We start from the raw sequence: 478,579 nt of genomic DNA, 5'->3' as shown, positions 1-478,579 counted from the left end.
ATGCATGAAGCTGCTTTTTTGTCGTTTTTTTGCCTCGTTGATCATAGGCATAGCCATAGATATATCCACTGGTTTTGTATATAGCCAATATAAAACATCTAAGAATGCGCTATATCAGAATATGCTTTGAAACATAACACGAGCTAAGACTGTAAATGTACCATGTACGATGACCGAAAAAAGGTCAAAAACCTTAACTTTGCAGTCTTTGCTCTGTTTCAAAGCATACATTGCATTCTCAGGATGTCTTGCTTATCTGGAGTTTGTTTTTTAACTTATTTTTTAAAATTGCCTGCTGATAATATTGACTTTTTCGTTGACTTTTTTACAGCGACAATGATTAATACACATAAAAAATAGGCTTATCAAAGTCACACACACATTTCGAGCAAATCTATATGATCCAAATAACTCATCTTGCAATTGAGAGTTTTATAAAAGGCAATGAGGCCTCCGGTTCGTGGCGCAAACCGCGGCGAAGACTCGTCTGAAATGTAAACCCGTTTGTGCGACATGTCAACACTTCACCTAAATGAACTCGTTAACTTTCGACGCCTTGCTAATTCTCTGCCTTCCTCCAATTTCTACACGGAAGCACAACGTCACTATCGTCAAATGGATCGATTTTAGTCTTCAGATAAGTTTGCCGTATTTACTGGAGCGTTGTCTGTGTGGTCGCCTCGCTTGCTATATATAGTTTATATGGTGACCACTGTATGCATGCATGGTGCTATGAAATATGGAAGATAAATAAACCTCCCGCTTCCAGCGCATCGAAATCCAACTGGGTGAAAATTTTCTCTGCATGTTTAATGTCTCTACTGACGATCCTCTATCTCATAGCAATTAGCTTGCACTTGGAAAGCATAGACTATCGCCATGCCATGCAGTTTCTGCACGATTGAGCAGTTGCAGTGTTTTAAGAAGTTTTTGAACGTTTTTTGCTGAAAAACTGTTTTGAATAGCAGATTCTCAGACAGATATCGATATATTAATTAATAACAGATCGCGCATCCAAAATATCTTTCGAAACTTGTTTTCTACTTTGCTGATAGAATGTTCGCTTCCCGCTCACCTTAATTATGTATGGTAAATGTTTCTCTTCCTTATAAACGATGCCTTTATTATAAAGCTACTATATAACAATGGAACTATAAAAGTAGGAAATCGCAAATATCTGTTTATCTATTTATCATGTTCGCAGGTTGCTGTGAAAATATGGAGAATTTCGTAAATCGAAATTGAATAGCATGCAGAATTTGAAACAATTAAAAATGGTAAAACAATAATAAACATATTTAACCTTTTGTTTTGAATATTTTCTACTTATATAGACTGCATCAGCCATCACGTGTCCAATTTCGTGACGGTTTTCTGGCTAGATATGACGCTGTCAGCACCTGCGTGCATCGGGGCGATAAGGGGTGTGAAGTGTGCACGAATTATGCCTTAAATGGTTTCACAGATTCAATACAACGTCACTTCATCCCGGCGGGCCAATCGTAAGGATCATACCAGAAAAAAGAAGAAGCAAGGTTAGTTGAATTATATATTAAAAACCCGAAGTCTAAACGAGTTTTGTCTATAATTTGATATATGAATTTGATAAAGTTTGATATATATGAATTTGATATCGGTCATGTGTTTGATGATACTATAAACTAAGAAATGCATGGCGAAAATGGACTAAATTATCGCTACGTGTACTGTGGCAGCTTGCCATTGGCTTAGTTATAACCATGCAAAATATAGCAAATGTATAGGATTGCATTCCAGTATTTTAAAAAGATTACGAAAAGGTTGTTAGAACCTTGAATGTTTGTTCCTACCCTGGTTATGCAGCGGAACACCTACTCAAGGACATCATCATACTGTTACAGACGTGTGCGTTGAAATTGGTGAACGTATAAAGGAGAGTTCTAAAGGAGCATCCACAAGTGTTCAAGAGGTAAAATGATATACGCATACATGACTTCTATCATCCATGCATTCATATAAAAGTAACTGCCCAAACTATACATTCGCCATCCGTGAACGTCCACACAAATTGTAAACTAAAAAGAAAACAACCTTTCGCAGAGCTTTCAGGCATGCTTTCTCGTGCACGAGACAACATTTGGCTACAGAGTAGGAATAGGCGTGATTGGCACTTGAAATTCGTCACTAAACGAGCTTTCCTTCTGTTGATTTTCTGGCGCCTGCGCGGTTCAAATTATGCTAATTACAGCCTAAAGTGAACATGATTTTGTTGACAAAAACACTTGTTGCAATTTTTTCCGTCGTTCAAATGCCTCCGAGTGTAAGTACGAAGCTGTGAACGGTTGTGAAAAATATCTATAAATCAAGATTTGAAACCACTGGGTATATTATTTATTGGCATGTTAATCTGTATCAAACTAATAGCATATGCTATACATATACGCTTTAGTGATGTTGCAATAACTTATGAAATCTACTTAATAATAAATAGTATGATATGTCTAGAGATACTGCATGCATGCCAGCATTGTGATAGATGTCGGCTGCAATATTCATATAATAAATTTTAGGGTATAACAACGGTTTGCAAGCGAACTTATGCAGCCTAGGGATAGTGAAGCAGGGCGGAGTATTTTCGTAGCTTGGAGTTTCGATGCCATATTTCTAATTATTTTAATTCCTCCCTGTCACTCAAATTTGATTTTGCTTACATCATTATAAGAATATTATTTTTCTTCCCACGTTATTGTCAGAATGTCAACACATATCGACATATATCTTGTTCGAACATTAATTAAACATAAAACTTTTAACGAAGCCATAAAAATAGTTGTTTTTTGATCACGATTCTATTGCAGCTGACGTGATAATATCAAACAGGAAAAAATTAACACGCAATTACTACACGAAGAAAAGGATAAAAAAAGTTTATGCCGTGTAGAGTACTTTTTTCAAATTGAAATCTAAAAAATTTTAAAAACCTCTTTTCTCTGGCTACGCTAAACGAATTAGTTTGCACTCTTTCATTCGATCACTGTCGGATTTGATCGTTTATACTCCTCATAATTCGATATTTCATGTTATGATTTAAACCTTACAATAGCAAACGATCTTTGAGAGTATCACATCACACTCCGGGATTCAGTAAATTCTCTGCTTACTGACTAGATATCGCTTTGCCATCTCCATCAATAAAAAGTAATAGCGATAGCGACCAAGTAGGGATACATACTATTACATAGGCATTAACCGTCAGATACGACCATCTTCATAATACCATTTTCCTGTCAATTAACAATAAAACACGACAAATATGGTCGGCGCATAGACCTCATTATGCGGTGTTTATACTTTAGAACAATTAAAAAATTAGTTTTGGAGAAATTGAAAGTTATTCTTGACAAGTAGCATAGGAAAAAATAGTGGATCTGCTCTCCGCCGTTTTTTGGATATTAAAAAAAAGATACAAGGTTCAGTTCATCAGATGAATAAAAGTGACCATGTCTATACTCGTATAATTAACTACCCTACATGTCATGCAGTGTAATTTGTCGCTATATGCATGTTACTTTTACCATATGTGTGCGCATTGTGTACATGTTGTGTGCATTAATGTAAAACAATTCATTTCAATCAACACTTTATTTTTCGGCAAAGCATTTTCAGCATTATGAAACTCCGAAATAAATTTAAATCCCATATCCTTATAGATTTTTAAAGATCAAACGCGCGGTTTCAGTCTAAACTATTAGCACACGTGCATGCATGGATATCATTTGTCATTCCCACTCCCACAAGCAGTCCTGAGATACATTAATTGCTGTACCAGCTGGTAGTGGTGCGTGTCACCGACAGAATACACATTTCCCAACAGGAGTGTGGTATGACACTTGCGTCATGTAAACCTGTTATACCTTCCTCATAGGCGCATTACTTTTTCCATGCCGGCAATTCTCACTGATAGAGCAGCTGGAAGAATTTGCAGACGTATCTCACTGACGTATTGCCAATGTTATTCTTTAAATGTTCTTGCATGTGCACCCCTTTGACCACTTTTCTCTTAGCTTAATCCGGAGAACTGCTCTCAAAAAATCTAGGCTGCGGTCAGTCTCTTAATGATATGCATGTTTTCTAAGAGGCATACGTGCATGGCACTACACTGCAAAAGGAAAAGCGGATTGGTTAGTATTTACGCTCGCCATTTTTTCATTTTCGCTGTTTGTATGCCCAGCAGGGAAAAATTAAATTCTCTGTGTCATGCAGAGAATCATGCCATGAGAATGTTAAATTCGTTATTCCGTGAATCTGCATGTAATAATGATATTTCAATTCCCCTAGTGAGAACTCTGTCGCCAAAAAATGACTGTTAAACGGTCGGGTATCATTCGGGTGTGTCTTTAGAAAATTTCCATTTTCATGCAACGGCTTGGCTGAATAGGCTTTAAATAGACTCCGGTTACCAGGTTGCTATTCGAGTGCATCAAATTTAAAGCCATAAAGATTGTTGTTGTTAGAGCTCAACTAAACATATCAAATCTGTCAGATCAATAAGCATTTGCTACTTTACCATTTTTTTATCGCGTGTAATTGGGACCATGCATGATATATTCCAATATCGTGAGTAATTAATAATCCATCGACATCGTCTCGTTCGTGTTTTCAGTTCAAGAGCCAACACATTAGTGCTGCATACCAGCGCTACGCTTACAAAAACAAAAATAATCTCGCAAAGTGGGAGCACAGACAACAGGTTTCAAAATCCAGTCGCCTGTGCGGAGTTTGTCAATAATAAATATATTTGGTTCTGACGAACCACGCCCGTATCGCACAAAGGAGAACAATACGTATGCGAACCATAAGTAACGGATCGAGTTTAGTCAATGAGAAATGATTAATGAGTGCATTGGACTCATAGTTACGATGAAGAATTTAAACTTCGCGTTTTTATTTAAAATTTCCCGTCAACAACACTTGCGGTTTATTTTCTTTCCGTTTAAAAACAACACATCAAAAATATACTTATGGAACCCCCACGGATCACGACACAGATATATCTATATTAAATTAACGTTTTTGATCCTAAAAACAAGTTTCCTATATAAGTATATTCTCTCGATTGTGGCTTGCAATGTTTATACAAGATTTTTCAGTTCGCAGTCTAAATTGATTATAGATCGAAGGGCTACGTTTCGACCCCGATATAAGTTTCCCAACCGTTTTGACTATGTTAATTTCCGTATAAATGTCGGTTCCGAAACTTTAGACGATCAACTCGAATTCACTTCGCCTCCAGCATTAGTTTACCAAGTTGACCAACCACGATGAAACAATTTCCTTTTAATAGTTCAACATTCGTTCAAAATACCAAGTATTTGCATTTTGCACTTTTTGGCAAACCTAATGTTACATTAGTATCACAGTTACTCATATAAGATCATGCATACAGACTGTTGACTAAAAATTTTACTGTTCGACGAGAAACAGCCACACGCATGCGTCGGCTTGTGTATTTTTCGATTTCAATCAAACTAAAAATTCATCGTTCTTTTTCCTAGTTGCTGATAAAAATAACAGATTAGTAGCATGGAGACTAAAAAAATAAAGCAAACTCGCGCTCTCAACAAATCTAGAACATGACGGGATACCACAACAGGATATGGCAGAGCGCACTTCGATGCCAGACGATATGGTATCTTAACTATTTCCTCCGCGGAGCCCTCCCCAATAATTTTCGCAAAAATGAACAAATTAATAATTACCCAGCAGGTTTCTTCTAGCTACATATCTAATCACGTAAAAAAATTGCGAATTCCGTTCAGCCTCAGGGGCCCATGCTTCCCCTCCCCCCCAAAAATAGAAAAATTTATAATTTTATGGAAAATCCCCCCTCTCAGATAGATCTCCGAAAGAGGTAAACATCTAAATACTAAAAAGATATTTGCTCGTTATCAATGAGTTACGAGGTACAAACTAAACGTTGTTTTTGTCAAATCTAATATCTTGAATTTATGACTTCATGCAATGTATCCTCTTAAGACGCATATTCTTTGGGGCCTCCCGCTCCATGTCATCTTTCCAGTTAAGATCATTAAATGCTAACCATTCGTTTGTATTTTTTCACAGTTACTGAACAAAATAAAATGGATGTGAGAATAACTGTTGCCTTATTTTTGCTTGGCGGTATTCTTGAAGCTGCTGGTAAACAATATTTTGAATTATAAATAGGTGTACGCTCCCTGAGGTATTGCACGAGGTGAATCAGACAAGTAAAGATTTTTCGCGCTTGTTAGCCATCCAGCCGATGGCTGCATGATGCGAGATCAGGCTGACAGCCGAGCAGACAGGCATGAGCTCGAGTTATTTTCAATGATGTTTGTCTGAGGAAACCTCGCAATGTATTGAAAAATGAAAACAACATTTTGTCCTTATATTATAAGTACATTATCTTTTTATAATTGTGTAGGTAAATGTAACACACCAATGGAAGTTGCTGTTGTGATTGATGCCTCTGATACTTTATCCCCCAGGAATATACCTGAAGTAAAAAGCTTTCTAAAAAGACTGGCAGCAACATTTAAGGTGGCACCACATGCATCTCACATGTCAGTAATTTTGGCAGGGGCTCGCGTTAATGTCGCTATAGATTTATTAAAGATCGGTGCAAGTGTGAGGACATTTTCTAATGCTGTCGATACGTCTATAAAAGCGTTAGGAGGGGATTCGAGTTTAGATAGAGGACTAAGTTTAGTGAAGGATGAGGTCTTCACAGTTAAAAATGGTGCACGGAACTTTCTACCACTGATTGTGGTGGTTTTGACCAACGGACGGCAGAAAGACAGTGGAGTCTTAGAAGACAAAGCTAAGGAGCTTCTTGATATGAATGTTCACGTCTCTGTTGTTGGCGTGGGGGATGACATCTCACGTGATGAACTTAAGCTGATGGTCAGAAATGAAAGTGAATATCTTTATCAGGTTGAATCCTTTAAAGATTTGGATGCCTTAGCTGTAGATGTCGGGAAAGACATTTGTAATATAGACCATCTTGGTAAGAAGATTGCGGTATACATGTTTTATATTTTCATAAAACAATCACGATTAATGATACAGTGAATCGCATTTTTTTTGTCCCCCTCACATTGTTCTTGACTTTGGCAAATGTTTCAGTTATATTATTCTGATAAATTATCTGGATGAAAACCACGTGCAGGAAAAATTGCGGAGGATAGCTTTGCCTATATACCCCTTTCCACGAAGCAGGGGATTTGTCTCATTCGGCCATGATTGTCGCCCTCAGAATCAATTTTAGAGAAAATATCGAAGAAATAAAAAGAGTCATGTTTCTGTTTTTATCTCTAAATAGGTTCTCTCGCTATTTGTCAATCTACATTGGATATTGGTTTTATTGTTGATTCCTCTGGAAGTATAAACCATGCAGGATACCTGAATATAAAAAATTTTATGAAAAGTATTGCAGTATACATGGGATTCAAACCTGGCTTGACGCACATTGGAGTGGTATTGTATAGTAAAAAAGCAGAATTACATACGGGTTTCGCTAAGCATTCGAACGTCAGAAGACTATTTCAAATGCTGTGGAAAATTCCTCATCATAAGGACGTAACCCGCATTGACCTAGGACTTCATGTTGCCAATACCGAACTGTTTACTACGAAAGCCGGTATGCGAAAGAATGCGAAGAAAATAGCGATTTTGTTTACGGATGGAGAACAGACAACCCAAGGTGTCACTGATTTAATACCACTCCGTGAAGCATCGAACAGACTGAGAGAACGAGGTATTATCGTATACGCTGTCGGTATTGGAGATTCAGTTAAAAGAAAACAACTTTTGGATATCGCTGGTGACGAGGGGCATGTAATAGAGTTAAGCTCGTTCAGTGAATTACAAGAAAGTGCAGCTAAAATTGCAGCATCAACCTGCCAAGCCGCAGGTAATAAAAATTTTTCTGAAGTTCAGACTTCTCATTGTCTGTTGTTTTTAGGAAAAGCTTATTTTTATTTTGATTACAAATTCTCTACGACACCACATTTATGATAATGAACTTTTTTAAAGAGGACCACTCGAAAATTTTCTATATCTTTATATATCACCTGTATACATTTGCATAAAATATTTTCATTGTTTATCGATTTCTTGATCTTTTAACTTATTAGATCCACCCGTGATTAACTTTACTCAATCCGTCTACGAGACGAGTGAAGACAAGAAAGCAGTTGTTAGTATAATTGTCACAAAGAATAGAGTGATTGCTCCAATCACCGTAAGGTAAAGTATCAGTTATTTTGACACTTCGAAGTAACAGTGTCAACTGTCAAACCATGCTTTGTATTATTGTGTATTGCGCTAATTGTTAGTTTGTACGCTTCACGAGTGTACTTTGTTCAGCTAGATTGTACTGGTAATTTTTGCACTGGTAAGGAGAACCCGATAAATGGTGCATATGGTGCTAGTGGCTGATAGCTCCCAGCACATCGGCTCCCACCAGTTCGACGTCTAAAACAGGCCTTGCATAATAATCGTTACATTTAGAACTGTATAGTTTGCTACACTGGAAAGTGTAGTGCAATTATGATTATCCAAACAAATGAAAACGTAATTTTTCATTTTCGTAGCATTCATCCAAGCCCAGTTACAGCCGACAGTAGTGATTTTCTTGCCATCGTTCAGAATGTGACATTCCAACCAGGCGAAACGCAAAAAACAATTGCCTTTGACCTCGTGAACGACCGTCGTGTTGAAGCTGAAGAGAGTTTTTTCGTATCATTATCGTCGGTTTCACGAGCGATATTAGGAGAACCGTCATCAGTGAACATCATTGATGATGACGGTAAATACCAAGCTTTTGTGTTCATCACGCATGCGTTATATACAATGATAGATTGATTTAGATATCGTCCTGCAAATATTTCGAAACTCTTCGTGCCCCTGGTTCATCGTTTATTAATATTAATATCAATTTCCAGTTCAACTAAGAATGAGTAGTTCCAAAAAAACCTGTGGTTCCTAAGTCGCTATTTCTATGAATGTTTTTTTTCCTTTCTATTCATATTAAGAAGCAAATTTCAATATGTTTTTAAAAACATTTTTGCAGTCGTCCTTAATTTCACTCAACGTGTTTACACCGTGAAGGAAAATGAAAGAAAGGCAAAAGTTGGAATTTATGTATCAGACGGTGCTGTATCCAAACCATTGACTGTACGGTAAGAAATGGCAGATAACATAAAATAGAAATTATTACAGCATGATCAATACCTATATAATGCTCTAAGTCGATTGCTTGTTTGTTTGAATGGTATAGTTTATTGATCGTAATATATATTGTATATTCAGGGTAACTCCACAATCAGATACGGCTGACAGACAAGATTTTGACTATGCTACAAAAGACGTTACATTCCAACCAGGGGAAACCAAGACTAAATTTGTTGAAATTGGTCTGGATGATGATCGTAATGTTGAACCATCAGAGAGATTTACTCTTTCTCTCTCATCAAAATCACGCGCAGTTCTTGGGAGGCCTTCATCTGTGATAATCCAAGATGATGACGGTAATTAATTTGTTCTCAGTTTAAATTTACAATTTTTAGTGAAACAGGTAGTATTCGTTCTACCAAAGGCCATTCGTTCTACCAGGGGCAAAGCCAGCCTGAAAAAGGGAGGTCCAACTGTCAAATACGCAAGTCACATGGTGGTTAATATACCTTCCCAAAAGATTTTCCTGATTATCAGTCTGAAAATTAGCCTGAGCGAACAGTGAAGCCAAGGCCACCTAGATCCCCTCCCCCCCATGGGCACGTCGTTGCTTAATTGTCTCACCTTTTTCTTTTTTTATTTTTAGTTGTCATAAATTTTACTCGGCCCTCATACAGCGCAAGAGAGAGTGAAGAAAAAGTTAAAATAGGTGTTTTAGTGACCAATGGTTACGTCTCTGACGTGGTGACAATAAGGTATACATTAAAGATTTTTCAAAAAGTATATTTTTAATCGCTACTTTGAACAACTGCAGAAGAGCTGGCTGCTACTGAAAAATGAAAACTGATCATCACGTTTGGGATAGTTACATTGACTTTTGATTTCTGATATATATATATGTATATATTGTGTCGTGTTTGTTTGTGTTGTAATTGCATGATCCTGCCTGTAACTCGACCTGTCAGTCTGGACGTAGTGCTTTTTCTTTGATTTTAGAATAATTCCATTAATAACAAGATTAGATTCCGCTAGTACCGATGATTTTGACGATACTGTCCAAGACGTTACATTTCAACCTGGTGAAAGTGGTCCAAAATTTGTCGAAATTGGCTTGGTTAATGATAACGATGATGAGCCAACAGAACGATTTACTGTTTCTCTCTCGTCAAATTCACGTGCAATTCTAGGAGAACCTACTTCTGTTAACATACAAGATGATGACGGTATGCATGTGTATTAAAGAAACAGATCTAAAATCTTACTAGCTACGCAATCCATTATTAGTTTTCGTTGTCGCTTTCCTGCTGTTTGCTTTTTATTTGCTACAATTAATTTTCATGTTTTTGTTGTTATTTAATTCCTGTTGTTTTTGAAGTATAACATTTTATTTCTCGTCAGTTCCACCTCCTCCAGTCATCAGTTTTACACAGCCTGCATATAATGCGTCAGAAAGTGGTAATGCTGTTGTTGGAATTTTTGTTGAAAGAGAAAAAATCACTGAACCTGTCACTGTAAGGTGTGTGGGTTTGTGCTGAGATGTATTGTAATTGCCTGTAAATAGTCTAATGAAAAACATGAATTTTCAGGATAACTCCAGGGTCAGATACGGCTGATGGAAATGATTTTGATAGGACCGTCAAAGAAATTACTTTTCAACCAGGTGAAACAGGTCCAAAACCGGTTGAAATTATCTTGTTTAATGATAACGATGATGAGCCAACAGAACGATTTACTGTTTCTCTCTCGTCAAATTCACGTGCAATTTTGGGAAAACCTTCCTTTGTTTATATTGAAGATGATGACGGTATGTATTGAAACTTTTTACAACATGTAAATGTCATCTTGTTCTAGTTTTTTGCTTTCACTGTATAATTTTATCTTGTTGTTTTTCTTCTTGTTAATTTGTTTCTGACTACAATTATTTTTTATATTTTTAGTTGTACTTAGTTAATTCCTCTTGTTAGTTATCCTATAATATCACATTTTATTTCTCGTCAGTTCCACCTCCTCCAGTCATCAGTTTTACACAGCCTGCATATAATGCGTCAGAAAGTGGTAATGCTGTTGTTGGAATTTTTGTTGAAAGAGAAAAAATCACTGAACCTGTCACTGTAAGGTGTGTGGGTTTGTGCTGAGATGTATTGTAATTGCCTGTAAATAGTCTAATGAGAAACATGAATTCTTAGGATAACTCCAGGCTCAGATACGGCTGATGGAAATGATTTTGATAGGACCGTCAAAGAAATTACTTTTCGACCAGGTGAAACAGGTCCAAAACCGGTTGAAATTATCTTGTTTAATGATAACGATGATGAGCCAACAGAACGATTTACTGTTTCTCTCTCGTCAAATTCACGTGCATTTTTGGGAGAACCTTCCTTTGTTTATATTGAAGATGATGACGGTATGTATTATAAAGAGGTAGATAATCTATTAGATGCTTTGTTGTAACGGTTGTTGTTATATTTGTTATATTTGATAGAGCTTGTTAGTTGTTACAACATATACATGTGATTTTGTTAGTTTCTGTCCTCAGTGTTTAATTTTTGCTTGTTGCTTTTCTTTTTGTTAGCCCTTTTTTTACCACAAAGGTGTACTTAATAATAATTCCTCTTGTTAGTTGTCCTATAACATAGTCTAAAATTTTATTTCTCGTCAGTTCCACCTCCTCCAGTCATCAGTTTTACACAGCCTGCATATAATGCGTCAGAAAGTGGTAATGCTGTTGTTGGTATTTTTGTTGAAAAAGAAAAAATTACTGAACCTGTTACTGTAAGGTGTGTGGATTTGTGTTGAGATTTTGCGATACAATAGTTTGGCTATAAATATAGTAAATATATTAAACAAAAAACATGAATTTTCAGGATAACTCCAAGGTCAGATACGGCTGGTGGAAATGATTTTGATAGGACTGTCAAAGAAATTACTTTTCAACCAGGTGAAACAGGCCCAAAACCGGTTGAAATTGATTTGTTTAATGACAACGATGATGAGCCAACAGAACGATTTACTGTTTCTCTCTCGTCAAATTCACGTGCAATTTTGGGAAAACCTTCCTTTGTTTATATTGAAGATGATGACGGTATGTATTGAAACTTTTTACAACATGTAAATGTCATCTTGTTCTAGTTTTTTGCTTTCACTGTATAATTTTATCTTGTTGTTTTTCTTCTTGTTAATTTGTTTCCGACTACAATTATTTTTTATATTTTTAGTTGTACTTAGTTAATTCCTCTTGTTAGTTATCCTATAATATCACATTTTATTTCTCGTCAGTTCCACCTCCTCCAGTCATCAGTTTTACACAGCCTGCATATAATGCGTCAGAAAGTGGTAATGCTGTTGTTGGAATTTTTGTTGAAAGAGAAAAAATCACTGAACCTGTCACTGTAAGGTGTGTGGATTTGTGTTGAGATTATGCGATACAATAGTTTGCCTATAAGTATAGTAGATATATTAAACAAAAAGCATGAATTTTCAGGATAACTCCAGGATCAGATACGGCTGGCGAAAATGATTTTGATAGGACCGTCAAAGAAATTACTTTTCGACCAGGTGAAACAGGTCCAAAACCGGTTGAAATTATCTTGTTTAATGATAACGATGATGAGCCAACAGAACGATTTACGGTTTCTCTCTCGTCAAATTCACGTGCAATTTTGGGAGAACCTTCCTTTGTTTATATTGAAGATGATGACGGTATGTTTTATAAAAAGAGAGCTAATCTATTGCTTGGTTGTAACGGTTGTTGTAATATTTGTTAGAGCTTTACAACATGTACATGCATGTGATCTTGTTGATTTCTGTCCTCAGTGTTTAATATTTGTTTGTTGCTTTTCTTGTTGTTGGCCTCTTTTTTACTACAATTATTTTCTATGTTTTAGGTGTACTTAATAATAATTCCTCTTGTTAGTTGTCCTAGCTATAACATAGTCTAAAATTTTATTTTTCGTCAGTTCCACCTCCTCCAGTCATCAGTTTTACACAGCCTGTATATAATGCGTCAGAAAGTGGTAATGCTGTTGTTGGAATTTTTGTTGAAAAAGAAAAAATCACTGAGCCTGTTACTGTAAGGTGTGTGGATTTGTGTTGAGATTTTGCGATACAATAGTTTGCCTATAAATATAGTAGATATATTAAACAAAAAGCATGAATTTTCAGGATAACTCCAGGATCAGATACAGCTGGTGGAAATGATTTTGATAGGACCGTCAAAGAAATTACTTTTCGACCAGGTGAAACAGGTCCAAAACCGGTTGAAATTATCTTGTTTAATGATGACGATGATGAACCAACAGAACGATTTACGGTTTCTCTCTCGTCAAATTCACGTGCAATTTTGGGAGAACCTTCCTTTGTTTATATTGAAGATGATGACGGTATGTTTTATAAAAAGAGAGCTAATCTATTGCTTGGTTGTAACGGTTGTTGTAATATTTGTTAGAGCTTTACAACATGTACATGTGATCTTGTTGATTTCTGTCCTCAGTGTTTAATATTTGTTTGTTGCTTTTCTTGTTGTTGGCCTCTTTTTTACTGCAATTATTTTCTATGTTTTAGGTGTACTTAATAATAATTCCTCTTGTTAGTTGTCCTAGCTATAACATAGTCTAAAATTTTATTTTTCGTCAGTTCCACCTCCTCCAGTCATCAGTTTTACACAGCCTGCATATAATGCGTCAGAAAGTGGTAATGCTGTTGTTGGAATTTTTGTTGAAAAAGAAAAAATCACTGCCTTACTGTAAGGTGTGTGGATTTGTGTTGAGATTTTGCGATACAATAGTTTGCCTATAAATATAGTAGATATATTAAACAAAAAGCATGAATTTTCAGGATAATTCCAGGATCAGATACAGCTGGTGGAAATGATTTTGATAGGACCGTCAAAGAAATTACTTTTCGACCAGGTGAAACAGGTCCAAAACCAGTTGAAATTATCTTGTTTAATGATGACGATGATGAACCAACAGAACGATTTACGGTTTCTCTCTCGTCAAATTCACGTGCAATTTTGGGAGAACCTTCCTTTGTTTATATTGAAGATGATGACGGTATGTATTATAAAGAGAAAGATAATCTATTGAATGCTTTGTTGTAACGGTTGTTGTTATATTTGTTATGTTTGATAGAGCTTTACAACATGTACACGTGATCTTGTTAATTTCTGTCCTCAGTGTTTAATATTTGTTTGTTGCTTTTCTTGTTGTTAGCCTCTTTTTTACTACAATTATTTTCTATGTTTTAGGTGTACTTAATAATAATTCCTCTTGTTAGTTGTCCTATAACATAGTCTAAAACTTTATTTCTCGTCAGTTCCACCTCCTCCAGTCATCAGTTTTACACAGCCTGCATATAATGCGTCAGAAAGTGGTAATGCTGTTGTTGGTATTTTTGTTGAAAAAGAAAAAATTACTGAACCTGTCACTGTAAGGTGTGTGGATTTGTGTTAAGATTATGCGATACAATAGTTTGGCTATAAATATAGTAGATATATTTAACAAAAGCATGAATTTTCAGGATAACTCCAGAATCAGATACGGCTGGTGGAAATGATTTTGATAGGACCGTCAAAGAAATTATTTTTCGACCAGGTGAAACAGGTCCAAAACCGGTTGAAATTGATTTGTTTAATGATAATGATGATGAGCCAACAGAACGATTTACTGTTTCTCTCTCGTCAAATTCACGTGCAATTTTGGGAGAACCTTCCTTTGTTTATATTGAAGATGATGACGGTAAGTATCTTGATGTTATTTACTTAGAATTCTTGATTGAAAAGGAGAAAGTTGTTGTTATCTTTGATCGATCAACAGCTCAACGATCTGCTGAAATTTCTTATGCTGGTTAACTCTTAACTGCTTTAAATTTTAGATAACTCAAAATTCCCTGCTATTGTGTTTGGTTAACAAATGGCGAAAACATTAACTACAACTTTCTACAATTGAGTGCTTTTATACTTTGATTAGTGGCTCCAATTTGTGGTACACCACGTGATGATTGTCATAAACATGCTCTATGTACAGATGTGAGCCCTGGGGAATATAAATGTGTTTGCAACCCTGGGTATGCCGGAGATGGAAAGTTTTGCGAAGGTTAGTACAATGGACCCCCAGAAACCCCGCACAAGTTATAATTTATGAAATATGACTGCATGTCTATATTTTGTCTTTGACAAGGATGCATTTGCTTGAAGGTGAGGAGGGCTCACACCCCCCTAACCTACTCGAGGGGGCGGGGGGGGTGGGTGTGCAGGAAGGGTGCAAGCTTGCGTAACGATTTAAATTTGGGAATATTATGTACGAAAATCCGTAGGAATGCATATTATAAGTATTTTGCTATATTTGGAACAAACATTTCATATTACTCTTCATCACTCCTACACTGTCACTCCTCCTACTGTCCTGCATCTATCCCTGTTTTTAATATATTCCATGCGACATATAGTGATCGCACAATTATCCGATCCCAACGCCTGGAAGACCATACCTGCCCATATAGGAATATATAGTTTTATTACTCATATGGGCATTGCTCCTGTCTGTCACAAAATGCACCTACTTATCTTGTTATTCTGGTAACGGGAAAACATGTGAAGATAATATTACGTACATGCACAGGAAATGTAGCTATATTAGATTACACTTACTACTGCTAAAAATACCTTTCGTAAAGTTGCAAACTATGAAAGAATAAATAATCATAGTACCATAAATATACTGATTTACTAACTCCATCACTTGAATAGTGCACGGTTTATGGTTATATTAATGTTAATTTGCCATAAGCTTTTTTACTTATTCTGCATAGTTTTCGAGCTCATAATTGTCCTGTTTTCTTTAGTCATAGGGTTCAGGTTTACAAAAAAAGTGTACGATGTCAAGGAATATCAAAAAGTCGTTGTTGGGGTTGAATTAGCGTCAGGTGAAATAAGTGAACCTGTTACTGTCGAGTGAGTTATTTATTTTGACAGAGATGATTTTTATTTCTTTATCAATTTATTTCTTTTTATATCTAACGTAACGTAATAATCTTATGTGCCCAACCAAATGTTTAAATAGACTTACTGCATGTGCATACGAGTGCGTAAAGTATGTTCACTGCTTTGATTGCGGTTTTATGGTTACTATGGTGAATTTTTAAACAATAGCTTTTCAAAAATCATTTTTACAGAATAAAGACAATACAAGGAACTGCTGATGATAGTGATTTCAGTCCAGTTACCACGTATGTGACATTCGAACCTGATGAAAAAGTTAAAAGTAAAACAATAGTAATTGATTTGATTGATGATGATGTCGAGGAACCGACCGAAGAATTTACCGTCAGGCTATCCTCGCCGATGCACGTAGCGGTTAGCCAGCCATCCAGAGTTCGGATAGAAGACGATGATGACGGTTAGTATGAATTTATACATGTGCACGAGATTGCGGACGGGAGATTGGACATAATTGTCGTATCAACCAACACAAGTGATTCTTTAAATATATTTTTGTAGCTGAAATTTGTGACATGGATGTTGGTTTTCTACTCGACTCTACTGCAAGCATGCGAAACTGTAATTATGAAAAAGAAAAGGATTTCGTGATAAAACTCGCTGGATATTTCCAGGTCGCGTCTGGGGCCACTCATACCAGTACTATTGTTTATGGTACCGAAAGTTTGCTTGTGAAGAGATTTAACGAGACTACGTCACAGAAAGATTTCCAAAAAATAATCAATAATCTTCCATTCAAAGGAGGGAAGGCAAATTTGGATAAGGCGATGCATTTAGCCGCAACCGAAATGTTCTCAGCAAAGAATGGCATGCGCCAAAATGTTCCAAAAGTGCTTGTTGTCCTTAATGATGGTGCTCGAAAGGTCATTACGCCGTTTGCACAAGAGATCTCGTCCATGCTAAGTAAACACGAGGTACGGGTTGTTGTCATTGGAGTTGGTGAAGCGGAAAAGGATCTATTATCTCAAATTGTAACATCGCCTGAAGATTTGATAATGGTGGAGAAATTTGAAAATGCGACAACAATGTTGGTTGCCTTACTCAAGCGCATTTGTTTAAAACGTGGTAAGTTTAAATCCTGTTTTCATATAAATGCATTTTGTTTTTATAGATATATTCTGTATAATTCGACTAGATTTCGCATGATGGATTTTCATGCATATTTTTGACTTAATTCAGACAGCAGTACATGCCACGTTTTAAGAAAGAAAGTTGCTGATTTGAAGATCGGTGGATGTGTCAGTGAAAAGCCAGTAGAGATCGGTATGAATAAACACAGTCACACAAAAATATCTCTGATTATATGCATGGTTCAGCAATGTGGTCTCAATTACCATTCATTTCGAAATTGTGTTCAAATAAAGATTTTTTTCAAGTCATAAATCTATCTTGAATAAGTAATTTTGTTTTACATATAGGCGTTTGTGGCGGACATTGCTCTTCTTTTTCGAACTTTGTGAAACGAGATGGAGTTTATGAAATGAATTGTGGTTGCTGCAAAGCGAATACCAAGGTTACGGTAATCGTTGATCTGAAGTGCAGTATGAATACATACCAACCATTTCACATTCGGTCAGCAAAATCCTGCACTTGTGAATCTTGTGAATCTGATGATTAGTGACGTAACTGTTAAATGGTCACCCTCAGGTGGTAACAAACAAACTATACATTAGCTATATTGAAATATTAATTTTGTAGTTATAATATATATCATGTAAAGGTAAAACATGCTAAGTGTGTTCATATATAACATGGTGCTAAATTTAGGTAGATGTTATCGAAAGCATTTGGAACAGGTCTTAAATCATGCTCTTTGCTTACCAGTGAGTCGTCAAACCGGACGAGTTTCAGACTCTAAAACAGGACGAAACTGCGACCGGAAAAATTAGATGCAGTTCTATATATAAAGAGAAATTTCAGATCATTTCAGATTCACATGCAGTCATCCAGTTTAGTATACGTTGTATCACTTGTATGTAACGTATAGATATTACTGAGCGAAATTCAAATGTCAATCGATGGTTATAGAATCATGCAAGGACTTAAAACTTTGTGGGTAGTTTCAAAGGAGTATGTCTTGTTAGGCTTGAAAAGTACACTTTTAGCTCATATATTAAGTACCGTATTCATTTCTTTATCCAGCGCATACTATACATAGCAAGTGAAATTTTCGTTGCCGAACAGCCATGGGATTTGAAGTTATTACGAATCATACAGCGTCATATTCGAATATATATTTTCCAATAAATTCACAATTGCTATCTCAATGAATGAATTAATTAGGAACAGACACTTCCTGAATTTGCTTGAATGCACACAAAACAATAGCTTGGAAACGAGGCAGGCCATGAAATCTATTGTTTATTGGCTGGTTTTCATTGCCCCAGAGCAAATTCGGGAAGTGTCCATTCCTGTTACAATTTTGTTTATAAAAAAATTGATTTCGCCTTTTTGGGTGTCCATTTGAAGATACATTTTGAATATATTCCTGGATACAATATCTATCAGTAATTGCATTAGTAATCGGACATATCTGTATATTTATCCGTAATTCCTTAATATGCAGGGTGTATATAAAAAAGGCAGCTCTCTTATTATTCATATTGTGCACAATAGTATACTCCTAATTGGGATGTGAATATTAACTGTTGCCTTTTTTACACACCCTGTTTGCATCCTAAAACAAGGTTCGTCCTCTACAAATCGAGATTGAAGGGTTATAAGCCTTATCTCCACAGCATTTACTAGCAGCACTGAATTTTTCAACAACATTGCCTTCACAACACAAATGCGGTGCGGGATCGTAGCTTTTATCGAGACAACATCGGGTAGATTTACCAGCCACTCTAACCGCGGGTTTTTTGTCGCAACAAATCGATTGGATGGGGTTATAAGCTTTATCTCCACAGCATTTGCTAGCGGTACTGAATTTTTCAACAACATTGCCTTCACAACACAAATGCGGTGCGGGATCGTAGCTTTTATCGAGACAACATCGGGTAGATTTACCAGCCACTCTAACTGCGACTTTTCTGTCGCAACAAATCGATTGGATGGGGTTATAAGCTTCATCTCCACAGCATTTGCTAGCAGCACTGATTTTTTGAACAACATTGCCTGCACAACACAAATACAGTGCGGGATCGTAGCTTTTATCGAGACAACATCGGGTAGATTTACCAGCCACTCTAACCGCGGGTTTTCTGTCGCAACAAATCGATTGGGTGGGGTTATAAGCTTCATCTCCACAGCACTGACTAAAAGCGCTCAGTCTCTCTACCAGATTGTTTTCGCAACAGAGAGATATGGCTGGATCGTAACTTTCATCGTTGCAGCATTGCGTTGAACCACCAGCGATTCTTACCAGCTACAGTACTAGCGCAGACAGTCGAATATAAAGGGTTATAGGATTGGTCACCACAGCATTGACTTACGGCACTTGTTTTTTCAACAAGATTGTTTTCACAGCAAATGGATCTTGCTGGATCATAACTTTTGTCCTCGCAACATTGTGTTAAATTTCCAGCCATTCTTACAACGGGTTTTCCAGCACAACATATCGAGGTTATAGCATTATGAGCGACATCTCCACAACATTCACTGATGCCACTCGTTTTCCTGACAACTTTATTTTCACAACAAAGAGAAGTCGAAGGGTTGTAGCTTCTCGTCTCGCAACATTGAGTAGAACTTCCAGCAATTCTCCAAATGGCTTTCCTGGCACAGCAGATCGTGGTTATTGGGTTGTAAGACTTATATCCACAGCATTGGCTCACAGCACTCCTTTTCTTAACGATTTTGCCTTCGCAACAGAGAGAAATGGCTGGATCGTAGCTTTTCATTGCGCAACATTGGGTATAGTTTATTGCCATTTTCATGACAGGTTGACGATTACAACAGATCGAGGTCATTGGGTTATAGGGTATGTCTCCACAACACTCGTTGATGGCACTAATCTTTCTAACCACTTTGCCTTCACAACAAAGAGAAGTCGCTGGATCGTAGCTTTTCGTAACACAGCATTGGGTTAAATTACCGCCAACTCTTCCTGCAGTTGTTCTCCCACAGCAGACGGTGATCATAGGGTTATAGGATTTATCTCCACAGCACTGGTCGAATTTGCTGTATTTTTTAACAACTTTTCCATCGCAACAGTTAGAAATTGCAGGATCGTAACTTTCTCTTCCACAACATTGGGTTAAATTACCAGCAATTCGTCTGGCAGATTCTCTAGCGCAACAAATTGAAGTTACAGGGTTATAAGATTTATAACCACAACATTCACTAACATTATTCAAACGTGCAGTTACTTTGTCTTCACAACAGAGGGACGTTGTTGGATTGTAGCTTTCATGAATGCAACATTGAGTTAGGTTTCCAGCAATTCTCATAACCGGTGTTCTGCTACAACAAATGGAAGTAATGGGATTGTATGCTTTATCCCCACAACACTGACTAGTATCACTCATTTTTCTGACAATCTTGCCTTCACAGCAGAGATGCGTAGATGGATCGAAGCTTTCTCTACTACAACATTGTGTTAAATTACCAGCCATTCTCACCACTGGATGTCCAGAGCAACAGATCGAAGTAATTGGGCTATGGGACTTCTCCCCACAACACTGACTAACTTTACTGTATTTTCTGACAGTTACACCTTTACAGCAGAGAAACATCATTGGATTGTAGCTTTCCCCATTGCAACATTGTGTTAGGTTACCAGCAACTCTGATAACAGGTTGTTTAGCACAACATATCGTGGTTATTGGATCATGAGATTTATCGCCACAACATTGTGTTAGGTTACCAGCAATTCTGATAACAGGTTGTTTAGCACAACATATCGTGGTTGTTGGATCATGAGATTTATCACCACAACATTCACTAACATTACTCAGTTTCCTTGTAATAACGCCATCACAACATTGAGACGACGTAGGGTCGTAGCTTTCTTTGCGGCAACATTGCGTTGAAGCCCCAGCCATTCTTAGAACGACTTGTCCAGCACAACAGATCGAATAAGTAGGGTCATAAGGTATATCCCTGCAACATTGAGTGCCATTGCCCTGTTTCGTGACAACTTTGGTCTCACAGCAAGTGGATACCTCTGGATTGTAGCTTTCTTTACCACAACATTGAGTTAAATTGCCAGACATTCTTACGACAGGTTGTCTAGCACAACATATCGAGCTAACAGGATTATACGAAATGGCCCCACAGCACTCATTAATTTTACTCTTTTTCTGAACAAGATGTCCTTCGCAGCAAAGATCTGTGGCTGGATTGTAGCTTTCCCTGCCACAACACATAGTTAAATTACCTGCGAGTTTTGTCTTGATGTGTCCACTACAACAGACCGACGTTTTGAAGTCATACGATGCCTCTCCACAACACATGCCAACGCTACCCAATTTCTGAACAACTTTGCCTTGACAACAAAGAGACAGTGCTGGATCATAGCTGTCATTATCGCAACATAATGTTGAATTTCCTGCGACATTTGCCTTGACATTTCCGTTACAACATACCGAGCTTTTGGAGTCATATGATGTTTCCCCACAACACTGACCCACATCGCCCAATTTCTGAACCACCTTGCTTTGGCAACAGAGAGATAACGTCGCATCATAGCTTTCCTTACCGCAACAGAATGTAGAGTTTCCTTGGAATTTCGCTGCGATATATCCGTTACAGCAGACCGACGTTTTTACATCATAAGACGTTTCCCCGCAGCATTGGAAACTATTAAAAGGCTTGTCAACTGTTTTCCCATTACAGCAGAGGGAAAGTTCGGGGTCATAGCTTTTTTTCATACAACATTGAGTAAGATTACCTGCTATTTTATCTGCCACTTCACCCCCGCAACAAACTGAAAAATCGCTGTTGTAAGCGTGTTGTTGGCAACACTGAGTTGATGCACCAGCAGATTTTGGATGAATGTACCTTGAATCACAGCATATTTCCGTGACAGCATCATATGACTTGGTATCGCAGCACTTGGTTCCTGTACTGTATTTAGGAGCCACGATTTCCTGGCAGCAGACATAACTCTCAGTATTATACGCCTTCTTACCACAGCATCCAGAGCTATTTCCATATTGTTTCAGGTGCAACTCACCATCACAACATATGTCATTCGAAGGATCCCAAACTTTATGGCCACAAACAGCTCTTCGAACGTTTTTTATAATTTGAAGGTTGGTGTTTTCTATTGAAGATATAGACAGATTTTACCAGTTAAAGACCATAGAAGTGTTCACGTTCTGGCAGCGACAGGAATAAATTGATTAAACACATGAAGGCCACACGTAGGAAAAATAAAAACATTCTTATTTAAAACTGTGGGACGTAAACACTTTTAAGGTCTACTTTATAAATTCTAATTTAGGGAAACTCCCAACGAGTGTTGCATTACACACACCAGTGTACGCGATGTTTAAGGCGGTGTGTTACACTATGCAACTTTGAACTTTCCTTACAATTTGCAACGCAATTTCGTATCCTGATGCATCTAAAGTTGTCAAGTACGAACATTCTTATACGATCTGCTAACTTTTCTTAAAATTTCGAACATTCTTTGCTAATTAACATCCCCCAAAATTATAACTGCATTGCAGGTTGCAAATTGCATTGTGTAACAGCGCCTTAACGACGGCATCTTTCATTATCATAAATTTATGTCTGCCGTTGCGCTTAAATTATATTCTTGCAATATCGTATGCACGCGCCATCACAATGCCAGGCAGTCAATACACGTACTGTGCACAACATTGCTGTAATTTTGCATGGCGAACAACAACATGATTACCAAGTTTGCGAACTTCCCAGAGTTGCAAAAAAGCTACGGGTACACGGCTGCCGTCCGGAGGAAGGTTTGGCTTTGAATGAGGTTTGTGAGGAAGGTTCAAAGTTGAACAATCTAATTGATTACATGCATGTGCCAAAACACCAAATATTTCTTGATGCTGGTTGCCACTTGACTCAGTTACGTAACGTCATTTTGAGGAAGGTTTTCGCCTGAAAACTTGAAATCCTACCGGAGGAAGGTTGAACTATAGTTTGCAACTCTGACACTTCCTCAGGGTCGGAAGGCAAGGTGTTCTTTGTAGCTATAGCGTTTTATAAGTAAGTAGCGTGTTATGAAAATGGATGCATTGGTCTACTTTACGTAAAAAATATCCTTCCCTTTTAGAGAACCAATTAACATGCAAATACCATGTAATGTCGGATAATGCTCGTGCACTCGAAAATTTCCCAACATCACTAATGATCCCATATTTTCTTTTGCATGGACTGTGCATAATTTATTATAAATATCATAATTTATTTGGTTCCCTTGACAAATCCTTATAAACAATCTGCAAAAGTAACTTCTAGCCAATATACTACTTAAGATTGCTGCAAAATACTTGTATGATAACTGTCATTTATATTTATAAATGTATGTAAGAGATTTTTATTGCTTGAAAAATATCGAGCTGCCCATTGCTCGATATTTGTTCAGGTACAATAGCTCGGGTACGCCTTGTCGTATATATGTACTATCGTTGGTTGTAATGCTTAAATGCAAAATTTTTGATTGTTCAAACTATCTACTCGTGTTGTGTCGATATTCTTGTTATATCAGCAGGGGACAGTATACGAATATTCGCTGTTTTGAATATTCTGTCTGATTCGGATTAGATTGTGTAATAATATAAGTCTCATTCAGCCCCTCCCTATTACCATTTCTGTAAACATTTTCTATATTACACCGTGATTATCACCGGAAGTTTAAGGAAGCTGGGACCTCGAAAATATGATAAATCTCTGATTTATGAGGGTTGCAATCGTTAAAATGTGTTTAGTTTTAAAAAAGGATAAATCTACCCACCGGTATCGTTGCTTAGTAATTTTTTATTAAACCTATTTTCTCAACTCACGTTTCGCCGTTTTTGGTTAACTTTTTTACGGACGATGCAGACATTTCAACTTTGGGATATAAAATATGTTTACTGCTAATATAATAGACCGGGAGCCCAGAGGGTCGAGCCTAGCTGGAAAGCAAACCAATTTTAATGCACATAGTGATGTTCTACATGCGTACGACTATACGAAAATGAACGTCTGCCGGGGATAGGCTGGTGGGCGTGGTTAGGATGGGCACGAAAGATGCGAGAATATCAGCTAGATCAGCTGTGAGATAACCGAAAAAAATATTTGCCAAAATGTTCAGCATAACTCTTGTAGTTACAAATGTCCACTGCCAGACATATTGGGTGGTGGGTTGGCCCCACCAGACAGCCTCGAAGGCCCACTCCCCAAATTTGTCTAGATCAGCTGTGAGATAACCAAATAAAATATTTTCCAAAATGTTCAGCATAACTCTTGTAGTTACAAATGTCCACTGCCAGACATATTGGGTGGTGGGTTGGCCCCACCAGACAGCCTCGAAGGCCCACTCCCCAAATTTGTCTAGATCAGCTGTGAGATAACCAAATAAAATATTTTCCAAAATGTTCAGCATAACTCTTGTAGTTACAAATGTCCACTGCCAGACATATTGGGTGGTGGGTTGGCCCCACCAGACAGCCTCGAAGGCCCACTCCCCAAATTTGTCTAGATCAGCTGTGAGATAACCAAATAAAATATTTTCCAAAATGTTCAGCATAACTCTTGTAGTTACAAATGTCCACGGCCAGACATATTGGGTGGTGGGTTGGCCCCGCCAGACAGCCTCGAAAGGCCACTCCCGAAATTTGTCTAGATCAGCTGTGAGATAACCAAATAAAATATTTTGCATGATGTTCGGTATAACTCCATTAGTTCCAAATTGCCACTGCCAGACATTTCGAGTGGTGGATTGGACGGTGGATTGACCACGCCAGACAGCCTCGAATTCCCTCACCTCTAGAAAATTGTTCATGATCATCTATTTCTAGATAATCAGCAAATTATATACTTGGAAATATATATATATATATATATATATATATATATATATATATATATATATATATATAATAGTTACCAAAGGCTATTGTCAGACATTTCTGGTGGTGAATTGTTTTTAACCCAAAATTTGAATATAACTCATCACAGTTAATAGAAATGAACTTATTTAAGCCTAGACTGTACACAATCGGCCTGAAAAGCAACAGTACAAAATATTTGCAGTCCATTTCTGTCCGACATTACCAATTGTAATCTACACTGCGTCCAAGAATTATATGCAAAATAGTTTTTCCGCTACATTTCATTTGGTTTTTAAAAGAGGATTATGAAATTTCGTATATATTATGAAAACACTGTAACATGCCCACAACTGAAGCTTTTGGCTTATCTGAGCAGTGGTAAACAAACAGCGGCCATTTATGCTTTAAATGGAGATCTTGGGCGTCCATTTTTATATGCATATTACACTTATACTGCTATTTAGCGAATTGATACAATGGAAAAATTTATAAAATGAGACAATATCGTCTATCTAGGTAATTTTAATCAATATATTCTCACACACATTTGATAAATAATAAATTATATAATGATATACCAAAAATAGAAGATTAATATTATTCATTAATGTTTAATGTATCATCCATGATTTGATTTGACTAAAAGTAGCCTTCGATCCATCAATGCGATCAGTTTCATGTTGCATCAGGTGAAATACCTCTAGCAGTAGTTTTAATTGCATTCCAAAGATCTTCTGTTGACGAGTACTGTCTTCACCGGCATATACCTCTCTTTTTCCACAAGTTCTAAATCGGGTTGAGATCCGGAGAGCGTGCTGGCCATTGCATAATTTCACCTTTTTTAACAAGAACTTTACTAAGAAAGCCTGTTGTCAAGTGTGCAGCATGGGAAGGAGCATTGTCCTGCATAAAAACCATATTCCTCCGAAATGACAAATTTTCTTCTTATACCATGGCAAAAAATGCTCCTTTAGGAAAGCTATGTATTTCGGGGGTCATTTTAACCCCATCCTCGACTCTAAATGGGCCGACAAGTTCATCATTGATGATCGCAGCCCAGAACATAACTCGCCTTTGGATGCCTGAAACACTGGAGGTAATCCTTTCATATCACACCATCCTCTTCTCCAGCCATCGGGTCCATCAAGGGTTGCTCAGGACTCGTCAGTAAATAACACCAACTCAAAGTTCTGTTTCACATATTTTTTCACCAACTCAAAGTTCTGTTTCACATTTTTTCGTCCACTCAAGTCTTTTCTCAATGAACTTTCCTTAAAAGAGGTCGCACCAAGGGTGTCTTACATTTTGCATTACGCTTTAGAATGGAACATCGGCTGCTTTAAGAAACGTTACACATACCAACTGCTTCGAAGACCTGCTTGGAGGTCTGTAGAGGATTACGGTGGACTTCGCGTTTAAGTGAACTGACTCCCCGACGAGACAAACCTGACTTTTCCTGAATCTTCCCCTTGTCTGCTCTTCCATTGCAGGATTGTGGATTTGTAGCATATTTTTTTTTTACGTCGCGTTGAAGCATTTTGGCGATTTGAAGGGTGGGTTGCTTCTGCTGTAGTGCTTGAATAATTTTGGTCTTTTCAACTCCGCGCGCCTATCTTGCATATAAAAATGGACGCCCAAGATCTCCATTTAAAGCATAAATGGCCGCTGTTTGTTTACCACTGCTCAGATCAGCCAAAAGCTTCAGTTGTGGCATGTTACAGTGTTTTCATAATATATACAAAATTTCATAATCCTCTTTTAAAAACCAAATGAAATGTAGCGGAAAAAAACTATTTTGCATATAATTCTTGGACGCAGTGTAGATTACAATTGGTAATGTCGGACAGAAATGGACTGCAAATATTTTGTACTGTTGCTTTTCAGGCCGATTGTGTACAGTCTAGACTTAAATAAGTTCATTTCTATTAACTGTGATGAGTTATATTCAAATTTTTGGGTTAAAAACAATTCACCACCAGAAATGTCTGACAATAGTCTTTGGTAACTATTATATATATATATTTCCAAGTATATAATTTGCTGATTATCTAGAAATAGATGATCATGAACAATTTTCTAGAGGTGAGGGAATTCGAGGCTGTCTGGCGTGGTCAATCCACCACTCGAAATGTCTGGCAGTGGCAATTTGGAACTAATGGAGTTATACCAAACATCATGCAAAATATTTTATTTGGTTATCTCACAGCTGATCTAGACAAATTTCGGGAGTGGGCTTTCAAGGCTGTCTGGCGGGGCCAACTCACCACCCAATGTGTCTGGCAGTGGACATTTGTAACTACAAGAGTTATGCTGAACATTTTGGCAAATATTTTATTTGGTTATCTCACAGCTGATCTAGACAAATTTGGGGAGTGGGCCTTCGAGGCTGTCTGGTGGGGCCAACCCACCACCCAATATGTCTGGCAGTGGACATTTGTAACTACAAGAGTTATGCTGAACATTTTGGCATATATTTTTTTCGGTTATCTCACAGCTGATCTAGCTGATTTTCTCGCATCTTTCACGTGCCCATCCTAACCACGCCCACCAGCCTATCCCCGGCAGACGTTCATTTTCGTATAGTCGTACGCATGTAGAACATCACTATGCGCATTAAAATTGGTTTGCTTTCCAGCTAGGCTCGACCCTCTGGGCTCCCGGTCTATAACGGGTTTCTTACTTTATCAGAACGTTTTATGTATACTTTACCTGAAAGCCTAAAACTTCTTTAATGTTAAATACACGCACTGTACACAATATTGCTGTAATTTTGCATGGCAAACAACAACATGATTACCAAGTTTGAAGATACACTTCCTCAGGGAGGGGAAGGCAAGCCCATACATACCGGGGGCACTAAGATAAAAAGGTGCTCTTTGCAGCTATAGCGTTTTATAAGTAATATAGTTGATGAAAATGGGTATGCTGCATTGGTCTACTTTACGTTAAAAATATCCTTCCACTTTTAGCGGCGCCAACAAATACCATGTGATGTGATAATGGTCGCGCACTCGAAAATTTCCCAACATCACTAATGATCCCGTATTTTTTTTCTTTGCGCTGACTGTGCATAATTCATTATAAAGATCTTCGGTTCCCTTGACAAATCCTTATAAACAATGTGCAAAAGTAACTTCTAGCCAATATACTACTTGGCTAGATTTGCTAGATTGCTGCAAAATACTTGTATTATAATAACTGTCATTTATATCTATAAATGCATGTAAGAGATTTTTATTGCTTGAAAAATATTGAGCTGCCCATTGAGGTGTAATTGCTCAGGTACACCTTGTTGAATATATGTACTGTCGTTTGTTGTAATGGCTGTAATGTTTAAGTTCAAAATTTTTGCTTTGAATTAAATTGTGTAATATAACCGTCATCTTCAACCGCTCCCTATTACCATTTCTGTAAACATTTTCTATATTACACCGTGATTATCACCGGAAGTTTAAGAAGGCTGTGACCTCGAAAATATGATAAATCTCTGATTTATGAGGGTTGCAATCTTTAAAATGTGTTTAGTTTTAAAAAAGGAGAAATCTACCCACCGGTTCGCTGTTTGTAACTTATTTTGTCAAGTCACGTTTCAGCGTTTTACGGACTTTAAACTTTTTTACGGACGATGGAGGCATTTCAACTTTGGGATATAAAATATATTTACCGACCGCTAATATGACAGGTTTCCTACTTTACCAGAACGTTTCATGTTTACTTTACCTGAAAGCCTAAAACTTCTTTAATGTTAAATATACCCAGTTATCCTATAAGCAAATTGTCCGAAATGAAAGACGAACGATTGAAGTGACCTACGGCCCTAAAGTGACTTCACTATTTTGCTCAAACCTTCTCGGTGTTTTAACATTGCTTTGAAGGTGAAGTGAGTAAAAGCTATACACCAGCTCAGGGGGTTGACAAAAAATTATAAAAACAAACAGGATACAAATTCGCTATAGGTTATTGATATTTTTTGCGTTTATATGTATTGCACGTCTAGATTATTCATCAGAATTCACAAATTTCTCATTCATCTATTTGTCCATTCATTCATTTATTCATTCATTTATTCATTCATTCATTCATTCATTCATTCATTCATTCACTCACAACATACTGTGATTGTGCTTAATAAATAGCCTCACCTACCTGCTGACCAGATAATAAAGAATAAGAACAGCAACATGAAGTTCTTCATCTTCTTGACAGGGTGATACGCACTTCGTGATTCCTAACCGTTTTATGATAGACTTCAATTACTGTTGCAATTTTTGTTTAATTTCTAAATTTGTCAATATCGTGTTTGTGTGATGTCGTGTAGGCAACAATTTTTAAATAATTTTTCTGAAAGAAGCCGAAATGAATTGCCACCTATTAGTGGCGCCATATTGTCTATTAACATAATTTTCCCGAGGCCCGTTTACACTTCACCGTCTAGACGCAATTTATTGGCATGGCACGGCTAAAATTGGTACCCGTACCCAATTTTTGTAGTGTTCAGGCTACCAAAACAAAGGCCAAGCACAGATGAAATGGGCACGGGTGCCTATTTTAGCCGTGCCGTTTCACAGCATATAGAGGCCCTTGAAAGTAATCAAAGTTCGTTGTGATCAATTAAATTACACTTTTTTTTAAAAGCAAACAAACAAACAATCCAATGCAACTGAGATTGTATAGCCTTCTGATCCCAAAATTTTTCTCTTCAAAATTGGTCACCAGTGCAGGGTTTGCAGCAATCGGTTGATAAAGATCGAAGATGGAGGATTACTTCTGTATGTGATCAGCATGAGACTCACACGTAAGAGCGCTAAATAAGAACTACGGAACTCCTGAGAACATTGATAACTTTGATAAATTGAGATAATTTGAGAACATTGATAAATTTTGGGATGAAGGACATCTATCTTTATTTTTCTCTGCATGAATGCTAGTTTTTTGCAGCCAAAACGTTTTGTAATAAACTCTTTACTCATCAGAATAATATGCAACGGTAGTCATAGATGTGAAATATTCTAATCGATCTCCACCCGCACAAATAATCCATGCGACTGTCTGATAATCTAAACATTTTCAGAAAACGTGAATCGAATGAGGCAAACTGAAATGATTACGAAATAATTTAGAAAGTAGGGTCTTGTTCCCATTTGATATTTCCTCAATTGCTAGTGGGGTTAATTATAATAATTTAACTTATTATCTCAACTATTTTAGCTCGACAATTCCCTTATTAGCCTATACAATCAAAAATTTCTGACGCTTAGAATTTAAGCAGCAGTTTAATCGCTTTAAAGGCCCGTTTACACTTGCGATTTTCTTCTTTTGATAGATGTCAACGAGTGAATTAGTTACGGATATTCAAATAAGAGCTCTTATACATCAGAGCATGGCGTAACTAGTCACTCGTTCACATCTACGAAAAGAAGAAAATCCCACCTAAAAGTGCAAACGGGCCTTAAGTAATTTTTACAATGATTTGAAAGATTGCTATCCAAATAATTCTGCTCTATGCGCAAAACTGATGTGGAGTAACTGGTTAGTTATACAGAGTGTATCAAAGAAAGTTTCCCAGCGTTACGAAAACAAGCACACAAAGTGAATTAAACTTATATACGAGTTCGATTACGAATGGCTCAGTTCGATTACGAATAGAACTTAAGAGAATTTCCTGTTTTAAACGTATACGAGCAAACTCAACCTCGGTCTAAAATTGTGCTTATTTTGATAGTACTGCAGGTGGAAACGTATTTTCAAATCCCAGAAGCGTTAGGTATTGAAATTCTAATTTATGATCTCGTGCATACAAATGATGGTATTTGCAGTTTTTATATACACCCGGTAGTTGTATTTAAGGAATACAATTAGAACTAAACTCTGTTGTGAACAGCGAATTCTAAGCGAACAAAGTGCTGGATTACTCAGGAAATTCCGAGGTTGTTAGTTGTAGGGTGTGAAAAAACCTTTTTCACAACTTATATGCATACGATTATCTTCATGGGGATAGCGATGACAAAATACTGAGACAAATAACTTTTGAAAAGAATGCATAATACATCATTACCACAGATCCCTCCCTCCCTCGTGGTTTTCATTTTGAAAGGAAATTTTCTTCAATTGTAGAAACTCTGCTGAGTCCTTCGTGATTCTGGCATTGCATTCTTTTAGATGCACAGTTATTATCAGACGACATGTGGCACCACTTGGGCCGTTCCTTGCAGAAAGGCGAATAAAATCATTCTAAACATTGGTTCAAATGATCTCCCCGAAAAAATGCTGAAGATATTGATAACATGCAGAATAGCCGATTAATATATGTCTTTCGAAGCATGATAAAACCCCAAAACATGCTTAGGAGGTGGTTGATTGTTTATCATATATACAAAGTTAAAACAGGTAGGATTTACCCGCTGATATACGATTTAAGTGATATCGGGATATTGATTTAATTCTACGCATAACAGTAAAAACGTGTATATGTCACGTGTATATGACCAAGGGTGTATATGCATGCATATAGGTGATTGAAATAAGCTATGTGTAAAACGATGACCTTGCACACAATACAGGGTGTCTCAAAAAAAATGCAACCACTTAAATATGCAAGAATATTAATATTGTTCACGTTTTCACCATAGTTCGGCTAAAATGACTTTTAGCACTTTAGATGAGTGATTAGATATAGGAATTAGCACTCCCAGAGGTGCACTTTAGAGCTGTATTAATGTTCTTGCATATTTAAGTGTTGCGTTTTTTTGAGACACCCTGTGAGAAAGCGAATTTTCATTGCGTTTTTTTTTACATTCATATATTCATACTTGCATACCATAGGAACAATCGCTTACGAAATAAACCGGCTAGTCTGGACTGGAATCAAGACAAAAATATGAATATGATCTTCCCCGCGACGTAGGCCGGCTAACATGTGCAAGTTAATTTGTGCAAATCAGAATTAAAGTTCCAAACTATAACGTTTTCGTTAATTGTAAAAGGGACACTCTTTATTGAATGATCTTTAAGCCTGTCATTCTGACTCGTAGCTACTTGTTGAGTATTTGATTTATACAGGGTGTCTCAAAAAAAAACGCAAGCACTTAAATATGCGAGAACATTAATACAGCTCTAAAGCGCAATGGATAAGCACCTCTGAGGAATTAAAAATGGCTCTTAATCCTTCATTTAAAATACTAAAAGTCATTTTAGCTGAACTATGGTGCAAACCCGAACAATATTAATATTCTTGGATATTTAAGTGCTTGCGTTTTTTTTGAGACACCCTGTATTCGAACACATGCGGTCTAGCTACGGCCATGTGAATCTATGCATCTAGTTGTAGGCAACCATCAGTCCCCAGGACTGTGCCCAGCGAACTATTACAACTGAATTCGAAGGTTTACACTGGACTGGACCGGCCTAATTTTTAACTTATATAAACACCAGGTCCACAGCGAGAGGGGGATTGTCAATACCTCACCTTTTGTGAAATTGCCTTGTTCGGAAAAACAGTTATTGGCACTTTTATTGGCACTTTTGTGATTAACAAAATGGACAAACTGACAAAGCTTAGTTTTGCTGGGCAATCACGCATAGGTGTACGGGCGCAACTTTTTTGGGGGGGCAAAAAAATCGCCCGAATTTTTGAATTTTACAATGTGCCCGAATTATAACTTTTACCATATTTGTAACAATAGATTTGGCAAAGCGGCGGATGTGGTTTTAAGAAAGTGTAACAAAAATAGCGAAATAGAATACAAATATGTTATATATATTACAAAATTTGGTTTTAAAAATTTTAGCTATGTAATTTAGCTTTCAGTTTGCCCGAAGTTTCGGCTGAACTTCGTCCGAATTTCTTGATTCTCGAAATTTTTGGGGGGGCAACTGCCCTTCTGTCTCGTACGCCTATACGCCTAACCACATGCAGCATAACTGTGGTTATTTTAATGTGATTTTGGTCGTCATGATCTTATGCAGCATCATTTTGCAACCTTTTTAGCACTTACAGCAATGATATCGGATAAAAACTTGAAGAAGGTATTCAAGCAAAATATTTAAGCAATATAACGGAGGTTAAGTTAACAATCTCGTGAATTAGCTACGAGCATACGGCTCGTCTAGAATCATCCGTAATATTTAACATTTGTAATTTGACATCCGAGGTTCATCTGTAATTTTTAACATTTTTAATTTGACTTCCGTATAAGTTTTCCTATAATATGATGCGATATATTCTAAAACAGTCGTTTCTTCTTTGGCCCAGTCCTCTCAGAGTGTATTTATCAAACAGGTTACGCCTCTTAAGTATTAGTCGGCAAACTAGACCTACTAGATTCATGCTTGCATCACATTACATGATCGGATATCGCGCGCCCTCTGGAGGATTATACAAAACGAGAATAATTCTATTCATTCAACTAAAATGTTGTTCGTTGAACTTCGTTGAAGTTCGTTGCCTGCGCAACCTCAAGGACTCACCCAAACATGATATTGACAAATTTGGTGAAATCACTGAAACTGTTTAGACTGGCCGTGTTCGTTCTGTTCAAAGAACGAGAAAACATCGTGAAGTGAAGAGCACAATTTCAAGATGAAGCAGAAAATGTTTTTGTTAGGTTTGATTTCCATTCTACTTTTACCATTTTCAGGTGAGATTATGTAGTAATGTATAACATAAGCCATAAATTAAAATATTTTGCTGGAATGCAAATGCACATTGCTTGTTACCTAGGCATTCCGAATCGAACCATAAGCTGGTGCAAAAATTGGTAAAGCCAGCTTTCATTATTGCAAGAAAATGCATAGCATAGATATTAAAACTATGTTCGTCTTTGACTTAACTGTATCACTTTGCAAGTAGCACAGTAACAGTGTATAAAATATGACGAATCAAACTATTATAGTTCCTTACTTTTTCGTAAGTGCTTTGATTTAATTAAAAGGTGTTTCTATTCGTATCAGTTCTAATCGTTTCAGTGCCATATCAAAAAGTTTCTACGTCCACTCAACCTAACACTAGCTTTTCGGTATTTTTTTTCTGCAAATCTTGACGAACTAAGGCAGTGAAGCATTTAACGTCCAGACTGTCCAATAACTAAAATGTTGTACACCAATATTCGTAGTTGAATGATTTATGAAAAACACATTAAGTTATAGTTTGCCATATTCACGTTTAAATTCTGAACTATACTAATCTTACTAAATATGTGTTAAAATATTCTTGCAATTTGGCATAGCAAACAATTAATAATATATAATTGTCAGTTTGCACGTAAACTTCGCACATATTCAAAAGCGCTAAGCTTTCAGTCAGTCGTTGACCTGTTCCGTCATTATGCATATATTGTAGACTTGTATACAATAGTAATGAATTTACGTGTGATTTAGGTGTACCTACGAACTCATAATTTTATTAGCCAGTTTACTTTCGTTTGCGTTAACTGAACACTAACTTCTCAAAAGATATCAATGATCAATGATGGAAAGGGAGATGGAAAGTTTTGCGAAGGTTAGTACAATGGACCCCCAGAAACCCCCCACAAGTTATAATTTATGAAATATATGACTGCATGTCTATATTTTACACTGTCACTCCTACTGTCCTGCATCTATCCCTGTTTTTAATATATTCCATGCGACACATAGTGATCGCACAATTGTCCGATCCCAACGTTTGGAAGACCATACCTGCCCATATACCGGGTGTCCCAAAAAAAACTTTACCTCTTTGTCTTAATATAACTCAAAAACGAATAAAAGTCATTAAATTGAAATAAACTCCACTGCATGCAAGCAGGGCTAACTTAGATTTTGATATATAACACTAAATTATTGATGCGATATTTACGGAGATACAAGCATTTGATGTCGCAAGGTACTTTCAAAATCTGTGCAAAATTGACAAAAATCGGCTATTAAATTAATTCGAAACTAATATTTTAACTTTTACGTTTTTAACTTTAGTGATTTTAATTTTAAATGTACGCTTTTCCATTGCAAACTTACTCTAATATAAGAGCGAACAATTAAAGTTAAAATCGCTGAAGTTAAAAACTTACCACGGGAAGTGGCATGCAAGTATTTTCGAATTAATTTAATAGCCGATTTTTGTCAATTTTTCACGGATTTTGAAAGTACCTTGCGACATCAAATGCTTGTATCTCCGTAAATATCACATCAATAATTTAATGTTATATATCAAAATCTAAGTTAGCCCTGCTTGTATACAGTGGAGTTTATTTCAACTCAATGGCTTTTATCGTTTTTGAGTTATATTAAGACAAACAGGTAAAGTTTTTTTTGGGACACCCGGTATAGGAATATATAATTTTGTTACTCATAAGGGCATCGCTCCTGTCTGTCACAAAATGCACCCTACTTAACGGGAAAACATGTGAAGATAATATTACGTACATGCACAGGAAATGTAGCTATATTAGATTACACTTACTACTGCTAAAAATACCTTTCGTAAAGTTGCAAACTATGAAAGAATGAATAATCATAGTTCCATAAATATATTTACAAACTCCATCACTTGAATAGTGCCTGGTTTATGGTTATATTTATATATTTGCCATAAGCTTTTTTACTTATTCTGCATAGTTTTCGAGCTCATAATTGTCTTATTTTCTTTAGTCATAGGGTTCAGGTTTACAAAAAAAGTGTACGATGTCAAAGAATATCAAAAGTCGTTGTTGGGGTTGAATTAGCGTCAGGTGAAATAAGTGAACCTGTTACTGTCGAGTGAGTTATCTATTTTGAGAGAGATGATTTTTATTTCTTTATCAATTTATTTCTTTTTAAATCTAACGTAACGTAATAATCTTATGTGCCCAACCAAATGTTTAAATAGACTTACTGCATGTGCATACGAGTGCGTAAAGTATGTTCACTGCTTTGATTGCGGTTTTATGGTTACTATGGTGAATTTTTAAACAATAGCTTTTCAAAAAATCATTTTTAGAGAATAAAGAAAATACAAGGAACTGCTGATGATAGTGATTTCAGTCCAGTTACCACGTATGTGACATTCGAACCTGATGAAAAAGTTAAAAGTAAAACAATAGTGATTGATTTGATTGATGATGATGTCGAGGAAACGACCGAAGAATTTACCGTCAGGCTATCCTCGCCGATGCACGTAGCGGTTAGCCAGCCTTCCAGAGTTCGGATAAAAGACGATGATGACGGTTAGTATGAATTTACGCATGTGCACGAGATTGCAGACGGGGGGGGGAGGTTGTTCAACCACCGAGATTGGACAGAATTTTCATATCAACCAACACAAGTAATTCTTAGTAATTCTTAAATATATTTTTGTAGCTGAAATTTGTGACATGGATGTTGGTTTTCTACTCGACTCCACTGCAAGCATGCGAAACTGTAATTATGAAAAAGAAAAGGATTTTGTGATAAAACTCGAAGGATATTTCCAGGTCGCGTCTGGGGCCACTCATACCAGTACTATTGTTTATGGTACCGAAAGTTTGCTTGTGAAGAGATTTAACGACGTCACAAAAAGATTTCCAAAAAATAATCAACATCATTCAAAGGAGGGAAGGCAAATTTGGATAAGGCGATGCATTTAGCCGCAACCGAAATGTTCTCAGCAAAGAATGGCATGCGCCAAAATGTTCCAAAAGTGCTTGTTGTCCTTAATCAGATGGTGCTGTCGAACCGGACGAGTTTGAGACTCTCAAACAGGACGAAACTGCGACCGGAAAAATTAAATGCAGTTCTATATAGAGAGAAATTTCAGATCATTTCAGATTCACATGCAGTCATCCAGTTTAGTATACGTTGTATCACTTGTATGTAACGTATATAGATATTACTGAGCGAAATTCAAATGTGGATCGATGCTTATATAGAATCATGAAAGGACTTTGTGGGCAGTTTCAAAGAGAGTATGTCTTGTTAGGGTCGAAAAGTACACTTAGTCGTTTATCTCATATAATTACCGTATACGTTTCTTTATCCAGCGCATACTATATATAGCAAGTGAAATTTTCGTTGCCGACACAGCCATGGGATTTGAAGTTATTACGAATCATACAGCGTCATATTCGAATATATATTTTCCAATAAATTCACAATTGCTATCTCAATGAATGAATTAATTAGGAATAGACACTTCCTGAATTTGCTTGAATGCACACAAAACAATAGCTTGGAAACGAGGCAGGCAATGAAATCTATTGTTTATTGGCTGGTTTTCATTGCCCCAGAACAAATTCGGGAAATGTCTATTCCTGTTACAATTTTGTTTATAAAAAATTTAATTTGGCCTTTTTGTGTCCATTTGAAAATACATTATGAATATATTCCTAATCGGACATATCTGTATATTTATCCGTAATTCCTTTATATACAGGGTATATAAAAAAGACAACTCCCTTATTATTTATATTGTGCACTGTCAATAGTACACTCCTAATTGTGCGAATATTTTGAATATTAAGTATTGCCTTTTTTTACACACCCTGTTTGCATCCTAAAACAAAGTTCGTCCTTTACAAATCGAGATTGAAGGGTTATAAGCCTTATCTCCACAGCATTTGCTAGCGGTACTGAATTTCTCAACAACATTGCCTTCACAACACAAATGCAGTGCGGGATCGTAGCTTTTATCGCGACAACATAGGGTAGATTTACCAGCCACTCTAACCGCGGTTTTTCTGTCGCAACAAATCGATTCGATGGGATTATAAGCTTTATCTCCACAGCATTTGCTAGCAGCACTGAATTTTTCAACAACATTGCCTTCACAACATAAATGCGGTGCGGGATCGTAGCTTTTATCGAGACAACATTGGGTAGATTTACCAGCCACTCTAACCGCGGGTTTTCTGTCGCAACAAATCGATTGGGTGGGGTTATAAGCTTTATCTCCACAGCACTGACTAAAAGCGCTCAGTCTCTCTACCAGATTGTTTTCGCAACAGAGAGATATTGCTGGATCGTAACTTTCATCATTGCAGCATTGAGTTGAACCGCCAGCAATTCTTACCACAGGTTCTCTAGCGCAGCAGATCGAATATAAAGGGTTATACGATTGGTCACCACAGCATTGACTTACAGCACTTGTTTTTTCAACAAGATTGTTTTCACAGCAAATGGATCTTGCTGGATCATAACTTTTGTCCTCGCAACATTGTGTTAAATTTCCAGCCATTCTTACAACGGGTTTCCCAGCACAACATATCGAGGTTATAGCATTATGAGCGACATCTCCACAACATTCACTGATGCCACTCGTTTTCCTGACAACTTTATTTTCACAACAAAGAGTGGTCGAAGGGTTGTAGCTTCTCGTCTCGCAACATTGAGTAGAACTTCCAGCAATTCTCCAAACGGCTTTCCTGGCACAGCAGATCGTGGTTATTGGGTTGTAAGGCTTATATCCACAGCATTGGCTCACAGCACTCCTTTTCTTAACGATTTTGCCTTCGCAACAGAGAGAAATGGCTGGATCGTAGCTTTTCATTGCGCAACATTGGGTATAGTTTCTTGCCATTTTCATGACAGGTTGACGATTACAACAGATCGAGGTCATTGGGTTATAGGGTATGTCTCCACAACACTCGTTGATGGCACTAATCTTTCTAACCACTTTGCCTTCACAACAAAGAGAAGTCGCTGGATCATAGCTTTTCGTAACGCAGCATTGGGTTAGGTTACCCCCAACTCTTCCTGCAGTTGTTCTCCCACAGCAGACGGTGGTCATAGGGTTATAGGATTTATCTCCACAGCACTGGTCGAATTTGCTGTATTTTTTAACAACTTTTCCATCGCAACAGTTAGAAATTGCAGGATCGTAACTTTCTCTTCCACAACATTGGGTTAAATTACCAGCAATTCGCCCGGCAGATTCTCTAGCGCAACAAATTGAGGTTACAGGGTTATAAGATTTATAACCACAACATTCACTAACATTATTCAAACGTGCAGTTACTTTGTCTTCACAACAGAGGGACGTTGTTGGATTGTAGCTTTCATGAATGCAACATTGAGTTAGGTTTCCAGCAATTCTCATAACCGGTGTTCTGCTACAACAAATGGAAGTAATGGGGTTATATGCTTTATCCCCACAACACTGACTAATATCACTTATTTTCCTGACAATCTTGCCTTCACAGCAGAGATGCGTAGATGGATCGAAGCTTTCTCTACTACAACATTGTGTTAAATTACCAGCCATTCTCACCACTGGATGTCCAGAGCAACAGATCGAAGTAATTGGGTTATGGGACTTCTCCCCACAACACTGACTAACTTTACTATATTTTTTGACAGTTACACCTTTACAGCAGAGAAACATCGTTGGATTGTAGCTTTCCTTATTGCAACATTGTGTTAGGTTACCAGCAATTCTGATAACAGGTTGTTTAGCACAACATATCGTGGTTATTGGATCATAAGATTTATCACCACAACATTGTGTTAGGTTACCAGCAATTCTGATAACAGGTTGTTTAGCACAACATATCGTGGTTATTGGATCATGAGATTTATCACCACGACATTGTGTTAGGTTACCAGCAATTCTGAGAACAGGTTGTTTAGCACAACATATCGTGGTTATTGGATCATGAGATTTATCACCGCAACATTGTGTTTGGTTACCAGCAATTCTGATAACAGGTTGTTTAGCACAACATATCGTGGTTATTGGATCATGAGATTTATCGCCACAACATTGTGTTAGGTTACCAGCAATTCTGATAACAGGTTGTTTAGCACAACATATCGTGGTTATTGGATCATGAGATTTATCACCACAACATTCACTAACATTACTCAGTTTCCTTGTAACAACGCCATCACAACATTGAGACGACGTAGGGTCGTAGCTTTCTTTGCGGCAACATTGCGTTGAAGCTCCAGCCATTCTTAGAACGACTTGTCCAGCACAACAGATCGAATAGGTAGGGTCATAAGGTATATCCCTGCAACATTGAGTGCCATTGCCCTGTTTCGTGACAACTTTGGTCTCACAGCAAGTCGATACCTCTGGATTGTAGCTTTCTTTACCACAACATTGAGTTAAATTGCCAGACATTCTTACGACAGGTTGTCTAGCACAACATATCGAGCTAACAGGATTATACGAAATGGCCCCACAGCACTCATTAATGTTACTCGTTTTCTGAACAAGATGTCCTTCGCAGCAAAGATCTGTGGCTGAATTGTAGCTTTCCCCGCCACAACACATAGTTAAATTACCTGCGAGTTTTGTCTTGATGTGTCCACTACAACAGACCGACGTTTTGAAGTCATACGATGCCTCTCCACAACACATGCCAACGCTACTCAATTTCTGAACAACTTTGCCTTGACAACAAAGAGACAGTGCTGGATCATAGCTGTCATTATCGCAACATAATGTTGAATTTCCTGCGACATTTGCCTTGACATTTCCGTTACAACATACCGAGCTTTCGGAGTCATATGATGTTTCCCCACAACACTGACCCACATCGCCCAATTTCTGAACTACCTTGCCTTGGCAACAGAGAGATGACGTCGTATCATAGCTTTCCTTACCGCAACACAATGTAGAGTTTCCTTGGAATTTCGCTGCGATATATCCGTTACAGCAGACCGACGTTTTTACATCATAAGACATTTCCCCGCAGCATTGGAAACTATTAAAAGGCATGTCAACTGTTTTCCCATTACAGCAGAGGGAAAGTTCGGGGTCATAGCTTTTTTTCATACAACATTGAGTAAGATTACCTGCTATTTTATCTGCCACTTCTCCCCCGCAACAAACTGAAACATCGCTGTTGTAAGCGTGTTGTTGGCAACACTGAGTTGATGCACCAGCAGATTTTGGATGAATGTACCTTGAATCACAGCATAGTTTCGTGACAGCATCATATGACTTGGTACCGCAGCACTTGGTTACTCCTGTACTGTATTTAGGAGCCACGATTTCCTGGCAGCAGACATAACTCTCAGTATTATACGCGTTCTTACCACAGCATCCAGAGCTATGTCCATATTGTTTCAGGTGCAACTCACCATCACAACATATGTCATTCGAAGGATTCCCAACTTTATTGCCACAAACAGCTCTTGGAACGTTTTTTATAAATTGAAGGTCGGCGTTTTCTATTGAAAATACAGACAGATTTTACCAGTAAAAGACCATATAAATGCTCACGTTCTGGCAGCGACAGGAATAAATTGATTAAAGACATAGTTTTTGGGGCAAACATTCTCGACAATTGCGTTGCAAATTGTAAGGAAAGTTGCATAGTGTAACACTGCCTTAAATATTGCGTACACTCGTGTGTGTGATGCAACACTCGTTGGGAGTTTCCCCTAAATTAGAATTTATAAGTAGACCTTAAAAGTGCTTACGTCCCACAGTTTTGAATAAGAATGCTTTTATTTTTCCGTGTGGCTATCACGTAGTTTTACGTGTGGCTATCACGTAGTCCTCGACAAGTCCCAGGTTAACAATAATAAAGATATTTGATAGAGTTCAATCCCACGTCTCACAATAATCACAAGTCTCACACACACCCTTTCACCATCGTGGTCACAGTCACACTAACACGTTTGATTGCACTAATTTCCTAATTTCCTAATATAACCTAATTTCCTCACAATTAACCGCTACTCAAATTACTTAATTAATGTCTGTCAGTCTCCAACACAATTTCGTATCCTGAGGCATCTAAAGTTGTGAAGTACGAACATTAATTATACAATCTGCTAACTTTTCTTAAAATTTCGAACATTCTTTGCTAATAAACATCCCTCAAAATTATAACCGCATTGCAGGCTGCAAATTGCATAGTGTAAAAGCGCCTTAACGACGACATCTTTCATTATCATAAATTTATGTCTGCCGTTGCGCTTAAATGATATTCTTGCAATATCGTATGCACGCGCTATCACAATGCCAGGCAGTCAATACACGTACTGTGCACAACATTGCTGTTATTTTGCATGGGGAACAACAACATGATTACCAAGTTTGCGAACTTCCCAGAGTTGCAAAAAAGCTACGGGTACACGGGTGCCATCCGGAAAAAGGTTTGGCTTTGAATGAGGTTTGTGAGGAAGGTTCAAAGTTGAACAATCTAATTGATTACATGCATGTGCCAAAACACCAAATATTTCTTGATGCTTGTTGCCACTTGACTCAGTTACGTAACGTCATTTTGAGGAAGGTTTTGAAAACTTGAAATCCTACCGGAGGAAGGTTGAACTCTAGTTTGCAACTCTGACACTTCCTAAGGGGGAAAGGGGGGGGGAAGGCAAGCCCATGCATGCATACCGGGAAAACTAAGAGAAAAAGGTGTTCTTTGACCTTTGTACCTATAGCGTTTTATAAGTTGGCAGCGTTTTATGAAAATAGGTTCGCTACATTGGTCTACTTCACGTAAAAAATATCTTTCCCTTTTAGGGGCGCCAATTAACATGCAAATACCACGTGATTTGATAATGGTCGCGCACTCGAACTGAATTTCCCAACATTACTAATGCTCCCATATTTTCTGTTGCATGGACTGCATGTGCATAATTTGTTATAAGGATCTTCGGTTCCCTTGACAAATCCTTATAAACAATGTACAAAAGTAACTTCTACCCAATATACTACCTTACGATTGCTGCCGCAAAATACTTGTATAATAACTGTCATTTATGTTTATAAGTGCAAGTACGTAAGAGATTTTATTACTTGAAAAATATCGAGCTGCCCATTGAGGTATAATTACTCAGGTGCACCTTGTCGTATATATTTACTGTCGTTGATTGTCATGCGTAAATGCAAAATTTTTGCTTGTTCAAACTATCTACTCGTGGCGTGTTCGATATGCTTGTTATATCAGCAGCGGACAGTCATACGAATTTAGCTCTTTTGAATATTCTGGCTGATTCGGATTTAATTGTGTAATATAACTGTCTCCTTCAACCCCTCCCCATTACCATTTCTGTAAACATTTTCTAAATTACGCCGTGATTATCACCGCAAGTTTAAGGAGGCTGGGATCTCGAAAATATGATAAATCTCTGTTTTATGAGGATTGCAATCGTTAAAATGTGTTTGGTTTAAAAAAAAGGAGAAACCTACCCACCGGTATCGCTGCTTAGTAATTTTTTATTAAACCTATTTTCTCAACTCACGTTTCGCCGTTTTTGGTTAACTTTTCTACGGACGATGCAGGCATTTCAACTTTGGTATATAAAATATGTTTACTGCTAATATAACGGGTTTCCTACTTTACCAGAACGTTTATGCATACTTTACCTGAAAGACTAAAACTTCTTTAACGTTAAATAAACGTACTGCACACAATATTGCTGTAATTTTGCATGGCGAACAACAACATGATTACCAAGTTTGGCCTAAAACTTCTTTAATGTTAAATACACGTACTGTACACAATATTGCTGTAATTTTGCATGGCAAACAACGACATGATTACCAAGTTTGACGATACACTTCCTCAGGGAGAGGAAGGCAAGCCCATACATACCGGGAACACTAAGATAAAAAGGTGCTCTTTGCAGCTATAGCGTTTTAAAAGTAATATAGTTGATGAAAATGGGTATGGTGCATTGGTCTACTTTGCGTAAAAAATATGCTTCCACTTTTAGCGGCGCCAACAGATACCATGTGATGTGATAATGGTCGCGCACTCGAAAATATCCCAACATGGCAACATCACTAATGATCCCGTATTTTCTGTTGCGTGGACTGTACATAATTTTTTATAAAGATCTTCGTTTCCCTTGACAAATCCTTATAAACAATCTGCAAAAGTAACTGCTAGCCAATAGACTAGTTAATTTAAGATTGCTGCAAAATACTTGTATAATAACTGTCATTTATTTCTATAAATGTAAGATATTTTTATTGCTTGAAAAATATAGAGCTGCTATTGAAATATAATTACTTAAATACGCCTTGTCACATATATGCTACTGTCGTTGGTTGTAATGCTTAAATGAAAAATTTTTATAATTTTGAGTCATTTTTTATTAAACCTATTTTCAGACAATTCACGTTTCGCCGTTTTTGGCTAACTTTTTTTACGGACGATGGAGGCATTTCAACTTTGTTATATAAGATATATTTACCGGCTGCTAATATAACAGGTTTCCTACTTTACCAGAACCTTTCATGTATACTTTACCTGAAAGCCTAAAAACTTCTTTAATGTTAAATATACCCAGTTATCCTATAAGCAAATTGTCCGAAATGAAAAACGAACGATTGAAGTGACCTACGGCCCTGAAGTGACTTCACTAACTTGCTCAAACCTTCTCGGTGTTTTAACTCCTATTGCTTTGAAGGTGAAGTGAGTAAAAGCTATACACCAGCTCAGGGGGTTGACAAAAAATTATAAAAACAAACAGGATACAAATTCGCTATAAGTTATTGATATTTTTTGCGTTTATATGTATTGCACGTCCAGATTATTCAGAATTCACAAATTTCTCATTCATCTATTTGTTCATTCATTCATTCATTCATTCACTCACAACATACTGTGATTCTGCTTAATAAATAGCCTCACCTACCTGCTGACCAGATAATAAAGAATAAGAACAGCAACATGAAGTTCTTCATCTTCTTGACAGGCCCGGTGATACGCACTTCGTGATTCCTAACCGTTTTATGATAGACTTCAATTACTGCTGCAATTTTTGTTTAACTTTTAAATTTGTCAATATCGTGTTTGGGCGGCGATGCCCATTTCATGTTTGCTTGGCATTTGTTTTGGTAGCCTGAAGTCCTGAACAATACAAAAATTGGGTGCGAGTACCCATTTTAGCCGTGCCGTTCCAAAATATCGATTGGGCCCTTGAAAGTAATCACAATTCGTATTTGTAGTCTTCGGATCAGAAGTAAAAAAATTGAATTTTTTTTAAAAGCAAACAAACAATCTAGTCCGACTGAGATTGTATAGCCTTCTGCCCCCAAATTTTTCTCTTCAAAATTGGTCACCAGGGTTTGCAGCAATCGGTTGATAAAGATCGAAGATGGATGGAGGAGTGGGTGTTGTTTCCAATTGATATATTTCCTATGTTGCTAGGGGTTAATTATATTATAATAATTTCACTTTTTATTTGAAGTTAGCTTGACAATTTCCTTATGCCTTATCGAGTACTATTTAATTTTTAAAAATTGTCAATATATAGGGCCTAGGATTTACCAGAGAGGTGCTGAAACCACCTAACGCTCGCCTGCACTGTTTGTCTAGAATAAGGAATGTATGAAAGGTATCTGTATGAAGCACAAATTACCGATCTTTTTATTAGAAACTACAAGGCTAAAATCCGCTTTGGAAGGTAATATTAAGCACAAACTTCAGATATTAGTTGTGACCTCAGAATTACTGGCCAAAACCGGCCTCGGAATTACATTAGTTTTATTTGTGACCAATATTTCTTCCGTTTCTCACAATCCGCGCACGTGATATCAACAGGTAAGTTAACGGACCAGGCAAAAGGCCCTGCTTTAAGCCGGGCGCACACACAACGATTTTACGGTAGTTGGTCCATTCAGGTTTAGACATATAGGCAGCCCTTGCCCAGACATGTTTTCCTTCTCGCGGCGCTCGCGCCTCGCGCGTGTACGCGAGTCTACTTGGTCTAATCTGACCAAGTATAGATTGCCAGTCGCCACATTTTGATGAAAACATCCATCTAGACAATCTAGACAGGAATCGGCCGACTAAAATCGTCGTGTGTGCGCCTAGCTTTATGAAAAAGACAAGATTGGATTTTTATACCTACACAAAAAAGGATTATGCATCAAACAACGAAAAGGTATGTACATAAATCTTATAGGTGCTTTAATAATATATTTGCATGTGTATCTACATAAGTAATATGCAAATATATGTCACATGCGTTGCCATTTGCCTTTGCATTCCGAGCCTATCGGCTTTCTACTTATAAATACTTATGTGCTAAAGCTTGTAATTGCGAATTATCTGACAATATTCTTTAAACTTTAACGTTGCACTATGTTTTATATATATTCACTCCCTGAATGATTTCTATATTAAGCGATTGAATTTTGATACGGCATGTCACAACACAATCTCATAATTTATAATTGTACATGTACAATACAAACATATGGTAGCATACAGGTGAAAATATTTGAAAGTTTCTCATTTGGCTTAGGGTTGTACAAATACTTTCGTTAAATATGATTCAGCTACAACTTTGAACTAAAAAAGACAGGGCTACACAATAGCCCTGAAAATCGTAATGAGCGTGATAACTCTGGATATTAAACTCTAACATTGACCTTATCATGATGCTAATAAGCTTAACATTTGCCTTATCATTTGATAATTTTGAGCAAAGCTCTCTTTATTATTGTATAAATGTGTACCAAATGGCACTGAATAGTTACAATGCATATCGATGACTTATATTTATGATGATTCCTCTGATGTAAAGCCATAATATTTAAAAAATATAGCGTCTTAACATTGACCTTATCATTATGCTAATTAGCTTAACATTCACCTTATCATTTGATAATTTTGAACAAAATTCCCATTATTTTTGTGTAAATGTGTACTAAATGTCACCATATAGTCACAAGACATATCGATGAGCTATATTTATAAAGAATCTTCCAATGCAAGCCATAATATTTAAAAATATAACATCTTAACATTGACCTTATCATTATGCTAATTAGCTTAACATTCACCTTATCATTTGATAATTTTGAGCAAAACTCTCTTTATTATTGTATAAATGCGTACCAAATGGCACTAAATAGTCACAATGCATATTGATGACTTATATTGATAATGATTTCTCTGATGTAAAGCCAAAGTATAGAAAAAATATAGCATGTTAACATTGACCTTATCATTATATTTTGTTGTATAATGTTCACTCCCCCCTGGTAAATGGTTCTTTTGCAACAAATAGACTCCTTAAGTAGATAAGTTGAAAATAATGGGAAAATAAAAGTGGCATCTTAACATTCTACTTATCATGTAGTGTGGACGCGGATGGGGACAGTGACGGGGACAGGGACGGGGACGGGGACGGGGACGGGGACGCGGACGCGGACGCCAAGACTATAGCAATAGCTCTCTTGCACTAAAGTGCAGGCGAGCTAAAAATGTGAAATAAGACGCACACCTAATCCCAATTATATGTAGATCATAATTCAGTTACGAAAGACATATTTAAAATTTTCTGACGCTTAAAACCTGCAGCTTAATCGTTTTAAAGGTCCGTTTACACTTTTGCTGTGATTTTTGCTGCAATTTTTTGTAGCTACAATTTTTTCTTTTGATAGATATCAACGAGTGAATTAGTTACGGATGTTCAAATTAGAGCTCCTCTTATACATAAGGGGCCGGTTAATTGTATCAAGCCCGTTTAGCTTAAACGGTGGATAGGTTAGAAATAGAAAGCAAGTCTGCCGTTTTATTCAACAAGCGAAAAAAAATGTTTTTGACTTTAATAGACCAATTGCGAAACTTAGTAACCGCGCCTTCGCTCAACATGGAAACGAGGCTTATTATGCAAAAAACAATATTTGTATTTTTTGCAGTACAAAGCTATTCGCCGAGTTATATGCCGTTTTTCGCCTTTGTTTTACATATTTTTCGATACCTTTCAGCTTGGTTTCATCGTTGTTATCATAGTTCTCAGGTTAGGAAATTTTGCCTTTCAATTGAGGCGTTTTTGTGGTGTTTTCATTAATCTTTTCGGCTGCTTTCGTCGGGGAAGTATGGAAAAGGCCGACACAAACTCAGGTAAAAATTTAGTTTTTCCAAACTATTTCGTGTCAAGTTTTGAAAATGTATTTCATTTTTCTCCCTCTTATTTGTGCAAAATTTGGCGATATATATTTGGTGCAAAATCTATGTTTTTTATGTCAAAAATTATTGAAAAGTGACAGTCAGATTATATAATTTTCAAACCTGATGACTGAAATGGCTTCATTTATCCAAATTTATTCACAAATATCACTGTATTTTTTTTCTTTATACCACAGTAATACTGTTAAAAGGTCAAAAGTAACTGACTGAAATGTTTTTGTTTATATTCGTTTTAATAAAGTAGAGACGATGCATAGCTTGCATGCCAGCCTGAAGGCCGAATTTTATAAAAGTCGAATTCGAATGCATCTGAGTTTGCATCTGAATTCTGCATTTTTGTTAGTACAAAACACTATTCTTTCTATCTACTACCATGCAATAGATGTTTAATAAGGGTTAACCAGGAATACTTGAAAAGGAAAGGATTCCGTTCACCATCGTAAACGGAAAAACACTTGCGAACTCCGGTTTAAATATTTTTCGCTTTCGGCTTTCCCATCATGTAAAGGTGTATCTTAAAAAACGCTGCAGCTCGCATTGTGGCTACCTTTATAGTATGTTATTGCGGGAAAAGGAATATTCAAATGGCAATTCAAAATAGACAATGATATTATGTCTTGGTTATAAATATTTTACTATCCATGTCATGCATGTGTGCCAAGTTGAAGAGTTCATCACATCACATGTACTGTAGTCTATATACACAGGGAAAATAAACATAAAACTCCGTTGCTTATTTCATCTGTTATAGTTTTTGTCAACAGATTTCTACTATTTTTTTTTGCTGAGCTGTAAAATTGCTGTCAAATTACATCTTATCGATCGATAAAATTGGTATAAAAAAATTTTAGATGAGAAATGTGAACATGGTGGTTTGTTCGATCGTGACTTTTCAATAATTTTTGACATAAAAAACATAGATTTTGCACCAAATATATATCGCCAAATTTTGCACAAATAAGAGGGAGAAAAATGAAATACATTTTCAAAACTTGAGACGAAATAGTTTGGAAAAACTAAACTTTTACCTGAGTTTGTGTCGGCCTTTTCTATATTTCCCCGACGAAAGCAGTCGAAAAGATTAATGAAAACACCACAAAAACGCCTCAATTGAAAGGCAAAACTTCCTAACCTGAAAACTATGATAACAACGATGAAACCGAGCTGAAAGGTATCGAAAAATATGTAAAACAAAGGCGAAAAACGGCATATAACTCGGCGGATAGCTTTGTACTGCAAAAAATACAAATATTGTTTTTTGCATAATAAGCCTCGTTTCCATGTTGAGCGAAGGCGCGGTTACTAAGTTTCGCAATTGGTCTATACAAAGCTACTGTTTACTGTTTACAACTACATATTAAGTGCATAATATTCAAGTTGACTCATTCAAGTCACAGTGACGCCGCCAGCATCGATAAGTGGGGTGGACATATTCATATATTCATGTTCACAGACCGTTAAAACAATCAATTTGAATAGAAATGAAAAATGTAAAACACGAATATATGAATAAGTCCCCCCACTTATCAAGCTGGCGACGCCACTGTCCAGCCGGTTGTTTGAAAAGCATTTAAAAATGCTCTCATACATCTTATGAATGACTGAACCTGCATCTTATGCATTTAATATGTACTTCCAATTACAATTAAACATTTACATCGAAATATTTCAGTTGAGTTGTTCAATAAATAGATAATTTGGTTTTCCATTTTTAACTTATCCACCGTTTAAGCTAAACGCCTTTCAAACAACCGGCCCCAGAACATTCGTAACTAGTCACTCGTTCACATCTACGAAAAGAAGAAAATCCCACCTAAAATTGCAAGTGCATGTAAACGGACATTTTTCAAAATGATTTGAAAAAATCATTTGTCAATATGTAATTTCTATTCAAACGAGACCATACATTAGAATTTCAATAGCTGTGAAACAGTGCAAGTAATTACGCTGGGATTTGAAAATACGTTTCCAAGGGTTATCAAAACAAGCTCACAAAGCGAATTCAACTCACGAGTTCGATTACGAATGGCTCAGTTAAGAACAGAACTTAAGAGAATTTCCTGTTTTAAACGTATACGAGCAAACTCAACCTCGGTCTAAAATCGTTATTAAATCCGGCAATCTGTTGTTAGCTGAGTTTATTGTGCTTATTTTGATGGTACTGCACGTGGAACGTATTTTCAAATCCCAGAAGCGTAATTAGTTGCATAGGCATTGCAATTCTAATTCATGATCTCGTGCATTACAAATTATGGTATTTGCAGTTTTTATATACAGGGTGTCCCAAAAAAAACGCAACCACTTAAATATGCAAGAATATTAATATTGTTCGGGTTTGCACCATAGTTCAGCTAAAATGACTTTTAGCATTGTAAATGAAGGATTAAGAGCCATTTTCAATTCCCAGAGGTGCTTATCTATTGCGCTTTAGAGCTGTATTAATGTTCTGCATATTTAAGTGGTTGCTTTTTTTTTGGGACACCCTGTACACCCTGTAGTTGTATTCAAGGAATACCATTAGAACTAAACTCTTTTGTGAACAGCGAATTCCAAGCGAACAAATTACTGGATTACTCAGGAAATTCTGAGGTTGTCAGTTGTAGGGTGTGAAAAAACCTTTTTCACAACTTATTTGCATACGATTATCTTCATGGGGATAGCGATGACAAAATGCTGAGACAAATAACTTTTGAAAAGAATGCATAATATATCATTACCACAGATCCCTCCCTCCCTCGTGGTTTTCATTTTGAAAGGAAATTTTCTTCAATTGTAGAAACTCTGCTGAGTCCTTCGTGATTCTGGCATTGCATTCTTTCAGACGCACAGTTATTATCAAACATGTGGCACCACTTAGGCCGTTCCTTGCAGAAAGGCGAATAAGAAAATGCTAAGCATTGGTTTGATCCGTCCAAAAAAATGCTAAAGATGATCCGCCCAAGAAAAATGCTGAAGATATTGATAACATGCAGAATTGCCGACACAGTTAATTGTCTTACAAAGCATTATAAACGTGAGTCCCAAAACATGGTCATATATACAAAGTTAAAACAGGTAGGATTTAATTAGTACCCGCTGATATACCATATCGGTGATATTGATTTAATTCTACGCATATCCCTGTATATGCATGCATATAGGTAATTGATATAGTTCGGCTATGTGTAAAAGATGCCCTTGCACAAATAGATCAAATGCTCAACAAGTACGATTCAGAATGACAAGCTTAAAGTTCATTCAATAAAAAGTGTCCCTTTTACAATTAACAAAAACGTTATAGTTTGGAACTTTAATTTTGATTTGCACAAGTTAACTTGGAATATTTAGCCGGCCTACGTCCAGGATCATATTCAGTTTTTGTCTTGACTCCAGTCCAGACTCAGTAGGTGGTTTATTTTGTAAGCGATTGTTCCTACGGTAAACATGAATATATGAATGCATGAACAAGGGCAGATTTCGTTCTAAGCCAATCAACGCGTTTGTTGACATTTTTGCTCTCCGCCAATCAGAATGCTTGAAAATAAAAATTGTAAACAAAAGGAGCGAGAAAATATTGCCGTATTCTAAGGCATCCGTGAGCCAGAATATTTACTTTTTATATTCGAAACCGAAAGAATGCAATAAAACATAAATATATCTTGAATTTTGCCGTGGGGTTTTTTAAATTTCAAAACATAACGTGAAATATCGACGTTTGAATTACTGCAATGATGGCGCTCTATGGCTGCAATATATCGTTAATATATCGATAAATTATTTGGGGAATAATGTCGGTTTCCTCTCAGGATTCTCCTTTCCGTCTCATGTTTTCATTTCAGTTCTGGATAATGCTACTTGGAATGAGTTGGATCTTTGGGACAATGAAAACACCATGATATAAATAATAACCATTGTTTCGGAGCTTGCTAAGATGTTTTTTCACGCTCAGTGGACATTCTGTCAGAACATATGGCACTGTTTGCAATAGTAGAGATTCACAGCACCAGCATCCCTGCATATCACCTCAAAGGCATTGGGATCCATTTCTGGTTGGGAAAAATTACCAATGTGAGACTTGATTTTTCTAAGATCATCACTGAAATTTCTTGAGCAGTGAAGAATAATCATCTGCAGAGAGAAATACACTGTCAACTCTTTGGCACTCTTTGTTGCAACATCCAATATTTTTCCTGTATAAAAATCTTGATTGTCGATGGTATTTGCTTGGCTGCATGGGTGTTAAAGTTATTGTTGTTGTGTCACTTGTTTGGCTCTATGATGCTTCTTGGTTAAGTGCTTGATCTTCTACATTATGTTGACTTTCAGCAACCTTATCAGTGGCTATAATTATATCACCAGCCTGGCTATTAGATTGTTCTTGCTTCTCATTCGATTTTTGGCTGGATTCAAGGTGATTAATGGATGTAGTACCAGTACATTCAGGATTAACATGCATCTGCAGCAGAGTATAGTAAAGTACAGTAAGTTAGCTATAATTATTATATTAATTTACCATAATTAGTTTGGAGGGTGGAAGGGAGGTGTATAGGATTACTTATATAATTTTATATTATAATGAATGTAACTCTCAATTTAATTATAATTTAATTATAACTCTCATCCCCCACACATTCCTTCCCCTTTTCCCCATCATCTTCGCCCACCTTACTCTCTACCTACTACATTACACTACTAGGTTACAATTAGTAGCATTACAAATAATTTACAATTTACTTGATCATAGATCACAATATAAGATTAGGCATTCAGATGAAGTTTGAGGAATTAAGGCTGTGTTCTGATTGAGTGCCCGGCAATTGTGCTGGCACTTTTTCTGGTGCCTAGGCTTCACACAATCATCTAAATGAAATTGGCATAATGGCATGGTACCCAGGAATGGGCACTACCTCCAGATGTATAATTAAATTGAGAGTTACATTCATTATAATATAAAATTATATAAGTAATCCTATACACCTCCCTTCCACCCTCCAACATGTTAATTATGGTAAATTAATATAATAATTATAGCTAACTTACTGTACTTTACTATACTCTGCTGCAGATGCATGTTAATCCTGAATGTACTGGTACTACATCCATTAATCACCTTGAATCCAGCCAAAAATCGAATGAGAAGCAAGAACAATCTAATAGCCAGGCTGGTGATATAATTATAGCCACTGATAAGGTTGCTGAAAGTCAACATAATGTAGAAGATCAAGCACTTAACCAAGAAGCATCATAGAGCCAAACAAGTGACACAACAACAATAACTTTAACACCCATGCAGCCAAGCAAATACCATCGACAATCAAGATTTTTATACAGGAAAAATATTGGATGTTGCAGACAAAGAGTGCCAAAGAGTTGACAGTGTATTTCTCTCTGCAGATGATTATTCTTCACTGCTCAAGAAATTTCAGTGATGATCTTAGAAAAATCAAGTCTCACATTGGTAATTTTTCCCAACCAGAAATGGATCCCAATGCCTTTGAGGTGATATGCAGGGATGCTGGTGCTGTGAATCTCTACTATTGCGTAAACAGTGCCATATGTTCTGACAGAATGTCCACTGAGCGTGAAAAAACATCTTAGCAAGCTCCGAACAATGGTTATTATTTATATCATGGTGTTTTCATTGTCCCAAAGATCCAACTCATTCCAAGTAGCATTATCCAGAACTGAAATGAAAACATGAGACGGAAAGGAGAATCCTGAGAGGAAACCGACATTATTCCCCAAATAATTTATCGATATATTAACGATATATTGCAGCCATAGAGCGCCATCATTGCAGTAATTCAAACGTCGATATTTCACGTTATGTTTTGAAATTTAAAAAACCCCACGGCAAAATTCAAGATATATTTATGTTTTATTGCATTCTTTCGGTTTCGAATATAAAAAGTAAATATTCTGGCTCACGGATGCCTTAGAATACGGCAATATTTTCTCGCTCCTTTTGTTTACAATTTTTATTTTCAAGCATTCTGATTGGCGGAGAGCAAAAATGTCAACAAACGCGCTGATTGGCTTAGAACGAAATCTGCCCTTGTTGAATGCATGTAAAAATACGCGATGAATATTCGCTTTCTATTCCATCACAAAAAGACCGATTATCTCCCCTGCAGTAACAGCATTAGTTTTCTAATTCCTATAAAGATAAAATAAATAAACATAAGAATTGTTAATAAGATTTAGTGTAGTTAAATCTTGCTCTAAAGTTCACCAGCACTTTAAGTCCACAGCGAGAGGGGGATTTCTATAGCGCCATTTCCCGAAGCTCATTGGCGCGATATCGGATAAAAACTTGAAGAAGGTATTCAAGCAAAATATTTAAGCAATATAACGGAGGTTACGTAACCGTTACGTCAACAATCTCGCAATTTAGCTACGAGCAGATTGCTCGTCTAGAATCATCCGTTCCGTATTTACTCGTTTGAGCGCCGCGGCGCTCTTTAAATTTTTAAAACTTCAGATGCAGCGCTTAATCGAGGGCGCCGCTTAATCGAGGGCGGCGCTCAATCGAGGGCGGCGCTCTTTAAACAATATTATTTGTGAATTGTAACAAGAACTTTAAAACAAAAAGAATTGAAAATTATATGTAGCCAAATGTCCCCATTTTGACAGCGAACGTTTGGACATTTTACAGAAAACAAACCTCGCACAAATCACTGGAATCTCTGCCTTCAAGACTGACCTGTGCCTTACGAAAATTCTAAAGACCGATTTAACAATAGTATTTGAAAATTTGAAAATAATTAGTGCGGCGCTCTTTAAGAAAAGATCAATCGCAAATGCGGCGCTCATTTGGGGGCGGCGCTCAATCGAGTAAATACGGTAATGTTTCACATTTGTAATTTGGTATCCGAGGTTCATCCGTAATTTATGGCAAGCCAAATGTGACAAAAGTGTATCGAGAATACAAAGTGGTAGTCGAGAATATTAACCTACGTATATATGAGAATATCAACCGATATTCGAGATAAATTAACTATATACAGGTAGAGAATTTCACAGTGTGCTCGAGAATATTTCGGTACGATATATTCTGAAATGGTCGTTTCTTCTTTTTTGGCCAGTCCTCTCAGAGTGTATTTATCATACAGGTTACGCCTCTTAGGTATTATTCAGCCGTCTAGACCTCCTGGATTCTTGCTTGCATCACACTACATGATCGGATATCGCGCGCCCTCTGGAGGATTACACAAAACGAATATAATTGAATAGTTGAATTAATAAATTCAATTAAAATGTTGTTCGTTGAACTTCGTTGAAGTTCGTTGCCTACACAACCTCAAGGACTCACCCAAACATGATATTGACAAATTTGGTGAAACCACTGAAACGTTTTAAGCTGGCTGTGTTCAGAATGTTCAAAGAACGAGAAAACATCGTGAAGTGAAGAGCACAATTTCAAGATGAAGCAGAAAATGTTTTTGTTAGGTTTGATTTCCATTCTACTTTTACCATTTTCAGGTGAGATTATGTAGTAATGTATAACATAAGCCATAAGTTGAAATATTTTGCTGGAATGCAAATGGACATTGCTTGTTACCTAGGCGTTCCGAATCGAACCATAAGCTGGTGCAAAAATTGGTAAAGCCAGCTTTCATTATTGCAAGAAAATGCATGAGCATAGATATTAAAACTATATTCGTCTTTGACTTAACTGTATCACTTCGTAAGTAGCACAGTAACAGTGTATAAAATATGACGAATCAAACTATTATAGTTCCTTACTTTTTCGTAAGTGCTTTGATTTATTTATAGGGTGTTTCTATTCGTATCAGTTCTAATCGTTTCAGTGCTATATCAAAAAGTTTCTACGTCCACTCAACCTAACATTTTTTCTTCTGCAAATCTTGACGAACTAAGGCAGGGAAGCATTTAATGTCCAGACTGTCCAATAATTAAAATGCTGTACACATTAAGCTAGTTTGCCATATATACTATCCTGACTAAATATATGTTAAAATATTCTTGCAATTTGGCATAGCAAACAATTAATAATATATAATTGTCAGTTTGCACGTAAACTTCGCACATATTCAAAAGCGCTAAGCTTTCAGTCAGTCGTTGACCTGTTCCGTCATTATGCATATATTGTAGACTTGTATACAATAGTAATGAATTTACGTAAAGGACTATAGGTGTACCTACGAACTCATAATTTTATTAGGCAGTTTACTTTCGTTTGCGTTAACTGAATACTAACTTCTCAAAAGATATTATGCGGTTACACCCTGTGCCAATACGCAAATTAAAAAATTTTTCAACACTTTGACAATTTTTAATGAATGCACGAATTCCGTTCCGATATAATCAAACCTAAGTTATTTAGCAATGCCTAACATCACTTTTTTCTCGCCGACATATTAGAGCCAGTTATAAAAAAGTACTAAAGTACCTGAATTTTAAATACAGTTATGACAGTATAACCAAGGAGCAGCGTGGCAGCGTCTTCAAACAACTTAGCATCAAATGTGGTATAAAAACTGTTAGTATGGCTGACTCTTCTGACGAAGGCACTCAGGTCGAAACGTCGAGAAGTGTTTTGTTATTTAGGCAGTTGTTATACCACATTTGATACTAAACAGTTATGACAAGATTAATTAGGCAGCCAACATCGTGTATTTTTTAGTTACCTGCGATTTGACTACCTAACTCAGTTCGGTTCTATCATGCATGTGTAGGATTGTAAAGGATTGGGTAGAGTTATGGGGCAGTAACGGTAGATTTAGCCTTTGTGAATGAATCGCTTTATATTTTCCTAGCAAAAGCTAGCAAAGCTTCGTCAGCTGTCTGTGGCGATGAATATTGGGATCCTTTATTCGATATCTGTTGTGACGGTAATGCGCATGAACAACGTTATGGAGCAAACACCAGATGCTGCGGAAAGAAAATCTACGATGCCCAAAGTCATATTTGCTGTTCAGGATCTGTATTCCGTAAGGAATGCACAGGGATGACTCAGTGTTGTGGTCAACAACCATTTAATAGCGAGAAAGAAATATGCTGTAATTCAAGATCTATTCATCCTAAATCAGCTGGTGCATCAACTCGATGTTGTGGAAATTCCCCGTACAATGGTAGTTCTTTCACTTGTTGTGCTGGTAAAGTGGTAGGGGTCGAGTAGCAGGAAACAAGACCCAATGCTGTGGGGAGAAGAGCTACGATCCAAATCTTTCTGTCTGCTGCGAAAAGAAAGTCGTTGGCAAGCCAGATAATAGCAGCAGTGGTGAATGTTGCGGACAAACATCATATGATCCGTCATTATCCGTCTGCTGTAACGGACAGCCCGCCAAAAAGCTCAAAAGCAATCTTACATTGTGCTGCGATAAAGATAGCTACGATCCTGCGAGTTCTCTTTGCTGCGAGGGCAAAGTTTCTCTAAAGACAGGTGATTCAGTTAGTCAGTGCTGTGGAAACCAGTCCTTGAATCCAAAAACCTCAATCTGCTGTGCAGGACAACTCGCGGCAAGAATGGCTGGTAATTTGACCCAATGTTGCATGGACAAAAGCTACAATCCAGCGGTTTCCCTGTGTTGCAGAAATAAAGTTATCACGAAAACGAGCAACAATGATCAATGTTGTGGAACAACTTCATATGATATCAAAACCTCGGTCTGCTGTAACGGACGGCCAGCTACAAAACTCGCGAGTAATCGTACAATGTGTTGCGGTACAGAAAGCTTTGATCCCACCAATTCTCTCTGTTGTACAAACAAAGTTAGTAAAAAAGATAACGAGTTTAGTCAGTGCTGTGGAGATAAAACGCTTAACCCTGAAACCTCCATCTGTTGCGCTGGACATTCGACACATAGAATGGCTGGTGAAGTTACGCAATGCTGTGGTCTGGTGGCTTACAACCCTCAAAAATCGATCTGTTGCAACGATAAAGTAGTTACGAGAAGATATGGTATTTCTTCACAATGTTGTGGAAACCAGTGCTACAACCCCTCCACCTACACCTGCTGCGACGGTTATGTGACACGAAAAAAAGTTGGAAACACCATACAATGTTGTGGGAAGAAGAGTTACGATGTTAGAAAATACGTTTGTTGTGAAGGAAAAGTTTGGTCGAAAATTTACGGAAATAACACGAAGTGTTGTGGTAGCGAAAGATATAACAGAAAGGTGAGCAAAAGAAGCATAGCACGAGGTAGAAAATTGCTTTGTTGTGCCGAAAAATTATACTACAGCTCCGGCCATTGCTGCAAGGGGAAAATAGTGAAGAGAGGATCTTCATGCCGTAACTCAATTGGAAAAATGAATGTTTAATGAACATTTTTACATTGTAAAGTCTGTACTACCGTATATCTATCTGCATGCCCCAAGTGGTATAATTATACAACTATATTAATAAAAGCAAGGATGTTTATATCAGTAATAAACTGCAAAAAAAGCATTTCAAATGGTGATTAAAATTATATCGATTACATCATCCTATAAAGTATATGTGTTTATGACCAATAGAGCATGCTGTATAAATGCCCAAGAGGGAAAAGGCTCCTTACAACATTGATGCCAAAAAAAGTCATAAAATTCTCCAAATCAATTACAGTCATCTGCTTCCTAAATTGATTACATCACCAACTTTCTAGGTGCCTGCATGTGCATGCAGCAGTACTCTTAATATAATTTATATTGGTCAAATTACCCCTACAGCAAATGGCTCTGGGTCATATATATCTGTGCTATAACGAGTATTAGTATACACCCGACTATTGTCTCAGTATTAAAAATCCTACACTCTGATTGGCTACTCAACCATTGTCTATTCGTGATGGTAAACGTTTGGGAAAAATTCGCTCGTGCGACCGTATAAAATTGAATTTATTAAATTATTTTTCGGTGTAATTGCGGTGTATCGATTATTTTCTCGAAATTAATATATCTAGGTACAGGGTGTATACTAAAACAATTAGACAACTCATCTTCGTTGTCTATGAGCGAATAATCAACTCAGGCTTCGCCTTCGTTCACTATTCGCTCATAGACAACTCAGACTCGTTGTCTAATTGTTAAATAGTAAACCAGAATTTCAATTCAAATTGTGTTCCTGAGAATAGTGTGTTTTCTATTACTGATTTCTTTCGTAAGACTTATCAGGGCAGTGAATTTTATTTAAAATGAAATGATAACTCGATTGCCGTCTTTTAAGCCATTCTATTGATCTGTCTTCATGGTCGACGATGCGCCAAAAGCAATAAAAAAGAGACTGGCAAGTGGCAATGGTTCTCCATGTGGTTTCGTATAGGCTTCAAAGATGGCGGCCAATGTAATCGTCAGTTATCGTTTCAGGTTTTATATACAGCTCACTGGATCAGGAGTGCGCATCCCAAAATATTTTCTTAAGGTGTGCGTATAACAATTGGGCATAACGGTTTCGACTGATTTCTTTCGGAAGCGATTGTTTTTACCGTGTATGAACATGAATATTAACTGATTATTGACCGTGCGTGAGGTCTGTGCTGTAAAACATTAGACTGAGGCTTTTTAGTGGGATGAGACATAGAGGGTACTGGTCCAGATAACGGAATATACGGACTACGGTCCGGATATGGGTTTTGCGGACCCCGCTCGTGAACCATTCAGAATAGAGGATTTTGCAAAGCCATATATTAATAAAGACGTTACAATTATCGCTATTTAGTGCACCACTGTTCATTAATAACAAGGGCGTCAATCATAGGAGATGGGGGGTTGAAATGTTCCCTTTAACTAGGGGAGACGGAATTATGTCTTACTAGGTTAAACAAGATAATTCTACTTTGGAAGTTAAATATTTAATTAGGTTCGAAGGTAGCATGTTTTTAAATCCTCTCTAAACGGCTATAGTGACAGGATTAGCCGATTATAGTTAAATACCCAAAATGTTGTTAATATTTTTTACAACCGGCCGCGTGGCTTTAAACGAACTTTAAAGTGCCCGAAAAACGACAAAAATTTTGTTTCAGTGCACCAAAAACCATTTGGTTCCGGTAGCTCTAAAGTTGGTTTTGCCTCGTGGATGTCATTCAACTGAGGAAACTGAATACCGCGGTATTAGTCAAATATACAATGAATAGTATAAAAAAATACGGAAAGACGTACCTCTCTGTGAAAAATGACATTTGTTGACGGAAGTACAAGTGTCCACAACACTTGAAAAGTCGATTTTGAAAAACGGCAGAAATAAACAAGATGAATTTAGTCACGGCAAATGCGGCAGTTTGGCAAATCACTTTCGTGAAAGATGCGATAGTTTATGCTTTATTAATATTCAGTATTTCAAATGTGGTTTGAGAAACAGCAATTATCCACTGGTTATATGGTTTGTATAGGCTACATAATCATACGGAAATCTCCAGCATATAACTGAATTATTATAAAACTTTTAAACTGAATTGTAATAAAAAAATATGTTCATTAAAGGTATAAATGTTACTAAATAATTGTCCGACTGTGTTTATAGACAGGCAGTTCCTTTCCTTTGCAATTTTCCTTTGCAACAAAATCTTGTGCGGGAGAAAATCACACGGTTCGCACAACAAAATTTCCTTTTCCCTCCTCTTGGTTTGCCACTGTATCTTTTCCGGCCACAACATCTGGTATACTTCCCGTACTTTTTGGACCACCGTCTCCCATCACAACAAATCTGGTTTTCTTCATTGTAACTCATGCTTCCACAACATTTTATGGTGTTAGCAACATTTTGTCGTTTAGGTTTCTTTTTGTCTGCGCAACATACGTGGGTCGAGGGGGTGTAAATACTGGTCCCACAACACTGTGTTGTATTACCATATGTTTTTAGCTTAACTTCTCCGTTACAACAAAGTGAGTTTTGAGGGTTAAAGCTTTCTCTACCGCAACATTGTGTTAGATTACCGGCCATTTTTTCTGCCGCGTTTCCAGCACAGCAGACTGAGGTTGTAGGATCATAGGATGTAACTCCGCAGCACTCCGTGCTGATATTATTTACTCTTGGGGTGACAGTGTCTACACAACAAAGTGATTCTTGAGGGTTAAAGCTTTCTCTACCGCAACATTGTGTTAGATTACCGGCCACTTTTTCTGCCGAGTTTCCAGCACAGCAGACTGAGGTTGTTGGATCATAGGATGTAACTCCGCAGCACTGGCTGGTATTATTTACTTTTGGGATGACAGTGTCTACACAACAAAGTGAACTGGTCTGGTCGTAGCTTTGTTTACCACAACACATCGTGAGATTGCCCACAATTAGAGGCGCGGGTTGGCCGTTGCAGCAGACCGATGTAGAAGGGTTGTACACTGTTTTCCCACAACACGAACTGCTGGCGTTGACTGGAATATTGACGATCGTATCTTGGCAGCAAATGGAAAGTTTGGGGTCATAGCTCTTTTTTCCACAACATTGTGTTAGATTTCCAGCTCCTTTCCTCGCTCTTTTGCCAGCGCAGCAAACAGTTGTGTCAGCATTGTAGGTTCTTCGTCCACAACATCGTGTTGAAGCACCAGCTGATCTCCTAAGAATATATCTGGAGCCACAGCATATTCTCGTATTTCCATCAAATTTCCTTCGACCACAACATTGGGTGAATTCTGTACTCTTGATTTTATACGTGCGTTTCGAACAACAAACTGCAGTCTTAGCGTTAAAAATTTTGTTACCACAACATCCAGAGTAGGTTCCATAACGTCGCCCGTACGCACGATTTTCACAACAGATGTCGTATCGAGGATCCCATAACTGATTGCCACAGACTGCTCTTTTCGTCCTTTGACTTATGGCGCTAGCTAGAAAAATAGTACGTAAAAAAGCTATTGTAAAGAAAGGTTGAAGAAATAAGAAAACTTGCGAAGAGGGATTCGATCGGCAAGATCTAGGAAATTTCTTCTTCAGCGGCAAATGGGAATGAAATGATGCATCATTTACAAAAAAATAGCCGGGAAGGAAAATTGCGCTATGCCAACAGAGACTATCAAAGTTACTTTGAGGCTACGCTCACAAGGGACCGGACGAAGTTGGGACACGATTAAAAATGGATAAAAATTTGACCGGTTCTACGTTTTTAAGTGCACGCGGGATTAGGACAAATTCTTCTTGTTCCGTTTGAGCGCAGCCAGAGTTATAGGGTTTATATCGCTCCTGAACATAGAGTTATCACAAAGCAAACTGACTCCTAATTGACTTTAAAATGGCTTCATTAACGGCTTCATTAATACCTTCATTAATACCATTAAGTTGAATTTCAGTCAACCGCCTTCCTAACCGCGCGTCTGATATCTTCTGGCAACTTCTGGCAACTATGGTATGATGCAATAAATTTATGGAGAAGCCGCCTTATATAGTAAGCCAACAGTTGTCATAATAAACGCTGAGGAATATGTAGCGTTTCACTTGAGTGTTACCACCACGATATTGAAGCATGTGCGTTGCTATAACACTCAGGAACGATATATTGCAACATGTACGTCGCTATGGCACTCCGCGTCAGAAATATTGTCTTATTCATACTTATAATTCTTTTACCATGTTTTTCACCAAATGCCAAACGTAAACTACATTTTATTCCTCTTCTCCTCACGAGTGTTTATAGTCAAATTATACTGGTTACATGCATATGGTTCGGCAATTTTCAAACTCGCATAGGTATACATTACGCCGGACATGCAGCGACTGACAAAATTAGCGCCACACTGCATGTAGATCAAACTGAGTTCCTATAGGTTATACGTCGCATTTTGGTCGCGTCAAATGCAATTTGAACAACAGATAATGATTCAATATATAATGAAGTTTATCATCTCATGCATTATCTATTGTTTGATTGCATTCGACCCGACCAATATGCAACGTATAACCTATAGGCCTTAGGAAAAATAATAGCTTAGTCAATTTTCAGGACCGTCGAACTCCTAAATTCATGTTCGTACAACCGTAGAACTGCCGTAGAAAGAAATCAGTCAGACATAAGACGACGAATATATAGGACTATTCCCCCTCCCCCCCAATTAAGCTTCTAGCGACGGCCCCGTCAATGATTTTCTGAACTGAAGAATGAACAATTTATATACGTATTATTATTACATGTATACTTTGTACGATTTCTTTAGTTATGATATAATATAGCGGTATATGTAATATTTTTTATTTCAGATGCTATTAAGAACGGATTTTACAAAGAATTCGATCGGAAAGAGTGATAGGATGACGGTTAGTATAAAGTACATTTTTTATATATGAAAAAAAACTTATATATGAAAAGCTAAACTTACGCTACCTGCCGAGCAGACGATGAAGATGCAGCACAAAAAAGATACGTTCTTCATTTTGCTGCTCTCTCTCTCTCCTTCCCCTCTCTCTCTGTGATGATATCCCGTGCAGTGATGTTTTCTTATAGCTCCTTGATTTATACTAAATAAGATCATGATGATTCCTTCAAGGCCTCAATATTATATTTGGGTGAGTCCTTAGAGTTGTGTAGGTTACAAATTATAACCTGTGAGAGTTTTGATGCCGCTTCGGTATTGGACTCCAAAGGCGTAGCAATACTTTATGTTTATTACAGTCAGTGAGTTGGCGTCTTCTATAAATGCATGTCATATATATTCGTAACTTTACACTATAAATTTATGTCAAATGATTAATATTGAATGCATTTCGAGGTACGGATAAGTTTTCTAAATATACTCATTTTAGACTTTTAGCACTCAGTAAAATGCGTTGTATACGGTGCGGTATACATGAATTGCATCTGTATAGATGGGGAAGAAAGAATTAGAATACTCAATATATATTGAGATCACAAGAAAGTAACTGCTGGAAAAATCCTGAATACTTAATTCTACTTGTCGATATAACTGGCTTGAAACACTAACAAAGTCTTCAAGTACATATTTCATTAGGGTATAGCTAGGGGATGCAATCGTCCTGCAATGAAAATTTTAGGCTACATATTTATCATTACTTCTTTCTTTAGAAATTTATTGTTTTTAATTTTACCGCCAATAAACACCAAGATATTAGCATAACAAGACAAAATTGTCAGACCTGCTACGCCACTACGTAAACAATCATTTCGTTCTGTACTTTTCGTATAGCATATCGCCGAAAAAAATTTCATATATTAGCTATTTTCATGCATTTGCATATTATGTGATCGAAGTTTTTGATTTTTCGATGCCGGCATCGTGCATGTTGACAAAATGATATACCCGGCACAATCCTATAGGAATTGATTTTGAATGATGCCCTTTAGTATACTTGTATTTTCCCAAAACTCGATCCTTTTTATTTTTTAACCAACCCTTTTAGGACCAAAACTAACCAGTCCCTCCCTTTATATATTTCTCTGCGCTGTGCCTTTCTGAGGTTAAAATATCGAGCAATTCTTAACATTTGAGAAGTGCTGAATTTTTGAGGATATAACGTAAGGGATGATCAGTTAATTTAGAATATTTTGTCGACTTTTTTAACTTAGGAGTCTTAATTCAACAGACAATTAACGTTCCCCTTAGTTTACTAGGTCCATCCCGAAATTTTCTTCAAATACACTCAGCAATATTGTCTTTTTGATCTAACTGCTACGTAAGCTCTCAAACCCCGTTTAAGCTTTTCATTCAAACCAGTTTTACCTGTTTCATAATATCCCTGCAGCATTTTTATTTGGTAGATCATGTTAATGCAATCATGCTATCGTACTTTTGGGAGTAAAATGGAGTCCGGTATAGTGAAAACAGGGTCATAGGACAAAATAAATTCTATAGCTTTGGATTTTCCGGTGGCCTGCGCTCCTGGCTCAAATATATATCATATGCACTTAGTCTATCGTCATCAACAATGAAGACACAGTGTTTAGATCAACATTTTGGTTAATGCAGCCTTGGTGACGTCTGGACTGAGTATCTGAAGCCGGCTTTTTATTAAGCGTTTTTCATTCCTATATCTGTTCGCATATGTGCAAGGAAACTTTCTAGCATGTATATAAATATCTCAAAAAATGCAAATAAGATAATACTCATTTGATTCTATTATAGTTATTTCAGTGAGTGAAATTTTCAACGAATTCAACTCTTCCCTACGTATGTACACGAACGTCACGCGGTCACGGGAGCCGAAAAGGCTCAAGTTAAGTGGAAAGGAATTTATGTAGTGACGTCAATGATAAACCAATGAATTGTATTAAAACCTGGAACGCTAACTTAGCCGAAGGTAATGTGAAGGGAGTTTTTAAACTTTTGAGGCATACGTACTACGTAGAGAGCAATTATCTAGGAATGTCTCAAACTATGTAAAAACACAACGATTTGCTAATTTTTATAAAAATTGAACGAACGTCAAAAACTCTTTTTGCTCAATTTTTGCTTCAACCAAGTAGCTATAGCGCTGAGCTATAACCCGGAGTTAGCGTTCCAGGTTTAATTACGGTTCACTGCGATAAATCTAATTCGTGTTTAATCATAGCAGACGTGCTGTACGTGCACGTAAAAAAGCCTATTATAATCTCACCATTCTCCACCAGATTCGAATCCCCATCATTCTCCACGCAGCTGGTGCGAATAAATGAGACCTTGGAGTGCGTGGATCCCTGCTGACTGCGCGGTGTGAAAACAGCAGGTGCTGGAATCGTCGATTATTCAAAATCAGTTATACAAACAGAGGAAGGTGTGTAAAACAAAAAAAGAAAAACTGTAAAACTTATCAACCTATGATAACCATTTTTTGACAAATGTTACGTAGGTTTCATTACCTCAAGTGCACAGCTCATTAGAAACATTCAAAGGGTTCTATACATGAAACATGCAAAATATTCCTACCTATAACCCGAATTTCGTCACATCTATTAAATGACAGGCAATCAGCTTTCAAAAACATTCTTCCGGAAGCTTTCAACTGAAAAATCCGTCAGTTTTAGTCGTTCGCTATAGTAAAGTGGAATTCCTGCTATTATAAAGAAAATTTCTCAGTTAGACCAAATGCATGAGTTGTGTTATTAACACTCCTGACGTGCTCAGACTGGCAGACAATCGATTAACGAATTCCCGTGATTACCTTGGAAATTTGTGTGATAATTGGTAGCAATTGAGAAATACAAATACCAGGTTTTACCCTGTTTTGACCCCACGCATATTTGATGATAGAAAGCCCGGAGTATATTTATTACGAAATATCACAAAAACGTTGAAAACTCTATACAAGCTTTGTGTCTTGATCAGCCGTATATGGTGCATGCTCGACGTTTCATACACTATATTCCGGTAATCCGGTTGCGATACCATGCAGCGGCTAGTTTTCGAGTGATTTGATGTACGCGGTTAAAATAGGATACGTTCGTGGCGCGCAAGATTTGAAAACGCCTACCAGCTTCTGTTATCGACTCTGTATTGCAGACTTGCATAGGTTGTTGACTGTTTGTGTTTTCTATGTGCGGTTTCAGTTTAGGTTTTTAGTCGCTTTGTTATTGTTATTGTCAATTTTAATCCGTGAAGGTTTTTGTCAGGATTGAGTTTTTAAACTATCGATAGAGCAAACGTTTCAGTGTCAAGTATTCGCGGAGATCACTTTAGATAACAGTTAAAGCTAACAGCTGCATCGTCTAGTCTTGAGATTTTTTTGTTTCAAACTTCATCAAATTTTTGTTCATATATATTCCTATCACCTATAATGCATCATATCTAATGCGTTTACTGCCTTTTTTCTGCCTGTTGTATTCATTTGCACCATTGCATTTGTTCATTCGGTAAAGAATTATCATTCTTAAATCTGACGTCGGCGCTTTCCTTTAACCATAAGATTAATAGCCGCCTGGAATTCTTTCAACCGCTGTTTTTATCAAGAGGTTTTGATTGACTTTGTTAAGCCGTTGGTATATCATATCCATATTCACTCCTACATTGGCATATCACCACTCATTCGTGGCTGGCTTGGAGCAACACATTCTGTAGACTGTATCGCTATACATGCGAAAGTAGTTTGTTAAAAAAAACTGCCGCGACCGTAGGTTATTATACTGAACTACTTATACAGGATACTCTTATATTTGGAGTTTCTGTACTTGAGAAAACGTGCCAAAAAGGTTTGTGTTGCATTTCATGACATTTATATTGCGTATATCAGTTTACACGTGCATGCAGATTATAGACATAGTTAAGAAGTAGAGTTGTAAAAAATTTGGAACAGTTAAGGCAGTTTTTTATGCTGACAATTGACATCACACACTGCATGAGTGGATTTTTCTGTCATAATTGCTCACGCAATGAAATTAAAGGATGTTTGCATGATCCCAAGAAAGTTACCTAAGATTAAACGTATCAAGAGCAGTCTCAGATATTATTGCGGGAATAAGTCGGAAGGCTACAACTAGCTGCATGTCTGATCATGTTATTTACTCATTTTAAGACTGCCCCAAAGTCAAGCCTTCGTTAATCAGTCACTGAGTATAGCAGAGATCATGGTCATCATGCCTACATGTAAACAGCTCCTAATTGACATTTAAGTGATTTAACCATAAACCATGCATGATATATTTCATTTGAGCGAGGTATAGCTGCTTAAACAAATTATGCTACACCTTATCATTGAAAGAACACTGATTTGGGGCGTGAAACATGCATGGCTCATCCTATAGGTGCCAAAACCATTATAGGTGCCAAAACCATTTTATAGTTTATAAATTTTTATCACCGTCGTTCATGGGTAGTTAAATGCAAGCAACGATAATCAGAGTCGCGCTAATAGTTAATTTTTCTTTGTTTGGTTCAGTATACCATCTGATAATAATGGTAGCTCAGATGTTTATAAGGTATGCGGTTATCACTATTTCATCTGTTATTGATGAAAGTTGTTTGAAGTACTTAATCTTTCGTCTGATCTGCTTTTAATGAGAGGCACATGAAAAATTGTTGCATTTCTGTGTACAGACAATATTCTCAGCTGTTTCTTATGGAGGACATATGTGTTTAACCTAGGGGGGCGTAGGAACCCTGGTGTTTTTGCCTTTTTGGAGGATGCAACATGACTAGACCCCGCATGTCCAGCAGAAGAATTGATTTAAATCTTATAGTATATTAAGTATCATATTCTTTCATTACCCCCGTAAGGACTGTTGCAAATTAACGTCAATTTATACATTTTTTAGATTCAGTAAGTTGTAGGGGAGGTAGAACTTAACTTCTACACTCCCATTTACTTTTTATGAGCTGTTTTTGTTAGCTGTTAGTCTGCAGGGTAGGCCCTCGCTTGGGTTAAGGCCCGCCTTTTTGAAACGGTCCAGAAAATCACCGCAGTAGTTGAAGATCCCTTTCGACTGCTGTTTTTTTGTCTGCATGTAGGTAAATTCGGCAGACGGCTGGGCGCAAAAAAAGTAAGGATAAGAGTCGTGCCAATTTGCACTTTGACTCAGGCCACAGCCGGCCTAATCATTGGGTCCATTTATCCAATTGTCCATTGATTTAATTTTAACTGTTGCATGGGAAGAATTGAACTATTTGCGAATATTTAACCCTAACACGCGACAATTTCGGGTGGTTTCCGTGTTACGGAGAAATTTGACATGTATAATTATGATTAGAAAATGGTAAGATGGCGACAAATCCATGAATGGATTTGTATCCAGGCGCTTTGCTCTCGAGCTCTCGCTCCCTTGAGTACGTGCTCGTTTCTCTCGAAACCCACGAGGCATGGGTACGAGGCATGCAATGCAAGAAGACACCTTTAACACCCTCGGTATGAAACGGGGGAAAGAGGGGAGGTACATGCAAGGAAAATTGGTATTTCGTTTTCATTTTCTTATAGACTGCATATTTACCAATTGACAATTAGCACGTTAGACTATAGCTTTTTGTTTTTGAAAACTGCAAAAACATTTAATAAAATTGCAAAATTTCGAGGCCTTCAAAACTTCGCAATAATTGTATACTTGTTTAAACCCATAGGCTCGTTCGATTTGGAAATTTTTGTACAATGTGTAGTTATCAGCAGAAAATTAGCATTAAGTGCATGTGACCTAAATTAACTTGACAGATTCAAGTTGTCATCACAGAAGAGTGGCTAGCCCGCAACTCAGGGACTGAGAGCTCTGTGATGATACTGCTAAATATATGATATATTTGCATGAAAAGATAAATCATAGAAATTTTGAGCTACATAGGTGTTTTAGAACCGCAAACAAGCTTTGGATTCAGTCCCCTAGTTTTAAGCATATTAACTATATATGCATCAATTTTATACCTAGTATATGTGTTCCTAGTATAGTATATATACCTAGTATAGTATATATTTTGATTGTTGATTTTTATCATATATCATGTGTGTTTAATTTTGACGAAAATCAATATTAATTATGGCAGACTGTAAGTATATTGTCTATTGTTAGACTCGACTATTAGATATACAAAGAAAGTACTGTTGTTGCTATATGGTGGTTCAAGTACAATGACAAACAATGCTTCTTAAGAGATAATAAAATTAATTGACATGACGGTAAATCAATTCTTATTTTTTGGCACTTCACTCGATGTTGGTAAATTCAAGAGGTTGAAAGGGTCTTAGTTTCGAGTGGAATTATGCACACTTCAAATTCAAGCCAGGAACAGTTGATGGAAAAATGAGTCAACTATCGGTCCTCTGGCATGTAGGAATCGAACAAGAGCATTGCACCGGCATCGCAAAAGCGTATATGTTCGATTCCTGCTGGAGGACCGTTGGTGGCTCATTTTTCCAACTGTTCCTAGCTTGAATTTGAAGTGCGTATAATTCACTCGAAATTAAGACCCTTTCAACCTCTAGAATTGACATGACGTTTAATCCTAAACTTCTCTCCGTTGGCGACGATAGCTTGGTGGCTAAAAGTGGAGAAAGTAAGGGCAGCGATACAAACAGGCTCTGTTACCGCAGGGCTATGTCAAGTGCAAGATGATTTTTATATTGCCTAAACTAGGATTCACTCGTATAGATACAAGTGAAGATTTTTTCGGCGTAGCTTATACACAACTCTTGTCAGTTATAGTTCTGTATCTACAGTTCTCTTCGGTTCAGTACCGAACATTTAGGTATCGTACCTTGCCGGGTCATCTTTGCCGCTTTTGAAGTTTGAACCTTCTTAAAACTGATGGCTTTACAGTATATACCGCGCATATGATTCGTTGAATGCGATCTTATCCCGTAGTTTAGCATAATCATATATTGATTATTTATACATAATATTCACTTTATTACGGTCGACACACTAGCTGTATATATTGCCTTCTTTGTTGCAGGAAGTTATCTTTTTAGGCTTTTTAGGCTTTTAGCTTCAGGTATATATACTAAATACCGATCTTTTCGATTTTAAATTAAATCATATCATATTGCCTCACCTTGCATGCACACATTGTTAGTATCTTGCACTCATTACTTACTTGCAACCAGACCCGTAAGAATAATTACAAACTGATGACAGTTTCTTATGAGGTAATTTCCGGACTTAATTGTGCGCAATTAGGGGGCACAAGTGGAATTTTTTCTATGCTGGCCTGGTTATATTTGTTTAGTATATACCAGCGCGAATAAACGCACATTATCACACCATAAATCATTATGGAGACTAAATATACTTTTGCAAACTCGTCAACTTGGACTTGGACTTGGTCCAAAATCTATGACTGAAAAACATTTTCATTTTAAAAAAAAATCAGTTACGTGCATGGTAATTAATTTAATAAAAAGTTAGCTTGGTTTCCTTTTTAATCTTATTTAAAACGGTGACCGTATAGAACGGAAAACATCTGCCATCTAGCGGGGGAAAACATCAAATTACGTGTTGTCAAAGAAGGAGAAGAACCGCAGTTTTAAAATCTCAAAATTTAGGTAAGATAAGTCCTGTATGGAACAAAACAACTCAAGCACATCATTGCTCTCCGTGATCTACCAAGAGCTACACGCTGCCACAATTGTGCTAAATTCGTGCTGAAAAACTCATGCCTGCATGTATCACTGATGCTGCCGGCCGCTTTACTCAGTTTTTTACGCTAAAAGTGCGGCTCATATATTGCAGCTGCTTGTAAAATGGTGACGCTGCCATTAAAGGAGTTAATTTTCCTTTCACCGCATGAGGAATTTTTCTGTTTGCATCGACGATTTTCTGCGTCGTAAATCGTGAACTCAAATCGTCGGGATATATGCACTACGACATATTATTTATTCATTTTATTACGGACATTGTACATTTGTACACTTCCTTAAGCGGGATCATATAAACCGCCCTAAAACGTGGATTCAATTAATGATGCGAGATTGAGTGTATGATAATAATTCGACAGCAGAGCTCGTTATTTTGCCGTTAATAACTCTGCATGGTATTCTGTATTTCTACGAAGATTGCTGAAGAAAGCATACTAAAGCCTACTACGTCACAAGGCCTACTCGGACTCGGTCGCGTCGAATTCGAACAATCGAGATGATAAACCTCATTTAGCCTCATTATCTATTGTTTAAATTGCATTCGCCGCGACTAAAGTGCGACGTATAAACTAGTTAATCGTGCTTTGTGAGCGGTTAAGCACACAACATATGCTTTTACCGAGCTTAATAGTGAATTCTTTCAGTGCGCAACGATTGCCGTTATTAAACCCAGTCAGGTTAAAAGAGTTGGTAGATATGCAAATATTTCAGGCCAAATTGTCATGATCTATTAAGAAAACAAAGAAAACAAAAGACCAAGAAAAAGAAAACAAAGAACTAGTGTGATGCTGTTTGCGCTCATATATGCAGCTTCCAACCCTGTACTAACTATGCATAGAGCATTATATAAAATAGGTGGGAACACAATGCTGCCCATGCAGTGACTTACTTGGCAGGGTAAACTCGACCTAGCCAACGACTTCTTTAAAAACCAGCTTGTGGAATGATACTTTGTATTTTGTAGTAATTTCCGGTTTTTAAGCTATTGTGTTTAGAGTAATAGCAAATATATATCAAAATGTGGCAATTATAGTTACAAGGTTTCTAATTATAAAAACGACAATGCGAATTTGCGAGGGAAAAAATTACAGGATAACGTGGTATGTCGAAAAATTTGAACCAAGCATTGTATGTGGTATATTGGCAGATACTTTATTCATGTGTCAGAAGTCTGATTGATTACTTAGTCTCAGTGTACACACTGTATCAATGGCTTCTGACGTGAATGCTAATGCTCGATACTTCCATATATCTGAGTTGTCTAAAAGGTGATGAAGAAGTGATTTCTTCATTGTCGATTCAAATGAGAACGCGTGACCTTTATTAGACATTTCAATTATTACTTATTAGACATTTCTGCCATCTGTAAAAGTTTTGTTTTATGGCCTTTATATATACACATATACCATTAACACATTAGAGTGAAATAAGACTCCCATCACTCCAATCTTCCAGCAGCCACATACTTGACCTCGTGTTTAAAGAGTCGGCTTCTTATGAACAAACCAATTAATTTAATGAATTGGAGCAATAAATCGTCAATTTCCAGTGTCTAGTCTGACTTTTAGACTTAGATAAATATACAACAAATCTCAGAAGCTAGGAGACTAATCGGCGAATTGACTAGAAAAATGGTGTTGTGTTTTTTCTGATATAATTGGTTTTCCATGTGGAAAGGAATTAAGTGTATGAAAGTGGTCTCTCATTATATAGTATCGAATTTTGCTCGAGTGAAACAGGAAAAATATGTTTTATATATGTCATTAACATATGTACTTCACATGCCAATGTAAAGTTTATTGCCAACCTTTCTAGAAAAGAGTTACATCATGAGTTACATCATATGAGCACTTGAAATTGTACAACAAACACATCTTAAAATTATATAAAGTCAGCAATGTTCTTAGCAAGAATATATTTTATTTCCCCTTTGGAGAATTTAGATAAGTAATAATCTTGGGTTTCATAAAAAGTCAACTTTTAAAGTATGTTTATATGTATTGCTAGTTACTAAGGCTAGTTTTTTTCAAATCGCGTACGTGATTGCTCGACTTGAGCATGAAACTGGTATGTTAAAAAAGCATTTCTTGAATGTACAGTAGAATCGGATACAAATTGGAAACGTGCATGGCATATATTTTATGAAACGCAAATCAAAAATACATAAACAATGAGTAACGTTACACAAAATCGCTTGATATAAGTATAATATCGTGATAAACGAACTTGCATGCTGCGATATATAGGAGTCTTTTTGCGCGCCACAATATGCAGGACAATTTTATGTAGCTACATTTTTTGTACGGACTCTAATCTAAGATCTAATTTTTTCTAAATGCGCATAAGAATATTATAGGCCTAGTTCCCGTTGTTCTCTTATATAACAGTTGGGTATTTAGAAGGGCTGACTCTATATCTAACACGCTACCAAAATGCTCTAATGCATTTTATGAGGTTGTCAAATCACTTATCACATGCATGCACTATAAAGGTTTTGGAATGTGATCCAGTATTACATAACTGCGAGTAAAATAATAAACTTGTTTGCCGAATGAAGCAAAAAATGTCGATGAATTGTATCTTAATTCCATTCTTCCGAGATTTGTGAGGCAAGATTTGTAGCGGTTGGGAGGAACGTATCCCCGTTGAAACATATAGCAATGTACTGGTCATTGTGCTATATGATTTGTGTTATACATACCAACAAACGGGCACACTTAAAATCCATGTCGTGAATTCAACTGCATGGCAATTGTGTTATTTTAAACAAAATTTAAACAAAACACCAACTTGGAGTCAAATTCAGTCCACCATTGGGAGTTAAATTAGCACCTTAAAAAAAAACTGTGTTGGTTGGTTATGTAGTTATTTGTTTACACAGGATGTACTAAATTTCCCGGGGGTACATGCATGTCGGTTGGCCGTTGGTGACTATATATGCTGTTAAGTTGTGAATAGAATTGTACATATTCTGTACATGGTATATGGTGAAGGGGTTTGTGAAATCATAAGTTTGTCACGTTTGGATATTGTTTATGACAGATTTTTCAAACTTCAGTAACAGTCAACTTTTACGTTCATTTAAAAACCCATATGCACTATTGTTTCTTAGAAGAAGTAATTACTTTGACCCCCTGTCCGATTTGATGCGTCCTAATTGACCCGCTGAGGTCACGCGTCTGGTGGCGATTTTATTTCAAGTAATCCTATATATATATATATATATATATATATATATATATATATATATATATATATATATATATATATATATATATATATATACATGTATAGGTATTTCTATTAGATAAATCGTTATGTACGTTAGGGGTAAATTATTGTTATATAACTGAATGTGTAGTAATTGAAGATTGGCATTAAGACAAAGAAGAGAAAATTCTTTTCCCGAAGGTCGTCCGAAATCAAAGAAACTACATGACATTCACCTCGCAAACAGCGAGCATTACAATAACAAACGTGGTACAAAATATTCATTAAATATATTCGCTCTACACAGTTTTATAACTAGTGCCAGTAGTGCTCGGCATAGCAATACAATTCGACGACTATCGACTAATTAATATAATTATACATGTACACACAATTTGACTTATCTTTGTACCTCTGTTATTTTTAGTTCATATATAAATACAGTAAAAGCAATTATCAATAAAACATTCATCACAGCATAAGGACTAGTTTACGTGAAAAACTACCTGCGTGTGTCAAGATTGATAGAGATTCAAAATCCTTTAGTAAAAATGTAACGTATTGGGTCTCGCTGTCATTGATAGAATTCGTCAGTCATCAGCTTAGGACACAGCTAATGCTCTGGAACTTCCTGTGAGAATATTTAAGTGAACACAAAGGCCACTTGTGTCCACCATTTTTGGCTTTACGTATCGTGCTCTCGGACGCACAAATAACATCAGAGGAACAAAAAGATTTTTCTCCAACAGTATTTTACTAGTGGAGAACAGCTTTGATAAACGTTGCTCTAGCAGAGCTTTGGACTTCCAAATAAGGTCGTAGCAGTCAGAAAACACTGGTAAGTGAAACGTTTAAATAAAAAAATTAAATCATTGCGCGTTCTCACTCAAGTTGAAGTAACAACTTTTTGAGCAATGGCTTTTTCGCCATATTGATATTGTATAATAATCCTAACCGTTCTTTTAATCAGTCGTGTAAATACAAGATTGCTAAGATTCACGCTAAATCTGTCTCCTATTTTCTTTATACAACATATACCCAGAACGCTATTTGTGGCATCTTCTTTTTTTATTCGTTTGAATACAAGTCCCACGGCGCCTATGCTAATTATTTAGAATTCACTGATCGCGATGTGTGGGAATACACAGATTCTTTCAACAAAGTTTTTAAGCTTATAGCTTGTTTTCCTAATTTTGTCTCTATTTTCATTGATAAGTTAATTATATACATCTGGAGATATGCAAAGAATTCTTAATTTTGACAGCTATCAGCAATAGCAATCGAGTGGATCTTTTCAAGAGAGATATTTTATATTACTTCTTTTCAATCACATTTATTTATTTAATTTTCGTCATTCGTTCAGTCCATATGAAATTAAGAACAATGAACAAATGTTGAACATTTTGAAATTGCGAAACATTACATTGCATCGAACATATACAATGTGTATGTCACTAGCTAGAAACATCACCTATAGCTGAAATATAGTGTTAAAAGATAAATTATGAGATATATGAGTTCCCTTTTACTTTACATTCCATTTGCGGTCAGACGTGAATCTGGGTCCTCAAACCACTCAAGAAGTAATTTCATCACTGAAGTAAAATTATCGAAACGACAGCAATAATACTCTTCCAACGAGTGAAATCCGAGAGAGAACCGGACTTATATAAAATCTGTCTTTTCCTGACAACAGAAAGGTTATAGGTAACCCGTTTCCGGGTTACTGGTGGGGCTTTTTTTTCAACGCTATTAATATGCACGCGAGCAACAGAAATATTCTTCGAATGAAATAACGTCCTCAATACCCGTAACCCGTAACCCAGGTATCACTAAGTACCTATCACGAATAATTCGAATAACGAAGTGAAAGTAAATATGACACAGCCTTCTGACGACAATTGAATTATATATCAATATATTGAATGTACCATGTCCATGCCATTGAAAAAACCCTTCTAGATCTGGATTATTTTTGATAAACAATAATAACATATCAATATACGTCGATCAGTTTGATAAGCAATAATAATTTTTATAATAAGAATATGGTATTTACCCTCAAATGTGTTAAATTGTTTGCCTTATACGCAAACGCGCAGTAAATTGGATTGGCGTTATTGCTGTATTAAATTTCTTGTGACGAAAATACCTCAACATGGAGTAAATCAATCACATGCGTTTCGAAACGATTGTAACGATTTTGTGATAGGAAAATAATAAATCAGTGAATAATTATCTTGGAATCGTCACGGGCACGCTATGTGACATCAGTACTGAGCACCACATGATCTTCATGGTCGCAGCAAGTTTGAACGTACAATATAAATGATATAATGTATTATTTAACGATCACGACTGGTTTATTATAATAATAAACATTGTGTATCGATTGTAGGTTTTTTGAAACAGGTGCTAATTTGGATAAAAGTTATGCGCTTCTCAATACATCACAATTTTTTGAGGAAAGCTATCCAACTTTCTATCATTAAAAACACATTTATCCTGTGATTTATCACAGATGGATTGAAGGTGATCCTTTAATTGTGCCGCGTGCGAAAATTAAGCATGCATGTCGTGCTTGCATTGAAGTGTTACAGATTATATTTGGTCATGCGATCAATAAAAGGAAAGGGCTTGTCCTTCCGAGGTTTTAATGACAGAACAAAAATGGTTAAGTCCGATTATTTGAGATAGCAATTTGAATGTTTCTCAAGTTTTTTTTATAAGACGTCATTAGTTCAACGTAACATTTTTGCCAGAATAATTCTGAAATTAAACGGTCATAACAGCTAGTGGACATCCGTCATAAACCGTCACCTGTATTTGTGATAACCAATTCATTTGTGTGCTTAGTGAAGTTCAATCACGGCCAGCACAGGCGACTTGTTCAACACACGCACAATTCAACAGCTGCATGCATTAGGGCCTAATAACAATCGCGTATCTCTTTTCTCACTTTGGTAATACAGTGAGACATGCATGCAACATAATAGCCAATGATAAATTCTAGAGGTTCAAAGGGTCTTAATTTTCGAATGGAATTGTATACACACTTCCAATTCAAGCCAGGAACAGTTGATGGAAAAATGAGTCAACCGATCGGTCCTCTGGCAGGAATCGAACCTACGCTTTTTGCGATGCCGATGCAATGCTCTTGCCAATGATAGAATTTCTGCCTTTTATGGGAACTTATTTCAGTTTTCCCTTGTACCCTTTACTAACAATGACAGTGAATATACTTGAAACAGAATAATATGTTTATATAAAGATATATATGCTGTATATATACTGATAACCATGTCCCCATAAGATTCGGGGAACGGATTAGTATACAAATGAATAACGATATTATAACGCATGGCCAAGATTAGAATATTAGTTGCAGACATGCCATTGCGATTTGAGTGCGCTGTTATTAATTTGTCTGCGCTAACCACAAAAAAACATTTGTCCGTCATGAATTTTATCAATACCTAAAATAGCGCCAAGAGTTAGAAACGTCAGATGCGCTCATGCATGCACTAGATTATGAACAAATCAAATCAATAAAACTGCTTTTGATAAAAGGATCAGAAAAAGAATTAAACAATTATGTTTTGAACTATTACGATGACGACGATTACTCAGTTAACTGAGGGCCGAGATAAGTAACCGTTATCCTTGAGATGGCGCCACAGAGACGCTAAAAAATATGCAGCTTGTGACCTCAGCAGTCCTGCTAATTCCGCAAGTGGGATTTGATCTTGGTTCTAAATTTACGTTGTTTTTATACTATATAGAATTTATATTATCTCCTCATGAGATGCCATGCAGCCTCCTTGCATGATTTCGTCCCTCACTAACGCCAAGTGAAAATAGTCGCCGCCTAAATAAGTCTTGTAAATAAGACGTAAGTCTCAAATGACTCGTATAAACAGTCAGTTTTCATGCAATAATCCACGATTATTTAGGCCTGGCGTTAAACCCTGCATGTATGGGCTTATCTTAGCCGCGCTTACAGATGATTCAAGTCGTTCGTGACTTACGTTGATAATCCGATTATCAATCGTATTTTGAGTATGTAAAACTTACTGGGCGTTGAGCGGATTTGCCATACCGTGTCTGTGCGGTAAAATGAGGCAATCTCAAGGCCATCTTCTTTTCCTAAGTGGGGAGAGAGGGACAATTTGTTCCGGAATAAGGGTAGGCGGAGAACCACAGTGACGTTATGGTGCAATAGGTAAAATTGGTTATAGAAAGAAGACAAAGGCTCCGTCATGCGCACATCAAGAAAGGGCTCCTCATTTGATTTTTGTCTCCCCGCAAAATGGGATGTTCTTGGGTGGCTCAGGTGGCTCTGTAGGTTTGAACAACTACCAACCACCCTTAGAGGGTCAAATCCCCGAGTCATTCTTCTTACAGTATGTTTCTTAAAATAATGAAGGTCTAATAGGATAAAACGAGTTTTGGGACCATGTTAATTTAAAACAAGAAGGAAAAACACGAGATAAAATTTTGAAAAACCAAGAAGGAAAAAAACCAAAGATAAAATTTTGGGAGCGTCTATTTCCGGTTTAAAATTTTTCACCCTTGACATCCGCAAAAAGGTAATGTGGTATTTGACATCCACAAAAATTAGGTAAGCGGCTAACAAAACCGACGCCCAAATTCGTCAAAGCTAAGTCACGCTCAGTCTGACTCACTTCGATGGTATAGAGCTCAATTCCTCTTTATTTCCTGACAATATTAGCTACTACTTGCCCAAGCCCCGAGGGCATGGTTGTAAATGTTTTACCATGTATTAATTGAAAAAGCACGCTTTCAAATTCTGTGTCAACGCTCAATAAGATTTAATTGTATCAAAAATTGCGCGTGTGGATTGATTAAATGAATGACCAACGACTAACTGGCAACAGGAAACCCGCCCAAGGATAGCTGGTATATATTTAAATGCCATTTGCAACATCAGCGAATTAAGGGCCCTCGTTTGTCACTTGTCATTGAGAAAATTATCCATTTCATCAAAAAAAATTTTCTGTTTTTCTCCTTCCAGCTCCAGGAAATGACTGAAAGTCTTTGCACCCTTTATAAATGCTTTTCAGTTGTTTTATTTAATCTCTGCATTGGACGTGGTCTCTCTCAAACAGCTTACTATTTTTATAGATTTATTTTTTTTATAGAATTATTATAATTTTTAATTTCCGAATTTTTGTGTGTGTTGCTTAGTTTTCGTTGTATTTCTTCGTCTCCCCTGCATATGGCAATTAATGCCGAAGTTTCCTTTTTTCTGACCATGTTTCTCCGCGTTTCGCCATTTATATTTTCTGAGCAAGTCAACTAAATGCCTGAGCCTGCCATGACTGCATGATTCACGCTCTGAAACCAAGATCACCTCTTGAGGTGGTCTACTTTAATTCGGTTCGAATCCGCTTCGCTTGCGACTGTTCACACTTACCTCATTCGGACTCGAATCGATTCCGAATCGATTTAAAAAACGTTAGTGTGAACCCAAACAGTGTGAACCGTTCGCGTTAGTGTGGGCCCTAAGGCGCAAAGGACGCACAATCGTATCGCCTGAGGTCTTTATTATGCTCAATTTACAGCTGGTTGTCAGAATGTCAGAAATACATGGGACCTAAAGGTGATAACAGAATTTTAACATTAGGGTTTAATAATTCGCTATTCGACGGATATTGCTATAGCTCTTGAATAGGTGTCCCCTGACTTAGACATTCCTTACACCCATAAACAGCTCACGCCACACTTACATCAGTTATCTTCTGACGAGACCGTTTCGGATGATCTATAGAGGAATTCGGGTCGAAGAAATTTTAAAAGATTTCGCCCCCAACCCTCGCTCCCAGGTTGAGAGATTCTCAGGGGAACTTGTAAGATAGCATTGCTATTAGAAGGCTTGTCGGGCAATACAAAGTCAAAGGCCTTCTATGTCAAGTATAATTGCCCCATATTTCTCTCAAATGCAATATCTACATGCATGTCAGTTATACGCTAAGCAAATTAATTCTAATAAGTTGAGTTAGAAACCTGAGAGTCAGACGCCCCATTCCCGCAGGACAGCTGAAAAAGCAACTTCTTTTGGTCAAGTCTTTAGGTAGCTGTTGATAAATAAAATTTTAAACCTTTGTTTGAATATTTCTTCAATAATTTTCAGCTACGCCAAAAAAACACATTTTCCAGACTCTGAACCAGGGCGTCGATCAACAAGGATTACCGGTCTTGATTGGCAGAAAGGGCTATTAGTATTAAAATACCGCAAATATGGTGTTAACTTATCATCAAAACATACTAATTGCTCCATATTAGATTAATTAACTTATCTAGCCTCCTAATTTTGCACTGCAGTTGTTTATGCATAAAAGCGTCTTTACTTTCTAATCAGGAAATTCTGTGCGCCATTCTGGTTATTGTCTTGGATAACTCCTTAATGTAGCTAACACACAAAGTTCTCTTCGCTTTACTGTTGTCAGTCGATCATTGCATTCCTCAAATTACAAAGTGAAATACGATAAATGTTTTGGTTGCATGGAAACAATTATTAATGGCATCATAAAGAAATGAAATTGTTTAAATAATTGCCTATAGATAACTATAAAACAAAAGATTAATCGATATTCCATTTTTACTTTCTAAATTGTAATAAATTATGTATAATATATTTGTATATCATTATACATAATAAACTAGGAAGTTACGTTTCTTTCGAGAAACGTAACCGCATGCCTAGCAATAGAGCGTTGTGAGGGGGGCGGGTAGGGTGGTGTTGGTGAAACCCTATAGTTTAATTAGTCAAAAAGTCGGTCCAAAAACCTGCCGTTTGTGACAAAAAAAAATCCGCTTAAGTCCGAAATAATTTGTTATTTTGTGCCGCGCTTTTGACGTGAGTAATGCATTATGAAACGTGACATTTGTACTATTAATAACTTCAAAATACAATTGCATATAGTTCCGCTTTCGTGCTTCAGAAATTCAGTTTTTATAAGGTTTCAAAGTGTATTTTCGAGCCGGGAAAAATTCGAGTTTGCGCTAACTTATATACCCTGTACAACCAGGCTCCCTTTGCACTATCGTCCGTCGAGCATTTTGCGAACATACTAAATTTAAAAATTCGTTTTATTCATTGCTTTACAGCTGAATAAATCAACATGAAGATTCTAGGCCTTCTTCTGTTGGCCGTTTTGGTGAGATCTCGTAAGTTCCACTATTCAATATATTACTATGTGCTAGTGCTTAGCTTATGCATGGTTGGTTTGTTGTTAAGAATTTAACGTTTTCATAATTTATATTTCGAAACTGCTCTGTATCTGAATAATCTTGGTAAATTGAATAAAAGTAATCGTTCTAACATGGTCTTGCTTCGTTAAATCATTTCACGATAAATGCTCATGTCTTGTAGAAGCATAGCTTTGATTGAAAATAACGATTTTTTGGTTTACCATGAGTATAATTAGCATAAATCAACCATAAACTAATGCACATGAACGTGAATGAAAGTTTCGGGCTTGTAAATTGTATTTTCTGTTAACCAGAACTTCCAAACATATGCGGAGATGATGTGTGCCACAGATATGCCTCGTGTGTTGGCGGGAGATGCGAGTGCAACGAAAATTATGAAGGGGATGGAAAGGATTGTAGAGGTAAAATGAAATTAGAAGCATTTTACAGCAACTGGAAGGAGAATACGAAAGGCCATATTTATGCGTGGGGAACAAAAAATCTATATGCTTCATCGAGCCTTTCTGCTGAAGAAACTCAGAATAAATTTCTTATCTTATTTCTTTAGGAATTAAAATTTGTGGTGGCACACGAGATGATTGCCACAGAGATGCTTCGTGTACAGACACAGGACCTGGAACGTATCAGTGTACCTGTAATGAGGGCTTTACAGGAGATGGGAAGTCATGTTCAGGTACGCTTAAAATTTAAGGAATAATTATACGGGCGCACATCAAGGGGAGAAGTACGAAACACTCCTTTTGGAATTTTGCTAAACGCTTAAATTCTGTGCATTCAGATTTATTTATTTTGGACTTTTTCACGGCGGGCGAGTTCAAATGTTCAGAGCCAACGAAGAATCGCCATCCAAAAAACCGCAAATATCATAATTTTTTATTGTTGTAGTATCTGGTGAAGCCGGTGAAGGACAATGCCAGAAAGCAGATATCATTTTTGTATTGGACAGGTCTTCTAGTATACGAACATCTGATTATGATTTAATGCGAAAGTTTGTAATTGATCTTGCGAAAAAATTAAGGGTCGGAGAACGGAATAGTGAAGGCGAAGTTGTGGGGCAAGCAGCGGTTGTGACCTTCAGTGAGCGAGGAACCGTGAGAATAAACTTAAAACGTAGTCAAACTCCTGGGCGTTTTGAAAACGTTGTGAATAATATGCCTGGACCGATGTCAGGTGGTCGAACGAAAACTCACAGAGGTTTAGACATCGCTGATAAACAAATCGTCACTAAAAGGGCTGGATATCGTGAGGATGATCCTGATGTGGCAAAAATCTTCATGGTTATTACAGATGGTAAACAAACGCGTGAATCTCGACGGCGGGGTTATAAATATGTCAAGGAAGCCATGCAGCCATTCTTTAATCGTGATATGAATGTATTTTCGGTGGGTGTTGGTTTGAACGATGATAGTGCAAAACAACAAGTAAGAGATATGGTTCAAGTAAGAAGTAATGCGATTCTGGCAAAAGACTTCAAAGAGTTAAGCGAAACAGTGAACAAATTTATACAGAAATTTTGTCCAGGTATCTTAATGAATCTAATAGTAAGGCTTGTGCACCAGTTTTTTAAGGATCTTTAAAATCTTTTTTCAAATATTTTCGCGACGTGAGGAACTACATTCTTCATAGATGCAAAACCATTCCTGTCTAGGAGACACGGCCTAGAAAATGTTTGAAATCCTGATCTTGAAACCCAACCGATGAAAACAAGAGGGGGGAGGGGTTGTGTAGGGTACCCTGACTATCCCCTTTTCTCGGGTGAAGGGGCTATTTATAGATTTCTTATGTTCGATCTTTGGTGATTGAATATAGAAAGAGATATTCATGAATATGTATATACACATTGTGATCATGGTTATAGCAGCCTGATTTTGAAACAAAGTCAAGCGATAAAATTCTTTCGATCAAAAATTCAGGGGAGGTAGTGGAAAACTCGCCCTCAGTGGTTTTGCATGCATGTGATAGGTTATGTTTGTTTCAAGAATCCATCGCTCTTAAGGCTGGTTTCCACTCAGAAAAATTATCCTCCGAACTAGATCAAACAGAACGTTTTTATTTTGTCTTTATATAAAACAATTAGTTTTGGTCGAGAACACAATTGTGATAAAAGAAACTTTGTGTCATCATTGGAAACCAGCCTTTATAACTATGTTTACACAAACTAATTTAAGTCTTGATTGTACCCTATATGCATATCATATATACACGCTCTTTATTTATACATTCACTCTATTTTTCAACGTGAATTAGTTCCTTCGATATGCGGTGGAAGTGACGACTGTGCTCCGCAAGCGAGCTGCGAAGATACTGATCCTGGAGAGTACCAGTGCACATGTCAGGAAGGCTATAGTGGAAATGGAAAGCTTTGCATCAGTAAGTTTTGGTATAGGAAAGAACGCATCATTGGTCGTCGTGATTATACATGACCTGTTTCGATTCGAAATTCTTGATTATACATTCATGTCACCAGGGCCGTCCTCAGGATATTTTACAGGGGGGGTGTAAGGTAATCTAAACCGACTGATCGACGGATTTGTACCGACTACACTCTGGATGAAACTTTGTCAAGTTTATATTGGATCGGTCTATAGTATCAAAAATATTTTTGTCTGCCGACTAAAATAGCAATTTTACCGACTAAACCTAGGAAAAAACTTTCTGGGGGGGTGTGACACCCCCCTAAACCCCCCCGTAGCTCTGGGCCTGCATGTCACCAGGACGCCAACTTACTCAAATGTTTGCTAATTCACTGCTAAAGAACAAAAGAAATAATTTATTCAATGGCTTGTTATTTAGTTCCTCCCATATGCGGTTCTGAAAGAGATGACTGTCATCCATTCTTCGCAACCTGTTCAGATACCGGACCAAATAAACATGAATGCGAATGTATAACGGGATACAAAGGCGATGGCAAGACATGCATAGGTATGTAATAGTAGAATATTAGTATGGCTATACCTGTGATAAACGAATTTGGGCCGTGTTCGATTTCGGACCGTGCTAGCTCGAATTGTCGACTCTCCGGTATTTGGACTCCTGAACTGGACAAATGCGAGCACGATTACAAATTCGTTCGGTCCCGTTTAAATGTATCCTGAAACTGGTCAAGGCTTCACGGTGCCGGATCTGCCCGTCACGGTGCGGTATCTGCTCGTCACGGTGCAGGATCTGCTCGTCACGGTACCGGATCCTAGTCTGTGAAGTAAGTTATCAGTTATCGTTTATTTAGTTTGGGCTGGAGCATATTAAAAGCAGATTTAATTTTCGAAGTTCGCTTTCCGTCTAAATTAAATATAATTCAATTTGTACAGCGGATAAAGTATGCGGTACTCCGAAGGATGACTGCCATGAATATGCGACGTGTACAGATCTGGGAGCTGGAGATTACGAATGCAAATGTAATCTCGGATACTCTGGAGATGGAAAAACGTGTATAGGTGTGGCTTGTAGATCGCTCTAGACTTAAACTTTATTGTTTATAGGGGACATAAATTTAACATGAATGACTTTATTATCTTTTCTCATTATTAGCCATTGTTATTGGATTCGACAGCCTTACTTACGACGTAAACGAAGGAGATAAAAAAGCAGTTGTTCAAATTTCTGTTCAGTCAGGAGTAATAACGTCACCTTTGACACTTCAGTGAGTGAAAACAGAACTTTACCAGAGGGTAAAATGGTCATTCGGTGGCTTATTCGTGCTATCGACGCAGTTTTTTATTTTATGGGCGATATAGCGATAGTATAAACAAAGCTTCTCCTGGATTTATTTCATGCACACAGAGTTGCATATAAGACTAATTTGCTTTTTTTAATTTCGTGTTATTTACTCTGCCAGACTCGACACACGACCTGGTACAGCTGGAGGGGCAGACTTCACTGGTGTGTCTAGAACCATTACAATTCCCCCTGGCGAATCCGGCCCTATATCAGTCGAAATTGATGTTGAAGATGATACGCAAATCGAATCTACCGAAGCATTTCAAGTTGCTCTAAGTGATCCGTCTTATGGCGTACAAGTCGGTCAGCCTGCATCAGTGAATATTCTTGATAATGACGGTAATCGAAGTTTTTTTTATTAAGAATGATGCTTGCAATATATTTCTACGATATATTTCTATACGATATTTGTGGAAGTTTTACGGTCAGTTGTACAAACCAAGGTCGGTTCGTCCACCCTCGCAGATGAATGTGGCGGGTTCAGGTTACGCAATCTAATGTTGACAACAATATTAGTCAGTATGGATTTCCAAAAGTATATACTTTAAATAGAAATCTATATATACCATGCAGACTAGCAAATTAGAGTTGTAGTAGTTTATTCTGCTTTACCTAAGAGCTTTGCTATTCGCCACAAGTCTTGCTGTTTTTAAAGTCACGCAAATGCTTATCATTTAACATTCCGTGGAAAATTTAGCTAAATTGCCGTTAAAATTTTTAATTTACAGAGGCGGTTATTGCATTCACTAAAAGTGTAGTTGACGTCAGGGAAGATCAAACCGCGGTAATGGAGATTGGCTTCACATCAGGTTCCGCCAGCTCGCCTGTCACTGTCACGTAAGTCATATTTTAAAACTGTTTATAAAGTAAAATGTTAGCTCTGGACTGTAATAATATTATTGCATAATCAAGCCGCATATACGAAACTAAGATTTTAGTAATTTGAAATTTATTCCAACGTTAAGTTTGGCCACAAACACCGGATCAGCATCCGATGAGGATTTCAAAGAGAAAACAGTCGATGTTGTATTCGAAGCTGGGGAAACGGGTCCAAAGCTTGTGGAATTTGATATCGTTGATGATTCCTTGGTAGAAGATACAGAATCGTTCACAGTGTCTATCGTTTCATCTTCTTTATCTGCTGTAAAACCTGGAGAACCCTCAACAGTCAATATTTTGGATAATGATGGTAAGCTAAAACTCAACTGGAGAAGGATATTGACTGTTGAGTTATATGCGTACTATATCATCATACACCAGAAAGAGTTTCGAAATTGTCAATGTTGTCCACGCGATAATACTGCTAAGCAAAGAGTTAAGTAAAGACCAAAAACAACAGTTTTCTCTAAATTTTCCTGAAAATTCCTTCCACAGAAGCGGTTATTGCATTCACTAAAAGTGTTGTTGACGTCAGAGAAGATCAAACCGCGACAATGGAGATTGGCTTCACATCAGGTTCCGCCAGTATGCCTGTGACTGTCACGTAAGTTCATATTGTTAAATTTCTTCCTGGAAAATTAGGTATGCAGCAGGAGGGTGAATTGAGTTGTAAGAGATCACGTAACTTTTCAATCTAGTTAGAATGTATCTATCTGAGTAGTTCAAACAAGTGTCTGTTTTTTACGCGATTGCAATACGGGCTACGTTTCTTGTATAATTTCACGTTTGTTTTAAAATTTCAAGTTTGGCCACAAATACCGGAACAGCATCTGATAAGGATTTCAAAGAGAAAACAGTTGATGTTGTATTCCAACCTGGGGAAACGGGTCCAAAGGTTGTAGAATTTGAAATCATTGATGATCTCATAGTGGAAAACACCGAGTCCTTCACAGTATCTTTGGAGTCATCTTTAGTATCTGCTGTTAAACTTGGAGAACCATCAACAGTAAATATTCTGGATAATGACGGTAGGTTTTCTACGAAGAATGATGAAGTTATATTTTTATTCATATGTTTTCTCCTTTAAGACGTACGCCTACGTTCTAAAAGCTCACTAACACTCAAACTCATTGAGTGGTAGATCTTAATCTCACTGACCAGCATTGACAAAATTTATATTTCACACTCAATGAGTGTGAGTGTGAGTGAGCTTTTTGAATGCAGGCGTAAGAGGAAAATAGTGATCTTTTTTGAAAAGAGTGTTATTTATTATACTTGAAATGTGAACCGAAAATTCTTCCTACAGAGGCGGTTATTGCATTCACTAAAAGTGTTGTTGACGTCAGAGAAGATCAAACCGCGGTAATGGAAATTGGCTTCACATCTGGTTCCGCCAGTATGCCTGTCCTTGTCGCGTAAGTTGAAATTATTGAATTTCTCTCTCGCAATTTTGAAATAATAGGTATACAAAGCAAGGGTTTGGGTTAAGAGATAATGGATCGTATTGTTTTATATATTGTAAGGAAAAGAAATGACATTTTTTTGCCTACATGCACGTACAATTATTTTTGGCGTTAGCTGAATATAATTTCAACAGGCGTCGTTCCGGAATGCAATACGGACTGACTGCGTTTTTAGTAATTTGTTAAATTTCATTCTTTTTTGATTCAAAGTTTGGGTACAAATACTGGAACAGCATCTGACGGGGATTTCCAAGGAAAAACTGTTGAAGTTATGTTCCAACCTGGGGAAACTGGTCCAAAAGTTGTAGAATTTGAAATCGTTGATGATCTCATAGTGGAAAATACAGAGTCCTTCACAGTATCGATGGAGTCATTTTCAGTATCTGCTGTTAAAGTTGGAGGACCATCAACAGTAAATATTCTGGATAATGACGGTAGGTTTTCTACGAAGAATGATGTAGTTATATTTTTATTCATATGTTTTATCTTTTAAGACTAAGAGCAAATAAGTGATCTTTTTTAAAAAGAGTATTATTTAAAAAAATGTGAACAAAATTCTTCCTACAGAGGCGGTTATTGCATTCACTAAAAGTGTAGTTGACGTCAGAGAAGATCAAACCGCGGTAATGGAAATTGGCTTCACATCAGGTTCCGCCAGTATGCCTGTGACTGTCACGTAAGTTGAAACTGTTGTGCTAATTTCTGGGATTTCGAGAAGAGTGGAGGTATTGGGGAAGGAAGGGTTCATGGAAGACAGAGGATCTTATTTATTTCAGATCTTTTCCCGAAAAAAATATTAATAATTTTAGGAATGCTTTTGAGAAGACCTTTGGAGACTGCCATTTATATTATATATCAGGCATTACGCCATTAGGCATTTATTAAAAAAAAACATTTTTTCAGATTTTTTCATCTCAAATTTTAGAAATAATTTAATTAAAATTTTAGCTTAGCCACAAATACTGGGACAGCAAGTGGTACGGATTTCAAAGAGAAGACAGTTGATGTTGTATTCCAAGCTGGGGAAACGGGTCCAAAAGTTGTGGAATTTGAAATCGTTGATGATTCTTTGGTGGAAAAAACCGAGTCGTTTACGGTATCTTTGGAGAGATCTTCTGTGTCTGATGTAAAACTTGGAGAACCATCAAGAGTAAATATTCTGGATAATGACGGTACGTTTTCTACGCCAATATGATATAATTATAGCTATATATTTTATATTTCATCTAGGAGGTGTTTCGGGGTTGTACCGTACCGGCCGGGTAGTGCACGGTATCGAAAATCCTCAATATTTCTAACAACTCCGTTTAACTAAAGCTACGTTCATACGGGACAGCAAGGAATGGTTTGGACATTGCTCTCATTCGCCCGGTTTCCACGTGTGGACACCTGAACCTGGCAAATTCGAGCTCTTATAGACTACCTAAACGTAGTCTAAAAGAAGTTCTTAATGGACAAAAATTATATGGCCAATTTGGCTACAGTGTTTATAGCGGAATGATCACTTGATATGTGCGACAATTGAATGAGTTGTTGTTGATAAGCCCCGTTTACACTTCGCGCGGTACTTGGTACGGTACAGATAAAACTGGCACCCGTACCATTTAAAACTGGCACCCGGCCGAACCATTTTTATCCGTGGTAGTCCAAGTACTTGTAAAAGTGGCACGGCCGAAACTTGCCACAAATGAACAAATGCCCAAACAATTAAGTAGCCAGTACCCTTCAAGACTAAAAAGAAAATAGCTTTTTTTAAAAGAAGAAATAATGATCGAACGTACTTGACATATGTGCAAATTCCTCTTACAGAAGCGGTTATTGCATTCACTAAACGTGTAGTTGACGTCAGAGAAGATCAAACCGCCGAAATGGAAATTGGCTTCACATCTGGTTCCGCCAGTTCGCCTGTGACTGTCACGTAAGAAAAAACTGTGTTCTTTTATCGTATTATTATTGGAAAATTCCACCTATAAAACAGGCAAAAGTACCGAGAGATAGCAAAACTTATTGAAGTATAGATCTTTTGCTTAATCAAAAAATACCACACGAGTGTGATAAATTCAAAACAAATTGGAAACATTACGTTGCCAAAGAGACGCCTATTATGGGCTTAGAATAACCCGCAATGGGGGGAGTCTGATGAGCAACGAAAATATATTACAGTGAGCCACAGTGGCCACTGTATATTACAAACACTGAGCTATGTATACCAGTATAGCTCAGTGATTACAAACCACTGAGCTATATATATAGCTCAGTGTTACAAACAGTTTTGATGTAAACAAAGAAATGGGAGTCATATTACTCTGGGTGAATCAGCTTAAATGAAAGAGAGTTTTTTATTTATGCCGGAGGGATGAAGAGTGCCAAGACTGTGGATGAGTCGGGTTTCTTGTCGTTTACGGCTATCGTTAGTTCCGAAAATGGGACAGAGGGCTCTAATTCTCATGTCCGTGACACAATGATTTATACCAGATCAGAGGTAAAGTGTTAAGAGTCTGGCAACAGGCTTGGTGTTATCGTGGTTGTTGACCGACCTACGATATTCACCAAACCTTACCCGATGTTTAGTAAACCACATTTGTTGCATAAGATGCAATAAATGAGGTTCGAGGAGAAGCATGTGAAATGGTGCTGATTTAAAACTTTGAATTGGGAGCCGAAATAACAGTGCCGAAATCAGTAAATGAACATGTTTTACATTGACCAATGCCACAGGGGAATGTGCCATTGGGCTCTGAACAATTTTGCTGTAGAGAGCTGTGAACCAATGTGTCCTGGATATTTTTGTTGTGCTGAAAAGAGACCAGGGGGTTATTGGTGAAAATGGAAGTTGTCTTGGGATCTTTCTGTAGGATATGAAAATTCCTAAGTACTGTATGACATCCCTATAAACAGCAAAATTGAAGGGATGATGTGTTAGAACTAAGGGGGTAGAATTAATGCTAGGATGTCTAAGCGGGAAATGTTGGAAGCCTTAGATAAAGCAGTGTCAATCGGTGAGGAGGGATTTTGCACTTTAGATTATATAGGGAAGCTCTCAGGAAGACCTAAAATGAGATACAATAGTAGCTATGATTTTCTCATTTGAATTTTCATATTTATCTAAATTTTTAGTTTGACCACAAGTACTGGGTCAGCAAGTAGCGAGGATTTCAAAGAGAAAACAATTGATGTTGTATTCGAAGCTGGGGAAACGGGTCCAAAGGTTGTCGAATTTGAAATCATTGATGATTCCTTGGTAGAAAATACTGAATCCTTCACAGTATCTTTGGAATCAACTGCATCTGCTGTTAAACTTGGAGAACCGTCGTCAGTCAATATTTTGGATAATGATGGTAAATGGTAGTAGTTTTAGATGGGGGAGGTGTAACAACTAACAATGGTGTACTACATCATTTTAATGCAAAATGTCAAGGCTGTGCATGTGCTTTCAGTAGCTGTACTTTAATTTTAATAAGAAACAGTAACCACGTAGATGAATTATATTGATGATTTTTACAATTGTTGTGGGTTAATCATGTTTTTGATAGAATATTAAGCAAATTTTGTTACCGATTTTGTAGAGGCTGTTATTGGATTTACTAGTCAAACTTACAATGTTCCAGAACATCAGAATGCTCAAATTGAAGTAGGATTCTTGAAAGGTGGAGCAGCGGTACCTGTTACTGTCCGGTAAGTCTACTTTGACAGTCATTACCATTGAAGTGGGAATAATTAAGGCCGTAACCCAACTTCAACTAGACTGAAGGAAAAAGGTTATTTTGACATCTGCGTACATGACAGTCATCATCACTGGCCTGTGAGCATTGGGATCTCAAGTTAATCATGAATTTGTTGCATTTTGTTACGTTAATTTCTAGTCCTATTGGAAGAAAATGTTTTCGTAATCTTCTTTATAGGCTTTCGACTGTCCCAAGCACCGCTACTGCTGAAGATTTTGTTCCAAAAACAATAGACGTGACGTTTGCACCTGGAGAGACCGGACCAAAACAAGTTGAGATTGAAATAGTTGATGATCCAAAGGTTGAGTCGACAGAAGAATTTAAAGTTAAAGTGGAATCTTTGCATCCCGCTGTGAAAGGAGGAGATGATTCAGTTGTAAACATTTTAGATAATGACGGTAACTATGCTTTATTACGGGTGTCTACAACTGACGTATTCACAATAATCAAGTCACGATTAGAATTCTTTAATGAAAGGATTTTTCGTAACAACTAAAATCGTAAAAATTGTAATTGGTCGCGATCAAGTGATTTAACTACGTATTTACGGGTGTCTACAACTGACGTATTCACAATAATTAGGTCACGATTAGAATTCTTTAATGAAAGGAATTTTCGTAACAACTAAAATCGTAAAAATTGTAATTGGGCGCGATCAAGTGATTTAACTATGAAGTGAGAATGAGATGGGTTTGGGGTCCCAGATTGGCAGGATTTTAGAATTGTCACAGTCATACAGATTTTGTCCACGAGAAACGTCATATTGTCGTTGAAAGGGAGGGGGGGCGTTCGGCCCGAGGTGTGAGGCATTCCTGACACACCAAGCTTTTGGACCAAAAAAATTGCCGAAACAGACTGCAGAAACATTCAGATTTTTTACTTTTGACATGCCAGATCATATTTCCATTGTATACTTACGCAGATGCCTTATTTGTTTGCATTTAACATTACGATTGCACAGTTGTGGGAGGTTCACTACGCACAGTTCTGGAGTAAATTGTAATAAAAAAAATTGAACATTCAGCCACTCACCCCACTATTTGTCTTTATATAGAAACAACGGTCAATTTCATTGAGGGAACCTACGACGTGAAAGAGGATGAAGATGCAGTTATTGAAGTTAAACTTTCCTCAAGTATTCCAGTACCCGTCACCGTGACGTATGGATACACTTTCATTATTGTATTTCTAAGAAAATTAGTAATATTAGATTTTTTGAGTACATTTATTTAAAATCAGCAGTCCTGATTTATGTTCAATGCACATTACAGGTAAATGCCCCTCATTAAATGGAATTGGTCTTTGGGTGGTAATTTTGTAATTTTTATTTTGCCGTTAGCCTGAAGACAGAACCGTTAACTGCTGGAAATACCGATTTTGTTCCAACGATTGTGGAAGTAACCTTTGAAGCAGGGGAAACTGGTCCCAAAAGAATTACGATACCCGTTATAGATGATGATTTGGTGGAACCAACGGAAGAATTTAAAGTCAACTTAATTTCCTCGTCTGTGCCAACTGTCAAACTGGGTGAACCTACTTCAGTTAATATACATCTCCAGGATAATGATGGTGAATGAGCAAATATTTAATTTATCAATAGATATATTCAATTAATATGAAATTATATTATGCAGATCTTCGTAACCTAAACAATAATGTATCCTTGTATCTGAAAGTCAAATTTGTGGCCAATTTCAATTTTCAGATGCTGTTATTGGCTTTACAAAACGTACTTATGACGTGATTGAAAGTGAAAACGCCATAGTTGAGGTTGGAGTTGCTTCAGGTCAAATATCAATTCCAGTTACTGTGACGTAAGTGTACATACGTGAGAAGTTCAAAGTATTCGCTTAAGCTTTGAAAAATTTTTAGTGATTTTGATTTTTTTTAAAGTGGGGCTCCAAAAAATGTTTAGGGGGGGTGGGGCAAGATGCTACTATAAGTGACGCGAACATCGCATAGAACTAAAAACTACTTACGTAACATGAAAAGATCTGGGGGGGGGGCTGGGGGCAGATAACAAAATTATGGGGGGGGGAGAAAATGTTCCTCCCTTGCTTCCCTCCTGGCGCCTCCAATGATGTTTTGCTTTTACTTCAAGCTTGGAGACCATTCCTTTGACTGCATCCGAGAATGACGATTACGTTCCTAAGAGAGTTGAAGTTACTCTACAACCTGGGGAAAAGAAACCAAAAACCGTTGAAATAGACGTTATTGATGATCTGTTGGTAGAAAAAACTGAGGAATTCCAAGTTGGCGTGGTAGCCTCCAGCATGCCATCGGTTACATGGGGAGATCCAATTTCCGTTAATGTCCTGGATAATGACGGTATAATTATTATTTCGATTTTCATAGACAGTGAAAATCATGCAATTCCTCGAGGACCGCTTTCGCTATCATTTCATTTATTATTCTGTAGGAGTGATCCAATTTACTAGAACATCCTATAACGTGAACGAGGATGAACAGGCGGAAGTGGAAATTGAATTCGCCAGTGCTGGAATAAGTTCACCTGTGACCGTTCAGTAAGTGAATCGATCGTCCGATTGTTTTGATTATATTAAGTTAGAAGTTCCGAGTTTGATTGATCCCTTTTCAAAAGAATGTATGTAATTATTTCAACGACACTACTAGGAAATTTGCGCTTTGAAGTTTTAAGTGGTTGGTGTTATCATGATAAATAGAATAAGAAATAACATATGTATAGATACTTGTTTTATTCTGCTTTTTAACTAATGATGTCCTTAATACTTTTTTAACTATAATAATGTCCTTAATACTTTTTTCTTCCTTACCATTTATCCAGGCTAAGAACTAGGCCAGGGACGGCTGGAAATAATGATTTTAAAGCAAAGACTGTTGATGTTACGTTTGAGCCTTGGGAAACGGGACCGAAAACTGTACTGTTTGATATAATTGATGATCCTTTAGTAGAATCAGAAGAAACCTTTTATGTTGATTTTGCATCGTCTACGGCGCCTTCCATTAATTTGGGCCGACCGGCAGCAATTAATATCAGGGATAACGATGGTATAACATCTTTAGATAATTTTATGTATACATGCATTACTAGCTAAGCGAGGAAACATCTTTTATTATTCCATGTTAAACGTCTTTAACATCTTTCAAGAATGACGACAATGACAATTCATATATTATGCTCACGAGATCGGGAAAATTTAGGTTATCAAATGAGGTTATCATACCTCTATACGTGGAATAGAATACGGGGAAAAGACATGTGCCCACGCTTGTGATTTAGATAGAGTCATTTTTATCACCACGCCCTCAAATTGTCTGGCCGATTTAATTCAGCCTAAGTGGAAAATTATAACCTCCTCTTTGTCTTTCACAGAGGCCATTATTGCTTTTACAAAACCTGTTTATGAGGTAAAGGAAGATCAAAAGGCTGTCGTTAGTGTAAAGGTTGCAGAGGGGCAAATAGATGGTCCCGTCACAGTTCGGTAAGAAGAATTACCACCACATATGCGCCCTAAATATTGATCGCAGCCTGTATGCAATTATTTTCCCTCTTTGAGAGTTTAAACCCGTCTATGCAGCTGCCATAAACTGTTAACTTTTGTCACGTTTTAGGATGGCAGCAACGCCATCAACAGCAACTGAGGCAGACTTCGTTCCAGAAGAATTTGAAATCACATTTGCACCTGGTGAAACTGGTCCCAAGTCAGTCGAAATCGATGTTCGAAATGATGATTTACTTGAGAATACGGAACCCTTTTCAGTGTCTCTCGTTTCATCATCTGTCCCTGCTGTTAAATTAGGCAACCCTTCCACAGTGAATATTTTGGATGATGACGGTATGTTCGCTCTTGTCTACCTGTTGGGTTCATTATTACATAATCACTTTCTTTTTCTGGTAGTATCGTACTGTTTATTCCATCTTGAAAACCGGTTATTTTAACGCAGTAACATTTCAGCTGTGCCCTACTCTGTGTATATAACACTATTCCTTCAGCTGTTATGTTTAATTCGTCTATAGAAGTCATCGTTGGTTTCACAAAACCTGTGTATACTGCAAATGAGAATGAAAAAGCAAGAGTGGAAGTAGTACTTGCTGATGACACGGCCGGCATCCCCGTCACAGTTCGGTAGGAACAAATTACGCTTTTTAAATACGAAATATCGAATGATTTTTCATTGTTAATGGTCTTGTAGACTACGTTAGAAAAATAACAAAAACATGCAAAGAAGATTGGGTTTATTCACAACTCGCAAATGCTTTTATTCTCGCTATAAAACCTTTGTATTTTCCGTAACAAAGTTTAATTTACCAAACGTGAGACTGGATGGCAACGTTTTGATTTTATTTATATGACATTGTATAAAAGAAAGTTAAATTCTTTTTCAGTATACATATGTAGCCGACAATTTACCCGCATTTGAAGGGTGTCTCTCTAGCATTTAACTCCAAATACTAATAGCTAATAAATATTATATTATAAATACTATGATCACGATGCAGTGAAGGAGCGAAAAACAATGCATAAATGATAAACTCGAAGCATATTTTAAAAATTGTTTGCCGGCAGTTTTAAAAAACAACGAACTTATAAATTAAATATGTTCAAAATTTTAGGCTTCAAACTAGTCCCTCGACAGCTGGAACAAGTGATTATTCTGGTGGGCCATGGGAGATCACGTTTCAGCCAGGCGAAACTGGACCAAAATCGATCGATATTGATATTGTTGATGATCAACTGTTGGAAGATGAAGAATCGTTCATAGTTTTCCTAACACCATTAACACCAGGAGTTAAAGTTAAAGATCCTGCGTCTGTAAAAATCATAGATAATGAAGGTGAGTTTCGATTGAATGAATAATGCCGATCTTCATGCATGGCGGATAATACCACATACCAGGCCCCTATAGCTGATTAAGAGGGGGGAGGGGGTGTTAGAAAGCAGTACACTCCCTGTTTGAAAATGAAATTGACATTAGCCGCAACCGAAATGCACCAAAAAGCAATTTTCAGGAAATTTTCAGGAGTGTGCCCCCCCCGCCCAAAAAAGTGGGGATCCATCCATCTACGTGCCTGGACACTAGGGACAAATACCCTTTATTCTGCATGCATATGATTGCACGCATCATGTCAAATATAGTGTGTCTCAAGCGAAATTACACGTAATTTATATTATGTAATTTTTCTAATTTCAGTTGCCCCGATATGCGGAACACCACAAGATGATTGTCACAGATATGCCACGTGCACCGACACAGGTCCGGGAAGATATTCATGTACTTGTAATGAAGGATTTACTGGGAATGGAAAAACCTGTTTAGGTTGGTATTTTGCATGAAAAAATTTTGAATCGCAGAAAATATATACTGTATACTCTTATCATATCACATGTAGGTATAGGCTGCACGAATTTTAACAAAACGAATTCACCTTCCCGTAAGCGATGTCCGATCCGGAGATTCGTTAATTACGGCAGTAATGTTTACACTGTGTTTTACTGCGCCCTGATTATGGTAGATTTTGCTTCAGCGCTTGATCTTATCGATATACTTCTGATATTCTAAAAGTGCCATCATTCAAGTTGTACTGTTAGAGGTGATAAAAATAAAAAGAAATCACCATATATTTTGAATGTCAAAACGAAAATGCATGACATAACAACTTCAACTTCCTATCTTTTTTATTTAACAGCCATCGATATGTGCGCAACTGGCGCTCATGATTGCCATTCTGATGCAACATGCGTCAACACAGGTCCTGGGACTTTTATGTGTTCTTGTAATGAAGGCTTCACAGGAAATGGAAAAAGTTGTGAAGGTATGTTTTTTTTGCCAAAATCGAAATCAAAATCGACATGATTATGATCGTATTCCTTGCGAAAATTGGAAATTAGACCATTTGCGTTTGATTGCGAACATAGATAAAATTATTTCATTTTTTTGCAGTTATTGCAATTATTGCAGAAATAATTACGCGGGAAACTTGTTTAATGACAACGTTTTAATATTCAGTGTCAATGCTAAAAAGGCTATACCACGTAAGCGAGTTACCCGTTCCTGCTTCCCCCCAGTTCTGGGGTGGTCGATATGGGCTAGATTAACGAAGGCGAGATGAATCGTCGCTGAATAAAAACGGGATGAAGGCGAACATCTCGAACGTGGTTTTTACCTCGAAATAATATATTTTGTAATCCCATTTTTTCCGCTTCTTTCGATGTTTTAGGCATAGCGTTTTTTTTACCTTTGACACAACAACTCGCCATCATTTTAAACAATTTGCTTAGGTGAATTTTGCTTGTTCAATTCTTTCATGAGCACTTCAGTATAACTCGTGTTTGTAATGTAATAGAGTTGCCTGCTGTCCAAGCAAAATGTCGGAAGATGGATCTTATCATGGTACTCGACAGATCGTCAAGTATCCGTCCCGCTGACTACGAACATATGCGCGACTTCTTAATTGAGCTTGGCAAATCCCTAAAAATTGGGGAGAGAGATGCGCAAGGGGACGTCATTGGTCAAGGTGCTATCGTTACATTCAGCGAGAGGGGTACTGTAAGAATAACACTGAAGGGAAGTCAAAAACCTGGTGCATTTGAAAAAGCTGTAAGGAATATGCCAGGCCCGCTGCCAGGGGGTCGTACAAAAACTCACAGAGGCTTAGCTTTGGCTGATAAAGAAATCCTCACATCGGAAGCTGGCTTGCGAACGAATGATCCAGATGTTGCAAAAATCTTTATGGTTATAACTGATGGAAAGCAGACTAAGGAGTCACGAAGAAGAGGTGAGTAATTTGATTAAATAATATTTTTTATAGCAAAACTACAATGAAAAGTGAAAGATATATAACACTTTGTGTGTTGTGTTTCCAGTCTCATGCTTCGGTCCTACGTTCTCATTCAACCATTCATCGTACTCATCGGCGTTGGTTGCTTTTTATATTTTACAAGCAGTAAATTTCATTCGTCACCGGCTAAGCGATAGAATATTGGCATTATGTCGTAATCAAAGATGCCTCGATGGGAAATATGGATTATACAAATTTTTGTTTCACTCAGTTTAACCTGCTCATTTTTACAAACAAATGCTTTAGTTTATTCCGTATCCGTTTTTAGCCGGTTATTATCCGTTTTCTAAAGGGTTACCTTGCGATATATTGTTTAAACGTTCATTGTTTCTATGTCTAAACCATAGGTTATAAATATGTTGGAGAAGCTATGGAACCATTTCATGCCCGTGGTTATTTGGACGTTTTTGCTGTTGGTGTTGGTTTAAAGAGAGATAGCGAAGTCAAAGAAGTCAAAGATATGGTAAAACACGCAAGTAATGCCATTCTGGCGGAAAATTATAAGGAACTAACAGAAACCGTTGAAAAGTTTTTGAAGAGATTCTGTCCAGGTAAAATAGAACTGTTACTTATATTTTATCTGATCTTTAACTATGAATGAGTCAAGCGTTAAGAATTCTTATTTGTCTTGCAGCTCCAACAGTATGTGGGACAGAAAACGATGATTGTGATAAAAATTTAGCGACATGTACAGATACAGAACCTGGGTCATATCGATGTACATGTAATGATGGCTATGTTGGAAATGGAAAGAAATGTGTTGGTAAGAATGTGTTGGGATTTAAAACAATGATTTAGCAAAACAGCCTCAAGACTTCATATTGCTTTTTTTTTCAGCTCCATATGTTTGTGCCACTTTAAGAGATGACTGCCATCCATACCTTGCAACATGTACCGACGTTGGAGATGGAAATTATAATTGTAAATGTGTGGAACATTATACTGGAGATGGAAAAACTTGTGCAGGTTTGTTTCCAATCATAAGGTTGTACTTTTAAACTTGTGCTTTCTTCAATCTTCATTATTGATTCCATATTTTTTCACCTGCCATGCTTTGAATAACGACAATATATTACAAAGAATTAGAATGGGAAATGGACATGAGGCATGGATAATTTGATTAAGAAATAACATTGATTGGTAAGTTGTGGATTTTTTATCACCAGCGACAAAGATCTGTGGGACAGAAAGAGATGATTGCCATGAACACGCAACTTGTACTGATACTGGTCCTGATAGCTACAAATGCCGTTGCAACACGGGCTACGTTGGAGATGGAAAGATGTGTGAAGGTGCATATGAATAAATTTTTCTTGAAACTATTACACTTATACCAGTTTGTTCATGAAAATAATCAGTAATTTACACGAGATTTTGTTTTTGTAGTTGAACAAATATGCGGCACTCCCAAAGATGATTGCCATGAGTTTGCATCTTGTGAAGACACAGGCCCAGGAAAATATAAATGCACCTGTAATTCAGGGTACACTGGCGATGGAAAATCGTGTGCAGGTAAAATCGGTGGTTGTAGTCATGCAATATCTTAAAGCTGAAATGTGCGTTTGTGTTGCCATGGCTATCCTGCAAGAATATAAAACGTCAGTTTCGATAATTAGGGATCTCTATTTCAGGAATCAAAATATGCGGAACACCACAAGATGACTGCAGTGAATTTGCTACATGTGCCGACACAGCACCTGGAACCTTCACGTGTACCTGTAACAAAGGTTATCGTGGGGATGGAAAGACTTGCGAAGGTAATTTGTATATAAAAAAAAATGAATGTGATTGCTTTTGTCAAGCTTCAAGAGCAAATCTATCATCAATTTTAGTAACCATAATTGAATTTTCAAGTGAATTCAACTGTAACATTTTTATCTAAATTGGCATTTTTTCATCAGAAATCAATATATGTGGAACACCACAAGACGACTGCAGTGAATTTGCTACATGTGCTGACACAGGACCAGGAACCTACACGTGTACCTGTAATGAAGGATACACCGGTGATGGAAAAACTTGCGAAGGTTTCTATTCTCCGCCATTTTTTGCCCGTATAAAAATTCATACCACATAGTAATTCCATTATTGAACTCATTCCTTATTGTGAATATCTTTGATTTCTTTTCTTTTGTTTAATTAGAAATCAAAATATGTGGAACACCACAAGACGACTGCAGTGAATATGCTACATGTGCTGACACAGGACCTGGAACCTACACGTGTACCTGTATAGAAGGATACACTGGTGATGGAAAAGTTTGTAACGGTAATTTTAATATTTGAGAAGAGAGAAATGAAACAATCAATGAAATCAATGAAAAAATCAATTCCTGCATTCCATTTATTCGATTGAGATGGTTATGTTCAGTAATATAAATAAAGAGCTCAAAAGTTCATTTTCGCCACTATTTCTTTTCAGAAATCAGAATATGTGGAACACCGCAAGACGACTGCAGTGAATTTGCTACATGTGCTGACACAGGACCTGGGAGCTATACTTGTACCTGTAACAAGGGATATACCGGAGATGGGAAAACATGTGAAGGTTTTTGACCGCCTATTCCATTTTTTCGAGAACAACATAATCACTGAAAATATTTGTTAATATTCACGAACATTGTTCACTCAATAATCATCTTGTAAAATGTACGCTTCATCTTGAATCCAACCGTTTAAAGAACATACGTCATTTCTCCTTTGCATAGAAATCCAGGTTTGTGGAACTCCACAAGACGACTGCAGTGAATATGCTATATGTACCAACACTGGTCCTGAAACCTATACTTGCACGTGCAAGGAAGGATATAGTGGAGATGGAAAAAGCTGTAAAGGTAAGAAAAACTGATTTACAACTGATTTAGAACCTTTTATTGAAGGGGTGAGATACGCATTGATCTAATTTCTGTATCGTTGAATTTCTATTCTAGGCGTTGTAGTCGAGTTTACAAGGCGAAACTATGGCGGCAAAGAAGGCGGGTCTGCATTGCCTGAAATTGTTGTACGTTTGGGTGATATTATCGAGCCGATAACTATACGGTAACTCATGCTAACCCGTTTTCTTCAAAATTTCCAGTATGAATGACTGGACAAGCTCAAAATTTAAAATTGTACTTCCTCTACAGCGTAACAAAAACTCCTAAAACAGCCGGAAACAAAGATTATGATCCTCAACCAGTGGATATCACATTTCAACCAGGCGAAACAGGACCAAAGTCGATTCCAATTAACTTAGTGGACGACGATGTCGCTGAACCCAACGAAGAATTCACCATCACCCTGTCATCTTCGTCACCTGGAGTTACTGTGGGAGAACCTGCGACTGTGATCATTAAAGATAATGACAAATCAAGTATATATTTCGTATTCCTCACCCTAGAAAAACATAACAATTAACGCTTTTAATTGTTTCCTAAGAGACGTACTTCTCTCCATTGATAGAACAAAGTAATTTTTCTTTTTGTTTTATTTCAGCACCATGCAAAACAAAAGCTGACCTCATCTTTGTACTCGATAGATCTGGTAGTATATCTCCAACAGATTACGATAAAATGCGCGAATTTGTTAAAAAAGTAGGAAAAGAAATAAAAGTCGGCGAAAGAAATGAAAAAGGGGAAATCATTGGACAAGCCGCCATAGTTACCTTTAGTGAATTAGGAGAGAAAAGACTAACGTTAGCAGAAAGCCAAGATTCAAAGAAATTCTATGACACAGTAACTAAAATGCCTGGACCTTTGCTACGCGGCCGAACAAAAACACATCGTGGCTTAAATATTGCAGATAAAGAAATTGCTATTAAAGAAGCTGGGTATCGGGAGGATGATCCAGATGTTCAGAAAATGCTAATGGTTATCACAGATGGGGAACAAACTAAAGAATCAGTTCGACGAGGATACGTTTATGTTGGGGATGCAATGAAAACTTTCTTCAATAGAAATATGAATGTCTTTGCGATTGGTGTTGGACTCGAAAATGAAGATGCAAAGAACCAAGTTAGAGATATGGTAGAATATCCAGAAAACGCAATTCTTGCTGCTAACTTTAGTGATCTACTCCAGAAATTTGAACTCATTATCAAGAAATTTTGCCCAGGTAACCTTTGATAATATAAAAACAGTGAAGTTATGTTTTTGGAGTAACATTATATATACTTTAGGCAGTTCATTTAGTTTTATTTATAAATCCAGTTAACCTTGTTTTAGTATCTGATACTTGTGGAACACCAGAAGACGACTGCCATGAATTTGCTACATGTGCCGACACAGGTCCTGGAACCTACACCTGCACCTGTAACGAAGGATATACGGGAGATGGAAAAACTTGTGAAGGTAATAATGTTGGTATATATCTAGATAACGTACAGCATATGGCGGCTTCTGCTTCTTAAAAACTTTCTGTTTCGTCTTTAACTTTAATTAAGCTTCTTAACTCTTTTGAAATACTACTTATCCTTCAGAAATCAAAATGTGTGGAAATCAGGACGACTGTAGTAGATTTGCGACGTGTACTGAAGTATGGCCTGACTCCTACGCTTGCGTTTGTAAAGAAGGATATACCGGAGATGGCAAAACCTGCGAAGGTGAGACACAAAATATTCTGGAACAATCCGTTTAATTTTTGCTTTTACTAATTTAGGAGGGTTTTCACAGTTTACATTGGAGGTTACGTTCTGCATTTCTTTGAAGTTGGGTTTTGTAACTGAAGATAAGCTTTTTTCTGTTTAGTTTGTCTTTTCTAGGTATAAATTCAATTTTTTTCTCAACCAGAGATTATAATATGTGGCACTCCATTGGATGACTGCAGTGAATTTGCTACATGTGCCAACACAGGACCTGGAACCTACAGTTGTACCTGTAATGAAGGATATACCGGAGATGGAAAAACTTGCGAAGGTAATTAGAACAAAAATAGCCACGAGAATGCATGCCTTATTTAAATGTGCGTTTCCTTTACTGTACGAAAAAACTATATGAGCTAAAAGTGAATGATTCATAAAACGCTAACTTAAATTATGCGACGTTTAATATTAGCGAAGTTTGGAGAATGATTTTCTGAAACGTGGCCGATCAAACAGTTTCGATACATGTTATACCCGTGTTTTAGCAAATTTTTCAAGCCTACGAAAATGTGTATTATATAGTGTAACAATAATTAAGGTAACACTAAAATTTAATTAGCTTCCCCCCTGGAAAGAAAAACGAGAGAACTTGGACACCTCAAAAAAGAGACACCATTGCAAACGACAATACAGAAACTATTAATCTTACTATTTATTTAACGGTTAAACACTTATCAAGTTTTTTGTGTGCGTGCAATACGTACGTAGCTCCACAGCAAAAATTCGGCAAAATTTTTCTCTTAAATTTTGATTAATTTTGTTAATATTTCCTGTCTTTTATTTTTTCTCAACCAGAAATCAAAATATGTGGAACACCGCAAGATGACTGCAGTGAATATGCTACATGTGCTGACACAGGACCTGGAACCTACAGTTGTACCTGTAATGAAGGATACACTGGTGATGGAAAAACATGCGAAGGTTCAGTTTTATTTTCATAATATTTTTCTTGCCATTAATCGGCCATCTTTCTTAAGGTTGAATTCTAAATCACAGAAATTAATATATTTGGAACACAATATTGAAATTGAATTTTAAATCACAGAAATCAATATATGTGGGACACCTCGAGATGACTGCAGTGAATTTGCTACATGTGCTGACACAGGACCTGGAACCTACACGTGTACCTGTAATGAAGGATACACTGGTGATGGAAAAACATGCGAAGGTATGATATTTAAGCAAAATACAATAGATTTGGGGAAACGTTCTCCGACATGAACCCTTTTGATCAGTCAGCTATAGAGCATAAGGCTACCAGTATCAAAGATCATATTGTTTACTTTTTTTCAATCAGAAATCAAAATATGCGGATCACCACAAGACGACTGTAGTGAATTTGCTACATGTGCTGACACAGGACCTGGAACCTACACGTGTACCTGTAAAGAAGGATACACTGGTGATGGAAAAACGTGCGAAGGTAGGAACAAATAATTAAGATACCAGCTGTACCTAGTTATTCCTATTGTGGATTTAAAAAAATGCGTTGTGTATATTCAATTTATTATTTGGTTATGAACCGACTGTATTTTATAGGATAAAATTTTTCCTTACTCGTTTTTTGTTTAATGTCTTCCTTGAACAATCATCATAATCATAAGTTTAATTCACTAACATTTTTCTGAATCTATTTTGGTTTTTTTTGGTATAGAAATTAAAATTTGCGGAACTTCTGAAGAAGACTGCAGTGAATATGCTACATGTGTACACACTGGTCCTGGAACTTATAAATGCAACTGCAATGAAGGATATTATGGCGATGGAAAAACTTGCAAAGGTTTTCTTTAAGTCATTCAAAAATTTTCTAAAACTGAACAATGACCATTTGTTTAATAACTACTTTTGTTTATTTGCATTTAAGGTGTTGTTGTCCAGTTTAAGGAGAAAGTGTATGGTGGCAAAGAAGGCGAGTCAGCATTACCTGAAATTGTTGTAACACCTGGCTATCTTACCGCGCCGATAACCATACGGTAAGCAATATTCGAATTCGTCTGTTTCCTGCCGTGCGGCTATAGTGACAATCAAAGCTCTCTTAACCTAACCAGCGCATCTATAGGCACAAAGTCACGACGTGGTAGAGAATAGGTTTCTTAAAGATTGTAGGTAGTCCTCCGAAACATATTTGGTAGCCATCAAAGAGTAACACAAACTCAGCTCTTACAAAACCTTAAAAAATGCACGAACTATAACCAAGTAAGCATTAATCCATCATTCCTTGCGCGGTCAGAAGGTCAATCTCCTTTGAATCAGATGTATACGACGTTAGGTTTTCAGTTCATTCGAAAATTTCAGAAAGTTTCTGGAAACTTTCGTTTAAATTTACTAAGTTGATTTAGCTTGGGATACGTCGCTTAGGATGAAAGTTGTACTTCGTCACTGATACTTTTTATATGGTCTTTAATAAGATCACGCTATCTCCTGGGCAGTGATAACTGTTTGGTTTATTTATTATACCTTTGCTTCTGCTTTTTCTGTAAAAGATCTCCTTGTGCGGTGTTTGCGACATGAGGTATCGTATAAAAGCTGCTTAAATAACGGGATTTTTGTTCTCACGTTGCGACAAATCAGTTGTTATGTAGTATAGTTGATATCTGTAACGCGTTCGTTTCGGTTTTTTAAAAAGTTATCTATGGACAGGTCAGACCAAGTTTCTGCAATGGTCTTCTAGGTATTTGGTGTGCTATAACGTGTTCTTTTTCATATTTCCTTCTAAATGGGGCGCAGGTGAAGCATCTCGTCACACTTTCGTTGGTTATTATCGGGCATTCTAGGCCAATAAAGTATTTCTCTTGCCCGCGCTTTGAATTTTTTTTTTCTCCACAGTGTTACAAAAACTCCAAAAACAGCAGGAAACGAAGATTTTGAGCCTCAAACTGTTGATGTTATATTTGAACCTGGCAAAACTATGTCGAAGTCGATTCCAATTGACTTAGTGGACGACGATGTCGTTGAACCCAACGAAGAATTCACCATCACCCTATCATCTTCGTCACCTGGAGTTACTGTGGGTGAACCTGCGACTGTGATCATTAAAGATAATGACAAATCAAGTATACATTTCTTATTCCTCACCCTAGAAAAACATAACAATTAACGCTTTTATTTCTTTCCTAAGAGACGTACTTCTCTCCATTGATAGAACAAAGTAATTTTTCTTTTTGTTTTATTTCAGCACCATGCAAACCAAAAGCTGACCTCATCTTTGTACTCGATAGATCTGGTAGTATATCTCCAACAGATTACGATAAAATGCGTGAATTTGTTAAAAAAGTAGGAAAAGAAATAAAAGTCGGCGAAAGAAATGAAAAAGGGGAAATCATTGGACAAGCCGCCATAGTTACCTTTAGTGAATTAGGAGAGAAAAGACTAACGTTAGCAGAAAGCCAAGATTCAAAGAAATTCTATGACACAGTAACTAAAATGCCTGGACCTTTGCTACGCGGCCGAACAAAAACACATCGTGGCTTAAATATTGCAGATAAAGAAATTGCTATTAAAGAAGCTGGATATCGGGAGGATGATTCAGATGTTCAGAAAATGCTAATGGTTATCACAGATGGGGAACAAACTAGAGAATCAGTTCGAAGAGGATACGTTTATGTTGGGGATGCAATGAAAACTTTCTTCAATAGAAATATGAATGTCTTTGCGATTGGTGTTGGACTCAAAAATGATGATGCAAGGAACCAAGTTAGAGATATGGTAGAATATCCAGAAAACGCAATTCTTGCTGCTAACTTTAGTGATCTACTCCAGAAATTTGAACTCATTATCAAGAAATTTTGCCCAGGTAATCTTTGATTATATAAAAACAGTAAAATTATGTTTTTAGAGCAAAATTATATACCGGTACTTCAGGCTAAATCCAGTTAACCTTGTTTTTTATTTTAGTATCTGACATATGTGGAACACCACTAGACGACTGCAGTCCATTTGCTACATGTGCCGACACAGGACCTGGAACCTACACGTGTACCTGTAACGAAGGATATACGGGAGATGGAAAATTTTGCGAAGGTATTTATTTTGTGAAAATGAGAAATAATTGATTGTATACAAAAAATTTGTATAGAAGTGTATGCATCTATTTATGGTACAGCTACTTATGGTATACCTGTATCTTTATTCTGACAATCGTTTTTAGAGAGATTTAAGATTCAACAATTTGAATTAAGTTATTAAATTGTCCAAATTTTATGATATAAGAGTGCTGATGGTTGATAGGATTTTTCTCGATTTTTCCCAACTGCTTCCGGTTAGATCTAACAATTCTATAAATTCAACTCGATTTTCCAGTCGAGATTTTATATGTATCAATCGAAATAATATTTATGTCTGTCATCTTGTTTTCATTATCATAATGGGCAACTCTGCCAAAGGGGTGGAGGAAATCTGCTCTGAAGAGATAAAACTTTGTCTGTAGGCCAATAATTTAACAGATGGAACAATTAGATCACTTTCAGGGTGCTTTCATATAAGACACACTTAAACGTACTTTTCAAGTTAGCCGCTTCAAGTCAGCTGGCGAAGCAAGTCATCAATCGAAATAATATTTAACCAGCGAGATGCACAAAAATGAGAAATATATCTGAAATTTTTTCCAATAATCTTTTGTTACTGTATTAATTCGATCATTTCATCACCAACTTCATAATTGTTTCCTCTAGCGATCAAAATATGTGGAACACCACAAGACGACTGCAGTGAATTTGCTACATGTACTAATACAGGACCAGGAACCTACACGTGTACCTGTAATGAAGGGTACACTGGGGATGGAAAAACTTGTGAAGGTATGACAAAGATAAAAATTGAGAGTGCGCAAGTTAATTTTAAAAAAATTGAATGCACAAGTGCCACTATCAAACATGGATGAGGGAATAAAATAGTTTATGCAATTAGTATAAATATGATGTTAAATTGTAGTCTGGGGCTATACTTTTGGAAGTGATGGACTGAAGGAACCTAGAAGGATAATAAGAAAAATCACTGCAAAGTTTATCACCGATTTTTTTCGGTAAAAGTGGTACCCTCATTAATGCATAGTAGGGGAGAAATTGTATGATTTTTGGAAACGTGCGCGAGTGTGAATAAATCCAAGTACTGAATGAGATATTGATAAAAAGAGAACAACAACCATCCCTTTGGGTTCTAAACGATCTGACATCTGGCAACTCACGCTCGATTTCCAAATCTATCCTTCAACAGCTTGTTAAAAATTCAAAAAGATTGTTCAAAATTCAAAAAGATTGTTCGTTTATCACTCCTTCATCCACCATATCACACTGGAATGTCTAGGAGATTTCCACCGTTATTATATCAGCCTAACTATGGATTAAATATTCAATTAATTGCTTAAATCCTCAATGTATTTTTCCAAAAAAAAGTAAAACCAGTTTTTAAATTAAGAATCCATTGATATCTCAGGCAACAGCCCTATTTGATGATTACCAGCAAATCTTGAGTAATATGGTCCGCTCACATACACGTTTTCTTCTCCGTGTCGGGATTACCATTTACATTCCCGGACTGTTCGGAAATTTCAGATGAAAATCCCCTATACCATTTTCTTTTCCGACCCCGAGGTAAATAATGGTAACCTCCCCAGAAATCTACTAAACTCGACTAAAATTATGTCTTAATTCCCTAAAAAATTATATTTAATATAAAATTATCTAGACTTTGTCCTATTCTTCATTATCACTATTTAGTGCTATATAGGGTTGCTATAATTATATTTATGTCATTGCCCCTCAATTTATTGTCTTAATTATATTTTTTCTAGAAATCAAAATATGTGGAACACCACAAGAAGACTGCAGTGAATTTGCTACATGTGCTGACACAGGACCTGGAACCTACAAGTGTACCTGTAATGAAGGATACACTGGGGATGGAAAAACATGCAAAGGTTTATATTCTGAAGATATAATTTTCAGTTCATAAAATTTCAATATGTCTATAGATTCCATATTGCATAACGTCATATCTTATCTGGATATTAGAGGGTATTTGGAACCTACATTAGAAGTTTACACAGCTCTCTTTATTAATATGGTCGTTTAACATACTGTAGCAATCAAAATATGTGGAACACCGCAAGACGACTGCAGTGAATTTGCTACATGTACTGACACAGGACCTGGAACCTACACGTGTACCTGTAATGAAGGATACACTGGTGATGGAAAAACCTGCGAAGGTAAATTAGAGGTTGGAAAGAGACAACTATAGTCATCTCTATTAGCCATTTCCCAATCGAGCAGGGTACTAAGTCTAGTCGCGAACCGCAAATAGACTGTTTGGAAGAACAAATGTAATAATTTGTAATCATTTGTCCCTCCAAACAGTCCATAGATGCTTTGCGGTAGACCCAATACCCTGCTCGATTGGGAAATGGCTAATAATCGAACTAGGCATCCTGATTAAACTGCCTGAAATGCCATTAAACTGCTTGAAATGCCTTTACTATTTCATGCTCACATCGGATTAGAGAGTTACTTCGTCTTACAATGATACGCCTTTTGACATTTCTTTGTTCCCCAACTAGGAATCAATGTTTGTGGAACTCCACAGGAGGATTGCAGTGAATATGCAAAATGTACTGATACAGGACCTGGAACATATGTTTGCACCTGTAACGAAGGATACACTGGAGACGGGAAAACATGCGAAGGTTTTTATTTTCTGCTTATTTCCATCACTCGCAAGATGAAAGATTAATGAACAATTTCGTTTTCCAGGCTCTTTTTAGTCAAATCTACTTTTCATTAATCTTGACATTTAAAAATATTTACCTATTTGTTTAGAAATCAAAATATGCGGAACTCCACAAGATGACTGCAGTGAATTCGCAACATGCGCTAATACAGGACCCGGGAAATATAGTTGCACTTGCAAAGAAGGATACACTGGAGATGGAAAAACCTGTGAAGGTAAATAAGAATATGGAGTCGTATGAATTCATCCTGTAATGTGACAAGCTTATGAATCATAAACTTTTCATATTTTTCCCTCATTTTCCCCTTAGAAATCAAAATATGCGGAACACCACAAGAAGACTGCAGTGAATTTGCTACATGTGCTGATACAGGACCTGGAACCTACAAGTGTACCTGTAATGAAGGATACACTGGTGATGGAAAAACTTGCGAAGGTTCCTATTTTTGACGAAGTGTCATTCCATTTTTTTAAAAAAAAATATTAGCCATCTTTAGGATTCTAAGGACTTGGACCACGTATTTTTCACGTATTCCTGAAATAAATAAATAAATTGTGAAATACTTGCCTTTTTTATTATCTAGCAATGAAAATATGTGGAACACCACGGGATGACTGCAGTGAATTTGCTACATGTGCTGACACAGGACCTGGAACCTACACGTGTACCTGTAAAGAAGGATATACTGGTGATGGAAAAACTTGCGAAGGTAGGAACAGATAATTAATTAAATACCAGTTGTTCCTAACTTGTATTTATACCCAAGCTATTCTCTTTGTCTCACGCGATCATTTTTGTGACTTTGTTTATTCTCAATGCCTAATTCATTATACTATACGTGTTCTCTTAAAGCAATCAAACTATTTGGAACATCACAAGCCGACTGCAGTGAATTTTTTACATAGAATAAATAAATAAATTGTGAAATACCTACCTTTCTTATTATCTAGTAATGAAAATATGTGGAACTCCACGGGATGACTGCAGTGAATTTGCTACATGTGCTGACACAGGACCTGGAACCTACACGTGTACCTGTAATGAAGGATACACTGGGAATGGAAAAACATGCAAAGGTATTGCTAAAATTATTAGAAAATGTTTTTGTTGTGAGGAGGAAATATGTCATCCCAATTAACGCTGTCTCTGCTTTATTTGTATTTAAGGTGTAATTATCGAGTTTACTAAGAAAATTTATGGTGGTAGAGAGGGCAAGCCTGCTTACACTGACATGGTTTTAACATCAGGTGATATCTCCGTGCCTATAACCATACGGTAAGCAACGCGCCTATGATCTACTGAATATTAATGGCCCTCGATTTAACTACATGAGGGTATAACAACTGCCTAAAATAAACAAAACACTTCTCGACGTTTCGACCTGAGGGTCAAAGGAGAGTTAGGTATGAAAATAAATAGCGGAGAACACATGTTTTGTGTGGGGTCCAAACACGTGCTAAAAATAGGCCAATAGAAAATGGGCCATTTTTGTCACGTGTTTATAGCCCCTATGGAAAACATGTGTTCTCCCCTATTTATTTTCATACTAACTCTCCTGACGAAGGCCCTCAGGTCGAAACGTCGAGAAGTGTTTTGTCTAATTTAGGCAGTTGTTATACCACATTTGATGCTAAGTTGTTTGAAGACGCTGCCACGCTGTTCCCTGGTTATACTGCAACGTATCTCCTTCTTTCGATTTAAAAAGCATTTTCAGCCACGAGCAGAGAAGTGGTGACGAATAGATTTTAAATAAGTGGTAAAAATCGTCCCACCTGATATATATAAATGACGAATACCATGCATACTTAATATTGTTACTAACTATGAGTTTGTGGACAAATAATTTGTGATAAGTACAAGCAAATACGACCTAAATAGTATTATGGTTTGCAACACAAAATGAATAAATTATAGTGAAATAACTCTTGATTTTCATCAAACTTCGGTGTTACAAAGAGTAAACTTTGAAGACTGCATGAAGAAGCCTTGAGGACTCTCACGTTAAGCACAATAACAAGGTTTCAAAAACTTACAGCGAACAATTAGTATGACAAACTTGGATTTACGCCTAATATAATAATTATCATTATTCAGTTATTATTACAAATACTTTTAAGCCTATAATCTTATATGTTTCCTTTCACAGTGTAACAAAAACTCCTAAAACAGCCGGAAACAAAGATTACGATCCTCAACCGGTGGATATCACATTTCAACCAGGCGAAACAGGACCAAAGCGGATTCCAATTAACTTAGTGGACGACGATGTCGCTGAACCCAACGAAGAATTCACCATCACCCTATCATCTTCGTCACCCGGAGTTACTGTGGGTGAACCTGCGACTGTTGTCATTAAAGATAATGATAAATCAGGTATTTTCCGCTTCATGAAGAACCTACTGTAACTAACTACATTTTTCGTTCTTAACGACGTATTGTTTGTCATTACAAGAACTTTACATGATAATTTTTAATTTTGCTTTTGGTCTTCCAGCACCGTGCAAACCAAAAACAGACGTCATCTTGGTACTCGACAGATCTGGTAGTATTTCACCAGCGGATTACGACAAAATGCGGGAATTTGTTAAAGAAATAGGAAAAGAATTGAAAGTCGGCGAAAGAAATGAAAAAGGAGAAATCATTGGACAGGCTGCCATAGTTACCTTTAGTGAAGAAGGAGAGAAAAGACTAACGTTAGCAGAAAGCCAAGATTCAAAGAAATTCTATGACACAGTAACTAACATGCCTGGACCTTTATCAGGCGGCCGAACAAAAACACATCGTGGCATAAAAGTTGCAGATAAAGAAATTGCTATTAAAGAAGCTGGATATCGGGAGGATGATCCAGATGTTAAGAAAATGCTAATGGTTATCACAGATGGGGAACAAACTAGAGAATCAGTTCGAAGGGGATACGTTTATGTTGGAGATGCAATGAAACCTCTCTTCGATAAAAATATGGATGTTTTTGCGATTGGTGTTGGACTCGACAATGATGATGCGAAGAACCAAGTTAGAGATATGGTGGAATATCCAGAAAACGCTATCCTTGCTTCTAACTTTAGTGATCTCTTGCACAGAGTTGGAGGCATCATCAGGAAACTTTGTCCAGGTAAGCATGATGATACGGTACATTAGTATTATTTCATCATATATATCTATAATGTGATATTTGGTATCGTAGTAGATAAAGTGATATTTGGTATCATTTCGCAATAGAGACGATAAACAGTAAACGATATTGGAATTAAATATAATTTACCCTATTTATAGTTACTGACATTTGTGGAACACCGGAAGATTACTGCAGTCCATTTGCTACATGTGCTGACACTGGACCTGGAACCTACACGTGTACCTGCAACGAAGGATATACGGGAAATGGAACAACTTGTGAAGGTAAGAATAGATATATCTAGGGTGCTTCCCATTTTCTTTGGTAAATCGGAAATTCCGGTCGAAAAAGCAAATGGTATAAGGAATTTCCATAGGAAAGTCAGGAAATTTTAGAATTTTCGATGTAAATTCCTGGTACCGTTTGATTTTCCGACTGGAATTTCCGATTGGGTAAATTCCCTTGGGTAAATGGTAAGCAGTCCTAGACAACAATATTAAGTAGTCTAATTGGACGACTTGCGCTTTAGACTTATTTTTTACCTCGGCGATAAAAAGGACATTTTCTGAAAGAGCTTACTAAAATGAGTAAAACTGCCAAGTTTGGCTGCGAGTTGTTGTAAATTACAGAAAATATAGCCATGCGAAGTTCACGAATTTTGTATACTTTTGTGTTACGGCCGGAAGTTTGTAACTAATTTAGTTGCACATTTCCGCACGTAATACAAAAGTATACATATTTGCCAACTTCGCATGGCTATATTTTCCGTATTTTACAAAATTTCGCAGCCAAACTTTGCATTTGCACTAATTTAAGTATGTTCTTTCTAGCTGTGATGATTTATTTTCTTCTAGTTACTTCGATCAAAAATTAGTCTAAAGCGCAAGTCGTACAATACGAAAGCTGGATAGCGCTATCAACCGAATAGTGATTTTTTCAACCGTTCTAAAAATGCTCGGAAAACGATAAAATTTCATCTTTGGAACCAACAATTATTAAAGAGGATTCTCGATTTAGAAATACTAAGATTTAATCAAAGTTATAGCAAACAACGGGCGATTTGAAAGCGATTGAAAAATCACTATCCGGTGGATAGCGCTATCCGGCTTTCATGCAAACGGTCCCAGATCCACGAAAAAACGCAATTTAGACTAAGTAGTAAGACTGTAAACCGTAATTTTGCCTCATAAATTCTTTTGACGTATGGCACTTACTGTCTTATCACACGTATCACACACTATAATATGATGCCGAAATGGCTTGTTGATTTCTCAGCAGTTGAAAAATGTGTTAGTCCGAAAGATGATTGCAGTGAGTTTGCTACATGCACGAATACTGGTCCAGGCAGTTATATTTGTACTTGCAATTCTGGCTATACTGGCGACGGATACAAATTTTGTAAAGGTTAGCAAGTTTTTCCTTTACACAAAAGAGCGAACGACATATAAAAAGCTATAGTGCTTCGTATTCGATATTCGTTTTTTGCGTCGGGACTTTGAAACAATGGGCAAAAGTGTAATATTTTTTAAAAATTGTAGCTATATGTAGGCAAATTTAGAGATAATTTTGTGTGCTTCGTATATTGTAATTCGTTTTGCAATTGTAACTGTCTTTCAGAAATCGATGTATGTGGAACACCGGAGGATGACTGTAGTGAATTTGCTACATGCAAAAACACAGGTCCTGGGACTTACACCTGCACCTGTAACGAAGGATACTCCGGGGACGGGAAAATATGCGATGGTAAATAGGCTACTGAAAAATAAAACATAAAAGATCTAGTGACATATAATATCTGTTAGTTAAAAATTATGATTTCCTTAGAGGCATAACTGCATTATATCCATAACTATTGAGGGCTGGTCTCTGGCGATAAATATATTCAGGTTCTGTAAAAAGTAATAAAGACCGATGTCTGGATTTGTCTCATATTCTATAAAGTTGTTGAGATGACCGATTCAAGGCCAAAGTCTTTTAGGATGAATAGTGTATGAGGAAGATATCATATATAGTGGAAGAAAGTAGCCATTTGCTGGGGCTTGACCCAATATGATGAAAAAGATAATGGTAAAACATAAAAAGAGTAAACGTACCTATATGGAGAGCGCCTTCAAAAATTTGGTTTCTCTAAAGTATCTTTAAAATTCCTAATGAAATGAAATTGAATTTTCTTTATTTAAAATGCCTTGGCTAGACCTTATAATTTTTTCCTAAAAAATGAAATGAAATATTAATTTCCTCACCATTTCCATTTATAAAGAATCCCGTATCAGTGAACTATTTAGTCGATGTTTAATAACATTTTAATCGTGATGACAAGGGTCTGGATATTACGCCTGTCCTTGTAGCGAGAAATATGCAGGGTATGAAAAAGGCTGTAAAGGTAAAAAGTTTTAAAAAACGAAATCCATTTCATGTTTAACCAGAGAGCATTGTGGTTGCGTCTATGCATAATTTCCTATCGAATAACAATTTCCTAATAAAAAAAAACTTCTCGACGTTTCGATAGAGTCGGGAGTGTGGAGCAGAATATTTGGGAGGGGAAACACGTGATAAAGGTTGACCAATAAATGAAGATAGACAAAATAGGAAATGTATATTTGAACAAAAATGTAATCCGATTTCCTATATTTCTGTCTTAACCGGTTATCTAACTTGTCAGATTTCGAATTCGATTAATACACCAGACAGAAATCAAAATTATAAACTGAAAATTAAAGCCCAGCAAATAATTTTCAAACAAGACATAACAAAATGTAAAATTAACTTTTTGGCTAACGTTTCGTTGTATTGTTCACAACGTCTTCAGAGCATGAGTTGACAGGAATGATTCGAATGAATTATATATGCACAAATATTTAAAAAAAAAAGGGTGGAACATTTATATAAGGGAATAAGAGGAAAAGATAAAAATGATATATTAGTAAAAATTTTTGGAACCACCGAGTCTTACATTGAGTATACGAAACAATGGTTCAACAACTCGAAAAAACAGTTACTTTTTGATATCATTCATCTGCGTTTCGACTAATTTTCAGTAATCGATAATCAGGATATCGATAAACTAGCCAAGGTTATAACATCAAATCCAGTGTTTATATAGATAGGATTAGGAATATGATATACAGGAAAATAATTTATAGTTCAATATATGATTAATTCTTCAGTCGTGGCTTTAATTCAGGATTAAGTTCTCGCCTGCGAAAGATTCTTGGTATAGCACTAATAGTAGAAGAGACCGATGGTTGCATGAATTTGTTTGAATGGTTGCATCAATTTTATTTGCTTATTTGTTCAAACAGAGAATACGTTGTTTAAACATGACTATATTTAATCGAAGTTTAAATAAGTATAATTTGAATATTATTTTTGGAGTCAACTTTTATATTCATAGTAGATAGTTAGTTATTTCTACAAAACAAAGTAGGTCAAGTAGAGTTGACCTAATGTTGGCAGTACTGACAAGATTAAGCTTGCATAAGAGAATGCTATTTTGAACAAGTAGATCCACTTCAGAAATCCAGTGGAAAGTGACTGAAAATTAATCGAAATGTAGTGAAATATTATGTTTTGTGGTATCGATGTGAGCTAGTATGCCTGTTATGTTAGAAGCAGAACGTTTCTTCCCAGTCAAAGGTGAAATTCCATGTGTTCAAGAGTTTCGTGTGTGTACATGCCGACATGTTTGACCAACATACCATGCACTTCAGAATTGACACATCTATAAATACACAACATGCGATCTCAGATAATCTCAGATCTGTCTTTGAATGAAAAGAAATTCAAAAGACGAAATAAACGGAAAACGAAGGAAAATGAGTGGATAGGCAGAGGAGATAAATTTCTGTAGCTAAGAGTAAAGTTACTAAACAGGAATATATCATTTTTTTTCGAGCAAGTGTGAGCTGTTTTTTGAGAATTATAAATTATATCACTAGATAAAACAATACTAGGAAACGTTGCCAATAAAAATATTACGCTTTGTTATGTCACGTTTTGACGGCATTTTTTTAATTCAGTCTTATTTATTTCAAGAAATAAAGATATGTGGAACTCCGTTGGACGACTGCAGTGAATATGCTACATGTTTGGACATACAAGCGGGCATCTACGAATGTACCTGTAATGAAGGATATACAGGGGATGGAAAAACATGTACAGGTGAAAAATGATATGAGATTATTTTAGGTATTAAAATTTCATTAACCATGCAAACGTGCTAAATATATATGACAGCAATCCGAGCCAGTTTATCGTTGCATATATTACTGTGAATTATTTGGCACGAACTACTTTTATCATCAACAGATATCAACGAGTGTTTGACAGATCCTTGTGACCCAAATGCCCAGTGCACTGATACTGCAGATTCTTTTACATGTACGTGTAACACAGGCTATACAGGAAATGGATTTACTTGCACAAGTATGTATCTTATTGAACTATTAAAATACCTTTAATTTTTGTTGTACAGCCGTGACAATAGTACAAATTTGATGCAAATTACAAATTCCTTAAGAAGTTTCCAAGTTAGTTTATCCTGAAGAATGAACCCTGTCTTTATGTAAACGTTTTTACTGATTTATTTCAGATATCGACGAATGTACGGAATTGAGTCCTTGTAGTGCCGATGCGACCTGCAATGACACTCCTGGTTCTTTCACGTGTTCTTGTAACACAGGTTTCACAGGAAATGGACTAACATGTGCAGGTAAGGCGGTAGTTTATTTCTCATGCATACCAGACAAGAATTAAATGGAGAATCATATTATAATCTCTTAAAAAGGAGAAGGTACTTTGTTTGAAATTTCGCTATTAACTGGCACTTTAGAAAAAATAATAATTGAAAAAATCAATACTTATTATAGTTTTATAGAAATCTCTGCTCGATCTTGCTTGGAATGTCTTGCAGCAGAACTAACCGTTTTATAAGATATTTTCTATGGTAAAGGAATATTTTTTTTCTTTATTTAGACATAAATGAATGTGATGATAACCCATGTGACACAAACGCTAAATGTGTAAATACAGAAGGCAGTTATGATTGTGATTGTAACTCTGGATTCGCAGGAGACGGAAATACCTGTCTTAGTAAGTAAAATTTTCTATTTCAGTTTATTGACTTTCACGTTATACAAATTGCGTTGATTTTGGTACATTTACATGCGCATTTCAAGAGCTCGCTATCTCACACTAAGCAAGATCAACCTTGCATATATTACATGACGGTATTTTAACTGGATAAATGCGAACATGGGTTTATGCATTTTACCCATGATCTTTTGATTCTTTTCATTCATTCTGGAAGGAATCCTCTACTGTTGTTTAGGAGCTTAGCTTCTCTGCCATGTTCAATGATTTTTAGTTTGAATGAACATTTTGAATTCAGTCGTTATATTTGGGTATATGCATGGTACCTTACAATTGTACCGAGGCCGGCTACGTTTCATGCACCTTTTGTGGGATTGGCGGTTGTTGACCCTTGCCAGTAAACATTATTCCTACAAATTTTTCGATATAAAGAGCTTGGGTCAGTCTGGGTATGACGATACTATGACGATACTCAATGAGTGTCCATGCACTGACAGTCACCTAGTATAATGGTACACTCACACTCCAACTACAAGTATAACGACAGTTTAAATATTTTCAATACCTTCCATCATTAAATACTAATCAACATGAAAGCTTAACTCCAGCAAGTCAAACTCGAGTGAGCTCTTTGAATACAAATAAATCAACCTAAATACTTTCAAGCGCGAGTGCCGCCTCGTTAAGTGGCCATTCACACTCATACTCAACTCTCACTCGCACTTCAGTTCCCCTTGAGTGCATCTCACTGGATCGCGCTCAAGTGTAAGTGCGAGTGAGCTTTTAGAATACAGGCGTAAACTTTACATGCTATATAGCAACTGGGCCACATTCAAATATGAAAATTTTCAGGATGCGTTAATATTATTGAAAATCAAGTTCTTGATTAAGGGTTTGTCTCATTTGTCACCTTCATACCATTTGTGTAGATATTAATGAGTGCGAAGATAATCCATGCCATACCCATGCCACTTGCACAGATACACTTGGCTCCTACATGTGTACCTGTAATGAAGGTTATACCGGAGATGGAAAAACGTGTGAAGGTAAAAACAAATTCAAATGCCTGTTGTGCTCGTTTACATTCGCCCCACCTATTTCTACTATACCCAACATCTGCTCATTTTTACGTTTTCATTTCTATTTTTTTTTAAAATACCAATTCATTATCCTGCGTATTTAATTTTTAAGAAATCAAAATATGCGGAACACCACAAGACGACTGCAGTGAATTTGCTACATGTGCTGACACAGGACCTGGAACCTACACATGTACCTGTAATGAAGGATACACTGGTGATGGAAAAACATGCGAAGGTAAAAACAAATTTAAAACCTGACGTGTATTGCTGATACCTAGTTGATCTCCACTCCTGCTTTTGCGCGCTAATTTTTGTAACTTTGTTCATTCTAAAAATCTGTTTCATTAACTATGTTTTCTCTTCAAGAAATAAAAATATGCGGAACACCACAAGACGACTGCAGTGAATTTGCTACATGTTCTAACACAGGACCTGGAACCTACTCGTGTACCTGTAATGAAGGATACACTGGTGATGGAAAAACATGCGAAGGTAAAAACATTTATTCATAACTCTTGTTCCTAATACATGCAAACTATTCTTTTTCGGTAACACACGTAGCTTTGTTCATTCCCAAAGTCCAATTCATTATACTGCACGCTTTTTTTTAAGAAATCAATATATGTGGAACACCACAAGACGACTGCAGTGAATTTGCTACATGTGCTGACACAGGACCTGGAACCTACACGTGTACCTGTAATGAAGGATACACTGGTGATGGAAAAACATGCGAAGGTAAAAACAAATTTAAAACCTGTATTGCTGATATCGAGTTGCTCTTAACCCTGCTTTGCGCGCTAATTTTTGTAACTTCGTTCATTCTAAAAATCCATTTCATTAACTATGTTTTCTCTTCAAGAAATCAAAATATGTGGAACACCACAAGACGACTGCAGTGAATTTGCTACATGTTCTAACACAGGACCTGGAACCTACTCGTGTACCTGTAATGAAGGATACACTGGTGATGGAAAAACATGCGAAGGTAAAAACAAATTTAAAACCTGTATTGCTGATATCCAGTTGTTTTTAACCCCTGCTTTTGCGCGCTAATCTTTGTAACTTTCTTCTTTCTTAAAATCCATTTCATTAACTATGTTTTCTCTTCAAGAAATAAAAATATGCGGAACACCACAAGACGACTGCAGTGAATTTGCTACATGTTCTAACACAGGACCTGGAACCTACTCGTGTACCTGTAATGAAGGATACACTGGTGATGGAAAAACATGCGAAGGTAAAAACATTTATTCATAACTCTTGTTCCTAATACATGCAAACTATTCTTTTTCGGTAACACACGTAGCTTTAATCATTCCCAAAGTCCAATTCATTATACTGCACGATTTTTTTTAAGAAATCAAAATATGTGGAACACCACAAGAAGACTGCAGTGAATTTGCTACATGTGCTGACACAGGACCTGGAACCTACTCGTGTACCTGTAATGAAGGATACACTGGGGATGGAAAAACATGCGAAGGTAAAAACAAATTTAAAACTTGTATTCTTGATATCGAGTTGCTCTTAACGCCTACTTTGCGCGCTAATTTTTTTAACTTCGTTCATTCTAAAAATCCATGTCATTACCTATGTTTTCTCTTCAAGAAATCAAAATATGTGGAACACCACAAGACGACTGCAGTGAATTTGCCACATGTTCTAACACAGGACCTGGAACCTACTCGTGTACCTGTAATGAAGGATACACTGGTGATGGAAAAACATGCGAAGGTAAAAACAAATTTAAAACCTGTATTGCTGATACCCAGTTGCTCTAAAGTCCTGCTTTTGCGCCGTAATCTTTTTAACTTTGTTCATTCTAAAGATGCGTTTCATCAACTATGTTTTCTCTTCAAGAAATCAAAATATGTGGAACACCACAAGACGACTGCAGTGAATTTGCCACATGTTCTAACACAGGACCTGGAACCTATTCTTGTACCTGTAATGAAGGATACACTGGTGATGGAAAAACATGCGAACGTAAAAACAATTTAAAATATCCATTTTACCGATCGAGTTGCTCCTAACTACTGTTTCTACCACACACAAGTTATCTTATTTTCTAACGCGTTCGTTTTTCTAACTTTCTTTATTTCTCAAAGTCCAACTCATTATACTACGTCTTCTCTTTCAGAAATCAAAATATGTGGAACACCACAAGACGACTGCAGTGAATTTGCTACATGCGCTGACACAGGACCTGGAACCTACACGTGTACCTGTAAAGAAGGATACACTGGTGATGGAAAAACATGCGAAGGTAAATAAATTTATTCATAATTCTGGTTCCTAATACACACAAAGTATTCTTTTTCGGTAACACGTTCATTTCCGTAACTTGGTTCATTCCCGGAGTCCAATTGATTATACTGCACGATTTTCTTTAAGAAATCGATATATGTGGAACACCACAAGACGACTGCAGTGAATTTGCTACATGTTCTAACACAGGACCTGGAACCTACTCGTGTACCTGTAATGAAGGATACACTGGTGATGGAAAAACATGCGAAGGTAAAAACAATTTAAAAATATCCGCTGTACCCAGTTGCTCATAACACCCGTTTTTACCATACACAAGCTATCTTATTTTCTAACGTGTTCACTTTTCTAACTTTGCTCATTTCAAAGTTCAATTCATCATACTAAGTCTTCTCTTTCAGATATCAAAATATGTGGAACACCACAAGACGACTGCAGTGAATTTGCCACATGTTCTAACACAGGACCTGGAACCTATTCTTGTACCTGTAATGAAGGATACACTGGTGATGGAAAAACATGCGAACGTAAAAACAATTTAAAAATATTCATTTTACCGATCGAGTTGCTCCTAACTACTGTTTCTACCACACACAAGTTATCTTATTTTCTAACGCGTTCGTTTTTCTAACTTTCTTTATTTCTCAAAGTTCAACTTATTATACTACGTCTTCTCTTTCAGAAATCAAAATATGTGGAACACCACAAGACGACTGTAGTGAATTTGCTACATGTGCTGACACAGGACCTGGAACTTACACGTGTACCTGTAATGAAGGATACACTGGTGATGGAAAAACTTGCGAAGGTAAAAACAAATTTGAAACCTGTATTGCTGATACCCAGTTGCTTTTAACCCCTGCTTTTGCGCGCTAATTTTTGTAACGTTCTTTATTCTAAAAATCAATTTTATTAACTATGTTTTCTCTTCAAGAAATCAAAATATGCGGAACACCACAAGACGACTGCAGTGAATTTGCTACATGTTCTAACACAGGACCTGGAACCTACTCGTGTACCTGTAATGAAGGATACACTGGTGATGGAAAAACATGCGAAGGTAAAAACATTTATTCATAACTCTTGTTCCTAATACATGCAAACTATTCTTTTTCGGTAACACACGTAGCTTTAATCATTCCCAAAGTCCAATTCATTATACTGCACGATTTTTTTTAAGAAATCAAAATATGTGGAACACCACAAGAAGACTGCAGTGAATTTGCTACATGTGCTGACACAGGACCTGGAACCTACTCGTGTACCTGTAATGAAGGATACACTGGGGATGGAAAAACATGCGAAGGTAAAAACAAATTTAAAACTTGTATTCTTGATATCGAGTTGCTCTTAACGCCTACTTTGCGCGCTAATTTTTTTAACTTCGTTCATTCTAAAAATCCATGTCATTACCTATGTTTCTCTTCAAGAAATCAAAATATGTGGAACACCACAAGACGACTGCAGTGAATTTGCCACATGTTCTAACACAGGACCTGGAACCTACTCGTGTACCTGTAATGAAGGATACACTGGTGATGGAAAAACATGCGAAGGTAAAAACAAATTTAAAACCTGTATTGCTGATACCCAGTTGCTCTAAAGTCCTGCTTTTGCGCCGTAATCTTTTTAACTTTGTTCATTCTAAAGATGCGTTTCATCAACTATTTTCTCTTCAAGAAATCAAAATATGTGGAACACCACAAGACGACTGCAGTGAATTTGCCACATGTTCTAACACAGGACCTGGAACCTATTCTTGTACCTGTAATGAAGGATACACTGGTGATGGAAAAACATGCGAACGTAAAAACAATTTAAAATATCCATTTTACCGATCGAGTTGCTCCTAACTACTGTTTCTACCACACACAAGTTATCTTATTTTCTAACGCGTTCGTTTTTCTAACTTTCTTTATTTCTCAAAGTCCAACTCATTATACTACGTCTTCTCTTTCAGAAATCAAAATATGTGGAACACCACAAGACGACTGCAGTGAATTTGCTACATGCGCTGACACAGGACCTGGAACCTACACGTGTACCTGTAAAGAAGGATACACTGGTGATGAAAAACATGCGAAGGTAAATAAATTTATTCATAATTCTGGTTCCTAATACACACAAAGTATTCTTTTTCGGTAACACGTTCATTTCCGTAACTTGGTTCATTCCCGGAGTCCAATTGATTATACTGCACGATTTTCTTTAAGAAATCGATATATGTGGAACACCACAAGACGACTGCAGTGAATTTGCTACATGTTCTAACACAGGACCTGGAACCTACTCGTGTACCTGTAATGAAGGATACACTGGTGATGGAAAAACATGCGAAGGTAAAAACAATTTAAAATATCCGCTGTACCCAGTTGCTCATAACACCCGTTTTTACCATACACAAGCTATCTTATTTTCTAACGTGTTCACTTTTCTAACTTTGCTCATTTCAAAGTTCAATTCATCATACTAAGTCTTCTCTTTCAGATATCAAAATATGTGGAACACCACAAGACGACTGCAGTGAATTTGCCACATGTTCTAACACAGGACCTGGAACCTATTCTTGTACCTGTAATGAAGGATACACTGGTGATGGAAAAACATGCGAACGTAAAAACAATTTAAAATATTCATTTTACCGATCGAGTTGCTCCTAACTACTGTTTCTACCACACACAAGTTATCTTATTTTCTAACGCGTTCGTTTTTCTAACTTTCTTTATTTCTCAAAGTTCAACTTATTATACTACGTCTTCTCTTTCAGAAATCAAAATATGTGGAACACCACAAGACGACTGTAGTGAATTTGCTACATGTGCTGACACAGGACCTGGAACTTACACGTGTACCTGTAATGAAGGATACACTGGTGATGGAAAAACTTGCGAAGGTAAAAACAAATTTGAAACCTGTATTGCTGATACCCAGTTGCTTTTAACCCCTGCTTTTGCGCGCTAATTTTTGTAACGTTCTTTATTCTAAAAATCAATTTTATCAACTATGTTTTCTCTTCAAGAAATCAAAATATGCGGAACACCACAAGACGATTGCAGTGAATTTGCTACATGTTCTAACACAGGACCTGGAACCTACTCGTGTACCTGTAATGAAGGATACACTGGTGATGGAAAAACATGCGAACGTAAAAACAATTTAAAATATTCATTTTACCGATCGAGTTGCTCCTAACTACTGTTTCTACCACACACAAGTTATCTTATTTTCTAACGCGTTCGTTTTTCTAACTTTCTTTATTTCTCAAAGTTCAACTTATTATACTACGTCTTCTCTTTCAGAAATCAAAATATGTGGAACACCACAAGACGACTGTAGTGAATTTGCTACATGTGCTGACACAGGACCTGGAACTTACACGTGTACCTGTAATGAAGGATACACTGGTGATGGAAAAACTTGCGAAGGTAAAAACAAATTTGAAACCTGTATTGCTGATACCCAGTTGCTTTTAACCCCTGCTTTTGCGCGCTAATTTTTGTAACGTTCTTTATTCTAAAAATCAATTTTATTAACTATGTTTTCTCTTCAAGAAATCAAAATATGCGGAACACCACAAGACGATTGCAGTGAATTTGCTACATGTTCTAACACAGGACCTGGAACCTACTCGTGTACCTGTAATGAAGGATACACTGGTGATGGAAAAACATGCGAACGTAAAAACAATTTAAAATATCCATTTTACTGAGTTGCTCCTAACTGCTGTTTCTACAATACACAAGTTATCTTATTTTCTAACGCGTTCATTTTTCTAACTTTCTTCATTCTCAAAGTCCGACTCATTATACTACGCCTTCTCTTTCAGAAATAAAAATATGCGGAACACCACAAGACGACTGCAGTGAATATGCTACATGTGCTGACACAGGACCTGGAACCTACACGTGTACCTGTAATGAAGGATACACTGGTGATGGAAAAACATGCGAAGGTATATACATTTATATATGACTCCTGTTCCAAAACACACGAACTATTTTCTTTCCCGAACGCTTTCATTTCCGTAACTTTGTTCATTTTCAAAGTCCAATAATTCATTATGCTACACGTTTTCTTTCAGAAATCAAAATATGTGGAACACCACAAGAAGACTGCAGTGAATTTGCTACATGTGCTGACACAGGACCTGGAACGTACAGTTGTACCTGTAATGAAAGATATACTGGGGATGGAAAAACTTGCGAAGGTGAGACAAATATTTCAAGTACCTGTTGCACTAAGTTGCCCGTTACTCGTATTTTTACTACATTCAAGCTATCTTTTCTCTATCTGAGATTATACTACATGTAATTATACTACGTGTATTATTAAGAAATCAAAATTTGTGGAACACCACAAGAAGACTGCAGTGAATTTGGTACATGTGCATATACAAGCTATCTTATTTTCTTACGCGTTCATTATTCTAACTTTATTATTTTTCAAAGTCCAATAATTCATTATGCTACACGTTTTCTTTAAGAAATCAAAATATGTGGAACACCACAAGAAGACTGCAGTGAATTTGCTACATGTGCTGACACAGGACCTGGAACCTACACGTGTACCTGCAATGAAGGATACACTGGGGATGGAAAAACTTGCGAAGGTATACACATTTATATATGACTCTTGCTCCAAAACACACGAACTATTTTCTTTCCCGAACGCTTTCATTTTTGTAACTTTGTTCTTTTTTAAAGTCCAATAATTCATTTTGCTACACGTTTTCTTTCAGAAATCAAAATATGTGGAACACCACAAGACGACTGTAGTGAATTTGCAACATGTGCTGACACAGGATCTGGAACCTACTCGTGTACCTGTAATGAAGGATACACTGGGGATGGAAAAACTTGCGAAGGTAAATACATTTATTTATGATTCTTGTTTCTAACACACGGAAACAATTCTTTTTTCGGTAACACGTTTATTTCCCTAACTTTCTTCAATTCTCAAAATCCAATTCATTATACTGCGCGTTTTCTTTAAGAAATCAAAATATGTGGTACACTACAAGAATTTCGATAAACAGAATTTTTTCAATATAGATGCTTAGAATGCCTTATTTTGTTTGCTGATCACATCGAAAAAGAACCATCCTTTTTGCATGATAAATTATCAATCAAAGAATTTTCAAATTTTTTCATGTCAGCCACTCCTGCATGAAGACGTGGAATCAACGCGAAACGTCACCATAATTTTTCAACTAATATTATATGACTCTATTAAAACAATTTGTTGGGCATTAATCTTTGTATTAAAATCTCGTACATGGTTTTTTAATCTCCATGTGACGAGCAAACTAATGTGATTGCCTAAGGAATTAAAAAGAACTCCTGTCTGATTCGATTTTCAGAACTACCAACTGTAACTTGCAAACCAAAAACAGACGTCATCTTGGTACTGGACAGATCTGGTAGTATTTCACCATCGGATTACGACAAAATGCGGGAATTTGTTAAAGAAATAGGAAAAGAATTGAAAGTCGGCGAAAGAAATGAAAAAGGAGAAATCATCGGACAAGCTGCCATTGTTACCTTTAGTGAAGAAGGAGAGAAAAGATTAACGTTAGCAGAAAGCCAAGATTCAAAGAAATTCTATGACACAGTAACTAACATGCCTGGACCTTTACTGCGCGGCCGAACAAAAACACATCGTGGCTTAAAAATTGCAGATGAAGAAATTGCTATTAAAGAAGCTGGGTATCGGGAGGATGATCCAGATGTTCAGAAATTGTTAATGGTTATCACAGATGGGGAACAAACTAAAGAATCAGTTCGAAGAGGATACGTTTATGTTGGGGATGCAATGAAACCTTTCTTCAATAGAAATATGAATGTCTTTGCGATTGGCGTTGGTTTAGAGAAAAAGGAAGCAATTGACGAAGTAAAAGATATGGTTGAGATTCCAGAAAATGCCATACTACCTGCTAACTTTAGTGATCTACTTCACAGAGTGGAAAATATTATCAAGAAGTTCTGTCCTGGTAGGTTTTGAAAGATTTCAGATACATCCAAAAGAAAGTGTTTGCACTGTTGTGTAAACCATCTTGTTTCTATAATACGTAAGTGCCTTGTTCTTAAGCAACCAGAATCCGATCTTTTCACTTGTTTTACTTTTGTTACTCAGAATTGCCAATATGTGGAACACCGCAAGATGACTGCAGCGAATTTGCTACATGTGGTGACACAGGTCCTGGAACCTACAGTTGTACCTGTAATGAAGGGTATACCGGAGATGGAAAAACTTGCGAAGGTTAGAACAAATGTTTCAAGTACTTGTTGCAGCAAGTTGCCCCTTACTCGTATTTTTACTACATCCAAGCTATCTTTTCTCTACCTGAGATTATACCACGTGTAATTATACTACGTGTATTATTAAGAAATTAAAATATGTGGAACACCACAAGAAGACTGCAGTGAATTTGCTACATGTGCTAACACAGGACCTGGAAGTTACTCGTGTACCTGTAATGAAGGATACACTGGTGATGGAAAAACATGCGAAGGTAAAAACAATTTAAAATATCCGCTGTACCCAGTTGCTCATAACACCCGTTTTTACCATACACAAGCTATTTTATTTTCTAACGTGTTCACTTTTCTAATTTTGCTCATTTCAAAGTTCAATTCATTATACTAAGTCTTCTCTTTCAGAAATCAAAATATGTGGAACACCACAAGACGACTGCAGTGAATTTGCTACATGTGCTGACACAGGACCTGGAACCTACACGTGTACCTGTAATGAAGGATACACTGGGGATGGAAAAACTTGCGAAGGTAAATACATTTATTCATGACTCTTTTTCCTACACGTGTACCTGTAATGAAGGATACACTGGTGATGGAAAAACTTGCGAAGGTAAGAACAGTTTAAAATTTCCGCTGTACCGAGTTGCTGCCAACACCTGTTTTTACCATACACAAGCTATCTTATTTTCTTACGCGTTCACTATTCTAACTTTGTTATTTTTCAAAGTCCAATAATTCATTATACTACGTGTATTATTAAGAAATCAAAATATGTGGAACACCACAAGAAGACTGCAGTGAATTTGCTACATGCGCTGACATAGGACCTGGAACCTACACGTGTACCTGTAATGAAGGATACACTGGTGATGGAAAAACTTGCGAAGGTAAGAACAGTTTAAAATTTCCGCTGTACCGAGTTGCTGCCAACACCTGTTTTTACCATACACAAGCTATCTTATTTTCTTACGCGTTCACTATTCTAACTTTGTTATTTTTTCAAAGTCCAATAATTCATTATACTACGTGTATTATTAAGAAATCAAAATATGTGGAACACCACAAGAAGACTGCAGTGAATATGCTACATGTGCTGACACAGGTCCTGGAACCTACAGTTGTACCTGTAATGAAGGATATACCGGAGATGGAAAAACTTGCGAAGGTGAGAACAAATATTTCAAGTATCTGTTGCACCAAGTTGCCCCTCACTCGTATTTTTACTACATCCAAGCTATCTTTTCCCTATCTGAGATTATACTACATGTAATTATACTACGTGTATTATTAAGAAATTAAAATATGTGGAACACCACAAGAAGACTGCAGTGAATATGCTACATGTGCTGACACAGGACCTGGAACCTACTCGTGTACCTGTAATGAAAGATACACTGGTGATGGAAAAACATGCGAAGGTTAGAACAATTTAAAATATCCGTTGTACCGAGTTGCTGCTAACACCCGTTTTTACCATACACAAGCTATCTTATTTTCTAACGTGTTCACTTTTCTAACTTTGCTCATTTTCAAAGTTCAATTCATTATACTAAGTCTTCTCTTTCAGAAATCAAAATATGTGGAACACCACAAGACGACTGTAGTGAATTTGCTACATGTGCTGACATAGGACCTGGAACCTACGTGTGTAGCTGTAATGAAGGATACACTGGTGATGGAAAAACGTGCGAAGGTAAAACGTTGATAAGTAGTATGATTATCGGCTTAATTTACAAGTTCTGAATGAAAACTTCATGTCATATTTAACGTGGTGAGATAATTGAACGGCGGACCAGAGAAAAATCCTGATTTTCGTCAAATTTTTTAAATTTCAAAATTCGCTTCAAAATACCGTGAAATGGTCGAGAACTAAGTAGAATTGCATTCTTTCATGAAACAAGGGCATTTGAACACAAAAAAACATATTTTGGTGAATTCCAAAATTTTAGGAAAATCGGTAACGCAGGATCAAAGAAAAAATCCTGATTTTCGTCGATTTTTGAAATTTCAAAATTCGGTTCAAAATACCTCGAAATGATTGAGAACTAAGTAGAATTGCATTCTTTCATGAAACAAAAACATTTGAACTAAAAAAATCGTACTTTCGTGAATTTCAAAATTTTAGGCAAATCGGTAACGGGGGACCAAAGGAAAAATCCTGATTTTCGTTAATTTTTTGAAATTTCAAAATTTGGTTCAAAATACCTCGAAATGGTTGAGAACTAAGTAGAATTGCGTTCTTCCATGAAACGAGAACATTTGAACACAAAATATAATACTTTGATGAATTTCAAAATTCTAGGCAATTTGGTAACGGGCGACCAAAGGAAAAGTCCTCATTTTCGTCAATTTTTTTGAAATTTCAAAATTCGGTTCAAAATACCTCGAAATGGTTGAGACATCAGTAGAATTGCATTTTTTCATGAAACAAAGACATCTGAAGACAAAAAATCATACTTTGGTGAAGTTCAAAATTTTTGGCAAATCGGTAACGGGGGACTAAAGGAAAAATCCTAACTTTCGTCAATTTTTTGAAATTTGAAAACTCGGTTCAAAATACCTCGAAATGGTTGAGACTTAAGTAAAATTGCATTCTTTCATGAAACGAGTACATTTGAACACAAAATATCATACCTTGATGAATTTCAAAATTTTGGGCAAATCGGTAACGGGGGACCAAAAGGGAAAATCCTAATTTTCGTCAATTTTTTGAAATTTCAAAATTCGGTTCAAAATACCTCGAAATGCATGGTTAAGAACTAAGTAGAATTGCATTCTTTCATGAAACAAAAACATTTGAACACCAAAAATAATACTTTGGTTAATCTCAAAATTTTAGGCAAATCGGTAACGGGGGACCAAAGGAAAAATATTGATTTTCGTCAGTTTTTTAAAATTTCAAAATTCGGTTCAAATACCTGGAAATGGTTGAGAACTAAATAGAATTGCATTCTTTCATGAAACAAAAACATTTGAGCACAAAAAAGCATACTTTGCTTAATTTTGATGTTCATCTTTTATGTGTCATTTCAACTTCTTTGCTTAATTTATATTTGATATTGTGTGAATTTTATTGAATTTATCACGTTTCATTGGTGTGCCTCTAGAAGCAGGTATTTGCGGAACACCACAAGAAGACTGCAGTGAATTTGCTACATGCGCTGACACAGGACCTGGAACCTACACTTGTACCTGTAATGAAGGATACACTGGCGATGGAAAAACTTGCGAAGGTAAGAAACTGAAATTTTTGTCGCGTTCTCACAGCATTGATACAGTTAGGCAGATAACTAACTTCCTTCATTCTTCAAGTTTTTTTTTAATAGTTTAATCCTATCATTATATTTAACTCGATCAATCTTACTGGATGTAAAAGTATAACTTATTCGTTGCTGTGTTTTTCTTATGAAGAAATAAAGATATGTGGTACCGACAGAGATGATTGTAATGAGTATGCTGTATGTAAAGATACAAGCCCTGGCCAATATTCCTGTACTTGTATTCAAGGTTACACCGGAGATGGGAAGAATTGCGAAGGTACGAGTTTAATTGAACATTCCCGATTTCTTTGCCATTCGCTGGCACATAGCATTACTGACTACAATTAAACATCGGAAGAAAAATTCTGAAAGTACATGAATTCTGGGGTTCGTGGCTGTGCGTATCTTACTTAGTTTTCTCTAAGTTATTTGACAGTGAACAGCTGATATGATGATATAACTAGTAACTAGGGTACCCATAGGGTAGATAGTGCTGCCTATGAGTAAGCCATGCAATGAAAACATTAAACTTTTAGAAGAACAGAAATCACAACCAAAATTTTTTTACGTTCGAGAAGAGATTGGAAATATAAAATATAGTACAAAGTCCTTCGCCTCAGCTTATTATCATTATTTAAGGAAAATGACAAAAGCAATATTGTTCCAGAACAGAAATGTCTTACGAAACCTATCAATAAATTGTTTTTCATGAAGCGGAGCCCCCACAGAACTTAAATTTGTCAATTATGTTTTTAAATCGCTCGATATAGTTATTAAAACGTTATGAAAATGTTGTTTCTGTTAAGTGCAGTTCTTCCGTGTCAATCATCTTTTGCTGTAACGGATACGACGAATCTAATGAGATACAAAAACACACATGAAATAAACTTTTGATGATCTAGTGAGTGTCTTAACAAGACACAAAAACGAGGCGCAAATACAGCAACAACACAGAAGAGTCAGCAACTGATGACAGATGACTGACAAAAATTCAAAAATCAATGCATTCAATTACTGATGCAACTGAGAACAAAGACTCGATTATATAACAAGAGTTGCAGCCTCACCTTCGGACTAAAATATCAACCTGGAAAGTATAAATGAACAGTTAATAAACACCGCGCGCTAAACAAACAAAACAGACGCCATTTTTTATGATATATTCAATGATCGCTCAAATAAATGCACTATCCTAGTATCCTAGTAATAAGTCATAATTCGGCATAAAAGGCTAAAAGCCTATAGTGAAGTATATCGTTTAACAATATGAATGAAATATCGAATAAATAGGAACTCGACAGTAAAAAACTCACCAAAATACCTTATACCTCTAATACTTCACAGTACAATAATATGTAGCCAAAACGTAGAATTACGTGAATTTCACCTTCTGTCTAAAATATCAACTTATAAAATATAAAAGAACAGTTAAATATGAATAAAACATTGAATAAATATGAATTTGATTACAAAAAACTCACCGAAATAGTTTTCCTTCTTCGAAATAAATTCGCCAAAGTTTATGCAGCCAACACGTGGAATGGTATAACCTGACACCGAACTTCAACATGCAATGCGTCAAAAATTTTCACCGCAGGTGACAAGAGTATTATGTTTCGTTTATATCGAAAATCTACTGGCACCCGAATACGCTAATACAATGTTCTAAAGCACGTTTTCACTTTTATTCACAATATAAATTAACATACCATACACGTGGTATCACGCACCGCACCGCGCAAGGTAAAAATCGTAGCCCTAACCTCCCCAAAATACATGAAAGAATTTCACGAACGTGTAACGATAAGGTCGTCAAATTGCTGTTCGCCTGCTAAAATACAAAAGAAATATCCTACATTGTGTTCAGGTGAATGTTAATTATTTCTCTCTTACGCTACATAACATATGCTCTCAGCGTGTCAACTATGGCCGGAACTTAAATTCAGCCACCCCCAAAATAAAATATGTTCCTCCATCCCTGCCACTGGTACCGTCATGCAATGCGCCAAAGACAAATTTTGATTTGCGCCCCCATTTCTAAATTAGGATCTGCTGCCTTGCTCGCTCGCTTCAGGCTCGCTCGCTGCGGCAGCAATTATATAAGTTATATGAACATAATTTTTCTGTCGATCTCTCAGAAAGATCCTGATGCACGCTGAATACGGTCCAATCAGGATCGAAACTAGATGCAAAAATGGGGGAAGGTGCGTTGTCAATAGAAATCCGTCGGGCTGGAACAGAATATATGGACATTCACCCTCCCCCTAATTACCACCCTTGTTCCTCAGTCCAATGCTAAATGCTTTAACTTAATGTCTTTTATATTACAGGCCCTCCAATATTCGGTCCTGTCTTGTTTGAAGTCACTCCGGAAAGTCCCTCAACTATAAGTGCAGCGTGGCGACCACCAGCCGAAATCATTGAAATTATCGACTACTCAGTCTGCTACAAAGATATCAATAACGGAGAGGAAGCGTGCATTACTACAAAACCTACTACCCCAGACGGCCCTGTTGAGATTGAATTCACGGATCTAAATGAAGACACAACCTACGAGGTGGTTGTGAGGGCAAGAAACGAAACTGGTTTTGGTCCACCATCAAATATTATGAATGTGAAAACAAAAGCCTTAGGTCAGTATTTTCTTACTGTTTCTTCTTGTAAAGTTATTGTCAGATATTGATTGCCAAGAGGATCTTAAAAATCGCATTTAGATGACATCGATGATGTTTGGTTTAAATTCATTTTTACTGTAGCCATTGCTTTAATTTAATTTTTACGATTTGCGTGTTTTTTAAGATATCGAAAAATGCGATAAAAAGACAGATACCATTTTCGTCGTGGATAGATCAGCGAAAATCAGTGAACGGGCTTATAATAAGATTCGGGCATTTATACTCGGTGTTCAAAAACGGCTTCGAATTGGTGTAAAGGACGAAAAGAAAGAAATAATCGGACAAGGTGCTATAGTGACATTCAGTAATGAAGGTCAAAAGATTATTACTCTAAGAGAGAGCAGAACTCCAGGAAGATTTGCTAAGGCTGTGAGATCCATGCCCGGTCCATTATCTGGTGGAACGACTAAAACTCATCGTGGTCTGAAAGTTGCTTATGGTCAAGTAGCTGTAGTGAGCGAAGGCTTACGTGCTCATGATGACAGCGTTCACAAAGTGGTTGTAGTGATCACCAACGGTCAGCAGACACGTGAAAAGAATGGTTATGTATATGTTGGCGATGCAGTAAGACCGTTTTTCAAACGTGGCATAGATGTTATTACAATTGGTATTGAAATGGAAAATGCAAGAGATCAACTTAACGATATGGTCCGAATACCTGAAAATGCTTTCTTAGTGAATCACCACAGTAATCTGAGTTCTGTTATGAAGAACGTAGTATCACGAATCTGCCCAAGTAAGTTATGCTTTGTTACTTCTAACAATAAACACATTCTTTTGTTGTAAGTCTAAAAGTTCCTTATAGATTGTATAAAGATGGTTGTGTGGCGAATAGCCATCTACCTCGCAATGTCAATCATGAACGCGAGACAAACCATAATAGAAATATCAGTTTTAATAACACATCGTAAATTAACTACTCAAAGTGCGTTAATCTGGTCCTTCATAGTGGCAGCAACTTGAAATAATAAATTCTCAAGCCTGAGCCGATATATATTCTTAGCTGCATGTATTTTGCCTCATTCTTAATCCAATCTCCTATGTTTCGTCTTGCCTTTGCATCTTAAAGTAGAGACCTATCTTCCATTGTACGATTAACACCATACCTTTTCTCCAGAAACCAAGATATGTGGTACACCTCAGGATGATTGTCACAGATTTGCTACCTGCTTCGACACCGCCCCTGGAGAGTATAAGTGTATCTGTCGCGAAGGATATTTTGGAAATGGAAAAGAATGCGCAGGTAATTAAACTTTTAATCAAATATTCACCTGTCGTTAAAGACCTCGTTACCACGTTGGGCAGTTTGACAAGCTACAAGTTGCGTTCGCACGAATACAATCCTCGTTTGTCCTGAACCCAGTAACCAGTAATTGGTAACTCTATAACGTGGACAAACATGACAAAAAGTGAGGTCATTGGGTCAGTGTAATAATCTATCCTCTTGTGTAATAATCTATCCTCTTGTGTAATAATCTATCCTTTTGTGTAATAATCTATCCTCTTGTGTAATAATCTATCCTCTGGTGTAATAATTGTGTCCTATTTGTATACAACTTGTATACCTTTGTTTTCTTTTTATAGAGAAAAAATGTAAATTCGATATCGGATTCCTTATTGATTCATCGTCAAGCATGCGTCATTGTAACTACGACAAGCAAAAGGATTTGGTGAAGCATATTGCAGAACAGTTCCAAGTAGAGCCAGATAAGAGCCACGCTAGTGTTATCGTATATAGTGACAACGCCGCCATGTACAAAAAATTCAATGCGTTTAAAGAACTAAATGATTTCAAGATGCTTGTGAATGAACTACCCATGGTTGAAGGAGCGACACACTTGGATAAAGCTCTCCAAACGGCTGCATCACAAATGTTCACTGCTAGGAATGGCATGAGAGATTCTACGGTACCAAAATTACTGTTTCTGTTAACAGACGGCGCGCAATCGGCGACGTCAATTACTACACCTTTGCAAGAAATAGCCTCTTCGTTACATAAACAGAATATTAGAATTATTGTGATTGGAGAAGGCGAGGCTGACGAGCAGCAGTTACAGCCACTTGTACAATCCACTGCTGACTTATTGATAGTCAAAGAATTTAATGAAGCTACCGAAAAAATAACTAACTTTGCAGAAAACATGTGTTCAGGTGAGTTAATTTATTCATAGTTCGAGAAATACTACCTATTTGAATATGGAACGGACCATCTCAGCGTATAGATATATTTACTCTATTACTCAGTTGAGCAATAAATAAGACATGTATTTCTTATGTAGTCGGCCACTGTTCCCATATGGAAAAAAGGGTTCCGGTCAGGATTGATCAATGTGTAAGCTCAAAACCAATAAAGATCGGTAAGTTTAGTCTTATACAAGTGTGTTGCATACGCTCGACGCTCAAATGCAGTGATATAACAAAGCAAAAAAAGCTGGGTATAGTCGTAAGCGTCGTTCTTGCAATAAAACTGTACTCCGCTTGTGTGTCGTTTAATTATATTGCAATACGAATACCTAAGCTAGCTGCTGTATAAATGGAAAACACTAAAAATAGGTGAGTATATTAAAAATATGTCTCTTTCCTTACAGGTTCGTGTATGGGCAAGTGTGCAAGTGGTCCTAACTTCCGACAAACACAAGGTATTTTCAAAATGGACTGCCAGACATGTAAACCTGGTGGGTATGCAATAAAAACAGTGATCTTAACCTGCCCCGGAAACAAGAAAAGACCCTTCCAAATCAAAGAACCAACGTCATGTATTTGTGAAAAGTGTCCATGGAGAAAAATTTTATAACAAGAATTTTAGAATACAGATTTACAGGTTATACCATCAGCTATAGCTTGTATACTTATTCTAGAATAAGGAATGATATACTTTACTGAAGTAAATACTGCTACATATATGTGTTAAAGAGAAGACGGTTTGTGTCTTTATGATATTAGATATGGTTCTAACAAATAAATTTATAAAAATAGAACAACAAAGTTGGAGAAATGAAGGATAACTGGAAGATACATACTACCATATATAGTAAAGATTTTATGATATAAATTAATAAATATAAAAATAGTTATAGGTTTTCAATAGTATTGGGTTTTCAATAATTAATAACCATGCTTCACATTATTTTCAGTCACACGACAATTTGAGAAAAAAACCACGAAAAATTTCATCATTAACTATTAAAAAACCCTTCACCGTGATTGTGGGATTATTATACTCGTTTACTGCGATCAAATTGACAATGCATGTGTTATATACTAAACCTTCGGGTCATACCCACTGCGTTTCTTTTGTCTCTGTGTACTTCTTGTAACCTTAAACGAGGCGATGTGGGTTTTTATATAATAATATATATTATGTAATCGTGGTCAACGCACGATCCGCTGGCCTAGTAGTTAAGACTGCGGCCCTACCAGGTTGTAAGCGTAGGTTCGAATCCTGAATGGGAAAGGTTCGATTTTTCCTTTCGAAATTATTATTTAATTAATTTAAAATTCGTCGAAAACGATTAAACCAAATAAGAAAATGGATTTCGATAAATGATGTGGTGGTCGAGTGGTTAAGACATTGGTCTCTTAATCCCAGGATGCATGTTCCAAGCCGTAGCTTTAACCACTAGCTGGGTCACCGAAATAATATTTATATTCTAAGGTTGGTATCCACACGATCCATTCACGAAAATTTGACAGGGTGATTTTCTCGAGATTTTTTTCAAATTTTTGTAATTCTCTTAGATTTTTCTTTGACGCGGAAGTGTTTTGTCTTAGGCTATTGTCTCTGGCTTGACACAGGCAGGTAAGTAAACATAAGTTTTTTAAAAGCGAGAAAATTTAAATTTTTTTCTGACTTTTTAAATTTCGGTTTTTTTGCAAGACACATGCTTTTATATATATATATATATATATATATATATATATTAATATATATATATATATATATATATATATATATATATATTATATTGTAAGGTTGGGAAAAACATACGATCCGGCAGCCCAGTGGATAAGGCTACGGCCTACCAGGCTGTGCGCGTAGGTTCGAATCCTGCGTGGGAAAGGTTCGATTTTCCAACTGAAAAGTTACTATTTAATTTAAAATTCTTCGAAAAGGATTAGGTCAAATAGAGAACAATAGCTTTCGACAAATGACGCGGTGGTCTAGTGGTTAAGACGTTCGTCTCTCAATGCGAGGACAAACGTTTCAACTCCTAGCAATGAAACAAAATTAGCCTAAAAAATTTCGGTGTAATTTGAAATGTTTAAAACAGTTAAAGGACTTCTCGGCCTTTCCGAAAGACTGTAAATTGAAAAAAATTTGAAATAAAAAAACACAAAAAAATTATTGCGTTCAAAAGTACCTGAAAATTGAAAAAACGCACAAGTAAAATAAGTTTTAAAAACACATGTCTTCTAAAAAGCATGAAAATGAAGAAAGTCAGACGGAAAAAAAATTAACAATTTCCCGCTTTTAAAAAACTCATGTTTACTTACCTTAATTTTTTTTCACGAAAATTTGACAGGGTGATTTTCTCGAGACTGAAAAAATTTAATTTTTTTCACTTTTTTGAAATTCTCTTAAATTTTTTTTTGACGCGAAAGTATTTTGACTTGGGCTACCTGTGTCAAGCCAGACACAGGTAGCCCAAGACAGACAAAGGTAGCCCAAGACAAAATACTTTTTCTTTAAAAAAAAATTTAAGAGAATTTCAAAAAAGTGAAAAAAATTAAATTTTTTCAGTCTCGAGAAAATCACCCTGTCAAATTTTCGTGAAAAAAAATTAAGGTAAGTAAACATGAGTTTTTTAAAAGCGGGAAATTGTTAATTTTTTTTCCGCCTGACTTTCTTCATTTTCATGCTTTTTAGAAGACATGTGTTTTTAAAACTTATTTTACTTGTGCGTTTCTTTAAATTTTCAGGTACTTTTGAACACAATAATTTTTATTGTGTTTTTTTATTTCAAATTTTTTTCAATTTACAGTCTTCGGAAAGGCCGAGAAGTCTCTTAACTGTTTTAAACATTCCACATCACACCGAAAATTTTCAGGCTAATTTTTTTTCATTGCCAGGAGTTGAACCGTTTGTCCTCGGATTGAGAGACGAACGTCTTAACCACTAGACCACCGTGTCATTTGTCGATAGCTATTGTTCTTTATTTGACCTAATCCTTTTCGATGAATTTTAAATTAAGTAGTAATTTCGGTGGAAAAATCGAACCTTTCCCCATGCAGGATTCGAACCAACGCTTACAACCTGGTAGGCCGTAACTTTAACCACTGGGCCACCGAAATAACATATATATATTTTAAGGCTGCTATCAACATAATCCGATGGCCCAGTGGTTAAGGCTACGGCCTACCAGGTTTGTAAGGGTGGGTTCGAATCTTGCATGGGAAAGGTTCGATTTTTCCAACTTAAATTACTATTTAATTTAAAATTCATCGAAAAAGATTAGGTCAAATAGAGAACAATAGTTTTCGACAAATAACGCGGTGGTCTTGTGGTTAGGACGTTCGTCTCTCAATCCGAGGACAAACGTTTCAACTCCTGGCAATGAAACAAAATCAGCCTGAAAAATTTCGGTGTCATTTGGAATGTGTAAAACAGTTAAAAGACTTCTTGGCCTTACCAAAAGACTGTAAATTGAAAAAAAATTTGAAATAAAAACACAAAAAAAATTATTGCGTTCAAAAGTACCTGAAAATTGAAAGAAACGCACAAGTAAAATAAGTTTTAAAAACACATGTCTTCTAAAAAGCATGAAAATGAAGAAAGTCAGACGGAAAAAAAATTAACAATTTCCCGCTTTTAAAAAACTTATGTTTACTTACCTTAATTTTTTTTCACGAAAATTTGACAGGGTGATTTTCTCGAGACTGAAAAAATTTAATTTTTTTCACTTTTTTGAAATTCTCTTAGATTTTTTTTTTAAAGAAAAAGTATTTTGTCTTGGGCTACCTGTGTCAAGCCAGACACAGGTAGCCCAAGACAGACACAGGTAGCCCAAGACAAAATACTTTCGCGTCAAAAAAAAATCTAAGAGAATTTCAAAAAAGTGAAAAAAATTAAATTTTTTCAGTCTCGAGAAAATCACCCTGTCAAATTTTCGTGAAAAAAAATTAAGGTAAGTAAACATAAGTTTTTTAAAAGCGGGAAATTGTTAATTTTTTTTCCGTCTGACTTTCTTCATTTTCATGCTTTTTAGAAGACATGTGTTTTTAAAACTTATTTTACTTGTGCGTTTCTTTCAATTTTCAGGTACTTTTGAACGCAATAATTTTTTTTGTGTTTTTTTTTTCAAATTTTTTTTCAATTTACAGTCTTTTGGTAAGGCCGAGAAGTCTTTTAACTGTTTTACGCATTCCAAATGACACCGAAATTTTTCAGGCTGATTTTGTTTCATTGCCAGGAGTTGAAACGTTTGTCCTCGGATTGAGAGACGAACGTCCTAACCACAAGACCACCGCGTTATTTGTCGAAAACTATTGTTCTCTATTTGACCTAATCTTTTTCGATGAATTTTAAATTAAATAGTAATTTAAGTTGGAAAAATCGAACCTTTCCCATGCAGGATTCGAACCCACCCTTACAACCTGGTAGGCCGTAGCCTTAACCACTGGGCCATCGGATTATGTTGATAGCAGCCTTAAAATATATATATATGTTATTTCGGTGGCCCAGTGGTTAAAGTTACGGCCTACCAGGTTGTAAGCGTTGGTTCGAATCCTGCATGGGGAAAGGTTCGATTTTTCCACCGAAATTACTACTTAATTTAAAATTCATCGAAAAGGATTAGGTCAAATAAAGAACAATAGCTATCGACAATTGACACTGTGGTCTAGTGGTTAAGACGTTCGTCTCTCAATCCGAGGACAAACGGTTCAACTCCTGGCAATGAAAAAAAATTAGCCTGAAAATTTTCGGTGTGATGTGGAATGTTTAAAACAGTTAAGAGACTTCTCGGCCTTTCCGAAGACTGTAAATTGAAAAAAATTTGAAATAAAAAAACACAATAAAAATTATTGTGTTCAAAAGTACCTGAAAATTTAAAGAAACGCACAAGTAAAATAAGTTTTAAAAACACATGTCTTCTAAAAAGCATGAAAATGAAGAAAGTCAGACGGAAAAAAAATTAACAATTTCCCGCTTTTAAAAAACTCATGTTTACTTACCTTAATTTTTTTTCACGAAAATTTGACAGGGTGATTTTCTCGAGACTGAAAAAATTTAATTTTTTTCACTTTTTTGAAATTCTCTTAGATTTTTTATTTGATGCGAAAGTATTTTGTCTCGGGCTACTGTGTCTGTCTTGGGCCACCTGTGTCTGGCTTGACACAGGTAGCCCAAGACAAAATACTTTTTCTTTAAAAAAAAATCTAAGAGAATTTCAAAAAAGTGAAAAAAATTAAATTTTTTCAGTCTCGAGAAAATCACCCTGTCAAATTTTCGTGAAAAAAAATTAAGGTAAGTAAACATGAGTTTTTTAAAAGCGGGAAATTGTTAATTTTTTTTCCGTCTGACTTTCTTCATTTTCAGGCTTTTTACAAGACATGTGTTTTTAAAACTTATTTTACTTGTGCGTTTCTTTCAATTTTCAGGTACTTTTGAACGCAATAATTTTTTTTGTGTTTTTTCATTTCAAATTTTTTTCAATTTACCGTCTTTCGAAAAGGCCGAGAAGTCTTTTAACTGTTTTAAACATTCCAAATCACACCGAAATTTTTCAGGCTAATTTTGTTTCATTGCCAGGGGTTGAACCGTTTGTCCTCGGATTGAGAGACGAACGTCTTAACCACTAGACCACCGCGTCATTTGTCGAAAGCTATTGTTCTCTATTTGACCTAATCCTTTTCGATGAATTTCAAATTAAATAGTAATTTCGGTAGGAAAAATCGAACCTTTTCCAAGCAGGATTCGAACCTACCCTTACAACCATATAGGCCGTAGCCTTAACCACTGGGCTGCCGCAATATCATATATATTAAGGCTGTTATAAACATACAATCCAATGGCCCAAAAATTTTTGACATATATATTAGTGTTTTTCACTAATATAAATTTTTTTACATATATACTAGTTTCCTTTTTAAACTTTTCAAATATGTGAGAAATTCAACTTTAAAAATAATTTTTAAAAAAATATATGTGTATATATCAAATACTTAAAATTTTCAAAAATTTTTAATATTCAGGCAATTTTCACACAGAAATAATTTTAATTTTTTTTTCCCCAAACGGGGGACCAAAGGAAAAATCCTAATTTTCGTCAATTCTTTGAAATTTCAAAATTCGGTTCAAAATACATCGAAACAGTTGAGAGCTAAGTAGAATTGCATTCTTTCATGAAACGAGAACATTTGAACACAAAATATAATACCTTGATTAATTTCAAAATTTTACACAAATCGGTAACGGGAGCTAGACCAAAGGAAAAATCCTAATTTTCGTCAATTTTTTCAAATTTCAAAATTCGGTTCAAAATACCTCGAATTGGTTGAGACTTAAGTAAAATTGCATTCTTTCATGAAACCAGTACATTTGAACACAAAATATCATACCTTGGAAATTAAAAATTTTAAACAAATCGGTAACGGGGAACCAAAGGAAAAATCCTAACTTTCGTCAATTTTTTGAAATTTTAAAATTCGGTTCAAAATACCTCGAAATGGTTGAGATTTAAGTAGAATTGCATTCTTTCATGAAACGAGTACATTTGAACACATCAAATCATACTTTGAATAATTTCAAAATTTTAGGCAAATCGGTAACGGGGGACAAAAGGAAAAATCCTAACTTTCGTCAATTTTTTGAAATTTTAAAATTCGGTTCAAAATACCTCGAAATGGTTGAGACTTAAGTAAAATTGCATTCTTTCATGAAACGAGCACATTTGAACACATCAAAATCATACTTTGAATAATTTCAAAATTTTAGGCAAATCGGTAACGGGGGATCAAAGGAAAAATCCTGATTTTCGACACTTTTTTAAAAATTTCAAAATTCGGTTCAAAATACCTCGAAATGGTTGAGACTCAAGTAAAATTGCATTCTTTCATGAAACGACTACATTTGAACACAAAATATCATACCTTGATTAATTTAAAAATCAGTTTAAACAAATCGGTAACGGGTAACTAAGGAAAAATCCTAATTTTCGTCAATTTTTTGAAATTTCAAAATTCGGTTCAAAACACTTCGAAATGGTTGAAACTAAGTAAAATTACATTCTTTCATCAAACAAAAACATTTGAACACAAAAATCATACTTTGGTGAATTTCAAAATTTTAGGCAAATCGGTAAAAGGGGGGACCAAAGGAAAAATCCTTATTTTCGTCAATTTTTTGAAATTTCAAAATTCGGGTAAAATTACCTCGAAATGGTTGAGACTTAAGTAAAATCGCATTTCTTCATGAAACGAGTACATTTGAACCCAAAATATCATACCTTGATTAATTTAAAAATTTTAAACAATTCATTAAACAAAACATTTCGTCAATTTTTTGAAATTTTAAAATTCGGTTCAAAATACCTCGAAATGATTCAGATTTAAGCAGAATTGCATTCTTTCATGAAACGGATATATTTAAACACATATATTCATAGTTTGATGAATTTTAAAATTCTAAGCAATCGGTAACGGGGGACCAAAGGAAAAATCGTAACTTTCATCAATTTTTTGAAATTTCAAAATTCGGTTCAAAATACCTCGAAATGGTTGAGACTTAAGTAAAATTGCATTCTTTCATGAAACGAGTACATTTGAACACATCAAATCATACTTTGAATAATTTCAAAATTTTAGGCAAATCGGTAACGGGGGACCAAAGGAAAAATCCTGATTTTCGACACTTTTTTAAAATTTTCAAAATTCGTTTCAAAATACGTCGAAATTGTTGAGAACGAAGTAGAATAGAATTCTTTCATGAAACGAGTACACTTGAACACAAAAAAATCTTCTTCGATCAATTCAAAAATTTCTGACGAACGGGTGACGGGGAACGAAAAGAAAAATTCTAATTTTCGTCAATTTCTTAAAGTTTCAAAATTTGGTTCAAAAGTACGTAGAAATTGTTGAGAAATACGCAGAATAGCATTTTCTTATGAAACGAGCACATATATTTGAACGCAAAAAGTCATACCTCGATTGCTTTAAAAATTTTAAACAAATCGGTAACGGCGAACCAAAGGAAAAATCCTAACTTCTTTGGAACGATGCAGATGTTATTCATCATGGGTTACGGGGCAATTCCGAAAGGAATTTTGGTGTATTTTCGATTGACAAAGAAAGGCAGTATGGTGTTTGATCATTGATTATGGAGCACTTCCGACTGGAATTTTGGAATATTTTCAATTGTGAGTTATAGAGAAGATGCAAACATTTTTCCAGAGCAAGGAATTTGAACTTCTTTGGAACGATGCAGATGTTATTCATTATGGGTTATGGGGCGCTTCCGAAAGGAATTTTGGTGTATTTTCGATTGACAAGGAAAGGCAGTATGGTGTTTGATCATTGATTATGGAGCACTTCCGATTGGAATTTTGGAGTATTTTCAATTGTGAGTTATAAGAAAGATGCAAACATTTTTCCAGAGCAAGCAATTTGAACGTCTTTGGAAAGATGCAGATGTTATTTATCATGGGTTATGGGGCACTTCCGAAGGGAATTTTGGTGTATTTTCGATTGACAAAGAAAGGCAGTATGGTGTTTGATCATTGATTATGGAGCACGTCCGATTGGAATTTTGGAGTATTTTCAATTGTGAGTTATAGGGAAGATGGAAACCTTTTTTCAGAGCAAGGAAGTTGAACTTCTTTCGAACGATGCAGATGTTCTTCATCATGGGTTACGGGGCACTTCCGAAAGGAATTTTGGTGTATTTTCGATTGACAAAGAAAGGCAGTATGGTGTTTGATGATTGATTATGGAGCACTTCCGATTGGAATTTTGGAGTATTTTCAATTGTGAGTTATAGGGAAGATGCAAACAATTTTTCAGAGCAAGCAATTTGAACTTCTTTGGAACGATGCAGATGTTATTCATCATGGGTTACGGGGCACTTCCGAAAGGAATTTTGGTGTATTTTCGATTTACAAAGAAAGGCAGTATGGTGTTTGATCATTGATTATGGAGCAATTCCGACTAGAATTTTGGAGTATTTTCAATTGTGAGTTATAGGGAAGATGCAAACATTTTTCCAGAGCAAGCAATTTTAACTTCTTTGAAACGATGCAGATGCTATTCATCATGGGTTACGGGGCACTTCCGAAAGGAATTTTGGTGTATTTTCGATTGACAAAGAAAGGCAGTATGGTGTTTGATCATTGATTGTGGAGCACTTCCGATTGGAATTTTGGAGTATTTTCAATTGTGAGTTATAGGGAAGATGCAAACATTTTTCCAGAGCAAGCAATTTAAACTTCTTTGGAACGATGTAGATGTTATTCATCATGGGTTACGGGGCACTTCCGAAAGGAATTTTGGTGTATTTTCGATTGACAAAGAAAGGCAGTATGGTGTTTGATGATTGATTATGAAGCACTTCCGATTGGAATTTTGGAGTATTTTCAATTGTGAGTTATAGGGAAGATGCAAACCTTTTTCAAGAGCAAGGAATTTGAACTTCTTTGGAACGATGCAGATATGAAGAAATGGTTGAGAACCAAGCAGAATTGCATTCTTTCATGAAACGAAAACATTTGAAGACAAAATATAATACCTTGATTAATTTAAAAATTTTAGGCAAATCGGTAACGGGGAACCAAAGGGAAAATCCTAACTTTCGTCAATTTTTTGAAATTTCAAAATTTGGTTCAAAATACCTCGAAAGAGTTGAGAACTAAGTAAAGATGCATTCTTTCATGAAACGAGAACATTTGGACACATAAAATCATACTTTGATGAATTTCAAAATTTTAGGCAAATCGGTAACGGGGGACCAAAAGAAAAAATCCTAACTTTCGGTCAATTTTTTTAAATTTCAAAATTCGGTTCAAAATATCTGGAAATGGTTGAGATTTAAGTAAAATTGCATTCTTTCATGAAACGAGAACATTTGAACACATAAAATCATACTTTGATGAATTTTAAAATTTTAGGCAAATCGGTAACGGGGAACCAAAGGGAAAATCCTAACTTTCGTCAATTTTTCGAAATTTCAAAATTCGGTTCAAAATACCTCGAAATGCTTGAGATTTAAGTAAAATTGCATTCTTTCATGAAACGAGAACATTTGAACACATAAAATCATACTTTGATGAATTTCAAAATTTTAGGCAAATCGGTAACGGGGGACCAAAAGGTAAAATCCTAACTTTCGTCAAATTTTTGAAATTTCAAAATTTGGTTCAAAATACCTCGAAAGAGTTGAGAACTAAGTAAAATTGCATTCTTTCATGAAACGAGAGCATTTGAACACATAAAATCATACTTTGATGAATTTCAAAATTTTAGGCAAATCGGTAACGGGGAACCAAAGGGAAAATCCTAACTTTCGTCAATTTTTGAAATTTCAAAATTCGGTTCAAAATACCTCGAAATGGTTGAGATTTAAGTAAAATTGCATTCTTTCATGAAACGAGAACATTTGAACACATAAAATCATACTTTGATGAATTTCAAAATTTTAGGCAAATCGGTAACGGGGACCAAAAGGTAAAATCCTAACTTTCGTCAAATTTTTGAAATTTTAAAATTTGGTTCAAAATACCTCGAAAGAGTTGAGAACTAAGTAAAATTGCATTCTTTCATGAAACGAGAGCATTTGAACACATAAAATCATACTTTGATGAATTTCAAAATTTTAGGCAAATCGGTAACGGGGAACCAAAGGGAAAATCCTAACTTTCGTCAATTTTTGAAATTTCAAAATTCGGTTCAAAATACCTCGAAATGGTTGAGATTTAAGTAAAATTGCATTCTTTCATGAAACGAGAACATTTGAACACATAAAATCATACTTTGATGAATTTCAAAATTTTAGGCAAATCGGTAACGGGGACCAAAAGGTAAAATCCTAACTTTCGTCAATTTTTTGAAATTTCAAAATTTGGTTCAAAATACCTCGAAAGAGTTGAGATTTAAGTAAAATTGCATTCTTTCATGAAACGAGAACATTTGAACACATAAAATCATACTTTGATGAATTTCAAAATTTTAGGCAAATCGGTAACGGGGAACCAAAGGGAAAATCCTAACTTTCGTCAATTTTTGAAATTTCAAAATTCGGTTCAAAATACCTCGAAATGGTTGAGATTTAAGTAAAATTGCATTCTTTCATGAAACGAGAACATTTGAACACATAAAATCATACTTTGATGAATTTCAAAATTTTAGGCAAATCGGTAAGGGGGACCAAAAGGTAAAATCCTAACTTTCGTCAAATTTTTGAAATTTCAAAATTTGGTTCAAAATACCTCGAAAGAGTTGAGAACTAAGTAAAATTGCATTCTTTCATGAAACGAGAGCATTTGAACACATAAAATCATACTTTGATGAATTTCAAAATTTTAGGCAAATCGGTAACGGGGAACCAAAGGGAAAATCCTAACTTTCGTCAATTTTTGAAATTTCAAAATTCGGTTCAAAATACCTCGAAATGGTTGAGATTTAAGTAAAATTGCATTCTTTCATGAAACGAGAACATTTGAACACATAAAATCATACTTTGATGAATTTCAAAATTTTAGGCAAATCGGTAACGGGGGACCAAAAGGTAAAATCCTAACTTTCGTCAATTTTTTGAAATTTCAAAATTTGGTTCAAAATACCTCGAAAGAGTTGAGAACTAAGTAAAATTGCATTCTTTCATGAAACGAGAACATTTGAACACATAAAATCATACTTTGATGAATTTCAAAATTTTGGGCAAATCGGTAACGGGGGACCAAAGGAAAAATACTGATTTTCGTGAATTTTTTGAAATTTTAAAATTCGGTTCAAAATACCTCAAATTGCATTCTTGCTTGAAACAAAAACGTTTGAACACAAAAAATCATACTTTGGTGAATTTCAAAATTTTAGGCAATCGGTAAGAGGGAACCAAAGAAAAATCCTGATTTTCGTCAATTTTTTTTTAAATTTCAAAATTTGGTTCAAAATACCTTTAAATGGTTGAGAAATAAGTAGAATTTCATTCTTTCATGAAACAAAAACATTTGAACACAAAAAATCATACTTCGGTGAATTTCAAAATTTTAGGCAAATCGGTAACGGGGGACCAAAGGAGAAATTATCATTTTTGTGAATTTTTTGAAATTTCAAAGTTCGGATCAAAATACCTCGAAAGTCGAAATGGTTGAGAAAAGTAAGTAATTGCATTCTTTCATGAAACAAAAACATTTGAACACAAAAAATCTAAATCGTACTTTGGTGAATTTCAAAATTTTAGGCAAATCGGTAACGGGGGACCAAAGGAAAAATCCTGATTTTCGTTAATTTTTTGAAATTTCAAATTCGGTTCAAAATACCTTTAAATGCATGGTTGAGAAATAAGTAAAATTGCATTCTTTCATGAAACGAGAACATTTGAACACATAAAATCATACTTTGATGAATTTCAAAATTTTAGGCAAATCGGTAACGGGGGACCAAAAGGTAAAATCCTAACTTTCGTCAAATTTTTGAAATTTCAAAATTTGGTTCAAAATACCTCGAAAGAGTTGAGAACTAAGTAAAATTGCATTCTTTCATGAAACGAGAGCATTTGAACACATAAAATCATACTTTGATGAATTTCAAAATTTTAGGCAAATCGGTAACGGGGAACCAAAGGGAAAATCCTAACTTTCGTCAATTTTTGAAATTTCAAAATTCGGTTCAAAATACCTCGAAATGGTTGAGATTTAAGTAAAATTGCATTCTTTCATGAAACGAGAACATTTGAACACATAAAATCATACTTTGATGAATTTCAAAATTTTAGGCAAATCGGTAACGGGGACCAAAAGGTAAAATCCTAACTTTCGTCAAATTTTTTGAAATTTTAAAATTTGGTTCAAAATACCTCGAAAGAGTTGAGAACTAAGTAAAATTGCATTCTTTCATGAAACGAGAGCATTTGAACACATAAAATCATACTTTGATGAATTTCAAAATTTTAGGCAAATCGGTAACGGGGAACCAAAGGGAAAATCCTAACTTTCGTCAATTTTTGAAATTTCAAATTCGGTTCAAAATACCTCGAAATGGTTGAGATTTAAGTAAAATTGCATTCTTTCATGAAACGAGAACATTTGAACACATAAAATCATACTTTGATGAATTTCAAAATTTTAGGCAAATCGGTAACGGGGGACCAAAAGGTAAAATCCTAACTTTCGTCAATTTTTTGAAATTTCAAAATTTGGTTCAAAATACCTCGAAAGAGTTGAGATTTAAGTAAAATTGCATTCTTTCATGAAACGAGAACATTTGAACACATAAAATCATACTTTGATGAATTTCAAAATTTTAGGCAAATCGGTAACGGGGAACCAAAGGGAAAATTCTAACTTTCGTCAATTTTTGAAATTTCAAAATTCGGTTCAAAATACCTCGAAATGGTTGAGATTTAAGTAAAATTGCATTCTTTCATGAAACGAGAACATTTGAACACAAAAATCATACTTTGATGAATTTCAAAATTTTAGGCAAATCGGTAACGGGGGACCAAAAGGTAAAATCCTAACTTTCGTCAATTTTTTGAAATTTCAAAATTTGGTTCAAAATACCTCGAAAGAGTTGAGAACTAAGTAAAATTGCATTCTTTCATGAAACGAGAACATTTGAACACATAAAATCATACTTTGATGAATTTCAAAATTTTGGGCAAATCGGTAACGGGGGACCAAAGGAAAAATACTGATTTTCGTGAATTTTTTGAAATTTTAAAATTCGGTTCAAAATACCTCAAATTGCATTCTTGCTTGAAACAAAAACGTTTGAACACAAAAAATCATACTTTGGTGAATTTCAAAATTTTAGGCAATCGGTAAGAGGGAACCAAAAGAAAAATCCTGATTTTCGTCAATTTTTTTTTAAATTTCAAAATTTGGTTCAAAATACCTTTAAATGGTTGAGAAATAAGTAGAATTTCATTCTTTCATGAAACAAAAACATTTGAACACAAAAAATCATACTTCGGTGAATTTCAAAATTTTAGGCAAATCGGTAACGGGGGACCAAAGGAGAAATTATCATTTTTGTGAATTTTTTGAAATTTCAAAGTTCGGATCAAAATACCTCGAAAGTCGAAATGGTTGAGAACTAAGTAAAATTGCATTCTTTCATGAAACAAAAACATTTGAACACAAAAAATCTAAATCGTACTTTGGTGAATTTCAAAATTTTAGGCAAATCGGTAACGGGGGACCAAAGGAAAAATCCTGATTTTCGTTAATTTTTTGAAATTTCAAATTCGGTTCAAAATACCTTTAAATGCATGGTTGAGAAATAAGTAGAACTGCATTCTTTCATGAAACAAAAACATTTGAACACAAAAAAGCATACTTTGGTGAATTTCAAAATTTTAGGCAAATCGGTAAGGGGGGACCAAAGGAAAAATTATCATTTTCGTCAATTTTTTAAAATTTTAAAATTCGGTTCAAAATACCTCGAAATGGTTGACAAATAAGTAGAATTGCATTCCTTCATAAAACAAAGTCATTTAAACACAAAAAATCATACTTTGGTGAATTTCAAAATTTTAGGCAAATCGGTAACGGGAACCAAAAGAAAAATCCTGATTTTCGTTTATTTTTTTTAAATTTCAAAATTCGGTTCAAAATACCTTTAAATGGTTGAGAAATAAGTAGAATTTCATTCTTTTACGAAACAAAAACATTTGAACACAAAAAGTCATACTTTGGTGAATTTCAAAATTTTCCGTCGAGTGGTAAAAAATCACCTACATATACGAACATAAACAGTTGTCTAAATTCGAAACACCTACTGTATATGGCTATAATAATCTTTTAACGAGATTTGCTAATTATCAATTCGTTCCAAGTGAATAGTTTGTATTGAAAACAGCGAAAACAGCCATAATTTGAATTACAAATTCTTCACGAAGCGCATGTATAGGGCGTAGAATGTATAAATATTGTAAAAGTTCATCGCACACTCACTATTTTTGCTTTGCTGCCAACGTAATGACACCCGATAAAATCAAATAATTTGATAGTTACCATGTATTTATGGTAAATTTTAAGAGTTGGTTTTACTACGACTAGGCAAAAAGGGGGGACACCGCATGTGATGGTTACTATGTGGCTACAAAGGTTTTCACCATGAGCAGTGAAGCATTAAAGCGTGAGACAGTTGGTACACAGTTCTATTACCAATGGAATGTATATACTTTGTCGTTTGAGTAGCGGAATATAACGTACTAAGAGGAGGCAACGGGATATTCAAGCTGGATAGTTTATAGGTAAGAGCCGTGAGGCACATATAACTTGTGGATATCCCTAAAATATCCTCGGTGTAATCATAAATGTTTTATCTGCACATGTTTTTAAGTAATTATCATCACATACCTAGGCATGTTCGCATACTCCCTTTCTAGTTTTAAATATGATCAATATCTTGGCTAAAATACCGAAATAAAATCGTATTTATCGCTAAACCTAGCGTGGATCTATCTCTATAGCATAACACAAACGGCAAAGTCCATTGTAATCTGGGCGCTTGGGGTTTATAGCGGGTTATAGATTTCATGTATATATATACGCATTAGTGACCTAATGAGACCTACGTTTCCTGTACTGACACCGAGATCTGCATTTTTGGTAGTCGACTTTGTCAATGCAGATTATTTCACCATGTAAGGCTACTTTATACCTATAGTAAAATCACACCGTGTAGATTATAAGCGTTGGGGGAGAGCGTTGTGGTGGTATATATCGAACATAAAATAAAACATTAATTAATGCCATTGTAGGCAGTATAGATACCATGAATAATTATGGAACATTGTCACTGAATAATTTTGGCGTTCATTCTTGATAAGGGGAACGATCACGAACAGAAAGCCGTAGGCCGGGACATGTCGGGAGTCATGCAGAAGCGAAAATGTAGCCGAACTTCAACTGCCGAAAACCGGATGCATTTAATAACTCGATCTCTGCATGTGATCCGACATATGTCCTTGCGACCGAGCTCAAGTATATACGACCTGCGTTCAACAAGGCGCATGTTTGATAAAATTTAACTTGATTTATATTAGTCAAAGTATTAGTTTTGGAAATTTTCCCCTATAGCCTCTGTTGACATTTATGTCTGAGACAAACAGCTAGGCTAGCAAAAATTCAATTCGGGCTATTGATGACACTACATGATGTGCGGTAAAACGTAATGGGGAAAAAACTTATCAGTCAAAATTGTAAGCCAAAAGCAAACAAACAGTGCTTGATGTTTAATCTGGTAATATAAAGCGAAAAAAAAAGAATTCCAACGTTACGGTAATAATGTGTTTGAAACTTACAGCCTCCACAGTCAATTTCGAGGACTTCCATGGTTAGTCCATACTTTCGTATATGATTATACTTATACGTTTTCATCGCCCGCGTATACATGCCGTGTCAATTGTGCCTTCCAAAAAGCGATATAGTTATACTTTGCCTTCCAGCAAAGTCTATACTTTGTCTCTAACTTTATAATTGTAGACATTTCACAATTAATAATGTACACACTGGGTCAACACATACAATAAATGGCACCGAAAGTTATTTCTCATCCTCGTGGCACGTATACCTATTATATATAGACTATATATATATATATATATATATATATATATATATATATATATATATATATATATATATATATATATATATACCATTTTGGATATACCAAGTATATATATATATGCCACTACCAAGATATATCATAGGCATGTACATATGTATTATACAGTTGGCCATTCATTCCGGCTTTGATTTGGCTTTCGCCGATTTTACTGCTAATGCAGCTGCTGCCGGCCTAGGACGTTTGGGCGTGATTGCATGATTTTACCCTTGCTGTGTAAGTCAACTTTGAATCTTTTCGCTGTCTTCGCGTACTAATATTATTGACAATATATATATACTATAAGTTATGTGTTGGTATATGCCGTTATGAATGCAGGCGAAGACTAACTGACTAAGGTGTTGTCTTCCACGCTTCATGATATTTTTAAGAGGTTTACAATGATTTCATGTCACACTTCAGTTCTTGTGGACAATATCAAAATGAGTTATGAAGTATCCTTATTATGATATATAGAATATAGGCGCCGGTTATAACAAGGCAATATAGAGCGCTTCGTGTTTCCGGAAGGCAGAACTTTCTTGGCAGAATTTCTATTCAGATTCCTCGTTCCATACTTTCTTTCTTATATAAAAACATTGATTGTGTCGGACGTTTTACAAAATCGAGTCTATTTTAAATTTTTATCATGTCATTATCATAACAAGACAACAATGTTAATGATTGCATTAATCCCAATAATTGATTATGAAAAAGCCAGAGTTAGGTCCATTATTATTATTATTACATAAATTTCGTTTTGTTATGGCTTGGTAATAAGTTTCAAACTCTATTCGCACCAATCTGCATGCAATCAATACTATCTGGTAGTAGGTTACGTGCAAGCTTACCATAGGGTAGACTTCGACTCTTCCTTCTCCTCACCCCCCGGCCCTCTTTATGCATAATGAACGTTTTATGCGTCATGTTTAATAGGCCGAAGGGTGTCCCAAAAAAAAGTCCCCTCTATTGAAATCAAGCCTTTGTTAGAATCTGATTGCCTTAATATTATGATAAACCAAATTGAAAGCAAGACGCTTTATTAGAATGCCTCAACCTAATAACTATGCTATTTACACACTACTGCGTTGATCATGCATTCAAATCAACAAAGGATTCATTTCAATAGGGGGGACCCCTTTAATTGTCCATGGCAACGCATCTTTGGAATCTCCATACCTAGTACATCGAATCATCGACTAGGGTGGTAAAATGATAACTTAATCTCCAACCTGGGTACAAAAATCAACCAATCAGAAACCAGATCCTCGACAAAACAAAGTTATCATTTCCTTCATTTCTTATGACTTCGGCATTCAAAAATTTTGACCTTTATACCATTAGTAGGATAAATGGGAACAAATGCCTCCAGGCGCATAGCTCAGGTTTGTTGAGGCGCCTCGTGACGTCATGATCTCAGATCAGCTGGAACAACGATATAACTTCATTTAAATTTTTGCAGTGAACAAATACGAGAATGCTCGTTGACAACGTTATTATTATATCATTTATTGTTGGTTGCCTGGCATTCTTTCTCCTGGTTGCAATTTTCGTGGCTATTTTCCACCGTGAGTTGGGGACGAAACATTTGCGGGAGAAACTTGCCGACGGTGATGTTTCAGAGACACAGAGGTTGACGCCCATGCCGGCGGAAGAAGCACAAGTCGAATACACCACAGAAACAATCCAACCTGAGTGCAAGACTCCCATCAGCGGATATCCACATGCACAGGTAGGAGAGAATTTAGAGCAGGTGCACCGGTAGGGCTGGGGTATAAAAGGTGTTTTTGAAAAGTATACTTATTCCTTAAAAAAGTTAGTCGGATAAAATAAAATTTACGCATAGTTGGTGAAGAGTAGGTCAGTAAAACATGAATAATTGCTAACACTTTGACCGTATTCACATGAAAATCTCAGAGAAAGGGTTAATACATTGTTTTCCTTCTATTTTTCTGAAATGGCAACATGTAAGCAAAAAATAACTGAATAATCTATTTTTTGTCGCTATGTAGGAGGAAGAGTCGGCGGATTTTATGGTAATTAGACTATTAATTCGGCTGTCAACCAGTCAGCAAACTTGAGACATTCATCATGCACTATAAATCACTTGCCATCTCAGTAGTCACTGAGTATAGTTCTGACTACGATATAAAGCTGATAATAGTGGATGCCTTTTATTTAATTCGCATCAATTATATGTTGTTTATCGAATATATACTTATTTGTATTTGTATATGATAAAAACTAAGAAACTCTTTGATTGAAACACAGACTGATCCTGATGTAACTCCAACACTAAGCATTCTACTACGCTATGACCGTCAAAGGTAAGTGTATATATAAACATATAATAAAAGTTGTCACTAAATTTTTTTTTTAAAAAGTGAACATAATGATAATTTGAATTGTCAAATTCTTTCAAGTATAAAAGCTGTGCATGGTTATTTCACCAAATATTCTTGCATTGTATAGAAATATTGTATAATTATTTTCACAGAAACTATCTGTTGCTGAAGCTTTTGAGCATGTTTGATCTTCCTACCCGCAATGACAACACTGAGGTTAATTCGTTCCTTGAAATTCGTCTTCTCCCTAACTTCGGCCAAAATCCAATCCAAACGGATGTCTACTGCAACACAAGTTCACCGAAACTGGAGGAAACGTTTGAATTCGAAGTAGATCGAGATGAATTAGCTCAGCAAAAACTTGAAATTGTTGTCATGGATTCCAGGGAATACTCAAATAGGTAATCACCATACGATCGTAATTACTTCTTAGTTCTACCCATGGAGTTAAATGCCTCTCTAAAACAGATGTCTTTTTAATACGAAAATTCCCTGTGGTGGTACATCATCTCTGTGTTGTGACACAAGCTCATCTCACTTATAGGAAAAAAAGGCACTAGTACAACTTTTCTAAATACGAATATAGCCTATATATAAATATAGACATCCCACAATTACGAATAGTCGGACGATAATTATTTCGGCTCAAGTGAAAATAGGCTTGTAAACACCTCGCCTTCGGCAACTAATTGTTAATTATACGGACACCTTCGACTAAAACATTCGTAAAACTGTAACTCCTCACAATTTTTTTCCTTATTTATTAAATGTCGTCGCTGCCTAAAGGTACATCGGTTTCGCCATGTGTAAGATTGGAGATTTGAATCAGAATGACTTGATGGCAGAGAAGGAGGTTCATTCCGTATTGAATATTGGTAAACCAAGAATTCAAAAAAGTTCTTCTACAACGAGCATGAGTAGCATGGTTGACAGTGGAGATGAAATGCCTTCTATTTATGATGGATCGAGCGGTGTAGAGGTATATTCTACTTCAGAAATAAGCTCCATGCATTTATTATTCTGGACATCCCTGTCTGTTTTCGGATATACGAAAATTTGGAGAAATGTTAAGAAATTTAAGAAAATATCAAATTTGCTTGAAAGTTGCGAAATTGTAGAGAAGATACTTCTCAGGATTGCTGTGCATTAAACATCCTCGTTTTTTCTCCTAGGGCGAGCCAGAAAAAAAATCAAGGGGAACCGTTCGTTTGGCAAAGGATTGGGAATATGTAGCTGGCATGGAACCAATGATACTAGTGTCACTGCATTATGATAAAACTAAACAAAATCTTGTGTTGGCAATTATTAAAGTTGCAAATCTCAAGGCTCTCCCCAATGATAAGATGCCAGGTAAGTACCTGCATGCATGGTTGTTCATGATTGCCAACTGTCTAGAGAGTATATAGAAAATGGCATTTCTTTCAATTTAAGATCCGTACGTGAAAGTTCATATTCTGATTCGAAACAAAACTAAATTGAAAAAGAAGACGGCCGTAATGAAGCAAGAGCTGAATCCAGTTTACAACCAAAAACTGGAGTTTCATGTGTTAGCTAAGGATCTAGAGAGTGTCAAATTGATCCTCGCTATTAAGAATCATGTTCCAACAAGAGGTGGCACTATTCGAGGGCGACCTGCTTCTCTTCATCAAGTTGAGTTTGGTGAACAAGCTACTGGTTCCTTCTTGGAACACTGGAAGTCCGCCATCACAGCCAACAAACCAATAGCTAAGTGGCACGTTCTTGGCTAATAACTGTCTCATATTCTTTACTTTGTTAGTATATATAAGGGACAAAATATATTTCTGTTTAAAATTATTGAATATCGTGTAGATGTTAGTTCAGTGTAAAAGTTTCTCATGCTATGCAAGGGTGAGAAAAGATTAAATTAGCAATCTATGTTTTATCTATCACGACTGTTTAATTAAGCAACTGTTGGTGACAGTTATGGGAAAGTAAGGAGATTTTGTCAAAAACTTTCAATAGTTATTAATAAATACTATAGTATAAATGTGTTTACCATATATCGTGTTAATGAGTTGTGTTCAATTGCATTAAACTATTTGATAATACTGTTGGTATACTGGTATATTGTCTGAAGTGTCTGAAGTGTCTTAATATCCGCGATTTTTCATGTCTGTGCAAACGACGGCAGAGAAATAGAACATAGATATTAAAATTGGAAATGGTTGGCAACTCTTATTATTTATGCTTCATCAGTCTTGTTGACAGAACTGGAATTTAAACAAGAGCTCGTGACCTGCATGCTTATATACAGAAGACGATCCTGCTTCTATGTCGTCTATATACAGTCCATGAGAAAAAAGCTAATGAGAGATGTATACAACTTATGCTTCATCAGTCTTGTTGACAGAACTGGAATTTAAACAAGAGCTCGTGACCTGCATGCTTATATACAGAAGACGATCCTGCTTCTATGTCGTCTATATATACAGTCCATGAGAAAAAAGCTAATGAGAGATGTATACAACTTACGCTGGAAAGCAAATAAAGAGAGTAAATTTACATTTCTCTTGTCAATAAAGATGTCCTTGTAAAGATTAGCCCTATCATTACCAACACTCCCTGCCTACGTACCTAAAACCATCCAAGCCATCTAGCGCTACATTTGAAAGTGGGAACAAATTTCAAATACAAAATTTTCCTCTAAGTAGCTAAATATAGCTATAATTATGGCAACATTGGCTAATGTATTTGCATAAAAATTCGAGAAGCAATATATCAAAAACAAGAGCCATCAATTGTGTGCGATTTAACAAAGACTGCCTTAAATTGTACATATAGCGAGATAAATTGGAAATCTCGGTCGAACATGAAAATTAAAACGACAAAACAAGCTTTAATTCAGCCAAAGATTTGAACGATAGTATAAAGAGTCACTTAAGTCTTAATGCTCTTGCAAGGACAAAAGGCGATATGCTAACTGTATAGAATGTAAGTAATCGTTTGAAAATTTCTCTTATATGTAGCATAATTATATATCATAGCATATTTATGATCCTATATACTTCATTGTTTCAAACATGCAAGTATCTTGGTAGGCGTCAAGTTTGCGGTGTACATGAAGGCAATAATGTTTATATATATACAACTGATTCAATCACGATTGTCTAAGACAATTTGTCTTCAAAAACTCTAAGCGCGCAAGGGATGATGGGTTGTCACTTATTTGGCCGTCAGAATATACAGTTTTTTAGCACCAAAGGGATACCAAATTGCCTCGTTTAAGCAATAAACTAGAGTTCTAGAGTGCCAGAATGCTCAGAGTCGTCTTGTACACAGCGAAGCAAGATTCATTGGTCTCATGATTGATTATAGGATTTTAATATTTTTGTCCCTTACGGTACGTTTTCATTGCTTTTAGAAAAAAGAATTACAATGGTCACGAACGATGTACTGCTTTTAATACTCCTCTTTTTAGTTATTCTCATTTTGCTTTGGTTAGTTGGAACAAGTATTTTACGTAGGTTTGGAATAAATAAATGTCTCAATTGGGCCAAAGATGATTCAAAGAAAAACAGAAAGATAATAAACATGGATAACGAAGCTCATGTGCAGTATTCCTTCGAAGTTGTACAACCAGAGATGGTGAAACAAAGCAATGCAGATCCATTCCCTAACTATAAGTATGTTTATGATCCTAGTATAAATAATTTGCGATATAGTCAACACTTCCAAATTTCCTGGTTAAATTATATCATTCAAATATCGTACTTAATTAATACATACAGTCTAAATATCGTATGATATTTAGAATTTAGTTGAAATGCAAACTTACCCTATTACTTCCGCAGTTTGAAACAATTTTGTGTCCGAGTATGGATTTAGACTGCTGCGCCAATGCATAAATAATTGTGTGACCGTGTTAATCCAGATATCGTTACAGATCATACACAGAACAACCGAAACGTCATAACCGAATGTTTCAAAGTATTTTGAATGGTGCAGTAGACAGCGCAGATGAAATGTCTTTCATTTATGATGTGTATAGCGAAACAGAGGTATTAAATAATACAATATTTGATAATATATTTTGCAACAATAATTGATTGCAATTTTTTTTCAAGCTGATTATTTAGTTTAATGACGAAATGTCTTTGAATTTTTTTAAGACTGATCAAGAGAAAAGAACAAAAGCTATTACCACGCGTTTTGCCAAGTACTTGGACAATGTACCTGGAAATGAACCAATGATATTGCTGTCATTAAATTATATAAAAGATGGGGAGATTTTGGTGATGGCTGTAATAAAAATAGCAAATTTAAAGCCTATTACCAATGAAATAATTGGTAGTGTACTATAATATTACTATATACCAACAGTACAATTGCATGCGTAATATAATATGTCAAACAAGCAAAAGTTTTAAATGAAATTCTGCTGGTAAATATTGCATTTCATTCCGTATATAGATCCATTTGTGAGAGTTGATGTTTGGATAAAAGACATGGTCATACTTAAAAAGAAAACAGTTGTGGTTAAACAAGAACTTAATCCAGTTTTCAACCAAAAGATGGAAGTCTCTGTGTCGAACGAGGATATACAAGATGTAAGAATACGTCTGACGATAGCAAATTACTGTCCCAGCTTGGATGAACCCCAGTATTGGCCTGTGCCCCTGCACAAGTTGGAGGTTGGTGCTAGATCTACTGGTTCCTGTTGGGAACATTGGATAGCGGCTATGAAAACTAACAAACCAATAGCTAAGTGGCACGTTTTACTCTGACTACAAAAATATGTGCATGGATATGAATCGAATTAATCTAAATATCGTTTTTTAATTTAAATTTATAATGCAAGAAGAACTGCAGGAATTGATGTAAAAGTAAAAATTATTCAGGTGTAAATGCTGATGAAAAAATGACTAGGTGTCTCATTTCAGTGTGATATACCGTATAAATCTTAGTTTTTCCATTCATCATTATCATAACGTTAGACTAGCTTCAAGCCTATCTCAATTTCTCTGCATCTGCCCTCCGAAAAGGATGTATATAGGTTTTAAGTAAGTCTGATCCAACAGCTAACAGTCATCGGAGTGTAAATGTGTTACTGTACAAACAGCGGCACTACATAATGAATACAACAATTAATGAGATTGCAAATTAGAATTGAAACGTAGGCGTGTGGAAATTTATCATATTCCTTAATTTCACGTCGGACAATCAATATTTTAAATGTTGATGCAATTAGCACATCCACGTTTTTATGGGTATTTTCTAAACAGATGTTCTTTTCTCATTAGTTTGGATTCAACAATCGAATATTAGCATTAGTACATGTGATAAAAATCCCAATTTGACTCGACTGCTTTCGGGACTCCGAACCACAACTACATAAACGGCTATGTTATCTTATGCAGCTATATACAATTATAGATTGTAGATTTTCAATCTGATTATTCTGATAGCAACGGCCTGTTTAGTTCGTCCTCAAATGCAGCCTTTATACCGAAAAGTTCCAATATAACCAGGGAGCAGCGTGGCAGCCGAGCGTCTTCAAATAAGTTGGCATCAAATGTGGTATAACAACTATACCTATAAATAGACAAAATACTTCCCGACGTTTCGACCTGAGGCCTTTGTCAGGAGAGTTACTTACTGACGAAGGCCCTCAATTCGAAACGTCGAGAAGTGTTTTGTCTATTTTAGGCAGTTGTTATACCACATTTGATGCCTTTTATACCGAAAAATATACTCTGACTTGTGGTTGTCTGGCTATGTGGAGGCGGGTGAGTGATGCCTATACAACATTGTCAGATATCGAGTGCTTCTGTACCTCTGTTAAAACAAAGATTAATATAATCTATAGCAAACTTTATTTGAAAATATAATCATTTAAATATATCGGTTTCTGCAAAAGTGGGCTATATACCACACGTCCACACATTGTACACATGCTGCCGACTCTGCGAGTTGGGTATTGACTACAGACATCAGCTCAATATTGATGTGATATATTAATCCTTGTCCTATAACCCTAGAAAACCTGACAACCATGAAGTCACTAAAGAGAGTTACTCTGTATGCATGTTATTTATACGTTGTAAATTACAGATATATTTCGAGAGCAAACTCATAAATCATAATATATGCACCGACGATCTACCAGCTAAGCCGGATATGGTGTCGAGGCAAAGAAGACATGCAGATGTTTTTCATGATATATGGCGGGATATGATAAGCGACGTTCGCCTCAAAATGTTTCTTTTTGCCGTAAGATTTTTTTATGATCCAAATTAAATAAATGAGTTCAAGCAGCGACCTCATTTCATTTCATCCTTACTTTTTATGAAAACATTCAGCTTCTAATCAGTCGAAGATAACATCTGCTTTGCGAAAATTCTTTTTTACAAGATTTTCAGCCTTCATCGTTGGTTAATACCTTGTTAATATCATCTATAGACTGATTTAGAAAAATATATGTTGGAAAGTAGGATTTTACAGGATTAAATCCAGCCCACCACTTTAAATTTTAATTTTTCATCTCGCTCGCTCACTCGTCTCAATCACGGCTGTCATATGAATACGTCGGTGTCGTTGCGAACCTTAATACAATTCACGCATTCAATTTAGGTTAAGTAATTATTTCCTCGTTCCCAATTTCCATCAGACTCTTACTTATTTACATTTTCCATACATTTTGAAGTGAACGACGTGAAAGAATCCATCTCTATGTATTTTAGTAATCGTCGGCTTTTCCGAGTATTATTTATTGATCAAATGCAAAGTTGCGTTGTTTTTAATATTTAATATAATGAAGTCGATTCTTGAATCTCTATAATATAAAACCGATATGCATAAACCAATTCATATGACAATTTGCCGCGAACATCCCACGCAGGGTCTATTGTTTTGCCTTCTTTTAATTTTTGCCCTAGCCACACATTCGACAGGAATACAGCCGACAATAACGTATTAATTACAGCAATAGCTCAACTTTGAATAAACATACAGCCACAGGAAGAATTCGCGCTTGTCATTTTCTATTCACTGCATCTACCGACGACAAATACAAATACAAAGGAAGAACAGCTCAGGAAGAAACAGTAAGGGAAAACGATATTTCGAAACAATGGACTATCTCGAAAGGTAACTACAACGAATTTCAAAACATCAAACAAATCTCGAGTGTTAGCTTGAAGCCATATATGCATGTAACATACATCGTTGTCTGGTTGTGGCTTTCGAAACATTTTTGACATAAAAGCAATTGAAAGCCATTAGGTGAATTTGATATGCAATTCAATATCATAAAAATATATATTTCTGAGAATATAAGAAAAGCCTGGCAATTTTTTGTGAAGTCGACCTACATATAGGTAAAGTAAACCAAAGAAATGTATATATAAGCTTTTTCCGTGTAAATATATTTTGAATATGCATGCATAGTAATAAGATACTACCGCGAGAACTCGTATAGTATTGAAACTTCACAATGCTATAGTTAGTTAATATAAATTTGCTGCTTGTCCATGCATGTAGACTTTAATGAGGGGACAGGTCGGGGCAAAACCTGATTGCTGTGAACAATTATACCATATAGCACGATCGGCTATACAAATACGCATCCATGGATATGCACGCACCGGCTGCAAGTATAATATAAATAGGCCCACATTACTACATGCATATATATATAAATGCATTGCATATGCATGCATTTAATATAAGAACCTTCAATTCCATGCACTGTCTGGGTTATAGTTTGGCAAAAGTCGTATCTAGGTCATGAATACAATGTCAATACAGAATTACTATTAGAACAATATATTAAAACTACAGTGATTTTTTTATGCATACATGTTAAATGAAAAATGCGCTAAACATATATATAGCTACTGAGAAAACGTATTTGTCTTACTGATGACTTACTTTAGTTACTTAACTTAGAAAAAGAAGGGTTTTCACGACCACAGATAAATATGCAGGGGCGCAGGAACGATACGGGGGCAAAGGGAGGGGGGACAGTTTTCATGAAAGGACACTTCTCTAGCGGCACATAAACTAAATGTTTTATGCGTCTGTTGAACTTTATCTCACCGTGATTTTTTTTTCCAATTAAATTATTTCGGTGTCTTTTCGACCAGACGATTGTGCTATTCTTAATTCTTCATGCTCGTTTGTCGAACTCCTATAATTACATAACTTTTTAAATTTAATCCTAAAAAGGACATCTTATTCCCCCTTGCCCCTGCCGCGGGTAAAAGGCAACGGAGGCAGCTGCTCCCGCCCTGTTCCCGCGCCTCTGCATAAATAGTCGGTTACGAATATAACCAACATGTGTGAGATACAAAATTTAGAACAGTATACACAAAAATATTGTGTTGTGTGAATCCCCAGAAGAGAAGAAAATTCGTTCATCCGGTCTATTAACTCTGATGATGATATGTCAACCAGAACGAACTTATTATAAAAAGCAATAAAGCGGAAGATTTTACTTATGAGCAGCTTAATAAACATAATGATGCGCTGTGTCATGCACATATAAACTTTGGTTTAAGTCTGCAATCTGCATGATCAAAAGATAGAATAAAAAACTAGTTTAGACGGATTCAAAAGTATATAGATATATTGGTTCGTGGGATATATAAAAATATGGGTTCCGGCAAATAAGAAAAGGCTGAACAGAAAAACTGAAAGAAGCGACTAAGTTGGCGAAGCATAAATAAAATATGCAGGTGGGTCGAATGTAAGCTAGTAAAGAGTAAAAAAGTTAGAGAATTTCTTGAGTGGTAAAGTATACATTGCTGTATGTATGTTTAATTTACCTGCTTTGTATGTATATATATAAACATGCACTGGATCCGAATCACTCATTCAGGTTTTTCTCTAGCAGATTTGCACTGATTCACATTTTTAATAATATGCAATGCGCTGTAAATGAAAGCAATTTACAGATCAAGCAACATATAAATGGTGCATGTATACTTCTATTGGTCTGCATCGTGACTGTTATATCTGCATGCGTTGTATTTTATATATAAATCGAGGAATTACAGCATAGGTTATGCAACTATATGCACCAGGTAGCTTCTCAATAGCTTGGTAAATAATTATATTAGCCAAATTACATGCATTTACTGCAGTCTGTCAAATTACCCAGATATATGAATGTACTCAGATCGAGATACATATAGAAATCAAATTATAAATATGACGATAAACAAATCGGTTTGTTCCCCTGAACAAGAGATTCACACAAACTGTTTTGAAGTAAACAAATGCAAATCATAAACTGCAATATATGCATATAAATATATACTCAGTCAAATCAGTTCGTCCATTAGCATGCTTATGATCAGCCTGACAATAAAGGCCTTTGTCAGGAGAGTCGACTATAGGGTGAAAAGCTGTCAGATGCATGCAATACTTTATCATTGTTTGTTTAGTTGGTAGACAAAAATTCATCTAAAGGAAGTTTTTTATTATCAAGCATCCATATATATAGAAAGTTTCTTAATGCATGGGCGTATATTTGTCCATAGCCGCGTGTCTTAAATTTCCACGGGAGAATCCTGCAATTTTCATCTCTATATATAGGAAATTCACTACACGGTTTATACATATGATCGATTTTAACTGATTTCAGACTGAGACTGAGACAATGTCATTGTTTCATCGTGTTTGATATGACCGTCAATCGAGTCTGGTATATAGACCATGCATTAGCTTTGCTAATTGGTAGCGTTTGTTGTGGTTGTGCGAAGACAATAGACATATATATACAGGATGTTAAGTAGAACGAGTGTATATAGCTATATATAGTATATACATAGCAATTTGAGACTGATCAAAGTTTCGATAAACTTTTTCACTTTTACAAACGTGCTTTTGTCACACTATGCAATTACAAAGAGCTTAAACTGATCGAATATTCTATTTTATAATAGTCTTGTTTGTGACTTATGAGGCTTAACTACGTGGTCATAGAGCATGAGATATGAATGAGTTGGAGGAAAAAATTAACAATTATAAAGCACGCTTGCTAGTGTAGCGTATAGGAGGTTATATAATCTTTGCCGAATATCAGTGAAATATAGTGCTTATAGAACTCAAGTATAAATATATTTAAGCTTCAGCGAAGTGCTTTCGAAAGGAGCCATAGTTAACTATTTCAGTATTTGATTTGATTTCTTCCGCTTGGTCATATCTCTACCAACAATTCTGCTTTACAAACGTTTAATAAATTAAGACTATATATAACGTCGCGCAATAGATAGCTATTTGTACATGGAGAATATATAGGAACAAAGAGATTATAGTTACGTTTGACTATACAGCCCATTAAATGTCTTTTCATGAAGCATACCACTGAAATGCACCCAAACAACTTGTCGGTATATCGGCGAATTTTGATAATCCCATGCAGTCAGTAGGAATATTCAGTTTACCTTAGTTTCGGTCTGCCAACAGGTGATAATGATACCCACAATATCAAATACTGATTAAAGATAGCATTCTGAAAACACACGGTTGCATGGGTAGCTATACTACCGACTTATAGGAAATCAGGAGCAAAAAATGGCAGTTATACATGAAAATGCATATTATAGAAAATGTGAACCTTGAGAAGAATTTTTACCTTACTGCATGCCATGGTTTCGCGTGAGGCACGGGTACATTCATGTCAGCAAACTTTTAATTTCATATTTAATTGGAGAAATGTTGAGAAAAGTCAGAAAACCATGTCAGACGTGTGAAACAGCGTAACAGGTTACGTAAATAACGGGTTCTTTTTAAATGTCCTAAATGTACTCGTGCATTTTTCTCTGCGTTCGTCATGCAAGGCGTTTGTAGGTTTTTTAAATGCGTGGAATGTTAATCGCTGGGCAACGAATCCAACGTCTGGTAGAAAGAAAAATATCTTTATGTGATATGGATTAAGAGTAGCAACAATACCTTTACAATTACAAAGACAAGTAAACGAGAACTCTCGTGCAATATAACAATTTCCTGCAAGGCAATATTTCTATTAAATTGATATGAAATATACATTTCCTTAGCCGCTTTTTCGAGTTTTAAAAGACATTGATATGTTTCGAAAGAGTTGAAACAATCCTTTCAATAAAAGAAATTTAATTTTTAAGGCCTTTTGTGTATAAGGAAATTTATTCAATTTTTTATTAGGCCTACTATGCTTGGTTAATATTTGGATGTATAATTCTCGCGGTCATCATTATGGTGTCCTTGTTATGCTTACGATTTATGAATGGAATTTTGGACTGGGGAGATAAACAGGGAGACTACGCGACTCATATTCTCAATGGAAATTATCGGAGAGTTGACACTGAAGCTGGTACAGGTGAGAAGCCCAAACATCCACACGGAGCTATCACTATTCACACAATTCAACCGTACGGGGAAATAATGAGAGAAGAAGAGAGTGACGTGCCTTATACTGAAGATAGTGACATGGAAATTGAGGTAAGTATAATCGCGATTATGTTCCAGGTATATGGTTGTTGATACATGATTTAAATAGGCTAGTTCATGTACATTATTATTGGAATTTCAAGAACAAATATTTCTTAACGAAGATGAAGTACTCGTGCATGAGTGTCCCGCTTTAGCTGAAGTCAATAAAGATGAGGACATCTGATGGGCCATCATTGAAGCACTATACACGAGTCATTTATTCTATTGAGATGTAAATTACTATTAATACATATATTCATCCAAGGCCAATAAGGCAATACACTTTATTATGCAATCGTTAATGTTACGTTTTGCTATATACAGAAGAAGTAATTGTTTTATTCTCGATCAAATTGAGTGACATATATGTAGCTATATACACAACCGTTGCATAATTCTGTTATTTTAGTAACGGAAGTATATACCTTTAGCTCTTTCATATCTTTATTTCTAATTGTCTTTATTGTAGTATATTTACCCGATACAGAGATTACTAAACAGCAAGGAGAATCTTGGGAAGTTATACTATTCATTAAAAATTCTCCCCAGGTTTGTAACTTGTATGCATGAGCATGTTTTGACTATTTGCAATTTAACATATTTATTTTCCACGCGGCAGCTTATCGTATGAAAAAGTAAAACAACTGCATGGTCATTTGATGCATTTGAACACCATGCATGCATTTTTACAATCTGACATGAATAACACTAAAGAGACTGTTGAAGTATTTTCATTGATGAAAATCCTCGCAGCCAGTTGGCCAATGCGATAAGAACAGGAAGCGAGCGACCACAAAATAACATTCAAAATTCATGCCTAAAGTTGAACAAAAGCAATTGTTGTGATTGGCTAAAATGTACTCGATTGATCGCGTACGTGTTGTCAACTATAAAGCTCTATACCAGTCCTAGTTTCATGACGTCAGTGCACATGGGAACTGCATTCGCGCTATGACAGGTTGGAGCGATTTTTACCACATTGTCATGACAAAAACGATCATTAGCTACTGTGTGAATGGTAGTGTGAAAAGATAAGATAATATTAAACTTCTGCAGTAACAATCCTACTCATGCACTGTTATCTTTCCCTTTCAGTTCCAAACTTGTTATAAATCTCCTAAGAGCAGATGAACTACCTGAGGCAAAGAACGACTATCCAAGAGTTTATGTCACAATCAGTCTCTTACACAATAATAACATTACCAACACAAACCAAGAATTAAAATCCAAAGTTCAACAAGGAACATATTCTCCTCATTTTAACGAGAGATTCGAGTTTGATATAAAAAAATTAAACGTTGATGAGATGTTATTTCTACGATTAGTTGTCTGGTATGTGGATAGTTTTTCACAAGGCGAATGTCTTGGTATGGTGGAGCATAATCTGGACAAATTGACGGTGTCAGAAGAAGGCACTAATGAACAAACAATTGTTTGTAAAGATATCCAACGAATAGCACGGGTAAAGCTAATAAATTTAGTCAATTCTTTTAAATAGATATACATATAAAATAAACAGGTTTATAGGGCTATAATCGTTCCACTGTTTCTCATCTTCAAATTTGTTTAAAATAACCCTAGTTAGGAATGTTGTTGTTAACTGACGTTTCGAGTTCTTTACCAGTAGTCATTGTCAAAGTTAAGAGAAGAGGAAGTGTCGGGTACGCCACAGACACACCAAAGTGTGCCGAACCATTTAGTCCCAACGTTAAGGGGCTCGAAACGTCAACACCGCCAACAATCCTTCTCATGATCACACCTACGCTAAGCTGGACGGTCAACACCTACCAACCACATAATTGTATAACAATACGCCTGCATTCAAACAAGGAATTTGCACAAAAATTCTTCTTCGAGAGCCTCCAACCCCGATAAAACCATCATTTGGAATCGAACACTAATACTTATTGCAATGAGGCATTTAATTGACGATTGGCGAAGAACGTGAGGTTTATCACCCCTTAAAAAAGAATCTAAACATTTTTTGCATTTTATTAAGGACTTTCAAGATGAAAACGGCGTGTACGGTCACTACGGAGCTGTATTATTTTCACTCACTTATGCACAAACAACCAAACTACTGACAGTTGTCTTATTCAAAGCACAGAATCTCAACCTCATTTCAGATGACAATCAAGGTATGTTTTGTACATTAGCAATACCTTTTTCCAATGCACTAGAATGACTTCTGGTAGTGGTTAATAAAGAAGCTTATATATCTTTACAACAAGGCGATATCCAGGAAAATCGACGACCTCGGCGTTTATTTATACTCTCTTCACATGAGCAAAATCAGCAAATTTATCAGCGTTTATCGAACACAAAACGGCCAGCAATAAAGCCCAACTGTCTTGTTTTGCAGCATTTCAACCCATTGAAATGTCTATCTTTTGCAGGTATTTACGCAGAGGTTACAATAATTTACGTGAAAAAGAACAGACGAAAACGGAAAGTGACGCAATCTATGCCTGGTACGAACAATCCAGTTTACAACGAAGCTATTTTGTTTGATCTCAGCGACCTTGAAACTCAAGATATGAAACTTCAGATAACTTTAAAGCAGAAACGGACTGATAAACCTGATATAGCGCTAGGACGAGTCCTCCTGGGCAGCGATGTTTATAACAGTGACGCAAAACTTCATTGGAATAGCGCAATGAACGCAAATAGGGCAGTTGCAGAGTGGCACAATTTACGACAATGTCAGTCTTACAATTACAATAACAGGCGACGACTCCGCAATCGGTTGAGCTGTAGTGAAAATGAAGTGCCAACTGACTCTAGTTCTTCTGATGATTAATCATCCAAGCATTCTCAATAATAAATGCCTGCCTGCATGCGTAAAAGTGTGGAGACAATCGCTAATTGCATGAATGATCATGATTGCCAATTTCAATAATTGCGCTTTTTAGAATGTGATTGCGCATGTCCAGTTTTCAATAAACAAACTTTTAGAAACAATTTAACAGGATTTGAAAGAATTTTTGAAAGTGATCTCCGTTCTACACTTAAAAAAACAATTATTTAAAAACAATTAAAAATAATTGTTGTTATTTATATCCTGATCTACCATCATAGGGGATTATGTGCACGATGAGAGGGCTTTTGAGGGAGCGCGGAGCAAGGATGCCCCCCCCCCCACAAATTTGTAGGAAATATTTCAAACGGCAGAAGAAAATTAATTAAGGGATGATGTTAGTAAAATAGCAGTATAATTTTTAAAGTAAGATAATATTTTTACTTCGCAATATCAGAGTCATGAAAGATTATCCCTAGCTATAAAGGCACTTGTCTGCATCTGTGGCTGTACGCGTATATAGAGCGACAAGTAATACATGAATTAATTTGCATGTTCGCATTCATCTTGGGAAGATAATTTTTTTAACATTTAATGACCTAGGTCCGGTTTTCCTCCATCATGACGACTCAGGATGCATTATTCACTTGCTCTAAAATTATTTAGCTATCAGTCTTGTGACCACAATTAGCTTCGAATATGGAGACTCGGCTCAACTTTATAAGATGACAATTCTCTTTTGAGATAGGCTCTGCCTCGAACTGTGCCACATTCTATGTCTTATTCGATAAAAATAAAAACTGACGAGACAAGCGTAGCAAAAAACTGGTCTGCATGATAAACGTGTGGATTCCACCTAAGCGCATAGTAGGAGGTTTTTTGTTATGCCCTGAGCGCTCGTATTTAGCTACTGAGGTTAGGATGACTTATGTTATCATTTATGGTCTCCGTACGGTCTCTACCAGGTATGAGAATAACTTCGAAATACCCTCCTTATGGTTCACAAACGATCCTCTTAATCAAGTCATATATCATTGCAGACAGGGATAGATTTTTGTCTCCTGTCTGATGCAAGGTGGAATAGTAAAGCATGGCTTTTACTGCCAGGCCGTATCTTGCCAGGTATTTATTGACGTCGCGTGTACTTTGGATCCTTGAATAAGACAAAATTTTAGTTCATCTTCATCAGTAGTTGACTCATATTCAGTGATGCGTTGTCTGCAACTTTTAGTACCATTTGCATCGAAGAAATAGCCGTAATAATAAGGATTAATAATACCATGGATTAAGTGGAACGAACATCTGATCTGCCGTGTCCTCAATATTCACAGATCTAGTCCACACAATGTTCATGTCTATCAAGCATAGAACTGGATATGGCAGTTCTTTGAGGACTAAATATATGTTTTGGAATCTTCATGAAATTTTTTCCCCTGAAGGAAAGCATTTTTGACATGCAATATTTGCTATGTTGACGCCTTATTTTTTAGGGGGGGGGATGGGTGGTCAGACGTACTCAGACTTTAATATTTACCAAAGTTTCTTATTCAAAAATTTTTTTCAAAGAATTGTTTTCTTTCGATAATTTCCACCAAAAATTTTATCACTTGCCTACAATCAGGATGTTGTGACCATCAGTGCAGGCCAATAATGCTACACAGGAAAAAAAATATGTAGATCAACTTCGCTTATCTCTGTTTATTGTATCATTCCTATGCATGCGTTACCTGTTTTGTTCTCTAGAAATCGTTGGTGACCTCATCTGCATAAGGTTAACCCTGAGCAAGTTACCGATATATCATTGACATTTCTCGAGTACTTACTAATTTCGTATGTATAACGGACATATATGTCATGTCACAATAACTTTATCAATGATTTCCCAAATCTGCGAGTTCTTTAAAGATCTTTTCTACTGTCGTTTGTCACAACACTTAAATATTCTTTCCCGATCTTTCGTAACGCCCCATGGAATCATTCGATCCATAGCGTGTTCAAGCGCCGTGTAATTATATAGAGTAAATGAAATGAGACATGCAAGACTTGTGTTTGGCAGTTTGTATCATTCCTCACTTGCGTAAACCAACGGCTAAGGCGACAGACCGTGCCAATATTTGAGTTCTTATACGTCTAGAACAGCGCCTTCAACGGCAACGAATTATTAATCAACCTGCATGCTGTAATATCTAGACGATTTGACAACGACGAACTATGGCACTAAACTGGAGCGATTTTTCATTAAAAATCCTTTTATTTTGAGCATAACTGAAGACCGACGAAGATCTGATGCTATTGATTTACTTTGAAGCGATGTATACTTGAAGGTAGGATTATAAATATATAGTTATATGTGCATGTTGTATGAATACTGTGTCGAAAATGCTCATTCTGTATCAGGGCGTCATGAATTGAAGTGCTTTAACTGTCAGTTTTAAGAAAATACATACATAAAACTGGTGTGCTTGGTCATTTATTGTTTTTAAAAGTAAACTAGTAATTATGAGCTAGGAATCCTTTTAGGACTCAATGATTTCGAAATTGATGACCGTAGGAATAAACGTGCAGCCTTAATATCAGCCTTAATGTGGTTTATAGGAATATTGAAATTAGACTTTAAATTATTTCGATTGCCTGTCATGCCTCATCGGCACAACAAGTATGCAAAACTATAGATGTGAATCATAATTATTACATTATATTATATTATATTATTTATATTTTCATTCAAACAAATGACAGTATTAAATATATGAGTTCGTGAATATAATTACATAAATTATCCTTATACAGTCGATAATATAGTCGAGCTTCCTTATAAGAATTATGATTTCATTGTCATGCACTGACTTGCTCTCACATGACAAAACCAAAACAAAGAAATAGCTACAAAGATTGCAATGAAGTGTTCAACAAAATAACACAGACTATGTCCAAGACATCGTAATTGCTCGAACTATATCATTCATGTATCACTGGGTTAAGAGAGGCAGAATTAAATAAACATAAAAAATAAATTAGGTTGATTTACACATAAAACTTTTTTCTCAAAAAGATTAAAATCGTGTGATCCTATTAGAAAAAAATACCATTTTTCTTAAGCCGAAATGAAAGAACTAGTTTTAGCCATTGTGATTTCGCTATGGATCGCAACCTTGTTGGTGTTGGCAATTTGGGTAGCATTCTGGAAAAGTCGAAGAAAAAAGCGTGCAATATCTGAATCTGAGGAAGAGTTTCTTAGTGAACAAATCAGTCTAGAGAACGATCCAGCCGTGGTTACAAAGACTACTTCAGTTCAGCCTGTATATAAACCATATCCTGCTATAACACGCGAGGTAAGAGATTCGCTGAAGAGATTTTGCAGTTATACATGTTAATTTACATAAAATAATGAGTCTGAAGCAGTGAATTCAAAAGAGATGTACAAGGTTCTTAACCATAATGGTACTAATAACAACATTGAAAAAAATTGTAAGCTCGTACATCAAGAGCCATGATTTGGCACTGAATAAGCAACGTTACCATGCATACATTATTAAGGTTTTCATTTTTCAACCGTGATTATTAGCTATATTGGAAAGTACCTGTTATTGTTAAGGTCTTTTTTTTACCTCCAGTATACCACTACCGCTAATACAAAGGGTACAAGAACCATTAAATACGATAAGTCTGTCAGATTAACCAATCAGGAGCACAATAGTTCAGTGAGAGGTGTCGGTTGACAGTTGTCAAATCTGAACGTCGGTAATGTGAAATACACGGTCAAAATACTGTCAAAATATCACGTCATATGCAAATGAGTCTCTATAGTCTGTAACCACATGCAACAACTGTTTGTTTTTTAACAAGCTCTGCGCAGTATCTTAAACCGGATTGCTTAAACAAATATACGTGGTTTCATTTTCATTAACATTTTCTTCGACGTTTTTGGAAAGGAAAGAATATACGATTAACAATGATAATATGGATAATGAACAGCCAGGGCCTAGCTTCAACATAGCTTACAGCTTGCATTACGACAGTTTGTTGAAACAAAACTATTTAATTACCTACGTGCAAATATAAATAATGGTATGATGTGTTGCTTTTACAACCCAAATCTGATGGGAATTATTACCTGGGAGACAATTATCATTGACTGTTTAGCATTGAAGATGAAAGAAATATGCAGCTAGCTCACAAATGCTTCACAGTTGCAAAGAATCATCTAACGACTTAAGCGTACACTGCATTTATTATTATTAACCATAATAATGTTGTGTATCATTATATAGAAAACTGGTGATACAACTGATGAGAGAGGCGAAGATTCAAATGGATATTTGTATTTTTCCATAAAATATGACGGAGACAGGTAAAATGTGTGTGTGTGAGTCGTTTTCTGTTGGAAATTATTATTCATTAATACTTGAATTGATGGAGTCCAGAGATACATATAGTCTTTTCTTCTAAAAAGCAGATAATATTTCACATCGACCACATTTCACGTCTTAATTGACAATGCATGTAGCGACAGAATAACGATCAAATGAAAACTATATAGTTATCACTGCAGGTGAACAAAAGTATGGCTAATGCATTTTTTTAAAACACAAAAATTCATCAAGAAACAAAAAATATTGGTGCATATTTGTTTTCCCCAGATCGACCCTCGTGGTAAGATTGGTTAAGGGTGAAAACATCCCAACTCAGAATTTATTCCCGAGCAAACCGAGCGTTGAAATTCAAATACTTCCCGCGAGAGCTGAACCAGCGCATGGTCAAGACGGTATCGAGTTTGAGATTCCCCACGAGGAGCTTTTACGACAAACGGTCCATTTTTGCGTTTGCCGTTATGATACATACTCGAGAAAGAATACAATTGGTGATGTTTTTCTGTCTCTGGCAGAGCTGACAGCAGAAGGAGTAGATCTGAGTCAGGAAATATTCATACGAAATTTAATCGAACCAAATATTGAGGTATTCATGCAGTAGCTAAACTAACATCGACCTGCTACGATCCCATGGTTTTTACAACTAATATACAGCATAAATCGTTTTTTATATACGGCATAGAAGTAATTGTAGATTACCTGTTCTGGTCAGGCAATTCCAATAGTTTTATCTAGCTAAATTAACGGAAAGCTCTTTCTTTACCGCGTAATAAACGAATTAATATGCCATGAAATAACATGTATTTTATTAGGTCAGTATAACAGAGCCAAAAAGCCCATACTATCTATGGGAGAAAATAAGAACTGCACTTCACGAAGGAAAGTTACGTCCTGAGATGAAAAAAAAGTCATTTATGGAATCTGTGGAATGGAACGTTGGTGATTCTAAGGAGGAAGAAACCAGGTAAAATCAATTACATGGTATATTTCAGATTCCTTAATTTGTATGTTTTTAATGCTTTCGGTGCAAGAGACAGGAGCAACACTTAACCATAGCATTCCATTTAATTTATTTTTTTCTAATGAACAAAGGGAGTTGGAGAAGCTCGATGAGACAAGCCATCGGGAAAGAACAAAGAGCATAAAACACGATGGACAACTGGGAAATTTATTTTTTTCATTAAAATACGAAGACAAGAGGTATAGAGCCACCTTAAGTATTTTCAACTTCGTATATCTTCGTATAACTTCGTGGTTTCTCGTTACGAGAAAAAACCCTCGATACCATGTATACTTTTATTCACTGCACACACGTGCATTATGATTATTCTCTTTCAATTTCATTTTTGAAAGGACGTGTCTGGAAATGTATTTGACCGGCTATATTATTTGACCGGTTATATAAAAAGAATAGCGATATTAGCTATATACCTTTTTTTTAAAAAATGTTTGCTTGTTCATGTTCGAATTTGATATAAATATTCACACTATATTTCAATTAGGTCAAAACTTCTTGTACGAATAATGAAAGCTGAAGGTATTTACCGTTTCCTGATAAAAATATTTACCTTTCCTCTCTAAAAAAAAATTACATTAAACTATATGAAGCATTAAATTTATATATGGTTATTTATCGAATTTCAATTAAAGGTATCCCAGATCATGATGGCGAAGCTCCAAATGTTTTAGTAGAATGTGCTTTGATACCTAGAGAGATTTCCGAGAAACCTTCTGCAACTGCAGTGCAAGAAAACACATTTTCGCCAATTTTTGAAGAACTTTTTGAATACAAAGTTGATTTCGGAGAACTATGGAAGAAAAAGCTTCATCTAGTGGTGTGGTATGTTGATGCTTACTTTCACCTAACAAGTTTGGGAGAGGTTATATATTCCCTCAGTCAACTGGATATTGAAGGATTGGATATATCACAAACTGCCATGCTTTTCTCCAAAGAGATTGTTCTACTTCATCAGACTAAGGTAATTTTCGATATATCTTTATAATAATACAGGAATAGTGATACACATTCATTTTTTGCCGGAATTTATTTAGCAAAAGTTATTTTGTTTTTATCTTTGTTATCGCGTAAAAAACTAATATTATTCGTGTCCACAGGATCATGTTGTAAGTTCCGTGGTACACGAGGTGTTCCGTGGCTTTGGTCACTGACTAGGGAAAAATTCTATCTTGCATAATGTCTATTTTCCTTAAAACGTTATTCAGAAACAACTTGTTTTATGTTTTACCAGGATTCTTCAAGAAAAAGCGTAGCGGAAGATTCAAGCAAAATTTTATTTTCACTAACCTACCTCCCAGCGACCAATCGACTGGGTGTATTTGTTCTTAAAGCTAAGAATATAAAAACAACACAAGATAATCAAGGTAACGACATCCTGACCAGTCCCTGATTCATTTCGGTAACGATTTCATACGCACTTTGGATTTCACTTATAACTGTCTTTCATGCATGCAGTGCTTTATAGATATCCAGTAAAACAGAGAAATACCAGTTATAGTTAGTAAATAGTAATATTGACTCCATTGCTCTTATACAAGAAATGAGAATTAAAAGCGAACATTTTGTCGTAAAAACGGTGGCGTTTATACCATATGCATATGCACGCAGTGAAATTTATGTGAACTCGATAGGACATTTAGCGAACAAACTACAAAGTGATTGTGTGCATGTGTCAATTATATAGTTATGCAGTGAAGCTCAAATATAACCGACTCGTGCTGGCTGCATGGGACATCTGGAGTATGCCAAAATGAAAACAATAACGTTTTCCTTTTTTATTCCAACAGGAGTGTACGTAGAGGTTACTATACTTTATCGGAGTTCACGCCATCGTAAGGTCACTATATTTAAAACTGGGACAGAGAACCCTGTTTACAATGAAACTCTATTGTTTGATTTGGAAGACTTTGTTATCAGTACTGTCAAGTTGCAAATTATTGTCTACCAGAAAGTAGCAATAGGGGCAAATGATGTCCCGCTTGGAAAGGTCCTAATGGGAAAAGAAGTAGGAGGGAGCGAAGAATCTCATTGGCTTGAAGCACTAACTGCGGCAAAACCTATTGCACAATGGCATGAGCTAGCGCCGTGCAGACAAGAGAGGAAAATGAAAAACATCACAACGATAAGGACGAGAGAACTTCGATCGTTTCAATTTGCAAAACGAAGGTCGCAGTTATTTGAATAACTTCATCAATTATAATGAATAACTATAATGAATAATATTTGAATAACTTAATCAATTATAATATTCCATGCAAATTTCATTAACTTTAACTTTAACTTTAACTAGTTGGCAATATCTCTTTTTCCAAGCATGCATGCACAACCCCAAAATTTGAATTTTTAGCGTGCCCAACTAACCCCCCAAAAACTTTTCAACTATAGATGAATTTGATCGCATTTCCCAGCTCTCAGACCAAAGTTTTCTATCATTATATATGCCCCCGTTGTATGTCAAATTTCAATAGTTATCCGGCGCATGCAGTTTCTTTAATTCTCAATCGACCATATTTATTATTGGTATTTTCCAAGCAATAATATAAAATGTCGGGAAACAATGTGTGGGAATGTTGTCGGGTTTCCTTCACCTCACAAACACGCCAAGCGTTATAACGTATTTTTGTCAGGCATTGCCACACGTGGAAATTTATAACATGCTGAAAGCAGGTAAGGTAGCTATAATATTAATACCCGTCGAGTTATCTTTAAAAATGCAGTACACGTAGCCATATTATCTATACTTTAAATGATCATCTACACGTTGGATGTTTATGCCACTGTCATATAAGTATTTATCAGGTAATTCTATGATAATCCTTATGATCAAACAAAAAAATTGCTGTGGCGTACACGGAAAAAAATACAGAATGTAATTCTACCACTCCTTCTCTTACGAAATAAGCGATTCAAATGTCTGATATTTCTTTGTACCGACCTCGCGTTCTATAAACATTATTAATTTTCCATGGTCCCTCGACCAATCAGTGCGAAAAATCTCCGATAATCAATTTGTAATTATACTAAAATATAATTAAAATGAAAATACATTTATACATCATCAATAATACATCATATAATTTACTTTAAATAACTTCCATGCATGCAGCTGGATCGACGCCCTAGTGCATATATAAATTAATACAGTTTGCATCACACCCAGTTTTATTTGCCCTTACATACCCTAGCATCAAATTGTGGTATAACAACTGCCTAAATAGACAAAACACTTCTCGACGTTTCGACCCGAGGGCCTTCGTTGCCACGCTGCTCCTTGGTAATATTGGACCTTATATACCCTGCATGACATTCATTTATCAGATCTCTGCATGGATTTAATTCAATCTATAGTAATTTTGATCAAGTCATATATATATATAAAAGAAAATCAGAGTCGTACAATAAATGCTTTAGGTTCGGGCCGCAGCTATGGGTCAGACAATTTACTTCATTGGGATGTTCTTATATTTAGTTCTCATAGCAGACTGACAACTCATGCTCAGTAACGTTTTACAGCAAGAATATGGTTCCATGCTGGGAAGAGGCTATACTGCTTGTGAGTGGCCTCGATTGCGGTATATACTGCTTACAACAGTTGGGAATCTGCTCGTGTCAACCGTACAATATTCAAAACGTGCATACAAGATAGATTCTGATTGAATTTCTTAATTCCAGATACAATGATTGCTATTACAATTTTTATTTGATCAGTTTAATTGCAAATGAAAACGTATATATTAATAATTAAAATGACAACCACTTGAAATGAACTTCCAGCTGGATACAATACAAAATTATGTGAATATATACTTCATATATCATGTGCCCAGATTTGTACAGGTTTCGTCTGACATTTAGTCAAATCTCTTCATGCATGGATCGAATGCAATCTATATTATAGCAATTTTGATCATCTAACCTGGTACGTATATGTTAAAATATTATCGTACAATAAATACTGTACATGCAGGTACGGGATATGAGTCAGCTATCGTCTTATTTCAATAATTAAACGAAAAGACAATTTTCTTAATCGGGATGTTCCTTTTTAGTTCTGACTTCTGATAGCAAAACAACTCAAACTCCGTATGTAATATGGTTCCATTCTGGGAATACTGCTTGAGAGTGGCAGCGATGGCAACACTAATACTGCTTACAACATTCGCAGATCTGCTCGTCATCCAGGCAATATTCAAGATAAAGAAATATCGACGCGCATCATCCCATGGCCTCTTATTGAATCTCTTTGTTTCAGACACAGTGGTTGGTATCACCGTTATGCCAATTTACTTAGTCAACTTGATTGCAAATGAAAATCCACACAATTTACTAATGTGTTACTTCACTGCTTTACTAAAAACGTTTACAATGTTGTATTCGCTTAACTCCTTGTCACTTCTATGTATTGAGCGTTTATTCATGTTTAAATATCCCATAAAATATCGTAAGTTGTTCTCACCATCATCAGTATGGCCATGTGTCGTCATTGCAATAACTTTATCGCTGACCATGCCATTTTTAATCCTGATCAACTTCGAGGTCGTCTATTTTCCTAAGCAACATCTTTGTTGGTTTAAAATGGAAAAGCTTCCTTTTGTGTCCGGATTTTTAATTCCTATCTTTGGCGTTCCCGCATTGATTCTGGTATTCAGCACAGTGATTATTATTCAAGCAATAACTGGAAGTGCTCCTCGTGGTAGTGAATTCAACAGTACGAAAACTAACACATCAAGAAGAAAACACCGCTCATATTTCATAGTTATATTAATGGTGTTTATATTTCTATTCTGTTATATACCAAGCATAATAACATGCATCTGCGAGCTTTCTAATTACTGTCAGATATCTGAAAGACTAATTGTAAGCTCAAAGTTCCTACATTTCTCCAAGAGTATTTTGAATGCTGTAGTTTATGGCCTTCTCAACCCGGAAGTTCTCCAAAATCTTCTCGTGAAAAAATTATGTAAACAACAACGATAACAATTGCTATTGGAATACGTGCAAGTTAGCTGTATGTTTAGAAAGCAAATAAATAATTATTGCATGTCCATACGTTTTGTTGTGAATGAATGATTCTTCGTGGATTAGAAAAAAAGCATGCATGTGAATGATGTTATACAGTGAAACGGAATTTATTGCAGTCGTGTTTTATAGCGAGACAATGTTATATGGTAATACTCAGTGTTGCACATAATTGTCGCGTGAAAATCAGATATTCAAAAAAATTATCAACTTCGTATTTGACCGGATAAAAATTCCTTTTACGAAGAAACATTGATAATTTTTATGGTTTAGCATCCATCCGCTACCCTGTTGTGAACTCACCTTTCGCGATCATGTTTTAAAATGACAGTTTTAATATGGGTGTTTTTAACCTGCAAGTTGGAGGTTGATAAACCGCAAACAACAAAACTCGCGCTGTTATTTTCAGAGAAAAGTAACGAAGACAACGCACCCACAATGCGTGGAGGGTGAATAAGTAGTTTCCGAGTATTAGAAACAAACATACTCATATACAATACTGCTATCAGCGAGGGTCATATTTCGTAGGCATTGTTGTTTTATAGGCATTGCAATATTGTAGAAGTTACAAAATCTTTTAAACTAATACTGAAGCATTTGCAAATAGCCACCGCATAAAAACGAAAATATCATGACGAGAGAAACTGCATGGGGTAATAAAACGGGTTTCTTAAAAGATTTCTTATCCATTCTACCTAAACTATTTACGGATTTAAATGCAACACTGTCACAATAAGGATTTTTGTTATCACCTGATGTGTAGATTCGAATTTTGCATGCAGGCATGTGCACAACAAGTGAATAAAAAAACGAATGATATAGCATATATACGATTCATATTCCATGGCAAGATTACATAGCCCAAGTTGAGACAATTTCACGGTGTCTGATTTTGTTGTGTTTGAAATCTGCATATTCCTCATGCATGCAACAGCAGCTGTCCCACGAAAATCTCTTTATGAAACATGCAATAATCACCCGAACCAATTGCGAAGACGCCTGCATGTACAATTATTTCAGACCATGCGTGGGTTTTATTGAGATATTTGTTCAAAACAATATCTGTATATGTAGAAAATTAATATTACTTTGAATTTTCATCAGCCGATCAGCTCAAAATCCGTTGAACACAAAGGATAATAATGAGTTGCGTTAATTAATTCAGGCAATTTCGCTCAGTCCCAAAATTTGTCTTAAGTCAACTCATTGAACGCCAAGTAACATGAAGCGGAGGTCCATGCACACACGATCGTTCTCATAACAGACTCATGGCGTTAAAGTAGGACAAAGTTATCGAAAAAAGGACGTTTCTTCCCAAGTAGGTATAAACTAGCTTTTTCGAATACACTTCCGCAATATATATTGAGTAGAGAAACTTGTAATTATTAACGCGACTGTTGAATGGCATTTTAAAAACGATCAGGCGATATTACAGAAAGAATCTATACATGAAAATGTGGCGCGGACATTCAGTCACATCGAGATATTCACATGTTTATGTTCAAATTAAGTGCCCCATTCTGCGAATTATGATGATAAATTTACTAAAAGTTACTTGAATTTGAAATATCTTTATAACGGCCACCACAGGCACAGGTATAGGGCCTTTTATCCCGTGCGGTTGTTTTCCATGCATGCGAGCATCCAAAACTGAGAGTATATATATCGTCTAAAAGCTACATACCATGCGGAGAAAAATCTAGTAAAACGTTATTCATGCAAGTTATTAGTTAAATGGTCTGAAGAAGAGACGATAACATCACGTGAAGTAACACAATTCAAATCAGCAGGCGCAATAGAAACAATGATGTACTGAACTGCGGTTAATTCAAGATCCCAATACACATGCAGGCACGGCTCACGCTTGGCATCCATTTAAATCAGGGCGCTTATATTTTCTATATTAGCGCCCTATAAATTTTATTTTAAAGCAATTTTCCTTTTTACATACAGGCTTAGACACATGCATGCTAAGAGTAAGACATTGGGAGAAAATCACTTTGAAGACCTATATAAACCGGGAAAGCATTTTCAACTGATAGAAGTACAGTATAGGTGCATGAAAGATATCTTTTCAGCTAAATACTTTGCGGAAAATATCGACAGTGCACTTATCGGATCACACTTGAAAACCTGCCTATATTTAAACGTTACATTTGACTGCAGCTGTAATTTGAAATTTGAATCAACTTTATGAATACACACATGAATGAATGCACAATTCGCGAATATTATATCATTCAGTCTGCCATGCATATGCATGTGTTCTATAGACTGAACTTGCCGTTTGATTATTAGTTTTCCTGTATATGAACTTATAGTTATAGTTATAGTGATATAGTGAAATTCAACGGCTGTACAAAATATCCGTTGCAAGGCAAAACATTCAGCTTAATCATGTAGCTACTGACTTTGTTGTTAATCCTCTAAACAAACATATTAAACCCCACATTTGTCGTTAAAATTCATACGTTAGACACTTCGGATTTGCTTGAGTGCATACAACCAAAATGTTGAAAACTGGCAGAATCGACAACTTAGTCGTCATTGCCAGAAAGCACTACATATTTCAACTCCAGTCTCCAGTAATACAATTCCAGAAAAATATGTTTTAAATTGAACCCAAGAGTATTATACATCAAAATTGACGAAGTCAAATTCACTGCATGCCTATTACAAAAATTGGGTAAGTGCATGTTTACAAATAACGTTTTATATACTATATGAAATCCTTCAAAAAACTTTTAACTCTTAAAATAATGGACAATCCATGCAACAGTTGTCAACAAGCGGCGTTGTCGTGCTTCACGGAATATACTCACAGAATATTTGCTGAATTAATATATATACGGCTGAAAAGATGAAAATCACTTTGCCTTTAACCATATAAGGATGCATGTTTTCGGCCATACAAACATTTATCTCAAACAAATTTTATTATATATAATTAGTCGACAGGAATCATACAATTTTTATGACTGATGCTTTTTCCCCTTCTATTTGATGACTATATACGAGTATCAATGCGAGAATTATTCTCAATTGCAGTTTATTAAGTCTGTTCCTGACTCACAGTTCTATTAGAAAAGGTTACCACTAGAATATTATTGTTTGAACACATGCAGGGGTCTGTGAGGGATGCACCACCATGGCCAGCCTGACGTCACGCGAACACCATGCATTTATATAGTATTAACTTTAATTGTAAAACTTTTATGCAAGAAAATGACTCAAAAACCTTCATTGGTATTTTCTGCAGTCTATCCCAATTTAGCTCAGAACCTTCGAAGTTCCATAGTACTTGATTAGTACTTGATTATACACTCGTTTTTATAACCTAGATTGTGGGGCGTAACTAGCTACGTAAGTTGGCTATACCAGATTTTTTTAATGACCATTGGTAGATCAATGTATCGTCGTGAATCAGGGCAAGCGTTTTGTGGAATCGTTCTATGCATAATAAGATCTACTCTTTGACGTTTCGAGAAATGAAAATCTTTATTTTTCGAGAATAGATGTTTTGTGTCCGGCGCAGGTGAAATTTGGTCGTGTGTGCGAAGAAGGCTTCGAAATACGAGACTAAGTTTCATTTCCTTATAGATTATTCGACCCCACGCATGCATATAAAAGCATAAATAGCAAGGGCAAATATACTATACATTAATAATGAGATAATCCCGTCAGGTTTTAATATAATTTGGCGACATTTCGAATTAAATGTATCTGCCTTGCAATAAGCAAAACACCACGTCAGAAAAAAACTAGGGGTACGTACGGGGCAAGTGCGAGTGGGAACAAACGATTCACCCTCGAATATTGTTTACGTCATGTGTCGCTGTGCCAGATTTGGTTATTACTGAATGATAAGGAACATTGATGAATTCCGAGCCGGGAAAATTGATGCAAACTAGTCATTGCGTATCAAAGAAAAACTACAACCAACAGGCACTAGCAAAGTTGATTGATTTTATGCCGGAAAGTGTGAAAAACTGGCGTGTAACCTAATCTCAACCGTCGCGGCATGCATGCATCGGTAATCGCCCGATGCAGCCGATTATTTCCGATAACTTAGCAAACAATAGCATCCAAGATTAATATCTTGGATGAATTTAAACAAAAACCGGAATTCTAATTTCTTATGCATGATTATATTATAAATTTTCAACTTTCGTCGTGCATTGATAAAAGTTGAAGTTTCACCGCATGTTGTCAGGGTTTGGGTTCGAAAAACGCAAGCTGAGAGCAATAGACAGTAGGCTTCGCGTCTGCTTTGCTTAGTTGATGGATAACGCGTCTAGGAATTTTCCTATACATTTCAATGTACAGTGCCATAGCCTAATTTTAGGCTGGGACTAGAGTACAGTGACCTTGAATCCGGTGTAGTATTACTATATGGCACTGCCACTCACCGAATAACTGTCCAAATGCGCAGTCTACAGCCTTCCAGTAACGTCTTGTCGGTCTTGCGTGATCTGATTAAAAAAATAGTGGTTAAAATTATTGGTATAGCCGAAGAATAAAATCGATAGTGGAATAAAGATACACAACAATCAATTGGCAGGTATGAAATAAACTATTTGGATCGTAAAGGTTCAGTGTAATTTGTAAGAATGTTTTTCATCTAGTAAACATAACCTCGTGATGACCTTCACGCACTGATCAAATTTTTAATAGTATTTACTTCTGTATTTTACTGTGACTGTTAGATGGCAAAATTGTATTAAAGAACGATGAAACATTTTAAAATGCGATAGCAAAATGCAAGTGTAGCAACTGAAGCTGTAAATAAAACCATATTGCCAATTATTTGCCACATACAAAAGCTGAATTGTTCCTATCTTATGGTCGGTTTGTAAGCACGCGTGTTATACATACAGCACATTCATAAATGCGCCCAGTTTTACAACGGTATATACAGTCTATTATTCTGAATACTCGACCATTAAAACGGAATCTCGTACTATGTGTTTTGTACACGGCCTGCGGCTGCGTCAGCATAGCTATTTGTACATTTGCGCGTCATCATAGCTATTTGCACATTTGCGCAAATATCTCGTTGGAGTTTATGCGCACGCAGTATTTGATAAATATCCTAAACCTAGGATAATTGTGTGTTACGTTTTTTTATTATAAAGATGCGTTTTTAGATTGCTATTTCATGGGATTAATAGTTTAGTTATTAACACACGGAGATATGGGAAATGTATAGCAAACTGAGCAGAAACCCCCGACGCTGGTGTACCGTGTAAGTTGGCTTCCCAAGCCAAAGCCAACGGTTGTTGTTGCTATATATATCAACTATATTTTAGTGTTCTTTGAACCAACCATGTTTCAAAAAGTAAAGTAGTGCTGTCATGGGTATACAATACGCTAGTTGGTTAACGCTATGTATATACGAAATCTAACCCCACTTTTGTAGGGTATCGGAAAAAATATCTCGGTGATTAGATAGAGTTGTGAATCAAATAATTTTTCTCGATTGAAATGAGTTTCCACTGAACCACACAGTTTCCGTATTTTACTATACGACTTGTATTCTTAAAAATTTTATAGTTCTAACACAGTTTCAATATTTTCTTCTGTTTTAAGATGGCCAATGAGTACCACTGAGATTATTTTATCACTGGAATGCAGTCTATTGGTACTCTTTCTTCTCTTGATGGTTGGCACACTTCTCTTGTACAGATTGAGAAATACGGCATCTCGTAACACAAATAGACCAAACGATTCTGGGAATAGAAAGTACATTGTTCTACCGCATACCAGCGCAGAACCTGTTCCAGTTGAGAGAAATGTCAAACTGGTAAGAAGCTTAGAAGTGTAAACTGTATTCTCGTCATAGATATAGGAAGTCTGAAGCTTTTCACTCGATAAAGCCATACATAAAAAAAAACAAATTTCAAATTTCCAAAAATGGATAATTCTTGTTTGAAAGCTGTTGTAGCTACGCTATCGTACATTGTATTACATCAATCAACACATCAAGGTATCCAGGGATCTATTACTTTTGTGCAATTCTATTATAGGTAAACAATGTAGGAGATGATGAAAGTGCAGATCATCCACTGCTTGGTGACAGAACTGAAGCTGGCCGGCTGTATTTTTCTCTTAAATATGATGAAAAAAGGTAGAAAATAGAAGCTTGATTCACGCCTTTGTATACAATTTTTCAAATTAATCAAGGGATTCTAAATTATTTCATGGATATTGAGTTAGTTGCATAACCACCCTACGATTGCCCGACTCAAGCATTAGCTTAGCGACGCAAATACGCAACCTTGAAAAAAATTGAAAATCGCTATCTTATTATCATTACATAATTATATAAAGATTTGTCTAATTTGCCAGGAAGACAAAGTAGAAACCTTCCTTCGGAATTTTATTTTCTTATAGGTTTATAATGGACAGTTTACTGCAAATGTTTGTCTTTTCTCATGTTTACTTCCCTCGTGCTTATGAACTAAGCTTAGGTATAGATGGACATAGATGGGCATAGAAATAGACTCACCCACTTTCTCACTCACTATGGCTTTAACCGATTATAAAGCTTACAAACTGTCTAAAACTCGCAGCACTCGCTGTCTAAAAACCTCCTACGAAAACCATGCACAACTGCATGACTCCGTCCATAATTGAACCAGCCTATACATTCATTTACCCGCAATCCTCTTCACAAATCGAACTTGAAGCTTTTATAAGGTAAACTTTATAAGAAAAAATTTTAAAAATAAGGTAAACTGCACCATCTTGCAGAGAATTCTAAAGCATCAGGAAATTCATTACGACATGCGTGCAATTGTTAACAAGAGAATATATGATAGAAAAATGGCTGGGATCAGATTGGCTGAAATTCTAGTTCAAAAAACGTAAAATATGCCACCGGTGAGCACTGACTTTATGTTATCTGATATATTTCCAGCTCTATCATTACCATAAAACTCATCAAAGGGGAAAATCTACCATTGATAACCAAAGACGAGACGAAGGCGTTCGTAAGCGTTCAAGTTATATCCGACAAGAAAGATGCCACAACAAAAAACAAAAGAAACACCATCAGCCCAACTTATCAAAGATTATATAAATTTCCTCTATCCCCGGGCGACCTTGCTTCATATACGATACTCTTTGAGATCAGTCGTTTTGATCGATACTCAAAAAAGTATGATATTGGTGACGTCACGGTCCCTCTGGCAGAACTGGGCGTAGATATTAGCCATGAGACATTCTTTACAAGAGACATTATTCCCCAGAAGAATATAAAGGTATGAAAGAATATTAAAGATGAATTTACTAAATATTGGATTTTTCTCCAAACGTTATCAAAGTTGATTTCAATCTAAACTCTCTGCTCTTTCCTCTCCATGCAAGACAGTTCTATGCTGCAGTTGGACAGGATATGACTGATACTAGCTGGTTGAGATTTTTTTAATACTTTTGTGTACCATAATGATGTTTGCTCCGGTAGGCTGACACTAGAAAACCGGGATATTCGACTACCGCTGGCTCCGAAGACAGTCGTGTATTGAGACGAGTAAGAAAGGATGCAAAGGTGAAGCAGGCCAAATAACCAACCATTTGTTGCTAATGTATTTTGCATTACTTACTGCGTGTTTAATGACGATAACAGTTTTCAGTAATTATGAAGTAATGATCTTATTACACCTTAATTGAGACGATCCTGGATCCTTTATTCATTTTCTATTATAGGTCAAACAACATCCTCAGATACTTTGGCACAAGTTGAGTCGTGCAGTTCATGATGGTTTATATCAAGGAATACTACGAGGGCGTCACGAGTCACTGCAGTGGGATCCATTTCTAATCATACAGAAATACGAATACGCAGAGAGCGATGAACCTTCAGACCAACAGGAATTACCAAAGTTAGTGACCAGTGACGTGATTTGTAAAGAACAGCCGTGGTGCTTTATTCTCGCATATCACGATATATTGAAGCATGCAAGACCGCTCCCTTGTTTCACCGCAAAAACCACTACAAAACTTCCAAAACATAACTTAACTTAACCAATATCTATTCTTAGTAACAACAGAAAACGACATCATGATTTTCCTGAAGAAACACCAGAATCATACCCCGAGACATTCAACTCGGTTACGATGGAAAGCCCGCCTATTAGTTATTCCAGTCCACAACCATCAGATTCCAGCCCTGAAAGATTAGAAACACTTCAAACACCTGTGAATCGGGAGTTCTATCGCTTGGTTCACTCCCCAGCACTCGGTCGATCAGATTCAAGCGAACCTGCAACCTCTTGGTCAATTCCAGAAACATTTCATTTCCCTCCATTACCAACTCGCTTGCAATCTAGCACGGTCGTGTTTCAGAGCGCGCCTGCAGCATGTCGCCCTCGACAACATCGTCTTGACAGACTTCACAAATTGACTTCTTTATCGTCTAATTATCGTAAAAATATATTAAGAAAGTCGCGGAGGAGAGTCACGTTAAGGCGAAGTAAACTAACAAGAATGGAACCACTTCATAGGTTACTGTACTTGGGTAAAGACACGAGGACAGAGAGATCATATAAACGGTTGCGTGGTGAAGGAATTATAGTGACTCAGGGAATTAACAATATTATCATACAATGAATTATTGTTGAAGACGGAATATGCTGACTGATTAGTTTATTTTTCAGATTAGGTAAAAGATTTAATTATTTGTCATTACACATGATTATTTTTGGTGCTTCTGAATGAATGAATATTTAGATGTTATCTAAATATGTATAATACTCTGTGAATATTTAGATGTTATCTATCTATTGCTATTGAATATAGAAGGAGTTTTCTGTTGTGTAAAACGAAGTCGGTTATCATTTTTAAAACAATCTCGTAATTTGCTTTTATCGTCAGGGGAAAGATATAGGTAAGTGAAAACTCCCGCATCATGTTTAAATGTTTCTTTGTTTTTGTACCGTAATCATCGTTGAAGCGATTTCAATTTTCGATGGAGTTATTGGTTTGTGAAGTTCCGAAATTACTGCTTACAATCTCCATTTCTACAAGCTAATCGGTGCATAGTCAGGGGCGTAACTATCGCGATAATTGGGGGAGGTTGAATAATCATATATTCAGTTCTGCCCGACGGATTTCAATTGTACTTAAGGTATTGCACTTACATAAGAAATCCGTAGGGCAGAACTGGATATATGAATATTCACCCCCCCCCCAATCATCGCTCTATAGTTACGCCACTGTGCATGGTCTCAATAAATTGAGTTTAATGTGAACGTGGGGCCATAGTATCAGAGGACCTAGAGCAGTCCATGTAATCCGTGGCGTATTTCACCTTTCCCTTTCATTGCTAAACACTTCTTTCCATTTGCCGACAGTAATCGATTTGAATTAGTCTAGTTGCGTATTCAAAAATCGCTGATAAACCTGTTGTTGTTTTAGCGCTTCAATGAACTGGAAAACATTAAACTGGTCGCAATTAAAAAACGCCGCGAATCGCGATTGGCCAAACAGTTCAGTTGTTGATAAATCGATATATAAAAGCAAATAAGAAATTGGATACAGATGCTTATGTTGTGTTCAGTGTTTGACGGTTTCTATCAGACTGTTTTTATGTGTGCAGGTATGTTAAATTGATCCAAAATGACACGTTATCCACGATTCTTATCTACTTACACAGTCGATAATATCGACACATAATCACACATAATCAAGCAATATAAGATTTTTAAAAGTAATCATGATAGGTCGGGTATTATTCCGAAAATAGCCTCTTTCGACATCCAAAGTGGATGGAGAAATAACGATAAACGAAATCCAAATAAAATAACGTTACATGGAATTTGGTCGTCCTGTTACCTGGAATTTTCAGCAGAAATTTAAAATGTTTGCAGATAAAAAAATTTGTGTTGTAAAAACGTTAATATTTATACTTCATGAAAAGACTTATTTTAATTTTAGGTCGGACAATCGTGCCAAAACCGAGACATGTTTCAAAACTGTTCATTCCAATAATTCTGGTTAGTCTTATTATCATCCACACGCTATTAATTAACCATTCGACGAGAAACGCTCGAAGACTTTATAAAAAGTTATTACACAATTATGAGGAGTCGAACATTCAAGCAGACACATCCAAGAAACTTCACATTGTAACACAATTTCCAGTAATGTCAAATGGTTCTCAAGTGACGTTGATACGTCAAAGACAGCATGAATACATCAAGGCATTGGAATTAAATCACCAACATCCACAGGTCCGTCAAGCCAATATTATTGCAAAAGTTAAAGATACGTGGTGTGTTATCACCATTATTATACATATATATGATATCAGTATGGCGCTGTTTTATTACCGATATTAGACTTTGGGCTTTTCTGCTGCAGGTTGAAAAAATACATCTTCTTTTGGAGCGTCATGAGGACATCAAATTCTTAGAAAACTCAACAGCACAACGTGAGAAGATAAAGTACCACTCTTTGAATAGAAGGATGTTTTATGGTGATGCGTTTCGTTACGTCTCGGAATTTCTTCTCAACAAAACCGCCATTATTATGAATGCAGACTGTTACCTTGGAGAAGGTTTCCAAAAACTCAATGTTGATATTCTCAGAAAAGGTACAGTATATGCTCTTACTAGGCACGAAACACCTGATGCTATCAAAAAGTGCGGAGTGAAGGACTTTTGTTCACCACAAGCGAAATATATCGGTTCCCACGATGCTTTTGTCATACATCTTGTTACTCCGTTGCCTAGCAACTTCTTAGATACAATGATGGTTCGTCAGGATATTGTTGGAGTGGAGAAATTCATCATTTTTATCTTAAGAGTACATGGAAAATTTACCGTAAGAAATCCGTGTACAGTTCTGTTTATTTTTCATAACCATTGCACGAAGCTCATAAATAGAAAACAAAGATTGATTCATGGAAAGAGAATAAACAATATATATCTAGCGAATGAACCTCTGTGGAGAACGAATGCGCCCTTTTCGGGACTGTGACTTGAAGAAGAATTTAGGCAAAGGTAATGCGCATGTAATAAGCCCGATTTGTTTAATGGCAGAGAGTTCCTATAGCTATATTGTACTGTCACCAATTCTAGTTAGTGTATTGCATGTCGGGCCCACTAAAAATAGCGAAGGAATATTGCAAATACTGCTGAGTTAGTTGAATGTCGCCAGTATAAATTATGGTATTGCAGATCTGTAGCATCTTTTGCGGCCGGTGTATCCGGTTTTTAAGTCAATTTATTATGTATACTTACTTGAATTATATCTCTTTATTATATCTTTAATCTGCAGATACTATCTGAGCTTCTACTCTTGCTGCCAGGTCTGACATAGTTCGTTTCAGTCGCTGAGGATCAGTGAAGAAAAGCACAAATAGTTCCCGCTCCATTAAATTCAACGAATCAGCACTGAGTACCTGCACGGATGAAAGTCGGGACATCATTATTATTGACATGCAATAATATATGTAAAGTGACACATGCATGCAGGTGACAGGTATATCTGTTAGAATACTCCTCGCAGTCAAAATACCAATTATATATGATGAAATTACAGTATGCCACTCATACATTGAAACATTGTGGCGACTAGTTAGAAAACATAAAATTATATGAACATGCATGAGGGTTGCAAACATAATCTTTATGATACATGACAAACGTACTCTTTTCTTTGATTCGCAATCTTTCTTTACATCCATGATAGAATTTTCAAGTGTGGCCAACACTTCACTTAATTGATTAATTCCATCAGACAAGACCTATGCAAATGATCAATCAAGTACAATCCAGATAAGATCTAGAATAAATCTTTAAATCATTTAATGGAAACTGCAACCTAGTTCCTTCCTTGAAAACACTCTACAGTCTAACATCACACAAAGCTTTAAAACTAACGCTAAATCCATTTACAATACTAACTTGTGTTTGTAGTTGTGGCAGCCCACCAGACGTGGCAGAATTTCCGTAAACCATTTGTTTATATTCACGTAAACTTCTTTCTCTAGAAAATAGCGGTATGATACTTGCGCTTATGCTCACGTGGGCTGACGCATTAATGTTCCACCGGACGTTTGTTCTAACTCTCTTGCTACTATTTTAAACTTAGTTTGTTGCGACGAATTATCGTTACACTTACAAATGCTCAATGCTTTCGTTCTGAGATGAATCCACAGCAGCCAATTCATTCTTCATGTTTACTTCGTTATTTTTCAAATCTTCAGCTTTCTTTCGCAAACCGTCATACGTGATGAATATTGATGATCTTTTCGTCAGTTCATCCGGCTCATCTAAGTCAAAAACTACAATAGCTATAGCTATTTATATTGAATATGAAACCGAAGCCGTTTAAACTCACGAAAAGCTTTAATTGCTTTTGTTCAATGCAGCAGAGGGAGTGATTTTTCTCCAAGAGGAAAGACAATGATTGAACAATTTATAAGCTTCATAATGTCAACCACTCCCCTTGGTGTACGAGCCTATTAGGACTATACTTAAGTACTCACCAAGCAATTTATACAGACGAGTCAAAAATAAATCACGAACATCAATAGTATCCCTCTTTTTATCATCTCGTAATAATGGATTTGACATAACTTCCTGTGCGAATATATGCATTAAGGAAAGTTACAATCGAGGCAATCGAATCAAGCCTTTAGTGCATGTGGCAAATAGTTCAACTTTTCTGAGGAGCTACAAGGTCAAGATCGATATTTTGGACTGCCGTAATAATCTCATGGAACAGTCAAATTCCAGCATGCTCGAGAGGGACTACCAGCCCAGGCCTATGGAAGTGTTACATAGTGTAAGCATTACTAGTTTTGGCACAGGACAAATGTTGTAGCTTTAAAGCCACTGGTTTTACCACCGTCGCATTGCCAGCAGCAGTAGGAATTGTTTTTTCAGAAATTGGTTTTGAGCATGTGGGTACATATGTCGCGCACAAACTGAATAATCAAAATCATTTGCCATGTATGTATGTAGCTATAAGATATCGTAAGTATACATACACTACAGTATCACATGCGCATGAATATCTTCCTGATATATCAATAGAGTAAGGATACATATCTTCTCCCCACCATATCAGCGTCTCCCTCGAGTAATGTTCGAACAGCGCCAAGCAAATGATGAGAGTCGCGGTGTTTACGAGCTTCAACTTCCAAAAGCATTGATAAAAATTCATAGCGTGATCTTTGAAGCATCAGCTGGTTAATCACCTGTACAGATAACGTCAACGATTGGTCATACAAAAATGCCAATGGTGAAATCGTGTTAGCCTATCATCAACACATCATATGGGTCTTTTTTGACACGTGAACAAAATGCTCATTTACTGTGTACAAGCTAGTACTCTTACAGTAGTTTGCACATAAAATTGAACATTTACTCGAGACCCAGACCAACTACAGACTAACCTGATCTTGTTTTGAAACAAAATAGTCTTGGCGAGCGATTTTCAAATCGTAATCTCCTCGCAAAATTTTATTTGCTTGCAGTTTCCCCAGTTCTTGGACAAGCGGTGACAAATATCGGGATGTTAATTCTGCTGTACGATCTCGGGTCTGTGTAAGTTTATGTTGATATTCTTGAAGAAGTTGCCTGAAACCATAACGAGGATGTTGGAAAATTTTTGACCATGCGTCACACAGTGCATGGATGTAATGCATGTATGTCATAAATTCATATTACTACATTTACACCAGATGGAGTGGAGGAGCCATATAGTAGGTACTGTATATAGCTATATATCATATGAAACGCTATTATATAACAGAATGTTTTAATGAACTCTGTGGCAAGTTGGTAACTCACCAGTCGTGAGGGCGGGGGTTACTTCAACCTATAACAATTTTTATGACTAATTATATTGAGATGTACATTGACCTAGTGTTGATCGATAATTCAAGCCAGCAGATGTATTCCCGTGAGTATAAATTTCAAAAAGAACACTAACCTTAAAGTACTGATATCTGACGTATGCGGTTGGTTTGTAAGACGGTAGAGTTTTCCTCGCGAATGTGTAATAGCTGCGTTTAGCCCATGATTCTTTGCTTGCGCCTGTATTCTCTTGATTTCGCTCATTGGATAGCTGAAAACATACATACAGAACGTATTCAAATTTTCAATCCAATTCTGCTTATCTATAGCCTAAGTGCAAAACAGCAGAATTCATGCAAGACTTACATTGCCTTCAGTCTTTTTAACTCTTTAATATCACCAGTCGTAACATCTTCCGCTTCACCTAAAAATGATTATTTTATTTTCACTAATGTTGTACGGCGCGATCTTTTTTTAAACAGCACACGTGTTTTGGTAGCCTACGTCGTAGACCCTAGTGTATTGGTGAGCAAATTACCTAATTTTTAGAGCTGTATAACAATGAATGCAGGATGTACCTTTGATTAACAATGTTGCAGGATCGCTGATTTCTAGGAAAGTGTACCGTGATTTTTCACTGCCATTTGCCAGTTCGGCAATTCCCTAAAATTGCAAATCGAAATTAGCTTCAAAAACCTACATACCCGGATCAAACATTTGTCATAAAATACCCCTTTTTCGAATTTAAGTTCATGCATGCTTCAAGGAATTGTGCTCACGTGTGAGCCCCGTGGGCTTGAATCTATAGTCTTTTGCTATTAAAACATTACATACCACGTGTATACATGCAGAGGTCTTAATGCAACCACGACTACATAATGGTTGCGATTACAGCCGACTTCACATTGTATAAGGATTTGCTGATGAAATATTTTGCAGATTGGGAATGTTCGTGAAAAAATTTGTGAACAAACATACCATATATATGATCAATAACTCTAATAACCCTTTAATCTTTACACTCAAACACTGATTGTTTTTCGTACCTCAAAAAATTGTTTCTTTGTGTACTTTGTCAACTCACTTGTAAAACCTTCTTCAGCTTTGTGGTAATCATCCAGGGAAAGCTGTGAGACGAATGTCGCTGTCTCTTTTTCTACAAAATGACACGAATAACATGTATTGGTTTACAACACAGTCATTGCACATGAAAAACGAACTGTACATGTACATTACTTACCCATTGGTGCTGCAGGCAGATCATACATTTGAGTAAATTCTGTCACAGTTTTTGTAAGATCTTCCATACTTTTATTAAGCTTTAATTTAAATGACAAACACAGATTTTAAATGAGAATTTGAGAACATAAAAAAGATTGGATGTCATTGCTTAGTGCATATTTGTTATTATATCATGGAAAACTATGAGCATTTTATAAGTACTGTATTTCTTAATAGACCTTTTCAGCTTGAATGCAAATTAACCCATTTCAGATGTTGTGACCATATAATAGCCAATAAAACTTAACCATTTTAGAGCATGTGACTTTAAATGGGTGAATTTGCATACAAGCTGAAAAGGCCTGTCTATTCCCTACCATTGCATTGTCTGAATAGGCTTGCTCCAAAGACGTCTTGTATTTGGCTTTTGCATCATTCTCTAATGCGTTCATTTTTGTCAGTTTATGGTTAAATGCAGTGCTCATAATGCTGAAAGTTAATGAATGAACAGATGTAAAGTTCACCAACAAATTACCTTTCACTAATTGTCTTGGACCAGTGAAACTCTCTAATCACAGTTCAGATATAATTATACATTTCTGGATGGTAATATTGCTTTATACCTAGTGCATATGGGTATTCATGCAGGTGTTACTCATAAAAAGATTGTTACTATTCAAAAGTACAATATATTTGCACTATATAAACATACAGACATATCATCTATTCTCATAAAATTCAAATTATTTTTGCATGTTAATGTATTTTTATAACCGAATATTGTAAATCTGCGCATAGGTTGCATAGGCAAATATATTATAGGCGAAATGTCCTGAATGTGGTACATTTTAAAGCCAATTATGTAGGCTAATTGAACCTACTTCATTTTGTTTCTTTGCTTGATTAGTGCATCCAGTCGTTCTTCTAAGATCTGTTTTTCTTCCATTAAGAACTGAGTTTCTTCTCTGAAAGTTGATCGAGCAATATGTGAAAAAGGAAAATTGAACTAGCTTTTATTACCCTAAAATGATGTACACATTCATGGACGTTAACAGTTTTTTGTTCCCAACTTTTCTCCATTCTGCACATATTACAATAGTTGCAGTATACCTACTCTTGTAATGTATAATGATTCAATTCTCTAAAAATGTCAAAACTAAAAGACCTCAAGGCCTGAGTGAAAAGTATATATACTAAAACATATACTATAACATACTGTATATAGACATTCATAATTAAAATCATAATGCAGTATGTACAGCACATACCTCACTTCTTCTTCACTGCTTTCATTTGTTTCTAAAGCTTGTAAGTTCTTCAAAGCTTCCATAAGGTTTTCTCCCTTAGAAAATATCAATGAATCATTGTGAAAATTAATTCAGTACATTTTTAATGCATAATGAATTTATTGTTCAGTTTAGCAGTTAGTGAAACTTACTTCCAGTATCCCTTTCCCAGAAATTGTCAATTCCTCAAAGCTACAAAAAAAATTTGTAATATTTATATTTCAAGGACAATCATTAACCTTCATGGGTAAAATGGGAACTGGGATAAGTGGGATTGCACTGATTTTTCTGCTGGGGAAATATACATGTATATGATATTTAATATAAATTAGGCAGGGATTTTCAACTCAGATAGTAATGTTGAAAACTCTAGCTTGATATTCTTCATAATATATTATAGTCTATATAAGACGACAGGCTACATTAGTCTTCTTTCTCATTCAATAATTGATCTTAAAATTGTTAATTATTATTTATTTATTTACTATTGTATTTCTGGTACGTGATCTCTCAGTTCGAGTCAGTATATTACTTAAGATTACCCTTTTAATTCTTCATCTGTAATTACATTCTGTGCGTGAACACTGTCACAAAACCACTCAAGAAATGGTAAAGTATCTTCGCTTTCAAACATCCAGTCAAAACTTTCTGCAGACAATTTGCTGCCATAACCTATCCTCTTTAGTGCATCAACGAATCTTATTCCGCTCATTGTTTCTGTTGGAAATATCCTTAGTGCTTAGAGTTTCGTTCATGCAGTTTACGAAAAGACATCGCAAGAAAAAGTGAAAAACAAAAAGAATTTTACAGCAAATACTAGTAAAATAAAATCGATATTAGATGCATTGTATTTTTCGACATTTTGTGGGCGGTTTTAAAATTTCCCGCTTGATCAGTGCTTCCATAACCGTAAATAATAATTCCACTTTTAAAATACTTCCCTTGTCCGTATAACCCAGGTAGAACCAGAACGCCCTGGGGCTGGGTAGAACCTTCCCCAAGCGCCACAAGCGCTCTCTATTCCCTCTTTCTATGGCTTCACAGATTAAAAAATGGATGCAAAGCTTGAACTATTTGGCGTCGTCGACTTACAGCTTCACGTAACAGCAAATAGGTGGGGTTATTATGAACACAAATTTTCCAGGCGACCGGGCAAAAAAACTGAATAATTATCGCACATGCTGGTCAAGCTTTACACAGCGTGTTGTAACCTCCCGTTAACAATTTATTTAGCTGTAATCCACACATGTTCTAGGCTACATATATTTATTAATCATATTTAAAATATAAGATGTTTACATGCACTCATGTTTTACAAGGTATATTTATAAGAGTAATTCGGCATTACCCATCATCACGTTAAGCGTGAATCCACACAAATATCATACATTTCAAATTAAACACTGCTTTCTTCCTGCTCGTCATTACTAATCAGCCCAGAACTCCTGATAACTGCCGCGTCAGGCCACATCCACATTTTGGACCATTGTCACATGGTGGGGAAGAATGCGACAGCCCGCTTTGATCAATGGATGGGTCTGGAGAGGGACATGATGTAGTTCCTCTTATTGGTCTCTCTGTATGTCTTGAACGGGAACTAAAACTCCACGAGTATCCCTGAAACATTTTTGATAAAAATATCGTGAGGTAAAGCATTAAATTATTTCAACCTATAAATGACGCATTTGTTAAATTCTATAGACGCTGATTAGCTTAGAGCTGCATGCATGTATAGCAGTAACTTGGGAAAATAAGGAAATTTAACTGAGTTATGTGGTATTAAAAACACTTTCCGCATTTATATATATTTATAAAACGGGACCTATATTCTCATTCACTGAGATAATCATTCACTATATAATATCCTGGCATCAAATATGGTATAACAACTGCCTGAAATAGACAAAAACACTTCTCGACGTTTCGACATGAGGTCGAAATTTAAAGACGCTGCCACGCTGTTCCCTGCATGGTTATATTGGAAGATAATATCCTATTGTGTCCATTTCATTTTTTCCTGGCATATCAAAATGCAGCAATAACGATTTATAAAAAAATACAAGGAACTTACTTACATTTTCCAAAATGCGCGTCCCCTGTAAGGATGATCTACATTTTGATTTCGCTTTGTTTAGCAGTTCACCACTGAATGTGATGTAAACCAGACAAGCCAACGTCCCCTAAAATATTGATAACAATTTATATTTAGCTGAAAACACTTGCATGAAATTGCTTTTATGCGTTCGTTATTTCGTCTCATATATTTCAACATTTTAAAAATACTCCGTAAAGTACATGCAGTAAGTCAGTATATGGTGGCTGCTTTACTTAAAGTTTTTTTTTGATTTTGCTTTGTTTATAAACTTTTTCTTACCTGCATTGGGTAAACAATTCGTAGGAAATATTGATACCAGACTGGTGGGTTTTTTGGTACAAAGAATATTAACAGATAAATTACACCAAGCAAGGGTGATAGCACAAGTGTCCCTTTGATGGCTTTCCTGAAATTTAAAATTATAATACTCATTTTCGAAATAGTCAGTAAAACCAAATTTTGTTTAGGTAGTATATATATGCAATCCATCATTGCGTGATAGGCGTCACATGTAAACCCACCTAAAATCTGAAACGCTTACATGCATTTCACATTAATGTTCTATATGGGTCGATGCCTGTATATGGCTATGGTGGTGCTATATTAGTATGTATATATAGGAGAAGTAGAGAACGATTCTATATGGCTAGGCTATAGTGTCAGTGAAAAAAATAAAATTCACGTGCACTGCACATGCTTCATGCCTCGCAGTCGCAGCGTTAAAAAGTCATTACCTGACTTTCACGAAGTCCCCTTTTTGTTGCCTTTGCTGCCTTTTTACAAAAATTGAGACGGTGTATATCAATGCAAAGAAATCAACCTGGTAAAACACGATAAACATAATAAACTGTTAGATGTGAATATTTCGTACATAGATTGATCTATAACAACAAAATATATAAGAACATGAATTAATGAATTTATTTACTCTGAACTTACAATTAAAAAGAAAACCAGTGGCACGTACAACACTAACATATAAATTGAATCCTTGTAATGTACCCAACACCTAAACAAACACGAATTCGCAGTGAATGGTCGCTGCAGTTATGTATCGATCGATGTAAAGTTAATGGAAATTTAAAAAAATTAATAGGGATTGAGGACATGATACATACTTTTTTGGTGAATGATCAACAAAATATACAATAATTGGAATATACGCTGTCAACAACAGTAAAGGGGATCCTATATGAAAGAATAAAAGTTAATGTCGATGTAGGCATCCTTGATCAAACGAATGATAAAGATAATGTGCACGTGTTGATCACAATGATGCTTTAGTTTGTGTTGTGAATTATTATCGCATGTCTGCGTAAAATAAAGTTGTCTCAGATAAAGAATTTTCAACACTCAAAAAAGAATTTACAGTGTTATGTGGAAAACAAATTGCCTATAACCTTTTGCTGTTCACGTTATACCATGCAATAATAGTAATATAAAGTACCCCATCCAATCAGCAAATAATATTTGAAGTAACTTTTCTTATCAAATATTACGACAACTTTTCTAAGTAAAAGCAAAGCTTCATTCAACATCCACATGATTTCTGCTGATGCAAAGTAACGATTCAAAATCCAAACGAGATTACAAGAAACCTAAAAACATTAATCAGAATTGAAAGGAGAAGTAAACATATAAACTTATATCCATATTCCATATAATTTACAACTTACCCGTGAGCTATCTTGGTTACCAAGGTTACCATAGTGGTGGATAAAGAACGTACTTATTCGAAATGTAAACGCCAGGATAAGATTTGTATGAACGTTGAACCGTTCGTTTTTGCCCTTCCTGAAAAACAACAATATGGAAATTCATTCAATTAAGCGATATACATCATAATATAGCTACAAACACGTTTCGAAAAATTTTATTACAAATTAACAATTTTCGTTTTACAATTATACCACATTGGATAAGAAAGAAATATACTGTTGATCATGACTACATTATCAAAAAATTCGCTGCTGCACGTGTTTTTAACATAGTCTTCGCCTAACATCAGGGTCAATATGGCACACAAACGGTCCAGCTATATACCACTTCTGCCTAACCTCTAATCACATTTTGATTCAAATCTCAATCCTTATAAAAGGTTATCCAGCGTAATTATCGTTTGTTAACAATTAATATAATTTCAAACTTACAAGAGATAGAGTGTGACCACTAACGATGGGATCATAATTGAAAAAGAAAACCAACTTAAAACAACATAGATACGTTGTTTTTCATCTTCCTCTTCATTCGGCTAAATAAACAAAATGGATTCACGATTGTAAACAATCTTTAAAATGAATAATGTTATATAATTCTCTATAGATTTAACTATACTTATCAATATGAAGTATATTTGCTACAAATGGCAAGATAGTATTGGGAATACCGAAAAATGCATGTACATAAAACTCTTCGTTTGCGGTTATTTTGAATTTTAATTATTCAGTTTAAGTCATTTTTCATTTCAAAAATTTGGGAATGCATGTATGTGAGATTGGCTTAATGGCTATTTTTTTTACTTTGAGACTTTCCGCGTTTGACGTCATTATAAGAAAAGTCTATATCATACCAAAGGAACAGAACTAATTTTCTTGCAGAAGGAAATATCTGGTTTTCCCCAAAAACCAGATTCATTACACCGTCTTGAGATATTCCCTAAAACAAGTAACATCTAACATTATATAGCATTATATGTATAAAGGTATATTATAGCATTCGTAAACAGGAAAATGGACGAGGAATTAAAAAATGATGCATTTTCTAACATGATGACTTACCCGAAGTAAGGAGGTCAAAGAAAATTGAAGGGCATTGAAGATAAACTGTGCTGTTAGCACGAGTTGTTGGCCAACAAGCGCCATAAAAGCTTACACCACATGTAAATTTAACTAAAATGGAGGGGAAAAAACAGGTTTTTTATAGTTTTAAGTTTAAAAAAATGATTGCACATGGTTGGACGCATCCTGCAAAATATTAGTGTACAATACAAGTACTGAAGTATATGCATATACCATTCTCTCATAATATAGTTTCCTTGAATATTAACGAGCTTAAGATGCACCAAACTTAAATTTTAAAAAAAACACTGTACGTTATTTAACTAGTTTTAGCGTGCATCTCTGAATTCGTTCGCACAAGTCGATTTGAATTCCAGTCACGAAGTCACTTTCTCTCAAAATTAAATTTGTATATATCTTTTCATTCTTTGTACAATACATCTCATACAATATGTATTACAATAGGCAGTATTTCATTGTTCACCCTAGCTTTATAGGAGACATGCCGATAAATGCTCTTTTTATATTCGTCAACACACAAGAAGTTCATAAATAAGCAAATGTTTAAAAAATTCTGCTCACCAGGATATCCGTCTTTGATTAACCGATTCTTTGGGTTATTGTAACACTCCAATTCTTGTTTCTTGAGTTCTTTGGCAAAATCTTCTTGTGCCTCGACATGGATTAATATATTTATCTTGCGGGAGAATGAGAAAAGCGACTTAGTAGTTATTTACAGATTCAAACAAATATAAGTTTTAGGAAACATAAGTTTTAAGCACCCAGGGGGGTGCAAGTCTACGTTTTGTCGACAAAATGGGGGGGGTTACAGTGTACAGTGTACGCTATCTTTATCAATTCCAACAACTCCGTCCCCACTCCTCGCTACGCCCCTATAATCAATTAAGGTTTATCGGTAGAAAATAAGTTACGGAAACTGGGGATAGGAGCACGACAGATCCCACAAATAAATCATACATCACTCATGTAACTCATGTATGATGCATTAACTTTGGAAACGGAATATAAAGGTATAATGCATCGCTTTATACACTCCCATTGAGTCACTAATTAAGATATACATTGGCGAAATAATGTGTAAGATTTATAGTAAAGTACAAAAAATAAGAAACGAACCGTCCCATCCTACTGATCCTAGCTATGTGTGGTGTAATGAAGAGAAAAATTTAAAAAAAATTGTGAAAGCAGAGAAAATCGAAGTTAAAGTTAAACATTGATTTCTTTCTAATTTCTAATGAATCATTAATGATTTTTTAAAGCCATAATAAAAGATCAAAATATATGAAGTGATCAATCACTCATATTTTCAAATTGTTTTTTTGTATTTTTACAAAGGAAATAAAAAGGCAAAAGTACAAAAAATTATCAGCATACCAATAGACATTTTATTGCTTCCTGTATCGTGTTTATATAGAAATACTATATTATAAAAAAGACACATGGTATTTTCCCCCGCAGTGAACAAAAAGCGGGAAAAAATCAAGGCTTTGCCCGCAAATTTACATAAACTTGTTTGCTGAAAAAATTTCCTGACAGCCGGAAATTTTAAATCCAATAAACCCAATGAATCCCATTTTATTCTTGCTTGGATGCTTATAAAACGCGAATGGTTTGGCCACAGAGTGAGCTTGCTGGGCACAAATATTATCTACTTGTAATTTCATATACCAAATTGAAATTATTAGGTGAGTAAACCTCTGGTGAGCCTTCGAATAACATGAAGCCTTTTGAACCGAACCGCTAGTGATTGTTAGTGACAGGTGCTCGCAAAGAGAGCCCAAGCCGAATCATTAAGAACAATTATACTCCTTGTTTAAATATGCGCATATATTTATAAAAAGATATAGAATATTTGCTTGTTTAACCTTTATTCTTTTGATTCGTTGAAGCGCATATTTAAATATTCTTGCCTACACGTTGTTAGCAACAATGATCACTAATGAATTAAAATAAGCATGAAAATATTCACTGCATTGACGCATGCATGCATGCAGGGCATAGAAAACCTTCCGGTCACACTCCTATATACTCGTTGTGGTACATGTATATGCAATTTTCCACAAACGTTCAGTCGCCATGAGTGTACTATATAATTTTTTTTCTTCACTGACCACCTGATGTAAGAGAGTTATCAGATCTATAATATGTGAAGTCAGCTGTTATAGATTCAATGAATAAATCAGTAAAGTTAAATTAACCAAAAGACTTTCGATTCAACATAGTTATATAGTCCAATTGATACAATGTATCTATAGTGTTGCAGTGGCCTATAAATATACATATGAATATTGGCAACATGACTTGCTAGCCTACTATCAATAAATTCACCTGAAATTTATTTTCATGCACTTAGTTTTAAATCGCTTCAAATCAATAATTGCATGAGGGATATAATGAAAATAGAACATACAACTCTTTAGATACAGATTGAAATCATTCTCTTTCATTACAAGAAATCGAATTTGTAACAAGCGCTTCGACATACATGCAGTTTATGCTATTTTTCAATTGGGTAAAACATTTTTTTCTTCGAAAATGACTGCATAAAATGACTTCGAAAATGATCCATGCCAAATTGCACTCGTTTCGTAAATTTCATATTTTAAATCCCATGCACGTCCAATATAACGTTTTAAGCAATAAATTGTTGAGCAATTCATTGAATTTTTGCCAACATATTCTTTTCTCGCCATTATTTAAATTAATATAATATATATAACGTACCTGCAACAACAAAGCAAGAAAGATCGAAAGCATCTTCGACAAATGTAATCTTTTAATAGAAGCCTCTTGTTAGCGTCAGGTACTTAGTCTATAATGAAAAAATTGGCTTAGTGAAAAATGACAACTTTATTATTGACAAGATGAAAAACATCAGAATAAAAGAGATATGCTTGTATCCACCGCTATATAAGACCATACGTTGAATTATTCTTAATTTTCAAGGTACATTTCCCGTGTGATGAAGGTGGGCCCATTGGTATTGGCAATGAATATTTTTATCATCAATCATTTTACTTCTCTGGAAATCACTAATTAATATACGCTTGAAAAGATGTACGACTGTGTATACAGTTCTCAAATATTTCGCCCGCCTTCACCCTTTGTGCGCAATTTACATCTAACACAAACCAAGCAATACTGCTTTGACTTGTCAATTCAGTTATAGCTGCACAGGAAATGAAATTGCGCACATATTCCTGATGTAAATTAGAATTTCAAATTCATCAATTCTAGTATTGTCTCGCACTATGAACTGGTTGCATTTTAATACAAAATTAAATAAGAATTAAATTTTAGTTTCCTTAACAACAATTCAATTATTATTTAAAAACATGCTCCTCACAGCGATATTAGGAAATTAATACAGCAAAGCTGTATGAAAGTCGATCAAAATTAAACGGCATATCAAGGCTACTACTATTCAAACCGCTCATATATATATTTGTAATTAGAGAACCTGTCCGAAATTCTCCCTTTGTCTAAAATTCCCTTGACGCTGCGATCAATCAGCATCAAATTCAGCCTGGAACGATCACCACGAAGGCATGATGATCAATATCAAAGTCATTAACTATGTTGCACCTTTTTTTTCGTATGCCTAATGTGACGCGAATCTGATCACACTTCTCCGCCAACTTATATGTTCAACTACAAATTTACGTTTTTTAATTTGTCGGATTATAGTAAAAATTACTGACACACACACACAAGTTTGCGAGGACAACTCGAATTGAGGAGATATATATGTTTCAGTACAGTACTAGTTGACAGTTTCATGCAGTATACCTTTACGTGAGAATAATCCATACTGTATACCATACATGCACATATAGAAAAACGTGCTTTTAGACGTAATAATATAGAACAGATTCTTCAACAGGAAAAAAGTGCTTTCTAAAAAATGCACGCGGTGATGATAATAACAATAATCAAACTGCCAAGGAGTAAATGCAATTATAGCCAGACAATTCCTATAATTGAAAATGTCTTTTTTTTTCTCTCTTGTTATATATGTTTGTACAAAGAACACCCTTATGTACTTTAGTACAAATGTGTCTGAGTATATATTTATCGTCTGAAACTGCGCGCGAGTTATGTATTGGAGGAACGTTTATTTATATAGTTACTTAATGTAATGCTTGAAAAACAGAAACAGAAACAGTAAGTCGTTTTCGTTCCGACAAGCTTACATAACACAGATGCCGAATATGTAATTTTTCCCCTGGCCCAAATTCGTCGTCGAATGTTACAGCTCCTAAAATGCGGACGTCTGCCAGCCTGACATTGAAAATGTGCGTAAAATACGAGCAAAGTAAGCACCCAAAAACGGCTCCACATTCAACGAAACTGGTATCGATAAAAAGATTATGTAACACACATACCCAATATGTAATTTTTATCCTGGCCCAAATTCGTCATCGAATGCTACAGCCTCTTAAAACGCGGACGTTAGCCAGCCTGACATTCGAAATCACATCTAATGACCTAATTATTAGCAGAGGCTGACAGCTATAATAGAAATATAATTTTATAGATTTAATATTTATATGGTATTTACTCTCCTCTATCTTAAGGCCATGTTACACGGTGCAATTTTTATTGCAATTCTACTTTTAAGAAATGTAAATTAGTGAAGAGTCTTCAGCCCGGCTATAAATATTTTTCAATCAAATATCGATGTACCCATTTGCTTTTAACTGAACTTTTTGCAATTTTTGGCAATATAGGCAGCCAGCCGCACATGTTCAATAGCATATAAATTTAAGCCAATGTGGTTTCCGAGAGTCGAAAATTCAAGAATTCTTCGGACTTTCACCTCTTGCCAGGCTCGTATACGTTATATATATATATATATATATAGCCTACGTCTAAAATTCTTGTTTATTCTCTCAAAAAAATAACAAGTAACGACATATCTAGACTTCATTTACATGCTGACTTGACTAACACTGAAATTAAAACAGCTGATATATAATTCGTAGTTTAGAAAATGAATCAAGATCGTTTCTGGAATACACCAGCAAATCAATAAAGAGCAAAAATAGGTATAACTTACTCTCAAACGTACGAAATTTTTTACTCTCTCTTTGCACTGTCAAATCAATATACTCAGTCTGAGTGAGCTAGCAACCAGTCTTTTCTTTTATTCCTGCAGGTGTAATATATATTCCTCAGTATATAGCATGCATGTAACGAGTCGTTCAAATTAATTCTCTACTCGAGATATTTTGAACGCATTAAGTAGCACCTGCATGGACTACAGAGTTGAGAAATTCATTCACAGAATTTCGAACGAGCAGCCGCTTAGATCATCAAGGGAGATCATCTACATATTTTCTGTTTGCAAGCCTTATATATAGTTCCGGAGTTACTATTTTAAACTTGAAATCATACTTCGTATTTACTATATATACAATGCAAAGCAAGCAAGCATTGATATGAGTGTGAGCAATTTAACCTTCGTACTCAAACATAGCAGAAGGTAGTGCAGGTTCCCATTTGCGCATGAGCTTTGCACAGTGATAAATGAGATTATCATCAAATCCTTCAGATGCTGGCCTAGGCTAAATTAAGCCCGATAAAGTTAATTTCAAGTCTGGTGTTAGATGATAAAATCGATCAATAATTATCGTGGGCGTCTCAAACGTAAAATAAAATGAGATTTCTTCTACAAAATTACGCCTGAAAACGTTTATCCTCCGCATTACGCACCTCAAACGTAATGTAAGCGATTCAACCAGATATACTTTTAATTGCGAAGAAAAAACGTAATATAAAATATTACATATAAAAAATTACGTATAAAAAATATTAGTATCAAAAAACGTTTTAACGTTAATATATTCTATCGAAAAAAAAATGTTTAACATGACTTTTACCAGGATTGTGCCAGTTTACGAATAAGACTATTATACATATAGTCGTTGCTATGGCGGCATATTTGCACGAAATACATTCCGCCACCTTAGTTCACCACAGCCTTAACTCAATAGTTACTTTCAGCTGTGCATTGTTCTATATTTAAAAAACAATATGACATTAAGTAAAATAAAGCTATTCCGGCTAATGCGATTTTTGCACGCTGTTTTACACTTCCCTGAAACTGGATGATGCATTCATTATTCCTTTTTTAGTCAGAGGCGTAGGAAGCATCTCAAATTTCGGTGCACAAGCTCCATGTGTACTTCTTGGTAATAAAAAGGGCAGTTGAAATGTGTACAGGAAATGTGTTTTTGTCAAAGCTGCATGCAAGGTCAACAAAAAAAGCACTTCGAAAAACCTGGGGGGAAATTCATTTCTTCAGAGGCTTCACGATTGGAAAAATGCACATCCTAAATCTTTGATAGTTTTGCTGTGAGGAGAGGCTCAGGTCTATTTTTACATAATTATGTGACAACCTCTAGGCTTTTCAGGAATATTGAGTAGAAAATCCAACGCCTGCACCTTCAGTTATTTCCTTATTACACTTAGTGGGCATAGAACCTGTAAATTCAGTTTAAAATTTAAATGCTTTTTTTTAGAGACGACGCGTAGCCCCTTCAGAATAAGAAATTTAAAGTTAAATCACTGTATGATGCCACGCATTCCCTTTATTTTGAAACAGACCGATGTACGGGGCGTGGGAGACGCCTGCAGGCCCCTCACAAATTTTAGGCCTACGATAAATTCTGCTGAAATAAATATCATTGCATTGTTACAGCACACCACTGACAAAATATGCGTCTCGGTGATGAAGAATTTATATTATCGTCATAGAGTTTTGAAACTATGTAGCCCAGCTGTGTTATTTACAACTTCGAGTAGATTTCTTGGCATGAACCACTTTTCACTTATCACTATATAAAGAAATAGCGTAGATAGCGCATGGCCTCGAAAATTTTGAGAATTTGAACTCTCATAATTAAACGTGATTTGCTGCATTCTACGGCAATACAAAAACATAGAACTTCTTGAATAATCCTCACCGAATCTCATTGGAACATGAAAACGTCTAGGACCCATTTTCCTAGGTACATATAGAATATTTTACAGCTTCTGCCCACCCAGTAGTGCCAGAATTATTACGAAGCGTTTCTCAACATCTTAATGCCTCCTGTCGATATAATAGCATATGTACATCTTCAAATGGTAATCATGAACATTTCCGTAAATGAAATAACAAGATAACGAATTCTATGGACTATCAGTTCTTTCTTTTTTAAATCTGACACTTTCTATAAATGCATGACGTTCGCATCATTCATCTGGATACTATTAAGGTAGCAAACCTCGACACATCTGTTAATATTTAATATGGGCTTTAAGACGTAACGTGGGCGAGTATCGTATACACATTTACCACAACAATAACATCCACTTCTCGGACCTATGAACTAAGCGCGAATTAGCGGGGAAAGCGGCAATGCATACGAAACGGAAAAATTCAGGAAAAAAGTTTTATTCCGTTTTTTTTTATTAAAAATTCCTTATACTATTCCTGGCATTTTCCTGCCATCTGTTGCTATTATCATTCTTGCCCACGCATAATCTGCACTTGACACCATGCGTGGACGAGTTGTCTATATTGTCCACACAAGTACGCAATCTATAGCGCCATGGCGCTCTCAAAAGAAGATCGAAAATGAGCGAACGAGTAGACAGCGAATAGGCCAAAAGTTGTAAATGAGTTACCCGAAAAATGTTTTATGTGAATAACAATGCCAATCTTTTTTTAATAATATGGCCTAGAGCAAAAATACGTTTTAATTATTTCGTAGAACATGTTAGAAGATTTCTATCAATCCACGAATATACAAAAATAGTTCGACTTTCCTAGCCAACAGAATAGGAGTATACGAGTGATAAAATTCTTAGAATCAATAATGACATGAATTAGCAATTACAGTGAAATATTCGCAATAATCATCCTCTTTATTTTGCAAAGGTCAGTTTTGAGATCGGTTTTAGGATGGAGAGTCAAACGTGCAAAAAGAAGAACTTAAAATGAAGAACGTATAGGTCGTGAGAAAAACTGCCAGTGATTTGTTTGTTGGTTTTACTCCAAAGTTGTAACCTCTTTTACTTGCATCATTAACAGATCGGTGAACGGAAGATCACATGCATGCATGCTAGCAGAGACAGCGAAATAAATGTTTCGCATGGTTACGCAACACTTGTTGTTAACAGCTAGCAATACGATATGACTGAATCAAATTTGATCAAAGGATAAGGCAACTGAAAGTTGATGATTTGCAAAATTTATTGCGTACAGCTAAAAACAAATTGTGGAATGTTATGTACTGTGCATGCATGCAGTGGGGCAGTGAAGAGCGAGTTCAGAAAATTATTGCTGTATATTATTATGGTTATGCTATGTTATGGTGTTCTTAACGTGATAACTTTAGAAATAACACAATAATGTGTTTAGAATTGCTCCATGCTAAATATACTCAACATCAGAGGATATTCTTATTATATCTTGCTGGGAGCTGATCGAGGGCGAGTTGAATAACAACAGATGCAGGTCGACTTTATCGGGACGAAAGCAATTATAAATATGCCACTCATGCATGCATGCTCATATGTGCCTGATAAGCAGGGAACAACTTTATAATTCTAGTTTACGGCATATCTCCACCCACCATGCAGGCACCCTCCTATTGTAGAACTGTGAAGCCTCCTGGCTATTATATTGCATGTATATGCGTTGAGGAGATAATGTTTTCGTGCCAGTTCCGCAAACGCTTGATCCCCCTGTACTTGTAACCAATTTTGCGTAAAGTATTAAGATACATGCGTGACTAACTCGCTAGTTCGTGCCCTCATTTGAGATTTTCGGTCATTTGCCCAGCCGTTTAAGGGACAATTTTATATAGCTATATTTCCTTAAATAATATATGTATTGAATATTTAACACAATTTTATAGTTCGCTATATATGCTTTTAAACAATATTGAGAAAGAGTTTATGTTCAGAAAAATTTGAAGCGTGTATGCAAAATGCGGGCAATATCTGAATCAGTGAACATTATTGGGTTTTTTATTGTTATTAGCAGAACCGAGGTTGTGCAGACGCTGCTGTAACCTCCCCCCTCCCTTTAACTACAGCATATAAATATTATTTGTATATATATATATACTTTCATACAGTATAGCAAAAATATCTCTACAAAGTATGAAATTACTTGAATATTTACAAAACGTGCGGCATTCTGTATATTTAATCATTAGACGTCATACCATATGCAACGTTGAAGCATGTACTATACCATACATCTATATAGCTATATATATACAGTATATATATACAAATTTAGCGACGGACGCACCTGATATAGAAGTCCACAGGCACCTTTTCCTTGATAGTGAGAAGGCGTTTTGCTTAGTTTGTTTCCACTACAACTGAGAACGTTGTTTATGTGCGTCTTTCGAGTTATCTTAAATTTTCTGTTGAGTGTTGATAACGTTAACAATCATATTTCACAATCTTGCTAGATATAGGTAATATTAATTTTGTCTTGACGCTATTCCATCTCAACCAGCTTCATATATATTGCGTAACCAACCTAGACATACAAACATCATATTTAATGACTGTCAAGGAGGTCCATAAAAAGTATAAAAATAAACGTTCTGTTCTATAAAACGGCTACCAGCTGACTTGTAGCGTTTATTACGAAGATCGTCTGGCGCCAAGTCAGATTAGGTAGAGTTATGGAGGAAGGTGTCTTTCCACAAATACTTCAGACACTGAAATATATTATATATTCATACGCAGGACAATAGGCATATGTGACGTGTACAGAAAAAGGTTGCAATATAAATGTTGATCACAATCAATGTTGAGCTTTTTGCCATATAAAAACCGATGGTTACTGGGTTTACACTCGGTTTAAAATTTCGGTATGAAATGAAATTTGGCATGGGTATATTCCTAAGTTTTGAAGGACTTGCTTTAGAAATTTTGAACGGACTATAAAAAACTGATTCATTCTTGAAAATGTGACAATTTAAACAAGATTTTATAGAATATATATAGAATGACAAATATAAAATCTAGCTAAATTTTGGTAGTCTGAGTAAAGCTATCGCAGTGTCAGTGCAAGGAGGCATATTTTGACGTATGCGTAAACGTTCTTCGATTGTATTATATAATTGTACTTTCTGCATCATAAGTTTCGGAGTTATACATTGACGATTGCATGCATATAATGAACTTAAATTAAAAAGCTCATCGTCAAAGGCTTATAAACCAATCCTTTTTTTTTTCCTTTTGCCTGGAAGATTTGTCTCTGTACCGGGTGTCCCAGAAAAAAGTACTCCGGTTTGATTATTAATAGCTTCTAAACTAGCTAAGCTATTAAACTGAAATAACTTTCACTAGATAGAGGGAAGACTAACTTAGATTTTGATATATTACAGTTGTATTTTACTTTAAAATTTACGGAGATATCAATGTTCAAAATTGGTAGCATATTTCTGGAGGTGTCTAAATTATGCAAAAAACGCCGTATCAAATGTTAATCAATATAATTTAGACACATCCAGAAATATGCTACCAATTTTGAACATTGATATCTCCGTAAATTTTAAAGTAAAATACAACTGTAATATATCAAAATCTAAGTTAGTCTTCCCTCTATCTAGTTAATAGCTTAGCTAGTTTAGAAGCTATTATGAATCAAACCGGAGTACTTTTTTCTGGGACACCCAGTATATATATATATATTACCATAGCAATAACATGCATTTGTAAACGCATTTTTTTAAGATATACGATAAAGCTTGAAAAAGTTTAATTATAAACTAAAGTATAGGCCAGATTACTATACTAACTGAGAAGTTGTAAAATATAGATCGTTATCTTAATTATATGAAAAATTAACAAAGGGTTTGAAACCAAGTAAATGCATATACATGTATAGAAGAGACTTTCTTCTATACTGACCAACTATTCTTGGTAAAGTCGTTGCACCTATGAATTAATTAAAGTCTGTATATCTGCATATATAGTATTGGTTCTTTTGCGAAATGATCTCACGAATTAATGCAAAACAGCACAGTTCAACTCTATTTGATTGCCGACATTAGTAGCCATACGATCATTCTCCTCCGTAAAATATAAACTGATTGTAGTATATATTTTTAACTGTCCGGTCAAGATTGCTAAACATTTATTATCAAACATTGATTAGAAATAGCTGGCTGACAAATGATGTATAGCTTAAAAAGCAGGTTAAAGATTTTTTAAAACTATCACGATCGTCTCCGAAACTTAATTGTGGCAAAAAAACGTATACTTGTCAGCGGTGTATTTTTATTTCACCTCTATACGATAGCCAAACAAAAATAATGAGAAAACCAAAGACCAGATTAAATTAAATTTTTGAATTCTTTTAATTAGATAGCATATTTCAGTAGGCTATCTAAATTGAATGCGCATGCGCAGGTCATGGTCAGGAAATAAGAAACACGCCCTGGTATTCCTCATATGACCAAGTTGGAAAACATCATGCATGCATATCTGATTAACTCCCAGTTCCTCCTGAGAAAGATTTATTTATAACTACTTATCCATTCTTATTGTGGGCGACAATGATATTTTTAAATGAAAAAAAATAATAATTCCAAAAAAAGACATCTATGACGTAAACAAACCTGCATGTGCAATTAGAAAAACATTGACGAAAGAATTAGTTCACGAGATCCATACGTACATGCTGTCAAGGTTAAATTAATTTAGAACATTGGGCGCAAAATATGTAAATGTTTACAGGGAAAAGGGTATATGTCAAAAGACTGACTATTTCCTGAAAGACCCGACTTCCTCACAATTAAGATATATATCGAGTCTTCAATCATATATAGGCAATAGGCATATTCTACCAGCAACAGCTTGCAAAAAAATGAGCTGTTTATATGCGAGTCGTCTTTCGACGCGAGTCCCCGCTAAAATATTTGAATAATTACTATATACATATATACATAATTATTATAACTTATCATCAAATGTGGTATAACAACTGCCTAAAATAGACAAAACACTTCTCGACCTTTCGACCTGAGGGCCTTCGTCGGGAGAGTTAGTATACAACTCTCTTGACGAAGGTCCTCAGGTCGAAACGTCAAGAAGTGTTTTGTCTATTTTAGGCAGTTGTTATACCACATTTGATGCTAAGTTGTTTGAAGACGCTGTCACGCTGCTTCCTGGTTATATATAATTATTATAGTCTGTCGTTCCAAAAATGATGGCAGTGCAAATAAGCTGATCGAAATTAAATGAAACTTTCCTAAGTTTATAAGCCCTTCAAAACGTCGCGCAAAACCGCATAATTAATGCGATTATAGACAATTTGCATTTTGTTACAAATGAAATACATACGGGGATTGTACGAAAATAACGTTTTTGAGGGTTTCCAATTAAGCCGGTAAATTTCCTGAAATTTACAACACTACACAATGCAACGCCTAATATGTTATTATATAGCATCCAAATTTCGTGCGAATTTTCTAACATATTCTTCATTCCTGCAGTTTTGCATGTATATACTAATATAGCGAACAGCAGTATAAACATATCTTCTTTTTATTCATTTTTTAAACTTTTTTGCAGTACAATACACGTGGTCTACCTTGAAGCTAATAATCATACATTTTTAACCGGTTAGCAAAGTCACACCTTCGGAGTTTACTAAGGTTATAAGTCAAAAAACACGACCCCACGTTTTGATCTTGACAGGACATAAGAAAAAAAATCACAGATACGATAGGGCACATTTATATTTATGCCGATTCCCAGTTTGTCGAAATGATGTTATTTAGAAAAAAATCTTTACGATCTTGATACGTAGAGCAATGCACGCCATTTTGGAGCCAAGGTTTAATTCGTTCAGATAATAACACTTGCAAATTTGGCAATGTTCAAACAGAGGGATTATCTTCAGGAAAAAAACTTGTACAAAGATAAACCACAAAGTATGTATAGATCTGAAAAAAAATCCGGTAATCCGTTTGTGGTGAAGATGCAATTAATATAAATAAATATGCATGATACGGCATGCTTGGGTGTATGATGAAAAAAATAGTCGGAAACTGTTGTCTTGGAAAAAAATTCTGCCAATTGAAATTTCATTTATCCACACACTTTATAATGTCTTGGAATAAGATATTTGAATTCAGTCTTTGTTGCATGACTTTGGTCCCAACCACTTATAACAACGTTTAGCTATAATCCTCTTATCGTTTTCCGGCCGTGTCTGACAAAGCGAATGTTTTGCCAAACTTAAGGTTGCTGTTTCTACGTCTAAAATACTGATCGAAAAATATTCTCCCACTGCTTGTTTACATCCTATCCAGGTGGATAAATAGAAACGTAATCCCACACAAAAAGTACTTTTTTATCGCTTGCTTGCTTGCTTGTTTGTTTGACATACGTATACCTATATTCTCAACAGTCTGCGCGCGCATTCCATCGAATCACACACGTAAGGAACTATAGTATCTAGGCCAAGGGGATGCACATAAAACATCAAAGAATATATAAGAAGAAAAACAAACTAAGACAAAGAAATATGCGAGAATTATAATAATAATGATATATATAAGCATTAAAACTTTTACAGCGACTCTGCATTCCCTATACAATTACTAGTAATCTCAATCAATACACAAAATGACTACCCCATGGGCAGCACTAAATATTTGAGATTATAAAGATTACAGATAGATTTCTGAATGGAGTGAAGATGAAGGAATAAGGTTTATTTTCTATAGAACTAGTCAACTTTGGCACGTACTAAACCTCCCCGTCACGGCGTAACGGATTGAAACGTATATTCATGTCAATCGTACAGTATATAGCATTATATGTTTCAACAACCATTTACGAACTGAGGAATTTTTTAAAAAAATGACTGCATGTCTCATATAGAGGAAATTATGTCTGCATGAACATTTAATATACGATAAAACGGAAATGTCACGCATCTGCATGTGTTTAAATATACATATATATGCATGTGTTTACATAGCCCATGCAGTTGAACTTCATGGTCAGAATTGTAAATATTGTATTTTACTCTTTTACCCAATATATAGCGAAGTACGCCTTTTGGTGATCAGTTCCAGCCATAGCTGGTAGACGAACGGCTGAATGCGCTTAAGACGAACACAAAAAATGGAGCAACTATATAATTTATCTTATATACGGTATATGTAGCTATATACGTACGTGTTCCGATTAGAGCGAGATATATTACTGTTACAATTGTTAACTTGCGGTTGCCCCATGCTTATGGCATACCAGATGGCATCGGGACCCCGAAGGGTGCGTGCATGTATATATAAGTTCGATAGCATAATAAATAAAGGGTTTTTTAAAATGTTCAATTTTTAATAGAGGAAAGTGTTGATTTCTCAATTAACAAATTATTAATTCTATCTGCTGACATGATTTTATCTACAATTGAATTCACCAAATGCAGGTGTTTTGTGGAATCTATACTCAGTATAAGCGTTAGCGAATTACTCGCTGGCAATTCTATGATAAACATAATTTGAAGTAATTAAACAAGAAATTATATTGAGACATGCAACACAATATTGAAGCGTGAAAAGTTTCCTTTTCCCGATTAATTCCTATTCTCCTTCCAGACGAAAGGCAATTTTTTAGCTTTACATTTAATTACAGTCCAAGCAAGCTAAATATTTTATAAATGCCTTTAAGTCTAAAGTTCGCAGTTAGCAAAGAATTGACAATTCCCATCTATAATGTATGTAATGTGATGTCACAAATATACGAGCTTAGGTCGACATATAGAATTAGATTTCACATGAAAATGTGAAAAAAATTGGCAAATATGCAAATGTGCTCGGCGACTGGCTGGCGAATGCCCGCGGTAAGAATGCAGTCCGCATGCAGTGAGGCCGTTAGTGCATGACAGTCGCGATACAGAGGCTATTTAACTGTGGATATAATGCTCCATATGTTGCGATTTTGGAGCTTATCACATATTACATATGTGATCATAAATATAGGGAAATCGTAAAAGATGTTTCGCACACTGTGCTTTTCCACAAATTCTCGACAATATATATAAATACTAGAGCTATGGCTATACATTCCAAAATATAAGGAATAGTTTGTCTGTGGCTTCGAATAACTCTCATCCATCATACATAACTCCCATTCGTGCGTCATAGCAACTATATATACAAGAAAACGCCTCGACGTTTCTACCTACAGGGTCTTTGTCACGAGAGTTTTTCGTCTATTTTAGGCAGTGGTTATAAAATGTAGCTATATAGGCATTAATATAGCCTGTGGTGCTATGTGATTGGTTAAGCTCGATCCCCACCTTATATCAGCTTAAAATGGCGAGCAGTAAAAACAAAACTCGACCGAAGACACTATATACTGATGACTGATCAGAAAAAGGCAGTGTTTAATAAAACCTGGAAATTTGACCATGCATAAATACAAAACAAATAACTGCATGAAGATATCGAAAATAAATATATAGTTGTAAAATGACAAGAAACAGTGTACATTAAAAAGCAATAAAAATATTGAGAATCAAACTAAATATCTGCCAAATTTTTAATGAAAGGATGTTAGAATTTCGCTATGTTAATTGCGCACACGACTTAACTTAAGCTCGTGATCTCGTAGTCATGCTATATTTTTAGGCCAATTTGATCGGTAGAATTAATGCTTTTGGTGTTTGTAATCTCCTTGCAGAATATTCGAACGAAAATTTCTATAGAATGATAGATCTAACCAGGAATAGCCGCGAGAATACAATTTCACGTTTTTCTACCACGCCATTCCTACCTATACAATCGCAGTTGAAAAAGGTATAGCTAAACGTGACGTAGCTACCTATATATATACATTATATACTAATTATATAATTTTCGTACGTACATAAGCATCGAGGGCGGCGTAACTTTCTTGTGTTCTTGAAAGTGGATACTTCTCCCAATCACTACATCGGACTTTATTATCCTTTGGTATCCTTTGTTTAAACTGCAAAATTCAGAAGTTGATAATGAATTAAAACTCATTCGTGACCTTAGACGACGCGAGGGTGTTGATCCGTTTCAAAAGTTCGTTGAAAGATGTTAAACGGCCCCATTCACTGTGTATAAACGTTTCCGTAAGGAGTATGTTGTGACGAGGTGAGATGCATGCAGGCATAGTGGGAAGTGAAAAAGACACAAGGCCAGGATTCAACATCAGATTCAACCGTTTCGTTCCAGATGATTGTACGTATAGCTAGCTATATGATATTACCTTTAGTCTTCTTACACATACAGTCATGAAAATTAGACATCAATGATACAGGCTCGTAAACTACCACAGTTAGTTAATTAATACAACGGTAAAATAGAATATAGACGTGGAAAATACCTTGGATATACACCCCAAGATAGACCTGATTATCCAAGCACTTATTATATTTCTACTGACAAAGGTAACAGACGTGTCACTTCCTTATTCCGACTCTGTGACCTCAAAGTTCCAATGAAATTTTGATGTCTAGTTTGAAAATTCTTGCTATTGTTGCTAGCTAGTTAATGTTTACGTCATAAATAGTTAGGGAAATTAGTGAGACATCTTTCCATCAAAACCTCAGATAACCTGAGATAAACTACATGCTTATAAGTCGGGGGGCTTTATACAGTGGATTAGGAAAGGCATCTGTCATCGTTGCCAATTTCAATTAGGATATATATCACTTATACTCGTGGAAAACAGCAGAATTGGCGTCGATGTTGTTACGATTCGTCGTATGAAAACAATGTTAATGAAAAGATAAAATAACATAAATTGTGCGCTAGGTCATGTGAACAGAACGTTAGCTCAAGAAAACACAAAAAAAGACATACAAGATATTTTATGACATTACTTTTCCACCATGAAGGGTATCATGCGGCCTTGCTATTGCATTGAGGGGGAATTTCTCTTTTAAATTATTTGTTTAGCAAACCACTCTTTGGGAAAAGTCATGCAAAACCACATGTTAAAACGTGCCAATTTCATTTACACGTGTGAATTGATGAACTTCAGAAAAAGGGTTGGGGTGGCAGATATAGAGCTTTCGTAATTATAAAAGAAATCAGTCAGGCATAAGACGAATATGCATCCCACCCCTGGCCAATTAAGCTTCTAGCTACGGTCCTGGATAGGTGTAGAGGGTATAAGGGGTAGTAGGTAATTAGGAGTATTGGAGGATGGTATACGGTATAGGGAGTACAAAAGGGTGTAATATAAAAAACAGAGGTTTAAGAGAGGCTTACAGGGGATATACATTTTTTTACATGTTAATATTTATTATATTTATCAAAAAATGTTATGGTCAGCAATCTTGTCATCCTACAATTTTGTCATTGATTACCTTCATTTACGAAAGCACGGGTATAATTTCAGGCTTATATATACCTTGTAAGTCAGTGATTCTTTTTCTCTGACTATCTACCTAGAGTCTATATAATGCTTTGGGGAATTATAATAGACAAAAAAGCTGGTGAACGACAGGTATTTCGCAGTAATATTATGGAGATTGAATATTCTAAATATGAGTTCCATAAAAAATCTCGCGGTGAAAACCCACTTTTTACCGTCTGCATGCATGCACAATGCTAAACGAAAGGGAGCCACGAATATAATTTAATTTCTCAAAATAGGCTTTATTAAACGATGTGTGACATTCTATTATTAATGCATGCTCATGAGACACCACAAACCCGTCATTTAACAGCTAAAAGCATGGGATTAATTGTATACTGAAAATTTGGTAAATTTAATTATTTTTTATAATATTCTTGTATGTTTGCATGGTGACAGTCGATGAGTAATTTAGCTTGTAGGTACACCACGTAAGTATTTAATACTGCAAAGCTTTCGGTCCGTAAACCCTACAAGCTAAATCACTTATTTTTTATAAGTCTGCATGAGAGTTAACCAATTATAGTCGAGGATTTTGGAGTTAACTCAATGCAAACGTGCGTACATACATCTGCTCCCAGATACGGTGACGTACCCAGCATTAGTAAAAACAAACTTTGATACAATTTGACGTAATTCTGTTCATGTATCAAAGTTTGATCTAACCGTGATATTTTCCTAAATCTTGCGTCACACCTTAATCTATACCGTCATGCAAGGGTTGCATTAATGTAAACGTGTTTTGGTCCATGGGCCGCGAAGACACATATTAGTTCGTGCGAAAAAACCGCAAATGGAAAATATACAGCTTATATATGATAGTATGTAATTAGTATAAATCACTCGTTAAAATGATATTAGAAGAAATTGCTCTAACGTAGCGAACTTGATAGATAAACTCAGTTTAAATTCTAAATACTCTATTACAGACTCTGGATTACAGACTAGATCTGCACTAACCGTTCGAACGAAAAGTTCCGACCTTTAAAATGACATGCACAGCTGTATGATGTAGGTTGGTTGTTTATACCAGCAGTAATCCGGCCATATCTTGAAAAAACTCATTTTTTTAAGCAAACAAGGAACAAAACGTCAAAACGTAAATAGATGAGTAAGATAGGACCTATACCTGTGCACCACAAAATAAGGCAGGTCGCCATTCGGTCTGTTCGATTAATGAGACAGTCAAGTGACTGTAAACAAATACCCATAGTAAGTCCAAACAGTTCAAGTTAGTTCATTATTAATTTACCACGCTGTCTATAACTTCATGCGTCAGGAATCCTTTTGAACTGACATTAACGTTGATACATCTTCTCAGATATGAAACTAGTTAATATATTAACAACTTGTGGACTATACTTTCTACTCTAACTTATCTCACATATTTTAGCCTTCATGTATGCATATACGGAGTATTCGCTTAATACACGAGAGTAAAAGTATTGTTTTCAGTAAAGTTTCAAAAAAGATAAATTATGTAAGGTAAAATGTAAGGTAAATTCTTTAATCAAAGAGATCATATTTGATATCAAATATTATAAGTAGGCGGTTAATGTGGTTACTTTTTACAGTGAAACAGCCAAAATATTCGGATGTATATAACAAACAATTACTCTCGAATCGAAAATTTAAGAATGTTATTCATATAGTATGACATATAAAACATGTGAACCACTTGGGGAAAATTTTTTGACAGTTATAAATCGTAAATTTGAGATAAGTGCATTACACTTAATAAATGCCATACTCCACCCGCTTGATAAACGAGATCAAGATTACATTGTTGCAGATAAATAAAAATTTCAGCATGATAAATAGCACGCCCAAGTGACTTTAGCAACTCGAAATAATGCAGACGGTTGATAGAAGAATTACGCTGTGGCCTGTGCCAAAGTTATACGATAAATAAAATGAATATATATGCCTTGGTTGTGTTGCACATTTATTGTCTAAATCGAAAATTCTTACATGAAAAACAAATGAAATAAAAAAAAGTCAACGCGGTATCTGATTTGAAAGAGCCAATTTTATTAAAACATATTCAATTTTTAAACCATATAACAATATAACTGGTAAGAGTGAAAAAGTACATGCATATCAATTCAATCAAATCAGTCACGCAACATATATAGTCATGTAATTATCTGTGGTTGAAAACTGTATTTATACTATTTTACTCAAGTTATTTTCTTTAGTTTCTTTGATAAAACACCGATTCTTCCATCAATCGACACGTTATTTTTTGTTAATATATTAGTAGTGTATAGTGCATCGTAATATAGATGATAATAGTGCATGCATGTATAACTGAATGATTCATCTCAAAAAAACCAACAAGAATGAGAGCCACAAGATTAAAGTTATCTTTAAAAATTCAGTAGTCGTTTTTGAGATAATGTCTACGACACGGAAGAGCACTTTCTTAGGGCTGCTTTCCACCAACACGTTTTTTGCGCGCGGAAAAGTTTAGATGCTTTGGTCAACAAAGTGCATTTACTAATGGCAATGCAACAAATGACACAAATGTGTCAACAAACGCATACTAAAATATGCAGAAAGCTAAGTTCTTTCGATTTATTTGCCTAGCTTTTTCAAATATGACATATACATAAGGATTTAGACTTTTACGTGCGTGTACGTGCGAGTACCTACGAGAACGTGCGTATACGAAAGCAGCCCTTAAAACGAAATTAGAATCTGCGTTCATGGATATGCGTGTGAAAAGGAATACGATTTCCGGAAACGATGAGCACTTGAACAGTATCAGTAAAAAAACAGCTGGCCGATGGAACATTTCCAGCCCTGGCGGCAACACAATACACCGTGCATAAAGTGATATAATTCAAACCAGGAAACAAGCTAAAATGTTGGCGGTATATCTGACTAACTGCAGGCATAGTGCGATATGTCAATTAATGGTAACACAGTCATATTGATATCAAAACCTATAGCATGCGAGAGAACTCCTACACTTTATAAGAAATGGGCATCATCGTACTACTTACTACCAAAAGTACAACTCTAATGAGAGACGGGAAGCCAGTACTCACTTTTGTGGTTAGGCAAAAATGTGTGTAATTAAACATTAATCATTATTAATTAATGACAGTGACAGAAGTTGGAACGAATTTAATCAATTGGGAACATTTTGATTATTTTCCCGTTTGAATCGGCTGTGTATCAAAACAATATAAGTCGAGGTGATAACCTTTTTAAAAACGCATAAAACGATAGCCTAAACCTTACTGAATTACATTGATATACTTACTAAATTCATTGTTAAACCTTTAAGACTCCATTTTTCCGATGTTTTGAGCTTTAGATTTGCCAAATCCGAAAGTTCTGAATAACCTTTTGCTTTCACACCAAAATCACTCGTTAATTTTTGCATGTCACTATAGAAGACAATACCAAATGATCTAACATTCTAGGAAAGTTGTGAAAATCTTGGAAATGCCATTCAATTTCACTAAGACTATTTCAATTTAAGTAATTAACTGACTTGTGTATTCCAACACCAACTTTTGTGATCGCCTCGCTTTCTAGTAGTAGCTTTAGCTCGGATGGAAAACCTTAGTTAAATGTTTTAGAAAAGTCAATTAATAACTGCAGGTCAAAGAAGCAAATAGTCATTATACATAAAAAATATAGCAATTATTTCTAACATTAGACTATATCATACCATTCATCATTGATATATGAAAAAGATAACAAATATCTCTTGATGGACAAAGTTGAATTAATGCTGTTCTTCTCACTTCATTGGTAAAAGTGACTTTCCATTCGATGTCAAAACCAACAACTTCAGTACTTTCTGTTCTACAGTATAAGTGATCATCCAGATTAACTATCACAGAATTACAAAGGTTTCACAGTAAGTATAGATAGAAAACCTGGAGATATTAAGGAAACATATTATTTCAGTGAATTAAACTTAATCATCTAATTATACATTTAATCAGATAATTAAATTATCCTGACTTTGACTGACTGGCAGTCTGGCACCCTATATTTTGGTGAACATTATAAATACACTTGAGTACTCATCAAGTGGATCTAACTTTAGAAACTAGATTTACAGTTTAAACAAATTTTGCAAATGTTTTGCAAATAATTGTTGTTGAATATCCTGTCCTAAGGTATATATTGCCTGTAGCATTTAAATTGATTGATACATAGAGTATATTACAGCTCCAAGACTACTAATTCCTACTGCATAGATAATCCAATCACACTTTTCAGTCTTACCTCATTTGATTACATATAAAATTACAATCATCTTTTTGAGAACAATAATACACTTTGCCATGAAATTTCATTACTTGAAGACCAGATTCACCCATTCCTTGTTGAAAGCATGCTGGCAGTTTCCTTGGGGCACTCTTTGCCTTTGAATTAATTGATAATTCTATATGTATTTGGCTGTAGTTAGGGACTGAGGAGTATAGTAATAATACCGTATAAACTATGCTGTGAAATGACAGGATTCTCTAAATCCTTCCAATAAACCACAATATTATCAAGCTTACCATGACCACAAATGATACAGATATATTTTCCAATGATTCTTGATTCCCCGATACTCAAAAACGTTCTTGGGTGCAGTCACTGGGTCCGGTGAAGTGAGCGAAGAGTGAACCCCATCAATCTCGATATCCTACCTCCTATGTTCCTCCTCATCCGCAAGCCCTTTTCGGGCAAATATGGCGGGCGGTGATATTTTGCAGGGAGGAGGCAGCATATATGGAGTTCATTGAAAAAATCCCGATATTCCCTGCTCATAGAGTCATAGTTCCAGGGATTATATGAAATCTTGTGCGACAAGATATAAAAAATGCGACAAGTAAATGAAGAAATCAAATTATACAGCTGAAAAGAACTTCAAAATAAATATGATTTGACGAAAACTAGATTTGTGATACATATCTTTTGGTCAGGTTTACCGAAACATAGACTATTAAGTTCTAATTGAAATTCCCGAAAAAACTGAATCCCGAGATTTGCATTTAAAAAAAAAATCCCAAAAGAATCCCAACTGCTTTAAAAAATGCCGAGATCTCGGGATAAAATCCCGAACTTAGCAACGCTGGCAGTGAAGAAGCAAATCCTTGACTTTGTTACCAGGGGCCGGTTGTTCGAAAGGCGTTTAGCTTAAACGGTGGATAAGCCAAAGATTAAAAATACTCTCATACATCTTGTGAATGACTGAACCTGCATCTTATGCTCTTAACTATGTACTTCCATATGACTGAACCTGCATCTTATGCCTTTGACTATGTACTTCCATTGACAATTAAACTATTTACATCGAAATATTTCAGCTCAGTTGTTCAATCAATAGATAACTTGGTTTTCTATTTTTATCCACCGTTTAAACTCTGCCGTTTAAGCTAAACGCCTTTCGAACAACCGGCCGCAGCATACTTCACATTTACTTCGCGCAGTCACGCACGTTCTTCGAATTTCCCGCGATAACGTCTCGCACTCTCGGCAGGTCGGAGTGTTTCCAGTGAGTGGTAAAACCCGCGCCGGGAACCAGGCTGGCGCTATCCACGCTATCCGCCATGTAGACCAATAATCATCATTTTTAGATTCACTAAGCCTAAGGCCTGTTTCAGTCTTTATTTAAGTTCACTTGCATTCGATTTATTGAGCCTCCGATATGACTTCCTGTGTTGGTTGCCTGAGTGGTTTCTGGCAACAACAAGCAAGCACAGCTTGCAAAGAACGCCCGCATGGTTTCAAAAATAGCATAAGGAAGTGCTTTCTTGTACAAAAAATCAATTGAGTTTATTGAGAAAATTTTTCAATCATAAAGTTACGTTGATCGTCTGTACAGATTTTAAACAGACATTTTATTTTTATAAAGAGTGGGCGAGCTTTTATCGGTATTACTCAGTTTGATTTCTTGAGCTGGAACTTGACCCTCCGATATGACTTCCTGTGTTGGCCGCCCAGTTGTTTCTGGCAACAGCAAGCAAGCACAACTTGCAAAGAACGCCATGGTTGCAAAAATAGAATAAGGAATGAGGGGATGAATACGAGTCTGAAAGAGAAAGAAGATATTATTCCTTTTTCATAATTCTCAACCAAAGCTATTTAAAATAACGATGTTTTGTAAATCCACCATTTTTGGAGGTACTACTTAGACTACTTGTCATCTACGCAAGTCAACGGAAATCCCCTTCACCCGGCCGGTACAGCTCAAAACGTCGTTTTTCCCGTGCAGTAGCACGTGCAATATAGCCAGGTACCAGAAAGGCTGATAAGCTCTAGCAAAGCTTCCTCGGTTTTCAAAGATGTTGGCATCTATGAAAGAATGCTGGCATTTTTTTACTTTTGATGCATACAAAGAGTTGATAAACATACGTAAATTAACCCAGGATTACGCTAATCGGCTTTTGGTCAACCGGCCATTGTGTAATTAGCTTTGAATATGTAAGCTGTGCTAGTATTAGTTATAATCTTTTAATAATCGCTCGGATTATGCCATATAGCTACTCACCAACCAAATCACATATCCAGATAGGAATGATCCAACTCTGGCTAAACCGTTTGTTGTTCCCATTCCAGTGTTTCTGGAGAGAGAACGGAATGCAAGTTTAAAATTAGCAATCTTTTTTATCGTGATTACATTTCATCAGGGGATAATAATTAAACGTAAATAAAGTCCATATCCAAAGTATAATCCCATTCTCTAAAGCAATGACCTCAATAATGCACTTCGGCCGGTTACTAATAGGAAATTTTATTTGAAATTTGAAATAAATTAACTGAAACATATAAGTGATAATTACCTTACAACTGTCGGGAAAAGCTCGTTTGACCACACCCAAACACCAGTGAAGGAAAGATTGATAAATCCCTTAGAAAGCATAGCCATAATCACCGTCATGATCCAGTAACCTAAGTAACAAGTAATAGTATAATGAGAGCATTAATTTTTATCTTTACTGCTGACTAAACGCTTAACCGCTCCACGTGCACTGAATCCTTCCACTTAACACGGGCACTGTCTATAATTGAATCAAGCATTTAAAATCAAAATAAAACTAATTTGGTCTACCTTACCGTCTTTATCGAACATGCACAATAGTATATATAAGTTGAAGTTCAAAATAAATTTAATATAATAATCACCATCATAGAGATTGTCCTGATGCATCCTGAACACGACGCCAAGGATTGAGGCAACGCAAGCCACAACCATGCCCCACAATGTCGTCTTCTTTCGACCGAATCTAAAGAAAAGGAAAACATCCAAACAGGTATGCAATCGATAGATTGCAGCTGGATACAGAAACTGTAAATCCACAAAATATTAAAAAAATTCCGCAAATACTTGCGGATTGAAGAATATGCACCTTTCAACTGTCCAAATTGCAAGTATAGTTGCTGGGATCTCCATTGAGTTGATGATAAAAAAACTTAGATAGATATTGCCACCAAGTAAAACGGAAGCAAATGACACACCATAGTATACAATTGATTCAACACACCTGAAAAAACAGATTGTAAACATATAAGACAAAGTGTTGCAAAGACCGAAGTTTTTATAAAGAGTTATAAAGGATATATAGACTATAAAAGAGAAATAAACTTTGATGAAAGATAAATAATATGTTATTCAAAATCATAATTACAGATCGACATGTGGGGAAATGAAGAGATGCATGGTTGGCCAAACGTAGAATTAAAAGAGATTTAAAACGCTAAAATGTATCCGCTAAAATGCATGCATGCGCGTTCATCTATTATATACATGGAAAGCTGGAAGTGCAAAGATTTAAACCAACGGTTAAATCGCGATAACTTCGTTACAAACCATATAAAACAGGACAACAATGTATATTTCCTGATCGTTGGAGTGGCAAACAAATCTTTCAGTGAAGATTTTTGTTCTTCCTCAACTTGTTCCAGCTTGTCCTTAATGATGGGTTTTCTGTTGTATTTTGCAACTCTCTCCAACACCTCGTGTGCTTCATCCTCCTTCCCTTTGATCAAATAGTAACGCACTGATTCCGGAAATATCCTATAATGTGTATTGATTAAAGTCAACTTGATTACATGGATAATTTCAAGAATCTCTCGTATTTTATGTCAGTGTCGTAGGACGTTTGACATTAAAACGTAGGAACAGCGCTAAAATATTGACTGATGATGCAAAGGTGGTCCTTGTTGTTCCGCTCGGCGGGTTGATTTCTCCACGAGATTTATTTAAGGAACATTTCCAACTCATTCAACTGCAAGATACCGTCAAGATACTGTAAAGATACCGTCGGGAAATGCCGTTTTAAGAATGTCGGTTCATAGATATTCTTTTGGGAGGGCATGTTTCTATAGGCCAATTGCGAAATTTCAATTCTTCATGGACGTAGGGAGGAGGGGAAAACAGTTGGGAATGAACCCCAACTTTAGTTGTGTGGACATTGCAGGAATTATAGATATCACGCTAATGGTTTTCATACAAAACTGTGATCACGAAGTTTAGGTTAAAAAAGCGTGTAGGAAGCCAATATCAGGGGACCATAGCCGCAAAGCAACACGTCTCACTGATTATGCAATTGAAGGTTTAATTGTTGAATGTATTTCCAAACTCCACTACTCCCGCAAAAATAAACTGAAAAAGATGACACAACCAAACAACCGTAAAAAACATCGCCCTTCTTTTTTACACGTGAAGAATGTTATAGAGCCGACAAAAATAGTAGCACTCCCCCCTTATGTAGATTATTCTGCAGCCTAATGCGTTTCTCCGAACAGATCTGTGAAAGAAATTCTGCGAAATGTACCATGCACCGTCACGTGCCACATGCATGTATGCACAGTAAACGATGACGAATATCTTACCACCAAACAATAAAAGCAGGGAATCCAAGGCAACTTGTGAGGATTGTCAACTTCCGCCAATCTCGGATGAGGTGCGCATACAACGGTAGTATACATAATCCAAATATAAACGAAAACCAGAAAATAACTCCCATAGTGCCTCGGTGCTTAACGCCTGAGAATTCACTGAGAATAATGAACAGCGATGCGGAACAACCTGTGAAACGGAATGGAAAGTAAGAAAGGACTTTTTTTATTTCAATAATACAGCTATATGATATCTTAAAATTTTTATCCGTTACATATTGATCATTCTGTCTTATGAATCTACAGGGTGTATAAAAAATGCAACATGCACTAGCCAGTCATGAATATTGCGTTTAATCTCTATTCGATTTTTGCGTTTATATCTTATTGGGATTTAAAAAAATACCAGTATAGTGATGACTATTTCAGTGGCGGCGAAAGATCGTTGTGCGGGGCTAATATTTATATGTTCATGTCAGCAGAACAGCCTCCCCCCCCTCCCACTTAGTTAACGATCTCCCCCGTCAGTGTATTCTTCCGACGCCACTAATTCTCTGCAACAATGCAGGCAACTTAATTATAATATTAAGTTAAACAATGACTCTTACCAATGCCAACTCCAACAAAAAATCTGATTATGATGAACTGCCATAGGGCGTTAACAAAAGCGCCAATAAGGGCGACGACGCTGATGTTTATGACACAAGACAAAAACGCTACTTTACGCCCAAATCTATCCGAGAGAAAACCAAACAGTACGCTACCGATAATCCATCCCGCGAAAATAAACATACTGGCAACTGTGGCGAGGATCGAGTCATCACACACTAAATCAAACTATTAAATTGGTTCAGCGTCGACGGAGGCCTCATATAATATTAGTTCAAACACTTATTTCTGTCATGTTAGTTTTTTTCTGTCATTTTCGGTGTATTCGACCATGGTCGATATAGGTATACTCGATTCGAATATGGTATATTCGGCCTTGATATGGTCGAATATACCGGAATGTGGTATATTCGACCTTGGTATGGTCTAATATACCGGAATCTAGTATATTCCATCTTGATAAGGTTCAATATACCGGAATATGGTATAATCGGTTTTTACATGGTTGAATATACCGAAATATAGACCCAAGGGGCCGGTTGTTCAAAAGGCGTTTTTGGCTTATCCACTGACCGTTTGAAAGCTAAACGTCTTTCGAACAACCGGCCCCAGGGCCATAGAGATGTTGAAGTATGGTTCAAACCGAGGTCCAAACCACGCATCAGTCAACTAAAATGCTGAGTAAGAATGTCACCGTATAAGAATAAACATTTGTTATTCATGTAGTACTGAGGTCGCTTATTTCTAAAATATATTTGCGGTTTTAAATCTCATACAGCTATTTTTAACCTAGCGTTAACCTTGAAGTCGGTGAAGATTTTTGTGATATTCAACCTTGTTCCCAGGGCCTTCTGTGTACAAGGAACGAAGTTGTGTGATATTTCGACAGTTGAAAACGTAAATTCACGTCTACAGTACAGTATATTTTGCGTGACCTACTACTGCAGGTTGCCTCTATTGTACGACGGGATGTCGACTCGAGAAGATGCGTTCAACCAACCTCAGTTACGATGGACGTAAAATCATCAGCAAATTTCCACTCCGATCTGGGCATATCGCATCTAGCTTCATAATCATCATCATTCAATCCTATAGACTTGGTGAAATTGCATATTATACTCTCATTCTTACAAACCCATTTTGGCTCTGCGGCAATAAATGTCAACAGAAATATTTGATACGTAACAGCCATTTCTGCAATACTTGCGCCTAGGTAGATTAGCCATTGGAATAGGCCGAAACCTCCCAGTTTTGCAAGAGCCTCGTCCACAGTAATTCTGTCTGCCATTTCTCTCTCGCGTTACTCGCTAATTCACAGTCTGTTCAAATTGGGCTCTTTCGTTGTGCGGTTTACAAAGGAATACAATATACGGCGATGTAATTCGATATTGGACGATGATCGTGATCGAAGAAACTGTCGGCACAGTCGCGGTAATAGAAGCGTTCCGAAAAATATCAAGCAACTCATTTGCTCAAATTTATCAGTTGGCTTAAGCTCTAATTCCACGGGCTAAATTTTCGTCGAAATATTTCGCCTACTTCTTTTGAATTGTAAGCAACGAAGTAGAATTAATCAATTCAAGTGTTCAAATTTTAAAAGAAACAGAAAAAGCGCCTGAGAAAAAGCGCCCGTGGAATTAGACCCTTAAGCCCGTTTTCCACAAGGCCATGCAATTTATTCGCGCGAATAGATAAAAAGTAGAAAGCGTTTCTACTTTTTGCAGACGCTTCGAATTACAAAGGAACACATGCATGTAATTTGAAGTTTCTGCACCGTAGGCTAAAAACTAAAGTAAAAAGGCCACGATGGCATGTATGTTAATAAATAAGGCGCATGCGCAATGCAAAGAATGTAATTCGATCCAGCAAAGGAAAAAGTAGTGACAGGCGTTGAATAATGAATTAGTGATTTTGAGGCCAATCCTCTGTGAAAAGAAAACTTCAATCATTTTCTCATTTATATAATTGCATTGCAATTTGCAATCGGCAATGAAGCTAGCCAGGGAAATTCAAAACACATTTAAAAGAACACCTATAGCCTAAAAATCAGTTATGAAAATAGAAAAACAATTACGTACATATAGAATTATAGATTAATCACTAGGCGCATTATTAAAGTGAGGGCAATTTGCAAAAGAAGAGGTTCGGTGTGGTACTGAGATTGATTAGAATTGACACGATGGACTGGCCAGGTGATCCTGAACAGTTCATATTTAGTTTCTAATACAACTATACAAGGAAGGACTTTACCACTTGCCAACACCACGAAGAGTCGTATGAGAAGTATATACATAATACATGCAGAAATAGCAAACAGGCAAGCTACACGATGATCGAGGGGAACAAGTAAGGTGCCGGAGATTATATGGTGTCATACGTGACAGCAAATGAACTATCCAATCTTTTTTAATGAAATGTTTTAACGGAGCGATATCAAGATGCATAAAATTCTACTTCAAGAAATGAAACACTAAACGTTTTATTTCGGCACATGAAAAGTTCGACCATTAGTACGGCTACGACATACTTTTGTTAAATGGCTATTTTAAAGACTGAAAATTACAGCAGCAGTAGCAGCTGCAAAGCTAAGTACCACTTCTTCCTTGTCGTAGATGATAGGCACCGCGTTTTTTGAAGCATTCCCGAGAAATGATAAATGTTCCAATATTTCGAGGCGCAATGACCAAATACCATTGAAAGTAACAGAGCAAATTGTCGTGAACAAGTGATTTCCACCGATGAGAAATAGTTCGGATGCGAATTTGTCTTTATTTCCTCTATATAACGATTAGGTGGAAATGAAGCTTCATACAAGCGGCGGCAAGGAAATGAGGGTAGGCAAAATAACTAAAAGACTGAAAAACTAAACTTGCCCGAACAGAGTGAATTAAATCTGTCACTTGAACCTCCGATATGACTTCCTGTGTTGGAAGCACAACTTCCAAAGAGCGTCATGGCTGCAAAAATAGCAAAAGTGCATTCTTGTACAAAAAATCAATTGAGTTTATTGAAAAAATATGTAATTTATTTTTTCAATCATAAAGTTACGTTGATCGTCTGTACAGATTTTAAACAGACATTTTATTCTTATGAAGAAGAGTGGGCGAGCTTTTATCGATATTATCTATCAGTTTAATTTCTTGAGCTGGAACTTGATCCTCCGATATGACTTCCTGTGTTGGCTGCCCAGTTGTTTCTGGCAACATTAAGCAAGCACAACTTGCAAAGAACGCCATGGTTGCAAAAATAGAATAAGGAATGAGCGGATGAATACGAGTCTGAAAGAGAAAGAAGATATTATTCCTTTTTCATAATTCTCAACCAAAGAGCAGATAAACATACGTAAATTAACCCAGGCAGGATTACACTAATCGGCTTTTGGTCAATAGTGGAGAAGGCACTATAATGCAAATATAGCCAGGTACCAGATAGGCTGATAAGCTCTAGCAAAGCTTTTTCGGTTTTCAAAGATGTTGGCTATGAAAGAATGCTGGCATTTTTTTACTTTTGATGCATACAAAGAGTTGATAGACTCATAGACATACGTAAATTAACCCAGGATTACACTAATCGGCTTTTGGTCAACCGGCCATAATGTAATTAGCTTTGAATTCATAAGCTGTGCTAGTATTAGTTATAATCTTTTTATAATCGCTCGGATTATGCAATATATCTACTCACCAACCAAATCACATATCCAGATAGGAATGATCCAACTCTGGCTAAACCGTTTGTTGTTCCCATTCCAGTGTTTCTGGAGAGAGAATGGAATGCAAGTTTAAAATTAGCAATCTTTTTTATCACGATTACATTTCATCAGGGGATGATAATTAAACGTAAATAAAGTCCATATCAAAAGTATAATCCCATTCTCTAAAGCAATGACCTCAATAATGCACCTCGGGTTACTAATAGGAAAAATGATTTGAAATTTGAAATAAATTAACTAAAACGTAAGTGAGTGATACTTACCTTACAACTGTCGGGAAAAGCTCGTTTGACCACACCCAAACACCAATGAAGGAAAGATTGATAAATCCCTTAGAAAGCATAGCCATAATCACCGTCATGATCCAGTAACCTAAGTAACATGTAATGAGGGCATCAATTTTTATCTTTACTGCTAACTAAACGCATAACCGCTCCACATGCAATTTGGTTTACCTTACTGTCTTTATCGAACATGCACAATAGTATATATAAGTTGAAGTTCAAAATAAATTTAATATAATAATCACCATCATAGAGATTGTCCTGATGCATCCTGAACACGACGCCAAGGATTGAGGCAACGCAAGCCACAACCATGCCCCATAATGTCGTCTTCTTTCGACCGAATCTAAACAAAAGGAAAACATCCAAACAGGTATGCAATCGATAGATTGCAGCTGGATACAGAAACTCTAAATCCACAAAATATTAAAAAAATCCCGAGGATTGAAGAATATGCACCTTTCAACTGTCCAAATTGCAAATATAGTTGATGGGATCTCCATTGAGTTGATGATAAAAAAACTTAGATAGATATTGCCACCAAGTAAAACGGAAGCAAATGACACGCCATAGTATACAATTGCCTCAACACACCTAAAAAAACAGATCATAAACATATAAGACAAAGTGTAGCAAAGCCCGAAGATTTTATAGAGTTGTGTTATTCAAGATCATAATCACAGATCGACATGTGCTGAAATGAAGAGATGCATGCATGGTTGGCCAAACGTAGAAAACGCTTATCTATTATATGCATGGAAAGGAAGTGCAGAGTTTTAAACCAACGGTTAAATCGCGATAATTTCGTTACAAACCATATAAAACAGGACAACAATGTATGTTTCCTGATCGTTGGAGTGGCAAACAAATCTTTCAGTGAAGATTTCTGTTCTTCCTCAACTTGTTCCAGCTTGTCCTTAATGATGGGTTTTTTGTTGTATTTTGCAACTCTCTCCAACACCTCGTGTGCTTCATCCTCCTTCCCTCTGATCAAATAGTAACGCACTGATTCCGGAAATATCCTATAATATGTATTGATTAAAATCAACTTTAGTATATGGATAATTTCAGGAATCTCTCGTATTTTATCAGTGTCGTAGGACGTTTACATTAAAACGTAGGAACAGCGCTAAAATATTGACTGATGATGCAAAGGTGGTTCTTTGTGTGATCCAGTGAACGATGACGAATATCTTACCACCAAACAATAAAAGCAGGGAATCCAAGGCAACTTGTGAGGATTGTCAACTTCCGCCAATCTCGGATGATGTGCGCATACAACGGTAGTATACATAATCCAAATATAAACGAAAACCAGAAAATAACTCCCATGGTGCCTCGGTGCTTAACGCCTGAGAATTCACTGAGAATAATGAACAGCGATGCGGAACAACCTGTGAAACGGAATGGAAAGTAAGAAAGGACTTTTTTTATTTCACTAATATAGCTATATGATGGTATATCTTAAAAGTTTTTATCCGTTGCTTATTAATTATTTTGTCTCATGAATCTACAGGGTGTATAAAAAAAATGCAACATGCACTAGCCATTCAAGAATATTGCGTTTAATCTCTATTCGATTTTTGCGTTTATATTTTATTTCGATTATAGTTGAAAAAGCACCAGTAATTATGACTACTTCAGTGGCGCCGGAAGATCGTTAAGTGCTGGGCTAATATTCATATGTTAATGTCAGTAGACCGTAAAAACAATCCATTTCATAAAGAACAAGATGCCGGCTAGGCATTAAACTCGCATTGCTTGAGTCGAGCTAGGGCTATGACAAAAAAGACGCTTACTCAGGCGTGTGTTTGGGCTTGCCATAGTTGTTCAGCTATGCAACGGAACGGGCGTGAAAATGGGGAGAGCATTGGATAAATTTAATTGCCCTGTGATCGCCTGCATCCCAATTCAAATATAACTTTGGATTTCAGAACGCGGGTTAGCTTTGTGATCTTCGTAACTTGATTGATTACGAGATTGAGATGTTGTCTGTTCACTCTGTTGCCACATTTCGAAATATCTTGAATTTTTATCGTCTTTTGTCCACAAGAAAACGATGAACGTCATGAACGAATGCACTCAGCAGTGCAGGCTGTGCTATAATCTCTATGGGCTGCACCGTGCAGCATGCACGTTAGCTTAGCAACCACGCCTGCGTAGCTCATGGCTTGCAGGTCAGCGCACCTTATCGCACCTTGCGGGTCGCGAAATTCTCGACCCTAAAAATATTAAGAACGCTTCCCATTTTAAGAACTCGCTTGCGCATTGCGCAATCTAGTACCTCCCCCCCAACTTAGTTATAATATTAAACAATGACTCTTACCAATGCCAACTCCAACAAAAAATCTGATTATGATGAACTGCCATAGGGCGTTAACAAAAGCGCCAATAAGGGCGACGACGCTGATGTTTATGACACAAGACAAAAACGCTACTTTACGCCCAAATCTATCCGAGAGAAAACCAAACAGTACGCTACCGATAATCCATCCCGCGAAAATAAACATACTGGCAACTGTGGCGAGGATCGAGTCATCACACACTAAATCAAACTAATAAATTGGTTTAGCGTCGACGGAGGCCTCATATAATATTAGCTCAAAATTTATATCTGTCATGTTAGTTTTTATGTGTCATTTTCGGTATATTCGACCATGGTCGAGTAAACCGGAATATGATATACTCAACCATGGTCGAATATACTGGAATATTGTATGCTCGATTCGAATTTGGTATACTCAGCCTTGATATGGTCGAATATATCGGAATGTGGTATGGTTCAAAGCGAGGTTCAAAACATCGTATCAGTCAGCTAAAATGCTGGGTAAGAATGTCACCGTATAAGAATAAACATTTGTTATTCATGCAGTACTGAAGTCGCTTATTTCTAAAAAATATTTGCGGTTTTAAATCTCATACAGCTATTTTTAACCTAGCCTTAATCGTGAAGATTTTATCACGTTGTGATATTCAACCTCGTTCCCGAGGAACGAGGTTGTGTGATATTTCGACAGTTGAAAACGTAAATTTACGTCCACAGTACAGTATATTTTGCGTGACCAACTACTGCAGGTTGCCTCTATTGTACGGCGGGATGTCGACTCGAAAAGATGCGTTGAACCAACCTCCGTTACGATGGACGTAAAATCATCAGCAAATTTCCACTCCGATCTGGGCATATCACATCTAGCCTCATAATCATCATCATTCAATCCTATAGACTTGGTGAAATTGCATATTACACTCTCATTCTTACAAACCCATTTTGGCTCTGCGGCAATAAATGTCAACAGAAATATTTGATGGGTAACAGCCATTTCTGCAATACTTGCGCCTAGGTAGATTAGCCATTGGAATAGGCCGAAACCTCCCAGTTTTGCAAGAGCCTCGTCCACAGTAATTCTGTCTGCCATTTCTCTCTCGCGTTACTCGCTAATTCACAGTTTGTTCAAATTGGGCTCTTTCGTTGTGCGGTTTACAAAGGAATACAATATACGGCGATGTAATTCGATATTGGACGATGATTGTGATCGAAGAAACCGTCGGCATGTGATCAGTTTTAGCCCCGGTACAGTCAGTCGCGACGATAGAAGCGTTCCGAAAAATATCGAGTAATTCATTTGCTCAAATTTATCAGTTGGCTTAAGCGGTCCTGTATGGTATGGTATGGTATGGTATGGTATGGTATGGTATGGTATGGTATGGTATGGTATGGTATGGTATGGTATGGTATGGTATGGTATGGTATGGTGGTATGGTATGGTATGGTATGGTATGGTATGGTATGGTATGGTATGGTATGTATGGTATGGTATGGTAGGTATGGTATGGTATGGTATGGTATGGTATGGTATGGTATGGTATGGTATGGTATGGTATGTATGGTATGGTATGGTATGATGGTATGGTATGGTATGGTATGGTATGGTTGGTATGGTATGGATGGTATGGTATGGTATGGTATGGTATGGTATGGTATGGTATGGTATGGTATGGTATGGTATGGTATGGTATGGTATGGTATGGTATGGTATGGTATGGGATGGTATGGTATGGTATGGTATGGTATGGTATGGGTATGGTATGGTATGGTATTATGGTATGGTATGGTATGGTATGGTATGGTATGGTATGGTATGGTATGGTATGGTATGGTATGGTATGGTATGGTATGGTATGGTATGGTATGGTATGGTATGTCATGTGAATTAGAATTGACATGACGGGGTGAACTGCATGATAAAACGCACTAAACATTTGGCAATTTTGCGAATTAAATAAGTAAACATTCAGAAATATGAGAACATTCTTATTATAATTGAAAACTGTCGTCAATCGGTGAATATTACCATAAGGTCGAAATTGTAAGCCTCGATCAAGACAGCTGTATAAGAGGCTGTTGACTGACATAGCCCAGAGTCTTGCAGTAGAATTGCAGCTTCATGTTGTAGTTTCATTTAGCGCTATCAACTAACATTTGATTGCAAACCGCATTCAAAACGTTTTAAACTTTCTACAAATGCTTGAAAAGCGATAAAATTCCATCTTTGTAACCAACAGGTTCTGCGATTAAGGAATACTAGGCGATTTTAAAGCGATTGTAAAAACCACTATCCGGTGGATAGCGCAATCCGGCTTTCATACAACCGGACCCAGGGGCCGGTTGTTCGAAAGGCGTTTAGCTTAAACGGTGGATAAGTTAAAAATTATCTATTTATTGAAAAACTGAGCTGAAATATTTCGATGTAAATAGTTTAATGGTAATGGAAGTAGATATTAAATGCATAAGATGAAGCTTCAGTCATTCGCAAGATGTGTGAGAGCAGTTTTAGAATTTGGCTTATCGGCCTTATCCACCGTTCGACGTTTAAGCTAAACGCTTTTCGAACAACAGGCCCCAGGCATGTAAATCCCAAAATCCTAAAATCTAATCCACCTAATCTGTGATCCTAAAGCCTAAGTCAGCGAGTTCTATAAATAATCACGGATATAATATGCTCACTTATAAATAAGTGTACAATTTTATATGCAATTGGAATATTGGAATTCGTATTAACAATTCGACTTCAAAATACTGTAATAATGGTTGATTTTCGGGTATCTGTTGTCTTACCAGCCGCTGGGACTGGTTCAAGAATGGGTGGTGATATACCAAAACAAGTATATAGTACATAGTAGAATAGTAAATCAATGTGTGCATTATCGTTCTACTGTCTTCTACATGTCACAATATAAACAATTTTGTCGCAATTTGTACAATAATCTAAAACAGACTTCTAATCGCATTCCAAAGAGTACATCTTACTAGCAAAAGTGGGCATTGAACAGTAATATTGTCCATCAAAAAACATGATGAATGCGAGAGTACATAGATAATCTGGTCTCTGGACTTAACGGTTTAGAAATCATTCACCTATTTAGATTTTGGTAATTGACAATGGTAATAAAAAATTTACTTTAAGTTTGTGTTCTCATGGGTTATCACTACTGTGGGCCAAGCATGACATATTGTTAGTTAACTTTCTGGCTAATAGAAATATGCTAAACTGGCTTGTCAACCATTGCTTAGTTATAGCAGACAAATTTTAAGATTAAGTGCCTGGCCATTCTGTTTATTTCCTTTGCACTTTGGCAGCGTTTTAACCATCCACACAATATTTGAGGGGGGTTCATATTTACATATTCTGTTCTGCCTGACAAATTTTTTTTGAAAACTATATGTGTACGAAAGATAAGTTCCAATATAACTAGGGAGGAATTTTTCTCGGTACGAGCCATGTTACATCATTAGAACTCAAGAATGTTTTAGAGAAATAAAAACAGTGCAGATGGAAAATTATATAGCCAGACATGTTTGGTAATGATCAGACATGATCAAACATGTTGGGTGGTAACTTAATAATAAACCCTTTTTACAAAAACATCTTACAAACATATATACATCAGTTGATCTTTTCATCTTTTGTTCCACTAGTATCTCAAGATATTGGACAAACCTCTGATCAGTTATACAATAGAAGCATTTGAACGGTATATGCTTTATGAACCTTTTTTGCCCAGCACATTTTGTAGTTCACACTAAAAATAATATAGCTTTATTATACTCAAATAATATACACAAAATTTTTGCATGTATCTCTTGTTTTTTTGGTTAGTCTATAATTTATAAACCACAAAACAATCAATTTAAAATAACATATAAAATTATATATTTTTATGAGAGTGTTTTGATACTTTAATAGTATCCCATGGATAGAAACTGTTGTGGTTGTTGCTCCTGCCAGGGTAAATCAGAAAGAAATTCTGGAAAACGTAGGTACTGCAATTCATTAAGGAATTTTTGTGGTCAAATCCTGTATTGATATAATTTTTTTTACATGTGGCCCATGAATTGATGTTTTCTAATATAGATTATTTCAGATTTTAACCATAAAAAGGTAATCACAACATGTGGAGAGTCGACTAGGTATATCTATTCACCTTATTATCTATCCCAACTAAATTAGCCACCAAATTTGCACCAATTTGTGTTAAATGATTTTTGGAAATCCCCGCTTTTTTGTTAGACATGGATCAATATATAACGGAGTCTGTTGCTTGAATACCAATGAAAGAAAGCCTGATATTGTAAGTTAACTTTGAAATGATTACACAGAACATTCATGCATGTATGATATTACCCACAACACACGTGATAATTGTACTGCTTGTATGAAAGCCAAATAATGGTATCTACCAGATGGTAGTTTTTTTCAATCGCTTTAAAATCGCCCGGTAATTAGGAATAACTTTGATTATCTAGTATTCCTAAATTGAGAATGCTCTGTATTAACTTCTAAATACGTTTTTTTAATCTAAGGTTATAATACACGATGCTGTCCGACCATTCATCGAGGAAGTTCTACTTAAAGAAATTGTAATTGCTGCGCAAAAGCACAGTGTAAGCAATCAGGACTTAATAATGAATCATACTTGTAAATTATTAAGTAAATCGCGTTAACCACTGTTTCGGCCAATTGAACTAGATGCACATACGGGCAGGAATGCAACCAAGACAAAATGGTGACCCCAATAATTGTCTTCGTATATCCAACTCGGTTTAAGTTGAATGCCTGAGCAGTACGCTATCCCTTCAGATGCGACTCCCTTTTAGACGTGCTGTGAAATGCCTATAATCCTGTTATAAATAAAGATTTGTGCATTAGATCTGAGGCACTAGTTGCTTTGTATTTAGTCGAACTTTTTGTTATCCTTTCTTCGATGGTACATTATGAACTGACTTGAAAAAGGAGTTTCATTTCTTGAAGTAGGATTTTATGCATCTTGATACCGCTCTTCATTAAAGCATTCCATTAAAAAAGATAGGATAGTTCATTTGCTGTCACGTATGACACCATATAATCTCACCTTACTTGTTCCCCTCGATCATCGTGTAGCTCGCCTGTTTTCATTGCTATTTCTGCATGTATATACTTCTCAACCTCGCGTAACACAGAGTCTTTGCATTGGCAAGTGGTAAACTCCTTGCTTGTATCAGAAATTAAATATGAACTGTTTAGGATCACCTGGCCACCACCTCTCGGCTCATCGGAACATCTTTGCTAGCCGCTCAAATCTATCCATTGATCCTGCCTTCGATCAAATACCACTTGGCAGAACCCTGAATAAATTAGCCCAGCACTTTATCGGATGAACAAATCTTAAAAGGACAAAACAAAAAGGACAAAAAACTATGCATAACTGTGTTTGTCCGATGAAGCAGCCGACCCTGACGTTGGTAATAGGATCGGTAAAACTAGACCAAACAGCATCATACCTGATACCTTGATTTCTTACTCTCGTTTTTTCACCGGCATAAATCCCGAATTATACTAATCATTCAGCTCTATAGTTTATACTGTAGCTCTATCTTTGGATTAATTATAAGATTCATATGCACCACGACTTATGGTAGGCGTCTAGTAAATGATTAGCCAAAATCGTAATTAACGTCGTCAACAAACAAAGAAAACAAACGGACGAGACAAAGGAAACGAAGCCTATACTTATTGCACTAATCTAATAACCCTGTCGTGTACCTTGTGATTGTAGTACCATCATCAGGTTCATTTTGCAAGGCTGGTTTTCATATATGACATAATTTGCCGTACTTCACATGTCGTAATTCGTTGAAAATTCGTAATTCATAATGAAAACCAGCCATTGCTAGTTAGGTTCACGGTTAGGTAACTATAGTTAGAATTACTTTCTAGATATAGTACTGTATTACTTCAAAGAACATGTAACTCAAAAAATTTTTACTCTACTTTACAGTTTTTTACATGAAAGTCTAATTTTTTAGGCATGCGGAGTTGTCCGACCGTTAGTATCAACTGTACTAGCTAAGAATGCGTGTGGATTTCTTGATCATTCTTTGGATAGGTAAAAACGATTTAGCTTCGGTTTTTTAGGTTACGACGAAGAGTATGATTAATACAACTAAAGCATTGGCATAGCATACATGCAAGATTAGTGGCGCAGGAGCAATCTTTTCTTGTTTTTTTCACTATAGTGTAGTATGTTAACTTCAGGAGCGGTCTTTAATTTAGGAAATGTATTTCTTTATTTCTAATACATGAGTATTTACAATAATATTTAGGTCGCAATTCGTTGCTAGTGAAATGCCTCAAGCATTCAAGTATGATGTTATTTTCAATGCATATCAAAAGGTATAGCTTTGCGGAAAATTTCATTAGAAACTGTTTGGCTTTTTACATGCATTGTTCGTTAGCTGCCTGCATAAAAAGTCAATGATGGCAAATTTAATAATTACTTTTGATTATCTTTTCGCATTACCAACATTCCAATACTGAATGATTTCACTGTTCTAATTATACATCTAGTGTACTAATTTTAATGAAAACTTCAACTTCATTGTAGTGTACTCCAGATGATTTTCAGTTTGGTACTGAGTGTTTAAATCTAGCTTTGAAATACAGCAATGTACAAGCATTTTTAATTGATGGACCCGATTATCTTTGGAAGGTACATGCAGTTATATAAACGCACTAATACCTATAGATTTCCATAAATTATTAATTTCGATATATAGTTCGTTTTTATTAACAATTTTAAATTGTACAACTTCGTTTCAAAACAGGTAACGTACAAGAAGGATATCCTTGCTGCTAAAGGGATCATTGCTGAGCAACTTCGACGACGCGCAGTATTTTCGAATGAAATTGGAAAAGAGCTTTTTGATCTTTTGAAAAAAGAGTTTGAGACAAATGGTGTCGAAGTAAGGATCAGTAAATACAAGCTATATATGCAACGTATATTTATTGAAAATGTGAAAATGAAAATACCAGGTTTAGGGTTTTAATTGCAGGTTTTGATAATATCATGTTATTGATGATGTTAATATTTTAGCCAGGTTTTGTACGTGCCATTCAGTGATGGATGCGAATACTGCTAAAGCTAAAGTATTTGTATAGATTGGAAGAATGTAATATAGTTTACTGACTTATTTCTCTTCGTAGAGCCAAAATGACGAGACGGATGATTTGTGTAAAGTAAACATTCTGATCAATTCCTCGTTACTTCAACAGGATTCATGTGTATGTTGCCTTTATTTGCCAGATATGTACGTTACCATACATATACCCTCCATAATAAATTATTATAATAAATATATTTCTATTTGACGTCATATTTCTTTCATTAGGTAGGCAATGATTTGAAAAGAAATAGCATATTGAAAAGCTTAGTGCGAATTGAGAGAAATGGTGTCTTGGTAATTATCGACGGAGGAAACGAAGAAAAACTAGCTGAACTTAGGGTGAGATGTGTCTATTTATATTATAGTTAGATAATGTTCTATTCTTATTATTTGTTGAAAACTATACGTGAATCCACATATTCGGACTTTTTTATTGCATGGATATCCCAATACAGACGAACTGCTTCTTCCACATCTTCTCTCGGCCTTCCAACTCTCAAATATGCTTGCTTTGCGTTATAGAAAGCAACAGAAAGTATTTCTCGGAAAAGCAGAATAGAAAGGGTGATTTGCTGTGGAGTGTGGTGCAAGGATTTCTCTCCGGCACTTGCTCAGGTTGGTGTTAACTGCTGTTAAAAAAACAGGACAGGAGAGCTACCACTCACACGAATATTCTTTTTTCACAAGATGTTGCCAAAGTTGTAGTTAAAATAACTGTTTTTTTAGAGAACATCGCGGGGGAAAATAGCACGTTTTGCTAACATGATAGTTAATGTTGCCATGGAAACATCGCTACGTTTTAATGGTCAAGTATTCACCGTTCTAGACTTAGAATAGACATCGTACCATAAATACTGTAGAGAAAAGGTGACCAGATTTTGGACGTACTTATACTAATTATCGTGATCTATATATTTAAGTTTAGAAAGAGGACATATTTTATACTGCTTTATTTATTTATTAAGCGGGCGACATGTCACATTAAACTCCGTTTTCAGGGCCGGATTAACCATATTGGATTATTGCAGAAGCGACATATGCCACGGGCACCGCGAAACGTAATCCGGTCCTGTTCATTTGTATCTGCATGGTTTAAAAACTTTCTCTCTCAGAGTGAGCCAAGATTGCAAAATTTGACGCCCTGCTTTTGTCGCTGGCATGCATGTGTGTTTCCAGTGGAAGGCCCGAATAGTTATCTCGTTATTTGTATTTGAGAAAACGACAAATTTCTTTCATGCAGAATCCTTTCTTAACAAGCACACAATGTACACACATTGAAGAATATATTTTACATAATTATATACATTTCGCGCATACTTGGAAAGGTGCAGATCTTAGATCTATCATCGCAAGTAATCACATGAAAATGACAATGCAGCGCCAACAATATTTTGTTTGCTAAAAGCGTGTCAATTTATTTCGTTCTTTATAACCAAGAGGTAGCGATAGTATGAATTATATCCCAAACAATCCTAATGAGGTATATTTTATAACCGCCCAAGCTGCATTTCTAAATGTAATATTTTAACTACAAAGGTGCAACATATAACAGCCTATCAAATGTTTATACCGAATCAATCGTCACCGGTGATAAAAACGAACAGAATTTTCAGTACACGCATGTTTGTCCTTCGGCTTGATAGGTTTCCCAAGAAGGTTGAAAACAACTTGCATTGTTTAAATACCTGGTAGGCACGCCATGTTGATAGTAATTTTTATTGTGATATTCAGGTGGTAGTGAAAGCATAGCTTGGGTGTGATTTAACAGCGGTTTAGCACTTCGACATTCTGGTTTAATGTACGGCTTTTGAGAATCTGGAAATGCCATTCCAAATAACGCTTCAGGGCTACACACAAATTTGTAGACATACCGTTCCCCAGCCACCTTTTGCATGATTCCTTTTTCATAGTAGTAGCGTAAGGAACGACTTAGTTTGTCGTAGTTCATGGCGGGTCTGTTCTTCTGGATCCCCCATCTTCGAGCTACTTCTTCCGGATCAATCAATTTGAACTCCATTCCTCTTCCTGTCCAGGAAATGTAATTTGAACAATCTGGTTCCTCGAGGAGAATTACTAAGAACTGCCATAATTGCAGAGAACCACGTCTTTGGAATGGTCGAGGCTCGGGGTATGCTAGCTCTTGGGGATGATATTTAAACTCGTGTGCTGAATGGCCTGAAATGGTAGAAAAATCGTGAATATATTTCTTGACGTAGGACACATCACCTCGTGCACATGACCTGTAGCTCTTTCAGCCAATCGATATCTTATATTCATGCCTTTTTGGTTTGTTTGTTTTTTAAATTCGCCTAGTTTCAAACGCCCACATTCTACTCACTGATATAGAAACTTGTGGTATTTAGAAGCTTATCAACTTACGTTCATTGTATTCCATATATTCACGTTGATAACGCTCGAAATAACATGACATAGGGTCTTCGTAAAATGAGTTTGATTTTGTTTCATATCCATAAGTACCTAAACACCAAGACTCGATTAGGAAATGCGTTTGAAAGAATATACTATGAAGTGAAAACACATGCAATACATGCATGAAAACGCATGGTATATTTTGTGAATTTATGTGTTGCATGCGCGGTACTGTGTAGGTATAAATCAATGTGGATAGTGCATTTATATTATTTCATCTAGAATAAACGAATTTAGTTTAGTTATGAATTTTTTATATACTATATGGCGGATTATGGCCTCTAGAACCCTTAGAAACAATTAGAAAAACACGTCGATTGAGTATAATTTTCCAGGCAGGTGACGCATGCGGCTTAATTATCAGATAATGAAAGTTTGAGGTCCATTTTGGGTTTGACCGCATCGCCCAGAAACGGCCGACAGTATAGGTGTGCATGTATATGGTATAGGTTTACCATAAATATTTGGTATAGAGAAAGTGAAAAAACGCAATGCTTGACTTCATGCATCGGTTCAGAATTTTTTTATAGTTCAATTTGATGCGTCATGTTTGCATGAATTACATAAAAATCTATATATACCTTCCGTGTACATATTACGTTCAAAAAACAAAGAATCGATAATATTTTTTAAAGATCAATCTATGAGTTACGTATCACAGAATATGATAGTTAATTCAATTATATATATGGGATATATATATGTTTCATGATATGTAGCTTCATGCATGCATGTATTCCATTGTATATATATATATATATTGATTTTGAGCTATATTTTTATGCACAGGATGAACTCAATTTTATCAGAGAATAGACTTGTTACAAACACAGTTTGAATGGATTCTTTAATCTTATAGTTGAGTTGACCAAAACGGTTAAAATCCGACGTCTGGCGCTACAGGGGATCAAGTTTTACACTAGGCAATTAGCCATGCATGACGCAAACTAACTCTTGTCAAAACAAAATTATACTCTATATGTATAAACTAATATTACTGTCTCACCGCTGTATTTGTATAAGTGAAAATCTGAAGTTTGAAGTTATGAAACTATCGTACTTTTTGAATGAAATAACGAGTTTCAATAGATTGTGTTTGGAAATTAAATGGAGGATCGATCGCCAAACTGCATGCATATAGATTGAAAAACCTAAGTGAGATTGCAGTCTCTTAAATCACTTTAGCCTTTACACGAATTGTAAAATCAAAGGAAGAGTGATGATAAATCTTTGGCGTCGGGACATCAATCATTTTTTAATACCCTTTCCTTCGTGTAAGATTGAAACTAATATATTCATGACTGTTATAATGAACTGCTCATCATTTTCCTAAAATTATGTTTTTTGTAAACGTCCTATAATGGCTTCGAAGTCTATTTTAATATATATATTGTTGAAATTAATAACTTTTTATATTCTCCGACGGGGAAAAGTAATGTTTTGCGCCTTTAATTACTAATAGACTTTGAGGAAGAAAAAATGAAAATTTGAACTCAAAAAACATCTGTCGCGTCAGTGTGAACGAACAGTAATTATATTAAATCATAGCGCGATGTCTTCATGCAATTAAAGTTTATTTTGCTTTCCTATCTTAGCTTTAATCATTGGTTAATATTCAAAATGTGTCAGGCTTTTGTTTCGTATGGAAAACATCATAAAATTAGATGAGAGTTGGGCCACCTGAAGCCCTCCAACTGAAAAGCAATGTAAACATATGATATTAACACTACCGTACGTGTTATGCAAGCCATTGTTCAATGATTTAGTATATCTACCTGCAGGAACTTTGGAACTTGAGTAGGCTTTCTGTGGGGAGAATGTGGACTGTACTGACTCATGATGTCGGTCTAAATTGGGATAAAATTCACTTTCAAAAATGATCCATGGCACCAAGAATATGATTATGAGAGTAACTGGGTGCGCAATAAAAATACACATGATCCAAAGATCTTTTTATTAGGACTTCATAAATATGTCTTCTTAATTCATCCATACAAGTCTTATAGTCCATATAAGATATATAAATGATCTTGTAGTTGGTTGATATGCATGTATGCACGCCTTCTCTTGCCATATTTCATTGTATACTTTAATTCATGGCATTTTTTACAAAAGAACGTCTTCTCTGATGTAATATGTTCTATATATATATATCGGCTATATATACATTTACCATATTTCCTTGAAATTCTTACGTTTACCAGGAAATTTTCATTTCAGGAAATATTAGTTTCCTACGAGCCTTCCGGTGATTGCTAAACGGAAATTCTAGGCAACCATACATGCACTTATGTTGCATGTAGGTTAAAAAATATTAACGGATCCCCGCTAATTCAATAGCTGTTAAATCATTTTTCAAAAACAAACGTGATTAAGGAAAGTACAATTAACGGTACAGAGAAATTAGTTAAACTTTTAAAATTATTTACTGATTTTAATAGAGAAAGTGGACAACTTCATGGGATGCGTTGTATCGTGTGTGCGGTTTTCTAAATGAGTTATATAGACAGTTTACACTGCAAGTGTGCCGGGTAATTTAAATGCTGTGTGATTATCGTTACTATATAACTGTATGCGAAATAGTATTAAAAGAACTGCTTTTATACAAACGTATACGGTTTAACCAGGATGGTTAAAACTTTTATAAAACATGTTAAGGTTAGGTTGAAACATGTATTAAAAGATCAACTTCGTCACAAAGGAGTCTCTTTGTACTGATAAAACTCGAAATCACGACATATTTTGGTAAACTGTAACCTCTTTTATGTTTACTATTAAATTGATGAAGTACGTGTTGACGCGATGACATTTTAAGTGGATCATAGAAAACCTTCCTGCTGGACTGCATGAATACCATTTATGAATATCTTGTTTTTTCTTACCTTGAAAGAGATCACAATGTGTAAGTTTTTCGTGTTGTTCTAACTTGATTTCTCTGCAAGGACTTTGGGGTTCGTTTGAAACTCTGCTGTGGTTCATCATTCTTGGTTCATAGCACGATGTCCGGTTCGTTTGATCTGAGCACTGTTGGTTGACTGACCTTATCGTGTGGCTGCTGGAATAATACTCCAAATATGATGCAGTATTCATATCGAATGATGTTGTCTTAGTAGGCTTAGTGCAACACTGCTGCGACGCCCTGGTTTCCAATTTAATCTTCTGACTTGACCAACTTCCTATTTATACAGCAGAGAATGCTTAATTTAGTTAAAACAATAGGGAACAAAACGTTTTTTGTAATCTTAACTAAGTACCGCTATGAATGGCTAAATACATGCTGACGTTAATAGCATCCTAATGGATCAACTATATGCGAATATATTAAATGGCAGACGCTAGGCGCGTCTCGAAATTGCTATCACTGATTACACGCATATATCATGCACGAACGTTATATTTAGGGTGTTAATATATATAGATATCAATCAGATTTGCACTGATAATGTAAAAACAGCACTTGGAACCTTTTAATTTCTTAGACTGTAGACTTTTCAGATCGCACAATATATACACAAGAGTTTTTCGTTTTATCTGAAACACCATTCAGTTTCTGTTTTATCCACATGAGGACGGCCAGCGGCCGGTAGTATATGAAGACGGATTACCCTACCACTATAGATATATCCACTAAAAAATTGCCTGTTGTTTGGCACAACCCCGATCAAATGTTTGTATATTTTGAAGTAATGTTTCTCTTTATTAACTGTCAGCTCAATATCTGTAATTTTGTTACTTTTAGGCACTGCGTGGAGTGCGTGTTTACAACGGTCGAGTAAATCACCATATATGGATTTTTACGTGCGCTATATCCAGCCTTTGTAAAAACCGTTCCCATATAAAATATAGAGAGATTACCCTGAACTATGTGGTTTTTGAGTCAAAGCAGTATATCAGACATGGTTCTGTATGTGAATGAATTAGTCTACTATGAGTAATCTGGTATATGGGTATAGTGCGTAACATATCTTATTCCCAATACTTATAAAACAAAACATCGCTTTCCGACACTTGAATATTTTAAAACAAGGACGGCTACACGGGGGCACAATATAGACTTTCAAATCCTCAGGTCTTCTGCGTGGCCTAAATATTTTCCGTTCGTAGAAAATCACTTGTGACTGAATAACTTGCATAAATATTAATAAATAATTTCGTTCTATATCACGTGAATGATACATCACGTGACATTTAAGTATTCGATCGACTGCCCGGCAAGCTATTAATTATAGACTTCAAAAATAATTCCGACGTGCTAAACAAGCCCTTGACTTAGTTGTCTCAGCCGATAACAAGTTCAGTTGTATTGTAGTAGCGCTCGTGCGAAATCTTGTGTATAACAAGTTAACAAAAGTCAAAAAGTTACAGTTTAAGAAAAAGCGTGAATGTTGGGATGCCTTATTTTCATTGACAAAGATTTTTATATAGAATAGTTATCATTTTCATTCGTTAAGATCTTACTAGACCTTATATGCTGTTTTTGTTTAGAAACCAATTCCTTAAAATTATTTAATTTCTGGATTAAATACGTCCGTAAATATTTATCATGGTAGTGACATAAATGTGAGCTTTTCTTGAATTATCCCTCGCTCCAAGCTCTGAGGGACAGGCGAGAAATAGGTGCTCTTATTTATACATAGTTGTATATTTTTATTTGATAATCTAATTCTATCTTTTCATTGTTAGACTGTTTTTAAAATACGATTACCTTTGAAGATAATATTAATAATGTTTTGACTGTGACCTCTTCCTTGGTATATTTTTGAAGATGTTCACGTGTGGCTTGTCAATAAAAAGCATACGAAGCGAGAATCAAAGTATAACACAGATAACACTATGAGTGCTGACCACACATGGCTTGCAACTCTTGGGAGAGTTCTTACTGAACTGTGTATGGTGTAAGATACGCACATAACTGGACGCTAGATTAACAATTCTTAGGAAGAATAAGAAAAGCCCCAAGTTTTAAAATTAGGTGTAGCTTTAATGTTATATGACTACAATGTAGTTATAGTTATCCGCAGTAACAATCCAACTGCGCTAGAGTTTAGCAGCGTACGTTACATCAGTGCAGTGGTTTATACTTGTTGCATTGTCAATTTTGGAAATGACCAACACAAAAATTAAATTTTAATGGTTTTCACAAATACATATACCGTATCTTTGCGTCGATACGTAAGTGGAAAATGTCCATACACGCGGGCAGGCTCAAATATAGATATAATGATGTTACTCCTGAAAGTCAACGAGGCCTAAAACGGCTGCATGTGATGAATTCTAGAGTGTAGGTCAAGTAATTCACGATTTACTGTTAAATTGTTTATTCTCATGCAATAAAAAGCGGGGGGCATTATTAGTGATATGGGACACTGCAGCATATTCACCAGAATATTGAATATGTTAAACCTATAGTCAAATCGGCATCTAAGTTATTAATTGAGGAAATATTGTTCTCTGTATATAATGTGCATTTTATAAACAAGAAGGAATCGTATGTATCCGATTAAGAGCAGCAATAATACAGGTCTACTTTCATAACTGCGAAGGTAGTTATGTAAATAAATCAAGATAGCTATACATCCTGAAATTGTAAAACATTTTGCGTTACCTTGGCCTTGTCCTTGACCATGGTCACGTATGAATGTAGTACAGGAAGGTTCCAAAGATTGGCATCGCTCGTTTGTCGTAACTGCCAGAGAACGAACTATATAATGTATTGAATACTGAGAGTCATGTCACTTTGATAAACGGCGCGTTTTTGTTTCACATTATTAAATAACAAGAGGAAAAAAACATTTCAGTCATTCAAGAAGTCGCGCAAAATGGGGCATTATTTCTCTTATACGTGCTGTCTTTGAATGACTATAGTCTATACCTTCATTCATCCAGTGCTCTTGCATTTGGGACAGATCTTGAAAAAGCTCTTTAGAAAGAAATTTTATTTGCTTTAATCTATATATAATCATATATAATAACTTTTAATACCGAGAATAATCCACTATATATAGACTATACCCAAGGAATCCGCTGTAAGATCATTTGACTGCTCGTTGTCGTTACTATTTTTCGTTTTTTCCAGTTTGACCTCCTGCACGGAACGACCGAGTTCCTGCACGGATAAAAAAAAATAAAAGTCATCCTTACAGCATTTCTTGAATTTAACATGTATTTCTTCACATACCTTTAAACTTCGAAACGGAAAATGTTCAAAAGATGTTTCTGGTATCATCTTATTTGAAATCAGCGCCAACGTTCAACATATCATAAGAATATTGAACGTAATAATTTGTCGCTATATTTGAATGAATGGCGTGAAATCTGCCTTCACAAACACACACGCACACGGAGTTTGCCATTTATTTGATGTCATCACTCTTAATTTATTTTGAAATTTTCTGCCATCTTATGTTAATTGTTCCCACTCTCTCTTGGTATATCCTCTATAATATTGCTTTGTTTTGGCAAGCGGTATACTGTAGTTTATTTATGAAAACAGTCTCTACTGTATTCTAATATCAGCATCAACAATAGGGATTATAGATTTTCATAATTTCATGATCTTTGTGCTGACAAGACTCGCAAGAACGAATAGCGTAGTTGATCGCTATAAACTAATTACATGTATTTTGCTGGCTAATCATTGGTCAATCATATTTTGTGTTTTAAATTATTTTTGACACACTGTGGGAAGTGCGTGGCGCGTTCCAAACGTTGCTCTTATAAAAAACTAACACATTCATTTCAGTTTTTCAGTCTTCGCGCTAATGTTGTTAAATGACAGTTATTTGTTAAAGAATAGGCTGTGCGTACGGTAAACTTTGAAAATTTCTTCTTAATCGAATCTGCGTTAAGTGCTCATATCAATTGCGACTGGCATGACAAACAGTCCAAAAGAAATCAATATGCATTGTTATTACCAAAATATAATAAACCTTTGAGACTTCTTTGAATCTATCAAATCGTAACCTAGGACATACCTTTAAAACTTCTGGAAATTAAATTTCGTCGATCGAAGGTTTTTTTGGTATAGACTAAATAGTTCTCGTACAAATTAAATCATATGAAAATAGAGCTGCCAAGCGGCAGGTGCTTTCAAAGATATCTCTCTCTCTTATTAATAGAAGCGAAAATGCCAGCCACGTTATCTCAATACTATTTAGATTTCTTGATGCACTAATAAAGAAAATCATTTAACTTCACTGTCGTATAAAATAATTTTGTCTGTATGGCACTGTGCTTCAAATGTTGTCGTTTCATTTGATTTACTCTACTTAAATTACATGTACTGTATGTTCAAAAAGAGTTCAACCCGATCGTAAATAAGGTTATTCTATACCGCTATATTCAATTCCTTGCCAGTTTTTTATAAGAAATCCCGGCCAAATCTAAACGTCCGCTACAATTGGTACAATTGAGTCTGGCGTGATATCAGTTTTGAACGGTATATACAATACTTTATTTCATTAATTTTTTGTCAAAATTGTTTTCAAGAGATTTGACTCCATGACCATGACTATATAATATGTTTCCACAGAATTGATTTGGCAATAAAGATTATTTTATTGCCAAATATATATTTGTTGACAAAGACTATGTACGTATGCCCACACACAGCCGTGATGCAGCTTTTTGTATTCACTAGACTTTTATTTTCTTATGAATATTTTTATTACAATTTTTATTTGAATCTAGACATGTCAAGCCACAGGATTTCAAGAGAACAAGGGAAAATAAATCTTTGTTGACAGTTTATTTGGAATTCTTATTTAGCAGGTGGTTCATATGAAAAGTGATCAACGATTTTTCTCTTTAAAATAATCTTTCTGTCTAAAATGCAAAGCCATATTTCATACGGCATTCCCATTAAGCACGCGTTGCCTGTGTTAACCATCCTTTCCTTAATAAAGCTGTCAATTTTAGCACGGATTAAACGTATTTTGCGTCAAGACAAATGTATATTTAAATATATGATTTGTCAAAAATCTGAACTCAAGTGCAAATGATTTCAAGTTTCCTTTATTTTACATTGGCACTGCGAACGAAAATACGAACTGAGCCACAACTTTTGAGTTATGTAATCAGTAAGAGTTCATATTATTCTCGTATGGCTGCGAATTTCCGTACATTTAGAAGTTTCTTATTCGCATACACACATATATCATGCACTCGTGGATCGATATTTATGGAACTATATTCTTAATATAATTTTTAATTGCTTACAGTACCGTCAAACATTTCAGATTTGCACCTGCCTGTGACTAAACTGCGCATGATCAATACTGATAGCTGTATTTGTATATATTCTAAAACTTAGCTGAACGCAGGGTATTTTCAGTCATCTAACAGGTAAAATGCTCTTACATATTCGTGTTGGACTAACGCTGCTTCGACGCTGCCCTTCGATATAGCACAGCTTTGCATGCGGCAAAAAATTATATCATCTTTGGCATTTGGGAAATAATTGATGTTTACTTACTCATATACACACCCGCTGTTTGATAACTCTATAGCATTATGCTCGTATTTTGCTGTGTTTGTTTCATTTATTGACAAAATCTGCCGTAATAATATATGTTGTAATAAATTTGGTCTTAAAAGCCTGGGTTGCTTATTAGATGTCAAAAAGAGATTTATCAGTCTTTTATGTAATAAGCGTTTCTTTTCTTTTAACAAAAACAATATTTCTTTAAATTAAAATTTCCATCGGATCATAAAGTATATTATATAGGTATAGAGATAAAAATTGCAATAATAAAGTTGTTTGCTTAAAAGAAATCGGTAACTAAGCTGTTTGTTTCTATTCCAAATGTACTTAGCAGAGTTAGGCACATCTTTGCTAACTGGAATATCAAGTTAGAAATTTATAGGCATTCGTATGAAAACAATAAATTCACATTTCGGCTTATGACAGTATAGTATAAGGAGCTTAGCTGGAAATAAAAGAACATATTGATAAAAAATCTCCAATATATCATGGTTTGATCTTGATTCCCGAAAGCACTGCATGTGTGTCTACTAGACACAGTACTGGTCATATTAAAATTTCAACGACTATATGGTAATATGCAGCTGAATATTTAAAGAACGGTATGACCAAAGTCATAATCCAACCCTAGTGCATGTATTAACTGCAGTTTGGTGATTCTGACTAGTCATAGAGATGTGTTAATGCATGGCACGTTTCCACAGGCACATGTTTCTCGATAACTTTTCAACGCCTAATGCATATATCATATCCCTGCATGCAGGGAATACGAACGCGTTGTCTATTATTCTTTATTCTGTTCAGCACATCGTGTTTATTTATTCAAGCCTTTTGTGTACATCCTACCATTCGTTTTATAACCATACCTGTATGGGTTATAACATAGTATATTCATATATGGTTTAATATCTGCAGTAATCACACCTTAATTCTTTTGAATTTATATATGTCTGTATTAGATGGTCAGTTTATGTTCTAACACTCACTAACTATATGCTCTGTATATAGTCTTTTATATAATAGTCTACTTTGAAAATTAATTCATTCTACGTAACCTAAGCTGGCTAAGCATGTAGCTATTCCTGTTGGTCTAAACGAGTCAAGTAGGTGTTAAAGTGGCATAAATGATCAAGTATTACTACTGCTGGACGAAGGCGTGGTGGCAGAGTCCTTACTGAAGCAGATTGAAAGAGTTCATGATGGAAACATTGACCACCAGTTCTTTTTGAGAGGTCTAATTCTTATTGGGAGGGCTGTTATGTACCTCGCTAGATCGAAATGTTGGCTTCACTCGAGAAATCAATATCGGGCATTTTTTTCTTTACCGTTAGATTGGAATTCGCTTGCCCTACCGTTGTCAACGCGTATTATCAAAATCACTTTGACAATTTCAGCTTTAAGCTCTAATAATGGTGTCCAATCATCCTGAATAGCGACTTTTACAAACGATTTTGTAAACTCAACTCTCTCTCTCGGATCGATGTATATATTCTAATATATCCAATCATAGAAAACGGAATTCTAATTTGTTACAGAGCTGTGTTTTGATTGAATAGCGCTACAGTACTACTTGGAATGGGCATCGGTATTAAGCACACTAGTAACTAATCCGTAATGGTAATAATTCCATATTCAGTAAATCTAAATTTAATCCATGAGATTAGGTTGGGATTAGAGTTAATTTTCCTCGAGACCTAATCCTAAACCTAATCTCAAGGATTGAATTTGTGTATTTAGGATTTACTGAACAATGGAATTATTACCAATTTTCTGGTCTAGAAGACCATTATGCATTGTGGTTGGCTGAAACTGGAAGCATTCTTCCCGTAACTTAGATCACACTAAAAATATGCAAGCAATGATTCAACCTCGTACCCAGGGTCTTTTTACCTCCGCCCCAGGACCCACGCTGCGGGCGGTCTTGGCCCTACTATAACCATAGCTATAACACAGCGAAATTACCCTGTGTTCGATGTTGGCAATGACTACCAATCAATATCGCTCAAATTTCACAAAAATCAACAAGTGACACGAGTTAACCCACGAGGTGATATATTAATAAACTGTATACATCATACATTTAGTGTTTGTAATGCCGGCATTTTAAGAAGCCGCTCAGCGGCTGTGGGGAAGCTCAGTTGACAATGACTTCTTACTGAAATCTCATTTTGAGATGTACGAGTGAAATAATTATCCGCTAAATATCTTGACGCAAACGAGATTTAACAGTCTATTGTGTAAAAGGGAGCAGCCAAATAAATAGCCACATTTCAAGCACACGATAACAGCAAATACAGCATTGTAAACATGGCTTCCTTACACAACTATTTTACATTTTAGTGCATTATCTATAAAATATGTACCATCATCAAGATTGCTTGATTACTGAATAAGACAAATAATGTTACCATTTGTTTCTTTTGTTTCAAACGAAGCAATCAAAGGTCTATAACTGTGTTTGGCTTTTTTATTCAGTAATCAGTCAATCTTGGCCCACTATATATAGAGTTATTACGAAAAAGATAAGGAGGCCTGTGGCGAGTTACGTAAAAACAAGCCTATGGTCGGATTTTCCGTTGTAAAAATTTTAAAATTATGTGTCTACTTTTTCTGGACCTGTTACAGTTACAATAATTTTCTCCAGTCAAAATTTGAAATGAAATGAATGATTTTATGTCTCGCCTCGTTTTCATGTAACTCGCAACAGACCTTTTGCTCTTTTTCGAATAAGTCTAGATTACTTTGAATATGTGCATGTGCCAATGGGAAAAAATTAAATAAAACAATGAACTCTTGTTGACCGTTTACGTTAAATATTCTACACCGTATAGGGTATAGCCTGTTAGTGAGTAACTCTATTTTTATCGTATGGAGATCGTCCTATCTTTACACCGATGCTTCACTTTAACTCCCACGTGGAACATCATCGATTTTGCTTCATTTGAGAAATTTTCTTGTTAAATAATGTTAGAAAGTGGGACAGACCCTGTTCCCATAGCCAGATATTATATATTTAAGTTATATGTTGAACAAATGTAAGAAGCATGCATGATCTCATGCAATTAAAGATGTCTGACTATGTGTTCTTGGTTTCAAGAAAAAAATGCAAATGTTAAATAGTTAATTGAATGTTAAAACCGTGAATTTATATTTGCGTAGACTGTTCACTTCACGTTCTTCACTTCACTGTGATTACTCGAGTCAACAGCTGTGATTTCAACTGTTCTTAATATAAATGAACCACGCAAATACATCACAGGTTTTTCCGCTGCTACTATATTAAAATAGCTGTTAAATATACTAAAATAGAATACACTAAAATTTCTTCAATTAAATATATACTAGTGTTGTGAACCTGCCATGCAATACTGATCTACAGTATCCAGGAATCTTCATTTTTCCGCTACTTTTAGATACTCATTCATACTACAGTTTTGATGAGAAAGAGAATAAAACATTTACCCTATACGCCTGCTAGTACACCTGTTCTGTACATTCGAACTAATTTCATTTTTTCAGTATTTGATACTTCAATAAACGTATACGTACACCCCCATATATAGATACCTATTCCTAACTGTCTACATATCCCACATTATATATATATTTATATATATATATAATATATACATCCCGGGCAAAACACACCATCACTACAGGCGCTGAAAGGTTATTAAAAACACTGATGTCTCAGGACGTAGTAGCAATAAGTGCATCTTCACAGTTCCGTTTCTAAATCTTGCAACACTTCTCCTTTTCGTCTTGAAAAGAAACCTTTCTTGGACGGTAGTGGCCCTTGTAGCATCGGCACTTGGTTAAAATGCGATATCTTTATCTGAGATCAAAATAGTTGCAAATTTCAATTACAGATACCGGTTTTTTTAAGGCCGTTTTAGCTTGTGCGGCAAGTAAGTCGATATTACAGATCAAGTCGATCTATAAAATCAACAAACAAACAAGCTAAAATAGTTTTTTACTCGAATATAAAATTTTACATCTGAACCATTTGAAGATTCTAAATGTGAACTGTTTCAATTCCTCTAAATGCATGAGTGCACCCGTAAAAAAGTAAGAAAAACTGTTTTTCTTCCGTTTGAAGGCAAAACTTCCGTCCCTTTCAGTCTTTCGCAATAAAGCAGCTTATTAAGCAGCTTATTACTGTTTATATAATATAATGATTATAAATTAGCTGCATCTTCAGTATCTCGTAAACACAGTTGTCTAAACAACATTGCACATACTACAATCTAAACTTCAGATCGTTTGACAATTGGAATGCAAATTGGGATCTGTGGTCACATTGTTGGAAGGTATTTCTCCGACTGGTTGACATACTAAATTGACATACCAACCGTAGAATTCTTAGTACCTGTAGATTCAGCCAACAAAAAGACATAAAAAATAGGGAGTACTCACTGTCGCTGGCGCCTGCAACCAAGGTTCGCCGTCAATTTGTATTGGAAACAATTTCTTAGTTCTACAGGAACATAGAACAAAGAAGAATAAGGGACGGGACGAATATTTCACAGGCAATTATTCATATCCTTCGATGCGTACGATGATGACCAATATGGATGACTTACATTATTGTAATGTTCGAACATTGAGCTATTCTTAGCGCATGGGCTCTCACGCCAGCGATGATTTGTCCCACATAGAGAGCATTTTCAAAACCAACAACTTCAATAAGACCATCACCAATATCTGAAATAACAAAAGATCATTTTCGTATTCATTTATACCAACTGCATGTAAACAATGGGTGAACACTGCAGTATACAAGCGGTAAGAAGGTATTCAAACCACGATTTCAGCTTGAACAACGTGAAATTACAAGATTGCCTTAAAATTGTCCTCGTCATCATAAAGCAACATTATATCCCACAACAGAGGTATATTCAATTATCACCTTGTTCTGCCCAGTCAGAATCATCCTTTCCATTACATTTCGCCTTCTTATTTCTCTTTCTCCCTTTCTTCTTATCCACTTCTCCCCAAGGATTTGTTCCACCAGCATAACTTGGAATATTCACAATTGCGATACCTTCTAGACTTGGCCCAGATGCCAGATCCAATTTTCGACCATCACACTGATAAGCAAAAATTACATCATTCTTCTGTCACTCAAAAAATCTTAAGTCGGAGCACGTCCGAGACAATACTTGTACTCACAATAAGTTCAAGGTTTTCATGAAGATTTTTACACGTTGCTGAAAAATTCTCCGTTGTACCGCATTCAAAATATCGAAACTTGTTCATGAACCTACCCAGCAATAAACAAAAATGTACGAAGGTTAATAAAATTAAATTAGAATTGTGTACTAGAGGTTCAAAGGGTCTTAATTTCGAGTGGAATTATACACACTTCAATTCACCTGCATCAAGTAAAGTGCCAAAAATCATAATAGAATTGGGTACATTAAACTTTAACTTCAAAAGTGTACTACATTTTACCTGCTTTTGAATTTTTCAGGATGTGCTTCACGTTGTTGGTGAAATTTCAACGAAACTGAAGCGTCCTTATCCAAAAAAAAATGACAAAAGTTACACACTGTTTTACCAATGAAATCACCAAAAGCAATGTGATATAATAACATATAGAGGGATTAACATCTTGGCTGTACACAAATTTGTATACAGACAAGATATGTAACTTGATAACTGAGAGTAGTGACTATACGTAGCTATTTCTAGAAATTTTTGTTGGATGCTTTTTCGTGCACTATTAAGGTAGGAGGAATACAGTGTATCTTTTGTTCCATCTCTTCATGTAGTAAGGTGACTTAGCAAGAGAAACCTTCTCCCTATTGACATTACTTTTAGTATTGCTGCATGGCATTTGCTGCCAAGACAAGGCAGCCTCGGTTTTACCAAATAAGAGCACTCACCACCCCGATCGAGCAGTAGTTGTTGATGATGTTCAACGGGATCCGGTCTGCTACATCTGATTTATCTAAATGTTCGACTGTTATTTCCCACCTGTAAATATACAAAACGAACTACAATGTAAAGAAATTCTTGGCGTTATAGACTACATATGAGCCCGAGCTATATGCTTATCTCGCTATATCTACCCACCACATGCATGCATGCAAGTGTACATACTAAATATCCATATTCCCCTCGACAAATTGCCGTACTTATATACCTGTCCAAGGTGACCACTGTGCTATTTTCCACTGAACTTAAAACTTTTGAAATTCTCTCTCCTTCATAACCTAAATATATCATGTTATTTACAATAATTGGTACATGGACATTATACAACTGAATTAGACCTTCAAACAGTGAACATTTTTATACACATTTTATACATCATGCAAGTGCTACAACCTGACGTTGTGTGCTGTTCTCTCCCGTTTTATAGTGCCTGGGTTTGTGGTGAAACGGGAAGCATTGACTGTATTTTCCATAAACTTTACATTGTGGTTTTCTTACCTCCGCCCCACCGAAGATGACGAGATAGATCATTTCCAGTTCCTAGTCGAAATTTATCAACGTTGAGAATACGTCAAGGTTAAAAAGGCGGGCATATAAAAGACTGCACGAAATAAGAGCACTCTTGATAAGATTCGGGGATATGGATAACTTGATAGCAATCATGAACTTCACGAAAGAGTTCACACGAGAAAAAGTACTAAGGTGACATGTCTGTCTCCTTGATTTTCTTTATTTAATTCCGAGAAGCAACTCAAGTAATCTAGAAGTGCCAAATCTGACAACAACACTTACCAAGTGGTAATATTGCGACAGGAGGCAACTGTGACAAGCCAAGTTTATCTTCAAAATAAAGTAGAGAGAATAGTTTATTAGAAATCCAAAACAATGTGTACAACAAGTATAGCGTAAGTCAATCTATCCTTGCAAAGCGATTAAGTTCTTTTCATTCACGGTCTGTTGTTGCATAGACGTTAATTAATTAATTAGAAGTAAATTAATTAATATGAGACACACAAAGAACCACATGAAAACAAACACGAGAAGACCTCAACTATCTCATTCCGAGGCACTCACCCAACGAGGCTAGAACCCAACCAGCAGTGCCGTCTCCGCCACAACACAAAATATGGAAATTAGGAACACTTGAGAAGAATTTTAACCTGGAATTATACAAGACCTTCAGGTATTTTTCATCACTTGCACTATTTCGGTAGATCTGTAAGTAGCTGAAACTTACCCCGGCGTAGGGCCACCATCAGCAAGATTGAAAACTTGTCTTGGATTTAAAAGATATTGAAATTTCCACAGCAATCTACATCCGAGAAAAATATTTATATTATGAAACCATGTCATGTCATATATTTATTACTATGGCATTGTTTCTTGAGGGATTACATGGTCCAGTTTTAATACTGGTGCAGAGAAAAATGGAATTAGGTATACATACAACATAATAAACCGATGAACAATGAGACTCGCACCAGTCACGGTTTCGCCAAGCAACCGACGTTAATATGACTGAACACTAAAACTATACCTTGTTCCTTGGCGACCGCCACTTTTTGGGTTTATAAACACAGCCAGAGGATGTGTGTTTGGAAGGGGGGTTACCTAAGAAAAGAAATGTTCCCCACGTTAAAAACTACCTATGATAAAAAGTGAAGAGTAAAGAAAACTGAAGTGTGACGATAAATGTTCATGACACAGAAATATTCTGAAATTCGATGTTTGTGGATTCTCAGAGTGGTATAAAGGTAATGCCAGCCATGCAGTGTTTAAGATACATGGTTGATTGAAAATCAACGGAATTTATATAGCTACTTGTAATACCTAACCGGGAGTAATCGAGAAACATTTTTATCGGCCCCCCCGGCAGGAGTCGAACCTGTCCTGTGCGATGCCGGTGCACTGCTCTGGCAACTACGGGGGGAGCTGCCGAGAGCGAACGTAATATTCTTGCATAAATAATTATGCCAAGTGTGGATAAAGGTAAATTAAACATGATTTATATAGTGGGATTTATATACTTTTAAGGCCTAATAATAAAATACCTGTATTGGCATTCCATCTAAGTTTAAAACTGTGTTGCTGGTTGATCGATCTTTGTCGTTTTCTATGCACTTATTCTAAAAAATGAAGCACAAGATATAAGCTACAAGCTACAAGTGATAATCCACGCATGCACGGGTAGTTATTGTAGCAAGATTCTCAGGTTCCACTGAATATGATCTCCATTCACTAGCAATACAGCGGTTATTGCATTCATGTTCACAAAATGCATGACTGACATCATTTTCGCCGTATTCGTAGTTGCTGGTCAACTAGTTGGGTTATTTACTCACCATTCCAGCTGGATGAATGCTTGTTGGCGGCAAAATATGAATACGATGTTCACCAAGATCACATTCCAACCGAGTTTGAGAAACACATTTATTGTGGATCTAATAATAAATTTAATTTTTTACTTGAACAACATGAAATATCGACTCCTGGCATTATTACGTTATTTATTATCAGCATGCTAAAATTACTAGATGCTTTCAAACATCATTCGCATAATGCATGAAATATTGTAAATTCAACTTTACCGACGAATAAAGAAGAAATGTAAATTACTCCAATTAAGGTAATATACTAAGACAAAAACGCGCTATTTACCGTAATATGACACCAAGCACAATGTAATCCTGACAATGAATGAGTACTTTTGATCGTTTTACCACATTTCCGACATTTCCCAGAACAGTTGCCCTCGACCCAATGATGATCCATCGTCTAAAAAAGTGAATGAAGTAAAAGATAAAAAAAGATGTTTTGTTCATGCAACTGTTTGTAGCAGCTGGTAACAATACTGGGTGGTTCAGTGGTTGAACATGCAAGATTATTAGATACCATACCAATTTCGCATTTCTCTTGGTTTTCACGTAAGTGTTGATGCACGATGCAGGAACTCTGTTTACACATCTTTCATGCACAGTGAATTTACAGACTAAAAAAAACACAGTTACGTATTCTTTAGTTGGTAAATAGTTGAAACTGTATTTCTCTATATCAGATAGATACAACGTAATATTTGTACTTAACTGCATTTTCAAGTGAAACAGTTCAACGAAAAGTATCAACGTCATTTAAGATGTTTTTTCACAGTGTACTCTAAAGTATTTCGTTGAAAAATTTTAGGCAGTACTTACATATACATTGTAGCCCCTGTCTCCCCCGGAAACCGCGCCCAGTCAAAGCACAGTGGCACATGTTGCAATGTGCAAGTTTATTAAAATGTTTCTGTCTCCACTACAAAACACAAATATGCAGATTATAAACTGCGTTGTAATGTACAACTTCAGGGGATTACAATTTTATATGTAGTTTGGCAGTAAGATATAAAATGATTGAGGAATTAATGAAGATTATTTTATAAAGGATTCTGCTTGAAAGGACACATCATAGAGGAATAACTGCATATATGAACTAGAAAGTATTTACAAACCTGGTGCTGACCATCATCTCGAATTTTCTAAAAAGTATTAAGGTTAGCCGGTTAGCCAGAAACCGTCGACTAATATTTAAAATAATATACATGTGCAAGAGACCATTAGCACACGTTTTCTACTTACTGGATCTAATCCCAATAGAACGAGTAATGGGATAGTGGTAAGACCGCCTTTGATCCACTCATCGAGTGATATACGACCATCTGAATCACAGTCCAGTTCTAACAACATGTCCTGTAAGATCTGTTAAAAATGGCAAATGCTTAAAACAAGACAATGCTTAAAAAACCAAACTTTTGTATTAAAAAAGACTGCCAGTAGTCAATAATATACACTTTAACAACGCCCAGAGCAGTTCACGACAGAAATATGCAGCAAAAAAACTGCTGTATTAAGGAGAACTAGCATATGTTATTGAACAATAAAAAGGACAGTGCTAGCATACAGCACAGCACACTGATGCTATAATGTAGGAGCATGTACATGTTTAAAAAGACTGGAAATACTTACTGGCTTTAACTCTGTGACATCCCATCCTAAATATTTTGCAACACTCATCATTTGTTGTATGATAGACTCTAACTCCTATAAAGTGAAACAGAGACACATACAATTATTGTGGAATTCACCGATTCGCTGGATTCACCGCCAAACAAGTTAACAGAAAGCATTTCAAAACTCTTGTCATATCGGCGAGTACCTGCTGATCTAGATATTCATTACCATCCGCATCATACACTCGGAAAACAACTGAGAAGAAAATTAACAAATAAAAGCATAAAGCATAAATACGAAAAACACATAATATGTAAAGGGTACATACACTATACTGTACTTACACTCAAGTTTATCCTCGACCTCTCCTCCTTCAAGCAACGACAAATAACACGCAATCTCACGTATTGACACCATGGCAACAGTCTCTAAAGCATTCTTCGTGCTGAATATCGCAAGATTGTCTGTAACCGATTGCTTCTTCTTTGTGGAATTATTTCGAGAACTTGAGGGTGTATTTTCAGCGGATGAACCTTTTGCCGGACCTGAAATATTGTATTATCCTCTTGTTACAATAGTTCTTACTGGTTCTCACCTTAAAGGCAGTAGAATTATTTGTAGAAGTATTTGTCAGAGTAGGCGCTTTTTCCAGCACAAATTAAGTTTAAGAAGAAGCTAAACCGTACTCTGATATTCTAGAAATCTTATACACTGACTGCATAAGGGTAAATTTAAAACTACAACAAGGTATGCAATGGTATGACATTGAGCCTGCATGTTTTTCACCCAAAAAGTGACCCAGTCAAAAATGTTTATAAAATAGAAGAACTTTTTTCACCCAGCTGCGCCATTTGAAATTATTCATCAATAATAGGAAAAGAAGGCTTTTAACATATTCTTGACAGCACTTGACCCAACAAAGCAGCTTTGTATGGAAACAATCGGATATATAACACGACATTTTCAAAATAACTTTATTAGTCCACTGCAACCAAAAACGTTCCATTTTTTTATGCTTGTAATTGAAAATATTCGTAATGTTTATAATTTGAAAATAGGAGTATTATTAGGATTTTTAAAAACAGGTTAAAAGAGCCGAAAAAAGCTGTCGTTTGAAAGTATTTTAAAAATAAAACAATACTTCTCATTATACAGTATTATTCTCATCATGAGCCGACCGGCTCACGACTCCCGGCTCATGTTTGTGTATAATAATTGTCAGCTGCACGTTAGTCACATCATAGTATGTGCTTGTAATTATAATGGTGAATGTAAATATATTATATTAGGTACATGCATACATGTTGGTAAAGGAATATTCTAAAGTGTTACGTACGGATTAAATGGGTATTTGTATAACTTAAAACGGTGTAGATAACATTACATTGTTTAATACTGAATTTATTAAGGCGTGCAATGTCTTCAACGGACTGTCTAATGAGTCCAAAAATGAGGTAGTTGAGGAAAAATTCAGTTAAAAACATTTAGCTATTTTTAACTTCTGTTTTAGCCAAAATTTAGGTTGGTTAAACATAGCTTTCTTTAATCCGGATTTATTTATACTGCATGTGATTCTATTTAAATTAATAAAATTTAAAGTTTAACCTACATTGAATTAGTTTACCGTTTAGAGATATAATTGATCTTCGGGCAGGTAAAATACGTGATGCACAATTTATACCATCAGATGAAGAGCGAGGTAAACGATCAGCTTCATTGCATGGTGAACCAGTTAAATGAGTATGTGACGATGAATGCGTAATAACAGCTGTATCTCGTGAGGTTATAGGAATTGTGGCCACTATCGCAGCAGATGTAATACCAGTGTGTATACCACTTTCAGCTAAATTGAATTTTATTTAATATTAGTTCATCCAAAAACATACACACCCAAACTGATGAGCGATTTCGAGTTTTTATAAAACCAGACATGCATGCATGCAGTGTATGTCTCGATGTATCGAGCAATTAAACTATTCAAAAGAGTATAAAGGCTTGCTGAGCTAGTGTATTTTTCTATAAGGAAAATATAGGGTATACTGATGCTAAAATATGCAAACGGAAATGAGTATCTTATCCTAATTAGTATTAACTTATCCTTTTGTCAAGTTATATAAATATAGTCCATTCACCATACTAATGTGACTGCATGGGTACACTATATTCTATTTGATATTTTACATACGTGAAGGAAATAGAAAACTTTGTTTATTCACATCGATCAACAAGAGAATCCCTTTTGCATGTAATTTATCTTCATCTACTTCGCAGGATAGGTGCATCATTGTCGGAAATCTCATGCAATGTTTCACGAACCGCAACTTACACAATCCGATATATGTGACAATCCCTCTCAGACAGTCGAGGACGTGTCAGTCTGAAAGACCGGAATTAAAAGAAGTCGCGGCTATTTTACCGCTAGGGCCTGATATCGCGTGGAATATCGCGGTGAATTCAACCGTTAACAAAACAGATATACGAACCGGGCTATAGCCTCGCCATGCAGCTAGCTGCATGCTATATATATATATAGGCTAATTTACTCATTCCAGAAGATAATTTCATTAAGATCATGCAACTCTGCGACAGTCTGTATCTAACCTTTGGCGATTTAATACCAGCTTCCTTTCACGTGATTATTGAAGCCACAGCTAGTATAGTATAAGAGTCTCGCTCCCAGCGGGCTCTGCGTGGTCAGAAGACTGCAGCCCGGTTCTGTAAACAATTAACTCCCACAGCCCGGCTCTGTTAAAACCGCCGCGCATTATTCGCCACAATAGAAATATCGGCATGCCGATTTCAAAAACAAATTAAAAATGTTTGTTATGTCAAAAGAATCTATCGAGGAGAAAAATGTTAACTCAACAGACAACTTTGCTTTGGAAATACAAATATTTGTCAAAAGGTTAAACCCGACATATAGTACTGTAACTGAGGTGAATGTTACTGTATGTAGCACAAAGAATAACTTTTTTGATCAACATGCTGAAATCTTTATTCTCGGGATACTGAAATCAGAGATGCATTATTTCAGAACCTAACTATACATGTCGCAAGGCCACCCAACATTCGAGGTATATTTAAAACCAATTATAAGTTTCTAAATTTATTGTATTGTATTGTATTGTATTTACCTGGTTTATCAGCAGAAATCATAGCCTCTGCTTGCTGCAAACTTGTTATGGTCGCATTGTTTATTGGTACTTGTTTACAAAATGTCGAGAAGAGATGTTGACATAATTCATCGCTAATTTCATTGCCAAGATACGTGTTAATAAACAGTTTAAAACCATCGTAGTTCATTGGCTGTTAAAAGACAAATTTAAAAAAAAATTGTATTATTATATACACTTGTACATGACAATAAAAACATTTCTGCAAAAGTGGTATAAACAATTCATGTTAAAAATAACTACAAAGGAGAGTTACGAGAGCAAGTTTCAGTTTCGTGACAGTTAGGAAGTTGTGAAACGTCAGCTGGAGGTATCTGGGCTCATAAAATTACCTCTTCTGGTTTATACTGCGAGAACTCGCCATCACGAAACTCCTTAAGCACATCCTTTAGTCGTTTTTTAGAATCTAAAAACCAAATATTGAAGCGCTAGTAAGATATATATAGTAAGTAATGACGTGGCTGCCAAAGTTAACCTATCCCAATCTGGGATTTTGAAGTCAGGTATACTAATACCGCAGGCATCAGCATAGGGAAAATTTGAAGCAATCTATAATTTGTTTGGATTTGAGACATGAGGAGTAGGATGTAGAAAACCGGAGCTGCCTGAGCATACTTGCAATGACTGTTCTAATACTAATTATTATTATTGGCTGAATATATACTATTACAATTCCAACACAGAAAATTCTATCAGCGTTCAACTGAAAATGTAGTTTTTAAATGACTGACTACATTTTAAAAGTCGAAATGATCGATGATAGAAAGCATGTTACCATACAAAAAATACAATATAACCAGGGAGCAGCATGGCAGCGTCTTCAAACAACTTAGCATCAAACGTGATGTATACTATACTTGGGTTTTATATGATGTCATAATTCCAGTGGGGGTCATCTCGAAATCGAGACACAGTGAATTGGAGTGAGTTTATTGTTCACTGTACGTGTTGGCTTTGTGCTTCGTAGCAAATACACGCAATTTCGTATCATTTGCTCACTCCTGCTCAGCATAAGGGTCGAAGCAATTAAGGTTGAGCCGTCGAAGCGAGCGGAGAGAAAATGCATGGATATTATAATACAAGCAACCAGGCCTCAAATCATTATTTTACTCTTCAGTCTTCAGTGCAGACACAGACAAACTGTCATCCCTACGACCCTATCTTTGTTTTTTTTGCTTTGTCCGGTTTGTATGTTTCCGTTATTTAAATAAACAAAAATCCAAAACACTAATAATACTGCAAGTAGTTTGGTTGGTTTCGATAGAGCACAAGGAGTGTGCTGTAACCCTAAACATATTAGGCACATTTTAGTATGCTGAGCCAAAGAATTTCGGCATAATTTATGTGTATTTGCAATAATGTCTAGATCTTCAGACAGACGATGTTACGAAACCGGTCATAACATGTGTGATATACCGTACTGCCTACCGGTGTTTAATAAGAAACAAAAATTGAATACATAAGAAACAAAGAGTATTAATTCGTCAGCCTCTACCTTGTCCTCAGTCGCTTTGCCTTTGACTAGCTAACAACTTATAACAATCACATCGCTGATCTATATCTGCCTCCTTTTTTTTCTGTATACTTTTCTATATTGAAAGGCTTACAGAAGAGAAAGGCTTTGTGCGGGAAAATTCTTAGTACTGTGCATAGGTTCTTGGACCTTGCCTGGTTTATATAGTTTTAATTCAGTTCGCAGGTCCTTCGGTTAAAAAAAATGCGATGTTCATCACAAATATTGCTCATGACACTGTGTAGTACAAAAAACGACTACAGAAAAGAAGAGTTTGCTATCTAACTTATCTCTTTTTATCTGGGGCAAAATCAATAAAAAGATAGTTACTACTACATGCAGGTTGGTGAATTCACAGAACATTTAGAATATGACATACTGTACTAATTACTGGGAATATCTTGCCAAGAAGAAATTGCCATCCTACAGGTGAAGCAAAACTCTGACCAAGCTAGATTATACTGCTGCATAATTAAAGAAGAGTAAAAGAAAAAATATAAAGGATCACAAACAGCAAAGATCATCAATGGCTTGCAGTAATAGCATAGGAGGGGAATATGTTTCACATTAATAATTTAATTGTGTGATGTTATGGGTCAGAATTACATTTCCGCTCTTGAATAACCAATAGAATGGATACAATTCCAATAGAATGGATACAATTGCAATAGAGCCACAAAACAATTTTAAAGGCGACATAGACAAATTATTAATTCATTGTTGGATAAGACAAGACACTTATTTCAATGTAAATTTGTGGACACCTAATGGATATATAGAAATCTTGTGGTTTTTAAGAGCAGTAGATCAAACTTTTAAGAAACCTAAAAAAATACTTTAAGACTATGTTTATATTAAATATACATAAGACAATATCTTTCAATGCATCCAAGCTGTTTAATGCGTAAAATATTTACTTGTGGTAGGGCACTACAATTTACCCTTTAATATAGGTAATGCATTTCCACTGAGGAGTAAAACAATTTGGCATGAAAGAAAATGACATATGACCTAAAATAGTAAGGTTTTGGTCTAGATATTCCATCACACCTACACACATACAATTGTTATTTTACAAAATCATTGACAACATTCTGATCATGGTATAAAAACATTAGTAGTGTTACATACATTTGTAAAAATCTAAAGCTCACAGCTTTGAGATAAACCTCCAAATTACAAAAAACTATGTCCTATCTGATCAAATTAAAAGCATCTGCAGACCTAAAGTAAAGGCCAACATTCTCAGGATCTACATTATGACTGATTTGTTGAGTGATAAAACATCAAACATAATATCATATTTGTTTCAGTAATGACTACAACTATTGCTGTTTTGTATAGTACTTTGTTTTGTTCTAGCTGCTTTTATATCTTAAGAAATCACCTGCCATCTGTATGTTGTGTGTGCAATTAAAGTAAAAATTTGGCCATTCATTATTTATCACTAAAAAGAAAAATACTACAAAATAACCTGTGTAACTTAGAACAAATGTCTCAGTATTTATCCAGTCAGCCAGTGCATTGTATAACCTGCAAAGGCATCATAACCTTTTTACCTGGAAAATGCATCCTACTTTCAATTTAGTATAAATATTGTTAGACCTTTATACAGTATGCCTGACTAATTCAAACTTGACTGCCAGCAATATGTTTGTTCACCTACAGTTTGGCACAATGTCATGAAAGATCTAAGAAATGTTAAAACTTTCATACAATTTTACTCTGCAGACAACAATACTACAGCATCTTGTATTACTGTTACATACAGTTAAACCCTTGATTTACATTACTTCAAATTGTTTCTTGGATAAAAATAACTTTTAAGTATTGAATATTGTGATTTATTGGAGTAGAATTTCATTGACACTTTTTAATCTATATATTGTAGGCCTTGTGCAAAAATTCCAAGCATTATCAACTTCGTTGCGGATTAATCTACGCTGTTTCTAGTTACACGCAAATTTTCAAACTAAATCCAAAAGCCGGTCCTATAGTAGAATATCCATTTCGCAATATGTGTCAATGATGTTGTGTGTATTGCATACACAATTTCGGACATTTTACACCAGTGCTTAAAATTGTGCGACAAGTTGCGGCAGAGAGTATTGAATTATTTCAAATATTCAATATATATTCTAGTTTGCCCAGCAACAGGCTGTAATACGCGTGAATAATCATGTGTACACGCCAAACGACTCTTGAACTCTTGCTCAGTTACTTGTAATACCCGAATTTTTTAGGGTGTTTGCGACACAGTCAAACACTTTCACTGATTGATTTTATACAGAAATTTCGAGAAAAATATTACACGCAGAATAGTTTATATATGCCCACGTCTTGTGGGAGCGGGGCAACGATTTTACGGTAATTCGTATTGTTTTGATAGCTTTGCATTTTAATTTGAAACAACGGCGAGTTTTTATGCCTTTTCTGAAAATCTTTCGGTATATTCAACGGGAAGTATCAATTCACGTGCGTTAGGGAAAAAATAGGAAACGACGTGAAATGTTAGGGCAGACATATTGTGAGAAGCCGCAAGGCAGCTGACAATACTGGGCGTTTATAGTGAGAAAATGCTCAGCGAAGTAATAACTAATTCATGTCCTAAAGAGGGTCCTTTTCACATGCATAAATTATCGAAAAAATATCACAAAAATTCATATTACGATATCATTTTAACCCAACACGACGATGTATTGTGTTGTACATTGATATCTCCATCCTTTCGACATAATTGTTTTTTATCAAATACGTGGGATAGCCTAAAATATGTCATTGCCGTCTACCGCGATGTAAACAATATATCTCAGGACATATATCGTATATCGATCCCGTTCCTATAATAATAGTGGGTTAAATAACATGAATGAAATACATCTGAAAACCTGTTCTTCATTCCTCGCACACCGCGCATTTAATAACAAGTAAAATAAAAGATTCAAACACAAAAATATAACCGACGCTCCCTACGAATCTGTATTTAAATAACGTATATGCTTGCACTATTATTTTGACTTTTTGACTCAACGATGATTTATAAAAGCCCGAGCAAAAGTTAATATATATGTGAACCAAATATACACCGCATTGTGACGATATAGTGTCGACCTCGGAACAGCACAATTATAAATAGACACGAGACAAGATGAAACTGGCTTACATTTTGTGTATGCTTGCAGCTGCTCGAATTCTTCAGCGGATAGTGAATCCCATATGCTTCGTGTTCGATATACTGGTGGTGTTCCCGACGCCATTTCAAGCGATCAGTAATCGAGTATCTTCAAAACGCTGTCATTATATCACGTTATTCCCCAATATTCGGACCTAAACAGAATGTTTAGAGGCTGTTGTGTCGTCCTTTCTATTAATTTCACCTGGCTAGCGTAGTAGTGGATCATTATATTTGTAAATGAAATTTTGATTTCTCAGTTCACATCGTACACAATAAGTGAAATACTTCATGTATGACAAAACATTTTAGCACTGAGCACGTAGAATAGAGACAGGGACTGTAACTGGTCGCGCGTCATTGGCTCATTGCAAATTGCAACAATTATACCCTGGGTAAATACTGTTTTATACCTTATACAGCTATACTTCATACAGTCCCCAATCAAACTTGCCGTCGTGAGCACATTACGCTACACAATGAAGACCTTCACTGTGTTTCCCATTTCTGTATTTATTCTTTGCGCATTGATTGACAAAATGTGTGGGTTAAGATAAAGTTTTAAAACATATAAACGTTCTAATTATACTCAAAATTAAAAGATGACGTCACTTCCGAGCTGACCTTTCTCGACATGGTAGATAATTTAAAGAGATATCACCTGTGTTTAAGGACAAATTATACCACCCAAGAATCACAATTCTACCACCAAGGAACATAGTTAAAATAGTTTACTGGCGAATGATCGTTTTCTTAATGTTCATTTGTGGACGGTTAAAAGAATTCAAGGGCGTGAGAAAGAAAGTTCTTTTACACAGAGGAAGAGAACATACGATTCACAGAATTACCTCAAGTATGGGCATGGTTTTTCTTAAAAACACATTATTCAATAGAAACTGCAACAATTTAACGATCCACGGTACCGAAAAAAAGGAGTCAGGGCTTACATACTGTATGCGGTTAGTTATGAATGCTCCAAACAGTAAAAGTTCAAGCAAAGTTGAGAAGATCTTGCCCACATGCTGGAGTTCTGCGGTTCACCAGGTAATAAAAAATTTAATTTCGTTTCAAATTTACAACAATGTGATCGACATGAGTGAATTAATAAAGCTAGCTATTGCCAACTTTTCAAGTATTTTCCTTTGCTCCTTATCTACAATTGAAAGACAGAAAGGAGAAAGAAAGAAGAGTATTCTAGAATCTTTCTCATTTGAAGGATCGGAACCATGCATGAATTTCTCGACTTAAAGAAAGTTCAAGGAAAAATTAAGGAACAAACGGCAGTGAACGATAAACAAAAATGGTATGGGAGAAAGAGAGCATGCTGTATTTTACAACTGCCGGAATGCCATATATTAAAAACCAAAAATAATTTGCTGAAATGCCTCATTATCTATTGTTTTTATGTATTTCTGGCACAGCTGGCGGTGTACGAAATCGGGTTTCAGCCTTAAACCGCCTTCAGTTTCAGCGCACATACAGCGGAAACTTTAATTGCTCGTAACCGCATATTCACTAACATTTTCAATTATATTGGTGCTGACAGCTCACAAGTAACAAAAAAAACTCTGAAATAAGTTTTAGCACGCTGCCACGATTAGCATTTTGCTAAGCAGAAAGCTTTAGTGGTCGCCTGGTGTATCGATGTCGTGACCATTTCGAGCGGATTTCCACAGTCGCGTTGGATTTCCACACGCACGTAAAAGCTTAAAGCCTGTTAAGTTGTAGTATAATTAATTTAATGACAGGAAAAAAAACACACCAAATCATCAACAGAATCCAATCTTATATATGCTGCATCTATTCAATCGTTGATTTCATAAGTATCATTTAAATTATTTTAAACTTTTACGTGCGTATAGGTACGAACGAAAAACGAGACATGCAGCGAAAGACAGCCCTGAGATACAAAATCTTATACAAAATCTAGTCCTTACGGTCATGTCGGGCAATAACTATGGACTCATTAACGACGTGAACCATCTTAATTTGACGGAAAGCACTTCATAACTGATTATGATGCTTGTCGACTACATCAATTAAAAAATTAAGGGCGTTAGTTGTGACTGACGTCATTCCTTATTCTGATCCTAACAGAGACCGGGCAACAGCAACTTTTTTAAGGTCATCCACAAAGAAAGCCTTTGCGTAAGTCAAATCGGATCACAAGAGTATGAAGAGTGTGTTGCATAGATTAATTAGTATTCAGAAACAAAAATACTTTATTCGAATCACTTTTATCAACCTCGCCTATATAAAGGGTTTATTTCTTATGATTATGCTGGGCTTTTGGAAAGTTAAATATATATAGAACGCCCGAAAGCAAGATATATTTGAAAGGCACAAATCAATCTTAGTGATATAACCAATGATTATATGAAATTCACAATATCAAAATCGGTCAATTTATAGAATATACCATTTATCTGCTTTGATATTTCGTTTGTATTCGCCCGGAGCCTATGGCCTGGTTGAAAAAGATATGGTGAAGCACTTATCGCTGTGATGTACTCTATCACGTAACCGACTTAAGCAGAAAATGAAATAAAATGAAATTGTCGCCCGCGATGTTATTCGGGTTATTCAATTTTTACTTTTTTCATTAAAGCTTGTATAAGTGCAAGTAACCCGGTAAAAAGAAGTGTTATACAAAAAATGAAATTTCTCATTGAACCACATGCGGTGCAGAGACAATTTTAGGAAGACCAAACTAGTATCATCATTGTATTTCCTTTTAGACCACTCTAAGAGGTCTCGCAGCCCTAATAATATAGAATAATATATTTACTAATATATTTAAGTTGATTCCTTCAACCATCTTCAACGAACGTTTGATATTAGAATTACTAGGCCAAACAGATTCCTAATTTTTGTTTGAGAACAAGGGACGGTAGCGTAGTCAGTATAAAAGTTAGGAATAATCGTGCACACTATCATTTAGGGCAGCCGCAGGGCAAAAATGGCCCGTAAGTTCAATTTTTCTCGCTATACACAAAGATAAAAAGATAATATAAAAATGTGATGATCTTACCAGTATATTTCAGAGGCAAACGAGTGAAATTTTTGACCAAGACCTTCCTCCACTAAAGGTCTTTTGCGAGCATATTGTGTGTTGTTTATTTATCTTGACGAAGAGTGTATAAGTGTCGCCTGTGTTGGTTGTTTTGATATGCCCATACTATAGTGCGTGGGCGAAATAGGCAGGCCTAGTTAGGTAAAAGCATCGCCCTCGTTTCGATGTAAACAGAGCCAGAATATTCATAATTCCCAGTAAAAAAATTCTCAAGATTGAAAAAATCAGCCATTTCAAAACTGCATCCGACAAATCCTTTATTCACAATAAACTATATGATAGAAATAGCATATGGGTACTCAAGCGACTTTTCTACACCAACATAATTATATCTTCACGGCCCCTTGCCAGGCCTTGTTCAATTACTGGACGATAATGTTATATTGTATTACCATGCATTGTAGTATTTCTATGGAATCAAGTTGTCAGTGAAAAATACACTGTCAAGCATATAAATTATGTGTTCGCCGTATGTACGAACGAATGTGTTTATCACATGGTCGTGAACCGTCCACGGACATCGTAGGTTGATAGGCAAGTGTTACAGAAATAACTATATAGTTTTTTGACAATTAAAATACATTGATTTACCTCCTTTTAAGGCATTTTAATTTATAATTACTTGACAGATTGGTGCTGATCGCTTTCTGTTGATTAATTTATTATTTCTTCATCCTATAGCTAGGCCACATGCACTGATAAGAAAACAGTCTGCTGCCAACAACTTGACCTGTTCATTGACCTAACGAAAACGTCCTATTTTTTATCGCTTTGAAACTCATATTAGTTGAATTTTTTTAATGTGATTTTGTTGAGACGTATTCTCAGGACAGAATACTGCCTGAACGCTGTTCAGATACCTCATTTCGCTTGCTATTGGACCGAGCTATACATGGCACACACATATACTACAAGGAAATGAGGAAGATGGTGATGTCTCGTTATTTCAATTCTCGCGCGTGTTGTTAATGTGTTCGGCGCAGAAACACGAATTTAAAAAAGACATGCAGACATGACTGATGAGTTTCAGTCGTAATTGATAAGTGATCACGTTCAGTTTGCGGTCTCATCTGATCACTTTACTTCGAGTCTGTGTTTGCTTCTCATAAGAAGGAACTAAAAGAAGCATCTTCGCAGCAAATGTAGTATGACAAGAGTAATAGACAACTATTACTACCTGTTTTGACGAAGGCCGTCACATCGAAACGTCGAGAAGTCGAGTTTGCATATTTTAAGCAGTTGTTATACCGCATTTGATGATGATGCGAAGTTGTTTCTCAAGCACCTTCAATTCAATTCATATATACGTAACATACCTATGACCGGTTGCTATATATTTATCATCGTTGACGTTGTCGTGAAAAACAATTTACACACGAATCACGGCCATCAGTTTCTTCAAAGTGTTGACAGTAAACATTTTTAAACTATATATCGATGTTCAAATTAACCAAACAAGTAGTGTAATCTACACACCCGTCGATATAGAAATAAGATAACGAAAACGAATTTTTGAATTGAAAGTTTGCTAAACTACATAGCAGGTTTTAAAAGCTTAACCTAACATTTCCTCTCAAGGCCGACTTTGTATGTATAAGAATATCGATGTATATGTGTAAGAATATCACGCTTTAAAATAAGTTATGATATCATCCACTTCATCCTATCATCATTTCCAGTCGAATCGAATCAGAGGAATACGCCGTGTATTTTACTCTAATAAAAACAAACCCATGCAGCTTGTTTGTGGTTTAGTTCCGCAAATATTTAATGGTATTTCGTCTTAATACTGTCGGCAAAAGTCGGTCTAACTTCATTTTTTTTTGAGGGAACGATACATTAGTATAAGTGGAAACCCAAACAAAAACAGACAGAAATGACGTCTTGGATTTTTGTGTTATTGAGTTATTTATTGGAAGAGGCTTCACCGCAGACCGCTGCTGTAAGTCGACAGCGCTGATATATTTCTACGAATTTTAATGTATATCTTTGTGACTTCACTGAATTTCTAGAGACCGTTGAACCAACTCCATGCATATCCTTCACTATCAAATAGGGTGAAATTTGGCTGATATCGGTTAAAACATGTTCTAAATTTGGTTATCTTGGTTATACTGACATTATCCAGCGAACCATATATATTCGGTTTAAATATGCATGCAAATTCTGTAAATCTGATTATTTTTTTAAAGTTGGGAATCGAAAATCAGCATGAAAATAAATACTCGAAAGTTCTTTCAGTTCTTGTTCCGCATTCCACAGATAGAACATTTCCTTATACTTTGGGCTGTTGTGGAATCTTCCCACGATTTGAGTTCTCTTTCATTTGTCCCAGTGACGCTGCATGCATGCAGTTATATTTCAGCTGTTATCGTTCTGAATGTGCTACATGCATGCAGTGTGCCCGCAATTCATATAGCCATAGCCGGTGTACGAGACGGGTTGCGCAACCTAATCCCCAAGGTATCCTGGAACTAGGCCGCGGAGGGGTTACATGCAGTCTTCTCAAATTGGGACAATTTGTGATAAATCATTTCTTTTGAATAGGCGGAACAGTTTGGGTCTATTTCGTCCTTTGTGTGTGCTGTATGCAAGTTTCTTTTTCTTTGTTTGTTAATGATGCTATAATCTACATGATACTTTAATTTGCTTTTGTCTCCTATTCAACGCATTTTTGCTGTTCTTATGTTGGAACTGCATAAAATATATAACCTTTCAAAATACATGCAAGCTCCATGCATACAAATGAATCACCGTTGGGTTCGAAGTTTCAGGAAAAGAATCGGTCCTTATGTCATGATGCACAATATTTCTGGGAAGCGAGAAAAACCTGAATTTTTTTCATTTCACCATGCAGGTTATTATATATAGGACTATTACCCTTGCAAGATGATTGCATCACATCTAAGATAGAATGAATACTACGTCATGCTGGGCTGTTACATAATAACGGCTTTATACAGTGACAGTTTGTATTTCTTAGTATATTTATACATGGCTATATCCTACATTGATTTTCTTAAATTCAACATATAGCTGAGGAAAAATAAGTGCTTCCTTAAGACTATGGAATATATATGTATATCTCGTCCACAATATAAAGACCAGGAGAGACTATATATATATACGTCTTCAGAACAAGTGTCCCGGCTTTTACCATTTTGTATATATTAAAACGCATGCAGCCAGCCTATACTGAGATTGGAATAGACTATATATCATAAATCTTGATATATGCTCTCACAATAAAACTACTTCATCATTGTCACTATCCGCAACCACTACAAAACCATCCAGAGTGACGGCGAGACCTTTAGGATAGCTTGGACTTTGTGACTTATTAAGTGGTTTTGAGATGACAACTTTGTTCTTTCCGTCAGCTTTGTATACCTGTATCCTGTTGTTGCATTGATCTGCTACAATAACGTGACCCTGATGATCTGTGGTAATCCCAGTAGGATACTTCAATTTCAAATCATCATTATCCCCGCTGAACTCAAAGAGATATGAATAGCTTTCGTCGAACACTTGCACTCTGTGATTGCCGTTGTCAGTGATGTAGATCTGTCCGTTCGGATGTGCCGAAACGTAGTATGGTTGCTGAAATTCACACGGACCACTCCCTTCCTTGCCAAAACTGGTTACATAATAACCGTCAGTGGAAAACACTTGGATCTGATTATTCTTTGTGTCTGTTACGACAACGTGCCCTTTACCATCGATACATAAACCCCATGGTCTTTTTAAAAGGGAGCTTCCACAAGCGAACGTACTCAAGAACACCCCTTCTGATGTGAAGCACTGAATACGACTGTTGTCTTTGTCACAAACATAAATCCTTCTGTCATTCACCGCAATATCAGTTGGGTTGTTCAGCTGACCGTTTTTAGAGCCGAGACATCCAAACGACTTGATAAACTTCCCATCTCGACTAAATATCTTGATGCTATGATTATGGCAGTCAGCAACAAGAATTCTGCCTTGATCGTCAACGGCAACCCCACATGGTAGTTTCAACGATAATTCCTTACCTGAAAGAATGAACTTACTAATGGACAACATAGGTTTTTTTATCTTTTCGTAGTCACGCTGGCATACAGCATGGACTTGATAACGTGGAGTCTTAATCGGTTCACCGTACACATGAATTGCAATGCTCAAGACACCGCTGGCGATGGAGGAATATGTAACCGTATACGTTCCGTTGTCGTGATCTGTTACCCTGACCCTGAGAGGACCCTCCTCGCTTGTGCTGGTTATCTGAGCTTGCACGTCATCGCCTCCAGTATTGAGCGGAATACCATCTTTTCCTCTTAAATTCACCATAAAACTCGAATCCTTTCCAACCACTGCTCTTCTTAGCCCTTCCCCACAGGCTTCGCATTGACTCGGATCAACGGCAGAACAGATAAACTTGCCAAGAAGCTGTTCGGCCTTTTCTGGAGAATTCATTGTTACATAATAACGACAATGTCCTTCAGTCTCAGGGGGAGTGAGGCATTCTGTGCGACACAAATCGTCTAATCTCTTCCGAGCGAATTTCTCGAAAATCAACAGTTGCACTTCATCTCCGTCGTTTATAGCAATTTCTGTAAAACGACATGTTCTCCTGATTAATTCGAGTCGATTGTCAAGTCTTTCCTTATTCCTAATTAAAACATCCTCTTTATTGGAATAAATTCTATCCACGTCTTGTAATAGATCTTTCTCTCGATTTCTGAGAACCTCCATAATCACTTTCGTCTGCGCCTTGATTTTTTCCGTAATGTTGTCTTTCTCTGTCTTTAAATCTCTTACTATTTCCTCCCCTGTAATAAGAATTAAACACATGCAATCACGCATGAGGCGACTGTGAACTCTCGCAGAGGGATTGTGAAATTAACTATCTTTAAAAACAAAAACTAGAAATAGTTTATCAAGCTAGTGTTTGAAATAGGATTTGATTATACCTCGTGCAATAATATAGCAAACTTACCTTGGTCAAGTTGCTTCACAATACGATTAGCCTCCACACGTGAATTCTGGATATGTGTTTCTAAAGATGCTTTGTGTTTTTTATACGCATCTTTGGCATACACGAACTCATGTTTCTTGTGTTGTGTTTGAATACATTCTAAGCAAGCAACATCCTGACAAGTTTCGCAGAAATACTTTAGGACATCACGATGACCTTTGTGACACACTGGTTGGTGATGCCCATTCTTTGTGAGGAAACGTTCTTTCTCATCCAATTTAGGTGTGATGGGTGATAACAAATGTCCGTTACAATTTATTCTATGTTTCCTGGTGCAAGAAGTACAGAGGTATGCATTACACACATCACATAATGTCGCTGCAAACTTTCGTAACTTTCCTGGAGCTCTGTCGACTGTACAAGACGAGCAGCGAGGATAAACGAAATGTCGATTCTTCTCGCTATCATCATTGTTTGGAGATTTCTCGTTTATTTCCTTGAAATCCTTTACGGCATTAAAGCTACTTTGAAGGTCTCTTCGAGAGCGACACGTTGCGTTGATGGACGATTTATTTCTTCGCGGATTCATTGCTTGAAAATTTTCAGTCATTATATTTTGGGGTGACGAATGCACCCGTTCCGTGATGTTCTCCTCACAGCTTGAATCAACTCTCTTAGAAACTGTTCATGTTAACTATAAAGAGAGAAAGGTTAAATAGTTGAAAGTCGACATAAAACCTATTATAATATCACTCCTCGCCGTATATGAGCTGTTTCGCAATCTGATTGGATAAGCTGCAACCTACAGTACTCGCTGCACATACTGCTCATCTATGGTGAGTATAGCGAAAACATCACAGTGAGAATTTGTGAAGAGAATTTAATAGAAGTCTGCACACTATAAAACAAATTGTCAACTATACCAGTGAGGCAGTGACTTGCACTCGTCATATCAGTATGGCTGATATATAGCATCGGCTTAAGCCCGCCGCACACGAGAGCTATCAGCTGAGCTAAGTTCAGCTAACGACCTCGCGAGGCAGTGAGCTCAGCCCAAAAACCATCCGTACACGAGAGAAACTTGCCTCTCGAGACGAATTCCTCACGAAAAACTACCCGCACACGAGAGTAACTTGCGTGGTCTTTTTTAGCTCAGCTAATATAGTAATAGCTCACGTGTACGGCGGGCTTTCATAAATGACTCGAGCTCATAGTATAAGTCATATAAGTATAACCATAGTATCAGTCAAACCTACTTTGTCTTTGGTCAAAATAAAACATAAAAGTCCAAATTATTAAAAAATAAACGTCGATGTTAAAAACAATGCCTTAAAAATTTAAACAAAGCCAGAAAGAATTGAAGATGTGAAACGACACCTTAATAAAGAAATACAAGTCGCGTTAATCTTCTTGCTTTCTTTTAATTAAATATCATTAACGTCCATGTAAAATCGCTGTGTGCAAACCTATACATTAATTATATTTTAGTTTTAATTACTTCATATAACCTTCAATCTGTGTATACTTATACAATTAACACGCAGAATTTGTTGACTCAATTTGTATATGGCTTGCTATGACACTCCATTCATTACCAATTGATAAACGCCTAAAATTTAATTATCTGCCTAGCTACTGAAGAGCATTACAAACACTATAATATTAAACTCAAACAAACTACCCATGCGCATGCTCAGATGCAAAGTTGCTAATCTCTGTTACTATTTTAATGTTTGCGAATTATATCCGGCGGCTAATATGTGGTATTGACTGAACAAGTTTTACAGGAAATTGACGCTGTTGTAGCTTAAGACTGTTAACTTCCCAAATGATAGTTTATGCTAACAAAACCTTTTTAATGTTATGAAGGGCATTTTAATATGAAATTCAACATGTAAATCAAGAAGTTGTAGTTGTTTCACTCTGCATGCATGACCTTACAAAAAACTGAAGCCCAAGCAAGCATGCGTATGCAAATACCGTAGTAACATGTCTAGAATGATAAATCATTTAATCACCTATACATGTGGCAAGAAATAACTAAATGCCCGCCTCAATTTTTTTTAATAATGAAAGCATTTACAAGACCAGATATAACCTAACAGGCTCCAGTCATTAATTGTAGCCAATACAGTCATTCTTACACCGACATTCAACATTTATGAATGTACGTGTAACCTGTTCAACTTTGATATTCATACCTAAAGAGTGACTTTCCTGGTTATGAATTACGACGAGAACTCTTTATACCTATGAGTACACTTGTATGGACAATTTGAATGAAAATTCAATGTCACAGCACGTATATATACTTTCAAATACAGCAAGAGCTAGGGTAGAGAGCTCTCGCTCAAGATACATGCAATTCCGCAACCTAGTTATACTTTATCGTATAACTTTATACTTTATCATGCATATAATTTCACACAAGCTCACTTGTTGCCAAAATGTGCAATTTAAGTGGGATTACTAACTTGTATATGTTGGTATGGTGATAAATATATAGTTCCATGGCATGGAACCAATACGGTGATTTTTAAACTTTTTTCGCCGGAACGTAGTATTATATGCTATCCTCTATAGAAGCAACCATTGGTTTTATAACATAAGACAAAATTGTGACTAAGTTTTCGTTGTTTGGCGTACTACATGACGCAGCCTTGTTAATTAAACAACAAGCAACTCTATATTCAGAATTAAAAATTTTATATATACAATGATACGACTTGGAGAGTGGACAGGAACTGACCAACAAAAGAAAACTATACCTCATAAAACGTTTCGCCATCTGAATACTTCGTGTTACAGTTACAGTTGTTGTTAAGTTAGAATTCTTGTGCGGTATACATGGTACATTATGTATAACTTCAGCTACGGAATCGTCCTTATAGTGCATGTATACGCTTTCGTAGTAATCTTTCCATGGCCTTATAAACACAAAGCGATATCCCTCATGACATATATGTAATCTCCTTGGTAATCCCTCAGACATGTTGGCAATCAAGACAAATTAGACTTTGATAATATTTAAGAAAATACTATATTAATATATATTCGTGAATTGCTGAAAATATTAACATAATTGCATTGGTATATATATAGTTCAGGCATGTGCACCGACTATAAACCTGACTATAAAAAAGTGATCTTATATACAAATTTCTGTACGAAATATATATTTCTGTACAAAAAATAAAAAATTGCAGGTATTGGTATGAAAGCCATCTTTAACATTACACAGATTTCATGCTGAAACATGCGTACATGCATGCCTATACCTCGAAATGGATATATATTTCATGAATATTGTGTTCTTAATTGTTGCAGGTTGTCGTCATTGGTATGCAGTGCGCACAACGCACGCACATGAACGTTTCTTTTCAGCCTTTTTCCACTGACTTTTGACTCCTATCAGTTCAAGGTACGATGTTCATATAATCATTAATTGCTTTATATTGGTAGTATGTGCACATCGATCACTTTCTTATAGAAAGGAATGAATTTCACTATGGAAACATTCTATAGGTTCTGACAGTATGGAAATATGTCTTGAATGCAGTAAAGATGAAACCTTAGAGGTTTGACAAATTTGCCAAAATGTGAAATAGTTATAAAAATTACGTACTCAAAAAATTATAATACTCAACATTAACTAAACATTAGTGGATAAAAGCTAATGAAAACAACACTTCAATCCTCACATTCTGCCATGAAACGTCCAACAAATACTTTTGGACCATAGTCATACAGTCTACCGTAAAAAGCCTGCTGTGATCATTATAAATTTGTATTCAGGACACCAGCAGTTGTTCAAAATGCTGGGAATGAGGGGTATTTGTGGAATGAAAGAGCGGCCATTTTTACACCACTAATCCCTGTATTCAACCAAGTGTATTCGCCCGTACTTCGAGACATATCAAATACACATTGAAAACAAAATATCAACTATTAGATGCAGTTATTTGCAATACCAGGATATGTTTGTGAAGGCATATACCATGCAGCTTAAATAAACACATACCATATGGAAAGTGAAAACGCAGTTGCTTCTGAACACAAATATCGTCTCGGCGTTCCTAATCTGCGCCAATTACTGCAGACATGCTACGCGACAAGTTATATAATCATTTCAATACCAGCTCTGATGATAACGATTAGTCTTGTGCAACATGTGTGTAGTTATTCCGCATTACTAGCAATACGTTTGTCTTTGCATGATTTTCAGTCAAGTTTCCACAGAACGTTTGCCAAGAACTACCCGCCAGAACTAAACAATTTAAATTTCGCAGCTGTTGTAATTTAATCCTTAAATTACTTCAGTCTACTTGACCATGGCGCTTTTATATCGGTAATTGAAAAATTATGTCACAGTGAGCGAATCATCCTGCATCGTAATATCAATAAGGAGCACATGCATGAGATGATTGTTTTTCGCACTGTTATACAATTCTTGGTTTGAGATATCTAACAACTATGTACGATGAAAAGTTCAGAGCTGACCATAAAAAAAGTACCAAGTGATTTGCATTGTCAATTTGTCTGGTTTAATAAGTGACAAGTTTCTACAGTAGTTAATAGTTATTCTTGGCCAAACTCAAAGGAGATGGAAGTTAAAACAGTAATACAATAATAAAGAATATATTCGCATTAAATGCATGTTGTTGGTATTCTTTTCGACCTAAGGGCCTTCGTCAGGAGAATTAGTACGAAGGCCCATAGGTCGAACGAAGGCCCTCGGTACGAGCCACGAAGGTCATTTTATGTCGAAATGTCGAGTCTAAGTGTTTTTGTCTATTTTAGGCAGTTGTTATACCACATTTGACGCGTTTGTTGTTTGAAGTCGCTGCCAGGCTGCTCAAATGAATATAATTTGTGATAACAATCGTTAACAGCAACGGCAAAATCGTTTTAAGTAATCTAATAATTTTAAAAAAGTTTCAGTAAAATAATTTAAAGTTCTTCCTTAGCATTTTCTTCTCTTACTTCAACAACAATTTTCCCAATGTTCATATTGCTTTCCATCATCATATGAGCTTGTTGGATGTCCGTAATTTTGAAAATTTTGTCTACTATTGGTTTAAGCGTTCCCTTCTCAAAACCAGGCAAGGCATGCTTACTGAAAGCTTCTACCAACTGCTTCTTGTACTGTAGGAAAAAAATGCAAAGGATAATTAAAATCGTCTCACCGATAAACTAGTATTTACATTTATATCGATACAATGTCCAAAATTTTGAAATGGAAAGCAAGAAGTTGAAAGATAAAAACTTCCTGGTTGAAACTCTGTTTACATTCGCCCACGCCCTTTAGAACAAGGTCTTGAATCTCTTTTGGAAAAAGCTTGGCATCCTCGTGAGAATAATTAGGATTGGCGGTTCTGCGTACCGATCGACAAGGTAAATATTAAATATAATTTGTGTAATTTTGTTTACGGATTTCTGAGAAATTGGGTTACAGCAAAGGATTGGAAAGTTAATACGACAGAAAACATTCAGAATGTGCAAATTCTGTGTTTTTGTTTGTAAAGAGAACAAGTTGGTTCACCTCAAGCGATCTACTTCTCAATGTGGTTGCGATTAATGACACTCGTTTCCGAAGCAAACTGGCCAGAAATCGTCCTTCAACATTTGCACCTCCAAGTAATCCGTACAATATCCATCGTCCATCGATTGCAATACTGGCAAGATTTTTATCAACAAACGAGCTTCCAATGCAATCCAAAATAACCTCAACTCCGGCACCTTCATTTTAAAGAAAGAAAGAAATACTGTACATATTTAAAGTGCATGGTGGCAAGGATTGCTGTTATGTTACTGTGAAAGTATTCGTAACAAATGTGAAGGCTTTTTTCTTGTCAGAAAGGCATTGAGACAAATTTTTTTAATTCAGTAGGGTAAAGTTTTTCATAAGTTCTCAAGATAGTTTACAATGTCGAGTGTTGCTGCATTGTGAAAATTATGAAAATTAACATGGATTCTCAATAGTTCAGTCTATGTCTATAGGTTAGAACTTGGTATTAAAGGGTCTAAGGTTAATTTAAGAGAAATGATTTACTATTTTTTAAAGGAGGTTCATAAAATTGCTCAACCCCACATGTTCCATATAGGACTATATGAATTAACATAGAATTACCATTTGTTTTTTTAAGCACCATTTCTGAGAAATCCTCACTTTTGTAGTTGGCTGTTTGCTCTGCCCCAATTTTTTCAGCTACATCCAACTTTTTCTGTGACCCTGCGGTGGCCAATGCATGAGCCCCTGCAAATTTACTCAGCTGTATTGCTGCTGTTCCTACTCCACTTCCAGCAGCATGCACTAATACATGTTCACCTGACTTGACATCAGCTAACAGATGTAAGAGCTGGTATGCAGTGAGCCACACTTCTGGAATTGCAGCTGCATCAGAGAGGGGAAGGTTTGCTGGAACTGGCATAACTAATGCTTCATTCACAGAAACAAATTCTGCATAACCACCACCTTAATTTGTAACAAAAAAATTGAATATTATTTCTAAGCAATGGATAGTACTCCAGCTCAAGCATGCCAACAGCATTGAAATTTAAAAACATACAAAATCATTCATCTACTACAGGCCACCTACCATAGCAATAATTTTTTTTATCTAGTGCTCACCTATTAAAATTTTTACTTTTATGTACATATGTATAAGCAGTATAACTTACTTCCAAGAAGGGCCATAACTCTTTCTCCTTTCCTGTGCAGAGGAACACAATCATGTTACATAGATACAGTCTATTACAGAACTATTCAAGAAATCCGATGCCCTATAAAGTTCTTGGTGACTACATACATTCAAGATGTATTTTTTACATATCTTTGACATCCTTTTTATATATGACATACATACATCTCATGAATGTATAAAATTTATTGTTTCATCATTTCGAGCAATCCGTGAATGGGCATATATTAAATACCAGTATTATCTCTGGTCAGCACAGATTACATCTGTACATCTTAATTTCATCCTCTCCTCTGCATAGTGTTACATTATCCAGAGACCATTATCAGAATGGTGACTTAAAGCCGTTTTCCACTTCAACCATATCGTAATGTAACATAGCGTATTTCTTTTTTTCCGAAGCATTCAACCAGAAATAATGACTTTAAAACAATGAGATACGCTTTGTTTCACTAAGATATGGTTGAAGTAGAAAAGAGCCTTTACAGTAGTGTCTATCACTGCCAGTGTACAGCCAGTCATCTATAAAATTCTAGTACAATTTACAGTTACACCATTTCATATCTCCACCTCTCTCCCCTCACTAATGGACAAAATGACTGCCGAAATGACAGCCCTGCAAAGCAAGGCAGTAAAGCTGCACTCAAACTGATGGCCCAGCACTGCATGGTGCCCATCACTTTTTCTGGCACAAGTAAAGCATGACGCTTCCAAATTAAATTAAACACGGCGCCCAAGAACGGGCACTACCTGTATCACGACAATTACCACTATAAAATGAAAACCAGGCTTTAATAAAAAAAATGGCTCTATAAAAAGCTAAAACACTAACCTCCAATTCTTACTGCATTTTGGACTAATATCATCAATAACTCCAGCTGCTTCTAAACCCAAAATGTCTGACTCCCCTTTTGGAGGTGGATATAAACCTTTCCTTTGTAGTATATCGGCTCTGTTTATCGAAAAATAATGAATTCTAATTAAAATGTGTCCATCTTGAACACTTGGTTTTGGAACATTTTCAACTCTCAGGCCTTCTGCTCCGCCAGCTTCATGTATAACGGCCTGCATTGTTTTCTCTCCAGTTATTAAATTAGGAAAAAATATAAATGGGAACAACAAAATTAATAAATTGCAGAAATATGCATTTATAAACTTCGTCACTGGTGGCATTTCTCAGTGTACCAGCATGGTAGCAGTACTATCCAGTGATTAGGCGAGACCAGTGGCCAACCTCGTACCCAGTACACCATGCATGCAGTGAGCTATATATATAGTTTTATAGTTTTTATATTATATATTAAATTTTTCAAAACTAATGACTTTACAGGTTCAAATGCATTGTTTTAAAGAATTTTCGAACGTCGAAACATTGACAAAAGTTACGATTTGAATTACAATATAAATATTAATTTCAAACATGAATTTTTGATTTCATAATTTTTTTATTTATGCCAACTAGTATAGACTAAAATTTCTGCATAACAATATATCAAATATTGACGAATACATTTTAGGAATTTACTCAATTTAGGGTTGAAACCACTGTTAAAACCCAGTTCTCCGGTTTCCTGGTTCTCCGTTTCCCCAATTCCTTGATTCCCGCTCCCCCTTTTGAAATGCTTTTAAAAAAATTAAAACTGGATGGCGGATTCGAACGGTGTTTCGAATTCTTCATTGTCTTCAATGGAAGTGTTTTTGACCGTGACTTCGGTCACTTGGGATCCTTTAAATTCAAAAGATTGGGATAAGGAGAAAGCTAGTCCTGAGTGTATTTTACGCATTAAGCGGTATAACTTGATTTAATTGCATATTGGAACGTTGGGTACATTATGTCATTTATGTGTATATATCAATCATGCTTATTTTTTAAATATGGGGATCAGCTACCCAGTTTTTAGCCGTTCATTAAAGAAAATGTGAGAAATTGCTGTTTTAAGAAGGGGTTAAGATACACAGATACTCGTCCAATAGCACAGGAGAGCATTTTTTTCCAAGAGGGGGATAAAAGCGAAACCCAGAGTACGTCACAAGGGTACCGTACGTTTCTTGCATTCCTGAATCCTGGGTCAATTGAAAAGAATGCCATCCAACTAGTTAGTAGCAGGATTGGCCAAACAGAATGGTGTATTTTATTATTACCATTTAACTGCTGACAATTTCTAATGACTACATTAGGCTTGAATATACACAATATCTGAATTTATTTTTATATACCTGTCGTTTGAAATTTTAAATGCAAGTGAAAAAGTATTTATTGTATTTTCTGTATGCATGTAATGTAGGGATATAATGGGTATTTTTAAAGACCCACCACCAGGAATGTGTGTTGTTGCTGATGATCAGGATGTCACAAAGGTATAGTGGGGAATTGTGCTGCAAAACTATTATTTACTGCAAAATAATTCATTATTGTTAACAACAGTATAAGTCATAAACTACATGCTTTTGTTTTCAAATTTAGATTCATGCTTTGATAACTGGGCCATTTGATACACCATATGAGGGTGGATTTTTTTACTTCATAATTCGTTGTCCACCAGATTATCCCATTCATCCACCACGTGTCAAATTAATGACAACTGGTCAGGGACTTGTGAGGTTTAATCCAAATTTATACAAAAATGGAAAAGTGTGCTTGAGTACACTTGGGTATGTATGTTTTAGATGTTTGGTGTTTAGTATTCCTATATCAATACTATACTAGTCCCCCATGACCCATTTACCATTTATTCATTTAAAACAATTCATAACTCCAGATCTAGCTTATGCATCTGCTCTGTGTCCAGTTGTATACTATGGTATACTACAAAACATTTGCATTCTGGGTAGTTAAACCAGCCCCGGCAGGTGGATTAGTACTTCCATTGATTCTTCCCCAACAGTAGATTTATCAAATATTATATGAGTCAATGCGGGTACATGGGTACATATGAATGTTATTGCCAGTTAGTTCTAAACTTGACATATTTCCCAATTCCTAACTCACCTATTATTAGTATTTTAATAACTATGTGCTGTAGACTAGATAGTAATGTTATACTAACCAAATAAGGCTATGAATTATTGTTGTTTTTCATAAGAACGTGGAGTGGACCAGCTTGGAGTCCAGCACAAACTTTGTCAAGTCTCCTTATCTCCATCCAGTCACTACTAAATGAGAAACCTTACCATAATGAACCTGGATTTGAGCAGGTGCCAAATACTCTTTGTACAACTGTCAGTTGAGTATTAAAATTCTGAAAAGAAATAGTACGTACGGTTCTTTTTTTTAACATAGGAAAGACGAGCAGGAGACAGTGATAAATATAATGACTGTATACAACATGAAACATTAAGGGTGGCTGTCTGTGATATGCTTGAAGATGAATCATTCTGTTGTCCACCACTAAGGTAAATCATTATTGTTGAATCCTATCAGAATGGGTTGCTGCAGAATTTTTTCAATAGGGGACGAGCTTCCCGGATCGTGTGAAAAGAACTCCAAGATGGTACACACATGGATTCATTCCCTGTTGCATATTCCCGGGGCTCTCCGCCGCTCCCGGCGTTCTGGCAGATTCAGCAACTTGTGCTAACAACAAAATCTTTCTTTCCAGAGAAGTGATGATTCGTTCGTTCCCTGATTTTTATTGTTATTACGTCTCTGTTGTGAAAGAAAAGTCCTATCTAAATGGGAGACCGATGCAGGTAATGATCGAACGTGATGCAATCCAATAGTTATCAATTTTCAACCTAGCTAGACAGGAGGAAAATATATTTGTACTACCGTACGTGCTAGGTTTCTCCCTAGTTTGGCCTTTAATTGTATATGTACTTCCTATGGCAAGCTCCGTTATTAGCTCCTTAGATAGTTACTAAAAGAGCCATTTCAAATGGGGGCTTCAGGCGTCCTTTGCCTTTGTGTTTTTTCCAACAACTGTACCTACGTGAACAGTCTTTATACTGTACAACGGCGACAAGTAATTCGTCTTAATGAATCCATCATATTTTAGGATCCGTTTGGTGATAAAAGAGGAAAATTCGATTATGAAAGTATCTTGACAAAACTGGAGAAAATAAAGTCGGATTTGCACAGTAAACAACCTCCTAATACCTCTCCTAAAGCTTCCGAGGATAGTTCTGGTGACAACTGATTATAAAATAATCTGTTGGTACAGCGTCCAAATTAGATTTCAAATTGCCAGCAGTTGATATTCAAAATTCCCTTGTCAATTTGATCTAAAAAATTTGCAATAATATTAAAAGGACTAGACATAGGACTATGGACAACAGGAGCACTTTTTTAGTGTAGTGAGTCCTGTTGTTCGCGTGGTCTAGTCCAGGACTGTTAGACTATTATTACGGTGATGGTAATTTCACATTTAGTTTTATCGTTTTGTAAACCACCCGCTCCCTTAGCAAGCAGACAGTCTAACAGCTATAATACACCTCATACCATGATTTTACCTACATTTTTAATATCGCATTTGTGTTGAAAAAAAGTGCCAGAATCTTCTCGTATGAGTTGAGGTCGTTGTAGGTAAGGTTGATATTCTATCGTTGCCACGGTTTCGTTAGTCTGTTGGTCGATATGTGTTACCAGTTCAGTAAAAAAAACCCGATAAAGGTCTGTTCTCACGTGCAAATTTTATCGGATCCAATTCACTTCTGATGAATGTTTTACAGTTTGTTCACCAACAATGTACATAGGAAACCAATGCACTCCAGTGCTGCTTTATCAACAGACTTTATTTCATACGTTAGAAGTGAACTGGATGAACCTGGGATTAACCGATGAAGGAATTGTGGCAACAACCAACATCGACTTCTTTTAGAGCTAACCCAACGCAGGTGTTGGCCGTTGGGGAACACGGTTAACCTGAACAATGTTTGTATATATGTGTAAATATAATTGCTATACTTCAAAAATTAAATAACCGAAATATTTGAATTTTTTGTTGGAGTAAATGGCTAGAAACCTTCCGGAATTGAAGTTTTACTCCTCCCTTTATAGGACCGTTTCAGACTTCGAACTTTTCATGTGCCGAATCAAATGCAAATTAAACAAAGACTTTAGCTCATTAGGTTTGGCACATGAAAAGTTTGACGGGCCTATCTCCCTCTCGTTCTCTTTGAGTGATAGTCGAAGGGGCGGCATTGCTACATTGGGAGATTCTAGTTATTAACTGTAACTGTAGTTAAGGGCAGAATTGGCCAATCAGAGTTGTGTATTTCTGAGTTAACTAAATAAATATTAGTGTAAACAAGATTATAGATTCACATTTTCATTTTTACTATTATGACTTGTAAAGGCGGCATGACGTTGCAAAATATATGGGCATAAACGCGTGCAAGCTGCATAGCCTCTCTACATAATTCTGTACTATGTACATGGTTTATTTATCAAGGATTTGAAATAAAAATCCTTTCAAAAAAAAGTCAAACTGAACTAGCGGCATTCACTCATATAGTCACATAGAGGTACAGACAATATTGCGGGTAAGATAAAAATTTATGTATTTACGTACCGTATATTGTAAACGTGTGTTAATAGTTCTGATGACATCAAGAGAATGGGTTATATATATAATACAATGAATATATTATATTGACGTGCATAAAACATATTTCGTATTTTCCCAGATTTTGTTCATTCAGATCGAACGCCAGATTTCTAATCCTCTATGTTATTGTTTTATTCTTCTCTTTGTTTCAACCATTTTGATATTTTCAAGCATAGTACATATATAGGCCTACGAATTCAAATTAGGCGTGAGGTTCGATGATATATTGTTGATTTAGCACTTGAACTAAATGTGTTGTTTTTGTAGCAAATTATTTTGCAATATGAAAGTAATTGTTACAACTTAATTAGAATTTATATTGCGACAGTTCCATTTCCACACTGAATTTTACTGGGTGACTTGAGAATCTTGTTTAATTCTCTCGTGGTTTCGATTATTTTGTCAAGTATATAACATTGGTTGAGTGTTTATACATGATGTAGTATCACTCCTAGGTATATGCCTATAGACTATATATATTTAGTATGGTTACCAGTCTAATTTTCATTATAATCTTCATTACTTTGTTCTTAGTCTTCACATCCTATATTGTCAATATCAACCACTTTTAATTAATTTTAGATGGTCATTGATTAAAAAACGATTAGTTATATTGACATATTTTAATTGTAAAACATAAATGTTTTGTGAAACATGGAAACAGTGCATCTGCAATGAATGATTAGTTTGTCTTTCATTCTTCACAGATCGAGTAACTCTACTAGTACATTCAAAAAAGAATGTCTCCTATTCTGCAAATTCAAATAATGCAGAAATTATTTCTCTATTTTGTATATTCCAGGTTGTAGAATAGTTGTACATCTAGTGTGGTATTTATAAATGACAAACTTAATTACAAAATATGCTATCCTTTCGATAGATGCACAAATATATATAGATATATGTAAAAAGAGGTTTACTGCTTGGGACCATGTCGCATACAAAGAGGGCTGTTGAGCCTGAAAATGTTGAGTTATCATCATATTCCACTTCTGAATTAAAACCAGAAAGTAATGGAGAAGATTCTAATATGTCACACATGGCTGAGTTGCAAGCTGAACCAGGAGGCGTTATACAAGGTATATATATTTTATTTCATTTAGTGTTATTAGCATAGGAATAAGACCATTCACAAAATATCAACCATTCGCAAAATATATGTGACGCCCATTTGACAATTTTTTTCAATCCTCTGTGATGTTGTATGATGATATATGAACCACATACCTATCCCATCATATAATTATATCAATTAATTGTAATCCTTGTAATCCCCTCACTCCCTGTAAAACTCAGAGAAAACACTCTACCCCTCAGAGACTTGTGATGTTAACCATATATTAATTGCTTATTTTACTCTATGGATAGAAGTTCCTGAGATAATTGTGCATCCTTCCAAAGAACCACCTCACAAAATTCCAGAAAAGATGAAAAAATCTGTTCAAGCTCCTCGGATATCCTTCAAGTCAGAAAATGAACAAGTGAGCTCTGAAAATCAAATCATGATGTAGTTGTATATTACTCATTCCCATTCCATATTTATATTTACATCTTGAACATTCACACGACCAGGGGAGGGCAAACACAACAACTTAAGCATAATTTGTTCTCTGACTCCGTATGCCAAAACTTTTTGTAGGTTTTTATTGAATTATTGCAACTGGACTCTAGTGGTCTGTACTGGCAGGAGAAAGCCAGATGGATAAGATATGAAGAAAATGTTGAACCAAGTGGAAATTGGGGACGACCGTTTCTTTCTTATATTGATTGTGAAAGTTTACGACACCTGAGACACACTGTAGAACAGGGTAAATCCGTAATAATAAATCCGTGATAATAAATTCGTAATTTTTTCATGCATATAATGAAAATACTAATCTTTTGGACATAAAAAATTAGATAAAATAACTGTGGACTAAAATGAGCCTGCTAATTGACCACCATTTGTCTTAATTCAAAATGAAAATTATATATATTGATACGCTTCAAATATTCTTTGATCTTTAATAGAGATTATATACGTTGCAAATATCGTTATCTTTCTAGGTTTGGTATCACTTGGCAGTGTCAGCGATGGTGGATTCACCATATCTTACACCATATCCAACATGTTGGTACTTGGTGGTCATGCAGAAGCTCGACATCGTGTACGCTTACGACAAATCATGACACTTCCACGCATGCATCAAGGTGAATCTCAGTCGCGATTTCGGAAGAAGGTCCACTATAGACGAAAATTTCTACGAATTTTCCTTGAAAAAAGAGAGCAAATGTTTGCTCGTGCATGGGAGATGTCAGATAATGAAGTACGTAATCGTTGGGTGAGGCTGGCTCGAATGGCCTTAGATCAACATCGGAAGCAAAATCCTAATCCTGTAAAAGTTAGGGTAAGTGAATTGATCGAGACGCGTTTTTTTTAGAAAAATGATGGAATAATTACTTTAAATCTTAATTGATTCTGTATCTTTTACACAAAAGGCAGAAGAAGTGGCAAGGGAATGGTGTCCAGAAAAATATCTATTCGATGAAAATGGTGCTATGCGCGTAAACAGTACTAGTACTAGCACTCGTAACCTGTTAAAAACAGAAACCCATGCTGATCGTCTCAGTGTTGCCTCAGAATTTTCAAATGTTTCTTATCTGATAAACATGGATTATGAGACAACACGAGAGCGAGGTCTACCTATGACAAGTGATCAAATAAAACTGAAGAAAATCCTTCATCCGAACACTAAAGGTATATTAATACTTCATGCACCCGTCGACTTCTTAAAAAGAGATGAGTTTATTTCGGCATTCGTTCGCTATCCCAACGATAAACCTATAGTGGACTCCTTGGAACTTAACTTGCCTGTGAAGTTTATGTTTATATTGTTTTCATCTAAACATGCAGTTCGGACAGATGGCTATCAAATGTGTCGTACGATGGGCACTTTATTTCATGACAAGGTAAGCTTGTGTGGTTTAATATGATATGGTGTTATAGCTGGTATGGTTTTGCGTGGTGTAGTCGGATGGTGATGGTATGCTCTGGTGTTGTGTGGTATGGTATGGTATGATATGGTATGGTATAATTGTACCATTAATGCTCTTGAATACTCTTAGGCCTTCAGACGTTGTGCCTACGAAGCCAAAACGTGCCAAGACATAACAAAAGCTTTCTTCACGTTTATTGATGGGAGTGTAATGTTGCCTCCGGGAGACTGGAGACCTGACCTGCTGACTCCAATTGCTGAGGCTATTTCCGGCATTACTCGTAAAAAAAATGCGTTAAGAAAGTTTAAACATCGAGATGGAAAACAACTTTGGAGAATTGTCCGTACAAAAATCCGTGTTATTGCTATGATGAAAAATATGGTTCAGAGCAAACATGCGCTGTTAGAAAACAACGATGACCATATTGAAAAGGAACATGAAGTATCCAGCACGCAAGGATTATTTCCCAGGAGAGGAGACTGTCCATTGATGAATAAATTTTGTGCGATACGTAAGTGATGATGGTGAATTTCTATACACGCCTCAACCCACTGCTGCCCAAACCTGACCTATCTTGCCTTATGCTTTCATAGTTTGGGGGCACAAATTATTGTACGTTTATAAATTCCATGTGTAACCGAATGATTCTTGTAATTGCATGTCTACCACCAGTCTAGAATCAGTATACGTATTAACCCCATGACACTTTCATAATAAAACTTTTACTGATCTACAAAAAGTTGAAATTTTGTTTGTTATGGTGAGTCCACGCAAGGAAAATATGTTTATGTAACTGAGAGTGGAACCAATCAAATGCAGAAATTTTACTTGTGCTGTTGGGTCCATACCGAGTGTCGTCATGCGCTACATATAATGTTCAAACTACAATGATATATAACTTCTTAATTTATCTCAACAGGTCGGAGGATAACACGCAAACACTGTTCGAAACGTAAAAAGAAAGTTGACGAAAGTTTAAGCGATTCGAATTCCAGTAGCAGTGAAAGTGAGGAAATTGAAAAGATCGAGGTTCATCCATTACACCCAGATGGTCGATGGTTTGGTGGTTTACGACGTGAAATTACTAAACGTTATCCGATCTACGTCTCTGATATCAAAGACGGACTGCATATACAATGTTTGGCTACGATATTATACTTAGCAATCAGTTTGATCGCGATGTGTTTAACATATGGCCAGGTTATTTCTAAGTACACTAAAGGTTATATTGGCGCTTCAGAGATGCTATTTGGTACAGCTATATCATGTGTATTAATGGCCGCCCTTGGTACAGAGCCTTTAGCTGTAATAGCAGGAACAGCAGCAATGATGATTTTTGAAAGTTCGACCTACCAGGTATAATACTAGCTGCAGTGTAGAACGGCATTTTGGCGAGTTTTTGCTTAATCCGTTTTTTTTTGTTTTCAAGGTTTCGAGTTCGATGAAGTTGGACTTCATGCAAGTTCGCTGGTTGACCGGCATGTGGATATTTCTATTTCTTATTATCATCCTGGCTTTTGATAAAGCGCACTGGATTCATTACTGCACTAGATTTACGGAGGAAATTCTTCATGTCCTTGTCGCTTTGCTGTTTATGTACGAAGGAATTAAAAATCTAATTAAGGTTTGCGCCCCATCTTAATTTCCAGTCTCTACCCGAATCTGCTGAAATGGACACGAAGCAATTGTTTGAATTCGGGAAATGCCAATTCTTACATCCTAAGGCTTATAGATGTATAGGCAGGGCAGTAATATAGTGTGATAATGTGTTAATTATACTTTTGATAGCAAAAATAATTCGTTCGCGCGAACTCAGTTGATTATAAAAATTAAAATGTGCATGTGGTTCCTGCAAATTCTCTGCTATCAAATAAACCTCACGTTCTAACAGAATATTGTCGAACGTATAGATACAGTGGATAGATAGGTTTTTCTAAAACCTGGAAGATAGTTTGTTTGACTACATGTAATCGCTATATATCGTTTTTAAAAAGAGAGACTGTCATACTTCTACTTCACTTTTCGTTTTCTTGACTTTTCGTTTTCTTTCTGATTGTTTAGGTTTATGAAAAACATCCATTGCGCGAAGAATACGTAATTAATGCTAATGTTTCCGGTGGTTTCACTGCTGATAAACCAAACACAGCGCTTCTGTATACCATCATAATGTTCGCTACGTTTGGTTTGGCTTTAGGATTTCGCTTGTTTGAGAAAACACGCTTCTTCTCTCCGAGGGTGAGTGCCTTGAAGCCTGGTTCACATTAACTACTGACAAGAAAATTTATGAAGCACTTTATTCTCTAGTGATCACCGACAGTCAGATATCGCCAATGAGAATCCGTATACCGATACGAATGATGAATTATGAAATTATATTAAAACTAAGCTTAAATGCTTAATATATATATTACGTTACACTCGTTTTTATTCAGTTGTCGTCCTTTTGCTGTATGCATGATACAGACCAAAATTCCAAGATTAAGACTAAGAGGTCGTCCAACTGACATTTATTGTTATATCTTGCACTTATATATAGGTTCGTCGTTTATTGAATTTCTTCAGTATCCCTGTGGCTGTAAATGTGATGAATGGCATTGTTTACGCTGTTGATGTTTATCTTAATACAATCCATATTCCTGAAAGGCTGAAACTGACCTCGCCCGACAAGAGAGGCCGTTTCGTTTTACCAGATGGAGATAAGATGTTCCAAGGAAGTATTTCATACTGGATTATTCCAATTTCTATTGCTCCTGCTGTGCTCACTGTCATACTATTGTTTATTGAGAGTGAAGTTACTCTGCTGGATTGTTTTAAGGTATTAAGGATCCATTCTAAACGTACAGTAATACTTAAACCAAACCAATAGCTCGAGAATACATAGTATTAGATTGGGGTATTGTGTAATTTGATTTTTTGAAGGCACCATTCATACCTTTTTACCTTCTATTAAAATGTGGTTCCTGCGCAACTGCACATGTGGGATCTTATCCAATAATTTTGTGTCCGAGGAAAGTGTCCCCCTCCCCTGGCCTGCGGTCCATCATTTTATCAGAAGTTAACATAAACATTCGTAATGCAGGAAACTCGTGGCAGAAAAGGATCAGGATTTCACACAAACCTTCTTGTTGTTGCGATCATGGTTTTAATTTCTTCATTTCTTGGGTTACCCTGGATGTGTTTGGCCGCTGTCGAGACGTCTGTCCACTTGGACAGTTTGAAAGTTTGGAGCAGTTTCGATGCACCGGGAGTTAAAAGTCACGTGGTTAAAATACGAGAACAAAGATTAACGTTGTTTTTTACTGGAATTTTGATTGGTGAGTAAATTATTGATATGATATTGGAAATCTGATGAGGCGTATTTTAATATTAATTTTTTGAAACTAGTTACTGATGTTGTATTGTGACGTAAAGGCAACAGATTTCATGTTTTATGAAATAATATTATACGAAAATTAGAGTTGCCTGGCCTGGATTAATATTTCCTACAGTTTTATCTATATTCAATAATTATGATAAATTCACTAAGCCTTTAAACATAATTGTCTCAGGTTTATCATCATTCCTGAGTTTCTATTTGGATCAAATTCCTGAAGCAGTATTATCTGGCGTGGTTTTATACATGGGTGTCGTTGCATTATTTGGAGTTCAAATGATCGAAAGGTTTTTCCTCATGTTTATGGCGCCAGGGCAGCATCCAGATATACCTTACTTGAAAAATGTAAGTATTGAGTACTTATGCAGCATGTAGACAGTCTTCTCTCTCTTCTATCGCATTACCGGTCTAGCGTGAGTCGTACAATTGTGTAAACTAATTTTAAACGCTTATGTTGGTGCATGATGATTTCAAGCTGGTAGAATTTTCAAAGATTTATTCAGACCTGACAAAAAACAGCTTTGAAACTGTGTAGGTTCTGTAGGAGCGGCCTGAAAGAAGAGGATTCCTCTACATGGTTTTCAAAATATACTCCCTTTGAAATCCAGATTTTGTTTGTATTTGAATGCCTGATTAGTACGCTGATGTCACCCCTTTTAAATTTAGCACGCGTAGGTTTAACGTAATAATCTACGCTGCCATTTAGGTACCATTATCCAAAGTTTATTTATTCACCATCATTCAAGTGGGTTGTGTGGTTATTCTTTGGATCGTGAAGAGTATTAAAGATGTGGCGGCAATTTTCCCTTTGGTGGTTTTATTAATGATTCCACTGCGGGCTTTACTTGGGAGAGTTTTCAGCATAGAGCATATTGAGCAGGTTTTTACTTTAATCCTTTCTGTATCCTGGTAATGAACACCTTAGAACCTTAGTGTTATCTATAACCAAACCTCTTATAGTGGCGAAATGCAGTTGGATGATTTCTGGACTCTTTCCGATCAGATATTTCCTATCCTTTGTACATTTAACTTTTGTTGCTCGATATTTTTCGTGCTAGCCTGCATATCCTTCCGGACTTAACTATCTGTTTGAACACTTAACAATAATATTCTCATGCGGATACTTTTTCTGAATTTTTCAGCTTGATAACGAGGAAGACGAAGAAGGTCATGGTCCACTTGACTGAAGGCAGCATGTAAAAACTCTAGTAGACTATCAAGAACCATCATTATATTTTTACTGTTGATAAAAAAATTTTAACTTTAATAGAAGCATATATACTAATTTACGCACATGCATTTACAAACAGACATGAAAAAATATTTGACACACGTACGTATCTACATAAAAATAAAGATTCAAATTTAGAAGTTTACATTTTGCGTGCATGTATACACGTTTTTGGAGGAGTTCTTGAAGCGCAGGGCAGTAAGTATATATATGGCCTCAAACCCTTTGGCCCCTCTTATATCCTAATGAGCGAAAATACAGGAAAACAGGATTCGAACTATATCGACGCACTAGTTGCGTAACCATTTACATTGTCTTCACCACTAAATGAACCATTAATTCTTGAGGGAAAGAACTACGTCCGGCTTTTATTCTATCCAAATCACTTCTTTCAGGTCATAATGCATGGAAAACATTTTAACATATTAAAAAACCATCGACATACAAGGCAATAGTCTTTGCCACTAGACCATGCATGCATTATCTCTTCAGGTTAACTAATACAAGTAGGAGATTGGAGCCAAGTATGGGAGAGCCTAGAAGGAGATTGGAGCCAAGTAGGAGACATGCAGGGACGAGGAGGTGCACGGCTCGCTGCGCTTAAAACTTATCGCAGCTGAATTTGGCTCGTACATCAGTTCCAAACATATCCCGTTCAATAATTTTAATCTATGAGATAAAGATCAGACTTCCCCCACACTATACAAAGATCGGGCCGCAAAATATAAATGATATAATTATATTTTCAAAAGTCATTCGGACCGTAAGGCGTGGACATATAATTTGATAAACTCTGTGTTCACTCAGCTTGAAATTGTACTAATTAAATAAATCGTTTAATCCAATAATATTTATGATTTACAGGCAGCTACAATTTGCATTTTGCTAAAATCATCGTCCTCCTGTAGTTAGTAAAATAGCGAGGTTCAGATTTGGTGCCCTGAAGATGAACCAATGAAATGAAACTCTCTCAGCTCAACCAATCAACTAAAGGTAGTGGTATATAGTGGAAGTCAATGACGAAATAATTTTTAAAATTTTTTATGCCTTTCTATATTTTTCTATACCCGAGTGAATGCGCCTGAATTGCATGAGCTAATGAATCATGCTTAAAATTTCACCGTCAAATTACGGATATATTTTGTTTATATATGATTCCGAAAAAGATGCCAAAAATTCATTTGGTAATCATAACAATGTGAATTCGTATATTTATATCATAATATGGGTAAAGCAAAATACACAGACGACTCAACAACGTACATTAATTTATCTAAACGAAAAGGATTCATATATTCCACTACGCAGTTCTTAGTTTTTGCTGTCGTGAAACTTTAGGAAGCGCTAGTTGAGGTTTAATTATTTGAAAGTCATGTATTCGAAGTTTTTCTTAATTCGTTAAAATTTGTGTTCGCAATGCATTATGGTAAATGTACATACCGCCAACTTTTCATTATTGCCAATTATTTATTTATATGGGGCAAAACGGGGACTTTACATTTGCATTCATGCATGAAGTATTTCCTTATCACAATTTGTATTTAATTAATAAACATTTGACCGACTCTGAACTTTCCTAATAAAGTGTTATTATTCTATTTTTATAACGGAGATTATACCTTTAATTGCACTGAAACTGAATCTTCAAGAATATTTTCACTAATTCGGTGTTTAATGAGAGAACATACTATCTAAAAATGTCATTGACATTGTGTTGACGAGTTGTGGTTCGAGTTTGTATCCACATGCATCAACATGTTTCGAAAATTTTACGTCGTTTGTCTTTTATAAGCATTGGTTTCCTTTATGCAGCAATTGATTCACTTTTCGTGCCAGGGCCCAAGAAACCGGTTAGAATTGATAGAATACGTTGTTTTTCCTGGGTCTTTATTGATTTTAATTGTTTTAAATGTCCTTGACTCCTTGCTATTTATACGTGCGTGCATGTACTATTTATCACAAGAAACCCAGCAAGAAGCAACCTTCTAATTCAAGCTTCTAAGCTTCTAATTGGATCAGTTCATTATATGCAGGATTAAATTTGCGATAATTTACTAAATTGATTAATTATCAGCTGCAGATGTCTAGTGATGAATATATGGGGCTTTGATTGTCGTTTTTTTAAACCTAGCATATTATACTAACATAAGTATTTTATTTTAACGATATCTATATGGATGGATGTGTGTATTACATAATCTATATACAGTGCATGCATGCATGCAATCATCTCAAAACACATACATGATACGAGCAAATAATATCCTTCATACGACTCTGTCAGAGTCGCAGCACTGTCAACCTCATGCAGCCCATAGCCGTACATGCGGTAATCATTAATCTGATTTAAAAAATCCAGCAATATCTGTTCATTGGCATTGCGGTGAATTACAGTTTTGATTTATAAACATGCATGCTTGCGTCAAGTAATGTTTTAAACGTTTTTGAACTATAGTTTCTACTTTCTACTTCTGTATGGTTCTCTTATGTTCTCAGTCGAAGAATCCTTCAAAATTCTATAGAGGTCCTTAAAAGATTTTGTCGTGCATTTTATAAACAGGTTTAAATTAAAACTTGAAGATTCGATAATCAAAGAATTTTGAGTGAGCGACTGCGTGGTCACGAATATTGATTCTGTATTACAATTATTTACATCAGGTCAGAATAGAAATTTTGGCTTCGGCCTTAATTAAATTGTTGACTTATTTGTTGTGAATATTTTTATTCAGTATATGAACCTATTCTATGCGTTTCAAACTTCAAAGATCATAATTTACCATTTTATACGCCCACGATATTTTGATAAAATCAGTTTACTACAGTCTGCGTGCATCCTTCTTGTTGACATAATCCCATTTAAGCGATTTGCGCGTTGAAATATTATTCATGTATTTGTAAGAGATTTTGTGAAGAGTGAGAAGAAAGAGGTAATGAAAAAAAGCCGGAACGAAACACCACGACTAAAAAACATTTAATTACTATTTAATAATATTGCATAAGGCATTTATCGATATTACATATAGTATCTCATCCTTTTTAGCATATTGTTGAAGAATTGTGGTTGAACTGCTTTCTTCCGAAACTTGATTACAAAATTATTTGTTTTTTTAGAAAACATCTTAGGATGTTCAGATAGCGGTAGACTGGTTCACTCAAGACAAAGAATGGTGGAAAGATCTTCTTCAGTTCATGAGTTGTGTACACGCGATGCTATAGATGTATGTTTATGTTTTGTTACTGATATACGTAATAATGGAATAGCGAGGAATGGAGTGATAGGCTGATAGCAATGATAGAGAAGGCAATGGGAAAGTCAAGCGAGATGTGAAAAAAATCGCTGTGACGCGATTATCGATTTTCGAGTAGCATGCGAACACTCGGCTCCGGAATCGTTTAGGTTTTGCCGGAGGTCCAAGTTGCATTTTTCGCAACGTTCCTAGCTGGTTCTAGGTCTTAATAATCGTTTGTTTCTGCCTTTCGTTCCCTTAAACCATCAACAGTTACTTCATGGTCGCATACAACTAAGGAAGTGCAATATAGATAACGATATTATAACATTCCGATAAATTACAATAACCATCATAAATATTGTACAAGGAAATTCGTAAAAACGTTTTTCCAATAAATATCGCTTTGATTAATGCGTTTTTTTACAGTTTTTTGTGCAGTTGAATGAGTTTGAGAGTTCGAGTCGGTTTTGGAAGGAAAAAGCTCGTTGGATCAAATATGAAGAAAATGTTGAACCGAGTGGGAATTGGGGACGACCATTTCTTTCTTATATCGAGGCTGAGTGTTTGCTGGCCTTTAAACAGTCATTAGATGATGGTCAGTAAATATGACAATAACGTTTATAGTCAAAACATCTGTCCACTATGGATGTATAATCTTGATTGGAATCTGCATTTTCTATGAAGTAGAAAACACTTTGTTACCTTTAAAGGTTTGGTGTTACTTGGCAGTGTAAATGATGGTGAAATTGATATATCTTACACCATATCCAACATGTTGGTACTTGGTGGTCATGCAGAACCTCGACATCGTGTACGAATACAACAAATAATGACACTTCCACGTATGCATCAGGGTGAGTCCAGTTCTCGTTTTCGGAAGAAAGTTCAGCTAAGTCGAGAAGCATTAAGAGTTGCATACATGAAAAGAGAGGAAGCAATGACGCATGCGTGGGACATGTCAGAGAATACCGTGAGGAATCGTTGGGTTAAGTTAGCGAGGAAAGCACTGGATCAACAACGTCGGGAGAAGGGAAAGACAATTATTTGGGTAGGTTCAAGGACGCAACACTTAACATACTCCTTGATGTTGCAATGAATAAAGAGAATAGACTTCTAAATTATAATAGGGAAAGAAAGGATAATGGTTATGCCATTTATTTTTGTTCTTATTTCTTGTTTAGGAAAATTTACTTATTGAAAACAGATGTGCAGTTAATGATGTCCTCAAACAGCTTGACCAAGACGAACACCGTGTTGAATATTTAAACGCTAAAAGTCCAAGCATAGAAAACATCAGTTCGTCTGGGTTGACTGAGAGTTCTGCTGAAAGTCATAACCTACGAAGACGTAAAGAGGAAATCAAGTTGAGAAAAATAATTCACCCTGAATCTATCGGCGTTGTAATATTCCATGCAGCAGTTGATTTTTTGAAACGAGATCAGTGTCTTCCAGTATTCATCAGATTTCAGAACGAGAAACCAATATCAGACTTCATGGAGATTGCAATTCCAATTCGGTTTTTGTATATCCTGTTCACTTCACAACATGCGATACACGTCGATGGATATCAAATATGTCGAGCAGTCGCAACACTCTTTAAAGATAGGGTAAGAGAACATCTCTTGAAGAAACCATACGCGGTCTTATATCTTGTACAATTCTAAGACTGAGAAAATTATTGCCATGACTCAAAGTGTTTACCCAAATTTATCTTAGCTCACTAGGTCATTGATAAACCAATCTTATTGTACAGTTTAATACATTTGAAAGTTATCTCTTTTTTACTAGACATTTGCTAGATACGCGCTACGTGCAAAAACGAGCAACGATTTGATACAAGCTGCGAATATGTTCGTAAATGGAAGTGTCATGCTTCCTCCTGGAAATTGGAAGCCAGAGCTACTCATTCCTGTTGCCGGAGCGATTTCAGCCATTAGTCGCAAGAAACATACCTTAAAGAAGTTTAAACATCGCGAGGGAAAAGATTTATGGCGGAAGCTCAGGGCAAAACTAGTCGTAGTCTCAATGATGAAGGGTTTGGTGTATCACAATGGAGTAAAAGATTTAGAAAATACGGAAGAACTAGTAACAAGATCTGGAGCAATGTCTCTACCAAGAAGAGGAGACTGTCCTGTTAAAACAAGATTTGGAAAAGTTTGTAAGTATCGCATCGAATATATAACATAAGCATTTTAATGATAAATATTAGCGCCTAATGATAAATATTTTCATTTGTTGCATTCACCAACAACCCCCTTGTAAGGCCAATTATTTTTAGCGCACTAAGGATCTGACCTGTAATTAAGTACATTTTTTCTTTGATAGCAAGAAACGAAAATGAAAATGACAAATACGTGGACGTTACTCCGGATAGCTGTGATATTGTGATTAATAATAATGACGGTGATGCTAAAGATGACGAAGACACACGAGAAATTCATCCTCTTCACGCAAATGGGAAGTGGTTTGGTGGTTTACGACGAGAATTTAGACCTCGTTGTTCACAGTACTGGTCAGATATCAAGGATGGTTTTCATATCCAGTGTCTTGCTTCCCTTTTCTATTTAGCGATCAGTTTGACTGCGATGTGTCTAACATATGGTCAAATGATGTGCAAGTACACAAGTGGAAATCTTGGACCAGTAGAAATGCTCTTAGCAACGTCACTTTCTTGTATATTGATAGCGGCCTTTGCAACAGAACCATTGTCTGTGATTGCTGGAACCGCGGCAATGCTTCTTGTAGAAGCGTCGACCTATCAGGTAGGTTTATATATAAAAGAAAATACCACTAAGAAATGGATGGATTCGAATGATTATTTCAGTGTTATTTTCACAACACGGTTTTATGAGTGAGTAGCTACAATGCATGCAGGCATAGACAATCCAATTGAATTGTCTATGATGCAGGTGATTTGAAGAATTTCGCTTAGAGCAGGCGAAAGCATACAAAATTCTTAAAAGGGAACTCAGGGAAGGTGACTTCTGGTACACAAAAAATATCTGGTACACAACAAATATAGGTAATCCTTTAAGGCATAATGCTGGCATAATGCATGTTCATGCATTCTTTAAAAAGCCACAAGAATTATTTTCAAAAATTAATAGAATGTCATTGATAAAATCAAACAAACTAACTATACAGTAGCGATCAGCGAGCACGTATGTTAAGTCCAATCAATCCTTTATGTTTTTCAGGCATCCAAAATAATGGAGATAGACTTCCTTCAATTGCGTTTTTTGACCGGAATGTGGATTTTTATATTTCTACTTTTGATCTTGGCTTTTGATAAAACTCACTGGATACATTATTGTACAAGATTCACTGAGGAAATTCTTCACGTTCTTGTCGCCTTGTTGTTTATGTACGAAGGAATTAAAAACCTAATAAAGGTGTGTGTCGTTACGGAAAATTTTTGGGAAATTCCAATTTTAGAATCTTGTTCTAAACAATGTTAGTCAATTTGACTGACAAACTCGGCATTCTGTATAACGTAGCGACATTCACATCTATAGTTTCCTTGCCAAAATAATCCTCCTATGATTCCTTGAAGAGGTGAATCTGCCCAATTCAGTTCTCATTACAGCAGTAATATCCAGAACCACGGATTTCGGCAAGATTACGCGTTCCATGTATTTTCCAATAGAGCTAGAAAAATACAGAAAGTTATCCGCAGCTCGCAAACCACCTTTAGTTTTCTCGTCATGTGAACTTCCACTGCCAGAATTGGATTTAGAATTCCATTTTTAAGTGGAAAACTGGAGAACATTTGGAGGACAAAAAATCCCTAAATGTTTCCTTAACAATGGTTACTAGCTACATGGAAGCCATGGAGGAGGCTCATTAAAATATATAAACTTAAGTATAATACTTTTATCGTTATTTATATATAGGTTTATGAACAACATCCCTTACGCAAGGAATATCAGTTTCGGGTCATAAACTCCACAGTAAATACAGGCGGATATGAAGGCAGTAATGAAAAACCAAATACAGCTTTGTTATACACAATATTCATGTTTGCCACATTCGGTATCGCGCTTGGTTTCAGACTATTCGAGAAAACGAGATTTTTTTCACCTCCGGTAAGAACGCGTTTGTTAGTTTTTTTGTGTTCAAATAACCTAAGACACTAAAGCAACATTATTCTATAAAATATATCCATCTAAAATACTTATTTAGATTCGACGTTTACTGAATTTCTTCAGCATTCCTTTTGCCGTCAACATAATGAATGGAGTCACATATTTTCTTGGTGTTTATCTAAACACAATAAACATTCCTGATGGTTTTCAACTTACGGCACCAAGAAGAAGTCGTCTCATTACACCTGATTTTAACGTGATATTCAATGGATTCTCGTCGTTTGGCATTATACCACTGGCTGCAATCCCTGCTTTACTGACAGTTATTCTTCTGTTCATTGAAAGTGAAATTACATTGCTTGAGTGTTACAAGGTAAACAAGCTTTTCAATCCTATTGCATGTGTACCTATAGATTGCGTCACTTTACACAGAAACAAAATTGAAAAGGGCAGTTTATAAATTTACCAATATCAATCGTACGGAAGGTACTATAGCGCTGCCTGTAACAAGGTATGCGGACGATGTCGTTAGCTTCACTTTTTTCATTTAAGAAATTTTTTTGACTGTAAAATAGTTCCAATTGTTTATCATTTTTGTACTACGCTACAGCAAACACGAGGAAGAAAAGGTTCCGGCTTTCATGTTAATCTTCTACTGGTCGCCATCATGGTTTTAATTTCTTCATTTCTTGGGTTACCCTGGATGTGTTTGGCCGCTGTTGAGACGTCTGTCCACTTGGACAGTTTGAAAGTTTGGAGCAGTTTCGATGCACCGGGAGTTAAAAGTCACGTGGTTAAAATACGAGAACAAAGATTAACGTTGTTTTTTACCGGAATTTTAGTTGGTGAGTTTCAATTTAATTTTATAACAATTTTTTATTTGAAATAATTGTGTAAAGGAAGTTCCAACCACTCTATGTTTATACGCGACAAATAGAAAGCTTGCATGAATAACTTGGGCTTCACATGCAGGCTGAAGACTTGAAATATTATAACGGCTCTATTAGCAATCAGCAGATCCAAAGGAGTCCACCTTTGGTCTAAATAATATGTGACTTTGATGGTGGTATATGCAATATAAAGATCCAAAGGAAGACTAAGTTGACATAATTCAGTTCAGTTATCCGTACAAAACGAGTCTGTAAAATGATGCATTATCTTTATAGGTTTATCAGTTTTCCTAAACTCTTATTTAAACAACATTCCTGAAGCAGTATTTTCTGGTATGGTTTTATACATGGGTGTCGTTGCATTATTTGGAGTTCAAATGATTGAAAGGTTTTTCCTCATGTTTATGGCGCCAGGGCAGCATCCAGATATACCTTACTTAAAAAATGTAAGTAAAACTATAGAAATAATACATGAAACTATTTCTGGTGGAGCAATATTTAATTTCCCTACGGTTATACCCTTTCCGTATGCCACGACGCAGTCTAAAATATCAAGACTCTACATAAGGCCGAAGACTCTATGAAGACTCAAAGAAAAAACTATGGTTTGTGCACTTTTTTATTATTGCAGGTGCCATTGCATAAAGTGTACATGTTCACCATCATTCAATTCTTCTGTGTCACCGCATTATGGATAGTGAAAAGCTTCAATGTTACTTCACCAATGTTTCCTCTTGTTGTTTTACTCATGATTCCCCTTCGAGGTCTTTTGGGAAGATTATTCACCTTTGAAGAGATATCTCAGGTATGTTGCATCATAGACAATCCAAAAGACAATGTCTTCTGGATTGTCTATGGTTGCATTGATTATTGTCAGTAGGCCACCACGCGCGTGAGGTTGCAGAATCCTCGATCGTGTTAATACTCATGTTGAAAGATTATCTGATGTAACCGATGTGAATTGACTTTAGCTTGACAACAAAGACGAGGAAGATGGACATGGATCACTTGATTGATTGAACGCCTTTGCTGACAGTATGTGCATGCGGGTGCAATTAAAATTCTAAGAAACTAATAAAAAACTAATAGAAGCTAAATAACTGGAATGAAGAGGATGAATCGGTAAAATTATGATCGGTGAAATTTGTTAATCATTTTATTGTAAATATTTATTTCTCCCGATTTAAATACAGTCGACATTAAAATACGCTCTTCATATAATACGTTAACATTATCAGTAAACCTTTTAATTTTGTGATAATTTATATATAAATTTGTTTCAAATAAGAGATTTAATGTTTAAACCATTTTTAATAACCTCAACACAGTCAATGTTTTCAAATGACCTAATTCACTGCTCTGTTTGTAACTTTTCCTGTCCGAATTGATGATATCAGCAAGCAAGACTGACTTGTTAAAGCCGTGCATAAAGCACGTGATCAATCGTCGTAATCCAGTTATAAGCAGTTATCCTTCGATAAACCATATTGGGCCTCCAAGTTTTTCTTCCTTTGCCTTCTTGTGCCTCAGCATTGGACAGTCGTCTCGACTCAAATATGTTTCCTGTCATTTCTGTTTGCTGCATGCTGAGAGTCGCACAAATCACGCCCAGAAACTTTCTTACTTTTTTGGAGAGATCAGAACTTGGGAAGTCTGACATCATTTGACACGCTGCTGAATCCTCGGTTTCACGATTCAAAACTTTAAACCTCGCCGCATAGATATTCTCTTCAACGTTTATAAATAATTTCATTTCTTGTACACTATATCGCTCCGAAAACGTAGAGGTCGATATATAATCGATATTTCCTATTTGGTATATTAAATATCAGTCACGGAGTAGACTTCTTACATGGAGAAATGTGAAAACGACTCTGTCACACTCACACGAATGAATCTCGCATGTCTTTATCCCTATTTGTTGCTCTCGAAGATTTAAGAATCTTATAAATTCTTTCAAGATCGTTGCCAAACTTATCTTCAAGTCTCTGCATTCGTAAGGAAAGGTCTTTTAGTTGTTCTTGGATATTTTCAAATCCTGAACATGTACAAGACGAATCCGGTGGAGGTTGTGTGTTGTTAACATTTCTTCGTTTTAGTCCTAATGCTAAACCACTTAAATTTTCAAAGGCATCCTTTTTCTCCGCTGTAGCCCACAGTGAGCTACTGTTGTGTTCACTCGATGCAAAATTCACAGGGTTTTCAGTTTCATTTGCGGTGCGGTTCTGACCTTGGGCACATGGGAATGGCATATTTGCTTGACCTTCAGGTGATGTTTCGATAATTATAGGAATGTCAACATGACGACATTTTTGTTGTCCCTCATTTTCATGATTTACACAAAATGAAGATGTCCTACTTTCACCATCGGATTTTGCCTGAACAAAAACAAAATATTTGTTCCTGTCTTGTACCCTCAGTGTACACTCATCGCTCCTTATCGGAACGAGAGCTTTAAATTATCTCAGCTATTCCATGACAGTATCTTCATCCGAATGACTTTCAGTATTTTAACCAAAATCTTACCGTCGAATTGCCGGATCATGACTCCGTAGTTGCATGCACTCAATAAACATTTCCAATATATATAAGCTGTGATAAAATTACTGAACGACACAGAAAAATCCCACGCTATCCTCCTAGCAGATTTAGACCGAGCAAAAACACGAATTGTTTCACATGCATGCAGGGCGAGGTGCATATCATGCACACTTTGAACGATGTCTAAATCAAATCATGAATCAATTTAATCATCAACTCACCTTCTCGTGTTCACACGTAAGATTGTAGGTTACATCAAATTCTCGATTAAATATTTCCCAGAATTTTGGATACTTTCTAAGAATTTCGAGCAAATCATCACGCGATATTTTATGAAGATCACAATGTGTCAGTGCTCGAACATTAGCGCTGGCCTTCTTCGCTGGTACCTCGGGGTTGAGACCAAAATCATCACCAAATGTGTCGCCATGACCTAAAAATAAAGTGAGACTTGACGAGGTGAAGGGAAAAGTCGTAGAGTTGAAATGTACTTCATTTTATTTCGGAATAAATGTATTTTTACTTTGTTTACGATTTGCGGGTTAGTCGAGTGAAAGACCTTGATTTATGCCTGCGATAATCAACAATGTGGAATAGCGAGCTCTAATAGACCTTTTTCATAATGACGTCAAACGCGGAAAGTATGATGTTACACGAAGTGTGATTGGCTCGACAGTTTTGTAGAGCAAATCAAATTTCGTGTAACATCAGACTTTCCGCGTTTGACGTCATTATAAGAAAGGTCTATTAGATTGACTGTCTTGGAAGAAAACTTCGACGCTTCGAAGTTAGTCGAATAGGTCAGGGATTAACATGCACAAGTCTTCAATAAATACTTACCTAAAATAGCTAAAATGAAATCTCGATCGTCCACGATCTCAATAGTACCACGAGATATAAAACATAATATATCCACCTCGTCGCCATTGTAAAGAATATAGTCACCAGGTGGAAGGTGGATCGTCTTCAATTTTAATGAAAATTCCCTTAAAAAACCCCGACTGGCTGATGTGAACACCTTCTTTTCAGAGATCAAATGACGATGCATATGGACACAGATATCGGCTTGAAGGCAATCAGGTAGACATCGCATCACCTAAGTTTATCGATAGCATTAACAACTGATGACGGAATGTGTACCTCTTTCTCATCTGCTGACAACAGTAGAATTGTCACTTTATGTCGTGGATAAAGAGTCGTGCGTCGTGGATAAAGTCGTGGATAACCAAGGCATATATATTACTTATTTGTCGAGACTTACCTCGTTCATATCAATACCATTTGTGTACGACCACTGATGATGAGCGTAATCTTCAATTCTGTGTCGGAGGTGTTTTGGCAATTGATAAAACCGAATAAATTCTCGCACTTTCTGCATCTGTTCGTGAAAACGCGCTGTACTGGAGTAAAGCCGTGCGATTATTGCAGCAACATTGCCAAATACAGCGGCATAAAACAACGCTAAAACGAAATGTAAATGAAAGTTAAAAATCTCCGTGGTGTATCAGCGAGGAGAGTGGTTAACAACGGAAAATATCAGAGGACAGCTCTGAATAATCCGACGTACAAACTGAGCGACGCGCCCATCAAAGAACGAATTAACTACCAAAGTCAAAAACACTTCCGGTGGCAGAAGCCTTGGGACAACTGGTCAAATCACGAACCAATGAATCAGAAGTGATAGTTGTTTAACCAACGTTACAATATTCGGCAGATTATAATCAAAATAGCGGCCAAATCATCACACAATAAAGAGTTCATCTCATCAACGAATAAGACAAACTTCGTCCAACTGACCGATAGATTAACGAAATGACCGACGTGTATAAAATACTTACATCCAATGAGCATAACACAGATACTGAATATTTTCTCAGCATTTGTATTTGGTGAGACGTTGCCAAAACCAACACTCGTTAAACTGCTTAGTGTAAAATACAAAGCAGTAACATATCTTGATTGTTGGCTAGGTCCGCTATCGTGATAGGAACTGTTGAAAGGTTGTCTAGTGTCTTCAGCAAGTGAATCCAGCCATCCATGTACTGTAGGATCTTTTTGTTCAATGCTACCAATAGCATACCAAATACAGGCCAACCAATGCGCAATCAAGGCAAAAGCTAGCATCAGAAGACATAAGACTGCCGCTCCGTATTCGGAATAATAATCCAGCTTTCTCACAACTCGCACCAAACGCAGTAAACGAGCAGTCTTCAGCAAACCAATCAGGGTAGTTGTCTGCAATGAAAGATGACGATTTATATACGTAGATCAAAAACTCTGGTGTCCTATGCAATGTTGACGTTTCAAAAAAATATTCAGATACAGTTGTAGCTGATTTCTATCAAAAATTCCATGAAAATGTTCACTTCACTTTGACTTCATTGAGGCAAACCATTATGATCTCTACAGATTTTAGGCACCGGTTACCTAAATATGTTTTGAATAACAAAGTCGCATTGAAATTGTGTTCAAAATTGGCTTGTGCAACATGGTAAACATAGCAAATGGTGCAGGAACGAGGTTATCTCCATTTGTTTATAAATATAGCTAAAACAAGAAAATATTCTTACGTCTTTATAAAAGTAACTGTAGCAACCCTAACCTGTTCTGTGTCGCCAATCATAAATAGCAATTCAAAAGGGATAGCAGCCACCATATCAATAATAAACCACGTCTTCATATAATGTACAGCTATACGACATGGAATACTGACGACGTCGTTATTACCATCAACGTACGTTGTACGAAAGTTAATGAAAATATCAATAACAAACATAATATCAACAACATAATCAACAATAACCAAGGGATCAGAATAACGATAGGAACTGCTTGTTTCGCTGGTGGCATTACTAACACGTTCGTCTAATTCGTTTTGCTCCGGATCCATTGCTAAGACGAATGATGCCATATAAGGAGTTACCACCGCAGTATATGTAACTAAGGCTAAAACAAACCAATCCCAGATTGCTTTGAATGGCGAGTAATGGAGTATTGTCCATGGATGCATTGGTGGCGACTGCAATTTATATTCAGGCAAGACATCAGTTCCGAGAGATAACACCTGAAAATCAAAACAGGAATATTTTCATATAGAAAACTAGAGAAAAAAAAAGCTTTACAGCAACCTAGTGTCCAGGTATTTACCTGCGTAGCCTGGGTTTGGACCAGAGGTAAAAGGTACCCCACCCCCTGTGTACAAGAGTTGGCTTTACAGAAACCAACACAAGGGTTCCTTCGATATACCTGGGTGCAATTCATGTCATTACCTGCGCAAATTTCTCTGTTTTCTTCGGCTTAAGATCTGGTGATGATTGCATCTTAGAGTTTACAGTCAGCTTTGTAATACTTTGCAAACTTGTCAGAGACGGTTGTTTTTGCTTTGCGTTTAAGACCATCGAATCCGTTACGTGGTTCGAGTTTTTAGCTGTGAGTTTACTCAAGAAGTTGTCCAATGAATCAGCCTTCTCCTGTGATTTATTCTCCCTCCGCAGCTCCTCCACCATTCTCGGTGATATCTCAACACATGACGTGGCTCGACGTCGATTATAATTAAACATCAATGCTTCCTGTTCAATGGAGTTTTTGCGAACATCAAGACAATTATCGTCGATGAAACCCGCACAGACATCGTTATTCATTGTCTTTGGAAGGGTATCAGAATGAAGGAATGATTCCTGAAGCTCAATATCCGTCGTGTCAGTCTCAGACATTCCATTCTCGCTCGTTGTAAACTTCAAATTTCCTTTTGACAGCCTACGTCTTATTACGTGCCAGGCATTCTCTTTCTGAGCTAGACAATCACAAAGATGTTTCGATCAATAACATGAACATGATAATGTGGAGTTCTCGACTTTGAGGCTGTTTATCTGAACCCGCGGTAACTTGAGATCACACAAAACGTGAGATAAGTAATTTGTTCTTGATTTCAGAAAACAACTGATAACAACATCATTCTGGCAGAGCCAGTCTGGTAAATGGTATCTTTGGGTTTTTCTCAGGGAAATTATGCGAGTATTTTTTGCGTCGGTATTGAACGTCGGGGTCGCTTTGCACGTCACAGCCTCTAACATAGCTTCTACAAGCCTTCTAGTAACTAGAATGGCTGATAGTATTAAATACTTAAAAACAATGTCAGCAATCAAGCCTTGTATTAATATTGATCAATCATGGCAAGGATGACTGCGACGCTAATTTGACTCAAACTGGGCTATCATACAAATACAATAAAGCTCTCTACCTTATATTTTGTGAAAAAATAATAACTTTGCGAGTTAATCAATCAAATAAATGTCTCGGAACAAATGAAAAATGTGTATAATATATATGCAGAATGTTACACTCTTTGACAAAGAAAACCCACTGCACGATATGGCATCATACTGGTAAAGCACAACCCCTAATGAAAAAATCAGCCATCTTCACCGGCTCATATTTTCCTCAATAAACGACCACATAAATGAATTTTAATTAAATCGTTAACATTAATTACGAATGCGTCGATTCGACTCGAACACTTCAACCACCCGGCTTCACGACAATACAATTCATATAAAAGTAATAAAATGCATTTACGCGCTTATATCCTCGTAGAATACACTTATTGCAGTCTAAAATTAATGAAAGATGATGAAAGTTGAAAAACTCTCATCAAATTACTCACAATATCGGCCAAGCACCCGAGCTTTCTTAACGGAGCCTTACGGAGGATTATTGTTTCACAGGTTTACCATAGCACGGAACGGAACGACATAACATCACAAAGCTTTGAAGTATTTCTAGAGCTATACAGACACAACATAACAGATCTATACTTCTAAACTCGTATGTGTTTTTAATTAAAATCGCACGCATTATTGACAAGCTTTTTGTTGTTTTATCATCAACAATGGGGAAATATGTTGATGAAATATATAGGGTCAGAGTCATGTCTTAGATAAAATTAAATGTACCGACTTTCGGTGTTTTGCAAAGGAAAAACGTTTTGTGGAAAAACTCTATACATACATGTATACACGATCCGCATCGGGCCGTTTAATCGGAAGAGCGGCAATAACTCCGTATTTTGCAAAAACAACCGCGTTTTGACCGGAAAGATTGCATGAAACTAAACAAATTGTCCGCTAAAATTTTTCTCTGTTATTTAACGTCTTTCAGTTATCTTTCAATGAGTTACGTCAGACGGAATGTGTGGTAACGCATGCATGCATAGGGTATACACAATAATATGACATGCATCGAATACATACATGTATAATAGAAGCCGGAAATTAAGGTGAGCTGCAAACTAACATCATCAAATTGTTTTTCGGGAATGTTCTTCGCATAGACTTACTTGCTTTCAGAGGGCGTTTGGCTGGGAAAGATACGAGTACATGTTAACATGTTGCTCAAAACAAATGCATTTGACTGCGAAGAGATAACACGCGGACTGAGTTTTTTTTACTGTTTCAAAGATCTCAGTGAAAATAAGATCTTTAATGCAACAAACTACAACAGGATGACAATACTAGAAATTCAAAGTTTCATTTCGTTTTGGATATAGTTGCATGCCCACTTCGACCATATTGCTTTAAGAACAATGTTACTGCATGGTCATGTGACTGAAACGCTGAAAAAGTAGAGCGATTCTTTCATTTTGGGACTAGAATATACCCGTATATGTCTACTACTTCCATTTATACATAGACGATGTATGCAATCAAATTCATATATTCATTAATTTAAACTTAGATACGGCACTGTATTCAGTACCGATTCTCCTTTTTCACGTCGCCTTCAGCCTGTAATACATACATTTCTAAATAGCTTTTAAACATGCTCATGCAATATTATGAAATATACAATACGCGCGATCCACATGTTAACAAACCTGGTTTGTGAAGTCACCCACGTATTTTTACAACTTATACGATGACAACACTCACTGATTCCTGTTTTCCAAATGTTTAAAGTTAATAGTTTGAACCTCGCAACGCCTGAACTACAAAACACGCTGCATTTTTATTGTAAATAGATAATAATGTTCATCGACTGCTCATACGAGAAAAGTCAACAAAACAAGACATGAAAATATTTTGCATACTCGCGGTTAATGAAATAACGGTACACAAGGCGCGGATTGTACAAACACAGCGTTTGAACTTTATAATTATCACGAGCATAAGAAATTGCATTTCGCGAAAATTATTTCCCCTTTTTTTGCTCAGTTTTCTGTAATACATATCCTCGCAAACGTGAATGTGATACATATCATAATGAAATATTTCAACGAAACACCTGTTGTTCCTAGAAACCGCAATATTAACATATTACGGAGTGAAAGAAATCCGTTTTTTGAGCCTGAAAATGTCGTCCGGGTACCATTGGGAGATGAACTTATGAATGCATGATTATATCTCTTGAAATGTAGCTACATGCAATAAACGTACAAAGGTTTCTTGCCATGAAATCATTGAAATGTATGGTATAACATTGGCTCACGGTTAGATAGTGATCACATATGATGCACAAATTTAGCAGTTATCGATGCATATGACAAAATCTACATCTCATGCAGTTGTTCTTGAAATCGCTAAAAGGCGTGCACACATTTATTGATACGCATATATAATGATGGCCAAAACCTACCCCCACAAATAAATTTCAAAATATTACAAAAATTTACAGGGAAATCAGGGTCCGAAGGCACATAATTTGTAATTCATTCAAAACGTTGTAACGTCAAACCTTGAAAACCTGTGCATGGAGGCAGTTGAGCCTAAATATTGTGTCAATGGAAGATATTTACAATGTCTTCAATGATTTAAACTTTCTAAGCTGATCGTATTCCCATGCAATCCAGATATCCTTGGCGCGATTATCATTAAATATTTATTTTCGATCGATGGACTAAAGTATACATGCATGCTTGCATATGAATGATCTGCAAACCTAATGCATCTACAATAAATACATCAACAAACAAAATGGAAGACGGTGTCTGGATCAGGAAATGATGCAGAAGACATTGATTAATCTTATGGCATCAAACGTATAATACGAGAACATGAAGATCAAAAGATTACATACCCACATTGACGTCCACAAGATCTGGTGAACTCGTGACGTCCTCCAAGTTGACAATATACATAATAATTGAACCATTTTCATTCTTGATCGGAGCTATCAAAACGGAGCACAGAAATGCCGTTCCTGAAATGTAAAAAAATGGTTTAAAACGCTTTTGAATAGTTACCACGGTTACGTTATTTGTTAAGGTTAAGTTATTTGTGCCCATCCATTAGGGTAATTTTTTAAAGAGTTTTGACCACCGGTGCAGTATTAAGGCTTTTGCGCATAAATTAGTGTGTAAGCAGGTTACATACATGCAGTTGGCTTTATATATCTTAAGGATCAAAAATGATTTTACAACAAAGCCAGCCACACAATTTTTAATGAAACAGATTTTAGGTTTACCATAGTGACAAAAGGGCCCATTATACATGAAAATCGAGGGTTAAGCAAAGGGCCTAATTAATGCACTGTGTCTAAATGCCCCAATATAGTTAAAAAAATGTCATGCTACCCGCGGGTATTATCTTTTAGTATTATATCAAAATCTGCATTATCTTTTGAAAAGTAATGTTTAGCCGTCCTGTAATCGCCCTCATACACCGCGCTTGGTTAGAATATCAGCAGCTGTGACTCTTGCTATATAATTATCCTTCGATGCCTGTCTAGGACTAAAACGGCAGATGATTTGGGGCATAGGAATCAGGAAATCCAACACTCGGACTATATCGTTGGCTAGCTGCTAGTTTTTCAACATTATATAATTACTGACAATAGGCAATAGCAGCTACATGCATACTGACGGCATGACTGTCTTCAGAACAATTGAAATTTTAAAAGTGTATAAAAAATTTGTACCAGCTCTCCCGTCGGATTACATTGAAAAGAGAAGAGACTAGTGAAGATGAAATGTAAAAACATTGACAGGGTCCGAATGAACGTGTAATTTCCTCGCATGCCAACCTGATCTTGCTTAGTAAAACAGCTGCATCATCAAAGTTGCATCATGCATGCATGGGGTGTCTAAATAATTTGCCTTCTGTCATCTCTGATATAAAAGATTAGAGATATAGTTGATTTAAATTTAAATTTCAGGCTGAATTTATTCTTTCATATAATTACGTTATGTGATGAACAGTTCATAATTTCATAGAAAAGGACACGCATATATATATATACTTTTAGGACTACTGAATCATGCAGTCGACTAATATAAAATAAAATTTTAAAACCAAGACGTAGCTATAAGTGTATACTGATAAAAACGTTCACTGGATTAACCGTTAGATTTCTCCAGCACCTTGAAACCATTGAGGCTGCTATGAAAATCACTGTTTTTGGTATTAATCATATTTTCACAGATGAAAGAACGGTTGACAGACCAATCATCAATACATACTCATGATGACCGGTATCAATATAGGCCGACTATAATGACACAAAAATAGAAAACCTTGCCAATGCCAAACCACACATTGTATGCATGCATGCATGCATGTATAGCTGATGTCACTGATCCAACTATCAACTAACCATTGAAACTTAACATCAAAAGTCATCAAATGCTAAGGGCCGTGTGTTAATTTTGCGAGACAGTTTTAAAGAATATAAGCAGTCATAACCCTCTTTATCTTATGATTAAAAAGGGATTTATATAAAAATCTGTAATTACTCTGTAAAACTCAAGTCAAAATTTGCGTAAACATATATGTTGACTGCACGCAATTCAACTTGACCAAACTTCGCTTCAGTAGCATCATCAATATACTTTCTCTCAGTATTTTTCTCTAGTAATTTTCTCTTAGTATTTTTATCTACTATTTTTAGTATTTTATATTAGTATTTTTTCTCTTAGACTTAGTATTTTTGTCTTGTTTTTTTTTCTAAGTTTTTTTTCGTAATATTTTTGTCTTTTTCTTAGTAATTTTTTTTGGAACTGGAATCGCTCTTTTCTGTCAGTTATTATTTTTTTTAGATTGCTATTCTCGAAACTTCCACAGCTGATTTCCTCTATGCACTGTAATACACCACTGCCCATATCACGTGGAGACTCGCTACCCTTCTTGCGTAACATGTTTCGATTACCTGTTTTTAAATGACCTTTGTACTTAATTATGACTGAATATATATGATAGAAAAAGAGTGTGAGCGATGCTTGGTGCATGGTCCAGATTCTATATGTGTATATGTCACGTATATATCATCATTCACGCACAGGCAAATGAACAAGAGTGGTATGTTTCTTCCGTATTTTTAGCCCTTTTAGTTTTAACACTGCGGTTTTAAAAAATGGGGTCATGTAATTTATGAAATCAGTCCGGTAAAAAAATTCAGGTGGCTTTTCAAGGACCTCATAGTCGTAGTATACTAAGACTGAAGATGATTGATTGATGCATGTCTCGCATCAAACTTGTACAGAATCACTGCTTGGTATTTTACATTGTACATTGTACATTGTACTGCCACAAACAACAATATTCATATACATATTTTAGACAACGCTCAAGCAGTGCAATGACTGTTAGAAAAAATCACAATCTATTTATATATAAATTATATGCATGTGTACATATACGAAAATGTGGTGTGCAAGGTCCATGAAGGTTATAAAAGATTTTTATCAAATATTTAATATTTATGCACAAATATCAGCAATTTCGTCATGTTGCACAGTCTTATTAAAAGCATTATATAGCAAAATTAAAATTATTATATTGCAGTATTATTTCATCTATAGCCGAAGATTAAGACTCGTGAAGTATCTGAGAAAAAAAAATTTCTTGACATTTGTATCTTCAGTCGTCTAATTTTGTTGTCCTTCATGTAGGGTCGCGCAACGGACATTGTGCTTTGCAATTTGTATTTGTGTCGACACAGCGGCAATGTCACAATGGGACATAAGATTTAAATTAACATGCCTCTGTTTATTCGTTACCGTTAGCCGTCAATGATTCGAAGCATTTAAAATACAACATAAATACAGAATTAGAAAGCAAAACGTCTTGTTCGGCTAAAGAGAACAAAACAAATCATTTTTTGATGAAACTCACCGTTTTTCTTGTAGTATAATACTTGTACTTTGGTTTCGTCACTTCCACGTAATGCATCTCGGATCGTTTGTACGGCAACCGGGTCTGTTCCTTGGCCGCATAAGAAATCACAGTTTGTAGAATTTTGCAACAGTTCTGTCCGTTTGTAGCCAGTCAAAGAACAAAATCCGTCATTTGAATACACGATCGGTATGTCAAGCAACTGAGCATTACCCAATATGAAGTTTCGTTCAGCTAGACAAATAGTAGATAAACATTAAAGTGTACTACACATACAGTTATTTAATACTTGAACAAACAGGACAGAGAGTACTCACGCGACCCGTCGAACTTTCTTATGATATTCTCGATAAAAACATTTTGAGGTGACATAAAACCTTTCTTCACGGGCATGTCAATCAGAATTCTCCACTACGACATACCCAAGTTGAACTCCTAGAAGAAGAGTAGATGAACTTTATCGTACACGTCATTAGCATATGCTGCCTTAACCGTCAAGCATTATAAAAGGACAATTTGACGATTTTACAGTGTTTTAATGACTATTGATTGGTCGACGCACCCGACTCAACAAATTACTCGACCACAAAATTGATCGTAGTAATCTTTCTTAAAACTCACTACCGACTATTCGAAAGCCAGCGTTGTTTTTTTGTTTGCAATATTTAGAGCACTGTGACCTGCTAATTGCGACAGTATGGTGCATTCAAACAGCGTATTACCGCTCGAGATTTCCTCAATAATCTACATCTCAGCTGTTCTTTGTGATAAGAGAGCATCGTTCAAAACACGGTGTCCCAACAGCTCGTAACAACTCACTTTTCTATATTTTGCAACTTCGTTAAAAGGTGCAGCCGCCTAAATGCATGTATACGTTCTACCCGCGTTATAAAACACCGCACAATGAATCATGCATAGACATATATAGACAGTAAATTAAAAATACGACACATACAGACGTCATGTACACGAGACCTTAACAAAGTTCCATGGATAAACGGATGTATTATTTATGTCATGTTGTCTTGTCCGAGATGTTGTCTCTTGATCTACGACGGAATACGGGTCAGACATGAATACGCGATAGGGCTATCAGATTTGATCAGACCGTCGTGTAATGACTCTTAGAAATCTGCCAACAAACCTCAAGAGTTTAAGTCTCAAATCCACTGTCACATATACGCCAGGATTTTGCTGATGATCAAGAAAAAATTTCAAATGGCATATATCGTTGTTGAGCTTAGAAGGTATAAAGCAGGTCTGTTGTTCAATAGCATTAATACAATTGAAATCAGTCTTTAATAAATAAGAGGTATAGATGTTTTGAACTCGTGGTCGACCTCCTGTAGTTCTAGTTGTAAGCATCATAGCGTTACAAAGCCAAACACATCATACCGTGGGACTGCATGTCTTTACTTCAAATATCAGTTTTCTATTTGCAGGGAATTATTCTTATCTGAGTAAATGCCTTGAACTATAAGAAAATTTCACATTCCCTTAATCTCTATGTCTAGTCTTCGCGATATTGTTATTGGCGTAGCCGCGTGAAAATAGCCGTAGGTCACGCAGACGCCACGTACAAGAAAAAAAGTTTGTCCGTGGTTTAATTTACAGCCACAGGTTATGCAATGAACACTATATCTTATGGCTAACTATGTAATGAAGGCTTTTCACAGCATCACAATCTGGATCAGAGACTTCAGAGTGTATATATGTAGCGGCGGATGCAACCGTCTGCATTTGCAGCTGGAGATTTCATGAAACGAGAGAGAAATCATAGAAATCGAGAGTGAGTAATCTATAATTGTTTTAGTATAAGTTAGTGAAAAAATATTTTCTAAATATATTTCTCTTCGCGACGAAAGATACAATTTTCACTACTTGCTATCTATTTAACTGCAACAGGTAGCGTAGCCAATCAGAATACGGCATTTGCAACACTACTCGACCATATTAATACAACTCTTCATTTTACCTTTGGCTTCGCCTTCAAGACCGCATTTCATTTAAAAAACATCCCGCCTTGGCAATGCATATATGCAGGAGAAAAGTTGTTATAGCAAATAATTACATTTACCCAAACAATGTAAAAAGAGATTGTTATAATTTTCAAGAAACGTAGGGCGGTAGCATCTTATTTTATCGCTTTTGACGAGTTATTTACCTTGCTTATAATGAAATGAATGTTGCATCATTTAGTAGAATACCTTTTAGTTGTTAAATTAAATAACTTAAAAGGATTCAATTCAGTTTGCTTTTCGTGCTAAAAAATTCACAACAGGAAGCCGTACGTGAGTCGATGAAATGAATGTTGCATCATTTAGTAGAATAGCTTTTAGTTGTTAAACTAAATAATTTCGGGAAAAAAATTTCGAGAAATCGGAGAAAGTGTTAACGTGCTGCCTAAATTGCCTAGATTGTCAGAGTCTCAGATAAGACCTTACACTCCCAACTATGATCAGAATACTGATTACTGAGAATAGATATAAATGTGTACCGATTCCCCTCCAGGACCCCCTCTGTCGTCGAACCCCCCCCCCCAACACACACACTCTTATTTGGCCCTTATATATAGGGAAATTCTTTCTTATCTGAATTTGAAAACAAATATTGCTAAATAAGCTAGCTCAATCTGCAATAGCTGATGTTAAGCACTGATTGTACCAATGATTGTACCTTAATTGATACATGTTCGTATTTTATTAGCTACTACACATTATTATTTATGTTGCTGTCAATGTTCTTTATGACATTTGTTGCATGAAGTCAAATAATGAATTAATAACTGCATTTTCTGTTTAAAATCATCTCTATTCGGATTTTAAATCAGAGTTTTGGTTTATGGTTTTGGAGGACGAAGGCAAAAACACACGATAATTGAGATCTAGAAATCAAGGGGCGAAAAATGCAACCTCCCCGGGAGAACTCGAACTGCGTCTTTGGAGCAGTAATACACAGATTTCGCCCAAAACTGGTTCTACTTTTTGAAGAATTTAACCACTTCGATTACACAAGCGCAAAGGATTGCCCTTGATTGAATTTTATCTATATTTAAATCCTAAAATAAAGACTATCTCCTCCGCAGGCGTTAAGGTCATAAGGAGCATTTCGGGCGATTTCTACCCGCAAAATATCACCGCCCGCCATATTCGCCCGAGGTATATATAAAGCAGTCTCTAGAATCTAGTATTATATTATTGATGATCATGAGATGAAATTGACAAGCCAGTTTTTCCCATCCCCCCTATCAAAATATTTACCTAATAAATAAATGTTTTATAAAATACCTTTTAAATATTTACAAATTTTCACGCCATGTTATAATACAGACCTGTCGAACATAATTCTGACTTAATAATCGATGCATGGGGTGACTTGCTATGCGTGGTAAAGCGGCGTGATGGGCTAGATTTATAATGCTACTATATTTGTCAGATAAAAAAAATTGACTGAAACGTCCAATGAAATCACTTTAGTGTGAATTCAACGATAAGAAATGCATATATATTATAATACAAGATTTCCATGTACTGATAACGAAACTTATTAACGGCTTTATTAACCGAAATTCCCATTTTCAGACGCCCTTTTGATACAACAACAGAAATTGACAGAAACAAAGGATATTTTATGCAATGAAACCTCACCGTGGTATTTATCTTATAGTAATATATAACTTTTCGGCATAATTAAATGTACACAGTGTTTTTATCGTTCATAGAAGTATAACGGTCTTATGCATGCATGTGTTAATCAGTATTGCTATATGCACATGAATGCAGTACTTATATTGAATAAAGCTGAACCAACTAGAAAACTCTTATCTTATATTATGAAGATTCTCATATAAAAGTTAATAAGTTTCAGAAACACCTGCTTCTACATCCCCATTTTAACATTTTTGACAAGACTCTATGTGGAATTCGTATATATATGCATGGAATCAATTGACTCTGATGCCCGCTATGGACCTAAGAAAAAAAGGATGTTTCTCGCTCGTTAACTTTTAAGAGGCGTGGACATATTGACTCAAATATTTTAATTAATCTGAAGGATAGTAAACAGTTGTGTAAAAAAGTTTTGCAAGACTTAGAAAGGTTGGGAGAGTTAATTAATCACAAATGTTTATACTAAAAGTAGTCATGTTGTTCATATACAACCGACCCCAGAGCAATGTATAAACAAAATTATACGAAATGCATCGTTTACATCTGTCTAAAGTTTTACCCATTCATCAATAAAGGCACAATCGATAGCGGATAGACTCTGGCAGACGTAGATCGATGAGAATATATTATTGTTATGTGCCAATAATTCCAGTTACTTAAGATCAGCTGGCCTTTGTGGACACGCGGGTACTGATTAAACTGATTGATGCACATGTGTCACATATTGCTATTTTTATGCATATATGAAACTTTTATTCACAGTTTTGAGTGACAGATAGACAAGCTTAACTTTAGAAACAGGGATTATGCTCAATTTGTTAACGTTTTCGAGCTGTCGTCGCTTTCTTCGGAAATTAGTCTGTTTTAAGGTAATAGTATAACAACTGCCAAAAAAAATCTCGACGTTTCGACTTAAGGTAAGGGCCTTCGTCAGGAGAGACCTTATATCGGAGCGTTAAGAAGTGTTTTTGCCTACTATAGACAGCTTTTATACCACATTTGTTGCGGAGTTGTTTGAACACACTGCCATGCCCGCTGCTCTCTGGTTATGTTGAAACGTGTATTAAGCATAACCTGCCTGGTTCGCGTAGTTTTAGTTAAAAATTAAGATGCACATAAAAGAATTATTAATTAGGATGCACATAAAAGAATAATAAAATTCGTCTCAATTACGGAAGTGGTTTAAGGTATAAAATTCGCAAACCTTATTCTCGTCTTTGGCTTGCCGTACTACTCTTTGTCAACTTGTATTGTAATAATGGGCAAGCCTGCAAGGCGATTTCTTGGATATATATACTGTAGGAGGATATTCTGTTGTGTTTTAAGTAAGAACAACTCAGACTTCTATAGTTTCTACGAACAAGAATTCGTAAAAGATTGACAGAGAGCTGATATTTTGAGAAGTTCTCGCTATATATGGAACTGAAGTTTACATGAAATAAGATAAGGTAGTTATCTAATTGCTATGAGCACTGCACGCGAGCAGTATTTTCATGCAGTTCTTGCTGCAGGATAATATGTAACAACATTATACTCTAAAATTGCATAAAAAGTAAGATGGATGCCTTGAATACTTTGTAGCATTCGTTTGCAACTTTCTTTTCAGATTAAGAATATTTTGAGCCAGAAAGCAAGATGCGTGATTTTCATTGAGAGCTTGATGAATGATGTTGACATCAAGTGGAAAATTAATCAGATTCAGCAGAAAATTTGACTGTTGACAGGAACCAACTCAACCAAGCTAAGCTAGTTGCATTAAAACTCCTACTCCTTTATAAAAATGCACGGACCTTCAATACACAAACGTCAGAGAAAAGTTTATAGAACTATTGGCGCATTCTTCCTGCCGTCAACGGACTGACTAGTCTGATATGAATATATGTTTTTATATATTACTGGAAGCCATAACCACTTGTTTCAAGCACACTCCAGAATCGAAAGATATTGCGATGTTAAAATAGAGTCGACGTGCATGTTTTAACGTTATAATTCTTTAGTAAAAGTTGAATTTGATCACGTTTTTGAACATCATGACATTTGCTAAAGTTAACGTGTTCATGTAGAGTCACGCTATATTCGTACAGGCCGCAGAGAGGTAATTCCTGATCAGTAGATATTCTATTAGGTAAATATATAGGCGGTGATGAACATTAGTACACCGGAAACAATCTGCTCCACAGTTTTCAAAAGTAAAAACATAAAAAACCAACATACGTACAAAATCAAATTGTATAATATGTTCATAGAATCGTTGCGAGACTGATAAAGCTTAATATCTCATCCAACGTGATGACAAAAGAAATGCGAATATCGGTTATGTAGCTAACTATAAGATTACAAAACAAAATTAAATGCCTACTATATATCATTTCTGCTGCATAGTTGGAAATACAATAAATAAATTGAACGAAAATATCTACCTGAAAATTCATAGGAATTACATAACACAAATTTCTTGAGAGTTTCGTATCAGCTGAACGTCCTCGACATTTTAACTCAAACACATACGCTTCAAACACATGTTTAGTCACCGCTCAATGTTTTAGCGTGATTATAATCAACTGTTATCTGATCAAATATCAATCACGAATGCACAGGCAACACAGAGACCGAGTTATAATAACTCGACCGTCTCGACGCCGAGCCGCTTCAAAGCAATATAACTGTTCACATAGTGAGTTCTTGGGGCAATAAGCTATAAATGGAACGGCTTATAGCCCGTCTACGGTTAATATTATCTCACATTGCATAAGCTGATGAAAAAATATTAACTGCTTGTTAACAACTTTTATATGCCATCTTCTCATCGGCTCAACGAACATTCGACCAAGATTGTACGTTTTGTTAGCTCAGATACGGAGTCAGTTTTTTGAGATTTGCGGCCCAGGTCTTTACTTAGCGATACATAAAAATGTATAATTTTTATACATCGTCATTGATTTTCACAATAGCGATAGAATGTGGAATCAACAATATCGAAAACCACTGATTTGAATACGGCACTCCTTTTCTGTCTTAGTTCTCAATACACAAGAGGTATACCTACTAAATATTGCGTTTTTTCATAATACTTGCACACCACACATTTTCTCAGTCCAAATTAGTTGCGCTCATATGAGGCAATTTTGCATACTTGTCCAATACCGATATTCGTATTTGGTATTTTTAATCACTATAGTATAGTGCACTGTCCACGCCTCGAAATGGTATTCAAAATAAGTTCAATTAAACGTTAATGACAATTAATTACCTTCTTCTCCATGACAACGTGGATCTCATTTGTAAAAGATGGGTCACAAACATCGCGCACTAATTCTGAATCTGAGGTGTTGGCGGCATTTACAATCAACTAAAGGCAAAGACGTTCAATTTATAAGTAAATTGACTAAGACAAAATTTTAGAGCGTTTTCTTTTTTCTTTTCACGCGAACGCGTGTAAACCATTTCCTTTACCATCTAAAATCTAGTAAATTACACCCCAAATGCACGATCGTGATCCTCCACGCGGATAGTGCCCAGATAGTGTCCTCCCCACCCGCAGTAGTTTCTCACAGAGTGTTCTACCCATTGATCTTATAATACACTGGATATATAGCAACTATACCTGCGAAAACCAGAAAACCTTCCGGAGACCCAGAAGCGAGAATAGAACTACTTATGGCGAGTTCACACAGACGATTTTCGATGCGATTTTCTTCTTTAGATTGATTTGAACGAGTGAATAAGACATTAGACATGGGTGTTTAGATAAAGAGGCTTTTAACGGAGCATTCATGACTATTCACGTTTGCATCTATACAAGTTTGTATTGAAGGACGAACCGTCCTCTACGAGACATCAGAATCAACGCACAATCAAGATTCAGTTTAGAACCTAGATAACCTACCTAACTGACTGAATTATTGGAATTGTACGTGGGCTCGTACTTGGCTTTGCATGATTTATTATGAATTTTTTTTAATTGAGGCTTTGAATGTTTATTAATTCTTGCTTCCATCTCAACAGGAATACTTGCTTATCAGTGGTCCTGCCCAGACCCCTGTGGTTTGTGATTTTGTGTTCTTCAATATTTGAACTTCTACATGGCTATAGGAGGACATTATTCATGACAAGGAAATTACAGGACTGGACACTCCCTGCCAGCGTCTGGATTGAGGGGGGGGGGGGGGCACTATCCTTACACTAGGACAAAACAATTGCATGGAGGCAAAACAGGCTAGCCTAGCTTGCCATAAATTCAGACTCTCAAATGAGGTCAAAGCTTATTTCTTAAATTTCTGTTCACCACAAATTAATTCATACCTATATTAACAATATCTATGGCTCTCCAACACCAACAATTTCAGAAAAGTAACTCCAGGACAAAATTGGGCAGGCAAATTTCTTTTGTTCGTGTGTACAAGCAATAATAATGTGCCAAAACAATAATACTCTTAATAAATAATAATATTCACTTCAAAAAACATTTACACCAATTAAATCATTAAACAATTAAGGTTCATACCACGTGGCCAACAACCATAAAATTATACATACCTCACTTTTGTTTATCAAAAACATGAGGAAAAAATTTCTTTTGTTACTGTACATGTTCTGCACATGTAATAGTAAATGTAATAAATGTAATAATACGAGCCCGCAGAGCACCCAGAGCAAACAAGTTGTACTTCATGTCATACGTAGTGGAAGCACTGATTAATGAAAAGTGGAAGGGAAAAGGGAAACATAAGGAACGAAAAAAAAAACGGTTGATGTCTTGGTTTAAATAAGTTGGTGGAATCTTGCATTATATTTTGTAGACTTGTGAATACGTTTTTCAGTTTCGAAGATGGAGAATGATAGTTGCAGCCAAATCCAAGTAAATTTCTTTACAAAACACAAGGCGTAAGTATTAATACATATATAATATATTATACCATAGAGTCACTGCGCACTATTTCACAAGATGAAGTGACCTCCAAATAATAGGTTTTTAATAAAACATGGTTTGTAATGTAAATATATTGACTGATGGTGTTGATAAAATTATAAAATATTAAATACATTGTACACATGTATTTCAAGGTATTCTGTGCCACAAACACCGTTCTCTATACCTGTTACTGTGAGTTGTGATGATCTGAGTGCATTGATAAACAGCCTCTTGCAACAAGGTAGCAGTCACTGTTTATAAGTATTGTGTGAATATTTATCTTTTACGCTTTTTCTACATCAAACACACCATTTCCTTGTTTTTAAACCCTGGAACAACACAGAGGCAACTAATTCTCTGTATTTGTTATCTATTATTTCTGTAATTGAAATAATTGCATAATGTTTTACGTTTTGCATTTTAAAGAGAACATATTGAATGAGGATAAAAAAGTGGAATTCGATTTCCTCATCTCTGATCAGTACATCACAGAATCTTTACAAAAACATATAACAAAGCAAGATGTAGAAACGGTAAGTACAGAAGAATAATTTGGTATAAAAGGTTTTGCCTTGCCTGGAAACATGAAATACATTTTGTTTTGGTACTTCTTAATTCAATTCATTGGATGCCACTTCCCCAAATTATTAAAAATACTAATTTGTCATTGTAGGAAGATGTGGTCAAAATAGAATATATAGAGAAAAAGGCTGCACCATGGCCAGAAAAAATGATGCTTCAAAATGACTGGGTTAGCTCAATTGCTGTTTCAAGTGATTGGTAAGTTTTACCAATTTACCATTATTAGTTATGGAGGGAAAGTGTGACACAAGTGTTTATCTACTTGACATTGAGTTAAATGCACTGATTTTTAAGTCAAGTCCACCACAGTTTACCGGCATGCAGTACACCACTGCATTGACTGAAACTTTGCTGGCCAGTGGGATTGAAAATAGGGAAGAAAAAAGTTTACTTAGCTTAATCGTTTTCAAATTTTCTAGTATTTTATCTGGAAGCTATGATAATATGGTGTATGTCTGGGATATGCAAGGTAAACTAGTCATGTTATCTTCACATGTCTTTTATAGTTAGCACATAAGTCCATGTAAGCATGTTAAAACACATTAAAGATACAAGGTTAATGACAAGGTGATTTTTGTTTTTGTACCACAGGGAACTGTTTAAACTCTATAAATGAACACACACAAGCAGTGAAGGCTGTTAACTGGATAAGAAAAGGTTTTTTTGCATATCCTTTGTACTAGTACTGTACAGTATTTTTCTCAGCTTCAATTATATCACAGGTCATAGGATGTTAAAAATCATAACGAATCATTTTTTGAAAAGTGAAATAAAAGTAAAATCGAAATTTTCAGTTAGGCTCAATCATGCCTGAGTTGCCAACCAGGTAAGCTGAAAAATAAGTTTGACCCAGGTGGGAATTGAGCCCACAAACTGCTAGTGTCACTTCAAGACACATTTATAAATCAACTTTTTTACATCCTACTTTTTTTAATAGCCTTAAAATTTTAATTCAAATTAAATGAGATTTTTAAAAAATTAATTTACCATATATAAATATTATGTTTGAATGGGCTAAAATGAGAAAACTGTTCTGTTTATAATATAGATAAAGAAAAAGCTATTTTTTTATCCTCATCGCTTGATCAGACTATCAAAATATGTGAGGTAATTTACATGAGCATTTGACCAACACTTTCATTCTATTTTATATGCAAGATCCTGGATGGCTTAAAATTTATACTCGCGGCCTTATCAATTAACAAGCAGGCCTGGTTGATCACAGGGTTGATCAATCACTGCACCGCTATCCTGGTATTGCCATAAACAAACCATCCATTGAAACAAACACACCTAATTTCCCCGTATATTGAAGAGGCCTATATCTTTTTGTATAGTGCCCATTGAACGAAGGTCGGTCATCTTGTCTGTATGTCTGTAAAGGACATACGAAAAGTGTAGACTGTCTAGCTGTTCACCCAAATGAAATGAAGGTATACATGCCAGTATTAAATTGCAAATATATATATAACGTCGTTTTTACGCATTTGAAAACGTAATAATTATTGCTGCTTTAGTTTTGCAGTGGTTCGTGGGATAAAACACTTAAATTATGGTCATCAGGTGTGCTACTCTATTTTTGGTTTCAATCATAATAAAATAACGTGTTGTGTTGGTTTGGCTATGTGATGTGTAATTGACTAGCAAAGCTATATTACATGCAGTTTTATGTACACTTGCTCTGAGCTTTTGGCATATACAGAAAGAACAATCTTTATTCAGATTTTCCGACGCTAAGAAGAACTTTTTGAGTAACGATTAATAATTTATGGTACTATTCCAAATAGATTTGTCAACAAACCCTGATGACGGTGATGATGAAAATATACAGAAGAAATCTAAAACTGAGCAAGAACATAAAAGAAACATAACTAGAGTGGGTCCATGATTTCTATAGTTTGTTTCATTTTCTTCATCATGCGATGACCGATGTAGGTAGCGAGAATGTATAGCTCGTGTTATGTACAGCGAATCAGCGATCAGTAAATCATATCATATGAACTCACTTGTAAGAACTAAGACTAAGGACTTTTCTAAACAGGTTTATCAAAACAGCCAAGTACAGAAACTATTATTCATTTATAAAACAATTACTGAAATAAGTTTTTGCAAGATATGAAGAATTATCAATCCCTCAATTTACCGTTAACCGCATCAGCCTTCGTGTGATAACAAACCTCGAGCTTCGCGTCGTGCTTAATCTCATTGAATAATTGACATTATATTTAATATATTAATATCCATATAATATCGATATGACGTTGTCTTTTTGTTAGACCCCGTTAATGACAATGACTGGCCACACAGAAGCCGTGTCTTCAGTGATCTGGTCCGAAGATCGTGAAGTTCTCAGTTGTGGTTGGGACCATACAATAAGAGTTTGGGATGCTGGCTCTGGAATTAATAAACATACTTTGGTAAAGTTCATTTCTTGCGCAAAATGGTATTTTATCGATCCAGCTGAAATATATCCCGCATTTCACAACGGGCAAGCCCAACCCTATATATAATGCCTGTACTGAAACATTCCGTTGACAATGGTATAGTATGTTATGAATTTAAAATATTTCTGTACGTATATTGTTGTGAAATAGAAAGATAGCATTGTAATTATTTCTCCCGAGATATTGCACGCGGTATTCAGCAATTATCTTTCTTTATTTAGACTGGTGGAAAAGCATTTAATTGTATCTCTTATTCACCTCATTCCAAGCTGATTGCTTCAGCTGGTGCAGATAGACATGTTAGATTATGGGATCACAGGATAAGAGGTACAAAACATATTTCTCACGTGTTGCAACTACCATGCAAAATCGCCGAATCCGGGCAAAAAATAGTGATGAAAAATATTAAATATAATGAAATAATAAAAACGAAAGAACCCGCAATTATACAGTAACTAATTGCTGTATCACACATCAACAAATTTGGATAAATCTAATGTTAAAAATCTAAAATTCTGAGAATGCTCGAAAAATGGACAAATTAGATGAACGGCCAAATATGTAAATCTATTACAAAATAACCGCATACATGCAAGTCAAATGTTGAATCTGACTTAAATGCGAAATCCTGCCTATCATCAGCTATTCTGCGTTCTCTTGTAGATGGTGCTGTTTTTCAGAAAACTCTAACCTCTCATGATGGTTGGCTATCTTCTGTAGCCTGGTCACCAAGAAATCAATTTATGTTGGTGTCCGGATCTTATGATCAGACTCTTATTTTATGGGATACGAGAAGGTTCGTTCCACAATAAATGTTTCAATCACCACTAATGTAAAATAAATGTTTATTACATTAAAGTGTCAAATTATTTTAGTGCCACCACACCCCTGCATGTTCTACGCGGACATAATGATAAAGTGATGTGTGTTGATTGGTCCACAGAACAGGTGAGCTCTATCGAGTTTGTTAACGATTATATGGACTCGACTCTTAAATTGCTTAACCCCAGTTGTCTTATCCACGCAGTTATTACTTCATCTAAAGTTGAACAACGTGTTTTACTTACGACTACGAGGTTAACGACTCGACATCTTTTTTGTTCTAGTTTGTTATCAGTGGAGGAGCAGACAATCAGTTGATCGTTCACCGTGTTTCAGGAAAGGATGAAGATACCAATGACGATGATTCTACGGTTTAAAAACTGAATAGCACAAAAACGCGGGAAGTTACGTGAATAATAATGCACAAACACAACATCGAATGTTCATCCTCATCGAAAACAAGAAAATTATTCTGTAATAATTGTATAAATTTCAAAAAATACTCCGAGCTATTCAAACTCCGTATTAAGAAAAAGCAGTACGAAAAATTAAAAAAAATATCAAATATTATTTCGGTGAGGAAGTTCTTTCAGTGAGTAAGACATTTGTACGCGGTTCTTCAGTGTCTGCGTACGCGAAATCGTTTGTTATTCTCTTCACAAATTTTCCCTGAACGAATATCCTTGGAACATCAATCCCTTCTTTTTTATTTACAGTTCTCCGTTGTACATAATGACAATAAACGACGTCATAGCCAGCGTCAGTGAATAATTTTGTAAGATATTCTAAGAGAAATTAAAAGCAAAGGTCATACCCAGTGTAGTCTACGGATTTCGGGCATGGGTCTGCGGCGCAGGCTATACCCAGTGTGGTCCTTCCAGACAGACTGAGACAGTACACGTCAAATCCAACTTTATTCCAAGTTTATCGCGTCAAATGCCAGCTTTAGGATTGCAACATTGCAATCAATAGTAAATGGTCAGAAATTTCCCCGAAAGAGAAATAGTATTTCCTATACTGCATGAAGTACTAAGGAACGAAGGAGTGTTCAAGGTCTTCAGTTTCGGGAAATATGAATGTTATATAGACTGCAAGCCACTTCTTTCAGTGCTTGTTATCAATCATTAAGTCATTAATTAACAAAATCTACACTCACCAACTGTAAAATAATATGCTCTCGTACCATCTTGACGAACGTAAAAATTATCCGATATCTTATGACCTTTCGAGAACCTCAACATAGCATGGTCGTACATACCATAATCACGAAATAGAACAATTCCTCCAGTTTTGAGAATCTAAACGACAGGGATTAGAAGTAAGTGACCTACCATCGTCAACGTTATTTAATCCTTATGTCGTTCGTACTCACACCCTTTCGAAGAACATTGCAACACTGAACACTCTGTTGCAATCAGTCACTCGACACTCATACTACTCATACAATAATACTTCTCAAAAATTCTAATTACTTCCAAATAAGTCATATTTCATAATATAAATCTATTTTAAAAACTTACACAAGAAATGTTTTGTAGAACTGCCTGCATTTTGTCTGGTGATATGCTTGACATTACAAAAATAATAGTCACAATGTCAACAGATTCTTGATGCACATGTGTCGTAAGTTTGTCTTGTGTGACATCGCAATGGAATGCATTTATCCTCAAAGGATCATACTGAGAATTTTCCTTGAAAACATGAAAAAAAACTTTCAAGGTTTATTACTAATGCCTCTTGGAAATAATTGCAAATCAATTTTCATGATTCCTCTCTCGACTTTCCCCTAGTTTGTGGTCCAATAATGTATACCATACCAAAGATACATAAAACCTTAGGTATGAGTGACTCTAGATATCTCTCAATAAAGTGGCAGTTAGTTTCCTCCACACTCCTTTGTTGGGCAAGCAAGCTAGTCTACCCCCTCTCCATGGTAATGGCTAACCATGGCAACCTTTTTAAAGACCTCTCTTGTAAATTAGAAAAGAACCACTCTCATTACTACAGCTGATCTTTAGATGATTACACCTATCTGATCTAAAACTCCACAAGCTCACCTGAACAAAAGCAACAGCTCTCTTTGAAAAGTCACAAGCATGAATGAATATTGAGGGGATGTCTTCTAACAGTGGAAATATAGTGTTGCCAACCCCACAACCAACCTCAAGTAATGTCTTTCCAACAAGAACTGCAGAGAAAGTAGAAATTGTAAAGATTACAGCATACAGCATACAAACAAGTTAACAAGCCATCAATTACGGTTAATTGATACTCATCCTCCACAGAGCAAATTAAATTGCATTGAAAAAGCAACAAAGATATATAATGATCATTTAATACCAAGTGACAAGATAATCAGCAAATAGTACCTTCATCAGAACACAATTCTTGAAATTCTCTACATGTCCAGTGCCTATCTTTGAAAAAATTTGTTGAATTCCGTTTATAAAACAAGTCCCAATTACGTTGAGCATCTTTTTCTAACTTATTCTTCTTAAACTCTGACACAGGAACAGAATCATCCTGTAATCGCACTCTTTCATCATCTGTCAGTTCCCGCAGATTGTGTTGGTACTCTTGAAATTGTTCTGCCATTCTCTTCAGTTTTCTATTTAACAATCATAGATATGAAGAATATATTGATGATAAGGGGGGAGTTCATATTTTAGTTTTCTACATTATTAATTTTATTTCAAATTGACTGTTTTTACAGACCCCCCCACCTAATGTACAACTAAGAATACAAGCAAATTCCTAAGTCCTAACTACTTTTACCAAAACATTCCCCTCTCTGCTAATGGAAATATTGAAATATAGCAAGTGAAAGAAATAATTCATCATCATTCCGTTGTAATTGTTTGATATAAATAACAATTAGATAAATTGATACCTACATTATACATTTACTGATCTTCTCAACTATTCTATAAATGTATTCAAAATAAGTATTATTCAAATGGGGCGCCTGTGGTTGTTTGCGTGGGCGCAAAAGCGCGGGCTCCTTGCTATCCCATAATTCTCAAGCCATCGTTGGTGTTTGGAAACCTTTCAGCCTTGCGAAGATTTTTCTCCATTGATTTGAAAGGAAGTACAAAATGTCCGAAGAAAATAAGGTAAAGGGTAGTTTAGCTATTTAGAAAGACTACCATAAATCGTGAGCACTGATGTATATCTTATACTGCCGTTATTTTACAGGAAGTCAAACCGGAGTCAGAACATATCAATCTGAAAGTCATAGCCCAGGTGAGGTTTTCCTGAAATTGCAGTATTTCTGCCAAAATCAACTATTTCTCTTATAAAGGACCATATAATATGTTACATATCTTACAAAAAACTGATGTCGACTGTCTAAAGTAATTTACATTGCACAATTCTGGTTGTGGTGTGATGAATATTCAATTTGGCTTAGTATAAAATATAAATTGGCACGTGTTTACAATGTGAATGTAATATGTTTAAAACATTCAATAAGATCTAAAATTAATCGAAATCCTTACATTGAGTCCTAATAAGGGGGTTATTAGTTTTTCCTAAACTAATCTTGCAAGATTTATATTTTTACATGAACTTGTAAATGATCTTCCTTCTGTGGCTATAAACACCTATGAAAGATAGGTATTCTAAGGCTATATGAGCATGGTGGCGAGTTTGTATGATGCACTGGATCCAGCAAGCAATTTAGCAGATTAACCAAATTTGACATAAAACCACCTTTAATTTTTGGTATAAACTATTGGCTAACTGGCACTGTTGTTAAGTTGTCTCGCAAGTTTACTGGGCGATATGTTACCAACCCCTCTATGCCAATGGAGTCGTATATACTGTAGCAACAAATTTGCAGGTTGCAGTGTACGAAACTGGCTTTTTAAGGAAACACCAAGGAAATAAAAGTAATCAAATAAAAACTCTTGACATTAGAACTATACATAACAAAGTGATTGATACAGTATGCAACCCCAATGGCATTGTTGTGGGCCTTCTCAACAAAAATGTATATAGCAGTAACAAATTTTAACAATTAGCTTTTTTTACAACATTCAATTAGTTTTTCATGGTGAATATAAAAAATTACTTTTGTTGATTTAGTTCCTAGGAAACAACCCTAAAAACAGTATATATTGTAATTTTTATATTGTATTTTGGTATTGTAGGATAATACTGAAGTCCATTTCAAAATTAAACGTACAACGCAACTTAAAAAGTTAAAGCAAGCTTTCTGTGACAGACAAGTAAGTTAACAAGACCATTAAAATTAAAAACTTCACCACATCACGATGTCAGAATATTATTTATCTGTAATAGATGGGTGAATGCAATGCCAAATATATAGTGAGCATTGTAAAAATGGCTTTCAATCATTTAAGTACCATATATATTTAAAATTGTCCTTTACAGGGTGTCGCTCTAAATTCACTACGATTTTTGTTTGATGGCCAGAGGATTACAGATGACCAGACACCAAAAGATGTGAGTATCGGTATATTGTTTGTGAACTGTTGTGAAATGGCTATAATACACTTTCAAAGTCGGTTTGTGTAGCACCCCATTTCATACATCTAATAACACCCAGTTCAATTTTGGGTTTTCATATGGTATAGACATGCTTAAAAAACTGACTTTCTTTCAGCTTGAAATGGAGGATGATGATGTGATTGAGGTGTACCAAGAACAAACTGGGGGCTGCAGTTGAAATATTATTAAATAGAAACAGGACGTCTTGCTACCATTCAACATACAGGCGGGAGAAGTAATTTTTACAGTGGCCAGTGAACTCAACATTTTATTTCGTCATGTGTACAGTCGTTGTAGAATATCAAGGTTGACTTATTCAGAAATATTAACCACGTAATAAGGATATAAGCTGTTATTATTTAGCAATTCTTATTATTACATGGGTCGTGTATATTCTTTGTAGGCATTGAATGGATTTTTGTTGCCTATTTTCAACCCCCGTATTAACTTAGCTAGGATTACGAATAGCATTAGAATCTTTTTAATTTTTTTTTTTGAAAAACAGTGACCTACCAAACAGTGTTTTTCCTTAATGGAAGCCTTCTACATTACTTGCTAATTGCTGAATTTAGAGAGGGTTAAACCTATGAAATGAGTTTGTAGTTCATCTATGGCTATAAATGTAATTTTTGTGTGGTAGTTTCTTCAGTATTTGAACCAGAGTTGCAAAATGAGTGAAGGTTGACTTAGTTTGGACATAACTTGCGATATTCGAGAACTAGGCCTTAGGAAAGGACTACTTGCTCCAAGCGAAGCTTTGTTTAAGCCCTCTCACACCTATTCTCTTGTAAATAACGTCCCCCCGGCCTAGGGATTGGTACATCAGCGGAATTCTCACAGATGACCTGATCGCACAGGCAATATAACAGCATTTTGAAGTTTGTTAATGTGTGAAACCGAGGACAATGTTTTGCTAAATTACAAACTATTCCATGATATTTGCGAAAATTTCTGGATGATAAATATTGTAAAAAGTAGACGACTATCGTCAACTTGGTAATGGAACGATTCATATTTCTAAACACCGCGATATTTGGATATTGTTCCCGAAATTACCCAGAATGGCATCATTTTCACGTCTTCGATGATTTCCTTTCGTCCAACTTGCCTCAGGCAAGATTTTTCAATCTCTGGAAAAACAATTATGACACAGTGTTGATTATTAAAACTTTTGTACGAAAGTACAGCCCGGATTGTGTTTTTAAGCATCCGTACAAGCGACCCACGATTTATGCATGCCTTAAGGCTTTATGAACATTACAACTGTCACTTGTTCGCTTCTTTCAAAAGAAGGAAATTACGGCTTATATATTACACACAGCTAATATAAAGATGTAAACTTACAGAATCGTCGCCCAGATTTTCGTCTGTTCCTTGCTTTGCTACGGATCAGTTTTTCTCGTTCTTGTAGCTCGCGTTTATCGACGTTAAACCATGGCAAGTCGAATTCGCTACAAAGTAGATGAAAAAGTGTTTACTCAATATAGTATCCAGGACTCGCCAATATCTCTTGGTTAAACTGTGTATGAGAAGACACATTTAGCAGAGCAACTGCTAAAATAAACCCTAAAATAATGGTCATTGGCCCAGAGTTCCAGTTTGAGGAGAATCCCGAAAAAGGACAAATTCGAGACCCACTGGCACCGAACTATAACAGGGGAATACGGACGAATTTCGCCTGGTCCAAATTCGGTCTGCCCTGTGTAAACATAGACATAGTCCATACCTTTGCTGGAATGACTGAACTGGTGCACCAAATGCAGATACGGGAACGGTATCTGACATTTCTACCGTTCGAACTAAAAATGAAAAAAATTAACCCGCTTTTAGTCTCGGATGCACCAGCACTCCTGAAAACCCCGTAACATTGTCGACGACTTCTTTTTCACCTTCCCCCTGAATTTCGTCGGTGGCAATTGAATAAACGTTCAAATGTGGGAAACACAAGATTTTTGTAACAAGGCTATCGTTTGTTTCTACAATAACTCACTGTGAAAACAATCTGGTAATAAGGTCTCATCGCACGACTTTGGTTCTTGTTCCACTACTTTCCTTCCTTTTAACCTCGCTTCTTCTCGTTGCTTGTACTTTTCTTGCAGTTCTTCACGCTGTATTTTTGCCCGATAATGTTGAAGATCCCACCTTAAGAAGCAAAACATACTTAACAACTGGGCTCTGTTAACCTATTTAAAAAACCAGGGCAATGTGTTCTGATGAAACACCATTGGGTAAAGCAGGTTAGTGTCATGTACATGTATGGTAAGAAAATTGAAACTAGGAAGTCTTTTCATTGAATGGACCTGGCTACAAAAATCTGGTAAAAAAGCATCTACCTTTTCCGTCTTTTTTCATCAGCCTCAGGACGTGCATGTCTTTTACCAAATGTTTCGTCATCTAGATTCTTTAAGATTGAAACAAAGGGTGACATTATCTCAGCATTTTGAACATCGATTTAATTAAACACATTCCAGATAATGTAACACCTGCTTTAACATTGACTGAACCTGGCTAATAACATATTCAAATTCTACTGTACCACAGTACCAACTTCTAGCTTACCTCACATGCTGTTTCCATATCTTCACTTCCTGAGACACTGGATCTTGTGGTTGTCCCACATGTTTGAAGTGGAGATGAGTAGTTTTCAACTATCCTAAACTGAGGAACTTTAGCAAACAAAAGCATGATAAACAAAAATTGTATGATGCCAGAGTACAATAATATTCAAGGTAATCTACGGCAAATAGAAAAGACTAGGGTAAGAACAGTTCATATTGAAGTTGCTGAATATCTCTTATGATTGCAATGAATTTAATTATGAACCGAAATTGGATTCTGGTTTATAGCAAGCAAACAGACTGAAAACAAGCAAGCTAGTGAAACCATTTGATATTTTGAGACACCAGCCCCTTCCTTGGATAAAACTTATTCAAAGTTTTTGGCCACGTACTTGGTACATCATCACAGCAATGTGACTGATAAGTGAATTCTTTAATGCTTTGTTCAGGCTCTTTTGCCATCATACTGTTTTCATGATCCATGTACAACATTTCAGTTCTTAAACACATATCAATATTGATACAACTGTCTATTTTTGAGGACATTAGCACTGGTGCAGCAGCTGGAATACTTTTCCTACGCATTAATTCTGTCAATGATGGTTTTCTATTCATTCTAAAGTACAAAACAAAATCATATGAATAAATGCTGGGCAATCATACACTAAGAAACATGCTAAATACTGTATGCTAACCTGTAAAGTAACACATAATATAAGTGCTAACCTCTTTTGCAAGATCTTTCTATTCCTAGATGATGCTGGTAATGATAAAATGTCAATTTCATTATCTTCATAATGATTATTATGCATCTTTATTGCCATTCTTCTTTCCATACGTTTAATTCTTCCTTCCAACTTAAGAAAAACAAAATTGATCATGAACATACATACACTACCTAGTGTGACCTTGAAAATGGGTTTTACATAATGCAATACTGCATTTAAGGGTAAATGCTCCCAGTTAATTGTTACAACTAAAGTTGCAATCTTACTTGGTTTTAGATTTGTGTGGACATTTTTCTTTGTCAGTTGAGGGCCTACAGGCCAAAAAATGTTGCAGGAAGGGACATCATATCCCCTTAAAGAATGCACATTGGAGCTGAATGTTTCTCCATTGAGCTACTTATTCCCCTCTATTATCACTAACTCATCTGGGGAATGCATTCCCTCCCCTCTATGCCTATGCGCTGTAGTACCCCTTATTGGCCCTGGGTATATTTACATTAGTGAAAAAAGATCAAGTAGCAAAATAGTGCAAGGCAAAAGCCCTGTAGAATTGGTTAAAACCCTACTGAGGTTGTAACTGTTGCAATTAAGTAGTTTGTGGTATAACTGAAAAAGTTTTCAACTTTTCAAACACAAAGATGGGCTGTGGTAATTTCACATTTTATAAGATGAAGTAGTTCAAAACACGGCGCTGACTCACAAAACAAAGGGTGACGTAAAAATAAATATGCCCTTATAAAAATCTCCGAAAGGTGTTCGGGATCTTTTCATACTTCTGTGCCATTATCATCCTAAATACAAAGAAATAACGACGTAAGGGCAAACCTGTTCCTTTTCATTCTTCAAATCCAAAATTTCCCGGTCTTTTTCTTGAATTAATTGTTGCTGGCGTTCAATAAGATCCAAATGCAGCAACAATAATTGATCACGGTGCGATGCTACTGATGCCTTTGATGGCGAAACGTCAGACTTCAAATTATTGTTCGAACTATCACCCTCAGAGATCATTTCATCCCTACCATGACAATATGATTGTCCATTTTGACTTACTAAATCAATCCCCATTCCTAAATTATCTTCATGTTCATTATTTTCAACTGAATTGACCTGTTTTGGATGAGCCATCACACCGTTCCTGCTCTCGGCAGGTAATGACTTCGTACATATTTTTATGTTCGGCACGCTTTTCCTGTTCTGTAGAGATAAATTACTGTTTTTTTCCTGTTCACCACCAGATTTACCAGGCTCTGCAGCCATAACCATCGGGAAAAATGTATTTTTAAACGCTCCACCGAACGTTTTTCTCCAGCTAAAAACTAAACTCATCAGGCGCCACTGAACATTTTTAGCCCCGGTCCATGTGTCTGAAACTCTAAACATTAACAGCCTCGATTTCAATATTTGAACCACTTCCGGTGTCACCCTGATGTCTCGCACTTCCGCTCTTCATGATCAGTGCTTCCAGGGCGCTATAATCCTATAAGACACCTTGTTTTATAGCTTTTATGTGCTTCCGAGTTTTAAATTACTTCTAACCAGAGAACACTCGATTAGGCGAAAGGCGGGGTTCATTCGACGTGACCCAAAAACATTGCGTTAAGTTCCTGAGGTTCTTCATAATCATATCATGTTCAAGTCCGAATGCGTAAAATGCAAAAGGTCAGCTTTTTTGGGAGTTTTTTTAATATCGAAATTTTTATTACCCTATTAAAAGCGAGATCTTGGCAACAGGCGGGATGGAAGCAGTGGCGAAGCAGAAACTTATAATATATTTAAAGCTTTCCCCTCTCGGTCTCTGGTGAAGCTAGTACCTAATTGAGTAAGGGTGAGTCGGTGAGAAGACCTCCGCTACCCGCTGCATTCAAATTGATTCAATAAGGTGTACTTACAATTCACATCCACAAGTCACAAGTGAGACATCTTTATTAATGTGCGGAAACACTTCAGATAGATTTTCGGGGCCGCTCACAAAATACGTGACACTCTGAGAGCGGGTGTGTTTCAAAAAACGGTGCGAATTATTAATACTATTACTTAGTCTTTACAGAATATTTTAGCTATACAATTAATTATACATCTATCACCAAATTCTAGGTAAGCCAAGGCCAGACTCGTTAAAGTGGTTAGGTAGGGTAGGTAGGTCAATGATATAGATCGGCTTTGGAACTCTACGAAGCTGTGTCCTAGGTACGAGGTTGTGCAAATTTTTAAAGCGTTTTCAGGCGCCATTTTTGAAGTGTTTTCGGAAATATTTTCGTCGGAAACTTATAAATTGTATATCATTAAAACCAGTTTTTTCGGCTTCACCATCTTACGTGAGTTTAAATAGTTAGCGAGTGAGGTACAGTGAGTGGGACTTAAGACAGAAAACACCAGATTTCAAGGAAATTGCAGATATCAAACATTTACCAAATCAAAACAGTAGCAACGGAAGCTCGTTAAGTGGGGGAGGGCGCAAATATTCAAATATTTATGTTAACAGATCGTAAAAACAATCGATTTAAGCTGAACATGGATGTATGAATATTAGCCCCCTCCCTGATCTTTACTTAAAAGTAAATATGTTCTCATTATTATTATACTGATTACCAAGTAAACTAGTTCCACTTGAGTGATTTCAAGGAATCAATTGCTTTCTCAACGTTGATTTTTTTCCCATTAGAACTGAGATAAATTTTCTCTCCAACATTTAGAATTTTGATTTCAGAAACAGCAACGGACACAGGGCCTTTCTTTCCAACCGGTTCACAACGTTTCTCAAAAGTTAGAAGATTATCAAACAAAACACCTTTGAGACGTTTAGGAAGGACAATGACGGCTCCTTTTGCAAGTTTTACACCTTTGGGACCAACATCAACAACTGTAGCCTGGCAAGGTCGCCGTAAAATGAGTTCAAAATTATTGGAGTTTTCCGGCAGACTCCACTTGCGGATAATAGGGATTGTTGGGAGGACCTTTTCAAACACCGCTAACCAAGTAGGTTCTTCAGGACACAGTCGTTGAACATCACGCAACGCCCGTTCTCTTTCAGCATCAGATATGCCTTTGATACTTTCAGGATCTCGTGGTTCTGGAGTAAAGGAAGGGGGCATTTCGTTGTCAGGGTCAGGACCGAGAACACCTGGAAGCATGTTTGGATTACCCAAAGATATGTCGAGTTCCGTAGGTTTGTTGAATTCTCCTGTCAGAGCTTTATCCAATATCTGAACACAGTGGAATAAACCTGTCCAGTTACTACCAGACACTGCTTGACGCCAAAATGGTATTTGAGAAACAAAAGAGAACGAGAATGCACTAAAACGAATAAAGCGTTCCAAGAACAGGAGAATATTTTTGCCATTACATTGCAAGTGACGAATCGTTGCAGCCTCGCTTTCTTCTGCATCGTCACCTCTGTTTTGAAGGCGCGACAAATTTCGTACTCTGCTTTCTAAAAAGTCATTCAAGTCATACTTTCCTGTATAGTGTTCAGGCATCACAGATATAATTTCAGTTGAAGGTAAAGCAGCATTAGCAGTAGTGACGCCCTCGGTATCTTCAAGCTGGATTTGGATTCCTGCAGAATTAACTTCTGCATTGGATGAAATTTCCCCTACTGTTGAATCAGGCAAGGATAGATCCTTTGGATGGGCTGGAGAAGAGCCAGGGTGTTGTGTAACAAATTTAGGCGGAGGAATGTTGGGAGGTGCTGTATAATCTTTGGTTGTTTCTGAAGTGGGTGTGTTGGATGACAAATGTACAGCAAAGTCCGGTGGAGGTGCTGGAGGGGCTGTATAATCATCTGTTGTTTCCGACTGTCCTAATCTTTCCCAGACTTCAGGGGCAACATTTCGATCGTACCGTTGAGCTTGATAAACATTTCGAACAAGCCGTCTCCATTGCATTCGTTTATCTTTCCACGAAGCTGACATTAAATCCTCTTTAGTTAAACGTTTTTCAAGCGTCAAAATATACGCCCTAAATTGTTTTCGCAGTTTTTCTGTAGCAGTTTGCTTTTTACGAAATATTGATGCAATGCAGGCGACAAGTAATGTTCCAAAACTTGATACAAGAAACACTGCTAGTGGTATGTACGAATCTCTGTCATCCAAACGTTTTGCGACTAAGGCAGATGCCACGGAAAATCCTAGGATAACAAATGATGCCACACGAAAGTAACTCACAACAACGGAGTTACAAAATACGAATCCGACCAACCGCTTGAAGAAAATTGTAAATAATACTGCAACCAAAGACAGTACAAGAAGAATTCCCAATGTCGTGTAATGGTTTGCTGAAATCAACACAACTGCTCCAATCATAACAGCTTTTAGAAAATTCATTACCGTATTATATACTGGCGAAAACTTGATGTCCACATTGGCACTATCGACTTCACCATATTCTGTACCGTATATTATAGCGGTTGTGGTGTACCAAAATAACCCCCAGAGACCAAATAATGCGAAACCCCGATGCTTTCCAACCCAACACATTGTGTTTGGATCGTCAAGAAGAGAAGATGTATAACACGTGCTGTTGGTGATAGTCCCATTGTTGTTGCAAACATTGTCAGAGTAATCGCACGCTGCTAGGCCACACAATCCTTCAACAATTGAGAGAAATAGCGTATTGGAGAACAGGGACATAAGCAGTCTCCATCCTGGATTTGACGCACACTCTCCTTCGTTGAATTCTTCTAAGATATTCTCGAATATGATCGGCGCACCGCATACGACAAACCAAACAAGAAATCCTGCAACGGTAAGTGACAGCTTAACTTCGAATGAGGCAAAATTGAAGAGAAGGTAGTTGGAAAATTCGTTGAGGACTTCACTGCCAGCCATTGGCAACTCATTCAAGCTGAAAACAAGTGCTATTAATTGCAGTACTTCAACAATCTCGAACACCACCACGTGCACATTTTCCCAATTCAAGCGAACATAGTCATACGGTTCTGGAGCCACTGAAAACTTAGTTCCTCGATTTTTTAGTAATATCAATATTAAAAGCACGAGGACGACAACGAACGATAAACCATATCCTCCAATAATATACGATATTATTATTCCAAAGCCATCGTTCAAGAGTTGTTCACCAAAATAAAAAGCAAATGCAAACGGGAATCCCATGTAGACGAGAAATAAGAATGCTGAAAGCAAATATGCCGTGCATTTATCAAACGAAAGCTTAAATACTGTTAACAGGACATCAGCAGGAATTAAAATACCGAAGAGCACAGCGGTAAACAGAAAACGTACAGTCCGCCAACCAAATATCGTCGTTATAATGCCAGTTATATCGTCAATTATCATAAGTGGATACCGTTTGGCAGTTACCCTGACTGCTGTCCAGCTATGCTTCTGAAATATATCAATTGTTATGTCAAGAATGAGAGCAGGAGCGCGATAAACAAATATCAGGACGATCAAAATTCTGAGAAATGTCACTGCATCTAAAAGATACTCTTTAAGTGAACGTAATATGATAGAGCGACGGTCGTACCAGCGATGGTAAAGATCAATAAGAAGCCTTGGGCCACGATATACGAAAATCAAATTGATCAGTATTAAAATGAAATTTACAATGTTTCCACCAGGTAAGCCTAACAGCACCTTCTGAGTTTCCCGACGACTCCTAGTGAAAAGTCCGCATTTGGTTTGCCATAATGGTACTTTAGGAGGACTGTATTCCCGAAGTAAGTTGTACAGTGCAATTAGTTTTTCCTCATATTCAATCATTTCCTGCTGGTGGCTGGCGATATTTTCATCGTGAACACTTGGCACTGGTTTTTCAAGATACGACAGTTCACAAGCATACCGACGTATCACCTTGTAAGGTCTACGTCTTTCATACCAGATTACCGTCGCTATCAAATGAGCAAGATCGGGATAAGCATCATTCTCCAGCACTTTGACGTGCAATAATTCCCACGGCTTCAAGTAAAATTCACATATTTGTGATAAACGTGTGCGAGCTTGTATGACATCCACTCTGTCTTTCAAACACAACGAAAACTCTTCCTCTAACGCAATCTGCAAATTTTCTCTAATTTCTTTTACCATATGAGAAATTCCTTTCATATGAAAACGAATATGGCGATATTGCATATGTTCCTCGTCTTCCAGTAAGTGAACCCACGATGCAAATGGACGTAGTATCATCAGGAATATGAAGAAAAACAAAAACACGATGTCAATAAGAAGTTTAGCAACTTCCATGAAAGCAATCATTGCAAACTCCGAGTAAAAATCCCCAGATTGAATAAGCTTCGCGAGGAATGACGGAAGCCTAAATATTGTGACTAACACCAGCGTGGAAAGCAAAATTGCTGGTATATCAATCAATAAAAATATGAAATGTTTACAAATTGCTTTTCTGATTTTCCACGAAGATCTGCGTGAGACAACGTCAGACTCTGGTTCATGATGCGAAGTCTCTGCTGTATCTGGTGGATTTGAGACGAACCCCTGTTTCTTGTACTTTCGAATGTCCCTGATTAATGGATACAATCTCCATAAAGTAAGCAGAACCATCCCAAAGATTAGGAAACAGACAAAGTCCACCATCATCATTAATGCCTGGTAGACACAATTACTTCGAATTTCCCACTCGTCCTTCTTCAAGTTCTTGATAAATCTGGGTAGTCTCCATACGGTTATCAAAACAAGAAAGAAACAAAAAATACATGGGATGTCAACAAAGATTAGCAAGAATTGTTTGACTACAATAGTTCTGACATCCCATTGGCTCGTGCAGGAGTCACCACGAAGCTCCTTAATCAGAAGTGGTAAACGCCATGTAATGACTGTGAGGATGAACAGCAAGAAACAAAACAGATCAACAAATAAAAGGGCGAAATGTGCAAAGGCAACAAAACGCCATGTACTCCAACTATGATCTTCTCGTACTTTATTGACGTCGCGAATGTAGAACGGTAATCTCCAACTTATGACAACAAAAAAAGCGACAAAAACGCAAGGAATATCAACAAACAATTGAAGAAACTGCACGAGAATAACTTTACGCCATTTCCATTTAAAATAATTGTGTGAACGAAGTTTCCGTGCCAAAATCACAGAGCGCCAAGATAACAATGTTAACAGAAGCAAAGGGATACACAACATTCCTGTCAAATGTTTGAAAAAATAACGAACAACCAACTTTCGTAGTTTGAATCCTCCAAAATATATGTTACTATCGTTTTTATACGTGTAGTCGCATTTTATTCGTTTCTCTTCAATTTCTCGTTTCATGGGAAAATATACCAACCCAAATGAGATTATTAAGGCACCAAAAGCCATTAGTATGATTGGAATGTCCATTATGAAAATCAGGCATTGAATGAAACCAATCAAACGCCAATCTGACATAGACTTCATTATTGCAAATTGTTTTATCATGCATGGCAGCCGTATGATCGTTAGACAAGCTAAAATATTGAAGAGCAGACCTAAAAGATCAAGAAAGCGAAGAAAAAGGAACTCGCAAAAGACGTAAAATGTCCAACATGTCTTTTGAACAACCCAGGAAATGCAGTCGACAATTTCAGACATTGCTCACAATGATCTTCTTGCCTAAAAAAATTATATTAGTTCACTAACAAAACTGGAAAACAGCATGTTTCCTGAGATCTCTATAACTATGAAATTTCAAAAATTTTCATGTTCAAAGTGGAGGATATATAAACTATGACAACAGCAAAATGTACAACAATTATAAAGACTGCATGATAAGACAAAATTGGGCATGATGATTTTTGATTAGTGAAGATCAAAATACACAAAGAAGGTATAGTAAAGGATGTTTACATGCAAGTTACACTCATATATAAAATATTGAATAAAGTACATTTTTTCATTATATCCCAAGGAATAAAGTCCACAAAGGTCATAGGTCATGAGGCACAATCTTTTTGGCTCTGTCATATTTATACTGCAACAGTGGAAATGATACCTAACCATTCCCAATGTCATTTTGGAATAAAAAAGACTGTCGGTTTAGTAAATATATCAGAGCCTACTATTATGACATTTTTGATAATTTGTTATTGCAATTGCATAATTATAGAATACTGGAGCAGTGAAGCTGCCTTGTTCTAAAAAAATCATTGTTCATTCTTGTTTGTTCTGAGTAGTCCAATTTATGTGTTAAAGTTATCTCATCAACATAAAATGGGATTTGTTACTAAAAAAGAGGGTAGTTCAATACTATACAGCATGGTATTCAATTCAATCTATAGTTGCCCCCGTTTGTACTCCGCAACCAACATAGGTCATAGGCTATTGTGCTTGGTCACAAAAGTGTATAAACAAGTTTAAACATATTCTTGTAAGTTTGCATGGTAAGTCTGCAGTATTAGATACTTACGTGGTGTACCTACAAGCTAATTTACTTCAGTTTAAACATGTTTAGGGTAATAACAATCCATCCCACTAAACCATAAATATTGAGTAATTTTAGTTACAATATGCCGAATATGTTTTTGTTTCAGCTTGTCACAATTATATAAACTATTTGGTCGTAGGTTATTACGATATTTGAATTTCCTGTAACTTAAGTATAAGAGAAAAACTACGGTTACTAATAAACTAAATAGTACCTTTAGTTCATGGCTATAAAACATAAAGTTAGGCGTCTAGACGAGATCGTCAACAGATTATGTTTGGTTTAATACAGCGTTGTACACAGCTTGACACAGTTGACAGCCCAGATTTACCTGAAGACCAAATTCTAATCGCTTATATGGCTATCGGCATTTCCGATGACGTCCCGAACAGCCCCGCCCTATCCTTACGCTCAATATCGTTGTGACAGTATATTCAAGGCCAACATCCTCAGAGGCACATTTTAAAAGCAGTAACATTCCATTTTATAGTATAAACACGCAGGGCTGTGCCTAAATTGTCAAAATCAATCAGTCCGTCGTTTTGAAAAATATACGAATGTCTTGTGGCAAGGCGTTCGTCCTATTTTCGTTCCTGACTTACTGGGCTAGCCTTATTAATAGTGATAAAATCGATCAGATTGATGTGAACATAGATTCAAACCTCGTCTTCAAAGGCAAAGACAAAACACTGTTTGGTTACAGTCTCACTCTACACACAGGACAATATTTTGGGGACAAACCGTCGTAAGTACAATTTATTTTTAACAATATCTCCCCTAACTGTAGAATGAATGTTGATGTATTATCTGTAAATCGGTTTAACATTTATCATGAAGAACAGTCTTTAATTATAAAATGCCTTTACTGAAATCTTTATCTCATTGTCATTGTCTGTATTTATTATTGTTGAGTTTGCCGAAAAACAGGGTATAAAGAGTATGGATTTAGAGTTCTAACGGATGGATTTACGGTTTAAATAGACGTCACATACGAAGCAATCAAAAGGAATTTTTGTTATTGAGTTATTGTTTTGAACATGACATTTTGAATTTAATGAATTTCAAAAAATGATTAGGAATCAGTCAGAATTTATTTTAATTGGGTTACCAATACTCAAATGACTATTTAATTAATATAGTGATTTGAATTTTTCTTTACTGGCAGGTAAATGGTCCAATAGTTGTCTTTATTAGGCACTGTGCAGGATGCAACAAAGTTCCTGTGTACTAAAACAATTTTTCTATCTTAAAGGGCTTTTTCAGATCCAATGTAAATATCTCACTACATCTATGTCAATAATTAATCATCTAAAAGCTTATGAGGACTTTACATCTTAATTTCCATCAAAAGAAATAATACACTCACCATCATGTCAATTAAAAAAACAAAGTAACCAGAATGGTTTTTGCACTAGCATCTACTTAATTCTGTGAAAGTAAAGGCCAAATTCATATTAACCTGACACTACATAGAATGAAAAAACATATGTTTTCATCACATGTGTGGGAATTTGTAATATTCAGTATGAAAATATTTGGATGATTCTAAATGGAAGATTCAAAATCCACATTATGTAAAATAAGTAAAGATGCAAAGTTTGTTTGCAAGATTTTGTAATATGTAGAAAGTATAACCCTGACAAGTTAATAAGTTCCATACAACCTAAAATATTACCCTCAAAAAAAACATTTTGAGAAAAAGGGATTTTGCTTTCCCCATGTATGATACTTAACAAATAAATTATATACATTTCTCAGATGTCAGTCTTCATCACATGTGGTATAACAACTGCCTTAAATAGACAAAAAAAACCTGTCAACTTTAGGCAGTTGTTCTACTAAATTTGATGAAAATATAAACCACTTTCATGTTAGGTAGTCAGTAAATTTTGTTTCTTATGAGATTTTCATACATAAAAATACAAATGACTGACCATATTTTTTTGGTATAGGATATTTGTTGGTGCACCAAAAGGAGATGGTCTTTCAAAAGGTGCAGGAAGTCTACACCAATGTGTTATTGAGTCAAAAACCTGCAACACCGAGAAACTTGATAATCCAAGTAAGTTTCAGTATAATAAGTCAGTGTCCTTCGGACTCAAGCATGCACTTATTTGCTTATTTCTTCTTCCTTTAGCCATTTTTTAAATGTCAAATGCAAATGTTGATTATTAAGGCCTGGTTCATACATGGCATTTTGGTGGCATTGAATTAAATTGTTATATACCTAGTGTCAAAATTCATCTTTTCTGCTTTCCTATTGGACAAGAGGTCCATTCGTGGAGGGCCTCAAATCTTCATGATTATGTGTGATCACATGATCAACACGAGCTGCATCAAATTTCATAATTTTCCCTAGGGCAAATTATGAAATTTGATGGCCGTTGCTATGCTTTCCCTAGCAACGCTTGAAGTTAATTAAATATTGTTTGTTATTCTAATCTATACAGGTAATGTCTAGGAATTGGCTCTTTGGCCTCCGGTTTATTTTCATTTTGACACTAGATATGATAACAATAATTCCTTCATATCATTTTTAATTTCTTCATATCATTTAGTTTTTTTCACATTTTTTAATATGATGCTAAAACCTTTTTGCCTATTCCAAATTAAACTGTGTGGGAGCTGAACAGTGGATAGTGCTATTTAGCCTTCATACCACAGGCCTCTGGAGGCCTTCTGAGGGTCAAAGTGATATTGACACTGCATATCTTCATGTGAAATCCTCCTTTCATTAAGAGTTTCAATTATTTTGTCTTAACAGCGGTCAATCTAGATTATGACATTAGAGAAAACCAATGGCTAGGAGCCACTGTGACTTCCAATGGCTTTGGCCCTATAGTTGTAAGTATACATAAGAATAAGATCCTGTTTACACTTTAAAGGATTGCTTTGGAAGTGTGTCAAATTTCAAGGATGTCAGAGGTCTAAAGCAATATACCAAATTAATGACACAAATAAACATTTGCTTACTAACCATTATCCAAACCAGGGAAACAAAGATGTTGTGACAAACAAACTGGATATAGTGTAAACAGAGCCTGAATTGTATGCAACACTCATGTAGCAAAAGGCAAAAAAATCCTTGAACACAGCATAAGAAATACTAATGCAGCTAGAACCACTCATTCTTTATTCTCTATTTTTCACACAAGTTTGCTTAAAGTTTATGTAATACGAAGTATACATAAGTAAGGTAACACAAGGTTAATCGAAAGGTCGATGTCATCAAAAGGGGGGTACTTCTTCTTGGCAAAGTCTAATAAGGCAAGATATGCAATTAATCTGATGTGTAATTTTTCTTAGGTTTGTGCACCAAGATATAGTGAAAAGGATTCTGCGGCGAAAGACTTTTATTATATGATAGGAAAATGTTTCAGATATGAAACGCCCAGACATTTATACGAATTGTATCCATGCACTAGGCAACGGAGTGGTTACGACCAATTGTGTGAGTCAATCAATAAATATACTTGTGATTGGTAGTTTTTGCAATACTGTGAAAGTCTGTCAAGTTTGCTGTTAATGTGAAAAATAAGTTTTGATGAGACTATTTAAATTAAAATGAAAACCTAAAAGTATGAACGGGGTTAGGACGAGTTAGTAATTCATGATTTTTGCTTTCCAGCGAGACATGAACATGGATTTTGTCAAGCTGGATTTTCAGCAGCATTTAAAGAAAATTCGAAGTCCACGCTGATGGGTGCTGTCATGGGGTTTGATCAGCGAGGTATTTACAAAAAATAAGCTATATTCAATCATATAACCAGGGAGCAGCGTGAACTATGGTCGCTGCGTAGACGTTCATCAATATAACCAGGGAAAAGGCCCACAGGTCGAAACGTCGAGAAGTGTTTTGTCTATTTTTGGCAGTTGTTATACCACATATGATGCTAAGTTGTATTCAATCATAGTTATTCAATCAACTCGTGACGTGCAAACTACTGTGCAAACTCGCTCCAAACGCAAAAAGTTTTTACTTTAACGACTCAGGGGTGGATGAATACTCATCTGACAGGAGGGGTGCAGATTTTCCTAGGGTGTGCATCAGTGTGCTAACAAACGATTACCCAATTACATTACTTCCTTGCAATATTGCACTTTTGCAAAAAAGGAATGGTACTCGCTCAGTTGGTGAAATGGGGGCACTATTTAATATTTAATCGTCCCAATATGTACATTTAATATGTATTTGAAGTTTTAAGTTCAATTTTTGTTTATTTCACGTATGCAGTCCTAGTATGAATATTGATAATCCAAATTCTTTTTGGCAATTTTCTGGCATCAGTAAAGTACTGCTAAAGCTGCTATGACTTTTTGATAATACAGGGGTCAGTTGTATAAAGAGGTAGTCAACTTTTAACTATAGTTAGTGATAGAATTGGCCAATCAGAGTCCAGAATTTCTAGGTTAACTACGATTTAACTACGCAAAATGAGTTTTATACAACTGGCCCCAGTACGTTTGGTAGTATCACAGTAATCCTTAATTATGGGTAATATCGAAGGTTTGCCGTTTTCTAAAAGGCAAGATTGTTTAAGTCTTATGCAACGACGCAAACTTTAATTGTTTTGTATGTGACTAGGTATGGCTGTTCAGCAACAATCTGGTGATGCTGGAACAAAGCAGTTTTCTATAACAAATAATGGTGACTTTCGTGGATTTTATCTTGGTTCGTACTGAGCTCTTTGTACTTGAAACTTTTTCTATGTGAAATTTGGGTCCTGAAATACTTTGCTTATATTTTAATACCAATTTCATCGAAACCTTTGACCCGTAGTTATACTTTTTCTTTAGGCTATTCAGTCACCTATGGAAATTTTTTTAAATTATCTCGTAGCGAAGAAGGTATTGATGAATACACTACGTCTTTGTTGCTTTTTTTTTCAAATATCCTGGATTTTTTCAGTGCACTGAGTTGCACATATTCTTGCATGGAGTTAATGTGTAACCTCTTTACTTTCCTGTCCTGTCCTAAGCTAAAAAGTCTCGTTTATTTATTCATAAAGCCGTTGCTGCCGGAGCTCCAAGAATTGATATAAGTGGAAGGGTATGTATATGAATGTTTCATTTTGCATTGAAAAAAAACTTTTCAGACGTTGACTGCGGTATTCAACCAACTATTAGACCGAAAGGTTTCGACCCTGCCAATGGAATTATCATAATATAATTAAATTTATAATGGAAAAGAAATCCTTGCCAGTATTTTTAGGGTATTTTGTACATGAGTACATTACGTTTCGTATTATTCAGGTGTATCTCTACAGCGCAGATGCAACACTTACATCACATGGATCGCTTGCCCCACCAGAAGAGGACAAACTGGTATGTATACCTTACGAGACTATATCAGACAATGCGATAGATTCAAAATTCCAATTTGAATTGTATTACTTCGTTATTGTATTTCTCTGCTATAAGAGCCAATCAAAACGCATACAGCGTATACATAGAGCGATTATACAATTAATATATAAAAAAATAAGATCGGTTATTGTGTTTGTATTTTAGAAAAGACAACATATGTACTTTGGAGCGTCTGTGTGTGGAGTTGATGTTAATAAGGATGGGTAGGTACCACGTGATTTCGCGCTCATATTTTACACAATCAGTGCTCTGGGGCCGGTTGTATGAAAGCCGGATGGTACTTTTTTCACTCGCTTTAAAGTTGCCCATTGTTTGGTATAACTTTGATTTAATCTTAGTATTCCTAAATTGAGGATTCTCTTTAATCATTTTTCGTTCCAAAGCTAAAATTTTTTTGCCTTCCAAGCATATGCTTTTGAAACAGTCACTATCCGGTGGATAGCGCTCTCCAGCCTTAGCCAACGACCCCTGGGGCCGGTTGTATCAAGCCCGTTTAGCTTAAACAGTGGTTAAGTTCAAAATAGAAAGCAAGTCTATCGTTTTATTCAAGAAGCAAAGTAAATGTTTTTAACCTTAATACAAAGATACGTTTACAACTGTATATTCAGTACATAAAATTCAAGTTGACTCATTCAAGAGAGAGTGTTATTTAATTTCGACTTATCCACCGTTTAAGCGAAAGTTTGCACGTACAAAACAATTTGCCCATGTTGGATTGGACATCCTAACGTGATTAAAGTCCGTCGTGTCAACCACTGGCAATGGAAACCGCTGAAATAAACAAAATGACCACTGAAATAAACAAAATGTTTTTTGTAATATTTTTTATAGATATGCAGATCTGATTGTCGGTGCTCCATTCTTTAGCGAGAATGGGGACGAAGGACGTGCCTATGTATTCCTCAGTACCAAAGATAAATCAGGAGTAAGCGATAAGGCGATCAGAAAGTGTGTCGAAATATAAATCCATTCTACAGTATTCAATCAATGAAATCTTGTTAATCTTGCTATTCTTTATGTAACTAGTCGAAATTTTGTGATTGTGTTTTGTTGTAAGAACCGTAGCTCTGACTTAAATTTCGAAATGAAGTATGTTTCGAGAGATGATAAGTTGTGATAGTTGTGATAAAAACGCAAGCAAGGCAAGACAATATTCGGGGGGGGTGACTGATAACAGGATCAACAGCAACTACATTGGCTATTATTGATTTATTTTTGCGCTGTTATTAATTTTGAGTTTTTTTTGTCCTGTAGCCCCGGTCGTTAAAATTGTCATCTAACACGGGATTACGTGGCAGTAATAATAAAGGAGCTAGATTTGGCTGGTCGATTGCTAAAGCAGGAGATCTTAATAATGATGACATCGAAGGTATGTAAGCTTATGATTGACTATTGCAGTCATAACGAGAAATTAATACTGTTATAAAACAACTATGCCTGCAAACAGGCTCTTGAGGTGAAATCAGTACCTGCCTTTATTGAAGATATGCAATTCCCAGGTTCATCATAGGAATGAGAATTATAAGCAGTTTATTCCCCATTGAGAGGTGGATCATGTTTGTTGATGAATTTCTTTGAGAAAACTATTGTGTTTAGGGAATGCGGGCCTTTAGCAGAGAATTTGGGGCGGGATCCCAACTCGTCTTCCACACCGTCGAACAAATTTCTTCATACCAACTGAAAAATCGAAATTTTGGGGGTACCACGCGTGTACCACGCATGGCATACAACGGTCGTTCATAATATCCGTGAGATATTGCTTTCATCAATCGTGGTCTAGCATGTTTTTCATTTTGTAGATTTTATAATTGGAGCACCACAAGATCAACCAGATTTGGATAATGATGGTTTTGGAAATGGGGCAATTTACATTTATTATGGAAGAGAAGATGGGAAATTCAGAGATTATCAACAGGTTCGCGTATAATAGAAACTCCGTAAAAAGTACACTTGAAAAATATAATTTTTGACGTTTAGACTTAAATATAGTCATCATCAGGGAAAGAATGAGGATGATATTACATCTGATGATGACTATATTTTAGTCGAAACGTCGAAAATTATATTTTTCAAAATGTTTACTTTTTACGGAGTTTCTATTGTTTTATTTTTTATTAAAATGCTCAGTGGACAGTGGTTCCCGTAATTTTTGCGTATATATTCTTTAACAGTAAACAACAGTAAATTGTAAATTTTCCAAGCAGCCGGGAGCAGGGAAAGAGGGTGGCAGGAGGATAGCGGGGGGAGAAGAGGGTGACAGAAGGATGGCGGGCAGGGGGGGGCTGTTTTTCTTTGTGTGCCTGTGGGTGGGAGCGTTCAAAATTGTCGAATGCCTGAATGTAATGAACGCTGCGTTTTTATTCGTTTGTAGAGAATAACTGCGGAGACGGTGAGGAAATTTTACCCTAATTTCCGACAATTCGGGTATGCTATAGCAGGAAATGTCGACACGAACGGTGATCAATATCCAGGTAAATGTTCTTCTGGATTAATTATTTTATTGCATGGTAAATCAAGTGTGGGTAAATTCTACACATGCAGTTGCTGTATGGATAATAAGATCTCTATACTAGTAATTCAGTTCAGAGACTGAGGACAAAGATGAGAAATTTGCCTTTTACTCACCTTATAAATATTTCCCCTATTGTTTTAGATATTGCTATCGGTGCCTGGGATAGCGACAGGGTTATGCTGCTAAGGTACAGTATTATATCGAGAGGATCATAATTTTCCTTTAATGAAATTTTGGTTCACAACTCACGTCGTAAATGGCATCGAGTTGTTATTAGCCTCTGAAATTTATTCTGAAACTCGTCTCCTACACGATCAACTTAAATTGTCTTACAATTCTCTAACCGCTATATTTAAATCCCTGTTGCCCTTCCCGCCAGCGGTCTTACCATAATAACCGATATTACGTGATATAAGGAAAATATATAGTACCACTGCCACAAATATAACCATCGGAATTCAATATGCAATCCTGTTCCTTTTTTCTTATAGGACTCGGCCGATAATAAATGTCATGGCGACTTTGACGCTGAGCAAAAAACAAATTCCGGTGGACAATTTTACTGCAGACTGTCCAAATGATCCAAACAAACAATGGTAGGATTTATTAATGGCTGGTCAAAATTTAGCTCGGTTTTTAGTGGAGAACCGAGATAGAGTACCACACAACCACTCTGTACAAATCACAACCCACTATAGTTGTACATGAGTTGCCTCTATACCCACCATAGTTGTACATGGGTTGCCTATACCCACTATAGTTGTACATGGGTTGCCTATACCCACTATAGTTGTACATGGGTTGCCTCTATACCCACCATAGTTGTACATGGGTTGCCTATACCCACTATAGTTGTACATGGGTTGCCTCTATACCCACCATAGTTGTACATGGGTTGCCTATACCCACTATAGTTGTACATGGGTTGCCTATACCCACTATAGTTGTACATGGGTTGCCTATACCCACTATAGTTGTACATGGGTTGCCTATACCTACTATAGTTGTACATGGGTTACCTATACCCACGATAGTTGTACATGGTGCGATTAAACGTATAGTTGTACAATTGAGGTGCGATTAAACGTTTACTATGTTTGAAGTTTTTTAAATTATTACTGTTGTTTTGTGACTTGTTCTTTATTAGCTTGGACGCGGAAGTATGCTTTTCATATCTCGGCAAGAGTGTTACTGGAAACCATAGTAAGTCAGATTTGCAACGTTGCTTCACACTGCTGCAAAGCAGTATAAGATCTCATGAACGTCTAGAACGAAACTTATAGATACGAACGAGCGTCGGATAACTGACGGTTATTTTGCGAGGTATATTTCTGTAAAAAATTACATAATTAAAATGGGAGTGGGTCTCTATAATTGAGTGGGTCTCTACAATCACAGGAGATCGTCAATTGCGGCTAAAGATAGCAGGTGTATCTTTGAACGGAAATTAGTACAAAAGCGAATGTACCTACGTCTTCTTACGACAAATATGAAACACGAAGCTGTTCGCTTCGTTGCCTATGTACGAATTTTACGTCATTCGGTTGATTAGGGACTGGTCATAATTTAGCAGGGGGGGTGGGGAGGTGTAATTCAATATTTTAAGGAATGATATTTTGCAACCCTGTCTTGCCTTATCCACAAAAAATCATGCCCCCTCCCCTTGTTCGAGACGGTAAAAATGCCCCCCCCCCCATCCGTCAACGTTTTGATAAACACTGCTTCAAAATGAGAAACTACTGTAATCTGCACCGTCAATTCAAAATAGTAATTACACCTTCAAAAATTTTTCTGACAACGTTTATATAAAGTAATAAAATTAATTTATATACGTCCACTTATATATATTCCAAGGGTGGGTAGACTACAAGTTTTGTGTAGTTCGCTACAACTACTGCTATTTTAAAATAATGTAGTCACCTACAACTACTGCTATTGTCAAAAATATGTAGTTTGGTTCTTTTGACTACGTGTACAGCTATATCGCTAGAAAAATGTAGCGAAGTATTCGCTACTTCGCTACAACAAAATTCCTGGTATCCGTGTTTGTAATTTATATTGATTTCACATGTTTTAAACATATGAAATGTTAAGCATAATATGCTCATATATTCTGATACTATGGATTAATGGCGGATGAGCCAAAGAATTCTAGAACAAAATGTGGGTCCAAACGAGATTTGACATGGTATATTAAATGACTAGTTTTGTATTATAGTGTATGAACTATAGAGTATATAGTCGAGGGATAAAAAATCGAAAAGTGGCGAATAGCGATTGTTGTTGAAAAAGTAATCAACTACTTCGCTACTTTTAATATAGAAAATATAGTTCGCGACAACTTCAAACTACCAGTTTTAAAAAGTAGTCTATACAGTTACTCGCAAATTGTAGTTCGCTACAGTTGCAAACTCCAACAACTCCGATACTACCCACCCTTGACATATTCATATGTTAAAATTTGGTTTTAAACATAATATGTTAGTTATTTCTAGTGAAAGACCCTGCTATTTAAAATATAAATATTTTAACACAGTGACTTATATAACTTTTCATTTTAAATTCTATAACTAATTTTGTTTAATGTTCTAAGCAAAGCTTATGCAGTGCAACTCAAAGTCTAAGCATGTATAAAAGAAATAATTACAACCAGAAATAAGCAACCCCCCCCCCCTTATAACTGTCTAACATTTTATGAACCCCCCTTTTTTCTGGCTAAAAAATATGTGACCCCCCCACTATTTCCACCTCCCCACCCCCCCTGCTAAATTATGACCAGTCCCTTATATTAATCATCTTTTCGCAATCGTAATTTCATTATCGTAGGTGATGATGGTAACTTAGAATTGTATGTATTTATATTTTGCTATAGCGATAAGATACACGTTTGATTTGGATGAAGAATTGGTGGTAAAGCGAGTATATCTTTATGATGGAAAGAAAGTATATCAACGTAAAGGAAGTTTGACTCTTTATGGCAAGAACGTAACTGTGTGCAGGAATTTCTCTGAGATCCGTGTGGAGGTGTGTATATATAAAACAAATCACTTATCCCCGGCAGTGTGAGATCTAATAATTTTATTACAAGATTAGGTATTCGCACATAGACAACAGCCCCGCCTTTAATAATTACCAAATTCATACCAGGAGAGGAAAGCCCAACTAGTTTTGAGAAGGGGACAGTCCAACTAGTTTTGAGCATCTAAAAAATTTGCATTTGTGGTCATACTGCAGCCCAGGCTATACGTCGCATTTTGGTCGCGTCGAATGCAATTTAAACAATAGACGAATGCAATTTAAACAATAGAAAATGAGATAGATGTTGACTTTATTTATCATCTCATTATCGATTGTTTGAATTGCATTCGACGCGACTAAAATGCGACGTATAAATTGGACCTGCTTTTCAGAGTATAATGATGTAGTACCACTCCCCCCATTGTGCATGAAAAATCTTTTGTAACTTTTTTCGTGTTATTACAGGGTAAAAACAGGTTATCTGATGCTCTAAGCAGAGGAAAGACAGATATTGTCTTTAAAGTGTCATATGAACTGGTCCCACCAGATATATGTCAAACCAAAAGACTCTGTCCGGTTCTTCCTGAAGAAAAGCCATCCGTGAGTGAAAAGGTATGGAGTCTCAATTACCTTAATGGTAGATTCTTTTCTCTTTGTAAGACCGGATTTCCACTTGTAAATAAATAGTTAACGTTCTTTTCGTTTTGATTAGAGAGTATAGTCAAGTTAAACCAGTTTTGTTTGTGCAGTACGAATTGAAATGAAAACAAGCAAATATTTCGCTAGCGAACTATTTCGCTGCAAGTAGAAAGCCAGCCTGCCTGGCTATGCATTTAAACATCGTAATGTTTCCACCTAATTTTTATTTGAGAAACCCTATGAGGGCGAAAAAATAAACTGTACTTTCCATCGACTCTTCATGATACGAGGGAGACATCTGATGTAAAACAAGATATTTTGTGAAAGGGAAATTCATTGCATGAGTGTTACCATTGCCATATCCTTACTGCAATAGGCCAGCGTTAAGATAAGGTCTGAGTCATGCCTCATATTTAGCATTTTTTCATTTTAGGCGACGCTGGTGTTGAATTGTTCCGATAATACATGCGACTACGATCTTAACGTCAAGATAAGGTAATTTAAATTTATATTTTAAAAAGTTTATACTGACTCGTACATGCATGGTTCAATTTGTATTCCCGTCGTTACCTGTGGTATTTTATAGTTCCCCGACAGAAAACATAACAATCGGTGAAACGGAGAACATCAAAATAAGAATTGAACTAAAAAACCAAGATGAGGTCGTGTACAATCCTGAAATTTTTATCACCCATCACTCATCACTGCAGTATGAGAAAAAGAACGTACTTACGGTAAGTAAAATAATATATGTAGGGGGGTATTGTGTTAAAAATCCCAAATTTTGGATTCTTAAAAATTCTTATATACTGATAAATTTGATCAGTCATTTTAATCTGCCATCGGTATGAGATAAGTCATTTTCTTTGACAGACCGGAGTCAGAGTTGAAGAACGTGAAGTCGCTAATAATAATGATATTTCAATAAACACGGAGAAATTTATACCTATAGGACCGCTTAATAAAAATGATAAGGTGAGTTTCTCCACCTTAAGTTTTTAATTAACCGTTGATCGAACGATATTTCCTCAAAATATAAATTCTTGTAATCAAATATATGCACCGTCTAAATTTACTCTCTACTTTTTAGGTTGTATTTGAGCTGCAATACTCCACTAAAACGGTGTCTGGGGACGAACCTAAATTATCCATTGATGTGAAAGCAAAAGGGTATAAAGCAATCCCCTTTCCGATTTGAAAACATGATTCACGCACGCACAAACAAAATAGATTTAATCAGGGCAGTATAGCTAGACCGCTAAATAAAGGGGGTGGGAGGGGGTATATTCATATATGCTTCTTGGTGCGGCCCTGGCTTGAAATTTGACAATTCCTTTTTTCCCTAGAATTACTGGTAAAGAAAAGAACGAAAAAGACAACAATGATACGATTACATTTACTGTGAAACGTAATGTGAACATGGTTATTAAAGGGTACTGTACTGGTCTATTTTTGTAAAATATATATTTTGTATGATTGAGAAAAAGTTGCGTGTAAATAAGATGTTTGAATAAATTCAGTGGCGGATCTAGGGGTGTGCAGAATAAATTACACATCTTAATTTTATATTCAAAACACCTTAATAACAACGCTATTAGTTATAGATTTGAAAAGAATATTTTTACATTAAAATCTACCAATGCGATTCCGATTTTAAGCTGTGTAATTTATTCTGCACTCCCCTAGATCCGCCATTGTTTCACCATCTTTGATGACAAGGCCTTTGTGACGCAGAACAAAATTGTGTTGCTTATTTTAACCTTTTTTTCTTCAGCAACTCGGTTCCGAAATTGGTTAACTATCCAAAAACCGCACCTTCTTTAAATATCATAAAGGGTAACGATTATTCTGCTGTGAATGTGTCTAATGTTGGACCATCTGTTAAAGTTAACTTTGAGGCAAGTAATCAAAAAATGGAAGCCGAATCCCAGAAAATGACCTTTTAATTTCCAGAAAGTAAATACCTTTAACTAAAAAAATGTTTCACTGTGATAATACAATAATAATCATTGACAAGCTACATCAATATACCACTCATTTTATTATTCCTGCGCATTATAGTACAAATTAAGGTGAAGCTAAGATTTTTCACCGTTAATTCCTTGTACACCTTATATATAGCTGACCAATGAAGGAAAAAGTGACCTGGAATTAATTAATTTTGTTATCACGTATCCTGTGAAGAAGTACGATGCCAAAGAAAACGAATATATTGTGTATCCAATCAGTATCAGGGTAAGCTTCACATTTTCCGTTTTATACCAATGTATCTTCTGGTGGTTAGTGTTTTGTAAATATTGTTTTCGCTTCCACGATGCAGCCGCATCACATGAGCTAGCTCAGCCTTTTATCCCGCCCTCGTCACACGATTCAAAGGGTAAAATGGTTCAATATATTAAAAAAATTAACTCCAAGTAAGCTGGGGTTATAGATCAAGTAAGCAATTATTATACTATTACTACACATGCACGTGGTCCTTATCAAAAAGCAAGAGACCTTTCCCCTTTTAGCTTTCAAGCGCGCAATGCGTGACGGTAGTTGATTATCAATGCCAATTTGAGTTGTGATTTCGCCGTGTTCAGGAACGATTTTTTAACAAAGAAGCAAAAAGAATCGGCAAGGTTTTCTTACAAACAAAATCGCTTACAAGCAGAGCGATATCGCAACTCAAAGTTGCTTGATAATCAATTACCGCCACGCATTGCGCGCTTGAAAGCAAAAAAGGGAAAAGTCTAATAGAGTTGAACGTTTTTACAATTGATGTGTTTATTTTTGTAGGAAGAAGGCGGACAATGCACTGATAAAAAAAGCCATGAGAATCCTTTGGGTTTGAAGTTACCCTCAGTTAGTATATTTATAGTCGTTGGGGTATTATCTAGGTCTGCGTTGGAAAACCCTTGAAAAATTCCGATACATAAAATTTCTTTTGCAGTTGTTGATGGTTTTATTAATTTATTTGTCAACAACAATAGTGTCTCTTTTTAACAGAGTAATAGACCCACGAGCGATGAAGTCAGCGGAAGGCAGAAAAGGGCGGTGGTAAATCTGGTAGGTTTTTATTTTGTAGTTAACTATACCCAGATCTAAGATGTAGGAGTGTAAGTTGGTCATCAGCTGATTCATCTGAGATGAACATCTTAATGATATACGTGTATTAGGAAACTGAACTTGCTAATTCGGGAGTAAAAGTCCTCCCCCTTAAAAATCATGATGGCCTTTCTTTTCTGATAAAAGCATTGGTTTGCTGGTCCATGCAAAATGATTCACGCACGCGGAGGTTTTTGCTCTATACTTCTAAGTCTGATTATTTTTTTCCAAGAAACCTCGTACTTCAACTAGCTCTTCAATTGAGTGTAATATTACTAATTTGGGAGTTGGTAAACGTTTTACCGTTGCCTTCGAGATACGTCTCTGGAGTCGAACCCTTGTTGAGGTAAGAATAAATATCCACTGAGTGTGAAATATTTTAATGAAATTCACAACAGAATGGTTTTTACCTCGTATCGATTCTTTCGAGTGTACTGTGGGCTACTGTCATAGAATAGACAAGCTCGTGCAGCCTAAAGGCCCTGTTACACGGTGCAATTTTTCTTGCAACTTGCAATGCAATTCTTCTTTTCAGACTTGAGAGATGTAAATTTGGCAACTACCGAACTTTTGTCTTTATTACAATTCATGGCTTTTCTTACACTTGCATTTTTAAGTCTCTTCGCTAATTTACATCTCTTAAAAGTAGACTTGCATTCCAAGTTGCAAGAAAAATTGCACCGTGTATAACATGGCCTTAAGTGAGAATGAGTTTTTTGTTGCTGTGTATAGGATCTCGGTAGCTCGATATTGAACGGGAAGTAACTTTGCATGGTATTGAAATGAGTAAAAAACGTAATCTTATCGTATGCTCATCCCGACAAATAGCTACTATAGACAAACGCTTGTCTTATACCTGATACCTAAAATTAAAATTATATATTTTGCCGGGACATGTTTTTCTTGTTTCTCTATTTCTAGTACTATTCCAATGATCTTGTGGTAGAAATTCTAGCCTCTGCATCCTATGAGGACCGTCTAACAATTCCTGCAAGGACAGTGAATGAACTTGGGGAGGTAGGTATACTACATAGGTTTATCGTCAAATCACTGAAATTATAAATAGTTGTCCCAATAATAGTTAGCACAATAATTAGGTTGTTTATTTTCCTAAACTGCTAAAGTATGAATATGTTTCACAACGTAAGAGTGAATGAATAATTTTCGTAAACGATTTGGCATAGAGTATAACCAGTTATTTCTGGTAGGGAAAAAGTGCTAAACATTGCATGCTAATAAACACCGCTGTCTCACAAGTCCGAAGTCATGTATACCTGTTGATGTTTTCCAGGTTGAAATTCAAGTTTCTCCAGAGAATGTTCCGGGAAAATCCAAATCAACCCCTGTTTGGATTATAATAGTCGCTGTTCTAGGTGGTGTACTGTTGCTAGCTCTTGCTATCTTAGCTTTATTCAAGGTGGGTAACATGTATATAAAAAATTGTGGCGTTCGTATTGATTAATGTACCATGCGTATGCTCCTGATGGGATCAGTTGACTGTTGACATGCATGTTTCCCTTTTGTCTTTGAGTTTGTACTAGGCCACAATCTCGATTTTCTACGTTTTCGGATGTTCACGACATATGTAAGAGATTTATGAAAATTCACACTGTAATATTTCCTGTAATGATGCGGTGTGGGTGTGTGGCCTACTCTGCGCTTCAGAGGTATACATGTCATGAGAATTACTAGTACTACGGTGAGAGGATGGTACAATGGTAGTCCATTATGGTGTTTTTTCGCTGAAGGCTATGAACCGATGTGATTTTGCGGTTACAGTAGCCTAGTTATAAAAAAACTCTATAATATTTAGGTCTGGTGCCAATGGTAGCTGTTGCTTCACTATCACTTTCTTTTCCTTTCAGCTTGGTTTCTTTAAAAGAAATCGACCACCGCAAGATATATCGTCCCCACAAACTGACGAAGTCCCTGTTGTGGCCACTTAGAAATTATTATTAGCTAACTGATGATGATGGATTGTTATAATGATGGTGTGATAATCCAAAACTATACATTCTAAGATTAGACGTTAATTTACTAAATGGTAAATAGTAGCATGGAGATGCAGGTGAAAATTGCTGTAAACCGGAGAAAATGTTGATTGCAAGTGCAGTATAATTTTACAGCTTTACCTTTTTATAATGTGGTTCAATAATGCGTGAATTTGCGTATTTATAATATCTAAAATAGGAGATTGTTAATCTTGATGTTACTTGCGTGCAAGTCGTCAAACCTGGTGAATTGAGCAAGTCCAACAAGCATTAAGGTCTCCTCCATAATTTCTTGTCACTTTTGTAGTCATGCAGAATTATGCGTTCTCAAAATTATATATGCTCATAATTATATGCATGCTCAAAACTGTGCATGCTTGAATTATATGCCCGCTCAAAGTAAAATATATATATGCTTTAATGGTATGCTAGTGAACAAAAATGTCGTGTAGAATTACCTCTTTATATTTTGTTTTTGTGACTTTTTATAGTAAACTTTTTGTAGATGTAAATATTAAAAAAAATATTACATCAAAAAATCGCATTTTGTTCACCTTGTATCAATTATCCAATACAATTCGTGCAACAACTTGAAAAATCATAAAAAGAAAAGTACTTTTTACATGCGTTTCCCTAGGCTAGAGGAAGAAATAATTGATCAGAAAATATTTCTTTGTCTTGGTCTTTTGTTTTCTTTGCTCTCTTGACGGTACTGGTGACAATTTAGCCCCAAATATTCACAAATCTGGCAACACTGACACCGGCATTTTTTAATCACTCGCAATGGACAGTAGAAATATGCAAAACGTATTGCCCTGAGACTGTATGTTTGTTTGATTGTTTTAAACGTCGTGCTTCTCGTGCATTTTTAAAACAATAGTATATCAATTGAGATGCATCTGTTGTTGTTAATGCGTTCGGCATATTAGAAGCACGACGTTTCAAACAGACTTATTGTCCGTTGCAATGTTCAAAACCTTCGTTCTATGGCTCTGTGCATCAGTTTAAAGCCGTAAAACTTTACAAGACCAGCGTAGCGATGTAGAATCAGGAGTCAGGACTGGGGGAATTGTTCCTTTGTGTACACAATCCGTTGTAAATTTAAAATCATCACATTCAACTTCTTCCTTTATAAACGTCAGGTATTGGAATTTGGAACGCTAGGTGAAGTGGGCGAAGTCGTTTTTGGGGGATTGTTAGGACTTGCCTTTTTCAAAAAATGGTATATAACATAATTATTAATTTAATATTACTTGGGGATAAAAAGAGGCTTAAGGAGCTTAGCAAAAACATTTTGGAGTCTGGTCTGGACGGCTGGACCATCTCTGGGGTTGCATAACTACCTGTAGTTACAACACTAATAATTTCAAACTGCCGTTTACAATGGAGCTCCCCCCCCCCGTCACAAGAAATGCAGGAAACTCGAGCAGCGAGCAATATGTCTGGAATTCGAAAGATGAATATTCATTAAAATCAAGGCGAGAGGAAATATCCGCCGAAGAAATAAGTAAAACTCTAGACAAATTCGGTTCTGGGGGTACATATGAAGAATTTCAAACAAGAGCAAGTAGACGTCGGGGTAGGTAGTGCATTTACATATTGACGTTTGATATAATTCATATAAACTGATTTTTGTTTGGCCAACCACAGTGTAAACGATGAGAAACAGCTTAAAGGTATATTGAATGATGTAGTAATAAGCACGATAATTTATTATTTAATACATATCAAAGTATCTATCTATCTATTAACAATATTAGTAATTATACCAAAAATCGACCGTCAACTACAGACTGTTTTATCCGTACAGGAATCATCAGAATCACCACCTCATGATTCCTATAAGGTGAATCAGACTGTAGTGGACAATGTTTGGTAAGGAAAACTTCTGCATATGGTCTATTTATATTATAATGAGCACTCTCTAGTATTTCGTAAGCCAAACAACGTATTTATATAATACATGTTTACTTTATTTCACCAAGATTACTGCCACAAGGTTGAACTTCTAATAGATATAGAACTGCCAAGAAGTAGTGCTATTTATAGTGTTGTGTTAGTGCATGTACCAGGAAAAACAGTTTGTGGCAGTCAACATAATTTTTCACAATATATTTTACCAAATCAGGCATTCCATGGGCTAAGGGTAATAGCTAGATTTCAACCCAGTTAATAAATATTTAGCAACACATTGTACCTATATCTAAATATTCATCCATTTATTACAGTTCGCAGTGCAGCAGTGATTTTTCACTTTCAATTTCCAGTTCTGCTGTATGGCACATGTCAAATAATTTAATGCCAAAAGCTATTATTTAATTTCCAGCAACGTTGTGCTGCAGTGAACAGTACTGTTAACGAACAACATTTTTAACCTAATGTTAAACTATCAATACTGTTCCAACTTGTTGCAACAACATTGCATTAACATTGATGATTTAACAAGGTTTAATAACATTGTTAATAATACTGTTCATAGGGTGCAACACAACATTGTTTACTCCTGATGTGACAACTTGATCAATTTTTGGCCATGAACCTTTTTCAATCAGTCTAGATATTTTTTCCACATGTTTTTCAACAACATCTTGCACATTGTAACCTTGATACCTCCTTTTGATGCATTGCAATGTAGATGACAACATGGTTGACCCTTTAAGTGCGAAACTTGGGGAGTTTGATATCAATGATCCAGCAAATGCAACAAGGACACCCAATGGAGACTTTAATGAACAGGGTGAATCCAGCAATGAAAACATTTATATACCTGCTGTAACAAAGGAAAGTCTAGAGTAAGTAGGAGCTGGTGATTCAGTCAGAACCAACTTTGTTGTGCTTTGTGATCTACACTGCATATAATCCCAAACTTCTTATTAGACCTGACAGTTGAATGAATTAAAAGGTGTTCTTTATTATATTATTAATTAATATATAATTTTCAAATATGTATAGAAGTTCCTAGTTTATACATGAACGAAATTGGGTCTGTGGCACAGGCTAGCTAGGGAATTCCCTGTGTGCAATATTTTCACTATAAAACAATCAACAAATGAATTTAGATTTAACTCTGAATTTAAATGTACTTATGGAGTAACAGATAATTAATAGGATTTTTGCAAAAAAATATTAAGCCACTTGACCTTTTTAGGGAAACTTCAAGTTCATAGCTAAGTTAATTCATGCACTAGGAATATTATCTGGAAATCTCATATATTTTCTATCCAGGTCTGAATGGCAGCAAATGTTTGGCACTGAGAACTACAAAAAGGATGTAAGTTTTGACAGAGTTATTTAGTCAGGATCGTAATATAAACGTGAAGTCTTAGGCATACGGCAGGTTATCAAATTTGGTGCAGTAGATTTGACTGTTCATTATTGACAGGAAGAGCGATGAAAACGTTTTTGATGTGCTGATACCAGTTTTTATTTCAGTTGCAAAATCTTGCTCTGACTGGCCGATTAAGAGATAGAAGGTTTCGTGGTGTTTGTTGGCGAGTAAGTATAATAATAATGTTCAATAAGCTGTCGGGAGTCGGGATGGCTGTAGCATTGAAACGTCATTCCCGAAAATCTAGTCCCTGATTCGGATCAAGCATGATTGTTGTTGTGCTTATGGTTCATGTTTTGCACGTTCAAATTCGATGAGGCACTATTTTCGTTGAGCTAAAAATTTTACGAATATAAAAATTTCTCTAACTGTAGTTGAACATCTTCATCAAAGTCACTTATGCAGGTGGAACACATGAAGATCCCTTTCATTAATACTTTCTTTAGTTATTCTTGGGTTGCCTATCAGACGATGTAGGTCACTGGTCCGAGACTGTATGTGAATCACGAACTAGATATGAGAATCTTAAATCTATGGTATGTACTCATGTATATGGAGACTGTGCATGAATAAAGGATTTTCACTGTTGCTGAATGTTTGCCTTTAAGACTCAGGTTTATCACCTTGTCCCAGGGTGCTTAAGGTATCAGGGTCGTTTTATTATTGATTTTCAAGATCAATAATACTTCAATACGATTGAGTCTTCTTTCGTTTGTTTTTCTTATCAGTATTTCTTATCATTTTGTTTTTCTTTTCATTCTTTCAGGATTTCGCTTTTGAGAGCATTCTTTATTCAGTTTTTTATAGATCCATATTCTTCTAAAGTTGATGAAGATAATGTTCAAGTTTTTGACCCTTTGTCTCAAGAAATTGATGTAAGTACAGTAACACTGAGTGGCCCTGCAGTGTTGACAATTTTGGGCTCGTGAATTAGTAACAATCTGGTGAATTATTTTAGAGTCCATGGAGTCAGTATTTTGAAGACAAGAAGCTGACTGATTTAATATATCAAGATCTAAATAGACTGTAGGTTTCTATATTAACGTAGTTGATCTGGTAATCTAAGGATTATTGTCTTACTTCATGTTACATTTTGAATGTTGTTTGACTTTAATTTCCAGCTTTCCTGGCATGCATTATTTCCAATCAAAGAAAATAAAGTAAGTTGCTTAGTAAAAGTATAAGATTTTTGCGTCTTTTTTTGAACGCGAAGCTACGAATCTCAAGATTTCTGCGGTCAGCATGTACTACATGCTAAGGGTCGACTTTTTAACACAAATCTGGATACAATCATACTCATACGGCGATACTGGGCCTAGCTAGCCTATACATTGTATATATTTTTTAGAGATGTCTTGTTACATATACTGTTTTGCTACGCAAAAATGAATCCTAACGTGGGTTATAAACAGGTACGTTTCTAACTATAGATTGCCTTGCCCGGCTGTGGGAGAAAATATTTTCGCTAAGTTTGCGAAACAGGAATTGTTGCTTGACTTTCTAGGGAATGCACGAGGTTTTGGCTCCTCTGCTTTTTGTATTGGAAAATGAATCAGAATTATTTCAGTTTCTGGAAAACTCAGATAAGTAAGTTGAATATATTGTCACTGACGATCAGCTAAAGTCCATTTTCTGTCATGCACTATCGCTGTAAAAAGTTAAATAATTACCAATGCGTAACCTCGTGGCCGGACAAAAAGAATTGTTTACATCAGTCATTTCGTTTCCTTTCAGTGAAGTGATGAGAGATTTAATTAACCCTGAGTTTCTAGAGAGTGATGCATTGTAAGTATATATGATTGTTTTGTATGCCAACGTCCACTGAAGCTATACTTTTAATTAATCATCCTTATAAATTCTCATCAAAATATGCTTGCCTTTAAAAAACCTAAAAACACGTATTCCTAGTTGTTTATTTGAACATTTGATGGAGATTATTGAACCTTGGTATGTTCGTGCTGAATCACCTGCACATTTTCAAAAAAAGGTATCGTGTTCAATCACCATACGTTGCTTTTCAGAACTTTTCAAGAGTGAGCGATTTTCACTTTTTAAAGGAATACGATTCTTTGAAATCATGAGATGAAAGGCTTTTATTCTTGTAGACATATTTAAATAATTGCAATAATATATCGTCACTTTTACAGGCATTCGATCCACACGGGAAGCCGTTTATGGAAACACAATCATATGCATCTTCACCGGTTTGTTAAAAAAATTTAGGTGTTCGTCTCTAACGGTTAAAATAAATTGCTATAAATTCATCGCCTCGCTATATAGAATAATATTGTTTTTGATTTCCTTTTATACAGCCAACTGCGATTATTCGTAAACTAAATAAGATTCAAGAGAGTATGTTGAAGAGATATGATTTAGTTCTGTATAATCATTTACGAGAAATGCAGATTGAGCCTCAATTCTATGGTTTGTGAGTATCTCGTGACTATAACACACACATAAAAATTTGTGATGTTTGGGCCAAATGCTGCATGTGTTCAATCTCATTATTTCCTTATTTCAGACGGTGGGTTAGATTACTTTATGGTCGTGAATTCGCCACAATGGAAGATATATTGACACTTTGGGATGGGTTATTTGCTGATGGAGCCACTCTTGATTTAGTTGAATATGTTTATTTATCTTTGATATGCAGCAAAAGAAAGAAACGTAATAATTATAACCAAGTTTATTGTTATACAACTCAAAATTGAAACGCGAAATTTTGCAACTGCTGCACATTATTACAGATTGCTAATTATTTTTGTCTGTATATAGTATTAGCATCAGACCATTCCGGATGTCTGACTGTATTGATGAAGACGCCATATTGTAAAAGAGACGCTAAGATTGTCGTTCAAGAGGCTAAACATATGAGAGACACTAAAGTAAGTACACAATGCATATATCCATACAGGTTACCTAGAGTAAGTATTAAACATGTTGACCGAACTAAGTTCGCTTTTTAACATAGTGACCTTACAAGGACCCAATCAAACTAGTGAACTACTTACTACTTAACTTTAATTTTCACGTTTTGAATTATATTGTTTTTTAGCTAGACCCTAGGAAAAAATTACAGGGATTTTATCAACCGTTGACAGAATCAAAAGTCATGGCTACGAATGAGTTCCCGGTATATTTGCACTATTTATTTCAAGAAAACTTGATGCATGGCTTTCTATCATTGGTTTTAATGAAAACTTAATGGTTTTCGAGCAGTGTTGATTGTTTTCAATCAACACTGCTCGGAACACAGAGCACTGCACAGATATCACAATGTTTTAAGTAGACTGGTATTTACCTTTTGCCTCATTAAACTAATAAAACCTCCCGATTAGACAATTAATACTCGAATTTTTTAGACACTTTAACGCATATTATTTAAGCTTTCATGCATTTATTTCATTCATATATACATGTTTAGACAGGAGAACCAACATCAACCAAATTTAGCAGTGCACGACAGAACTTGTTGCGAGGTGCAAAACAAATAGCATCTAAAAAAGCTCCTGAGCCGAACACTCGCAAAATCGCACAAGCAAAGAGATCTGAGAAAACCAAAGAACGTATTGGCGAGGAAAGAAAGCGACCCGTTGAGTTGAAAGGTGGGTTTTCTGCATGAGCTTTTCCGTGCACTATTTCTTAAATACCTACAATATTATATTCCGACGTACGTCTGTCCACATGTGACAGGAAGAACTTTCCTCCAACCTACAAACACTAACAAAGTGATTAAAAAGCGCGCTTCCCCGACAATTTTATATTTCAAGAGCCATTTCATCTGTAAGAAGTGCCCCTAAAAGCCTGGGCCTACCCTAAAATTGTACTCTGCACAGTACGAAATTGTATCTGTCAACTAATACATGGAGTAAACCAATATCTCTACATTACAGAATAGTAATATAATGTGACTAGACGTCATCACATAACAAAAGCATTCGTACAATTTCAGCAAATAGCAAGTCAGCACCTTCATCGCACATGTTTCCACACAATGAAGATGATGAAGACTTATTTACCACGTCACAACGATCAGTGCGATCCCCTAGTTCCACATTCTTATCAAAATTATCTTCAAAGGTTCGCCACCCAACCAGGACAGATCTTACAACCTTACAACAAGTAAGTATATATGGTCCGTATTGCTGCATGGTTGTATATAGCTGCGTCTTTATTTTTCACCATTTCGTGTACCGCGCGAGTACCTGTGTATGTGTATCATATGCAAAGAGCTAGCAGGAAGTGTGAGAGAAGCCTTGCCTGTATTTAACCTGAACTGTATTCTTTGATTATTGTTCATTAGGATCATGAGCGTCTCCAAGAACAAATATCTCATTTTAAAGCCGAAATCGACAAACTTCAGTCTATATCTATTTACTGTGGAACAAAGATGGATTCTTATATAAGTAAAGAGTATATTAATTTCTGCAGAATTGCACAGCTGTGAATATACACTTGTTCAGTTATTCACTATTGTAACGATTGAAAAGTGATTGAGTATTTATTCTTAGATTCTCTGCAAGATCAAATAACCCATGATGAGAAATGTATGGACGTAGTTTACCTATCTTTAGCTGGTCTAAAACAGGTTTGACATTGCTAAAATATCAGGGGGGGTTTTGACATTTTAAAGAGAGATATTTGCCGCATTCGTGTTAACACGACCGTGTGAATTAACTTTGACTTCTTTCAATGTTTTTGACGGTTTCAGGTGCGAGATATTTTGAAAGGAACGTTATCTTTCCAGAGTTCAACGATAGAACAAGACACAGAATTCAGTCATATTGATACGGCCATTTCTTCATTAACACCGAACACTTCAACTGAAAATACACTGCCTGGATCATTACCTGTTCCACTTCTCGCGGATTTCGGACATTTTGAAAAGCAAAGCGAAAAACACATATTAGTGGAATCAACGAACGATGAAACAACGAACGATGAAAACACGGACGACACTGAAATAAATGCGAATGATAGCCACGCCGGGACATTAGAAATCTGCAAAAATGAGCCCCATGTTGACCCGTCAGAACGATATGAAGGAAAAGATGAAAGAACAACGGAAGAACAAACCGATGGAAAAATTCAAACAGAAGATGCTGTGGATGTCCGGGCATGACGGGAAAAATAAAAATTACTTTTATGTATTATACTGAAATATTTTAAAATAAGATGTCTTGATTTAGGGTCTGTTTACATGGAGCGAGTTATCCCGCCTAGGCGAGGTAAAAAGCGCATCACATCAAAGGCTCAAACTGATTACTCTTTCATTATATGCACTTTTCACCTCACCTAGCCAGGATAACTCGCTCCATGTAAACAAGTCCTTGATGTAATTATTTCAGTTCACGTAGCTGAATACTTAATTCACTCGTATTTGCTTGGAAATCTGATAAAGGCCATGTTGCACGTTGAAATTTTTCTTGCAATGCAATTCATTACATTCGATGAATGATTTTTTTTGCCCACATAAATGCATATATCTATACTCAACCCCGCGAGTTTCGCCTTGCAGCAAAACTTACACCGTGCAACTGGACTAATAGCCTTCTGAAGTGCTTACGTCACACAGTTTTCTATCTATACAATTTTGTCCCACTTGTTTCCCAGATTGCATTGCGATTCATTGTTCGAGACCGACATGACGTAAGCACTTCAAAGGTCTATTCAATGATAGCAATTGAATTTTTTTAGAGGGGTGATTGTGCTTGGATCCTTGGTAACTAGTCTAGAGGCGCTTTTTTTAGCTGGCCAAAATGGTCAAACCGCGGTCATATTTTAATTGAAATGGAGTATTCGTTACAGAAATGTAGCGGTAGATGAAAGTAACGATAAACTTGAATGCAGAGTTCTTGAAACATTTTAACATCGCACTAATCTGTAAAACTGGACACGACCCGTCTGACCGTTTTTATCGTATGAAGGAAAGCGCCTTAGCCTAGGTTTACCAGAATAATTGACTAATATTAGGATATTTTAGGGTATTTAATTATTATAGGGAGATTTCTAAACATTTCTAATTACATTTTTTCACTACCAAGAGAAATGTCACTTATGTATAACGCCTGTCGCCCAACGGCAACGCCTTCGTATTGCGTACGCGAATACAAAATGCCATGTACGTGTCAGTGAGCTCTATATACTATATTATATATACAGCTCACTGGTACGTGTACGGAAAACGCATTGCCATTGGGGCCTGACGGGAAAGTTTTAACCATGCAATTTTTGGGAAAGTTTAGGATAGAATCGCCCACCGTGTTCAAACGGGTTATTTTAAGTCACAAATGCGAAATACAACAATACGGCTCAGTATTATTCGCTGCAAGCCAGCGTTTGTATTCCGCATTCGGCATTCCCCATCTTTTTTTGCGCCCTAGTTCGTTCTGAAATGAAATACGGAAGCAAAAATAAAAATCAAGTTAGCAGCTCACTTGCATTTCATGCACATTCTAAATCGAAGTATACAATATTTATATTTTCCCCATAGCTTAATTTGGAGGGTGTATATTCATATATTCATGTTTAGGAACAATAAATTTCAAAGAAATCAGTCTGGCATAAGATGAATAAATGAATATGTCCTGCCCTTAATTACTCCGGCGTCAGCGACGGAGTTGAAAATTCGCCCCGGTTTTGTTTTGTTTTTGTTTTTTTTTTTTTTATTTTTTTTTTTATTATTTTTCGTCGTCGCAAGTCTGTAATGGCGCGAAATATACTAGTGTTTCAAACATGTATGTGACCGTATTTATCTACGTCCCAGTCTTATCTCCCAAGACTTGTGGTGCACAGCTTTGGCTAATTTTCCAATGCGCGATTCGATTTCGCTCGCATGATACGGCAATTCCTCCAAGAGGAACAAATAAACCGTTCTTTTCATGCTGTTCGATTAAGTTTAGATTGAATTGGGGTAAGAATATATTTAATACATGTAGACCCGGTCCTATTTTAATAATATCGCTGCTATTTTGCCGTTTAACAAGATGATGTGGTCGTGTATGGGCGCGTTGACACGTCGCGTAGTTTGCACAGGATCGAAGATTTAATACAACTATATAAGCGCGAATTCCAAAGGCAAAGTGTAAGACGAAGCGAATGTATCATGCGGTTTATTTACATTTTTGAACAATTGAACTTCTATACTGCGATGTTCTTCTGAATTTCGCGATCGAACATTTAGGTTCGCAAGGCATCTAAATGCGAATATGTATGCGAAACAATACGCGAACTGTATTGTTTATGTTCAGAAGCTCTATATTGAAGACTGGCACGTGCGCCGGAGTTAACGCCAGAACGGCGTCTTGTTAATTAAGCTTCTAGCTCAGATGGCCCTGGTGACACCCCCAATCCTAAAAAGTTGGTCAAGATGCTGTTATTTATCGAGTATGCAACAAGGTGACTTTGTGAAACACAATGTTTTGAGATGTAAAAAGCACTTTAAAAAGTTTGCTCATAAGGATGAATTTTTAGTTCAACTGGATTAAAGTTGAGCAACTTGTTTACAGAAGAATAGAAGTAGTTGATGTGAATTTAAGCAAGATCATAAAACTGAACACTTATTTACTGAATCTCATGTACCACTTTCCTTCACATAGACTTTTTGCCATTCTAATAATAAATATAGCAGTGAGTAGACAGTGTATGGGAGGGAATTGAAGAAACACACATCCTACTCCTGTTATTAGTTTTGCCAAAAATAAGCCAATGTGATGGAGAGTGTAAACTTTACTACCATCAGTAATTGAGTAAACTGCACAGACTCATATGCACTGCATAGAACGAAATGAAGCATGGGGGTACACTGGCACTTTCTGCCAACAGTTAAACACTGGATATTTATTCTTTGATGTAGTCCTCTGCCATTCTAGTGATATTGATATTATAATTTGATAAACATAATAATATATAAAAAAACATAAGGTTACTGGCAATCTGGCATAAGTCCGATAAACAGTAAAACCTATATATTGTATATCTATAGTGTAGATTATATTTTATAACACATAACATATAGGTTCTACCGTACTATTGCTATATATACTGCAGTATTGAAATTCCAAGCAATAATCGCGCAGCAGCTTTATAAAACAATCAAATGCCTTCCATATTTTTTCCACACACAATACACCGCTTAATATATCAGTATATCAACAAAAGAACGACAAATTAAGTAAAATGCAACAAAAAATTCATACACAGCTGCAAAAGAACAATTTATTTTTCCGTTTCTTTGTCACTCCTCTTTAGATTGTACTGGGAAACGAACTGAGCATGCGTCCGCATCTTCCAGATGAATCATGGGAAGGAAACAACAGCAACAGAATTTTGCCGCCATGATGGATTTTCAAAATACGCATTCAAAAACAAAATCCTTTCAGAATGATTGAAAAACGATGAAAATATCCGACAAAATGTACGACATGCGTTAGAAAAACTACTATTTATCAACATCATTGTGTTACTTGTGAGGCTCTGTAGGAGTGGTGACGGGAAACTCGATTCGAACTTTACCTCATCTTGGAAGTTGGAAGCAAACAGGGTCAGGATGAGTAAGTCGTTTCGAGCTCGCCAGCTGGATTCTAACAAACCGTTGCCCGTTTATCGGGTCGAGGAGCTGCCAGATTTGACTGAATTGTCTACAATTAATCGCGCAGTGCCTCAGATGCCGACGGGAATGGAGAAAGAAGAGGAAACCGTAAGTAATTTTTGTATATTTCAGGTCGACATTGATAAAATTATGAGTAAAAATGTTTTATAATAATCAGATGCATATATTTTGCAATGCGCCATTTTAAATATTATTTCTGAATTTTTAAGTATTTTTTCCAAGGAAATTTCCACTATTTTGAATTTGTAAGTCACGTGACCTTACTCACTTGCGTCGGAATTGGTTTATCTATGAATTAAAATCTCGCGCCGAAAATTCTAAATTAATCTTGGGATATTTTTGTTAAGAATGTGCATTGGAATAAAATAATTGATTTTTACCAGAGGAAAACTTTGTTTATATCATAACAGTTTATATCATAACATTTTGCTATATATTTTGTAATAAATTTACATACCTAATATTGTATAATTACAAGAAATTGCTTTTGAATATTTGTTGATTTTATATCATTAGTTAAATTAATTGATGTTGAAGTTATCAGCAAAGAAATTAAACCATTTTTCATGAAGGCAAAAACTAAAATTCATCTAGTCTTTCTATGCTTGAAAACTAAATGATCTATGTAAATAGCAAGAGAAAGATCTGGGTTAACTATTCTATCTAACTTCCCACCAAATATCCTTCAATGGATTAAAGGCAAGTGATTGAAAATGTGTTGTCAAGGCATAATCTGCAAATTGTGCCTGATTGCAACTGCAGATTCCCCTATGTTAATAACTTGCAACGTGACTTGAGTGCAACTAACATATGCAATCATATAATATGCATTTGCTCCACACCAATGCTTTAACTACAAGATTGACAGGGGTACATATGTACTGGGAGGTGTAGTTACCTTGGGTTGATAGACACAAGATCATAATTTCATCTTGGTTGTCTTGTTAAGCCTTTTTGCCTTGTGACATTGGTTTATGTCACCGGTTTGAATGTTAATTCTACAAAACTTTAGATTTCAGATTTTAGTTGCCCTGCAGCAATACATGGGTTCGAGGTTAATGCAGAGTTAGTGTTTTACATATTGTTATGCTAAGCTATGTGAATTTTTTAGGAGCACCATCTTCAACGAGCTATATCAGCACAGCAGGTGTATGGTGACAAACAACAACTTGTCATTCCTACTCCTGAAACAAAGCCAGTTGATGTTGATACCTCGCTCATTGATGACAATGAAGGCGATTTCAAAATGCCAAAGCAGTATATCCATATACAAGGTTAGGAACTTGCAATGTCATAATTTCAATATTAGTGCTCTATTATCCCCTTTATTGATATAGGAGAGGAGCCACTTTTTGTTCAGGCTATTCTGTTTAAAAGGGGGATTACAGTTGCTTCTATGCATGGTCATACTCTTGACAATGGATAGTTTATGGTACTTGTTTCAAAATCGCTCAATTTTCACATGTTTCATATCTCTGAACATAAACCCCCTCTCATTTTCATGATATTTTTTTGAAATATATGGATTAAAAATGTAAACAATGCATTGCCGACTGTACCCCACCTTTGAATAAATATGTTTGTGCCATTAAATGTTGTTACCATATACTGTATAGAGTTTCTAAATGTAGAAAGATAAATATAGGATGTCTAAATATATTGGATGTCTTGGGCTTTGCCCATTATTACAAACTTGGCTGTCCATAGTAATAGGAAATTTCCTCTAAGCAATGATAGAATATTCCATTACAAACAAAGTAATTTTGTGTAAAAATGCTTATATGAATTCTTGAAGCCCTTGGTGTTGAAGATGAACAGCCTGAGTATGACATGGATGAAGAGGACTCGGAATGGTTGGCTAACTTCAACAATGACAAGGCATGTTGTGTATAAATTTCCATGATGTGTCTCTCAATAGTCCCATTGCTAACATAATGACGCGCATACGTGTAGGGTGATATTACTGTACATAGTCATTTATTTCTATGAATTATTCTATATAACAGAATTTCTGGTTTGTTGTTTTAGGAGAAGGTGTCAAGTGAAAAGTTTGAACAATTAATTGATAAACTGGAGAAAGGTTCTGGAAATGAGGTATGGTGATTTCAGACTGTATTTTTACCATGCAAGGGGTTATAGTCTAAGGTGACGAATTTTACAATGTCAGTTGATTCTTCCGTGTAGGTGTTGTCGTTAACTGCTGCAAAAGCTCTGATAAAGGATGAAGAATATTTAGAACCTGTTTACAACTATTGGGTGAAAAAACATGGCAGAAGTTGTATGAATGGTTTAATTCTTACACTCAGATCAGAGAAAAAGGATGCACAATCGCCAAATGATCCATACATAGCATTCAGGAGAAGGATTGAGAAGATGCAAACAAGGAAGGTATGAAGTTCACTCAGGTCTTATCCTAATGCAATATAACATTGTTATTATACCCTAACACCCTCTAACAAATGTGGGATATCAGTCAAAGGGAAGAGTGACTGCACATTACTTGATTGTAGTGAAATACCCATTTAAATAACTGTATTAGCCTGTATGTTATAATCATAACTCATTAGATAGCTTTATGGTGTTTTCTTTAGAACATACTGAAAGCAATCATTCTCTGCAGAGCTTGACATTGTAGTGTATTCTATCATCATGTTTTAGAACCGGAAGAATGAAGAATTGTCATATGAGAAAATGTTGAAGCTACGGAGAGATTTAAATACAGCGTGGTATGCGTTTCCTCAAACATCTTTCACAGCAGGATAACAACTCTAAAGAATCCTGTACTGTCTTAGGATACTTTTGAAGGTGTACTGCAATGTTGTGGAATTTGAATGGTTTGTGATGTTTTTTTACGTTTGCCTTACCTTTAGCACTATCCTTGACATGGTGAAACGACGGGAACAAAATAAGAAGGATGTCTTGAAAATTACAGTGGATGTTTTTGATTTCCGGTATGTAAGCCAGCCATGATTTCTTACTTGCCATTTTCATTCCTTTACTTGACAAACTGCAAGTATTTTGCCGCAGCAAGTGTTGAACTGATCAAATTCTTCCCACGTAGGTATAAATCAGGAGACTTTACGGGACAGTTGATGACTCAATGTCTAGAATTGTTGAAGATTCAAGAAAGCAATAACGTTCCAATGTTTGGGGCAGCTACAACTGCCACTGGCAGTCGAGTTACACCAGGATCGGAAACACACGACAAGGATGAACGGGTAATACCCGTCGATTTATGCACTTTTCTGATTAGATGCTTGTATATTGGTAACCCACGTTTTCACCCCGAATTTTTTGCTGTGCAGGGGTTTTACTGAGAATTATTTTGTATATCACCTTAATTGTATTTCTATTTTTAATAAGACGGAAGATGCTAAAGTATTCAGAAGAGGCGATATTTTGGCTGAGTTGAAGTAAGTAATGCACGTATTTTTCGGAGGAAAACAGGTTTATAAAATATTTATATGGACGATCGTTAGAATATAGTACCCCAGATGATATTCTTTACCTACTTTATTCATCGTGCGTGCGTGCTTTCAAAAAAATCCCTCATATACATACTGTATCTCTTAAATTTCTATGACTCAATTTTACTCCGTAATTAACATGCATTCACTTATAGGCGAAAACAAAGACTTGGACCCCAAAATATTGGCAGTCCTTACAACCAGGTTAGCCGAGTCTAAGTCCTATTTCAAACAAGTATTTTTTTAAATGCATATTAATGTGTAAATTATATGTACGGTTGTTAATCGCGTTCTTACAGCCCGACCTTCCTTCGGAACCCGAGGACGATGTTGATGAATTGGACGGTATTTATGCGTTTAAAAGAAGACGTGGTTGTCGATATTTAGCGGTATGTTTACGCAGACTGAATGTGTTTTATATGAAGTCAAGTACACCAACACGCTTCTTAGAATTTGAAAGTGCCGTGACACTGGACCTGCTATTGCTACTGCAACCACATGTGCTGCTAGTACAGAGGCTTTTTATGGTACTCAATCTTGTGAATACTGTAACAAAAAGGAGGCCAAAAAATACTGGCAAACCATTTTAGACGGTGTAACTATAGTATTCTTCCTGAGAACCCAGGTTTGGGTTCAAGTAGCTATGTTCTCACGTAAACGTGATGTTTTTTCCGTTTAGCCCAAACTTGAAAATAACTGGCCTTGGGAGTATCCTGGTCATCCTCGATACAGATATTCCTTAACGTCGTTGTCAAGACCATCCAGATTACTCGGCTACGCAAGAAGGAGAGTGGGGAGAGGTGGCAGGTCAGAATCATGGAATTTTATCTTCTGTTCATTTTTTCCTAACATCCTCTTTTCATGTTTTCGACCTAACGTCGCATCTAAATTTTTAACAGTCTTTGTATTATTAGAATAATTCGGACTGTCGCCGCCACCGTTGACGACTCGAATTGAAACCTGTGATACATAATCTTATTTTTTATCACGATCTTTAAACTTTTATTATAGAGTGCTAATTGACCGAGCAAGTTCTTCATTAGATAGTCGACTGGAAGAACTTGGTTCATTTCTTGATTCATCGATGTCTTTAAGGAACAGTTTTCATGAGTCAGATCATTATAAAGATGAACTGAAACCAACAAGTTGGTTAGTTAAACATCGTTCACTTATATTCATATCATGCATGGTCATATTGCTATAACTAGTATAATCATGATAATCTTATACCTATAAAATTTGCCATGTCATCATACAGTGGTTAAATTATGTCTTGTAGTAATATTTCTACAGGGTTTGTACCAAACCTAAATTGCGTATAGTAATGACATATGGAATTGGCGTATGGTAACGCAGGCTCTCCTACGGCCGTTACGTTATGTAACGATGAACAATTTATCAACAAAGCTATTAGCAAATCTCCATTTATAATATTGAATATACTACTATGGCATAACGCGGCTTTATTACTTATATAGGAGACATTATCGACCACGCAATCTCCGACTTGTGCCTACGTCTTTGGACAGTGCGTTAGGAATCACAAGCGCAACGGATGAGGGGATACATGAAATAGAAAAAGGAGAATCACAACACGATATTATGCATGATGCACAAGACTATAGACCAAGGGCCAAAGTTAGACGGACATTCTCTACACAACCGACTTCAAAATTTACGCTAAATTCTGGTCTATCAAATGGTGTGACATCTTCTCAGAACTCTAAACTCACGAACCCTTTAACACCTGTTGAACGTGATAAAAGCGATGGAATTACAAATGGACCTACGGTTAATAATAATAATTCTACTCAACTTTGGAATGGAACAACTAATGTCTCGACGAACAGGAATACATTTTCTACGGCTCCTATGAAGGCAGTTTACGCACTTAACTTTCCATTGCCGTCTACAAACAGTAACTTCTCAAATAATCTACTTAAAGGAAACAATAAATATGGCTCTATTACCGCATCTCGTCATCCTGTTACATCACGGCATTCATCTATTCATCGTCTTAGTCAACCAAATACCCCTCTTAGTAGAAGGTAAATTTTAAGAAAATACGTTGCATGGGTATAATGTGTGTCAGCTACAGTGGTTGTGAGGTGGCCGAATAGCAAGTTTTACCGGGTTGTTCGAAAAGCGTTTAGCTTTAACGGTGGATAAGCCAAAGTTTAAAGGAATTCTCTTGTGAGTGACTGAGCCTGCATCTTACGCATTCAATGTGTACTTCCATTGACAATTAAACTATTTACATCGAAATATTTCAGCTCAGTTGTTCAATAAATAGATAATTTGGTTTTCTATTTTTGACTTATCCACCGTTTAAGCTAAACGCCTTTCGAACAACCGGCCCCAGATTGGGTTTTTTAGTGTCTTCATTAACGTCCTAACAAAGAGTCTTCAGGCGCGAAATAATAGCTATCCGCCCATCCCCAGACGGGACCATGTACCGTACCAATTGTTGCTTTTTTTCCCTAGTAATTCTATGGACGACACGTTGGTAAATATAGTACAACAACCAACGATGCTGGTAACCACGGCCATGGTCAACGGTGCTGGGGTAAAAGGTCAAGATATCACGTGACATCAACACATTGCAATTCTGATAAATATAATGTACATGATACCATCCATTACCCGCATACAAGTATATTGCGAAATGTCCGAAGTAACTTCCCAGTCGTAGAACCATAACTTCTCAAGTCTACAAGATCAATGCAATCTGGTCCCATATTTTCATTCAATACCACACACTTAAAGTTTATACCTACAAATTTGACTGGCGTTAAACCTCTAGTTATAACCATCCTATATTTACCCAAATGTCTATGTATGATGAATCGATGTATGATGGTAGAGCAGAACTGTCCAGAGCTTTAGATATTGGCCCAGAAACATCAGCAGTCTAACTTCGAGGTGGCTCTCTTGTGATATCGTGTAATCACTTCGTGTTGCCTTGCCGTAAGCAAGAGAACAAGGCAGAGTTGATGATCTTAATTGAAATCAATGTCGTATTTTACCTGAAGTGAACATTGTCTTTCAGATGGGGTATTTTTAAATGAACGTTTCATTTTACGTTAAAGTGGATGAAGTATTTGGATTCTTTCAACTTTTACCAATCCTAATCTCTGTTTCTAAGTTCTCTCCATGGAACACAAGCTATACATCACTGTCAAAGATAACAAGATGAAGGAAAGCCCGCATCTCTGACCTATACATGTAGTCGTCATTTGCACTGACTGCCGAATGTCTCTTGCTGTACATTTATCTCTATATTTATCCGTTGATCACAAGACACTTCTGCGTGATGGTGGTTGACATTTCACTACAGTCTACAGTTGCTTTGAAGCTTTTATATATTGGGAGAGCAATAATGCATCATGGTGAGCACATTTTCTTGGGATTATCATTGACCTCAAGTTACTTCGGGTCCACTGCAAACTAGAAAACCAGATATGGCTACTATAAATAAATATTTATCTATACGTAAGTACAAAATCGGAAAGTAAATTTCAGATGTCACCTTGATTGCGGTCTCTAATGAGCAGCTTTTAGTTAGGATGAAAGAGCTGCAATCACGCACAACCATCCAATTTAGATTAACTAATATTTAGCTACAAAAGAGCTAGTGAAAAGATTATAAGACCTGTACTAGTACTTGAATATAACATGCAAACAGATCCAGACTCGACTTTTTAGATTGTTGACATGCATGTGATAAGGATTTTAATTCTATATATAAGACATTTTGACAAACGCGATTTCTCCAAAATAACCTGTTTAAAGTAAGCCAATATTGTTGGTTAAATTTTTTCATCCAACATTGTTTGACAGTGTTGACCTAAACGAGCCTGGATGTATTTGTCGGTTGAAGACACGATAGTGTTCTTGTAAAATCCAATCAGAGAGTATTTTAAGATTTGCTTGTTATATCGTATAATCTATGTAATTGTAAAACTCTTCATATTTATTCGAAGTAAAAACAGAGTCGCTCGGAATAATACGTTTTACGTAAAGCCAGTATATGACGACTGCAGTATTTATTTTTCTAAACGATTTTAGCGTGACAACATTAATTCTGCTATAATATTTTTCGCAATGACAGATCAATAGACATTGTATCAATATGATGGCGTTTCCTTACAATGGCAATGCTTATAAATATTAACTACCATGCAGAGATCTTCGCTTGTTTCGCGAAAGGGAAAACACGTTCTCCCAATCTTAAAGTGATTACGAACCACTGTGTCAGGTGAAGAGGGTTCTAGCTATCCCTATAGAAAAAATTCTGATTAAGCCAGAACGAAATAAACAACTACATAGTCGTAGCGTCAAGGGAATCTTAAAATAAGTGAACTTAAAATATGGAGTTATAACCACTCTTTCTACAATTTACAACATTTCGCAGCAACAATTATAGCAATTGTACTCGTTCTAATATGCTCTTTCTGTGTTATTTCATTATTTGTCTAAAAACAAAATGTAATTTTAGCTATAATTGTGAGGAAACGCCTTCATGCAAAACTGAACTGAGTCTGAAGAATGCGCAATTATCTTGAAAGTCTTATAGGTATAGAGTAACTAGAACTATCAAGTAGAACGGTTAAATTTTGTGTAGATTTGATTGTCTATATTGAATTATATGTAAATATGTAGGAAATGTTTGAATATTTGTACAGCAGCTCATACGTTGTTCTATCTAGGTGTTTTGTAAAAAATTCATGTCGTAATTGTGATACCAGCCACGAATTATAAACATGTTTTAACAATTGATGTCTCTCTTATTTTGCCTCTTGTTGTCGAGCCTTCTCCATACGCAAGGACCATTGCATCGGATATTGGCATGCTCGTCTTTCCCATGGCTATGCTTTTGAAAGGCAAGAGAGTATCTCCAACTCTGGCGTCCCTGGGTATTTTGGTGATGTGTAATATGAGCTTATACCAACGAATCGTTAGGTTTATGCTATTATATCCCGTCCATGTCTATCGGTACAGGTACGATGGAACTGGTGGAGGAGGCCCTTGGGGCACGTGCCGCGTTTTTCCCATGAAAGTGTCTTTTCAATGTGACCGTCGGGCAGCTGTGTCCTCCTTTTACCTTTCCAAAAACGTGATATGCGTTGTATTGTCTTTGGATGAGCGGTTGATACATGCCTCAGTGGCGACGACTCTGTTCTGTACCACTCCTTTTCAAAGCCGATTTTGTCGCATTTAAGCTTTTAATTTCAGAACGACAGAAGGCCTTTGTCCAACTATTTGAATCTCATGTTTGAATGTAAATAGCTATAAAAATAAAATATGCTTGAAAAATCTTTCATTTCCGCGAAGGCAGGAAGAGTTTTGGCTGTGGTCAGCCAGCATTGACGAGATGCCCGCCGGCCCGGGAAGTCATTTATTTTCAGGCTGCAAAGTCAAATTTTATTTCTGGATGCCATTTAAAATTTTTAAGATGTATTTTTTGTCTTACAGAGAAGTAGGTAGTGTTGTTTTAAATAGATAATGATGGATTTTTAGAATTAAAAAGAAAATAAAAATGCGTCAGCCCCATGAGAGATTTGAACTCTCGACCCCTGGTTTACAAGACCAGTGCTCTAACCCCTGAGCTAATGAGGCTCAACTGGCGAGTACTCCTAAATTTGTGTATTTATTTTAAATGCAAAGATCCAATCTTTTAAACAAAGAAAACTATTCTAGTTAAAAAGATTAAAGGTTTCCAAAGCCCAGCAAATAATACGGAAGAAACTCATATTAAAATTTATTTTGTAACGTTTCATCACACAGGGTACATATCATGTATTGATGTTATATACAATAAAATTGTATAGCTTGTTTATTTTCGAAACGCAAAGTTGAAATATTCATTTTATGAAAAGCCCTTGCACCATTTTTCGTTTTTATCTTCATTTTACGATAAATTTTTCGAAGCAAATTACCGAATAGTCTGCATTTGATATTGGTAACAGTGTCGAAGACAGTTTGAAGAAGACTAGTTCCAATCTCCCCACGGACACGACGTAGCTTGCACAAACTGCACTGCATTGCAACTCGTGAATAGAATAGTAAAATTTTCAAAGGAAAATAATAAAAATTCCGCATATTTATTTCGTTTCTGGTGACAAGAATCGAGAAAGGGATATATTTTATACATTTCTTGCCGCGACTGTCGTTGTGTAAGCTCTTTTAACAGTGCATTTTCTCCCGCTTTGGTGTCTGGCGGCGGTTGTATTTTGTATTGTATAATAATGGAATAGAAATGCTTTTGTGAATGCAATGAGAGACGATATTTCGCCACAGAAAGATAACTTTGATTATTTCTGGTCTGGATGAATATTATGGAATAAAGCGGCATTAATCCTTGGTTGTTCACTGTCGTTGTTATGTGATCAGTGATCTCAGGGCGGCTTGTTCATACATGTATATTATTTGGTGATGAATATAGCAAACAACGAAGAGCCAGTAGTCAAAAGTGAAAACATAGTAAATAATGAACGGTATATTGAAGTACCCAGAGGTTGGAATCGATGTTTGGAAAATGGCAACATAGTATATTTCAGGTTTGTATAATTTGCTACAATGTTAAAAGTTAGAAAGTGAGACAAAATAATTATAATAATTGAAACCTTATGAGCCATCAGAACCATTCCTGTTTAGAAAAATATATGTATTACACACTTGTTTGATTTTTTGCCATGTATACTTTTGAAATAATTTTAACTTCAACATCTGGAAACAATTACAAAGCTAGTTTATATGAATTACAGAGAAGTAATTTCCTGTTTAGACAGTGGGCTCTATTATGACTTTATATTATATAAATATGGTAGATTCTGGTAATCTATTTTAATAATTATTGAAAACCAGCTCACTATTCAGAAATTTTTTTGTGTTATGTATTTTTGTTTTATGTTTTTAAATGTTTCAACTGTTGATTGATGTGATGTAGGCCAGGCCAGGGATGCATCCCATATATACAACAATATTTAAAACCCTACATGTTATTGCCGTGGAGATTTTATATTTTGGGGTTTTCTATCCATGTAAGAATAGCTAATCCGGTATGGTTTTTATGTAATTCAAATCATAAATATCAATTTCCAAAATGTTTCATGTGTATTTCTCAAAGAAAATTAATTAATACAAATTTGGTTACTCTTCTACCTCATCTCTCATTTTAAGAGATTTCATACCAATATGTCATCAATTTGATAACTTTTCCAGGAAAGAGTTAATGAATTGTAAAACTAGGATTTAGTGAGGAAAATCTATTAGTTTATTTATTGTGCTTGATTTCAATGTTGCATTGTTGTAAAATGGCTGACAAGTTGAATTACATATGTTTTTTCTCATAACTCAAACCAAATCTTGTGTCTTAGTCTCATTTAATGCTAAAGAAAACCAGTTTGTCCAAATACAACCCACATTGTACACATCTGTAAAAATATATATCCTTTAAAGTTTATCCATATTCAATGAATTTCATAATTATTTGTAATACAGTTCTTTTAATACAATATGTTTAATATAATGCCTAATCTCTAAACTTCACATTGCATTTAGGGAATTACAGATTAATGTCGATATGCATAACCATAGACTTCTAAAGGTTTTCATCTATTATATATTATATACCAGTGACTGATTTTGAGAAATCTCTACACATTCTTGCCAAAACTGCCATACATAGCTTTGGTCTGTTTTTGTGTTACAGTTATGATACCAGTATTCATCTACTCCTAGACTATAGTATATATTTAAAGTTACATTATTGTGTTGATATATTTTTAGTCCAACTCAGATATGCTTGAGATCAAAGGAAGACATTGCAAGATACTTGATCTCAGACAGGACTTGTAAATGTGGATTGGATTGCCCTCTCTATATTGATAAAGTTTTTGACTTTGATGCATCCTTACCAAGCCGTCACTTCAGGCTCTTAAAGTTGGAAAATGATCATAAAACGTTGTGTAAAGAAACCATCAAAGCAAGGTTTGCTACCCTTGCCCAGTCACAAACAGTTATTAAGCCAGAAGTGAATGTTGGCAAGCCTGTGGTGATTAAGAGAAAGTCTGAAGTATCTGTGCCGAAGAAGAAAAATGAAGCATCAAAATCACCATCATTTGATACACTTGTCAGTTTGGCAGATGCAAAACCAAACCAAACTCTACAAGGTATTGAGATCATTTTTAGTTACAGTCTTTTTTTAGATTAACTGTCATTGTTTCCTTGCCACACTGTGTGCAGTTGAGGAAATTTTCAAAAGGACCACTAAGAAACTATTGTGATTCATTTCTGTGAGGAGTTCAGTGCATTCTAGCTTATATTCTATACACCCTAAGGTGTTTTTCTTTTTTTGAGAAATGAAAGTAATTAAATAAATTTCAAACCTATATACTGCATTTTACAACAGTTTAGTAGTTGATCAATTTTAGAAAAAGATCTGATTAGCAAACAATTAGATCTGAAGTAGGATCTGAATGAAACTTTAGCTAGCATCTTTTCAATGTGCAGTTTGCTGCAGTGTTAGGCATTTGTTTTTTCAGAAGAGGAACTGAAACCAAAGAAACCAAGAAAGCCTGTATTGCATCAGAAAAAATCAAACTTAACAGTTACATCAGTTATACCTATGCCTGTGACCACTGCTGCAATGGTCCCAAATTACCAAACAGTTCATTCAAATATGTCACCGGTACTTCACAGTTCTTTCATGATTCCGAAATCCCCAAGTGTCGATGCTGTTCCAATGGCACAACAACAACAACCCACTGTCTCAACTGGGGCTGTTTTTGGTGGTTCAGATCATCAAGTTCATTCTCAAAATGTTGGTTCTCTGTTGGCATTTCCGTCAACACAATTAAATGCTTCAAGTTTTTTAGCTGCCCTGTCCTCGGCTCCCTCCACTATTTCAGGGAGAACAACATCCACACGTGCAGGTGAAGTTAGCTATGTCCACCCCTTGCATCCATTTTCCACCAAGTCGACTGCAGAGCAAGCACAATTTGGTCAAAAAATTGCAGCTTTTCCAGGTGTTCCAAGCCAATCAAATAATGTTGTGTATTTATCAAGTAGTGGTTTGCATACCATAGCCAACCAAAATTCAAACGTTAATTGGCCACAAGCTCCTGGTATTCCGCTCTCCAGACTGCCTCAAGCCAGTCCAGATAAAACTTCCCTGGAGAAACCTAAAGGAGGTTTTACAATGAAAGTTCAGGAAAATGCGCCAAAGCTGGTGTTTCCCTATCCAAATCAGGCACAAAATCCAGCAACGATGACTTCTAGCAGTGCATCTCACGTCACATCCAAAGCACAACTGAAACATGATTTACCACAAGTTGTACAGAAACAACTACCTGTTAATACAACAGTCCCAGGTAGATCTGAACCAGCATTGCCAACGAAAGTGCATCCAATTGCTATATCCTCAAACTCGGATAAGCCCAACAACATCAGACCTCCAACCAACCCGGTGGATCCGTTAAACCAACCACTTCAATATTGTGGCATAATATTACAACCAGGTGTTGTACCAGGCGTACAGCTGGCCGGTGCAACCCCCCGGCCTAGTGCAGGCGCATGTAAAAGTCAAGAACAAAATCCCTATAGTAATCTGTACACATTACAGGGATTACCGTATGGAAATAATGTTGCAAACCCCACAGTCCTCGGTGTGACACCCAACACTGTAATACCATATTTCCTTGGTATCACACAACCAGGTACACCAAAACCCATTGTACCAGCAACCACGGCAACGACTACAACGAAAGAGTCTTCGCCAACCACTTACGCAGCTCCTGTGAGTACATCCGCTATTGCTGCTGCGTATAGTGCCTTTGTTTCGATAGCGCCCGCTTCAGTTACTACATCGAGTTTTTCACAACAGTTGGTTAACCTAGTAAGTAACTATAATAATCCATATTGGCAACAATTATTAACTCAAGGGGCGAGTTCAAACACGTTAGCGTATCAGCTTATGCAAATCAGTCAGTATGCAAGTACACGTCCTGGTTTGCCAAGTCAAAACACAAAAACATTTAATGGCAAAAACACGACTCCATCTTATGGCCAAACTAAAATGACCGCGTCGACTTCTAAATCTTCCGGATCTAGTTCTCAGGAAAGTAAACCAAAAATTGTTGCGAAGAATACACCTATACCAGTTCCTGTCACGACCAATGCTGTAACAACATCCGGTGTTGTTGCTGTTGGAAGTACGTCCAGTGTTGTTATTACAAATACGATTGTGTCTACAGTTGATGAAGGAGAAAGGAGAAAAGTATCAGACTCTACTAGCATGTCCATGATAAGCAAATCCTGTACTTCGAGCACGGTTACTTCTTGCAGTGCGACAGTTGCTTCAACAAAGGACAACAATATGAAACAGGAACATACGTCCACCACTACTACCACTGAGATAAGCACTCCGATGAATTCTAGTTCAATGGAAAAAGATGATTTTAATAGTGTCGAGTCTAGTTCAACACATGAGACCTCAGCTGAGAAAACTGCTCGCACAGATACAGAGACTGGTAGCAATGAAAGTTTAACGGAAAATTGTGTTTTTACCAATAGTGAAAAAGATATTTGTACAAAGGACAAGTCTGCAGAGGAAATAGAATGCGCAAGCAGCGAGACAAATGCTGCAGCAAATGACAATTCACTGCAGAATAATGAGAAAGATGATCTCAAAAATGACACATCAGAAGAGAAAGAAGGTTCCTCTGCAAGCGAGATAGTTGTTTCGACACCTGACGATTCAGTGGAGAAAATGGATTGTGTTAGTAACGAGGCAGTTAAGTTAACGAATAACGATTCAGCAGAAAAATGCGAGATAGTTGATAGTGATATGGCTGCTTCAATACATGACGATTCTGCGGCAACGAAAGAATGCACTAGTAACGAAGCAATTGAAGATAGCAACACAGAAGAAAAAAGTGATTGCATTACTAGCGAAGTGGATGATGGTATGTCTTGTGAAAATAAAGACAACCCGGTTAATCCCGATTTAATTGATACTATCACTCAGAATTCCGGTCAGGAAGTGTGTGGTGACATGAAAAAAGATATTGTGACACCACCGAATGAATTGTCGGAAGTCATTTCAACAGATGAAATCACAAACGATAGTTTGAATTCAGAGACGGAAGAAGTTAGTGTGACCAGCGTTACAGTTAGTAAAGACTCTATCACGATAGAAAGCGAACAGTTAATTGACTCTAGTACATCGGAGAGTCAAAGTATTGTCACCGCTGAAGGTAAATCAACATCGGAGTGTGAAGTTGTGAAGTCTCCCGACGCTCATACTGAAAGTTCAACTGTAAAATCTGACTCAGAGAATGTTAACAGCGAATGTAATAATACTACATTAGACTTAGATAATGATACTAGCCATGAATGTTCAAATCTTACCCTGGAATCAAGTACGAATGAGGAGAGACACGTCGAAGTCTCTGAAGTGGACAAAGAAAGCGATTGTGATGTTAAAACAGAGACACTTGGAAACAATGATATTGGAGCGGACTTAGTTACGGATACAAATGTGAAGACAGGTGCACCTGAAGATAGTGTGCCAAACGAACCAAAGATGGAAACAGAAGATGAAGCTTCAAGCAGTATGTCGAAAAAACGGAAATGTGATGAAGAGTGCAAGGTCATAAATAAGAAGGAGATAAAAAAGCAGGATGTTCAGAATTGCAAAACTGAGAGTGTGTTAAATGGTAAGTTTTCTGTTGTATGGTTTAACATGTAGCTTATAAAGGTATAGGATCCTTATTTCGAGATAAGTTGTTACCTTCGGATCTAAATTGTTCGAGTTGTCCATCTCCCTATAAACACCTGCTGTTATATATGTATGCAGTATGCATGTGTCCAGTGTTGTATTTGAGAACGAACTGCAATTAACATGGGACATGGTTCCAACTTTTAAAGATGCTAAAATCACTAAAGAAGTGAATCAAGAGATGGTAGCCTCAGAAGCTCCCGTGGAGTTTACGATTGGTGATATAGTGTGGGCCCAAGCGAGAGGTTTACCATCTTGGCCTGGTAAGATTGTTCACGAACGTGATGTGGGAAATGGCAAAGCTGCTGCTGATATTGGAAAGGTGATTATATACTCACATTAATGCTCTACTTCTCTCCATACGTTGCTAATGTGGTTTCTCTGTAACACAGCCTCGTATCTAGGCGCTCGCTAAGCTTAGCTACTGAACTTGTAGTGTGCCTATTTTTAGTTAGCTCTACCTTTAGCGCCTGCATGAGTACGAGGTTAATATCTCAGAATTACTTCAATGCGAAAATCTCTTCTTGCCGTACTTCATGTAGAAATGGGTTATGTGGTTTGGAGATCATAATTTTAGTCAAGTAGAAGTCGAGAAACTAAAGACGTTGACCGATGGTTTGAAAACGTTGGATGATAAAGGCAAAAAAAGAAAATATAGGTAAACCTCAGTTCTTTAACATTCAAATACCAGGAGATGCTCCGAGTTACCTCAGAGGTTTGATTTGAAAAGTTGTATACTATAGTTCTATATTCTATATATATCAAACTATAGTATGATACCACATGGATAATAAAATCACTGTCTTTTAACTATCCATGCATGATGATACGTATGGCTTGCCTAGTGTTTGGTTTGCGTGCATGTGGCTCTTTAACTACATCTAGCTTTTGTTTATTTATAGAGGCAAGAGGACAAGGGTAGGATTGGAGCAAGCGATAAGCGAGGCTCTAGAGGAACTGGATCAGGTATGTTTCTATTCTAGGTCACTCCCACTCGGCAGAGTCTAAGTTACTGAAGTTGAAGTCATTTCAACTCCATTCTACAAGGCCATGATGAATAATGAAATAAATATATTTTGATTCCAGTTTATTTTATTATCCTTGATAAGACAATGACGGTATCATCATAGTTCAGATTCGATTCTCGATATTTTTCTTTCACCCTTCATGGGTGTATATGAGTGTCAGGGTATCATATAATTTTTAGTATGTAGTCATTCGCATTCCCTGTAATTTAGATTTGTTGTAGTGACACTTTTTGTTAAGTTGTTCCTGTACTTTTTTATTTTTTCTAGCGAGAAAGACTAAGGTCTAGGCAAGGTGTGTAAACTATTACTACATGAAATATCATTTAGTCGCTTTTTCTCCACACGATAATGATTTAACTCGCAAAGCTGACCTTCTCAGAATTATGCATAGGGAAAAAAGAAATCCTCCCAGTGGATATAGCAATTACTGTATGTCCTGCTGCTATATAAAATACACATATATCCTAATTTTATCACACTTTCTTCAGGTCCTAAAGCGAAGAAACGAAGGTTATAACAGTCTATCTTGCATCATTGAAGGCAAGTGATGTTTGCAGTATGTCAATATTTATTACTGCAGCAGGATGGTGCTCTTCTAGCGTTCCCTTTCATGCATCAGTTAATTCGCATCAAATCCAATGTCAATTGCCCTGACAAGAAAAGTTTTGTAAAAATATAGTAACGAAACGAGCAAGTGAGAAGTATTATTCATAGACAAATTATCTGGCCAGCCAATTATTTGGTTGGGGCGGGGAGTTTTAATGGTAGCCTGGGGAGAAGAATGGATTTCACTGATGCATTATTTATAGGAATAGGAACAAGATGTCCATGCAGTATAAATGTATTATTATTATGTTCTTCTTCTGATGATAGCACTAACTGTAAATAGTTTTGAGCAGAATCATGTAATAAAATATGATGAATTTCTGTTAACTATGGAGCTTTCAGTGAAGAGGCATTCGTTGTGCATCCTGGACTGCATTTTTGTAAATCTGCGCCAAAGAAAACATATGTCCATTTTCGATCATCTTTTCGAATCTGAATGCCAATTTTCCTTTTATAAAGTACGTAAAAATTACATGCAATTGACTGCTAGCGAGGCAGATGTTTTGAACTGTGTTCGCCAATTTCTGGCGGAGCGATGTAAATGTTTGAGATATTCAAACAATTTCTATAGCAATAGACCTTTCCCCTTTTAGCTTCCTAGCGCGCAATGCGTGACGGTAGTTGTTTATCAAGCAACTTTGAGTTGCGATATCGCTCTGCTTCGAGGCGATTTTGTTTGTAAGACCTTCCCGATTCTTTTGCGTCTTTAAACTAAATCGCTCCTGAACATGGCGAAATCACAACTCAAATTGACCTTGATAATCAACTACCGTCACGCTTTGCGCGCTTGAAAGCTAAAAGGGGAAAGATCTATTGTAAAAGCGAACTCTCGTTTTTTTTCTTTTTGTTGTGACATATTGAAGATAAAAAAATAGGTCGTATTCTCGCCCGCCGTTGCGGTACCGGTATGGTCGCAGTACTAGACTTTAGTATTAAATATATCATTATTCCTTTATCTGTTGGCATGGACATATTTCGTGGGTTTGTAGTGTCTATAATACTAAATAAATTATAAGCTGTAAATTATAGCCGAGTTACCTGTTTTGTATATATAGGCTAAATAAAATGTAGACCAAGCATAAAAGACTTCGAATCTGAATAATACATAACACATACAAACTCTTTAATTCTTTCAGTGTATTTAACGTGTACTTAAAGTGTACTTTTTAACCAGCGAAAGAATCATAATTTTATTTCACCTTTTACCAGGCTTTACCCAGGGCAGGGGCTAGAGATTATAAATAACACATGTGTTATTTTACTTATCTATCTCTATCGCCAGCCTGCCAGGGGCTCGGGGCGACATGCTAATTCTTCCTTAGCCTTAGGCTTGCATCCCCATATTCCCCCCAAAATGTCTCTGTGGTCACGTCGGGGATCAAAAAGCAAATGGTAAGTTTCAAAGGAATGAATAAAAGTATTCGAGGGTTTTCGAGGGAACTAAAACAGTGCCGGACGTTGTCAAAAAATAGACCTTGGACCCTAGCTTGAACCTCATCGGTTCTTGCTTAGACCTTTGCGTTTACTTGAGCGTAAACTCACCTAAAGAAGTTTAAGGATATCCAGAGGGTCAAGGATAAGTTGGCAACCAGAACAGTCATGTGTCTCTCGTCTATTCTATTTTACAAACAACCGGTGTTCGCCAAACGCCGGAAAAGTGGCAGCTTTAATTAAAATTATGTTGCGTCATAGCTAGCTTTAACTCGATTCCCGCGTACTTTGGCCTGGGACCAATATAATTTACAAGACGCGAGAGTTCGAAGTTCCTCTAGCCAAATAACCAGCCCTGAATAAACTGACCAAGGAGGAAAGCAAATTATTGCTGTAATCATTCCTTTTTTTTGCAAATACTCTATTGAATAATGGCCAGTGTAGCGCTCATATTACGGGGTTGTCGTCATGCTCCTAAGGTATGTCAAACTATAATTTCTACATGAGACGACAGTACGACACCGTATACAATTCTTTATTAATAATTTGCTATATACAGTACATAATTACATATAGATTTAGACAAGTTTTGTTTTGTAGTTTTCTGCCAAGCAGTTCGCTTCAATTTCTGTGCGATCCCAATCTTCAGCTGCATCGGTAAGATATTTGAAATTACTATTTTCGTTTTTTGAAGTCTTGGCTAAACGTGAAAGGGTGGAAGTCAGAAAATGATGAAATAGCTAAAAACATGTGATGTTGCATGTTCGCTGTTGTAGTTTATGTACTTGTCATATATCTGTTAAAGAATAATCCCCTCAGGAGCTAGTGATGTTTAGTTATACGTATGAATGAAGCTCTGGACCAGTTTCCAGACTTGTCAGTACGTAGCAGTGAAGTATTGAAATACATCTGACAGGATGAAAATTGCATGCATGTGAAAGATTTCAAAAATGTAAAGAGTATGTATTTATAAGCCATACAAATTACACATCAGAATTATTGACCATGCAACATACTTTCCACAATCGTTTTATTAAATAGTCAGCAATAAATGCAAAACATATCACTCAAAGTAGTGAAATTACACACTAGCATATTGTAAAATAAATCTTTTAAAATAGAGAACTTTTTATATTTTACAAATTAATCTTTTGTGACTTGCAAATCAGGATGCAATTTTTAAGAATATAAGAATATTAAATTTTAAGAATATAAGAATATAGTACAAAAAAAATGCAGGATTAATAGCAAAATTGAAACTTTAACTTTCAAATCTATAGAAGGTTTTGCACAGTCATGTGACCTATTTCTAAAGCACAGCGCAGTGTTTTAAAATAATGCTAATGTCAGCAGCACAGTGAAGTCACAAAGGAATAATTGTGTCAACCCGATTGAGAGAAATGCTTGTAGTTTAATTTAATAATAAGGAAATACAAAATATATTATTTAAAACATTCAAATTTATAGGTTTCACTTTAGACATTTTTAGAAATTAGACATAAGACCATGCACAAATGAAATTGAGTTGGCACATTGTTGTGCTTATGTTTTTCCTTGTGGAAAAAAAACTTTACAATAGGATTATATATGTGGCTATTTTATTCTACATTTAGTTATTCTCTTCTTCCTACATGTTTAGAGTCTGAAAGATGTCATGAAGAGTATTGTTCCTGAGAAACAAAAAGAAGTTGCAGAGTTTCGGAAGGAATATGCAGATAAAGTTATTGGACAATACACTGTAGATCAGGTCAGCCAAATTGGAAGTGAAAAGCATTCAGAATGAGTGACAAGTACAACCAAAATTATTTTTATGACAAAATGTCTTATTTCTTAATTTTAGTAAGTTTTGGTATATATAACATGCAATGTGTGTTTGCCTGCAAAATGCAGAAGCAAATAAAAATACCACAGTTATAGCTGCAGCTAGTCCTCCCAGTCATTTATGTTTATATAGAAAAAAAACATTTTGCAGATCTTAAGATATTGTACTGTATATGCCATATTTTGTAATGTTTGGAAATGTTTGATCATTAAAACAACTACTTCACCTTTAGTATGTCTTGTAGTTAAAATGTTGTGTTTTGATTCAAGGTCTATGGAGGTATGCGTGGAATAATAGGGCTGGTCACTGAAACATCATTGTTGGATCCTGAAGAGGTTTAGTTATTCATTATTTGATTATTTGCTCTAATGGTTGTTTGATATATTTCAGTCCCTTCTTGCAAATAACACTTGTACATGCATTTCATATTTTGTATAAATTTTTGCAGGGAATTCGTTTTAGGGGATACTCGATTCCTGAATGCCAAAAGGTATGTTTTACCAAGATTACAGCACTTGATCAAAATGTATCAATTTGTCCATACAACATCTTGTCTATTTCCATTTGTGATTTCTAATTCATGGATTTGGCAAAAAGCATTACAATACCAAGAATACTCTGTAGTTGTCATTACACAACCATTTAGCTGTTTGTTTTAAACCTTTTATTAGCTTTTGCCAACAGCTGAAGGTGGTGAGCAGATATTGCCCGAGGCCATGTTTTGGTTGTTGATTACTGGAGAAGTACCAACTGCTGAACAGGTCATACATTAATTACTTACAACAACTAATTTCATAGATAAGGAATTTTTTCTAAGGTGTATAATTTTCCAACTTTTGCATGACCTGAACGTTTTCATATTATAAATAGATCTGGTACAAAAAATTATTTGTTGAGCAGTGGTACATTGAATTTTTTGACTTGCATTCTTAGTTTTGTTCAATGTGTTCATTACAGTGATTATGTAATATTAGTCAAGTAATGAGTAAAGTAATGCAGGTGCATGTTATGATGTTACCAGCGTATTCATTATGTCATACTGTTCAGGCGAAATCATTATCTCAAGAATGGGCTGCTCGTGCTGACCTTCCACCTCACGTTGTTCAATTGTTAAACGACTTTCCCAGTGAACTTCATCCCATGAGTCAGTTGAGCGCAGCAGTCACAGCGATGAACAGCGAGAGTCATTTTGCTAAAGGATACAGCAACGGAATTAAGAAAAGCGAGTTTTGGGAGGTAGCTAATATTACTTTTTAATAACTACACCTCAACTATTGTAAGCGTGTTGAGCTAGACACAGCTCAGTCTTCGTTATTAATAGCACGTGTCTGCATCACTGTATGACTGTCTAGCGATCGTATTCCTTTATCATTTAGTATGCATTCGAGGACGCCATGGATTTGATTGCAAAACTGCCAACAGTAGCTGCTGTAATATATCGCAATGTTTATCGAGATGGCAAAGTTGCTCCTATAGATCCACAACAAGATTGGTCGAAAAATCTTGCAACAATGCTTGGGTTTGACAGTCCCAACTTTGCAGAGATGTTGCGTATGTACCTGGCTATCCATGTTGATCATGAAGGTGGTAATGTGAGCGCTCATTGTACACATCTAGTTGGTAGTGCTCTATCTGATCCCTATCTGTGCTTTGCTGCTGGAATGAATGGACTGGCTGGACCTCTACATGGCCTTGCTAATCAGGTTTGTGATCTCTGGGACATAAATGAGGCATTGTAAGTGCTTCTTTCGATGGCCCCACCATATACAGTGTGTCACTGTAGGGCCCCATATAAAGGGGAGGTGACCCGCGGTAATCCGCCCCTGTATACAATATACGCATACGCACAACAGCGTATTTCTGAATATTTTGGAGAAATACATTCAAACATTCAACATTGAATTTTTTGTTTTACTATCAGGAAGTATTGATTTGGCTGACTAAGTTGGTGGAAAGTCTAGGCCAAGATCCCACTGCGGAAGAAGTAAAAGAATATTGCCTTGAATCTCTCAAAACTGCTGTAAGTACCATAAATAACGTTTTAAGCAATTGTTTCACTGGAGTCCTAAAAGACTGCGTACAGCGTACCGGTTTGAAAAAATCATAGTCCCAATCCTATAGTGTAATTTGATTGTAAATGTTTTTTATCAATTGTAATATCTCCATTACAGGTCATCCCTGGCTTTGGACATGCTGTTCTTCGCAAGACCGATCCACGATACACATGTCAGCGGGAGTTTTGTCTTAAATACATGCCGGATGATCCGCTGTTCAAGGTGGTCAGTAAACTCTACGATATCGTACCCGATGTTCTTCTTCAGCAAGGAAAAGCAAAAAATCCTTGGCCCAATGTGGATGCACATAGTGGAGTTCTTCTAACGGTGGGTTCCTCTTTATTTACTTTCGCTTGATCAGATCTCACAATGACACAATGACTAGCTCATGATCGGCCTTTTGCGTTTGAAGTCATTATGAAAAAGGTGTATTATTCCAGGCTATTTCGACCTCAGTCATAACATAACCCAGCGTTTTACTCCGTTTATTTTTTGTTTCTATACGAGCCCTTGGTTATGAGTACATCAGAGAGGTTTGGATATCTTCAGGTGTAAATGTGTGTACATAAGGTTCATTAATTTAAGCTTGCTCAGAACATTAGTGTCAAATTGATTCCATCTATACCGATCACTTTATCTGATGAAGTAAAAATTTTGGTTGGGGGGAAATTAAAAAAACATTAATACCTCGAGTATTGTAGTTATTACCAATCTCGTTACACCAAAAATTATAGTTTTTCCGTGTTTCCTTCCGTCTTCAGCGCTTTGTTAGTAAAAAAACTAATCTGACTAACTTTCATATCGCAAAGTATGCTCTTTGGAATAATTATATCCAAATAATAATAATACTAATACCTTTCACTATATTTGTTCCTCACCTACAGCACTATGGCTTAACAGAAATGAATTACTACACTGTTCTATTCGGCGTTTCCCGTGCCATCGGTGTGATGGCATCCCTTGTGTGGGACAGAGCATTCGGTTTACCAATTGAAAGACCCAAGAGTATAACTACGGAAGCTTTAAAAGAGATGACCAACAGAAAATAGACTGCCTAAGAAAATAAATCTTTTTCAAAACTGGAACACAATAAAAAAGTCAAGCTGAGGGGTACTTAACAAAAGACGTAACATGCTAACAAAACATGGTTTTCGACTGGCATAAATTAATAGTCGTCTGAATGGAATATCGCTATCTAGGCAAAATATACATATTATAGAGAGGTTATACCATGTAACTTCACCCCAGTTACACTATGCTCGTTGAGATTTTAATGGCTGAAAAGAATAAGAAATAGAAATACAGAGATCCTCAATCCTCGTCAGTTGCATATTTTTTACTTTTTCTCCAGTACAATGCAATGTCTTCGAAACAAATGTGGCATACAAACTGCATTGAAAAGGGAAAAAATTCTCGATGTTCCACCGAAGGGCTCTCATCGGAGGGTTAGTACTCTGTATGAAGAGCTAGGTTCGAGTGGTATATGTTTAGCTAAACAGATTAACCCCGTTTACATCAGACCGGAACCCTTGTGTGGAACCCTATAATAGTCCATACCACCATAACCAGATTGGTCACAGAACGAGGTTTAAAGGCGGGTATAGAAATACTTCGAAACGCACTCTTTCTTAGGCCATGGGTTGATATGTAATGTTTTGTGCCTCATCTTACACAAACCGATCTATTATCGTTGTTATATTCATATTACTACTGTGTCAGTATTAACGTGTAGTTTAAAGTTAAATTTTGCTTATCCATCTATAGCACTACGGCTTGACAGAAACAAATTACTTTCCTGCTTTGGTTGCTATTTCACGTGCGGTCGGCGTGATGGCATCTCTGGTGTGGGACAGAGCACTAGGCTTACCAATTGAAAGACCCAAAAGCATTACAACAGCAGCTTTGAAAGAATTGGTTAGCGACAGATAAAAGAAATAGATTTTTATAGCATGTCCAGATTTTCACACAATTAAAAGTTTATGCTGGTATTGATATTCTGGCAATCTTTTGTACAGTACCAATGACAATAGTACAGCATCTATTCCCAACAACGCGTGCTGTTCATTTATTTACACAGAGCAAAATCTAAAACCCATCCTTGGCTTGACAGTTTCTGATTTTTGGCAATTTTTTATTCCGAGATGTAACGTAATCAGTTTCATTTCTGTCATTGCTTACTGCAATTGCAGTACAGGCTTAGGTGTACATAGACTGATATTTCTTACAGCCTGGTGTTCCAGGTAAGAATTTCCCAGAAGAATTTAGAATATAAATTTCCCAACTTATTATGGTTCTGCTGGTACAGCTCCCAAGGAACCCTGGAATTCATCCTGGTCCAGTTTCCACACATAATGAAACCATTTTTATTAAGTTCTACATGTCATCTTATTACAGAAAAGCACAACTAAAAAAGCAAGTGTAAAGAAGAAAAATAATGTTCATTTTTTAACAACAACACTACTGCAGAATAGGTTTTAGCTTGTTCTTAGCGATTAAGAAAATTCTAATCTTGAAACACATAAAATGTCAGTCGCAGGAGAGACTTGCTTCAATCCTTGTTATGCATCATCTTTGTATGTACTTCAGTTTCTGCTCTTTCTCGCACAAAATTCTGTCTATATTTATTCTGAGAATATTCCTAGGATTTCGGAATCACGATATATATGATATTCCTAGAAAGGAGCAAAAGGTTTACTCGTAACCATCATGATTTTGACCAAAGATTTTTAATGCCATATTTTAATACCTTATCCTCCAGTTTTATTTTAGTGCCACCATATTCTGGAAGCAACACTTGGTCACCTTCTTTGACACTGACAGGTATAATGTTACCACTCTAGTAAGAAATACAAGACCAACCAATCACTTAAGTATCTCAAGGAGCCATTGAATGATGTTAGTAGTAGTCTAATTAAGTCAGTAAGTGCAAACTACTGACAAAGCATTACTTGGAATTTTAACACAATGTATAATCATACCCAATTATAGCACTTTTCAAAAGGTTAAATTTTTTTTATACTCACATTATCCCTGTTACCAGGACCAGCAGATATGACGGTTCCTCTAAGCACTTTTCCCAACCCTTGTTCAGGCAGAATAACTCCACCTTTTGTTGTCTACAATATTAATTTGTGCAATTAATTTATATTTTGGACCCACTATTATTGCTAAAATTGAGGAAATTATAGTTACTTACCATGATTCTAAAATGTTCATTTAGAGTTCAGTGTAATCACTAATTTCCAAATGAACTTAATCACTAATAAGAAGCCATGCTGTTATAACATTCCTATCAGTGTTTGTGAGCAAGGAACCAATAATCATATAAACTCACTGTTGGGAGAGTTTTTCTACAATGATCCTATCAAGTAATGGTCTTAAGTTTCTAATAACAGCAGCCTAAAAATAGAATACACATATTAACCAACACTGTGTACATGATGTCAAAATGTTGAGGGATGCCTTTTTTTGGATGGAGACATTGGCTATCTGAATGAACTTTGTACTCCAAACTACTGCAGATTTGGGATTCATATTAAAAAATATCTCATTGTGGTCTGAACTTATTCTGGTACTTTTTCATGCAACTTATGATTTTTTCTAATGCGCATGTCAAAAAAATTCGTGCTGCCTCAACCCACTGAACCCAACACTTCTACCACCATGCCACCATTGTTTGTACAAATTCATTTATTAGGCAGCGCTAGTACATAGTTCCTTCGATAGACACAATTATATATTTTCAAATAATTTCACTACCACGAAAAACCGCAACTAAATAAGACAAGAACACGGTATTAACTAGCTTCACCCTTTTATATTAATTATATAGAACACGTCGAACCGCTAAAACTGTCTCTTCATTTCGTGCAATTTTAATTTTTTTGCCCACCAAAGATTGTCTGTCGACAGTTTACTTGGAAAGTTCAAAAATAATTATGTTAAGTAGGAATTTCTCACCATTTTCGTAAAAATCTTTCTCTCCGACCAACACACGTGCACGCTCGCCACGAATATGCCCTATCAGTATGAAAAAAATCTTGCGTAATTATTCTTTAATGAAAGGTAAAGTAGCATCGTTCAAAAGTAGAAGCTAAGATACGATAAAATAAAAAAATTGTTTATCGATCAATTGCAATTTAAGTCTTATAAAAGGACGGATAATGTAAAAGGTAAAATAAAAATACAAGAACAGAAAAATTACTGTTTTGAAAAGGATTGGCGAAAAAATCACCTAATGTGTATTCTACTTTTCAAGTGTTAGATTTAAATTTTCCAACGCACATGTGATTAACTAATTTAGTGAATAGTCAATTTAGGAAAGCGAAAGTAGTAGAAAATAAAAACAAATGGAGAAAAGTGCTAATCGCTGGTAAGGATGATCGTTTGATGTATGGAATATTAAATGCTCCGCACAAATTGTTGTGCGCATGAGTGGTTCTGTCTTATGCAAGACGTTGACCGAAGGTTGCAACACGTGCTGTCTCTTTCTGGTGCAGAGCTAGTTCACTTCTTTATTTCAAATTCACTTTGAATTTCTTCATATTCAGGTATTGACATATATATATACTGTATAGTCTTAATTGAAAGCATTATCATTGATAGGTTTTGAAGTCACACTTTTTTATAAGGGTCAATTTCTGACTTATGGGTTCTTGAAGTGCCATGTGGCGTGTGCGCGATCATTTAATAATTCGCTCAAAAATTAATATCACATAATATCACAATCAATTCTAAATAAATTTGGCTGTGTTTGTATATTTTTCTGAGTATAATATGCAGCTATGTAGATTTATTGTTCTATACAATCTCTAGGATTGTACGGATTGTACAGTATATGAGCTAATGACCACGAATTGAACAATATCTCAGCACTCATCTCGTATTAATTAAATATGAAAATATTTAAAAGGAATCCCATGAAGCTGCCAACTGGAAACCACTTAAAAAGTGTTCCTTAAGTCTTGAGTTTTGATAAGGTTGACAGAGCAAAGAGCACTGCCTGCTTTCCAATGAAATTTTTTATTCCAAATTCTTGGCAAGCTATGGTCAAAATACCCATGGGTACCTATATAGCTGAAATGCCAGATGTATTCAAACATTTGATTGAAACATAACAATTTAATTATATATATATATATATAAACAATAAATATGTGCATATTTATCAACCATTCCAACTGATGAAAGCTGCATAACTTTTGACACATACACCCATCAAGGACTTGTCTGTTTTTCGCAGAATGTATCGCCTTCCCAGTCTTTTACGTTCAGTCCACGTTACAAAACGAGTGTTATCCCCACAATTTGCTGCTTGCCTAAATACTTCAAGTACATGCAATGCTAAGGAGTTGAAAATTGGACGTGATGGAAGATCAGCAATGCTGAAAGGTGTTGATATTTTAGCAGAAGCGGTTGCTGCTACACTTGGCCCAAAGGTATTTATTTTTACCACATGATGCACTAAAAAGTAATTCATTTTATCAAATGAATGATTCTTAAAAATTATTATACATCAACTAAATTTACTAGGATTTTTCAACAAAAATGCTATCAACAGCTAGAAACTAGACCCATCTTTAGATCACCTTTTTTATACACTTTGCAAATATGTATAACATCTGCTAAATTACTGAATCTTGAATCATTTTTATTTTCCGACCTTTTATCATACATATGTAACATACTGTACAGAAATATTTTAGGTTTGTGGATTAACCATATATTGTTGTGTAATATTTTCTCAGGGACGAAATGTCATTATCGAACAGTCTTTTGGTGGGCCTAAGATTACAAAAGATGGTGTAACTGTTGCAAAAGCAGTTGATTTAGCAGACAAATTTCAAAATCTTGGGGCTCGCTTAGTTCAAGACGTTGCAAATAATACAAATGAAGAAGCTGGTGATGGCACAACGACAGCTACTATCCTGGCTAGACATATTGCAAAAGAAGGTTTTGAGAAAGTTTCCAGAGGGGCAAATCCGCAAGAAGTTCGACGAGGTTAACACTCTATTCATGCACACTCATAGTTCACTTTTACCAAGTATAAGTTTCAATTATATTTTAACAACTGCTATCATAATTTAGGTGTACTTACAGCAAATGAACATGTTGTAAATCATTTAAAAGAAATGTCAAAGCAAGTAACCACACCAGAAGAGATAGCTCAGGTCTGTAATCCTTTGTATTGGGACTTATTTTTAAAACATTCGCATTTGCTCTAGATCTTCTGCAGTTTTGAAAAACTAAAAACTTGACAAAAGTTAACATGAAGCAGCTACATATCCAAATCCAATCAAAATTTAAACATTTCAGCACAATATTGCATTGTTTTTTGAAAGAGAAAATTTTATTCTTGAAATGTCAGGTTGCTACCATATCAGCTAATGGTGATAGAAGTGTTGGAGATCTTATTTCATCTGCAATGAAGAAAGTTGGTAAAAATGGAGTAATCACAGTCAAGGTATTTCTTTTTGCATTTTTTTTTACTTCTTGATCAGGGATATAGAAACTGACCTTGTTTACCAGTACTGCATGCAAAAATGCAAAGTTTAAGAATATGTTAATAATTTATTTTTGCCTTTTCAAACAGGATGGTAAAACTCTTCAAGATGAATTAGAACTGATTGAAGGTTTAAAGTTTGACCGTGGTTACATATCACCATACTTTATCAACACTGCAAAAGGTTTGGTTCAACTTCAGTCTTTGAGGCAATAAAAGTACAGTATCTTCTTTGAGGCAATAAAAGTACAGTATCTTCTTTGAGGCAATAAAAGTACAGTATCTTCTTTGAGGCAATAAAAGTACAGTATCTATGAACATAGTGTTGCGTAGAAACTTTGCTTGCTAACAGACAATTACTGAGTACGTGCCTGACCTCCAAGTCTTTGAACACAGACCCTGGGGCGCCAACGCTCTCTCAGCCAACAAATAAACTAGGCGTGCACCACTGTGCAACGAAATGGATCAACTGCAGTATGCAAGTTGTGTGAACAGTACAACTCCTGCCCCCCCCCCCCCCCTCAGTAAAACAGTAAATCGCATTTGAGTGACTCAAGGTTTAGAAATTATCTCCAGTCTGTTTAGTCCTGACCAGTCTGTTTAGTTTTCTATCTACAAAAGCAAGTGATAGACTCTTGCCAACTTGCTTCTGTTTTAGGACAAAAAGTAGAATATCAAGATGCTTTGTTACTTTTGTGTCAAAAAAAGATTTCAACTATCCAACAAATCGTCCCTGCTTTGGAGTTAGCGAACACTTCACGAAAACCTCTTATTATAATTGCTGAAGATATCGAAGGAGAAGCGTTAAGTACTCTGGTCATAAATAGGTGAAATATAGAAAATCTATTTTGTGTTTTATTATATTATTATGCATTAGGATTCTTTCTTCGAACTATAATTGTAATTCACACTAGTTAAATAACAGTTAATTGGTAAATAGTCTGTGATGGAGGCAGATGACAGCAAAAGTATATTGCCAAGATTTTCCACAAGTTTTTTTAAGTTCTGTTGAATAAGTTCTATTGCAAAGTTGTTCTGTAATCATACAGTAAGCCAATTCACTAATCAACGTTAACAGCTTTTTAAATTAAATAGTGTGAAAACTAAAACGTAAATTTTTATTGGGTACATTCCAGGTTAAAAATTGGATTACAAATTGCTGCTGTAAAAGCTCCAGGATTTGGTGATAACAGAAAGAACATGCTTCAAGATATGGCAATCTCTACGGGGGGAATGGTACGACTTAGTTTTAGGAAATTTGGGGGTGGAGGCTTGGTTGTGTTGTAAACCTCCAATTTTCTGTTTTTTTAAATTTCACTAGGTGTTTGGCGACGACGCCTTAGATACGAAAATTGAAGACATTAAACTTCAAGATTTTGGTGAGGTTGGTGAAATTTCAATAACGAAGGACGATTGCCTTTTACTAAAAGGGAAAGGTCATCAAGATGATATTGAGGCAAGATGCCAGCAGATCAGAGATGAAATTGAAGACACAACTTCGGAATATGAAAAAGAAAAGTTGAATGAACGATTGGCGAAACTGTCGGATGGTGTTGCTATATTAAAAGTAAGTATCATTCATATTTTACACAATAATTGAAAACTTTATTATGTTTATTAGAAAAACATGCACCGAAAAACAACATCTTGTAAACCAGAGTTACGAGGACTCGGTTTCTCCCTGAACGGTTACTTTTTTGTGTGATTTTTAGGTTGGAGGCTCCAGTGAGGTGGAAGTAAATGAAAAAAAGGATAGAGTTACTGATGCTTTGAACGCAACTCGAGCAGCAGTGGAAGAAGGAATTGTTCCTGGTGGTGGAGTGGCTCTTTTGAGAAGTATCAAACAGTTAGATAATGTTGAAGCGAAGAATGAAGATCAAAAAATTGGAGTCGAAATTGTGAGGCGAGCGTTGCGTGTGCCATGTCAAACTATTGCTGAAAATGCTGGAGTTGAGGCCACGTTAGTTGTTGAAAAGGTATATACATATCATTGATTTTGAAATATTAAAAATTGACAGTCTCTAAATTGCTTTTCAACGTCGACTTAATTTTTAGCTGATAAACAATTCGATTGCCTATCCTTCCCCTGCTTCAATAATCTATTCCCTTTCTTCGGTGCGATAGTTCACTCAGCCCTAGCTCTGTTGAGAATGTCTACACAGGTGTTGACACTGCATGTGTGTGTGTTTTCAGGTATTATCTCTGGATCATAACATGGGTTATGATGCTGCGAACGATGAGTATGTGGATATGATGCAGACTGGTATTATTGATCCAACCAAAGTAGTCCGTACTGCCATTACTGATGCTTCTGGTGTTGCATCATTATTAACGACCGCTGAAGTCACGATCGTTGAAGCTCCAAAAGAGGAGAAGGATATGCCAATGCCTGGTGGCATGGGGGGAATGGGTGGCATGGGGGGAATGGGAGGGATGATGTAGCTGGTTTGTTTATTCGATGAATTCAGTAAAAGTAACGCGTTTCATATGCGTAAGTACATTCCTGACCGCAACGAACTGCAATAATACTAAAATGAATTTTCTAGCTTTTTATGGACCTCCTGCAAAAATATCCTATCGAAATCAATTAGTTTGCTAGGTTATACAGGGTGTATAAAAAGTAGCCCCTGTTACAATCAAGCTTTAATTTGGATGCCTTATTATTATGCTAACTAAACTCACGGATGCTAAAACGAGACCCTCGATTTGAATGCTTCAACCTTAACTAATCTGCTTTTTACACACCGGTGCATTAAAAGTGCATTGAAATTCGAACAGAAGCTTCATTTCAATAAGGCGTACTTTTTATACACCCTGTATAGAGTAGTGTTACGAAACTGTTGTTAGAGGGTTACAGTCTTGAGGGGATACTCTTGACTATGTGACGGTGACGATTTCGAGTGTTTTCATTTTCGTTTTCATACCAAAACGGTTTCAAACACCGTCAATTTACAATAGAAGTTAAAGCTATTTTTCTTGGATCGTGTGGACAGGACGTCAAAACGATACACTAGGCAAAAACGATTTTGAAGACGCTCGAAAACGATGCTCGTGTGCACATAGCCTCAAAACAGACATAATACATAGTACGAGCTTTCCCTTAAAAATAGATTAATATCTCTGCTCACATGCTTGCTGTTTCAAATTGCTGATTGCCTAGGCAGTAAAATAAAATAAAACCTTCTGTTTTGTTGAATTTGTTTAGCCTTTCATAGTATGGTGTGGTGACTTGCGAAAAGGGTGTTGGCATATATCGTTTAGGGACCGCATTTACTCTCTCTCTCTCTCTACCCAACACGCACATAGGCGGGGGAAGCATCGCACGCCTCGATCATGTCGGGTCATTTTTAACAAACACAAGCTCATTAATGTAAACTCTTCTAAAATGCAATAACCCACGAATGTGTTGGAATCTTGGTTAAATTGTGTAGGAATCAGGTTACATTGATTACATTGAAAAAATTGGGAAACAGAACGAAATTCACACTAACAGTTTATTGCCGTAAATTTGAAAATAGTAAAATGAGCGCTATACAAATTCTGCGCAAAATTTTTATTTTTCCGCGCAAGTCCCCGTTGGAATTCAAGCGCGTGGGCAGACAATGCAGCTAACAGCTATCCCACTTTGTCCCTAGTTATACAACTATAACATGCAGTATCCTATTATATGTGTAGTCCACTGTTCAACACCAGTGCCAATGCAAAATGATCAGTGGAACAATCGGAAAGGTAAGTATGAATGGCTTTTAAAAATTAGTTTAAAATTCATCAATTTTTTTTATTTAATATCTTTTCCGATCCTTTTAATGATTGTTCAAATTTAGGGTCTCCTAAAACGTTCTTTCACAACAATACGTGGCCGCAAAGGCCTTTATTGGGCCATTTCGTCTATCCGACACGACCATCACTGGCATGGAAATGAATCGCTGGAAAACGACGATCCAGAAATGTATGCTCTTATTCGACAAGAAAAAGAGCGGCAGAGAAGTGGCCTTGAACTTATAGCTTCGGAGGTAAAATGTTTGTACATTTACCATTTGTTTTTAATTAAAGAATATTTGATTTCAGATTTTACTTGATGACGCGCAAATTTATTCTTTAAAAAACATAAAGCACCTTTGAGAGCTGTATATAAAGTAAACAATGGATATATTTATTTAAAAAAACAGATTGATTACTTCCTTGATTTGCCTATCTTCTGTGTAGCGCGAAGTGTTCAATATAGAATTTACGAACCGTTATTTATTCTCCTTTACCAGAAGTTAAAGTTTTAACGTGACTAGTACTTTGTTTACAATTTGTGAGTGAGGAATTTATAGGAGGTCAAATTACATAACGTAGGTTTATACGAACAACTTCTCGGTGGTATATAAATCTGCATTTTTCAACTGAAACAACGTTTTTTCGAGAGTATTAAATATAGATTCTGTAATAAAACAACAGCAAAAAAGACACTAAAATCTATGTTTCGCTTTTACAACTGTAGTACACATACAACTGTGAACAACAAATGTATACAGATGCACCATGGTTTACATTTTAACAAAAGCAGCATTTACTGATAAGCTACTCTTTTGATGGGTCAATTCTGTCAGATATGTAATTGATTTGAATCAAACTACTTTTAGAATTTTTGCAGCAGAGCTGCCTTAGAGGCTTTGGGATCTTGCCTAAATAACAAATATTCTGAGGGATACCCAGGTCAAAGGTAATATACTATTTAACTATGTTTGTTTAGAACTTCTGCTAATTTATGGTTTATAAACACTTGTTTTGATAGATATGAACAAGTGAATTAGTTACAGATGCTAAATTAGAGCTTGTATACATCAAACCATTTGTAACTTATATACCATATATACCAACTTGAATTTTAGGTACTATGGTGGCAATAAATATATTGATAAGATTGAATTACTGGTACAGGAGAGAGCTCTTAAAGCATTTAACTTGGATCCAGAAAAATGGGGAGTTAATGTACAACCATATTCTGGTAAAAGACATTTTAATAGGGAACCATAAAAATTTTAAAATAACTGTTGAACATTTAATCAATGTGTAAAATTGTTTATTTCAGGTTCACCAGCAAATTTTGCAGTATATACTGGCTTACTTAAACCTCATGAGCGTATCATGGGCCAAGATCTCCCACATGGTGGACAGTAAGTTACAGATATGTCTTTTTATGTTTGCGGTGATGAACCCTGTGTTAAGTTTTGTAGATGGTGTGCAAGCCAGGCATTGGCTGGAGTAGAAAAATTAGATGCTATTAACGAAGTGCTATTTAGACTATTCAGAGCCCCATGTAACACTCTGAACTACCAAGAAGACCAAAATATTAATGATAAACATGTGTTCATATTTTAATAGCACAGTCATTGCAAAATTCAAATAGATTGGTTTTATATACAATTTCAGCTTGACTCATGGTTTTATGACTGATAAGAAAAGGATATCTGCAACATCCATATATTTTGAATCAATGCCTTATCGCCTGAATGTAAGTTATAGAGAATGAATAATTCTTTTGTGTAAAATTCTACTGTCCAGAATGTTTTTAACCTATACAGGCTATAAATGTTGTTTTTAAGGTAGAAACAGGTTACATTGATTATGACAAACTGGAAGAAACTGCCAAACTATTTCGTCCCAAGATAATCATTGCTGGAGCAAGTGCTTATTCTAGACTTATTGATTATGAGAGGATGAGAAAGGTATGAACAGTATCTCAAATTTTACTTTTAAAACATACATTGCAAAAACATCATTGTGCTTATAGATTTGTGACGAAGTTAATGCAGTGCTCATGGCAGATATCGCACATATCAGTGGGCTAATCGCAGCACAGGTGATATTAATTATTTTTTAATAGATACACAATCTCCATTTTGATGGTTAGCCATTTAAAAATAATTTCTGGTATTTGTAATCATGACATCAAATTTACAAACAATTCCTGGTATTCTGTAATTCTCTGCCTTGATAATTCAATAATTGTTTAATATTTGCATGTCAATCAATTGTCAATCTAGCTGTATACTTCAGACAAAAGAAGTCTCTAAATCATAAATAATGTAGTTGTCTGCATTTGCCCAGTGTTGAGAAGAGTTCAACCTTCCTGGAGATAGGATTTTAACTCTGCACTTGCCCCTAGGTAATTCCCAGTCCGTTTGAACATTCGCATATTATCTCCTCTACAACTCATAAGACTCTACGAGGTGCAAGGTATGTAATTCCATGACACTCAACTAGGCTGGATGGTATAAAAGCAAAGCAAAATATTTTCTGATCTTGAGTCCAAACTTCCTGAATCTTCACTCATTGTTCCCACTTTTCTTTTCAGATCTGGTATTATCTTTTATCGTGTGGGCGAGAAAGCTACGAATAAAAAGACCGGGAAAAGTATCCTTTTCAACTGAAGTTCAATACTGTTTCTGCTTGAAATGATAACTTTGCATACATCTTATTTTCCTTTAACTATAATCAAAGAAATCATGTATAACTTCAAGGAAAAGATTGATTTTGCAGTCTTTCCGTCCTTACAGGGAGGACCCCATAATCATGCTATAGCAGGTGTTGGAGTCGCATTGAAACAGGTAAAACCTAGTGAAATTCTTAATTGGTCCAGCTGGGAAATATATTGTTAATTTTATACCTCACACTGTATGCAAACTCTTTTTAAACTGTTGCATATACTAGGCGTTAGAACCAGCATTTCGGGATTACCAAACACAAGTGTTGAAAAATTCCAAAGCAATGGCACAGGCCTTGTTGGATCGTGGATATGATTTAGTCTCGGGTAAAATATGCTCAAAAATACGTATTTATGTTGACTAAATATTTTACGGTATGGACATTTGTTGTTTTTGCTTAAGGTGGGACTGACAATCATCTTGTTCTTGTTGACCTGAAATCAAAGGTAAATTCACAAATACCCGACGTATCACCCTCGCAAGCCAGGCTTTTCCACCTTACGCTTTTCACGGCCCACGCTAGAAAAGCTTGGCTTGCGAGGTTGCCCGACACATATAGGTGTTTGGACATAACACTCAACTATGGCCTTTGACGTTGCCAGCAAATGTAAAAATTAAAACTCCTTATAAACTTCACACAGTCGTATCATTTTGCATGTTTTAGGGTATTGATGGAGCACGTGTAGAGCGCGTGTTAGAACTTGCCTCAATCACCACGAACAAAAATACTTGTCCTGGTGATAAGAGCGCACTGGTGCCAGGAGGACTGCGTTTAGGTAGGTTTCGGTCAGTGAACTCTAAAATAATATCTTATTTTCATTTCACAGGTTTCGTTTAACATCTGCTGTCCCTTACTACACCTTGTTGAGTTGCCTGTTGTACAACAACAGGTCAGCTTCATGTAATGTTCAGCGGTCAAAATTTCGTGTAATCCTAACCAATAGAATTCATAAATTCAAAAAAATTGCTTCGTGATGAACATATCCTAGAAGGAAAACAAAACCCTTACAATTAACTGCTGCCTAACACGCAAGCTCACCATTTGAAACCTTTACAAACTATTAACGCAATTTATCATCGCTTAACCTAGGTGCTCCAGCGTTGACGTCGAGAGATTCCAAGGAGAGTGACTTCGTTCAAGTTGTAGATTATTTGGATCAGGGCGTTAAGATAGCTGTTGAGGCTCAAGAAAATACTGGTAAGTCAACAAACATTGGAGTCTTTACTGCAGTGGTTGTAAAAAAAGTTTACTCGGTTAATTTTCCAGGAGCATCGCTACAAGATTTCCGGGAATTGATTTTGGATGAAAACTTCAGCAAGAAAATTGGTTCATTGAAACAAAAAGTGGAAAATTTCGCTAAAGAATTTCCTTTGCCAGGTTTTGATAAAACTTAAGAGAGAATATTGTAAAATTTTTCTTTGAAAATTAAAGATTTTGCATTAGGCAAAAATTTGGGCACATCCTGCATAGGTTGCACGCCATTAGATGACAATGTTGCAATGAACTTACGTCTATAGACAGAGTTTAACAAACCTGCGACTAATGTTATATCGGAAAATCTTCTGATATTTTGACGAATATTTATACATATTATGAATATACTAACACTTGTAAAGCACTAGTTGTTGAATAAAATTTGATAGATATATATTTTGTATTTTCCTCTTACTGCATTTTTTTTTAATATTGCCGCAGAACCAGGCATTATAATACGGAATTTTTACAAGGACACACATTCGCCTGTATTCTAAAAGCTCACTCACACTCACACTTAACGAGTGGAGGCTTTTGCTCAATGAGTAAAACTTACAACTCAATGAGATCCCCCTCGAACTCATTGAGTTGATTGTTATACTCACACTCCAGTCTTTCAAAGACGTTACTCACCCTCCAATGAGGCCTAAAAGTGGAGTGAAGTGTGAGTGAAATGTATACCTCCCTTGACCTGCACTCACGAGTGTGTATGTCATAAAAACATGGCTGGCAGATGGCTAAATAGACTGAATGCCGTCGATAATATTATATTCAAGACATACACGTTCAATATAGACACGTATGACGATGAGCAATTTAGGAGGAGATATAGGTTAAAAAAGATGCTTTTCAGGAGTTGCTGCGAATTATTCGACCACATATACGTGCACATAACGACAGGGGAAGACCTATCAGTCCCGCTGATATTCAACTGCTGATAACTCTCGGATTTTATGCGACTGGTACGTTCCAGTTAGCATGTGCGGACTTATGTGAAATATCCCAGCCATCAGCAAGTCGCATTATAAAACGCGTGTCGGAAGCTATCGCTCGTCTAAAGAATAATCACATAACATTCCCTAATGACAATATGCTACAGCAAAGCAAGCTTAATTTCTGGCGCGTTGGTGGATTTCCCAACGTTGTTGGAGCAATAGACTGTTCCCACGTTAAAATTACATCTCCCGCGGGTCAAAATGCGGAACTGTATCGAGATCGGCGAAAAGGGTATTTTTCCATTAACGTGCAAGTTGTTTGCGGAGCACATTTGGAAATTCTAAATATTGAGTAAGAAGTGACTTTTCTAGTTGTGAAAAATACTGCCTACCTTGGGACATCTCACTGCACGTTGTCTTTGGACTTCACAGCCGAGAAAATCAATTATTATATACATGATTGTTTACTGAACTGCACTCCTGTTAGTCAAACTTGAGTAAGCTTTTTGAATGCAATTTGACCAGTTTGCTTAACAAATGAGTACGCCCTTTCAAAGTGCAACGTTATACTCACACTCCACTTATTCTCACACTTCAATCACACTTGGGAGCAGCTCACTCGAGTTTAACTTGAGTGTGAGTGTGAGTGAGCTTTTAGAATACAGCCGATTGTCTTTAGGTTCAATAATCACTCAGTCTTAGAAATTACAACGTGAAATTACAACGCAAGCATATAAAAAAGAGCATAGCCATGCAAAGCACGGTCCGTCAGTCTCTAGCCTTTTTTAATATATAATATATTCAATAATGTCAAATTTATAATAGAAACAATAATTATTTTAAATAGTCAAATTAAAATTATATTAGACATTTTTGTCCATGAGGCATGATTTTTAACTACACACTTTTTCATTTACAAGGACACATTTGCCTTTTACAAGGACACAAAGTGTGTCAAAAACACGCGTATTATAATGCCTGCGCAGAACCTCTATAGTTGGGCGTTAAGGCTGCTTTCCACTTTCACGGTTTTTTTGTGGTTTTTTATACGCACGTACACGTACGGAAAATTTTAAATGCATTTAACTTTTTATTATTTAACATCGAGGTCAATTAATGCATACTTAAAAATGCAGAAAACTAAGTTCCTTCGATTTATTCACTTATAGACTTTTACGTGCGTGTACGTGCGTAAGAAAAACGCGTACTGGAAAACAGCCTTTACCATGACTATAACAATAAATATTCTCTTTCATAATTCCTGTCTTATATTTTGAAATTTTTTGTGGAAAGTATGCGATACGAGAGGTCACGTACTCCGTTTTTTGGTCTCTTCATTTTTAATGATAATAATAAAGTGACAAATATTTTATTTTGAAAGTTATATACTTTGAGTAGAAAAAGTTCTTGTATATATATATACAATTATAAATATGTAAGAGCTAATTTTATTTAGCATTGTAGAGATTCCTGCTGACTTATTCTTTCATTTTACAAAAAAATAGAAACATGCATTTTTTAAATATCTGTAATTTTTGTAGACCCACTGGCTTGCCATAGTATTTTTAATATATTTCCTAAAATGGAATTTCAGTATCTAAACTAGAAGAGCTTAATTAGTATTAGTAGCGTGATGTCAGAACACATTCACACGGGGGCAGATTTTCGTAAAAAGGTACTTTCGTAGCGGCGCATATAAAAGAATGTTTGCAAAACATCTTGAGAAATATGGTGGAAGAACAAATTAGCATTCGACCAGAACGTTAATAGGTTTCGACTTGAGTAGTAATGCATACTTACATTGCGCGTAAAATATATATTTGTTAAATCACCAGAAAGCCCACGATAATAATAATTATTGGTATCATTATGACGACGGGTGAAAAAAGTTAAAGAGCATGATCAAGTGGTCTCACCAAGGCGTAACTACGCGCATAAAACTGATACAGGAAACACTCTTGGCACTCTTAGGAATTTACGTATATTATAACTGTCATGATTGCGTATTCGGCCACGAAAGGCACGAATGAGGTAAGCCGTTGTGAACGATAAACACGAGACGGAGTATTATATGTATCTACCTAAGTACTATGGTATCAACCATGACATGTAGATGATGTGTCATTGTCAATAGCCAAGACATAGCTGACGTCACTTTGGCAACCGTCCCACTAGACGAGATATTTAGGATGACACTAATTGTAAAGTTCAAATTTGTGTGACCCCTAATTATATGCCCTCTTAATTACTGGCAAACATTTATTGTCCTAGGCTACGTTATAAAGTTCCTCAGTTACGGACTTTCGCGCGAAAAAACTAAACATATTTACGCGTTGTTCTCTCTGTGGGAGCTATAGAGAGTATACTATAAATCATAGTATTTGAACACTCATATGTATATTATTTTAAAACATCAAGAGCCTCGCGAGAGCGGAAGCGAAATGACTGAAATGTGGGCGACCTAGCAACAACAGGTTTGCCTCTCGGTTGGCTGAGAATGTTCGCGGGTTTTCCCGACGCATTGAATAGCTAACAACATATGATCATTTGACGTCATTTCAACATTACATGTCACCGAAGAAAGATATATCCCTGAAACATGGCTGCGTTCTTCAGATATTCTTGTTTATGGAACCACTGTGGTAAGAATTGTTCATCTTTGCTTGATCTTATAGATCATATTGAGGCTGTTCATATTGAGAAAGATCCACGAATACTTGAGAAACAAGAAGCCGCTCAACCTGCTGCCGTCCCACTATCGTATGTGAACTGCTTTTTCTCTGAAGCTACTAGATCTGCTCACAGGAAGATGAAAGAGATAGGTGCAGACGGTGATAATAGCTATGATTTTGACTATACACCTAAGAAAAAGAAAGCCATATCAGCTTATAGTGTAAGCTCATGTATGGCAACACCAGATGCCTCGGAGAACGGCGACGATGATGGAAATACGAGTGATAATAGTGATGATTCATGGACAACCTCTGATGGGCTAACTAGCGAACTCATTCTAAATTCAGTCACCATGGAAGACGGCGATTCGAAGCGATATATTTGTCCAGTCAAAGGATGTGGCAAAAAGTACAAGAATGCAAACGGGATTAAATATCATGCTAAAAATGGCCATTCTAAGGACGGAAAGACGAAGAAACCACATAAATGTCATTGCGGCAAAAGTTATAAAAATCAGAGTGGACTGCGACATCACATTGCTACACGACATTCCACAATACACCCTCAGAACATCACAGAAGCACATGGGAATGGGATCGAGGTATATGTGTAACAAAATGCGTGAAATATCAAAGGGTTTTTTACTGCGGATTTCTAGCATTGTGATGTATCCCGCCGGTAGCAGCTGGAAAACGTGATACCTTGTTGAATTATTTAAGATGTACAAGACAGCCAGCTGCAGCCTGTTGTCATATCAATATATGATTGTCTATATACCTATGTATGTATATATATATATTTGTTTTATCGCTGGCACTGTGGCACGGAAATGTTGTATCTCATCGTGACTTTCACTTGATAACATAGTGCGTCAATGCTGTTTGATGGAGCACAAAGGGCACATGAAAATGTGTGCTCTTCAGTCTTCACTGTTCGCTGGCGCCGCGAAACCAATATCTCAAATGGCGGGGTTTGGCGGCTTTCTTGTCTACTCGTATCATTAGGAAGAGGGATATGAGTTTTGTCAATAGCACAGCAAATGGCCCCCACTCAATGCAACCAGAGTGATGTTACATGCTTTGACCATGAAGACAAAAATTAGGTATGAATGACTATGGTTGATATAAACACTTGTACAGTACATCTTTAAATGCATGAATATTATATGATATGATATTGGAATGCCCATGGGCATCAAATTGACATATGACCTTGGCACAGTAAGTTATAAGTTATAATACATTTTGTGCCTTGTCATTTAGCAACCTTTCATTGTCAGACATTGCATATTATTTTACTTCATCTTGTATGCATTGAATGTGGGGGACTGATTGTATCTAACCTAATGCTTATATTGTAACCATGGTAAAAGCTTTAGTCCTAATCATGATAAAGACCTCCCTCCCTCCCTGCTCAGTGATTTATTTAATTTGGTGCATTAGGAATAAGGAATTGCTACATATAGTTTCAGTTTTCCTTGCTTTGTATATTCTTGGAGTTTTCATATTTCAAGTTTTCAACCAAAGTGCAAATTTCTGAGCACCAACATGATAATGAGGTCTATTTGCTAAAAAAATAGGAGTGATATTGAACACCAAGGACTGATTAATATGGGATATGAATATGTAACAACTTGCAAATCTAAAAAAATATTAAGGTTCTTTTGGGTGACTCTTGATAATCCATGCGACAAGGTTTTAAAGCAAGATTAGAATATTACTGTGTAGGGATGTTTCCTGAATTGTTTTTAGACAGTTTGCCATGGTGTAGTTGGAAGAAGGGTAACCCCTTAAATATTTGGCCAACTGGTCTATTTAATGACCCAATTTCAGGGTAAGCTAGGATGACTATGCTAGCAATATTTGATTGAAATACATAATTTAAATTAACTATATAATAGCATTTATGGAGATTGAATTTATTTGTGCCCAAAAAAGCCTGAATTGTAAAAGGTTAGGGAGTGATACCATAATAGTACAGTCTATTATTTGCATTCGGTCATCTTATTACATTTATTTTTAAAACATAAGTATATTTATATATTGTTGTTTTTATCATGTCATCCTAGCTTGGCTTGCCTACATGGAAAGCATTCTTAATATTGGGTTGCTTGAATGGGAATTTTAGATATCAATCTTGTGGAAACTTGCAACAATTTGTAAGAATAGTAACATTTAAACATTTAGCTACAGGTAGTAGCAAAATCTGCAGGGCAGTAAAATTACACTTTGTTTATAGAGAAACAAATATGAAACTAAATTATTTATTTTATGAAAGTGTTATTTGTAGAAAATGGTGCAGTGGTAATATTAATGTTTTGTGTGAGGTGTGGACATAAATTTAAAACAAAATATAATGAAAAAGGGGTCAAACGATGTACACATGTAATAAATGGAATAAAAAATTGCTTCCATTGTTAATGTAAAACTTGTAGTATGTGTTTTAAAAGACTAAAGTCAAACATTTCGAGCAGTGATGTAACCCCACATCTGTGGGCCCCTGGTAAAAATATTGAAGGGCCCCTTCATTACTATTATATATACTAAATAACCTTACAATTTATAAATCCCTGAAAACTTTTCTAGTACGGTAGTACATTCTAGACATGGGGCCCCTTTAGGTCACAGGGAGGCTCTGGTTTTTCCAAGGCTGGGCCCTTTGTAGTTTGGAATGTCTTTGCCAGTAATTTGGAGTGTCCTAATAGAATGTCCCAGGTTGCAGAAAATTTCTTCTCTCACTATTTTTCAGCCTTGTATCATGATTTGAAAGTCAGGAATTTTTATTCAAGAAAAGGAAGGAATGCCAAAAATCTCCTCTGGTTTTTCTCATTTTTCTTTACTGCAAAATGATTTTCTTTTCAGAAAAAAACGTTTAACCAATCCTGTTCTGAAGTTTAATGAGACATGTACCAGCAATATATGGTACCAAATGACGTTATTGTGACGAATCATGTTGCATGAATGATTATGAAGTTCAGTTGTTCAAACTTCAAAGCATTTCAGCCCAAACCTAGCAGTGGCGTAGAAGTGGGACATATTCGTATATTCATGTGAATTTTGTTCGCTGCTCAGTGACCGTAAAAACACTCAATTTGAAAAGGAAAAAGAACTAGAATACGAATATATGATCTGTCACCTGGTACAATTTGGCTCGTACTCGTAGTAATTATATTGCTAAGTTCGGAGCAGGAGCAGGGTACATACAATATGGATAGTATGATAATAATAATGTCGTGTTTACTGGACAGGTACCGGTAAACTAATCACCGAAACGCCGACATGACTAAAATTTCAATCAGTTTCCTTTACGTACAGAGGTAGAAATAAAAGTGATCCCTCTTTAAAATGTTTCAAAATGTATATGGTTGAAGTTATTGAATAACTTTCATATTGATTATATGGAATGCTACACGATGCAGTTATATTTTTAGAATGAAATAAAGGATGAACAAACATTAGTACAAATGTACAATTAAACACTTGCGTCACTCTATTTTAGGCGTATTTCAGAAAGTTTAGCTGTGATAGCTGCAGCAATTGTATCTTCGTCACCAGTGACACCAGTGCACCCCAAAGTTGGGGATGACGTTAGACCTGCAATAACTTCAGAGTCGAATTGAACTTCTTCTTGAGTATTCTCATGATCAGATAATGCATGAACCATATCTCTTGCAAAACCGTGTAGTTGATTCTTTATAAATCGAGTAGATTTCAAATCTTTACAAGAAACCCACTCCAATTTTTTAACCCCACCATCTCGCAAGCTAGCAGCCGAAACATGAACTTCCCAATCTCGCCATAAAGTGAGTTCATAAAGGAAAAGCGCGTACTTTGAAGCGTTGCCGCTCCAAAGTACCAATGGTGCACCTTTCATTCCTTCCAACGCCTCGGGCGAGAGTTGTCGTCCACATTCCATGCCGACTTTTTTCACCGCTACTTCTATTGCACTTTTTGCTTTTTGCAACCGTTTTCCACCAAGAAAGTTGAGGCGATCCTTGTGTTGTCGATCTTCGCGAGCCATTAAGATTTCCAAATTTTTCTTATTTCCTTTCTTCCACAACAAAAAACCAGCAGCAGCGAAACCACGCTCATCTTCGTCGTTTAATTTTGCTTTTACGTAAGGTTTGTACGAGGTATTCTCTTTCAGTTCCTTAAATTCGGGGCATTTATCACGCTGATGTGACTGTTGACTTTCAGAAACCCCAGTGCAAAACTTACATCCAGCCTTGCTATACGACATTTTCTGTAAACGCAGATATTTATGGTCAAATAGTTTCAGTTGAACTTTTTTATTTCGATGTTACAGCTAATTGAGCGGGGTGGGGGGGGGGGGTTGGACCAATTGGAGGGCAAGGCCAACAAATGGGTATCCGTGCCCAATTTTATGAGTGTTCAGTCAGTTCAGACGGGGCATAGCTCGGCAGTATTTTCTCTATTTTTTCTATAGCTTGATAGTAAGACTAACGCCTGTATTCTAAAAGCTCACTCACACTCAAACTCATTGAGTGGGAGATCTTAATCTTCTCATAACGTTTCAATGGCGGTATTTCAAGCCGAATAGGAGCTTGATTTTCAGTTACTTACCTTATATCTTTCCATCTATTCAGAGAAAACTTTCTCATTGATCAGCATTAACAAAATTTATATGTCACACTCAATGAGTGTGAGTGTGAGTGAGCTTTTTGAATACAGGCGTAAGTATTTAGGGTATTCAATTGTAGTCTGAAGTCATGAGCCGAATGTCTAAACATTCAACACATACACCCAAACAAAATTTGTTACAGACCTTAAAATAGACGTAACGTAAGCGGCAAACTTTAAAGTTTATAAAATACATTTGAAAGCAAACCGTACAAGTTTTCGACAGCTTAGTTCACATTTTATGCTTTAATTTTCATTGTCAAGATTTTCCTACATCAAGACAGCTAAATTTTAAATGCCGAACAGGATAAAGTGCCTATTACATGGAATTATACATACTCCATTTCCGGCATGTGATCAAAAGTGAAACCATAAAAAAGTATTTGAAAATATGAGTCAAGTGAATAGATACATCAGGTCACGGTTTTTACTCATCTAGACCTACCGAAATTAAATAGATTTAAAACTAATATAACCAAGGAGCAGCGTGGCAGCCGGTCTTCAAACAACTTAGCATCAAATATTGACGAAGGCCTTCAGGTCGAAACGTCGAGAAGTGTTTTGTCTATTTAGGCAGTTGTTATACCACATTTGATGCTAAGATTTAAAATTAGTAAGAAAATTGTGCCTATATATGCTACGAGCCAATTTTATTCTATAAGATATAACAAAATCAGTTGACTTGAGTGACTGAGAATGTTTACTACTTTGTATATATAAAAAATGTTGCGTAATTTAGCCTAAAGGTTATAATTCATCTAATTTTACAATTTATATGTGTTGTACTTACGCATAAGCGACAAGTTAGAGTTGAGTGAAAGTTGCTCGTAAGTGGTGTGCCTCAGCTTTTCTACAAGCAAATAACTGCGGCCTTGCCCTTGGCTTTCGGCTTCAACTACAAAAACTGATTTTAATATGTTTCCTTGCTGCCAACCAAAGTTAGGCGGAAACCTGTGGGGCGGACACTGTGGGGTCCCAAAACGGCCAAAAGATCGCGGGGCCCTTAGTTCTTGTCATAATGACATAGTAGACTGACTACATGCATGACGTGCGTTACGCACTGGTCTAAGTATTTAGGGTATTCAATTGTAGTCTGAAGTTATGAGCCGAATGTCTAAACATTCAACACATACACCCAAACAAAATTTGTTACAGACCTTAAAATAGACGTTAACGTAAGCGGCAAACTTTAAAGTTTATAAAATACATTTGAAAGTAAACCGTACAAGTTTTCGACAGCTTAGCCATTTTATGCTTTAATTTTCATTGTCAAGATTTTCCAACATCAAGACAGCTAAATTTTACATGACGAACACGATAAAGTGCCTATTGTATAGTCATGGAATTGCATACTCCATTTCCGGCATGTAATCAAAAGTGAAACCATAAAAAAAGTATTTGAAAATATGAGTCAAGTGAATAGATACATCAGGTCACAGTTTTTACCCATCTGGACCTACCAAAATCAGATAGATTTAAAACTAATATAACCAAGGAGCAGCGTGGCAGCGTCTTCAAACAACTTAGCTAACATAAAATATTGACGAAGGCCCTAAGGTCGAAACGTCGAGAAGTGTTTTGTCTATTTGGGCAGTTGCTATAATAGCACATTTGATGCTAAGATTTTAAACTATAGTAAGAAAATTGTGTGTTTGCTACGAGCCAATTTTATTCTATAAGATATAACAAAATCAGTTCACTTGAGTGACTGAGAATGTTTACTACTTTGTATATATATAAAAAATGTTGCGTAATTTAGCCTAAAGGTTATAATTCATCTGATTTTACAATTTCTATGTGTTGTATACTTACGCATAAGCGACAAGTTAGAGTTGAGTGAAAGTTGCTCGAAAGTGGTGTGCCTCAGCTTTTCTACAAGGAGATAAATGCGGTCTTCGCTTTCAGCTTCAACTACAGAAACTGATTTTAATATGTTTCCTTGCCAACCAAAGGTAGGCGGAAACATGTGGGGCGGACACTGTGGGGTCTCAAAAGATCGCGGGGCCCTTAGTTCTTGTCATAATGGCATAGTAAACTGACTACATGCCGTGGGCTACGCACTGGTCTAAGAATTTAGGGTATTCAATTGTAGTCTGAAGTCATGAGCCGAATGTCTAACATTGAACACATATACCCAAAACAAATTTGTTATACAGACCTTAAAATAGACGCTAACGTAAGCGGCAAACTTTAAAGTTTATAAAATACATTTGAAAGTAAACCGTACAAGTTTTCGACAGCTTAGTTCACATTTTATGCTTTAATTTTCATTGTAAAGATTTCCTACATCAAGACAGCTAAATTTTAAATGACGAACCATAAAGTGATTATTACATGGAATATACATACTCCATTTCCGGCATGCATGTGATCAAAAGTGAAACCATAAAAAGTATTTCAGTGAAAATATGAGTCAAGTGAATAGATACATCAGGTCACGGGTTTTACCCATCTGCATGGACCTACCAAATCAGATAGATTTAAAACTAATATAACCAAGGAGCAGCGTTGCAGCGTCTTCAAACAACTTAACATTAAATATTGACGAAGGCACTCAGGTCGAAACGTCGAGAAGTGTTTTGTCTATTTAGGCAGTTGTTATACCACATTTGATGCTAAGATTTAAAACTATAGTAAGAAAATTGTGTGCTTGCTACGAGCCAATTTTATTCTATAAGATATAACAAAATGAGTTCACTTGAGTGACTGAGAATGTTTACTACTTTGTATATATATAAAAAATGTTGCGTAATTTAGCTTAAAGGTTATAATTCATCTGATTTTATAATTTATATGTGTTGTACTTACGCATAAGCGAGAAGTATAGAGTTAGAGTTGAGTGAAAGTTGCTCGAAAGTGGTGTGCCTCAGCTTTTCTACAAGGAGATAAATGCGGTCTTCGCTTTCAGCTTCAACTACAGAAACTGATTTTAATATGTTTCCTTGCCAACCAAAGGTAGGCGGAAACATGTGGGGCGGACACTGTGGGGTCTCAAAAGATCGCGGGGCCCTTAGTTCTTGTCATAATGGCATAGTAAACTGACTACATGCCGTGGGCTACGCACTGGTCTAAGAATTTAGGGTATACAATTGTAGTCTGAAGTCATGAGCCGAATGTCTAAACATTGAACACATATAAACCCAAAACAAATTTGTTATACAGACCTTAAAATAGACGCTAACGTAAGCGGCAAACTTTAAAGTTTATAAAATACATTTGAAAGTAAACCGTACAAGTTTTCGACAGCTTAGTTCACATTTTATGCTTTAATTTTCATTGTAAAGATTTTCCTACATCAAGACAGCTAAATTTTAAATGACGAACACGATAAAGTGATTATTACATGGAATTATACATACTCCATTTCCGGCATGCATGTGATCAAAAGTGAAACCATAAAAAAGTATTTGAAAATATGAGTCAAGTGAATAGATACATCAGGTCACGGTTTTTACCCATTTGAACCTACCAAAATCAGAGAGATTTAAAACTAATATAACCAAGGAGCAGCGTGGCAGCGTCTTCAAACAACTTAGCTAACATAAAATATTGACGAAGGCCCTAAGGTCGAAACGTCGAGAAGTGTTTTGTCTATTTGGGCAGTTGCTATAATAGCACATTTGATGCTAAGATTTTAAACTATAGTAAGAAAATTGTGTGTTTGCTACGAGCCAATTTTATTCTATAAGATATAACAAAATCAGTTCACTTGAGTGACTGAGAATGTTTACTACTTTGTATATATAAAAAATGTTGCGTAATTTAGCCTAAAGGTTATAATTCATCTGATTTTACAATTTCTATGTGTTGTACTTACGCATAAGCAACAAGTTAGAGTTGAGTGAAAGTTGCTCGTAAGTGGTGTGCCTCAGCTTTTCTACAAGGAGATAACTGCGGTCTTGGCTTTCGGCTTCAACTACAGAAACTGATTTTAATATGTTTCCTTGCCAACTAAAGTTATGCGGAAACATGTGGGGCGGACACTGTGGGGTCTCAAAAGATCGCGGGGCCCTTAGTTCTTGTCATAATGGCATAGTAAACTCACTACATGCCGTGGGCTACGCACTGGTCTAAGAATTTAGGGTATACAATTGTAGTCTGAAGTCATGAGCCGAATGTCTAAACATTGAACACATGAACCCAAAACAAATTTGTTATACAGACCTTAAAATAGACGCTAACGTAAGCGGCAAACTTTAAAGTTTATAAAATACATTTGAAAGTAAACCGTACAAGTTTTCGACAGCTTAGTTCACATTTTATGCTTTAATTTTCATTGTCCAGATTTTCCTACATCAAGACAGCTAAATTTTAAATGACGAACACGATAAAGTGATTATTACATGGAGTTATACATACTCCATTTCCGGCATGCATGTGATCAAAAGTGAAACCATAAAAAAGTATTTCAGTGAAAATATGAGTCAAGTGAATAGATACATCAGGTCACGGGTTTTACCCATGGACCTACCAAAATCAGATAGATTTAAAACTAATATAACCAAGGAGCAGCGTTGCAGCGTCTTCAAACAACTTAACATTAAATATTGACGAAGGCACTCAGGTCGAAACGTCGAGAAGTGTTTTGTCTATTTAGGCAGTTGTTATACCACATTTGATGCTAAGATTTAAAACTATAGTAAGAAAATTGTGTGCTTGCTACGAGCCAATTTTATTCTATAAGATATAACAAAATGAGTTCACTTGAGTGACTGAGAATGTTTACTACTTTGTATATATATAAAAAATGTTGCGTAATTTAGCCTAAAGGTTATAATTCATCTGATTTTACAATTTCTATGTGTTGTACTTACGCATAAGCAACAAGTTAGAGTTGAGTGAAAGTTGCTCGAAAGTGGTGTGCCTCAGCTTTTCTACAAGGAGATAATGCGGTCTTCGCTTTCAGCTTCAACTACAGAAACTGATTTTAATATGTTTCCTTGCCAACAAAATGCGGACATGTGGGGCGGACACTGTGGGGTCTCAAAAGATCGCGGGGCCCTTAGTTCTTGTCATAATGGCATAGTAAACTGACTACATGCCGTGGGCTACGCACTGGTCTAAGAATTTAGGGTATACAATTGTAGTCTGAAGTCATGAGCCGAATGTCTAAACATTGAACACATATAAACCCAAAACAAATTTGTTATATACAGACCTTAAAATAGACGCTAACGTAAGCGGCAAACTTTAAAGTTTATAAAATACATTTGAAAGTAAACCGTACAAGTTTTCGACAGCTTAGTTCACATTTTATGCTTTAATTTTCATTGTAAAGATTTTCCTACATCAAGACAGCTAAATTTTAAATGACGAACACGATAAAGTGATTATTACATGGATCATATTACATACTCCATTTCCGGCATGCATGTGATCAAAAGTGAAACCATAAAAAGTATTTTGAAAATATGAGTCAAGTGAATAGATACATCAGGTCACGGTTTTACCCATCTGGACCTACCAAAATCAGATAGATTTAAAACTAATATAACCAAGGAGCAGCGTGCAGCGTCTTCAAAAACTTACTTAACATTAAATATTGACGAAGGCCTCAGGTCGAAACGTCGAGAAGTGTTTTGTCTATTTAGGCAGTTGTATATACCACATTTGATGCTAAGATTTAAACTATAGTAAGAAAATTGTGTGCTTGCTACGAGCCAATTTTATTCTATAAGATATAACAAAATGAGTTCACTTGAGTGACTGAGAATGTTTACTACTTTGTATATATAAAAAATGTTGCGTAATTTAGCTAAAGGTTATAATTCATCTGATTTTAAATTTATATGTGTTGTACTTACGCATAAGCAACAAGTTAGAGTTGAGTGAAAGTTGCTCGAAAGTGGTGTGCCTCAGCTTTTCTACAAGGAGATAAATGCGGTCTTCGCTTTCAGCTTCAACTACAGAAACTGATTTTAATATGTTTCCTTGCCAACCAAAAACATGTGGGGCGGACACTGTGGGGTCTCAAAAGATCGCGGGGCCCTTAGTTCTTGTCATAATGGCATAGTAAACTGACTACATGCCGTGGGCTACGCACTGGTCTAAGAATTTAGGGTATTCAATTGTAGTCTGAAGTCATGAGCCGAATGTCTAAACATTGAACACATATAAACCCAAAACAAATTTGTTATACAGACCTTAAAATAGACGCTAACGTAAGCGGCAAACTTTAAAGTTTATAAAATACATTTGAAAGTAAACCGTACAAGTTTTCGACAGCTTAGTTCACATTTTATGCTTTAATTTTCATTGTAAAGATTTTCCTACATCAAGACAGCTAAATTTTAAATGACGAACACGATAAAGTGATTATTACATGGAATTATACATACTCCATTTCCGGCATGCATGTGATCAAAAGTGAAACCATAAAAAAGTATTTCAGTGAAAATATGAGTCAAGTGAATAGATACATCAGGTCACGGGTTTTACCCATCTGCATGGACCTACCAAAATCAGATAGATTTAAAACTAATATAACCAAGGAGCAGCGTTGCAGCGTCTTCAAACAACTTAACATTAAATATTGACGAAGGCACTCAGGTCGAAACGTCGAGAAGTGTTTTGTCTATTTAGGCAGTTGTTATACCACATTTGATGCTAAGATTTAAAACTATAGTAAGAAAATTGTGTGCTTGCTACGAGCCAATTTTATTCTATAAGATATAACAAAATGAGTTCACTTGAGTGACTGAGAATGTTTACTACTTTGTATATATAAAAAATGTTGCGTAATTTAGCTTAAAGGTTATAATTCATCTGATTTTATAATTTATATGTGTTGTACTTACGCATAAGCGAGAAGTATAAAGTTAGAGTTGAGTGAAAGTTGCTCGAAAGTGGTGTGCCTCAGCTTTTCTACAAGGAGATAAATGCGGTCTTCGCTTTCAGCTTCAACTACAGAAACTGATTTTAATATGTTTCCTTGCCAACCAAAAACATGTGGGGCGGACACTGTGGGGTCTCAAAAGATCGCGGGGCCCTTAGTTCTTGTCATAATGGCATAGTAAACTGACTACATGCCGTGGGCTACGCACTGGTCTAAGAATTTAGGGTATACAATTGTAGTCTGAAGTCATGAGCCGAATGTCTAAACATTGAACACATATAAACCCAAAACAAATTTGTTATACAGACCTTAAAATAGACGCTAACGTAAGCGGCAAACTTTAAAGTTTATAAAATACATTTGAAAGTAAACCGTACAAGTTTTCGACAGCTTAGTTCACATTTTATGCTTTAATTTTCATTGTAAAGATTTTCCTACATCAAGACAGCTAAATTTTAAATGACGAACACGATAAAGTGATTATTACATGGAATTATACATACTCCATTTCCGGCATGCATGTGATCAAAAGTGAAACCATAAAAAAGTATTTCAGTGAAAATATGAGTCAAGTGAATAGATACATCAGGTCACGGTTTTACCCATCTGAACCTACCAAAATCAGATAGATTTAAAACTAATATAACCAAGGAGCAGCGTGCAGCGTCTTCAAACAAACTAACATTAAATATTGACGAAGGCCTCAGGTCGAAACGTCGAGAAGTGTTTTGTCTATTTAGGCAGTTGTATATACCACATTTGATGCTAAGATTTAAAACTATAGTAAGAAAATTGTGTGCTTGCTACGAGCCAATTTTATTCTATAAGATATAACAAAATGAGTTCACTTGAGTGACTGAGAATGTTTACTACTTTGTATATAAAAAAATGTTGCGTAATTTAGCTTAAAGGTTATAATTCATCTGATTTTACAATTTATGTGTTGTACTTACGCATAAGCAACAAGTTAGAGTTGAGTGAAAGTTGCTCGAAAGTGGTGTGCCTCAGCTTTTCTACAAGGAGATAATGCGGTCTTCGCTTTCAGCTTCAACTACAGAAACTGATTTTAATATGTTTCCTTGCCAACCAAAAAAACATGTGGGGCGGACACTGTGGGGTCTCAAAAGATCGCGGGGCCCTTAGTTCTTGTCATAATGGCATAGTAAACTGACTACATGCCGTGGGCTACGCACTGGTCTAAGAATTTAGGGTATACAATTGTAGTCTGAAGTCATGAGCCGAATGTCTAAACATTGAACACATATAAACCCAAAACAAATTTGTTATACAGACCTTAAAATAGACGCTAACGTAAGCGGCAAACTTTAAAGTTTATAAAATACATTTGAAAGTAAACCGTACAAGTTTTCGACAGCTTAGTTCACATTTTATGCTTTAATTTTCATTGTAAAGATTTTCCTACATCAAGACAGCTAAATTTTAAATGACGAACACGATAAAGTGATTATTACATGGAATTATACATACTCCATTTCCGGCATGCATGTGATCAAAAGTGAAACCATAAAAAAGTATTTCAGTGAAAATATGAGTCAAGTGAATAGATACATCAGGTCACGGGTTTTACCCATCTGGACCTACCAAAATCAGATAGATTTAAAACTAATATAACCAAGGAGCAGCGTTGCAGCGTCTTCAAACAACTTAACATTAAATATTGACGAAGGCACTCAGGTCGAAACGTCGAGAAGTGTTTTGTCTATTTAGGCAGTTGTTATACCACATTTGATGCTAAGATTTAAAACTATAGTAAGAAAATTGTGTGCTTGCTACGAGCCAATTTTATTCTATAAGATATAACAAAATGAGTTCACTTGAGTGACTGAGAATGTTTACTACTTTGTATATATAAAAAATGTTGCGTAATTTAGCTAAAGGTTATAATTCATCTGATTTTAATTTCTATGTGTTGTACTTACGCATAAGCAACAAGTTAGAGTTGAGTGAAAGTTGCTCGAAAGTGGTGTGCCTCAGCTTTTCTACAAGGAGATAAATGCGGTCTTCGCTTTCAGCTTCAACTACAGAAACTGATTTTAATATGTTTCCTTGCCAACAAACGGAAACATGTGGGGCGGACACTGTGGGGTCTCAAAAGATCGCGGGGCCCTTAGTTCTTGTCATAATGGCATAGTAAACTGACTACATGCCGTGGGCTACGCACTGGTCTAAGAATTTAGGGTATACAATTGTAGTCTGAAGTCATGAGCCGAATGTCTAAACATTGAACACATATAAACCCAAAACAAATTTGTTATACAGACCTTAAAATAGACGCTAACGTAAGCGGCAAACTTTAAAGTTTATAAAATACATTTGAAAGTAAACCGTACAAGTTTTCGACAGCTTAGTTCACATTTTATGCTTTAATTTTCATTGTAAAGATTTCCTACATCAAGACAGCTAAATTTTAAATGACGAACACGATAAAGTGATTATTACATGGAATTATACATACTCCATTTCCGGCATGCATGTGATCAAAAGTGAAACCATAAAAAAGTATTTCAGTGAAAATATGAGTCAAGTGAATAGATACATCAGGTCACGGGTTTTACCCATCTGGACCTACCAAAATCAGATAGATTTAAAACTAATATAACCAAGGAGCAGCGTTGCAGCGTCTTCAAACAACTTAACATTAAATATTGACGAAGGCACTCAGGTCGAAACGTCGAGAAGTGTTTTGTCTATTTAGGCAGTTGTTATACCACATTTGATGCTAAGATTTAAAACTATAGTAAGAAAATTGTGTGCTTGCTACGAGCCAATTTTATTCTATAAGATATAACAAAATGAGTTCACTTGAGTGACTGAGAATGTTTACTACTTTGTATATATATAAAATGTTGCGTAATTTAGCTTAAAGGTTATAATTCATCTGATTTTATAATTTATATGTGTTGTACTTACGCATAAGCGAGAAGTATAAGTTAGAGTTGAGTGAAAGTTGCTCGAAAGTGGTGTGCCTCAGCTTTTCTACAAGGAGATAAATGCGGTCTTCGCTTTCAGCTTCAACTACAGAAACTGATTTTAATATGTTTCCTTGCCAACCAAAAAAACATGTGGGGCGGACACTGTGGGGTCTCAAAAGATCGCGGGGCCCTTAGTTCTTGTCATAATGGCATAGTAAACTGACTACATGCCGTGGGCTACGCACTGGTCTAAGAATTTAGGGTATACAATTGTAGTCTGAAGTCATGAGCCGAATGTCTAAACATTGAACACATATAAACCCAAACAAAATTTGTTACAGACCTTAAAATAGACGCTAACGTAAGCGGCAAACTTTAAAGTTTATAAAATACATTTGAAAGTAAACCGTACAAGTTTTCGACAGCTTAGTTCACATTTTATGCTTTAATTTTCATTGTCCAGATTTTCCTACACCAAGACAGCTAAATCAGTTTAAATGACGAACACGATAAAGTGATTATTACATGGAATTATACATACTCCATATCCGGCATGCATGTGATCAAAAGTGAAACCATAAAAAAGTATTTGAAAATATGAGTCAAGTGAATAGATACATCAGGTCACGGTTTTTACCCATCTGAGCCTACCAAAATCAGATAGATTTAAAACTAATATAACCAAGGAGCAGCGTGGCAGCGTCTTCAAAAACTTAACATAAATATTGACGAAGGCCTCAGGTCGAAACGTCGAGAAGTGTTTTGTCTATTTAGGCAGTTGCTATATAGCACATTTGATGCTAAGATTTAAACTATAGTAAGAAAATTGTGTGTTTGCTACGAGCCAATTTTATTCTATAAGATATAACAAAATCAGTTCACTTGAGTGACTGAGAATGTTTACTACTTTGTATATACAAAAAATGTTGCGTAATTTAGCCTAAAGGTTATAATTCATCTGATTTTACAATTTCTATGTGTTGTACTTACGCATAAGCAACAAGTTAGAGTTGAGTGAAAGTTGCTCGTAAGTGGTGTGCCTCAGCTTTTCTACAAGGAGATAACTGCGGTCTTGGCTTTCGGCTTCAACTACAGAAACTGATTTTAATATGTTTCCTTGCCAACTAAAGTTATGCGGAAACATGTGGGGCGGACACTGTGGGGTCTCAAAAGATCGCGGGGCCCTTAGTTCTTGTCATAATGGCATAGTAAACTGACTACATGCCGTGGGCTACGCACTGGTCTAAGAATTTAGGGTATACAATTGTAGTCTGAAGTCATGAGCCGAATGTCTAAACATTGAACACATATAAACCCAAAACAAATTTGTTATACAGACCTTAAAATAGACGCTAACGTAAGCGGCAAACTTTAAAGTTTATAAAATACATTTGAAAGTAAACCGTACAAGTTTTCGACAGCTTAGTTCACATTTTATGCTTTAATTTTCATTGTAAAGATATTCCTACATCAAGACAGCTAAATTTTAAATGACGAACACGATAAAGTGATTATTACATGGAGTTATACATACTCCATTTCCGGCATGCATGTGATCAAAAGTGAAACCATAAAAAAGTATTTCAGTGAAAATATGAGTCAAGTGAATAGATACATCAGGTCACGGGTTTTACCCATCTGGACCTACCAAAATCAGATAGATTTAAAACTAATATAACCAAGGAGCAGCGTTGCAGCGTCTTCAAACAACTTAACATTAAATATTGACGAAGGCACTCAGGTCGAAACGTCGAGAAGTGTTTTGTCTATTTAGGCAGTTGTTATACCACATTTGATGCTAAGATTTAAAACTATAGTAAGAAAATTGTGTGCTTGCTACGAGCCAATTTTATTCTATAAGATATAACAAAATGAGTTCACTTGAGTGACTGAGAATGTTTACTACTTTGTATATATATAAAAAATGTTGCGTAATTTAGCCTAAAGGTTATAATTCATCTGATTTTACAATTTCTATGTGTTGTACTTACGCATAAGCAACAAGTTAGAGTTGAGTGAAAGTTGCTCGTAAGTGGTGTGCCTCAGCTTTTCTACAAGGAGATAACTGCGGTCTTGGCTTTCGGCTTCAACTACAGAAACTGATTTTAATATGTTTCCTTGCCAACTAAAGTTATGCGGAAACATGTGGGGCGGACACTGTGGGGTCTCAAAAGATCGCGGGGCCCTTAGTTCTTGTCATAATGGCATAGTAAACTGACTACATGCCGTGGGCTACGCACTGGTCTAAGAATTTAGGGTATACAATTGTAGTCTGAAGTCATGAGCCGAATGTCTAAACATTGAACACATATAAACCCAAAACAAATTTGTTATACAGACCTTAAAATAGACGCTAACGTATACGGCAAACTTTAAAGTTTATAAAATACATTTGAAAGTAAACCGTACAAGTTTTCGACAGCTTAGTTCACATTTTATGCTTTAATTTTCATTGTCCAGATTTTCCTACATCAAGACAGCTAAATTTTAAATGACGAACACGATAAAGTAATTATCACATGGTCACGCGTCATGGAATTACATACTCCATTTCCTGTATGTAATCAAAAGTGAAACCATAAAAAAGTATTTGAAAATATGAGTCAAGTGAATAGATACATCAGGTCACGGTTTTTACCCATTTGAACCTACCAAAATCAGATAGATTTAAAACTAATATAACCAAGGAGCAGCGTGGCAGCGTCTTCAAACAACTTAGCTAACATAAAATATTGACGAAGGCCCTAAGGTCGAAACGTCGAGAAGTGTTTTGTCTATTTGGGCAGTTGCTATAATAGCACATTTGATGCTAAGATTTTAAACTATAGTAAGAAAATTGTGTGTTTGCTACGAGCCAATTTTATTCTATAAGATATAACAAAATCAGTTCACTTGAGTGACTGAGAATGTTTACTACTTTGTACACTGTTATTTTCAGGGTGTTATTTTAACACCACTTTTAAGGGATTCTAGGGGTGTAATAGGGGAGTTACAAAATTCCAGCTTAATAACTCCATAGTTGGACTTAAAATAACACCACGTAAGGGGGTTACGCGCAATGTAACACCATTTTGGGGGTTAAAATAAGTACATTATACCACGTGATCAAGCTGATGCAATCATGCAAAACGAGCTATTTTTCAAAACCTTCGCAAGCACTGCTGGTTCCACGGGAGAATTGCCTGTATTTTTAAAGATAAATTACGACTAAAACCGAATTGAACGAGGAAAAGTCAAAGAAAGGTTGGCGGATTTGCTGTATGCAGTTAAAAACGGCAATGTACGTACTTGAATATCATTTTCATGCCTCTCGGAGTGCGACTGTTTACCTGCCGAAATTGGATATAAATTAAACTGCAGTTCGTGAGCTAAATTGTCTGTAATTCTCTGTTGGAAGAAAGTGTACAGTTGCTCAGCCATCCAGGATACAAACACAATTGCGCTGGTGTGTAATATATTTTCAATATTTCAACAGAAAACCTTCAGCAAGTGTCGACAATAATTCAATACAAAGAAACTATTAATGTAGGTCGCTAAAAATATCTTGATATGGAACAGTAGACATGAAAAACATTTTTCATATTCTCATAGTCTAAAGGAAAATAAGGACTTATATATGAGTTAAATATATTTAATAATAGGATGAAAAGGTATTATATATAGTGTAATATATCCTAACGTAGGCAACTTCGATCACAATATCGAGATGTACACATGAAAACAATCCGAAAATACGTCAATTAATACCTAAAACTAATCTAAAATAACAAGTGAAATGAAATCTACAAATTTTTTACTATATACTGCCTATGTTTTAACTTTGAAAACAAGTTATAGAAGCGAGAAAAATGCGAAGTTTTTGATATTTTACTCATTTTTTAAATGGGCCGTTGCTGGACCCGCGCTGCATGCATGTTGACGTTTGAAAATGACGAATTCGTAATCTCATTGGCTGTCACAACAGCAAGAATAAAAAACAGCCAATGAGGTTACGAATTCGTCATTTTCAAACGTTCTTAAAAGTCTACAGCGCGGGTCCAGCATTGGCCTATTCCAAAAATAAGTAAAATATCAAAAACTTTTCGCATTTTTCTCGCTTCTATAACTTGTTTTCAAAGTTAAAACATAGGAAGTATATAGTAAAAATATTGTAGATTTCATTTCACTTGTTATTTTAGATTAGTTTTAGGTATTAATTGACGTATTTTCGGATTGTTTTCATGTGTACATCTCGATATTGTGATTGAAGTTGCCTACCTTAGGATATAATTTGTAAAGTTTTTACAATGCATTTGTTTGTTCTTTAAAAGAAAAATGTTTAGATTTCTGATGATTTATCAGGAAACTTTAATATGAAGTTGTATTTATGTTGTAAATATTGTAGATTGGATATAAAGTAATAAAATTTTGCTCAAATTTTTGTATGATTCTTTATTTCTTTCCGGGTATTATAGCGTGATCCTGAAAACGGGTTATTTTAACCCCAAAATGGGAGTTAAATGTAACCCCAAAATGGGGATTAAAATTTAACTCCAGAAACGGTGTTATTTGTAACCCCAAAAAGGGTATACAATTGTAGTCTGAAGTCATGAGCCGAATGTCTAAACATTGAACACATATAAACCCAAAACAAATTTGTTATACAGACCTTAAAATAGACGCTAACGTAAGCGGCAAACTTTAAAGTTTATAAAATACATTTGAAAGTAAACCGTACAAGTTTTCGACAGCTTAGTTCACATTTTATGCTTTAATTTTCATTGTAAAGATTTTCCTACATCAAGACAGCTAAATTTTAAATGACGAACACGATAAAGTGATTATTACATGGAATTATACATACTCCATTTCCGGCATGCATGTGATCAAAAGTGAAACCATAAAAAAGTATTTCAGTGAAAATATGAGTCAAGTGAATAGATACATCAGGTCACGGGTTTTACCCATCTGGACCTACCAAAATCAGATAGATTTAAAACTAATATAACCAAGGAGCAGCGTTGCAGCGTCTTCAAACAACTTAACATTAAATATTGACGAAGGCCTTCAGGTCGAAACGTCGAGAAGTGTTTTGTCTATTTAGGCAGTTGTTATATACCACATTTGATGCTAAGATTTAAAACTATAGTAAGAAAATTGTGTGCTTGCTACGAGCCAATTTTATTCTATAAGATATAACAAAATCAGTTCACTTGAGTGACTGAGAATGTTTACTACTTTGTATATATAAAAAATGTTGCGTAATTTAGCTTAAAGGTTATAATTCATCTGATTTTATAATTTATATGTGTTGTACTTACGCATAAGCGAGAAGTATAGAGTTAGAGTTGAGTGAAAGTTGCTCGAAAGTGGTGTGCCTCAGCTTTTCTACAAGGAGATAAATGCGGTCTTCGCTTTCAGCTTCAACTACAGAAACTGATTTTAATATGTTTCCTTGCCAACCAAACATGTGGGCGGACACTGTGGGGTCTCAAAAGATCGCGGGGCCCTTAGTTCTTGTCATAATGGCATAGTAAACTGACTACATGCCGTGGGCTACGCACTGGTCTAAGAATTTAGGGTATACAATTGTAGTCTGAAGTCATGAGCCGAATGTCTAAACATTGAACACATATAAACCCAAAACAAATTTGTTATACAGACCTTAAAATAGACGCTAACGTAAGCGGCAAACTTTAAAGTTTATAAAATACATTTGAAAGTAAACCGTACAAGTTTTCGACAGCTTAGTTCACATTTTATGCTTTAATTTTCATTGTAAAGATTTTCCTACATCAAGACAGCTAAATTTTAAATGACGAACACGATAAAGTGATTATTACATGGAATTATACATACTCCATTTCCGGCATGCATGTGATCAAAAGTGAAACCATAAAAAAGTATTTCAGTGAAAATATGAGTCAAGTGAATAGATACATCAGGTCACGGGTTTTACCCATCTGGACCTACCAAAATCAGATAGATTTAAAACTAATATAACCAAGGAGCAGCGTTGCAGCGTCTTCAAACAACTTAACATTAATATTGACGAAGGCACTCAGGTCGAAACGTCGAGAAGTGTTTTGTCTATTTAGGCAGTTGTTATACCACATTTGATGCTAAGATTTAAAACTATAGTAAGAAAATTGTGTGCTTGCTACGAGCCAATTTTATTCTATAAGATATAACAAAATCAGTTCACTTGAGTGACTGAGAATGTTTACTACTTTGTATATATAAAAAATGTTGCGTAATTTAGCTTAAAGGTTATAATTCATCTGATTTTACAATTTCTATGTGTTGTACTTACGCATAAGCAACAAGTTAGAGTTGAGTGAAAGTTGCTCGTAAGTGGTGTGCCTCAGCTTTTCTACAAGGAGATAACTGCGGTCTTGGCTTTCGGCTTCAACTACAGAAACTGATTTTAATATGTTTCCTTGCCAACTAAAGTTAGGCGGAAACATGTGGGCGGACACTGTGGGGTCCCAAAAGATCGCGGGGCCCTTAGTTCTTGTCGTAATGGCATAGTAGACTGACTACATGCCGTGGGTTACGCACTCGTGACAAAATAGTAAGGGCGTAAATCCTGGGGGGACAGGTCCCCCACTTTTGGAGTAGGAGGGGACGAATATGTTATTGTCCCCCACACATTTTTATACCATAGTGTCTTATTTAAGGTATATTAAATAAAAAAAATCAAATAAAAAAATTAAGAAATGGTCTTCACAAATGTGAACTCGAAAGTCCAAACTATTAACATTCGACAATTCCATAAAAAACGTTTGTTAACGGTGTACGCTTGTACGGTGTACGCTTGTAAGGTGTACGCTTGGTTCGTACTCGTAGTAATTATATTGCTAGCTCCGAAGCAGGAGTAGGGTACATACAATATGGATAGTATGATGATAAAAATGTCGTGTTTACTGGACAGGTACCGGTAAACTAATCACCGAGGAGCGGACATGACTAAAATTTCAATCAGTTTCCTTTACGTACAGAGTTAGTAATTAAAGTAATCCCTCTTTAAAAAGTTTGAAATGTATATGGTTGAAGTTATTGAATAACTTTCATATTGATTATAGGGAATGCTACACGGTGCAGTTATATTTTTAGAATGAAATAAAAGATGAACAAACATTAGAACAAATGTACAATTAAACACTTGAGTCACTCTATTTTAGGCGTATTTCAGAAAGTTTAGCTGTGATAGCTGCAGCAATTTTATCTTCGTCACCAGTGACACCAGTGTACTTTTTAATCAGTGTATTTAGTTCATCAATGATTTGAAAAACCCCACCATTGGAAGATGATCGTGCTGGTGCATCACTAGGATTCTTGACCATATCTAAAACTCGGTTCAGGATTTGCGTTGCCTTAGTAGAAGCTTCTTTTTCAAGATCAGTTGGATCTCGCCCTAACTGTCTGCCTAAACGGTCCGGGTGAAACTTTAGGCGCAATTTTTGTAAATCATTTTTCGGAAGTGACGTGACAGCATCAGCAATAACACCCCAGGTTAGAATACCTGTGGGTGAAAACCCTCTTGCTAAGGTTGCGGATGACGTTAGACCTGCAATAACGTCAAAGTCGAATTGAACTTCTTCTTGAGTATTCTCATGCACTTTGCTTGCTTTACTGGCTGTCTCAAACAAATCTTCTATATTGCTAAGAACGTCACAGGTGGGATCAGATAATGCATGAACCATATCTGTTGCAAAATCGTGTAGTTGACGGTGTATAAATGGAGTAGATTTCAAATCTTTACAAGAAACCCACTCTAATCTTTTAACCCCATCATCTCGCAAGCCAGCAGCCAAAACATGAACTTCACAATCTCGCCATAACGTGACTTCATAAAGGAAAAGCGCGTACTTTGAAGATCTGCCGCTCCAATGTACCAGTGGTGCACCTTTCATTCCTTCCAACGCTTCATGAGAGAGTTGTCGTCCACATTCCATGTCGACTTTCTTCAACGCTACTTCTATTGCACTTTCTGCTTTTCGCAACCGTTTTCCACCAAGAAAGTTGAGGCAATCGTTGCCATGTCGATATTCGCGAGCCATTAAGACTTGCAAATTGTTCTCATTTCCTTTCTTCCACAACAAAAAACCAGCAGCAGCGAAACCACGCTCATCTTCGTCGTTTAATTTTGCTTTTACGTATGGTTTGTACGAGGTATTCTGTTTCAGTTGCCGAAATTCGTGGCATTGATGACGCTGGTGTGACTGTTGACTTTCAGAAACCCCAGTGCAAAACATACATCCAGCTTCGTTATACGATCTGTGGTATCCTTGACGGTGTCCACCGAAGCCGCCTCTCCGAGGAAAACTACCCCTTCTGCCATAACCGCTGTACATTTTCTGTAAACGCAGATATTTTTTGGTCAAAAAGTTTGCACACAGGCTAGGCTATACTTTGGCTTGATTGTGTTAACTTGGAAATTAGGGTATTCAATTTTAGTCTGAAGTCATGAGCCGAATGTCTAAACAATCAACATTTGCACCCAAACAAAATTTATTACAGACCTTAAAATAGACGTTAACGTAAGCGACAATCTTTAAAGTTTATAAAATACATTTGAAAGTAAACCGTACAAGTTTTCGACAGCTTAGTTGGCATTTTATGTTTTGATTTTCATTGTCAAGATTTTCCACGATTGAGTGCTTATTACATGGAATTGAATACTCCATTTCCACGTAATTCCATGTAATCAAAAGTGAAACCATAAAAAAGTATTTAAAAATATGAGTCAAGTGAATAGATACATCAAGTCACGGTTTTTACCCATCTGGACCTACCAAAATCAGATAGATTTAAAACTCAAATTGTGGGTATGCTATGAGCCAATTTAATTCTATAAGATATAACAATATTGACTTGAGTGACTGAGAATGTTATTTTGTACTACTTTGTATATATATAAATGTTGCGTGAATTAGCCTGAAGTCCTGAAGGTTATAATTCATCTGATTTTACAATTTATATGGGTTGTACTTACGCACTAAGCGATAAGTTTGAGTTGAGTGAAAGTGACTCGTAAGCGGTATGCCTCAGCTTTTCTACAAGCAGACAACTGCGGTCTTGGCTTCCGGCTTCAACTACAGAAACTGATTTTAATATTATGTTTCCTTGCCAACCAAAGTTAGGCGGGCACATGTGGGGCGGACACTGTGGGGTCCCGAAAGATCAGGCCCTTAGTTCTTGTCGTAATGGCATAGTAGACTACATGACGTGCGTTTCGCACTGGTCACAAAATAGTAATCTAAAGAGAAGATTATGGAAGGGGATCGAAAGCAGTTTTTTGCCGGTGAAACACTGAAGGCCCGTTAACACTAGGCAAACGAATCCGGGTTAACTCAAGTCAGACCAAACCTTCACTTTGTTTGCATTACTAACATCAATTCTAACCCGGGTTCGACCCAGAGGGAACCTTTATAACAACTAACCTGAAGGTTTTTTTCCATATTATATCTATCATTTTTACACATAACAAGCTAACCCGGCCGTTTGGAGACTCGTGACTTGCCAAAAAAATTGCCATAACAATTATTTGATCACATGAAAGTGACTGAAAAAAATTCGATTGAAAAAGTCTGAATAAGAGCACGAGCCTTTTCTTTCTTCTAGAAAGCCAAGTGCTAGACCGAGTGTGTCTTCGTAACGAGCTTTATTTAGAAATTTGTGCTTTGGCACAGTTTTTACCACAGATGACTCACCCTAAACCAAGAAACTGAACACTGGGCTTGTTTAGACGTACAGGTGCATGGTGCATGGGAAGGTAAAGTGAGTAAAGTTAAGATCATGAGATTGACCCTCTCTTCGGGAATTTCTTGATTTGATTGGTTCATCAGATGTCTACCCTTTTCACATGTTATGACACCATAAGACAGGAAGGATTAAAAATAATAAAACAGACTTTGTAATATTCATCAAACGAATCGAGAAAGAACGGTCGAGATAATTGTTTCATTCAAAATTTGGTATGCGTTTGATTGAAATAAAATGGTGTTTCGGATATTGCACCAGCCAACCAATTTCATAACCGTTAGCTGTGTCCCCGGGGGGGGGTTACGATTTTCGTCATATCCGAAATATTTTTTTTGGAGAAATACACTGTTTATTTTGTGGCTATTGTTTCAGGCTAATATTTTTATTCAGGCTCACACTGCCATAAAACCTTTCCCCCAAGAAAAGAGTGCTTGTAACCTAAAGAGCCCTAAAACAAAGACACATTTTCCCTCCCAGAAAGTTACGACAATTCTTTGTTTAGTCAACAAGCGGGAGGGGTCTTGACATGACGATGACATCATATTTGTCCGGACTCTTCCGACATCGACTATATTCGACAACCACTGGAGCAAATTGTAAATAGCATTGGTATATATTTTCTGTGGTCATCGTTGTTCATTTTATTTTTGCTCCCAATCTCACCGATTACTGTAAGACTTCTGGTTATATTTTTAACCACGAAACACAGCCTTTCCGATTACAATAACACAGTATTTAATTGATTTCAAAGTATACAATTTTTGAACGAACCTCATCGTGACGAGACCGAATCGGAAAAAAACCGGTGAGTATGCTGTTTTAACAAAAATACGCAAGGATAGTTTAAATTGTCATCTCTTATATGTTATAGTATGCGTTTATTTGAATATTTTGAAAATTTTATCGATTTAAGCTATGTATTCGTGACATTAATATGTGATTATAAAAAATACAACTGACAAAATGACTCGTGTCTCGTGCCTCTCAACAACGCGAGTATTGATTTTTATTTTTTTATATCCAGCTTTTTCACTACGATAATTTTCTCGCACGAAGGAAACAAATATACGTGTCAAACAACATTTATCGAGATCAAAAGCAATCAGCAGTTGGAGGCTATTTACAAAACGCAAAGGAAGTCGAGCTAATATACGGTATTCAATTTATTCAAGTTCAGCGAAGTCTTGGCCAAGTGTCCATTGGTGTTCAGTGGTCGCAATTTGTAGCTATTTAGAAAGTAATTGTTGAGTTGTCATGAATGGCTGTGTCTGTGTTCATGGTCAAGAAGTACTGAGCAAAAATCCATTCTATCCAATGGCCAAGACACAAGATGAAACATCATCTATTCCGAATGGCAATGAGAATTCGCCAACATGCAACAGAGATGAAATGTTCTCTGTGAGATCAAGAATTTTGAAGACACCACCAAAGAACAGTGCTACATCTCTTTGTAATGGAGACTTAGATAATTATATAGGGGAAGAAAGTAGTGGCGTTTATTTTGCCAGAAAACTTGATGAAGAGGAACAAAGAATATCAAAATTATGTTTTGCTGTCCAATTACAAATGTGGGAGAATAGCCCTCCTGAGGAAGGTATGCTCTAAAGTCTACTTCATTAGTTTAATTTTAGGGTATGGTGGTTCTGAGAAATGGAGTATCTCACATGGCTATTCTGCTTATTCTACCTTTCAAGTATAATATATTGTTACTTTACTTTTTTTGTGAAAAGTGTACAGCAAATTCAGAATTCTAGACAACAATTGGGAAAATTTACAAAGTCCTTCAATTCATCCATATTCTCTGTGAATGCAATAATCGCATGACAACAATTCAAAAGTGATAAATATTTTTTGAATGTGACCATCTCTTGGCAACTTCACCTCTTGTAGACTTCAATTAACACTCACCTATTTCCATGAACAACATCAAATATTGTTGTCTGATTATGCAAAGAATATGTTGAACTTCTTGTTTAATAATGTCTAAGCCACCACTTCATTCTTTATTGTTGCTGCTGACAATTTTATATTTTGCATGCACCAAGACTGGTTTAGCAGTTTGCAATCTGGCAGTATTGCTAGCAAAAACATAGGCAGTCCGAAATTGAACGAGAAATTTTTCGGTGATTTGTCAATATACTGTAATAAGATATTGACAAATTACTGAAAAAATTTCTCATGCAATTTTGGGCCGCCTATGGTAGCATTAACCTTTCATGAAAATCATATTCATGATGATGACACAGGTGAATCATAATACCAAAACAAGCAAACTGATTGACAGAATGTGCCTTGACAAGTCAAGGAGAAACCTTAAATGGCAAGGCTGATGTACATAATATTAACTTTATATTTACAGTGTGCCAACTAAATCATTTTTTAAATTTAAAAAAATAAAAGGTCCATAATTAAGCCTAGGTTACATTACAGGAAGAATTTCGTCTGATTTAATCTCTCAGTTTTTACTATTGCACCATGAGTAGTTTTAGTACTGAGTGTTATTATAGCATCTCCATATCAGGAAAGGATCCTAAAAAACCTAAATTGGTGACAACCTAGTGTGACAGCCTGGATGTTACAACAGAGTACATACTGAATCCATAATTATTTATTTTTTCTCAGTCAAAGGTAAAATACGAGCTGCATCTGGGAAAGCCAGACTTCTTTTGTCAAGCAAATTCAAACAGTTCAAAGATTTATGTGATCTGAATTCAGTAAGTAAACTGTGACCTAGATTGTAATTGTGTTAGCTCATGGTACGAACAAAAATGCCTGCAGTAATTTCTATCAAATTATAGTCTCCCACATGTGTTTTTGTACAATTTGGATGAAATTTAAAATGATAAACCCATCAGCTCTACATCTGTTGTTTTTAAAGGGTGTAATAGCTTCTGCTGATGGAAAAATACCAACTAAAACAGATTTAGAAGGATTTTGGGATCTTGTTATGCTTCAGGTTAGTTTTCAACTTCTAGCCTTATGATTCCATAAATATAATGTAGGAGTAGATAATTAGATCAATTATGGCCCAAAAAGTGACCAACAATGGCTGTGCTCTTGCTCCTTTTGGTGTTTGTTTGTAACAACATTTATTTTAGGTTGTGGATGTTGATTCCCATTTTACAAAGATTGAAAAATTGAGGAGAAACAATTGGATTGATGTAGAACCTGTAGTTGACCACACCAAGGTAAGCTGTGTTGGCTCATGCAGTGTACAAAAATTCAGGTGTTTAAGAAAAGCATTACTTATTGTTGTTGTCCATGAAGAATGTCATAGATTGATTTATTTCACATCCCCCATTAGGCACTAACACCCTTGTTATAAAATATTAAAAGAGCTGCTAAAATACACTCCACCAAATAAACCAAATGTATAATACACTGCAATTGTTGTGTGTTCCCACATCATAACTTAAAACCTCTATCTCTAAATTGCTGGCGAACTTACTAAATATAAATGCACCAACAAAAATGTTGAAAAATATTTAAAACTGAAAACTTTTCAAGAGATTTTCCACGATTTTCATTATGAAGCGTCACAGCCATGCCGTCTCCCAACCTCCAACCAACGTCCATTGATATTGACGCTTCTCTGACTTGAAACCTAAAATAATACAAAATACATAAAGGTTCTGTGACTGTGGTGCCAACTTTTCAAAAAATTTTCGATGAGTTTCGCACCTCGCACGTTTTTGTGTTTTCTATGGAAGTAAATATACTGTAAATCACCCCAAAAAAACTGAACCGACACGATAATATAATCATTTATGACAGACTCCGAAAAATCCAACTCTAAAGGACGGCAAAACGTCTCCGAAAAGAAAGAATTCAAAAACCAAAGCAAGTGCATCAAGAGGGGAAGACGCTAAAAAACGACAAGAAGCAAGGAAACGCCTGGCGGAAGCTAAGAAAGCAGCAAGAAAAAGACTTGTACAAAGTCCTAGCGATGATGGCGATGTCATTATTTGCTCAACTCCGCCAAGAAAATCTGAATCTTAAGGTGACTGCCTACTATAAGACAGCCCAATGCAGTTACTGTCATATTGGTATAAGTCAGCATCACGATTGATTCATGAATCATTCCATGGATCTACCAATAGATCTGCCATCATTCTAATTCTGATCTTGAAACGAATCTTATTTCTATTTGTTAGTGTTACACTGTCCATATTTCAAGGGTGGTCACGTCAACTGGTTTGCTCTGTAGCACCAGCAATTTCGCATGTTTTAATGTACAAATATCAACGAAACTAACAAACAAAAAATAGAACATTTTACAGCATCATGCATGGTTAATTTTAATCGTGTGAACATTTTTAACTATATGACAGTGACTGGTGGAAGCCAAATAAAAGGAATCTCGTTCAGGATTGCGTGATATATGCACTTGGGATGTTGCTCGAATTTATAAAGCTTTCCGAAAGTCTCGCAACATCCTACGCGCGTGGATTACTTAATCCTACATGGAAAACCATTTGGTATTCCTTTTGTAATTAAATAATTAGCTTGCTAATCTTATTAATCAATTAACAATTAGGGTTTTGATTTGTAACAATTTCCTATATCAATTCACAGCTCTTAACGGAGGAGCATTTATACTGTGCTTCTCTTGGGAAGCCGTTTCAAAAGACATTGTTTTTGTCAAATATCTATATTATGAAGTTTATTTTAAATTTTATCAGATGATATGAAAATTTGTAGGTATATTAGTTGTAGAAGAAGAGTTAAGCTGTTTGTATTGTATCAAAGTCAGAAGCCAAAACTCTTAAATAAGTACAGAAGTTGTATAAGGGTGGTTTTACGCACAAGTTAATTTTACCGAAACAAATTTTACCAGCGAAAAAGGCCCTGTTTAAATGGTCTTGTTTCACCTAAAGAGGTTAAGATTTTGATGACTTCGCTGTATCAAGTCTTTCCTGGCGAAACCTGTCTTAGGAATAATGAATTGTAGAGAAAAAGGATAGGCAACTCATTGAAAATTGCTCTTATTTTCTTCTTCATATTGTCATTGTAATAATTATTGCAACCTCACGGAATTTACTTTATAATAAGTATTTATCCAATAAAAACGAGTGCCAAGATCTGGGAAGATACTGCTATGGTTGCCTATCCTTTTTTATGGTCTAAATGGGTATGGACCTCCTCATTTTCGTATGCAAATTATGTTTAATATAATTGCGTGATTTCTTTAAGAAGATTTTAATTTATGAGGATATAAATGAAAGAATTGAGTATTTGCATGAAAACTTGAAGCAAATGAAAAACGAACACGATGCTGGGGAGGTATGCCTATTCCAAGCCTCGTATTGAAAGAAAATATTAAACAATTGTATTTATGGAGAGTACTTATTAAATTGTTATTTATAATTTGAGTTTTTTTAATTTTAGTTAGGGCATTTTGCGTCAATGCCCTACAAACAAATCGAAGTTACCAGGCGAAAGGTCGCGTTATTATCTGCCCCTTTCGTGGGTGTTTGGGGGAGGGGCTAAGCCCATATTTTCCTCGGACAAAATTAGCTACCTTATTATAAGGCTGTTAATAGCCAAAGGCCTAATAGTACAATAGTTTCTTTATTATTAAAAGAATTTTCCAATGGTCAGTCCCAGTTATTATATCGGTTGTTTGCAATGGCCTCAGGCTGATTGAAAGGTTTCAGTCGACAGGCAGATGCAACATAAAAAGGATATCAGTAATGTTTTTAGTCCAGTGTAGAGACTGTGCTAAAAAAGGATGGCAGCACAGCTTAACTTTATTCGGTTGCCATGAAAGAAAAATAACGCCCGAGGTTGTTTGATTGGCCCGTCATTTGCATACAGTCACGTGATTTCAAACAAAATTAGCTTTGCGAAGCTTACAATGAAATTTACACATATGAATAGAGGAATTGCAGAGAAGAAATACTGGAAACACTGGCGCCAATCTTGAAAGAACATGAAAAATACAAAATATGACGGTCTCTGAGTCAGTACGATTATGTCTGTTTGGATGAAAATGCCTACCCCAAATGTAATGATTTTTAAGCCATAGTGAGATGAAATGGAGGGTGAAAGAATTCTACAAAAAATTTTGAAAGGAGAGTGCCGCCAATTGCAGGATTTGAAGGTTCGTTGTATAAAAAATAAAATGATGTAAGCTGTTCGCTATTAAATTTAGAAAAGGATGTCTCTGTTTGTATATCACTATTTGAAGACCAGAGGTTTTCTGTTCACAAGATCGAATTATGTCGGATGCATTTCACTTCGGACGTATGGAATAACTGCCTATATACATACAAGTCAAAGATTATAAAACATCCATACAAAGTGGGTTTCATCCAGCAAGATTGGATTGTGTGAGCATCAACATCCTTTTAGATAAATCAGCCACTTATATTGTCGTCAGCCTTATCATCTATTGAAAAATTAGCCCTTAAAGTTTCGAACAATTTTGTTTTCTTAATTGGTGACTTCTTTTTGCAGAATTTTACAGCTCCTTTTGAGAAATTCCTGGGAGATGAGAGCCCCAAATGTATGGCAAAAAAGGCTTTTGGATATGAAAAGATATCCAAGTATGGTGCTTTCTGTATAAAACTGTTAAGATGCTGTGTTGAAGCCTTGTCCAAGCGGAGGAAGCAAGAAAATGGAAATCCAATTCAAGAGGATTGCTTTAAATGTGCTGTTTTAGGTAAGTGGTTTTACATACAACCTCAGTGCGTGAATATAAACCTGTGTGTTTGACTATAGTTCATTTGGTATTAAACACATGTTAGTAATTAGATTAGTTTGTAGTCCTTTATAATTGTAATTGTTTTTTATCTTGCCGGAGTGATTTGAATTCCCTTGTTTCTGGATTTAATGTCTTAAAATCTTCGTCCTCCTTAATGATCTTAGTTCACAAGGGTGACAAACTTGTCAACGAATAACAGACCTGTAGTCAAAAAGTTTTTAAATATTATTGGGTTGTTCTTCAGAAGTATAATTAGTGGGATAATGTGAATGTTTAGCACTAATTAAATAACTCACTTTATTTTTTAGGCGCTGATATACTGTCAAAATTGATTACAAGTGGTATTGTTTTGCCACCTGAGATATCAATTTCCACCATTACTAAACTGTTTTTCCATTTAATCATTAATGCTTTAAAGGAGGATTGCACCAATTATTTGGTTCCTATTACCTGTTCTCTTGTCAATATAACACAAACGGTGATGAAATCAGGACATGATAATATTATTAAAGAGTCACAAGGATTGTGCAAACAACTATCCAATCATTTATGGAATGCTGCTATTAAACTCCCAAAGACCATGGACAAACTGAAGAGGAATCTTCTGGCATTATCTTTAAGAGAAAAATCTATTGATTTGTTATTTGTTGCTAAACAGGATGTGGATTTTATCATTGAGCGTGGTTTGCTTTCAGGAAAGAAGTTTCAACTAGAAGTATGTGATTCTTCTCAGAGACAAGAAGGAAAAATCCTTCTTCTCAGTATCTTAAGTAATGTGGTACCATTACTGGATAGTGGGCTTTCAGAAAGTGTACAACTTTATTCCAAACTAGAGGATTTATGTATTACCTGCTGTGAATTATCTATTACCCCATCTCATATCCAAGAAGTTGTAAAGAGTTTCAATTGCCTTGTCAAAACGGATGCAAAGAACAATGCAAGTCGTGAAAGCAGATTCAGTGTTTTTCAACATACTATTCAAATCCTTTTATGTGCTTTGTCCTTTCGCTTGAAAAATGTGAAAGAGCTTGATAACCACAAGTATGAGCTTGATCTGAAATGGAATGCAGTTCAAAAACGCTTAGCCAGCACAACTGAGGCAATGGGAAGCCTGGATTCAAACCTGTATATGGAGAGTCGAATTCATCTTGCAATGGACTATCTAAGATGCACACTCAGTGAGATTTTCAGAACAACTTCGAATAATTTGGTTAAGATCCCTGCAGAGATTTTGTCTGCTCTGTATGATCTTCTGTTTGTGTGCTACAGTATTCAAAGTCATTTAGCTAAGAAGACAGTTGATCAGTGTATATCAAACACAAATACCTGGAAGATGAATGTGCAACCAAAACTTGCAATGTTGTACCTTATTAGTACAGTCCTTGAAAAGAAAATGAACAGTGGTTCCGGAAAAACGTCGTATTATGGCAGGTAAAGTAGCGCGATCCTTCGGATAGTGACTTTTTCAACCTTTCAAAAAATGCTCGAAAAGCAATAAAATTTCAGATTTGGAACCAACAATTATCAAATAGGATGGTCAGTTTAAGAACGCTAAAGTTTAATCAAAGTTTCAGCTAAAAACGGGCGATTTTAGAGCGATTGAAAAAAACACTATCCCGTGGTTAGCGCTAACCGGCTTTCATACAACTGGCCCCTGAATTACAGTATTGCTGCCCTGCTAGATGTTTTTGCATATCATCTTTAACCCTAAATTTTGTTTTGACTGACTGATATTTTGCCATTGCCCCACCCTGTTAGCTAGCTAATAATGTACTGATCGGTTGTAATGATAAAAATGTGAGAAGCCAGCTTTGGAACATATAAATGACTCGTAATCGATGTTAATTAATTCTATTGTAGGAAAAATGGAGTGAAACATGATTATGTTGCCATTATGATCGAAGGAATGAAGACAATAGATGACGTGATTGAAGAAACACCGGCAGCAATAGATCAATATGGTCACTATGCTTTCTTCGCTTTCAACATCGGCCTAATACTTCACAACTGTAGTCAAGTCAATGACGCGTCGTCTCTTGCGCGTTTAGCGTGCGAGGCAGGTACCAAGTGGTATCTTGCGCATTCCGAGGAATCAAACGCAATCTCAAAGGTAAGTTGTATAACACGTACCGGTACGTCATTTGAATACTTGCATTGGCTCATTTGCGCACAGCGCATGTCGAGTGTGAACTCCATTTATTTGATTTTGAAACTTACGTCTATGTATTTGCGTTTGCTTGATATAGGCGAAACTGCATAATAAGTACGAGCTTTTGTCAGATTGTTTGAAAAAACAAGGTCATTGGTTGGAATCATTACGTACTATGGGCCTCTGTTGTCAATACTATATGTTGTCTATTGATGATAAGATTGATGAAAAAGCGTCAGACTATGTATTAAAATGGTCAAAAAGGAAATATAACGCTATCAAAGAACTGAATGATAAGGAAGATGTTCATAAAATTCAGCGATGGTAATTTTTTTATTTGACATATAATTTGCTATTCTGTTGCAAGAGTATGCATTATCAAACGTTTTAGTGAAAACTTTATGTATAGAGTTAGAGTGAGTTCAGGGGTTGAGTTAAAACGATGTTAGGATTGAAAGGAGATTCGCGCCCTTGTGCTAGCAGAAACAATAGTCTACAGAGAGAAAACTGCCTTAAATGGAGGAAAACCTGTCGACGTTTCTAGATACTAATTATTGCCGCACACTTTAAGCAATCTAGATGATAACTGCAAAGATTATAATGGCCCGAGTCTTAAAGAAGAACAAGTCTGTGCGTTCCTCAGAATGGAGTTGGAATGTTACAGGAAGAAAAGGTAATATCTTCTCGTCGGTAAAAACATTTAAGCTAGTAGATGAAACACGAGGCATTTAGCATATATATAAACCAACTTATGACATCTTCACTTCATGCAAAACTCGATCAGCCTGATTGACTAAGAAACAGCCCTACCCTTTGTGGCTACAGAATATCTAGGTTCATGCGTATGGTATGCATTTCGCTGTCTGTTAACTTCATAATTCCCAAGCTTACCTGGATTGATAAACTCTGAAAGTTCAATCACATGCAACAGAGGATTTCATTCTAAACTAATTTATTGCTTTGCTATTCATTTGCTGCTTTAGATACTGCACGCCTTTTGATCAACTTTGTGTGGTTGAAAAACTCTTGAATCTCTACCTGGGATTGGAGGATGAGACGAATGCTTTTCTTATGAGGTTGGAGAAGGTGAAAGTAATGTACCATATGGCGGTGCAATTGGATGATGGTATTTCCAGCATAAGGTATTGTCATATAACTGTTATGTAGGCGGCAGTTAAACGAAGACTGCATTGATAGCGCTGTCCTCCGGATAGGGATTTTCCTCGGGAGTTTTTGGGATCAATAATACCGTGCTCTTCGGCCTCCTTCTAAGGAAGGACCTTTCAACCATTCCTGTTAATCGTATTAATCCCCGTTATAATCGTATTAATTAAAATATAATAATTTCAATATTCCGCGGAGAATTTCATTTAAAATATTCCTTTGCAATGTATTAATCACTCGCAGTGATGGCCTACTCTTTTGCGAAGATCTAATCGAAGATATCAATGAAATGCTGCTGCATAAACAACCGGGATTGTTCAAGGTTAAAGATATCCTTGCTTCAGCCTATTTCTGGAGCTTTATTTTGAAATATTCAATCGCTGTGCAGCAAACAAAGGAGGATATGAAGGAATGCACTAACGATGCATGCAAGGAAAATGAGCGACTTACCAATGATCTCGCTGCTAATTTAGAGAAGGTATAAAAATCATTTTGCTTTTTTTGTTTAGTAGTTATTGATGTACATAATAACGTTTTATATATATATATGAGAAATTAAAATAAATTAACCTGCATGGACCACCAAATTAACCACGCACGCTTGCTGTTGACATTGTGTAAGCTGACAATGGTAAAATGATGTATGTTAAACTTAGCTCGTACCGAAATTTACTTTTGACCTTCGGTTATTTGGAATAGCAGAACTGGACGAAGTTTTGTCTCAGTCTTTTAAAACCTCCACAGTCACATCTTTGAGGTGCCATAGTTACGTAGTAACTCATACGCAATTATTTACTACAATTCATTTCCCAACTGGTTTTCCAATTTATAGGCACAATCGTTGAGTATGACTCCAGACTTCTTGCATGCTTTAAATTTGGCGGTGAACGAATGGACTGAGTTGATAACTGAAGGTGTCAAAAAGAACTCAAAGGTATTTATCTTCAGTTATGGCCTAATATTGAATATATAATTGAATAGTCATTTATAAAATTGGTAGAAATGCAAGAGCGACATGATTTTACCGCCGTATTTTCTTCCAGTAGCTGGTTATTTATCTGATTAATTTGCTTTTCAACAGCTTGGTGTGTGTTCCCAAAGTGAGACATGCTGGATGCTCCAAATCGCCTCTTCCGTATACGGTTTTCTTAACTTGGTAGGTAATATTACTTTATTTTTATGGCTTACTCTTTCTCCTGCGGGAAAGTAGAATGCGATACTTCAGTTGTCTTTTTAGGATGGTATGTTAGGTGATTTTAAGGTAAACGATTTTCAGAGACTTTATACATAAAGGTCCGTCCCCCGGCCATGAATAAATCTGCATGGATCCTGCAGGCACATGCACTTATTATTTAAATAGATTTGAGCGACAGCTGTGAATGGTGAAACTCGAAAAGATATATTTGCTTTGTTATCGACTGCGCGGTGGACAACTAAACTTCTCACGCTTTAGGCTCCGGTTCCTGGTCTAAATGAAATACGCCCATCTTTCCGTATTTTCCAGTCTAAAAGCTGACAGTGTGTGATTTATGTGTTTCTTCTAGACGCTCATTCGGATTCACACGTTGCTTGTTTTGGCGACGTTTGCAACTCTTTGTGGTGATGACGAAAGCTTAGAAACGGTGGTGGTCGCTAACTCTCTGGCCATTCAGGCGTTATGTGACGAGGGAAATACGCCTGCTGCTGAACTGTTGCGCAACAAGGCCGACGAAATCTTATCAACGCTCGGGGTAAATTTTCGCCCGAGCACCAGATATTCATTTTCGCTTGCAAAGAGTCAGCTTTTTCTGTGCAAAGGATTGGTAAGATGTGAAACATCTCTTTCTTGTTAATTTACTGCAATTCTGACAATTATATAGTGACTTTTACTAAGTACTGCTTGGACGGTATAGTTTACAGTCGGTTGATGAAAATTTGTGTTTTTCAGCACGATGAGGGATGGCAACTTGTACAAGCTGTTCTCAACGAGGCGAAGGAAAATTCTGGAATCACAATGCAGTTTTTGCTTTTGAAAGCAAAATTACTGTGCGTTAGATATTTATCACTCCCAGTTCCTCTTTTCAAAGTTAAAGGTTTGTGTCTTGGTGTGAACATTATTTAATTTCTCTAGCGTGCGTTTCAAATGCGATGTTTTGGTCGATTATGATTTTTAGGTACTGATGATTCCAACTATTTTGATTATTTGTCTGAATCGACGAAATATGTTGACACATTAGTGAAACATTTTATAGAGAATGGCGCAGGCAATGAAAGTGAGTATTATGGTATTATATTTTGCTCACTAACTAATTTGCTATATACATATAAATTCACTACATGACTAGAATTTTATTTCATGATTCTGTAGCTTTTTAAGGTCTAATTATGAATAAAACAATACAGTGGTCCTTATTGCAGTCTCAGAATATTTCCATTTTTTTTAATTTTGACGTGTTTCATAGAAAAGTCCTAATTTTCGCACCGCATTTTTTTAAATCTGTTATCAGCCATTTTTTTTTTGTTTACCTAGTTGCTGGTCTGAACGACCCAAAGAAAGAACGTGTTGTCTTCTTGTCTCACTGGTCCCTGTTAAGAGAACTGTCTTGTTGTTATGCCGAAATCGGTAAAGTGTACTTGCTTCAAGGAGCATTAAGAGAATCAAAGCGTTTTCTTGAAGACGGTCGGAAGATTACCAAACGATACTTGTCTGCGAAAAGGTGGGTTGAAAGTCAAGTGAACGTATTTCAGATACCTTCCTTTCTCTTGCCTAACCAATTATGTAACTACACGTTCTTTTCTATAGCCGTGTTTTGTCCCTCCTTTAGATTTTAAGAACTAATTGAGGCTGTGACTGATATTACTTGCACAATAGAGTTAATTACGTCACAGCATTATATCGGCCTCATGATATAGATTGTGATTCGTGAGAGAAAAACTTGAGCCTCTGCTATCTTTTTAGATATTCTCTATTCACTCTTGAGTTGGCAGAGTTGTATACAGTTTGGGATATGGCTGAGATGTCTCAGGCTTATTTGGAAGATGCTTTAGGTGTCGTAAAACCTAATGTGTCCTTGCTTGATATGGTGAATAAAACTACCATTTTTGAGGTGGAAAAGCACGAGGACTCTGTATTTGGTAGCTACGAGAGCGTATCATACGCTCAACTTTACATCAAGCTGTATCATTGTTACTGCCAATATTTAAAATTGAATGGCAACGGTTCTGAAGTTAAAAAAGCCGTCTCTTTGTCGCACGATCTACGTCAGAACTCAGTTAAACTGTATAGACATGCACTTGTAAACCAGGAGCGCATGTTTGCTGTGGCATATGGCACTAATTGTGACGAGTCAATTGCCGAGCTGCCTTGCCCTGACGGGAAGAGAAACACAAAAGCTAAAGGTAAACGTGTTAAAGCTACAACAAAGCAAAGTGGGAAAGTTACCTCAGAACTTAACGCTGATAAGGCCGATATTGCTTCTCTTGTGTTCGTTGAAAGCTGTTTAAAAACCTATGCGTTAGACGCCGATAATGCTTTAATGGAACGTGATTACTCTCGACTACTTTCAAATGTGCAAGCAGGATTAGACATGGTTCAATGGGCTCAAGGCATTGTGAGTGATCCATTTTTGTTAGACTTGATGTCAACTTCATTGCTTCATTATCTCCATGGAGTCGCACAAGTCTTAGCGAGCAGTAATGGATTTGATTCTTGGAAGGTTGTGGGTGGAGCTCCACCCCTGGTTACAAACGTTGCTGATGTATCTGAAGAAATGTGGCCGCTAGATCTTTCCGTTACACCTGTGAAGCCATCAAGAAAGTCCAGACGGGGTTTAACTAATAGTAAGAAAGAATGTTTCGATGTTTTATTCTGTGATGACATCCTTACGGATCAGAAGGATCGTGTAGAAAACATTTCCTCGCACCCCACCTCTGTTGACAGCAAGACTAAGAAAAAAGCACGCAATGGGCGGATATTAACTACCGAAGAACCATCATCACTCGCACGATCGAAGAAAACACCTGCTTCGAGAAAGGTAATGAGCAGCATACCACAAACTCCGCTTGCGTCAGGGAAAGAGACCGATGATGTAACGACTGAAAGAGGGTTGAAAGGTGTCAAAAAAGACAGTCGTTCTTCCAGGAAGAACACCAAAGAAGTTTCCTCTAAAGGTTCAACAAAATCCAAGGAGGATTGTGAGAGGGATATTTTATTCGACGTTTCTAAACCTCAAAGAAAAGAACGGGAAGAAATAAAAAGAAAATCTACGAAATCCTCTCGTGATATTGAACAGTGTGATCAAACTGAAGAAGAACTTCATCAACGAAAAGGAATGGATGAGAACGGCGGGATATTCGATGGAACGATCGAGAAAGGTGAGTTTTTGGAAGTCGATGGGTGGGTCAGTGGCCTAACTAGAACGATAATTGGGGGAGGAGGTATAGTGATTTCTTCTCCGACGGATTTCTTCTGTGAATGCAATAGCTTACAGTATAGAAATCCGTCAGGCAGAACTGGAATACTAAAAGGGGTATGTATACATAATTGTTTAATAAAGTGATCTAACCTTTTCATGCTGTTTATATTTAGATAAAGATATGACAAGCGCTTTGGACTCATTCAATTCATCTCTACAGTATCTTTATCCTTGTTACAATTCAATATTGTTAACTCGAACTTGTCATGCTCTCGTTTTGTGTCATGGGTCAAAATCCCCAGAGAAGGCAGCTGTCTTTCAAAATATGGCAATGGCTACTACTTTACACCACCAAACATTGAATCGTTCTACGAAAAAGATCAGGTAGCCATCATTATATTGTAGCCATTATTCTACACCACGGAATGTATACCTTTTCATACTTACATGCATGCCTTCAAATTTTGTTACACGTAACAATGTTGAAATTTAGCGCGAGTTTTTCACTATTTTAATAAGGAAAGAAAAAGAAAAGCAAATGAATGACAGAAATGAGGTGAGTTTTTGGTTCAGAGAGGTTCAGATTTAATGGGCTTACTTCTGGGCTCATGATTGAGTATATTGAATTATTTGCATAATAGGGGATAATAACGAAAACTTTCCCTAATTTTTCCTTCGCACAGAAAACTTGTATGTTCAATATTTCTATCCTCCAATGCAGAGCAATCACGAGGATGAACTAGTGAAGTTGTTGGAATCAGTAACGTTGGGCAACGCTGAGAGAAAAAGTATCAAACAACTATTGCAATTACAAACCATTAAGAAGACGGTTGCTTTTACAAAATCTGCTGGCGATGCTCTTGAATGCTTTAAAAACACCATCGATTTATTGCCAGAAGGTAAAACTGAATAATGATTACCGTATCCATGTATAAATTTCTGGAAAGAAGAAATCCTAGTTGTCCTGAGGATGATGGCACAGTGCTCACTAAAGATGAGCTACATACAAAATATTATGTTATATTATGAATATTAGTCATTATCAGAAGGTTATGTTTTGGTTCATGCAAAGTGTCAGTTGCTAACAGTTTGTGTTTTTTAGATTTAACTGTGTGTACTTTGTCGGTTGTGCAAGCCCCAGACAGAGAGAATATGAAACATCTTGTGATAACAAGGCTAAGGAAAAGTAACGAGTCTTTAGCTTTAAAATTAACTTTACCAAGTGAAGATGATGAAGATGATTTGATGATGAAAGAGTTTCAGGTATTATACTCAGCGAGGATTATTATGTATATTGTTAACGGAGTGCATGTTATACTGTTTGAATGTATACAACTGAATATTTTCACCATGCCATTGTATAGACAAATGATTCCGTCGTTCGTGATCTTTCTTCGATATTCCGACAAAATACTCTCGGTGATTTCGCTGTTATAATGCGAGAGTTGAATGAAATTGAAGAATTCAGGTCTAAAAGATGTGAATGGGTGAGCAAGAGAAAGCAACTTGACAACAGACTTGAGGTAGGGTGATATTATGTTGCTTGATATGAGTGTGAATATTTTTATTATATCATTTTTAATATATATAAAAAAATCGCAAAAACGTTCACATTTGCGTTTTCTGATCACCCGGATATTTTCCTACCTTCCCTGGAAATTTTATTTAAATAAAAAGTCCTCCATTTTTTGCAATCAGAGCAACAAGTCCTCTTGGATGAGAATTAAGTTTGCAGCTCCAAATATCTAAGCGTAGAGATAAAGTCTGCATGATGTCTGTTTTATCAAAGCTTAATAAATGCATGCAATTTGAAGTCCTAGTAAGAACAATGATCTTTCTAATATTTTGATTAAATGTAAAACCACATATTTTGTGTCCTTCCGGTAGTTTGATTTTTTTTATGAAATTTCCTGTGTAAGTGTAAACACTCACAGTTTGCTCATGTCCTACAATCATTTCATTTTCATCTGAATCGCTTAGGAAAACATCACCAAATCTCTCCCTTAAAGCGAAGCTGAATTTCAATTTCCCGTTGTTATCACAAATATACACATGTTCGTCTTCCGCTTTCTTCATGATTATCGTCTTCTTGCCCACCACAATCTGCACAGTGATGCCAACAATATGCCTTGAACTAAGAAATTCTAATCCACAAGAGTGTTTGAGTTCTCCCGATGAGTCAAACACCCATAAATTGTAGTTGAATGTCGCCTGATCTTTTGAACAGGTTATGACGTACACATTATCATCTTTGTCGACCGCCACTGAATCTATTCTGTATTCCAAGAGTGTGGCATCTTGCCTGCAGAAGCTGTGGATTATTTCAGCTTTTCCTGTATTTGTTCTGATAACACCCAAAGTGCCTTCTCTGATTTCTGCTGCGATATCCCCCTTGCTATCAACAGCGACGGAACCAATATTACGTATTTCAATGTCTTCATTAAACTGAAATTGAAACGGCCCAACTTCGGGGACTTCGAATTCCCTGAGTGAAATTCCCTCATCTCGCAAGACAGGTTGATAGGTTCTGTCCTCAAGTTCTATGCTTGGCCAACTAAACAAGTCTCGAGGTAGACATGTGAACCGTTTTGTAAAATCAAAAACAACCAAGTTAATCATGGACACATTTTGTATTATTTGCAATCGTTTGGTTTGGTTGAAGATTGATTTCAAACTTCTGTCTAAATAAACTGAAAATGCCTCTTGTATTGCTGGTAGTTCATGAAGGTGTTCGAGGTACATTATTGCTGCATTCCCAGCAGACTCCAAGTCTCTTGCTCCTTCCAAAATCCTGGCCGTTATTCGAAGTTTTGTTGCAAGAATTCTGTCTTCAATGTCGAGACCCGAGTTACTGAACGCTCTGGTCGCTTCTTGCCCAGCAATTTTAAAACATTCTTGGGCTTTTTCAAATCGTTTTTCCGAAGTTATCACAAACACTCCTGTAGATGTAGCTTGTCCAATGCTCGCCAATGCCAGACTTGCTTTACAATCTGCATCAAAGACACAACATTCTTCCTTGGTTGACAGATCGCTTGAGGTAGACATATGCAGTTGGCAAATACCCTCTTCAAGAAATTCAACGCTACATAGAAGATCTTTTCGTATCAATGCATCGAGTTTTGATTTAATTTCATTCAATTCTCGTAAAAGAAGTTCTCGAAATGTTTCATCTGTTGGGTCTCCAATTAGACGTCTGGCGGCTTGATCGCGTAATTTCTTGAACAGCACCCCGATGGTAAATTTCAGTATAGGTGTTAATAAAGCAGACATCGCGTAAGATGCTGGGTTTCTGATCAATGTACATGTTATACAGCTTATATATAGTCCGATGTATTTTTGTTTCTTCCGTACTTCCACTGTGATCTATATACATAAGGTCCAGTTTGCTATAATAAGTATTTTGCAATATCCTGCAAATTAACAACAATCTATTAAGTTTGTCCGCGGATGTGACAGGTCTTTGGTAAAATGTTTACCAAGTGCTATATCTTGAAATATTGCGTCAATATAAGGTGAATATAGGAAAATTTATTCCTTGCTATTGTTGTTACCAAAAAAACAAAAATCATATACTGCATGCTGGTGGAAGGCCGTTGCTAACCCATGCATGGTCTGCCCGTTACCTCAATTGTCGTTTTATTTTCTTCCTGTATTTATCCAGAGGTTTGTACAGAGAATGGAAGAGGTTTGGTTTGGAAGATGGCGTGGTATTCTCAATGGGCGACGTCTGAACGAAATGGACTGTTCTAGGCTACAATCTTACGTAGAGAAGATCCAACAAATGGCAATTAAAATTTTGGGAAGACGAATACAGAATGAACAGTTACTGGAGGTATTTCAATGCTGTCTTCATTTCTGTTTGTGTTTGAAACATATTGGAAAATATAGACGTTCTGTGGTCAGGTTTATAAAAAAGGGGAAAAGCACCATGCTCTTGTAAAGTTTTACGTATGAAAGTTTTATATTTTCAGGTGCTTACAGACAGTTTCTGCCATCTTCAAGCAAATCAGGTGATGAAAGCATTAGCAGATCTAACTGGATTCAAAGAAAATTGTGAACAACTTTTTAAGGTGAGTCCATCGTGATCAGTATATTTTGTATAAATTTTATGGCTTACTCGAATGATATATGGAATTCACTTCCGCAATGTTTAAAACCCCAAAGAATAGCGATGGATTATATACCTGGTTGCTGTGAACTTAACTTCAATAATAACCGTGTAAACAAGTTTAATAGGAAAAAGTCAGTGTTAGTCATTTATGTGATTTCATTATTTTTTAGTTCTCTAAGGCGTTAGCTAAATTTCTCGACGATCATGAAAGGTACATATATATCACAATTTTATTTCAATGGCTATCAAAATTGAATAATGTGTAAAAATTCCGGCTTCAGCCCTTCCGTGCAAGTAATGTGTAAGTGTACCAAGAGAATGAGAAGCTTTGCAAATTGTGATAATTGGAATGCTGGGATAGGCATTTTTATCCATTCCTTTCTCTAACCTTGGTCATTTGACATTGCTACAGGAAAAGCTCTTTTCAACTTGGCTTAAGTTGAAAAAGCAAGACCATTCAACACTGTTCTGTTGGAACACTCATTTCAACCACTTTCAAATGCATTTGCAGTGATTGCTAAATAATTGAAATTTCATAACATTGGTGTTTTTATTTCAGAGATGACAATGCATCAAGTTTGAGAAGAGGTCCAATTGTTTTGGTCTTAGATAAGGTAAGGTGGGAGACCAGAGAACTTCTTCTGTGATAACTTCTTCTGGTGAATAATGAAATGGGATCAGCAACTTCCTAAATACGCCGCTCATTATCAGGGCCGCCGAGAGGAGGGGGGGGGGCAGAGGGGGCATTTTGCCCCGGGCCCTGCTCTCATCGGCTCTTGGGTCGAGAGGGCAAGACGTTTTCATTGTGTATAATTTAGCCAGTTGAATGATATAACCGTCTATCTCTAATTTTCTGCCACTTCGACCGCTGAATTGGTCATTTCGTGTTTCAGGCCATACAACATCTCCCATTTGAGTCCATGCCGATACTTCGTGAACAAGAAGTCTCAAGAATGCCCTCGCTTCAATTTATAAATGCTCATTTGAGTATGCAAAGAACGATGGTGGGTTTATTATTTAGTTTTATGATATATGATGCACCTTGCGATAATAAGTCAGAATATCTGGGAGGCATCACGGGGGGTGAATAGAATATTGTTAAGATAAGACCGTCTCAAATACAATTATCAAGCCTTCGAGTTTGAAACAACCGTTTAGCGAGCGCATGTCACTGACCGCAATATAATAAACTAGCCACACATACTTCTGGAGTACCTGTTAGTACGCTGAGGTCAGTTGCATAGTTCATTCCTCTCGTTTGCAATGTTCCTGACACGTGGTTGATAAATTTATTAAGCCTTAAAGCCTTCATCAAGTTGATAAATTTATTACTGAAATGCTATAGAATGCAGGGCCGTTATAAACAACTGTTTTAGTCTTAAACCGGACCTCAACTTATGTTTTTGTATATCTCACATGCAGATTTCAGGAGTGGATACAAAAAAAACGTTTTATCTTTTGAATCCACAAGATAACCTTCCAAATGCCGAGAAATGGTTTTCTCGATGGTTTTTATCGTAAGTGTTTTAATTTTGATTTCGCTATATTGAGATACTTAAAATACGCAAAATATATGCTACTCGTCCAAGACTAAGGAATTCTGCAAGATGGCTAACAAAGCGAGGAATGTACGCAATATCATGTGGCCTTTTTTAAATTTTGCATGCAGCAGCAGCATGTGATTTAGCTGACAAAAGTGGTTGTTTTAGTGAGAAGGGATGGAAAGGAGTAGTTGGACGTGCACCTTCCAGTGAGGAGTTCAAAGAAGGTCTGGCAAAAAATCAGTTCTTCATGTAAGTAATCATGTTCGTGTTTCACTATTGTCCTTTATAGCTATAAGACTATTAATTCCGCTATTTTAAGTTTTATTATACAAGAATAACCTAGCTGTATATGGATATTTTGACATATTATCATTTGACATATTATTAATATATCAGTGACATATTTTAAAATCTATTTATGAAAGATACATACATATACTTTTGGGGCAATTCTCCGGTGAATAATGAAGTTTTCGAATTTTTTTCAATTCATCATTTACTTTATCCAGATATGTTGGCCATGGCAACGGTCGGGAATTCCTTAACGGTGATGAAATTACAAGATTGTACTGTGAAGCTGTTGCTTTAATCATGGGCTGCAGTAGTGGAAAACTAATCGTAAGAAAAGACAAATATATCGATATTTAATTAAAATATGTCTATATTAAGTCTTGGTTGTGAGATATGATAACCAACATTTTTCAGGTCAAGGGTCAGTGTGATGCAAGAGGAATGGCTCTCAATTACTTAATGTCTGGAAGGTGGGTACGATATCCGTCCGGGTACAATATATAGAGTAATGTTTTAGAGTAATAAGATAACGGAATGTTACCATTTTTAAAATTTGACCTGCATTCGATCAGAGAAAAATTGCAATCGCTTATGAATTATTTATAAGGTTGCAATCACATATACTTCAATTCTAACCAACTGGAAACCCGGGTGAACTCGTGTACTCATATCGATGTGATTTTCTCGTTATATGCAGTTTTCAATGATTATTTGATATATTTTGAAGGTATTTCTTTCATTACTTATAGTCCAGCCGTGGTTGGAAATCTTTGGGACGTCACAGATGTAGATATTAACAAATTCACCGAAAATGTACTGCGCTTATGGTTTAAGAAATCTCATAAATTGTCACTTACACAGTGTATTGTACAATCTCGTAATGTTTGTGATATGAAGTATGTTAATGGTGGGGCGCCTGTAGTTTATGGTATGCCTGTGTTTACACGAAATGTGAATGAGTAATTTAGACTTTAGCCACTTTAAATAGGTTCATATCGATGAAGTCATGAAGTGTATTTTTACTGAAATGCTGGATTATTTTATGCATTTATTGTCATGAATTGAAGGCTATGTTTTGGCCTTGCTTATTCTTTTTTAACTGAACCCAAACTATGTAAGTAACCTCGTCTATATAAATAGAACATATATGTATAGCAATGAAAGGTTTAGTGATCGTAATATGCTTTGTGGTAAGCTTTGTGATAACTCTAAGCTTGTTACCGATGTTACTTTTGATCATCTGTTGTTTTGCGAATCCCCTTGGTTGAAAATATTGGCTCAAGCATACTTATAACATATTGCATGCATGCTTCTTTGTTATAAATGAAACGGACATTTGTTACTAGAATCCTCAAAAATAGTCGTAGAACTCTTCAAATAAGAAAAAATTCTAGCGCTGTATGAGAGCTCAATTAGCACAGTTGGGGTACTTTCATTTCCACTCAGCATGATGCTGCTATGTGCACTCTATATGGTAACCAAAAGACACAGGCTGTGGCTGTCTCCGTGAGATTTGACGTCGACAGAGACAAGTGTATTCGTACTGGATGTAGGAAATCATATCTCTGGTGAAATAATAGTGACAGACGGCAGACCTTGCAAACGAGCTTTGTTTCTGATCTAAAAACTCTGACTATTATAGCAGAAAAAGAGAGTGAGTCACAAGCTGTGTATGTTTCTGGATGGTGGATCCACTAAATCAAGACAATTACAATCGCACGTACCTCAAATTATAGCTTTTAAATTGTTAGAGTTCTAAACTAAAGCGTAACATGTAGTTTTTTAAGCGTCAACCCTGCTTTTGACGTCACGTCGTAATGGCGGATACATTTCGATGTCCGATGTTTTTGATCGCCAATATAAAGGAAAATAAACAAATTTTGTAAAAAGGCTCTATGTGTAATTTTCCTTTTCAACAAAACAGAAATATTTTTATTGCCATATCCCTTTAACTACTGTTTTTTACATTCAACCCTTGCGTTCAGGTTAGCGGATCTGGTACCATGTATAAACGGGGCCTTAAATAGACCACTATATAGACTTTCACACTTTCAATCCGAGTTACCCGACATAAATAGCTCTTTTATATTGTAGATTATAATCGCTCTTTTGGAGAAGTGTCTCGGGAAAGAATGTTATTGTCAAACCACACTCGCTATTGAAAACAAATGAAAGACCACATACACGGTCTAGTGTGATTAATCTGAATAGAGTGATGGGATTATATAAGACTATAATGTTTCGAATAATTTATTCACAAAATAGGCTCAGATTACTCAGTTGTGTCGTAAAGAACACTCAGTCCACTAAAGCGTGCGCCTTGTCAGTTTCCTATTAACCGTGGTTTCCTGAACTGAATTACTGAAACACCATGTCAATTTGCTCCGCCGTTTGCAGTGCGCTCTTTCTCGTGCTTTTAGTATTCAGTAAGTATTATACATTGTAAATTTTGTAGCCGTATATGTTGGCTGTAATATCATTGTGTTCTGGATGCTGATAGATGATTTGAAGCTGTTTGCTTTAGACAAGTGGCCCGAACACGTTTGAGTTGGTTGTTGGCGGTTTGAATGGTAGTAATGGGTTTTAAAACTTGTAAATAAGAGGAAAAAACAAAATTTATCGGCGATAGTAGGACATGTCTGGTTTAATTTGTGTCACAGCCTTAAGCTTTCATCTGAAATGTAAATCGTTTCATGAAGGCCACGAACGGTCCGATATTGGCGACATCAAACAACAATTCTAGCATTCTAACAAAATGAACGGTGACTGATGCCTTCTTTTTATCGAACAGAGTTTTGACTTTGTGTGGAAATGCCAGCGAACTGAGCGAAGCACTGCGACTTGCGAACAAATTTACCAAAAATATACTTCCTTGTCAAGTATTTTGTTCAAACATAAATCATAATAAACGAAAACATATAAGCATTGCGATTGCACAGACAATAACAAATAATTGTAGTTTTTATATTCTATATGAGAACCATCCTCAACTGATTATCTATTGTCTTTAATGCGTTCAGCGCATGAGAAGCACAACGTTTTAAAACAGGCTTTAAAGATATGAAGTATTATTATGAATTTAGTATGCTTTTGAGTTTAATAGCGCGGATATTATACCTTCAACAATCATGAACAATGTATTTCCCAGAAACGAAGTTCATTCCGCCAGTTATGGGCTTGTATGGCATGTATGTATATTAATTCTGCTCCGTCTGACATAAAGTGTGTATTGGGATTTTTGAGCAAGACTAGCTGGAACGCACTGATAATAGAATAAAAACATGCAGCCACAAGTTGGCGAATAACCGGAATCTTTGAGGCCAAAACTTAGACCCTGTCCACACGAGGATTTTTTCTCCGTTTTTAAAAAACGTCCACACGAAGCGTATTCGAATCGTTTAACTTTTCCCCGTCCACACTCCACACGTAAATGCTAAAACTAAGGAAATCTGATAGCGCCATGCATGGAGTATGCGCATTTCCAAGTAATATGAGCGCTTCCAAACGATCGCAGATAAAAACTATGCTGATTTGGCGGAATTTAAAAACAATTCCGCGTATTTGCTTCGTATTTGGTTCGCTTTATGCTCGCTCTTTCTTAAATTAAAATGACTAATTGACCAAATCTTCGTGGTCTAGCTGGTGAGACGGGAAGCAACTTCATCATATTCATTCGCTTTTTTAAACACTCTCCGTGGAAGTTTAGCATAGTTACATCAAGCTGAATGCATGCTATTAGACTTGAAATTATGAAATAAGCAAAAGTAAAACAGCCAAGCAATTTTAGTTCACCATCTTGAAGAGATACAAAACACGCGCCGTTAATGGCCCGTTATCGACTGGATCCGATTATAAACGTCATCGAATTCGAAAACTTTCGTTTTCGCCCATCCACATGTAAACACGAAACCTGCGTTTTCAAAACACTCTGGAGTGCGTTTTTGAAAACATCCGTTTTCGGTTGCTGAAAACGCCGGCTATAGGTGTGGGCGCAAGGCCAAAACGGATAAAAAGACCTCCGTTTTGACGGGAGATACGTGTGGAAGGGGCCTTAATTCGTAACTGGTGTTTTTTTTTTACCTTTTCAAATGTTTTATTTTCACGCATCAGGCACACACGATGTTTTATGTGACGAACTGCCTGACATACAAAGTGACTCCACCGAGGCCTTGTTGTCCATATTGAAGAATTTTAATGGTAAACGTAATCACATCACCGGAGCCGATGGGAAAAAAGATGCACGAAACTACATCACAAAATCGTTTAAAGAATATGGTTTACAAGTCTGGAGTGAGCGAGAAATGATAGGAGGAGTAAGTAGTTCACTTTTTGTTCCGTTTTTTCTGCACACTTTTCTCAGGGGCGTAATGCCTGGTTACCATGCATCAAGTGTCGTTAACATGTTAAAGGCCAGCCTCCACTTGCACGTACGTACGCAAAATCGCATGTACGACTTGTGCATTCATGGCCACCTTGAAAGTAGACTACAATTCTACTGTCAACTAGCGACCAGTTTCGATTCACTGAGCATCCGCCAAATCGACCGCACTGACAATACGTGCAAGTGAAGGCCGGCTTTAAGCTGGCTGATGTGACGGTATATTTGTATTTTTATGCAGTCAACAATGACCGGTTTGAATACAGAAATACAGGCAATTTTACAACCGGACTATTTCTCATCGGTGAAAATGACTCGTTCACGACAATTTTGATTAAATAGGAACCAGGTTTAACCGGCATGTGTGCGGAAAACAGACAAATAGACAGTCACCTGTTGCTTACTGGTCAAAAGTAAAAGTAAAACACAAACAAATATGCACTATTTGTTACGTGGATTATTTGAAGCTATAATCTCGATAATCGATAATGTAATAAAGCTTATTCTGTACCAACATTGCAAGTGGATATTGCATTTAGGTGGGCGTATAGGACGTAAATTTAGGCTCGGTATGTACCTATATGAACAAGCTTTGCTATTGGTTGATGATAACAAGAAAACACAATGAACTAAAGAAATTGATATTTAAAAGAACGAATCGTAAACATTGTTCACTATTGTTACCAAAAGCCAATCACAAAACTCGTTCATATTAGGTAGATACTTATATTAAATTTATCTTATTATCAAAAGGGTGGGAGAGACAAGTGAATGATTGACGGGGTGGGTCAAAACGGTTGCGTTACCCCGCTGACTTTTCGCTTGTATACTGTCGGGATTCGTATATATATATAGCTACACGAGTGGAAATAAGTTTTTATGCAGTTATTTCGAAAGGTCATGTTTCATATTGGTGTATCATCTTTTTTCTGATGTATCATCTTTTTTCTGATGTAGTCTTTATTGAATGAAAACATAATTGGCATGATTAGATCAACACGAACAGGAACCGCTGATGATAAGATTGTGGTTGTGGGCGCACATTATGACACTGCAAAGAATACTAATGGTGTTGATGATAATGGTTCTGGTGTCACTGCATTACTTGAAGTAGCGAAAATTATAGGTAAGGTAACTAGCCGTTAAATTATAAGTCGTTGGAATAAATTATCAATTATTATTGCGTTTCCTATGATTTCCCAACAAAATTTGATCCAATGTGTTTACGCACCCCAGGGATCCCTCGTGTATTTATGACGAACGCTTTCTTTCATTTCAAATCATCTGTAGGAAAAGCAAGATGTCAGGTGAAGAACACTATTTTCTTTGTTGCATTTGATTTTGAAGAACGGACAAAAGAGTGCAACATAACGGACTGGACATTCGGTTTTGACTGTGGTAGTATTAGTTTTGTACGAAACATGACTAGCTACCTTAAAAAAACAGGAGGAACAATGGCTGGGGCAATTGTATTGGAAACAATGCTTAATCATAATTCTTCAGCAGGTATATACAATTGTTTGCTCATGCATGAGGCCTCCCTGATAAAAATTGTCACTGCAGTAAACTAAAAGAGGGTTTAAATTTTGAAATGCGGTCAGGTCCGAGGCGGAATTAAAATCACTCCTGAACTGACAAAGAAAACAATTTTGTAATTTTTGAGAAATGCAAAAAAAATAGAATTGACCTTTATTGCAATCTGCCTAAGTTTTTTTGTAACCAACTAATTTTGCTTTCGCCCTGTGCTCTAGGTTCCCAGAGTTTGCCATTTGGTTTTGAGTATCTTTTACCAAAGGCGTATAATGAAGTGAAAAATGATGAATTCCGAGGAAATTTTCTGGTTGTAATTGGACGCAGGGAATCCGATAAGAAACTTCTTTCTTTGATTCCAAAATACTTTTCCAACGGTACATGAATTTTCCAACGGAATGTCGCTTGTGGTAGAGAGAATGTTGAAGAGATAGCTAGTCTCGAAGTGTAAATGCATGTATAGAATTTAGCATGTTGCAGATTATTTTGACAGTCTTGTTTCCGGAACAAAAACATCTGTGTTTTGATCATGAACTAAGTATTGATGATTTAAAAACGGAAAATTTCCCAGTGTAGAGCAGGACCTGCGGGCTTACGGAATACTGAAGCTGCAACTCCAACCAATAGAGGGTATTAAAATTAGTATACTCATTATTGAGATTTGTAATAATGGTATCGTGTATTTTATAGATTCCGATTACCGTGTGCAGCCAGTAATTTGTCCGATCAACGGACGCCCATCATTAACCTTGAACTACAGACACTACTCAGATTTGTATCGCAGTGACCACTTCGCGTTTTGGGAAAGTAAAGCATCGTACAGCGCCTTAATGTTGGGTGACACAGCAAACTTTAGAGGTTACATGCAGTATTGTTATCATCGGGAATGTGATGATCTCAGTCATGTTAAGGAAGATGACCTTCAGTTCTTACAAAGATCAATAAATGCTGTTATTAAAACTGTTCTTGACTTAAGTGAAGTTGGTATGTTGTGACATAATTCACCTTTCAATAAATGTTGCAATGAAACATAATAATTATATAAGCAGGGGAATCATTTTTCATGCATGGTTCATACATAGTCTACATGCAAAGGAAGTTTAAACGTCGTATTAACATGGGCGGTATATTATAGTGTTGAGAAACGAACCATGCACCAATTAATCAATATCTTGCATTGGTCTTCATTCTACTCATGGGGCCTGGGCAAGGTTACCAGGTTTACATCTTGCTTTTCTCCTGCGTGTTTTTATGTAAATTGGTAATGATATTTCTTTTTCTAACAGTTTCCTGCAATGATCAAAATCATGGAATGGAAATATCTTTCAATTTGTTATTGATGTTGGTTTCGTTGTGTGGAATGTTCGCTATGTAACTCCTTTAACATTTTTTAAAAAAATAACTTTGCATTACATATTTTAAAGTGCTTTTATCTTTTATATCGTTTAAAATGCTTCTATACTAAAACATCGCGGAAATCATAATTACTTATCAAATAATACAAAAAGTTCTGACGTTTTATTCTATTAGTTATTCAATTAATAACATTTCCCATTATTTGACTTTGCTGTCGCAGACACGAGCACGAAAAACACTTCGGTGGAAAACTGGTTTAAATTTGAACACAATGGTCCATGGCTTAAGTCAGTGGAGCCAGCAAATATTTCACATTTCAACTTAATGAAATCATAGATTTTTAACACCTTTTAATATTATAGTTATTGCTTCCCCAGCCAATGAACGGCAAAATATTAGTATGGCAGGACCGACAACATTTGAATATCATACTTTGATAAATTTCAAAATTTTAGGAAATCAGTAACCGGGGACCAAAGGAGAAATCCTCATTCAGTTTGTCAATTTTTTGAAATTTCAAAATTCTGTTCAAAATACCTCGAAATGGTTGAGAACTAAGTAGAATTGCATTCTTTCATGAAACAAAAACATTTGAACATAAAACATCATACCTTAATAAATTTGAAAATTTTAGGCAAATCGGTAACGGGGGACCAAACGAAGAATCCTGATTTTCGTCAATTTTTTGAAATTTCAAAATTCTTTTAAAAATACCTCGAAATGGTTGAGAACGAAGTAGAATTGCATTCTTTCATGAAACAAAAAAAATTTAAACACAAAAAATCATACTTTGGTGAATTTCAAAATTTTAGGCAGATCGGTAACGGGGACCAAAGAAAAATCCTGATTTTCGTCAATTTTTTGAAATTTCAAAATTCGGTTCAAAATACCTCAAAATGGTTGAAAACTAAGTAGAATTGTGTTCTTTTATGAAACAAAAACATTTGATCGCAAAAAATCATACCTTGATGAATTTCAAAATTTTAGGAATTCGGTAACGAGGGACCAAAGGAAAAATCCTGATTTTCGACAATTTTTTAAAATTTCTAAGTTCGCTTCAAAATACCTCGAAATGGTTGAGAACTAAGTAGAATTGCATTCTTTCATGAAACAAAAACATTTGAACACAAAATATCATACCTTGGTAAATATAAAAAGTTTAGGAAATACTGTAGGTAACGGGGGACCAAAGGAAAAATCCTGATTTTCGTCAATTTTTTTAATTTCAAAATTCGGTTCAAAATACCTCGAAATGGTTGAGAACTAAGTAGAATTGCATTCTTTAATGAAACAAAAGCATTTGAACACAAAAAATCATACCTTGATGAACTTCAAAATTTTAGGCAAATCGGTAACGGGGGAGCAAAGGAAAAATCCTGATTTAGTTCGTCAATTTTTTGAAATTTTAAAATTCCGCTCAAAATACCTCGAAATGGTTGAGAACTAAGTAGAATTGTGTTCTTTTATGAAACAAAAACATTTGAACGCAAAATATCATACCTTGATGAACTTCAAAATTTTAGGCAAATCGGTAACGGGGACCAAAGGAAAAGTCCTGATTTTCGTCAATTTTTTTGAAATTTGAAAATTCGGTTCAAAATACCTCGAAATGGTTGAGAACGAAGTAGAATTGCATTCTTTAATGAAACAAAAACATTTAAACACAAAAAATCATACTTTGGTGAATTTCAAAATTTTAGGGAGATCGGTAACGGGGGACAAAAGAAAAATCTTGATTTTCGTCAATTTTTTGAAATTTCAAAATTCAGTTCAAAATACTTCGAAATGGTTAAGAACTAACTAGAATTGCATTCTTTCATGAAACGAAAACATTTGAACACAAAAAATTTCATTCGAAGGAGTGCTTTGAGTCTTGGCAAATTTCTATATAAAAGTCAAGGTAAAGTCAACGTTGCATTATTAATTTCAATATTTGTCATTTCAATCATTCATTTGTCCACTGCTGTGGTCGAGCAATTTTAAAGACAATCAGATTATACTAGCGTACAAATTTTTAAATAATCACTGCCTGGCTTGTTTGCAAGTTTCATTTACAATATCTTATCACTGTGGTAATCAGTCCGACAATCAATCAACATTGAATGCCATCATTCATCATTCATTGATATAAACGTGTATTGCTGAATAGTAGTTACCATGAAGGTATGTCCTAGGACCTTGATTTTCGTCGACATAATTTGAAGGTAATAATGGCACATAAACATTGTGATAGTATATAATTTGAAAATACCATAAGCACAATTCACTGTTCTTTTTACCCTTAATCAATTGGTTCTTGAATTGAAATCAGACCTTGCCATTGTGCAGATATTGACATTGAAACCACCCAATGTGCAGTTATATATAAAACGACAGCCCGAAACAGTCTCTGCTGTCTGAAAGGTAAACTTTGGAATCAAATACTGTCCTAGAACCTAAAAGCTAACTGTGTCGCGAAACGGTAGCTCAAGACAAATAAATTTCATTTATCTCCCCCAAAAAAATTTAAGAAAATTTCATAACTGAAGGAATGTAAATTTTTTCGATCTCGAGAAAATCAGTCTGTCAAATTATCGTATAAAATTGAAAAAAAAATACCATTGTAAGTGAAGGTGAGTTTTTGAAAGCGGGAAATTTTTAAATTTTTCTTTGACTTGTGATTTTTTTTTCCATTTTTATATTTCTTTTGAAGCCAAGAATTTTCAAAATCTTTTCCTGTTTTTTTTTAAGTTCAATTTTTTTCAACTTACAGTGTTTCTTGAAGTCTTGGGAACCTTTTCACTTTTTTTACTTTTCGTCAATTTTTCATAGTTAAGTATTAACAATCCCTTCCCTATGATTGTGGGATTATTACCCGTTCACATTTAGCAATGTGGTATATATATAGCCTCCTCCGCAGGCATCTCTTATGTATTTATATTAGGCATTTATATTTGGCCTAGGTTAGCTGTGTCGGAGAGTAAATCGAAAAAAAAATGCTTGACTTCCCCGACACAGCTAACCCAGGCCAAATATGAATGCCTAATATAAATACATAAGAGATGCCTGCGGAGGAGGCTAGTATATATACTGAACTTTCTACTCTCGGAGTCATCTTTTTTGTCTCTGTGCTTTCTTGCAACCTTAAAAGAGGCGCTGCAGGTTTTTGTATAACAATATATATGTGATGTTGTAAGATTGGTATCAACATACGATCCGGTGGCCCAGTGGTCAAGGCTGCGGCCTATCAGCTTGTACGCCTAGGTTCGAATCCTGCATGGGAAAGGTTCGATTTTATCCACCGAAATTACTATTTAATTTAAAATTCTTCGAAAAGGATTAGGTCAAATAAAGAACAGTAGCTTTCGACAAATGATGCGGTGGTCTTGTGGTTAAGACGTTCGTCTCTCACTCTGAGGACAAACGGTTCAACTCCTGGCAATGAAACAAAATTAGCCCGAAAATTTCGGTGTGATTTGGAATGTTTAAAACAGTTAAAAGATACTTCTGGCCTTTCCGAAAGACTGTAAATTGAAAAAAATTTGAAATAAAAAAACACAATAAAAATTATTGCGTTCAAAAGTACCTGAAAATTGAAAGAAACGTACAAGTAAAATAAGTTTTAAAAACATATGTCTTCTAAAAAGCCTGAAAATGAAGAAAGTCAGACGGAAAAAAATTAACAATTTCCCGCTTTTAAAAAACTCATGTTTACTTAACTTAATTTTTTTTCACGAAAATTTGACAGGGTGATTTTCTCGAGACTGAAAAAATTTAATTTTTTTCACTTTTTTGAAATTCTCTTAGATTTTTTTTTTGACGCGAAAGTATTTTGTCTTGGGCTACCTGTGTCTGTCTTGGGCTACCTGTGTCTGGCTTGACACAGTTAGCCCAAGACAAAATACTTTCGTGTCAAAAAAAAAATCTAAGAGAATTTCCAAAAAGTGAAAAAAATTAAATTTTTTCAGTCTCGAGAAAATCACCCTGTCAAATTTTCGTGAAAAAAATTAAGTTAAGTAAACATGAGTTTTTTAAAAGCGGGAAATTGTTAATTTTTTTTTCGTCTGACTTTCTTCATTTTCAGGCTTTTTAGAAGACATATGTTTTTAAAACTTATTTTACTTGTGCGTTTCTTTCAATTTTCAGGTACTTTTGAACGCAATAATTTTTATTGTGTTTTTTTATTTCAAATTTTTTTCAATTTACAGTCTTTCGGAAAGGCCGAGAAGTCCTTTAACTGTTTTAAACATTCCAAATCACACCGAAAATTTTCAGGCTAATTTTGTTTCACTGCCAGGAGTTGAACCGTTTGTCCTCGGATTGAGAGACGAAGGTCTTAACCACTAGACCACCGCATCATTTCTCGAAAGCTATTGTTCTTTATTTGACCTAATCCTTTTCGATGAATTTTAAATTAAGTAGTAATTTTGGTGGAAAAATCGAACCTTTCCCATGCAGGATTCGAACCAACGCTTACAACCTGGTAGGCCGTAACCTTAACCACTGGGCCACCGAAATAACATATATATATTAAGGCTGCCATCAACATAAATCCGATGGCCCAGTGGTTAAGGCTACGGCCTACCAGGTTGTAAGGGTGGGTTCGAAACCTGCATGGGAAATGTTCGATTTTTCCAACTGAAATTACTATTTAATTTAAAATTCATCGAAAAAGATTAGGTCAAATAGAGAACAATAGTTTTCGACTAATGACGCGGTGGTCTTGTGGTTAAGACGTTCGTCTCTCAATCCGAGGACAAACGTTTCAACTCCTGGCAATGAAACAAAATCAGTCTGAAAAATTTCGGTGTGATTTGGAATGTTTAAAACAGTTAAAAGACTTCTCGGCCTTTTCCGAAAGACTGTAAATTGAAAAAACATTTGAAATAAAAAAACACAATAAAAATTATTGCGTTCAAAAGTACCTGAAAATTGAAAGAAACGCACAAGTAAAATAAGTTTTAAAAACACCATGTCTTCTAAAAAGCATGAAAATGAAGAAAGTCAGACGGGAAAAAAATTAACAATTTCCCGCTTTTAAAAAACTCATGTTTACTTACCTTAATTTTTTTCACGAAAATTTGACAGGGTGATTTTCTCGAGACTGAAAAAATTTAATTTTTTTCACTTTTTGGAAATTCTCTTAGATTTTTTTTTGACGCGAAAGTATTTTGTCTTGGGCTACCTGTGTCTGTCTTGGGCTACCTGTGTCTGGCTTGACACAGGTAGCCCAAGACAAAATACTTTCGTGTCAAAAAAAAAATCTAAGAGAATTTTAAAAAAGTGAAAAAAATTAAATTTTTTCAGTCTCGAGAAAATCACCCTGTCAAATTTTCGTGAAAAAAATTAAGTTAAGTAAACATGAGTTTTTTAAAAGCGGGAAATTGTTAATTTTTTTTTCGTCTGACTTTCTTCATTTTCAGGCTTTTTAGAAGACATATGTTTTTAAAACTTATTTTACTTGTGCGTTTCTTTCAATTTTCAGGTACTTTTGAACGCAATAATTTTTATTGTGTTTTTTTATTTCAAATTTTTTTCAATTTACAGTCTTTCGGAAAGGCCGAGAAGTCCTTTAACTGTTTTAAACATTCCAAATCACACCGAAAATTTTCAGGCTAATTTTGTTTCACTGCCAGGAGTTGAACCGTTTGTCCTCGGATTGAGAGACGAACGTCTTAACCACTAGACCACCGCGTCATTTGTCGAAAGCTATTGTTCTCTATTTCACCTAATCCTTTTTGATGAATTTTAAATCGAATAGTAACTTCGGTGGGAAAAATGGAACCTTTCCCATGCAGGATTCGAACCTACCCTTACAACCTGGTAGGCCGTAGCCTTAACCACTGGGCCATCGGATTGTATTTTGATAGCAGCCTTAATATATACGTTATACCGGTAGCCCAGTGGTTAAGGTTACGGCCTACCAGGTTGTAAGGGTAGGTTCGAATCCTGCATGGGAAAGGTACGATTTTTCCCACCGAAATTACTATTTAATTTAAAATTCTTCGAAAAGGATTAGGTCAAATAAAGAACAATAACTTTCCACGAATGATGCGGTGGTCTAGTGGTTAAGATGTTCGTCTCTCAACCCGAGGACAAACGTTTCAACTCCTGGCAATGCCAGAAAAAATCAGCCTAAAAATTTCCGTATGATTTGGAAGCTTTAAAACAATTAAAAGACTGCTCGGCCTTTCAGAAAGACTGGAAATTAAAAATTTTTGTAACATTTTTTCAATTTTTTTAGATTAGATTTACTTAGATTTTTTTTCACGCCAGAGTATTTTGTGTTGGGCTACAGCTCTGATCGCGCAGTTGTCAAGGCTGCGGCTTACCAGGTTGTTTCGAATCCTACATGCATGTGAAAGATTCGACTCAATTAGCATGATGAAGGAACTTTTTTACGACAAGACTAACAGATCTTGTAATTCACAGCTCACACTTACCTCAATCTTTTCTTTTGCGTGAGATTACGTCATATAGAGGCAAAGTCAAAGAAAGAGAGATTATCTTCGCAGTGGATATTTCAAAATTTCAGCTAAATAGGAGGGGAAAAGGAAAAATCCCAATTTTCGTCAATTTTTGAAATTTCAGAATTCCGTTTAAATACCTCGAAATACTTCAAAGATTGAACGCATCAAATCATACATTGATGAATTTCAAAATTTCAACTAAAAAAAATCGGCAAATCAGTAACGGGGAACTAAGGAAAAACCCTGATATTTTCGTCAATTTTTTTGAAATTTCAAAATTCGGTTCAAAATACCTCTAGATGGTTGAGAACTAAGTAGAATTGCATTGTTTCTTGAAACAAAAACATTTGAACACAAAATATCATACCTCACTGAATCCCAATATTTTATGAAATCGGTAACGGGGGACCAAAGGAAGAATCCTGATTTTCGTCAATTTTTTAAAATCTTAAAATTTGGTTCAAAATACCTCTAAATGGTTGAGAACTAAGTAGAATTGCATTCTTTCTTGAAACAAAAACATTTGAACACAAAATATCATACCTTGATGAATTTCAAAAACTTAGGAAATCGGTAACAGGGACCCAAAGGAAGAATTCTGATTTTCGTCTATTTTTTGAAATTTCAAAAATTTGTTCAAAATACCTCGAAATGGTTGAGAAGTAAGTAGAATTGCATTCTTTCATGAAACAAAAACATTTGAACACAAAATATCATACCCTGATGAATTTCAAAAATTTAGGAAATCAGTCACGGGGGAACAAAGGAAGAATTCTGATTTTCGTCTATTTTTTGAAATTTCAAAAATTTGTTCAAAATACCTCGAAATGGTTGAGAAGTAAGTAGAATTGCATTCTTTCATGAAACAAAAACATTTGAACACAAAATATCATACCCTGATGAATTTCAAAAATTTAGGAAATCAGTCACGGGGGAACAAAGGAAGAATCCTGATTTTCGTGAATTTTTTGAAATTTCAAAAATTTGTTCAAAATACGTCGAAATGGTTTAGAAGTAAGTAGAATTGCATTCTTTCATGAGACAAAAACATTTGAACACAAAATATCATACCTTGATGAATTTCAAAAACTTAGGAAATCGGTAACGGGGAACCAAAGGAAGAATTCTGATTTTCGTCTACTTTTTGAAATTTCAAAAATCTGTTCAAAATACCTCGAAATGGTTGAAAACTAAATAGAATTGCATTCTTTCATTAAACAAAAACATTTGAACACAAAACATCATACCTTGATGAATCTCAATATTTTATGAAATCGGTAACGGGGGACCAAGGGAAAATTCGTGATTTTCGTCAATTTTTTGAAATTTCAAAAATCTGTTCAAGATACCTCGAAATGGTTGAAAACTAAATAGAATTGCATTCTTTCATTAAACAAAAACATTTGAACACAAAATATCATACCTTGATGAATTTCAAAAACTTAGGAAATCGGTAACGGGGGACCAAAGGAAGAATCCTGATTTTCGTCAATTTTTTGAAATTTCAAAATTCTGTTCAAAATACCTCGAAATGGTTGAGAACGAAGTAGAATTGCATTCTTTCATGAAACAAAAACATTTAAACACAAAATAACTTGATGGATCTCTTGATTAATTTCAAAATTTTAAGCAAATCGGTAACGGGGAACCAAAGGAAAAATCCCGATTTTCGTCAAATTTTTGAAATTTAAAAAAATCGGTTCAAAATAACTCAAAATGGTTGAGAACCTAGTAGAATTGCATTCGTTCTTAAAACAAAAACATTTGAACACAAAAAATCATACTTTGCTGAATTTCAAAATTTTAGGCAAATCGGTAACGGGGGACCAAAGGCAGAATCCTGATTTTCGTCAATTTTCTGAAATTTAAAAAATTCGGTTCAAAATACCTCTAAATGGTTGAAAACTAAGTAGAATTCTTTCTTGAAACAAAAACATTTGAACACAAAATATCATACCTTGATGAATTTCAAAGTTTTTGGCAAATCGGTAACGGGGACCAAAGGAAAATTCGTGATTTTCGTCAATTTTTTGAAATTCCAAAAATCTGTTCAAAATACGTCGAAATGGTTGAGAAGTAAGTAGAATTGCATTCTTTCATTAAATAAAAACATTTGAACACAAAATATCTTACCTTGATGAATTTCAAAAACTTAGGAAATCGGTAACGGGGGACCAAAGGAAGAATTCTGATTTTCGTCTATTTTTTGAAATTTCAAAAATTTGTTCAAAATACCTCGAAATGGTTGAGAAGTAAGTGGAATTGCATTCTTTCATGAAACAAAAACATTTGAACACAAAGAATCATACTTTGGTGAATTTCAAAATTTTAGGCAAATCGGTAACGGTGGACCAAGGGAAGAATCCTGATTTTCGTCAATTCTTTGAAATTTCAAAATTCAGTTCAAAATACCTCGAAATGGTTAAGAAGTAAGTAGAATTGCATTCTTTCATGAAACAAAGACATTTGAACACAAAATATCATACCCTGATGAATTTCAAAATTTTGGGAAATCGGTAACGGGGGGCCAAAGGAAGAATCCTGATTTTCGTCAATTTTTTGAAATTTCAAAAATCCGTTCAAAATACGTCGAAATGGTCGAGAACTAAGTAGAATTTTATTCTTTCATGAAACAAAAACCTTTGAGCACAAAATATCATGCCTTGATGAATTTCAAAATTTTAGGAAATCGGTAACGGGGGACCAAAGTTTGATATACATATTCTTGCTTTGATATGCGTTACGTCATAAGCTGGGTGAAAATTCGTTTTGCAACTTCAAATTAACGATCCAGCGAAGTGATAGTTCCATGGTATTACAATCGCACGTATCTCAAATTATAACGTCTGAAATGTAAGAGTTCTAAACTAAAGCGGAAACATATAATTGTTTTTTTTAGGCGTCACCCCTGGCCCTGCTTTTGACATCACGTAATTAGATCTCATTATAAAACAAGATGGCGGATATATCGCGATAGCCGATGTTTTTGATCGCCAATATCTTGGGAAGTGAGGAAGATAAACAAATTTTGTAAAAAGACGCTATAAGAAGTGTAAATTATCTGTTCAATAAAACAGAAATAATTTTTATTGCCATATCGCTTCAAAGACCCTACGTGCTGTAAACCGGAGCCATGTAACCACTGAGCTATATAATAATTCCTGGAGGACCGGCTCCTAATGTTTTGAAATACAAAAAGTGAAGCAAAAAACATGGCGGATTTTGGCCTTTGCTGACGCCAGATTGACGCCACTGGTTCTTATTTGCAATGGTAGTTACCACTGACCAACCGCGATCCAAAGCATGAAAAAATGCGAGCACCCTCCTGGTTTTCGATAAAAACAGGATTTGGTTTTTACGAAATTTTTTGTTTTTGAACAAAAACATGGATTTTTTTCCTTTTTTGCTGGTTCTTTTCAACTTCAACAAAGAAGCAGCTATTTTCTGCTTGTTCCTACCGCAATTTACTCATTAAAGAGGAAATTTTTGGCGATTTGCACTCAGGTAAGAGTTTTTCGCAATTTTGATGTTTGAACTCTGAACGTCAAGTAAAAAATTTAGCTTCGTAGTTCGACGGCTATGAAAGATCTGAAAACAGAAATGATATATTTACTAACATTTAATTTGTTTACCTACAACATATTTCTATTAATATTTGTTTATCCATTATATTTTACACTGATTTAAATCCATGTAGTTGAGCCAAAACTCAGGTCTAACCAGATGAATCATCAATGTGTCTATAGCCCATCTTTTCATGAAAAATCATACAAGATATATTAGATCAAAGTATATAAAGGATGCAATAGGAACAAAAATATAATCTGAAGGAGCGAGGTCTGAGAATAACTTGCCTAAATTCACTCACACTTCCAACTGAGGCATCATCATGGCCTCAGAAGCTGACACTAAATTATCTGTACTAATTTTGTCAACACTTACAGGGTGTATTATACATGCAGTTAATCTCTGACATATCTTTCTTTTTGCAGGGATAACATAGGGTTTGGTAGATCAAGTGGAGGCATGTTATGCAAAATTCTGGAGAATTAAATTGAGACAACCATACTATTATACCCAGGAACTACACACATTCTTAAATACAGAAACTGTTTTATTATTTTTACAAATTACAATGTTTTATTAAAAGAAAATAAATATTACAATTGGTAAGGCTTTGTTTATTTCATTTCCAAAGAACCTTTCCAGTCATTGCAGGCTAATCTGGGAGAAGCTGGTAAGTGGTAAGCCCCTTTTGCATATAATCAATAATAATTACCATGGCTATCTTGGCCTATAAACATCCCTGGTTCTAATCTTCCTTAATGCAGCCTCTGCATTATCATTTGCAAATATAGAAAAGCATATGACCTGCACAGGGGCCATAATTATTGGTTTTATACCATGGAAAGAGCATGGCCTGTGCAGTCAGACAATTATAGTGCTGACCACTGCATGGTGCTGACTGCTGGAAGCTTTCAACTTAATAGTTCATCCTTATAGGTTTAAGCTAATAAGCTCATCAATATACATGATATATGCTGATATAGTTCAGTACAGAAAAACTATTTCTTCTGGCTAATGAAATCCAGCTAAACAAATAGGCAGGCTACCCTTGGTTGAAATTGCACATCTTCATCCTCCCAATGATTCTTAGTCTCTGTTTCTTTGGATTTGAATTTACATCATGTTACCTTCTAGCGTTCTTTGGAAGAAAATGCCTGTAATATATGTATGTAATATGTAAAATAAATTACTTCCAAAGTATAGGGTAATCTTTTTAGTAGTTGTTCAAACTTCAAACTATACATTTCACTTCTCGTGCCGCCGTCTTTTGGTCAAATATTAAAATATACAAACAACGACATCTATCTAAAGACTGTTAACGAAAAAAAATGGTGAAATTTTATCTAAAAAATGAAATTTATGAATAATATATTTACCTGTCAGTCAACTGCATTTTCGTTTCGGCAAATTTCTTGAAGCTTTATTATTTATCTGTTATTTGTTTCCTGTTTTTGACAGAAGTAACGTGTACGACTTTGATATCTTCACAAAAACGTCGAACATATCTGATCAAAAAGTTTTCAGTTCAAAAATATCGACTGACGTTTAAGTTTTTTTCGTAAAATATCATAATGAGAACTGAATACTATTTTTAACAAAAACCAGGGGGGAGTGCATTTGTAGCGGGCTCAGAATTGAGCCTTGGTCAGTGGTAACTACCATGGCGAATAGGAACCAGTGGCGTCAATCTGGCGTCAGCAAACGCCAAAATCCGCCATGTTTTTTGCTTCACTTTTTGGTCGCGGGCCGGTCCTCCAGGAATTATATTATAGCTCAGTGCATGTAACGCATTGTGTCGGCGAAACAAATTTGGGAAATTAATCAACACGACTTAACGCCCACACCCCGGACGCGATGCGCCAACGCGACGTGATTTTTTCCCAAT

The 478,579-nt window shown here is 36.0% G+C and overlaps 45 protein-coding genes, 3 long non-coding RNA genes and 1 other non-coding gene across 144 annotated transcripts; 30 read left to right on the top strand and 19 right to left on the bottom strand.

Moving 5' to 3' along the window:
• Window positions 1-1,340: 1,340 nt before the first annotated feature.
• LOC114524110 lies at window positions 1,341-18,558 on the top strand. Of its 2 annotated transcripts, XM_028545333.1 has the most exons (29): window positions 1,459-1,535; window positions 1,881-1,948; window positions 6,103-6,177; window positions 6,443-7,024; window positions 7,340-7,930; window positions 8,154-8,265; window positions 8,613-8,827; window positions 9,092-9,200; window positions 9,331-9,548; window positions 9,839-9,947; window positions 10,189-10,415; window positions 10,591-10,708; window positions 10,779-10,996; window positions 11,191-11,308; window positions 11,379-11,596; window positions 11,852-11,969; window positions 12,057-12,274; window positions 12,469-12,586; window positions 12,674-12,891; window positions 13,149-13,266; window positions 14,026-14,243; window positions 14,506-14,623; window positions 14,710-14,927; window positions 15,159-15,284; window positions 16,033-16,141; window positions 16,363-16,586; window positions 16,688-17,251; window positions 17,366-17,449; window positions 17,605-18,557. In XM_028545333.1, exons 3-29 carry the CDS (start codon window positions 6,120-6,122, stop codon window positions 17,802-17,804), a joined length of 5,544 nt encoding a protein of 1,847 aa, XP_028401134.1. In that variant the 5' UTR covers window positions 1,459-1,535; window positions 1,881-1,948; window positions 6,103-6,119; the 3' UTR covers window positions 17,805-18,557. The 2 variants fall into 2 exon arrangements, with proteins under 2 accessions (XP_028401065.1, XP_028401134.1); XM_028545264.1 differs by lacking the exon at window positions 1,881-1,948 and having other exon boundaries at window positions 1,341-1,535; window positions 17,605-18,558.
• A 15,890-nt stretch (window positions 18,559-34,448) lies between these two features.
• On the top strand, window positions 34,449-36,546 carry LOC114524481. The gene is made up of 4 exons (XR_003687103.1): window positions 34,449-34,636; window positions 35,767-35,874; window positions 36,095-36,320; window positions 36,454-36,546. It is a non-coding gene; the product is annotated as an uncharacterized LOC114524481 (long non-coding RNA).
• An 18,789-nt stretch (window positions 36,547-55,335) lies between these two features.
• Window positions 55,336-57,106, top strand: LOC114524391 (galaxin-like). Its single transcript, XM_028545492.1, has 2 exons — window positions 55,336-55,424; window positions 56,723-57,106. The coding sequence occupies exons 1-2, from the start codon at window positions 55,367-55,369 to the stop codon at window positions 57,082-57,084; spliced, it is 420 nt and encodes a 139-aa protein (XP_028401293.1). The 5' UTR covers window positions 55,336-55,366; the 3' UTR covers window positions 57,085-57,106.
• On the top strand, window positions 57,087-58,362 carry LOC114524260 (galaxin-like). The gene has a single exon (XM_028545446.1). It carries the CDS (start codon window positions 57,432-57,434, stop codon window positions 58,227-58,229), a length of 798 nt encoding a protein of 265 aa, XP_028401247.1. The 5' UTR covers window positions 57,087-57,431; the 3' UTR covers window positions 58,230-58,362.
• A 1,832-nt stretch (window positions 58,363-60,194) lies between these two features.
• On the bottom strand, window positions 60,195-63,341 carry LOC114519062 (galaxin-like). Its single transcript, XM_028539118.1, has 2 exons — window positions 63,194-63,341; window positions 60,195-61,706 (listed from the first exon to the last, which is right to left on the bottom strand). Exons 1-2 carry the CDS (start codon window positions 63,339-63,341, stop codon window positions 60,400-60,402), a joined length of 1,455 nt encoding a protein of 484 aa, XP_028394919.1. The 3' UTR covers window positions 60,195-60,399.
• A 7,346-nt stretch (window positions 63,342-70,687) lies between these two features.
• Window positions 70,688-136,063, top strand: LOC114521039. 50 transcript variants are annotated; one of them, XM_028541600.1, is made up of 119 exons: window positions 70,690-70,758; window positions 81,193-81,252; window positions 81,591-81,698; window positions 81,845-81,970; window positions 82,183-82,818; window positions 83,545-83,667; window positions 84,091-84,219; window positions 84,606-84,731; window positions 84,826-84,937; window positions 85,133-85,353; window positions 85,743-85,851; window positions 85,980-86,203; window positions 86,389-86,497; window positions 86,698-86,921; window positions 87,200-87,308; window positions 87,567-87,790; window positions 87,924-88,032; window positions 88,305-88,528; window positions 89,166-89,274; window positions 90,474-90,694; window positions 90,923-91,031; window positions 91,259-91,479; window positions 92,136-92,241; window positions 92,421-92,650; window positions 92,787-92,895; window positions 93,183-93,409; window positions 93,501-93,606; window positions 93,888-94,111; window positions 94,437-94,545; window positions 94,676-94,899; window positions 95,082-95,190; window positions 95,679-95,899; window positions 96,257-96,382; window positions 96,753-96,878; window positions 97,410-97,841; window positions 98,252-98,455; window positions 98,539-98,667; window positions 98,742-98,870; window positions 99,071-99,196; window positions 99,291-99,416; window positions 99,536-99,661; window positions 99,806-99,931; window positions 100,048-100,173; window positions 100,327-100,452; window positions 100,613-100,738; window positions 100,835-100,943; window positions 101,030-101,256; window positions 101,379-101,996; window positions 102,107-102,232; window positions 102,361-102,483; window positions 102,671-102,796; window positions 103,318-103,443; window positions 103,568-103,693; window positions 103,823-103,948; window positions 104,180-104,305; window positions 104,390-104,498; window positions 105,352-105,578; window positions 105,701-106,318; window positions 106,420-106,545; window positions 107,196-107,321; window positions 108,314-108,439; window positions 108,605-108,730; window positions 109,079-109,204; window positions 109,338-109,463; window positions 109,559-109,684; window positions 109,833-109,958; window positions 110,200-110,325; window positions 110,416-110,524; window positions 111,396-111,622; window positions 111,744-112,361; window positions 112,523-112,648; window positions 113,643-113,768; window positions 113,982-114,107; window positions 116,400-116,525; window positions 116,673-116,789; window positions 116,956-117,075; window positions 117,339-117,455; window positions 118,385-118,501; window positions 118,647-118,772; window positions 118,904-119,029; window positions 119,150-119,275; window positions 119,400-119,525; window positions 119,652-119,777; window positions 119,898-120,023; window positions 120,149-120,274; window positions 120,401-120,526; window positions 120,681-120,806; window positions 120,935-121,060; window positions 121,210-121,335; window positions 121,491-121,616; window positions 121,743-121,868; window positions 121,989-122,114; window positions 122,239-122,364; window positions 122,489-122,614; window positions 123,296-123,421; window positions 123,576-123,701; window positions 123,828-123,953; window positions 124,108-124,233; window positions 124,360-124,485; window positions 124,635-124,760; window positions 124,890-125,015; window positions 125,292-125,417; window positions 125,547-125,672; window positions 126,168-126,797; window positions 126,941-127,066; window positions 127,194-127,319; window positions 127,468-127,593; window positions 127,827-127,952; window positions 128,105-128,230; window positions 128,358-128,483; window positions 128,633-128,758; window positions 130,173-130,298; window positions 130,477-130,602; window positions 132,656-132,958; window positions 133,125-133,736; window positions 134,118-134,243; window positions 134,585-135,151; window positions 135,280-135,357; window positions 135,589-136,062. In XM_028541600.1, exons 2-119 carry the CDS (start codon window positions 81,207-81,209, stop codon window positions 135,792-135,794), a joined length of 19,968 nt encoding a protein of 6,655 aa, XP_028397401.1. In that variant the 5' UTR covers window positions 70,690-70,758; window positions 81,193-81,206; the 3' UTR covers window positions 135,795-136,062. The 50 variants fall into 50 exon arrangements, with proteins under 50 accessions (XP_028400024.1, XP_028400794.1, XP_028400642.1 ...); XM_028542568.1 differs by having other exon boundaries at window positions 113,640-113,768; window positions 126,941-127,003; window positions 127,257-127,319; XM_028541462.1 differs by having other exon boundaries at window positions 113,640-113,768.
• Window positions 136,064-150,126: 14,063 nt separating this feature from the next.
• LOC114518349 (synaptotagmin-2-like) lies at window positions 150,127-156,141 on the top strand. Its single transcript, XM_028538329.1, has 8 exons — window positions 150,127-150,407; window positions 153,228-153,497; window positions 153,778-153,801; window positions 154,037-154,092; window positions 154,263-154,511; window positions 154,897-155,089; window positions 155,283-155,460; window positions 155,542-156,141. The coding sequence occupies exons 2-8, from the start codon at window positions 153,243-153,245 to the stop codon at window positions 155,856-155,858; spliced, it is 1,272 nt and encodes a 423-aa protein (XP_028394130.1). The 5' UTR covers window positions 150,127-150,407; window positions 153,228-153,242; the 3' UTR covers window positions 155,859-156,141.
• Window positions 156,142-156,264: 123 nt separating this feature from the next.
• On the top strand, window positions 156,265-159,242 carry LOC114516517 (synaptotagmin-2-like). Of its 3 annotated transcripts, none has more exons than XM_028536037.1 (5): window positions 156,265-157,062; window positions 157,596-157,754; window positions 158,015-158,129; window positions 158,241-158,418; window positions 158,542-159,242. In XM_028536037.1, coding segments are annotated over exons 1-5 (768 nt in total). In that variant the 5' UTR covers window positions 156,265-157,060; the 3' UTR covers window positions 158,856-159,242. The 3 variants fall into 3 exon arrangements, with proteins under 3 accessions (XP_028391838.1, XP_028391829.1, XP_028391846.1); XM_028536028.1 differs by having other exon boundaries at window positions 157,493-157,754; XM_028536045.1 differs by having other exon boundaries at window positions 156,265-157,471.
• Window positions 159,243-159,749: 507 nt separating this feature from the next.
• Window positions 159,750-168,542, top strand: LOC114521331 (synaptotagmin-B-like). 4 transcript variants are annotated; one of them, XM_028541763.1, is made up of 7 exons: window positions 159,752-159,857; window positions 161,054-161,217; window positions 165,256-165,552; window positions 166,013-166,092; window positions 166,639-167,005; window positions 167,543-167,681; window positions 167,940-168,542. In XM_028541763.1, exons 3-7 carry the CDS (start codon window positions 165,307-165,309, stop codon window positions 168,341-168,343), a joined length of 1,236 nt encoding a protein of 411 aa, XP_028397564.1. In that variant the 5' UTR covers window positions 159,752-159,857; window positions 161,054-161,217; window positions 165,256-165,306; the 3' UTR covers window positions 168,344-168,542. The 4 variants fall into 4 exon arrangements, with proteins under 4 accessions (XP_028397540.1, XP_028397564.1, XP_028397556.1 ...); XM_028541739.1 differs by lacking the exon at window positions 161,054-161,217 and having other exon boundaries at window positions 159,750-159,857; XM_028541755.1 differs by lacking the exon at window positions 159,752-159,857 and having other exon boundaries at window positions 160,756-161,217.
• A 1,863-nt stretch (window positions 168,543-170,405) lies between these two features.
• LOC114517258 (synaptotagmin-1-like) lies at window positions 170,406-175,979 on the top strand. The gene is made up of 10 exons (XM_028536930.1): window positions 170,406-170,664; window positions 171,440-171,672; window positions 172,612-172,691; window positions 172,981-173,296; window positions 173,523-173,674; window positions 173,803-173,910; window positions 174,213-174,247; window positions 174,361-174,689; window positions 174,960-175,092; window positions 175,516-175,979. The coding sequence occupies exons 2-10, from the start codon at window positions 171,445-171,447 to the stop codon at window positions 175,911-175,913; spliced, it is 1,779 nt and encodes a 592-aa protein (XP_028392731.1). The 5' UTR covers window positions 170,406-170,664; window positions 171,440-171,444; the 3' UTR covers window positions 175,914-175,979.
• A 3,556-nt stretch (window positions 175,980-179,535) lies between these two features.
• LOC114516279 lies at window positions 179,536-188,713 on the top strand. 3 transcript variants are annotated; one of them, XR_003686284.1, is made up of 9 exons: window positions 179,536-180,065; window positions 184,337-184,550; window positions 184,774-184,874; window positions 185,667-186,009; window positions 186,213-186,296; window positions 186,455-186,630; window positions 186,790-187,634; window positions 188,165-188,345; window positions 188,684-188,713. XR_003686284.1 is itself a non-coding variant. In XM_028535714.1 (7 exons), exons 2-7 carry the CDS (start codon window positions 184,344-184,346, stop codon window positions 187,355-187,357), a joined length of 1,479 nt encoding a protein of 492 aa, XP_028391515.1. In that variant the 5' UTR covers window positions 183,166-183,308; window positions 184,337-184,343; the 3' UTR covers window positions 187,358-187,686. The 3 variants fall into 3 exon arrangements, 1 of the variants encoding a protein (XP_028391515.1); XR_003686283.1 differs by lacking the exon at window positions 179,536-180,065 and adding an exon at window positions 183,166-183,308; XM_028535714.1 differs by lacking the exons at window positions 179,536-180,065; window positions 188,165-188,345; window positions 188,684-188,713 and adding an exon at window positions 183,166-183,308 and having other exon boundaries at window positions 186,790-187,686.
• LOC114516264 (HAUS augmin-like complex subunit 3) lies at window positions 181,010-195,896 on the bottom strand. 2 transcript variants are annotated; one of them, XM_028535700.1, is made up of 18 exons: window positions 195,605-195,896; window positions 195,215-195,254; window positions 195,045-195,118; window positions 194,658-194,741; window positions 194,154-194,265; window positions 193,796-193,874; window positions 193,602-193,711; window positions 193,134-193,218; window positions 192,922-192,979; window positions 192,692-192,826; window positions 192,153-192,336; window positions 191,802-191,954; window positions 191,241-191,334; window positions 190,874-191,024; window positions 190,657-190,738; window positions 190,401-190,496; window positions 189,991-190,151; window positions 181,010-183,219 (listed from the first exon to the last, which is right to left on the bottom strand). In XM_028535700.1, exons 1-17 carry the CDS (start codon window positions 195,772-195,774, stop codon window positions 190,017-190,019), a joined length of 1,842 nt encoding a protein of 613 aa, XP_028391501.1. In that variant the 5' UTR covers window positions 195,775-195,896; the 3' UTR covers window positions 181,010-183,219; window positions 189,991-190,016. The 2 variants fall into 2 exon arrangements, with proteins under 2 accessions (XP_028391501.1, XP_028391494.1); XM_028535693.1 differs by lacking the exon at window positions 181,010-183,219 and adding an exon at window positions 189,472-189,546.
• LOC114519039 lies at window positions 188,288-190,182 on the top strand. Its single transcript, XM_028539095.1, has 4 exons — window positions 188,288-188,345; window positions 188,684-188,979; window positions 189,110-189,750; window positions 190,028-190,182. Exons 1-3 carry the CDS (start codon window positions 188,288-188,290, stop codon window positions 189,725-189,727), a joined length of 972 nt encoding a protein of 323 aa, XP_028394896.1. The 3' UTR covers window positions 189,728-189,750; window positions 190,028-190,182.
• Window positions 195,897-196,278: 382 nt separating the features above from the next.
• LOC114518808 (corticotropin-releasing factor receptor 1-like) lies at window positions 196,279-209,427 on the bottom strand. Of its 5 annotated transcripts, XM_028538819.1 has the most exons (15): window positions 205,015-205,105; window positions 204,341-204,467; window positions 202,680-202,767; window positions 200,517-200,631; window positions 199,935-200,045; window positions 199,727-199,812; window positions 199,308-199,408; window positions 198,834-198,951; window positions 198,605-198,755; window positions 198,276-198,345; window positions 198,097-198,166; window positions 197,892-197,977; window positions 197,437-197,563; window positions 197,138-197,242; window positions 196,279-196,679 (listed from the first exon to the last, which is right to left on the bottom strand). In XM_028538819.1, the coding sequence occupies exons 3-15, from the start codon at window positions 202,710-202,712 to the stop codon at window positions 196,494-196,496; spliced, it is 1,359 nt and encodes a 452-aa protein (XP_028394620.1). In that variant the 5' UTR covers window positions 202,713-202,767; window positions 204,341-204,467; window positions 205,015-205,105; the 3' UTR covers window positions 196,279-196,493. The 5 variants fall into 5 exon arrangements, with proteins under 5 accessions (XP_028394620.1, XP_028394612.1, XP_028394604.1 ...); XM_028538811.1 differs by lacking the exons at window positions 204,341-204,467; window positions 205,015-205,105 and adding an exon at window positions 209,266-209,427; XM_028538803.1 differs by lacking the exons at window positions 204,341-204,467; window positions 205,015-205,105 and adding an exon at window positions 202,860-203,134.
• Window positions 209,416-222,001, bottom strand: LOC114518838 (Werner syndrome ATP-dependent helicase homolog). The gene is made up of 7 exons (XM_028538849.1): window positions 221,918-222,001; window positions 221,637-221,776; window positions 221,071-221,207; window positions 220,891-220,960; window positions 220,657-220,783; window positions 215,862-215,963; window positions 209,416-209,502 (listed from the first exon to the last, which is right to left on the bottom strand). Exons 1-7 carry the CDS (start codon window positions 221,918-221,920, stop codon window positions 209,461-209,463), a joined length of 621 nt encoding a protein of 206 aa, XP_028394650.1. The 5' UTR covers window positions 221,921-222,001; the 3' UTR covers window positions 209,416-209,460.
• Window positions 222,002-223,211: 1,210 nt separating this feature from the next.
• On the bottom strand, window positions 223,212-228,232 carry LOC114518641 (organic cation transporter protein-like). Its single transcript, XM_028538651.1, has 9 exons — window positions 227,854-228,232; window positions 226,853-227,081; window positions 226,239-226,434; window positions 225,214-225,420; window positions 224,753-224,887; window positions 224,529-224,629; window positions 224,186-224,294; window positions 223,894-223,966; window positions 223,212-223,434 (listed from the first exon to the last, which is right to left on the bottom strand). Exons 1-9 carry the CDS (start codon window positions 228,139-228,141, stop codon window positions 223,231-223,233), a joined length of 1,542 nt encoding a protein of 513 aa, XP_028394452.1. The 5' UTR covers window positions 228,142-228,232; the 3' UTR covers window positions 223,212-223,230.
• A 1,424-nt stretch (window positions 228,233-229,656) lies between these two features.
• LOC114518631 (solute carrier family 22 member 15-like) lies at window positions 229,657-234,373 on the bottom strand. The gene is made up of 9 exons (XM_028538641.1): window positions 233,975-234,373; window positions 233,173-233,401; window positions 232,045-232,240; window positions 231,662-231,868; window positions 231,306-231,440; window positions 231,092-231,192; window positions 230,826-230,934; window positions 230,535-230,607; window positions 229,657-230,131 (listed from the first exon to the last, which is right to left on the bottom strand). The coding sequence occupies exons 1-9, from the start codon at window positions 234,260-234,262 to the stop codon at window positions 229,922-229,924; spliced, it is 1,548 nt and encodes a 515-aa protein (XP_028394442.1). The 5' UTR covers window positions 234,263-234,373; the 3' UTR covers window positions 229,657-229,921.
• A 1,464-nt stretch (window positions 234,374-235,837) lies between these two features.
• On the top strand, window positions 235,838-241,636 carry LOC114516420 (D-ribitol-5-phosphate cytidylyltransferase-like). 3 transcript variants are annotated; one of them, XM_028535896.1, is made up of 14 exons: window positions 235,838-236,009; window positions 236,824-236,879; window positions 237,092-237,161; window positions 237,260-237,315; window positions 237,416-237,476; window positions 237,709-237,789; window positions 239,191-239,270; window positions 239,488-239,557; window positions 239,769-239,873; window positions 239,989-240,126; window positions 240,368-240,445; window positions 240,553-240,666; window positions 240,850-240,942; window positions 241,054-241,636. In XM_028535896.1, exons 1-14 carry the CDS (start codon window positions 235,932-235,934, stop codon window positions 241,162-241,164), a joined length of 1,191 nt encoding a protein of 396 aa, XP_028391697.1. In that variant the 5' UTR covers window positions 235,838-235,931; the 3' UTR covers window positions 241,165-241,636. The 3 variants fall into 3 exon arrangements, with proteins under 3 accessions (XP_028391697.1, XP_028391712.1, XP_028391705.1); XM_028535904.1 differs by having other exon boundaries at window positions 235,974-236,009; window positions 237,092-237,165; window positions 237,260-237,286; XM_028535911.1 differs by lacking the exons at window positions 240,850-240,942; window positions 241,054-241,636 and having other exon boundaries at window positions 240,557-240,660.
• Window positions 241,637-241,641: 5 nt separating this feature from the next.
• On the bottom strand, window positions 241,642-249,488 carry LOC114516409 (DNA-binding protein D-ETS-3-like). 2 transcript variants are annotated; one of them, XM_028535884.1, is made up of 8 exons: window positions 248,936-249,486; window positions 248,770-248,863; window positions 248,630-248,677; window positions 248,363-248,458; window positions 245,640-245,933; window positions 244,533-244,604; window positions 242,707-242,805; window positions 241,642-242,502 (listed from the first exon to the last, which is right to left on the bottom strand). In XM_028535884.1, the coding sequence occupies exons 1-8, from the start codon at window positions 248,981-248,983 to the stop codon at window positions 241,937-241,939; spliced, it is 1,317 nt and encodes a 438-aa protein (XP_028391685.1). In that variant the 5' UTR covers window positions 248,984-249,486; the 3' UTR covers window positions 241,642-241,936. The 2 variants fall into 2 exon arrangements, with proteins under 2 accessions (XP_028391685.1, XP_028391677.1); XM_028535876.1 differs by having other exon boundaries at window positions 248,770-249,488.
• Window positions 249,489-253,238: 3,750 nt separating this feature from the next.
• Window positions 253,239-272,138, bottom strand: LOC114534450 (diacylglycerol kinase beta-like). Of its 5 annotated transcripts, XM_028556007.1 has the most exons (28): window positions 272,055-272,138; window positions 269,015-269,178; window positions 264,671-264,744; window positions 264,300-264,471; window positions 262,775-263,008; window positions 261,510-261,710; window positions 261,371-261,420; window positions 261,181-261,255; window positions 260,794-260,913; window positions 260,667-260,693; window positions 260,371-260,470; window positions 260,077-260,168; window positions 259,838-259,954; window positions 259,522-259,620; window positions 259,231-259,305; window positions 258,717-258,790; window positions 258,417-258,491; window positions 258,254-258,339; window positions 257,972-258,019; window positions 257,678-257,719; window positions 257,388-257,457; window positions 257,128-257,218; window positions 256,694-256,758; window positions 256,412-256,502; window positions 256,149-256,329; window positions 255,823-255,943; window positions 255,656-255,716; window positions 253,239-255,074 (listed from the first exon to the last, which is right to left on the bottom strand). In XM_028556007.1, the coding sequence occupies exons 2-28, from the start codon at window positions 269,106-269,108 to the stop codon at window positions 254,958-254,960; spliced, it is 2,652 nt and encodes an 883-aa protein (XP_028411808.1). In that variant the 5' UTR covers window positions 269,109-269,178; window positions 272,055-272,138; the 3' UTR covers window positions 253,239-254,957. The 5 variants fall into 5 exon arrangements, with proteins under 5 accessions (XP_028411808.1, XP_028411731.1, XP_028411881.1 ...); XM_028555930.1 differs by lacking the exon at window positions 272,055-272,138 and having other exon boundaries at window positions 269,015-269,283; XM_028556080.1 differs by lacking the exon at window positions 272,055-272,138 and having other exon boundaries at window positions 253,240-255,074; window positions 262,790-263,008; window positions 269,015-269,283.
• A 2,960-nt stretch (window positions 272,139-275,098) lies between these two features.
• Window positions 275,099-281,207, bottom strand: LOC114521086 (tripartite motif-containing protein 2-like). Of its 2 annotated transcripts, none has more exons than XM_028541501.1 (3): window positions 281,072-281,207; window positions 277,072-277,744; window positions 275,099-276,904 (listed from the first exon to the last, which is right to left on the bottom strand). In XM_028541501.1, the coding sequence occupies exons 2-3, from the start codon at window positions 277,658-277,660 to the stop codon at window positions 275,337-275,339; spliced, it is 2,157 nt and encodes a 718-aa protein (XP_028397302.1). In that variant the 5' UTR covers window positions 277,661-277,744; window positions 281,072-281,207; the 3' UTR covers window positions 275,099-275,336. The 2 variants fall into 2 exon arrangements, with proteins under 2 accessions (XP_028397302.1, XP_028397310.1); XM_028541509.1 differs by lacking the exon at window positions 281,072-281,207 and adding an exon at window positions 279,819-279,858.
• A 348-nt stretch (window positions 281,208-281,555) lies between these two features.
• LOC114522048 (quinone oxidoreductase PIG3-like) lies at window positions 281,556-284,947 on the bottom strand. Its single transcript, XM_028542665.1, has 5 exons — window positions 284,584-284,947; window positions 283,732-283,763; window positions 283,181-283,525; window positions 282,593-282,789; window positions 281,556-282,195 (listed from the first exon to the last, which is right to left on the bottom strand). Exons 1-5 carry the CDS (start codon window positions 284,922-284,924, stop codon window positions 282,001-282,003), a joined length of 1,110 nt encoding a protein of 369 aa, XP_028398466.1. The 5' UTR covers window positions 284,925-284,947; the 3' UTR covers window positions 281,556-282,000.
• Window positions 284,948-285,400: 453 nt separating this feature from the next.
• Window positions 285,401-288,337, top strand: LOC114520161 (ubiquitin-conjugating enzyme E2 Z-like). 3 transcript variants are annotated; one of them, XM_028540389.1, is made up of 7 exons: window positions 285,401-285,541; window positions 286,037-286,109; window positions 286,216-286,403; window positions 286,835-286,946; window positions 287,032-287,144; window positions 287,351-287,441; window positions 287,747-288,337. In XM_028540389.1, the coding sequence occupies exons 1-7, from the start codon at window positions 285,438-285,440 to the stop codon at window positions 287,885-287,887; spliced, it is 822 nt and encodes a 273-aa protein (XP_028396190.1). In that variant the 5' UTR covers window positions 285,401-285,437; the 3' UTR covers window positions 287,888-288,337. The 3 variants fall into 3 exon arrangements, with proteins under 3 accessions (XP_028396190.1, XP_028396198.1, XP_028396206.1); XM_028540397.1 differs by having other exon boundaries at window positions 285,448-285,576; XM_028540405.1 differs by lacking the exon at window positions 285,401-285,541 and adding an exon at window positions 285,594-285,773.
• Window positions 288,338-289,042: 705 nt separating this feature from the next.
• LOC114519726 (band 3 anion transport protein-like) lies at window positions 289,043-296,978 on the top strand. 3 transcript variants are annotated; one of them, XM_028539909.1, is made up of 16 exons: window positions 289,043-289,232; window positions 290,178-290,376; window positions 290,666-290,778; window positions 290,937-291,105; window positions 291,344-291,684; window positions 291,776-292,034; window positions 292,191-292,246; window positions 292,403-292,784; window positions 293,193-293,629; window positions 293,703-293,897; window positions 294,335-294,508; window positions 294,810-295,088; window positions 295,353-295,587; window positions 295,822-295,991; window positions 296,353-296,526; window positions 296,789-296,978. In XM_028539909.1, exons 2-16 carry the CDS (start codon window positions 290,229-290,231, stop codon window positions 296,831-296,833), a joined length of 3,177 nt encoding a protein of 1,058 aa, XP_028395710.1. In that variant the 5' UTR covers window positions 289,043-289,232; window positions 290,178-290,228; the 3' UTR covers window positions 296,834-296,978. The 3 variants fall into 3 exon arrangements, with proteins under 3 accessions (XP_028395710.1, XP_028395702.1, XP_028395698.1); XM_028539901.1 differs by having other exon boundaries at window positions 290,305-290,376; window positions 291,776-292,246; XM_028539897.1 differs by having other exon boundaries at window positions 291,776-292,246.
• A 3,063-nt stretch (window positions 296,979-300,041) lies between these two features.
• On the top strand, window positions 300,042-304,393 carry LOC114519028 (anion exchange protein 3-like). Its single transcript, XM_028539085.1, has 9 exons — window positions 300,042-300,095; window positions 300,534-300,702; window positions 300,818-301,155; window positions 301,289-301,714; window positions 301,896-302,265; window positions 302,433-302,869; window positions 303,305-303,499; window positions 304,001-304,192; window positions 304,316-304,393. Exons 1-9 carry the CDS (start codon window positions 300,042-300,044, stop codon window positions 304,391-304,393), a joined length of 2,259 nt encoding a protein of 752 aa, XP_028394886.1.
• Window positions 304,394-304,862: 469 nt separating this feature from the next.
• On the top strand, window positions 304,863-306,272 carry LOC114542700 (band 3 anion transport protein-like). Its single transcript, XM_028562207.1, has 4 exons — window positions 304,863-305,037; window positions 305,359-305,528; window positions 305,714-305,887; window positions 306,054-306,272. The coding sequence occupies exons 1-4, from the start codon at window positions 304,896-304,898 to the stop codon at window positions 306,096-306,098; spliced, it is 531 nt and encodes a 176-aa protein (XP_028418008.1). The 5' UTR covers window positions 304,863-304,895; the 3' UTR covers window positions 306,099-306,272.
• LOC114541183 (potassium voltage-gated channel subfamily H member 6-like) lies at window positions 306,264-324,735 on the bottom strand. Of its 8 annotated transcripts, none has more exons than XM_028561297.1 (11): window positions 324,645-324,735; window positions 318,044-318,161; window positions 317,727-317,960; window positions 314,695-314,817; window positions 310,893-311,416; window positions 310,226-310,687; window positions 309,462-309,858; window positions 308,885-309,084; window positions 308,464-308,719; window positions 307,845-308,056; window positions 306,264-307,460 (listed from the first exon to the last, which is right to left on the bottom strand). In XM_028561297.1, the coding sequence occupies exons 2-11, from the start codon at window positions 318,117-318,119 to the stop codon at window positions 306,966-306,968; spliced, it is 2,979 nt and encodes a 992-aa protein (XP_028417098.1). In that variant the 5' UTR covers window positions 318,120-318,161; window positions 324,645-324,735; the 3' UTR covers window positions 306,264-306,965. The 8 variants fall into 8 exon arrangements, with proteins under 8 accessions (XP_028417098.1, XP_028417152.1, XP_028416998.1 ...); XM_028561351.1 differs by lacking the exon at window positions 324,645-324,735 and adding an exon at window positions 323,815-324,026; XM_028561197.1 differs by lacking the exon at window positions 324,645-324,735 and adding an exon at window positions 318,682-318,768.
• LOC114541888 (ribosome biogenesis protein WDR12 homolog) lies at window positions 316,830-330,604 on the top strand. 9 transcript variants are annotated; one of them, XM_028561715.1, is made up of 18 exons: window positions 318,916-318,973; window positions 319,241-319,515; window positions 321,308-321,377; window positions 326,215-326,278; window positions 326,459-326,547; window positions 326,733-326,839; window positions 326,980-327,086; window positions 327,308-327,357; window positions 327,480-327,545; window positions 327,937-327,995; window positions 328,226-328,321; window positions 328,406-328,451; window positions 328,676-328,764; window positions 329,165-329,305; window positions 329,554-329,659; window positions 329,996-330,128; window positions 330,208-330,280; window positions 330,439-330,604. In XM_028561715.1, the coding sequence occupies exons 3-18, from the start codon at window positions 321,362-321,364 to the stop codon at window positions 330,529-330,531; spliced, it is 1,335 nt and encodes a 444-aa protein (XP_028417516.1). In that variant the 5' UTR covers window positions 318,916-318,973; window positions 319,241-319,515; window positions 321,308-321,361; the 3' UTR covers window positions 330,532-330,604. The 9 variants fall into 9 exon arrangements, with proteins under 9 accessions (XP_028417669.1, XP_028417572.1, XP_028417516.1 ...); XM_028561771.1 differs by lacking the exon at window positions 319,241-319,515 and having other exon boundaries at window positions 318,898-318,973; XM_028561868.1 differs by lacking the exons at window positions 318,916-318,973; window positions 319,241-319,515; window positions 321,308-321,377 and adding an exon at window positions 316,830-316,910.
• A 98-nt stretch (window positions 330,605-330,702) lies between these two features.
• On the bottom strand, window positions 330,703-333,110 carry LOC114542591 (methyltransferase-like protein 6). Its single transcript, XM_028562136.1, has 6 exons — window positions 333,049-333,110; window positions 332,524-332,762; window positions 332,212-332,342; window positions 331,675-331,845; window positions 331,311-331,452; window positions 330,703-330,939 (listed from the first exon to the last, which is right to left on the bottom strand). Exons 2-6 carry the CDS (start codon window positions 332,747-332,749, stop codon window positions 330,722-330,724), a joined length of 888 nt encoding a protein of 295 aa, XP_028417937.1. The 5' UTR covers window positions 332,750-332,762; window positions 333,049-333,110; the 3' UTR covers window positions 330,703-330,721.
• A 66-nt stretch (window positions 333,111-333,176) lies between these two features.
• Window positions 333,177-335,057, top strand: LOC114542810 (small ubiquitin-related modifier 1-like). Its single transcript, XM_028562256.1, has 5 exons — window positions 333,177-333,267; window positions 333,350-333,397; window positions 334,306-334,383; window positions 334,550-334,621; window positions 334,782-335,057. Exons 1-5 carry the CDS (start codon window positions 333,250-333,252, stop codon window positions 334,842-334,844), a joined length of 279 nt encoding a protein of 92 aa, XP_028418057.1. The 5' UTR covers window positions 333,177-333,249; the 3' UTR covers window positions 334,845-335,057.
• On the bottom strand, window positions 335,004-339,333 carry LOC114541795 (male-specific lethal 1-like 1). The gene is made up of 9 exons (XM_028561640.1): window positions 338,778-339,333; window positions 337,951-338,081; window positions 337,617-337,840; window positions 337,226-337,332; window positions 337,000-337,067; window positions 336,657-336,808; window positions 336,393-336,465; window positions 336,011-336,117; window positions 335,004-335,796 (listed from the first exon to the last, which is right to left on the bottom strand). Coding segments are annotated over exons 1-9 (1,419 nt in total). The 5' UTR covers window position 339,333; the 3' UTR covers window positions 335,004-335,794.
• Window positions 339,334-339,399: 66 nt separating this feature from the next.
• LOC114541091 lies at window positions 339,400-346,631 on the bottom strand. Its single transcript, XM_028561104.1, has 2 exons — window positions 346,534-346,631; window positions 339,400-345,508 (listed from the first exon to the last, which is right to left on the bottom strand). The coding sequence occupies exon 2, from the start codon at window positions 345,485-345,487 to the stop codon at window positions 340,550-340,552; it is 4,938 nt and encodes a 1,645-aa protein (XP_028416905.1). The 5' UTR covers window positions 345,488-345,508; window positions 346,534-346,631; the 3' UTR covers window positions 339,400-340,549.
• A 121-nt stretch (window positions 346,632-346,752) lies between these two features.
• On the top strand, window positions 346,753-363,450 carry LOC114515910 (integrin alpha-PS2-like). The gene is made up of 32 exons (XM_028535231.1): window positions 346,753-347,064; window positions 348,272-348,381; window positions 349,084-349,163; window positions 349,626-349,770; window positions 349,948-350,049; window positions 350,905-350,991; window positions 351,117-351,167; window positions 351,329-351,369; window positions 351,573-351,644; window positions 351,831-351,889; window positions 352,518-352,611; window positions 352,941-353,055; window positions 353,486-353,601; window positions 354,058-354,157; window positions 354,340-354,385; window positions 354,690-354,794; window positions 355,346-355,401; window positions 357,071-357,222; window positions 357,682-357,828; window positions 358,289-358,350; window positions 358,442-358,589; window positions 358,729-358,830; window positions 358,946-359,025; window positions 359,202-359,288; window positions 359,630-359,753; window positions 359,977-360,090; window positions 360,634-360,699; window positions 360,844-360,903; window positions 361,175-361,288; window positions 361,864-361,959; window positions 362,234-362,359; window positions 362,808-363,450. The coding sequence occupies exons 1-32, from the start codon at window positions 346,877-346,879 to the stop codon at window positions 362,886-362,888; spliced, it is 3,126 nt and encodes a 1,041-aa protein (XP_028391032.1). The 5' UTR covers window positions 346,753-346,876; the 3' UTR covers window positions 362,889-363,450.
• A 905-nt stretch (window positions 363,451-364,355) lies between these two features.
• LOC114520075 (TBC1 domain family member 5-like) lies at window positions 364,356-371,463 on the top strand. Of its 4 annotated transcripts, none has more exons than XM_028540298.1 (22): window positions 364,356-364,512; window positions 365,569-365,725; window positions 366,159-366,204; window positions 366,366-366,428; window positions 366,708-366,797; window positions 367,059-367,136; window positions 367,220-367,287; window positions 367,383-367,421; window positions 367,610-367,673; window positions 367,766-367,848; window positions 367,996-368,046; window positions 368,170-368,248; window positions 368,409-368,465; window positions 368,574-368,689; window positions 368,783-368,928; window positions 369,037-369,146; window positions 369,317-369,394; window positions 369,686-369,866; window positions 370,214-370,383; window positions 370,565-370,667; window positions 370,773-370,849; window positions 370,973-371,463. In XM_028540298.1, exons 2-22 carry the CDS (start codon window positions 365,577-365,579, stop codon window positions 371,381-371,383), a joined length of 2,259 nt encoding a protein of 752 aa, XP_028396099.1. In that variant the 5' UTR covers window positions 364,356-364,512; window positions 365,569-365,576; the 3' UTR covers window positions 371,384-371,463. The 4 variants fall into 4 exon arrangements, with proteins under 4 accessions (XP_028396099.1, XP_028396083.1, XP_028396108.1 ...); XM_028540282.1 differs by having other exon boundaries at window positions 364,356-364,516; XM_028540307.1 differs by lacking the exon at window positions 364,356-364,512 and adding an exon at window positions 364,534-364,609.
• Window positions 371,464-374,579: 3,116 nt separating this feature from the next.
• Window positions 374,580-383,101, top strand: LOC114518100 (enhancer of polycomb homolog 1-like). Its single transcript, XM_028538027.1, has 15 exons — window positions 374,580-374,959; window positions 375,984-376,146; window positions 376,668-376,750; window positions 376,901-376,966; window positions 377,057-377,260; window positions 377,531-377,598; window positions 377,743-377,823; window positions 377,934-378,090; window positions 378,236-378,285; window positions 378,495-378,543; window positions 378,639-378,728; window positions 379,019-379,146; window positions 379,351-379,488; window positions 379,818-380,387; window positions 380,824-383,101. The coding sequence occupies exons 1-15, from the start codon at window positions 374,810-374,812 to the stop codon at window positions 380,927-380,929; spliced, it is 2,103 nt and encodes a 700-aa protein (XP_028393828.1). The 5' UTR covers window positions 374,580-374,809; the 3' UTR covers window positions 380,930-383,101.
• Window positions 383,102-383,885: 784 nt separating this feature from the next.
• Trnat-ugu lies at window positions 383,886-383,958 on the bottom strand. The gene has a single exon. It is a non-coding gene; the product is annotated as a tRNA-Thr (tRNA).
• A 410-nt stretch (window positions 383,959-384,368) lies between these two features.
• On the top strand, window positions 384,369-392,837 carry LOC114516254 (methyl-CpG-binding domain protein 5-like). The gene is made up of 8 exons (XM_028535681.1): window positions 384,369-384,899; window positions 386,131-386,513; window positions 386,886-390,059; window positions 390,271-390,443; window positions 390,664-390,779; window positions 391,024-391,087; window positions 391,417-391,441; window positions 391,638-392,837. The coding sequence occupies exons 1-8, from the start codon at window positions 384,775-384,777 to the stop codon at window positions 391,664-391,666; spliced, it is 4,089 nt and encodes a 1,362-aa protein (XP_028391482.1). The 5' UTR covers window positions 384,369-384,774; the 3' UTR covers window positions 391,667-392,837.
• Window positions 392,838-393,494: 657 nt separating this feature from the next.
• On the top strand, window positions 393,495-398,381 carry LOC114522120 (citrate synthase, mitochondrial-like). The gene is made up of 11 exons (XM_028542753.1): window positions 393,495-393,665; window positions 393,787-393,843; window positions 394,826-394,933; window positions 395,278-395,343; window positions 395,457-395,498; window positions 395,680-395,769; window positions 396,056-396,244; window positions 396,385-396,711; window positions 396,930-397,028; window positions 397,180-397,389; window positions 397,947-398,381. Exons 1-11 carry the CDS (start codon window positions 393,618-393,620, stop codon window positions 398,109-398,111), a joined length of 1,401 nt encoding a protein of 466 aa, XP_028398554.1. The 5' UTR covers window positions 393,495-393,617; the 3' UTR covers window positions 398,112-398,381.
• Window positions 398,382-399,407: 1,026 nt separating this feature from the next.
• LOC114519009 (10 kDa heat shock protein, mitochondrial-like) lies at window positions 399,408-400,727 on the bottom strand. The gene is made up of 6 exons (XM_028539069.1): window positions 400,704-400,727; window positions 400,397-400,461; window positions 400,259-400,265; window positions 400,086-400,178; window positions 399,809-399,898; window positions 399,408-399,734 (listed from the first exon to the last, which is right to left on the bottom strand). Exons 1-6 carry the CDS (start codon window positions 400,725-400,727, stop codon window positions 399,684-399,686), a joined length of 330 nt encoding a protein of 109 aa, XP_028394870.1. The 3' UTR covers window positions 399,408-399,683.
• Window positions 400,728-401,520: 793 nt separating this feature from the next.
• Window positions 401,521-406,760, top strand: LOC114518017 (heat shock protein 60A-like). Its single transcript, XM_028537899.1, has 11 exons — window positions 401,521-401,612; window positions 402,305-402,500; window positions 402,810-403,062; window positions 403,150-403,232; window positions 403,430-403,525; window positions 403,655-403,748; window positions 404,223-404,391; window positions 404,701-404,800; window positions 404,886-405,131; window positions 405,277-405,540; window positions 405,758-406,760. The coding sequence occupies exons 2-11, from the start codon at window positions 402,306-402,308 to the stop codon at window positions 406,004-406,006; spliced, it is 1,749 nt and encodes a 582-aa protein (XP_028393700.1). The 5' UTR covers window positions 401,521-401,612; window position 402,305; the 3' UTR covers window positions 406,007-406,760.
• A 461-nt stretch (window positions 406,761-407,221) lies between these two features.
• On the top strand, window positions 407,222-411,675 carry LOC114519981 (serine hydroxymethyltransferase, mitochondrial-like). The gene is made up of 16 exons (XM_028540177.1): window positions 407,222-407,293; window positions 407,389-407,577; window positions 408,193-408,272; window positions 408,442-408,557; window positions 408,642-408,726; window positions 408,983-409,064; window positions 409,156-409,278; window positions 409,344-409,412; window positions 409,719-409,789; window positions 409,908-409,966; window positions 410,054-410,160; window positions 410,264-410,363; window positions 410,440-410,483; window positions 410,702-410,813; window positions 411,128-411,235; window positions 411,305-411,675. The coding sequence occupies exons 1-16, from the start codon at window positions 407,270-407,272 to the stop codon at window positions 411,430-411,432; spliced, it is 1,497 nt and encodes a 498-aa protein (XP_028395978.1). The 5' UTR covers window positions 407,222-407,269; the 3' UTR covers window positions 411,433-411,675.
• A 3,100-nt stretch (window positions 411,676-414,775) lies between these two features.
• Window positions 414,776-416,498, top strand: LOC114522771 (juxtaposed with another zinc finger protein 1-like). The gene has a single exon (XM_028543523.1). The coding sequence runs from the start codon at window positions 414,827-414,829 to the stop codon at window positions 415,511-415,513; it is 687 nt and encodes a 228-aa protein (XP_028399324.1). The 5' UTR covers window positions 414,776-414,826; the 3' UTR covers window positions 415,514-416,498.
• A 723-nt stretch (window positions 416,499-417,221) lies between these two features.
• LOC114522755 lies at window positions 417,222-438,374 on the bottom strand. Of its 2 annotated transcripts, XM_028543512.1 has the most exons (3): window positions 438,286-438,374; window positions 436,478-437,647; window positions 417,222-418,404 (listed from the first exon to the last, which is right to left on the bottom strand). In XM_028543512.1, the coding sequence occupies exons 2-3, from the start codon at window positions 437,642-437,644 to the stop codon at window positions 418,390-418,392; spliced, it is 1,182 nt and encodes a 393-aa protein (XP_028399313.1). In that variant the 5' UTR covers window positions 437,645-437,647; window positions 438,286-438,374; the 3' UTR covers window positions 417,222-418,389. The 2 variants fall into 2 exon arrangements, with proteins under 2 accessions (XP_028399313.1, XP_028399305.1); XM_028543504.1 differs by lacking the exon at window positions 417,222-418,404 and having other exon boundaries at window positions 436,034-437,647.
• Window positions 422,018-423,609, bottom strand: LOC114522782. The gene is made up of 3 exons (XR_003686943.1): window positions 423,358-423,609; window positions 422,349-422,415; window positions 422,018-422,211 (listed from the first exon to the last, which is right to left on the bottom strand). It is a non-coding gene; the product is annotated as an uncharacterized LOC114522782 (long non-coding RNA).
• On the bottom strand, window positions 428,363-435,765 carry LOC114522789. 2 transcript variants are annotated; one of them, XR_003686945.1, is made up of 4 exons: window positions 435,601-435,765; window positions 434,609-434,675; window positions 429,307-429,372; window positions 428,363-428,375 (listed from the first exon to the last, which is right to left on the bottom strand). It is a non-coding gene; the product is annotated as an uncharacterized LOC114522789 (long non-coding RNA). The 2 variants fall into 2 exon arrangements; XR_003686944.1 differs by lacking the exons at window positions 428,363-428,375; window positions 429,307-429,372 and adding an exon at window positions 433,880-434,473.
• Window positions 438,375-439,597: 1,223 nt separating the features above from the next.
• Window positions 439,598-444,394, top strand: LOC114519081 (disks large-associated protein 4-like). Of its 2 annotated transcripts, XM_028539149.1 has the most exons (7): window positions 439,598-439,860; window positions 440,080-440,649; window positions 441,678-441,769; window positions 441,934-442,011; window positions 442,154-442,243; window positions 442,830-443,055; window positions 443,210-444,394. In XM_028539149.1, exons 2-6 carry the CDS (start codon window positions 440,310-440,312, stop codon window positions 443,052-443,054), a joined length of 825 nt encoding a protein of 274 aa, XP_028394950.1. In that variant the 5' UTR covers window positions 439,598-439,860; window positions 440,080-440,309; the 3' UTR covers window position 443,055; window positions 443,210-444,394. The 2 variants fall into 2 exon arrangements, with proteins under 2 accessions (XP_028394950.1, XP_028394942.1); XM_028539141.1 differs by having other exon boundaries at window positions 439,599-439,860; window positions 442,830-444,394.
• A 594-nt stretch (window positions 444,395-444,988) lies between these two features.
• On the top strand, window positions 444,989-454,381 carry LOC114518975. The gene is made up of 18 exons (XM_028539029.1): window positions 444,989-445,158; window positions 445,515-445,719; window positions 446,070-447,192; window positions 447,622-447,871; window positions 448,008-448,234; window positions 448,482-448,583; window positions 448,894-449,052; window positions 449,318-449,552; window positions 449,907-450,008; window positions 450,156-450,230; window positions 450,619-450,876; window positions 451,002-451,146; window positions 451,228-451,326; window positions 451,584-451,770; window positions 452,013-453,427; window positions 453,642-453,852; window positions 453,988-454,024; window positions 454,190-454,381. The coding sequence occupies exons 1-18, from the start codon at window positions 445,093-445,095 to the stop codon at window positions 454,379-454,381; spliced, it is 5,088 nt and encodes a 1,695-aa protein (XP_028394830.1). The 5' UTR covers window positions 444,989-445,092.
• A 193-nt stretch (window positions 454,382-454,574) lies between these two features.
• LOC114520908 (separin-like) lies at window positions 454,575-460,756 on the top strand. Its single transcript, XM_028541260.1, has 12 exons — window positions 454,575-454,731; window positions 454,833-454,991; window positions 457,130-457,300; window positions 457,440-457,538; window positions 457,750-457,790; window positions 458,139-458,193; window positions 458,473-458,583; window positions 459,002-459,096; window positions 459,289-459,372; window positions 459,633-459,741; window positions 459,829-459,884; window positions 460,164-460,756. Exons 1-12 carry the CDS (start codon window positions 454,621-454,623, stop codon window positions 460,375-460,377), a joined length of 1,305 nt encoding a protein of 434 aa, XP_028397061.1. The 5' UTR covers window positions 454,575-454,620; the 3' UTR covers window positions 460,378-460,756.
• Window positions 460,757-461,690: 934 nt separating this feature from the next.
• Window positions 461,691-466,904, top strand: LOC114520917 (uncharacterized protein YfbL-like). Its single transcript, XM_028541270.1, has 7 exons — window positions 461,691-461,840; window positions 463,525-463,727; window positions 464,750-464,918; window positions 465,083-465,298; window positions 465,544-465,699; window positions 466,013-466,306; window positions 466,609-466,904. The coding sequence occupies exons 1-7, from the start codon at window positions 461,786-461,788 to the stop codon at window positions 466,695-466,697; spliced, it is 1,182 nt and encodes a 393-aa protein (XP_028397071.1). The 5' UTR covers window positions 461,691-461,785; the 3' UTR covers window positions 466,698-466,904.
• Window positions 466,905-478,579: the final 11,675 nt, after the last annotated feature.

The sequence above is a fragment of the Dendronephthya gigantea genome, unplaced genomic scaffold, assembly GCF_004324835.1.
Source record: "Dendronephthya gigantea isolate DGI-Jeju-01 unplaced genomic scaffold, DenGig_1.0 000000F, whole genome shotgun sequence".
Classification (NCBI taxonomy): domain Eukaryota; kingdom Metazoa; phylum Cnidaria; class Anthozoa; order Malacalcyonacea; family Nephtheidae; genus Dendronephthya; species Dendronephthya gigantea.
Note: the sequence above shows the minus strand (reverse complement) of the source record. Positions and strands in the feature narration are given on the sequence as shown.

What these genes read in the sequence shown, in the direction of transcription:
- LOC114516420 (XM_028535896.1), top strand. Translation starts at nt 235,932, where the DNA reads ATGGTTGATTTTCGGGTATCTGTTGTCTTACCAGCCGCTGGGACTGGT. An exon ending in AGAAAGAAATTCTGGAAAAC is followed by an intron (nt 237,162 to 237,259) that starts GTAGGTACTGCA and finishes TTTCTAATATAG; the next exon opens with ATTATTTCAGATTTTAACCA. An exon ending in TTTTCAATGCATATCAAAAG is followed by an intron (nt 239,558 to 239,768) that starts GTATAGCTTTGC and finishes ACTTCATTGTAG; the next exon opens with TGTACTCCAGATGATTTTCA.
- LOC114516264 (XM_028535700.1), bottom strand. Translation starts at nt 195,774, where the DNA reads ATGAGCGGAATAAGATTCGTTGATGCACTAAAGAGGATAGGTTATGGC. An exon ending in CAAAGAAACAATTTTTTGAG is followed by an intron (nt 193,219 to 193,601) that starts GTACGAAAAACA and finishes TTGCAATTTTAG; the next exon opens with GGAATTGCCGAACTGGCAAA. An exon ending in TCAGATATCAGTACTTTAAG is followed by an intron (nt 192,337 to 192,691) that starts GTTAGTGTTCTT and finishes TTATGGTTTCAG; the next exon opens with GCAACTTCTTCAAGAATATC.
- LOC114542591 (XM_028562136.1), bottom strand. Translation starts at nt 332,749, where the DNA reads ATGGCAGAACAATTTCAAGAGTACCAACACAATCTGCGGGAACTGACA. An exon ending in AGAATTGTGTTCTGATGAAG is followed by an intron (nt 332,343 to 332,523) that starts GTACTATTTGCT and finishes CTTTCTCTGCAG; the next exon opens with TTCTTGTTGGAAAGACATTA. An exon ending in GAGCTGTTGCTTTTGTTCAG is followed by an intron (nt 331,846 to 332,211) that starts GTGAGCTTGTGG and finishes CATGTTTTCAAG; the next exon opens with GAAAATTCTCAGTATGATCC.
- LOC114542700 (XM_028562207.1), top strand. Translation starts at nt 304,896, where the DNA reads ATGTGTTTGGCCGCTGTTGAGACGTCTGTCCACTTGGACAGTTTGAAA. An exon ending in TTTTACCGGAATTTTAGTTG is followed by an intron (nt 305,038 to 305,358) that starts GTGAGTTTCAAT and finishes TTATCTTTATAG; the next exon opens with GTTTATCAGTTTTCCTAAAC. An exon ending in CCTTTGAAGAGATATCTCAG is followed by an intron (nt 305,888 to 306,053) that starts GTATGTTGCATC and finishes AATTGACTTTAG; the next exon opens with CTTGACAACAAAGACGAGGA.
- LOC114541183 (XM_028561297.1), bottom strand. Translation starts at nt 318,119, where the DNA reads ATGCCCGTGAAGAAAGGTTTTATGTCACCTCAAAATGTTTTTATCGAG. An exon ending in AAACAGAGAAATTTGCGCAG is followed by an intron (nt 310,688 to 310,892) that starts GTAATGACATGA and finishes TTTGATTTTCAG; the next exon opens with GTGTTATCTCTCGGAACTGA. An exon ending in CTGTGTTATGCTCATTGGAT is followed by an intron (nt 309,085 to 309,461) that starts GTAAGTATTTTA and finishes ATTTCGTTTTAG; the next exon opens with CGTTGTTTTATGCCGCTGTA.
- LOC114524391 (XM_028545492.1), top strand. Translation starts at nt 55,367, where the DNA reads ATGAAGCAGAAAATGTTTTTGTTAGGTTTGATTTCCATTCTACTTTTA. An exon ending in TCTACTTTTACCATTTTCAG is followed by an intron (nt 55,425 to 56,722) that starts GTGAGATTATGT and finishes ATATTTTCCTAG; the next exon opens with CAAAAGCTAGCAAAGCTTCG.
- LOC114541091 (XM_028561104.1), bottom strand. Translation starts at nt 345,487, where the DNA reads ATGTCTGAAATTGTCGACTGCATTTCCTGGGTTGTTCAAAAGACATGT.
- LOC114519039 (XM_028539095.1), top strand. Translation starts at nt 188,288, where the DNA reads ATGCTTATGTTGTGTTCAGTGTTTGACGGTTTCTATCAGACTGTTTTT. An exon ending in GACTGTTTTTATGTGTGCAG is followed by an intron (nt 188,346 to 188,683) that starts GTATGTTAAATT and finishes TTTTAATTTTAG; the next exon opens with GTCGGACAATCGTGCCAAAA. An exon ending in TAAATCACCAACATCCACAG is followed by an intron (nt 188,980 to 189,109) that starts GTCCGTCAAGCC and finishes TTTCTGCTGCAG; the next exon opens with GTTGAAAAAATACATCTTCT.
- LOC114516254 (XM_028535681.1), top strand. Translation starts at nt 384,775, where the DNA reads ATGAATATAGCAAACAACGAAGAGCCAGTAGTCAAAAGTGAAAACATA. An exon ending in AACTGAGAGTGTGTTAAATG is followed by an intron (nt 390,060 to 390,270) that starts GTAAGTTTTCTG and finishes CAACTTTTAAAG; the next exon opens with ATGCTAAAATCACTAAAGAA. An exon ending in AAGACTAAGGTCTAGGCAAG is followed by an intron (nt 391,442 to 391,637) that starts GTGTGTAAACTA and finishes CACTTTCTTCAG; the next exon opens with GTCCTAAAGCGAAGAAACGA.
- LOC114519726 (XM_028539897.1), top strand. Translation starts at nt 290,229, where the DNA reads ATGTCGCATACAAAGAGGGCTGTTGAGCCTGAAAATGTTGAGTTATCA. An exon ending in CTCTGCTGGATTGTTTTAAG is followed by an intron (nt 295,089 to 295,352) that starts GTATTAAGGATC and finishes TTCGTAATGCAG; the next exon opens with GAAACTCGTGGCAGAAAAGG. An exon ending in GCATAGAGCATATTGAGCAG is followed by an intron (nt 296,527 to 296,788) that starts GTTTTTACTTTA and finishes TGAATTTTTCAG; the next exon opens with CTTGATAACGAGGAAGACGA.
- LOC114541795 (XM_028561640.1), bottom strand. Translation starts at nt 339,332, where the DNA reads ATGTTTAGAGTTTCAGACACATGGACCGGGGCTAAAAATGTTCAGTGG. An exon ending in TGAAGAATGAAAAGGAACAG is followed by an intron (nt 338,082 to 338,777) that starts GTTTGCCCTTAC and finishes GTTTTTCTTAAG; the next exon opens with TTGGAAGGAAGAATTAAACG. An exon ending in GTTCAGTCATTCCAGCAAAG is followed by an intron (nt 336,118 to 336,392) that starts GTATGGACTATG and finishes TCTACTTTGTAG; the next exon opens with CGAATTCGACTTGCCATGGT.
- LOC114520161 (XM_028540389.1), top strand. Translation starts at nt 285,438, where the DNA reads ATGGAAGTGTTTTTGACCGTGACTTCGGTCACTTGGGATCCTTTAAAT. An exon ending in TGTATTTTACGCATTAAGCG is followed by an intron (nt 285,542 to 286,036) that starts GTATAACTTGAT and finishes CATGTAATGTAG; the next exon opens with GGATATAATGGGTATTTTTA. An exon ending in TTCTGTTGTCCACCACTAAG is followed by an intron (nt 287,145 to 287,350) that starts GTAAATCATTAT and finishes CTTTCTTTCCAG; the next exon opens with AGAAGTGATGATTCGTTCGT.
- LOC114519081 (XM_028539149.1), top strand. Translation starts at nt 440,310, where the DNA reads ATGAATGGCTGTGTCTGTGTTCATGGTCAAGAAGTACTGAGCAAAAAT. An exon ending in ATTTATGTGATCTGAATTCA is followed by an intron (nt 441,770 to 441,933) that starts GTAAGTAAACTG and finishes TTGTTTTTAAAG; the next exon opens with GGTGTAATAGCTTCTGCTGA. An exon ending in GGGATCTTGTTATGCTTCAG is followed by an intron (nt 442,012 to 442,153) that starts GTTAGTTTTCAA and finishes CATTTATTTTAG; the next exon opens with GTTGTGGATGTTGATTCCCA.
- LOC114519009 (XM_028539069.1), bottom strand. Translation starts at nt 400,727, where the DNA reads ATGGTGGTAGAAGTGTTGGGTTCA. An exon ending in GTCCTGGTAACAGGGATAAT is followed by an intron (nt 399,899 to 400,085) that starts GTGAGTATAAAA and finishes ATTTCTTACTAG; the next exon opens with AGTGGTAACATTATACCTGT. An exon ending in AAATAAAACTGGAGGATAAG is followed by an intron (nt 399,735 to 399,808) that starts GTATTAAAATAT and finishes GCTCCTTTCTAG; the next exon opens with GAATATCATATATATCGTGA.
- LOC114518975 (XM_028539029.1), top strand. Translation starts at nt 445,093, where the DNA reads ATGGAGGGTGAAAGAATTCTACAAAAAATTTTGAAAGGAGAGTGCCGC. An exon ending in TATACGGTTTTCTTAACTTG is followed by an intron (nt 450,231 to 450,618) that starts GTAGGTAATATT and finishes TGTTTCTTCTAG; the next exon opens with ACGCTCATTCGGATTCACAC. An exon ending in TTTTTCTGTGCAAAGGATTG is followed by an intron (nt 450,877 to 451,001) that starts GTAAGATGTGAA and finishes TGTGTTTTTCAG; the next exon opens with CACGATGAGGGATGGCAACT.
- LOC114524110 (XM_028545264.1), top strand. Translation starts at nt 1,454, where the DNA reads ATGGTTTCACAGATTCAATACAACGTCACTTCATCCCGGCGGGCCAAT. An exon ending in TTATATTGAAGATGATGACG is followed by an intron (nt 11,597 to 11,851) that starts GTATGTATTATA and finishes ATTTCTCGTCAG; the next exon opens with TTCCACCTCCTCCAGTCATC. An exon ending in ACTGAACCTGTTACTGTAAG is followed by an intron (nt 11,970 to 12,056) that starts GTGTGTGGATTT and finishes ATGAATTTTCAG; the next exon opens with GATAACTCCAAGGTCAGATA.
- LOC114515910 (XM_028535231.1), top strand. Translation starts at nt 346,877, where the DNA reads ATGTCTTGTGGCAAGGCGTTCGTCCTATTTTCGTTCCTGACTTACTGG. An exon ending in ATTGATGTGAAAGCAAAAGG is followed by an intron (nt 359,026 to 359,201) that starts GTATAAAGCAAT and finishes TTTTTTCCCTAG; the next exon opens with AATTACTGGTAAAGAAAAGA. An exon ending in CTATCTTAGCTTTATTCAAG is followed by an intron (nt 362,360 to 362,807) that starts GTGGGTAACATG and finishes TTTTCCTTTCAG; the next exon opens with CTTGGTTTCTTTAAAAGAAA.
- LOC114520917 (XM_028541270.1), top strand. Translation starts at nt 461,786, where the DNA reads ATGTCAATTTGCTCCGCCGTTTGCAGTGCGCTCTTTCTCGTGCTTTTA. An exon ending in AGCGAGAAATGATAGGAGGA is followed by an intron (nt 463,728 to 464,749) that starts GTAAGTAGTTCA and finishes TTTCTGATGTAG; the next exon opens with TCTTTATTGAATGAAAACAT. An exon ending in TCTTGACTTAAGTGAAGTTG is followed by an intron (nt 466,307 to 466,608) that starts GTATGTTGTGAC and finishes TTTTTCTAACAG; the next exon opens with TTTCCTGCAATGATCAAAAT.
- LOC114519028 (XM_028539085.1), top strand. Translation starts at nt 300,042, where the DNA reads ATGGTGGAAAGATCTTCTTCAGTTCATGAGTTGTGTACACGCGATGCT. An exon ending in TAAACAGTCATTAGATGATG is followed by an intron (nt 300,703 to 300,817) that starts GTCAGTAAATAT and finishes TTACCTTTAAAG; the next exon opens with GTTTGGTGTTACTTGGCAGT. An exon ending in TAGAAGCGTCGACCTATCAG is followed by an intron (nt 302,870 to 303,304) that starts GTAGGTTTATAT and finishes TATGTTTTTCAG; the next exon opens with GCATCCAAAATAATGGAGAT.
- LOC114521086 (XM_028541501.1), bottom strand. Translation starts at nt 277,660, where the DNA reads ATGACTGAAAATTTTCAAGCAATGAATCCGCGAAGAAATAAATCGTCC. An exon ending in TGTGAAGCAACTTGACCAAG is followed by an intron (nt 276,905 to 277,071) that starts GTAAGTTTGCTA and finishes TTCTTATTACAG; the next exon opens with GGGAGGAAATAGTAAGAGAT.
- LOC114518100 (XM_028538027.1), top strand. Translation starts at nt 374,810, where the DNA reads ATGAGTAAGTCGTTTCGAGCTCGCCAGCTGGATTCTAACAAACCGTTG. An exon ending in CTAACTTCAACAATGACAAG is followed by an intron (nt 376,751 to 376,900) that starts GCATGTTGTGTA and finishes TTGTTGTTTTAG; the next exon opens with GAGAAGGTGTCAAGTGAAAA. An exon ending in AGAAGATGCAAACAAGGAAG is followed by an intron (nt 377,261 to 377,530) that starts GTATGAAGTTCA and finishes ATCATGTTTTAG; the next exon opens with AACCGGAAGAATGAAGAATT.
- LOC114518631 (XM_028538641.1), bottom strand. Translation starts at nt 234,262, where the DNA reads ATGGCAGACAGAATTACTGTGGACGAGGCTCTTGCAAAACTGGGAGGT. An exon ending in TTTTGTTGGAGTTGGCATTG is followed by an intron (nt 232,241 to 233,172) that starts GTAAGAGTCATT and finishes TCCGTTTCACAG; the next exon opens with GTTGTTCCGCATCGCTGTTC. An exon ending in CTGGATATGTGATTTGGTTG is followed by an intron (nt 230,132 to 230,534) that starts GTGAGTAGATAT and finishes TTTCTCTTTCAG; the next exon opens with ACTCGTATTCATCCGCTCAT.
- LOC114542810 (XM_028562256.1), top strand. An exon ending in ATCTGAAAGTCATAGCCCAG is followed by an intron (nt 333,398 to 334,305) that starts GTGAGGTTTTCC and finishes TTGGTATTGTAG; the next exon opens with GATAATACTGAAGTCCATTT. An exon ending in AAGCTTTCTGTGACAGACAA is followed by an intron (nt 334,384 to 334,549) that starts GTAAGTTAACAA and finishes TGTCCTTTACAG; the next exon opens with GGTGTCGCTCTAAATTCACT.
- LOC114522048 (XM_028542665.1), bottom strand. Translation starts at nt 284,924, where the DNA reads ATGCCACCAGTGACGAAGTTTATAAATGCATATTTCTGCAATTTATTA. An exon ending in AGTTATGGCCCTTCTTGGAA is followed by an intron (nt 283,526 to 283,731) that starts GTAAGTTATACT and finishes TTACAAATTAAG; the next exon opens with GTGGTGGTTATGCAGAATTT. An exon ending in TGAGAAGTAGATCGCTTGAG is followed by an intron (nt 282,196 to 282,592) that starts GTGAACCAACTT and finishes TTTTTCCTACAG; the next exon opens with TACAAGAAGCAGTTGGTAGA.
- LOC114518838 (XM_028538849.1), bottom strand. An exon ending in TTTATATGTAATCAAATGAG is followed by an intron (nt 221,208 to 221,636) that starts GTAAGACTGAAA and finishes CTTATACTGTAG; the next exon opens with AACAGAAAGTACTGAAGTTG. An exon ending in TCATATATCAATGATGAATG is followed by an intron (nt 220,961 to 221,070) that starts GTATGATATAGT and finishes CATTTAACTAAG; the next exon opens with GTTTTCCATCCGAGCTAAAG.
- LOC114518641 (XM_028538651.1), bottom strand. Translation starts at nt 228,141, where the DNA reads ATGGCAGACAGAATTACTGTGGACGAGGCTCTTGCAAAACTGGGAGGT. An exon ending in TTTTGTTGGAGTTGGCATTG is followed by an intron (nt 226,435 to 226,852) that starts GTAAGAGTCATT and finishes TCCGTTTCACAG; the next exon opens with GTTGTTCCGCATCGCTGTTC. An exon ending in CTTTTCCCGACAGTTGTAAG is followed by an intron (nt 223,967 to 224,185) that starts GTAATTATCACT and finishes TTCTCTCTCCAG; the next exon opens with AAACACTGGAATGGGAACAA.
- LOC114541888 (XM_028561771.1), top strand. An exon ending in AAACAGCCTCTTGCAACAAG is followed by an intron (nt 326,548 to 326,732) that starts GTAGCAGTCACT and finishes TGCATTTTAAAG; the next exon opens with AGAACATATTGAATGAGGAT. An exon ending in ACTTAAATTATGGTCATCAG is followed by an intron (nt 328,452 to 328,675) that starts GTGTGCTACTCT and finishes TATTCCAAATAG; the next exon opens with ATTTGTCAACAAACCCTGAT.
- LOC114518349 (XM_028538329.1), top strand. Translation starts at nt 153,243, where the DNA reads ATGCTCGTTGACAACGTTATTATTATATCATTTATTGTTGGTTGCCTG. An exon ending in AAGAGTCGGCGGATTTTATG is followed by an intron (nt 153,802 to 154,036) that starts GTAATTAGACTA and finishes ATTGAAACACAG; the next exon opens with ACTGATCCTGATGTAACTCC. An exon ending in ATGGATCGAGCGGTGTAGAG is followed by an intron (nt 155,090 to 155,282) that starts GTATATTCTACT and finishes TTTTTCTCCTAG; the next exon opens with GGCGAGCCAGAAAAAAAATC.
- LOC114517258 (XM_028536930.1), top strand. Translation starts at nt 171,445, where the DNA reads ATGAAAGAACTAGTTTTAGCCATTGTGATTTCGCTATGGATCGCAACC. An exon ending in ACGAATAATGAAAGCTGAAG is followed by an intron (nt 174,248 to 174,360) that starts GTATTTACCGTT and finishes TTTCAATTAAAG; the next exon opens with GTATCCCAGATCATGATGGC. An exon ending in AACAACACAAGATAATCAAG is followed by an intron (nt 175,093 to 175,515) that starts GTAACGACATCC and finishes TTATTCCAACAG; the next exon opens with GAGTGTACGTAGAGGTTACT.
- LOC114518017 (XM_028537899.1), top strand. Translation starts at nt 402,306, where the DNA reads ATGTATCGCCTTCCCAGTCTTTTACGTTCAGTCCACGTTACAAAACGA. An exon ending in ATGGAGTAATCACAGTCAAG is followed by an intron (nt 403,526 to 403,654) that starts GTATTTCTTTTT and finishes CTTTTCAAACAG; the next exon opens with GATGGTAAAACTCTTCAAGA. An exon ending in ATGGTGTTGCTATATTAAAA is followed by an intron (nt 405,132 to 405,276) that starts GTAAGTATCATT and finishes TGTGATTTTTAG; the next exon opens with GTTGGAGGCTCCAGTGAGGT.
- LOC114516409 (XM_028535876.1), bottom strand. Translation starts at nt 248,983, where the DNA reads ATGATACCAGAAACATCTTTTGAACATTTTCCGTTTCGAAGTTTAAAG. An exon ending in AGAGCACTGGATGAATGAAG is followed by an intron (nt 248,459 to 248,629) that starts GTATAGACTATA and finishes TACATTATATAG; the next exon opens with TTCGTTCTCTGGCAGTTACG. An exon ending in AAGTTCCAAAGTTCCTGCAG is followed by an intron (nt 242,806 to 244,532) that starts GTAGATATACTA and finishes CTTGGTGTTTAG; the next exon opens with GTACTTATGGATATGAAACA.
- LOC114520908 (XM_028541260.1), top strand. Translation starts at nt 454,621, where the DNA reads ATGAAACATCTTGTGATAACAAGGCTAAGGAAAAGTAACGAGTCTTTA. An exon ending in TTGTTTTGGTCTTAGATAAG is followed by an intron (nt 458,194 to 458,472) that starts GTAAGGTGGGAG and finishes TTCGTGTTTCAG; the next exon opens with GCCATACAACATCTCCCATT. An exon ending in AATTACTTAATGTCTGGAAG is followed by an intron (nt 459,885 to 460,163) that starts GTGGGTACGATA and finishes CATTACTTATAG; the next exon opens with TCCAGCCGTGGTTGGAAATC.
- LOC114521039 (XM_028541462.1), top strand. Translation starts at nt 81,207, where the DNA reads ATGAAGATTCTAGGCCTTCTTCTGTTGGCCGTTTTGGTGAGATCTC. An exon ending in GGATGGAAAGACTTGCGAAG is followed by an intron (nt 99,662 to 99,805) that starts GTAATTTGTATA and finishes TTTTTTCATCAG; the next exon opens with AAATCAATATATGTGGAACA. An exon ending in TGCAGAAAACATGTGTTCAG is followed by an intron (nt 135,152 to 135,279) that starts GTGAGTTAATTT and finishes TTTCTTATGTAG; the next exon opens with TCGGCCACTGTTCCCATATG.
- LOC114534450 (XM_028556007.1), bottom strand. Translation starts at nt 269,108, where the DNA reads ATGGCGTCGGGAACACCACCAGTATATCGAACACGAAGCATATGGGAT. An exon ending in ATGTCACAGAGTTAAAGCCA is followed by an intron (nt 260,914 to 261,180) that starts GTAAGTATTTCC and finishes CATTTTTAACAG; the next exon opens with ATCTTACAGGACATGTTGTT. An exon ending in ACAGTGGTCACCTTGGACAG is followed by an intron (nt 257,219 to 257,387) that starts GTATATAAGTAC and finishes GTATATTTACAG; the next exon opens with GTGGGAAATAACAGTCGAAC.
- LOC114521331 (XM_028541739.1), top strand. An exon ending in TCATTAAAAATTCTCCCCAG is followed by an intron (nt 166,093 to 166,638) that starts GTTTGTAACTTG and finishes TTTCCCTTTCAG; the next exon opens with TTCCAAACTTGTTATAAATC. An exon ending in ATATCCAACGAATAGCACGG is followed by an intron (nt 167,006 to 167,542) that starts GTAAAGCTAATA and finishes CATTTTATTAAG; the next exon opens with GACTTTCAAGATGAAAACGG.
- LOC114519981 (XM_028540177.1), top strand. Translation starts at nt 407,270, where the DNA reads ATGATCAGTGGAACAATCGGAAAG. An exon ending in TAATGTACAACCATATTCTG is followed by an intron (nt 408,558 to 408,641) that starts GTAAAAGACATT and finishes TGTTTATTTCAG; the next exon opens with GTTCACCAGCAAATTTTGCA. An exon ending in TGGATATGATTTAGTCTCGG is followed by an intron (nt 410,364 to 410,439) that starts GTAAAATATGCT and finishes TTTTTGCTTAAG; the next exon opens with GTGGGACTGACAATCATCTT.
- LOC114522771 (XM_028543523.1), top strand. Translation starts at nt 414,827, where the DNA reads ATGGCTGCGTTCTTCAGATATTCTTGTTTATGGAACCACTGTGGTAAG.
- LOC114519062 (XM_028539118.1), bottom strand. Translation starts at nt 63,341, where the DNA reads ATGATCTTATTTAGTATAAATCAAGGAGCTATAAGAAAACATCACTGC. An exon ending in CTTCATCGTCTGCTCGGCAG is followed by an intron (nt 61,707 to 63,193) that starts GTAGCGTAAGTT and finishes CTATTTTTCTAG; the next exon opens with CTAGCGCCATAAGTCAAAGG.
- LOC114524260 (XM_028545446.1), top strand. Translation starts at nt 57,432, where the DNA reads ATGGCTGGTAATTTGACCCAATGTTGCATGGACAAAAGCTACAATCCA.
- LOC114516279 (XM_028535714.1), top strand. Translation starts at nt 184,344, where the DNA reads ATGAGTACCACTGAGATTATTTTATCACTGGAATGCAGTCTATTGGTA. An exon ending in TTCCCCAGAAGAATATAAAG is followed by an intron (nt 186,010 to 186,212) that starts GTATGAAAGAAT and finishes TTGCTCCGGTAG; the next exon opens with GCTGACACTAGAAAACCGGG. An exon ending in GAGTAAGAAAGGATGCAAAG is followed by an intron (nt 186,297 to 186,454) that starts GTGAAGCAGGCC and finishes TTTCTATTATAG; the next exon opens with GTCAAACAACATCCTCAGAT.
- LOC114522755 (XM_028543512.1), bottom strand. Translation starts at nt 437,644, where the DNA reads ATGTACAGCGGTTATGGCAGAAGGGGTAGTTTTCCTCGGAGAGGCGGC.
- LOC114518808 (XM_028538811.1), bottom strand. Translation starts at nt 202,712, where the DNA reads ATGCTTTCGATCTTTCTTGCTTTGTTGTTGCAG. An exon ending in TTCTTGCTTTGTTGTTGCAG is followed by an intron (nt 200,632 to 202,679) that starts GTACGTTATATA and finishes TTCTCCCGCAAG; the next exon opens with ATAAATATATTAATCCATGT. An exon ending in GGACGCGCATTTTGGAAAAT is followed by an intron (nt 196,680 to 197,137) that starts GTAAGTAAGTTC and finishes AAAATGTTTCAG; the next exon opens with GGATACTCGTGGAGTTTTAG.
- LOC114516517 (XM_028536028.1), top strand. Translation starts at nt 157,507, where the DNA reads ATGGTCACGAACGATGTACTGCTTTTAATACTCCTCTTTTTAGTTATT. An exon ending in GATCCATTCCCTAACTATAA is followed by an intron (nt 157,755 to 158,014) that starts GTATGTTTATGA and finishes ATATCGTTACAG; the next exon opens with ATCATACACAGAACAACCGA. An exon ending in TATTACCAATGAAATAATTG is followed by an intron (nt 158,419 to 158,541) that starts GTAGTGTACTAT and finishes TTCCGTATATAG; the next exon opens with ATCCATTTGTGAGAGTTGAT.
- LOC114520075 (XM_028540282.1), top strand. Translation starts at nt 364,477, where the DNA reads ATGAAGAATTTCAAACAAGAGCAAGTAGACGTCGGGGTAG. An exon ending in TGGCTACGAATGAGTTCCCG is followed by an intron (nt 369,395 to 369,685) that starts GTATATTTGCAC and finishes ATACATGTTTAG; the next exon opens with ACAGGAGAACCAACATCAAC. An exon ending in AAAGATGGATTCTTATATAA is followed by an intron (nt 370,668 to 370,772) that starts GTAAAGAGTATA and finishes ATTTATTCTTAG; the next exon opens with ATTCTCTGCAAGATCAAATA.
- LOC114522120 (XM_028542753.1), top strand. Translation starts at nt 393,618, where the DNA reads ATGGCCAGTGTAGCGCTCATATTACGGGGTTGTCGTCATGCTCCTAAG. An exon ending in GTTGTCGTCATGCTCCTAAG is followed by an intron (nt 393,666 to 393,786) that starts GTATGTCAAACT and finishes TTTGTTTTGTAG; the next exon opens with TTTTCTGCCAAGCAGTTCGC. An exon ending in AAGTACCAACTGCTGAACAG is followed by an intron (nt 395,770 to 396,055) that starts GTCATACATTAA and finishes CATACTGTTCAG; the next exon opens with GCGAAATCATTATCTCAAGA.